Raw genomic sequence first — 509,547 nt, 5'->3', positions numbered from 1 at the left:
CAAGTGTCTTGTACAGCCCAGAGGGAAACCTTGTTATAGATGCCATTAAAAAATAACTGGTATGTTCCCATTCAAATGCTAGACCCCTGATTTTCACCCTAACCTGCAAAACAGCACCGGAAATTATCTCTGGCATCCACTCCACTACTGTATAATCAGCTGGACTGGAGCAGTTAACAATGATTTATTTTTCAGCTCTGATATTTATGGTGTCACCAAAATGCTTAAGGGCTTAATATTCATTAGTTGTTGGAGTGGGAGCAAACTCTTTTAGACCATATCAGGCTTCAAAAAATGTTGCCTCATTTCAAATCATCAGAGCCAGCTCCAAAATGCCATCTTTAATAATTCATTATGTGGGACATTTGTATACGCCATCTGCTTTGCTAAATAAAATCAAAGGCCACTTAAATCATTTCAACAGAAAAGCCTGTTTTAAAATAGACGCATATCCATACTTAATTGCATAAATCCAGCATCTCAATTATTCTCAATACTTTGGAGAACCCTGAAAATCAATACTGAAATAGACGCAAATGCATTTAGTTCAGAGGTTTTCTGTCACATGAGGGTAATTTGGCTTGCAGGCAGGATTTACAAACAATTGTCAAAGTATCACAGTTGTGCGTCTACCCAGGGAGATTCATTAGCTTCTTAGACATTCTGTAGTGGATGTAAGACTCTTTTATTCCTTTTATTTCTGTGTCTGAATTACCCCCCATTTTACTGCTTTCTAACCTTTGGCAAGCATTGTGCCCTCAGGGTGAACACTGTCTATCTACCCAGGCTTAGACATAAACATCACAAAAATACATCAGGGGAAATGATGAACAAAGACAGAAACATGCACAAACAACAGAAACGAGCATCAAACGCAATATACATTCATCAAATGTGAGCACAGATGAAACACATGTTACCATGGTGCCCTGCAGGTGTTGCCATGATTCCATCAACCTCACTTAACTGAACTTCACCTCTGCAGGAAGACAACTTCAGAGAGCACACTCAGAGATAGTACAATATGAATGACCTGAGGATGAGTGTATTGGACGCCATTGCTCTGCAGTAGCACACAACCTGCAACCACATACGCACTCGGCATGTGTACACTCAACGCTGCGGCATGCAGATGCACCGACGGAGCACACGCATGCACATAAACGGAAAACGCCGAGCTCCAGCCCTCCTGTGAATCTCATCTTCTCACTTCATAAATTTCTCTCCCCGAAGATGAAGTTTTAAGAGCCTTTCCAATAAAACTCTATGATTCATGAGAGGGGGTCAAGTAAATCCCACGCAGGCGAGCCGGGTAGCCTGTAAAACCTCAATACACATTCTCATTTTCTTTTCACGCTCCAGACCTCCCCAAACTCAGTGCCTCCACCTTCAACATTTTCCTGCATCATGTTCTCTTCACTTGTATATTACATATTATTTGTTCTTGGTCACATCTGATACACACCTTGACATCCTACGATCTTAGGGAGAATTCTACATTATGTTGTCAATTAAGGCTTCAAATGGTGATCATTATGATTTTTTTCTGAATAAAAGATGAACTGTTTAGTTGCCAGAATATCTGGAAAATCTAAATTTGAGCTGGACCTGCAAGCATATTTTGTTTGAAAACTACCCCAATAGATTTATCAACCTACTGTATTAATACAACTGTTATAGTCTACTTATCAAATGATTGAGTGCTTCCACAGTAACAGCATCAGTCCCGCTCTAATGTTATCTGAGATCAGCATAAATCTTTTCTCTTCCATCTTTTCATTTCCGTTACCTCTTCTCCCAGCCGCTGTGCAACAGAGCAAGAAACCCATTTAGACTCCTGACCATTGCAGATGGATTATTTTAACCTTACATGTGAGCACCTGTCCCTTCTTGTTTTTTTTTGTCAATCTCATCTTTCCCCTCCTCTCTCACCTGCATCCATCTCCATCCCCCAGTCAAAGCTGTTTAAAATGATTGCTGTGCAACATCTTCATTTTGCCCTCTGGTCAATCTCTTTCGATTAATTTTGTATTCTTCTTTTCCGCTTTCTCCCCTGTTACTTGACTCCAATACCTTTTCTCTGCCAGATACAATCAGCTAGTTTGAACTCATGAGAAGATGAGTGAAGGCTTTTAAATTTTACCCGTATCCCCTTGCTCCTCTGTTTCCTCCTTGTTGTGTCTCACTTTGTCATGTTGACTGTTTTGCTCCTTTGGCTTTCTTTATCTCCTTCACACAGTTTGTATTTCTCCTCCTCCTGTGTTTCTATCATGTGTGTTTGTACATATATAAAAAATACCTTTCTTGTTTGTCACCATCAGTCTTTCTTCCCACTTCCCCTCATTTCTCACATCCAATCTCCGTAATCTCTATCACGAAATAATAAAACTGTTTGTTTGCTTCCTGGTCCATGAAGGTTCTGAGCAAAAGAGTTATCTCTGAAAAAATATTACTGTAAATAACATTTTTTTATTCATTTAACACAAAACTTCAGGATAAACATTAAGAACATTCATGTGCAAAATTGCTTTAGCCTGAATATAGGACACAACTGATTATAAGATGATGCCCCATTTCCCAATATCTGTTTTTTGGAGAGAAAAAAAAGACCTCAAGGGTAAGATACACTTTCACACTTGTCCTGATGGGAACATTTCCTCAAGATACTGAGGACAAGAGAGTCCTTATTGTTGGAGCCTTTTCTCCCATTTAAAACACGATAAAAGTAAAACGTAACAGTCACACAGAGGATTATCACCCAAATCGGCAGTTCCTTCTTGTTCTCGCTTACAACTTTACTGTTGTAAAATCAACATTAATCAGTGTGATAACTTGTCAAAATCTTGGTTTGCTGTTAGTTTCCACTGCCTCCAAGAGGCCAACAGATCAACCATTGCAAATACAAAACTAAAGCTCAGAAACCAGAAAAGTAAACTGACCTTCTGTTCATCAGCTTCTCTCAAAAACCAAAGCACTGTCCAGGTGCGAGATAGAAAAATGGAGTTCCAGTGGAAAGGGCTGTTTGACACAGTGTCTGTCTGTCTGTCTGTCCCAAGATAAAACTGTGAAAATATTCACTACAGCAACATCAAACAGGCATCTCTGTGGGCATTTTTCTTGAAATAACCGAAAACATAGGCTACCTACTGGAAGGCTTAACAGCATTTTTATCTTGTGTATTATATCTTTGTTTTTCTCATTTAAGTAATGTCATTTTTTATGTATTTTTTGTATGCTGTTAAATTTATTTGCTCCTACTGTATTTATTTGGGTGCTCCTATTTTAATAATAAAATAGGTGCTCCTATTTTATTGCTTCAAATGTTGAGCACTTTGAGCAGCACCTTATGTATGAAAGGTGTTACACAAATAATGTTAGCACTGTTATTACTTTGCTGATATTAATTACATTTTTCTGAGGGCATTGTGGGTAAAGTACAGTTTTTTCCTGTAGCTGTCCCTGCACATTGCTCAGCCTGTGCCATTATTTCCAGCTGCTCCTCCAAACTGAGAGCCCACTGATCTGAATCTACCGCAGGTAATACACTCACTATAGATAAGTACCTCAGACAACCCCACACGTCAAATAACCTGAACTATCACTTTAATGAAAAATGTGATGGCACAAAATTATCAAAATGTGAATTTTTCTGTCTGTCTGGCTTGTAGGTCGTATCAATAATACAGCTCACCATTTTAACATTCATGACCAGAAAGGAGAAACAAACCTCTATTGAAAGAGGTGTCTTAATAAATGAAATAAATCAGATAGGTGCATAAAGGTCCCAGACTAATTACCAAGCAGCAACCTTCAGGGCTGAACACTGTAGACAACGCTGAAGCGCAAAAACTGCAGTTCCTAAAAAGACCACTAGTGAGTCAATCCCCATAGACTCTCGTCTGAAACTGCCGAACTTTACAGGAGAAATAAACATATTTATTATCTTGTACAAAACATTTTTTTTATGTTGCTAATTCATTCTTCATAATTCTACAAGGGATACTCTTTTAATTAAATCACTCATTAAATCTTATTGAGGCTTAACATGATGCTACAAACTGATGTGCATTCTTAGCTCCACACTCACACACACCTTAGCCAAGAGTTAGGCAACATCAGGTAAACACTGCCTAGATGGCATCATCAGAACGGCCCATTCTCGTCAGGAACCCATGGGTGACATCACAGAGACGGATCCATCTGTCTATGCAAACCACATCAAAACAAGTCATAGCAGGAGAGATTAGGTTTTATTCAAGCCTATTTTTTAGGCCTTTTCTCGAAAATTGCATATCCATAATAAAATGAGTATATCTCTGCAACCACAAGGTCTATTTGAATACTTTTGGTGTCATAGTAAAGGGAAAAAAATGAGGAATTGCTGAGATGTGTAAATTTCAGTATATCTGTTACTGGTGAAGAGTAAATGAAGATGACACACAGAAAATAAATTAATAAAATTAATATTCGCCTAAAAAAAAATCATATTTTTGATGAGTGCCCTTTAGAATAATGCTGATGAAGCTCAAACTCTCTATAAAATCATTGTACAACATGTGAACATTGTCTCTGCAGTGGTTGATTCTGATTAATTGAAGCAGGACAAAATTATTGAGATTTTACTACAAAATATCCAGGCGAACTTTCCAAAATGTCCATTTTTGGCACAGCTTGGAACCACCTGCTACTATAAACTATTGTTTAATCTTTATTTTCACACAATTTGGATAAACTAACTGAAAATAAATATACTGGAACCGATTGTAAATAACTAACATAGTGGATTCAGTGTCTCTGCGCCCTGCTGCTCAGAGCAGCTTATAGAGAGCCTAAGCGGAAGCAGGAAGTAACGGCGCCATGGGACCTCAACTCTGAAAAACTCGCCATTCAAATGAATGAGACTGAACATTTTATTTCGTGATCCGATTGAATTGTGCCATGAGAAAAAACTATGTCCTCTACCTGTTTAAAACATCACGTTTCATGCCGAGAAATCAGCCGTTTATCATAACACGGCAACAGAAGAATGTATTTTGTGTAAAGACCGCTCCACGGACTACAAATCTGTGTCCCACAAAAAATACGTCACCAACTGACACGGGAAAGGGCGGCAATTGGTGTGTGACGTCACCTACGCGACTTGTAGTCTTTCTGCTTACAGATTCTTCTGAATTTTATTCTACAATAGCTTTACAACAGACGGCTGATTTCTCGGGATGAAACGTGATGTTTTAAACAGGTAGAGGACATATTTTTTTCTCATGGCACAATTCAAACGGATCACGAAATAAAATTTTCCGTCTCATTCATTTGAATGGCGAGTTTTTCAGAGTTGAGGTCCCATGGTGACCGTTACTTCCTGCTTCCGCTTAGGCTCTCTATTTGGGTGGGTTTGGCTTTCAGCCTCTATCTCTGCAGCGGAGTGGTCGATTCGAGTGAGTGGCGGCTCATTTTAACCAATAGAGAGAGAGGAATGACGCTAGACCCAGGTAGATGTGATTGGCCGCACTGGCAGCCATGTGACAGCCATGAACCAATCAGATCAGCAGATCCACGTGCAGGCCAACGTGGGGTTGTATGCGCTCCGTCAGGCTCCGTGCAGGGTCCTAGAGCCGTCGGGTTTCGGCCCGGCTGATTCAGATGTAAACACTAGGCAGAGTTCAACTGGAAATATTGTGGATTTACCCATAACACAACCTTTTCACGGCAAAACAGCAAAGGTAAGAGCAAATGTACGACCATGTTTTGGCCACGCAGTGTCTGTTTTTGCTCGACTTTGCTGGTTGTTGTCTTCTCCCTCTGCCGTGCTGCTGCTAGCTGCTGTGTTAGCCGCGGTTGTTGAGGGACGCCCCAATGTTTACGTTCAGATGAGCGGTCGCTGATGTGTTTTGCATAATGTACAGTAGTATACGAGCCAGAAATGTGGCGACTGGGTCCACACAGAGGTGCTTTATGAAGTTTGATGTCTAGTTGTTTGTTTGAGTAGTGTTTGGGCTGTGTTTGGGTCATATAAACATGGTTTTTACACGTTGTAGCCCAGCTTCTGCTGTTTAATTTGACATATAATATGACCATATCCTTTCATAATCAGTGCACTGTGGGCTCTGTTAATGTTATGCATGTCTTCAAGTCCCCCAAATGGGGGACTCTGGATTTTAGGACCCTCTCATTGTTCTGGTCACACAGCCAGGTAATAATCAATCCTATTGACCTTGAACAAATGACCATCATAACAGGCACTCATAAAACTGAGTTTGTAAATCAAATATTCAAAATTGAGGGAAGTAATTGAAGTACTTCAGTATTAGTAGATTGGACTGAATAAATCGGCACTGAATAATTTTCCAGAATTAGCCCCCAAATTATTATATTTCTCCCCTCTCTCTCTCTCTGCTTCCTCCTCCAGGAAGGGAAATGTCCATTTAAACTTTTATCAGCATTTACTGCCTTATATTTTAACCTTGTGTGTCTTTCTCGCTGCCGTGTTCCCTCTCCTTTCACCTGCCCTCCATCTTTTTCCTCCCATTAATAATCAGTTTACAGTTTCAGCCGATGGTGTGAGGATATTTAATGTTTCATGGCCGCTCGTTTTCAGCCCCCTTAACGCCCCGCCGCCCTCCCTCCATCCGTGTCTCTGGTTGAATATTCCCCATTAGATTCCCCCTTCTTTCTACCACCTGCATTCCTTCTCCTTATACGCTTAATACTCATTCATCTTCCCATTTTCACAGTAGTCGTTTGGTTTAAATTGTTGAGCTGTTAAATTTTTTATCAGCAGTCCGTCCTTCCTTCCTTCCTTTCCTAACTCTCCTCCTTTATAATCTTGCCTCCATCATCCTTTGACACACACTCAGATTTGGACAAACAAATGTACTATCAGTGCATCCCAATTAGATTAAATTCTTGGACAATTGCCATCATTCCTCATTTTTTGTGCCTCCTTGTCATCCTCACAATCTTCTCTTTCATGCTCTCTATCTTCCTCTGTTTAAACTTGATTGGACAACAATTACCCCCATCACATCACATCTGTTTCCCCCACTACCCTCCCTCTATTCCTCCCCCTGCTCCTACTAATAGTGCACAACAATCAGTTTGAAGTCCTGGAGTGGTGATCAGTGGAACAGTTTAAGTTTTATTGTCCATCGGAATTAATCAGGTCGATACGGGTCGGCGTGGAGATGAAGCTGATAGCTGCGAGTCAGGACTGAGTCCAAATCAATAAAACTCTAAACTTTATTACGCCTATAAAATGCATGCGTACACACACAGATGGATTCACACCCACTCGTAGTAAAAAAAAAAAAAGTTGCGCGCATTCTCACTTACACCAAGTGAAAAGATGGATGCATACACACAAACATATATCAGCAGAAACTGGACTTACCCATCCAAAATCAATATTTTTCCACAAACACACACTGCTCTGCTGAAAATGATGTCCATAAAACAACAAATCAACACACAAGCGCACACATACACAAATACACACACACTCATACTGGCAGTTTTGCTGATACATCTGTCTTCCACGCAAACATCTGGGAGGCATCCTGACAGCAGACAATGTCTCCATTCAGCTATAGGTTTTTGTGAGAGTGTGCCCTTACTTGTACACACATGTTTACACATTTTCCACTTGGAGGAGGTTTTGGGACCGAACGAGACCACACAGCAGCTGGCGGGGCTGAGATGTGGGAGAAAAAGGGGACAGAGGGGAGGGAGGTGTGAGATAAAGGAGAGCAAAGGATGTGTCAGATGGTGTGGATGGGATGTAAACTCTCTTAAGGGAGGAAGTTGGAATCGAAGTTACTTTTTAAACAAGACTGGCTGCGCTGGCAACGGCACAATACTTTCACTCTACCCCGGGAACAGTTACAATTATGTTCCGTCTCTCCATCTTAATTTGTCTTTGTTGCCGTCTTTCGGATCCTTATTCTCTCTTTCTGTCCGTCTCTTCTATTTACTCTTATTTCCCTGTCTTTTTGCCTTCATAATTTCCTTCTCTTGTTGCTTTGTGAGTCTCCCTCACCCAGTGTTTTGGTGTGCTAACAGAGGAGCCTCTCTGTGTTTGGCTGGCTGTTCGGTATTCATTGCAACACGTGATGAGTGTAACTGAATATGATGCATTCGCTTACTGAAGAATGCAGGGCGCGCTTGTGTTCATTTCTGGGGTTTCGGCCCCCCGTCTGTGTGATTGTGTGAGTGTCTGTGTGTGCATGTGTTCACAGTGAGTGATGTACTGCGTGGACTCACAGAGATGCATGACCAGACACTTCTGTTATGACAGCTAGCAATGAAAAACCACTTCTCAGCGAGCACCCACTATTGACATCGTCTTCTTTGCCATCCATTCTTGTGTCAAGCAGCACATTACTCACAGTGAATACACAGTGTGGGACTTGAGTGGCACAGTGGGGTTAAGGACAATGATTAAGGCAGCAGCTCTGAACCCGTTAGGGCTTGTGACATTTCACTTATTTTTATGTCTCCCATTCTCTCTGGATGCTTTTAGTATTTCTTAACTGTTAATTGAATAGTTGGAGAGAAGAGGAGCTTTGCAAATTGCTATTCAGCTGGAAAACCTTTAAAAGAAACTGCTGCTCCAAATTGACTTGGTAAAGTCAATCCATCTCTCTGAAACAGAAAACAACAGTTGTCCGATGCTCAATTTGAATGAGCTGCACAAACACCAAACAGCAGTATCACACATGCATTTTTCCAAACCGATGACTACAAATTAATGTGCCACATATTTCCTGTGATTGCATCCATGTAGCAGGCTGTCTCACTTAAATATTTAAATATTCAATACTTCTAATTAACAGATGCTGCATTATCTTTAGCATGCTTGATGTAACATAGCATAGTTTTTTAGTCTGTCCTCACTTTACTTTGAATGTGTTTACCCGTTTTTATGGAACATACAAAAACTTTCATGACATTTCACTCATATTCACAAATTTGAACCTTATTGTGGTTTTAATGGAAAAGCCAAGGGATCTCTGGAGTTATTATAATTCCTCCTCTGGACACCTTCACAAAATTCATAATTCCATTCAATATTTGTAATATGCTTTATAAAAGGGCAACCTGCTGATGGCACTATAGTCGTAGGATGATCTCCACAGTAATTAGGATTCAGTTGTTGGTGACGATGGATTTCATATGTCTAAGTCTGGACGCAAGTCATAAAATGAACAGCTGACAGACGGGATGATCACACCAACCTCCCCGTTCAGTGGCCATAGCCTTTGGTGAAGTGACTTTTTCATCACATTGCTCCTGCAAAGTCACTTTCTATCTTCACTGTCTCGGGGGGCTACTGACGCTGCTTGCACACCACCAGAGTTTTATTTCTAAAATAGCATTTACAGACCAAAACCATCTGCATCTAGACGACGTATCAGCTCCGTATCAAAAGAACATCCCTGCTCAGCGGATGTCATACTGTAGTGTGGACAATCGGGTAGTGGAGCAAGCAAGAAGGCTTGTTAGCAGTGTTTCTTGTGACCAATGCTGTAGACAGAGAGTTGTGGTGTTAAAATGCAAGATGTAACTTCACATCAGCTAGAAGCAAAGTCAACAAGGACAAAAATGCTTGTAGAACATTATCCATGTTGTCACCGTTGACAGCACTTATAGTCAAGTCAAATAAGACCTAACCAGGGAGGGACAAAGGGTGTCTACATACAGTAAGGCCTTAATTTACCTTCCCAGACTAGAAGGAGTTTTAAAATTAAAACCGACCCAGCGTTGTTTCTGAGTTAAGTACTCTGATGTAGCCTGAAACTAGCCTCCTTCACATACTGCTGTAAATGTACAAGTCTCCTTTTGATGTGCACACCCAGGGTATAACTCGCCGTTTAATCCAACATGCCCAAAACAAAAGCTGCATACAGTCCTGTGCCCCAAACCAAGCAAAAAACAGATATAAAAGATAACAACGCACACTCTCTTACTTACACACAACCTCACAGAGCACCAGCATCATCAGAGTGGATTAGTTACACATGGCAACAAGACCAGGGAGATGGAAGATTGGGAGTGAGTAGCATGAAAGAGGAGGGGGGGGGGGCATGAAATGGAGATACAGTAAAGAGCAGAAAGCGGGACACAGGGGAGGATGGCAGAGAGGCCTGTTGGATGACCTGTGTGTGTGTGTGGACACTGAAAAAACACAGAACTCAGTCAGACAGAGGGGAGGGGAAGATGACAAGAGGCAACACCCATATGTGTCGACTTGCAGACAGAGAGAGGTTTGACAGACACACATCACTCACTGTGTGTAGAGCAACATGAGGGCACCAAAACAGAGTGGGCTTCAATCATAATTATCATAATGAATGACTTTTTTTAAATGGAAGATGAACCAGAACTACAATAGACCACACAAGTTAACACATAATTTGCTGGAAATTATATAAAACAAATCGTGGCTCCCCATCCCCCAGTGGGTTTTTTTGCACCGCCCTGAAGCGTCAGGGTAACACTGGTGCAACACTTTTGGAAAGAAAACAAAGAGGAGGAAAAGAGAAGAAACTGCAAGTTGATGCTCATGGACAGCTGACAGCAGGTTTGTTAAAATTTAGCAGTTTGTTTTGTTTTTCTGCCCTGTCTTGAATATCATATCTTATACCATCATATATATCATATATCACTGCCAAAATAAAAGACAATATACACAGACACACCATCTTGGACAGTAGATGCAACAAAACAAGCCACGGTTTCTCTTATCAAAAATCAAATGCAAGATATTACTCTACCAATATCGAGTGTAACCAAGCTGTACGCAATATAAAGCAAATGTCAGTGAAGTCAGACATTCATCGGTTGTGTGGCTATGGTGGAAATAACTGGCTTCAACCTGTCCAGTGTCTGTTTCAATAAGTTGAAAGGAGTCAGCATTCCCTTTGAAAACTGTAGAGCACAGGCCCATGACAATAGAGCGATGAAAGGTAAAAAGCAAAAAAGTGTCCGGGCCCGACTGCTGCAGATAAATTCAAGAGCACCGAGAATGAATCTTGTAAAAAAAAATCTTATGCCACTAACTTGTCCAAAGATGCCTCTGGTTATTTTGGCTGCTTGTGCAAACGAGCATGCTTCTGTGTTTTCAGGAGCCACGCGGCGATGGCAGAGTTTGAGCAAGTATGTTTTTCTAATGCTGACTCATGGAGCGATACAGTAGATGGTGGAGACGATTTCAGAGTGTTACAACTGAAAGAAAAAGAAAGAAAAAAAATCAGAGAAGCTCTTGTGGAGACCATGGGAAGCTGAGAGTGATCCAGCCGAGGCTCAAGTAGCAAGTGGCCTCATTCAGATTCATCTTCTGCTTTGTTGTGTTGTGTGACATTCTTACCAGGACAAACCAGGTGAACGAGATGCTTCAGTCTAGTTCAAAGCTGATTGACTTTGCCGTCAGGCTCACTCAGTGTGCCAAAAGCTTCCTCTCCAAACACAGACACTCTGGGTTTGCTGAGGCTCCGTCTGCTGCCAAGGACCTCTGCTCTGCAACACCCTGAACAAAGAACCAGAGCTTAAGCAGAGAAGGCTCAGAAACCCAAATGGCCAGCAGCGGCCCCGGAGACACAGAGAGTGAATGAGAAAAAAATTATCTATGAAGCAACAGCACTGTCTATAACTCTTACAAGTGTGTGTCTGTGTGTCTGTGTGTCTGTGTGTCTGTGTGTCTGTGTGTCTGTGTGTCTGTGTGTGAGTGTGTAGCACCAGCAGTAGGTTGGTGTCAGTGTGATGATGTATTCCAGTGGTAACAATGCCTTCAGGCAATGCACAACTGATGAGAGAACACACACATGCAAATGCAGATTCTGACACACACACACACACACACACACACACACACACACACACACACACACACACACACACACTTGTACAAACACATAAATGCATGACTTTTTTGTATGTTGACAAAGAATGTGCAAAGATTCACACACGCACGAACACACACACAACTGTGTACTTTTCGCTCAAAGGTTTTAACCCAAGGTTGCACACAAAAACACACAATCCTGTAGACACATACAGGTGTAGGTGCTTCATGTTTGATAAGGATACACACTTAACACTGCAAAGTACACACAAACAAACACACATTCACACACACATAAATGCAAAGTGTGATTTTCTGTGTGTATGTCCTATAAACTGTGTTTTATGGACACAGCCACTGATATAGTGTTCCATATAGACCTGCAGAGTCATCGCATTGGAAGTGTCGACTACTGTTTATACTGTAGTTTAATGCTTGGAGGCTTTTCAAGACTGTGAATAATAACACGCTACATATTTGTAATGTTTTAAAATGATTTTCATATGTGATGAAGAATTAGGAGATAAAAATAAACCCATTCTTTTCCTAGCCAATATTGATGTAGCTAAGGCACTCATAACAGTCAGAGTACTTTATTTCCCTCAGACAGACGCTCTGATTTTCTATCTATCCAACAACCTGCACCCATACATAAATACATTTTACCCTTGCACACACAAAAACTCACTCACACAACGCACGTGCACACAGGCGCACCAAAACACACTCCCCTTGCAGGTGGGCAGAATGAATGGCTCAGCTGTCCCGTATTGACAGCAGGATTGATGTCGTCTGATTCCCAGGTGACTCATTTGACCACAGTCAGAATAGACCTCTTCTCAATGATTCGCTGGCTCTCTCTGTGCATGTGTGTGAGGGGAAGTGAGAGACCGTGTGTGTGCATGTGTGTGCCTCTCTCTCTCTCTGTGGGTTAGTGGTATATTGCCTGTGTCTCTTCAATTCAATGAGTGCGCATTGATGAGCTTTCACAAGGTGGAACACAGTAAGATGGAGGGATGGAGGAAAAAGAAATGCAGCGAGTGAGGACAGAATTGATGAAAAGAAAAAAATGCACAACATTATGAAAGATGACATTAGAAGGTTTTGGTTTTCTGTGCAGTTACTAACATTTCTAACACTTCTCATGTTGTTTACCTTCTATTTAATTAATGAAACATTTGGTGAGGTGAAGACATTTAATAAAATGGAGTCTCATAGAGCCACAGTGTGACCATATTTCTTCATGTCATGTTTGTTATGCAACTCATTTGCGTCAGCTATTAATTCAATCTATCAACAGTGACTTGAGATGTTTTCTTCATAGATATTTTGACCTAAACCACAATCTGTCACCAACTGTTGCAGAGTCCAGCTGCTGTTGCCTCCATCACTCCACTCCATAATAACATCACAGACAGCAGTAGGAATTAACACCGTGACATCTCTCTTGTGTTCATGCGATTCTATGCGATGCCGCTAGAAAAGAAAGTCCATGTATAATTGATGTGAGCGTCTCCAGTGGCTTGTTACATATTTAAAACTCAGTCTGTTGGTTAAAGCGAATAAAAAAAGAAAAAAAAAGACTGCATTGCTGAGATCAGCGTACATCTCCACAGGAATGCTACATGTTTTACAAATAATGTTGTTTTATTTATGGTTTCATGCTTAATGAATTGTCATGGATGTGGCGATGTGTCTCTGTTTAGCCCTAAAGGTTTGAAACATTACAGGCCTCTCTGTGTGAAAATGAACCCAACAAAATCCATTGGTGGTTGTTCTGGATCTATTTATTTATGTAAGAAAATATCATGTCTTCCTTTTTTATGAGCGTTACATCAGCTCACTTCTAGGTCTTTAAGAGTGCTGTGTAACCCTTTGGCCACTGCTTTCCCATTTACATGTTATACACCTCCCTCCTCAGGCAATGGCCTCTGTCAGAGTGGAACAAATTGCCTGTATTGGAGTAACTGCGGTAAGACGTGTACATGTAAGCGCACATCTGACGTTCCTGTCACTACAGATAATGCTCAGGACTGACTTCATCCGGCACAGAAGTCTCGCCAGCGCTTAATAACACTGTACAATTTATTGTATTTAATTCAAATTCAAACAGCTTTTTGGGGGAAGTATGATACAGTTGAAAGCATTTCAAAAAAGCCTTATAAGTCTTTATGCCCTTGACATTGTAGTTCAGCCTAATACAGGGACCACTGATTCCATACTTAATGTTTTCATTAAGGTCGAATGCATAATACATTTCACACACTAAAATTCCTTATTGCCACTTGTCCACCCACTTCTCAATTATCTGCCCAATCTATATTTTACCAGACCAGCCCTCTTGTCCTTGTCAGTCTTAGTTTTTCATCCCCTTTCTGCCTCACCCTGTCTTTTTTCCTGTCTCTCATTCTCCTCTATCCTTTTCTACAGGAGCTTCATGGGAAATTTGCCCCCAAATTTTCTTTCATCTCCCCGCATTGCCTCCTCTACACTGCAAGACAACCCTGTTCAACAGGCCAATCACACCCGCTGAATTCATGAATATATAAGCGATTAATCATTTGTTATTCCAGGCTTGGCCATTTTTATTCAATTAGATGAAGAGATGAGTTCTGAAGCATGCGGACGATAGTACAAATTTATTCTTGAAAACAGTTTATTTGCATCAATAAAGGATTTAATTCTCTTAATCGTAAATCTGGCAAATTTGAATTTAATTTCTCTGAATATTTGGTGATTATATATATATAAGTAGCTGCACATAAGCTGATCTCCCCGTGTTCCCTGCAGCGCTTCAGTTGGACCGGGAAACTCAACCAAAGCTTGGTCTGAGAGACTGTGGAGAGGGAGTCAGGATCGGTGGAAGAACCGTGCCAGATTGTTTTTTATTGACTTTTCCACAGCCTGTAATTGTATATTGCCCCATCTTCTCTGAAGCTCATATCCAACTCTGACATGGACTTTAATACTGTCTGTTGGCTGAGGGGATTTTTAACAGCGGGACCCTGGTCAGTGTACTTTCATCCTCTACTGCTTTGCCACAGGGAAGCGTCTTCTCCCCTTCAACCTCACCTTGTTCTGGGCTTTATACTTCTGTAAATGTTTGCCAAATTTGGAGTCAAGAGACTGATGATGATGACTGCACAATCGCTGATGAGCTAACGTGCCTTAAATGTTTTGCCTTTGTCTGCACACTCTACCTTCATGTGCGGCTGCGTCTTTGCCTCTGTGCGCCGACGCGGCCCCTGTTTTATCACTCAAAGCACAGGAGGTGGCAGTGGCTCTCTTGTGAGCGACCAACAGATTTCCATGACCACAGCACCTGCAGCACTTTTGTAAAAGTGGCTGGATTAGGAGGATTCAATTATCAGTGGGGGTGTGATAGCGGCTGGCATCAATCACGGACGATCAGATCTACCACTCTCATCCTGTTCAAATGCAGCGCACACATGGCTGTGATGGACCGAGCTTTGTAAGGCAAAAGATTCCCCAGAGGGAACCAGATGCATACAGCAAATGAAGGTATCCTGTGGATTTTTTTTTCTGCAAACAAACAAACAAACCTCTGCGTACATTCACCGTTCATCAAAATGCGTTGCAACCCTGAGGCTAAATAAACCTGTTCACCCACTGAAGCTTGGAAGAATTTGACAAATTTATTGACCTCAGACGGCTCCCTGGAGTACATGGCTCCATTTTGTTGTCATATCTATAGAGCGTGTGTAGTGTACGATTTTTTCAATTGAAACATACAATATTCATATTTTGTAACTGCATTTTCAAATAATTGCTCAGCTAGCAGATATCTATATCTGACTGTTGCAGTTCTTTCAAAATAAAACAAGCGTTTCTGTAATTTGCACTTTTTCACTAGAGGTAAGAGCAGCACAGGGTGGAGGCTTTTTAGTGTTTAAGTGGTTTTGAATTTAAGTGTATTTTGCATTTTCCATTTGCAAATGCACTGAGGTTGTATTTTATGTTATTCTATTTTTCCTTCTTCTGTGTCTTCTACTCTTCACATATTTTTGGCACCTTCAATGCCATGGAAAGCCACAGCCACAAAATCAGTCGGACATCTGCTTGCAGTGAAATGACCCCTTTTGCTGGCACAAGGTTGTTGCACTTTATCTGCACTGCCATGAATCTAATATCCTCGGGGCTTGCAAAGTGTGTTTTCATGCATATCAAAGAAAAAAAAAGTGGAAAAAGCCATCACTGCCTCTCTCATACAATTGGAGGGATAGTTCAACATTTTTGCAAATTGGCCCATTGCCATAATCCCTATAGTCTTAGAAGTAGGTTTGTTACCTTTAATTGTCGGTGCAGAATGTCGGAGCAGAGCCGCAAGCCGCTCAGAGCTACGCTACGGAGGCTAATGGAATTTCTTGGTTTCCCTCATCAAACTCATCAAATACACAACCCAACATATGAGATAATAGCGTGGTGAATGTGCAGGTCACAACTTGTCCACGAGAGCATTTTGGAGTTGTTGGATTGTGTATTTGATGAGTTTGATGAGGGAAACCAAGAAATTCCATTAGCCTTCGTAGCGTAGCTCTGAGCAGCTTGTGGCTCTGCTCCACCGTTCTAAAAATAGCTTGCACCGACAATTAAAGGTAACAAACCTACTCCTATGACTAGGGATTATGGCAATGGGCCAATTTGCAAAAATGTTGAACTATCCCTTTAAAGAAAAACATTATATATCTAATAAACAGAGCAGAAAACTGAGCGCAAACACCAGCATATAAATCAATTGTTTCTTTGCACCTCTGCGACGGTCTGCATGCAGCTGCGTGCATGTGGGTTACGTTGGTGACCTCGGGGTGCAGTTCCATTCCACTGATAGAGGAGCTTGCATCTGGGAGGTTAGGGGAGGTCAAACCCCACCTGACTTGAGCATGATTACACAGCCTTCTTGTACGAAAAGAACACACGGTTTACAGAAGTGGGTTATGACCTCACAGGCTGCGAGGTCACTAATCTCAGTTTGTTGGACCAAAACCTTTCAATTAAAATGCATAACTGTATGAACAGTGTGCAGTGCTTGAAAAACTTGATGAATAAAGGTGGCGGCAAACAATTTCCACACTTGCACCCCTATCGTAATGAAGGCACAACACGACACAAATGCAAAGACTTGACTTTGATGTGCTGGATCACACACACACACAAACACACACACACACGCTGACGAGGAAACTGCATTACCACCATGTTCTTATTCATGTGACGGTAATATTCATGACAGTCTACCTTCACCACATGTCTGGTCACATTGATATTCAGTCCACGAGTCAACCTTGCCTCCAGAGGTTGACATTACAGTTAAGAGAGTTACCAGTAACTAATGAGGGACTCAGACAGTGTCTCACCATAGATTAGAGCCAAGGGTAACTAGAAAGGACACATGGTGATGACATCAAACAGCTTCTTCGTGTCCATCTGGCACACTGTTCCCAACAGTCTACCACCCTTCAACACACGCACACATTTGCTGACACATGGTGGAAAATGCTACACACACACATGCAGGAAACAGTATTTATTTAAAGGAACTACTCATCTTCAAATACAGCACAGTCTGCACACCGGTCGTTGTTGCATACTCACTGTTTCCTCAGCATATGTCTCTCCCTCGTCCTCCCCGCCTCTTTCTCCACGTCTATCACTTTGATCCGCACACATGCTGACGGTCTCTGATGTAATTTCATGTAACATTTGATCTTTTTTGATGCACATAGATGTGCAGGCTGGTATTAGGATATGTCAAGATTTCAGCTTTTAACACCACTCCCTGCTGTTTGGGCACTTAAAAAAACAATTTTCCTTAAAAGATTGCATGTCTCCTGCTAATTCATATCAGCGCGCACCTACAAAGCCAGGCTATTGCATTAGGGCGAACGTCTTCTTGACATCCTGGTAATGAGCCGCAATATTTAGCTTAGTGTTAAGATCTCCATTATTGGATATGGTAGATTAATTTTAAGTGAGAGGGAAGGCTGCGCAAAATGCATTCATTATTGATCTACAAGCAGCGAGCATCGCAGATGAGCTTGTTGAGTTTAAGATTTTTACATTACATTGCAACTTGTCTTTTCCAAGCGAGTGACCCATTTCCACAGTCCAAAATTAGATCTTATTTGTATCGATTTTACGATACGATAAACAAGTTTGTATTGCATTTTTTTTCTTTAACATTTTAAATTACAGTTCCGAATCTGGCAAATGAGATGCCAATTTTAAAATAGGCAGCATTATGACATATTTATCCCAAAGGAGTGTATAGACATTTAAGGATGGTGATAAGACAGCAGAGACTGAGAAGGCAGCGTCCAGAAACAGCAGCAGAGGGATGACAGCTGAATTCAAGTCAGTGCGGGACAGTTTTCAATCATGGCTGCAGCATAATGACTGTCTCCCATGACTCAGGGAATGATGTGATTGTTAAATGTCAGTAGAAGAAGCATGACATGGCAGCTTGGGGGAAGTTAAATTTTTTTATTTATTTTTTTTTAAATGTTAACGAGTAGACAGCATGGGAAGCTTCATCTAAAACCTGGGAGTGTGTGTAGGATATGCTCCATAAGTTTTCATTAAGGATTTATTTGTGTTACTAAAACTCTCTCTTAGTTTGTAATTTCTTAACAATGCATGACTAATGACACATTTGATGTTGAGATGAGCATTAATTTAAAAAGCAGCCATTATGTTTTTTGATTGTTGTTTTTTTAAAGTAGCTAACCTCAGCGGCTCTCAGAGGTCAGTTATGAAGTTAATGCAGACAGACATTTCTTTTCCCATCAACTGCAAACCCAAGAATAGAGCAACACAATGTTTTTTCTATTACTCTGTTTTGGATGTCTGGCCCCCTGTCCTCTCAAAGGTCACAACTTTCTTTTCATTGTAAACCAACCATTCATATTGGAGAATGTGTCGATACTTTCTTCTTTGTTTGTTTTTACATCTAAAACCAATGTTTGGAAAAATTGCTTGCGACAATTTCTCCACATGGCAACTACATCATGGTTAAAGTTGGAGTCATAATCATGGGAAATAAAATAGAGGTTAAAATCAAAGTTTGGTAATCACAGAACGTGTTACTTTTAATGATGCAAGTTCATTGCAGTCACATCACTACTTCCTGCAGTGGCACTGAACGATGAGAATGGACATTAATCATCTAAGTCGATCTTCATGTGTGCATCATTTTCTGACCCTGTGAGTAAATCCACTCACATCAGGAATTCACTGATACAGACAATTGGTGCGATCAGCCTCTGAGACGACTGCAGTCACAACTCCATACCACAATACAGACTGTTGTGGCTTGTATGTGTCTAAATGCTTGTGACAAACAAGTTGCACAGTCACTATTGTTATTTAATAAACATGAATTATTAAAGAACACTTAAACAAGCTTCCTGGTGCGCAGTGATTCACTGTGATTTTGTGTGTTGTTAAGTGTAGCAGATTTTCCTGCACTTACAATTATGATACATCATTGCATTTTAATGAACTTCCTCTTAGCATTTCAAAGTTATATGATAATATTCTTCTTTTTTTGCCATACTCCATCTATATCTTTTTTTTTTCTGTTGGCGCTGCCAACATTAAAGGGAATGGTTTGTCATCATCAAAAAAAATAAAAAAAATACAGGGATTACTTCTACCCCCTGACTGCAATTTCAAACAGATACGACAACAATTTGCATAGGTTTTCAAGAATTTATGTTGTAAACACACATGCAAAGTCGTGTAACCCGTTCTCTTAGTCTCACGCACACAGAGCTGCATTTTCTACAGCCGGATATCAAAAGAGCACACACACACACACCAGCAGCTCCAGATAGTGTTTTATATCCACACTTAATAAGAGCCACTAAAAGCAGTGCTTTCTCCACACTTCGTGATTTCCAATAAAAGCTGACACGTAACACAGTCTTGCCAACTAACTTGGCCCGTTTCCACAGCACGAGAGAGAGAGAGAGAGAGAGAGAGAGAGAGAGAGAGAGAGAGAGAGAGAGAGAGAGAGAGGAGGAAGAGAGAGAGACAAATACACGCACACGCTGATTGAGCTGACACATTCATAGATCTATGGGTTGTCCCTATATGACCCCCCACAGCACTATAGAGCAGGAATAAAGCTGTTTTCAAATCATAAAATCAGCTGGGCCGTGCTTCCAAGGCTGATATCATTTATCTCAGTGACTTAATGAAAACCCTTCAGTGCACCTGAAGGAATCTGTAAGACGAGGGGAAAACCTGATGATGAAAAAAAAATTAAATAGATTCCATTCAGTCAGCACAGGTAGTGTTTGTGTGTCTGCAGCCGTGGCCATGAAAGGCATGAAACCTGCAGCTCAGCTCAGAGTGAGCAGGCTGCTGCAGCTGGGGAAAAGTTACACAAGGAAAACAGGAAAACAAGTAAAGAGGCCGGAAGGAAGAGACGGTCACAAAGTGCAATAAAAGTGCAAAAAAGAGCCAGAGGGGCAATCTGTGGAGAGGAGGTGGAGGGGACGCAGAGAGAAAGAGACACCCGTGGGTGCTGAAGTGCTGGGGCGAGGGAGGGAGACAGAGAAAGACCGAGGTGTTGACAGAAACGCGGCGAGACGGGAACACGCCAACACAGGGAGACAGGGGGAGAGAGACAGACAGAGAGACAGATGCTGCAGGACAGAAAACGCAGGCGAAGCCCCCCGCGGAGTCGGCGTGTCAACAGAGTTGTAATTGCCATCTCATGGTGCACGGTCCGGGTGGGAAAAGATAATGGTGGGGGAGGAAGAGGAGGGAAGGATGTGGCAGCGATAAGAAGGTTAAAGACAGGGGAAGGACATGGGGAGTGGCGTGTCTTGGAGGATTAGAATCTGTCTGGGTTGAGAGAACAGGAGGTTATCACTGAAGAGGTGTTCAGACACACACACACACAAACAACACAACACACACTTTTATCTCCTATATGGGCTGCATTACACTGACCATTACAAGACATTTAGTCTGAGACACTCTCAGGTCAGTCACAGATGATGACAGGACTAGTCAGACAGAGCTGTTACATGCACAGACTTAACCTCAGCTTCCCTTCCCATTGTCACGTATAGTGTTTCCTGCTTAGTGAATATAATAAAGTGCTGCAGTACACACTATGTCCTTCAAATCAAAGCTGCTGACTGAGCACTGTAAAAAAATATATATATAGCTTTTGTTTAAGGCTTCATTAGGCACACATTTCTACCTGGTTCATTTTTAGCACTACTTGAACAATCACCAGAGCCCCCACAATACATTATTCTCACAATACCTAGGTTGATATAATTGTGAGTTTGAATATTTGTACATATCCTGAGTATTGCATATTGTGATACACTGATTTATAACATTTTTGCAACTGTTAATTGTGTCCCAGACAGGCCCGTTGCTAGGAATTCTGGGCGCCCTGAAAGAATACTAAAGTGGGCCCCTGCCTCCTGACTTTTCCACTTTTTTAATAGACTACGTAAATATTACCATTTCTTATTTAGCCTTTTTATATTTGATGCTAATGCAGCATTACTATGAGTATTTGTCAGGGTCTTATGCAGAATAATTCAGTCATACAAATATTAGACTACTGGGTTTTTTTGTGGCCCCTACTTGGTGCTGGGCCCCTAGAATTATCATTACCATCACGGCCCTGGTCCCAGAAGGAAACTTTGTCAACATCTGTTCTAATAAGATAAAGTTATCATTCTGTTCACCTTAAGTCAAAAAAACATAAAATCTCAAGTCATATTACCAAATAACATGATAAAACATAAGTGAATCTTGTTCTACGGCTTACTTCATGGTTGTTGTGCCACAAAAGAAAAAATGTGTGCAATCCAAGCAATGTCAAATTCATTAAACTGTGTTTTGAAATCTGATCAGCCTTCAGACTGACAGGGCTGTTAGTCAAACTCCTCTTCCTGAGCCGTGTTTTATTAAGTAATTTTCAATCAGACTCTTATTATGCACCGTTTCCATAAAGAAAGACAGAAAAAAAAGACTCGGAAACATCACAAAATGTTTTGATGCTGGTTAAAAGTGGAGGTGTATCAAAAAACTAAAAGCTTCCGCTCCTCTGAAGACAGACAAAATTGCAGCTGATGAAAAACATCAGAACACTGGGTCAATAGAAGTCTGTAACCTTCATCAAATGATTTAATCATGAAACAAACTGAAATTCTTTGTTTACATCACTGTTTCTTTTCTGTTTTGATTATGTTTGACACTTAGTCTATTTATTAATGTCATCTCATCATGCCATTTCGATGTTGCAATGTTTTAATGGCACATGATGTAGAATTGCCACAAAATCCCCTCCATGAAGTCCCACTGCCAGATATGTATAATTGGCCACTGTACTGTATGTTTTTCCTATTTCATATTAACCCCATTTAAAGTAGTTTGTCATGTGATGTACAGTAATGCATGGGCCTAATAATAAAGCTCTTCTGTTTAATGCAAGTACTGTTGGAGAATTAATTAAAGCAGAAGTAAGTGATATATTTGTGTTAATATAAGTCTTAAATAGTTATATCTTCCGACAGCAATCACTTACATGGAGTGTTTGGACCGAAACACGGGTCTGTCAGTCACTCTGCTCTGCTCTGAGCCGAGGAGAAAACATTTATCGTATCCTACAGTTTTTATCCAATGAGGAGAGAGAACGGCATGCAGGGCTGTGTGTGCAGCCAAGGGATGCGCCTGAATGTGGCGACGTAGGGACGAGGACTGTTATGGTGCGTTCAAGGAAACTCGTATTTTTCCGACCTGTGAAGTCGTACCAGTTCGATCTGGTACATAGACTGTAAAAAAAGACGTACTGGTACGAGTTCATGGGTCGGAAGTTACGAGTGGCCGTTATAGTGACTTTCACAGGTAAAACAGGTCGGGAAAACACGAGTGGGTTGCCTGGAACGCTACAAAGTCGTAAGTTGTGACTTGAAGCTGTAATTTACGGTTTCAAAAGCCTGCCTGGAACGCAGCATTAGCCAAAACGACCGGATCGCTTACTTCTGCTTTAACTATTGGTTGCGTAAGAATAGTGGATTGATATATTGGCCATTGTCTCATTGTTCAGTGTGTTGGTGCTTGAAAGAATTTGGTGGTTAAAATAAATGATAAGCACTGAAATCTAGAACAGAAGGTGTGAAAATATCATTGTGCGACGTCCACCATGCAACGCCCACAACACCCTCCAATATGAGACCTCGCGTACTAAGTAAGTAAGTATTTTTAGCCTGTAAATCCATCTGTGCCCACTTTGCCAAAATCCCTGCACAACTCAGCAGGTCCTGGCTGAATCAGACTTTGACATAACAGCGAGGGACATAAACTTTTTAAATAGGACACCTAATGACACTTTGCAGTAGGAAAACACAGGTATACATAATCAAATTAAACGATGGGTGAATTTGATTTAGATGATTCAGTTTCCTGGATCCAGAATTGCTCATGTTGACTCACTGTTAGCGACACCACTACTTTTTCCTTCGCTGACAAGATGAGACAAAATATCTACTGTGAAAAAGGCCACGCACTTATCAAAAGTGTCCGGTGGCCTTTAGTGGAGGATCGTAATGCTTACTGGTGCATGTGGGCAAATGTGTCCCCAGTTCACCTGGTCTTTCACAGAGACAAAGCAGACACTGGGAGGTGGGCAACAACAGCTGCCTCCCAGTGCATCAAACTGTGTGACCACACACCACAGACAAAAACGATTTCATTCTCTTTCAGCTGTTGTAGCCACAGATCCTGACAGAATTTAAATAACCATCAGCATAACCTTTTTTTAACAAGTTTCTCTACCATCGTCGTCAGTCCAGGAGAGTGCACCTGTTGGCTGATGGGAGATTGCAAATCACCTAATTGATGTTGAGACACCTTTCCCTGCCAAGAAGAAAGACTGATAACACCCAACATAATTGAGTGAGTCATTAAGGTCAAGATGAGAAGAAGACTTGAGACAGCTCTGACTTTCTCAGACATCTCAAAGAGAATGTGTTTGGACTTTGTAAAAATTGCATAATACAGCAAAATTGGCTTGACATGAGGTCAAGATGGTCACACAAGAAAAGCTGTGAGTTGTGCTGCTGCCAAACGTCACTCATTCGAGTGACTCAAGAGCTATACTTTTATTGGTGGGAGCTTGCCATGTGATCTTTTACTGCATATTTCATTTGCTCCTGTTACATACCAGCATTGCTGTTTTAAATTGTTTTTGTTATCATTTTGTGCATTCCTTTTATATTTATTGTTCCTGGGCAGCCTTTTATCATGGTGGCTTCATAAACTTCTGTCTGGAATTTAAGTAGATACCATTTTAGTGACAGAAAAGGTTAATAGCTTGCTCACTAGATTAGAAATTCAAATGGGAACCAACTTGTGGAGCTATGTAATCTACGTTATGCAGGGCTGAGTAAATACAGGGTCACGGTCTCATTGGACGAGGGTCAGTGTTACTGCCAATTTGAAAAACCATACAGTACAACAAGTATTTTTTCCTGCTTGGTATCTTTTATGAAGTATGATGAGAGATTAACACCACAGGTACTGAGAGCATCACATTCATGAGATCTGAAGCTAAAACAAGCAAAGGTACTGTAGCCTACTAAGTGCTCATATCTAAACAATTTAGGACACTTTTTTAACAACCACGTTTTTCTACCATCTTACGAGGGTTTTCCAAAATACCACACCTTGGACCTCCTTGGCTGTTACCATAATAATCAGAGCAGCTGTATCAGCATACCAATCGTCTACAATGGTAACCAGACTACAGTCATGAATTTATTAGAATTAGGCACTGAAGGTCCATACAGTTAGAAAAATAACACAACTGCAGTAAATGCTCCTGCACAAACATGTTGAAGCAACAAATCTGCCCCAGCCACGTCCTGTCTTGGACTTTCACACTCTTTATTTTACATCACTGCAATTTTTCTTCTGCTCCTGTGGCCACTATGTCGCCTTAATGCCCTCTTCACCCCGCCGCAAACTATTGGTTATTGTAAACCGCTAAACAAATGGCCTATGGGCTTATTGTTTAAAGGAGAACGGCCTCTAAAAGACCCTTTGTCAACACAGTATACAGTTGATCAGTATATTGAGTCTAGAACAAATCCCATGGTCAATAAAGTACTACAATGTCATTATTACTGATGATAGATACTGTATACATGACAACCACAGTCCATTACGTGTGCCGCTGTAGGCTACTGTACAGTATATCTTAAAGACCTGTTGCTTTACAGTAAGGCTGTAGATTGAGGTGTAGCATAGTGACAGGACAACAATGTAAGTTATGTACTGCGATGGTGGAGAGGATTAGATCATTTAAAGCTACACTGAGTTTCTGTTCAGCTCAGTCAAGCGTTTAGCATTTTGCACGACTGCAGTGATTAAAGTGCAGACAGTCTTTCCGGGTCATGCTCCAGTGTGCTGTGCTTGAAAGAATTAGGTGGTGGAAATACATTATGAGCACTGAAGTTTGGAGCAGAAGGTGTGAAAATGTCACACAGTAAAAAGTCTCTCTTTAATGGTTTGTTGTAGACATTGCACAATAAACAGGATTAGAATACAAAATAATGGTATATTATTACACTGAATAAAATGAGTAAAAATGGGAAAACACTCACTGGGAGCATGTCAGAGTAGGATATTATTTTGAAGCTGAACAGAGACTGGTGGGCTGATAAAACAGGTTAACAACTCTTGAGGGGGAAAAAAAAGTTGTCTCTGATTTAATATGCTGGCGCGATGTGCCGAAATGAAAATGTTTGGAACAGATGGCTGGTTTGGTGGGCAGGGACGCTATCAATTCTGCCATTTCCTTTCTACAACCTGATGCAATTCCTTTCATTTACATAGTTGGCATTCTTTCACCCTCGTGGCGGTGAGGGAGCAGCTCATGGAGTGGGAGTTTCATAAGGTGGAATTTTCACCTCAGTGAAATAGAGAATCCTTTCCACTAATTTGTATTAAAAAAAAAATTTTTTTTAAAAGACAACTGCAGTTTGAGATATTGTGCAACAAGTAGAGCAAAATAAAAGGCGTTATCCAGGTTGCTGCCTCTTGCTTTGAATCACATACTTCATTAATATTTATCCCCTATGACTGTAAACATGCTAATATCAACAACGTCTTCTGTGGTAGTGCAAATATATGATGGATGGACTGTTTATTACATACACCACAGCACCTTCAGGTGTATCAGTGTTAATTAGGAACACATGTGCTTGGTCAAACAAGCTCATTTATCATACACACCTGCACAACATCTGGCTGTACGATTGAGCTAAACCAACATGATATTAGACCACGATTCTTCTTTAAAAAAAACAAAAAAACACTTCCAGACTGATATTAAAGCAGATATCAGTGGAATGTTTTTGTTAATATAAGTCCTAAATAGTCCTATTTTCCGTCAGCAATCACTTACATGAAGTATTTCAGCCTAAACACGAGTCTCTCCGTCACTCTGCTCTGCTGTAACCCGAGGAGAAAATTTTCCTTGTGGGATACAAGTGTTATCCAATGAGGGGAGAGAACGGCATGAAGGGCTGTGTGTGCAGCCAAGGGATGCGCGCGTGAATGTGGTGACGTAGCACGAGGACCAATTGATGCCTGACAAGGGCGGGGGCTGCTAACTCATGGTGCGTTCAAGGAAACTCGTACTTTGTGTTTTTCCTTCCTGTGAAGTCATACCAGTTCGATCTGGTACGAGTTCACGGGTCGGAAGTTACGAGTGGCCGTTATAGGGAACTTTCACAGACAACAGGACGGTAAAAACACGAGCTACGGGTTACCTGGAACGCTACCAAGTCGTAGTTGTGACTTGAAGCTGTAACTTACGGTTTCAAAAGCCTGCCTTGAACACAGCATTAGCCGAAACGGCCGTGCCGCTGTTATCTGCTTTAATGCTCCAAGTGTGATAAGCCAAAACAAGTGATTTTCTCGTTACAACCCTAAACAGTAAAATGAGATTGAGCTCCTACAGTTAGAAAGTGCCACCATCGGCAGACGCGCTGATGCATGCCTCAGCTGTTCATTCAAAATGGATCAGCTACGGTAAATTGGCTCATTTGATTCCATGCCACTGCCAAGCCAATGTGCTTTGAAATACAGAACCTATAGCTGCTGGCTCCGATTCACAAACACTGAATCACATGAACTCCTTCTCAAAGTGGTTAACCACTGCCAGGGTACATGCTTATAAATAACTAATGATTTAGATTAAAATTAATTTTTGGGGAGGAAAAAAAAAAGTAATGTACTGTAATGGTAAATTTGAATATTCCTTTGTTTTTATCACTTGTGACGTCCCTACCCCCTGCTTTCCCTCCAAGGTATCAGATCCTCTTTTGTTTGTTACCCATTTGTGTATTCTAATGTCTAGACCTTGTAATTGCATTTCAAGTTCCAGAGACACCCAACCTTTCATGTCCTCATGATATACTACAAAGGGGTGTGGAATATACCTGAGGGGGCGTTCCTCAAGTATAAATGTTTAGGTCTCCCCATTATCTTTGTCTTTTCATCAACATCACCCACTCGGGTCGAATGGACCTTTCCTTGCAAGGAAATAAAATCATGATGGCCGGCCAAGTCTCTATTTCATTTTTCACCAGCAACAGCAACAGAAAATTTCCACGACAGTACTTAATTCCTCGTCACGTTCTGACACAAGTTGGGATTTCACTTGCAGGTGCAACATTAAAAACACAGTAATAAATCACCTTTGGAAAGTTTTAAAAAGGTCCATCAAGAATAGAATAGAATAAACAATAGCAATATACACAGATCAATGTAAAGGTTAGGAGTTAGGTTAGGAGTGAAGGTATGGAGGTCTGACTGATGGATGGAAACTTAGCAAGTCAGACTTTCATGCTGCACAGAGGAGTTCATGTCACATTAGCATTGTATGCAAAATACAATAAAATAAAGAGGAAAATACAACTCAATTGCTGTTTGTGGACTAGACAGCTTTACTAACCCTGAATCAATTGAATAGATTGTGTGTTGACACTTTGTACATCTTGAACAAAATGCCACTTTGGTTTGGATAATAACCCCCCCCAAAAAAAATAAAATAAAATAAAAGTTTTCGATTTTCTCCATCCCCTGACACATGAAGAGTCATCCTCATCCTCATCATCTCCTTTCAATCTCTTTCTTTGATCCTTCCATTATATGCTTTATCATCCCTCCATCTCTCATCTATCTTCTTTTATCGCTCCATCTTTCTTGCCCCTCCTACTCATCAGTAGAGGAATCAGAGAGTATAAGTTCCACTCCCCAACCCCTCCCCAATTCTCTCCACCTCCCCCTTCATCTTATCATTGACCTGTTTGGGTGTTAGAGCTCTTTTCATAGGCAGTTTTCCCGCACTTTATGGATGCTCAAATAAAATGCACCATCAACTTGAGGAGCTACCGTAAACTACTGACGCTCCTAAACAAGCACTCCACTTCACATGAACTCAGAGCCATTCTGAAAGGCCACAGCGAGTCAAGTCCTATTCAGATGCAATAAAAGAGCAGCATTGTAAAAGAGCTGACTGGTATCTGTTTTCATGGTGTTTCCAAGTGCTACTTGAGGCTCTTGAAGATGTTTCGCTTCTCATTTGAAAGCCTCTCCAGTCGTGGAGGAGCTTCTCAGATGAGAGGTGAAATATCCTCAAGAATCTCAAGTAACTCCACTTACCTTCATAAAGCACTCAGAAATGTTTTAATGGTGTGTGTGCAGCTGGGTACCGTACTGTGGGTCATAAAACCAAAATATAATCTCATAACCCATGGTTTTCAGGACTGAAGAAACAGATCCATTTTGTATTTATTGTATCCATTTTTCTATTCTCCATACTTGAGTTGAGTTTATTACTTCTTAAAAACAATGAAGAAAACAATCTTGGTTCTGAAAGCAGTTCCACATTTCTTTCTGCCTTTCTGTTGAGTGTATGAGACGTGGCCCAGTGGCTACATGGCTCCATGGCCCGCATGCGGCCGAGCCTTCCAATGCAGTGGATGTGAGGACCGATCAACAGTCTGCCTCTGTACACTGTAGCATGCATATCAAGGTACTGTGGCACTGGTAGTCAGGACTAACCAGCCTTGAGCAGTGACTGTCAGCTTCTCTGAGTTTCTGCTCAAAAGAAAAGAGTGTGCCAGTGCTTTGGCTGTCACTGGGAGCACTTTGAGACATAAAATGTGATAAACGTACGCAGGTACATGTGCTGGAGTTTGTGTTGGTGAAAGTTCACATACTGTGCCTCAGTCCTGAAGTTCAGTTTATGCAACAGTTTATTAAAACTATAAACTACAATGTTGCCAAGGAAGGGGGATCGCTTATGGCCTTTTTCATTTAAACTCAATTCCAAAATCTTTATTCATTGACGAATCAAATAAGTACTTATTTGCGAAGTACCTCTATAATTGTGTGTGCAAAAAGCAGGACTTGTGGGAATGGAGAGCAGGTTATCTGACAGTACACATCTGGACAAAAGCTGCCTGCTATGAATAGCATTGTGCTGTGATTTTGGTATGACGGCCATTGGAAAAGCAGAAGTTTTGAAATGGTGAATTGTTTTTTTTTCTGAGCCTCACAGACTCCCCCAAAAATCTCTTTTAATTTAACTATGAGACGTCAAGGGCCAACGAAGGCCTACTGAGCAACTGTTACAGGAGTTAGAGGGACGGGGTAAAGTCAAGAGGATATCTATTTCTAAACAACCATGCACAGGACTGAAGCCCACTGGGTTGGAAAAATCTAATGCTTTGTGGGATCTCAGGATGAAAACTTTTTTTTTGTCTTGATTGATATGTCAGGACTTACCTCCCTGGGAATGATGTCATCACTGTGCCATCTGCATTTGTTCCAAGTTTGTTTGTCAATTAGAGCATAACTCCCATTTGGCACCAACAAGCTCTGATTGATTAGACGGAAAACATTTAGGAGTTGGGTGATGAGGAGTTAATGGAAAAACACTTTGGAATTATCTCGACATCGTTCATAACTAATTAGCATGAGATGGTTTAATAATTGTGAAAAAAGATGTCATTATTACAAGAAATCCCTTTCATAAAGGTCATTCTGACTACATAGTGCCCTGGCATCTAGACAGCTGTGGGGTGAATATCAATTACTCTCAGTATCACAGAAAGAGACCTCGGAGCTGATCCTGCCAGGTTGAAAATACGCTTCAGGCCAAGTCCTGAGCCAGATGCATAGCTCAAATATTTCAGAGGATTGATATCATCATTAGGAAATCCATCGCTTGAGCAACTTCTCCATATATGCCCACAGTTAATTACTCTTGGAAACATCAACGTTATATACAGTAGATTGTCAACATTTTTACTAAATCTTATGAAAGCAGTAATTCTCCATCTCATTTACTGTATGTATCAGAGCTTTGGCCAGGCCTGGGTCATTACGATCTGCACCGTTAACAATCTTCTTGATCAGTGATGATACACCAGGTGGGAATGAGTCGATGGACCTCCGGTGTGACTCCCACTCCTGGGCCAAAAGAAAACTCAGAGTTTGCCTTTAGTAATGTCCATTAGTATTAGAATGTTTGATTTGATGTCATTATTGGAAAAGTGAATAGAATTTCTGTTTGGTAAAAGACAGGAGGAGAGCGCACTGGAAAACTACTGCCCCTCAACTGATCTTCTGTTAACAGAGATAAATCATCCATTCATCCCTCCATTGTCTGTACTGATTATCCAAGCAGGGTCATGGGAGGCTGAAGCCAATCCCAGCTGACATACTATAGGGTTCACCTTGGGTTCACTTTGGGTCACCAGTCTACCACAGGGCCGACATATAGAGATGAACAACTTTGCACATTCACATTCAAACATTCTCCAATCAAACAATTGCACATGTCTTTGGGAGGAAGCCAGACAATCTGGAGAGAAGTCACACGGGCACAGGGAGAACCCAGAACAAATCAAACCCAGAACCTTCTCCCCGAGAGGTAACAATGCCAAGCACATTACCACTGTACCACTGAAGATTATATCATCAGAGCCTAAATGTGGTTCCTGCTTTGACTATATTGCACATGTAGCCTTCTCTTTTTATCCTATCATTACATACAACTGCTAAAATGCCTAAAAACTCATTTATAATGTGTTTTTTTCCCACATTGCTCGGTCCAAATGTTTGTATTTTGTAATATAGATAGCTTTTCACCCAGATAGGCTGTCAATTTCATAACTAGGCTGGTACCTGTTACTTCTGCAAATAGCTTTAGTAGGCTTAAAGGGATAGTTCAACATTTTGGCAAATTGGCCCATTGCCATAATCGCTATAGTCATAGCAGTAGGTTCATTACCTTTAATTGTAGGTGTAAGCTATTTTCAGTACGGCGGAGCGCAGCAACTGGCTGCTCAGAGCTACGCTATGGAGGCTAACGGAATTTCTTGGTTTCCCTCATTAAACTCATCAAATTCAACATCCCAAAACTCCACAGCGCTTTTGTAGACAAGTTGTGACCTGCACAACCACCACGCTATGAGATAATGACGGAACGATACGAAACGGAGCCGTTTTCGAGGTAAATACAGGGTAAATACGGAGACTGCTTGCTGAAAAACTGTCCCTGAACGCAACGCGCATCAGCGGTTTTGTATGAATTTACCTCGAAAACGGCTCCGTTTCGTATCGTTCCGTCATTATCTTATAGCGTGGTGGTTGTGCAGGTCACAACTTGTCTACAAAAGCGCTGTGGAGTTTTGGGATTTTGTATTTGATGAGTTTAATGAGGGAAACCGAAATTCCGTTAGCCTCCATAGCGTAGCTCTGAGCAGCCAGCTGCTGCGCTCCGCTGTACTAAAAATAGCTTACACCTACAATTAAAGGTAACGAACCTACTGCTATGACTATAGCAATTATGGCAATGGGCCAATTTGCCAAAATGTTGAACTATCCCTTTAAGGCAGGAACACCGTCGGCCGTCTGAGACGGTCGGGGAGAGTTGGCAAGGACAGGTACGCGTCTGTTTGGTATGTTCAGCTCCGTCAGGAATGCGCGGAAGCTGTCGGGCCCGATCCGACAGGCTGCTGCCAAGCTTTGTTTTCTAAAAAGTCTTCTCAAAACGAATAACAAGCTAATGTTGTGTGTGCTTTGTTTTTCCATATGGTTTCTTCTATGGTTTCTCCGTTCAGTCATTTCCTGTTTTCATGTTTTGGATTCCTGGCACCACCCGATGTTAAGGAGACTTATTAAGCACAGAACGTACACGCTGCTGTGTAGTCGACTCGGCAGTAGTCGATGCGGTGTGTTTCACTGCTTCCTTTATGCCGACTGTGTCCGACAAGAGGCAACGGAGTTGTTGGATAAAGGCAGTCGGCCGTCGGCTCACGTCAGGGCGTTGTGTGGGGGCCTTAAAGCAGAAGTAAGCGATATTTTTGTGTTAATATAAGTCTTAAATAGTTATATCTTCCGACAGCAATCACTTACATAGAGTGTTTGGACCAAAACACGGGTCTGTCAGTCACTCTGCTCTGCTCTGAGCCGAGGAGAAAACTTTTCTCGTATCCTACAAGTTTTATCCAATGAGGAGAGAGAGCGGCATGAAGGGCTGTGTGTGCAGCCAAGGGATGCGCCTGAATGTGGTGACGTAGGGACGAGGACCAATAGATCCATGACGAGGGCGGGGGCTGCTAACTCCATCGGCTGACAAGACGTTATGGTGCGTTCAAGGCAACCCGAAACTCGTGTTTTTCCGACCTGTGAAGTCGTACCAGTTCGATCTGGTACGAGTTCACGGGTCGGAAGTTACGCGGGGCCGTGATAATGCACTTTCACAGGTAAAACAGGTCGGAAAAACACGAGTGGGTTGCCTGGAACGCTACAAAGTCGTAAGTCGTGACTTGAAGCTGTAATTTACGGTTTCAAAAGCCTGCCTGAAACGCAGCATTAGCCAAAACGACCGGATCGCTTAGTTCTGCTTTAAGAAGATCAGTGGGATTTTTAACAGGGTGGATGGACTCGGGCCTCGCCTTGAACTATTATCCTTCTCCTGGTTATCCCCACGTCTAAATTAGCCAAGAAGTGTATTTAACTAACCAACTAGCATATCTCAGTAAGCTGTGCGGTTACAGTGTATCATGACTTTCACATTTTAGCTCATTGAATGTTGTATTAAAACCTAGACTCCTTCGTGCAACTTTTTTTACTACTTCGTGCAACTTTTTTTTTCTTTCTGGGCACAGTGAGGGTTTTACGTGGCCTGCAGGGTTTACTGGCCAGAAGCAGAATGGTGCCTGAGAAAGTTTACCTCCACCAAAGTGATTCTAGTGTATCATCCAGATGATGAGCTGAAAGGAACCAAATTACCCCAGAGCAAGGTCTAAATAAAATATTTCTTCATGGGAGCCTGTCACACCCAAACAAATTGAGCTGCAATAGAAAGCAGCGTGGAGCCACAGACTGCAGTGGGAATCCAACCTACTCTAATCCCATGGTGAACAAATTACATGCTTTTACTCTTTGAAATTACAAACTGTGTGTACGCCAAAGTCAAACTTTGCATTCAGTTGATGCACAGTGTTCTGATGTACATTGGTAGACAAAGTTCATCTTAATGGCACAGCTGGTTTAGCCTGGCCCACATTCAAAATGACCTTTCCCAAAGCTGAGGTATCCAACACCACTGACTGAGAACAGCAGCAGCTTTGACATCAACGTACTAAAGATTTGTTTTTGGTTGTGCATCAGTCAAAGGGTTAATTTAGTTGGCTGCTGACCTTAGCTGGGTATGTTATTGTAGCTCTGAGATCAGCTGAAAACACAAAAAACTGATGACAAAATAAATAAATTAATAACAATTTAGTCCAATTTAGGTATGATTTTCATGTTAAAACTAAGTCCATGCATTACTATATCTATCTATTTATCTATAGTACTGTATGTTAAATTAAAGTATATTGTTCAATTGAAGTTTCTGCTTTTTCCATAATTCTTATCCTGTGACTTATTGTTCCTCAGTCTTTTTAAACATCACGTAGAAAACACGATGTTTGTTTTCTGACATGATGGCCGTCTGTCTGCTTGGGCACAGACAGACGATGAAAAAAGTTAAGTAATTAACTAATAACACTGCTCTAATGGCGAGCAACACCATTATGTCCTCTATCTCATACTTTGTGACATTAAACCTTTTAGAGTAATGACAAATGTCAGTGGTAATACATTTCACTCACACCTACTAATTGCGGTTTGTCCTCTGGTACAGCAGCCATGTCAGAGATCATAATTGTTAAAGCAGAGTCCCTACACCAATCTCTGGAGGGAAGGTGACAAGCAACAAACATGCCTGGCTGCCCTGTCACCCTGATGACAATGGATTGCCCATCCTGGTGTTTTCAAATAACCCACAATACTGCTAAGCTGGAAAAACTGAGCCAAGTTAAAACCAAAACCAAAGCTGATGCCGTCATTGATCAGCCCGTTCAATAATGCAGCTATTTAAATGATAAAGACACTGCTGTCACTTCATTGGTTTTCTGATGGTATGAACATTTCTAACATGTAAGCAGGGCTGACACAGCTGTGAGCAAATTAGACCCTTTGTTTTTGAAGACTATCGTAGCACTGCTGTGCACATCATTTGCACACAGAATCTGACTTTGGTGTAGACATTGCATGTCATTTCAAAGTGTAAAAATTGCTCTTTGTACGTCATGAGATCAGAGTGGGGTGGATTTTCTCTGTGGGATCTGCAGCAGTGAACCAGAGTAATTTCTCCCTGTGTTATATAAAACAGAGATGGAAGGATTAATGAATTCAAAGGTACAAGCAAGTCTCATAAAAATGTAAACATTTTGTGTTAAGGGACCCATAAATTAAAACGAGTTCATGGTTGATTGAATGCAGCACCAGATCATGAACATATAATATATTCCTGACCATGATGAAAGACACACAGTAAACTCACACTGACATCCAGAAGATTTTCCTTTTTGAAAGCACCAGCGGGATTGTCATCTCTCTTTTTAGGGCCATTGTCTCTTTTTGTTGTTATGCAATATGCTGCTGCCAATCACAGTGAGCATCTCATGAATACATTTGGTCTTTTTTACATATATTAATAGCAACATCTTTAGGAACTTTTGTTTATTTTGGCACACAACATGATGCCGTCTCATGCTTGGCATATAAAATCTGCTGTGACAGAAACTGCTGAAGGGGGTCTAGATTTGTCACTGCTCATTTTCTGAAAACAATAAACCAAATGTCTCACTTGAATGTGGAAGTCTTGCACAATTATAAAAACCAGATTTAAAACTATAATAATATTGAATAAAGCAGTAAAAAAACATGTCTGACTTTAGGGCAGGATATCTGAAGATTTGTATGGCATCTTCAATGTAGAGTAGAAAACTAAATTTAGGAATTTCATATGTTTTTTTCTTTTTTAAATCTGCCTACACTTCTGTTTACTTTAACATCCCCAGCAACATTGTGTGCCTCGTATCTGCAGCGAAATACCAAAAGTCAAAATGTCAAGGTATCTCTTCAAACGTATAACACAGCTTAACCACGGCAGCCCGTCCTCAGAGTAAAATAAACAAATAGGATGACATTCACCTGCATGACCATCTCCCATGCTGCAGCTCAAAGACGCTCACAAACCTGCCTTTAAAACACCATCCTGCTGTTATTAACCTCATACTCCGACCCTGAGACAACCTTTCCACCGCATACACCGGTATTAACACACTGCAAGATATTTCCTTAAAGTTTTGTGGCAACTTTTTGGACCCCACCAGACACAAGGCGCACAGCTCTCCCTCTCCTCTGCCTGTTCTGTGTCTCCACCTCCTCTCTCAGCACCGCTCTCTTAACAACTCAGCATCAGTTCATTCTTTCATGGGGAGCGAATCTGAAATATAGATGAAGGACAGTTTTAACACCGAGGGAGTCTGTGTGTGTGTGTGTGTGTGTGTGTGTGTGTGTGTGTGTGTGTGTGTGTGTGTGTGTGTGTGTGTGTGTATGTGTGTGTGTGTGCCCAAGTGTGTGTATGTGTGTCCTGCCTAAGGAGGCTAAGTGTTTTACTGATGTGCAGTTTAATCAATGGTACAGGGACATTTGCCCTTGTCATTACACTCCAGGAGCTTTTAGCCTTTCTAAGTCAGTAAGTTGACTAACCATTAGAAAAAGTGGAAGATTTAAATGGACACCATGTTGCATTTAGGGCTGTGTTTTTAGAACAAGTTATCCTCACCTCTGTTCATGTTAAGCCTGTTTTTCTCCAAAGATTTTAATGATAGAAGAAATCCAATTGTATCAAAAGATAAAATACAATATTTAAGATAATATTATTTCACTTTACTTTACGGGCATATGATCTAATTTGTAGATTAAATGTTAAATCTAGCTGTGCTATAATTAGATACCAGATCATTTTAATGTTCAATCACCACTTTGCCTGTTATCTGAAGCTGGTGCCTTGTTGTGCTCTGCAGTCTTGGCGATTTTTGTGGAGCAGCACGTGTACCAGTTCTTCACCAGAGCAGAACAGGAAGTGAACCCACTAATCGAAACACAGAAACATATAACTCTGACTGTCCAAATGAATACTCATATGTTATGACATTATTGTGGGCACAGGATTCTGTGGTTTGTGAGTTGGGCCTTAACCTTCGTCTTGTGTTAGCTTTCTACTGCCATCTATGGTGTTCGGGTCAGTTTTGACTCGTGTTTTAAATCAGCTGTAAAATACACTAAAAACATTTTTCTTTCATCCAATTTGTTTTTCTTCTCTTGGTTACATTGTTAGGCTTCCTATCCAATCAATCAATCAATCAATCAATCAATTTGTTTATTTCGGGCATGTCAATTTAAATCATCATCATCACACTTCATCTTAGTTTAAATAATACAATACACATGGCCGAAAGGGAAAGCGGGAGAAGCAAAAGCTTATCTAGTCCCCCCCCCCCATAAATATCCATGAAAATATTGGTGTTCATATTTTTTCATTATTGTTCTTATCGTAATAACTGGGTCAAAATTGACCGGAACACCACAAAAGTCATAATTTTAACCAGAGCATTTTAGAGTTCTGGGAGAAAAAAAAAAGTTTTATTTTGTTTAAATTGAGGTTCCTGACAAAGTCAAAAGGCCTTGATGCTATAAACAAATTTATGTGGTACTTGTATGCATTTAAAACCTGAAAACGGGTCACTGGTGACCTGAACACCAGAGAAAGGTTAAGCCTTGTGTTGAAGTGATAAGGCTTTGTGTCCAAGAAAACATATGCACAACTCATCATGTGATCACGAGTTCAACTAAAGCTGTAATCATGGTTTGCAATTCCACCCAAAGAGACTGACATAAGATCTTTGGGCTGCATCACCCACCATGTCATTAGCAAGATAAAATATGTTGGAAATTAAAATTCATTTTTTAAACTTCAGTAAGGAAAAAATAATACTTGACCTTTAGTCTCCAGACTTAATGAGCACTGACTGTTTTGCTCTGTGTGGGTGGTACTCCTGCTGAGCTATTCAAAGCTGAAAACACAGTCAAGATGTGGACTGGTGTGATATGTTTTGAGAAAAGCTTTGTAAAGATCGTCTTTGAAAAGCTGCGGGGCTTCATCTCTTCTTCTTGATGGTGGCAGGATAATGGAGAGAGCGGGGGGGAGCAGGTGAGAGGGGAGTTCGAGACACAAACACAGAGATGGATGGTCGACAGATGATGAATAAGTAAAAGAACAAAAAGAAGTGACAGAGCGGCATCATGAAATGAGAAGAAGAAAGAGCAAGTGAGCAGAAAGGAAATGGCGCGTTATCAGGGCGCCCCAGCCTCAGCAAATATAATGTAGCAGTACAGTAACAGGCAGCATGGTGGAAACCCCATTTGCATTGAATGAGAAGCCACAGCCAAAAGCTGCTGGCTGGACATGCATCCAGATGAGAAGCAGCAAAATCTGCATTCCTGCCTCTTTGTTTACCTCTGTCTCTCTGAAACAATCTAAAGTCACAATAACAGAATTCACCTTTCTCTCCTCAAACTTTACTGTAGCAGACTTCTTTGTCTTATCTGCTGCGCCCTTTTATCTGTTACACGTTCTCTCATTTTTCTCCTCTTATCTTTTGGTGCTCCGAGTCAAAGTCACTGGTTGACAGAGATCTAATGCTGCTTTCAAAAAGTTGTGTAACTGTCTGTGTATCAATCTCAAATAGTAGCTCGGGTTTCGCCTTTGACCAGACTCATGCTCCTGCTGCTTTAGTCCCGCAGGAAAAAGAGAGGGAGGAAGAGAGTGGAGAATAGCATGGGACAGTAAGTTACACACAAGGATAAAAAAGTTAAAAGGGTGCACAGGGAAATTAAAAGTAAAATGAATCCTGCTGAATTCAACATCTCCAAATGTCTTGGAGGGACACAATTCGAAGCAAGGAACTGTTAAAAGCATAAATCATAAGGGGGAATGAAAAGGATACATGTGCAGTATTTTTTTATGCACAGACTGACTCAACATACAGATCAGAATATAAGTAACATATCAGCATGAATCAGTTTATTAGATGAGCCTTTGTGATCAGATGTCTCCATATTGCCCACTTATTTAATGACTTGTTCCTGTCTAATTGAGTGAACTGACTCAGTCATCCTTGGCTAAGGCATTATCATAAACCTAGTGAGGCATTCTGCATTTATTCACTTCCCACAGCACTTAAATGCTCCTCAGACTCAGAGAGAATAAACGTCTAAAGATGTGTATATATTGTACAGGTGTAACCTTGCTATTCAAAAGGTTGTTCCTTCTAACAAAACCCATTATGTCTCCTTGATGTTGTCATTTTATAGACAAATACACCAGCAAGCCATGCTTTGATGCAAATGCAATTTAAACCTTTGTGGAGTTGGATTTGATGGTAGTGAATTGTTGATCCTGTTGAGTAAATAGAGACACTAAGTGGAGTTCTTCAAATGACATTGAAAGCCAAGCCAAAAAAGGTGTTTTAAATTGAAAGGCCTTTTTCCCCACATACCACTCCCACCGCTATGGTTTTCCTGGCTACATTAACATTGACAAAAACATGCACTTGAATATAAATGGGTATAATGGCAATAATCCAAAACTGTTTTTGTACGGAGTGGAAGCGTGTTCACGTGGCGCAAGAGGGGACGACTGGCTGCAAATGAGGAAGGTTGACAGGCTGACTGAATCCAAGGCCCAAGTGTTTAGAAACCGAAACTAAAAACCACTCAAGAACTCAGCAAGGTTCATTTAGCTCAGAACTGAAAGCAGAATACGGTGAAATAAGAGATGGGAGCTTATCAAAAAAAAATAAAAAATTTCATTACTGCCTGAGCTCTCTGAGGGTTGTCTTTTATGCTATGGATCAACATACTTTCAAAGCAAATGAATGGAAGAGGGAGTGTGACTGAGAAAAATTGGGAGTGATAAGAATTTACAGTAAGCGCAGACAAGCACGTCTCCATGTCAATATGTGCATGAAGTTGTGCTGTGCATAGGACTGTGCACACAGCAGGAGCAAAAGCCATATTGAGAATGAGGAAGGCAAGAAATGTTGTGTCAAGGTCAGAGGAAGACTTTTTACAAAACAATGTTTGCTCTTTAGCATCAGAGCACATTTAGATTCCACCTACACAAAATGTCCTCCTGAAAATTATGAAGCTCTGTACTCCTTTTTAAAAAATAATGTTTTCCTACAAAGTATTTTTGTGTTTGTTTGGATTTTTTTTTTTCGAATTTTCTGTATTTACTAAAATCAGCAGTTTGTTGGAACACAAATTGAAGCGTAATTGACTGGAAACTTCATCTGTAACACTGTAATTGGAGTTATTACGGAGAGCTGTACTTTTTATTTACATAAGTTTGCCTATACACCAAATGCAAATGGTTCAAATGTGCATTTGACATACATTCTTCTTTCTTTTCTTTTCTTTTAACTTACACAACAAACAGTTTATCACAAATATTTTTACGTCTCTAAGCAAATTGACTTTGTTTGAAATGAACACATTTAATAGAAATAACAAGATATGAAATCTGTAATTGACTACTCTGACAAAGTGTCTTTAATTTAAACGGCTGAAATGATGGATGAGGACTATCATGAGACACACACACACCTACTGTATACACACAATTGTAAACACATGGATGGATGGATGGATGGATGGATGGATGGATGGATGGATGGATGGATGGATGGATGGATGGATGGATGGATGGATGGATGGATGGATGGATGGATGGATGGATGGAAATGAGAAGGAGAAGAGAAGCGAGAGGGTGGTGTAAATGGTGCGAGGATGAAGGAGGGGGAGATTTATGGGGAGGGGAAGGTATACTGTATAAGATAGTAATGGGTATTAAAAGGGAAATGGCAGCATATATTTCAGAGATGGGCAGAGACAGACAGCCAGAGTGACATGCAGAAATGGGAGGGGGGTGGGGGGGCAAAAAAAAAAAAAAGGTAGCAGCGCAAGAGTAGCAGATCATTTCAAGGCAGCTCGTAGTGTAATACCTCGGCGAGGGGGGGCCCCCGCTGCTGAGCCAGTAATCCCCTGCCTCTACAAAACAGAAAATAGAGAAAAGTTTGAGAAATTAACTAAATGCTGACTCCAGTGCCTCTTGGAAATAAGAGGGACCAAAATATGATTGGATTATTTAGCTGATTTCACAGAGACGGGCTGATACTGGGGGTTTTTGTTTAGTGAACACTGCCACACTCTGACCTGCTTACTGCCATTGTGTTTGACTAGTTGCAGCCAAAACCCACTTACCAGAGCCGTTAGGGAGCTGCATGCATCTGACACACTCAGCAGCAGTTGCACTCACTGTACACACCAATAACTGCCTCTGGCTCTATTTAGGTTGGTCATAGGCTGCTCATTGCTACCATGCAAACTATGGTGGCGTATCAGCCGCAGGCATAGCAGACCTTTATTGTCATGGTGTGGCGACAATAAGAAACACTTGTTAAGGTTGTTGAATGCTAATGGGTAGAAGAGACAACATTAATCAGTTGAGACAGTGGTTTTCTTTGTGTCCAATGTGCTGACGACTCATCCATCCAACCCATGCTTCTCCTCCTCCTCCTAATTCAGACTTGTCATAATTATTACAACCACTAGAGGTCTTCTAACTATAAAACATAACTATAGGTCATAATAAGCCGCTTGCACAGATGACCAATGTGCTTGTTTTTTACAGCAGGGTCATCTCCTCTTGAAGGGGACATATTATGGAAATATCACTTTTTGAAGGCTCTTTAACATACCTGGATGTTTGGCTTGCCGTTTGGCTCCCAAAATGTGAGACATGACAAAAAAATCAGTAATTTGCAGGCTCCATGTGGTTTTACAAGCTATTCCCTCAGTTGTCATACAATGATATCATTAGTTTTCGAATTTGCATAATACTACCCTAACCTGTGAGTACCGTTACTGGTAGAGAGGGCAGGGCGGGGTGATCAGTGATGCATTTCCATTTAAAGGGACAGGCACTAAAACCAGCTGCTGAACAGGGCTGTTTTGACCGGATGACAAGAGTGCTGTGATGTTTGATCCTTGGGGTATTTTGACTGAAGCATGTCACAGACATGTCTTTAAGACACCTAGGAACTATTTGTGCTTTATGGAAAAGGGGCATAATATGTCTCCTTTAATGCTGTCTGCTGATTTCATACAGAAAATGAAAATTCAGCACAGTGCCTACAGAAGAATACAGTCTTCAGTGACACCACTGGTCGCATTAATAGAGCAGATGACCTGATTAGATTTTGGACCACCTTGTTGCATAACTTTACATATTAATTAGAGGGGGGGGGGCTATTTGTAGGGACTACTGTAACTGCTAATTGCTTTAAGATACAGACAGTGTGAGGACAGTTTGACATAGGAGTATTTTCTGATTAATTAACTGCTCCATTAGCATAAGTGGTTACATTTGGTGCAGTATATCATTATTATCGTGTGACAGTAGGCAGCTCAAGTGCCGCTCGTCCACTTTTATGTGGGCCTTGGACATGTACAGCCATTTGTTAAGTGTCTGCTTCCCTTCGCCTAGAGAATTAGGTGAAGGTGAGGTTGTCTGTGGCTTGGTTGCACTGGCTCAAGGGCCTGAAGGCGATCATTGAAGACGGTGATCTGTTTCTTCAATATAATGTTTATTACAATTCTACTCAACTGAGAGCCGTACCAAACTCAGTGGGCAAAGGACTGCAGTCCTTCGTGACTTTAGAGACTTCTAGATGAGAAAATCTTTTGGAGGTCAAACGTGATCGAGATTCAAATTCATTATGTTTGTCGAAACATCGACTGCCGCACCTTATTACAGAGTTTAACTATAAGCCTCCGCTGCATCCCTCTAGATGCCTGAGGTTTCTTTTTACCCTCTGGCCTTGAAACACAGAGCACAGAGTAAATGTCAATATCTCTAAATGGCCACTTGAACGTGATACATGGAAGCCTGAATGGCCTGAATATCGTGGTTGTTGCCACAGTTCAATCTGCAGATGCATGCAGAGTAGGCTTCAATATACTGGAATCAATGGTCAAATAAAAGGTTTAAATTTGGGATATGGTCCAAACATAGTAGCAGCAAACAGTGTGGGTTACAGCAACAGGGAACAAGGAGGTTGGAACCCATTGACAGTGAAGCATCTGGCACTTAAGATAAATAAAGTTAATGGGCAGATATACAGTTGAACTAGAGGGGTAAGTGGTAGAGAGGTCAGGTGTCCAGTTGCAATGGCCGGGTACACACTGAGGGCAACTAGATGGTAAACAGTGACAGTGAAGGTCTGGAAAGTGCTACAAGGAGAAGGAGAGTCATATGAGTTTGAAGGAGAGTCTTAAAGAGGCTAAAGAGAGAGACAGGCCAGGTGTTACTATGACAAGATGTGTTGAAGCAGATTTGGTGACGGAGGCTGTGGAATTAAATCATAAGAACTTTCCTCTTAAATTGTTGAATTGCAATTTTGAGTCTAACCAAACACACAATTTTCATTCCGCTGGTTTCAAGCTTTTATTTTATTCATTAGCAAATTCTCTGAGTAAAGTGTATAAATGAATGGAGATTAATTAACTGCTTGGAGAGTCACAGCGATAATACAGTATGCACTCGAGAGTAGAGCGGCTTTGCTTCACAGTCTCATCCAGTATTTCCTCCATTGTTCAGTTTCCAATTGTTTTCTTTCAACTTGAAAGAATTTTTTATCCAAGATTTTTTATCAATGAAAAGGTGATATTTGACAGGATCTAACGTCTATGTTAGCCTACACATTTCACAAGTTTCATATTCACAGTTCAGTCACTGCAAGCAGGTTTTGCTGAAACACATTTTACACCCTTTTAACGCTCTTTAAACCACTGCATGACCTCTCATGCACTGACTTTGCCAATCACTAGAGCTGCTTCACCACACTGAGGAATACATGTTGATTATTCGGATTTATTTTGTATTTGTTAGCATTTAGCTGTTCCCTAAGGGGCTCATTTGGTATATACTTTGGCAGAAATTGCACTCCTCATTAAAACAGTAAAATCTTTGTTGGCGATGTTTACTTCACACACACACAGAGCAGAGCAGAGCGGTCTGATTTGTTACCAGTCTTTCTTCTTCTTCTTCTTTTTATCATTTAGGTTTCAGTAGAGTATGAAAATATACACTTAGACTCCAAAAAGGTACTTCATCACAGAACATTTGAGCTTGTATTTGTTTGTTTGTTGTTTTTTCATCTGCCGAGATCTGCTTGAAAACTCTTTGGTGCATTCAAGGACATTACAATGCTCACATGGCCAACACGAGCACTGGAGACATGTTTTATCAAAAACTCTATCCCACGGGGGGCGGACAAACCATAACAACAGGCACATGTGGACTTTGTGAAAAAAGCATAATGGGATAACAGCCTTCTGTTATGTTTTTTACTGAAAATGTCTCAGATGGCAGTTTGAAAGCAGGTTACTTGAATAAAAAGAAAAGCATTTTCAGCCCGAATTCTGTGTTGATTCAGCCACTGATGGTAAACAGACAACACTGACCTGCTTTGTCATCGTGTTCTTAGCTGTGCTGGGAACGCTACGGGATGACTCACTCGTGTTCGCCGCTCATTAGATTGCTTCCCTCTCTATGTTCATTGCAAAACTTAATTTACTTAAGTGCACATTTAATTGTAATAAGGGGTTCATGCGCAGCGGCATCCCTCCCCCCCATCTCACCTGCTGACTGACATTTTGAGCAGCTCAGTCGTCTGTAAATGCCACTTGTCTTTCTGCTTGTGTCCAACGGGATCCTGCTCAGTTAAGTGGTGCGATTAATGATCTGATTATGTTTGCTGCTCAGACTTTTGGAGTTCATCAGCTCAGCAACTGTTCCCACTGAAATAATTCTAATTCAAGCTGAATTTGTCAGTAATGTTCAAGCTGCAGTAATATAACCAAGTGCAGTCACAGCTAGTTACATTTTTGGATCCTTAACCCTTTCTAAATCATCAATTTTGATACATTTGTCATTATGCAAATAAGTTTGACTTATATCAGTTATTTTAGCCGAAATGTAAAAGTTATTTGCTGAAATATTATGTTTTTTTTGCAGCATCCATGGTATCTTAAACACCAGATGAGTTTATATGTATGCAAAAACAAAAGCACCTTCAAGATATATAAATTACAATGTGTTGTCAGGTTTGTCTGACATCATGCACGCTACACTCACATTTGCCCAATTGGAACAAAGTAATTTAGCTGCCTCCCAGACAGCTCTCGCAGCTTACAAGCAGCTTATCGTCCAAAAGCTCCTTCCTGTTGTTTACCTCATCGTTTTGGGTGTTTCCAGAGCACCTCTGTGGGACACACACACAAATTATTTTCTGCTGAACCTGTATCTAACTGACTGACTGACTGACAGACTGACTGCATTTCAAGCCTGGAGTCATTCACACACACAGTCACCTTAGATAGCCGAGGAATCACAATAGCACAGTGGGAGTGAGGCAGGATAAGGCTCCAACCTCTCAGGTCTGCTGATTAGGGAACGTGTCTAATAGCTGTCTGTCAGTGCAGGTGTTTGTGTGTGTTATGAGGGGCCGTACAAGCCATAATTCATTCTTTCACTCACACATACATACATTCTCTTTACACATACATATATTTTCACTCACACATACATACATTCTCCTTACACATACATACATTCTCCTTACACATACATATATTTTCACTCACACATACATACATTCTCCTTACACATACATACATTCTCCTTACACATACATACATTTTCACTCACACATACATACATTCTCCTTACACATACATATATTTTCACTCTCATACACATACATACATTCTCCTTACACATGCATATATTTTCACTCTCACACACATACATTCTCCTTTCACATAGATATATTTTCACTCACACATACATACATTCTCCTTACACATACACATACATATATTTTCACTCACACATACATATATTTTCACTCTCATATGTATACATTTTCATACTAGAAGTATGTATGTATGTGTGAGTGAAAGTATAGTGGAAACGGAAGGCAGCATTTATCGTCTACATACTCCGGTACAGTAGGTGGCGGTATACACCTAATAAGCAATGGTTGCAACCCGAAGGAAGAGGGAGAAGAAGGTAATTTATCCCTCTGTGATAGGCTCTGTGCACAAGTCCCGTGACATAGCTACTTCCGCTTTCCCCGGTTGTCGGCATTTCTGCTTCATTCGCTTACTATTATAGAGCGTCTGTCACAATAAACTTTTCGAGATGCCTGCAAAATCTGCCCAAAATATAGATCAACGATGTTCACCGCATTGTGAATACCCACTCCTCTGCTCCCAAAAGCAAACGAGAGAATGGCTTTCGTCTTTATATATCGAGTTATATCTCACACAGGCTTCGCCCTCTACTGGACTCTATGGGTATATCTCTCTCCTCCAATCGCGTATGCGCGATGGCCCACTGAAATTTGCATGTACGTAGCCGGCCAGTATGGCGTGCCTACCTTTCCCGCCCTTAGCGGGCTATATAAGCAGATGCACCGCCAGCTGCCCTCATTCCTTTTTACTTCAGCGTCGGCGAGTGCCCACTGTCACACTAGCTCCAAGGATGGAGTCGCCGCTTCAGGAACAACGCCTCTGCCGGCCTGCCCTAACGGCATCATCGCCCCGGCAGACCTACATCTTCTTTGCTTCGAGCGTCTCGGGAGGAAGCGCGCCACCGCCGGGCTGGAGCAGCGACGGCAGGAGGAGGACGCCGCTCCAGCGTACACCACCTCCACGCCGCCTGATGAAGCATCGCCGCCCAGACCCGCCTCAGCTTCTGCTGCAGACTCGCCGCCGCTACGAGACGAGGAGGATGAACTCTCCCTCTCCGACGGCTCGACGGTGTTTGGCGCCGCTTCTATCAAGCTCAACTTCCCGTAAGTCATGACGACTGCAGCGGAGTGTGTCGGGCTTCCCCTGCCCCCCCCCCCCCCACTGCCCCCGAAGCCGGTGAGCCGCCTCCGCGTGTGCAGGGCGAGACGGAGACTGTGTTCCCCGGTGTGCCCCCGCTCGAAGACGCTCTGGCCGTGCTCATTATCCCGCACTCAGCCGGCTGGTCAGGACACAGAAAGCCACTACCACCGCTGCTGCAGGATAAGGACACGCTGGAATATTTTGACAAGATATTCCAGCTGGGCGCGCAACTAGCAGCAGCAGCAAACAACCTCGGTGTGCTGGGCGTAGCAGCGGCGGCTTCACTCCCGCGCGACGCCCCCCCCTCCCCTGACACTATGGAGTATCTCGGCCGGACCATCGGTCAGATGAACAAGACAGGGAGTTGCTACTGCTGCCGGACGAGTGATGTCACTGTCGGGCGTCGGCTCTCGCCACGTCTGGCTAGGTCTCACCGCCCTCCCCAGAAGGGACCGAGAGGATCTTCTGGCTGCACCGGTCTCTTTGGCTCCTCACTACGGTGACGCAGCGGCTAAAGAGGCTGGAGGAGGAAAAGGCGCATCTACCGCTCGCTGTCGCCGCCAAGCAGAAGGGAGAGGTCAAGCTGCCCCGCCGCAACGCTACGGCGAGGCGGAGAGATCGCCGCCAGCGAAGAGGCTTCTCCGCGGCGGATCCTCCAGCTGACCCACAGCCGGCCCCAGCGGGCCCGCCGCAGCAACGCCCCGCACGGGACCCCAGCGCGTCCCGTCCCGCGGCGGCTCGCAGCACACCCAGGACGAAGCTGTCCTGGGGCACACAGCGACCAGAGTGACAGTTAACGGGAGGGACGGCACCGGCAGGCTGCCTCGCCGCCCTCCCTCATTGTTCATATGGTTCTGTATGTTCTGCTTGTGTTCACTGTTCTGTGGATGTGAAAAATGTTTTTATTAAACATGTTACTTCACTAACAGAGCAAAAATTCCCCCTCCCACCTCCACCATGCTCCCCGCTTGCCGCGCAGCCCCGGCCGGTGTAGTCACCGCTACACCGTCGGTCAGGCTGCCGGTGGCTTGTGTTACACCGTCACATCCCCGCAGCGGGCCCGGCAAGCAAGGCCCCCCGGTCACGGTTTCACAAGCACACTCACACAACACACCCTCTACCGTCCCCGTTGTGGGAGACGCGGTAGAGCGGAGCACCGTTGTCAACCGGGTAAAAGCTACCGTTGTCCCTCTATATGAGCGCTACAACCGGCGAGGCTGCACAAGAAAACATCGCTCCCCACTGGTTGTAGCGACCACACAGTTAGCCCCGCGCGCTGCTAGCCGACACCGTGTCACTTCCACGGTGCGTCCGGCTCAGCGTGTTGACCGGCTGACGAGCGATGATTGTCACTGCCGAGCTAACGGCTACAGCGGTGACAAGCACCGTTCGCAGCAGCACGGCAGGGCTGTGTTTCCGGGACAACGAGACGGCTGCCTCATGCTCGTCTTACCCGCGCCGCTCCAGTGAAGCGGCCGGGCTAACACGAACTGTCTCCCCGGTAAACAGCAGTGGAGCGATGGTTGTCACCGCCGAGCTAACGGCTACAGCGGTGACAAGCATCGTTCACAGCAGCACGGCAGGGCTGTGTTTCCGGACAATGAGACGGCTGCCTCACGCTCGTTTAACCCACGCCGCTCCACTGAAGCGGCCGGGCTAACACGAACTGTCTCCCCGGTAAACAGCAGTGGAGCGGCCAACGTGTCTGACCGCTCTGGTCCTGTGGCTGTTATTTCCACGGGCGGATCTAACAGCAGCAGGGACGTCATGACGGTGAGGTGCCGGGCGGCGGTGGTGCGTTCAGGTGACACCACGCCGGCTCGGACAACAGAGATGCGTTCACGGACGGCCCCGCGAGCTCGGACAACGGGCCTGGTGCGTTCAGGGACGACTCAGCCCTTTCACAGAGGGCCCCCCATGGGCCAAACTCCCGTTTATGGCGGGTTTGGCGGCGGAGAGGGCCGAAATTGTGTACCACAGCTTTCTAGAAGCTGCTCCACAGCTGTCTGCGCGTCCTCTCACGTGTTTTTACGAAGCATGGCAGAGCAGCTGCGTACTGACAGACTGGCTGGACAGGACCCTCAGACTAGGATATTCTCTCCAGTTCTGCGGGCTCCCCCCAGCATTCAGGGGCATACAAGAGATGAATCTATCCTCTCAACAAGAGATAGAGTTCCTCGAGGGGGAAATTCAGGACCTGCTATCAAAACAGGCCGTGTCAATTGTCCCTCTTCACGACAAGGAACGAGGTTTTTACTCCCCATACTTTTTGGTTCCCAAAAAGACAGGGGGCCGAATACTTGGGGATTGTGCTCGACTCTGTCAGCCTGAGAGCCACTCTGTCGGAGTCCAGACGGACAGCCCTACAGCAGGAGGTTCTCAAGCTGCAACAGGGTCCACGTGTCACAGCCTTGACCGTCATGCAAGCACTGGGGCACATGGCAGCAGCTCACCCGGTGGTTCCACTAGGACTGCTGCACATGCGTCGCCTGCAGAGATGGTTCGCCAGCCTACACTTAGACCTCAAGAGGCAGAAGTTTCGGCTGCTGACGGTCCCCCCAACAGTGCGGGGCAACCTGCAGTACTGGGGGTCCCCACGACATTTGTTGACCGGGACACCACTAGGACGAGTGACCTCGTACACGTCGGTGTTCACGGACGCCTCCCTGATGGGGCGGGGAGGCACCTGCCTGGGGAGGGCGATAGGTGGTGTGTGGCCTCCGGGGGAGGACCGCCACATCAACCTCCTCGAGTTACAGGCAGTGTTCCTGGTTCTCCAACACGTCAGTCACCTGTTAAGGGGGAGACACGTGTTGGTGAGGACCGACAATCGCACCACAGTCGCTTACATCAACAGACAGGGCGGTGTACATTCCGCTGCCCTGTTAGCGATGGCGGAGAACCTGTGGTCATGGGCTTCAGAGCACCTACAATCTCTGAGAGCCCTCCACGTTCCAGGAATCGAGAACAGGGGGGCCGACCTCATGTCAAGGGGCGGCCCCCTGGAAGACGAGTGGAGACTGCAACCAGAAGTGGTACAGCAGATCTGGACACAATTCGGGAGGGCAACGGTGGACACCCACTGCCCCCATTGGTTCAAGAGGGCTACTTTATGCCCCCCCCCCCTCCGTCTCATCCCCCAGCTACTGGAGAGAGTGAGAGTGGAGCGGCTGAGGGTCATTCTGGTGGCTCCCGACCGGCGGTCGGCTCCGTGGTACGCAGAGCTGACCACAATGATGGCGGCCCCACCATGGCCCATTCCCAAAATCCGGGGGGCGCTGTCACAGGAGGCAGGCGCGATACAGGCGCTGCCGATCCTGGGCCAGTCACTTCAAGCCTGGGCCCTGAAAGGGACAGGTTAATGCGGACTGGGCTGACTGCGCAGGTGGTGAAAACCATCCAAGCGGCTAGGGCTGGATCCACCATTGCCTGTTACAGGGCTAAGTGGTTAGGTTTCCAGCATTGGTGCGAAGAGAGGGAAGTGGACCCACTGACATGCTCAGTGGGAGACACTCTTTCCTTTCTACAGCTTTTGGTTGATAGAGGGCTGTCTCACGCGACTGTTAAGGTTTACGCTGCAGCCATCTCATCATGCCATGAAGGGTTGGGCAGAGGTCCAGTCTTCACCCACCCTCTGGTAAAACGGTTCCTGCAGGGGGTCAGAAGGCTACGACCAGTGGCACGCACTTCTGTACCACAGTGGGAATTACCACTGGTACTCGAGGCCCTCACAAGGGACCCCTATGAGCCTTTGGAACGCTCCTCCTTAAAGGTGTTGTCGTTCAAGACAGCGTTGCTTCTTGCTCTGACGTCAGCCAAGAGAGTGAGCGAATTGTGTGCCCTGTCAGTCCACCCGAGTTGTTTACTCCTTCGCGGGGACCGCAGTGGTGCCATCCTTAAACCGAACCCCTCCTTTCTTCCTAAGAACATAAGGAGCTCATTTCGGTCCAGAATCATCCAGTTGGAGGCTTTTCACCCTCCCCCTCATGAGGATTCGAGGGAGGCGAAACTGCATCTCCTATGCCCTGTGCGTGCGTTGACATACTATGTCGACTGAACAGCCACTGTCAGGAACACCGACCAGTTGGTTGTGTGTTATGGTGACGGGACGGCTGGCAGAGCCCTGTCCAAGAAACGCTTGGCGAGGTGGATGTGTGAATGCATCCTCTCAGCCTACAGTCAAGCGGGTCGAGAACCGCCCACTGTGGTCCGGGCGCACTCCACAAGAAGTGTGGCGACGTCTACGGCCCTGTTCAGTGGTGCGAGTGTTGAGGACATATGTACGGCGGCATCGTGGTCTTCACCCTGCCCGTTCATAAGGTTCTATCTCTTGGATGTATCAGGCTCCTTCTCCAGGTCTGTGCTCACTGTAGGGTCACAGGACATGTGAGAGGAAGGATGTGTCAAGTGTTTTTTAATACTTGATCCCCACAGGGTGTCATGCACCTGCATTGGACTGTGCTCTGCTAGGACACTGTCAATGAGGTGCGCAGGAGAGGTCTAGGGTTGAGACCCCTGCGAGGTTAGACCACAACTTCACCCAGCCTAGTCAGGTGCTGCTAACTGGGATGAAGTTGGACCCGTTATCACTCCATACGGTGGTTAAGATTAATAAAGTGGTGACTGGGTCTTGGTACCTAACCGGTAGCTGGTGTGGTCAGTGGGCGGAGCCTCTCCCGCGGCAGGGAGTACATAAATCGGGGCTTCGCCTACTGTACCCATAGAGTCCAGTAGAGGGCGAAGCCTGTGTGAGATATAACGAAGGTTACGATATTGTAACCCTAGTTATATTAACACAGGCGGAGTCCTCTACTTAGGGCCCTGCCGCTCTTTCGCCTTACGCTGAAGTTTGGTGGAATGAGGGCAGCTGGCGGTGCATCTGCTTATATAGCCCGCTAAGGGCGGGAAAGGTAGGCACGCCATACTGGCCGGCTACGTACATGCAAATTTCAGTGGGCCATCGCGCGTACGCGATTGGAGGAGAGAGATATACCCATAGAGTCCAGTAGAGGGCTCCGCCTGTGTTAATATAACTAGGGTTACAATATCGTAACCTTCGTTACGTGCACTAGTTAGTAGAAGTTGTTGTTGTTGTTAGCTGACCAGCTAACGTTAGCGACGTGCTATTTTTAAAGCTTTGCGTTTTTTTCGTATTAAAGTTTGTTGTTGTACTGACTGTGTTCACTATGAGGGGTGTACTGCGAAGCCAGTTTAGTGGGTTAGCGAGGTATGTTGAGTGTAAAGCCAGGCTCTCCTGTACTACAAAGGTGGCTCTCTTTTAACCCGGCTAGATCACCATGGTAACTTATGCTTAGCCCATAACCTGTGGTCCCGACCAAGTTCAGAGTTTAATCATAAAATCGGCTCTAAAGGCGCCGCTGTTTCACCATTTAATTCATTTTCAGCTGCGTCACCTTTACTTTGAAAGTCCAGAGCTGGATCAGAGCGGAGCGTTTGTACGGAGGGAGAGATCAGCTGATCCGCTGCTGTTGACTTTCTCCGCCTACAGTTGTTCTCCTCACCCGTTGAGCTGAGCGTCAGGAGCTCATTATATAATAATCTATATATTTTACTTTTATATACAGTCAGGGTCACACTGAAAGTTGTCCGCTCGCAGCAGGACATGGATAATCAGATGGTTTCACTTAATGTGGCCATGCAATAAATTAAATTAAAATTTTGCCTGTTATGTGTTGCCCAAACGCAAGTCTTGAATAGGTCCACACTGTTTTCACATTTACAAAGGTCTTGTTGTCTTTGTATAGAGACAATGCTTGTAGCCACAGCACCTAAAAAATCCACTGTTTCCATACGCACATCCAGCCTGGCCACTACTTCTTGCGATCAGTGAAACAGGCTATATGAAAACAATAGCCTATAAAACACAATTTAAAATGACAGTTGTTATTGCTCTAGTTTATTGAATAAATCTTCAGCCGCTGTCTTATCTATCCTAGCTTCACCATACACTCAAAAGAAAGTCAACAGCAGCGGATCAGCTGATCTCTCCCTCCGTACAAACACTCCGTTCTGATCCAGCTCTGGACTTTCAAAGTAAAGGTGACGCCAGCTGAAAATGAGTTAAATAGTGAAACAGCGGAGCCGATTTTATGATTACACTTGTATCTATCGCTCTGCACAGAGCCTATCACAGAGGGATAAATTACCTTCTTCTCCCTCTTCCTTCGGGTTGCAACCATTACTTATTAGGTGTATTCCGCCACCCAGGGTGCGATTTGTGAAAAAAACAGAGGGGGGGATACTTTGCGGGGGGGGGGGGGTTACTATAGGAGCCCCCCCCCCTCGCCACCGCACCGTACCTCCGCACCTGACAACTACCGTTCTTAACCAGACTCTGGTCTCCTGGTGGACCGGGTCTGGCTCGTTTGAGCAAATAAATAAAAAAAAAACCTGTAGTTGTGTTCATAGAGACGTAACAGGTGTGGCACGACAAGCTGTGATCAGCTGTGGTCACTGAATAGACTAGCCTACACTATAGGTCATTTCAATTTGCGCATCTGTGTTTTTTTCCTTTTTATTTTGTTTTATAACAAAATATGCGCATCGAGAGTGAGTGAGCGAGCGAGCGCGAGAGAGAAACAGCGGTGCACCAGATGATTGCCAACCGACAAAAACTGAAATGAGACGGTTAAAGAGAAGAAAAACACAGAATATACAACATATGTCCAAGAGACTTTGTCCCGAGGAAGGATCAGATGGTGGCCCAGGTTTAGTGATGAAGAAACTGTCACTGTCAGCTGCCCATCTGTCAGCAGCTGCTCCAAACAGACACGTCACTAACTTTATTTTGAAGGGACAGATTAGATGTTGATTTTGTTAACAGTGACTTTGTTGCACCCAAACATTAAGCATAGAGACCCGGCCTTTATTTGCTCAAACCTGGAGACAGACCCGACCCACTGTGCAACCGGCATCTCGAAACTCGCCTTTTTTTTCCTTTTTTTTTTGGAGAATTTACAGTAGCTACATATGACGGTCTGGGAGACGATGTGCGCTACTGTAGGGGGGATGAGAGGCTCGCGGTTCAAATGATGTAGACTTGATCTAAAGTAGGCTCTGTCTGACCAGAGGGGGGGACAACGAAAACAGAGGGGGGGAAAATCCCCACCATCCCCCCCCGGCAAATCGCACCCTGCCGCCACCTACTGTACCGGAGTATGTAGACGATAAATGCTGCCTTCCGTTTCCACTATACTCCTTCCGTTTCCACTATACTTTCACTCACACATACATACATTCTCCTTTCACATACATATATTCTCACTCACACATACATACATTCGTATGTGTAAGGAGAATGTATGTGTGTGAGAGTGAAAATATATATATATGTGAAAAGAGAATGTATGTGTGTGAGAATGAAAATATATGTATGTGTAAGGAGAATGTGTATGTATGTGTGAGTGAAAATATATGAATGTGTAAGGAGAATGTATGTATGTGTGAGTGAAAATATATGTATGTGTAAGGAGAATGTATGTGTGTGAGAGTGAAAGAATGAATTATGGCTTGTACGGCCCCTCATAGTGTGTAATTCGTTGCTCATTCAGGTTTGAATCTATTTTTAGTGAAAATTACTTTATGTAAGGATGAGAAATTGGGGTAGAAAATCGACTTTACCTCCCGTGCATCAAAGGCAGAGGTGCAGCCGCTCCCCGGTGCTCAGCATGCAGAGTCATTCTTGGCAATGTGTATGTTTTTTGGCTGCTAAAAAAAACATGTGATTAAGATGTGGTGAGGTTACAGGGATGACAAACACACAAATCATTTGGCTGTGGGCCATGGGTGTTTTGGCTGCATGTTTTCCAACAACACTTCCTCTTTGCTGCTGTTTTAGTAATTCACTGCAGCTTGTTTTTAATACTAGTATTAATGCACAAGCACTAAAAAACACTGCTGTTATCCCTCGTACAGCCAAACCTTTCGTTAAGTCTCTAGCGTTAGTGGTTTACCCACCAATTAAATATTTCTGGGTGTGGGTCCGCAGTCGCAGACAGCTGTGTTGGTTTTAGCTGATGGGATAGTGCTTATTGTCAATGACAATCTGTCTGGATAAACATAGGCTCATTATCGTAGTAGAAACTGCTCTTGTATATAAAGTGCACATGAGCATGATGGAATTGCCAGTAGAGCATATGAGAGTGTCACTAACACAGATCCTAATACATGGGCCAAAGCATCTGTCAAAGCAGACCCTGTCTCACCAGTGGAGAGATTTAAAAAAATCATATCTTTCTTTATTAACTAAGACGGGAAGAAAAGTGTAACTTTCTTTGTTTTGCTTTGCATGAAAAGTCAGTTTTTTTCTTGTTGCTATGGTCACAAGTATAACATCTGGATCACCTAACCTATTGCCTGAAACAATAACTTCATTCAAAGCTTATGTCTTAATAAAGTTAATTCCTGAACATTCCTATACAAATTTGTGTTGAATCAAGCACTTATTAGTTACTAATTAATAGATTCAATTAGTTGAGGGTCCATTTTGCCATTCTGCAGGTGTTTTTGACAGACCTTTATTCAGAAGTCAAAACAACACACAAGAGTTCACAGTAGGCCTGTAAGCTTTATCAAATATGGAGGAGTGCCAGTGGCTCCATGTTTGAGCACCTGTGATTTATTATCTGTATTCTTTCTAAAACACACACAACACAGCAGCCGGTGTCAGCTTCAACCTCCCTAAAAAATCTCCTGTGTCATCCCCTCCATAGATCCCCTCCTTTGGCAGCGCTGCGAGGGGATTGACACCTGCGCATCACCAGGCCGTGATCCAGCTCCGTGCCTCCCAGCCATCATGTGTCCAAAACCCATCAGCCTGTGTGCTCTACATTCTGACACTTTCTTTTCAGACAGGCTCGACCTCTCTCCGTACTGACCGACCAAGGGTGGACCGACCTTGCCACTTTCCTTACAACACTTTCAAGGATACTTTTTTTAGACAGAAAAATGAGAGGCGTTATCTCACAATATGTCCTCATAAACATCCTCTGCCTGTCCCTGTGGCAGTCAGAACATTTATTTTGCATCTACCTTGACTTCTCTCACATGAATGCTTCGTGGGCACAAATATTACAGAGGGGCCCCCTAAAACATTTTCAATATCTTTAGTCCAGTGCAATCAACCCACTGAATATGTCAATCCTTATTTGCAGGGCACACTTGATAATAAATAAACCATGAGGTCATGAAGTGAACAACATAAAAGCTAAATTAAAACACTCTCTTAATCATATTCAGTACGTTTGGACATTTCAGGCGCGGCGCTGTGCTGGGCTGAGCTGCCCATCCCTCCACTACAACCCTGTGTCATGACAAGCAATCCATCATCCTCCACAGGCAGCATCACCTCTGGGGTTCACCATGGCTGACTGGCCCCTTCCACGTTTTCCTTCACCCGTGAAACTTTACAAAACAAGTTGTACATGTGCATTTCCATTCACAGTAAATGACAGCTCCACAGCTCATAGAGCAACGCTTTTTTAAAACATTCAAGTGCTGAAATTCTCCAAATGTGTGCACCTCGGCTGAGGCACAGAAAGTCGATATTGGGGCAGTGTGTAGCTCAGTGGGTTGAGCAGGCGCCCCATATTGCAGAGGCTACAGTCCTCGCTGCAGCCGGCCCTGGTTCAAATCCCGCATCGAGAGGCCCTTTGCCCTCTCTTGCCTCCCCATTTCCTTTCTCTCTCAACTATACTATCAAATAAAGGCAAAAAGCCCCAAAATGTGGTGATGTGGAGCTTGGCTGCACCACATAGCACAAGTGTGGAAGTGAGAATGAGTTTCCTTTGAAGACCTGGTTTAAAAGAGTAACTAATGTTTCTTCCTTCAGTTTTTTTTTTTTTTCATTTTCTGAAGGTCTACCAAAATGTTATTATTGAATAAAGTGAGTTGAGGTGTTCAACAGTGCATTGGATTCTTTCTTTCTTCAGTTCAGAAAACCCTGACTGAGCTTTTGTGGTGTGTGAGAATATTTTTAAGATTTACACTTTTCAGTAGTTTCCCTGTCCTATGGCCTCATTCATCGTAACAGATAACACATTATGCAAAGATGAGGTAAGGTTACACTATTTCTCAGAAAGGCATAGCCTAGATCAATAGTCCTCAAAGTGAAGCTCGGACCCCCACAGAGGCCCTTCAGGGGCTTGCTGTAGGTCTCCAACAAAAAAGGGGAAATCATTTATCCCACCAGTCCTATAATTCCTCACATTCTCTCATTGCGTTACATATGGATTGAATCATAGGCTAAGTGAATAATTTATTTCAAAGGCCTATATGTTCCATCCATAGGTTACACAATGAGAATCTGCTACTATTTTAGTCATGAGTTTCAACCACTTTCTGAAATCTAATATTCAAAAGCAGAAATCTTCAATGAGCGAGTGCGACCTTGAAACGAAAACATATCAGATTGGGGTCCGTGGTCTGTTGTGTCATTTTAAAGGTGCTCAATGTGAAAAAGTTTGAGAACCATTGGCCTAAATGTTCTTTTACCATACGGCCTCACATCACCATCATCAGATTATTATGGGAGTCCTGGTGTCGATATTAGCATTCTGTTCGTACAAAGAGCTCTGCCCTTTTTGTAATAGATAGTGGCATGTTAGCGATTAGCATGAAGCTAACGTCAGCGTGAGATCAGCATCAAAGGGATGATGGCTTCTGGTCTGTGTCAATATTAGCATTCTCTCAGTCCCGGCCGGTGTCATCTGCCGGATAAATGAAAATGCACATGAGCTCTTGTAATAAGCATCTCAGTGAGATGAGTGAAGGGTATTGATTACATATTGCTGATGTTTGCAGAAGCAATTCCCTAACATGGTATGGATCGCGACTTGACATTTCGGATGAGAGTGCAGATTTTGTACGCTTTAGTTGAAGAAAGTAAAAGTGATTCTTCAACAACTTCAACTACTACTACTACTACTACTACTACACAAGGTTACGTGTGAATTGCTACTGTCTGGAGTATTTTTTTTTTAAAACCACCTTATTACTGGACTGTATGAACATATTCTATTTCTATGGAGTTATTTTTGTCTCATAAATATCTGTAAACGCACAGAAGGTGATCTACAAATGTTCCTTGGTTTGCACACGTGTTTTGCTATCCACAAAGGGTGATCTACAAATGTTCCTTGGTTTGCACACGTGTTTTGCTATCCACAAATACAAATTTCTAATTTGTAACTTGTATTTTGGTTTTTACAAATAAATGTGTATTTGTAAATATATTGTGTATTTGTAAATGTATAATTTTCCATTTGTAAAAACAAAAAAGCCATTTGTAAAACCGAAAATTCTGTTTGTGAAGTGTAACTGCATTTGTGGATCACCAATCACACACACGCATCTCTTTCCGCAATGACGTATTTCTGAGACATTCCTGCCGAGATCCACACAGATCCACAAACTCACAGCTGCTGATTCACAAAGGGCCGCTCTCCTCACCAGGAGGGGCAGTGTTGGCGAGTAGCTGAATGAAAACTAACGAAGAAGACTGCTACTGGCTTATCTCGAGAAATTATTTTAATTCCCACTGTTAATGCGTCACTTTATTAAGTTTTAATGTTTTTTCATGCGATAAAGTAACTGTTTAGATCCCGAATATGCGGTTAGTTTATCCAAATGACGCCTGTTTGGAAGTTTGCTCCGCCGTTCGCGGAGCAGTGAAGCTCCATCTGTGGAGCAGCTAAGCTAACTAGGCTACCACCGGACGAGCGGTCTATCACAAAGGCTACAGCCGGGCTGCTATGGTGGTCGGCTGGCGAAGCCACGGCGTCTTCTCGGGGGAGAAAACGAGCACTTCAGTAAACCGATTGCTGCCTCTGGATGAGCAGATCACCACAGAGGAAGCAGCCAGGGCTGCTGTGGTGGTCGGCCGGCTAAGCCGCGGCGTCATTCCAGGGGAGAAACCAAGCCCCAACCCGGTTGCTGCATCTGGATGAGCGGATCATCACAGAAGCAACAGCCGGGCTGCTGAGGTGGTCGGTCGGCTAATCTGCGTCGTCCTCCCAGGGAAGAAAAGGAGCCCATCAATCTACCGGCAGTTTTTTAGAGGTTTACCGCCGTCTGGATGAATTATTTTTAGGAGATAAATGTTGTCTCATTCAGTGGTGTAGTAGGCTATATCAACAAAAAAAACTATTTAGTCTATATGGGCTATGTACAATCACCACCGCTACATCAATAAATAAATGTTTTACAATGAAACGGTCAGTCAGTTGACATTAACAATGCAGGTCGTTTTCTCCCCTGGGAGGAGACCGCGGCTTAGCCGGCCGACCACCACAGCAGCCCGGCTGTAGCCTCTGTGATAGACCGCTCGTCCGGTGGTAGCCTAGTTAGCTGCTCCACAGGTGGAGCTTCACTGCTCCGGCGTCATTTGGATAAAAATAACCACATATTGGGGATCTAAACAGTCTAACATCTAAACATCTAATCAGATCTAAACAGCAGCCGGGCTGCTGCGGTGGGCTGGCTAACCAGCTTCGTCGGTCCGGGGGAAAAAACGAGCCGGGGGAGACCTGGACAGTGTTGGGGAAGTTACTCAAAAAAAGTAATTAGTTACTTATTACAGACAGATGCAAATCTGTCTTTGATTGCCTGTGATATAAAATAGTAGGCTACATTATTCCCCCCCCCCCCCCCCCCCGTCACCGCTGTCATCCGCGGCGAACCCTGGATGACAGCGGAGGTTAGCCGGCCGAAAACCACAGCAGCCCGGCTGTAGCCTCTGTGATAGACCGCTCGTCCGGTGGTAGCCTAGTTAGCTTAGCTGCTCCACAGATGAAGCTTCACAAACTTCCAAACAGGCGTCATTTGGATAAACTAACCGCATATTGGGGATCTAAACAGTTACTTTATCGCATGAAAAAACATTAAAACTTGATAAAGTGACGCATTAACAGTGGGAATTAAAATAATTTCTCGAGATAAGCCAGTAGCAGTCTTCTTCGTTAGTTTTCATTCAGCTACTCGCCAACACTGCCCCTCCTGGTGAGGAGAGCGGCCCTTTGTGAATCAGCAGCTGTGAGTTTGTGGATCTGTGTGGATCTCGGCAGGAATGTCTCAGAAATACGTCATTGCGGAAAGAGATGCGTGTGTGTGATTGGTGATCCACAAATGCAGAGTTACACTTCACAAACAGAATTTTCGGTTTTACAAATGGCTTTTTTGTTTTTACAAATGGAAAATTATACATTTACAAATATATATATATATATTTACAAACACACATTTATTTGTAAAAACCAAAATACAAGTTACAAATTAGAAATTTGTATTTGTGGATAGCAAAACACGTGTGCAAACCAAGGAACATTTGTAGATCACCTTCTGTGCATTAACAGATATTTATGAGACAAAAATAACTCCATATATTTCTTACATTGCCATCCATTGTTGCCGCTGAACAGATGCTGCTATCAGATCCACTGCAAATGTTACAGCTGCTCTGTTTGCAAGGTGCAATAAAACAAGAAAGGGCAGAATTGAGGGCGAGGGCAAGAAATAGTTCACAGCAAAAAAAAAAAAAAAAAATGCCCACAGACAATCTTTGACTCCACTCTGGCTCTCCAGCATTCTCGCGGTGTAAAATGGGTGCGAGGAAATGAATCACCGGGCTCATTTCTCTCTCTCGCCCGAATACACCACTTTGCCTGTGCACCGGTCAGAGATATATGAAGTGCCTCTTATCATCATCAAATCAAAGAGCTCTAAGCCACCTCCTGCTATCCTTTAACTTCCCTTAAACGCCTGCCTGCTGAGAAGTGACACTAATGTCTCTGTAGAGAACGCAACAATTTATATCTGCTTAGCCCAGTGTCAAAATGTGCTATGACATCATTATCACACTGAGGGATATCGCTGTTGTCTTTTTTAAAGGATCGTGCCTAAACAGGAATGAGAAGATGTATTTATTGTTTTTGTTTTTGCAAACATTTAATTACTTCATATCTGTTTCTGTGTATGAAACAACATCCACTTTCCAATTATAATTTGGTCGCAGAGATGTGTTTTTGCTCACTTAATTAAATGGCAGGTTGGGAAACCCATCGGTGAAAATTGGGAACATTTTGGGCAAAGAAACAAAACTAGAGCAGGCAGAGGAGATAGCACAACAGGACGCAGCCCTTCCTGACTCCTGGTCTGTGAAGCACCATGCTGTCCTTTGGGTGGCTGGCCGGAAAAAAAAAAACACAGTATTGTCCTCCTCTGCCGAATCTGGATTTTGTAATCTGGGGCGCTGGTCCAAAGGGGGATTGACAGAGACTGCTTGTCTGTGAGATAAAGCAGAGCTTTGGAATAAAAGACTGCTGTAGTTTTAATGCTGATTAGAAAAGTGGAAGGGATAGTTTAAAAAAACAAAAACACTGTGCTTCTTTCAGAGTATTTCTCATGTGTTTTCTCTGACTCTCCACTGCTGTCCTAAACTCAGTGTTTCTCTCTGCGTATCTTGTCATATTGTATTCTCTTTCAGACTCAACACAAACACGAGCACAGGACCCACAGATGACTCACTCCCAACTCTCAAGGTTATTTATAAAACTGGACCTAAGTCATCTCAGTCTGACATTTTATATGTTCACAAGTCATCTTGTTCCCCATCATCTTTGGATTCCACTGAAATCACCACGTCTGCAGCTTCTGTTATTACCTTTCTGTATTCTCTGACCTAGACTGGGTCATTTAGACCTTGTCATGTTCGAAGAATAGGATTTTCTTTTTTTTTTTTGCACTGGAGCACAGCTGACATAATTGTGGTTTAGATGCAAATATTCTTATCATTTCCTCCCTCCCTCTTCCTCCCTCCTTAATCATGAGTGATAGCACGCATAAAAAGATATTAGTGGCTAAGATGTGAATTACAGATTGTCCTCCACTTAGAGAATAGCTGTCACTCAAGTCCTCATTGATGAAAGGTGCTGCATATGTAATGCACATTGTACATGTATATGAATTCTAACTTGCTGAATAAACTCCTCAGTGACTTGGTGTGTAAGAAAAATAACAACCTGTCGCTTCTTTATCAGTAACTGCTGCACACTGTAGCAGCAGAACGAGGATGACAAAAAAAAACAACATGGTTTGATGAAAATACAGCTTTGACCTTGAAAGAGCGGTGCTGTAAAATTTAAAGTCACACCATGGAGGACTGACTGATTGCAAGTATCGGCGTTTTATAGTTTTCATTTTTTGTATTGTTGGGAACCTTTGTTACGAGTGAAGAGGTAAAAAAAAAAAAATCTAAATACTGAGAGGTTTTCCTTTTTGCTTGGGCTCTTTCTGAATCAAGTCACTCTATGCATGCCTAATCATGGGTTTGTGAAAATGACAGAAATCATCTTGTTTTAACCAAATACATGGAGATCAACAAAATCAGAGCCAGAGTCAGAAACCATCTTCATCATTGTGACACATGCTGCAAATATGCAAATACAAAACAACCAAATGTTTATGTATTATGTAATGCTGTGTGCATTTGTAGCACATGTCATCAAATTGATTGGGAAGTTTTCTGATGTTTTGTCTTTTTCTTCAGTTGGATTGTGTTGAGCCACCGTATATTTACTCTATAAGCAAAGGAGTCAACTTCATCATCACTGTCTGAAGTTGCCTTGGATTCTGCCCCAACATTTCCCCTCGTTCACTTAACATTGGCAACGTGAAATATTTAGGCATTAATATTTCTATGCTGTCAGAGCTCTTCAACCTCAATTACACCCCTTCCCTAGAAAAAAACATTTAAAAAAATAGATGACTTCAAATGCTGAACCGTGCTTCTCTCTCATTGGGTGGCCTCAATTAAAATTAAAACCTCAGATTAATTAGTTTACAATGCTTCCCATCTCCCCCAACAAATGGTTCAAAGCACTCAGCGCAGTAACGACTCAATTCTCCTGGAAAAACAAAAAAGGCCCAAATTTCTCATTTCAACATTACAAAACTGAAAATCACAAGTAGGCCTAGACCTTTATGTACTAGTTCTTGGAAAAATGATGTACAACATTTATTTAAATCAACCCAAAAGTACAACGGTAACTTATTTGAATCTGAACGAAATCAGTGTAAAACCACTTTAACTGCAGACCTTCTCTTCCCATCACAATCAATTGAGATCCTGATTAGTGTCTAACACAATCTCCTCAGCTCATCACTAGCGCCATAGATACTCCTCCATCTGGCACAATCCAGATCAGTTTCCAAACTTTCAGAATTTAATCTAAAATTAACATAACCCACACTACAACGCTCTAACTCATGAGAACCAAACTCAAAAATATATTTTCATAACTCAATTAAGTTGTTTGGATCACAAACCCTCCATTACATCCACAAAATGAGAAAATGACTTAGCTGTTTCTGTAAAATCTGTAAAAAAAAAATAAAAAAAAAAACGATGACCACGAATACAGCACACCACACGCAGACACCTGTTCACACTGCACTTTGGGCAGCACAGACGATTATTTTCATGCCACTTGTGCCAGCCGGCCAGTTCACTCTCTTAGCAGTAACGGAGGCTCCATTAAAGGCTCCACTATCTTAAGCTGCAGGATCACATCGTCCCCATCTCTCTCTCTCTCTCTCTGTGCCGGCTGGGAGATATTACACAAGTTGCTCTCCCCAACGAAACACAGAAAGCCATTACTCATTTCTTTAACTATCACTTAGAATATAATCTCTCAAGACTGGAGATGTGGAAAATCGTATCACTCGATGGATTAACCTACTTACAGACCACATTTCAATGAAGAGAATACAGAGAGAATACACCAGCCTTTAATGAAACCTGGAGGTTCTACCAGCACCCACTGACCAAAGCCACAAACATCCCAAAGACTCGACACAGTATTTCTACCGTTTCATTTATTTCATATTACTTAGTCTTACGTATATGTATTTATATACACACACACACACACACATCCATTTCCAGTTCTTTCCATTTGTCATAATTGCTGTTGTTTGATCTGTGCATTTGGACTGAGAGCTAGATGATGTAAGAAAACACTCATCTATTTGGTGTTTTTGTTCTTTCCTTTTTATTTTATTTTATCTCATTGTTCACCAAGGCAGGTCAGTCCACACCAATTTCCCACTACCACCGTTCCTACAGTCATACACCACTTCCCACCACCACTTTACTCTAGTAATGCCTGTCCCACTGTAGGATTCTGTACATCACGTCACATCAGGTCAATCTATGTTAAATCAGTCATCATGGTCACTTAATTTCTATCAGGTAACATAATGACTGATTTAAGATAAGGAGGAGGAAAAGAAAAACTATTACAAGAAACAAGTAATGTACTTGTATAAAGTTAGAAATCCTCTAGGCAACACGGGTATTTGATGCAAACTTATGGCAGCAGCTCGATGCTGTGACAACAGACTGATGAGGGGGATTAAATCATTAAAATCAGACATTTGCTCATGCTGGCTCGGCTGAATCAAGGCTTCCACGCAAAGCCGAGTAATAAATAGTTGTGTTGTGTTCTGTTAGTCAGAGTGCAAGGGCACGCTGAACACTAATCAGCAGTCCTAATATGAACTGCTTGCTGCTCCTCAAAAAGGATAAAAAGAGACAGACTAGTTCTTGTAAAGATGTTACATCATTGGATTTATGAATATATCATTAAAAAGTGAATAATGATATTAAATTGTATAAATGATTTGAATAATAGTTGGGTATCTTGGTGTACCAGTATGAATGGGATTTCTGTCTGTGTGATCTCTGTGCATGTTGTGTGTGTCTAACAGGTGCTGTACTCTTAATATTTTTTTCATGCCTTCAGGTTTCATCTATTCCTTCTCTCCGCTGCTGGAGGGAGAATTGAACCATGGAGGAATGTGGTTGGCAGGTGTAAGGGTCAGAGGAGTCTGCAGAGTCACTTCACAGCGAGCAAACTGGGAAGGAGAGAGACGGGTTAGGGCGGAGCGACAGACGAGGAGACAGTTACGCAATGATGCTGGGAGAGGACGAAGAGAGACAGGTGGGCCGATGAGCAGGAACGCAGACAGGTGAGGGAAATGGCCAGCAAATCCGACAACCAAAGCAGACACGCGGGAACATGGATGAAAATTCAATCAGACAGGGGGTCAGACAGATATTCAGACGGGGACAAAAGAGAGGGCAGACTTATAGGTGTGTCAACGAGGCAGGCAGGGCATGCATGTGAAATCAGATCAGCTCCCAAGCACGAAGACAAGAAGACGCCTGGCGGGACAAAAGAGAGAGAGAGAAAAAAAAGAGGAAGTTACCGCAGATAAAGAAATCGAAAGTGGACAGAGAGCAGAAGTCAAGAAGAAAAACAAAAAACTTAAAAATAAGTTTAAAAGACAGAGGGGGCTGGAAAAACACAGACATTTCAACACAACCTGGAAAGGTCAAGATCAAGAAGGTTTCATTAACTTTAATGTGCAGCAGATAATAAACATATTTAAGAAAAAAGACATGTTTATGCATTTCTTTTAAAGGGAGTGTATGAAAATGTTTGAGCCAAAAACCAAACCACAAATAACGACTGTCAGAAAATGGTTCATGTCTTTCTATCACAGCAAACACCAATGCTACACAATAACTAATAACATGCATATGTACAGACTTTAAAAACAGACAGAATGTTGGTCCTATTGGCTACAATGGTTATGGTTAATTTATCTGTCTGAACATGTTTTGGATTTTCTTTTTTCTTGATCCAACTAAAATCTCCCTTTTTTGTCGTCTATAGGACATCTCACCAGGAGAGACTTAAATAAGAAATATACATGGAGTAGAAACTACCCCCTCCCAAAAAAAGAAAAAAAAGAAATCAAGGTTATCTTCCTTTCAGCTGAAGCAAATTATCATACAGTGCCTAAATGTACAACTCTCCTCCTGAGGGGCTCCATGAGGACAGCAGGAGAGAATATGACTGTGCTGAAAATACATTTAAAAGTGGGAACTTCCTCCACTGAGCTCAATTCAAATGGCAGAGGTAATCTTCAACATTTGTCTGATTAAACTGTCTTTTCATCAAGGGCTGGAACTAGAATTAACATTTTGACTCTGAAGCCTTTTTTGAAAGTCCTGTGCAGCATATGGCTGTCTGATATCCACCTCCAGCTCCAGCTCCAACACAGTGCAAAAAAATGTTAAGGTAAAAATAACAAGAAGAAGAATAGCTTTCTTGGCACAACAACAACTATAATGGCTCTTTCAAAGATTCACAATTAAATCTCACCTCGAATCTTGGTCTCAATGCCCCCCCCCCCCATCTTTCTGCTTTTGTTTCATCTTCAAGAAAATCTCTCCTGTTTCTGCAGCAGCCTCGATTCTTTAAAGAAACTGCAGCTTCTTGTATCTCCTCTCTTCTCCCGTCTCCATCCACCTGCCCTCCTCTCATCCTCTCTTTCTCTCCTTACCTTATTCCTTCTCCACACCTCTTCCCTTCACCTCCACATCATCTGCTCTCCATCTCCCTCCCCTCCTCACCCCTTCTCCTCCCATCAATCCCAAACATTTCCACCCCCTCTGGACTCTCTATCACCACTGCCTCTCTCTCTCTCTCTCTCTCTCCTCCTTCCCCTCTGGTCACCACCTCCTCCTTTTCCTCCCCTGTCAAATTCTCTCCTCTCTGTCTCTCTTGCCTTCACTTCCTGTCCCATACTTTGAGGTCAGGCTGTATCGGATCGATCAGGGTCATTGATCTTCCAATAGCCCGGTAGGCGTGCCTCTCATTTCAAGCCAGACCATTATAGCGAATCATTAATCTTGATCAGACCATTAACCAATCATTAATCTAGGTCGCTATTTAAACTGAGGCCGCTGATTGGGTCAATGGTGACCTCTGACCTGTGGGGTTACCACAACAACGGGTGGCACATTTGTTAAACATTGGCTCCTTCAGGGCTGTTAATGATCTAATTGGCTGTCCTAAGATATGATTAAATAAAACAATCCCATTAAGAGCAGGTGGCTGTTGAAATTAGCTGAACGCACGCACCAGAGAGCAACAGGGACACTGGGATCTGAGCACGTAGTGCTTGATTGCTCCATAAATGAAGGGCTTAGTGTGATCTTGGTCCATGACTTGTCAAGTTTTACTAGACTTGCAGAGGTTTTACTTCCATATAACATTAACGGTGAAGGCACTAGGCTATAGGACAAATATGAAGTTGCTACATGTGAACAAGATGAGATTTGTTTCTGTGAAGCTGATGCTCCAGCAGAAATCAAATGCATCAGGTTTGCATCCTCAATGTCAATCTGATCAGAATTTATCTATCTATCTATCTATCTATCTATCTAGTGTGTTTTGTGTTATGCAACTTATAGCCTACTCATTCTTAACCTCTCCCCCTGACATGGTTGAAGGGGGTGGGTGGGGGCAAAGTGAAGACGGGGTTAAATCACATTGGAACGTGTGCAGAGGACCGCGCTCTCGTCTAGCCTGTACAAGTGTCAGTACAGAGGATGACTTGAGCTCTGGAGAGCTTCTACCCGGGTGTTTAACAAGAGGGGGGGTTAAACACACACACACAGAGAAAAAGAGAGAGAGAGAGCGATAGGGGGAGAAATTTTTGTTTTTATCTCCAGTACCGGGTCGAAGTGATGTGGTCTTGGCTCCTGAGCTCTGGATGATAATGGGATAATTTTCCTTCGAAGCCATCAGATGTTTCCAGTGGTGGATTTCCTCTGTTTTGGAATGTGTTTGGTGCGCATTAAGCTTTTTTCGACAATTCCTCCTGGGCTTGCCTACACATTCTGCTTCATGTGTTTTTTGTTTTGTTTTTTCTCTGCCACTGGAATATGTGCGTATTTGACCATTTGATTCCACGACCTGTTTAGTAATCAAACGGGCTTGAATGATGAAAATCTTTTGAGATGAAAAACAGCACTTTTGGGGATCACTTTCTGCTTGTGCGCGGCTCGTGCCTAATCTCGCGCCTCAGCAGCCTGTTGTCTGTGTCCGTGGAGAAACGCACAACTTTGCCGCGAGCTGGAGCTGGTGCCGGAGCTGGAGCCGGAGCTGGAGCTACAGCTGGTCTGAGCGGCGCACCAGGGCCACACGTGGGGTGCCAAGAAGGGGACCAGCGCAGCGGCCCCGGTGCTCGGCCGGTCTGTGGTTGGACGGGGCGGTCGGTGCAGCTGTGGAGCGGGGATGATGAAGACGGGGGTGATGATGATGATGAATGGCCCGGCGTCTCGAGCAGGCGCCGTTCTTTCGCCGCCGTTATGTTTACTACTACTACTGTGCACTCTCGTCTTTCTCCCGCCGTGCGCTCACTCGCACCCGCAGCCGTGCCAGGTGCTGAAACGCATCGGCCACACGGTTCGGCTCGGGGTTCTGCACGTTCAGCCTCGCGTGTTCTCCGCCACTGCTGCTGGCAGCGGTTCTGAGGACTGGGAAGCCGAGGGAGGCTCGACGCCGGGGAGCGCGGAGCGGCGGCTTAAGTTGGAAAAACAGGTTAAAACAAGTGCCAGTGCGCCTGGATACGGGAACCTCAGGACTAGAGGCACCGTTAACAGCCAAAGGGGAGCCAACAGGAGTAAGAGCCAGGCGCGACAGCGGGAGGAGAACACCTCCAAGGAGAACCGGGTGTTCGCGCCCCGAGAGTCGGTCCTGCTCGCCGCCGAGGCTCTGAACCGCGCCGGATTACTTCCCTATAATTTGTCCCTGGAGCTGGTGATGGCCGTGGGGTCCGGGCTCGGTGAGCTGCCCGCGTTCTCCTTCTCCTCTGCGGGTGGCCCCGACAACGAGGACCCGCTGTCCTTCGTGGAGAGCGTGTGTCACACTGTGGTGGTGCAGGGGGTTTCCGCCATGATCTCCTTCCCACGGAACCGGGACGAGTTGGTCAAGTTGGAGTTCGTCTCGCTGGCGCTTCAGGTGCCGGTTGTCAGCGTGGTGCAGAGGGAATTCACGCGCCAAAGTGAGGTAAAAAAGAAAAAAAAAAAAGTTATGTCTGAGTTGTATTTGAACTGTTGATCACTACACTCCAACATACAGCTGCAGTGGGCGTGTGTGTGTGTGTGTGTGTGTGTGTGTGTGTGTGTGTGTGTGTGTGTGTGTGTGCAGGTGTGACAGCTGTTGTGATACAGAACAACAGGGATTTACCTGTGACAAGTGGACGTCATGTTGATACACGAGGGCGAGCGGGGTCAATTCACACTAAATAGATTTATCTCAGTTCAAACGCGTAAGTGAAATGAGTTGGAGTGGATTTATGAGGCCTAATTCACCGCCTAATTCACCAAGTGCCATCAGTGGCCCACATTTCAAACAGCAGCTGGAGGGGGAGACACGTCCTCCTGTTCTTGGTCTTTTCTCCCCTCCTGCCTCCCTCCCTCTCTCTTCCCTCTGTGCGTTAGGCATCTTGTCAGAGGAAGGACGTGAGCATTTTCCTTTTTCCATTTTCTTTTCCTCCCTCGGTATTGATCTTGGTTAAATGGCCCAAAAATAAGCTAAAATGGCGACACAATTTGGGACACGAGCTGATGTTCGCACAAAGCATCAAATTAGGGAGCAGGATGGGGGAGAGGACAGGACAGGAGCAGGCTCAGTCCATGGTGCTGAAACCTACTCCATGTCTTTGCAGAGGAGAGGATTGTATCTTCTTTTAAGGATACAAGCAAAAGTTTGATTGAAGGCTGTGTGCACCTTGCAGCGAACGCCCTGAGGGATATAGTATATATGTGTAAACACATGCTTCATTGATATTCAGCACCCTGTGTGTATACATGAAGCTAAAATATAAAGTTCAGCATCATGGGAGGAGAGCACAGCAGGGTAGTGCAGTATGAGGTATCAAAATGAAGTGTAGTGACAGAGTGTGTTAGTTTCACTTCCAGCCAACCTCTTTTACTCTGTCTCTCACACACACACTTGAGGTAATATCTGGTTGTGTAAACATATAGAGTGTTAATCTGACTCCTTTCAACACAGAGATGATGAGCTGCTCTTTTATCACTCCATCCACTAACAAAGATCAGACACATGTCTGATAATCAAGCTGCTTATTGAGATGTTAATCAACAGATCTTCAATGAGCTCCACCATCAATCTGAAGTTAAATCTTTGACTGTAGCCTTTGGCCTGCTCTCAAGTCTGTACATGAAAAAAAAAATGTATACACAGCCACTTGTATTATTGAGAGTGAGGAGTTGTCGTCACAGCTCAGAGCCCCAATACATCCATGTCAGAGCCCCGCCCCCCTTCTCCGCCATGATGGAAGGATTCCGGTGGCAACAGCCTTACTAGTCTATGGGCAAAACAAAATCGTCTACTCCGTAATTTACTGTTTTACAATGCCGGAAATCACTGCTGTGTTAAAAACTGCTTGAGTGATTTACTTTCTCCTTATTCTTTCTAGTAATTTGTTGATCTGTTGGCGCAAAAAAGAGCTAGAATTTAGTCCGTCTCTGTGCTGTTCTGATGACGTTGCCCCTGGCAACCGATAGCGTCTCCTTCCATCATGGCCGACCATCGTCACGTGACTCCTCACTCTCAATAGAGTAACCTGGGCAACACTATAGTCATTCAGCTGCACCCTGATTCAGCCACACAGAATATTTTGAAGACGTTTCACTGCTCAATGCAACAAGGTCAGAACTGCTCTTCACCACCTGTTCTTTTAATTACTTCAACTTTGGCCAGACTGTGTGTTCAGTTCTATTCTCCACACAATATACCCACTTGGCAGGAGAACATACTTATAAATCCACTTAATCACTAAACACATTAAATATGGCACTGTCATTTTTAAAGCAATGACCAATATCTAATGCAGCGGTCTGGTTAAATGGAGAGCCATCAATCATTCTGTTTAAGGAGGAATTACATAATTTTATGTGTGTGTTTGTCTCTTTTAAATGGACCTGGAGTCTGATAAGAAAGTCTATCTATCTATCTATCTATCTATCTATGATGGACATGATGCCATTTACTGTAAGAATCAAGAAGGCTGGTTTGTTGCCTGTTGCTGAACACACAGAGTAGAAACACATAACATCTCTACAAAAATTTAAGTCAAATAAAAAACAGAAGAACTCCACTGACAGCCTCAAAACTTTCAAATTGATCTTCAGAATGGTTAGGAGCATACCATCAAGAACCTATTTACAGCATAGCACATTAAAATTGTTTTTCAGTACCTTCCATAGCAGCACCACTAACAGTACCGAACATGGCTGAGCGCGTTCCGACCCATCTCCTTCACAGATTAACGGTCAAGTCGAGGCAACTGCAACAATTTTGGTTAAAATTCAGGAGAGATCCCCTTCATGTTTAATGAAAATCAGCCCTGACTGTCAGTAAGAGACGGGATGAGCCTGGTCAGTTCCATGAGCTGAGAAGCTGCTCCCCCGCCAAATACACCAAGTGAAGATTATCAGAATTTGCAGCTGGAATGAGGGAGACAGAAAAAAAAAAAAGAGTTAAAAAGTGTAAACACCCTAAATGCATCACTGGGATGGTTCATCAATAATCATTCTGCAGAGAAGACACCTAGTGTGTGTGTGTGTGTGTGTGTGTGTGTGTGTGTACAGGTAAATTCTCTCTCACGACTCTTAAGTAGACACACCCACACCCACACACACACACACACACAGACACAAAATGATGTAGTGTAACACTGTAAACCTCTTTAATTAGGTGGCACTAACAGGGCACTTATTGCATATCAATGAGTGCAGGCTAACAGAGTGTGTGTGGTTCTTGGCTTTCCACGCACAACCATCCTGGGAGGGGCATAGAGCATCATTGTTTTTTTTTTCAACACTCACACTCACGCACACGCGCACCTACGTACACACACACATCCATTAGTTAGACTGAAGGATTCTGGGACACTTGCCACCTAGTGAGCTAACGTGTGTGTGTGTGTGGGTGTGCGCGTATAATATCCAATTTCCTGCTTTGTGCACAAGGAAGCATTTCGCTGCAAGGAGTCAGCAGGTGTCCACTGTCCAAACTGGTTCAGAGAAGAAGAATAACTGGTATAGGTATAGCAGAGGAACCCACCAACAAAGACTAAATACAAGATTAACTGATGGGTGCGTGGAGAGGTGGGTGGGTTAGTGGATGGAAGGAAGGACAGAAACGTCGAGGGAAGAGACAATTATACAAACAGATTGTGCTCTGCTCGAAATGGCTTAACTCCCCTCTGGCTCCATCTAGTTCCACAAGCAAATCCCAACAGAAAGCCGACAGCAACCCTCTCCAAAAACAGTTTCCACAATATAAAAACTGTCTGGAAGTCTTGAGAAGTTCTCATTAGTGACCTTGGCCTCATTTCATCCCGCCAAACTTTATTCTAGCTAAGGTTAAACTAAGTTCACTGTTAGAAATTATACAATATAATAATTTGGCAAGTGACTTTTGATAATGTAATCTGCACACAGTTTGTTATGTAAGTCTCAAAATGATGAGGCTGCATGAGAATATGAAGCTTATGGAGCAGAAGATAAAGTAAACTCGGAGTGAAGGGACGAGGGAGACTGGGAATAGGTGGTGGGGAGTTTTAGGAAGCAGGACGTGGTTGAAAGGGACTGAGAAACTCCTGGGGAAAGACCAGTTGTCTGCGATACAAGGACCTAGTTTTTAAGTGAAAATATATTATATCCTCTGCTGCCCTGCCACACTGCAGCTGTAACAAGTGGAAAATGAAGATATGGCATCTTCACAGACAGCTTGAAGGGTAGATGCAAATATCTGTTGCCACTTAATCCATTTATGTACATCTGTATGATATTTGCATTAAAATGTGTTGCAGATATTTCCATTATGTCAAAGGGCATATATACAGAACTATACATGGAATAAGTACTGTAGATGTGCAGTGTTAGACACACAGCTATCTTATTATAAATTATTTAGGTCCATTTACAGTACCATCTGTTATAATAAGAGCTCAGGTGCTGGAGTGGGTTGTCCACTAAGGAGAAGGTCGGTGGTTCAATCCTCAGAATGTCCTTGGCCAACACTGATATGTTCACACATGTGAGCATGTGTGTAGAAGAAAACATTGTGTGATTGTGTGTGTGAATGTGAGTAGTAGTGAAAAGCACTGTGAGTGGTGGTTAGAGGCTAGAAAAATGTGCTATAACAATGCAGCCCATTTACAGACAATAAATCATACATCGCTGCAGAGATTGTACGTGTCAGACAGGTGTGGATTTAATTTGATGGTCATTTGTAATGCTGTACTGGTGATGTGGACCGCATTTGTACACGTGTAACCAACAGCTGCAGGGATGTACATCGCGGCCTGCACGATGTGGCAGTCTGAATACGTTTTCTCCAGCAGAACAGAAGGAGGTCATTTGTCTTACAACAAGTACAGAACAGCACATCCCACGATAAGTTCAGGTTCAGGGCAGGGGGCTCGGGGAATGACAGATGATAGTGAGGAATATTTGTACTGTAATGTACACGGATATAAATACTAAAGCTGGAAATTACTTTTCAATTTCATCCCTGTGAATTAATTTAAAGATTAAGAGATTGGAGTAATTATGTTCTGAGCTTCTACCCATGAACGATAGGGTTTTGCTGAGTGTGGGGGGAGTTAGTGGACTTCCTCATAAATAATGTGAACAGTGACATAAAGAGGCCAGGTGGATGAAAGGGTACGTACGGGTAGGTCTTTATCAAGTTCTTGGGGGGTCAGGGCCATGGGGATTTCTAGCTGTGAATAGAAGAATAGTGAGACCCCCCGGGATGTTAAAGTTTTGCAACATATGCAAGATTTTTTTTTTTTTTCCTGAAAATTACTGCAAGTACAGAGCAGATTTTTATATGTTTACTTAAAACAAATTCCATGTGAACCTTTTTTAATCCATTTTCACCCTTTGCCCACAACGAATCATCTAATCAAGGACAGATCGATAACCAAGTCATTACTAGTTTATTTGATTTGTCCACTGGCTTGTGATTCTGCCAGGCGCTGCAGTTTTACCATACAGCAAGGGCTGCAAGTTTCTCCAACCTCAAATCTCACAGCAAATGTGTTTTGTGTGGAAATCACAGAAGAAGAAGAAAAAAAAGGGGGAAGATTTTTCAAGACAGAAGAAGGATGAAAGGGGAGCACAGTGACAGCAGACCTGGGATTTCCTGGTGCATCAAAAGCAACAGATCTCTGTATTTATGTAAGAGAGCAGTCACCCGCACTTCCCGGCAATTTCCCCTTTTTTTCTGTTTATTTACATGAGGAACAAAGAGAAGGTTACAGATTTATGGTGATCACGGTGCAGAAGTGCTGCAGCTGAGAATAAATCCTCCAATTCTCCTGAGAGGAGGTGGGAGTCTGATGCCCTGCGGACTGTGTTACTGTTTGTTTCTCTGAAAAAGGACTTTTAACATCTGAAATAAAACCTCTAAACCATCTCATTGCTTTTGTTTGCAATGATAATCCATTTGTGTACATGTGACCATGAGGTGAATAATAATTGTCTCATTTGCATGTCTATTGGCTGGAGTGATTAATGGGATAAATGAAATTAACCAATGGATTAATCTAATGGACCTTTAGTGCAAAGCTTGTATAAAAGTTGTAAAGTCAATTAAACAGAGTTGTGTGTGCAGTTCCTGTGTGTGTGCAAGTAGATGACTGATTGATTACCTGGGTGACTGGTATGTTGTGGGCTGGGTACAGTATGCCAACGAACGCTGAAGCTGAACTGGCAGTTCATGCAGGCTGAATTAATTTTATCTGAAGCATTACAGGGATGACTGTGTCAGCTTTGAAGCGTATCCGCTCTGATCTTCTGGCTTACTTTAATTCTGGTGGTGCAGTGCACTCTGTGTGTAGGGTATAGTGGGCTTGCACTGGCCTGATCATAATGGCACTAGGGGAGCCAGTGGACCGATCTGATGATTTGCCTGTTAACAACTAACCAGCCACATTTTGCCATTTCTACCAACTGTTACAATAAGTTTTGAATTTTATGTCCAGCTTTTAGATTATTTCAGAATAGTTCAAAGATCAGTGCTTGACGTCACAAACATTGGTTTAACCATCCATTCAGGCAATCCTGACATAGGGCACCCTGGACAGGTCACCAGGCTATCGCAGGGCTGACATATAGAGACAACACTCACATTCAAACATACAGGCAATCGAACCGGTTTGGACTGTGATAGGAACCCAGAGAGAACCCACGCAGGCACAGGGAGAACATGCCAACTGGGATCGAACCGAGAAACCTACTGCTGTGATGTAGTGCTAACCTCTGTACCACCAAGCCACGCCAACAGCAGTTAACAGTGCTGTGGCTAAAGCACTTCTCAGTATTTAACCTGGAACTCCAGGAAACTGCATGAACTGTACATTGCAGGCCAACTGTAATGTTCCCAAGTTGGAAAAAACAAACAAAACAAAACTGTGGACTAAGGATTTTTTCACCTTGACAAATGCATAACTAAGATCTGATAAATCTATATTTTAAGACCTAGAAGTGTGAAACACTTGAGCAAGAATAAGAACCCTAACTATTGGGGTTTGAAGGTCTCATGCTGAACATATATGTTTCTCATAATTTTTCTCCACGATTTCTGATAACAGAGTCATCCATACAGCAAACAAGGAGACCCCTGAACCTCTGTTTGCAACCTGTAGATTACCTTATGACCTGAAAAGCTAGAGGGCATTTAATGTACTGAAAATACACCAACGACTCCATGGATGGCAGGAAATTAATCTAAAAAATGCACAATACATTTAAGAAAAGGTGCCACAGCATTATAGAAAACACACTACTCGCTGTTTTATACTCATATTTGAAATCTTTGCCTCTGCCAAAATGCAAAGCAGCATATTAATCAGATGTCAGGTTCATCAACGGTTCTCATCACATCACCTTGCAGCACCATGAGACAACATGCTTGTTATCTGAGGTCTAGTTGGAAATCGCACACCAGTGTCTGTACGTACTCATTGATCTTTCCAGCCCTCATGAATCCACCAATGCATTTGTGAATTAAATTACATGGAACTGACATAGTGAGCTGAAGACCCACTCTCAATGGAGCCCAGCTGTGTTTCTTTATAAGTTTCAGGTATATTGCTGAAAACAAAAAAAGACTGTACACATAATAGATGCACAGTATTTTTTATGATGTGAATAATGATATTCATGGGAGCAGGTAAGTGAAGGCTGAAATCCATTATATCCAGCAGACTGTGTTTGGAACAAGGAACAAGTTGAATTCTAAGAGAGAAAGTAATTCCACTTCTTCCCTTCCACTAATTCCTTTTCCGTCTCTCCTTCCTTTCTCCTCCTATCTACTATATCCGTTTCTCCTTCCTGGTGTCCCATCCCCCTAATCTTATCCCCCTCTAACCTTCTCTAAATCGCACCCCGCTCCCTCCTCCACCATCTTCCTATTACTCTCATTTTATCTGTCACCCTTTTCCCATCACATCTCTCTCTTTCTCACAACCTTTCTTTCATTCCAAACCAATCCGCTAATGTTTTATTTCTCCTATTTCTCCATCCTCCATGAAATCCAACTGACCCTGACAACCCCCTTTGTCGTCCCCATCACCACTTGTTCATCACTCCCGCCAACCTTACATTTTCATATTCTCCATCTCTTCCTGTTTATTTAACTATTCCAACTCCATTTCCATTCCCTTCCATCTATTTCTTCCAACCCCCTTAAATCTTCCTCACCTCTTGTATACCCATTCCCTTATTTTTTTTGTTTAATACGCATATTAACTCCTTTCCCAAATGATCTCATTTCTTTCTCTGTCCTCCACCCTCACCCTCCCAACTTCTCATCATTTTTCTCTCATTACACCCATTCTTCTCTTACTATCTCCTCACAGAATCCTCTCCATTTCCAAATGGCGATGCGGACGGTGGAGGCCCCGCCATCCCGTCTCCTCTATTTCCTGCTGATGATGAACGGCTGGTGGGACATCAGCGTTCTCCTCTGCCAGGAATGGGACATTAGCGACTTCCTCATCCTCATCAAAAACAACACCCGCTTCCATCTGGGCACTCTTGTCAACCTGACAACCAACATTTCCACCTCGCCGCCGCCCTCAGGATTGGCATCGGGTGGCGCAACAGGGGCCGACTCCGCATCATCATCATCGTCTTCTTTACCCTATTTTTCCTCGGCAGCCTCCACTGCTGCTTCTGCGTCCACCTCCTCCACAAAATCCGACCAGCAGCAAGCTCTCATGCGGCAGCTGGAGGCCCTGAGAGAACCTTCGTCCACGACGGGGGTGGTGACGTTTGGATGCGATATCCGTGAGGTGCGCCGTCTGTGGACGCTCGCCACTCGGATGATGCTCCCAGAGTATCACTGGGTCCTGGGGGACAGTCAGAATGTGGCCGAGCTGAGAACAGAGGGGCTGCCGCTGGGGCTTCTGGCCCACGGGGTCATGGGCTCCCCTTCTCTGGATCACTACGTCCACGACTCGTTGTCGCTGGTGGCGCGGGCGGTGGGCAGCGCAGCCCAGGAGAATCCCGCCTTGGCACTCATACCTGGGACAACAAACTGTATGGATGTACAACAGAGCAACGGCAGCTCAGGGGAATACTTGGCAAGGTAGGTAAATTGTAAATTCATGTGAATATGAATATGATAATTATGTTTCTACACTAATAAGGGACTGTTGTGTGACAGACCTTCACACGTCACCTAACAAAGTACCAGGCATCTAAGATCTATTGGCACCATCTCCAAACCTACTCGAGCTGGCCTCACATTAAACCATCAAGCATGTTAACATCATTATGCCTCGATAAATCAGTTTAACTTAAAGACCGGGTAAACCAAGAATAAATATGTGTTTTAAGTTTATAATACCACAGCACAGGAAAACATATTATTAACCACCAATTTGGAGGACTAAAAAAGTCCTTAAGTATATAAAATTCTGCATCAAAGTTGTCAATAAATGAGCAGTTTTCTCTGCTTCAGAACGGTGGAGGCGTGTCGCGATATGGTCGTGCTGCAGGCAAAGAAACCACGCCCCATGGCAGGAGATCTGGACTTCACTTGCTGAACCTAAACATGTACACGTTGTCATGAAATAAAGACGGGAAAGTGACCTCAAACACACTCCACCACACACCCCAGTCCTCAGCACTGACACAGCTGATAAACCTAAAGGAAATATTCTTACCTCAACTCTTGGTGTCTAAAACAGTCGCAGCAGCAGCCATCCAGCTGCAACAGGTTATACTCCACCATGCTGCTCCCGTTTACATCTCGTTAGCGGTCAGCGTGCTTCATCCATTTGCATTGTGTAAAAAAAATAAAATAAAGTTTTTAGCTAACGTTAGCTTAGCTTTAGCTTCAAGTGTCCTGACAGGAGAAGCAGTAGCAGAGACAGTGAATTATCTCTGGACCTGGTACCGAGTCCAGACCCGGTCCAGACCGCCCGGCGCCCGTGACACACGGCGTCCGAGCTGAGCAGCAGCCGTCCTGGTGGGAGGAGACCGGGGGAAACAACACAGTGGAGCCGGGAGGCTACGGCTGCTGCAGCAGCTAAAAACTTTTTTTACTTTCACACAATGCAAACGGAGGAAACGGGCAGACCGCGAGTAACGACCAAAAGGGAATAATATCGATCGGTGGATTAATAAACTGTTGGTGCTGGATGACTACTATGCTGCTGCTGCCTGTTTTAGACACCAGAGTGAAGGTAAGAAATGGTTTGATCAGCTGTACGTGTTTCTGCTCGGACGTGTGGTGGACTGAGACCATGGCGGAGTTTTGTTTTTTTTTTCTTTTTACGGTGTTTTCCGTCCGTGGTTGTACAGTATGGCTGGTCTCCCGTGTGTGTGGATGAGAGGAGGCTGTTTGGTCGGACAGTGTGTTAAAGCAGAAGTAAGTGGTCCGGTCGTTTTCGCTAATGCTGCGTTCCAGGCAGGCTTTTGAAATCATAAATTCAAATTCAAATTCAAGTCACAACTTACGACTTTGTAGCGTTTCAGGCAACCCACTCGTGTTTTTCCGACCTGTTTTACCGGTGAAAGTCACTATAACGGCCACTCGTAACTTCCGACCGGTGAACTCGTACCAGATCGAACTGGTACCACTTCACGGTCGGAAAAATACGAGTTTCCTTGAACGCACCATAACAGTCCTCGTCGCTACGTCACCACATTCACGGCGTTCCTTGGCTGCACACACAGCCCTGCATGCCGTTCTCTCTCCTCATTGGATAAAAACTGTAGGATACGATAAATGTTTTCTCTTCGGCTCAGAGCAGAGCAGAGGGACTGAGAGACCCGTGTTTCAGTCCAAACACTCTATGTAAGTGATTGCTGTCGGAAGATATAACTATTTAAGACTTATATTAACACAAATATATCACTTACTTCTGCTTTAATGAGGGAGACTCTGGTCAAAAGACGGTGTTGTAGCAGCTGCTGCTGCTGCTGCTGCTGCTGCTGCGTCTGTGTGTGTGTGTGTGTGTGTGTGTGTGTGTGTGTGTGTGTGTGTGTGTGTGTGTGTAACGTTGCAAGGGGTGTGTGACCGGGGGAGTCAGCCTCTCTCCCCGCGGTGACGGCTGTTTATCACGGTGTGAAAATACGTTAACGTTAGCACTGTAAACTCGTTGTATGAAGGAACAAGACAGTGGTCTCCCCTGTGTGTGAACATGAACTACGTTTAGTTAGCTGGCTGTTTCAAGTGTTTCAGCTAGACTGAAGAGCAAGTGGGACGGAAAACCTCTTAAGTCAGTTGGCTGAATGTATTTATACGTAGAGCAGAGCAGGGGGCGGGTTTATGTAAGTAGCCTATCGGTGCGTTCACACCAAGGGGGCAGTTGTCGGTCTGAGAAGTGAAGCTCACTTCCTCGTTCAAAAAACTGCAATCCCCTCGGCTTCCTCTGGGGGCTGGCTCCAGAAGGGAGCAACTCCAATCGAGCCCCATGTTAAAATAGCCGATTTTACAGCTTAAAAAAACATATTTACAGCCTGGTACATTTTATTTTTTTGGTCTCAACCGATAGTTTCTACCCCCGCACACACTCTGAGGGGGGTGAATTTTTTTTAAACTCTACCGTTTTACTATTATTAGGTTTAAAGTTCTGGCCAATTAGGGCGCGGAAACGTTGAGTGACAGGTCCGGAGACCGCTAATTCGAGGCCAGTGGGCGGGCCCTCGGCCGGCTAACGGCCGCACCGCTCCAGATATGGCAAGTAGAATCCAACATGGCGCGGTTCAAACCCCCGTAGTAGCGGCACAAAACAGACTCCCCCAAACCAATGGGTGACGTCACGGGTGCTACGTCCATTCTTTTTACAGTCTATGGTTCACACCAAACGCGATGGACGCGATGAACGCCACAACTTTCCATTAAAAGTCAATGCAAATGGCGTGATGACGCGCGATGGCGCGTCGGGCGACGCGTTTCGGGCGATACGAGCGACGCGATGAAGCGATGACGCATCCATCGCTTGAAGTTGAATAATTTGAACTTTTCAAGCGACATCGCGTGACGCTGTGCCGCGACATCCAATCAGTGTTGATATTCAACCACGTCACCGACACAGCTGCAGACACACATTTCAAAACATGGTGGAGAAGATTACTGTGGCTGTAGTATCGCTCACCAGACCCTCCTCCAGAGAAGAACTGTGGCTGTGTAAAAAAAAAAACACCCGGGGCTGTGTGTGTTTTCCTCAGATCAATAATATACATCCATGGCCGTTTCCCGGAGCTTTTTATGACACGACGTTGTACTTTTACCGCGGTCGTAATAAAAAAAGATAATGACTGCAGAGGGTCAGAGAGGACCTACAGCTTCCTCCTTGTGAATATTTCATATGTAAAATATTTATTATTATTTCTCAGCCTTGGTTGACGAGAGAAAGAAAGCAGCGGGAGGTGGGTTGCATCATAGCGCGATGAAGCGATGGTGAAAAATGTGACAAATGTGTCAAGTTACGGGCGATGGCATCGCGTCCATCGTGTTTGGTGTGAACGCACCGTTAGGCCCGTCCATTCAAAACCTGCACACAGAACAGTCTCTGTGGCCTAGCTCCTCAAGGAAATGATGAATGGGAAAAATACTTTTTACATGTTTTGAGGGACACATTTAAGGCCTAATTAATATGATAAGAAGAAAATTACTGAATTTGGTTTACCCGGTCTTTAACACAGATTGATCAAAAACTCTCCATTATCACACAATAGTTTAAACTTACAATGGTTCTGGGAACTTGAAAGCAGCCTCAGTGAGCCGTGAGCACTACCTCGTCTTTTAAGTTGATGTGACAAACCTGTTTGCAAACATTTCTCTATTTACAGACGCAGCAGATAGGGAGGAACATTAGCATTCATTTGGAGTTGTTGGTTCCTGGCCGCCTGGTGAATACAAGTCCACTGATCCTCACAACTACTGAAGGAAATGAGTGGCTCTTTTGCAGCTGAATGAATGTGAATCAATGTGTATGAGAATACTCATTATGACATTAACATCTGAAACAGCATGTACTGGTCAGTAAAAATGAATAGTCACACCATATAATACTCCTTTTCAGAGCTTCGATGGGGCCCGAAAATCCAGCTCACACTGGCCCGAGCTCCTACAGTACACATTTCCTCAACACCGGTCCCGGCCCATTAGCTCTATTTATTAAACCTAACATTTTCTAATAAGCTCTGACAAAGTTTAATGACAGAAATTAGGTTCAACACAGAGGAGGCACGCCATGCGGATAGTGTTTAAATTTATAACATTGTAACTTTATCATAAACCTTATAATGCATCTTTAAAAGTTGGCTGTGGGTTGAGGTTACACTCTAAAGTTTCTGATTATCACACAATATCTTACTGCCTAGTCTTCATGCCAGCTTTTATCTGCCCTAAAAACCGGCCCTGCCCCATCCTGAGGGCAGAATGGGAGCTGACATGCCCTGCAGTCTGAGATTGGGCCGTCTCAGGTGGAGAATCTAACCTCTACCCTTTTGATTTGGTTTGTTTTGTGGTGTTGTGAAAAAAGTTGATTTAGAGAAACAAAAAAACTAAACTATCCATAAGATTGACAGTCACCGATATAACCAGTCAGGATGATCCCAGGTCTGTTTACAGATGCCAAGAGAAAAGAAGCCTCAACACATATCGAATACATCAGCATGCTGTTTTCTCTTTCGTCAGTGCCCAGCATTTGAATACACCTACAGAGTTTGTCCTGAAAGAACACAATTTTATCAAAGTGAACAGAGAATAATGATAAACAAATGACTCATACAGTACCAGTCATATTTTGACAGTGGCCATTATTACATTTTTAAAAAACTGACATGATAATAAGCAGGTTAGTGAACCTGGGTCATTTCAATCCAACAGCGTGTCATCTCTCTACTTTGCCACCTCTATCATCTCTTTGCTGCTTCTCTCACATCTGGCAGATGTTTGGTCCAAGTGTAGCTACAAATGTCAGTCTGGAATTGAAACTGCCACTGAAACACATTATACATTCACATCTGCATAGATGTATATGCATGCACGACCACGCAGCATATTAGAACGCACTCTATATTCACTCAGTCATGGCAGCAGTGTGGTGAAATGATAACATGTGATGAATTGCATTTAGCAGCAGCGACGTGCAGCTGCGTCTGCATCTGGGCCACTGTACTTTATACTGCTGAGATATGAGCAGTCAAGAGTGTGTGATCACACACCACTGCATTATAATTAGAGTTTGACCTTTCCTACTGAGATTCTCCTCAAAACACCTGAATCAGCAGAGCGATCGTACTGGGAAGAGAATTATTTGAACAAGGTGAGCTTGGAGGAGCTGGAGGAGATTGACTGATTGTGCGTACATTTCTTTGCCTCATTTTAAGCTGCTTATGGAATCTTGATTCATCTTCCAGTGTTTTACATATCACAGAAAGGAAAACCTAAAGTCACTGGACCTTTTACCGGGTTTATAAGAGACCTGTTGTCGACCGACTGAGGGCAGAGGATTTACCTGAAGAGGTTTAGTTTTCCATGTTGGGTCTAATCCCAGTTGAGGATTTGGAAAAGTCTGCCATATACCTGGCTCAGAAAAATCTGCAGGTATTAGATCGTAATATGTGATAGACTGTAACCAGCTGTGCAGGTTGTGGATAAGAAAAGGAGATTGTGTTTGTACATAACCTGCTAACACAAAAAGGGCTGCTTTCTCAAAGAAAACATTCATTTCCTCTTTTTTTGTGATGCAGTCTGTTGTAAAGCCGTGTGACTGTTTGGACTGTCCGATCACATTCATGCTCCAGGGATATAGACTCACTTTTCTTTTTCCAATTTCAACATGTCTTACTAGGTTATACAGATTGTCCATACAGTACTTTAGAGCAGGGTCCAATTATCATCTATTACTATTTAACTTTTTTCCACATACAGTAGTTTGAAATTTGCCTGTGCAGTTTGACCATTATAGGGGTTTACTTTGCTTTCTGAGATCATCTTGAATGGGATAGTGGAGACAGAGCCTTAGTGGACACATAATGTACACCGGGTCATCTTTTTCACAGTCAGTACATTTATGTGACACTAATTATGGCCTTAATCCGTCTACAACTGGACAACTAAAGTGGATGTAAATGCGTTAGTTCTCCAGATCCAACTAAAGCCCAGATAATGCAATTGACCAATTTTCTGCATGTACAGTATACGCCTTAATCTGGACAACACATGCTTCAACTGCTCAACAGCAGAGACAACACAAAGTGTAGCATAACAGCCAAAACACTTTCTTGGGCTAAACAGGGAACTAAACCATAATTGTATTGTCTCATTATTTAAATCATATTGAAGCTAGTTCTTCAATGACTCTGTATCCCCTTGCACCTTTGTTTTCCTCATTACTCTACTCCTTGTTAACACCTGTCATTTGTCAATAAGCAGTGTAGACAGATTTCTCGGCATTCAGATTGTTTCATTCAGTCATAATTTCCCACGCGACGACAGAGGGCTCAGGGGGCAGGGGGGAGGGGAGGGGACGGCCTAAGGGAGAGGGAGATCTATGAAGGAAATGAGCTCACTGTCCTCAAGTTTTGCAGAGGAGGAATCTGATATTTGAATAAGAAAGTTCCTGAAAGTCAGTTTATATGAGTATATTATTAAAGCAATTTTGATTTTGTTTTTGCTTCAGGACATTTAGACTCAGGAGGAGTGTTTAGACACATAAATGATCAAATTTTATTGGATAATAATGTTATCTTTACAAAGTCTGAGTTCAGTTGAGAAAAAGCTGGATGCAAGTCTGGAAAAGTGTAATATATATACACATTTATATGCAGGCTAATATCAAAACATTTTAACATAAAAGTAAATGACAAAGAATTGCTTTGTATTTTGTGTTTTTTTTTTCTAAATCCTCAATTTGTTGTGTGCTTGTACTTCTCATATTGTACCTCACTTTGTGGTTGTGTTTTGATTCTTGATCATTTTGTAGCTGTTTTGTCTCTTTGTAGAAATTAGTCAATTTTTTGGAGTTGGTTCTTCTTTCACAACTCACTTTGATTCTTCTGTGTCTGTCTGTAGCCATTTCATATTTTGTTTTGTAGTTAAAGCAGAAGTAAGTGATATATTTGTGTTAAAGCAGATATCAGTGGAATGTTTTTGTTAATATAAGTCCTAAATAGTCCTATTTTCCGTCAGCAATCACTTACATGAAGTATTTCAGCCTAAACACGAGTCTCTCCGTCACTCTGCTCTGCTGTAACCCGAGGAGAAAATTTTCCTTGTGGGATACAAGTGTTATCCAATGAGGGGAGAGAACGGCATGAAGGGCTGTGTGTGCAGCCAAGGGATGCGCGTGAATGTGGTGACGTAGCACGAGGACCAATTGATGCCTGACAAGGGCGGGGGCTGCTAACTCATGGTGCGTTCAAGGAAACTCGTACTTTGTGTTTTTCCTTCCTGTGAAGTCATACCAGTTCGATCTGGTACGAGTTCACGGGTCGGAAGTTACGAGTGGCCGTTATAGGGAACTTTCACAGACAACAGGACGGTAAAAACACGAGCTACGGGTTACCTGGAACGCTACCAAGTCGTAGTTGTGACTTGAAGCTGTAACTTACGGTTTCAAAAGCCTGCCTTGAACACAGCATTAGCCGAAACGGCCGTGCCACTGATATCTGCTTTAATATAAGTCTTAAATAGTTATATCTTCCGACAGCAATCACTTACATGGAGTGTTTGGACCGAAACACGGGTCTGTCAGTCACTCTGCTCTGCTCTGAGCCGAGGAGAAAACATTTATCGTATCCTACAGTTTTTATCCAATGAGGAGAGAGAACGGCATGCAGGGCTGTGTGTGCAGCCAAGGGATGCGCCTGAATGTGGCGACGTAGGGACGAGGACTGTTATGGTGCGTTCAAGGAAACTCGTATTTTTCCGACCTGTGAAGTCGTACCAGTTCGATCTGGTACATAGACTGTAAAAAAAGACGTACTGGTACGAGTTCATGGGTCGGAAGTTACGAGTGGCCGTTATAGTGACTTTCACAGGTAAAACAGGTCGGGAAAACACGAGTGGGTTGCCTGGAACGCTACAAAGTCGTAAGTTGTGACTTGAAGCTGTAATTTACGGTTTCAAAAGCCTGCCTGGAACGCAGCATTAGCCAAAACGACCGGATCGCTTACTTCTGCTTTAATCATTTTGTAGTCTATGGATGTAAAAATAAATAAATAAATAACAGAGGCTCTGGGCCTGAGCCCTGTTTAGGATTTCTTCCATGTACAAAACAACAAAATAGTTTTGTCCTACATCCACGGTAAGGCCACAAAAAAAGTTACCAAAAAAGGTGTAGAAGCAAAAGAACATTTGAGGAAGAGTTGAGGTTGAAGCCGAGGATTTTACTTGGAAATCCAAACGTAAACATGACAACAAGTTGTCATTCACACATTGTGGCTCTGTGAAAAGAGAAGCAGGTGTTGAAAGGAGGAGCTGACACATTAGAGGTTTGTCTGCCTACAAACAGAGCAGTGAAGCCAAATAAAACGGAGCACTTGTTCAGCACAGTTTATGTCACCGCAACGTTCACATCCTGATGCACTTTCTGAGCTACACCGACTCCAAATTCCCCACCTGTTGGCAGCGGCACGGATCCACGGCAACAAAAGACGATCCCTGAAATAATTAGATGCTGCAATTAACAAATCATCAATCAAGCAACTTCAAGCTCGGCGACTGAAGACAATCACATGCTGTCACGCTGAGTAAATGTTTCTTAAACACTGATGATGACGAGTTATCATGTTTATACCTCCACCCTCCTCATTGGTAATCAACCTGCAGTGAGCTGATAAAGTCTAATGTGCAAGAATTGCATCAGAGCAGCCTCACCATTATTAGTAGATACTTAATCAGGAGACAAGATGAAAAGACTGAAAAATAAAGCTGTCACTGCTTGATGGTACTATTATTGGCTTATTTTTTAATTTAGAAATAAAATATACCCTACTATCAAGGGACTACAGATGCAAATTAGCTTAAAGCTATAATCTGGTATAGTGCATCAAATGGCAACATTTATGTTTTAACTGTACATTGTCCCTTTTAAATAAATTAAAATTGAAAATTAAAATTGAAATCTTTAAAGGAGACATATTATGCCCCTTTTCCACAAGTTAAAATAGTTCCCAGGTGTCTTAAAGACATGTCTGTGACGTGTTTCGGTCGAAATACTCCAAGGATCAAACATCACAGAACCTTTTTCATCTGCTCAAACAGCCCTGTTCAGAACGGCTGGTTTCAGTGTCTGTCCCTTTAAATGCAAATGAGCCACTGCTCGCCCCACCCCTTTTACCAGTACTCACAGGTGAGATTATACAAATTCGAAAACTATTGACATTATTGTCAAACTACTGAGAGAACAGCTCAGAAAACCACATGGATTTCAACCTAGGGAGACTGCAAATTACAGATTTTTCAATCAATTGTCAATTTTCACATTTTGGGGGCCAGAAGGCAAGCCAGACTTCAAAATATATGTTAAAGAGCCTTTAAAAAGTGATATTACCATAATATGTCCCCTTTAAAAGAAGTCCCTGTCTTACTTTTTCTAGACTAGCTGAAACAATGAAATGAGACATTTTCCTACCGGAAGCAGCTACTCTCCCCTCCTCTAAATGATTTCTTTGAGTACTTCTCAGAGATCTAAACTTGGCCTTGAACCTTTCAGCTGCACCGCTCAACCCCCATGGCTGTCTTAATGCTAAACTCGCTGTCATTTCCAGTCTTCTCAGATCTCCCCCTGGGAGAGAACAGCCTTTGGTTTTGCGTTTCAGCCGGGAGTCCTGGCATCAGGTGCTCGGTGGATGAGCCGACCTGGAGGGAACGATCGTCACCGCTAAAGTGTTGAAGCCATGTGACAGATGAGCAGCAGAGAGGCTGCGGCAGGTCTCAAGCTGGACATTGAAACCCTCTGGGGAATGTATTGCGTGATTATTTTGGAGTTATGGCGGCAGCAGAGTCGCCGGCCAAGCAATCAAGCGGTCAAGAAGAGCAATAGTCGATGACATATACAGGTGTTTGTCATCAGCCAACTGTAGTGTTGTCAGGGAATGTGGCACAAGTCATTGTCGAAAAATCACCAGCAGCAGCAGCTATGCAGACAGAACCAGTTCCGGGGTTGCTGAGCTAAAACCTAGACTTTGTAGCAATGTGGTGTGGCTTGAAATGTTCTTGAAAATCTTAACATGAACAGCACAAAAGTAAAATATCTGGTATAATAACTAAAATAACTACACTCACTTATCTGTGGCTCATCACTCTGGTGATGAGAGCAGCCAAAGAGCAGACACATCATTACCCTGACATTTGTTTTCCTGAAGTTTTCCTGCAGGATATGTGATACAACCAGAGCGCCGGTGTCAGGTACAGGACCTTCACACTGATAGTGATGGGGAGGAATTTTAGAGAAAGTGAAGTTTATGGATGTGTTATCCTTATTAATCAATGTGCTCCAGGCTATCTGGTAATGAAATAACAGTTCATGTGCAGTCTGTATGTCCGGACTGTATGGGACGTAACTGAAATCGCTGTGGGGAAGCGGAGTTAATCAGGCAGTTGTGGAATAATGTTTGGCCTGTATGTGAAAGTCTATGAAAGTTTCTCCGTTGAAAATGTTTTTTAAGAAATGTTGCCAACTCCTAGCACTGAGGAAGTTTCCCAGCGTCTTGAGATCGCATTTGTTCTGCATGTTTAGAATATTTATAGACTAAATATAATGACATAAATAATGCATGGCTGAAAAATGAAAAAAAAAAAAAAAATCCAATAACGCAGAAAGATTCCATTATGAAAAACTAGATGATTCATTATTTTCTCTTTCAAATACAGTTCATCAGTAACTGCTGGCTATTCTATACTTGACTTTATACATTTAATATTCCTGTCAGTCTCATCTCTCAGTGCATTTGTTCTCTCAAGCTTTAACCCAAGGAGGATCAGAAGGGTCAGACTGTACCACAGATAAACTCTCCACCCGATGGTCACATCCCACATCTCTTCTTTCCATTTGTCACTGACCTCCATTTGCTGAGCACTCTCAGAGCCGCACTTCTTTTTTTATTATTATTCATCCACTCATTTGGTCCTGTGGGAAAATTCTTTCAATGCACATCACTTAGCATTATGTAGCGGAAAGAGCCCAAAAGGGACTCTGGAGCAAAGTGCGGGGCAGTGAAGGCAGACTTGTGCCGGAGTTCTGTCTCCAGCAAAGTCGCTTTCTTTTCTTTCTTTTTTTTCTTACCATTCTTGCAAAAATCCGCCTGCTTTTCAGAAGAAATGTCAAAATCTGAACGTACAAGGAATATGAATTTAAATGGATGAGTGGATAGCCATGGACTTAAGGAGGATCAGCCTACAGTAATTACTCTTCAAGTGTTATCCTGTATCATTAGGTCAACAAAGTTTCCACTTGCAAGACATTTTCTCTCTTAACTTCTCTCTTAACAATGACCTCCATGGCCAACATTTTAGTTTTATTATTGAAACACACACATTCAGTATTTAGCAACACAGAAAGATGATCAAGCTAACATTAGCTTTTTACTGAATAACATTTATATTTGCAACTACTTCATTTCAAAACAAAAACCATGCAAACGTCCCATATTATATGGTTTTATTTTACCAACATGTCACAGGTCTGTATAACTCACTTGTTGATCATTGCAAGACATGGAAATAAGTTCATTGCTTTCCCTTTTTATTCATATTAACGTATGATAAAGAAACTGTGAGATCAGTCAATAAGGTGCTACATTACGAGCAAGACAGGGCTCAGCTCCTAACTGCTTCCACTGCACCGATCAGGCACAGCGTTAAAACTTGTTAAGTGTTGTGGCTGGTGATGTGTTCCACAGCCCCGCACACATGACTGGGTGTGTCCACATTAAAACCAGCACTGGACTTACTATTGTGGCTAGTATTCAGTGTGCATTTTGCTGCTGTAGCTCAGCCCCCGCTGCTGAAAAAAAATCCTTAAGAAATACTGTTCCTTGTTTCAGCTCTAATGATAAAGGCTAGATGAGTTTCTTTGTTCTGTCCCTTCCATTTGCCCATCCATTTGTTTTTTCTTTAACAGCACCTCCACCTCCAACACATACTCATCCATGCACTTCATTCATGATTAAACTTACAGATGTCCATGCCTCATTGGATATTTGCCTTATTTTTTTTAGTTACGATATAATATATTTATGTTCTTACTTTAACTTGTGTTTGCAAACACCCTAGATATTTTAAGGAATACTAGTGTAGTGAATAATATCATTGGGTCAATCCTTGTTACAAACACAGGACTGTCCTTCTTTCTACATCTCGACCTGATGACAATCAGACTGGGTTTTTCAGATTTAAAGACAGAATGAATATGTCAGATGGGGGTGTATACCATATAATTATTTATTCTATTAAAAAGTGTAAAGAACAACATAAAGTGTGCCATTCCAGAGTATCTGTATTTACAATTGTATATAAGCCAGTTAGAGGGACTGATAAGATTTGTCCACCAGACTGAGAAGCTGAGGGAGGAGGCAGAGAGTAGGGGGCAAAGATGTGATAACAAAAACAAAGGAGACGAAAGAATAGGCAGCAGAGAAAGAAAGAGAAAGGCAGCGAGGGGGGAAAAAAAGAGAGAAGAAGATACTCGCATAAAATCTGTGTATAACCCCTAGAGATACAGACACACAGATAAACTAGAGGGGGCAAAAGTCCTGCATTAACAGATAAGATAGAGCCAGGATAAATTTAAGCAGGTTCTCTTTTTCATTTTTCCCCTGTCCTTCTTGATAAAAATCATTTTAAAGTGATGCATGCCCACCAATGCCAAGTGTAGTACCCTGAATGTGCCAGCCAGCTGAGCTATGAAGATAAAAAACGCTATATAATAAATGTCTCCTCTGAGACTTGTATCCCCTGAACCACTGTAAGTAAAACACTCTCTGTTTGCTTCAGGGAGGGACTGGTTTAACAAGGAGGAATGCCCTTGGCAGTGACAGGCGATTCAAAAAAAAGGCAGCTGCATCTGCACATTTTCATTTTCTGTTTGGTGGGAAGAACGAGGTGTTTCGATACATATACTTAAAACCAGCAGGCAGTCACGCTGATGAGTACTTTGCATTTATAGTCCACTGATGTGGACACAAACGCAGATTGTGATTCTACCCCACATCATCTTCAAAGACTTTGTTAGGCGATGTATGAGGCAAGAACACGAGGCAAACATTGAGTGAGTGTTGCCGTGTGTTAGATGTGATTCACACACGACGCCACTCCTCAGCCCAAAATACCACCAAGACTCCTCTGCTTTAAATGCCATCATGTCTCCAGTTCATGAGCAGGAACTGAATCATGTCGCCTTGTATAAAAAAAAGTTAAACCATAGTTTATATCTGGAGTGTGGCCTTTGTCTGACAGTAAGAGACCGTGAAAGGATGTTGTGTGTATCCGCAAAGCAGAAAACATGACTGGGCCTGAGTCATCATCAGTGTTGTGGTGAATAGGTTTTTGCTATCCAAACCTCTCCAAACTAACCTTTGATTATTGGCTAAAAGCAATGGAAACCTCTGTTAAGGTGTCACTTTATGTGATAAGTTCCTCAAGAACAGTTCACGCCTGGCAGTTTCAGACATTATATTTAGATTTTAAGCAATTCAACAGAAGAAATAAAAAAAAAATACTTTCAACTTTCAACTGCCCCAAACCTGAAATAATTTAGGGGATTATTTTCACGCCTGCAGCTTTCTTTTCACACACAGGAAAACTTGAGGTCAACCAAAAAAAAAAAGATGATTTCATTTCATGTGAAAGCTGAACTGCTATAATATAGATAGTGAGGAGAACAGACATTGTTAAACATTTCAAAACTCACTCTGGGGGAGGATCATCACTGCACTGTAGAAATACACTAATGACAGTGTGTGAAGTAAAAGTAATCATCAAACTCTCTCCTGTGAGCTTATTAGATTCATTGATGTGTAAGTAACATTTAAGTTTAAAGTTGACCGAGAGTTTATTTGAACTATTTTACAAACTTTTATATTCTATAATGCATCATAGTTAATGCAGCAAGACAATCCTAATTTGTGAAGCAATTTGTAACAATAACTTTGTCAAATGTCCCTTTGAACTGTAGTGGGGACAAATCAGGGGCAAGTACTGCAATTTTGTACTTGAGTGAGTTCCTTACATTCTATTCACAGACATACAGAACAAGAAATCATGTCCCCATTACGCTGCCTTTTCCATGCAGAGTGAAGGTAATATGAGCCCATTTTAGCTGAGCTCAACGCCAATTCATCACAAACAGCAGTCCTGTAAGTGCGTGAGTTCAACTAAAATTACTGCAAACTGGTCTGATTAGAGGAATTCAATAGTTCATTAATGCAGGGATCCAATCAGGATCAATCCCGGATGTAATGAGTATCCTCCAAATCTGATTATGCGAGTGCAGTAGCAGCACTTTAGCTGTGGCACACTGCTCCACGTCTGCTCCCTGTCCACATGTGAAAGGAGAGGATTCAAAGGCTCCCTTACATGAGAAAAATCCACATGTGCCCTCTTATGTGCACTTATGTGCCCAACTTGGACGTGTTTGTTGCAGCGTGTAATGTTTGTTATGCTAGTGGGAAAGAGCAGTGGTGGCGCAGCCTTTGAGTGAAAGAGAGCATCTCTGACTTTCTAAGGAGCGACTTCCCGCTGCAGGCGAAACTGTGAAACACTCAGCTCCACTTACACAACTCCACTCGGATGACATCCCCTGCCAGCGTGCGTCTGAAACTGGCTGCAACTTCGCATTCCCGAGATGAAACGCTCCAAAGACTTTATCAAGGACTAAAACATAAAGTAGAAACTGTTGTAATATGTGGTCCTTTCCTAAAAAGGTGGCATTTCACTTTTAACACGCGAAGCCCACTGCGCTGTCGGGAGTGTACGAGAGCGTGCACACCGGGGAGAGAGACACACTCCCCAGGTAGCTTCATATTTACAAGCAGCGGTGTAGAAGCTGACCTTCAGACGGACTAGTTGAGCTGTCAGTTTGGTTTAAAGCCTGTTAAAAGATGGAGGGAAGTAGACAAGGTGGTGAAAAGGGACATTTTCCAGTGAGCAAGGTGACACAAACGGAACATTTTGGAAAAGGTCACGTCATTTACATCATTACCTCCTGAAGGCGTATTGGAGAAGTGTTCATCGCCCTGCACAGAATGGATGCCTGTGTTCCTTCTTACATCCAAACATATCCATTCCAATGGACAAGTGTGGATGTGTGTGTTTATGTGTGTTGTGTGTGGGTGTGGATGTGATTTTGTGCGTCTGCTCTGGTATCTGACACTCTCAGACAGCCAGTAGCATGGCTCAGTGAGAGAGATGGCGTGATCGCTGGACCGTGGTCTGTCTTATCCTGTCACACACATACACATACACACACACACACACACACACACACACACACTCTAGACAGCCACTGGGGCCACCAAGATAATACACCTCTCCGGTGCTGGTGTTACACCATTAAATTGGAATTTTTGTATAAACTAACCAAGGGTAAAACATAAATCGTACTTTTAAGCCTGTAAATCGCAGCTTCAAAAAATATATATAAAAAAAAATAAAAATGAAAAATCCTAAAAGGTGCCTGGAAAAGGTGATATTCTCACTGGCAAACGAACAAGAAAAAAGAAAAAAAACAGCCAGCAGAAAACCTCTTCCGCTGCTGCGCATCTTGCAGTTAATTTGATTGTAGGAGTTGAACTGTGCTTCATGCACTCCGACGCTGAGCGACTCATTAGAGACAAAGTGAAAGTTTGGGCTTTCTGCGAGCATAAGCAAGACGGATGCGTGGATAGAAGACGAAATGAGAAACTAATTTTAAAAACTAAAGGAAAAGGGAGTCAGTACAGTAGATGGGTCACTGTTTATTGAAATGAAAATAACTTCAATTCAGGCATATAATTCTGTATATGTCTGGTAGCTGTGAATTGTGATCACTGCTCCTGCTCCTTCCTGCCTTCACCAGGAAAACGTCATCATTGGTCATTTGTTGTTGAAATGTTGAAAATGAACTATAATAAACTCTACAGAGGTGAGGTGAAGTGAAATTTTGTCACAGCACCACAAAACTATTTAAAAGGCAGTGTTAAATCAATCAGTAGCTTTTTTCAATAATAAAAAAACATGTCCATAAACAGATGATTTGTATTTTGACCACAACCACAATCATTCCCTCACCGTATCCAAAATGTTCAGTCATAATTGTGGAACTTTCCTACAGAAAACTTTCACCAAATAATATGGTAGTTTAGTGGTTGAGAAAATGTAGCTCCAATGGAAAATACTCCTTAAAGGAGGTTGGAATATTTCAAATTTGACTGATGCTGCCCTTTTTTCAGTGGCTAAAACATATTTTTTCCCCCAGCCTTGTGCACAGCAGTGGACTGGAAGCTCACTGATCCAAATGTACTGCAGGTGATCCACTTATTATAGTTAATACATCACACACAACCTACATGAAATAACCCAAACCACAACTCTAGGCAAGGCTGCTGGTGTTGCTTCTGTTTTGATGGCATCCACAGCTCAAGTGGCATGCAGCCCAGCATGCCCACCTTCATAGTACTATTTTCTACTCTCATACAATTATAATACAGTACAGTGTGTGGCTCATTAAGACTCAGTATACTATTATTTATGGCACTGGTCATATGCTGCTCCTGTCCACAGAGAATTGTGGTCTAGGAGTTTCAAAGAATGTTCAAACCCACTTTAGTCTGAAATCCACGAACTTCTCTTACACCACACACTGGAAAGTAATTTCACTCGGGAGTTTAAAATCAAAGTAGCGACTGCACACTACACCACATACTTATTTGAACATTGAAACATTCACTTCATACTGTTTGTATTGTTTGTTAAGTGGATGTTTGTGTTTTTATTGCGTGGCAAAGCAGTTTCCCCTTGGGGATCAATAAAGTTTTCTAATTCACTCAGTTTCCGATGTCTCTTGAATTGGAATTAGTTTGTAAAAATCTGTAAAAATCCTGGATGGAGTCTTTGTTAGTCGACCACTTGACAGTGTATATATTTGGCAGGCAGGATGACACTAATTATTGGTTAATAATCTTTAACCTGACAGATTGCTACATTAGGCCACTGGTGGCCTTTGGAAACTTAACATACAGAAATCAAAAGATTATTCTTACCCACTAATGTGTATACTGTCCACAGTGTCTCTCAGCTATCTGCCTGAAAGAAATGAAGCACCCAAGATAACAGAGATTATCGACAGACTAAAAATGTTCCTCTAACTCCTCTGCTGTCCTCTGTCACTCCCCTTCTCCCCCTCCCCCTGTTATTTCTTTCCCCCCTTTCCTTTTACTCCCCTCAGATTTCTATCCAACACATCGTTTGAGGGCCAGAGCGGCTTTGTATCCAGAGACGGTCACAGCCAGAATGTCATCTCAGAGGCCCATCACTACATCTGGTCCCTCCAGCTGGACCCCCTCGGCCAGCCAACCTGGACCCGCCTGGGACGCTGGCGCAGGGGGAGGGTTCTGATGGACCAGGGGGCCTGGCCGAGCCACGCGGGTTCAGGGGGCGGAGGCGACTGGCGCCGGCCCACGAGACTGCACATGCGGGTGGTGACGCTGGTGGAGCACCCGTTTGTGTTCACCCGCGAGGTGGACGGGGACGGGATGTGCCCCGCGGGCCAACTGTGCCTCGACCCCCTCACCAATGAATCCTCCGTTTTGAAGGGATATTTCCAAAACCTCGCAGGACCCAACGGATCTGTTCCCACCAAGCTGAAGAAGTGTTGCTATGGATACTGCATCGATCTGCTGGAGAAGCTAGCAGAGGACATGGGCTTCACGTTTGACCTCTATATCGTCGGCGATGGGAAGTATGGGGGGTTTAAAAACGGCCGCTGGACAGGACTCGTGGGTGACCTGCTCAGCGGCGCGGCCCACCTAGCAGTGACTTCTTTTAGCATTAATTCAGCCAGAAGCCAAGTCATTGACTTCACCTCACCCTTCTTCTCCACCAGCCTTGGGATTCTGGTCAGTGCTGCTCCCCTTCCGTTGCCTCACTTCTTTTTCTCCTCATTATATATTGATTTTTCTTTTTTCCTCTCTCTACCTCCTATTACTCACTTCTGCTGCTCTTTGGCCCATCCTTCTCTGCTCGCTGTCATTGACCTCACCTCAACTCTTTCCGCTTGGTATGCTGGTGGTCAGTATCAATATGGCAGACTTTTATTACTGCAAGCCCTACGTTATTGGAATCTAATGCAATTCCCCATATGGGGCTCGACCGGTGAGCAGCGAACAGCTTTGTGAGGTGACCCTATTACTGCAATTACTACAGCTAGTCTCACCAGTTGACAAGCATAGCGAGAGTGGTAATCACTCCGTCCTCTCCTCCTGCTAACATGGCTCTACAGTGGGAGACGTTCTGCTTTATTTAACCTTTGTGTCTGAAACGGACAAAAGTGTCCTTTTGCATTTTTCAACTCTTGATTGTCTTGCAGTGGTTAGAGTTATTGCCATCAAATTTGGTAAACGATCATCATTTATTACAAAAAAAAAAAAAAATGGAACGATACACCTAACTACCCTAACTAAAAAAAGTTACACTCTTACCACTTGAGGACAAAAGTGTCCACGGACAAAACACCATAAAAATAGTATACCTTAATATTTTTTTCCAGTTTTTTTTTGCATAGATCTTCTAGTCTACTTCTCCTCTAATGATCCATACCAGATATTCAATTAATTTCAGACTTTTAACCCCTTAAATGCCAGAATATAGGGTCCTATGAAAAAAAATGGCTAAAAATGCACACAAAAAGGGGGGTATTTTCAAAATACTGAATGCAAACTGGATGGGTGGGGATTTTACCAGGCTTGGACATGTCATTGATTAGTAACACACTTGATTTGAATGGATTTTTAGTTTTTTTGTAATCCCACTTCCTAATTTTTTGTTACACTGGCACCAACTGAGGACAAAAGTGTCCACGGAAATAACGCCATAAAAATAGTATATGTTAATATTTTTTTCCAGTTTTTTTTGCATAGATCTTCTAGTCTACTTCTCCTCTAATGATCCATGACAAATATTCAATTAATTTCAGACTTTTAACCCCCTAAATGCCAGTACATAGGGTCCTATGAAAAAAAATGGCTAAAAACATACACAAAAAGGGGGGTATTTTCAAACTACTGAATGCAAACTGGATATGTTGGGTGGGGATTTTACCAGGCTTGGACATGTCATTGATTAGTAACACACTTGATTTGAATGGATTTTTAGTTTTTTTGTAATCCCACTTCCTAATTTTTTGTTACACTGGCACCAACTGAGGACAAAAGTGTCCACGGAAATAACGCCATAAAAATAGTATATATGAAAAAAAATTTCCAGTTTTTTTTGCATAGATCTTCTATTCTACTTCTCCTCTGATGATCCATACCAAATATTCAATTAATTTCAGACTTTTAACCCCTTAAATGCCCGTGTAAAGGGTGCTAGGAAAAAAAATCGCAAAAAACACACACAAAAAGGGGGGTATTTTCAAAATACTGAATGCAAACTGGATTTGTTGGGTGGGGATTTTACCATGCTTGGACATGTCATTGATTAGTAACAATATTGATTTGGGGGAATTTTTAGTTTTTTGGTAATGTCAGATTAAAAGAAAAGCTCCCATAGACTCCCATTATAATTTATTATAATGGAAGTCTATGGGAGCTTGACGACTATTTCCCCATTATCCTTTTAATGAGGAAATAGTGACATAAAAATACTATGAATCTCAGATAAGGTGGCCTCAGACACACAGTCACGCATGCACGCACGCACGCATGCACGCACGCACACACACACACACACACACACACCCCTCAACAAGACTGCTCCCGTGAGCGACTGTACGTTATTTCTAATTCACTCTGATCCAGGTGTCTGTTTGAAGTAAGGATCAAAGTAATAGTTTAAATGTCCTTGTTTCCATAGAGACCAGTACGGATACCAACATGACCCCCCCTCCCCCACTCCCACCCCCTATGCTCCCATCTAACAACAACAAATCACAAAATGTAAACACACCACCACTGGGTTCATTCAGCTGTGTGTTCAATTGTCATCATTCAGTCGTGGCACACACACACATATACTTGTTTTTACGACATCATGGAGACAGACAGACAGACAGACAGACAGACAGACAGACACACACACACACACACACACACACACAGGTCTTAGATGGGAGCATAGGGGGTGGGAGTGGGGGAGGGGGGGTCATGTTGGTATCTGTACTGGTCTCTATGGAAACAAGGACATTTAAACTATTACTTTGGTCCTTACTTCAAACAGACACCTGGATCAGAGTGAATTAGAAATAACGTACAGTCGCTCACGGGAGCAGTCTTGTTGAGGGGTGTGTGTGTGTGTGTGTGTGTGTGTGTGTGTGCATGTACGTGTGCATGCGTGACTGTGTGTCTGAGGCCACCTTATCTATATATATGAGATTCATAGTATTTTTATGTCACTATTTCCTCATTAAAAGGATAATGGGGAAATAGTCGTCAAGCTCCCATAGACTTCCATTATAATAAATTATAATGGGAGTCTATGGGAGCTTTTCTTTTAATCTGACATTACCAAAAAACTAAAAATTCCCCCAAATCAATATTGTTACTAATCAATGACATGTCCAAGCCTGGTAAAATCCCCACCCAACAAATCCAGTTTGCATTCAGTATTTTGAAAATACCCCCCTTTTTGTGTGTGTTTTTTGCGATTTTTTTTCCTAGCACCCTATACACTGGAATTTAAGGGGTTAAAAGTCTGAAATTAAATGAATATTTGGTATGGATCATCAGAGGAGAAGTAGAATAGAAGATCTATGCAAAAAAAACTGGAAAAAAAATTTCATATATACTATTTTTATGGCGTTATTTCCGTGGACACTTTTGTCCTCAGTTGGTGCCAGTGTAACAAAAAATTAGGAAGTGGGATTACAAAAAAACTAAAAATCCATTCAAATCAAGTGTTTTGCTAATCAATGACATGTCCAAGCCTGGTAAAATCCCCACCCAACATATCCAGTTTGCATTCAGTATTTTGAAAATACCCCCCTTTTTGTGTGCGTTTTTAGCCATTTTTTTTCATAGGACCCTATATTCTGGCATTTAAGGGGTTAAAAGTCTGAAATTAATTGAAATTTTAGTATGGATCAATAGAGGAGAAGTAGACTAGAAGATCTATGCAAAAAAAACTGGAAAAAAATATTAAGGTATACTATTTTTATGGCGTTTTGTCCGTGGACACTTTTGTCCTCAGTTGGTGCCAGTGTAACAAAATGTATCCCAGGTTCAAAGTGCATGTCCTCTATTATCCATTTTATTTGTATTCCCCTCCCCTTTATTTTACCTCAGATACCCTGTCAACAAAAAAATAATGTCACAAAGACCACCTTTACCCCATCACATCTGCATGTGATAACAGCACACCGCTGGATTGTGTAGCTAATTTATGTTCAATTAAGATATGGCTAATGAATGTGTACTTTCTCTGTGTGGACTGATTTCATTCATTGTATAGTTTATAGAGCACAGGGAGAAAGAGGGATTGTTTTCTCATTGTTGCTGGGTCACAGTTTATTTCTTTCCATCCTGCTCTGCTCTTGTCGAGACTCCTGATCCTTTATTATAATTATTTACAGAATTTATGATGAGCAAACAACCACATGCTTTAACCCAACACTGTGGTATAAAACAAACAAAAAGATAACATTGTTTATAGTGCAAAAATGATATTATCCACTCCTGTTTGCCCTGCTATATCACCAGGCACTAATTCTGAGGTTATTGTAAATAAACAACCCGTGAAGGTAAAGAACAGCAATAGAATTAGAAGTTCTTAAACCCTGTGTCCCCCTTCCCACCCAGGTTCGCACTCGTGACACAGCTGCACCCATCGGAGCCTTCATGTGGCCTCTCCACTGGTCCATGTGGCTCGGCATCTTCGTCTCCCTCCACGTCACCGCCGTCTTCCTCACCCTGTACGAGTGGCACAGCCCGTTCGGTATGACGCCGCGTGGACGCAACCGGGACCGGGTGTTCTCCTTCTCCTCCGCGCTCAACGTGTGCTACGCTATTCTCTTCGGGAGGACGGTGGCCATCAAGCCCCCGAAGTGCTGGACCGGTCGCCTGCTGATGAACCTGTGGGCCATCTTCTGTCTGTTCTGTCTGTCCACCTACACGGCAAATCTGGCTGCCGTCATGGTTGGAGAGAAGACCTATGAACAGCTGTCAGGGATTCATGACCCAAAGGTACCAAATTAAGGGCAAAGGTGCAGATTTGTTTCTGAAGTTTAAACACCAAAAAAGAAACATTTTCTTAAGCAATATTTTACACTGAGAGATGGAAACAGGGTCAAATCCAATCAAACATCAGATCGATATCAAGAATTTCTCAGAGAAAATCAGGTTTGGTTTGTTTGGTTTTTTGAATCAGGAAACTAATTTATTTAATTTATATACATGTTATATTTTTCATCAGATTAAGACAGGCAAAAACATTTGGATTTTGAAAGTGGTGGTTTTGAAATTGACTGGATTTAATTTGTTTGTTTCGCTCATGTCTTTCTGGTACACCGTCTGTCATTGCAAACTTGGCTGAGCTTATGATAATTAACAAGCTGTTGAGGAATTTCTCTTTGAAAATGTCCTTGACGTGCACTCGATAAAACTGCAGACCTGAAGTTCAAGTATCTGGATTTCAGAAGAGCCACTCTACTACTTCTTAAAGGGATAGTTCACCCTAGAATGATATTTCGCTCATTATCTACTCACCCTCATGTTGACTAAGGGCTGGAAGAAGTTTCAGATTCCTCCGTGGCTTCTCTGAGTTACAGGGGGTCTCGGCATAGCAGTGCATGTCCATATAACGGTTGCAAAGGGACACCGGAGCTCTTCGTAAAAAAACACACACAAAAAAACATCCAAATACCTCCATGATGCTCGTATGTAATGTCCGTCTTGTGCTGAAGCCCCAAATTGCGTAATTGTCCCGAAAAAAATTAAATAAGTCTATATTTTAAGCTTGTTTGTAGCGGAAGCTTCTCGAAGCTCCTCTTCCTGGTCCGTCCAAATCTCGCGTGATTTGCGCCGGCGTCAGCATGCGTCAGTGCGGTTACTGCGAATCACGCGAGATTTGGACGGACCAGGAAGAGGAGCTTCGAGAAGCTTCCGCTACAAACAAGCTTAAAATATAGACTTATTTAATTTTTTTCGGGACAATTACGCAATTTGGGGCTTCAGCACAAGACGGACATTACATACGAGCATCATGGAGGTATTTGGATGTTTTTTTGTGTGTGTTTTTTTACGAAGAGCTCCGGTGTCCCTTTGCAACCGTTATATGGACATGCACTGCTATGCCGAGACCCCCTGTAACTCAGAGAAGCCACGGAGGAATCTGAAACTTCTTCCAGCCCTTAGTCAACATGAGGGTGAGTAGATAATGAGCGAAATATCATTCTAGGGTGAACTATCCCTTTAAGTCTGTAAATAGATTCTTTAATTTACTTTCATATCATCTACATATATTTTTTTGAAAAGTCTATTGATGTGCGGTCCTTTTTTTGCCAACTCAACTACTCTCTCATTCACAAAAGCTCAGAAATATTTGAGTTGAAGAAAAGTAAAGTTTTGTATGAGTTTTTCTTTTACATCTGGGAATTCCAAAAATTCATACCCCTCACCAAAAAAAGAGAAACAACAAATTGAAATTGAAAATACCGATATTAATATTAATACTTTTGGACATCAATTTTAGAAGAACCACCTCAGTTTCTTCCTGCTTTCCTGCAGTTGCACCATCCCTCTCAGGGATTCCGCTTTGCCACAGTGAGGGAGAGCAGCGCAGAGGACTACGTCAAGAAGAGTTTCCCTGAGATGCACGAGTACATGAGAAGATACAACGTCCCGGCAACACCAGATGGAATACACAATCTTAAGTAAGCCAATGCCACACACACACACACACACATAGCCCACATACATTAGGAGACACACAAATATGCAGGTGTGCAGACGGTGCTCCTCTCTGAACCAGGTTCCACTATTGTTGCTCCTCCAATATATCTTACTGTCATTGTTCCTTTAAAATCTAATTTCTCTCTGGTTGCACAAATGGAAACAAAAGGAAGTGTACCACCAGCCCTGCTGCTTTGGTTCCCCCCACTGCAAGCCTGCCTGCTCACATTCAGATCTCACCCTCCTCCTTACCCTGCCATTGCTGTCATCCTAAGCTGCTTCGACATTCAACTGGCATCCCTGTGGAGCAAAGCAAGAATATAGTGAGAGGAGGCAGCTGGAATGCCGGCCTAGGCTGGTTAGGACAGAATTTGAATGGATGAAACATGATTTTTTTTTCTTCTGTGAGCTTGTAATATGCTGATTAGAGAGTTCAAGGGAAAATGTCATTTTTTAGAAAATTACAACCAGGGGAACAAGACAGCCATAAAAGTGAGCTGAGATGCAACGGTGAATAATCAGGACACTCTGGGTTTACACCACAAGGAGCCAGGCATTACTTATCAGTCACATTATCATAGTCACAGCTGTATTCAGTTTCAACAGCTGGATGGAACTACATTCTTATTAAAGTGGAGCAGGAAAAATTGGAAGTTCTGACCTTATATTCTTCAGTGCAATCTCATTTGTGAATGATTTTCACAAAACGCAGCTGAGCCTTGAACACGAAGCAAAACAATTTATTAGAGGACTTTCAACCTGGTCTTACTTACTCGATCCCAGCAATGCACCACTAATAGAAAGTGTTGTGTCTCACGCTTCGTATCAAATAAAGCCGTGCCGCAGAAATGGCCCCCTGTCAGCAGTGGTGTTTTCCATTCATGACACTGGGAAACACGTGTATGCCGGGGTGTCAGATTGATGTTGGGGTCATGCTACTGTCAAAAAATACCTCACATCAGTTTTGTTCTGTGGCGGAAACACCAAGGACATAAGCTGCGAGCTAATTCAGCCTGTGATAACGAACAGGCCGCTCATGGGTAGAAGATAGTGGAGGATTTCAAACACGTCTGTCCGTCCTGGGTGAGGGATCCCTCCTCTGTTGCTCACCCTGAGGTTTCTCCGATTTTTCCCTGGTAAAAGGGTTTCCATGGAGTTTTTCCTCAGTCGATGTGAGGGTCTAAGGACAGAGGATGTTGTTACGATGCCATGTAAAGCCCTTTGAGACAAACTGTTTGTAAAAACGGGCTATACAAATAAAATTGCCTTGCCTTGCCTTGCCTTGCCTTGCCTTGCCTTGCCTTGCCTTGCCTTGCCTTGCCTTGCCTTGCCTTGCCTTGCCTTGCCTTGCCTTGCCTTGCCTTGCCTTGCCTTGCCTGTCCTTGATAACAGACAAAAAACTGAGTTCATCTCGAAAAGTACTGCTATGTAGCACTTGCATCCCAAGAGGCTTTAGCTGTCTGTTGACATTTTGAGTTGATTTGTAAAAGCTTTACAGAGTCTTGTAACTAATACCTCACCTGTAAAACAGGTCTGGAGTGTGGAAGACAAATACAAGTCGTGATTTTTGTGCCATATGATCGGATAAAGTATTGAAAGGTCCTGGACGAGGTAAAAAGGTTGAGAGAAAAATCTGTAGAATCATTAACATCTCATTTTCAGTAATGGTTGCAAACTGCCCAGTGATTAATCGCCCACAAGCTCGGAGCCAAACATTCGATTCTCACATGCTGTTAATGTCTAATTCATTGCTTCACTTCTTATTGTTGTGTCAAGTAGCGTTACATGTTTAGGAAGGGGAAAGCTCATTGAAAAAGACCTAGCGAAACAGACAGAGGAGTGACGTGGGGACAAAAGCAGAGATAATGAGTCTTAGTGTCATCTTCCTTCTCATCTGCTGCTCTAAGTGAGAGGGTTCATTCGAGTTCGTGTCTCAGGGCCAGGGGGTGTGAGGTTAATTTTTCATGGGAATTTCAGAGGGCTGTCTGTAAGCTTCTGTGCTTCATTGCCAGAGGATGAGATTTTTATAACGGCTTGGGTCGCATTTGTCACCACAACGAAACTAAATCCCTAATCCATCAATAATATCTGAAATGAATTTGAAAATCCCTACAGTTTCTGTCTGGAGCAACAGTGTGTTGTTATCTCACGAGGCAAGAAAGTGAGACTTCTTCTTTTTGCTACATCTGAACTTGTGTGGCATTCAAAGGTTTCCTTTTGTGCTGTGTTCACAGGGCTGACCCTCAGAAACTGGATGCATTCATCATGGACAAAGCTCTGCTGGACTACGAGGTCTCCATAGATGCAGACTGTAAAACACTCACAGTTGGAAAACCCTTTGCAATAGAAGGTAACACATGGGAGCTTCTTTTGATCATTTATGCTCTCAGAAAAAATAATATTTTACACTTTTGTGGACATGTTTGGTTATTGGTTAAGAATTACACAACTATGCTTTGGTTTTTAATTGTCACTTGATTTTAAGAGGTCTTTGTGCCTGAATGCAGACCAAGTGACCATAAGCGTTTTAAGGACATTTAACAATATCAGCCACTCAACGCTTGAACAGCAGTTAATCTTATGGCTTTCAAAAGCTTACATTATCCACTGTCTTTTGTTAATCTCTGGTCCATTTAGCAAGCTTCTTCCTCCCACTGTGAAAATGTTCCCATGGTGGTTGCCTCCATTACAGGCCACCGCAGTTCCACATTCCAGTGTTGTTGTTAATTACTTAATGCACCCTTAAGCCTTCAGGATATAATACAGATCAATCAGCGCCTTTCCTACCAAGACGAGGTACTTCTGTAATTGGCCGTCGCAGGATTCGTCACACTTTCCTGGCGTGCTATGGAATTCAGAGATATACCGACATAGTCAAGTACCTGCAAAATTGTCAAGGCTGCCTTCTTTCTGCTCAGCTGCTATTTTTCTTATCCTTGTGCACTACTATAAGCCAGAAAAATAATATAATAGCTGCACAGAGTTGTGAAGTGAAAATGATTTTGTTGTGACAGAGGAGTCTGTGCTGAGTGTTTCTGTTTGTGTTTTTGTTCTGTGTCCGATGGCAGGCTACGGCATCGGCCTCCCTCAGAACTCTCCGCTCACCTCCAACATCTCAGAGCTTGTTAGTCAGTACAAGTCAGATGGCTTCATGGACACGCTGCATGACAAATGGTACAAGGTTGTGCCCTGCGGGAAGCGCAGCTTCGCTGTGACTGAGGTAAAGCCTGCAACACCTGCTACATACAACAACAACACATCATTGTTCTTGTTGATGGAGACACACTGAGTTTTGACTCAACAGTATCTTCTTACCAAAGCCAGTGATTGTGGTTCTAATATGAAAGTAATACTGTGTCAATAAACTGTGGTCATTTCAGATATGCCCTAATTAAATAGAGTCAGATCTCTTGTCTGTCTACTGCCATGATGTATTTCACAAAGCCTTTCCGACACATCCTAACCAAGGACTCAGCTGCTGGTTTCTGGCTCTACTGTCAGATTACTTTCCCCACACTCCCTCCACAACCTCTATGAACAGTAATTGCCCCCCTCTAATTCGGACCCTGGCCCCTGACCCTCCAGCTGCCGACCAAGCTGTGTCGTCCACATAACTTCAGTCCTAAGCAGTCCCAGGCCCCCATGGTCCATGTTGTTGTTCTGCTATTACAAAGCACTTAGCTCTCTTAGCAGCCTGGCCATCTCTCCTCCCAGCTGCGACTTTGGAATCCCTAAAAGCTTCTCCTCGCTCCGACCGGTCTTCACACGCCCAATTTTCAAGCCTGAATTAAAAACTAACACACTGTCCCTCCCCTGCGTCTTCCTCCGGTGTACTCTTCATTATTCATTCTCTGTTTCGTACTGTGTGACAGACGATATAATAATCAGATAGCTGTTCATAATTAAGAAGCACTCACGATGCCTTTGAATGACAGTGTCACCAATACCAAACACATGAATGTAAATTACTGTCTAATGAGGCTGGTACGAGCAGCAGAAGTGCTACACTGCAGTGGCACAGATTCAGTGTCACTGAAGTGAACCGTTTTCCACTGTGCACACAGCTAGACTTGTTATAGATGCTATCTACGGTTGCAGTCATTTAAATTGCTCCAGGTACATTTCATTTTGCAGCATCATGCCTTCCTCGGCCTGTCTACGGTGACGGCAGAGAAAGCAGCTCACCTAGTATTCTCTTACATCTGTGTGTGATTTAATGTTACACACAACTACAGCAGACAGTTGACACGCGGAAACTGAAGGATGATAATCATGTCCCCCTTTTCTAATGTTATGGATATTGAATGCCGTAGAATATGATCCATCACAAAACGAAAATCCACCCTAGCTGATGTTTTAAACTCACGTGTGACAGTGCTGTGTAGCAAAAGTGGGATGTTTTGGCACAGTCACAGTGAGCTGTCACAATGGACACTGGACAACATCAGCGGGAAATTCATGTAAAATAGGCAGTATATGAATTACTGACAAGGTTGGCTCACTTAGGTCCTGCTCAGCATTTTTCTTTTTTTTGCAATCTTTTATTCCGATGAATGAGTGCTACACCAGCAGCAGCAGCAGCAACAGGCCGGGGATCCTGAAAAGATGAAAAATCTGATGGATTGGCTTCAGTGAGTCAAGCCAAACTCTCTGGCATCCTGCCAGCTCCCTGTCACCCCAAAGAAGTTGATCCCATTTGAAGTAATAAAATCAATACTAATAAATGACATATTTTTCAATTAGCTAACATTAAGAGGGCCAAGCTTAACATTACCAAGAATAAATTGTGACCAAAGGGATGCAGATTATGAGCGCTACGTGCATTATTGAAGATATTTGCAGGTTTTTGTAGCAAATCTTTTGCAATTAATCAATGGGAGTAGTGAACAAAAGACGGTGGAAAACACAGTGGAGCTGTGAATTATCACTGTAATTAATGATTGGTCTATATGGCTGCAAGAGACAGGAAGAGCGTGTGCAGCCGAGAGTATGTGTTTGAATGTGCAAAATCCAATAGCACAACTATATCTGAGGAACGTTGAAGCTGGTTAATGCACTCCAACTTCCACTGCTTCTTATTCAATTGAGTGTATAAGATTAATGTCATGTATGTTCAGCGAGCTTGTCTTACTTGTAAAAGGATAACGCCACTGTAATAATGTTTCCCTTGCCGGTACAGTTTGAAATGTGCTCCCCTGCAGTCAGATGCCACTACTGTCTTTATTGCCCAGCTTCCCAGGAATCATCAGCTCCCACTCTCCAAAAAATGTCATTACAGCCAGCTCGCCAAGTCACAATACTGCAATGACGAATTTAATCCATCATGTATTCCTTTCCAACATGACTTTATAATGCAATCATTGCAACTGCTGCTGTATCGTGAACAGCTCCATACTCTGCGGTAAAATATGAGAATGTGCATCTGCAGTCAAAGCAACAAGTGCTCAATTAGCAAAGTGTGATTTGCAGATTGATACATTTGCAGATGGCTACACATGCAGACTGCTAAAGCATTTCTGGGAGGCTGCTCTGCACTGAGAACTAGAATTAAGATGCGAAGAGAAAAAAAAAAGGTCATCATCTCAGTAATAGGTGTGATATCCCAGATTGAGACAATATGTCCAGGAGGAGTAAATGAAACTTTATTTTACATTTCTCTATAATGGCCATCTACTCCCCTTCAGCAGACAGCACTGCATTGCCTGATGCAGTGCTGTACACATGCATTAGAGTTTTTAAAGTACTTTAGTGAGTTTGTAAGGCTGATTATTCAATTGGAGGACTTACAGTCTCCGTTTTAAACAAAGCTTTTACAGCTGCAGTGATTGTGGAGTTAAGTTATGGGCAAAAAAATACACGGTGCATTACATCTGTCATTGCAGTGTATCGTCTATGCAAGCTGTTTTTAAATGGGATTTTCAAAACAAAAAGGGAAAGAGCCGATGACTCTCAGGAGGTCGTGAAAAACTTGCTGTAATTGAGACGGTGGGAACGTCTGACTGCGGTGAATACATCAGTGGGTTTACACCTTTCATGGCTTATAATGGCAAAATAACAAGAAAATTACACTCGGTGTTATCATTAAAGTGTTGGCTGTATACACCAACTGAAACCTACGGCCACACTTCCTACTGAAAACATCTGTTTCAATAAGATAAGGCTGCTCGTGCATGCCGTTTCCATATTGTTTTCCGTTGTTGTTGTTTTTTATTACACTGCACAAAAAAAGTCTTTGACATAGTAGACTCATTGACCTTAAACTTCTGTATGCAAAAATACCTGGAGTATATACATTGTATATTGTATGATGAGGTTTGCATAAAGCAATATAGGCTACACACATACCCTGGGGGTTTCAAAATAAAGGGTGTGATCATAATTAAACATGTTGAAGTTGTAAAAGTGGAATTGTGTCTTATCTTGTAATGTGACTCTTATCGCTGTGCAGCAAAACCTGAGAGACTTTTTATTGTCGTGCTTCCTAGATAGAATTTACCGCCAGACAACTACTCCTCCATTAGAGACAGTAGATGTGAATCTTCCCATCTCTCTGCCTTCCTCTGTCGCTCATTAAAAAACTCCTGTCTCCCCTCCAGACGCTGCAGATGGGCATAAAGCACTTCTCTGGGCTGTTTGTGATGCTGTGCGTGGGCGTGGCCTTATCTCTGCTGACCACGATAGCGGAACACATTGTGTACAAGCTGGTGATCCCGAGGGTCAAGGAGCCTCGCTACAAATACTGGCTGCACACAAGCCAGGTACAAACACTCACATATACACACACACACACACACCATGCCACGGGAAAGCACACTTTCAAACATCGTCGCAACACAACTAAAAAGCAGCCAGAAGGTAGGTACTGACTACTTTAAGTACTCATAAGGACGCAGCTATAGCAGGAATATGTACGAGTGAGCTCCATATGGATTTAGACAGCGAGAAGGTTTTGATTGCTGCTATCATTGACACACAACACACACTCACACACACACCAGAATAATCACAGAAAAACAGACAAATCGCTTCCACTACGCATTTGACAGCCCATGTGTTTCTTGTTTTCCAGAGATTACACCGGGCCCTCAACTCAGTCTTCACTGATGACAAACTACCAACTGTTACGAAGCCAGAGAAGAGGTACTGTACCCCATCATTAAAAGGCTGATCTCAGTTCAGTCGAATGAATCCAGAAGACAAGTACTGCAGTAAACTGATGCTTGATGTAATGCTGTTTTATCAATTTGATTTACAGGTCCGATATTTTACTCTTCTTTAGGTGTTTCATTTGAAGTTATGAGAATATGTGGTTTTAAGTACAAAATAACATCTCAGTGAAGTTGAGCTTTGACACCTCCTTCTGGAGCTCTATAGCAAACAGGGTGTTTTGTGTGCTGTGAGTGACTGTTAATAGATTGATAGATTGAAGTGACAGATTGCAGCGTACACAGCATAATGAAACTCAGCAGTAAAAACAAATGGTGGTGAATGTACAATTTCTAAAATGCTTTGGTGATTCAAAAAAAAAAAAAACTTTAGCTGCTGGTCTCTAATATTATTATCCTTGGCAAGGCTGTGCAGTGAGATTGTGGCTTCCTGGGGATAGGCAATTCTTTGGGCATGGCTGAGGGCAACGCCTGCAGAGTAGTCTGAGCTGAAGGAAGTGCTGCGATTAGCCTCTCACTGGCCGGAAGGAACCCGGCACACGGTAGAACCCGGCAGAAGTCCCGCCTTCTTGTTGCAGTTTTCACAGTCTCCTCAGAGAAAGGGAACATCAACAGGAACAACAGATATTTCGATACAACTGAAAAGATATTCAAAGAGTATGTTTACGCCATTTGCTATGCAAGAAGGACGTTCTGGCTTGTTTGCCGACCGGCTACGGCAAAAGTTTTATCTATCAAGCTTGGCCCATCGTCTTCAGTGAGCGAGCGAGGCTAATGCCAACTCCCCAGGCAATATTTTGCAAGTGCACCGCTGCTGTGGCACCGCCCACAACAATTGTGATTGGTTAAAAGAAATCCAAACAGTCGGGGCGTTTTTTTTTTTCTTCCGATCTCAGAATCTGAGTCGGCCCAGCCAGACCTTTCTACTCTGGAGAAAGGTCTGGTGAGCGAGACTAGCAGAGTTGTGACATCACAGAATAACATAAGTCCTGATAGCTTGTTTCAAGGCACAGTTTCTGAATAGTTTCCACAATATCTATGCAACACCTTGGCCTGCTACCTGCAACTCAACAATTTTATAGTGAAGAGATTCAACTCTGACAAAAAGTGCAGCGCAGTCTCCGCCCACCCTCCAGAGGTGTATTGCTAATGTGCATTGCTAATGAGCTGGTTTTAAAATGACCAAAAAGGGTCGCGGGAGGGGGACTTTAAATCACAGAACACAATGTGTCTGCAACTTACAAATGCATTTACTCACATGTCAAGCAATTTGCCGTGTCCATAGCAAAAATGGTTATACAGTTAGATTAAGTGAAAAGGGCTCAGCTGTTCCAGGGAGCTCTCTGTGAACCCGAGCAGCAATGTGGAGTCTGCTGAGAGAGCTAATCCCCCCCAAAACAAAATATTGCTCCCTGCTTAATAAGTCTAAGCACAGGGGCACATGAAAAAGAGCCACTGTGATCTACCATCCTGCAATATGCAACAAACACATTTAAAATTACACTTGAATGTCAACAAAGCCCTTTGTATCTGAGAAGTAGCTCCTGGCTGTCCTCAGATAAATACTGTACATGTCAGGATACTAACAGGATCCTGATTCAATGGAAAGCAAAAGCAAAATGTACCCAAGCCTTGAAGCTACAGTTTCTCTTGAATGCTACCAAGCGCTTCTCATATTGAGTTGTAAGTCAATATTATTGACTACTCTCAAAAGAAAATACCCAACAACTAAAATGAATAACCATAACTAAGTTTGATTGAAGACACCAAAAGCACAAGCCAAAAGAAAACCACCAGAAACAACTTGAAACCGCACAGGTCAATATGCTCCAGACTGTCACCAGCAACAAATAGCAGAGATACATGTGCCGCATTTGAACAACAGCCATACAAATAAATACACTTAGATTGCTTGTGAATACAGCAAATAAATGCACACACCTTGTACACTACCAGTCAAAAGTTTGGACACACCTACTCATTAAATGCTTTTTCTTTATTTTCATTACATTCTACATTGTAGATTCAAAGTGAAGACATTAAACTATTAAGGAACACATAAGGAATAATGTAGTTAACAAAAAAATGTTAAACGAAGCAGTAGTATTAGATTATATTATAGATTTTTATAAGTAGCCAGCTTTTGTAGCTTTTGGGCTGTTCTAACTTCACTCTGTGGTCCAACTCATCCCAAACCAGCTCAGTTGGGTAAAGGTCATGCAAGGTCAGATTTTGGTTTTCATTAACACGTTTGTGTTTATGACATTATTCCATGTGTGTTCCTTCATAGTTTTGATGTCTTCAGTATGAAGAGAGTAATAAAAATAAGGAAAGACCATTGAATGTGAAGGTGTGTCCAAATCTTTTACTGTTAGTGTAAGTGAAACACAGAGATTGAGCAGCACAACAAACCAACTTCAGCAGCAAGCAGCACAACATCACCTGTGAGCACGCAGAGGCCAGAAGAGAAAGTGATTATTGCTTATCACTTAATCAAAACAAACAGTGGGTAGTGTAGCTCAACAGATAAACAGCCAGAATAAAACATTGCAGCCAGAGTTATCCCACTGGCACGGAGCAGGAAACACAGTCTGCACCAGCCAACACATGCCATGTCCCTGGCACCGCATGAAAGTGTCAGCAGCACAGCGGCAGATATTTAGCTTACCCACGGGTGTGAGGGCGAGTTGAAGTCCGGTGAAAGCCTCTGGCAGAGTAGGACGCGGGTTGACAGCAAACAGAGGGAAACTCGGCCTCTGTCCGGCGGGTGACATGAACTCTGGTGAAGTCTGAGTGACAACCGGTTGACCACTGGCAGTGGCAGCCCGGGTGAACCTTAACTTTTTTTGTTTTACAAATAATCCGAAATGATAAGGGCAGGTGAGCTCAGACGAACTACAGCGTCTCTAGGCGACTGGTTCGGACTTCCGCGCGGTGCGCACCTGGATGTTACTAATTAGCTACGTCGCTGTAAATAAGCCAATCGGCGCAGACCCGGAAGTGTTCTGCCTGATTTTTTTTTTTTTTTTTTTAAGTATATTTTTGGGGGCTTTTTGCCTGATAGGATAGTTGGGAGATATATCAAATGAGGTGGCAGAGAGTGGGGGAATGACATGCAGCAAGGGGGGCCACCTGATTCGGGATTCGAACCGGGCCCGCTGCAGCAAAGACTTATAGCCTCTGCATATGGGGTGCCTGCTCAACCCACTGACTCCCCATTCTGGCTGAACTTGCCTATTTAGTCAACTACTTTTATTAACAATGCCACACATTTTCTTAGATTAAATATAGGCTAGATATTATGCTGAATTACAGGGTATGAGTCCACATGATGTAACCTTAATTCACTTTACACATACCACAGAAGCCTCTCCAGTGGGCCACTGGCCACATTATCAGGCTGAGAATAAGTGACATCAATTAACATCCAAGTGGCAGTTAGGGGACCCATTTTTAATCAGAAGCTAAATAGAACGGTCAGTCTGTTGGAAGTTAATTATCAGTAAAGGATATTGAGGAAATAATCTCACGTTGACGTCACAGAGTATTGTTTGGCACAGCAGGCCAGAGAGGGAGTTTTAGAAGCCTATTTCATGAAAGCTTCTTTTTTGGGCAGCTTCAGTGTCTTTTCAAATGTTGCATGTGTACATTTTGTTCAGATTAGTTACATAAACCTTCACTGTCGTTTCTGCCACTGCTGTGTCACTGTGTATCCCGCTTTTACTCATGTTTGATTTCTGCTCATGTTGTCATTTCACACAAGCATATCAGATGTGGAGAGGAATTTACTCTCTTTAAAGCCTCCACAGAAAGATCAAAACAATCCTTAACCTTTTTGCTGAGCAAAAGATTTTATTATACCCTGCTGTTTGCTATTTCACATCCATCCCTGCTTAGCGACGCACTCTGAGGGGACACTCAGGTGGAGCGCTCAAAGTGGGGATTAAGTACACGTAATAATTGTGGAGCCAAGGCCATGTGACGGATGCCTGCGGTAATGAGGATAGATTACCTACTCCTGCATAATTACGCTCATTCAGTCAAGCTCTTCAGCATCATGGCTGCACGATGTCTAAGAGTTAGAACTTATTACTGTCATATTGTCCGTGTCCTGCAAAACCTTGGGTGTCAATACTGTCTGTTTTAGAAGCACTGTACTGGAATAGGAGATGTTGTGCTGCGCATGCTTCCAGCTTGGAGCCAGTAACAAGAAAATATACAAACAAAACCCCTCTGAGTGTTTTTACTGCAGTGCGCTTTAAAAAAAAAAAAAAATCTACTGTGTATCCACCTCTTTTTTCAGTGGAATAAAACCACAGTACTGCATAACCAAATGGAGCAGTTGAATAAAAGTTAAATAGTTTAAAACAACTATTTAGGATGGAACTATAATATATATTTCACTTCCTAACTGTGCTAACAAGGATGTAGAAAAACCCAAAGGCATCAGAGAACTGTCTGACTGAGCGAATTAGGAGCAATGTCTGTAATAGTCTGAAACACTCTCTGATGGCCAATTAAGATCCTGTGATTTCGTATCAAACGCAGTGTTAAGGTCATGTAGTTCTAGAAAAGGCCTTTCACTTCTACTAGATCAATAATATCAGTTACGAGTTCACTGCTATGTTCTTTTCAATTAAGAATTTGAATGGGGATGGGACCATTGCTTCCTCTGTTTATATGCATTATCACTAAACGCCTTTACAGTACAATGGCATTTATTGTAGTGGCCAATTTATACAAAGTAGATTTCATTATTTTTGCTATAGTCACTTATCTCACAAAATGTCCCATGCCCTCTTTGAATTACTCGAAACATACAAAGAGATTAAGAGTTCCCTATCCTCTTTTCTATTGCTATTATAAAGCAGGTCTAAGTGCTATTTTGACACTGTGAAAGTATTAACGCAAAGAGAAACGCACACAGCCTCTATTCAGAGAGGCTATGCCTTAAAATGAGCCCTTGGCATTTCTGTCACTTTGTGGTGTCACAGCTATACAGTCACCACTCTCTGATATGCTCCAAATCCAGCCCAGCCCACTCAGGGAGTTTTCAGACATGGTTCTGGTTCTGGTTCTGGCTCTGGCTCTGTTACCGAGTCTCAACGAACCAGCCTGCGTTCACTTCACACCAGTTTAAGGAAAACCAAAGTGAGCGTACGTTACTCTGCATTACTCAGGTGGAAGTAACACAACAGTGGCAACATTTTTTGCTGTCTCTGCAATTCTTATTCAGTTTTTTTAAGTTAATTAATTATTTGGAATGGCATTCCAGTGAACTCACCCTTGACCATCTCTTTCCCAAATTCAAAGATAAGAATTACTTAATTTATTAAGACCCAAAGGAAAAATCATACAACTTGTTCTTTCTTGTCCTGCTTTCTAGCTTTTCTTGAAGATTCTTGAAAACTTTTGTTTCATTAGCAGGCCACTGCAAATATTTTTTCTGTAGTCAGTTGCTTCCTCCTCCTTCCTGCTTGTCTTCACAGCCAACACGCTCACTGATGATCTCACCGTTCACAGCGAAGAACCAACAATTTTTTGGTTCCCTTGAGAACCGACTTTCCAGTTTCCGAACCTGTTGTTTTTTCTGTCTGAACGCACCAACTGTTTCAAAATTGAGTTCGGGAACTCAACAAGACCCACCAGCACGAGAGCTCCAAAAAAAAGAAGCCAGAGAAACGAGGTGTACAACTACACCAAAATGCTTTTTGGTTCTTAAAACCACACATATCTACTGATGGATCAACACTTGATAAACAAGAAAAGTGCAAAACATGGGACCTTTAATCCAATAGGCTTTATGCACAGCTCCACTACTTCCTGAAATAAGCCAGCTCGTTTATTTCCTGTCTTACATTATTGGACCAACTGATTAATCCAGGTGTGTCTGACCATTGTTGTAAGGGCAGACACACCTGGATTAATCAGTTGGTCCAATAATGTAAGACAGGAAATAAACAAGCTGGCTTATTTCAGGAAGTAGTGGAGCTGTGCATAAAGCCCATTCAGTGTGGTTCTGCAGGTTACCAACATAGAATTAAATGTATGGAAAATTATGCTCCTTCGATGTACTTTAAGAAACAATTTGTATTTTGCTTTTTATTCTTCACCTTCACAGCCACCACAGCAGCTGTACGGAGTCTATCTGACTGGGCAGAGACTGTATTTCTCACTCTTACTCCTGATGGGTGATTCTATTGTAGTGCTCTTCTATTTCAAATAAGTGTAATCACAACAGATAAGAGTCTGTGTGCAACGATCTCATACAAGAGGGACAAATTTGACGGTAATGTTCTGACGCTCCACAGTATGATCAAGAGGTCATTCAAAGCTGTACAGAAACTGCAGCTGGTAGGGATTCAATATCCTGCTCAAGGACACTTCAGCAGGATTCATATCTTTATGCTGCACCTGCGTCCTGCTTGTTGACAGCACACTATTCACAATGCTCCAAGCTGTGCCTATATGTCTTGTTGTGAGCTGTGGTGGTAACATCTGTGCTGACATATGTGTTGGGAAATAGCGGTCTGCGGTGAAATATTGTGGCGTGGAGAGCTGCTGCAGGTAAATATGAATTAACACTGAGCTGTCCTCTTTTCATAAGCCAGAGTGGTTGACATGTGACTTCAGAGTATCTGTGATTATTGGAGGTTTTTTGGAGTAGTAAAAGCCTTAGATTTTGTATTTGGTTCATGCATCAAACAACTTTGGATCCGCAGTAGGTTGCAAGAACACACAGAAAGTCACTGCATATGGAGGAAATCAATATTTATGGAAATGTAAATGAAGGATTGGGCATATCTAACAGAGGAATCTGGCAAACCCTGCAAATTGGGAGTATGGGACACCAGATATATGTGGAGGAATGTGAGAGCTGGAATTGGGGGAGTGATGTGGCCTCTGTGAAAAACAGGAGTCGGGGTATCAAACCCTCAGCAGTTGGAATACTGAATGGATTGTCTCAGGAAGCAGTTGTGTGTCTGTAAGTCTCTGGCCACTCCATACACAGAACTCAACACACTGAGCGACATCTGTTTTGTGAGTGAGAAATGGAGGAGCCCTCTGATGTTAATGAGAGGAACACAATGAGCTCTCCAGCTCTCACATTTTAAACCTTACATTTGTCATTTTTCATTCGATGCACATAATCCTTCACACAAATACTTTAGTATGGATTGACTGACCATTGAACACTGCACTATGTTACACAACAATCCGAATATTGAGGGAAAAAAACCCTCTAAACTTATATCATATTTCAGCATGCTATTTATCTGCTAAACGATATTGCCTCCACTGCATGGTGCACAAATTCCCTTTCTGACCTTGATATGATTATTTCTTGTGGGACACTGAATTGTGGTCATATCAGCCAAGCAAGTTAGTGGTTATATATTTTCCAGTGAAATTATGTAAACATTGTGTTCATCATATGCCATATTCATATCAAGAAGTTGAGTAGAGGTGACACCTGAACTCCTAAAGCATGAGGCAATGAAGTTAGAGACCGGACAGATAAAAATAAATAAAAAATAAACAGAGTTAAGTAAAAATAGCGTGAAAGGGCTAGTATTTCTTTTTTACCAGTTTTAAGAATTGTCTTTATTTGCATAGTATTTTTCAGAGTAGCCATGAGGTCTTTCAAAATAAGTGCATGAAAGCTATGTTAAATGAATCAATTAAACCCACTTCAGTGTATTCAAAAGATGATAAAAGCATGTTTATAAAGGTGGTTTTAATTTAAAAGTTTTTTTACATTCAAGTCAGCATCTGTTTTCAAACAAATTGTTGTACGTGCGAGCTGCTGTGATATGGCTTAGTTAGTTACTGAACATCTTTGCTACAAAGGCAATTTTAGCAGCCATGAGCAGTTCTTCTAAAGGTGCTAAAATTGTGGATGATTATCCTAAGATTTAAGGCTTAAGAGAACTGATAACATTCAGCACATGGCAGAAAAAAGGAGCTCTCTTTTATTGCAGATATGATGTCAGCACAGCTGCCTCACTGTCAAAAGGTGCATATATCATTTTTTTTAAAGATGGAATTCTTTTTATGTTCTTATATAGTCTGATGTCTCATCCTTCAGTTTAAGGTCTCTTTTGATGTCAGGAGTATCTCATTAGATTCATCTTGTCACTTTTTTATCGTCGGCAGAAATACCTTTGATTCCGAGAGTTAGGCGTTAGGCAGCAATGCAAGTGTTCGGGGTTCTCTCCTCTCTTCTCTGCCCCTTTAATTAAACCATGGTTGTTTTTCTGCTCATAGATCTGGTCCAATTGATTTGGGAAAAAAGTTTCTGTTTGAGAGAGAAAACCACATTTTTCTCTTCTCCAAGACTCCAGCAAGTCAGAGCTATCCTTGAAATGACTGCAGGAACCATTAGAGTTGACAGGGAGAACAGTATGTATTATATCGTATCTGCATTTCATGCACTGGGGTCATGTACTCATTCTCAGTGATAGGCAGCACAAAGTCATCTCAGGAGCTCTGGACTCATATAAAGTTTTTTAAAGTTTATATTTCTGGCTATTATGCTATAACTCTACCATTAAAATCCAATAGTAATCTGTTTGCCCCACGTCCTATGAATGTAAATTTATGAAATACAGTTTTGTTTGTTTTTATGTTCGTCACTCAGAATATAAAGTCTAAAGCTTGCCCCAGAGTCATATTTTAGTCTACTAACACACCAAAACAACTTATAAAGTCGATATTTAATAAAGGTATGAAAAACTCTTAAGTAGCTGATGTATCCTTGGAATAAACGCGTCAGTATTAGCTATATATTCTGAATCAAAGTGAACTTTTCCATGGGTGGGTGAAGCAAGGACACACATCGGCTACTTTCTCTAAACCTAAGATGGCACCAGCCTCATGTAATAATATTGCAAATGCCACTTTCTTTTCTGGATTCTTTCAACCATGTGCTGATGCTGTGTAAAAAAAAAAAAAAAAGAGAGAGAAAAAAAAGGGAAAAGCTTTGGGCAAAGGTCCAGGGTGACTTCATGTTGCAGTTTTTTCATGGTCAGTGCAATCAAAGCTACTGTTACATCACCATGGAGAGCCATAGCTGACTATTTTTATTAAGTTCTGTGTGTGGCTCTAAAGTTCCAGTGAAGTAACTTTGCGATTATATTCTTCTTTTGCTGTTTGTGGGGCTTCCACAAGGACACAGAACATGCTTATGCAGAGTAGGCAGGACAAACTCAATGTAAGTACTCAGCTCCTCCATCACTCCCTGGAGTTTTAGCACGTACATAAAGGGTGTGTTATGATCCCAAGTGTCAGCCGGTTCGTGTTTCAGTCTGGATAGAACATGACATTCATGATGTTGTGTCAAACCTGCACACATTACCCGTTCAACTCACGCTTACTGCTGCTAGCGCTCATTAGCTTAAAGATGAAGGCAGACCTCCAGGTTGGGGGGATCGCTACAGGCGCCGCAGGAAATAAATTAGACATGAATTTGATTTCTAACAGTTGACAGTTAAGTTCTTTTTTCTTTTTCTTTTTTTGTCATGAATGACTGTGTGGAGGCCTGTTCGCTACACAAAAGTGAAAGATAAATGAAAGTTTTGTGGTTTCCTGACATATATCTCAACAATGACCTGAATATGACATTTTTAAGAATGAATCTAGGCTTCAGATCATGAATATATTGCAAGTGGCCGCTGTATCTGTGGCATCACAAACACCTGTTTGACCATGTTTATTGGATGAACTGGATTTTTCTCTCTAAACTATGATGCCATGGTCAAATGAAATCGGTTGTGCAAGCCAGGGGAGGTATCAGGCAGAATTTAAACCCAATCTATCCCACAAAACAGAGGACACTTAAACTGTTTGGAAAGCAATCTGCAATACTAGCCTAGATTTTCACATACTATATGATCTTGGTATGACTTGATATATGAGCCTTGTCCAAACAGAATCTACACAAACTTTACAAATAGATAGATAGATAGATAGATAGATAGATAGATAGATAGATAGATAGATAGATAGATAGATAGATAGATAGATAGATAGATAGATAGATAGATAGATAGATTTACTTTATTAATCCCGAAGGAAATTCAGGTGTGGTCAACTGCTCACAAAATGATCGTATACACTCCAGGTGCTCAATTCATCACCAAAACTAGTGCTATGTGGAGCTGTACTGAAGCAATCTGTTGTGAGTGTATTATCAAATTTAGCTTTTTATTCTAATGTTTAAATCAAATTGTAAGGCAGTTTTAAATTTTGCAGTATGGTGAAACATTGAGGTTTCACATTCCTAACCCAAGAGGAACTGCATTGATTTTTATAGCAAATGCATGAATAGTTCTGATATGCCAATGTACAACAGATTAAAGGACCAAACATTGCTAAAAAAAAAAAAAAGAGAGAGAAAAAAAGTAAACAATAAAGCAGAACAATGTCAGAATAATATACCCAGGGACACATACAATAAGGCATTTTTTCTTTTAATGGGACATTTAGGGGGAACACTTGTAGGCTACTATTTCTTGGCAAGCATTCATGGTGGTTGTTGTATTCCTCCAAGAATCTCGACGTGAGACTCTTAACAATAATGTCAGGAACTTTCCGACAGGAATTCAGAGGCCTTTTTATCTACTTTACTTCTTCGTGATCTGCTCCTATGTGCCTGCAGTTTGTTGTACACGTGTAGAATTATACCAGTGTATAGCGAAACCAGTGTAAGCACATCATGTGTATGTCTGTATACCAGGAAGAGAGATTCCTCTGAGAGAACGTTTGCTGTTGGATTCAGCCTGTAAACATCCAGTCAGATGATAAATCTCTCCTCCATTTGTATTCTTATGAGTTTGCTCACTTTCATTTCTCTCTGCGTCTTATCTCCAGGTGCAACGAGGGAAACAACCAGTCAGCATCTTGGAACCCTGTGGAGGTTGCCCACTGTAACAGACGCAGGGTCCTTCCACAGGAGATGCAGAACGACCTGGAACGTCCGTCGTCCCAGGATCTTCCTCCTCCGCCTCCCCCTTCTCCCCTGCCTCATCCACATTCCATCCCCCTACTGGAGAAACACCTTCCCATAGTGACCACCTCTAACGGTCGCTCTGATCTATTAGGGCGAGGATTGGGTCAAGGACTGGGGCCGGGGGGCTCCGTACCGGGGCTAACACAGTGCCGGGCTTTGGGTGTGGGCGACTGCGGCCCCGGCCTCGGTGTGGGCCGGAACCCTCTGGTTCAGGAGCTGTCAGAACTCGAGGGTCAGATCCTCGTAATCAAGCAGCAGCTCCAGTCAGCCATGAGGAGGAAGAGAGAGCTAGAACAATACCAATCAGAAAACCAGCAAGCCAACCAGACTGCACCCAGTCAGCCCTCCACTCTCCAGTCCAACCAGTTTGCTCAGTACACCCAGTCCCACCAGCAGACTAACCAACACACAAACACACTCCCAGAGTTCTGAAGCTCCTCGCCTCTGTTTTTGCCCAGAGAAACCTGATGAGACAATGTGGAGGGACAAGTTTCCTAAAAAACCCTCCTGCAGGTTCTGGAAAAGGATCCTCGCCTGAGTTCTGGAGCAGGAACCTTCACAGATATCTGGAAGCTGAATCCTCCCTTAGGCTCAGGAGTTCCCCTCAACACCAGACTGACACTTTCTCCATGGGTCACATCCTGTTCTGTAATTGCAGGGGGACGTTTCCTGACCCCTGGAACACGTGTTTTGAATAAAATAAGGAGGCAAAGGCGAACCAGGGATCCTGCACCAAATCTGTTCTCACTAGCTTGTTGCCATCACTGAAGAGCTGTGCAATCCCTTCCCTTTCTTAACGTTCCTTCGCCGCCTTTTTCTTCACCTCTTTTTCACCCTTTTTCCGATCCCTCCATTTTTTCCTATTATTTCCCATTCCGTCTCCTCTCCACTTTCGTCCCCCTCATCCCTTTCCCCCTTAAGCCTTGTCTCTTCAAGGTTACAGATTTGCTTGCCACAACGATAAGCTTGATCATAGATATGACGAGTCTTTGGTATTTAAGCTTAATGGCCTAATTCACCTGAGTCTTACGTTGAGAGTCATTGAGAGTGTAAAATGACCTGAGGTTGAACCCAGCCAGTTAAGTCTTTATGTCCCTGTGTCTTGCTGAAACCTTGTATCTTTGATGGGGTAAGAGAGGAACTACTACTGCTGGTGATTAGTTGATTTTTTGCCACTGACTGCGTTTACATGCACTTCAGTACCCCGATTTCAATCGGGTTTTTTAAGTACCCCGATTATTGATCAAATTCGGGGTATGGTGTTTACATGAAGTTAGAGAACCCCGGTTATTCAGTATCCCTGTATACATGATAAATACAGTATCCCGGTTTCTGATTACTGCGTCTTACGTGCGTATGTGTGTTTCATTCATATTTATTATTTACAACAGGAAGCGCAACTACTAGGAAATATGTAGGTCTGAAAATTTACAAATTAAAAATGCTGCCATGTTATATAACTTAATAAAAGAATGAAAATGTAATGTAGACTGATCGGTCCATTGTAAAACATGCATTTATTGATGTAAAAGTGGTGATTTCTGTACACACGTTAGGCGACAGAGCCTCCAGGCAGCGCTGCTCCTCCAATACACACATGAAGCTTCACTTTTCATTCAAACAAACTAAGGCAACTGACACAATTATTAGATTTCATCAATGAAACCAGCATTTATCTCCTAAAAATAATATAACCAGCCGGCTGTTAACCTCTAAAAACCTACTGGTAAGTTAATTAACGACCGTCTTCTCTCCCGAGGTGACGGAGTAGTCTGGCCGGCCGAGCACGTCAGGAGACGGGGTTGCTGTCTCTGTGATGTCCCGGTCACAGCTCACACGGGGAGCTTCACTCCTCCGGAAAACGTCGTAGCAAACTTGTAAACAGCCGTCGTTTGGATAAACCGACCGCACATTGGGGATCTAAACAGTGACTTTCTCGCATGAAAAAAAACAAACAAAAAAACTTAATAGTCTCCTCATCGCTCCAGAATGCGCTCTTGTTGTCGCCGCCATTTTGTTACGTAACGTATGGTAACGGTTACGTCAGCTGGCTGAGCAGCTTTCAGATATCGGGGTACTGTGTTTACATGCTCCAGTAGGCTATCCTGATTTCTTTCGGAGTTCTCCGGGCAGCAAAATCGGGTTTCTCAAAATCGGGATATGAGCTTATCCCGATTTCTGGAATCGGGAAATGGTGTTTACATGCGCAAACACAAATTCGGGGTACTTAAAAAACCCGATTGAAATCGGGGTACTGAAGTGCATGTAAACGCAGTCAATGATGCCAAATGTTTCTGGCCTTTGATAGTGCATTTAACTGGGCTAAGGGCATTTTTCTCTTGTTAAGTCTTTTCAGGGTTGTCTGGGGTGTTATTATATAAAGATATAAAGTTATGGCAAGACACCTCTATATTCATCAAGAACAGATTCTAGGACTATACAAAATCTTATTAATGGATCACTGTATAATGTTGTCCTGCACTTCACTGATGCACTTCTAGTTTCTTAAGGAAAGCTGCACCTACATCATCGTTTAACTTGTCAGAGTTTGAGTTATGGTCTACAGGCGCCTTTTTTTTTTTCCTTTTTCATAATGGCTTCCGGGCTATAATAATAATAATAATAATAATATGGTAAACTTATGATGGCTTCTCTAGTAACAGACCCAAAACAAAACCTTTTTGTTTTTTGCCCAGTCTCTTTATGACATAGCGGTGCTCTTGTAATTTCGTGACACAAACAAAATACAGCTTTACCAGAGGGATATTGGTACAAAACCAGGAAAAGGCAAATGGGTAAAAAACGTCAACAAACATCATAGACCACCTCCCCGAACTCTGACATGTTATATAATTCAATGATGAACGATTCACAACTGAACACACTGAAACAGTCCCTCTGTGATGAGACCTGTTTTCTTGCATCTTTTCTGTTTGGGTTTGGATGTGTTCTGTTATTAAAAATTACCTCTCTTCTTTGCACTTGATTTAATTACCTTTCTTCTTCTGACACCTCTGTTGATGGTTTTCAGTGTTTTATTTGAGAGCAGATTGTGGCACAGTTGCACTAGGGTTCAGTTCTTTAATTGTTACACTTCTGCAACCTTGAAAGTGCCGGGAACAAAGTGTCTCTCCTTCAAAATGCATTAACTGTGAATTGAGTCAAATGAGGACCAGAGGCTTGATGATTTCAACTGACACTATCCTGCAATTATTATTTTTATTCTGAGGATTTAGGGGCTTTAGATTCCATTATGGTTTTAAGAAAAAGACAAAAAAAACCTGCAGCAATTCATAACCAACCCACTCAGCTTTGCTGCTACCTTGAAACGATTTGGATGGGGAGTTGTACTCTGAACAGCCAAGGATGACATTTTATAAACACATGGCATGGTCAAATACTGTCACACACACACACACACACACACACACACACACACACACACACACACACACACAGAGCCGCTATCTATTTAGACAATGTGTCTGCAGGGTAAGCGCAGGCTGTCACAGCTGAAATGAATACCTGACAGAGCAAAAGAGCAAGTGCACCGGCTGAGCCGTCAGCTTTCTTTGTGTCTCCGTGTGTGCATGCTTTGCTTAGCGGTGGCATAAACATCACCAAAGTCAAGGCGGCCCTAACAGGATGAATCAACAGAAAAACCTAAATAAGAGCCTATTTTTTAGCATATCTATGCTCATTCTAATCGCCTGCCTTGGGTGGCTTGCAGCGGTTGGACAGGGGTGAGGTGTGAAGAGGAGAGGATAGGGCTGCCTCACAAAACGTCACAGAATATAGTTTTAGTTTTTGAAAATGTACATTTCCAGAAACAAAGTGTTTTTTCCCTTTGAATGTCCCCATCTAGATTTTTACTTAAAAATTTCAAATTAAAAGTCTATCAGTGAAATTGTTCTGTGATGATCCTCTCTAAAGATTTACTTTTAGTTCAAGCATAATGCATGACTACATATCTGAAGAACATGTAAGGAAAGATATTTTTTCCTCCCTGAAGTCAGCTTTCACAGAAGCGTGTCCCCCCAGGCTGCATAATGCCCACTGCACCCTCTATCAGGCAAATGTTCAAAGACGTGATCACATTCCACCTCCATCTTGCAAGTATCCGCTCCATCTCCCATTCACTTCCACTGAAGCCTGCGCCAGGAACACGTTCAAACACATGTGCCATGTTCTGCACCCCACACCCCTTAGCTGACTCTGGTGGGTTCACAGGTCAGAGTTCACTTTTGTTCCTGTTTAACTATGGGGGTGTGCACAATACAAAGGCTGATGCACTGTTACACCACCAGACTACAAACCACAGCTAAAATTTATTTATTATCTACCTGACATGACATCCTTTTCCAGAGCTGAGTGTTGGGCAGTTTTTATTTCTGTACAAAAGTCCAATGTAACCAATGTAATCACACCTTGAAGCTGTAGATGAGCCATAGCTCATGTTGGGGCCAAGCGCTGCCAAAAGGGAGGGATTTGTATGCAGCAGTGAAGACTGAATGTACTGTACTGTATGACTGACTGCAAGGCTCAAAGGCTCATGTTCTTTCGTAATATTCAAACAAACACAAGGACAGACACATTTCCCACTTCCTCAAGCACGGTATGGTTCAGAGACCGACTGCTTCCTTTCTCCAGCTCCTCCTCTTGGTCATGTCAGTTTGAAATTTAAATAGGAGAGTACAGACACTACAGATATTTCTATGTTCTTACCTTCATATCATCCTGCTTGGTTTTGGCTACATTTGTTTACAATACAACCACTTTTCATTTGAGCATTTCATTGACACAATGAAAACCACAAGAGAATGCATAGTTGCTACTGACTATTTAATTCGTGGACAAACCAAGAAAAAAAAATATATGCAGCATTTCGAATGAAACACTTTTCTTTTGTTCCCAAAGTAAAAGACGATTATAATCACAATGATAATGAGTATAATTCAAATCATGAATATTTATAAAACATCTTGACTTCTCTCTTCATGCTGGGCGTTATCTTCCAATAGGAAATGGAGTCACAACATTGCATCACAATCCACTGGTGGCTCGGGGAAGGGGAGGGGTGCCTCAAGGAGGAAAAGTGAAGCAGGAGTCATTAGCCTGGTTTCCATGAAAAGGGCTAGCCAGGCCTTAAGTCAGTCAGTCACTCACTCAGTTTCACTCCAAAGAGCATTTCTGTCTCTTTTTTTTTCTCTTTTTATCCACATATTTTAGAAGGACGTCCTCCTTTGGGGTTTCAGTTTAGATTTAATTGTAAAGCCGTACCAGCGAAATCTTCAGGTAGATCTGGCACAGGCTAGCCCCACTGGACCTCTCTGTCCAAAACATTTCTATTAACATCACAGTGAATCAGGAAATTGGGGTGAAACACACTCATAGTGAGAATACATTGCAGCTGATAACGTGGCACAGAAAAGCGCCCAAACCCCATTTTCTGACCCGGAGGATGTCACTGACTCTTCCTTGTCATTTCCTCCAAAGGGAAGAGGGGGTCGTTTCCCAAAACACTTAAACTGATACCAAAACATATCCAGGTTTACAGCAGGCAAACAGGTCCAAACGGATCATAATAGTCATACAGATTAACAAAAATCTTTACAAAATATGACCTGACATGGTCAATTAATGTACAGAAAGAGATAATAAAAAGAAGGATTCTGTCTTTTTTTCTGTACAAATGACAAACATCACAGAACAACAACATCAATATGTATTTTTTTCCATAGCAGATTTTTCAGACTGAGGGGGGATTAGATGTGGTGATCGATGAGGCTTTTCACCTGGCAGGATGTGATGTAAGACAGAGTGATTCAGCTGACAGGAAGTGTGCAGGTTTAACACCATCAGGATAGGCTACAGCACTCGCTCATACAAAAATGTACAAAACACCGTCCTCTAACTACAAACAGCACACACCTTGGAGGAGAAAAATGTCCCATGTTTCAAATGGTTTTTGAAATATCTGGAGAAACAATCTGTGCTTAGGTTTGCCTTGTGATATATTTGCCATTGATGCGGTCTGCGTGCCACGGCAGGTTGAACTGAGCATAGCCCAACTAGATGAGAACCATCGCAAACATGGTGTATTTTGTCCCCCAGGTGAATGAAACAGATATATCAAGAGTGTAGACTTTTTTTTGTTAAGCATTCGGCGCCACGTGGCATGCGTCCTCGTCATTGTGTCTGGAAGTGCTGTGGAGACGCAAACGTGACCCGGTGCTGCCCCCTTAGTCATGTGACCTCCGTCATCGATGCCGAGTGGTTCTGAAAACGGACGTGGGTGGAAGGGGGGGGGGGCAGAGAAAGAAGTGGAAGGGTAAAGAGAGATAAAGGGAAACAAAAGCAAATGGAAGGAGACATGAAAAGGAAAAAAAAAATAAAGGTGTGGAGAGGAGAGGTAGAGGAAGTTATCGTCAAGCAGTGTCAGGAGTGCTCCGTGTGAGGTTCTGTGTGTGTTGTTTAGAAAAGGAGGGCGGGGGCGTAGTGCAAAATGTCATGCTGCTATGTTCCTCTGAACATGTGTCATTGCTTTGTGAGTAAAGAAAGAAAGAAAGAAAGAAAGAACGAAAGAAAGAAAGAAAGAAAGAAAGAAAGAAAGAAAGAAAGAAAGAAAGAAAGAAAGAAAGAAAGAAAAAGAGAAAGAAAGAAAGAAAGAAAGAAAGAAAGAAAGAAAGAAAGAAAGAAAGAAAGAAAGAAAGAAAGAAAGAAAGAAAGAACACATTGTGAACCAAGTATGTGACTGACATCGACCTCTCTCTTTAGATGAGAAGGGACATTCCAACACATCACAGTAACAGTCATTTACTGTATAAACTAAACTCCAGGAGACTAAATTAGGAGAAGGAGAAGGGATTTTTGTTTTAATCTCAAAGCCTTGAGGGAGCTCTACCAATTAATGGGGAAAGATAATGCACATCCTACAGATTAAAGATTTTGGGATTCCAGGTTAAGTGTTTTTAGCTACCTGTGCGCTGAGGGTCTCCAGAGGACTCTCTACGCGGGGGAAAGTCATTAGAGGCAGACCGCGGTAGTCTTCAGTCTTCTGTTTGGCTGCTGCGCTGTGGACGCCTTTGAAGTTGTTCACAACACATATACCCTGTGAAGTGTGAAGACAGTTCAGCATGAATAGAGAGACGGGTTGACAGTGACACAGGCCGACGTGGAACTGATTCAGTCTTCAGTTTCAGCCGTGACACTGTCACACTGTGACTGGTGTTATGAAGCCTCCCAGGCTCTATTCACATTAGGTTGATACACATCATGTTTAATGAATCTATGACAATTGTTTCATTTAACATTGGACAAAATAGTTTTCCAATTTAACTAAGTATCATAAGTGTTATGGTAAGGTGTAGTCTACAGTCATGCTAGCAGTTATGACAGGATTAACTGTGATTGATGCTACAGTAACTCACGACTTCGGGTTAGCATAAATGCTAGTGTCAGCATACTGACATGCTCCCAATAACAATGCTAATACTGCAATGCATAGCAGGTTTTATATTATCTATACAATATAAAAACATAATTAGTTCAGTTTAATGTCTTACTGTACTACAATTGGCTACTTATCCGATGGGTCATAGTCTAAAAAGACTCAAGCTATTGTATAAATTAAAGCGTGATTTCTCAAAACTTAAATCCAAGTGCCTCCCAGCCCTGGTGCCAATGAGATCTTAAACTCCAATTATAGAGAGTTAACAGCACCCAATTTTCTTTGGAGAGATGTAGCCATATTCTCAGCTTCATAACTTTTGTTGTTGCTAGTGTGGTAGTAATATAAAGTTTATATGGGCATAAAGACTCAATGAAAAGTATCCACAAAAGTCAGTCATCATTTAACGCAGTCAGGAGATGCTCTGGGATCTTTATCTTTGTGGCATGGCGTCATGCCCAGCAGGCCCTGATACCTTGTTTTCTACATTTATATGTCTGTTAAAAAAATTCTTGTAAATTACATTTTGCCCTCTTAAAAAGTCTAGTTTTTGTCCATCAGTCGGGTTCTTTTAACAGAAGAGATACACTGCTGCATCTTTGAACTGCTTCATAGACTGGTTAATCAAAGAAGGCAGTCTTGGGGAGATCCCAACCCCCAGGCCACCGTGCCCTCAGGCAGTGGCAAAGGAGAAAATGAAGCAGGCCAGATCACGGCAGGAGGATGCTCAAGGTTTCCTTGTTTGTGGCGCTTCATGGACGGTGCTTCTCTATTGCTATCCCCACAGAAACGGATGAATCACTGAGGCTTGGCATCACTGTTCCACAAAACAATATGACTTCTTTACAGCGACGTTTGTCACAGTGAATCTAAACTCCAAACTGATTAGGCTGACTCATGGGCAAGTGAGAAAATGCAGGCGTTTGTGCACAAGCTCTGCACTGACACTGATTTCCATGACATCTTATCGACTCCTGGAACCTTTTTTTAAGATGTAACCTCCTTGTCTGTTTTGAACATGTTTCAGTATGGTATCCATTTGTTTTTTTTTGTTTTTTTTCACTCAATTGCATCCCCTGAGGTCGTGGATGACTGCTTTCCCTCCATTTTTGCATCTCGTCATCCGTGCTAAAAACAAAGTCTCTGTCAAGCTGCAATCTATTGTCTCAGGTGAGGAAAGTGACATCTGCTTAAGGCCATGAACATATTGAAAAATAAAATGTTTTGGGGTTTTCAAATAAACAACTACTGTACATATTGGGCCCTAGTTTGCTGGCGCAGCGCAGGTGGCGCAAGGTAGCGCAGCCGGTCTAATGCAAGTTTCGACCAGCGCAGCCTAGCGCAAAGTCAGATTGGAAGATTGGCAGATCGCGCTGCGCTGAGATAGGCGTGGCCGCGCAGCAGGGGGAGGCGTCACAGATTCAGCTTGGTGCAGTGGAAGTTTTGTGCGAAAATGTCCCGCCGAGGTTGCGCTGAAAGCTCGCCACGTCCAACCAGGTCTAATCTCAGCGCAGGGCGAAGCGCAGCAGGTGCAGTGGAAGTTTGGCTGACTGACCTGCAGTGCACACACGTCACCAAGACCTCACAGGCAGATCTCCACAGTTCCAGACACATTTCAATGCAATAAATATCCACAATAACCACTATTTAATGCAACTAACGGAATCAACACGTGAATTTATATCTATATAGATTGTCCTGTCACATCTGACGTTAGATCAAAGCAGAGATCAAAGGCTGTGGCACGCGTAATGGAAACTCCACCTGAATTAACACAGCAGGGACGAACTGGCACTGAAAAGCAGCTGTGGATGTCCCAAAAGCAGGACTGTGAGGGTGGATGACTGCATGTCGCTGCCATACCACTCTGCCCTTGTGATGATCCCCTTTATTTATTTATTTATTTACTTATTAATTCATAAGCGCATGCGACCGCATCACGCAGCCGTAATGAAAAACAAAACACAAATCATTATCTCTCTTAGTCCACCACAACAGCCTCGGTATCAGATAGTCAGTATATAGCCTACTACAGTATACTCAGCATCTCTATCACAGAAAAAAAAGAGAAAAAAAGAGACGGACAGAGAGAGAGAGAGAGAGGAGGACAGAGAGAGAGAGAGAGCGAGAGAGAGAGAGAGAGAGCATCCTTTACGCTGATTTCATGGTGTTTGTTCATGTTGTGATTAGTGTAGCCTACACCTCTCATCTTATACACAGGGTTTGAATAAATGTGAGTTTCTTTATTAGTTTATTAGTTGTTGTTTCTTACATTGGGCAGCCGTTCTCAGTGTATCAGATCAATCCTGGTTAAGTATATTAGTAAACTCATTATTGGTCACTCTGAGCTCGGACCTCCGGACCAAAACAGCTGTTTCCTCCTGGGAGAGGTTCGGCCTCTGGCGTTGCTGTTTCCTCCGCCCATGTCCAAGTATAAAATGACAAACTTGCAGCGCGCATCACCCGCAGCGCAGTTAAAGGTGAGGAGAGGAGCTCCTTTGATTGGTGAAGATCTGACTCGGCTGTGTCAAACCCACTCCACGCCTTTCTCTCCTCCTCCTGTCTCCCTCCCGCCCTGTCTCCTCCCTCTTCACCGTTTGCGCCGGTGGGAGGGACGAGGGGAGGGGCTGCGCTGGTCTAAGTCTGACTGCGCGGCCCACCAATCTTGCGAAATGGACCTGGGCCACACCCCGTTGGCGTGGCGAAGCTGCGCTGCACTTAGACTTCGCTCGGTCTAGGAAACTAGGGCCCATTGTCTTCGCCACAGGATCCAATTTTGGGATGGGAAATCAGCTCCAGACTTCGCTGACCACATTTATGTTCTGCCTCTGATTTTTCAGATTATCGGAAAACCCCAGACCTGCAGAAAATCAGACAGGATTTGGTCTATTTCAGTCTCAGCAGGTGTTGGCTTGGACCTCGAGTTTGTCTCGGATCCAGCTAACACCTCTGTCTACTATGTTAGGATTTTACCAACATTATCCTGGAGTTCCACATCTAAGTGATTAACACTGATCCCACAATCTGCAGCCAGAGGACAAACCTCTTGTAGGACTAACAGCAGTTGCTGTTTGATGAGCTCGTACATCTCCTCCTGCACGAGCGCTGGTTGAACAGGGGTTTTAAGCTATACCTCCTTTCAACTTTGTGCCAATTAATTTCCCTCAAGATAGCAGTCTATCAAACAGCATGGGTTCTAAGATGACAAGACCTTGATAGGCTCAGTCAGGACCATAGGTCCACCCGCGGGTAGGGGACAGGCAGCACTCCTCGGTTCATGGTTTGCTGATTATTAGGTGGAAATGAGCAGGTTCAAAACTGCTGAGATGATGATTGACTTTCTTGTCTTCATCTTTCCCTGGAGATCACTGATTCAGTACATGTCAATTTTTATAGGTCAATCATTGAAAGCTTATATCTTTCATTGAAGAGTGGGGTGCAGTGGCTCCACCTCCTCATGTTCCAAGGACAAAAGCTGCTCCAGGTTGACCTCGCTGAAGATCAGCAGCTTCTAGCTTCCATAAACCGATGATGTACAAAATAAATTGGCAAAGACAAGAGCAGGAATGACTGCCACCAACCTTACTCACCAGTTCAACCTGGGAGCATCTGTCACAACCTAAATCTACCAATATCTGAACATCTTCTACTGCATTTTATAATCTACCCTTCTTAAGCTCACCCTGAGGAAACCTCACACATCATCTGCAGCCCTGCTCCCTCCGCCTTCCCTCAAGACCTGTGTGTAAATCTTACAGCTGCTGTTATTTATGGCCCCACACTCTAAACATCCACCTGGGCTTTCACCGAGCATCCTTCCTGCCTTACTACCGCATCCACACATACATGTAATATGTGCAGGTGGGTTTTTCAATACAAATGTATCTTCTGTTTCTTAAAATAACTAAATTCTCTCAGCAACCATTTGATGGGTTGCCATGGAATTTGGTTGAGACATTCATGATCTCCAGATGAGGAAACCCATTGATTTAGCCAATTCATGGACAGGTCACACTTTTCTTAAAGGGATAGTTCAACATTTTGGCAAATTGGCCCATTTGCCATAATCCACATAGTCGTAGCAGTTGGTTCGTTATCTTTGATTGTCGGTGCAAGCTATTTTTAGAACGGCGGAGCAGAGCTGCCAGCTGCTCAGAGCTACGCTCCCTCATCAAACTCATCAAATACACAATCCAGCAACTCCAAAACGCTCTCGTGGACAAGTTGTGACCTGCACATTCACCATATTTAACATCATAGTCAATGGATTACCACAAACATTAGTGGCATTCACTGTCTCCAGTGGATATATTCAATGGCCAAGCACCATGTCAGGCTTGATAGGGTGTATTTTCAATTTGTGGCATTTTGGTCTTAACAGCTGAATTGTACTGTGGTTATTATCAGTAGAAGTTCCAGCTGCTTCGAAGTGTGAAAAGAAACTAATTTCAATGCTAAAATGATACGTAACATGTCGTATTCAATATCAATGTGAAATGTGGTTTTCTCACCAGAGGCTGGTTAAATTACTTACAGTAGTTTTACTTGCTGTTGTTATGTAACCTTAGTGAGTGAGTTTACCATGTTTGATGACAACTGAGAGTCAGATCTTGGAGAGCTTCCCTATCAAGTCCTCATTTCCTCTATGCAGACTCTTCCCTCCCTGTCTCCTCCTCCCTCTCTTCCCTGTCACACTCCTTCCTGCTTTGACGCTCAGGGCCCATTGGCAATTACAAGTAATGAAGCCTCTGAGACTGTTAAATAAATCTTTTTTGATTTGTGGGGGTAGGGTTCCCGTCACCTTCCTGCCTCCTCAGTGGGTCTTTCCGTCTCAACCCGAAAACAACTTGAGGGTTTCAGCTGTAATCACAACTCTGCCTTTCAACACTTAGCATAAGATGTTGACAAAGTGTTTTGGATTTTTTTGGAAGTGTGGCTGCCTGTTAACACATCACAGAAGATTTATCTTGCTTTTAAAATAAGTTTTGGACATGTAGAAAACTAGTTCTGTCTATTTATTATTTTTTATCATAAGAAGACAAACATGATTCCTTAGCTTTTGATTACAGAACCAGAAAGAATCAGATCACTGGTTCCCCATCTTCTCTGAATTAAACACAACCACCAATTAAAACTAATGTGTCTGCCAAACTTCTTCTGTTTTGTGGTTCTTCCACTTCTTCCTCACCGAGCTCTTTCAAAAACAGGACGACTGCTGATCTCAGTAAAAATCCAGGTGCCACCTCAGTATTTTCTCTCCTTTCTTCTCTTCTATTCAGTCCCTCACAATCAGCAAGTGTGTCCTCAACTTCCCTCTATCCCTCTATCCAAATTCACCTGCATCTGAACCTCCTCCGAGCCCATTATAAAACCCAGTTTTGCATCCTCTCGCCCATCACCTCTCCATGAACTGCTCCGTCTAACTTCTTTACCAAAACAGTGTTTGGGAACTCATTATTCCTGACTGAAATACTGAGTGAAACCTGTTTAAATGCACCACATACTGTAGCCTCTCCAGTTTACATTAAACATTTATAGATGGATGACAAATTAAAGAGAACATCTGAAAATGAGTCGAAAAACAAGATGACAATGCCCCAAATCCAGGGGGAAAGAGAGGTCACTGAGTAGGAAAGTGATGCTACAGCCTATACAGCCACCACACTGCAATCCAGTCTGAAACCTATGGGAGATTTTAGACAGCGAGAAAATATATTTTGGAAGAATGTTGTTCTTCCCTCTATTAGAGTTTAGAGACTCATAGAATCAATGCCAAGCTGCACTGAGGCTGTTCTGGCAGTGTGCAGTGCCCCAACACCTTACTAAGACACTTTATGTTGGTTGTTCCTTTAATTTCTCACCCATCTGTACATAATAATAAAAAAATCTGCTGCGCATGGGAACTTTCGGGCATAAATAAGCATCAAGTCTGGCTACAAAATGGCACCCAACCCGCATTAAAGCTGCACCCTGAATTAATCATTTAATTACTGGTTTGGGTCAGTTCCAAAATTAAGCTGAAAATTATTATTATAATTAGAAAATAACTCGGGACCAGAATCCACCTCAGGATAATCATCCTCCTTTTTCTCACCACTCCCTCCTTTATTCTCATTTCTGTACTTCAACCCAAACCTTTCATCTGTGCATTGTTCTCACCAGAAACAGAGCGACGGCTGATCCCAGTATAAATCCAGCCACTACATCAGAACAGTGGTTTCGGTACTCCGAGACTCGATTGAGGCCGGTGAGAAAGGCTGAACAGAGCGTGCCCAAACAGAGCACAGGCTTGGCCAGGCGGCTGGACTTGGTCTTGATGGTGCTGGTGATGTACATCTGGAAAAGAGGAGAGTAGAGGGATAAGATCAAACCAGAGATGTGAAAATACAAGACATAAGGTCTTGTTTCTGTGCCCCAAAGGATGAGCAGTAGCCCCAGTTCCTCTCTTTAACTAGACAAGAACAGAAGCAAGACTCATGCAGAGCAACTGGAGGCGTTCCCACAGAAATTGAGTCAAATATTTTACCATTTCATGACAGCACAAAGCCTGCATTGCACCGCAAAACAGTTCAGGAAAGATGTCAAAAACTTACATCATGAGAGTGAAATAACTTTCCAAAACAAAGAGTTTTTTTCCATAGAGAATAAAAGATGAATCTAATAAAGGAATCTCTTACTGGGAGTGAAAGATCTCAGCATTTAAAATCACTCATCCTATATAGTGTATGTTCTTACTTTTTGAACTTTTACCTACTCTCATGCTACCTGAGGAGCTGTACATATCAAATGATCTTTTCATCAGATACTGTATCTGTCCTTGTATCCCTTTCATTAAAATCTGCACTTCTGTCCCTCTCTTTTCCGAGCCTCTACAACAGGCCGACGTCAAATAGCAGCTCTTTAGAAAGTCCTTCAAAGGGCCTTTGACAGTTTTCTTAATTTGCCTGAACCCCTTACCAAGTGTCACAGCAGTGGGAATACTACTTTATCATATTTTTCTTTTAAACATCTGCTAAATTTCTTAAATTCTGTTTTCACTTCATCGTTATATATTTTTGAATAAACGGGTTGGGTAAAGGTGTTTTTTTCTATTTTACCATAAAGTTGCAGCATGACTAAAGGTGAAAATGCACCTTCTGAATGAACTGCATTCTTCCACAAAAAAATCTCAGGAAATATGAATCCCCTCCCTCCCTTGCCAGTTCCTCCACCGAAGAACCAAAGGTGTTATGTTGCACCTCTTTAGAGCAAATAATCCGTTTAATTCAGCTCCTTTGTCAAACTGCAGATCTAGTGTATAATTTTAATCAGCCCAGGCTAAAAGGATCTATTCTTGTGATTGTTTGGGCATGATTTTTTTTTAAACATTCTATTATTTGTTTCCACCAAGATGTAAAATAAATACCATTCAGTCCCAAATGAGTAACTCTGGTGCCACAAGTACATTCGATAGTGATTTTTAATTAACGTGCTTCGGCTGTGTTGAAGAAAATCTATCCAGAAATCTGGTGGAGGAATTGCAGCATTTGTTTTGGTCCACATTCTATTGTGGGGGCACTGATTTAAACAAACAGAAATAAATCTACAACAACAACAAAGGAAATAATTGTCGGTTCAGTAAGCTCAGTAAGTACCTACAGTACGTCACAAAGGGAGAATGAAAACCCAGAGGTGAGTATACCAGGAAAGTCTTTGTTCAAATGAGCAGTGCTCAGGAGGTAAATAATTAATTAGAGGGTTGGGTTTGAATCCCGCTCTCTCTGGAAAGACACCTTACCCATCTTGCCTTATGTGAATGCAGCTGTGGCTATAGACGTAGCATACACCACTGGTGTGAATGTGTATAAACGAATTATGCTTTCTGTAACGCGCTTTGGGTATCGATAAAAAAATATTATTATTAAATTATACTGCAGCTATTGTTGTTGTAAACTTCATTCACCAATAACACAAACTGAGATTTGCAGCAAAGAAGCATCTAAACAACACACGATTTAGGTTGTGTCTTTTGGTGCAGAAGCTAAATAGATCTCAGCAGTTCAGAAGAACTGATACTGTAGTCTTGAATATCTTCCTTTATACAGTTTCATGTATGGCATTTTCAAAATAATACAAGTTTGCAGCAACACAGAGAAGAGTTCCTGAAATTTAAATATATTCAGCTTTGCATTCTTGTAACATTGTTGGACTCACAGAGTACAAAGAAAGGATATTAAAATAGATGCAGCAGAGATAGAGATGATGTGTTTTATATTCCTTGTCAAAATCTGGCACCAACATTACTTACAATGCAACTTGACCATTGACATTTGGGCTTGGCTGTGTTATACAAATAGCAGCTAATGTAGCCTCCAGCTACGAGTCTCAGAGACGAGGAGGAGGCTACAGAGGTCCGGTAAGCTCACTTCTTGCTGACTCCACAGCCCCCAGATTGTGCTCCTTGTCAAATTTGTAGTCTTCACATCCAACCGACGCTGACTCAAGTGGCAAATTTTTCACACAGTGTATCAGATGTTGCGCAACTCCTACCGAAACCACAAAAAGCTTTTCACAACTTTTTCTAGCAGTGCTCCCCAGATTGGACACGGACTTTGATGTTTCAAATCAGTGAAATTGCTCTTGATCTCTTCTGATAACATGGACGGTGAACTATATACTGTACACCAGTCAGCATTAGCAACAACAGTAAAGTCGCTGTGGCTGACTGGTGCATATCCACGGACTGCTTGAAGAGTTCATTTGGAATAGTTTTTAATTGGATTTTTAAAAATTAATTTGTAGTTTCAATTATTTTCCACCAGTCAATGGCTTTTAAAAGGTACCGGTACACAGATGAGTCACAAGGTTAATTCCTGTCACCTATTTTTATGTTGTGACTAATCAGTGTATGTCGAAACAATACAGTATATAGGCCAATGAGTAATGAGCTGTTCTAAAGTCTACAAGGGAAAGCAAATTTTTAAGGGGTTATTCTTATCTTTCACTATTGCTACATAGCCACCTAAGGATTAAACGTCAGGTCTAGAAAAAAGAAGTTTAGAGGAAGTAGGTTCTGTAAAAAAAACAAAAAAAAACAAGATCAATAACTCTTGTTTAGTTTGTCACTTTCCGATACCGAGTCACTGTCCGTCCTATCGCCCCAGAAAAAGTAGCACTGCTCAGAGGATGTAAAACCCTTTTGATTTGTAAGCATAATCACAACTGAAGCTCTTTGTCTCAAAACTGGTGAGTCAAGAGCTGGTAATGCTAACACTGGCTATTTAGCAGTAGTAAAATGTGCAGATGGCTTACAAAGAAAGCACCATGAGAAAGAGTTAACTTTTCTAGAGAAGACAGGTCAGGTGACCACATCCTGATCCTTCCAATTAAATAGTAATAACACTTGTTAAACTACATCTACAAGTTGAATGATTTTTAAAACAAACTTCATGATAGTGCAAGTCTGTTGTTCTCACCGTCAGGTAAACAGCCGAGTAAACACTCAGCGAGGCGTCCTTGGATGGGAACGACCGGCGGGCGTTCTCCACCACGACAGGGTTCCCGGTGCAGATGTTGCCGTTGACGATAAACTGATGATTAAAGCGACACTCTGTGCCAGTGTAGTTGGGCTTGCAGACAGACAGGAAGTAGGGTGAGAGACCGCCCGTCACCACCTGGCCCGCGTTGACGAAGATGTCTGTGGCAAACAGACCGAATGCAAACACACCTGTAGCAAACAGAGACAGACACAGCACTCTGAGAACTAGCATGAAAGTTGTTTTTTTTTAAACTGTAAAGAAAAATTAACAAAAGCTCTGCCATATCTTGATAGTAACATTATCATGATCTAGAATAAATATATATATGAATATATATAGGCCTATATGATGCTATTGGTCAAATTGTATCTTCAAATACAAGTGTAGGGATGTGGAGCCAGTCTGTAATATTATCTCAGCTGGGATATTAACACGTTATTCAACACCAATGCCTGTGTGTTGCAAGACCCCTACAGTAATTAACACATAAACACAAAGTCTTAAAGGCCTCACCCACTCACATATCCACCTTACATCATGATGAACCACCTTCTATCTTGGGTTAAATTGGCCTGTGAATGTCTGGCTCCCAGTGCTTGCACATAAGCTCCCTACTGCCATTAGACTGAGTTATGCCCAGAATGTAATGTTAATATTTCATACATCACTTAAATATTTTTACGGGTAAGTGAGTATTAAAGTCACTACAGATATCTCTTGTATGGTCAAACGTAGGAGCTGAGTTGTACAGTATTGATTCTGTACTATTACAGATAACTTTACTGCATGTTTTCCATCATAAAACAGGTTTTTGTTGTTTGGATTTTGTCTGTTTTGCAGCATGTATGACTCAAACTGAAATATTGGAGTTAAACTGGAAAGAAAGGGGGGGGGGGGGGGGGGGGGGACGAGCGGACAACAGGCAGGGAAAGAAACATAAACACAGGAAAAACAGCATCTAATATGAATGATTGCACTGACACTTTGAGTGCACCAACCCTGACCAGTGTCTGCGTCTGCATTCCTTTTGCTGTGAAATATGACTGTTGATTATCTGGCCTGCTTAGCCATGAAATTACTCTGCTTTGTATTCTCATCCAAAAGAGGGGTGGGTGCAGAGGGCCGGGGCATAGGGGGGATGAGAGGGTTCTGGGTGCCTGTGAGGGGCACAGGGACATGATTGTGTGAAGGGCAATGCGGGAAATAGAGAAGAGAGGGGGGAATTAGGGTGAGCTGGGAGGGGAGCCATAGAGCGGGAAACGAAAAGCCTCGGTGATCCTACAAATTTGAGAGATTGTTCGGGAACAGACGGAAATATAAATCATCTGAATTGCCTAATGAATTTCTGATGAGTGTTCCATAAACTGCAGGGGTTACTTAAAAATGAACAATACAATTCCGATTATGCCAGAAAGCGACCACCTTTACTGGAACAATCAAAGGGGGTCTGTCAGTTTGCCCAATTATATTCAAGCTTTGTGGCCGTAAAGTAATTGCACTTCAAAGAATCTACCTGGAGGTCTTGTTACCGCATAAAGAAAAGTGACCCAGGTGTGGAAAAAAAAAAAAAAACATACCTGTAACTGTGCTGGAGTGTAGCTTTGTTGTATGAATGAAAATCTGTCTATGCAGAACCTATACAGTAGATAACCCAACAAGTTTAAAGATTCTTTAAAAAAAAAATCTATTATGTGATTAAAAAGCCACAACCAGCGAGTTTACCTGCTTTAAACAAAAACATCTAGTGTGGTCAGCCAGTCAGACCAGTCCAACCAGGATGGTTCGGGGCTGAAAATGGATCCAACATGGAAGTGTGGAAAAAAACAAAAGCAGTTGTTGGAATGACCACTTGTAGCTTGGTCCAAAACAAATCCACCCTCTTTGTCTTCCATGTTAAAATGCCCAAATGTTTATGGTATTGGTCTTTACAGCTCAAATTTCCTCCTTCACGACCACTGCATGTGGTGTGAATTGTGATACAACTTGCCCATTTAAATTCTATTATAGTTTAAGTTCTGTATAATAGAGGGTTTTTGCCAAAAACCAGCATTCACATTCATGTCTCTGCTCTCTCCCTCCCTTTCCCATTTTTGGATAACCTGGGAGTTGGGGGCGGAGTCAGGCACTGCCAAGAAGACAACAGTGAGCAGCTCACTGTGAGCTCCAAAACCGCCCTTCAGAGACCTGTGGGTGACCTACATCCATCTTTATTTACAGTCCGTGGATACAACCAGTGCCAATTAAGCCACACATGTCAAGTGTAGGCCCAAGAGAAATACACAACAGCCTATCATGTGCGTGACTGGTGGTGTGAAGTGATTTTATTTACACATGAGGACTGTGGTGTTTGCAGCTGCTGTCAGACCATGCTCGATGTGGTAAACATCATTAAAAGAATGCCTGCTGAATACTATAATGACATTGATTCAAATTTATTTGACTCAAATTTTCTATCCATGACTCTGTGAGGATGATCAAAGTTTAAGTTTGGGCGTTTAACATTCGAAAACTGTGCTTAGTCAGGGCTGTGTGGTTTCATCAGGTTTGATTGAACGTAGCCTGCCATATAAGAACAAGCAAACAACTGCACAACTGTCATGACATAGCGATTCAAATGATGCTTAGTTCTCGCCGCCTTTGGCAGAACATTTTGTGTTCTTGCGCTCTATACGACCAAATCTATCATCATAAGAACCTGACTGAGAAAATGGATTTTCACACAGCGGCAGGATCTGGAGCCCATCACCACGTCAGGATACACCACCGTCCTATTTCCTAGTGTCAATGAGCATCAGTGCCTCAGAAAAGCAGCAAATGTATCACATTTGCTCCACAAGATCAGATCCCCAGATCCCATACCTTCAACTCTTTCTGTCTGCCTGGCACGTCAGGTGTGTGATACGTGCATCAAATGTGACACAGCCAGTATATGCTGCACCTTTTTCTCAAGTAATGAACTTTAAGATCAAAGCTGTTAAGTGTGTCAGGTGTAAACTGTGGTTTACATGCATGGGCACCTGTAAGACGGACTGATTGGGGCTGGGCAGGCAGCAGCTATACTGACGTGTGAGAGAATAAAAGTGCAAACGCGTCTGTGATGGTCTGCTGCTGCCAACCGATGACCCACTTTATTTCTCATTTTTCATCCCTGTCACCTCATCCGTCACCGCTGTGCATCCACCTGTGTCTGACAACAGGGAGACGGCTGATCCCATTGACTAGCATGTTATTCAGAGGTCACTGGTACTGTGTTTGCTTGATGACCGTGTTGGTTCTAAACTGCTCACTCCCTATCTTCTCCTTTTTTTTAATAAGGATTACGCCAGAAGTGTTTGGAATGTGAACAAACTAATCTTCAACACCAAATCCTAAAGCTCTGAATCAACAGAGCTACTGTTGGAATCAGTGGCTTTTTTGCATTGGAGCTCCCCTCACAGGTGACTGACAGCACTCACATACAACTGTCAGCTCAGCCATGCTATACACTACAGCATGCTGCTTCCTGATTAAAAGCTTACTGAAAGACTGTGAAAGTCACACAAACGAGTCTGATGTTGCAGATGCACGGGTGCCTGAGCTATTAACCCGCTTGCTTAAAGAGTGTTGTGCTAAAATAAACAGCAGAAGACTGAATCCCAAACCCAATATAATCCGAAACCGAGCTGCAGAAAGTCAAAATCAACACCTTGACGTGATGGCGATGTGACCGCCGAGGTGCCTATTTGAATAATGATGTGATCTCTTTGCTACAAAATAAAACAAACTACACAGCTGGTGAGTGTGAGTCTTTGGACTGAGCTGAGTGAAATGATCTGAATCAGTGAAATGATCCATCAATTTACTTGGTTTTGCTCCAGTGCAGCTGCACTGAGGTGATGCACGAGGCAAACACTGTGGAGGCTTTACAGGATCAAAAAATATTTGCACATTCCCCCTCTCTCTGTCTCCCCCTTTCCTGTCTATCTATACTGTGTGCTATCAAATAAAGGCAAAAATGCAAAAAAAAAAAAATATATATATATATATATATATATATATATATATTTGCACCTTCCATCAGATCAGTCACAATCTTCATGTAAGTAACAGGCTGAACATGAGGGGTCATTGAGCAAAGCCTGCAGATGACATGAGGTATGAGGAGATCAAGTGGCAGATTTAGTTTCTCCTATGGTCAGGGATTCACCATGTTCTCTATGAAATGAAATATTGCAACTCCACGTCCTAACCCTGCACTTCCAAACTTAATTCAATTAATATTTTTCTCTTTGAATTATATAAAATATTATATAAATTACATAAAAATTCTATAAATATCAGTGTATCCAACAAAATTCAACTGTAAAACTTAACTTACTTGTATTTTACTACAGCTGTTTTTGGAGATAGGAACCCACTTCCTGAGGGACGTCCCACTGAGTATATTATTGTAAACCTAACTAATAGGCACTGAACGTACTTCTGTGGTTGTAACAAATGCAAAAAGAAAACTTGTTCTTTTTTATAACAGTGTCATTAGGCAAATGGCACAGAGAGAACAGAGGTGGCCACAGACAGACAGACAGACAGGGAGGTCAGGGACAGTCAATCAGTCTGTAGTCTCAGTTAAAGTTTGTTCGGCTTTAGTTTATCAGTGTTTTTTTTAAGTAGTCTAATAAGCCTTTCCAGTATTTCCACTTCAAGCAATTACAGTACACAGGGGTTAAAGTGGACTTAAACGATCCAGAACAGCACTGACACCTTTGATTAATAAGTAAATAAATCTGAGTGTAAACAGAGTGAGAGAGAGGAGCAGACACACACACACACACTGAGGGAGATCAGCACACGGGCCAGGGTGATGATGGATGATTTTAACACTGCTGCAACAGAAGCAACTTATCCAGGAACACATAGGTCACACAACCTAGACATTATAAATATATGCGATCATAGTGCAAATGAGGAGAGTTGCTTGTCAAAAGATACATGTATATGTGGTTAATGCAATGTTTCAGAGTTGTCCGGATAAAGATGAACAGTCTCGGGGTAGTTTGGGGACTCTGAGGTGAAAACCTTCCTACCTATGAAGCGTATGATGCGCCGGATAAGAGGGTTGAGGTAACAACAGTCTCCTGTCACAATGGTTTTCTCCTGGGCCAGGAGAGCTTCCCTCGTCGACTTCATCACATACATGGACACCTCTCCAATGAAAATCTACACACAAGAGAGGGACGGAAAAATCAGCAAATAAAAAATATGAACAGAGGCAACAAAAGAAACACATACAGAGGAGGAAGGAAGGGAGAAAAAAAAGTGAGACACCCCATTATAGGGTGGAGGAAACATTTCGCCCCTGTCTGGCCTGTGTACATAAACCACTGTGTCTTAATGCAGCCTTTCTTCAGCTCCATTATAGTGTGGACATTACATCAGCTCTAATGGAAAAACTGCTGCTGGACACACAGAATGAAACTCATTCCCAGCTGCCTTGGGTGATGCAGGCTGCCACAAAAAAAAAAAAACATGTGTGTGTTTATGACAGAGTGAGTGTGTGCATATATGTGCACACATCTGGTTTTTGCCTTTGGTATGTGTGTGTGTTTGTGTTCACAAAAAGAGTTTGTTTTGTGCCCCAGGACAGGTAACAAAACTCCTGTGTTTCCCTCCCTTGTGAAGTTTTTTCATGTTTTTTTTTTTTTTTCATTCTCATGAATGCAACTCTACCCTATTTATTTCTTTGTGAGTACCAGCAGTGAGAACAACCAATGTTGTGATGTTTTTTTTGGGGGGGGGTCTGACAGCACTCACATAAAATGGGCATGGGCATGTTTTTAAAGCTTTGCACTAGATCCATTCCTGTCTGGATTTGTCAGCATGACGAAGGCTGAATTAATATTTTCAAACACTTTTTTTCCCTCCTTCCTCTGGATGATGAGTGACATAAAGCATGCAAATACTGAATCAAACTATCATCAAATGCAGGATGACAGATAATCCATATTTTGATGTATAATGACCCAGAAACATCTGTCTTCAAATGCAATAGGCTTTTTTATCTTCAAATAGAGTGTAACAGTAAAAAAGAAAATAACGGCAACTTGTAGCATGAGATTCGGTGCGGCTGGGGCCGGTCTGAGCATCACGACCACACACTTTCCCTACAGGCTGTGAATCCTGGGTTGTTTAAAGGAAACCCGCCGCCTAAATGCAAACAAAATTATTCATTACTCTTCTTTAGGTCTCATGTGAGTAACAGTCAAGAAATTATTTAGGTTGATTTTTTTCTTCTTGTTTCACACATATGCAAATACAGTAGTCCACCATGTCACACAGACATAGCAATGCTGCATCAGAAATATGGGCCAGTTTTGCTGAAGCTTTACCTTCATCTCTGGTAAATAAACAAAATTCAAATTTGTTAGCAATCACTTCATTTCCATCCAGCTCCTTGAAACTCTGCTAATCAGTGAGTCACTTCTTGATACTTCTTCTTTTTTCTTTCTAAACGATGACATTAACATTTTCGAGCATCTACAGCCACCGCCTCAAGGTATTTGTCTCACTAGAGTCTGCCTCAACGGTGAAAAGGTTAGTTACCACTGACTGATCGCCTCGTTTCAACTCGTGTTACACCCCGCCCTCCTGTCTACAAATGTCATGAAAAGTGACTAGAAACAAATGTGCCATGTTCGAAAAGTGAGAAACAATGTGGCATTCAGCTGACGCAGAGATGTCTGAGCTGAAAATGAAAAGGTTAAACAAACAGACGTGAAAAAGAACATGCAAATCTTTCACAGGATGTCTCATTAGTAACAGAACTTCAGTTGGAACTCAAACCCCAAAAAACAAAGTTCTAGTTCATGTATAATTTAAATAACACTGCCCTATCCACCACTGTAACATGTTTATAGGAGCTCAGGTTCACAACCCCCTTGAAAGTCTATATAACACCTTACCTGTTGCCTACAGTATTTAAATTAAGCATTCTAAATGCATTTCACCCCTTTTTCTTTTTTGTAGTTACATATTAGATGTGAGTGCTGAACACTGTGGAGGACCATAAATAATTCATGGTGCGGTTTGTTCCACCGTACTGACGGCCAAAAGTGGAGAATTTTCGATCAGAAAAAAAATCAAGTGCGTAGCCTGAGGCAGCGAGAAACTTCTATTGATTGTAGTGGTTTAGAAACTGTTTATATTGTTTGATAAGATTTTCAAATTCTAATAAAAACAAATCTTCACTGTAGGAGTTGAGCATTCGTTAGGAAATATGCAATAACCAGCAAAAGCTGCCAAACAGATCATACAACTATACGATCAGAGCTGTGGAGGGAATAATTCATTTCTTTCCCCCGACATTTCTTAATTATTATTAATTCATAATCAATCCAGTTATAGTTGTGGGAGTTCCACTACAAACTACATCAATACATTATAAAGAATCAGACAAAGGTTTCTGAAGGCCATTTTATTTTCATTGATGATTTGCTGATGACAAATGCTCATTACAAGTTCCTTAAGCTTGATGAGACATTACCAAACCTCTTGCTCTGATCCAAATATATTTAATCCATAACTAGATAAAAGAATAAAATATAGAATTTTACTTACTTACTTTTTTTTTTGATTAACCCCGTAAAATCCACTGGCCATGCATTTGAAGCACTGCAATCCACAGGCAGGTGGGTTTTAAGGGGTTAACATTATCATAATCTTCCTGACAAAAAAAAAAGCTGCATATTAATATCAATGTAATGTGCATATTTATGGAACATTTTTGCACCTCAGCTCATTGTTTTGCTCTTCCACAACAATGTTTCCTGTTTGGTTGAGTCTCTCTGTATTAATCAAGATCAGAGATCATCAAACAGTGAAAAAATGAAACCTGACCCTGAATAAAAAACAATTAAAGCTATTTTAATTTATTTTTAATGAGCTGATAATCCTCAGTATTGCTACTGTACCAAGATACATATAATGTTGTAGAATTATTCATCAAGCAGCTAAATTAGTTTAGTTTTTTTGTTCTTTTAAAGCATTGGAGTTGCAGGTTTCTTATTTAGGTTACTACAATACAACACTGATGTTGTTCAGATGTTAAAGTTAGTTTATGAGTGACTGTAGTAGCTAACATTAGGCAGCCAGTTGTTTCTGTTGGAAGCACACTTGAGTGGAACAGCGTCATGCTTTCATTCCCTTGGCTCTGAGGGCGGAGGGTGACTGATGCCTTGTCAGCGGCTGAGCAGGTTTATGGGCCGACGAACGGGTACGACCCATCTAACCTCCACAGCCTCCCAATGGTCCGGCCATGTGGAACAATCTGCATAAATTACTGCCTCCCTGCTAATTGGCCAACATCCCAGCCTTGTCATCATTAATTCTAACCGGCCACCTCGCTGGTTTATGACGCATGCGGAGATGGAGCGATATACAGTGTCAAGCATAACCTCAGCACCTGACACAGCACTATCAAAGGGCACAATTAAAAAGTTGGGGATGGCACGCAGATGGATAAAGAGACTGTGAAACACAAAGGCCACATTCTGTATATCCAGGGGAGAGAAATGGATGGATGGAAGTTTGGGAAATGACCGGCAGTGTTGAACCAAACTTTAACAGCTGACACAGCACACTGCAAGGAGGAAGTCTGTGATCAGGGGAAAGCAAGATTAAGGAAAAAAAGTTTTAATCTTAAAAGGATTTAATGAGTTTTATGTAAAACTACGTCACCATAAGAAACAAAAGAAAATAACTACCCTGATATACAAAAAGCATAAAGGCAGGAACCAGACTTGAGCTTTCATTTTCTGAAAGTAAACTAATTTTATTTACATAATTTTCTACATTAAGACTCACTCTTAAATTAGTTTATTAAGTTAGGTTGTAGTTTTCTTTGATTCCTCCTATTTATTTAGTGGAGTAATCAGTGCAGAAAGAGTCTTGTCACAACTGCACACAGATGCACTCTCACCAAATCAGCTGGAAATAATATCGTCTGTCACATTTCCCGGCCAATCGGAGCACTCTTCCAGATTTTAAACCAATTTATTCTATTTCGCAGAGTGTGTGTCAAAGCGCGTGCATGTTTGTGCGTGTGTGTGCAGGTGGACCGCTGATGCATCTCCCCACCAATTAGTTACGGGGAAGGGAACGCGAGCAACAGGATGCGTTTTATTTGTTCAATAAAAGTAGCAATAATTCAGGGCTTACTTCTCCATAACAGGCCAGTAACAGCACTCGCTGTTTAGAGCCTGGGAGCAGGGGAACCAAATGCCCCAGATAATAAACAAGTGAAAGAGGAGGCAGCACAACAGTGATATCTCATTACAAATAAAATGGGTGGCGTGCGTCCAGGAATGACACATCTTTACAGTAGCAATCACCTCCGTGATTAAGTGCCTCCGGAAATCACAATAGAAAAAAGAAGCTGTCTATTCGGAAAGATGTTTAAAGCTGCGATATGGAAATGAAACACATACGCTACACCGCTAAAAGCCTCCTCACTGCACTTTGCGGTCTATAAATTCTGACTAAACTTTTGGATTTGCAGCAGACGGGTAGCCGCCTGACACACATCTGAAAGCATAATGATGGAGAGATAGCGAAACGTACATTAAAGTACAAGAAACTCCACTGATGTAGAGGCCATTAAAGGTGTGAGTAAAACTGTTGTCCTATCTGCTGGAAAAAGTACAGCTATTTGAAATTAATGTGAGCACGGTTTCCCATAAAACAGAATGAGAGGATGACTTTATCTCTGCAGTTTTGTGACTTATTATTTTCTTACAGGAAATAATATGACTGTGATATGTACTGTTTTTATGTTATGGGACTCCGGATGGAAATTAACATTGCCGCTATAATCCGGCACATTTACATGTTTTTATATGTTCATTAATGTGCACTGTCCGAGTTAGAGAGCTCAACACACATATGAATTTTCACAGATTTGTGCACCACCGCAGAAAGAAAGCTGTAAAAAAAGAGAAAAAAAATCAAAAATGGGAAACATCACCAGTTGCAGCACAACTAAACATCCTAAATACAAACACACACCACAAACATAGAAATGCACTGTACTAGCAAACAGTGTAGAAAAATGAGCTAAAAACCTCAGCTTGAGGTATTACTGAAATATTATTACAAACATATAAAGTGTTTATTGTGTAGACTAGGATAACACACATCCTGTGTCATTTAATAACTTATTTAAAGGTGCCCAGGTGTGTCCTGTTTTGTGACTGAGAACACTTATTTCAACTCGCAGCCTTTCTGCAACTGGTGAAGGTGTTTTCTTCATTTGTCTATTTACATGTGTTTTCTTCATTTGCAGTGGGACAAGCTCTCACTACACAAAAACAGATTAGAGTTATATACATAAAAAAAAAAACACAGGATTGTAGTGGGAGAGAATTGTGTGTGCTGTATACAACAACAACACAGTGAGGAGAGACTGTGGAGGGATTGCAGATTCAGATGATTGGTTCTGGTTGCTTCTTTCTTCAGAAGACACAGATCACAAGAACTAAGGCTCTCCTTTGTCGCACCGTTTCTCTCTTTGTGACTCGGCGTTGCAGCAGGTATTTGCGTCAGTGAAAATGATTCATACATACAGACAGTATAGAAAAAAGAAGAGGAGGCTACAGTGCATACTTTTACTGTAGCACCACAACACCAGCCAAAAGCCTTAATTCTTTCTGTTTTAGTTAAAATGCTTAATGGACTCAGCGTCCACTCTTTGGCTACAACTAGATGGCAGCTAATAAGTCTGGGCTCTATAGATCATCACTGTGGAATCAGTTTCAAATGTAAAACAAGGCATTATTATATTACGCACAGACCTGCAAACACTAATCAGGAGATGTTCAGAAAATATTTGACATGGGTTTATTAATGAACTGGCTCAAGGGCCCAGAGGCATTTGATGCCTGGTCTGGCGTGGAGTCACGATGCACAGAGCACAACTGACACCTAGTGGCTGTGTGAGGCTACTTCATCATAAGGTGTCTCAGTTGTATATTTAGCCACTGTCCTACATTCATCTTAAATCATTCAGCAGCTTTACAAATTAAAAGCTTGGACACACAATGGGTGTTTTGACTCTTTTGCTGGAAACACTGGTGTAATGAATGAGGGCTGCACTCCACTTAGCTTTACTAGTGTCACGGCCCTGCCACTGTGTGCTGTATGCTGGCTGACACTTCTATGGAACAGAGCCATTGATAACAGTAGTAATTACACCAGTGCCTTTCCTTATATGACAGGTCATGAATGAGGGTTATGTCACGTCTGCCATGAAAAAGGCCTCTACAGGTAATGCTTATAAAGAGTAAGAAAAAGAAATCATCAAATCTAACTGTTTTGTCCAAACAGATGACTATGGAACCGCAGACATGAAATACTGCCAGATACGCTCCACAGAAAAGAAACAGGAGTTTTAAAAAGATAATTCTGAAAGTCAAAAATTCAGACTCTCCCTTTGTGAATACAACATAAACAAACCTGTTTAGACTTAGTGTGCATCATGGATTAGGGACTTATCTTTTGTTGCTCCGTAAAGGGACAGAGACTATTTACAGGAACTGAGCCAAAGACGACTAGACTGGACTCTGCTTATGTTGAAGACTCAGCATGGTGTTTTTTTTAGTGCCAGACAGAAACCGACAACTGAAAGTGACACTGTATACAGTTCAAAATACAGAGCCAAAAATCTGTGCCAAACCTTCAGCTAAGCTATAGAACTACGATCTGAATAGTCTTCAGACATGACTTCCTTCCATTCTTTGACAAAGAAACTCAAAGGGAAAGAGTGACAATCATTATTATTATTGTACTCTAAGGATATATTAGTCTAATTTAACAGCATATGTCAAGTCTAACATTAAGATACTAGTGTAGTGACATTTTTGGTTAGTATGATATTATTTGATAAAGGAAACAAAGAGGAAGAAGGAAAGGTCTCAGATGTGTAACAAATGGCTGCTGTAACAGAGAAAAGCAGGGAGTGATGGAGGTGGAAAAGAGCAACAACTATTTCCACCTATGCTCCAGAATATGGTGCCAATGTAAGTCGCCAGTTTACCACACATACATGTATAATGGGTTTATACTCACTATAGCTGTGGGAGCAGCAGCCACCACGCAGTACAGGATGAGTGGGGGGATGAAGCCGGACTCCTCCGTGCCAGGGTACGGCTTCATGAGCTCAGCGTCATTACAGAAGAAGCCCTGCACATGCACGCTGAACAGGTCCGTGCACTCCATGTAGTAGGCCAACAACACCGTGCCGGACATGATGACGAGCTGGAAGAAAAACATATTGGAGCCAGAGAGCGAGAGAGGTGGAGGAAGAAGAAGAAGAAGGAGAAGAGGAAGGTGGGAAGAGGAAAAGAGAGTCGTTAAGTTGTATATCCAAGTAGGACCTCCGGCTGTCCTCGCTGATTCACAGTCAGTAGTTTTAAAAGTGGATTTTCTTCAAACGAGCCGCTGTACGGCCGCTCTCTGCACGTTACTCCGCTCCTCTATCAGCTGTGACAGGTTTTAATACAAAACAACTGCACAAATCCTTTAAAACCACATCTCCTTCTCCCTCTCTCTCTCTTTCTCTCTCATGCAAACTCTTGTTGTGCACAAGCACCCCCCACCACCACAACCACCACCACCACCACCGGCACCACCGGCAGCAGCACCACCATCACTTACCACCTCCTCTCCACCCTCAGCCCCTCATCCTTTTATCCCTCCAACATCATCCTTTGTCTCTGGCCTCCTTTCACTCTCTTTCTAGAATCAGCTGCAGGCAATGCTTTTATATATATATATATATATATATATATATATATAAAAATATATATGTAGTATCTTTAGTCACTGATAACGAAGCTACATTGGAATAGCAAGGCTTTTAATGTGGTTCCTGAATATCATCTGCAATTCATATCACTCAGCCCCGGATGTGCATGTAATGCTGCCAATCTAGGCTCCCTGCTGTCACCATGCTGCTGTTTCATAATCGAGGAAAAGTAATGAGATGTTTTCATATTTTAATGTTTGGGAGACACTGCCAAAGAGAAGAAAAGCCCCACGACGTCACCGAAACTGGAAGACGTAGGATATCTGAGTCAGGCAAACATGTTGCCAGTTCATTTAAATATCGGTCACAGTTTCCCTCTAGGAAAAGGAGGACAGAGCAGAATAACAAGAAGCTTTATTTATGTGGAAGAAATAAATACAAGATCAGATTATTTCAGCTTGGTAGAACATGTTACAAGTAGTAGTGTCTTTCAACTTTGTTTGCCGAGAGGATGCAAACTGTGAAATAATTGATATTATGAACGTTTCCTGGGATTCTTGCTGTGTAATACCTCTTATTCAACACCAGGTGTCAGTACGCCACTGCAGAGAGATCAGCATTGCTTCAACACAAATCTACACTCAGAAGTTTATACAATAGACTCATAAACTATTCTGATCGTGACTGACTTTTATTATGAAAAACTAAAACTATCTGACATAACTGAATTTTCTGACATTCTGAACAATGTCAACACTGTCCTTAGACGTGAAAGGAATCAACAAGAATGTATACTTGTTTTAAATCTAGTGTTTAAGGTAAGGTGGTGCTTATAAGACCTCCCCTTTCACTGAGCACACAACAACCACAATATTATAAACGGCAGCACTGAGCAGTCACCTTTAATGCCAGCAAATCCCACACACACATCTTCAGACTCAGTGCAAGTAAAGTAAAGAACAACTTCAAACTGAAACAGTACAGCCTTGTGTGTACCTAGATGCTCTGAATGCAAAATTGAAAATTCAGGATTCCTGAAACCTGTTTAACAGAGCAATCTCACCTTAAAAAAGTAAGCTACATGTAAAGTTACATGCTAACATAAGCAACAGAACAGCCCACTATATTACTACCCACTTGCTATAGCTCAAGACTGTTTTTAGATTAGGCCTGCACTTGGTAACAGTCAGTGATGGGAATAATGTTACAAAATAACGGAGCTACTTTTTCCTGTAACAGATACCTTAATCAAAAAAGTTACTGTTTCCGGCGTCAAAATGCCATTATTGTCAATAAAATCCGCCATTACTTGAATCAAGAAATCCCGTGTGCGCAGGAACAGGCCCACTGAGTGAGTTAGTTCAAGATAAACGGGAGGTTCGGGTTTTGGTAATGAAAGGCTAAGTAATTTGACATATTTGAGCATTTTATCTCGCCTAATAAAAAAAAGAGAGAAGAAAAAAGGTAATGCAATAGTAGCATTGATTTTCCTGGTAATTGGTTACTTTTATAATGTAGAAACTATAACTAATTACTTTTTTTTAAAGTAACGTGCCCAACACTAGTAACAGTCTGCTGTTGCACTCCCCAGTATTTGAAAAAAATAATTTCATCATCAGACTGTTCAGTTTTTGTTTTTCCCTCAGCAATTCTTCAGTTGTCTGTGTATGGAGTAAATCAAATTGAGTTTGGAGAAAACTTTGGTAAACACATTATTTTTTATGTCAAAAGAAGATAGAAACTGTATGTCATTGATGGTGACATAGCATTAGCATCCATTATCCAGTAACATGACCTTAGCTGTAGAAAACCACAAATCTTACAAAGAGCCCAAACGAAAAAACTCAGCCACTTTCAAATCCCAGGTTTTCAGGCAAGTTTCCACTGAGGTCCAACACCAGTATACATGTTTTAACAAGGAAAAATGTGATTTCCGGGTGATGACTCCTTTAAAGAGTAAAATGTGACTGAGTTCATAAATATCAGGCAGCTCAGTTCACCTGAGGCCGTTAGTTCCTGTGGGTCTACAGATCAGTCTCCATGTAGAGTCTGTACAGTCCAAGAAGAAGTGTAAGTCAGCTGTCAATCAGAAAGGACTCACTTTTCAGAGCAACAGCTTGACAGCACAGTTGGTTTTTTTTTTTTACCAGCACAGCACTTTTTATGTTGCCATAGGCTACGACCCACACTGAGCTGTACATGGATTTTTCTGAATCAGTCACCAAAATAAAAATAAAACATTACAAGTGCTATTTTACTGATTATTCTGTCTAATCAAATCAGCTGACCAGAACTAGCTGTTCCAAAAATATGGAGGGCGTGTGTGAAGCAGACTGGACAATATGGCCGGTGGGATTCAGACCGCGAAGGCACTGACGAAGGCAAACTGGAGAGAAACGGGAGAGAAACGCTGGCACGGTCTGGTCCGGTGACAGATGGCGACGCAGAGATGTCCAGGTGTGAGCGCCTGTGTTTGTGTTTGAGTGTGTGCGCTGTATTTGTTTCCGAGCCAACTGTCAGAGTTACACTAAGATAGTTAGCAATATCTTTTACTTTCTCCTGTCGTTTAAAAAAAGGGTTTTCGGCACGCTTCTCATGCATGGACGGCATTGACTACTAGGAGGACCATCATCCCTGTCTGCCACACTGTGATAATCATAACTAAGTAAAGCCACTAGAGTAAAAAGAAATCCTCTTGCCCCTCTGTCTTTAAGCAGATTGTCCACACGCAGCTCCCAAATGACTAAAACAGACAGAGATGGGTTAATTTTGTGTGTTCATGTTGTTCCACAGACGAGTTCCAGCGGGGTAATCGGCTACAAAATTATTCATAGGTCTCATCTGAAAATATGTAAATTCCTCCGCTTGTAGAAATGCCATGTAATACCTTGTGTGATCACAAACCTAAGGATGTCAGGTTTACAAGGAAAACACCTGGGAAGGGGATTGGGCATATCATCTAGAGGCGGTTGTACACTGGGGATGAACTTTTACTATTACTACTATGGTTTCATTTTACTTTGACCTGAACCTTATTTGCATTTCACAAAAAAAAGAAAAAGAGAGCAAAGCTGCCTCAAGCTCATTTACAAATGCAAGAGCAGAGTTTCTGGAAATTCACCAGCGTGGGTTCAGCAGCGGCACTAAAAAGTCAAAGCTGCTAGTAGAAAGAACTGAGCTTATAGTTTGGAGGATCAAGAAGCCCTTGAGGAAGTTGTGGACCATTTTCTTCCTCACTTCATTCCTCCTAATCACACTCTCTCTTCCAGCTCACACTTTCCCCTCTATCACTCTGGCCCACCTAGCTTCTACTTCACTACACCATAAATCAGAGCGAGCAATAAACAACCGGCGAGCCGTTGGACATCACGAGAGTCAGCGGGCAGTGGCAAATGACCAAAACAGGCCATGAGAGACAAGCAATTTCAGCTTGTTCGGCCTGATCTGACTCCTCTCTCCGGTCTGTTCTGCAGTCTGTAGCGGACCTGACTCGGTTTGCGAGTCAGCCCTATAATTACCTTTTGATGAAGATGTCGAAGCGTGCCAACTGAGGAGAAAATAAAATAGTGTTGCAGAGGTCGGATCCCCCCGGAAAGCCACTCGCCAATTTTCGTAAAAAAAAAAAAAAATCCTCATGAGCTGGCTTTTTCTGTGACAGTGGCTCAACACCTGGACAAGTGTCCCCTTTCTCTGTGTGGCCTAACTTGTGTCTCCATTATATTCACTGCACAGCCAAGCAGTCACGCTGCATTAGCCGTGTGAAGGGCAGACTGATGAGAGTGGCTGTCGTAAAATGGGCAATACAAAGTTACTGCAGCACGCCATTATCCTTCTCCCTCGGAGGAGACAATTCACCTCTTTTACCCAAGAGTGTGGCAGGACGTTTTGGTGGTGCGGCCACCTTCCTCTGTTAGATTTTAACAGACCACCTTTCTCTGAAGAACAGTATTTCAGAGGGGAGGACAAGGATTTCCTACCGCTACCGTTCATAATTAAATGACTTGAAGGTCTCCAACAATGTACTGTAATCATTTCCTAATCCTTTTTGTCGACTCAAGACTTGTCCAATCAATACTTTCAGCTGCTTATCATGTAACCGAGACATTATACATCACTGGCACATCAATGTGTAGACTACAGAACAAGACATATTCTGAAAGGTATTGTGAATTTGTTTTGATGTTACTTGTTTATGAAATATGTCTTATATGTATTTGTAATTACCTTCTGTACCGTCAATGTCATCACATAAAAACCCAAACTTAATTACTTTTTTTTTTTACCCATCCCTCCCCTTCCTCAACCCCCTCAAATCTTTTCTCCTCTTTGTTTCCTTCACTCAAGAATCTTTTTACTGTCAATCCCACTGCACATCTCCTCCCTCCTCACAACGGAAACAACCAGGAAAATGTTATATAAATCCAACACCAAGTCCTAGATTTTCAGTTCACTGTCATGTTGTGTTAGTAGACTGAAAGAAACAGACTGACAGGCACTGGCATCTTCGCCTGACTCACCCCGTGGTTTTACAACATGATATTACACTATCAAACTTGTCTTAAAGAGTGACGTCAAAGAAAGCTACTCATTCCTGTTTAATCTAACATATATTCAGCGTACTGTGATAATAGATATGCTAATGATGATGATGAATAATGTTAGCTGGGAGCACAGGCCCAAAAACGAGACAGAGATTCTGTCCCCATGCTGAGTCTCCAAAGAAATTATGAGCCTCTCTTCATCTGAGCTCATTAATATGTAAAGTCCAGCATCTTGTGTCATTCAGGGTTTCATCAAGGGTCATCCAGTCTTTGTGGGGTCTCTCTAAGAATTCAGGGACGGACTTTAAAGGGCCTTTTATGGCTGCTGTTCAGGCACACATTCATGAGATGTATTAATCAAAGGGGGCAAACCAGGCCTGACTTACAGCCTTGGTTCTTTTACACTTCTCATAAAGATGCCCTGGCTCCTATTGGACCAGTCACCAGTCCCAGCTGTAATGTTACTTTTTTAGTAATAATCTTCTTTTGTGTGTAGAGTTCAACCGTGATGGGAGAAAAAGTGTCAAGATGACCATATTATCTAAACTTCTGAACTGTGCCTGTGTGAGCTCTGCCACTGCTGCCTGTGAATCAGGAACTAAACACACATTCTGTGACAACAATAAAAAACACAGTGCAGATGAAGTATTTTTGGCCCTTAAAGTGATTGGTAATACAGCTTCAAATACCAGCCTCTACTATGCATGCAGTGGTGGTTACAGCACTGAAATGGCACTTTGATGTGGGAATTACTCGTCGCTGTCACTGACCATTGCTCAGAACCTGAAGATTAGGATTGTGAAAGCTACAAAATGAACTAACATCAGACAAATATGTGTGAAGAACCAATCTTTGGTCATTTACTCCAGACAAAGGTGATGGGAAAATAATATGTTTGTCATAACAGTGGAAAATCAGCTCTAACCTCTGCCAAGTCTATATTTGAGCTGTTTATTCTGGGTCTCAGAGGCGAAAACGACCAGTGTTGCTCCTCAAATGACATTTTTCCTTCACTAATTCCTTTGGTGGATCCCAAGAGGCCCCAGAGCAGCTAGAAGATCCAATCTCTCTTCGATGTCCTCGCTCTACCCTTGGGTCTCCTTACAGTCAGCTGCTTATAAAAACACCAGCAGATGTTCCCATCAGGGTTGCAACTATCAATCACTGGCATTATCAAATAATAAGCTTATTATCTTTCATACTATAAATTGTCAGAAAATTGTGATGACACACATCACAACTTGCCAAAAGTTCAAGATACTTTTTTTCTCCACCAAATTTTCCTGCTGTTTTGTATGAAGCCAGTTACTCAATTTGCAATTATGTGAAACAGAAACTCCTCATATTTGCTATTTCATAAATGACTCAAGTGATTAATCTCATTATTCAAAATGATGGGCAATTCATTTTCTGCCATCTGAGTGATTTACTAATCAACTACAGAGCCCGCGGGGTTGACCACCTGCAAGGCCAAAAGCAGTTTACATGAAGTTACATGAACTACCTCATTTACCACAATGTTCCCACTTACAATAACTGCATTTATTGCCATATATCATAAATGCTTTCTTTAATGTATTACACATTTATTGGTGCAGTCGCTCTTCTATAATATTTAACCAGGTTTGTAGCTCCAGACTTTTTCAGGTCTCTGCTTATCAACAGAGCAAAGCTTCATATATTTCTACCACAGTAGCCAAAACATGTATAACTTTGCACTTGTTCCACAGAGCAATGCTACACTAGCTGCCATCAGACTGCATATTTTATTTCCTGTCCTGTCTGTTCAAGGACTCTTCACTTCTGGGACTCAAAGACCAACAAAGTTTAATGTGCTCATGGCCTGTAATTCCCACTTGTACCCTCAAAGGCTGCGCCAGCTAAAGTCACATGGCCTTGGTCGTCTTTTGGTATAATTTTAATCACCATCTTAAAAAAGAAAAGAGTGCATACATCCTCTCTCTCCCCTTGCCTTTCCTATCTCAGTTTCACTGTGCTGTCCTGATAGCTAGTTTTATTTGCTAATCTTGCTCCAATGGTATTTTCAGGCAGACAGCTGTTTATCATTAGGTAGCTAATATTCCTCCTCCCTTGGGACATAACACTGCTCATACTGTCATACAAGCTGAATGCTACGTAGCTATTTTCACTATGTTCAGGGAAGAAGAAAAAAAACACATGAAATGATGACATGATTCAGACCAAATCTGATGCCTATGACATGTTTCCCGTCTAATCTGCATAAACTGAACTAGCAGGTTTAATTAGGCTGAGCGCTGTTTCAAAACTAAATTTAACATGTGATTCCCCAGATAAAAGCCCCCCCTCTTTTTTAGAAGAAGAAGAAAATCATATTGCGTCAGCGCAGTCATGAGAGAGACAGAGCCACATCAAAAACAAACGGTCCCTGAGGGGAAATAATGACAGCCTCCAAAATTATTACACCATACTGGTGGAGGAGATTGAAGGAGATGAAAGAAAGAAATTATCTTGGAGGCTGACAGAGGTTAGTCAGGAGATTGGTTTCTTCCTCACAGCCTGGTGTCGCCGATGTGAACACGGGGGGAAGTTTTCATTTTTGTACACAACACCTGGAAAGTCTTGGTGATCCTAGTTAGATTTTATAAAAGCTTGGGGCTCTGCGCATTACATAATCTCATCTGGGGGGAGGGTACGGAATATATCTGCTCTCTCCTCATTCTTCACTGCTCACCTTTACAGCCCTGCCTTTAATTAATCACTCACCCTTTTTTGCAACCTTTCATGTCTTTACCTCCTGCTTTATTGAACCTTCCTCATCCTCCACATCTCCTCTTTTCTTTCCTCTCCTCCTCCTCCCATGTGTCCCACCTTCCTGTTGCACTCTCTCCCAGTCCTCTCATCCTATTCTTATTTTTATCCCCTTTCATCTCGCAGCCCTGCTTTCCATCTCCTAGTTACTCCCACAGTAATGGCAAACAGCCACAACAAATGATGCTCTTGAGGTTAAGTATAGGATGAAAGAAATGCAACAAGTTACATGACTAAATAAACAAATCACCATAAATAAACATCCTCTTTGTCACAATGCCTCTGGCAGAGCTGAGCTGCTCCAATCGGTACGCTGTGTTTCCGTCATGTGACGGCACTGTCCCTCTGCCGTGCTCTGTTCGTGACAGGCAGGGTGAGTAAGAGAAATTTAGAAAAGAAAGGGGCAGAGAGAGAAAGAAACAAAGGAGCAGGAAAAGAGCAAGAGGAGCAGAGAAGGAGTCATACAGGGGAGGATATAGGAGGTGGGAATGGGGGCCAGTGGAGGAGAGATGAAGGGAGAGACGAATGAAGAAGCAGGTTCAACAGAGTGAGGAGGGGCGAGAGAGAAATGAGGCTGTGAGGATGTGAGAGAGGCATCAAAGAGGGAGGAAAAGAGAAAACAGGGACGGGCAGAGTGAGAAGGAAAGATAGATGCCAGGATGAGGATGGTGTGAAGAAGAAAGGGAGCACGTGATAGGAGCGACGTAAATCAAAGAAAGCTCTCAGTGAGCTATCAGCCTTGTCCCTATGCTGCAGCATGAGATGCAAAATGTGATGTAAAACTTAAAAAAAGAAAAAAAATACGGATAATGAGGTGAGTGGTGACAAATCAATATTATAATAAATTAGTTTTTATTTTTCATACAATTATGTGTTATAATTCCACATAAATGTACAAATAAATGACCAAAAACTGGGTATGTCTACATATTGCGGTATAATCTATCATACAATTATTAAAAAAAAGAAAAAAGTAATATTTAAACTGCACTCCAGTAATTCAGTATTGTACTTCCCCAAAGTTGGCGAGAGACCGATTAAAAAATACCTGAGTAATCAAAGCAAAAAAAGATCTACCGGTAATCTGGAGTCGAAGACGAGCTCCCCCCAAAACATTGCACCCTAAATTTCCCATAATGCAACGTATCTTTCGCCCTTAGTTGCCTGTTAAATGAAAGTGTCTTTCAAAAAACATACTGATGGTTTGTAACACATGTCCAAGCCCGAGCTGAGATTCACCTGGTGCCTTATTCCTTTCCATGTCACACAGACCGAGTCATTTGTCCTCAACTCAAGTGAACCTGATAAATCCAATTGTTGGAGTCAGTGCCCCTTTAACAACAGATTTGACCCGAACTTTTCTGGTTGTCAGCACAGATCTCCAGCTGATGTCTGACTGCAGACATCAGTGTGGTGAGTGGTGACCAGGGTTGATGTTTTTTTGAGAGGGAGCCATTTTCAGATCTAATGATGAATTCTGAACAACGCTGTCAACAATTTCATCTCTCTCCTGATCTTGAGCAGTGACACTAACTGATGTATTAAACCAATAAAACATCCATTACTGGGAACTATAATGGTTTTAATTTCCTCATCCTCGAATCATAAGACAAGACAAATCTTGGTGGAGCCTCATCAATAACCAATAACACTTGCTTGCTAATCTGTTTGAGTCGGGTTGAGCTAGTAGCAATGAAGAGCTTTGAAGAGATTTATGTTTCTATGGTAACTGATGACAACAAGCTAAAGTACATGAGGCAGCATCTAACAGCATCCCTCGAGGAAAACTGATTTGACATCTGATCATTAAAACAGACAGATAAAGACATCTCACATTCTCCCAGTCTCACTGTCACACTATTTCTAATTATATAAAAGTACAAATCCCAAACGAGAAGAATTGTTAAAAGTTAAAGCCTGAGGTCAAAGGTCACATTCAAACCAACCTCTATTTCCCATGACAGCATGTTGTTTGAGCGTGAAGCTCTCATTACTGATCAGCAATGTCCAGCAGAGCATTTCACACTGAGCACCAGCCGAGAGACTTGAAAGCTGTAAATGAACAAATTGCTATACAATGATGACAGGCTGTCCACCAGAAGGACCTTCTACAGACTTTGTGATGATTAATTATGTGTCACAATTCAGAAAAGCATTTTACAGAGAGGACAGTGCTTGCAGTGTGTATATGTGTGTGTGTTTTTTAAACGGTAATAAGTGCTGTGCAGGGCCATTTATACCTAGGTCTTCAAGTCTGGCTGCGTGGGAGTAAAGTTGGTGTTTTAAATGACTATACTGTATGTGATCTAATATTGTGGCTAGGGATGCACATGATTAACTGTTTAACCGATAACAAGAACTTTGACCGATTAATACTATCGGTTATTTTTTTAATTATTACCTAATGTCGTCAACTCATGGGGGCGTGTCGACACGTGCAGAGTTCACGTCCCTTAAGTCATATTTCGCAGCAAAAAGTTACACAGGAGGGCTGACAGTAGGGATGAGCGAGTACAGCATTATCTGTATCTGTATCTGTATCTGTTAACCATATGAATTATCTGTATCTGTATCTGTACTCGGAGTGGGCGGGGCCTAAACCGGAAGTGGGCGGGGTTTAACCCAGAAGTGGGTCGGGTTGTCTTGAAATGGGCGAGGCTTTAACCGGTATGTTATTTTAAGCATGCAATTGATATGGATTGATCAGAAATTGTTATATTTATTGCTGATTAGAAAACTGTTTCCAGGACAGCATCAGCATTGAGCTTCAGATCAATGGTTTTGATCATGATAGCAAACAAACTATTTACACAACAAGTTTTGCAACAATGAATACAACACATGTGGTTGCAATTATTAAGTAAAATGTAATGAACAAGAGTTTTCATACTCAACATAACTTTCTTTTTTTTACTTTAATTTTTTTTTTTTAATGATCAGTGTGATTTTTAATTTTTAACTTTATTTTATTTCCACACCGTGTGTGTGTGTGTGTGTGTGTGTGTGTGTGTGTGTGTGTGTGTAAGAGAGAGACAGCGACAGCTGAATGTCAGCTACTCTCTCTGTATCACTCATTATTCTGTATCACTGAGAGAGAGAGGAGGGGGGAGAGAGAGAGTGTGTGTGTGTGTTTTGTAATAGGCCTATTATTTATACCACTACTATTTTTTTTAAAGAAATACAGAAAGAAAGTGTCAGACACTCAGTGCGTGAACTGATTAGCGCCAGCTGACGGTTTAAAAAAAAAAAACTCCGACGAACGGCGGAGGGAGAGAGAGCGTGTGTGAAAAAAAAAAAAAAAATCTCCGACAGGCAGAGACGCAACGCGAGTCGGCACCACGTCTGAACGAACCCACGTTTACCAGAACTCTACTGGTGTAAGTGACTGAAGAAGTAATAACAAAGCTGAAGCTGAAGAAACCCTAAACGTTAAGGGAGAAGACCTGAGTGACTGAGGGAGAGACAGAGAGAGACAGAGAGAGACAGAGCTGTCAGCTGTTCTGTGTGAGTGATCAGAGCGGGACACAGCAACTCACCTGCATGTGTGTAGGGGAGGGGCTGTAGCCTATCACACAACGCTGACACAGCCAGCTACCCAATGAGGATTTTCATTCAATCTTCCTTTTTCTTTTTTTTCCGAGCACAGATATTGACTCGTATTACTCGTATAATACTCATACTCGGCAAAAGTGCTTTATCCGTACCGGATACTCGTTTCAGCCGAGTATCCGGCTCAACTCTAGCTGACAGTATGTGCAGCAGCCCCCATGAAGGAAGGTCAGACAATAAATGTAGCCTACACGGACATAGATGTGAATCACCTGTAGCGACCACGCTGAAAAAAAAAAAAAGAGGACGAGGACGTCGCTGCTCTCCAGCCTGTTCACCTGCAGCTCTCCTGCAGCTCCACAGAGGAGCTGTCAGAGGAGCTCTGCTGCTCCTTCAGCCTGGTGTTTGGCTGCACTTTGTATAAAAACTAGTGTTGCACCAATACCATTTTTTGGCCCCCGATACCGCTTCCGATTCCCGGCTGTGCAGTATCTGCCGATACCGATACCGTTCCGATACCACACAGTTTGGAAAAAAAAATATATAAGAGCTTTTTTTCTTCTAATACTATAATCCAGTAGAACTTTTTTATTGCCTACCTGGTAAAAATGTTTAAGTAACACGTTATTTAAACTTTAAATAATGTTGAGGGTCAAATGTAACGCATTTTTACATTTAGGAACAGTAAACACACCCCAAACATTTTTCCTCTGACTTGACCAACACAATAGATTTGATACATGAAATGGTCTTTCCTGCCACTACACTAATGATTACTGTATATACATAAATAACAGTAGCATAAACTGATTGGTTGAACGCAGCCTGATGTAAACATTAATAAACTCAGTAACCAATCACACAGGCAACTCCATGCTGTCCATGTGTGATGTTCAGGGACAGGTCTGAAGACAGAGCTCTGAGGTTGAAGTCCTATGAGATGAGATGAGAGACACCTGTGACAGTGACAGGTCTACTCTGTAGCTTCGTCTTGACCACATGTCAGCTGATCAGCTGCAGCAGAGGAAACTCCGCTGCTCTCAGCTGCACCGCAACGAGCGCTTTTTAAAAATTTTTTAAATTAAGCTCCGGTAGCGACCGCGCTGACATAACGTAGCGGGATCTCTATTTACATGTGTGCGCACCGCACACGGAGAGAGGAGGTGAAAAGAGACAACACTGTTACCTGCTGTATAGGCTACTGGCTACAGACGAGTGTGTAACGAGTGAAAAAGCCGCCGTCACTGCAGCCTGAACGCAGCTCAAATCGACCGGTGTCTGAGCACGGCGAACAAGCTTTGATAAACACACCGGACCCGCGTCGGTTTGGCAGCTCAGTGACGGCGGCTTTTTGACTCGTTACACACTGGTCTCTGTGTTTTAGCGATGGTACAGGCTGAGGCCAGTATACAGCAGGTAACAGTGTTGTTGTCTCTTTTCACCTCTCTCCCCTGTGTGTGCTCAGTGCGCTGCTCAGTGCGGTGTGCACACATTTAAATAGAGATCCTGCTACTTTATGTCGGCTTTGCTTGTTTACATTTCACAAAAAACTCCTTGAAAAGGATTAACTGCAATTGAATTGTTTACATCCTTACTTGGCTTGGCATGCACTGAACACGTGTGATCACACAGCAGTGAGTGTCGGGCGAGAGAAGACACAAGGCGCAGCGTTCATATCAGTAAATGGCATCGGTGCGTCATTTGTTTTACTCGTCGATACCGATGCCAGCATTTTAGTGCGGTATCGGGCCCCCTACCGATACTAGTATCGGTATCGGTGCAACACTAATAAAAACAGTTCTACATTGGACGATGTAACCTCCATATGAGCGCGATCAGCTGAGACAGAGCACAGTGGATGTGGCGCTGTCGGAGCGCACGTGTCACGGCAAAAAAAAATAAAAAATTGGAGCGATAAATTTTTTTTTTTTGGCCGTGCGCCGCAAGCATCTTATTGGTTAATTAAGCAATATCACACGAGAGGGAGTGCTGTTGTACTGTATATCAGCACGGCTGTGATTCGGTCTAGGCACGAGGCCGCAGGCCGAGTGCCACAGATAATCACACCGTGCTGATATACAGTACAACAGCACGACCTCGAGTGTGATATTGCTTTTATACAACAGTGCTACGAGCGCATTTTAGAACAGTAATAAACTACAAGAGATTATGATTTGTTTGTTTATTTAATCATTTATTTGGCTCCGCCAACAGAAATAGTTCCGCAACTGGAAGGGAGACAAGGCTGTTGCCAGGCAACACATAAACATTTACTAGCTTGCTACTAGCTACAAGCTTTTCCACCGAGCTGCTTCCAGTGCTGGTTCTGGTTCGGAGCCCGTGTCTGATTAGCACCGGAGCAACAGGACCAGCGTGAAGACATACAGAGACGTTATCGATACCGTATTACATTTGTTTATCTGCTATGTAATCAATATAAACACAGTTGAAGCTAAGTAGCTGAGCTACGTGGCTAACAACAGCTAACGCTAATATCAAAACACATCGCTGTCAAAACGTAGTTGCCCCCGCTGCGATTTTTTTCCAGCCGGGTTTAGTAGAGATTTATCGCCAATTAGACGGACCAGGTCAGGTTCGGGTTTTAATGTTCAGGTCCATTTCTAACTGTAGTAGCAGCAGAGAGATGGGGCAGCTCCTGTATGGGGAGCCTGGCTCTCACTTAGCTCCTGTCCAGCTGAACAGCGGAGTGATAATGTCTGTAAAAAGTCGCAGTGCTGTTATACTGTATATCAGCACTCATGGAACGTCTCTTGTACAATCAAATTGCTTGGTTGGGACCGGTCGGAACTAACTGTTGTATAACGGTTAATAATCGGTTAACGAGCGTCGGTTATCGGTCAGAAAATTTTTTCAAAATGTGCATCCCTAATTGTGGCAGAGGCCAAATATAGTCTGTTCTGTTCTTTTCCAATATAGCATTTTAACCACAGTGGTTTTGAAGTACTGAGACTAATAAGTGTTAAAGGGATACGCCAACATTTTTTTTTTCGTGTCTTGCCTCACTCCCGAGTCCATGACAAGCAGATAGACACCATCCTTTCGACTGTGCATGCGGGAGAGCCCGTATCGCCCGTAATTAGCTTAGCTCAAATGCTGGAAGTGTATAGGAAGTGTTAGCCTGCCTCCACCTAAAGTCATCAGAGACACTCTTCAGCAACTCTAAACGGACCGATCTTCATCTCAGAGCTGAAAAACTCTCCGGTAATGCATCTTGAGCGGTCAAATGCCGGTAACGGGACGAGATCGGTCAAAACGGAGGGTTCAAGCAAAGACGGTTTATTTTGGTTCAAGCTAGCTACAATAGGTGTTTTATTTTGCGAAAGAACCGGAAGTGCGTTGGTCACAACGGCTAGCTTGAGTAGCACCGAATTTGTCCGAACAAAATTGTAAACAGCTGGTATTTAGACAAATTAACGACACACTGCTGATCTAAACGGCTACTTTCTCGCCTAAAAATGTTTGAAATGTCGATAAAGTGATATATTTATATAGTTTAGAACTAAAATGAAATCAGCTTCTGACTGCTAATTTTGGCTGGGGTAGGAGGCAGGCTAACACTTCATATACACTTCCAGCGTTTGAGCTAAGCTAATTACGGGCGATACGGGCTCTGTCTCCCTTGTGACTGCACGCACAGTCAAAAGGATGGTGTCTATCTGCTGGTCATGGACACAGGAGTGAGGCAAGACACGAAAAAAAATGTTGGCGTATCACTTTAAAATATCCCATATGACTGCCCTAAGAGCAGCAAGGTAGAAACATCATCAATCAAAGGGGAAATGATCATAATAGTCACATTCCACATATTTTATTTCCAAATTCCCATATCTTAGAGAACACACCACCATTTCTCTATATACTGTAACACTCATGTGGATGGTATGAGATAAAGGCAGAGGCAGAGAGAGAAGAGGGTGACAGTAAACTCATCTGAGACTGCCATGCAGGATGTTTCCTTGGAGAAGTGTGTGTGTGCAAGGGAGAGAGAGAGAGTGGGAGAGTGTGAAAGAGAGAGAGTAATGCAAAGCATCCTGAGACATCTCTCTGATTAAGGACTTTCAGCTGACGTGGTAATTAAATATGGAGGAGCATTACCACACACACACACACACACACACACACACACACACACACACACACACACACACACACACTTGATGCTCTGGTTAACTGTGTATAATTTACTAGAAGAGGTCATCTGCTAATGGTTAAAGCAGATATCAGTGGAATGTTTTTGTTAATATAAGTCCTAAATAGTCCTATTTTCCGTCAGCAATCACTTACATGAAGTATTTCAGCCTAAACACGAGTCTCTCCGTCACTCTGCTCTGCTGTAACCCGAGGAGAAAATTTTCCTTGTGGGATACAAGTGTTATCCAATGAGGGGAGAGAACGGCATGAAGGGCTGTGTGTGCAGCCAAGGGATGCGCGTGAATGTGGTGACGTAGCACGAGGACCAATTGATGCCTGACAAGGGCGGGGGCTGCTAACTCATGGTGCGTTCAAGGAAACTCGTACTTTGTGTTTTTCCTTCCTGTGAAGTCATACCAGTTCGATCTGGTACGAGTTCACGGGTCGGAAGTTACGAGTGGCCGTTATAGGGAACTTTCACAGACAACAGGACGGTAAAAACACGAGCTACGGGTTACCTGGAACGCTACCAAGTCGTAGTTGTGACTTGAAGCTGTAACTTACGGTTTCAAAAGCCTGCCTTGAACACAGCATTAGCCGAAACGGCCGTGCCGCTGTTATCTGCTTTAAATCACCGCACACACGTGCATACGCATACACACGCATACTGTACTGTACACACACTTTCTTAATAGTTAAGCTGTCACTCACACACATACACACTCACACAGTCTCTATGCAGGTTAAAAATGCACACATGCATGAATTTTACAGGACAGACGAAGGCAGATTATCACACACACCCACACACGAGTCTCTCACCTCTACGAAGATGAAACATGGGATGATGGAGTAGCTGCGCAGGGTGTTGTTGGACGCCATCTTGCCTTCCGTCGGGAGACTTCTTCTCCTCCGTCAGGATTCGGGGCAGATCACTCTGCAAAGAGAGGAACACCAAGTGTCAGCGCTCGTTCTCTGATACTGACACAAATGCACCAATACCATGTGTAAGTGTTACAGTGATGTTATCAGTGGTACTCAATGATATAGTCTATTGGGAACCAATCACCTGCAGCTAGAGAGTCTATTTGCTTTATTCCATAATATGACATTTCAAAGATTGTTAATTGAATTTTCTATTGTCTGCTCATATATCTGCAACATAATAAAGAGAAAACAATGAGTGTATTGCTGCTGTCATTTACTCTGCAAGAAAAGCTTTATATTTGCCCAAAAACGCCACATTTAAGAAATCAGCTCTAACCACTGCAACATATTCTCTGCATTTGAGCTGTAATATGCTGCATCTCAGAGGGAAAAAGGTTGAGACTAACACAGCTCGAATGACCTTTTTCCTCCACTAATTCCTTCTGTTGGATCCCAAGAAGCCCCAGAGCAGCTAAATTCAACCACTCTGACATGTCCTCAGCCTACCCCTGGGTCTTCTCCCAGTCAATGGTGCCCATAACACCTCCCCAAAAAAGGTGGACCAGACATTTGGTTAATAGCTGCCACTGGGTATGGAAGTGACAACTGGAGATTTTCCATTTAGGGTTGCAACTAATATTCATTGTCATTATCAATTAATTTGTCACAGAGAGCAGCAACGTGTGAGGATGTGTTTTCTCAGAGCACTGAGCACTTTTGATTGGACCCCGTCTCCCCACTCCAAAACATATGGATAGACTCTCAGTGAACTGTTCATTGTGTCAAATAATCTCAGTGCACAAAACAAAATCTCCAGTCAGTGCTGTTGCTAAGCATGCAACATGGATTATCAGCCTTGAGGAGGAAGTGAACAGCAACTCAGATTTGGTTGCTAAACATTAAAGTCCCCCTCCCGCGACCCTTTTTGGTTATTTTAAAACATTCTCTGTGGTCTTTGAATTGTGATTAGGAAGTTTTTAGCCAAAATCACAAAACGTGTGCCATTTCTCAGGGCTCTCCTTCTGCACAGCACCAGCAGCTCATTAGCAATGCACCTCTGGAGGGTGGGCGGAGACTGCGCTGCTCTGCACCCGCCCAGCCACCCCCTCGCACCACCCCACAGGCCACACATCACATACACATGCACGCATGCAAGCTATGAGGTGAAATCAAAGCCAAAACAACCGGAAAGACGCGCAGCGACGTGTGTGTGCACGCACGGTTACTTTGTTACGCGTGCGTGCGTGCGTTGTTACGTATGAGGGGTGGATAGTGCCACGGTTACCCAGCCAAAGGAGACTGTCGTGTGGAATTGACGTCTGAACTACGTCGCCTCACCTACGTGTTGATAAGTACGTCGCCTCACCTACGCCGCCGCCCCCATCCCTCCTCCCATCCCTCCTCCCCACCACACACACACACCTGCAGTTTGTAAAAAGTAGCTACTACTGCCTAAGCTGCACAAAGCACCGTCAGTACATATAAAACACAGCTTAGGCCTAAGAAAAACAAAAAGTGAATCCAATATTGAAAGACTGGAATTCACTCAATTACTGTAAATTGGGGAAAGTGACAATGAGGGGATCGACGTAGCCTACTTTTTTTTCTTCCAACTTTATTGAACAACAGACAATTCAGACATTCCAGGTGTCAGTACAATAGCTAGATTTACACATGACAGCATAAGAGTTAACTAAAGAGAGAACAATAGAATTAACAATAAAAAAAAATACATTTCTTGGTGACAGAGCTTGTAATCAATAATGTTCTTGTTATGATGTTTAAGTTCTATGATTTCAGCCCAGAGGAGTGCAATTGTTTTAATGGAGAGAGTATGAGCGATATAAAAAAAAGCACGATCGCAGCCTGAAGCAACAGTGTTGCTGCGAGAGGAGGCTGCTTTTAATTTTTCTGACAGCTCTTGCGCTACTTTTAAATATGAAGCTTTATCCATTTAAACTAGGAGCAACATCAACTGTCATTTTAAATTGTGTTTTATATTGTTAAATATTTCACTGATCGCAATTATAACACGAGTGTGTGTTTTATTGGAAGCGAGGCTGGATAGGTTACAGTGAGGTTTTTTTTAGGTGCTGCAGCTAGGTACAAGCAAATCTCATAAACAAAGACCTTTTTAAATGTGAAAACAGTGGAAACTTATTCAAGATTTGAGTTTGGGCAACACTGAAATATAACAGGCGACACATCGGAATTAATTTATTCACGGCCACATTAAGTGAAATTATTAACTTTACCGATTATCCATCTGATTATCCGTCCTGCTGCGAGCGAACAACTTCTATCAGTGGTGACTGTATATAAAAGTAAAATATAGGCTATAGCTAATGACCTCCTGACGCTCAGCTCAACGGGTGAGGAGAGCATCTGTAGGCGGAGACAACTCTCGGCGGAGACGCTCAGAGAGAAAGTCAACAGCAGCGGATCAGCTGATCTCTCCCTCCGTACAAACGCTCCGTTCTGATCCAGCTCCACTGGACTTTCAAAGTAAAGGTGACGCAGCTGTAAATGAGTTAAATGGTGAAAGAGCGGCGCCCTTATCCGATTTTATGATTAAACTCTGAACATAACAGGTTATGAGCTAAGCATAAGTTACCTGTAGTTTATAGTCACACAGTAGGTTATGTTAATAGACAAGCATCTATGGGACGCTTTTAGCTATTTCATTTAAAACATCAGCTCAGCAAAGATGGGAAATAATATCTAATCATAATTAATTCGAGAATGGACGAGAATTAATGCACGTGAGTCTGGCCGCAATAGCGGATCAGATCGGACCATCAGGTCTTTAAGAACTGTAGCAGGAATTAAGCACTTTCAGAGGTTTTGTTCATTCACTAGAACTTGTACAAAACAGACCCGGCTTCTAATTGAGACCGGCTTTTATTTGCTGAAACCTGGAGACAGACCTGACCCAGTGCAACCGGCATCTCCCTTTTCGCCTTTTTTTTCCCCTCCTTTTTGAGAATTTACAGTAGGCTACATATGATGGTCTGGGAGACGCTGTGCGCTAGCCTACTGTAGGGGGATGAGAAGGCTCGTGGTTCAAATGATACTTGATCTAAAGAAGCTCTGTCTGACCAGATGGGGGGGTTACAATAGCCTATCCTCCAGTATTTAGGAGCATCATTAAAAAAAAAAGAAAAAAAAAGCGCTGGTCACGGTGGAGCTGAGAAGAGCGGAGTTGCACTGCTGCAGCTGATCAGCTAACATGTGGTCAAGACACAGACTTGTCCAGGACTTCAAACTCAGAGCTTTCTGTCTTCAGACTGTCCTGACCTGTCCCTCGACATCACACAGGGACAAATCACTTTATGCTGTGATTTAAGTAGGCTATTAAATACAGTAGCCTAGGCTAATCATCATAATAGTGTAGGCTACTGGCACGAAAAACCATTTCTATTCTCACTGTTCTCAGGTCAAATATGCTTAATTTCCATTAATTAGCCTAATTACAAAGCCTCTAATTAATTAGATTAAATCGAGTCCAGGCCCTATAATATTGTCCTATAATTCCTACTGACGACGACTGCAGTGAAGTTAGTTTGAAGTTGGATATTTGACAGACATTCGCTCACTCACTCGCTTCTCAATACATTAAAAATCCATATAAATATAAGATGTGTTCAAATGCAATAAAAACAGGTGGGTGTCATAGAGGAGGCTTAGCTCTACCATCCTGTGTTGATTTTGAGTCAACAGGTCACATGACCTGGAGTTATTGAGCTCTAATGCTCATATTTACAGTATAAAATAAATCAAAAATCCATATAAAATATTACATTTGTTTAAATGCAATAAAAACAGGTGGGTGTCATCGAGGAGGCTTAGCTCTACCATCCTGTGTTGATTTTGAGCCAACAGGTCACATGACCTGGGAGTTATTGAGCTATAATGCTCATATTTACTGTATAAAATATATTAAAAATTCATTTAAAATAGTAAATGTGTTTAAATGCAATAAAAACAGGTGTGTGTCATATAGGAGGCTCACCTCTGCCATTCTGTGTTGATTTTGAGCCAACAGGTCACATGAATTTTTTATATATTTTATACAGTAAATATGGGCGTTAGAGCTCAATAACTCCTAGGTCATGTGACCTGTTCTCAAAATCAACACAGGACAGAAGATCCAAGTCTCCTCTATGACACTCACCTGTTTTAATAGCATTTAAACACAAATAATATTTTATATGAATTTTGTATGTATTTTATACAGTAAATATGAGCATTATAGCACAATAACTCCTAGGTCATGTGACCTGTTGACTCAAAATCAACACAGGATGGTAGAGCTAAGCCTCCTCTATGACACCCACCTGTTTTTATTGTATTTGAACACATCTTATATTTTCTATGAATTTTTAATGTATTGAGAAGGAGCGAATGTCTGTCAAATATCCAACTTAAAACTAACTTCACTGCAGTCTGACGACGGCGTAGTAGCGACGACGTGTTTCACACGTCAATGGTGGCGACGTTAGTTTCACACGTCGTTTCACACGTTTGTGGTGACGACGTACTTAGTTCAGACGTCCAGAGCAGGCGTAAATTTGTTGGTAATTCTAACATACGCCGCCGTCACGTCGCCGCCGTCACACGTTCCTTCAGTGCACTCGCCGTGACGTCGCCGCCGGTCTCTCATCTGCTGTCCCATCCACTCCCATTCAAAAATCCACACGTTCTGACGGCGACGGGAGGGGAGGTTGCTCCTTCTCCTTCTCCTGGTAATCCTTGATTTGGCACAATAAACTCGCCATAGTTACGCGCAGGTTGTATTTCACGCGTGACAAAAGCTGCGTACGTATGAAGCAGCGTGTGCACGTCTGTCAGTCACTGTTTGACAAATTATGTTACGTGTTCACACCATAGACTGTAAAAAAAAATGGACGTAGACTTCCGGTCTGAAAAGTGAAGCCTATGCGGAAGTGACTTTACGTGCAATCCCAGCCGCATCCTGCAGGGGGTGGCTGCAGAAAGCCCTGGTTCCAATCCACTCCCATTCATTTTCAATCATGAAATACTCGCTCAATAATTTTTTTTCTCAACTGATAACGGTCTAAACAGCTAAAGTTCATCATCCTTAAATATGACCTGGTGGTCCTTCTGAAAAAAAATCTATAATTATTTAGATATTAGTCCTTCCTGGTTGGTATAACTGACCAATCACCTTCCAGCACGGAATATGATTGACAGCCTGATGACTGAGACGTCACAGGTCAGACACAGTGGATCAGACACCGAGGATTAACACCGGAGGGGACCTCCCGTCGTTTGCGTATTGTGTTCAGTCAGTTTTAATTTAATTTCTGATATTTTGTCGATATGTGTGGATGATAGACAGCACAGGTGCAGTGCTGGCAGTTAATTAATTTCAGCCAGTTTTCGTTTCACCTTGTCCGACGGTGCTAACAGACCGGAGGAAGCTGATATCACGGTTCGGTGAGTATTTTTTTCTTTTTCTGAATGTGTAAAAATTATATTTAATTTGTTGTATATTCCAGAAGACCACTGATTACTTTCCCGTGTGTTCTCCTGTGTGTTCTGACCGGAGAACATGAGACTGTCACCGTCCAAGACAAGTTAATTTATAGTTAATGTGAATAATCGAGTCACACGGCTAACGTTAGCTCCGTGTTAGCTCCGCGTTAGCTCCCGTGTTAGCCATGCTAACCGTAGCTCGTCTCCGACTTTTACCGGACCGGGATAAATCCGGTTTAATATTTAACGACCACGGCGTCATGTTGGCAGAACAGTGATCGGTAGGATCGGTCTACAAGCTGCAACCCCCCCAGGTTTATCCATCAACTTGCTATCTTGCTGGTGTCATACTGTACTGATAAATACAATATATAGAGGTGGGGGTTTGTCATTTACTGCTGTAAATTCACACACAAATGTCTTTAATTGAAGCAGACAGTCATGCACCTGCCATGTTTTAATTTAAGTTCTTGTGTTTTACTGTGATTCTAAGGAGCCACAGTGAGAACTGAGTGACCGGTGCCAACAGAAGGAGGACATCATGTGAAGTTATGGAGCTGTGATGATGATGCAACCAGAAAACCTCTGATGAGAGAACAGACCAACTGTTTGTTTATTATTCCATGTCCACATTTGACCTCACACTTTTTAGGGTGAACATAAAATTGACAGTGAAGATTTGGAAGCAGCTATTTTCATAGTCCAGTTAATACAAATGTTTTATTCAGTCGATGATTGTTATCATTGAAAATGTAATAATAAAGAAAGTTACTGTGATTAAATTGTAGTATTTCTTTTACATATTTACCATAACCTCATGGTCAATGTAATGTGACACTTTGGTGAATTATTGTTTTCAGTATCATAGATTAGTTGACAAGACACATCAGGAAAGCACAAGCTCTGATATTCATCTCTGGATGCTTTATTATTTCAAGGAGGGTAACAAGATTAAACATTTGTATTTTTCTTGTGTGTAGTGAAAGCATACATAGAAATAGTCCTGGAAAGTTTTTTCCTGAATTTATTATTGATTACAGCAGTGTGTCGTGGTGTTAATGTTACTGTAAAGGCCCATTAAAAATCAGTAAAGCAAATCTTTGTAAATAAATCAATTTCATGTTTAAACTGCACTAGTAATTTCAGCATTTCACAGCATTGAAAACGTTTTATGAGCTGTGGATGATGTAAAGGTGAGCCATACTGTCAAAAGACAAGCTTGTATTATATTAGCTGAATTTCCAGTACAACATCATGTTGGTAACCTGCAAAAAATATGTGCATATATATATAATAGGAATGTAAAATAATAGCTAATAGCTGGGTGAATGCTGTAACGTGGTCGACAGGTCGGAGCTCCAGCAGCCGATCATCGGTGATGCAGGTGAGGTAACATCAAGTCCAGGAGCCGTCACCCACCAGTCTCAGTCCATGACAGTTTAATGTGTTGCAGCTTCACAGTTTGAGACAGAAACTAGTCTCTGGGTTCTGTAAAACAATTTAAAACAATATCAAAATACGTTTCACAGCTTTACATTAGCTTATTAATGCTAACATCGGCTACAATAACGTGACACATTACTCCTCATGGGATCTATGTATATGTAGTTCAAACATGGACATGTATTTAATAAGCTTCTGAGATTACTTTCACCGTTAAATATAAAGTTTACCTCGAGTTGTAGATGCTAACGGTGTTAGCAGCGTAGCCGCTCGGCAGTTAGCCGGTGTTGCTGGGTAAACTAGCAGCCTCGGAGACACGGGTCCGACCCGCCCCTCGACCTCCTTAGCTCCGCCCCCTCGTCCAAATATGGTTTCTTCTGGCTCCAAAAATCAAAAATGGCGGCGCCCTGAAAGCCAATCTCTGGGCTTCACAAACGGCCCTTCACAAACCAATGGGTGACGTCACGGAGGGTTGCCACTTGGTTCACACGTACGTGCGGTCGCAGATGTTGTTGCTGCGCAGCAGGAAGTTGATCTGCACCGTGCGCACCACTTGCGTAACATGAACGTGTAATGTAGTTGGCAGTGGCGGCTGGTCAATAGAGGCAGTGTTGCCAACTTGGCGACTTTGTCGCTAAATCCGGCGACTTTCCAACCCCTCTTGGTGACTTTTTTTGTCAAAAGCGACTAGCGACAAATCTAGCGACTTTTTCCCGTGATATTACAAACGTTTCTGGACCTGAAATCACGTTATCACAGCTGTTTTCAACGAGCAGCGGCGCTGCCGCGGGCACTTACAGGTATTCAGCCTACACACAGTAGTGTCACGGAGCTGCCTCCGCTGCATTCAGAGACGCACTGCTCCACGCCACAGACATAAAGAGCGCCGCTGGCCGCCGACACCCGGCAACCCCCCCACCCACCCCCCCCCCCCCCCCCCCCCCGCTGAGATAATGACGTCATTTATCGACTTTTAGCGACTTTTACAACAGCCAATAGCGACTTTGCTTACTGAGGAGTTGGCAACACTGAATAGAGGGCGCTCGGGCGCCGCCCCCCCTGATGAAAAGCGAATTTTAATGATTATTATTTTTTTCAAAATAATAATTTGAAATTAATATTTTTTCCTTATTGTACCTGTGAATGTGATAGGAATTCTTAAAATCGAGCTGTATATAAAATAAAACCATTATTTAGAGGCTAATTTGCCTACAGGTTCATTTACTGTCTCTGTTATATCTATCGCTCTGTGTCTGGGGCGCTGGAGAAGTTGCCCGAGCAGTGTACCGGCTCAGCCAATCAGTGACTGTTGCTAAGTAAAAAATATACGGAGCAACAGGTAATTTAGCCAATCAGCGTCGTCAGATTTTATGCCTTTGGGGCGCAGAAAATATCGCCCCAAACCAACATTTTGGTCTCCCGTGGCAACCAGAAATCGAGGGGGGAATTAACCGAGGAGCTGTCCTCGGTACCAGGATGGCTACGCAGTTTTCATCAGTTTCAAATTCTGGTTCCCGTATAATTTACTTTTTTAAAACAGTGAGGACAGATACCACACGGACTGTTACTGGAGTTAGAGACCTATTTATCTGAACGGATTACAAAACATGAACTCTCAAGGGACACATGAACGGTGCTGTCAGCTAACGTTAGCCAAGCTAGGCAGGACTAGCAGCAGAGCTTCACAGCTGGATGAAAAACACAAGTTTCACGGTGAGGAAATACAACGAACAGGTGGATAAAACTCGGTGGGCCGGTGGCGGGAGGCTGTTATGATGCGACAGGAGGCCGCGTAGTGTGTGAGAGGAGCACCGGAGGACCGGAGCACCGTTAACCGGCACATCAGAGACTGCTCTCTCTTGATGCTCGGAGACAACTTTTGGACTACATGCTGTTGGTTCGTCCGCGGTGCGTTCACAGTTCGTCCCAGAGCGTTTTTATTAGTTCATCCAGCTTCTGGGACACTGGACTGGACACTGTTATTCCTGAGTGACACCAGTGGAAACTAATCACCCAGGCTGTGACAGGACGTCTGTGATGCGGAGCATCAGGCTGCAGTGCACTGTTTAATATGTTTACAGGTGTGACCAGTACGTTCACAGTTAGACTAATCATCAAACCTGATAATGCAGCAGTTAAGTTAACATCTCACATCAGCAAGGTCAGACCAAACTTAATCACGTTATGCTCCTCCTATAGTGCCTCCTTTGTCTATAGTTAACATTAATCACTGCTGTAGGTTACATCATACACATGCCTTTTAATAACCATATTTTTGTATTAAGAGTATTTGCTAATATATTTCATGTCCACTGTGTGCCACCAGTGAAAGACTACTGTTTGTTCATTGTCATTATCTGTCAAACTGCTGATTTATCAAAGGCAAATAAATAATTAATGTTTATCCCTAAAAATGGGTATGGGGTTCTTTTATCAAGATGGTCACCAAAAACTTCAGGGACGAACAGCCCCACCTAGAATATTTTTCACCAGCCGCCACTGGTAGTTGGCCTTTTCATTTTAGTCAACCAGGGGAGGCAGCAGTGAGCCAGACTTTGCCTGCCGGACGAAATGAAGAAGCAGAAGGAGGAGAAAAAGGAGAAGGAAAAGGAGAAAGGAAAAGACCCATGAGATAATTATATTATAGACAGGAGGAGGCTCAGTGATGTCATGTCTTTTTATGCTCCATGGTTGACACTGATTCTGCATTGATATTTCAATTTCAACCTTCCTGATGGCTCGACAGTTTTGTTACAGTATCTATATAATTATTAATAAAGTGTAAAAAAAAAAAAAAAAACTCGGCCGGGACAGTGTTGCAGCCTCTGTGCAGCTATTCAGGTGCACAAACCTAACGCACATCTCCAGCTGGGTCCGTGTACGTTTCAGGCTGGTTTTTTGTTTTTTTGTTTTTTGTTTTTACAACGAAAAAACGAGGAAACCAAAATCAAATTACGGTCAAATTTTGATTGCCTTTTCGATTTTGATCTTAAACAACACATTAACGCCGATGACAGACCGGAAGTGTCGGAACTTCAAAATAAAATCCCAGTGAATTGCGTTATAGCCACGGACTGTTGATGAATGGCCTATAAAATCTTTTTTTTTTCTTTGTAAATGTTGTGTTTTGAGCACATGGATACATTTTCACAGCTGTGTTTATTTTTACACATGAGTGACAAGCTGATCGTTAATTAGTTCATCTTCCTCATCTCCTCGCTTCGCTGGGTCTCTGTCTCCGTTGCGCTGTAGCGCTTCACTTTGCTTCCATTCAGTCAGATCATTTTCACAACGTGTTCTGCGGCCCGTCTCCGGTCCCAACCGGGCTCCAGACAGGCTGTCCCTCTCTGAAGCAGAGGGTGAGGTGGTCAGCTTCACTCCCGCATTAACGCAGATGACAGCCTGGAAGTGTCTGAACTTCAAAATAAAAGCCCAGTGAATTGAGTTATAGCCACTGTACTGTAGCCTATATAAATAGCCTATGAAATCTTTTTTTTCTTTGTAAATGTTGTGTTTTGAGCATACGGATACATTTTCACAACTGTGTTTATTTTTACACATTAGCGGCCAAGATCATTAGTTCATCTTCCTCACGTGCCTCGGTCTGTCCGTTGCGCACGCTGCAGCGCTTCGCTCCCAGGTCAATCAGAGCATTTTCACAGCGTGATGGGGTCAGCTTCACTCCAGTCAGTCTTCACAGACAGTCCACAAAGAGCTTCTGAACATTTCCTCCTCAGTTTGTCCCAGGCGGCGGCAGATAGTTTTTAATTTAATTTTTTATATATATATATATATGGCTTGAACGCCATTATATGAGACCAGGCTATTAATTGAATACTGACTGATTGTTTTGTTATTTGAGGAATATAGCTATATTATGATCTGCTGCAGTAACGTTCGCCACCTTGTGGAATAATGCTGCATGGGGCTGGGTGATAGACCAGCTCTTCTCAGAGACTCAACCCGACCCTGAGGTCTCCAATTAGTGTTGCACCGATACCATTTTTTGGCCCCCGATACCGATTCCGATTCCCGGCTGTGCAGTATCTGCCGATACCGATACCGTTCCGATACCACACAGTTTGGAAAAAAAAATATATAAGAGCTTTTTTTCTTCTAATACTATAATCCAGTAGAACTTTTTTATTGCCTACCTGGTAAAAATGTTTAAGTAACACGTTATTTAAACTTTAAATAATGTTGAGGGTCCAATGTAACGCATTTTTACATTTAGGAACAGTAAACACACCCCAAACATTTTTCCTCTGACTTGACAAACACAATAGATTTGATACATGAAATGGTCTTTCCTGCCACTACACTAATGATTACTGTATATACATAAATAACAGTAGCATAAACTGATTGGTTGAACGCAGCCTGATGTAAACATTAATAAACTCAGTAACCAATCACACAGGCAACTCCATGCTGTCCATGTGTGATGTTCAGGGACAGGTCTGAAGACAGAGCTCTGAGGTTGAAGTCCTATAATAATGAGATGAGATGAGAGACACCTGTGACAGTGACAGGTCTACTCTGTAGCTTCGTCTTGACCACATGTCAGCTGATCAGCTGCAGCAGAGGAAACTCCGCTGCTCTCAGCTGCACCGCAACGAGCGCTTTTTTTTTTTTTTTTTTAAATTAAGCTCCGGTAGCGACCGCGCCGACATAACGTAGCGGGATCTCTATTTACATGTGTGCGCACCGCACACGGAGAGAGGAGGTGAAAAGAGACAACACTGTTACCTGCTGTATAGGCTACTGGCCACAGACCAGTGTGTAACGAGTGAAAAAAACGCCGTCACTGCAGCCTGAACGCAGCTCAAATCGACCGGTGTCTGAGCACGGCGAACAAGCTTTGATAAACACACCGGACCCGCGTCGGTTTGGCAGCTCAGTGACGGCGGCTTTTTGACTCGTTACACACTGGTCTCTGTGTTTTAGCGATGGTACAGGCTGAGGCCAGTATACAGCAGGTAACAGTGTTGTTGTCTCTTTTCACCTCCTCTCTCCCCTGTGTGTGCTCAGTGCGCTGCTCAGTGCGCTGCTCAGTGCGGTGCGCACACATTTAAATAGAGATCCTGCTACTTTATGTCGGCTTTGCTTGTTTACATTTCACAAAAAACTCCTTGAAAAGGATTAACTGCAATTAATTGAATTGTTTACATCCTTACTTGGCTTGGCATGCACTGAACACGTGTGATCACACAGCAGTGAGTGTCGGGCGAGAGAAGACACAAGGCGCAGCGTTCATATCAGTAAATGGCATCGGTGCGTCATTTGTTTTACTCGTCGATACCGATGCCAGCATTTTAGTGCGGTATCGGGCCCCCTACCGATACTAGTATCGGTATCGGTGCAACACTATCTCCAACCCCGGGCATATTTGGCAGGTGGCAGCGGCCCCTTTATGGTTCTTTTCTACTCTTTTCAGTCACATGAGATCCAGTCCCAGACCTCGGCTACAGTCCGGGATTTCATCAGGCTCCCTTCCCGGCACAGGGCACTCTAATTGGCAGCTTAGATGAGGGGAATCGCCGTGCGTAATGGTCGCGCGTAATGACAGCTCCTCGCCGGTGAAACACAATAAACTGCGCTACTTCTTGCATGTTTGTCTCATGGCACGGTGGAGCCTACACAGAGGTACACAAACAGGTGGATCAGGCTGCAAAGAAGTCCGCTGTGAAAATGATCTGACTGAATGGAAGCAAAGCAAAGCGCTACAGCTCAGCGGAGACAGAGACCCAGCGCAGCGAGGAGAACAGTACATGAGGAAGATGAGTTAACGATCAGCTTGTGTGAAAAAATAAACACAGCTGTGAAAATGTATCCATGTGCTCAAAACACAACATTTACAAAGAAAAAAAAAGATTTTATAGGCCATTCATCTACAGTCTGTGGCTATAACACGAGTCACTGGGCTTTTATTTGGAGTTCAGACATTTCCGGTCTGTCATCGGCGTTAATGTGTTGTTTAAGATCAAAAACAAAAAGACAATCAAAATTTGACCGTAATTTGATTTTGGTTTCCTCGTTTTTCCGTTTCAAAAACAAACAAAAAAACAAAAAACAACTTTGTTTTTCTGTTATTCTGTTTTAAAACAAAAACAGAATAACGTGGAAAATTAAGTCTTTGACTTTTCTGAGTCATTCCATGAGAACGGTTCAAAATGGACTTTGACATTTTCACTTTTTTTTACCAAAATGTATCATTTGTATGTATACCCCACAGCATTAAGGATATTTTTAACTATCAGAAAAACATATTTTCCCATCTCAAGCATCGGCTCTCTATTATTATTGGTCATTTTTTCAAGATGTGGGCAATGTTATTCTTCAACCCCGTTACGGACACAATGAAAGCTCTCTGAATATGATCATAAAATGTATTTCAAAAGAAATCTATATTTTCATATTAATCAGATGTCCCCCACACTAATTCAATAATTGCAAATACAAAAATGATATAAAATCTCACTTTTTTTGCTATACTAAACCCTGAAATGTCTGTTTTTGTGAAAGCGCTCTTGTCATTTTTCATCAAAAGCATAGTTTAACTGAAGAATCTTCACCAAAATCAATAATCTTATGATAGCTCTCAACATTTTAGACATAAGTCAACAAACATTAAATTAGTTTTATCACATTAAAAAAAAATAATCTATGAAAATATAGGTGTGACGGGGTTGAAGGGACAAATACAGTTGAACATTAATAGTTGTTTTTTTCTAACTCTCAAATTCACAGTATAGAACTGTCTAGCAACAATATCCAGCCACTACTGTGTAGCCCAGTGTTTTTCAACCTTGGGGTCAGGAAACCATGCAGGGTCGCCTGGAATTCAAATGGGGTCGCCTGAAATTTCTAGTAATTGAAAAAAAAAAAAAAAATACTGATAAAAATATATATATTTTTTAACAAATTATTATTCTTTTTAAAATTATGATAAAACACCTCTTAAACACCTGTATTCTATACTGTACTTTCACTTTCTCCCATATAAATCGAGTTTAAATAAAATGCAGCATATAAAAATATCTGAGCTGGCGCATCTTGATTGACCGCGTGAGAGCCGCGTATATCCGTATAATGGAGTCTATAGGGCAGCAGAATGCAGCCTCTAAATAACACATTATCTGCAGAGAAACTCCTTCATTTCACCAGTATTTAGTTCTGATAGGCTAGTGCTATTCCCCTCTGAGTCCGGGGTTAGCTGTTATCAACATCCGGGGTCTGTAGGTTGACCTACTGACCTCTGACCTGGATGATGTCATCTCTGAGCGCGGCGCGGCTTGTTGCTAATGCTAATGCTACGGGTCGTTTCTGCGTGTTTCTGACTTGTCAGAACAAAATGAGCAGCTGGATGAAGTTCAGCTTCCACAGGCTTCCTCTCCTCAACCTGGACTCACTAAAGCTCCGGCTAGTTGAGATAAAAATAGACCCGAATGCCGAAGCGGAATGATTATTATCAGAATGAGCCGGGCAGCGCTCGGAGATGACATCATCCACGTCAGAGGTCAGTAGGTCAACCTACAGACCCCGGATGTTGATAACAGCTAACCCCGGACTCAGAGGGGAATAGCACTAGCCTATCAGAACTAAATATTGGTGAAATGAACGAGTTTCGCGGCAGATAATGTGTTATTTAGAGGCCGCATTCCGCTGCCCTGTAAACTTCGTCGAACGACTTGTAATGACACCAAATTGTAATGACACCAAACCTCCGTGCTAAGCGGAGCAGGAGTGTGTCTGCGCCGCGGTAGCACATACACAATGAATGGGTTTGCTGTTGGTCGCTTGCGTTTTGCGTGTTACTCACGTTCACTCTACAGGTATTTCTCCCTTCTTTCTGGATAACTTTTAAGGCGTGCCTGATACTTCCTCTGCCTTTCTGCTGCTGTTGTCGGTGCCATCTTACTCACATCTTAAACATGGAACATAGATTACATTCAGCATGTATGTGGCAGAAAAATGTTAATCAAATGTAATAATAATTTATTTAAAGAGGAACTAAACCCCTAAACCACTTTTTTCTGCTGAAAACAAATGTATTTGGGTATAAGGTAGTGTTGTCAGTTGATTCTGGTCCAACTTTTGACATTTTAGTCAAAATATTTCAATTTGGTGTATTTTGTAGTAAAAATGTAGAGTGACTGCCCTCTATGGGTTGAAACACGGCTATTACAATCGAATTTTTCTATTGGCTGAGATGGAGGCAGATGACGTTTTGGAGGCAGCTTTCGTCACCGGCCACTAGCTCCCCGGCCAATCAGCACCGGCTGCTGCCTGCCGCTAACGGTTGCTAGGCGCTCTAGCTGCTCTGCTGCGGCTAACAGCTGCTAACAGCTGCCTGAACGGGAATCGCCGGCGGCGCTAACGAGCCGTTAACGAGTTAACGAGCCGGCGGATCAGCTGTAGATGCTGTGTCAGGGCTCTGGCGTCCTCTCCTAGTAGTGTCCACGCTACTAGTGCTGTTAGAGTAGCTCGTTAGTAGCTCGTTAGCGCTAGCAGAAGTGTCGATGTGTGTTTATTACTTTTTTTTCTCTTTTGTGTGATTTCGCGGGTGTGAATGGGGCGCAGGGGGGAGGGGGGAGGGGGGATCGGAGAGTGCTCCTGAGTCCCGCCCATAATCAAGGCATTTTTTGAATTTCAAGCTTAGAGCACGTAATCCAAAACTGAGGGGTTTAGTTCCCCTTTAAATAACTGGATAACTTAGCAACCAAAGTGTTAAAATCACAACCCCGTCACAATCTCACAACCCCGTTACAATCAAACACGTAACGGGGTTGAGTGTGACGGGGTTGTGATTTTTACACAAAATGGCCGCTGCTTTACATAGTGAATGCCAGACAGAGAGCATATGGCATGCATGAGATTCAGAATTAGCATAATTCTTGAAATAACAAAAATCTTTTTCATAAATAACAGTTTTCTATCTTTTTTTCATGTGACGGGGTTGAGTCATTATGCTTGACGACTACAATATCACAAGATAATTGACCAAAATAAACTTAAAGAAGGGAGCCACTGGCCTGTTTCTGTTGTTTTGTTGTCCAAAAGACTTAAGTGATGTCACTTCCTGATGTACATGCTTGTAGGGATCATACCATTGTTTTTATGGGGGGTAGAATCATTTGTGTAACGGGGTTGAGGGGTTACCGGGTACAGAACTAAATAATGTGATTTTAATTAATAATTATCAATTCATTTTGACATAAAATATCACCAACAATTAAGCACAGATATATGTTTAGGTTTATATCAAAATGTATGGACTTTTTTACAGCTTTATTTGGTATATTCAAAGTATACTTTCATTGAAGGCCATCGGGGACATGACAAAACAGGTGGCGTCAACACAAAAACTATATAATTTCTCATAAAAAGATAAAAATTGAAGTAATGTTTTTTACACTGTATTAAAGGAGACATTTCAATGTATCTGTAAAGTTGTTAAAATATAGATTTTTGTGACCCAGTGGATAAAATATATCTTAATAGGTAATAGGGACTCAAATTGCACCGTTTTCATGGAATGACTCTTCTATTGTTTTGTTATTATGATATTTGGAAACTTCGCTCCACAGCGGCCAGGTCCCGGAGCAACTCTCTCCACACCCCCCGCTTGCATCCGCACGCGCGTGTGAACGCGTAACAACATTAGTCAAACAGTGAAAGACAGACGTGCACAATCTGCTTCATACGAACGCAGCTTCTTGTCACGTGTGACACAGTTTGCGCACGTCGTTTCCACGTACGCGGGAGCGCCTGACAAAAATGTTCAATCAGCTTCACGCGAGCGTTAATGCGTGCGTTCGCTGAAAAACGCATGAATGTTACACGTGGTCACTACGCGTAGTGTGATTACAGGCGTGCAGCAGTCATAACGCGTGAACGTGCGCGTGAACGGGGGGCTATTATAAGTCAATGAGGAAACTACATTACACGTCAGGCGCTGTCTGCTGCACAGGCGTCAAAGCACGCGGGTGTGACACGTCCAGTTGATAGGTGCGCACATAATATGACACGATTGTACCGGCATACGCACGCACGCACGCACGCACACATCAGTGATCATAATAATGATGAGAAAGAAAATGCATTGTTCACTAAAACTGCACACTGGGATTCGATCCCAGACTGGAATAAAGTCCTTGTTCACAGTGCAAGCTGCTCTACCAGGTGAGCTATACCTGGTACACCTTGATAACTACACCGAGCTGTCAAGCCTTTCACCTCTGAGCCAGATGCAGAGCGGGGCGGGAGCTTGTAGCACTAGTGCCCTCCCCTGGGGTTGTGACACGTCAACCCCAGTCTCCCTGAAACTGCCAGTTTGCGTCTGCCATTGGTTCACAGCAATTTGAAGGCAGAAAAACTCAGAAATTCAATTTTGCACTTCCTTTTCTGCTGATATGTCCTCTAACATAAGAAAAATGCCATGAAAAGCACGAAAAACACGATTTTCATGGGAGGGGGTGTTTAGGTACTAAAAACTCAAGTTGAGTGTTGGCGGTGTGTACATGCATTCTCATGCCTCTTTTTTTGTAAGTATTTTTTTTGGGCTTGCACAGTATTAAAAATGGTTCATATTGAGAATTGTGGCATTGTAAATTCTGAGAATCCGAGGTGTTTTTATTTTCATATTGTTTGATTTGAAACAGTTTTGGCACTTGAACTAAATGTACAGAACGACGACATACTGTGACTTCTGTTAGCTGTACTCTGATGTTATGCCTGTCTGATTTCTTTCTATTTTACTCAAAGCCTGTTTTGTCACACTTTTAATGGCACTGAGTCCAAGTCTGAATCTGACTTGACATGATTAACTCTAACATGAGTTGAGTGCGCCCTCTGGTTGTATGTGTTAGAGTTGAGAGACAGCATTGCTGGCATTGCTTCCATTTTCCTCCTGTCATCTCTTTTACTGTGGTTTATAATGGTTTCTAATTGTCGCAAACAATAACATTATAAAGAATAGTAGAATAGCAAGCTGATTAGTGTGAATGGGAGTCAATTAGGTTTATGTAGCGAAAAAAATAAATACTGGCAGAATTAAACATTATTTGCTTTTCAGTCTCTATCCGAGGCTGAAACAGCTCGTCAGTCACTCGCTACATTGTTTTTAATTGCTGTGCACTGGATAGTACACGAGGTGCCTTGCAGTTTCAGTGGGTGTGGATTAGGTGGGTTTTAAAAATGTTCCAGAGAGCCAGAAATGTCAGTATCTGCTGTTGCAATTGTTGATTTATTGGTATTAATCAACAAAGCTACGATCCCCTGCAGATACTTAATGTTCATAAATGTGTTATGGGCTGTAATTGTGCTTAATTCCCCATTACAGGGGAACACTGTTCCCAGTTAGAGTGTTTTCTCCCTTCCTACTGTGCAGTTCCAACTAAAGACGAGTGAGAGGAGGAGGTTTGTTGTAAGGAGAAGATGGGTATTACACATTGCATACTGTACTGTACTAAAAACCCTTTTATTGCACAAAAATCCAGAGCTGAACAGTCAGGGTGAAAACAAGGATCACAGCAGCAGTCAGGATCTCACAAAGCTCAGAGGCAACACCTGTGTGAACACGGAGAATCTATTTACAACTCTAATGTTCAACGCCTCCCTGTAAGAAACAAGTCCGTGAGTCATTTTCACTGCATAAACATCCCTACTTTCTGTAGCATCTGATTTGAAGAGATGGGGTACGTGCAGGCTCATGACAAACATACGCTCCCCCACCTGTCACACACCAACACCCCCTCAACTATGCAGAAGTTAACACCCCTAATAAAATGTGAAAAAAAAAAAAAAAACTGTTTTATACCAGACTTGAAGCATGTTTGTTTCTGCTGTAAACTTAACAATTTAAAATGAGAATCCCCTGGGATGGGAGATGTGACATAGCCATGGTGTTATCTATGACTTTCATATTGGACATACATCAGATATAGCTATACATCCTTTGGGCTGTGGCAGAGGTATCTGCTCTAGTGCCATTCTTGTCAACTCTTGGTGTATGACACTTCTTACTGCTGGTTATTAGGGGTAAAGCATGTCGTGAAAGCAGCAAAAGCATCATGGTCAGCAGCACAGTTATTTGTAGCTGCAGTATCATTCATGCATTACGTATAGATTGCAAAGTCCTCACTACACACCTTGCATGAAGATCCACTCTCATCTCAATTTGAAACCAAACACTTCATTCTCACAGAGTCATCAGATGCAGGCAGACAGTGAGGCCGGCAGGCCTAATCAGTCCCCGAGTGCCTGTCCCATCTCATTTAATGCTCAATCCAGGCTAATCAAAGCGACGTTGGCGACAATCTGACCGTCGGTCTCGAAGCTCTCGCACGGTGCTTCACTCGAGCTTCAGCAAATCAAATGTCTGTTTTAGGCCGTATGGCAACAAAACACCAGTGTCAACTGTTTCAAACCAACACAGATAACTGCCACCCCACTGTGTGGTACTTCAACCTTTTAACACTTGCTTGCATTACTTAAGGTGATAGGAGCAGAAAAATTCACGTGTTGCAATTCGCCTTTCTCTGCTCTAACAAGATGACCAACCAGTGTAAAGCTCAGCCCAGTGCCAACACCCTCCTGTAGGCTGCACTTCAGCAAGGTGGGTACAGCTGTCAGGCAAGATTGATGGATGGTCTCCCTGTTCACTAATACTGCAAGTACCTGTCTGGAAAGTCCTTACATGCATGTAAATTTAATTGCTTTCAGTAAATCCATAAATAAAGCCAGCGCAAGACATCTCTGCTATCCGTCACAGTGCACATTAACAGTGTAATCGGCCTCCAGTGACTCAGTGACTTTACAGATTATGGCAGGTGGGGAAGCATCAGCCACAGAGAGGAAATTGAGTTGTCACGCTTGTAATGTGGTAAAAAGCCCCCAAAATTAAATGACCACACTAATCACATTTACACTCTTATATTCTGATACTCCATAATATGCCTCACTTTTTTAAACATTTCTCCACAACCACCAACAGGAAATCAATTATTCATAATTTCTGCAGTTTGCTTCACTGAACCGTGATTTTATCAGGCGAGTCAAATGGAAACGGCTCATGTGGCCTACTGTGATTTTTTTTTCCTAGTGGGAAATTAGATTTTTGCTTAATATACAGATATGCTTCCTATTCATACAGTGGTTCAAGCAACAGATTAGAACTGCAAAAAATATTAGAAGTAGTGCATAATTAATATATAGCCTAAAAGTTGGGGCTACAAAAAAGCGCTGAGCTATACTGAGATATTATGGAGTGCCTTATGAAGAACAGCTGGAGTGACCTGTAGAGTGATACATGAAGGACGGGTTAGCAACCAGTTTGAGGTCAAAACTGAGATTCTTGTCTCTATTAGCCTCTGACTGGGTAATGAGGAATAAAACTAATCAATGGAAGTACAGAATCCAGTGGACTTCAAGATCTCAGAGTTTGCAGCTAAGTTGGCACAGCTGTCTGCCGCTAACAGATGCAGGACAGTGCCCTCGCTGTTTGATTGAATCAATCACACTTGAAGGCAGCAGCCCTTGAGCTGCGTGGAGGATGGAAAAGAAAGGACAGTCTTTTCGCACCTCAAGAACATCTGGCACAGATGAGTGACGCAGAGCAAAAATGAGACTCTCCGATGTAAAACCAGTGCTGCTTCATGGCGAAAAGAGAAGTGGAAAATGACAAAGACCACAGTCAATTAAGTTCAAACGTATCAACAACTGACTAAAGAGAATTATTTATATCCACTGGCCACAGCAGCAATAAAGATGTGCAGATTAGAGAGACTGTTCTTTGAAAACCACAAGCCCATACTGTAGATCATTTGTGCAGCAGGTTTAAATGTTAATTATGTTAGTTAGTTATGTTCTGTTGTTAGGCAACATCCAGTAGCTGTAGTCATTAGGGAATAAGGATAATAAGGGAAAAGTGTGGCGACAAACTCCATGATAAAAGGTGGTTGGGGTGGATGGCTCTGTCTATAAAACACGGGTACAGGCTATTGATACTTATCAGTAAGGTGACGTCACAATGCATTCCACCTGGCCGCCGCCATGCTGGGTACCAAACACTGAGTTAACCTCTATTCAGCTCAGTGCAGCCACGTCCTCTCGGACCAGAAATGACTGCTGCCTGATGTAGTTTGGATATGGATATTTCTCATTTTGATGGCCTTGCCTTGAAAGCACACACCATTTCTGCTGAGACGATCTTTGACAGCGCGGTGCGCCGCTCTCTCTCCCGTTAACAGTTAATCTAGCTCACCCAGCGGACCTCCTCGTCTCTCTCTCTCTCTCTCTCTCTCTCTCGCTCGCTCTGTCTCTCCTCCAAATACACAAAAAGCCAAATCAAATCAGAAATGCGTAGCCCACTTCTTTTTAACTCACAGACATTTATTTTCATAAAGTAATAAAATATCTGGACATTTTGCCATCGTTAACATTGAGACAAAAGGCTGCAGGAATGGAAGAAGAATTCGGCAAATCATCTTATCACGCAAAAAGTCACAACAAACAGGTTTTGCACAATGGTTTGCACAGATAAGTCTTAAAATATGTGCAACACCTTCTCATCACAATCCACACCATCTACACAGTTACGTTATCAGCTGTTATTAAAACCCAACTCATCAGGACGCGATGACCACCACTCACATTAAACAAACCGTTAACAATTAATAATCCACACTCAAACCGAGGCAACAATAGTGTTGACTGTACTCAACAAGCTATTATTACAAGGTTTACAACAGATATGACAGACAACCTGGGCCGTGTGTGTGCGATAAGAAAGGGGGGAGGGAGGGAGGGAGAGAGGAAAAGTAGGTAAAAACCTGCTAGCTGCTAGCTGTTAGCTACCGTAGCTCAGGCGTCGGTCTCCCGTCAGGTAAAAGCTGCCGTTTATTCCTCAGATGAAGCTCATGAAGTTGTTGAGCCTCTCCGGTACAGTTATCCATCACTGCAGTTGAATTAGCCGCTAAACTGCTGGACGCTAAAACCGAGGGGGCGTCTGTGTGTTTACAATTCACGAAAGCAACGTGAACGTACGTGCCGCTCACACTCAGTAGAGTGAGGCAGCCTCCCTTGGCGTACATGTCTCCCAAGCTGTTTAATGACGGTAAAAAATGAAACAGAAAGTAAATATCCTGCAGTTTCTCTTTTCTGTGCTGCGCTGATCAGAGCGGCATCCCTACCTAGTGTATTTTACTTAGCAACGATCTGTTAAACAGGAATAACAGACTGTTAAATGCAAAATCAAGATGTAAATAAATATCAGAAATATCAATAAATTATCGGAATACGACATTCAATAGTGCCATGTAATAAAAAAAGGTTTATCCACTATTTTTGTGAGATTTGATGTCACAGCCATGGATGTATTAGGTCACAGCCCATAGACTGCCTTTGGAAGTCGGTACCCAAGATGGCGCTGTGACCGGCTGCGAACGCTGTGTGACGTCACGTGATATCTATCTATATGATGTTGGAGAGGAGAGTTCAACTCCCATGGGAAACCAGCAGTTCATCGTTATTATTGTAACCTTGACAACAAAGATCATCTAATGTTGGGAAAGAACTTATTTGAACCAAAATCAAGAATCTTTTCATTAACCTAACCAAGTGGTTTTAAAACTTGGCAAGCCAAGACTGGTATTGAAAATAACCATGGCGACAAAGGTATGCTACTGTCATGTGTACTGTGTGCCTGCTGGACCTTGGTTGTCATGGAACCATCTCAGGAGACAGTCATGGGTCATATCAAATGGTTGGGAAAAAAACACAAAAACACACACAGAACAGTGACGACCAGCAGTAGGTGGAAGAAGAGGACGGAGACGGATCATGCACACAAACATCACCTGACAGGCTTTGACAGGGAATGCTCCAGAGAAAGATGAAAAGCGCCCAGCCTAAGAACACCTGCTTATCGGATCTCCAGGGAGACATCAAGAGCCTGGGATACATCTGGTATTTGATGATGAAAATGTATAGCAAATGAGAACTCTTAACGTCCCTTATCAACGGCCTTCACTCAAGCGAGCGCAATATTTCTTCCACAATGGGTAAATCAGTATGAAGGCAAGACCATGATGAAGAATCTATCACAAGATCAATATCTGAGATCATTATATCTGAAAGTGAAAGGAAAACATCCCTACACAGAGAAGAAAGAGAAAGAGAAACTGACGTGTGTGTGAAAACCACCTGGCCACCAGATGTCCCAGCATACAATACAATTATGCAAGATCATTTGGTAACCATGGTAACATGTATTGCATATGAATAAGTGAGCACTGGAATTTTCCTTGATCAATGACAAAAAATAATGGAGGTGTAATGGTGGTGTGTTGTAACCTTATCTTTTATATACAGTTTATGGTTGTAACTGTGCTTCATATACGTTATATGTTGATGTTATTACATTCATGTATGTTAGCAGTTTTTTCCCCTGCTGTTTCTATCTGTCCTTAATAGATATGATGTTAAAGTCTCAGTTATTGCTCATTCTCCATTGGAGAAGACAAACACAAATGAAGTGCAGGGGACAGACAGCTACATGACTTCTTGTCAGTCACAGACATTTCATCTCTCCACATTGGTTCATGTAGCACAGGATGATAGTCACTAAATCTGTTTCACACAGTAAATGAACTACCTCATACAGTACCCCCACTGGGTAGTAATTCAGTAAATACAAGTGAACAGGACTAGAAAAAGAAGCAATAAATCTTGTTAGAGACCAAGTGACCCATACTAGAGCCAAGTGAGTAATCCAAAAAGGGTATTTTTTCACTTTTTCTCATGTCCATTGATAAAATTCCAACACAAGCCCTGCAGGATGTGTGATTTCCTTGAGAATGATTGGCAAGTATCGTCTCTGTGATGCTTTTTTTTTTAAAAGTCAAATCCTCAAACCTTTTGACACATGTAGCCTGTTTTTTTGTGAAAGACTCAAATACTGTGCAGTCTAAGCTTTTTATTTTTGTCCTGCTCTGTGGGCAATCATGTGGAAGGAATGGACAAAAAAGAAAACTGGCAATTTAACAGTTGGACTGCGAGCTTGATGATTTGACTCGAGGCTCTGTGACAGATGATTCAAATCAGAAAATTTAAGGGGGCCGCACTCAGTGTCAAAGAGTTTACACTACATTCATTTATTTCTCTACCAGAACTGCCTCACAGCTCTGAGGAGTCACAGTGCCGAACAATTGGATCAAGTCGCAGGAAAAGTCTTAACATGATTTCTCTCTTTTTCCCCTCTTGCCTCGGGACATCGCTGTTGTAAAAGATGTCTCAAAGATCATAACCGTGGAGCATTTTTCTCCCAGTTCCAGGAGCCTGTTAATTACAGCCGGATGAAAGGTGATCAGATTGCCTCCCCGGCGGCGAGCTCATCAAACGAGCAGCCTACAGGCCTTGTCAGGACTCATCAGGATCTGCTCTCCACTCAGCCAGGCTGTGATGACTTCGTCTAGACGTTGACTGCTCCCCACTCAGAGATGGGTGAGAGCCGACTGTGAAATATTGAGCCCAGAAATATCATCTGATTGACCATCTCCTGGTCCCCAACTGAGCTGTTCTGCCTGACTGTGATGACTGCCTGAATGTGACTGAGCTGTCACAATGACAGAGCTGCCGATAGAGCCGAGAGTCAAAAGCCGAGCATCGAAAAATGAAATATTGCCTCCTGTTATCGCTGCCAGCGTGTTGCTGGTGTAGCCCTGTGTCCTTCACTCCTTGAATGTTAGAGGATCAGTTCCTTGACTCTTACAAATGGCAGGATTTTTAAAGCTGCACTGTTGGGACTTTTGAACAGTTTGAACTCCCGGAATAGGTTCAAACACACTTCAGTTTACCGACCTGGTGTATTTATTTGGCATTTTTGAGCTTTTCGCTAAAAAGCAGCAGCTTTCAGAGGCCAGCGGTGTCACCACCAGAGCCGTGTGAGAGTAACAAAAACTGCTAAATTACAGCCTGGTTCATCACTCTCAACACCCACATTGTTCTCTCATTACCATGTGATACATTGCTATTATTAAAATAACGACTATGGCCACTTTAACAGAAGCCTGAGTGGAAACCAGGGAGAGAAGACAATCTAAAATCTTGACAGATACAACTTTAATACGTCTCAACTTTCATCTGTTACTTTTCCCATACTCCTTACAGCCTGGTTTAAAAGTGGTACTAATATATGCAATAACCCTCATTAAAGGGATAGTCCACCCAAAATTCAAATTTCACTCATTATCTCATAGATTTGCACTGATGCCGGCGCAAGTCGCGCGAGATTTGGACGGACCAAGAGCAGTGCTGGGAGCTTCCGCTACAAACAAGCTTAAAATACAGACTTATTTAATTTTTTTTGGAACAATTTCTCATGTTGGGGCTTCAAAACAAGGACATTACAGACAAGCACTATGGAGGTATTTGGATGTTTTTTGGTGTGTCTTTTTGGATGAAGAAAAGTGAGCCCCGTTCTCAACCGTCATATGGACATGCAGTGCTGCACGGAGCCCCGCTGTAACTCAGAGAAGGCACGGAGGACTCTGAAATTTGAATTTTGAGTGAACTATCCCTTTAATAGTAAAGTGATCTGAGCTACTTTCCATAGGCAGATGTAGAACTGCTTATAATAATTGGTTTGGTTTTTGTGGGTTGCCTCTTGAAGCCCTAAATGAAACTATATGTTGAGTCTTTTTGCAGCAGCAGATCTGAGGAACATGTTTTCTTGGAAATAGGCCAACGCAGCACTTTGTGTCCAGAGCCCTGTTGTGTCTTTTCATGTTACTACAGAGAAATCCTGTGTTTTTAAAATGCTAAAAAATGCCCCCACTGTCATCAAAGTTTTCACACTTTATTATACAACTCTTATATAAATCACAGTTTTCCTCCCTGAAATCATAACAGCTATGAAAAAAGGGTTCATGGTCAACAAAGTGTATGAATCTCATTTTGGATTCCTCATCTGCTCAGTGCACAACAGTGCACACACACTCTCTCACACACAGCCTTCCCATGGCTTCTACTCTTGCCAACAGAGCATCTCGGTCGATATAAATAGTCTGTTTTCATTCTTCCCTTGAGGTTTCCTTTAAAATGTTTTTTTGGGGGAATCAATCTATTTTGTGGTGACTGTAATAAGTGTTCTCTCAAAGTAATTGTTGACAGTTTGGTGCACATACAGCTGAGCATCAACATAAAATAACATTGTCATCTTTCCAATTCCTCCCCCACTTCCCTGCAGAGCTGAGCATCAGACAGGACAAGGACTCACAGTGGACAGAGTGAAAGGGACGGGAGAGTGACAGACGGAGGCGAACGCAGAGGAGGAAATGTCATGTTTTTGGAGGTTGTTCATTTGTGGGAGAAGTACTTTTGCTACCTCCTCTGGGATACACTGCTTAGTGCTTTACTGTCATTTTCAGCAGGGGGTAACAAACAGCGTCTTCATAAATGGTTCTTATTCCCCTAACAGCCACGGTTCTTGCTGCCTCCGCATATCACACTTATCATCTGCACATATGAAACGTTATATTCAGGGTTCGACATACAGCATTTGGACTTCTCCAACAGATCCATGCTGTTTCTTTTATGTTCCAGCTGGAGATACTCTCAGTCTTTTTTATTTCAAAACCTACAATGCAAACAATGGAAAAATCAATAACAAGTGCAATTCCATCTTGCCATAAGATATATTGAATAAACACAAAGAAAAATAGAACTCTCAAAAACAATACTAAAAAAATAACGTATTAGTGTAAAGACAATACTAAATTGATGGCCAAAGCTTTTAATCAAATCTCATGAAGTCCCTGTATTGATACAGAGATGGTGCAAGACAAAACCTTCCTTCACCAACACGAAGCCCCAGGTTCAGGCCCGTGGATTGGTCACGCATTCCAACAAACACAATTAATTGCTTGTGTTTGGGCGTGGGAAGCCGGTAAAGGAATCACACACGTTGTATAGTGAAAGCAAAAAGAAAAGGGAAATCTCAGCAGGAGGTGCTCACAGATCAGATGGAGATGGTATCCTGCCTGAATTCCACATTTGAATTGATCTGGATTTGCTGGTCTCAACTTTTAAAGGGATAGTACACCCAAAATTCAAATTTCACTCATTATCTAGGCCTACTCACCCTCATGTCGACTAAGGGCTGGGAGAATTTTCAGAGTCCTCCGTGCCTTCTCTGAGTTACGGGGGGGGGGGGGGGGTCCGCGCAGCAGTATTTGTCCATATAATGGTTGTGCTCACTTTTCTTCGTTCAAAAAGACACACCAAAAAACATCCAAATACCTCCATGCTGCCCGTCTGTAATGTCCCTCTTGTATTGAAGCCCCGACATGAGAAATTGTTCCGCCGGTCAGTGCAAATCACGCGAGATTTGCACTGACACAGGAAGAGCAGTGAACTGAGACACTGGGAGCTTCTGCTACAAACAAGCTTAAAATATAGACTTATTTAATTTTTTTTGGAACAATTTCTCATGTCAGGGCTTCAATACAAGAGGGACATTACAGACGAGCAGTATGAAGGTATCTGGATGTTTTTTGGTGTGTCTTTTTGGACGAAGAAAAGTGAGCACCATTCACAACCATTATATGGACAAATACTGCTGCGTGGACCCCCCCGTAACTCCGAGAAGGCACGGAGGACTCTGAAAATTCTCCCAGCCCTTAGTCGACATGCGGGTGAGTAGATAATGAGTGAAATTTGAATTTTGAGTGAACTATCCCTTTAAGTGTCATTTTGTACCAGAATTAAATACAACAACTACATGTAATCTACTCAACTGTCTGCAGATGGGTTTACAGGTATTTGTAATTAGCCATCCAACATCACGACTTTTGGTGGAATCCATTCATAGTGCATCATCAATTTACATTAATACAAATTAGGGCCCGACCGATATGGATTTTTTGGGGCCGATGCCGATTACGATTATTAGGGGGGAAAAAATCCGATAACCGATTAATCGGCCGATTATTATTATTTTTTAATTAAGTTTTAAAATTGTATTACTATAATAACATATCTATATTATATAATATATAAATTAGGGCTGCCTGGTCGACCAAAAAATCATTAGCTGACCAAAATTTCATTGGTCGATTGGTCGCAGGAAAAAAACAAACATTTGGAGCCCTGTCTTGTCAAAATTAAGTCAAAATCAATATGGGCTTTTATTTTGAAGGGCCAAATACAGGAAGTCATGACACGTGATACTTTTTTGTTGTTGTTTTTTTACACGGCACGGCAGGTCTCTCTCTCTCTCTCTCTCTCTCTTTTTTTCAAAAGCGACTTTTTCCAATGTTGTTCCAGACGTTTCTGGTTTGGAGACTGTTTTCAACGATCAGCGGTTGCTGCCGTGCCCGGCACCGTGTCAAAGCGCTCACCGGCGGTCAGTCTCCCAGCAGTGTCACGGAGCACAGACATGATAGTCCCCGCTGCAGTCAGAGTCCCGCACCGCTTCACGCCGCGGACCCCCCCCCCACCCGTCACACAGCCTCAGCTCAGTCACTCACCCTCATCTACTGTGTTTATTGGTGATAAATGCCAGTATATAACGGTAAAACCCGACCCCGACCGGCTTGTTGAATCTCGGACCCAACACGGCCGGAGACGAGCATTAATTAATTAATTCACAACCCGACCGCGGTAAAAAAAGAAAAAAAAAGGGGAACAGAAAGCCAGTGGCAACACTGGTGTTGAGACAGATCAGTCACTCTGCTGTGTGCTGTGACTGAGGTGGTAGCCTAGTGGATGGAGTTTGTCATGAGGTCGGCGCCGGTGCGGGGGAATCTTTTCAAAGTAAAACCAAGTTTTATTCCCTGCATTTTATTCCTGAAAATATCGGCGACAATCGGCGAGTTTTGGCCGATTACCAATTAGTCTCAAACGGGCTATAATCGGCTCGCCGATAAATCGGTCGGGCCCTAATACAAACACATCGGTATTCATTTATTCTGAACTCAAATTTTAAATTTTTAACAGCTTTTTTCAGTTTCACTCCAGTTCTGATGTCTTCACCTGCCTTGAAGTCTTTTGACCTAGAATAATGGCTACTGATAAACTCATCACATAAAGTTCCTATAAGCATACTCAATAAGTTCCAAGTCTTTGTTGTTTCTCTAATTTTGTAAGAGTTAGGGATGTATTGTATGTGGCAAAAGATCCTAATTTGTCTGTGTAAACAACTTATTATGGATCCAGAGTGACTTTTTTTCATGCAACATCCAGTGGCAGAGAACTTACTCTAACCTAAACCATGTTCTTTCCCCTATAGGCACAGATGTAACAAAGCAGTGACCAATCCAGAAACATAACGAAGGTTACGATATTGTAACCCTAGTTATATTAACACAGGCGGAGCCCTCTACTGGACTCTATGGGTATATCTCTCCTCCAATCGCGTACGCGCGATGGCCCACTGAAATTTGTACGTAGCCGGCCAGTATGGCGTGCCTACCTTTCCCGCCCTTTAGCGGGCTATATAAGCAGATGCACCGCCAGCTGCCCTCATTCCACCAAACTTCAGTGTAAGGCGAAAGAGCGGCAGGGCCCTAAGTAGAGGGCTCCGCCTGTGTTAATATAACTAGGGTTACAATATCGTAACCTTCGTTATATCTCACACAGGCTTCGCCCTCTACTGGACTCTATGGGTACAGTAGGCGAAGCCCCGATTTATGTACTCCCTGCCGCGGGAGAGGCTCCGCCCACTGACCACACCAGCTACCGGTTAGGTACCAAGACCCAGTCACCACTTTATTAATCTTAACCACCGTATGGAGTGATAACGGGTCCAACTTCATCCCAGTTAGCAGCACCTGACTAGGCTGGGTGAAGTTGTGGTCTAACCTCGCAGGGGTCTCAACCCTAGACCTCCTGCGCATATGGAGTTATTTTTGTCTCATAAATATCTGTAAACGCACAGAAGGTGATCTACAAATGTTCCTTGGTTTGCACACGTGTTTTGCTATCCACAAAGGGTGATCTACAAATGTTCCTTGGTTTGCACACGTGTTTTGCTATCCACAAATACAAATTTCTAATTTGTAACTTGTATTTTGGTTTTTACAAATAAATGTGTATTTGTAAATATATTGTATATTTGTAAATGTATAATTTTCCATTTGTAAAAACAAAAAAGCCATTTGTAAAACCGAAAATTCTGTTTGTGAAGTGTGACTCTGCATTTGTGGATCACCAATCACACACATGCATCTCTCTCCGCAATGACGTATTTCTGAGACATTCCTGCCGAGATCCACACAGAATCCACAAACTCACAGCTACTGATTCACAAAGGGCCGCTCTCCTCACCAGGAGGGGCAGTGTTGGCGAGTAGCTGAATGAAAACTAACGAAGAAGACTGCTACTGGCTTATCTCGAGAAATTATTTTAATTCCCACTGTTAATGCGTCACTTTATTAAGTTTTAATGTTTTTTCATGCGATAAAGTAACTGTTTAGCCCCCCCATGTGCGGTTAGTTTATCCAAATGACGCCTCTTTGGAAGTTTGCTCCGCCGTTCGCGGAGCAGTGAAGCTCCATCTGTGGAGCAGCTAAGCTAACTAGGCTACCACCGGACGAGCGCTCTATCACAGAGGCTACAGCCGGGCTGCTGTGGTGGTCGGCCGGCTAACCTCCGCTGTCATCCAGGTCTCCCCCGGCTCGTTTTTTCCCCCGGAATGATGAAGCTGGTTAGCCAGCCCACCGCAGCAGCCCGGCTGCTGTTTAGATCTGATTAGATGTTTAGATGTTAGACTGTTTAGATCCCCAATATGTGGTTATTTTTATACAAATGACGCCTGTTTGGAAGTTTGCTCCGCCGTTAGCCTAGTTAGCTGCTAACTAGGCTTAGTTAGCTGCTAACTAGGCTACCACCGGACGAGCGGTCTATCACAGAGGCTATAGCCGGACTGCTGTGGTGTTCGGCCGGCTAAGCCGCGGCGTCTTCTCGGGGGAGAAAACGAGCACTTCAGTAAACCGGTTGCTGCCTCTGGATGAGCAGATCATCACAGAGGAAGCAGCCGGGGCTGCTGTGGTGGTCGGCCGGCTAAGCCGCGGCGTCATTCCAGGGGAGAGACCAGCCCCAACCCGGTTGCTGCATCTGGATGAGCGGATCATCACAGAAGCAACAGCCGGGCTGCTGAGGTGGTCGGTCGGCTAATCTGCGTCGTCCTCCCAGGGGAGAAAAGGAGCCCATCAATCTACCGGCAGTTTTTTAGAGGTTTACCGCCGGCTGGATGAATTATTTTTAGGAGATACATGTTGTCTCATTCAGTGGTGTAGTCTGTAGGCTATATCAACAAACAAAACTATTTAGTCTATGATGGGCTATGTACAGTCACCACCGCTTCAACAATAAATAAATGTTTTACAATGAAACGGTCAGTCAGTTGACATTAACAATGCAGGTCGTTTTCTCCGTCCGGTGGTAGCCTAGTTAGCAGCTAACTAGGCTAACGGCGGAGCAAACTTCCAAACAGGCGTCATTTGTATAAAAATAACCACATATTGGGGATCTAAACAGTCTAACATCTAATCAGATCTAAACAGCAGCCGGGCTGCTGGGGCGGGCTGGCTAACCAGCTTCATCATTCCGGGGGAAAAAACGAGCCGGGGGAGACCTGGATGACAGCGGAGGTTAGCCGGCCGACCACCACAGCAGCCCGGCTGTAGCCTCTGTGATAGACCGCTCGTCCGGTGGTAGCCTAGTTAGCTTAGCTGCTCCACAGATGGAGCTTCACTGCTCCGCGAACGGCGGAGCAAACTTCCAAAGAGGCGTCATTTGGATAAACTAACCGCATATTGGGGGTCTTAACAGTTACTTTATCGCATGAAAAAACATTAAAACTTAATAAAGTGACGCATTAACAGTGGGAATTAAAATAATTTCTCGAGATAAACCAATAGCAGTCTTCTTCGTTAGTTTTCATTCAGCTACTCGCCAACACTGCCCCTCCTGGTGAGGAGAGCGGCCCTTTGTGAATCAGCAGCTGTGAGTTTGTGGATTCTGTGTGGATCTCGGCAGGATTGTCTCAGAAATACGTCATTGCGGAAAGAGATGCGTGTGTGTGATTGGTGATCCACAAATGCAGAGTCACACTTCACAGACAGAATTTTCGGTTTTACAAATGGCTTTTTTGTTTTTACAAATGGAAAATTATACATTTACAAATATACAATATATTTACAAATACACATTTATTTGTAAAAACCAAAATACAAGTTACAAATTAGAAATTTGTATTTGTGGATAGCAAAACACGTGTGCAAACCAAGGAACATTTGTAGATCACCCTTTGTGGATAGCAAAACACGTGCAAACCAAGGAACATTTGTAGATCACCTTCTGTGCGTTTACAGATATTAATGAGACAAAAATAACTCTATGCGCACCTCATTGACAGTGTCCTAGCAGAGCACAGTCCAATGCAGGTGCATGACACCCTGTGGGGATCAAGTATTTAAAACACTTGACACATCCTTCCTCTCACATGTCCTGTGACCCTACAGTGAGCACAGACCTGGAGAAGGAGCCTGATACATCCAAGAGATAGAACCTTATGAACGGGCAGGGTGAAGACCACGATGCCGCCGTACATATGTCCGCAACACTCGCACCACTGAACAGGGCCGTAGACGTCGCCACACTTCTTGTGGAGTGCGCCCGGACCACAGTGGGCGGTTCTCGACCCGCTTGACTGTAGGCTGAGAGGATGCATTCACACATCCACCTCGCCAAGCGTTTCTTGGACAGGGCTCTGCCAGCCGTCCCGTCACCATAACACACAACCAACTGGTCGGTGTTCCTGACAGTGGCTGTTCGGTCGACATAGTATGTCAACGCACGCACAGGGCGTAGGAGATGCAGTTTCGCCTCCCTCGAATCCTCATGAGGGGGAGGGTGAAAAGCCTCCAACTGGATGATTCTGGACCGAAATGAGCTCCTTATGTTCTTGGGAAGAAAGGAGGGGTTCGGTTTATGGATGGCACCACTGCGGTCCCCGCGAAGGAGTAAACAACTCGGATGGACTGACAGGGCACACAATTCGCTCACTCTCTTGGCTGACGTCAGAGCAAGAAGCAACGCTGTCTTGAACGACAACACCTTTAAAGGGATAGTTCACCCTAGAATGATATTTCGCTCATTATCTACTCACCCTCATGTTGACTAAGGGCTGGAAGAAGTTTCAGATTCCTCCGTGGCTTCTCTGACTTACAGGGGGTCTCGGCATAGCAGTGCATGTCCATATAACGGTTGCAAAGGGACACCGGAGCTCTTCGTAAAAAAACACACACAAAAAAACATCCAAATACCTCCAAGATGCTCGTATGTAATGTCCGTCTTGTGCTGAAGCCCCAAATTGCGTAATTGTCCCGAAAAAAATTAAATAAGTCTATATTTTAAGCTTGTTTGTAGCGGAAGCTTCTCGAAGCTCCTCTTCCTGGTCCGTCCAAATCTCGCGTGATTTGCGCCGGCGTCAGCATGCGTCAGTGCGGTTACTGCGAATCACGCGAGATTTGGACGGACCAGGAAGAGGAGCTTCGAGAAGCTTCCGCTACAAACAAGCTTAAAATATAGACTTATTTAATTTTTTTCGGGACAATTACGCAATTTGGGGCTTCAGCACAAGACGGACATTACATACGAGCATCATGGAGGTATTTGGATGTTTTTTTGTGTGTGTTTTTTTACGAAGAGCTCCGGTGTCCCTTTGCAACCGTTATATGGACATGCACTGCTATGCCGAGACCCCCTGTAACTCAGAGAAGCCACGGAGGAATCTGAAACTTCTTCCAGCCCTTAGTCAACATGAGGGTGAGTAGATAATGAGCGAAATATCATTCTAGGGTGAACTATCCCTTTAAGGAGGAGCGTTCCAAAGGCTCATAGGGGTCCCTTGTGAGGGCCTCGAGTACCAGTGGCAATTCCCACTGTGGTACAGAAGTGCGTGCCACTGGTCGTAGCCTTCTGACCCCCTGCAGGAACCGTTTTACCGGAGGGTGGGCGAAGACTGGACCTCCGCCCATCCCTTCATGGCATGATGAGATGGCTGCAGCGTAAACCTTAACAGTCGCGTGAGACAGCCCTCTATCAACCAAAAGCTGTAGAAAGGAAAGAGTGTCTCCCACTGAGCATGTCAGTGGGTCCACTTCCCTCTCTTCGCACCAATGCTGGAAACCTAACCACTTAGCCCTGTAACAGGCAATGGTGGATCCAGCCCTAGCCGCTTGGATGGTTTTCACCACCTGCGCAGTTAGCCCAGTCCGCATTAACCTGTCCCTTTCAGGGCCCAGGCTTGAAGCGACTGGCCCAGCATCGGCAGCGCCTGTATCGCGCCTGCCTCCTGTGACAACGCCCCCCGGATTTGGGGAATGGGCCATGGTGGGGCCGCCATCATTGTGGTCAGCTCTGCGTACCACGGAGCCGACCGCCGGTCAGGAGCCACCAGAATGACCCTCAGCCGCTCCACTCTCACTCTCTCCAGTAGCTGGGGGATGAGACGGAGGGGGGGGAAGGCATAAAGTAGCCCTCTTGGCCATGGAGCGTGTGCAAACGCGTCCACCCCCAAGGGTGGATGGTCTTGCGGGCTCAGGGAGAACCAATGGGGGCAGTGGGTGTTCGACCTGTTGGCAAACAGGTCCACCGTTGCCCTCCCGAATCGTGTCCAGATCTGCTGTACCACTTCTGGTTGCAGTCTCCACTCGTCTTCCAGGGGGCCGTCCCTTGACATGAGGTCGGCCCCCCTGTTCTCGATTCCTGGAACGTGGAGGGCTCTCAGAGATTGTAGGTGCTCTGAAGCCCATGACCACAGGTTCTCCGCCATCGCTAACAGGGCAGCGGAATGTACACCGCCCTGTCTGTTGATGTAAGCGACTGTGGTGCGATTGTCGGTCCTCACCAACACGTGTCTCCCCCTTAACAGGTGACTGAAGTGTTGGAGAACCAGGAGCACTGCCTGTAACTCGAGGAGGTTGATGTGGCGGTCCTCCCCCGGAGGCCACACACCACCTATCGCCCTCCCCAGGCAGGTGCCTCCCCACCCCATCAGGGAGGCGTCCGTGAACACCGACGTGTACGAGGTCACTCGTCCTAGTGGTGTCCCGGTCAACAAATGTCGTGGGGACCCCCAGTACTGCAGGTTGCCCCGCACTGTTGGGGGGACCGTCAGCAGCCGAAACTTCTGCCTCTTGAGGTCTAAGCGTAGGCTGGCGAACCATCTCTGCAGGCGACGCATGTGCAGCAGTCCTAGTGGAACCACCGGGTGAGCTGCTGCCATGTGCCCCAGTGCTTGCATGACGGTCAAGGCTGTGACACGTGGACCCTGTTGCAACTTGAGAACCTCCTGCTGTAGGGCTGTCCGTCTGGACTCCGACAGAGTGGCTCTCAGGCTGACAGAGTCGAGCACAATCCCCAAGTATTCGGCGCTGGTTTGGTTGGGGGTTGCTCTTCTTCCAGTTGATGGCAAAACCCAACTTGGTCAGGTGAAGTATCAACTGAACTGTGTGAAAAATGGCCCATTGTTTGGACCTGGCCATCCCGATGAGGTCATCCAGATAAAAGAAGACCCTCATACCCTGGCTGCGCAGCGGTTGTAGCGCTGCGTCCACACATTTGCTGAACGTACGAGGGGCCAGGGAATAGCCAAATGGCAGCCTGTTGTATTCGTAGGCTGTTCCCTGGAATGCAAAACGCAGGAACTTCCTGTGTTTTGGTGCCACCTCAACGTGAAAATAAGCGTCCTTCAAGTCGATGGTTGAGAACCAATCGCCTGGTTGGACGAGTTCCAGCAGCCTCCTTGTGGTTAGCATGCGGAACGTTTTGCGACCGATACGTGTGTTCAGGGCACGGAGGTCCAGGATGGGTCTGTAGCCCCCTGTGTTTTTGGGAACCAAAAAGTATGGGGAGTAAAAACCTCGTTCCTTGTCGTGAAGAGGGACAATTGACACGGCCAGTGTTGCCAACTTGGCGACTTTGTCGCTAAATCTGGCGACTTTCCAACCCCTCTTGGTGACTTTTTTTGTCAAAAGCGACTAGCGACAAATCTAGCGACTTTTCCCCGTGATATTACAAACGTTTCTGGACCTGAAATCACCTTATCACAGCTGTTTTCAACGAGCAGCGGCGCTGCCGCGGGCACTCACATGTATTCAGCCTACACACAGTAGTGTCACGGAGCTGCCTCCGCTGCATTCAGAGACGCACTGCTCCACGCCATAGACATAAAGAGCGCCGCTGGCCGCTGCCGCTGGCCGCCCCCGCTGAGATAATGACGTCATTTAGCGACTTTTAGCGACTTTTACGACAGCCAATAGCGACTTTGCTTACTGAGGAGTTGGCAACACTGGACACGGCCTGTTTTGATAGCAGGTCCTGAATTTCCCCCTCGAGGAACTCTATCTCTTGTTGAGAGGATAGATTCATCTCTTGTATGCCCCTGAACGCTGGGGGGAGCCCACAGAACTGGAGAGAATATCCTAGTCTGAGGGTCCTTTCCAGCCAGTCTGTCAGTACGCAGCTGCTCTGCCATGCTTCGTAAAAACACGTGAGAGGACGCGCAGACAGCTGTGGAGCAGCTTCTAGAAAGCTGTGGTACACAATTTCGGCCCTCTCCGCCGCCAAACCCGCCATAAACGGGAGTTTGGCCCATGGGGGGCCCTCTGTGAAAGGGCTGAGTCGTCCCTGAACGCACCAGGCCCATTGTCCGAGCTCGCGGGGCCGTCCGTGAACGCATCTCTGTTGTCCGAGCCGGCGTGGTGTCACCTGAACGCACCACCGCCGCCCGGCACCTCACCGTCATGACGTCCCTGCTGCTGTTAGATCCGCCCGTGGAAATAACAGCCACAGGACCAGAGCGGTCAGACACGTTGGCCGCTCCACTGCTGTTTACCGGGGAGACAGTTCGCGTTAGCCCGGCCGCTTCACTGGAGCGGCGTGGGTTAAACGAGCGTGAGGCAGCCGTCTCATTGTCCGGAAACACAGCCCTGCCGTGCTGCTGCGAACGATGCTTGTCACCGCTGTAGCCGTTAGCTCGGCGGTGACAATCATCGCTCCACTGCTGTTTACCGGGGAGACAGTTCGTGTTAGCCCGGCCGCTTCACTGGAGCGGCGCGGGTTAGACGAGCATGAGGCAGCCGTCTCATTGTCCGGAAACACAGCCCTGCCGTGCTGCTGCGAACGATGCTTGTCACCGCTGTAGCCGTTAGCTCGGCGGTGACAATCATCGCTCGTCAGCCGGTCAACACGCTGAGCCGGACGCACCGTGGAAGTGACACGGTGTCGGCTAGCAGCGCGCGGGGCTAACTGTGTGGTCGCTACAACCAGTGGGGAGCGATGTTTTCTTGTGCAGCCTCGCCGGTTGTAGCGCTCATATAGAGGGACAACGGTAGCTTTTACCCGGTTGACAACGGTGCTCCGCTCTACCGCGTCTCCCACAACGGAGACGGTAGAGGGTGTGTTGTGTGAGTGTGCTTGTGAAACCGTGACCGGGGGGCCTTGCTTGCCGGGCCCGCTTCGGGGATGTGACGGTGTAACACAAGCCACCAGCAGCCTGACCGACGGTGTAGCGGTGACTACACCGGCCGGGGCTGCGCGGCAAGCGGGGAGCATGGTGGAGGTGGGAGGGGGAATTTTTGCTCTGTTAGTGGAGTAACATGTTTTAATAAAAACATTTTTCACATCCACAGAACAGTGAACACAAGCAGAACATACAGAACCATATGAACAATGAGGGAGGGCGGCGAGGCAGCCTGCCGGCGTCGTCCCTCCCGTTAACTGCCACTTTGGTCGCTGTGTGCCCCAGGACAGCTTCGTCCTGGGTGTGCTGCGAGCCGCCGCGGGACGGGACACGCTGGGGTCCCGTGAGGGGCGTTGCTGCGACGGGCCCGCTGGGGCCGGCTGTGGGTTAACTGGGGGATCCGCCGCGGAGAAGCCTCTTCGCTGGCGGCGATCCCTCCGCCTCGCCGTAGCGTAGCGGCGGGGCAGCTTGACCTCTCCCTTCTGCTTGGCGGCGACAGCGAGCGGTAGATGACGGCTCAGCTGCGCCTTTTCCTCCTCCAGCCTCTTTAGCCGCTGCGTCACCGTAGTGAGGAGCCAAAGAGACCGTCAGTAGAGACCGGTGCAGCCAGAAGATCCTCTCGGTCCCTTCTGGGGAGGGCGGTGAGACCTAGCCAGACGTGGCGAGAGCCGACGCCCGACAGTGACATCACTCGTCCGGCAGCAGTAGCAACTCCCTGTCTTGTTCATCTGACCGATGGTCCGGCCGAGATACTCCATAGTGTCAGGGGAAGGGGGGGCGTCGCGCGGGAGTGAAGCCGCTGCTGCTACGCCCAGCACACCGAGGTTGTTTGCTGCTGCTGCTAGTTGCGCGCCCAGCTGGAATATCTTGTCAAAATATTCCAGCGTGTCCTTATCCTGCAGCAGCGGTGGTAGTGGCTTTCTGTGTCCTGACCAGCCGGCTGAGTGCGGGATAATGAGCACAGCCAGAGCGTCTTCGAGCGGGGGCACACCGGGGAACACAGTCTCCGTCTCGCCCTGCACACGCGGAGGCGGCTCACCGGCTTCGGGGGCAGGGGAAGCCCGACAGTCGTCATGACTTACGGGAAGTTGAGCTTGATAGAAGCGGCGCCAAACACCGTCGAGCCGTCGGAGAGGGAGAGTTCATCCTCCTCGTCTCGTAGTGGCGGCGAGTCTGCAGCAGAGGCTGAGGCGGGTCTGGGCGGCGAAGCTTCATCAGGCGGCGTGGAGGTGGTGTACGCTGGAGCGGCGTCCTCCTCCTGCCGTCGCTGCTCCAGCCCGGCGGTGGCGCGCTTCCTCCCGAGACGCCCGAAGCAAAGAAGATGTAGGTCTGCCGGGGCGATGATGCCGTTAGGGCAGGCCGGCAGAGGCGTTGTTCCTGAAGCGGCGACTCCATCCTTGGAGCTAGTGTGACAGTGGGCACTCGCCGACGCTGAAGTAAAAAGGAATGAGGGCAGCTGGCGGTGCATCTGCTTATATAGCCCGCTAAAGGGCGGGAAAGGTAGGCACGCCATACTGGCCGGCTACGTACATGCAAATTTCAGTGGGCCATCGCGCGTACGCGATTGGAGGAGAGATATACCCATAGAGTCCAGTAGAGGGCGAAGCCTGTGTGAGATATAACCATGCTTTTACTATTGACCATGACAAGAGAGGTGACCTACACCTGCAGCTGGCAAAATCCTGGAGGTCATATTATAGTTACCATGACAACATAGGGCCAGTTGGCCTGCTGCTGGTACACTCCTATGGCTTAAAGCCAAGGGTAGTAACAAGTGACCTCTATGGTAATTTGGTTGGAGGACTTGTTGATGCCTTTTGTGGGCCCAGAGGGCGCTATATGTAAAGCCTGATTAAGTTGATGTCACTTGGGTCTGCATCCGTTGGGTCTAAAAGCAAGTTTGAACATGTGGGGATGAAAAACAAAGCCTACCAGACCTCAAAAACCTATTCCCATCTCCAGTCACTTGAGGCTACATTAGCTGCTACAAGCTAAATTGATGTTCACATTTCATTGTGGGTGACAAGAATATAGATGGTTTGATCACATTGATTTTTAGAACTCTTTGAAAAAATATGTCCACCATGAGTGCACGATGCTTTCCAGAGAAGTTTGAAAATATACTGTATGATGAAAATGTTCTGTAATACATGTCAGGTTGTGGTTATAGGCTCATTTTATAACAATATTATAATAATATCTAATATATCATATAAATACATGTATTATTTACTCCCTGTTCTGTTTATTTCTTAATTCCTCTCTGCACCAGCTTTGATTAAAAAAAACTTGTGAACTTGTATCAACACTTGATTGTGTGGAATCACAATGAGAGTCACGTTTTTGCCTCACTGACAGACAGCTTAGCCGGGAAATCTGCACAACGCCTGGATACGAAATACAGTGGAGGACGTATGAATGTCAAACACAAAGACAAGGAAGATGAGATCAGAAATAGAACAAAGTTGAAAGTAGAAGATTAGGAATATCCTTTCAGAAAAGAAGCTGAACCTCTCAAAAGAAAAAAGGAAAAAAAAAGAAAAAACACTCCATTACCTGAAAAAGACTAGAGTACGCAAGAAAAGAGAATCCAGACATGAAGAAGCAGCGGTAAAGAGCTGAAGAAATATTAACTTTACTTCCTCAGATGCTGCTAAAGAGCAACACGTACAGCTGCAAAAGCCTTCAAACATGTTCCTGTATTTCCACATATCCAGAGTTCACCTCAGCCGCTGGCCTGGGTTTCACCTCCTGCCTTTTTCCCTGATGAAGCAGAGTGGTATATGTGTCTGAGGATCATTTTAACTCATTGCCAGAGCCTTGATCGTTTCATCCTCAATGTCACTCTTCTGTTTGCTCATTTCTCAGCCCGATCAGCTGCGTTATAAGTTCTCCTTTTGAATATGGGCGTAGAGTAAATAACCACAGCGAGGAGACGTCCTCATGAGGTCCGTGCTTTTCTGTTTGTTCACACTTGGTTTGAGATTACTTCTTAATGCAATCTACTTTTATTGACTTGCATATTGCAGCTTAGGGCTAAATAAGATTTTCTAATATTGAATTTCCTCTAATACCAATTCTATTTATATAAGTATATGCAGAGAATTAATCCACCAGCAGTGGTGGTTGTTGCTATTCATCTCCACAAATTATTAGTTATCTTAGTTACTTAATAGCCATTAGTAAACAACTGCAAATGCTTCAGGCAAGTACATTTGCATATGTATAAATGTACATTTTTAAGTTGGGAAAATGTATTTCCATGACTGCTCCAAGGCTTTTGTTCGTGTGTGTGTGCGCGTGGATGTGTGTGTGTGTGTGTGTTTTCACTTGGTGTGTTGAATGCTGAGTGATGCTGTGCAAGTTTTTTTTTATTTCTTATGCAGCCTTGTAACATCTCCATCTATATTTAGATCAAACACACTCTTGATCTGAGTGTTCAGCTATTTCTCAGTGCGATAACAACCATCAGAACCATCACAGCACCGTCCTCTTTACCCAGCCAGAGATAAAGAAATCTTTCCCTTATGAGATTTCTCAGTAGCGCTATACACTATCACGCTACTGCTGCTTCTCGTCGTCCTTGCAATCATTTATTACCTTCCAAAAGGATTTATGTGTGGTAGAATGGCAGTAAAAAAAATCTGTCTGTAATTTAGTTCTAGTCATGTATCAAGTAGAGCTGCTCTTATAACTTACGACTGCCAACAAGAATTCACAAAATGTTTGTAGTTTCTAGAACAGATACGTATAGTCATTCACCATAATTACTAACACTTACGAAACTAATGAAGAACAATTAAGAGGTTAGTGGCTGACATTTTTTAAATTTAACACCTCAGCTGTCTTCAGAGTACTGTACATCCAAAATAAGTTCAGCAGTTTCAAATATGGTCACTTAAGGAAAAAAAAAATCTGGGGCGCGTAGCCAGCAGGGCTATTTGGCTGCAACATGAAGTATTTCTCCATTAGCTCCCATTCACATTCTGACTAATTATATACATGAGTCTGGGCTGAGAAGCTCACGCCGCATTCTTCCTGTGTCTTCACTATTATAAATCCATCTGCTGTTTCTTTTTTAACACATCAGCTGGTATCTCTTTTTTTTTTTTTTTAACTCATCAGCTTTTGTCTCCCCTTTGATTATTGTAATCTGTAAGGCACTACATATGTTGTTTTCCCCATGTGTTAAGTGCATTATTTTTTATTTCTTGCCTATTATAAATAGCCAGAAATACTACGTTTGTGTATTCAGAGTTCTCACTAGCTGCTGTTCAAGAGGCATGTTGGAATTTATACTTTATGTATGTTTTGATTTTTCAGTCACCCTGTGAAGAAGTAATCATGCACTAGGGATAAGTATTTTTATCATGACTAATATCATGGGATACTTAACCCTCTTGCAAACAACCCTCTCCTGGTCCTTCACTTGGAGATTTAGGATGGTGAGCCAGGCATATGCTGTGCCCGAGTCTCTACAGTGAATGTGTCTATATCTGCTGCTCATAATGACACAGATGTGGCAGAGACTAAATCTGACAGAACACACAAACAGTGTAAATTGTCACAAAATCTACTTTATGGTTTTCCAAGACCAAAAAGAGTCAATATCTTGAGCAGAACTAACCCAAAGAACAGTACGTTGTATAACAGAGCTGGTTCACATCAAACTGTGATGGTGGTAGAAAGTGTTTTACTACAACATTAATCAACTAATTACGACTGAAACAACACATCTAACGATCTTGTGAAAATTTGAACTAACATTACAGAAACACATTTCTGTCATAAATACAGGAATGATGGTGACAACAAAGTATTTAGAAACTAAAATTCCACATCAGTATAATTACTACTGATGATGCTGCTGATGTCAGGTGAACGTCACCATAGACTATCATTGCTAGGCATGATGATGTCATTTTGACCTCAGCCTGGTCTGTCATACGATTGGTCAAAAGTGACATCAATGTTCATGGAAAGGGAACACATGCACAACCAAACACATACATCCTATAGCTTCTTAATATAAAATGACAACCAACTGAGCACTTAAATGTGCATACTAAAATCTACACAAACACACACATACACAATGCTGTATAAATGCACACTTGTGCCATTATGTTGAACAGCATGGTGGGTGTATGCCAAGATGTGTCTTGCTGCTGACAGCCAGCGAAAGGCTCACCTGATGCCCAGCCACCTGCCATCTGTCTGCTGAATAATACCGTTTGCCTGCTATACTACAGGGACAGACATGAATACACCTGTCAAATATTTTTAAAAAACACACACACACAGCAAAATGCATAAATTCACAGGTTCCAGCTACACACAGCTTGTAGAAATAAGTGCCTCTGGGTGGCCGATGCTATCTGATTATCTGTGCTCGGCCAAAGGACACAGAGAGGATTCAGTACTAATGCGCGGAAGCAGTTGGGAAGAATGGAAGGAAACACAATACTTGCCTCTCTGTGAGTAAGCATACTGGAAATACTGTTCACTAATTAGAGAGCAGGTAATTCAGCATAAGCAGCACTTTTTTTTCTTTTTTTTGGCCAACAGACAACAGTGACTCCTGCTGCATTCAGGATCCTGTAGCTGGTTATGCTCATCTGCAGATTTGCAAATGATTTGATGTATTTCTAAGAGAAAGGACTTGATTTTTCACTTCACTTCACTCAAGCTAAAGCTGTGCTGTAAAGTACATTCCCACATTTAACCTGGTGATGCCAGAAAGCTGCTCTGTGTGAAGATGATCAAAGCGGACACTTGTGACCAAGAAACCCCGGCCTATTCAACTCATATCTCAATTCATTCCTATCGTAAAGCATAAAAAAACTGATGAGGTTCTTCTCAGTATTATATTCAATTCAAGCTAAGGCCAAGGCTGCACATGCACAGCAACCGATTTCTGAACATGATGATAGGAGAAGCAATCAGACGGGGTGGAGGGGGGGTGACACAGGCTGAACTGAATGTATTTCAAGGTTACCCTATAGCGCTCATCAAGACATCATAATAAGCATGTGATTTCAGTCTTTGAATGATCTGAAAGGCATTTACTGCACGGTGCATGTCTAGGGGGGCTGGTTGAGGAGGAATAGCCAGCCTCTGAGGTTGGGGGGCGGGGAGATGGGCCACATTTTTTTCCTTCCTTGGACCGGCGACACATTTTTGCTCGGCAGAATAGGCGACACATTTACACAAATATTCGTTTTGTTGTTTCTGAGCAGCAGCAGCACCGTGGTGATGGGCTGTTATCTCCAAAAAATATCACATTTGCAAGAGCGCAAATGAGCGCTGGAGGGCGGTCACTGTTGCTGCTAGAGACAGGTGTCTGTGTAAATACCGATATCGATTCCGTTTTACGATCATTAAAACACTGTTCTGCACACATTCTCCGTCGATCAATCCGCCACGAAAATCTGCTCCATTCACAAAACCCCGGTGATTTTTTTTTTACGCGCTTTTTGGTTGGAGGGGGGGCGGGTAGGCTACGTTTAATCAAACGCCGAGTCCTGCGTTGTGACTTGATCAAGATCCGAACTTGCTTCAGCAACAGACAATAGCTTACACACTCCCCGTTTCTTCTCTTTCTACCCCCACGGCAGCCACGCAAGCCTGGCGCACACTTACCGCGACGGGATGAGGCGATATTCCGGAGGAAAGGCGAATCCATTGAAGAAAGAAAATGAGGAGATAAGGGCGAAAGGAAGCCGCGAGCACTCCCACTACTACTTGTACCACTACTCCATCGGTTCAGTGAAGCCACCGCTCTCGGTTTGTGATGGGGATCACGCAGCGTGTGAGCGCATGAGGATGGATGCTGTGTCTTGTCGGAGGGGGGCGGAGACAAGACGCGTACTCGGGTCCAGTGGAGCGTACTTAATTCTGTGTAGGGACCTTGTGTTACAAGCGAGTCGGCTGTCTAGCCCGCATATTTCCCAGCCAGCCTGCCCTATAGACCCCGGGGTCCCGTTCACACTATCCCTTTATTTTATTTTTTTTACCCTCCCTTATCTCAGAGAGGCAGCTCGAGGTGTTTATAATGATGCTTCATATTCATAGAGCTCCTCGCGTGCACAGATAGAGAGGCTCAGTGGTTTGCTGAGCTGTTGTGTGTATATGGCACACTGATTATTCAAGGTGATAGCATTGATTTCAGATTTCATTCAACATGATCTGAGATGTATTATAATCAATGTCAAAATGTATCTTTAACTAATTACTTTCATTATGTTTTCAATAACTCTCAGTTACACAATTATGGAAAAATTTAATATAGGCCTAAAGAGATGATTATTATTATAAAAGGGGACACAAGTCCAAAGAAGGACAAGAACCCACTGGAGCAAAATGATATACTGTAGCTATATGGAATTGTAGCATTGGCTTCAAGTAAAATCACCTCAATGCTGTTTTACATCTCCTCTCTCTGAAGTTTTGGTAACAACAGATCAATGAGCCAATCAGATGAGAGGAAGCTCTGGGCCTGTCTTCTAATTGGCTGAAAATATAGCAGATTTAAGGCAAATACTTTGAGAAACCAAATCCTGTGAGTTTGAATGATATGGACGGGGCTTGGGACAGGCTGAGGTGACTGTTGTGACATCACAGACAAAACGATCTCTTTCTCGTTTTTCAAGAACTGCTAGTGTCTAGTGTAGTGTTCATTTGGGCCTGTTTTCACTAGATGGAGAGGTTTGTCACTCTGTTCAACCCAACTAGTGATCACTGACCTAAAATTGGATTTCTCAGCTCTACATCTGAGACAACTTAGTGTCAAAGTCATAACTTCACTGGTATCACACATACTATTTGAGTATTTGCCTCTCCAGTCTTTCTTTATATTCTGAAGCCACTACAATATATGTAGGATTTCAATATTCTCACGTTGGTCTCATCTGGTGGTAGAATTGTACTGTTTTGATCCAAAGCTACAGAGAATGAATGAGACCAAAACAAGACATGTACAATAACATAATCACAGGAGTGTTCTTGAGCTGTCATATCAAGCCACAATACAAATGGTTTAAGCACCCACACAAGGATTTAAGGAATATTTCCAGTGGAACAAGCCAACTGTCATCTCAGTCTCCCCTCTTTTCTTCAGCTAGTTGTTGCTCTACCTTATTGCATAATATATCATGTCTCAAAGAAATGTTTTCATCCCCACTCCCACGTCTGTGGCTCCTGCTAGTTGTTAGCATTAGCCCTGCGAACGCAGTAGTGCTGCCAAAACTGGGACAGACGAGTGAGACCAGGGTGTCCATCTCTGCAACAAGAAATTACTGAAGAAACACTGGTGTGTTCAGTGATCTAGATTCAGAGAGCACGGTACATTACACCCTGCGCTCAGGCTCCCCCTCTTTCCAATCCTCTGCTTTTTCTGCCCACTTCTTTCACTCCTCCCTACATCCCTCCTCCTCCGTGGCCTTCAGTCACATCAACCAAACTGAGCAGAAAAACTGATATTACTGTAAAATCATAAAAAACGTGCAGTCAGCACAAGTTATAATTAACAATAGAGATGAAGCGGTCTGAGGATGTGAGATGGCTAAAAGTGGCACCAAATCTGGGCTCATGTACCTGATCTAAGACAATCAGACTCAGGACCAGGGGGGGATTGCTGGGTATGAATTATAATTTTCTTCTTTACATACCACTTTACATCAAAGTTACGCCGCGTCTACAATGAAGGCATTTGCATGATCAGCTTGTTAGTGGAGCAGCAGCACCGTGCGTGTCTGCACAAGCTGCGTTCACAATAATGAGCTGTGGGTCATCTGTATTTTAGAAGCATCCGGATCCTGATACACAACCACTATAATTATGCACATAAAAAAAATACTGGGTAACACTTTATTTTAAGGGGTCCTTGTTCCTGTGTATCTACCTAATTAATTACAGAGTAATTACCTATGTAACGGTATGTAATAACATGTACTTACATTGTAAATACATAGTGTATTTTCGTGTACTTACAGGTCCTTGTTACACTTGTAATAAGAAATGCCAAAGTGGCCTCTCTCTTTGCACAAGCATTTCTTATTACAAGTGTAACAAGGACCTGTAAGTACACGAAAATACACTATGTATTTACAATGTAAGTACATGTTATTACATACCGTTACATAGGTAATTACTCTGTAATTAATTAGGTAGATACACAGGAACAAGGACCCCTTAAAATAAAGTGTTACCAAATACTATTGGTTAGTGATGAGGTGAGTGATGCACCTAGAGGTGTGAGTAATGTGAGGCAGCTCCACAGGTCAAAGATTTTGAATTTAAACCTGACGTAGCCCGTGAAAAAGCACCTCCAACCTGATGTGCATGCATTGTTTTTAAAGCTGATCCCTATAGACCCAAGGATGGTTAGACCCTATCCAAATTATGGTCAGCCCAACAGACAAAACACTGACAGCAGCCTGATGCTCCAGTGATTAATGAGCAGCCCCAGTCAAAAACAGTAGCACTGAGTCATTTTTCTCTGGAGCTCACAGTTCACACTCTCCATCTGCCTGGTTTTTCCCATGTGATGATTATGTAATCAGAGCTGATACACGGCACCGTCTGCTTGGGTCCACTCAGGTATTAGATGTATCAACCAAGTGTACGACAAAATTACATTAACATACTGTCAACTTGTTTTGGAGGAAACCTCACCAATGCACAGCTAAGTCGAGCTACAGTATGCTCATAGCTCGAGTTGGGCGTCTCATCGCTATTTTGTTCTTGTCCCAGGTTACATGCAATGGGGAAAATCTAATAGTTGATGGAAACATGTCCGCCTCCTCAACATAGTCATTTCAGCGGGTTAATATGGCCCCCTCTCGGGCTGAACTATACCATCACCTAATAAACAAATGACAGTTCTCATCGACCAACCCGACTGGACGTGCTGGTCTGGGCCGTGTTGTAAATAATATACAAATATAAATATATACAAATGACTCGGGTCAGGTCAGGCCCTCTTTTTTTTTAAACACACCTTCTTGCTGGTTGTACTGTGTTGTTTATTATGAAATGCCCTGTATCGGTGCTGGCGCATCAGGCCAGGTGCATTTCTGGGCCGTTTGGGCCAGTTTCTATGCTACACTTTGTGCCATCACTACTGTTGTGAAGTATGCACACATGCATTGTCCAGTTTCAGTGAGATTAAGTCGATGCATGCAGAGAGAATCTGTCTCCAATCACATTATCTGGGCGTCCCGTCTTAGTCGGACTAACGCGTTTACATGCACTTACAGTTGTCCCGCTATAGACGGATTAAAGGAGACATACTGTAGTATTATGCCCCTTTTTTACAATTAAAATAGTTCCCAGGTGTCTGAAAGACATGTGTGACATGCTTTGGTCAAAACACCCCAAGAATCAAACATCACAGCTCTCTTTTCATCCACTCAAATTAGCCCTGTTCAGAACGGCTGGTTTCAGTGCCTGCCCCCCCCTACCGGTACAGGTACTCACAGGTAGGGGTGGTATTAAGCCCCCACATACTCAGGCGTATTGTGCGCGTACTGTGAGCAGCGTGGACTCCGTGCGGACTGTCCACAGACGTTTGAGCTTTCATAGTCGGGCGTACGGTGTCACCGTTTTTTTTTTACAGTCTATGGGTGTCACATTAAAAAGTGGTCGATGTGAAGATTTCCCGCCGAGTAGTCTATTGTGTAACACCGAGTACGCGTCCGCGGAGTCCGCGCGGTCGTAAATATTGAGCTTTGCGCGGACGGGTCTGGCGGACGTCTGCTTTGGGTCCGCACTGAGTCCTCCTCGAGGACGCGCAGACGTCCGCGGAGTCATGTACGCCCGAGTATGTGGGGGCCTTTATGCAATTTGGAAACTATTCAACTCAATTCAAAAGCCTTAAAAGTGATATCTCCATTATATGTCCCCTTTAAGGCCTTAATTTGTTTTTTTTCAAGTGTCGCGTAAACATACGTATATATTGTTTTGGAGTATAGTATTTTTTGTATAGCAGATGTTTCATTTGCAAAGTGTAGGACTTAGGCACCAGAGTCCAGGGTTCACTTCCAACAGAGGCCCTATGGATACACTTTTGGAAAGATTATGTCTTCTGTCTTATCAATGTGACACAAATAACACGCAAAGCATGACTTTTCCCACAGTGCACATGCAGAGAGGGACTCATTCATGCTTCATGCTAGTTATTACAAATGGATATTGTAGGAATGTATGGAACATTTTGTAACTTAGTTTCTTTTAAATATTTATATGTAACTCTAGAGGACAGGGCTGGACATACTGATGCACTGACTTGAGAGCTGCAGCTCTATAGCAGGATCCTACCGAGGGAGAGTGAATGGAATTTGGGCCAGGCTGGTGGGCCTGTGAGAAAATACACCACAGCAATATTTGTAGAATTCGATCTGATGGAATTAGTCAGTGAGGAAATGGAGATGTTATGTTTTCTTAGTCATGACAACCTTGCTTCAAATCTGCATTTCGTTCTTCTTTTGATCTGGATTCCATAATGTAACATAACTCTCTATGTAATCTTTTTCATCTTCTCAGCTCCGCTCAGCTGCTCTGAGAGAAGGAGCACAGTTAAAACATACAGGAAGCCAAGTTCACCCTGTTAATGTCTATTTTTCCCCTGATGAGACAAAATATTTCGGAAAACTCCAGTTCCCAAGCTTCTCCCACTGGAATGTCTGCTGTGAGAAAGATTCATCAAGTTGTTTGTGTTTACTAATACTTTGATGGCACTCTCAGCAGAAAGTGTTTACACATGGAAATGAATGTGTTGCTCCTGTAGGTTGATTTATGGAAGGCATCCTGTTTATAAATGTGATATGCGGTTAGTTATTCTGCCAGAGACTTCAGGGCAGTGAAGCTTATACTGCAAGACTCCAAGAAAAAATGGGAATTAAAAGACCCTGGGACCAAGTAGCCAGATGTTACAGCGTCTCCAGTTGTTCTGCGTTAAGCAGCCTTGAATATAACAGGGCAAGAGCTTGCCCAGTCCAGCTGCTGTCCTGGGGGAGTTGAGAAGTCTTGTTGACAAAGAGAGGTCAAATGAGAGACACTCAAACAAACAGCTGAGCCGCAAGCACACAGACTGCTCAGTATAATAGCAGCATGCACATCTTGACTTAGCAGACTTTGTGGTACAAACAGTAGACAGGTAAAAACTGTTTGACGCACTAATAAATTGCTGTTCCTCCCTGCTGCTACATGATGACAGCAGACATACAGTAATTAGATCCCTTGTGGGTGTCACAGGTTGACGTAAAAGTCTCCCAACCCAACTGTGTTTTGCTTATTTTGTATATCTTTGCAGGGCTGCGCATCTCTTTTTAGCTTTGATGTGTATATTGCTGTGTGCTTTTCGGTGGTTTGTTAATTTTATTGGTCATTTTGTGTCGCTTGATGGTAATTTTGTGTCTCTATGCGATCATATTGTGTCTCTTTGGTGGTCATATTGTGTCTGTGGTCATTTTGCATCTCTTCATGGTCCTTTGTATCTCTTTGTAGTCATTTTGGATCTCTTTGTGGTTATTTTGACTCTCCTGTTCGTCCTTTTGTGTCACTTTGTGGTCATTTTGTGTCTCTCATATTGTGTCTCTTGGTGGTCATATTGTGTCTGTGGTAATTTTGTATCTTTTCATGGTCCTTTTGGATATCTTTTGAGGTCATTTTAAGTCTCTTTGTGGTCCTTTTGTGTTCTTTTGTAGCAATGTTTAATCTCTTTGTGGTCCTTCTGTGTTGCTTTGTAGTAATTTTGTCTCCGTTTTTGGTCATTTAGTGTCTCTGTAGGGTCATTTTATATCTCTTTGTGATGGTTTTTGTATCTATTTGTCATAATTTGATTGGCATATCTGTATGAAATGTAAACAGTCACTTCAAACAAATCCTCCTTGCCTGTTGAGCTTCTATTTGGCTGCATTTCCAGGAGCTGTATATCAGCATTTTACCTCCAATTGTCCCATCTGATACATGTTCAACAAAAGGAGTCATTTCACTATCAGGCCTTTGTTCTACATCCATACGGTTGCTCCAGGGACTGAACACACATGCACACACACAGCAACGGATATCAGCTTTCACTACATCATCTAGGGTACATACTTGTCAACTCACATACTGTATGCCAGGCATTATTATCTCCATCTCCCAGAGAAGCTCCGCACCGACTCGACATCACAGTGTCAAGTTTCACCTAATATAAACAGAGAAAAGCATATTGGAGAGGCACACAATAACAAGACTCTGTTTTATTAATAACCACACCCAGTGATGCATAATGATATACCAAAATCAATGCAGACTAAACTAAAATATTTATCATGATGAGGTTACTTTGCCTTTAACTTATCACCTTAAAATCCACATTCAGCGACACTGTGTTCAATTTTCAAATTGTAACTGACCCAAAATAAGGTAAAAGTGCAAAGTCATTTTCATATTATTGCCAGATAATCAGCACAATCATGACAGAGGAAATTAATCTTTGCATTATAAATGGCTATGGTGTATTTTCTGTCGTCCAGAGTCTCTGCTGCTCTAGCTACATTTTGGGAGATGAATAATAGTCACACTCCAGATCAGCAGTTTGCCGGCTGCCATGACTCCTCTCTCTGGCACTCAGTTAAGTGTCTCAGTGGGTTTCAAAAGACTCTTTCTCCCTCTTTCTCCTCACTGTACTCTATTTGAATAAGTGGCTGAATTTGTGCAACTATCTGGTTATTGATGGAGCTTCAGAGCTGTACTGAGACTACTGTTTGAGCCCATGAGTATCCGTGTGTGTGTGTGTGTGTGCATGACCCATTATTCGAGAAGCTTATTGATCGGAGGGTGTTTGGTTTCTCGGTGGCTCCTAAAGCGGTGGGCTCGTTTCCATGGTAACATGACAGGCTGGCCGCGAAGGACCGGCCTTGACTGTGATTAGTGTTGCTGGAGAGACTTGCAAACGGCCAGTCACTCTCCCTCTCCCTCTCCCTCTCTCTCTCTCCCTCTCTTTCTCTCTCTCTCACTCACTCACACACACATGCACACACACAGACCAGACAATGGAGAGGTTTTTTATGTACTACCATTTGTCTCTTGCACTTTTTCCCCATTGGTTTCCTTTTTCATGTCACAACTGGAAGTAATGTGTAGAAAACAGATCACCTGACAGTAACTTGACCACAAGTACCGTACATTAAAAGCTACAAATGTAAAACTGATATGCATCCCCCTGAGAGCTAGGCCTACTAGCAATGAAGTGTTACTGTATGTTAATTAACAGCAGACATGGGTTTCACAGGGATGCCTGTCTGTTCATGATTCTTTTATTTGTCTGCCGAGAGTCCACCAATTGTCTGTCACTGTCCCCTGTATCGCTGTCATCTTTTAACTTTCTGGGAATATGAGAAAGCAATGGCAGAGTTTGCAGCATGATAAGAAAAAGTAAAGTCCACATACCAACAAAAGCTCCAGAGCAATAATTTATTATCACCCAAAAGGGGGGAGTGACGTTTCAGGTTCTGTCTGAGGAAGGGTTTTCAACCCGAAACGTCACTCCCCCCCTTTTGGGTGATAATAAATTATTGCTCTGGAGCTTTTGTTGGTGGACTTTTCCTTTTTCTTATCATTTACTTGTTTTGTCCGGCACCCAGCATTTAGATTTAGGGATGTGTGTGCTTTTTCTATTTTTTCAGAGCTTGCAGCATGCACAAGAAAGGTAGCATTCTGCACTGAAACACTGAATACATGAAATGATTTGGCATGTGCACGCATGCGAGATTGCCTGTTTGTAGCCAGTTCAAACCAACAGGATTGATTTTGATCACACTTGTGAGACCATTTTTTTGTCCAAACTAATAAAAGTTTCTATTTGTGAACAGAAGGCCAACATACAGTTAGTTGCTAAATGAGCGCAATGGTTTCACATGGTTTAATTGCCTTTGTGAAAGGATCAGAACCAGTTTGAGCAAATATGAATTTGCATCAACAGGAACAGGGATTGTAACTCCACCAAGTATGAGCATTTATCCCATCCATTGGCTATACTGCTCATTTGTGCAAGGTTGTGGCGGTGCCAGTCCCGGTAGACATAGGGCAAGGGCTTGGTACCCCCTGGACAAGTCTATGAGCAATTCTGTTTTGCAAATCTATATGATAATATTTTAACCAGACATTTACTTTATGGATGAATACTAGTACAATTCATAATTATTTTTGAATCTACTAAACATTTCTCAAATATGTCTCTATATATCATAAAACACCACTGGTTGGGGTCAGGGGTAAGGTTAGGTTCAGGGTAAGGTTAACAGGCAAACATGTCGATGGGGGAAACGGTCTTCGCATTGCCTGCAATCTACTCCTGGTAACCTGGAAACTAAAATAAAACTCAGACCAAAATAACACAAGATAAACTTAACCCAGACATTCAGAAACACAAATTTGATTTGGCCACTTAGGGCCAGTGGCAACACAACACATAATTAACATTTATCATTATATTCAATTGACGTGCGTTTACGAACAGTTGCTTACATCCAGAAGACTCAGAGCAGCATTAGCATTCATTCCAGGTAGTGCTTGTGTCCACCCAACCAATATTCACTCTCCTTTAAGCTACTATTTGGGTTCGTTCACCTGAAGGAATTATCCGTCTCTCCTGCTGTTGAATTCTTTATCTGTCCGCTGTCAGAACTTTTTTTTTCTCCTCTGACTGAACCTAAAAGTTTCAGCCATAAAACCAACACCAGTTGTAAGTAAATCTCCCCTTAAGGTCCAAAGAAATGCTGCCTGGGTCAATATGAGTGACCTGTCTCACACACATGTAGTTACTTGATACACTGTCAATGTGAATATATTGTTTGTAGGATTTTTACTGCACTTATACCTATTAAACATTAACCAGAAATACTAAAAGCACAATGCCCATCTTCATTTGTCGAAATGGAAATGCAAGAAAACATGTTGCACTCACTGACACTCATTCATACTGACTAGCACTTACTGCATACTGCTCAGATGAGGTATTAGTCATTATGTTTGTCCAAAACCAAAGTTCACACACAGGCACAAAAAACATGCATCCACAAACAGTCTGTATTGTGTGGTAGTCATGCTGATCTGCTGCTATAAATAACTTGGCTTAGGAGGTTGTCATGGCAACCAACAAACTGATGCCAGGGTGGGAACGCTGAGCCACTTGAAGAAAAAGCAGATTCAACGAAGGGACGAGCAGAGAAAAAGGGAGGATGTGAAGAAGAGAGGAGAGGGATGGGAACAGAAAAGGAGGTGGTGAAAGATTCCTGAAGATGTGAAAGGGCAACATACAGTGGAAAGAGAGAAAGAGAAAGAAGTGAGAGGAGGGATGAGAGGAAGGGGAAAGATGTAAATAATGAGAGAGGGAGAAGAGAGGGCTGAGGAGAGAAGATAGAAGATGTACTGTAGAGAACATACAGAGTGGTAATGAAATGCAGTGAAAGGGATATGAGACGGGGGTGAAGAAGAAGGACTTGGAGGAAGATCAAGAGGAATGGGAACAGGGCCATGGGAAGAAGGGACAACTAAAAAGGAGAGGGTAGCATGAAAAAGTAGAAGAAATAAGGACGAAGACAGGGAAACATGGAAGGAAGGTGATCGAAGGTCGGTCGTTGGAGACACGTTATCAAAAGCATCCTATTTAGTCCAGTGCTAAAAAACTGTAAACACAGTTTATGGCATATATCCACATATGATCTCCATTGTTTATAGTGTGGACTAGGTCTGTTTGTTCCATATTTGTTTAATTAATAAAGTGACTCACATACAATGGTGTTTGGGGAAAGCTACTTGTGACAATGACAATGGCCCTGAATGGAATGCTTTTCACAACCATAAAAATGTTTGTCTGAATTTGGCGTTGAAGAACTTGACTGACCTGACCTACCCCGAACATCAAGTCAACATCTGTGTCGACCTCACTGATGCTTTAGTGCCTTTTTCCAGAAGAGTGGAGGCAGTTACAGCAGCACAGCAACACCAACGCTTTAAAACAACATATTCAGGCTGCACTGGTTGAGCGTAAAAAATGTCCATAATACCTTTTGCCAGTGTGAGATGTTAAAAACACAACCTGCTCGCACTAACAAGAGGCTCTGTCCCACATTATTACCCCTCCCGACCGACAACCTCCTCCCCCTTTATTGGCCAGGCCGGACAGATGCTGGTGCTGCTGACCTAGACTCTTGTCTGCCTCTGACTCCCAGACTCATACAACGGCTGTCTGGCTTAATATGTGGTGTTCGGTTGTGTGAACAGACACTAATGCTGACATGAAGCTTTAACAGGATCACAGAAAGGGGGGTGGGGGGTCACAGCTGGGAGAGGAAAGGGTGCCGAGGGCAGGATTAATGTGTGAGAGGGGGCGATAGGGAAGCAGGAGATGTTTAAATGAGTGGTAAAAAATCACAGAGGAGGGGTCAAAGGGGAGTGAGGGGCAGGAGTATGGGGCAGCTGAAGTGTATATGAAGGAAAAAAGATGCTGGGATATGTGTTTGGAAAAAACAGAGCTGGGACATTCAGGGAAAATGTGGGCTTACGGAAGCAAGAGAAGGGGGTGCAGAGAGGATTAGTGAGACAAGACAAAAGCCCAGTGCTGCGGAGGGAGCTGAGGCTTTTCATCTACATCCACCATAAATCATCACACCCATTCTGTGGCAATTTTTTCCTCTGTCCTGCTTCACTCTATTTATCCATTTGATCATAAACACAGCTGGTGGAAAATCCTCTGTTGTTGTTTGTGTCTGTTCCTACATATCTCCTCATTCGTCAGTTTCTTTCCACCTCTCCGACTCCGTCCGTGTCTTTCCATCTCTCGGCTTCGCCCGTGCATCTCTGCATGGCTCTACATCTCCATCTCTCTCACTGTGCATCCATTTGAAGGCAGCAGAGGAGGATTTCCCCTGGAGAAATCCCACAAGAGCGAAGAAGGCCTCCAGAGTGCGCCTCATTTTTTTTTTTACAACAAAAAACACAAATAAAATCAAACTCAGAAACTTTTGCCTCGGAGCCATGTTAATATATTGTGTGTCCAACTTTGCAAACAAAGCATGCGGGGACATTGAGGCAAACAGCTATTACTGTAAATCTGTCATCTCAAATGTCTTCTTTAAGCTGTCCTCTGGTTCCAAAGCTTGAACTATACATACAAAATATGGGAGGATTTGATGTGGGAAAACATGCAGTTTAGATTATAGCCTCCTTTCTAACAGTCTTAGTGGTGTTCAGCACTTTCCACAGTCCTTCTAAAGGAAAGAAAACAGGCGGAGAATGCCAGCTTTTAGTGCTGATGCCACATTTACTAAACACATTCAATTACAGATTTAGGAAAAAATAAATAATTCACTCTGAAAGAAACAGAAACATGAGCCCAGTCCTATTCATCCACGGGTATTTCACAATTTCAGTACAATGAGCGCAGAGCTTGACAAAATACGGTGGCCCAGGTTTTGTGTCTATCAAAACAAGTATTGCTGCAAATTAAAAGCCAATAATCAACTTTTTGTACTTTCGTTGACCTTTAGGAGTAAGTCCACTCAGATGCAACAGAAGTTTCCTCATGCCACAGATTGAAGCCACACTGATTCCGGGTCTGTGAGCGGCGAGGATGATCAGATGTCACCTCTTGAGGTGAACAGTTCCAGCTGAAAGGGAGCAGATGTTTCTCTGAGAAACATGAATGGGGTTATGATGTCACCCGAGGATGGATTTAAATGGTTGCCATGGCAACGTCGACTTGGCTATAGACTTTGAGACACTAATTGACATGCAAAAAAAAACAAAAACAGTTTTGGGTCTTTCTTTCATTCCCTAAACTGTACTTCACTCAAGGCTGAAATTTCATCTAAGCCTTCATTATTCATGTCTTCATTTCAATGCCAAATACCAGATCTGCAGTCACCTTCTCTTCTTAATAAACTCTCATCCTATGATTAACCAAACCTCAGGCAAATTAATCATTATTCTAATCTGTAATCCGTAAACCCAGAGTCTGGACCAAAAATAACTCTCTAAAAATGTGAGGAGCGGCGGCGGTGGCGGCATGATGTCCTCAAAACACAGATCCCACTCAGCTTTTCTAGTCTTGTGAGGACACACAACACACTCTGTCACACACTTTAGTGCATTTTCACACATACGCCTTAGGGTGTTCTCTCACAAACTCTGTACCATGTGGTCTGACCTATACAATGTCAGAGGATTAAACACATGCGCACACACACACATATACGTGATACAGACACACAAAGGTGAGTTGTGCGGCCTATTTGTGTGATTAAATCATTGTTGTAAGGTGGAGGAGGCGGCATTCATCTCCATTAGAGACTCAGAGGGTTGAAAGCTCATGAAAGCACTGTGACTCAACATACACACACACACACACTGGGGACACAGAGAAGCAAACACATTAGTAATGGAGTTTGCTCAGGGCACTGAAGTGTCCAACACAGAAATATAAAAATGTGAAAATATCCAAATACTCTTATGTTTATGCGTTTGTTTGTTTGAGTCGATTCTGCTTTGTAAATTTGCACACTTGGCACAAGTCCCACATATCTGGACCTCAAGTATGATACAAACTATTATCCACACCAGAAGTGTCATTTATTGCTGGCCGTAGCAGAAATGTGAGGATAAATAATGTAGACTTACATCTGCAGGAGATAAATAATACAATATACAAGCCTTTGTTTCCTCTCTTTCCTCTTCAAGCACCTACAACCTTTTCTTCGTCTCCTGCCCTCTTGTGTTTTGTCACCTCGCCTCTGCTCTCCTCTCCTCTCCTCTCCTCTCCTCTCCTCACAGGTCAGTGAACACAGCACAAGTACAAATGTGATGCGAATCTACCAGCCACCCGTCTGCGTCGAAATACTGTACATCCCTCCGTGCTGCAACGTCCATGTGCCACAGAATAAAGTAGAATAATAGACAATAATACATTGCATTGAATTGTAATAGAATATAACACAACGCCTTTTACTAGCTGGGATGCTGGTCCACACTGCAAAGGTCAGTGTTGTCTCATCAAAACCACTTTGTCCTCGTAAACGCAGTGGACTGATACGAACATAATGTTTGATTGCGACACTAAATGATTTGTTTTAGATCAGACACTCGCTCTGAATAGGCCACTGACACAAATGTCAACACTGAAGTAATGACATTACCAGGATACAAGAGAGGCGCAACATAATATGCATGGTTTGACATCAGTGCTCTGTTGATGCCACTGAAATGACTCCATCCTCCGCAGAAACTCCGAAAAAACATTAACTGGGAGTCGTGTTGACCTTGTAAAGAAAGATTACATCTTGTAAGCTAATTTTTCTAAAAACATCACCATGAATCAACCAAAAGGAGGAAAAAAGGAGCAGTCTAAGGACAATGCCGTGACTCACAGTCTTTCAAAACTCAATGAACAACTCAAAAAAACATGTAAACAGGATGTTTAACCGGATTTGAGAAGATAGTTGGTGATGTCCACGTAAAAAATTTCTGGAATTTGAGCATAATATTTTCATATCCAACACTCACTGCACCTCGGCAGTTAAATGACGATTTAAGGTGTTTTAAACTGTGAACAATCATCACCAATCTACTGAGTGGTGCTGCTGCCAAAGTAACAGGCAGGAGGAGAGGCCACTGATGCCACCAAAAAACAGCATGAACCACTCACTAATTTTTAAAAGGGATATTTCAACATTTTGGCAAATTCACCTAATGCCATAATCCCTATAGTTTTTGGAGTAGGTTCATTACCTTTAATTGTCGTTAACACGTTTCCCTCATCAAACTAAATACACAATCTAACAACTCCAAAATAGTCTTGTGGACAAGTTGTGACCTGCACATTCACCACGCTATAAAATAATAATGGAACGTTACGAGACAGAGTTTTCAAGGCAAATGCGTAGTTGCAACTACATTTTAGACATGACTGCTGGGCGGAGTGATTTCAAAAGTAAGTAGTTCTGAGTATTTGCTTCATGTGTTGTAATGTTACATAACATTATTATTTCATAGTGTGGCAAATGTGCAGGTCACAACTTGTCCACGAGAGTGTTTTGGAGTTGTTGGATTGTGTATTTAGTTTGATTAGGGGAATGTGAAATACCATGCACCTCATGTCTCTCCCCCGCTCATCTCAAAACAGCATGCACCGACAATTAAAGGTAATGAACCGACTCCTAAAACTATAGGGATTATGGCAATAGGCGAATTTGCCAAAATGTTGAAATATCCCTTTAAGGACCCCAAAATGAACCTATTTCCTACAGCAGAAAATGAATACAAACAGCTATAGCAATGTCATCTGCAAAATTTGATCTGGTTTAGATTAACTCTCTAGTTTGACTCCTTGATGCAGCCCACTCTATGAAGCGACATGATGAGATTAGTGGCGAGGATGGATAGAAGCTGTATATTCTACAGGTCACTGGAGGTACAGTAGGCAGCAGACAACACACTGTCTGAAACAAACCTAGACGTCATTTATGCTTCAAGATAACCATGGTATCACACTGTCAACTCTGCTTTATGTCAACATGCTCACAGCCTTATTCATATATCAGGATGATTCTGCTAACTTAACTACTAGTGTGACATCACTCTGGCTTACAATGGCAGCATCATGATTTCTTCATTTTAGAGACCGTTACAGACCCACTTTGATAAATTATTTGATATAAGGCTGTACAATGATGCCAAAGTAAAGTAACATGAAAATAAACTTGACAAACTTGGAGCAAAGCTCATGTTTTACCAAGCTTTCCTTGAAATTCCTTCATTTTTATAATCCTCTACATGTGAATATGAGTGGTGTACTGTGTTGATTACAGCCTCCTCCAACGCCTTGTTGTTTTCCATCATTTGTGCCAAACACAACTTCCTACTGTATATACTTAAAATTGTTAAAGAAATCATTACTTTAGGGAGAAAAGTCCATTGATTTTTACTTTCTGTTCAACATGATAAAACAGAGACACAGTTATGTCTCACTGAAGATGCAGTGGGGAACATCAGACATCCGATGAGACATGCCTTTTTCTCTATTGTACTATACGCATGTACAAATCAATAGAGATTGTAGACACACAATGTATTGTATGAGTGATCTCAAAGCCTACTGATGTCAAATGAATATACATCATGCTGAGAAATGCTGGCATTTTAAATGACTTATTAAACTATTGTTAAATATTTTGGTTTGACACAAGTTGAAAGGACAATGAAAGAAAGAGAAGCATGAATTCTCTGGAAGAATGTATGATGCCAAGAGAAAATGAGTGGGAGGTGCAGCCTAAATTAAGAGAAGAGAATATAAGAACAAAGAAGAGCGACTGGAATTACGAAGCTGCCAACCAGTCACGTTGCAGGAAATATGGTCGCAATCTCCCCGTCTGTTCACTGAGTTACTGCATTGGATAATAATAACAAGTGTTTTTGCAGAGCATTACGGTCCCGCAGTGAAGATGACTTGTGACTGTTTGGATATAAAATCTCCTCATTTTATCATAGTAGGCATTTGTGTGAAGCTTTGTCATAATTAGTACATAATTCTTGAGTTATGACCAAAAATGTGTGTGTGATTTGTGTGTGTGTGTGTGTGTGTGTGTGTGTGTGTGTGTGTGTGTGTGTGTGTGTGTGTGTGTGTGTGTGTGTGTGTGTGTGTGTGTGTGTGTGTGTGTGTGTGTGTGTGTGTGTGATTTCAGGGTTGTTTTAGGTCACAATGAACTTTGACCTGAAAGCCAATTGGGCATTTGTGCCACATGTGATGAAATTCCCTCCATGTGATATATTACATTCAGAAGAAAACGGAAGGATGGGAGGTCACAGTGACCTTGACCTTTCACAAAGCAGTTCCTCCAAGTGAAAGTTTATAAGAAATCCCCCCAAGATACCACACTCACAAGAATGTGACATAGATGCATACGGATGGATGGACAGATGGACAACCTGAAAACATGGTTGTCCATCCACAGCAGTCACAGGCAAGAGGGCACAATAAGTGTATGTGAGGGCAGGTAGATCCAGAGCCTCAAAAATGTATTAGACAGATGATAAAGAAGCAGTAGTAACAATATACATCTGCACTGGTCAGCCAGTAGAAGAACCCACACAAACTTAATACTGATAAATTACAGCAAACTCATTTTGTGTAAAATATGTCATCATAACACAATCAAGACTGCAGCTGTCCACTCTCCACTGAATCTCTTTTCTTGCATGTCTTTAAAATTAGAACAAACAGGGAAGTCAGCTGGGAGCCAAGTGTTTATCCCTGAGGTTTCCTACAACATTTAGTTTAACCTTTCTTTACAGTGGGCGTGTAGACTGATTACCCTTGCTATGGCATCATAAACACACAAACAAATGCCTTGGAGGGTCGGCCCACTACTGTCAGACAGAAAACCACCAATGTAAAACAACAGCATCACCGTCCTCAGCTTGCAATTCTATACATGCACAACATGGAAAGCATCAGAGAACATCAATTCATTAAGTGAAAAATGACCTCTTTCCTGAGATGTCTACTCATCAGCTGGCATTTCCCATTGTGAACGAGCAGCAACAACTGTTGATAAACTCCTCCCCCAAACAGTTGTCCAATCAAAGCTTTCCTAAGGCTAAAAACATTAGCACTGTTCTAACACACTGAACATGTTAGCTTGTCCAGCTAGCTAACTAAGTACACTAGTAGTCAAGTGTGACTTTTGCAGGAAAGAAGCATTGTATACTATAGTCTTGTGAGACTAAAAGCCACATACAAAAATTAATCTACTGAAGCTAGTCCTGGATGCTAACATATCAGATCTTAGGCAAAGTTGTTAACTTAAACCAAGATTACAAACTGTTGGCAAAACACAATACCGGTATTCACCATATTAAAGACTGTGGCTCTGTCCCATTTTAACCACTTTCACTCGATTTTAGCACTCGGTTCTGCGCGTTCTTGTGTTAGGGTAGGGTGTCCCAATTCTTTTAAGAGCAAGGGCAAGTGTTTTTCAACTCTTTGGTTCATTAAACAAAGAAAAATCCTCAAAGCCCACGCAACAGGTCACACAACCGCTGGAGCTGGCATTTTCACACCTGGATGAAAACCATCTACAGGTTGTCGTAGGTGAACACGCCGGCTCCACTAAGTGGTGTCCCACTTCGTAGGGTAAAATCTCTACTTTTGACATTTCTCACTTCATCGTCAAGGGGTAGGCCATATCTCTTTGGAGCCACTTGAAACTAAGTGCTAGTGTTAAGGGAGGATAAATAGGACTGGGTGTTAAGACTAATAGAAATTGCAAGCAATGAAGCATAAATCTAACATTTTTCTTGCTTATCTAATGTAAACAAAGGAACTAAACAGGGATGATCATACATTTTTCTTATTACACTGATAATACCTCTGATTGAAAAGCACATTACCATACAAATACTGGAGGCAACGCTGACCTTTTTATCTAGAACATGTAGCTTTGGTTTCAACTGCATATTTACAAACCTTTTACAGGAGTCCAGTATTACTAAAATGAGCCATCTAGAAACAAAAGGTCGCCTGGAGACAGCGCTTTCAAAAAAACTAATGAAACTAAGGTTAGCTTAATAAGCGGGTTTGCTGCAACTGACAGCAAATTGTTTTTATCAAAGGTGGCAAAACTGACAGAACTGAAACAGACTAAGTCCAACAACGTTTGGTGTAGGCAGCTTTCTGCACTCAGGGGAAGAATTTTATGGGTCTGGCAGAGCATGACGAGATTTTCAGGTGAGACAATGCTTGGCATCAGTTTTCCTTTCAGAGCACACATGATTGCTCCTATACTTCATTCTTCAACCCTAAAACCAAGTCTTGAGCCTCGAGTGAGGTCTGACCAAAATATTATCGGCTTCCAAAAATGTGCTCATGCTCAAGAAACTCACAGACATATAAGTACGATAATACACACAAACACACGCTTAACTGAAATAGGCATTCATAAGCTTTCTCTCTGTAAGTGTCCTACTGGGTCCAGCTACTTTCTCTTCCACAGCACTATTTTAATAACGCCCCATTATTGCAAATACTCACACAAACACACACCACAGACACATGCTGTGGGGAGTTACCGGCCATTAATTGCGATATTGATGTTGTAGTTGTGGCTGGGTCAACAAACCAAACCCACCTCTCATTTCATTAGCACCACAACAACACTGCTGATACACTGGACCCCTAAAACCGTGCATGTGCTCACATTTGTGTATGTGTGTGGGTGTGGGTGTGAGAGAGAGACTGTACTGTATGCTTGCTTTGTCTTCATGTGAATACATTGTGGGCATGTATGTGTTGTGTATGTGTGTGTGCGTGCGTGCAGGCATGCAGTGGTGTGCTGCTCTCCATTTTAATGGCAATTCCGACAGAGCCTTTCCCCATCTCCCTGTCGCCATGGCAACCGAGCGGGTAAGCGGCCACGTTTGTCTCGGGGGCCCTGGCCTTCTTTTGCGTGCCACAGCTGCGTACACACATGCACATACACACACACACACCCAGACAGACCTGCAGAAATTACTATTATAAATACATTAGACCCCTAAAACAAACATTTACTCCTCAATACACACACACACATACTGTATTGACAACCAGCACCAGCCCTCCACCCTCTGAGCACAGGGTTCTCCCCAAAATGATTCCCATCAGCCTACCCCTCCTCCAAACCAGTGGCTGGGATTTCCCAGTTAAATGCTGAAAGGGCTTTCCCAACGATTCCTCCCTTCACAGAAAGCTCACACAGTCTCTCTATCTCTCACACAGTCTCACACATTTTTTTTTTTTTTTTGCTCACACACATACACCAACCACCCCTGTGGTCTCCACTAAGCTATTAGCATGGCCTTTGTGCATGTGGCCAGTCAGTCAGTGAACTGGAATGAAAAATTACAACCCTCCTCCTATGTTTTATTCAAACTGGTTATGGATGGGAAAATGTAAACGCAGCTGGACACTGAAGATGACCAATATAAATTTGCACTTCACCTCCCTCCAACACAGTTTTATATGCACACACACACAAGCTCAGTTTGCACCGAGCTTTTAACCTGAAAAGCATCAGCAAGAATTGATTGAATCCAACAGCTGGAAGTGGAATCAATGAACTGTGGCGGGTGGTTTAAATGATGTTTTAACTTGCCACCTCTCGAAACTCTTGAACCATAAGAGCAATTATTCAAACTAGACATTGGAGACGGACAGTGGAGCCTGATTGTGGAACTTATAGGGCAATTCTAACAGGAGGACATTTTGTGGGTTTTGAATAGCAGCTTGTATTTCTGACAGCCCTGTTTTCAACATAACAGGTTCATGGTGATGATGGTGAGTGTGGTAAACATTTGTAGCTTTAATGTATTAACTACAAAGAATCCATTTACATCGGACATGAGCTCTGAACAACAGCTGGAGTTGGACTAAGGGATGTGGTTAAAATCTCTGGAAAGAGTGGGCTAGTGAATCTTTTAATTTACTGTTTAGTAAGTGTGAAAACCTCAACCCACAACAAATGTTAGAACAATGTTAACAAGTATTGTACGGATGTGATGGAATAGACAGCTGACATGAAAAACAGATCATGTATATTATGGAAAAAAGGTATTTTGACAGAATCAATACAATACAATTTATATTTTACATTTTTTCTAGCTGATGAAAATGTAACATTAAGTATAGAAATAAAGATTAAACCTGCACACACGACAGCCGTTTATTTCGACAACAGACTTGTGCCTGTGGCTTCTGCTTCCAGCTGCAGTGAGCTTCACCTGCTGTAGCTGCAGCTGCACTGCAGATGAGAGAATGGAGCTCTCTTGAATTTTTCATTTGTCTTAATAACTTTGCCCTGACAAGAAAGATGTGATCATCCTTCATCATCACACAAACCCTCCTCAGGATGTTAATGAATTGTTTATCACCTCTGCTGTGGCAAACACACATATTTGTGCAAGTGAAGTGGGTCACACTCCTTGTTGGCTGTATCAAAGTTTGCTATCTGCTGTGCTAACTGACTTTGCTCAGCACAAATCCCGGCTTAGCATTTAGCAGTATAAATATGTATCTTTTATTTACTTCATTGTCATTTGCAAAGAGGCATATCAACTTATACGTACTCCTCATAAATGTACATATTAGATGTTGTAAGAGTATCACAATTAGTCTCATATTTCCTCTATAACTGACTTCAATAGTAAAAAAGTCAAATTAAACTGGGTTCAACGCTGGGGTAGCTAAATAGCTACATGAATACATTATTTACTAATTAATTTTTACGTTTCAACACTTTTTTGTTTAGAGTTGCTGACCATGTGTCTAGCAGTGATGCAAATAGTGTGTGCAAGTTGTTCACATTGCTGGCTCTGGCCCCTGAAACTGTTCACACTTGGTCCTGTTCTTGTTATGGGAGTTTTTTTTATTTTTTTTATTAAAAACATATTGATGGACATTTTATGAGACACTATACTCTTAATGCTTTAAATTCATTGAGAGTAAAAACTCTGTATTGTGTTTTTTATGAATCTGAGGGCTGTTAAGATTATTACTTTCCTTTTATCTAAAATCTTTATAGAAACTGTAACTCCCATCGGCTCACAGTTATTGATTTTTCTTTGTTTATGGTTGGTGTATTATGGACTTTTTGAACCTATAACCTGAATTATGTCATATTAAAAATATGTAATATCTCTGTGTTAACAGTTGTGTATCACCACTATCTGACATATTTATAGCTTTTTTTGTGTCCTCCCTGTAAGAAGATGTCAGAAATGTGCCCTAGTAAAACAGTTTGGAGCACTTCTGAAGTGGGTCAGAGTAAATCCCAGATGTAGCTCCTGTGGTATCGCTGCCTTATCTAAGATGACAGATTTTCTGGATCAACAACCAAAACCCACTGGAGCATAAAGCGTCTCCCACTCGCTCTCTGTCTATTTCTTTCTTTCTTTTTTTTTTTAAGTTTGTGTGCACGTCTGTCTGCTCACGTACAGGAATCTGACCTGGCAGATGCAAAGACATACACAGTCTGCAAGTGTGTGTTTTGACACTAATGTGATAAGACCTAACCTTAGACATGTACGATACATAATTAGTTAATAATAGGCCTATGTGGTTGATCGAAGAGGTTGTCTTATTAACATGTTTATAGTGATAAGAATACGTGTAATATTCTTAAAGTCTGGTGGATTTACTTACATTTACAAAACCATAATGTCCTTCTCCTTTCCCTCTCCTCACTCAGTGAAAGGCTCCCTCCACTAGCATTCTCCCTTTCTGTGCCAATGGGCTTAGTGAGAGTCTACATCAAAACACACAGAGAAAACAATTGAAAATCAGACATCAAGAGAGATTGTGCCTCAAAGTTACAGTGATCTTCCAAAAGCCTAAAAAAAGAGAAATGCATTATTAATGCATTACCTCCACTTTAAAATCGGACCAGCACTGTCCTCTACAGGATGTCCTTTGGCAGTGCAACGACAGGAACCGCCACTGTGTCTTCCTCTGTGTATTAGCCACACATCTACTGCAAACACTGTATACATTGGTGATATGACACATAAAGTTTTCATTCATGAATTCAGCCTTTATTTATAAAATGAGTGTGTAATTCAACCTCAATTCAACTAGACAGCAGGGCCAGGGTGTATAGGTCAAAATCCTATAGGGACAGACAGAATTAGAGAAGGTGGCATAGGGCTAATTAACAAATTGGCCAAGTAAGTTGATATTATCATGATGTTGTTGTAGTAAGAATTGTCATCACCTGATATATCACCTGACAATATCAGCTGGACCTGAGTGTGTTGTGACAATCAGCTCACTGGCATAAGATTCACACAATTCTCCTTTACCAATATTGAATAGGATGTTAAGCTATAACAAGTCATAACTAGCAGGTGGACCACACAACCAGAGAGTGAGTGACTTTAAAGCTGGTAATAGTCATCTATCTTACCAAGCAACCTATGCCTATATCTCAAAAGCTTTAGCTGTAGACCCTGTACACCTCTTCTATCACTGATGCTGCTGTTGTGAACCAATTCATTCCTGCAACTTTACAATTTTAAGACACAATCACTACAGGGAGGCTTGGATATGTGACTTTTTGCACTGAGATCTATGATCATAATTCAAGAATCATAAGACTCGAAGAATCACATAAAATGGTCATAAACATATTTGAATTAGTAGTTGTTGTCCATTTCTTTTTTTACTTTGTCACATTGTCTGATTATTCTACATTATGTTTTTTGTTTGTTTGTTTTTGTATTTAAAAAAAAGAAGGTCATACTGTTAAAAATAATAGTACCTTAAAAAAATGAAATAGAAAATGTGTGCCCTGGTTTAAATAGCCACATGTCCTGTCTCATGTCATTAACACTAGTCAGACATTTTAGCTTCATAAAACCACACGATGGCAGCATAACCCACACTGTTAAAAGGACATTAACCTCTATCAGTACCATCACTATTAGAGTTAGGATTCACTTAAGCCCACTGATCGGGAACAATGATGTATTAATAAAGCTGCACTTTAACCATAATATGCACCAGAGCTGCTTACACTCAGAGATTGATCGGACTAATGTTTTCAACTCTTCTCACGCAGCCTGTGGGGTGGGAGTAAAGGGTGAGCGAGAGAGTGGAGGCTACCAGTTGCATGTGTGATGTCCATTTAAGGTCACTACCTAACCCTGAAGAGCAGCCTTGAAATAACTGGCATACCCCGCAATATGATAACCGTGGGCTCAACATGAAGAGTCAGGAAAGGAAATAGAGAGAGAGAGAGCAGAGAGGAGGCAGATAAGTTGAGAAGAAAGGGTCTCTACAAGTGTAAGCATCTGAGTGTGTGACAGGCAGGAACGTGAAACGCCTTGCTTCTTTCAGAAATGTGACCTTCACTTTGGTCTTTGAGAGCGAGAATGACATGTTTTCTGCGCTTCTGCTGGTACAAAACAATAAAACCTGACAAATCCTGCTACATTTTGTGAGAAAATTGTGCCATTGTATCATTTAACAATTTTCTTCCTCTACAATTTTATTTTATGGAAATTCTTTCATCTTTTTACCCCCTCTGCATATTTCTAACCTAAATGCTTAAAGTTTTAGCTTAAAGAAAATCTTATTCCTCTATTAATGCATGTGTAAATATTTGAAGTACACCTTAATGTTGGGCCTCTGCTATCATGTAGAGGCCATTTTGGGCAATTTCCGCCTGTTTTTGTATCACTGCAATTAAAACTTTTTAACTACAGAAGTACTAATCCCACAACTATGGTTTATGGCTTAAATGAAAGATAACATTTGTCCCTTTACATCTATATCTATAAAATATTGAATTGAGTCATTCCATAAAAAATTGAGCTTCTGAAAATACTTTTTTTTTTTTTTTGGGGGGGGGGGGGTATTTTTTTGGTGAAAAGGTGATATTTCAAAATCCTAATTATAAAACAGGTTGAATTTTACATATATGGTTCACACACTCCCTGTCCACATATGTACCAAATTTTAGGTTGATATGTAAAACTACTGAGGCACTATAGAGTTTTTCCAAAGAGTGTCCCTTGGCGATGTCCAGTGTGCAAAACCTGTCCAAAATTGTCCAATTTGGCTAAAATGCACACTGCAAGATTTTAGTGAGATTTTTTTCCCCCAACAGATAACCTATTGGGGCCAATCACAAACTTGATGGCTTTTAGGAACACTAGTTACATAAGTAAAATGCCATTTGAAAATTTAATTTAGGGGGATGAATATTTGGTGTCCAAAACCCATCCAAACAGGAATTTGACCTATTTTCGCCTGTATTATATTGTTATTTTCCTTTATAACTCCAGAAGTAAACATCCCACAACCACCAGTGATGGCTTAAATTAACAAGGACATTTGAAATAGAATAGAAATAGAATAAAACATTATTACATTAAAACTGGGGCAGTAAAAACACACTTTTTGTGGAGACTTGTATTGCTTACTTGTTGACACTAGGGGGAGAGGGAACCACAGGAACCAGCTGGGTGCAGGCTTAAGCTTTGCCCAATCAGGGATCATTATATATCAGGTCACACCTTAGAGTCTCTCTTATTGGACCAAAAAGTTTTCACCCCCGTGACTTTGATTGACAGGCGATGCGAGCTGCGCAAAGCGGGTGCGCAGTCTGACGGGGAATGAGCAATAGCATTAGCACTGCGGCTAAACGTAACCTACGATGGATTATCTGGTCACGATGGATAAAATCGAACATGCCGGTTTTGTCGAGCACATCTTCAGCTTTAAAGCCAGGGTAAGCTTGTAATTTTATTCAGTGTTTTAGTGGGTCTTTTATTGATGTTTGTCCGTATTTTTCGGCACTCGAAAATGACTTCCGGGTTTGTTTGTGTTCAGTGAGCAGGCTTGTTTAAACCTTTAATGGGGTAAAAACTGCATTTTTGTTCTTTGCTTTTGTTTATATGACAGTATACGATTTTTTGGTGGTGAAAGAAGAGGTGTACAGATGGTACATATATGTTTAAATCACCTTCGTTGTTGACGTGACGTCGCTTGTGGGCTGCCGTAGTCTGATATTAGTGACTGAAAAAACCGTAGCACCTAGAAACTTCTTTTTTTCCCTACATGTTGCCGAAAGTGTCCTTAAAAGGTCTGTGTTGAAGTTTTCATTACACCATGCCTACTTTTCGTTGTATTAAGGACGCCCTTCATGTGTTATTATTTTGGGACGTCGGCGTCCCAACCACTGGGGCCTGCGTGAACAGGTTAAATGACCAGACACTGATTCACACCCTGGCTGTTCACATCAGGGTTAATCTACTACAGTCTGTAAAGAGGAGAAGTAAAAAGCGGAGGAATGAAAGAAGAAAGTGAACAAGGAAGAACGGATTAAGGAATTGACAAAGAACAGGCAGGCAGGATGGATAGGAATAAATAGATGACTTGGAAAGGACAAAAAGATGGATGGGAGTGGTGTTGCTTTCCCTCTGCACTGTTAGTAGCCTACTCACTGCTGTGAAGTACTCAGACCCAATAAAAAAAGGCTGCAGAGCTTCTTGTTTAGATAAATATCTGAGGCAAGTCTCCACAGACTAAAGCCTTGGTTATACTTTCGCCTGGCTCCGTTGGCAGTTGGCGCGCGCACCTCGGCAGAGCGCACAGGCGTTTATACTTGCCGCATTCACCGTTGCAATATTCGTAGCAAAGACAGGGGGCGGTAGATAAAAAAATACAATAGGAAGTAGCAGAAGCAACTAAAAACAGAGAAGAAGTAAGCAGGATTTCTCCTGTAGCTCTACTATTTACCTTAATTAAAAAGCTCCGGTGTAATTGTGATAGTTAACTACATGATTTGAAAACCAACCGTCCTTGCAACATCAGTGTAGTAGTTATATAACGTTATCGATCGCTCCATGTATTGATTTTTCGCCGGCTTGTTGTAAACAGATGCACATGGAGGAGAGGAGGGACCGGATTTGCATAGTTCCTCGAGTTCTGGGTCATTTGATGGTCTTTATAACTTAATTACGAGTTGTACAAATGCTAGAGCGTACCAGCTCAGCCAGTCTTCCCTCAAATTCATCCATTTTGAACCGAGCGACACTCGCGCGGCGCGCGCCAAGTTTCAAAATCCTGGAGGTGCGCGACAGCACGACGCGCCAGCGCGCGACGCCGTCGCGAGGTGCGCGTTTACGTCATTTGTGGCGCGCGAGCCTCGCGCACTCGCGACTGCGTCAAGCATAAACCAGGCTTAAACAGTTCTCACTGCGCTCACAGTAGCAACTGGACTCTTGTCTTGCAGCATGGATGATATTCAGAATTAAAAATCTGTTTATAACATTAAGTGGCACGCCAAATACCATCACACAACTCTCTGCTGTAAATGTCTGTAAGCTCTGTGATGCTTTACAACTGCTGTTCTTCTGTCTGTGCAGTTAATCGACCTTCTACTTTCATGATTTTCCAGCCTGCTTCATTTGACACATTAAATGTGTTCTGCAGTTTGATGGATGGCCCTTTGATCGCTCTTGTTATCCTCTACAGCTCAACTAACTTCGAAAAGATTTGTCATCACGCAGCTGATGACAAGCATTCAGTCACAGCTAAGAATATACAGGACTCGAATGGTGACAAGTGATGAAAAGTTGACCAGGTAATGCAGTAAGGGCAGAGCTGGGTGAAACGTCACTGGTAGACAGGAGCAAAAAGTGCTAACGTCCAAATAACAACAATAACCAACAGAACAGTGGAAATGGACGTCGAGGAGGGCATGGGGAATGAGGTGAGGAATGAGGAAAGGCTGGAGTTACTGCAGGGGAGGTGGAGATGACAAGTCAATGAAACTGATAAAAGGCATGCCAGGTAGAGTATTAGGCCTACATAGAATACAAGTTCATTCATTTTTAGCCAGAGCAATCTGCGAGTAAGGTCTCGCTGCAGCCTGTAGGACACGGCCAGAGGGCCAGACGGCCAGGTGCTGTCACGTGACGACGTAAAGATGGCGGATACGGTAGATTTAGGTGATTTAGATGAGTAAGTAATTAATGAATGTATTACTATTGAATATTTATTGAATGAACAATTATTTGAATTTTAGTAAACGTTCCGGTACATTTTGACGATGTAACTTGCCATCGTAATTCTTCGGGGGGGGTCATAGGATAGGTCCGGGAAAGTCCCGCCTTTCCCCACTCTGATTGGCTAGTAAACTAAAATACGAACAAACTGACATTTTAAGTGGATATTGGCGCCATGGCGAAGCGGTTTGCATTTTCGCCTGTGGTGTGGTGAATCCAAGTTCGATCCCCGCTGGTTTCACATTCCGAAAAAATTTAGTTTTTAAATTTATATTCCAAGTTTCCTACCTGGACTCTCTCTACTTATCTGGCCTACACTCTACCTGATCTTTTTACTAAACTTAACCAACTCCTTTCTTCATTGCCTAAACCTAACCAACGGCACAATTACACTTCTCAATCAAACTCAAAATGTAAACTTGGAATATAAATTAAAAAACTAAATTTTTCGGAATGTGAAACCAGCGGGGATCGAACTCGGATTCACCACACCGCAGGCGAAAATGCAAACCGCTTCGCCACGGTGTCAGATGTTTTCAGAACCAAAACTTTGAGTTTGTGTGCGTGGCAAGTGGAGGGATAAGGTCACGTGACAGCACCTGGCCGTCTGGCCCTCCGGCCGTGTCCTACAGGCTGCAGCCTTCTTTTTACAGTCTATGGCTGCAGCGAGACGTTATAGCAATCTGCCGCCAATTAAGTAGCGATATGTGTTAATGTGGAGAATTAAAAGACAATGTTGTCAAATGCATTAGAATATTTGGTTATGATTACTGATTTTAAATTTTGCAACTGGTTTGTAACTGATAAAAAACCCAAGCTGCAAATTACAGCAATCTTTCTTAAAATAATGTCCAACTGTTCTGGACCTGGATGTGGGGAATTTTAGCCTAAACTAGAAGGTCAAAACTGCAGCCCACTGGATAGAAATCAACACACACCACCACACATTGCACTAACCACCAACAAACACTTTTCCGTTCTGCCAATCAAAATCAGAAGAAGAAGAGACACTTTTCCGACCACGCTTCCGGCTTCCGCTCGTCTTCCCGCCCGTTTGTCAGGTCACATTTTCGGACAGCGAGTTGTGACACAGCTCGGTGGTGAAAGCGATCAGCAACCACACAACAACAAGCTGAATACTGTAAAGTTACTCTTTCAAAATGAGAGCCAACAAGAAACAATACATTATCAAACTACAGCTGTTAGCACGCGCTGGTGGCTATCCTGCCGCTTAGCTACGCAGCCATGCTAGCAGTTAGCTAGCTAGTGATAGCTCAATTTGCTACATGTAAAGACAAGATAGGGGACCTTGTATTGGAAATGTAAATAGGGCCAACTATAATGCAGCCATCACGTTACTTACACACGGAGGAGAAGAAATGCCAGGAGGATCGCGGGCTCATGGGACTCTGCCTCGGCTAACCACACCTGTGTAGTCTCAATAACCCGTTTCGCAAATACCGCCATCTTGGACATCCCGCAAAGCACTCTGGGAATGAAAGCGTCCAAACAACAACGCAGCACCGTGCTCCGCGGCTCTGACAGACGGGCCACGGCAGCAATGGACACAGAAGATAACTTTAGTAATATGACGGTTAGTCATAAATGTAAACGGAATCAAAATAAAACTAGTGAAACTAGTAAATCAACTTGGAGCTTGAGCGTTTATAAGAACCAGGCGCATATTTGCAACAGGCTACTTATTTTTGCCATGACCAGCACCCATTAATGCACAGAACAAGGAGGTCACTACTTTTCCCCCCGACATATCTTTATTGACATCAGACAATAAATACGACAGCTTGTCTGTGTTACCACGACACAAGGAGCTGATCAGAACCTCTATTAGTCCAGCACAACCTGTCACACTCCCGTGTTTGTGTGTCTCTGTGCGCTGTAACACAATAATATATTACTATTAAGGGATGTGAACATGTACTAAAATAGCCGCTGTAATATGACGAACCCGTGTACATATTTTAGTTCACAGTATATGACCAAATAGTAATATATTATTGTGTTACAGCGTCGTCAGCGGCTCCTCCCGCTCGCTCTCTCGCATGCAGGTGCACACAGACAGAGACCCGAGGTTGTGCTGGACTAATAGCTCTGATCTAGGAATGTCAACATCTACACGTGTAAACGGGTACACGGATAACAAATCATAACCGTTTAGAAAAATCAATAGCCGTTTACACGTCTTTTTTTCCCTCCTCCTCGATCATTTCTCACCAATATAGTATTTTTAGGGGTGATAATGTTGCCTGAAAGCTTCAGATAATAATGGAACTGCGTGTCAATCCCCCCTCACTTTATCTCTGCGTAGCCTACCGGTCTCTTTCCAGCTGTCCCTTCAGAATAAAGGCCGAGGGGGGAAAAAAACAACAACACCGACTCCTCCGGCCTGCGAAGGAAGTTCAATAGCCAGGCTTTGTGTTCATGTTCCAGCTTAACAAAACCTCAAGCCCCGGTCCGACACGGTACTACGAAGCTGGTTATCAACTTGCTCCTGATGCTCAGCTCAACAGGTGAGCAGCGTATCCCCTCAGCTGAACTGAGACGCTCAGAGAGAAAGTAAACAGCAGCGGATCAGCGCGATCCCGATCCGTACTTAACGCAGTTCAGCGAGGCGGCCGCCTCAAAATTTATAATTCAGAAAAAACCCTGGTCTGAGTTAGTAAATGTTTTCGATCCGAACCCGGTGTGTCCGGTCGTGTTCTGCCCGGTCTGATGACTGAGCCAAGGGAAGAGCCGGTAGCCTGTGGCCGGAGCATTTATTCAGAAAAAGTGTAGGCTAATTGGTGCAGATTAAACTTGTAAATTAATGCTGCTCTCGATCCGACCCTTCCTTCTATTCTGACTCTTTTGAACAGTAACAACAGAGATTATATTATAGATTTTCTGTGCTGAATAAGAATTGTTTTAAACTAATAAATAAAAAGCCTTTGTTAGACACAAAAAAAATTGTAAACCCCTACTCTGATCAGCTCCTTGTGTCGTGGTAACACAAACAAGCTGTCGTATTTATTGTCTGATGTCAATAAAGATATGTCGGGGAGAAAAGTAGTTTTGTTGGTGTTCCTGCAGTGACCTCCTTGTTCTGTGCATAATGGATGCTGCTGGTCATGGCAAAAATAAGTAGCCTGTTGCAAATATGCGCCTGGTTCTTATAAACGCTCGAGCTCCAAGTTGATTTACTAGTTTCACTAGTTTTATTTTGATTCCGTTTACATTTATGACTAACCGTCATATTACTAAAGTTATCTTCTGTGTCCATTGCGGCCGTGGCCCGTCTGTCAGAGCCGCGGAGCACGGTGCTGCGGTGTTGTTTGGACGCTTTCAATCCCAGAGTGCATCGGTGCATACCCACAATGCATTGCGCGATGTCAAAAATGGCGGTATTTGCAATAATACCCAACTGCAGCCACCCACTGTCAGTGCCTGATCCGTACCCGGAACACGATCCGTTCCAGACGCTTCTGCGCACGCACATGCGCACTCCCCCCCTTCTTTTAGTTTACGGCAGACACCGCGGATATGGATGAAAACACAGACAGTCTATGAGGAAAAACACGAGCACGTCGCAACGAATTCCCCTCTGTTCTATTTCTGATTAAATTAAATGTAATGTAGACCAATCAGTTAATTGTAAAACATTTATTTATTGATGTAAATGTGGTGATTTCTGCACATACAGACAGCAGCAAGTCAGCACTGCTCCTCTGGCCAGCACACACCTGAAGCTTCACTTTTCATTTACACAAACTAATCAATGAGACCATAAATTAATCTGCTCCTTTCTCCACCGGCATGACGACGTCTGGGTGACCGGTCGATCACCTCAGCCGGCCGGCTGCTGCCTCTGAGATGAGCCGAGCAGCGAGCTAACGTTAGCTCCCGGTGGCTGCTCCCAGGTAGCTGCTCCCAGCTAGCTCTGCACTTCTCCCAAAACCTCGGAGCAAACTTCCAAAGACGTCAATTGGATAAACTGACCACAGATTAGGACTCTAAACTGTGACTTTCTCGCATGAAAAAATATTTAAAATTAATAAAGTGACGTTTTAACAACGCTACGGCGGACTTTTAGCTGCTCTACTGCTAGGCTATCAGTTAGCATAGCTTTGAAGCTAATGCCGTAAAACGGCGCATGTGCAGAAGTCTGGAACGGATCGTGTTCCGGGTACGGATCGGGCACTGACACCCACTACAGACGTAAACACGCCCCTCCAGTCCAAACCACGCCCCCCATCCGGTCCAAACCACGCCCCCTCCAGTCCAAACCACGCCCCCCGTCCAAACCACTGTAATGGCTGCCGTTCGTTTAGTTCAAAGTGAAAAATTCCGTATTTAAAGATAGTTTTGGCATTAAAGCGGGTTTTTATAACATTTCTAGCGAGAAATATGCATTTTTTTCATCATTATATCTCTTCATTTAATGTATGTAATGGCTTGTTTGTTTAGTTACAGAGATATTTGCTATTGTTGCTATGGTTACCATCAACACTTGAGCACATAGCCAGGCTGGTGGAATTTGTTCTCAGTACTTGGTACAGTTTAAAACATTTAAATATTATAAAAGATATTTTTTTCTAAAATAAAAGTTTTCAACTTTTGTGTTTGAAGGTTCATATTTTAAAGATTTGTGTATGGTCATTTATTTTAGTAGTCTTTTGACTTGTATGGCTCGGTTGCAGCAATGCTAATTTCTGTTAGCCCGTCTATGAGGTTTTACATTATACGTTAGCATTAAGCTAGCGGACTTTATATGCATCGTCGTGACACTGGCTGTGTGTGTTTTGTTTCAAACTATGTGGGTTTGATTGAACATATTTGATGCTTAAATATATATTGCCGCTTACATTGTTCCTCTTTTTATTTTATGTACTGTAGGGCAGGCTTGAGCAAGAGTACCCGTATGCAGGGACATGGGCGCTCCCATTAGCCCAGATCCATACCGGAAGTCACGACCGGAAGTTGCTCTTCTTCATGTGTATCATTTCTATGTTGATAAAAAAAATAACTCAGTAACTCAATGGTCCATAATAAAATATTGTTTTCCAGCGGATATCTTAGTTACAACATGATTGAGCTATAAAATATTTTTTTGCATGGATCGTTTATTAAGTTATTGAGTTATTTAAAAAACGCTGCTAACGGCTAATGGCTAGCGCGGAACGGCTAACGGCTAGCGCCGAACGGCTAGCGGCTAACGGCTAGCGCCGCTCCTGCTGACAGCAGACCAGGGCTGTGTTCGAAATCATCCACTCACTCACTCACTCCCTATCCACTACATCGTGTATATGATGTAGTCCACTACATCATACACGATGTAGGGAATGACGGGAGGAGAATTCGGACACTAGACGGTAATTTTCTGGCCGTGGTTGCGTCAGCAGATGCGCCAGGTATTGCTGTGACGTAAGCGGACGCGCCGAGAATCATGTAAACACACCGGACCGGGTCGGGAGCAGTTAAAAGATGTGATTTTTCATGGTGGTTTGTTTCTTGGTCAATAAACTGTTGAAATATCAATGGTGTGTGAGTCTGGATTTGTCAACTACTGTTTGGTGTCCTCATTGTGAGCTGTAACGGATTGTGCACGCGCTAGTCCGTGCGATCTAGTGGCAAAGTAACGTCTCTGCTAACGGCCAGTAGCAATTTAGCTCGTAGGCTATCGGCTACTTTTCTGTTGCAAACAGTTGCCTCACTGCTTTTACTTTAAGAAAAATGATACCCGCTGTTGTTTGGATGCTGCTCGCCCAACTCCTGTTTCTCAGGCATCGACGAAGACGAAGGCAACAGCAACTTAGGCGTTTAAGGCACTATTTGTTGATTCGCCGACGTCAACTGGTAAATAACGGCAATACACCTTAGCTAACATGCTAACTGATATAGGGAAACCTATTAGCACAAATACTTTTATTATACGATGAATGACCACGGAAAGAAACAAACTAATTTAGTATGTGAAACATATGAACACAATCAGGTATGAAAGGCAATCAGGGCAGAAATATAACAGTTTTCTTTTTTGTTTAATTGAACTTCAATTAGTTTCAACCAGTTATTATAACTCGCCAACTGGTTATGTTTGATTTATCAGTTCAAGTAATTGTAATTAAAAAGAATGGAATAGGTAGTCGTCTGTGTATTGAACTATAAATACCTGTAGCAGCCCTAATTTCTGTACCCTCAAACACTAAAAAAATACACATGTAATTTTCAATCAGGAATGACAAATATGAAATTTGAGATTTCTTTTATTGATGAATATGCATCACTAGAATATTTGCTGAAGGTCACATAAAAAGGCAGGAGAACACTCTTCCCTGCCCGAGGGACTCCTTCAGGGAGCTGGAGATGTCAGCAACTGTAAAAAAAAAAAGAAAAAAAAAAGACATAAGACATATTATTATAAAGACATAATAATAATAAATAATGATAATAAATAATAAATAATGTTCATTTTAGCAGGAACCCCAGACCTACTGCAATCTAAACATCACCATGCCAGTACTGCGCCTTTATCTGGACGAGGAAGCAGACCTGAAGCCAGACTACCGGCTCTCCAGGGCTTCGCTGGAGAATGTGATCACAGCCACAAGCAGCCAGGAGCAGGGCTCCAGACTAACTTTTTCACAGGTAGCACTGGTGCCACCTAGCTTTTCATTTAGTAGCACCAAAACAAATTAGGTAGCACCATATTATTTTTCTTTGTATAGCGTGTTATTAATACGTGACCTAATACACAGAGTGGCATGTTTTAAGAGGCTGCGGTAGAGTGGGCTGTTGATGAGGTAAGAATGCTAAAATAATCAACTATAGACCACAGTGATGGAAAGAGTACCAAAAAAATCTAGTAGGCCTACTGGTATAAAAATCTACTCAAGTAAAAGTAAATTTTAAAATGTACTCAAAAGTTACTTAGTTACTTCTTTTGGGTGAGGGGGTATAGTGGCCAGGGATTGGCCTCACATTCTGCGTGCATGTCTCTGTGTTCCAAATCCGTCCCTTCTCTATCGATACACTGGTCTCCATCATCTTTTAGCTCGTGGCACCAACTTCTCTATTCTGACCTTCTGACACTGCAGTTGTCCAGATGATCAGATGGACAGTTACTGGCACTAAGGTTGTCACGATCATGGTCAGGATACTAACATTTTCAACTCAATATCGATATTCGGGAAAATATTCAATACTCGATACCATTTTCGATACCACAGGGATAAAAAAATATAATAATAATAAAAATCTCTCTCCCTCACTCACTCACACACACCTGCTTCTTTACTGTCTTTCCTGTCTGCTCTGGGGGGGGGGGTATTTTACTGTAGTCTCTCCCTCTCTCTCTCTCCCTCTCTCTCTCACACACACACACACACACACCTGCGTCTTTACTGTAACTGCTCTGAAGCAGTGCGCTTCTTGTCTGTTCCTCTGAGCTCCTACCATGGATCAACAATGGGCTCCTACATTTAACTCAACGGGCCGGTACCGAGAATGAAGTCGGGCCGTGCCGGTCCGCGGTCCCGTTAAAAACAATGAACACTGCCGATGATTTCATTTAGGAAGAAAAAAAAAACAAAACAAACAAACCCGGACGCCTCGGACAGGACGTGAAATGTGGACATGTCTGGGCAAACAGGACGTTTGGTCACCGTAAACGTAGCCTAATAGATGGACATGCCTGATAAAGTTAACGTCAGCTAGCTGCGGATAATGGTTAATAATAATAAGACTACAACATTACAGCGACTAGCCCTGTGCACATGTAGCGGTGAGGGGGAGAGGGGTGTACCTGCCTGCTGCTGTGTGCGTGTGTGAAGGGAGAGGGAGAGAGAGAGAGAGAGAGAGAGAGAGAGAGAGAGGCGGCGGCGGCGGCGTATTTTTGACTGACAACCCATGCAGACGCAGTGCAAGTTCATCTATTTCTTTTTTTACCTTGTAACGGAAGCTATTTAACTCATTGAGTGCCAACCACGTAATTTCTCGTTTTTCGTTCCCATGCGTTGAGTGCCAAAAACGAAATTTTTCGTTTTTTGCTTTTTTTTTAAATTATGAAAATAGACACTTTAATACACATTATATGTAAATTTGGGGACTCTACGACGAGGAGAACTGAAATAGATGACGATCAAAGTCACATGACAGCTCATGATCTGGAAGTTTTTATCATAACTCAGCTTCTGCAAACGGAGGTCTGCATGTGGATGCAGCAGCTGCTCCGCTGCTGCTCCGCTCTCACCCGCGAGGCTGCAGCAGCTGGGAGCTGAACCAGGAAGCTCTCAGCCCACTGTCCCGCCCGGTCTTCATCTGGAGCAACACCGTGTCCTCCCCAAAGTCCTCCCGCGGTAAAATCTGATGGTCTCTGGACCAAAGCAGACCGGCACCACCGACCCGTACCACAGACGGACCGCGACCACCGGCGGGACCGGTGTTCGCGAGCCGCTGTGGCCGGCAGAGCCTCACGTTCCGCGGCGAGAGGCTGTGACACGGCACGGTGCGTCTGTGTTATTGCTGTTTAGTGGCGTCCCCCCCGCCCCCGATGGTGGTTTTGTGAATAGAACAACAATTGTTGTGTATATTTATCTTATACGAGCCCTTTGATCCAGAAATGCGAGTGTCTGAAGAGCGACAGACACAAACAGCGCACCTTTCATAAAAGACGCTCTATCTCCTTTTCTAGAAAAAAAGGAGGGATTTTGGTGAAACCCAGCCATGTTTAGCTTGACTTTTCTCAGGAACGGAGGCACGTAGAAACAAACGGTTTGTGGCCATTTGAAGGATAAAGTTAAACCTTTCAAATGAGCTACAGTATGTGTTGGTGGCAATAATATAGAATACACTATGGCTCTAAAATAAAAAGTCAAATATGGTCTAATTTGCCGGTACACTTGACTAAAACTTTGGAAAGGAGCGCGGCACTCAATGAGTTAAAATAAAATAAAAACTAACATTTTTTTTTCACTCGTCCTCCTGCAAGTAGTAGCACCGGAGCGACCACATTAAATTTTAACTCGCACCTTAAGAAATTAAGTCGCATATGCGACCTAATAGGTCGCACGCTGGAGCCCTGGCCAGGAGGATCATGGATGGGGCCACTACCTCGAGGTGCTGGTTTTCGTCTTTTGGTTGGCGAGCGCCACCTCATACCGTGTCGTGTCCCGGAGCTTCAGCATTCCTCGCACCACGGTACACGATATGGTGCATAAAGTGGCCAGAAAGCTGCTGAAAATTTTAACGAGGGTCATTCACCTGCCTTCTGCTGCCGATCTGGAGGATGTGGGAAATGAATTTGCCCGTCTTGCTGGCTCCCCTGCTTTCTCCAGGGCAGTGGGCAGCATAGATGGGTGCCACATAAGGATTAAACCCCCATCCCTGGATGCCCAGTGTTACCTGAACCGGAAGCTGTTTCCATCCATCCAGCTGCAGGCGGTGTGCGACCACAGAGCCAGGTACCTGGACATCTTTGTAGGATACCCTGGGTCTGTCCACGACTCCAGGGTCTTGAAGAATAGCCCGCTGTACACAGGCCAGCTATATCCACCCCAAGGCTTTTTTATCCTTGGGGATGGTGGGTACCCCTGTCTGTCTGCTCCCATTGGCCTCATTACACCCTACAAAGAGCCAGTCCACCGACCAACAGCCAGGCGCTTCAACTACCACCATGCCAAGGCGAGATCCATCGTGGAGAGGTCCTTTGGGAGCATGAAGACCCGATGGAGAACAATATTCTTCAAGGCTTTGGAGGTTAAACCTACATTTGCCCCCGACGTCATCGCTTCCTGTGCCATCCTCCACAATGTTTGCCTTTCCAACGGCGACATTGTGGAGCCAGCAGAGGAGGTCCTCAGGCCGGATGACGATGCTGGAGACCAACACCAACACCAGGACCAGCAAAGTGGGGAGCAAATTCGTGAGCTGTTGACGGCAGCTGTCTCTGCTCCCGATGGGCGAGTGCCGGCTCTGGAGGACCATGACTACATGTAGATAGGACAACATTACGTTAATACAGATTTGTAAATATATTAGAGGTTGATTCGCTTATTCAGTCATGATTCACATTATTGTTGTAGGGTAGTTTCTGTGGTAGGTTTTTTTATAAGTGACTATATATTTATTCAGTCATGATTCACATTATTGTTGTAGGGTAGTTTCTGTGGTAGGTTTTTTCTAAGTGACTATATATTTATTCAGTCATGATTCACATTATTGTTGTAGGGTAGTTTCTGTGGTAGGTTTTTTTATAAGTGACTATATATTTATTCAGTCATGATTCACATTATTGTTGTAGGGTAGTTTCTGTGGTAGGTTTTTTTATAAGTGACTATATATTCAGTCATGATTCACATTATTGTTGTAGGGTAGTTTCTGTGGTAGGTTTTTTTATAAGTGACTATATATTTATTCAGTCATGATTCACATTATTGTTGTAGGGTAGTTTCTGTGGTAGGTTTTTTTATAAGTGACTATATATTTATTCAGTCATGATTCACATTATTGTTGTAGGGTAGTTTCTGTGGTAGATTTATGATTCATATTACTGATGTTGTTATAAATGATTGACTTCATCTTGAGCCTTTGTTTTTTTCTTGAAATACAAAGACACACCTCATCAACTTCAACTTCCTCTTTATTTAACTATTTACATTTTATCTGCGATTTTTTCTAGTAGAGAGAGCAGCCTCTCCTCCCTCTGCTCATCTCTCCTCGCTCTTTCCTCCGCCCTATTGCTCTCTGTTTGCAGAAATTCGAGGACAGGGTCGGCCCGCTGCCTCTTTCTGCCCTGTTCTGGCCCTGCTGACTGTGGTGACTGTGGCCCTGCCTCATCTGCCTCATCTGACCTGCGGCTGTCACCTGGGGATGGGGGTGGTCTCTGGGTGTCAGGGGAGGACACTGCAGCAGCCCTGGAGCTGTCCCCCCAGGCCGAGGCAACAAGGACAGGAGGCCGGATGGATGGCCTCCCGCCAAGTGCCTCGTCCATCAGGGGGTACCACTTCCAGGACGCTGCTGTGTCCTCCCCTGACTCGGTGCCCCGGCCTGTCGGCGGCTTCTTGAGTTCCTTTAAATTATATGCGTTCATTTAGTTAGGCAAATATACTGTCACTACAGGATGTTTTGCACAAAGATCCAAGACAAATCATACCTTGTAGGTTTTTTTTAAATTCTCCCATTTCTTCCCCACCCGTGCTGGGGACAGGACCGTGTCCCGGCCCATTTCCTTCAGGACCACCCTACAGAAAAAAAAAGAAAAGTATAACTTACATCAGTACTAATCAAATACACTGTACATACGTACAATAATGCAATAATATTGCGCAATACAATATTATTTATCAATATTATACAATACATCTAGCCTTGTAATTGTTATTTTGCCTTAGCCTGTCAGATTTACAGATTATATAGCACCTATTTACACAAGTAATCAGAGTTTAGGACTATAATAAGAGCACAAATCTGTAAAATTCAGTGAGGAACAAAATGATACAGTCTCTCAAAATTGTTTGCTTACTCCCATCCATGGAGAGCCGCATTTCTGCGGCCAGAGAACAGCTCATTGTGCTTCATGCGAAGCTTTATGAGGTTCTCCACATCTTCATCAGTCCCTTGGAACAAGAAACAGGACAGCATTTATTTTTCTAACACACCACCAATTGGGAAAAGAGAACAAAACGCTATGATCAGATGTGAGCGGGTGTCTGCTCCTAGCTACGGTAGAGCTGCAACTACCGGCAAGCCCTAGCATTAGCCTTAGCATTAGCTCGCAGATAAAAATAACAAACCGGATGCTTCTCCACCAACAAATCTGCTCGTTATGACAATTCGCAACCCTTAAAAGACACAAAACAACGCCACTAAAGTATTACACGCATCAAATATGTATATTGTAACGTTACTTACATTTATATACCAAAGCGGCGGTTGGTGCGGCGGTTGGTGCGGCGGCCATCGTCTCCTTCTTCCTCTAACAGAAACACGACCGCATTGCATTGTGGGATACGGGAGTAGAAAGTAGTGTACATCGCTTGTTCACTCAGTTTCGCGGTGCATTGTGGGTATTTTGTCATCCACTATATAGTGGATGAAATTTATCGCGGAGAATTCGAACAACACTACAAAATGGCGAACACACTATATAGTGCACTACATCCGTGATAGGGGGTGATTTCGAACACAGTCTAGGAGAGAGAGAGAGAGAGAGAAAATAAATGAAATGTCGTTGGTGGGTGCTTTGGTTAGGGTTAGGCAATGAAGAAAGGAGTTGGTTAAGTTTAGTAAAAAGAGCAGGTAGAGGCTAGACAGGCCAGAGAGAGAGGGGGGTTCTTAGAATAACATAGAAATAATATACACAAGAAGAGCAACTTCCGGTCGTGACTTCCGGTATGGATCAGCTGGGCTAATGGCGGCGCCCATGTCCCTGCACACAGGTCCCTCTCGGCTTGAGTGACAAATAAAACCTTGAAGCAAGATTTTGTTTGAGAACTGATGTAGGCTACATACAATTCTGTAACAGTTGCTGGTCTGCTCACACGATCAGGCTACAGATATTTTGATTATTATTACCACTGATTAGTCGTCGTTTCCCTGTATGATTCATCACTTGACATAGCGCAGGCTGATCGCACACACTCGGCAACGAACCTGATACTGAACAACTGATAGTATTTTCTTTTTTAATTAAATTTTAGATCAAAATTACCTTGTGCACATAGGCTACATTAGTAAAAAGTAAAAGTGAAAAGATGGAATATACCCCTCTGCTGAATTTTTACATTGTCGTTTTGGTTTTGAATGCAACAACTGTCTATTTTGAAGTTGAATCCACAGAGCACTTGTTTTATGATTGCAGGTATGTTAATGTTTTTTGGGAGGATCACTGGTTGTCTTCCAGATTTGCCAATTTCTCTGGTGTAAAGAAGGAGAATATTTTGTATGGTATACATATAAATGAACCTTTAAATGACCTCGGACAACAACACAACACAATAATTATCCTTGCCAAATTCTTTATACACAAAAACAAAGTTATGAAGACAAGGCCCCGAATCTATGTCTTTCATAAGGAGCTGTGTCACCCTTTCTCTTCTTTAAAATGTATGGAAAAAAAGAATGCTGTGAAACTTCATGAATTAGTTGAGGAGCTTGACCTCACTACATTCCCCTAGCTCTCTCCCCTTTTTCCTTTTTTTTTTTATCTCCTATCTTTTCTCTCTCTCTCTCTTTTATTTTTTTTATTTTTTTACAAGCAAACTTAAATCTTTTGTACCAATGAAGCTATATGTAATGCTTGTCTGTAGCCTATGTTTAGCTTTGCACTGTACCAAGTGTTTCTGTAAATTTAATTGTCAATAAAAGTGAAAAGATGCATGTACCAGATAGGATAGGGGACCACCAGATTTGGTAGAAAGTTTATGTTCATCTGTAGTCCTGCTTACATTAGCCTACTTACTTTTTTTTATTTTTTATTATTTCAAGCGCATTGTTGGCATTGGAAGGCATTAAATGTTGTAAACGAACCGTTAAAGTTGTTTAAATTGCTCCTGCAATTGTGCTATTACATTTTCTTCTTCTGTTCTGTTTACTGGTTTGCTTTTGACATGCCCCGGCCACCGTAGCGTTATGTGGGCGTGTTTTGGGGGGGGGGCGTGTTTTGGAGTGCCTGTTGCTTGGCTGCGGCTGCAGCTAGGCCCTTCTCGGCATTTGCGTAACGGGTTATGGTGACAGCAAAGACGGTTTATAAACCAATAGTGTGTCTCAAATCGCATACTTCTCTCAGTGCAGTGCACTAATTTCGACAGGTTAGTACCGTCTCAAATCAAACACTGCTCCTGCGCACTTACCGGAAATGGCTCGGCAGCTGCTTCTTCTATTTTTAAAATTCTGATTGCAACCATAGCAACCGGCCGTTGGAGCTCTATCGCCGACACTTGACAGCGCCTTTTCCCGATCAAAACGAGCTATTAAGTTGTGTATTATTGTGTTAGTGTTGTTGTTGTGCTGTTATTAGTGTTTTTTAAAGACATTTACGCCGGTGTCAGCTCCGTCGCTGCTCAAAGCAACCGCTGCCGTTTGAAAAGTAGTGACGTGCTTCCGCTACGTCACTAAGATGGCGGCCGTTAAGTGTGGAAAGTGTCCATCGATCCACACTCAATTTTCTGGCCGTTTGAGTGCGCCAATTGAGTGCGCATAGCGCACTACATTTTCGCACACTGCTCAGTGTGAACGCACTTATGCACTCAAAATATTAAGTGTAAGTGCACAAGTGCGCGATTTGGGACACACCATGACGAGTCAGCTTGTCACGTGGGCTTCTGCACGGCCACGCCCCTTTAGAGAGACCAGAGGCAGCTTGGAGTGTATTGATTCCTATGGGACAATTTAATGTGAACACCGATTATGGTTGGGTCTTTCTCCCCACGGTCACTGAAGCAAATTTTGGACTCATTTTTCACAAGCCACATCTCTTCTGAACAGTTTGACACCAAAATGGTAATTTTCAGACGGAGAGATCCGGAGAAAATCCACTTTGTTCCAGACCTGTCTCTGTCTCTACGTCACACTCTCGCAAGATTTGGCACCGATCTCCTAGGCAACGTCCGGGCAACGTCAAACAAACGGCTGCGAACTCCCGTGAAAATGATTTAAATTATTTTTGACAGCTAAATATTACTGTTAGTAGTGTAAATATTTAATGTTATCATAAGAAAATATAAATATCTCACTTTCATCTACCTAAAAATTGTATAAATCCACACACACGTTCACAGAAGGTGGGGTGACGGTTGGCCACGCCCATTTAGAGAGACAGGAAGTGTATATCATATCATTGGAGCAGCCGCTCATGGAGTATCTTTCCATTTATTGAATATCTTTGGTGACAGTCCGGACCGGGGAAGACGTTCACCGCTGACGCAGCTGCAGCAGGTAACGTAACAATCGTCATGGATGTGCTCCGGTGTGACCTCCATCGTTGTCAGCTTGGAGGCAAAATGTGGTGGTTACCTCTGTGGAGGAAACGCGAACCAATTCAGCTTCACAGTGCCATGTGTGGGTGGTAATGTGGACCAACGCGCACCTGTGGCCACACCAGCTCAAATCAAAGAGAGAGTAGGCTACACCTTCTCTGGAAGCCATTACTCCACTAGCAGGGATTATGTTTACCAACAAGTCAGGATGCGTGCGCAACCTGACTGCAGAAAGAACCGGTTGCCATGGTTACCTCCATGGAGCTAGTGTAGTCATAGCGGTGTTAGCTAGCGATGTTGTCAGCGTACTACAACAGTTTATCACCTACTGATGTAGTGTGTGTTTTATACATAGACTGTAGGTTTTATAACGGCAGGAAAAAAAAAAAAACGTCAGGACGGAGGATCGAGTTTGTACCGCGGCAACGGCAACCCGGCCACACTCACAGCATGGCGTCGGTTATCGGTAAAAACAACACTGTGCAACCCCAACGTTGCGTACAGGCTGCAGCTATTTAACAGACAATCATGTTCAGGAAAACACTCATGATTACAAAACTTGGTGGCTGAGGACTGAGGTGCTGCCTGGTCAGAGACAAGGGAAGAGGACGGACATGTCTAACGTCTGGAACAACTGCATCCTGACCCAAACTGTAACGTTACCTGCATGGCTGAGTATGTACTGGTAATTTAAAACAATATAGCTAAACGTTAATTAAAGCAGAAGTAAGAAATCCCGTCGTTTTTGCTAACTTATTGTCAGCCGATGGAGTAGCAGTCCCCGCCCTCGTCATGGATCTATTGGTCCTCGTCCCTACGTCACCACATTCACGCACATCCCTTGGCTGCGCACACAGAGAGGACCGCCCCTTTATGCCGTTCTCTCTCCTCATTGGATAAAGGTTGTAGGATACAAGGAAAGTTTTCTCCTCGGCTTACAGCAGAGTGACTCAGGTGTCAGACTCAGAGTGACTGACAGACCCGTGTTTCAGACCAAACACTCTATAAGTAAGTGATTGCCGTCGGAAGATATAACTATTTAAGACTTATATTAACACAAAAATTCCGCTTACTTCTGCTTTAATCTCAGCTTGCTTTCCATCAGTATGTGACCTTGTCTTCAGTCACTGTCGTAGTCAACATTTCACAACTCATTCGCTGCAGTTATACAGCTGTGCCTGTGGGCATATTTAGCCTCATCACCATTCAAACCAACGTATCTAACACGTTATATTGCTCAAAATTAATCACCAATGTACTATTTTCTCTCTCGTTTGCCTTGAAAGGGGTGCGAGTTGACGGTATTCTGTAAAAATGTGCACGTTTTGTTATTTTTATCAAAACGATTAGTGCAACTAACAGCACAAAGAGACATGATCACGGCTGTTACTGCTCTCTTTCTGCAGGTGACATGCGCAGTAGAACGTCAGTGACGTAGACGTATGTAACTGTCTAAAATTTGGTTTGCAGAACTTTGAATTCTCACCAGATTTTCAGGAGTGGACCAATCGTACCTTGTCCTTGAGTGGCCTGCTGCTGCATGATCTGAGGAGCTGAGAGTCTGAGAGGTCAAAGGGTCTCTGGACCAAAGTGTAGGTATGTCATAGAACTTAATTAAACATCACCAAAGAACCACAAAACACTACAGTTATATGACACAAATTTAATAGTAGCCTAAGTAAAAAAAAAAAAAAAAAAAAAGACCTCATTACACAAAATGACCATGTGTTAGCCTACATTAGACCCATAAGAATGATTGTAAAGAAGATGGCATAGGCTCATGACTACAAAATCACACGAAAGGTTTGGCTGTTTTAAAATAATGTTTTATCAGTCTAATGGTGCAGGGTTAGGGGGCCTGTCTGAGCCCATGTATTGTTTTTTGTCTTTTAAATAGCAGAGAGGTTTTTCTATCCTTAACCTGCCTCTTCATATTAATCCCCTCCTTGTCTCAAAGGAGAAAGGTTGCAGTCTGAGCGAGGCAGGTTGGCCACTCCTTTCATTACACTGAAACTCCCCTAAGGCTGTCTTTCCCTCTATCCCTCTGCTGTCTCTTTGCCATCCCCTGCTCTGTATCCTGCGCTCTCATCTTGCTTCTCTCCTTCATCCTTCCCTCTCTCATCACTGGCTTGAATCCTCTTTAACCCTGTTCTCCTCATTGGCTTTCCTAATGCAGATCCCTTATATTTCTTTTTTGAATTGACAACAGACCTGCACATCGAACGTACAAATTCACAAATGACCACTCTCTCTCTCTCTCTCTCTCTCTCTCTCTCTTGCTCTCCCTCACACACACACACACCAACATGCTTCCACCCATCCCCTCCTGCTGGCAGAGCTGGGAGATGCAGGAGCGGCGGCAGCAGCTGCTCTGACACATCCTGGCGTGACGAGCACACACCGAAAAGGCAAGGAGGAAAGCCGGGGAAGGAGGAGGAGAAAAGGAGGAGGGGAGGGAGGAGAGGAGGAAGAGGAAAGAAGAGGAGGATACAACTCAACTGTCAAAAAAGACACCAGAGGACAGAAGGAGGAGAAGAAGAAGAAGAAGAAGAAGAAGAGGAGGAGAAAAGAGGACGAGGGACGGAGAGCGGTGGAAGACGGGTGTTGCAGACATGTCAGACACACCTTTGCAAAGGAACGGCACAGCAACAGCACCGTGAGTAGATGCTCTTCATCTTTGTTTCTGTCTATCTTTCCCTTCATCTCTCCTCTCTTCTCGCCCTGCCTGCATCCCTCCACCTCTCTCCTCTCCATCTGACAGGCTGAGTTGTCATGGGAACCGGAGCTCCGTCATGGTGAGGCTGCTGCTCAGTCATGACTGGAGAGGAGACACGCGGTACACCATGTACACTCCTCCCTCTCCTCCTCTCTCTGCCTTTCCTTTACTCACCCTCACACTCCCCCTGCAGAGCTCTCCCCTCACCGCATATCGCCCCTCCATGGCTTTACTCTCCCGCTCCTCTGTCCATGATTGATGATGGTGTCTGTCTTTTCAAAATTGAAAAAAAAAAAAAAAAAGCTGTCCTGCACCATGTTGCACTGTCTGAAAGCGTGTTTGTGTATGTGTGTGTTGTGCATATGTGAGTGTAATGTTGCATGGCTCAGCAGTCAGTGTGGAGGCTGCAAGCTTGGTCAAGCCTCTGTGTGTTAGCACAGTCCGCCATGCTGCAGAGTGCAGACTCCTTCTTCCTGTATGATTTGTGTGTGTGTGAGAGAGAGAGAGGCGGGGGAGTGAGAGATAATGAAATTAAATTAAGTTGGTGAAAGCCTTAGAGGCTTTTTTACATTTTTTATAAAATCGTAGAAAGACAAGTATCAAGAAAATTGCTGGATATGTATTAGAGAGAGAGTCATTTTGGAGGCCGGTTGAAAAATGTTGCTGATGAGATGCCAACTGTCAAATCTTTGATGCAGCTTCCCATAAGAAATAGAAATGCACTGTATCAGCAGACTTTTCAGATCAATCTCACCCTTGAGCTACAGTTCCAGGCAAAGAAAAGTACAAATTCAAAAAGCACAAATGGACAAATAGTAAGAGAAAAGGTTGAAAAATACCCTTAAATGTACCCCTAAACAAAGACTCAGCCTTTAACTTTTAAAAATGTTTCAAAAAATGTTGTTTCCTTATCCTCTTAATACCAGATTTCCCTCTGCAGCAACTATTAGGCCTAGATTGATCAGGTATTTCAGTGTGCACCTCTTGCTTTAAAAGAGAGTTGCATTATGGGCTGCTTACCTTTTACACTATTGCTGCTGGACTTGGTTGGTCAAAAAAGTTCCAAAAAGTTAGTAAGTGCCGCTCAAGAACAGTCATCCACTGGCTGTCACTGTCACAAACAGGACTACATCCACTGAAGGAAGCATTTGGAGACTGATCCTTCATTTCCCGGGCACTGCTCTGGCTAAATGAGACTTCGATAAGCCTGATTATACTTTGGTGCACCTGCATTGAGCTGCTGGCTGTATAAACATAAGTAGTGACAGTGATACATTCCTGTGATACTCTTCTCTGGCCCATGGCCCATTCCTCCACTATACAGTAAGTCCATTGCACATCAGTTCAATACTTTTCGTGTAATCCTGCTGACACGAGTGAAAACAAACCTCCTTGCCAGAGGTTAAAATGCTGCTGTAAACATAGTAAACGAGAATGTTATGGATCTGTATAGTATATCCAGCGTCTGGAGGATGAGTCACTGTGCATCTTGAGCTCCTGCAGCCTGATTTACTGGTAGATATCTGTCTGTTTCTGGTGGCCTGTGCAGCCTGAATGTCTTATTTTTGGAAACATGCACTCATGATACATCAACAAAAGCTACTGCAGCTTACATATTGTTGTAGTGGTCGCACATGGTTCTGCATGCTTGGTTCGAAATTCAAAGTCCCAAAGGCACATATAGATGTTATTAGATTAGGGGCCATGGAGCAGAGTCGTAATCAGCCATCGATAGGCAGTTAGAGTAATAAGTTGGAGTGATTGTAGGAGCCAGTGGCGCGTGAAGCAGACATGCTTCACTGGGGCATTAATAGTTAATGTTATAATTGGGGGGAAAATGAGACAGTGTGATTCAGTCGGTCTATCACACCCTTTCTTTCCTCCGCTCTGTGTGTTTTCTCTCGGCGCTGTGGGCTCATACCCATACTCTCTCTGGGCTGTCCACTGATTCAGCAGAAAGACAAGGTGGTATTTGTGGTCATGTAGAGAGCAGACGCCACAATGGCAGATGGCCCATTCTCTGCTGCTATATATTGCACACTCTTAAAGGGATAGTTCAACATTTTGGCAAATTGGCCCATTGCCATAATCACTATAGTCATAGCAGTAGGTTCTTTACCTTTATTTGTTGGTGCAAGCTATTTTTAGAACGGCGGAGTGGAGCGGCAGGTTGCTCAGAGCTATGCTATGGAGGCTAAAGGAATTTCTTCCTCATCAAACTCATCAAATACACAACCCAAAAACTCCAAAACGCTTCCGTGGACAAGTTGTGACGTGCACATTCACCACGCTACGAGATAATAGCCTCCATAGCATAGCTCTGAGCAACCTGCCGCTCCGCTCCCCCGTTCTAAAAATAGCTTGCACCGACAAATAAAGGTAACAAACCTACTGCTATGACTATAGCGATTATGGCAATGGGCCAATTTGCCAAAATGTTGAACTATCCCTTTAAAGGGAAGAGATGTTGCGGAGTGGCCACTCAGTATCAAATTAACAAATTTGTGTTTTTATTTTTTATTTCTTTTTACTGTAATTGTTATGTTTTTGTCCTTCGGTTTACACACTTAATAGATAGAAAGTTAAAGCTTTGAATCCTAAAAATGCTAAATGATAGCTCACCAGGTTTCCTGTGTGTTAATGAATTTGTGCAAGTTTATTTACACAGCAGCATTCTTTGCTCAGTAATTAAACAGACAGGCTGAGGTAGGTTGGCATAATCAAAGATGAACCAATTTTTCTCAGAAACCTCCAAAACACTCTGAGGTCTGAGCTGGATATTTTGGTCCCTTTGGAAATGTAAATACCACACTGCGCTTCCTCCTCAGTTTATCAGCCTTCTGTTCCACACAACTGGCAACTCCTTGGTTTTGCTCACTACAAGCACATTTTTACGTGCTATGCAGATGTTGTTTATCTTCATTCCATAAAAATGAACGTAGCAGAACATAAATTGTAAACTTTACATAAGAGGAGACGTGCAAACAGAGATCGTCACAGCTGTAAAATCCGGACATTCAGAAAAAAATGAGGGAGCAGGAAGAAGGTTAAGAAGTGGTGATAATCAGACATCTGCTTCTCATCTGTATCTCAGGATGAAAATCATTAAAAGCGACCAGGGTATCTTGTAAATGCATGTGCTGATATATATGGACATGAATGTGAGATCTTCTCCAACATTATAAAACGCGTCCCTGAGAAAATAAAGCAGAAACAAAAATAACACACTGAACTCAACTGACCCAGAGGAGGCAGCTTCAGTTTCCTGTTAACCAGCACCAGAGATACTAATTCAAAAACTACACAACCCATGCATGCACATTGCACACTATCAGTAACAGGATTAAATAGTTATTATCTTCAGTTCGTATGATCTTCAACATTCGAGGCTTTGCATTTAATATCTAACAGGCATCATTGTCCACTGCTTTGCTGTTGCTTATCAAGCTGAAAAGACTTCACAGTTACAGTTTATCATCAGCTAGACTGGTTTTGTGTGGTTGTAGCAGACGGAATTACATCAATAGATATGCAGTCACACCATTGGAAAAAAAAAAAAAGAAAAACAGTGAGAGCTGATGAGCTGCTGAAAGCTTCTGACCTCCAGACGTTCAGCTATCACCAACCTGTCTCGCTTAAACTGCCATTTAGCAGTGGCTAGATTACAAGTTAAATTTAACACCAGTTTTGTAATGGAAAAACAAACACATTTAGTAGTGAGAAGGAGAAGGAGCTCAGCAGAGTCTGAACTGAGGAGGACAAAAAATAGGGAGGTGTTTTCTACTTTTTGATAGTGTTTGGTTAAACTGCAGAAGACAGACAGACAAACACAGCACACACCTCCTATCTGTTATGTTTAAAATATGAATGAGATGAATGTCTGGCTGTCCTGTGCACACACGCACACACAGGCATACAATAACTCAGTCTGCATCAGAAGCCAATCTCTATCTCTAGCACTAAAATACATGGTCACATAAACGCAACACAAATATATACACAAACGGACAAACACAGTTTTTCTTTGCCCATATTTGCTCATTCTCTCTGTCTCCTACTTACTCTTTTTGCATGTTGTTATATTTGTGTGTGCGCACGCCAGTGTGTGTACTTTCCTGCTTCTGGTTCCACATCTGGAGGCCATTACCTCTGGGCTGGGATGTCGGGGGGGGAGGCGGGGCTGGGCTGGCTGTGCAGTGAGGTCATTGTGTCGTCGTGGCGATGCAGAGGAACAATGATGCTGTTGTCTCCAACGACAACCAACCAACGTAGCTGACACGAGAATTGAGGGCTTTTTTTGGGGGCGAGGAGTTGGGGGAGGCAGCGTCTGAGGGGAGCGAGGACTGACGGCAGAGCAGGGAATTGAAATACAAAATGTTTTAAAGAAGCTGAATAACTTTAAAGTAAGGAAGTGTGTTTTGTAATGACAGTGTGATCGGCCAACGTAGTGATGTGATTGGTGTGAATCCAGGTCAAACAGACACTCAGGCCAGATTGGAGTCATGCGGCTGTAAATTCAGACAGCTGCAGAGCTGAGCCGGGTTTCATAAGCTAAAGTATATATTATCTAAACTCCAAACAGGTCATGGTCTACAACCTCCACATTAAAGACGTAGTGGTGTGTTGTAATGACGGGGGGATCCCGAGTGAAACAGCACAGGTTTTATTTTAGTATGCTTAGGGTGAACCACAGTGAAGCCCATACTATGTTCAAATAAATGTGGACAAAAGAATGGAGAATTTCCATTTTAGCTCACAGTGCACCGCACACTGGCAGACTGCAACAACATTACATCTATACAGTCAGTGAAACCTGTTATTGTATGTTCAGACTATACCTTCAGTAACAGGTAATAACATGTAGGCTATTTAAATCAATTAAACCCAAAGAAATGTTCATGGCCATTACTGAGTTCTGCTTCTTAACACAATATTGACATACCATCTTATTAAAGGGGAACTATGTAAGTCTGATAGCTTTTCCGCTGTTTTGCTAACCCTCCTCCCGTCCATGTACATTTGTTTACAATGCAGCCAGCGCGAAAGCAATCCATGGAGCGTCATATATCATATATGCGTTACAGCGTGTATTTGTGTAGTCTTTTCTGTCATAAACAAGAGATTACGGGTTATGGGGCGCGCTTGTGTCGCGGTGCCGCCGTGATGAGAGCTGGGACACCGGGTCGGAGGCGCTGATCTTGCAAGGTTGTTTTTCGGCCATGAGGCGCTACAGTTGGTGCAAGGAGGGAACGAAGCCTAGAAGGCTTGTACAAGCTTGGAAGGCTTGGAAGGCAGAGACCCTCCATTCTCCCTCAAAACAAGTTACAAGTCATTTATTTAACCATCGCAATTACTCTGAAGCTGTTCAATTAAGGTAAAAATGTAGCATAGTTCCTCTTTAATTTAGGACAAACATTTGCCTATTTTCACATCCAGCAGTAAGAGAGCAGCATTAGTACTGATTCTCAATTGGATTTCTCACTTCTTCTCTGACTCTTTAAGATGCTAAATGCTCTACTATGTTTGCCGACTAGTCACTCACTCGGGTGTGTGTGCTCTTTGGTGCTGGGACTTCCGATTGAAAAAAATCATATTTATGTACATCCTGATTATCTGGTACAACCAGGGTTCCCTGACTTCTTGAACCTATGGCAGCAAAAGATATGCTACTGATTAAAAATCAATGTTGATAAATAGATTCGCTTCTCTTTCTTATATGGACACATGTCACCTGACTTCCTGTAACAACAATGGCCTTTACTGGGTTGTGTTACTTGAGTGTCATAATATCATTTTACTGGAAGGACCCATGAACCTCTAGAGGTCGCCGGACAATAAAATGTAACTATTGGTTGTAATAGCGTGGACTTTTTTGTGGGAGGACAGTCTCTGTCGGGCAGAGTCAGTAGAGCCTTTTTTGGCTGAAAACAGCTGGCTGCTGCATCTGGAAAAGATGCTCAAGCAGTGAGGGTGAACCAAAACAGTAAAGCTGTGGCTCATAAAACCAAAATAATCAGCTTATAGATCCTTAAATGCTCCGTAAACCGAGGGAATCTGTAGAATCGGGGAATAATTCACGGTGGGTTTTTGTCCCGATGAGCAACACCTCGCACATCGTGCACCGCCCTTTGGTCCGTTGTTTATTCCAAACTCCAAAGTGTTAACTAGTGCAGCTTTAAACAGTGTGTCGCTGGTTTACCTCATCACAAGGAAAATCTAATGAAAAATATCAAAGGACACACATCAGAGTAAACTCATTACATTTTTAGCTAAAGGCTTCAACAGCTGTCAGCAATAACTCATATTCTGAAGTTACAGTTAATGTGATTTTCTCAGAATTAAATGGAGCTCATCTGACAAGTGTTAGAAACTGATAAAGGAGAGTGTTCATACTGTGTCTTCTACCTTTCTACCTTTGCTTCCCTTGTTTATTATTGTTTTATTGTTTATATATTGAAAAAATACCACCTCTATTAAAAAAACAGTTGAAATACATACATTGAAGGAAGTTTCTTTATCATTTTGGCTCCACGGTCTAAAACTAAATTGAAAAGTACAACGTACTTTTACTGCTCATGCACAAAAAGTGAAAACTCTAGAGAGGCGCAGCAAATAAAAACGTCAGCACTTCTGAATCGATGAATCTGCAAGAGAGCCGTCCGTGTGCATTAGTGTGGAAACAATATGATAACACAAGTCAAGTCCCCAGATGTGGTTGACTTGACAGTTAACGGCTCCCTAATGCCTCTAAGCATAAAAAACCCTGTAAATGTTTAATAGTTCACATGCAAAGATAGAAGCTATAGCTGAGGGCGGAAGATTCAAGTCCTGCAGCTGCACTCTGACTTTGTAGGACAGATAACTCTCCAGCTGCAATTATTTATTCTTCACTTTTCTTTTCTTGGAGTAACGCAGTGGCTGTTGTGTCTGTATCTGTGTGTGTGTGTGTGTGTGTGTCTGTGTCTGTGTGTTAGTTACGTGCTTCTGTATTCCCCAAAGACTTGGCCAGGGCTGCTGCTGCTGTTTCTCCTTATAAGGATGTCTGCTTGTGGAAGGAGGGATGGAGGAAAAGGAGTGTGAGAGAGAGAAAGAGAAAGAGAGGGAGAGGAGGAGGTGGAATGGGGGTGAATTGGGAAAAAGGGGGGAAAGAAAGTGGGATGAAGAGGTGGATAGATAGGAGGAGGGACAGGTGGAGTGGAGGTGAGGAGGAATGAGGGCAGATAGATGAGGAGTGATGGAAGGAAGAGTAGAAAAGAAGGGGTGGACTGAGAGAGACAGAAGGAGGGATGAGGGAAGAAATACAACATGGGAGAGAGGCAGGACAGGAAATGAAAGAGAGAACAAGGGGATGGAAATCTTTGGATATGGGGAATGATATGTACAAAAGGAGAGAAGGGAGAACAGGGGGTAAAATGGATTAAATGTAGGAAAAGTGTGAAAGAAAGGAGGAAAATAAGAAAGGAATGAAAAGAGGTGTAAGTGGGGAAAGAGAAGAAGAATGGATGGGACCCGGGTGAACCTAGAGAGTTAAAACAGGGAGAAAAGAAAATTAGGACACAGGTAACGGTGACCTATTTACTCAAACTCTGCTTTTGTCTTAGCGTGTGTGTGATGGCGTGTCGAGTGGTGCTTTTGCAGTTTGTATTTCCACTGATGTTCATCTGCATAACATCAATTCACAAAGTGGCACAATTATCTTTCTGTTCCCCCTCTCTCTCTCTCTCTCTCTCTCTCTCTCTCTCTCTCTCTCTCTCTCTCTCTCTCTCCTGCTCCTGGTGAGGCTTCTGTTGACGTGCCTTTGAAAGGCTCTGCAATAAATGTACGACCAGAGTGACCAGAAATAGAACCTGAAGAGTCAGCGCGAGGATTGTTTGTGTGTGTGGGAAGCATCGCCGCCCGATATGGTCTCACAGAGTTTTTATGAAAACATTGCTACTATCTCTAAATGCATGTGTAAAGCGGCGCTCAGGTGCAGGGTTTAGCGGAGATATTGCCCGACCTCGACCGTTAGCGAGGTGCAGTTAGTTTTCTGCCTGCACTGCGGCGGTGGTCTGTGATTGGTTCGTTAGCAGCAGGAACAGCACAAGGCAATGGATCTAATAGTAGCAGCTATTCTTTAAAGTTAATTACATATGGGTTATAGGCTCAGATGCTGGGAGGTGAGGCCTGTGAGTTCACACACACACACACATCAACCCGCGATTAACCCACAGAGATTCTTTTTCAGCTGTAAAACTCAGCTGTCATTTTATTTTTTTGTTATTGCTTAAAGTCCCACTCCCGCGACCCTTTTCGGCCATTTTAAAAGCAGCTCATTAGCCATGCACATTAGCAATGCACCTCTGGAGGGTGGGCGGAGACTGCGCTGCTCTGCACCCGCCCAGCCACCTCCTCGCACCCCACCCCCCGCTTGCTGACAGCTGGACATTGTACAATTACAGATTCAGCGCGTTTAGCGTAAAACTCCACACTGGGATTTGATCCCAGACTGGAACATAGTCCTTGCACACAGTGCAAGCTGCTCTACCAGGTGAGCTATACCTGTTATATCTTGACAGCTACACCGAGCTGGCAAGCCGTTCACCTCTGAGCCAGATGCAGAGCGGGGCGGGAGCTTGTAGCACTAGTGCCCTCCCCTGGAGCTGTGACACCCTCAACTCCAGTCTCCCTGAAACTGCCAGTTTGCGTCTGCCATTGGTTCACAGCAGTTTGAAGGCAGAAAAACTCAGAAATGCAATTTTGCACTTCCTTTTCTGCTGATATGTGCTCTAACACAAGAAAAATGCCACAGGAACATGTGAAAAGCTCAAAAAACACGATTTTCACGGGAGTGGGTCTTTAAACATAATTTGTGGTTGAGGAATGCAACTGCAACATAATTGTTGTGTCCAAACCTGAGCCCAGGCCTGTCCAATTAAATCTATATATAGTCCGAGCCTGGATAAGTTAAGTTTTCGACTTGAACACAACATTGAGGAAACATGCCATGTACACAGTGTTGAAATTCATTACACTGTAACTTTGCTGTAACTATATTATAAATATAATATAAAGTAACTATATTACTTTGCTGTAACCATATTATGGCTGTGTAATATTTTTGATTAACATCCCACAGTAACTTTAATCTAACCTCAAGACCAGGCTGACCCAGCCTCGGTTGAAAGAGAAAGAGGCAGATCCTGGCTCGAGTTGGCCCATGGCCCAGAGCCAAGTTGGACAGAGAACTTGACCTCTGGTCCAAAGCTCATGGAGGTTTTCTACAGTACTGTATATTCCTGAGTTTAGACTTAATTTTGTGACCGGTCTTCCAGCTTTGAGCCAGAGAAAACACCAGTACAGTAGATCATGGCTAAATTGACTGGCTTTGATCTCCAAGTTGGGCCTTTCTGTGGAGTCTGCTTGTTTCCCCTGTGTCTGCATGGGTTCTCTCTGGGTTCTCCAGCTCCCTCAAACAGAGCAAAAACATACAGTACATGTAATAGGTCAGTTGGCCACTCTTCAGTGCTCATAGTGAATGTGAATGTATGATGTCAGCCCTGTGATAGGCAGGCGACCTGTCCAGGATGTAACCCCGCCCTCATCCTACTGTTTGTCAGCTGGCACTGCCTCCAATCCCCATGGGACTCTGTATGGATAAGAAGTCTACTGTAGAGAGTGGATGTGTGATTAGCTTGTGGATCATGATGCTTTTAAAAGAAATAATATAATAATATTAGTGAAAGTATAGAATTATACAGCAGTGAAAGAAACATTCTCCTATGTATATAAATGAGTTATTTTAGTTGTGTCATGAGGCTGCTGATGAATCAGTGTTTATAATAGGATCAGTTTATATATAATCTGAAAAAAGTCTAAAAGTTGTTGGACAGAACATGAAAATCAATCCAAAAGTTGTTAATGTTCAATTTCCCATTGTCTCGGAACTTGTAGCTTTCATATAAGACAAATGACTCATCTGCCTCTCTTTTCCTTACTTCAGCTTTTTTATTATTTTGCTCTTCCTCTTTGTCTCTCTCTTTCCTTTTTCTCTTTCTCCCTCTCTTCTCACAGCCCCCCTCCCTCCTACGTGCCATAGCTCCTCTCGTCCTCCCCTTCCTCTTCTCTCTCTCTCTCTCTCTCAGCTGCTCCTCCCAGCTGTTTAATCACACATGGCTCATGCCTAAAAAAGAGAGGGAGGGAGGGGACAAATGGGAGGAGAGACGGGGAGCGCAACAGAAAGAGTGGGTGATAGAGACAGAGTGAGAGAGGGAGAGAGAGAGAATGCGAGCAGCGGGCTGAGTGTGAGGCACATGGCCAGTGAATGAGAGATCTTTGCGTCCTCTGAGCGCAAGCTCCTTCTCAAACTGTCTCCTCTCCTGTGGTTGGATTACTGCTAAGGAAGAAAAACCTCATCTGGATACTCCTCCTCCTCCTCTTCTTCTCCTTCTCTTCCCTCTCTCCTCCACTTTTCTTCCCCTCTCTTATCTCTCACTGAGGGGACTCCGAGGTTTCTCCGCCTTGCCAGATCTCACCTCTCGTTCTCCTTTCGCCCCCCCCCTCCCCTCCCCTGCTTCCCCCCTCAGGATGTCGTGTGAGGAGGCTCAGCTCCACAAAGAGAGGCTGCAGGCCTTGGCGGTAAGTCCAAGTGTCTTTCTAACTGTCTGCCGTTGCTGCCGCTCCATCTCTCCATGCGTCTCCTCATGACCTCTTCTCTGTCTTGTTTGTTTTTGCTGTTTTGTTTCTCTGTGAGTGACTTCTTTTTTTTTTTTTAAAGCATGGGGACTTTTCACGCTCACCCTCTCCCACCTCCACTTCCATCTCCGTCTGTCAGCTGCCGCACAATATCTCTCGCCTCAACGTCTGGCACCTCAGAGTTACCGCTACTCTGCCAGTCTCTCTGCCTCTTTCATTATTCCTCTCTCTCCCTCTCTCTCTCTCTCTCTCTGTCTCTCTTCCTCACATTACTCATTCATGTTCCATTCACGCCAACTCAAACACATGTAGGAAACTGTATCTGCATCTGTCTTTGTCGCTTTGGCTGCGAAACCAAAGTTCAAGTTTGTTTGACATGTGAATTTCGTGTGACGCAAACGCACCAGCGGAGGTGTTCAGAGTCACGGTGACACCCAATCCACCCAATCCACCCTCCCACCCCCCCACCCCAACCAACCCCTGAACTCAGATCACTTTATTACCTGTGGAACAGAGGCTGAACCGTTACAACCAGTATGTGTTTTCTACATCGCATGTTGGGCATTGGTCGTCATCCGCTTCAGCTTCTGTGGTGGGGAGGCTAAATGCTAACCAGGGGAACAAAAGCTAAAATAAACACGAGTTGTAATGTAACTTCTCTATTTGTCTCGCTGTTTGTGTCAGCTTTCATTTCATTCCATGTTTTTTTTCTTTTTTTCCTGGGGAAACCAGCTCAGAGGAAAGTTGGTGGAAAATGAGCTTTGTTTTTTGTTTTTTTCTTCCTCTTCTTGGCCAGATGTCTTCAGGTTTTTTAAGGTGTATCTGCTTTCCGCAGCTGAGATGTGGGGTCGTTTGTGTTTTCGACTGGCCGTAATGTTTCGCGCTCCGAGGAGGAGGCATCTGTTGAAGTGTTTGGCTCTTCGCTGATAGGACTTAAGAGCAACAGTGAGACCAGGGTTCATTGCCTGGGACTAAATTTGGCGCCAGCGAGGAACCACAGCATACCACACACACTCAACGCACAGAAGCCCTTGAACACACACACATTCATACACACAAGTGGTGGTGAGGGGGGGTAGGCAGCAGCAACAGCAGCAGCAGCAGATGGAGAAACTATTTTGGCCACGTTGAAACATGGCAGCCATACCAGGCTGTGTGAACTTAAACTAGTCAGGCAGCGAAGTAAAGACGGAGAGTGGAAAGTTCTCACGATGTTGAAAAGAGAGGGAACAAGCGTTTCTGTTCCTTGCATCATTATACTGCGTGTTTATTCAGTAAAACGTTAGAAAATCAGCAATTATGTTATCGCGTAAACGAGTTCTGGTTTAAAGCCAAGAAAAACTGAGACTTTATCCTGCGAACGCTGCAGAATACGCTGCGGTCAACTTTACCATAACCCTACAGTACAAAGGCTGCTCTGTGTGGTCTCATTCTATACTTAAGTATTATTAGAGTCGCCACTGTAAACACCAAGGGCTTTGTCACAGAATAAGGTCAGACATTCAATACAAGTGTCATTTGAGCCCTTTTGTCTCATCCAAATGAGAATATGTCTGTGTTATATCAAAGACAATAACAGCACTAATAGCTTTTAAGCAAATGATGGTAGCCACTTAAATATAGAAGGGTTGCTAATAGTACTAACAACTCTCAACTGTGAGGCAGCTGAGCGCCCAGTAAGACACAGACACAGCCAAGCAATGCAGGTCCAGTGTAAATACAGACTCAGGAGGACCAAGTTTCCCCCAGAGCATCTCAGAGGGAAGGGGAATCATTTTACAGCAACCTCTTCTGACAAGTGTTTTCTTTCACTAGAATCAAAAAGACTGGAACAATACCCTCAAAAACTGGAGGCGGTTCATATCTGACGCTTTCAATAAGCTTTACTTGGACCCCTGTGGAGAGGTGCACCGCACATAGCGTACACACACACACACATCGACACACTGTCTCCGGTCCACAGCTGACATGCTAATGATTTCATCCATAATTAATTCGCTGAGATTTTCCTTGTCATCGCCATCGGTGTCTGCCTTCATCAATACTTTAACGAATATCCTGCCAAATTGAAAGCTTCCTCTGAATTCAGAGCTGAATCACTGGCGCGGTCGTTGTTCTGCACCGGAGCTGGTCCGAGCACACGGCTCCTCGCTCGGTCTGACGCTGATTTTTATCGAACATGTACTGTACTGTAATATGGATCTAATGCTTGTTTTCTTAAGCGTGCTTTTGAGACGGCCCTGCAGCAGACAGCTGTCATTATAATGTTCATTTACCACAGAGACAGGTCTGTGTGCTTGCGTGCCTCATGAATAAAGCATGGCGCTAATGGCTGTGAATCACCATCTCCTTTTTTTTTTTTTTTTTATAGTTCCAGAGAAAGGACGACATACCTCTCTGCTCCATCACAGCAGCTGGAGCGAGACACAGACAAAGAACAGAATTTGACATTGGACGTCCAAGTCTTATTTAGAGTTACAGTTATAAAACCAGTCAGGCGTCCAGAGAGAATGTGGTCTCTGCCAAGGCCACTGTCAAACAACACACACCAGACTTTAGAGCAAGAATATACAAATTCTTAGTAAGTGATCTGGATCTGCCCCACAATTTAATAGGGTTTTTCCTGGCCTGCGTCCCCTTCAGAAAGTCCAGAATTCTTTTGTATAATTGTGCTGCCAAATGGACAGACACAGGTGAAAACACGGCCTCCTTGGCAGAAGTATTGATTTATGTCAAGTCTCAGTTGTGAATATGCGCCTTTCGACCAAAAACAATAAAGTGCGATTATCTTGAGTCATTTCTTATTCCGTCTAAATGCTGACGGATGAGGTCACAATTTAAAAATGCACATTTGAAGGTTGCTCTTGTTCGACAGAGAACAGAAATGCGACTCTGCTCGCCAGTCATCATCTACATTACTTTTTCAAATGGAAAAAAAAAAAAAACAGTCTGGCTAACAGAGCTCCATCAGAGTCGGTGCCATGCAAAGTGGAAAAATGTATCACTGTGATTGATTTATTGCATTCTGCTTGAAGCATTAATCACTCGGTGCAACAAAGGCTCGGGACGTTTGCCAGTGTTTAATCTGAGAGTTGATTAGTCAATTGGCTCATTTGTCTGTCACACATACATACACAGACCCCAGGACAGATTCCCACAGTCTGATAGTGATTACGGCCTGTCAGCTGCCGGCCACGCTGGTTTCCGTGGTAACTAATTGGTCAGATTAGGGGAGCAGTTGTGATGTCATGTTGTTAAATCCAGACCTGTAATTGGTATATTATTAACATGTAATTATAGAGCGCGGCCTGGTGAGGGTTCCCCCCCCAAAAAACTGATCATACATGTGTGTGTGTGTGTGTGTGTGTGTGTGTGTGTGTGTGTGTGTTTGTGCATATGTATGTGATTGAGCGTTCCTGTCCGAGTGTTTTTTTGTAAATGCGTGTGTGTTCACCAAAGCCCTGCATGTGGTTTTCAGATCAGCCAATGAGTGGTTAGCGTTTCATCTTTCTAATTAGCTGTTGCCTGTGTGGCCCGTCGACCACAGGCGGCATGGCAAACTGCGTATATCTGTGTGTGTGTGTGTGTGTGTGTGTGTGTGTGTGTGTGTGTGTGTGTGTGTGTGTGTGTGTGTGTGTGTGTGTGTGTGTGTGTGTGTGTGTGTGTGTGGGAAAGACAGAGAACGGCTGCTGGCTCTAGGAACAGCACAGAGACTGTCAGGGAGCAGACTTTTTCAAAAAATGTTATTGCAAAAAATCATGGTCATTGTCTATTGTCTGTGTTGCTGCCTTATGAAACGTCCCTGCAAGACTAATGTGTAGTTATGAATCACTTTATCTCCTGGACTCCGCCACAGATTTATCCCGAGATGAGCTCCGAGATATAATCTGGAAGCTGGATCCACTTTGTGACGTCTGACATAGGAGAGGAGGGGGGGTGCTGTAGCTAGAACCTTGGCATACGCTGAGATTTGTGACTGTGGCATGCAGTGGAGGGCCGGGAGTAATGGGCTCCATTAAGAGAGGTAAATAGTGTGGGGGGCTGGGCCGCCTGCAGGCGTGTGCTGTTTCAGCCCATGAAGTTTAGTCTTAGGGCGACATATTGGCAGCTCTAAAGCTCTGGAAACAACATGGAAAACATTCTGCAACTGCAGTCAAGTGTTTTCCCCACAGCTTTTGCCTTGCTGCTACAGTAATAGCTTTAGCCTGTGAGCACCTTTTTTATAACACACTTGCACCTTTTTCCTGTTTCTTTGATTTTCTCTTTCCACCGTGCTTGCTCACAACATCGCATTCCAAGTCACGGGGCTCACACACTATCCTAGTCCAAAACAATACACATGTTTTGAATGTCAGGAAGGAAAGACGCAATTCTGAGTTCCCCAGCGAACCATTTCTTACAGATTCATCAACTTTCTGTCTCTTGCTGTTATTTGTAGAAGTTATAGCTTCACCATGGTACAGGAATTCACTTCTATCTACTATCTTAATAATCTAAAGGGGCGTCCAATATGGGATTTGAACCGGGGTTGACTGCGGCAAGGACTATAGCCTCTGCATATGGGGTGCCTGCTCCACCCACTGCGCCACACGGTGCCCCTTGCCCTCTTTTAAATTGTTTATATAATTAACATGGGATCTGAAAAAAAAGGAAAAAAAACAAAACTGGTTGTCAGATTCCCTCCATCTGCTCTGTTAAATTGAAAATCCAGGTTCTGCAGTCAGCACACAGGCACAGCTGTTGGTCTGTGATAAGTTGCTGCATCAGATTCAGCGGAGGTTCAGGTCTGACTGTTTGAATACGATTGCTCAACAGGACTCCTGAATGAGCGCCTGGGGTTTTGGCAGAGTGGGTGTTGCCAGCGACCAACAGAGCAGATTGGATCTTTGGATAGGTGGCTGAGGGGAGGCTTTAGTTTATGGACTTTAGCAGTTTATGGGGGTGGGGGAGTGAGTGTGCTTTGGGCAAAGTCATTTTGAAGAGGGAAGAGGATGGGTGTGTGTGTGTGTGTGTGTGTGTGGTTTGTTGGGAAATGCGGTGGGGGTCTTGGGCATGCCACGCATTACATGCCGGCTAAAATTAGCAGCAGCTGTCTTGGACCTACTGGACATTCTGGCGTGTTTGCATGTGTGTCTGTGTGTACATGCTTCTGTGTGTGAGGTGGGGGGGTGGTGGGTGGTGAAGTTAACAGAGACTTGAGACAGGAGGGGGCTGGAATGCAGATCCAGTGGCGACTGCAGGTTTTGAAATTATTTTGGTGACATTTGAGCTTAATTAGGAAGCAAACAATGTGGAGTGACCGGACAGGAATACTGGGGAGGGGAGGGGGGGTGGGGACACCGACACGCAGCAAAGGTCATTTTAGCAGCTACAGCTATGAATGCGACAGAGTATTAGCCTCATCACTTACCTAATGACAGATGCACTCTGGTTTGATGATAGCAGTGGATCGCCCGTGGACTCTTCAAGCCGGGAGTTAAAATCTGAACTATGTTTTGTTTACCATGTTTCCTTCAATGTGTTTCTCACCATTCAAATTCAGCAACACGCGTACGTGTGTCCGTCCTCGTGATGGGACACGACGAGCACAGTCGCCACCTGCTGCCATCGCATGACAACGGCATGCGAGACATCTGAGCAATGTGCTAAGTTTGCATTTATCGACACCATCACTGGCTAAAGGGTTGACACACCTCTGTGCACGTATGGGCTAACAAATCAGCATTGTTACAATATGTAGCCTGTTATAAACACTATTGCAAAAAAAAAGCCATCAGAAAGTCCCCGAGCCCCAACGTCACGTCTTTAAAAATAGATTGTTTTGTGATCACGGAAATGAATCGTTCAGGCGCAGCAGAATCAAAACCCTGTGACATTTACGCCCGCTTGTTCCATTTCGGTTTGCGTTCTCTAAACGCTCAGGTATGGCCGCTCGCTGAATAGAAGATGATCTCGACGGTGGTGGGATTGGGATGTCTCCGCTGGGCGTGTGTTGGCATGTGCAGAATGTGACTCATCCGATCCGTAGCGCTCCATGCTCACAGTCTCAGCAGATCTTTGAATCTAACACAGTTACTGCTTTACCACATTATGATAGTGTCTGAGTGACCTCATGCAGGGTGTGTGTGTGTGTGTGTGTTGATGTATAGCAGTGGCACAGGATGTAAATTAAGTTCAAGTCAAGTCAGTATTTGGTTTGAAATGTGTAATAGTAGGAGTGTTCTGCCCTTTGTGGCATGTAGTTACACGTCTTCCCCAGAGGGTGGCAGTAGGACAATAGAGGTGGAGTGAATGACAATAACATCAGCAGAAGCAGCTAGTCTGCAGCCAAACTTCGGCAGTTCCAGTTGTTTTGAGTTTAAGAGATCATATGCCTGTGAGTATTATTGTCAACACAATCGACATATAGCTTGATATATTGCTGTTTCTGTAATGGATATAAAACGACAGTTATTTTACGTTTTTACCGATATTACGATGCTAACCCGTTAGCCCGTCTATGGCGTTTTCCATTGTAAATTAGCATCAAGCTAACGGTCTATTTTCTTGTTTGTTTACATTATTATACTGACTTTACTGTATAGAGTTAACTTGATTCAAGCTGTGTTAATTGAACACATTATGTACTCAAAGCTACATAGTCTAATGCTTATCTTCTTTCTGTATGTGTCAGTTTACAGTGCTCTTCAAAAGTGTCAATAAACCCTTGAAGAAAAGGAAAACATTGCTTCTTATTGAAGACTATCTGTTAGCTATCTGCCAAACTAGACCACGTCCAGGGAGGGCAGAATAGTAAAAGGCATCATCTCGCCACACTCAGCAGAGAAGACTTGGCAATCATGGCAACTCCCGCAGATGATAATAAAGGAGAAAATTTATCGGAGACAAGATCAAGAGGATCAGGGTCTCAACGCTCCAGTCAACTCACCTCCTCGTCATCTGTCGCTGTGGCCAGGGCAAGAGCAAAGGCAGAAGCTGCACGAATAAAACTCTCCTTTGCACACAAGGAAGCCGACATCTTGAAGAAACAAGCTGACCAGCTTAAACAGAAAGCTGAGTTAGATGCAGACCTGCATGTGCTCAAATCAGAAAAGGAAGCGGCGGCAGCGCAAGCTGAGGCTCAAGCTTGGGAAGAATCTGCACAGGAAACCAGAGACCTACAACAGCCCCAACTAGTAGAAATGCCACTCATCGATCCAACCCAGCGCACTCAAGAGTATGTGCAGCAACATACAGATTTCAATGCTGGTCCGCAAATGTGTCCGGACTATCCTCCTGATCCTCCATCTGCATTCATGCATCAGTCAGCCACAGGCTACGTTAAAGCGACTATGGACCACAAAGACCCGGATGGTTACCAAGGAAGTCAGCACAGCAAAGAAGAGTTTAAACCTCTGCCATTTCACTCATCCGACCAGACACAAAAGGTTGGGGTGAACATGTCACAATACAACTATGCTGTAAGCCCCAAGAGAGAGCCCGCCAGCGGGAATTATGGTCCTTATGTGAAAACGCCTATCCACGAAAGCCAGCCTTATCATCCTGGGCCCAACGTATCTTCACCAAGACCTCCCCATGTCCATTCTACAGACACCTCGGACCTTGCAAAATATTTGATGCGTCGAGAGATGGTTAGTTCCGGCTTGCTGAAATTCGATGATCAACCCGAGAATTACTGGGCGTGGAAGACATCATTCCAGGCAGCGGTTTGGGATTTGAACCTGCTACCACAAGAAGAGTTGGACCTGCTTGCAAAATGGCTAGGGCCACAATCAGCTGCTCAGGCAAGAAGAATCAGAGCAGCTTACGTCTACAACCCAAAGGCAGGTCTCAACATGGTGTGGCAGCGACTGGAAGAATGTTTCGGTGCACCAGAAATCATAGAGCATGCACTGTTAAAGAGAGTTGAGGACTTTCCAAAGGTATCGAACAGAGAGAATCAGCGTTTGAGGGAGCTAGGAGATCTTCTTCTGGAGCTACACGCAGCAAAGCACAACGGCTATCTTCCCGGCCTTTCTCATCTGGATACAGCACATGGAGTCAACCCTATCCTGGCGAAACTCCCATATAACCTGCAAGAGAAGTGGGTTAGTGTCGCTTCAAGATACAAGAGAGACTGTGGTGTGTCTTATCCTCCATTCTCATTCTTTGTCAGATTCATCAGTGAAGAAGCCAAGGTTCGCAACGACCCTAGCTTTGCTTGTGTTACGACTTTCAACCTGAGAACAGAAAGACCAACAAGTTTAAAGCAGAAACACCAGCTTCCAATCTCTGTCAGGAAAACGGATGTGTCACCAGCAGGTGGAGCTAGTCAACATCTTACCACTGACAAGAGCATCACAGACCCTGATAAACAGTGTCCTCTGCATGGTAAACCGCATCCACTGAGGAAGTGTCGTCTGTTCAGAAGTAAGAGTCTAGAAGAAAGAAAAGCTCTCCTGAAAGACAAGTATATCTGTTTTAGATGCTGTTCTTCCACTAGTCACATGGCGAAAGACTGTAATGTGCCATTAAAGTGCAGAGAATGTGGAAGTGAAACACATACTACAGCTCTTCATCCAGAACCTCTCCCTTTAAAGTGGAAAAGCTCTGCTGCATCAGAAGATCATGGCGGGGAGCAGGAGGAGCAAACAGCTACGGATGTGACATCAAAGTGCACTGAAATTTGTGGAAATTCAGCCGGTTCCAGATCATGTTCAAAAATATGTCTGGTGAGAGTGTACCCTGTCGGACAGCCAGAGAGAGCAGTCAAAATGTACACTGTTCTTGATGAACAAAGCAACCGCTCACTTGCAAAGACAGACTTCTTTGATCTTTTCAATATTGATGGACACTTAGAGCCGTATACATTGAAGACGTGTTCAGGAGTCATGGACGTCACAGGAAGGCGAGCAAACAACTTCATCATCGAGTCTCTGGATGGTACGGCACAGCTCTCTCTTCCTACTCTCATCGAGTGCGACATGATTCCCGATGATAGAGCGGAAATCCCAGCTCCAGAAGTTGCTCTTCACTATCCCCACCTGAAGCCAATAGCAGGTAAAATCCCAGAAGTCGATCCGCATGCAGAAATCCTCATTCTCCTTGGCAGGGACATTCTCTGTGTGCACAAGGTCAGAGAGCAGCACAATGGACTCCACAATGAACCATACGCTCAACGTCTGGACCTGGGGTGGGTCGTTGTTGGAGAGGTATGTCTGGGAGCCGCACATAAGTCATTCCAAACCAGTGTCTACAAAACCAACATCCTACACAATGGACGAGCTTCACTTTTGGGTCCATGCACCAACAACATTCAGGTCAAAGAGAAGTTCAGCTGTCACACACCAAGCTTGGATCTTCAAAGCACCATGTCTAACCAAGCGAGGGAGACTGACGATCTTGGTCATCAAGTATTTCAGAGAACAGAACACGACGACAACCTTGATCTGTCAATTGAAGATAGGATTTTTCTGGAAACACTGGATCGACAAACTTACAAGGATGAAGCAAACACATGGGTTGCCCCCTTACCTTTTCGGACACCACGGAACTGTCTTCCAAACAACCGACTTCAAGCTGTGAAGCGTCTGTCATCTGTAAGGCGCAATCTGGACAGGAAACCACAGATGAAAAAAGATTTCATAAACTTCATGCAAAAAATATTTGATGCAAAGCAAGCAGAGCCAGCCCCACCATTAACAGAAGGCCAGGAATGTTGGTACCTACCCTTATTCGGCGTCTACCATCCACGCAAGCCAGATCAGATAAGAGTAGTGTTCGATTCCAGTGCTAAACATGAAGGACTTTCTCTTAATGACGTGCTCCTCTGTGGCCCTGATCTGAACAACGCTCTTCTTGGAGTTCTGATCCGTTTCCGCAAAGAACCAATCGCAGTCACTGCAGATGTGCAGCAGATGTTTTATTGCTTCACAGTCTGCGAGGAACATCGCGATTTTTTGAGGTTCTTGTGGTATGAAGATAACGACCTGCAGAAACCAGTGAAAGAGTTTCGCATGACGGTCCATGTATTTGGCAACAGTCCGTCGCCAGCTGTTGCTATTTACTGCCTACGACGAGCCGCCTCAGAAGCAACAGAGTCCACTCGAGAAGCAAGAGAGTTTGTCATGCGTAACTTTTACGTGGATGACGGACTTGCATCATTCCCCACTGAAACAGACGCTATCAAGGTTTTGCAGACGTCTCAAGAAATGTTAGCTGAGTCGAACATCAGACTACACAAGATAGCATCCAACAGCAGCAGCGTCATGCAAGCCTTCCCCACAGAAGACTGGGCGAAAGATGTTAAAGATTTCAGTCTTGGAGGAGAATCACCACCTCTACAGAGAAGCTTAGGTCTCGGCTGGAACCTAGTGACAGACAGTTTCACCTTCTGTGTTTCCTCAGAAGAGAAACCTCTGACTAAGAGAGGCATTCTCTCCACAGTTAACAGTATTTTTGATCCCTTAGGGTTTGTGGCACCAGTTACTGTGGGGGGAAGGAACATAATGAGAGAGCTTTCTGTTGAACAGTATGATTGGGATGCTCCACTTCCAACAGCAAAACAAGAACAATGGAAACTCTGGAGGGACTCTATGAAAGAGCTGGAGCAGCTTGATATCCCAAGACCTTATGTTCCTGTTTCATTGGCTACACAGACTCAGCATAGACAACTTTGTGTTTTTTCAGATGCTTCTGACATTGCTATAGCAGCTGTTGCTTACCTGAGAACTGTCTCCATTACAGGTGAATGTCATGTGGGCTTCGTCATGGGAAAATCCAAATTGACGCCGCGCCCGGCACACACAGTCCCTCGTCTGGAACTCTGCGCTGCCGTTTTGGCAGTCGAGGTGGCAGACTTCATTAAAGGTGAAATGGACATTGACATCCACTCAGTGCAATTCTACACAGATAGTAGAATTGTGCTAGGCTACATCAACAACACGTCACGCCGATTCTACGTCTACGTCTCCAACAGAATCACACGAATCAGGAAATCTTCTCATCCACATCAGTGGCATTACATCAACACTGAACAAAACCCTGCTGACCACGGGACTCGGCCAGTGGCTGCTGCTGACCTCATGCGTACCAACTGGTTTTCTGGGCCATTGTTTCTTTCGAGGCCGCAGCAAGAGACCACTGCTCCTGTCGACAACTTTGAGCTGATACATCCAGACCAGGATCAAGAAATCCGTCCTGAGGTTACAGTCATCAGCACAAAGGTGTCATCAGCGTCAAAGAACCTGCTTGGGGCACAGAGGTTTGAAAGATTCTCCTCATGGAAGTCACTGGTGCGGGCTATCTCCAGATTAATCAAGAGGATCAAAAGGGAGGTGAAGGCTCCCGTTAGTGAAGGAAAAAGAGGAGAGGAAAATGTCCAAGCGACAGCTGTGATCATCAGGACAACGCAGCAAGAGGTCTTCTTTAAAGAGATAGAGCATCTTATCAAAGGGGATCCACTCCCAAGACAAAGCCCTCTTGTGAAATTGTCTCCATTTTTAGACCAAGATGGACTATTGAGAGTCGGTGGTCGCACATCCTCGTCAGACGTGAGCTTTGATAATAAACATCCTGTGATCATTCCAAAGACTCACACAGCCACACTGTTGGTGAAACATTATCATGACCAAGTTGCGCACCAGGGACGTCATTTTACAGAGGGAGCCTTGAGATCAGCTGGACTTTGGTTGATTGGAGGAAAGAAACTTGTTTCTACTGTCATACATAAATGTGTCATGTGCAAAAGACTCAGAGGTAAACTGGAGGAACAGAAGATGTCAGAGTTACCAGCAGACAGACTGTCATCATTGCCACCGTTTACGCATGTTGGAGTAGACGTCTTTGGCCCATGGATCGTGACAGCTCGAAGAACAAGAGGAGGCCACGCAGAGAATAAGCGGTGGGCAGCCATGTTTACCTGTTTGAGCACCAGGGCGGTGCATATTGAGGTCCTGGAAACCATGACGACTGCAAGCTTCATTAATGGTCTCAGGCGGTTCACAGCAATCAGGGGACCCATCAAAACACTCCGCTCAGATCGGGGAACAAATTTTATTGGGGCGTGTAAGGAACTCAACCTGGACACAGAGGATCCTGATCTGCAGACACACCTCCATGACAGCAAATGCACATGGGTCTTTAATCCTCCCCACTCCTCCCATATGGGTGGAGTGTGGGAGAGGATGATAGGCATCGCTCGACGCATTCTGGATGCTCTGCTCCTCAAAACAAGCACATCCCACCTGACACATGAGGTGCTTATTACTCTGATGGCAGAAGTCACCGCCATCATGAACTCAAGACCATTGGTTCCAGTGTCATCTGACCCTGACGCACCCGCAATTCTTTCTCCATCCATGTTGTTGACACAAAAGGCAGATACTCTGTCTGCACCTGAAGGTGACTTTGATATCAACGACCTCTCCATTAAGCACTGGAAAAAAGTTCAAAGCCTCGCTGATGCCTTCTGGAAGAGGTGGAAACAAGAATACTTGGCAACGCTCCAACCCAGAAAAAAGTGGCACTCTAACAGACGTGATCTGCAAGTAGGAGACGTTGTTTTACTGAAAGATTCACAGGCCAGAAGAACTGAGTGGCCTACTGGACTCATTGTTAAAACTGTGCCCAGCCAAGATAAAAGAGTACGGAAGGTGGAAGTTAAGGTGGTCAAGCAAGGTACTCCTAAAGTGTATTTGCGACCTATTTCAGAGGTCATCTTACTTTTCCCTAAAGACAGTGTGTAGTGGTATAAAGTATTATACCAGGCGGGGAGTGTTCTGCCCTTTGTGGCATGTAGTTACACGTCTTCCCCAGAGGGTGGCAGTAGGACAATAGAGGTGGAGTGAATGACAATAACATCAGCAGAAGCAGCTAGTCTGCAGCCAAACTTCGGCAGTTCCAGTTGTTTTGAGTTTAAGAGATCATATGCCTGTGAGTATTATTGTCAACACAATCGACATATAGCTTGATATATTGCTGTTTCTGTAATGGATATAAAACGACAGTTATTTTACGTTTTTACCGATATTACGATGCTAACCCGTTAGCCCGTCTATGGCGTTTTCCATTGTAAATTAGCATCAAGCTAACGGTCTATTTTCTTGTTTGTTTACATTATTATACTGACTTTACTGTATAGAGTTAACTTGATTCAAGCTGTGTTAATTGAACACATTATGTACTCAAAGCTACATAGTCTAATGCTTATCTTCTTTCTGTATGTGTCAGTTTACAGTGCTCTTCAAAAGTGTCAATAAACCCTTGAAGAAAAGGAAAACATTGCTTCTTATTGAAGACTATCTGTTAGCTATCTGCCAAACTAGACCACGTCCAGGGAGGGCAGAATAAGGAGGCCAAAGCGAGAAACAACACCCCCTTTTTTTCAATCAGTGTTTTCTTTCTAAAGGTGTGTTCAGACCTGTGGCTAGTTTGCTTTGTTACAATTCAGGGAATTTCTTTTGTGTTTACGTGGTAACAGGCCCAAGCGGTCCAAAATTTTAACAAAATGCCATGCCCGAACCAGCTGTTCTCTCATTGGTCAGATTTCTTACCCGGAAGCAGGAGGAGGTTGCCCAGGAAAAACAAAAACCATGGAATAGATGTCACAACGGGCCTGAAAATTAAAACCAGACCCAAACCAATCCGAGTCATTTGTATATATTTTCGTCAAGGTGTGGAGGCTGATGCACACCTGAAAAATCTTGAAAAACAGGTGCGTTGGAGCATAGGATAGAAGTGAACAAAGGAAAAAAGGGTCTCCCGCACACTGTCAAATCACTTGCAAAAGACTTTAATAAAACAAACAACGTTTCGGTCCACAGGACCTTTTTCAAGCAAAGATTTTTTTAAAAGACATTTCAGGCAAATATATGGCCTACTAATAAGATAGCCAATTCCCAGATGCGTTCTTAACTGCCTTCTTAGGAGAACCTTAAGATCACGCCAAAGAAGCTTCTTAAGAAGCTCTTAACGGGAGCTGTCCACCACCACGGTACTGAAACTGAATCAATCGATGCCAGGCAAATCGATTATTATATCACACGCCACCTAAAACACGCATAAATCACACACAGTGACAAGCGCAGCCGCACCGATGGGCGATGAATAAACCGAAAACGGGATTTCCACTTGTCAAACATGGGGCTAACACAGGTCCCGGTGTGGATGTGTGCGTAAAAAATTATGATAAATGATAGTCATGATGATTAATTTTATTCGTGTGCCTGATGTGCAGAGCACATGTTATTCCTCATATTTAGTTTATTATTGTTCTTATTTTATTTTTAATCTCTTTATTTTTTTATTTCGGCACATAATTTAATATGTTTTAAACATACGATGTGCACTGTTTAAATATCTTGCCTAGTGTGATATTGATTTGCCTTGAAAAAGTGAGCGTTGGTGGCTAAGAAGACTCGTAAGAGTGGGTCAGCTCGATCTTACATTTCCTTCTTAGTGAAAGATCTTCTTAAGCTAAGAGCGACTCTGGGAAACACGTTCTTCTTTCACAGCGTTCTTAAGAGCGCTCCTAAGAAGATCTTAGCGCTAAGAGCTTCTTAACAAATCTGGGAAACGCGGCCATTCAGTTACACAATACAAGCAACATGACCGAAAGGGTTAGCTTATCAGGTCCCGCCCCGATTTCCATTCAGAATACATTAATTTCATCACAATTTTTCTTTCTTAACATACGTGATACAACAGCAGAGCTGCGGTCTGGACTCCAGACAGCCAGTCCAGAATAACGTTATAAACCCCTTTCTCTGGGTTTAAATCAATTTATAATTGTCTAGAATAGAGTTTCGTATTTCTTTTTTAAAAGCCCACAAGTTTCCTGATTTTTTAACCTCATCATCTAGGTTGTTCCACTGTTTGCTACAGCCCTATTCGGAACAACTGCTCCAGGCAAGCCAGGTCAGAATACACCCTGATATTCTCTTGAACACTCTCATGTATGTTGTTGAACACTTACTTTTTTTCTTTTACGGGCAAATTACACAAATTACTGCAGAAAAAATCCAAAACTCATGCAATCAGGGTAGTGACATTAGACTTCGACCTTTACTGTAGATTCTTAAATTGAATCCTTTCTAGTAATAAAGAAGAATGAGTTCATTGTTCTGAACTGAAGTTTACAGGAGCTGTAATTAGACGCTGTAAGTTTTGACCTCCTCTGCCAAAATCTTTAACCCTGTAGGACGAGAGGTTACCAAATTCTCTCCATGTGACTCGTGTTAGAAACAAACCAGCAACAGTCCAAGTCAAACTCGTTTGCACGGACGTGCTTGGCTCCTTGGATGTGATCAACAGTAGTGGGAAAAGTGATGCCCTCTGTAATAAAAGCTTGAGCGGTAAGCCAAGTGGGGCCAAACAGTCGAGTGAGTCAGAGTGTGGGAAGTCATGAGTGTGTCACCAAGAATGTCAACATATTTTCCTGAGGAGGAGGATGTGCTCTCAAGGAGAAAACGCAGCGGACGGAGCCCGGCGCGGTGGCCGGCCGTCTTCTTGTCTCTGCGCGAGACAGCACAACTTCAAAACTGCAAAGAGAGCTCAGGGTCGGGAGTGAATGTTTTCAGATAGAGGAGTCAAACAGCCAAACGTATGAACCGGCGATCATCACTCCATCAGAGGAACTCTGTGACCTCAGGGAGCTGAATAGCGCTAGCACACTAAGACTCTTGGCAGCGAATGGTCAAACTAATGGCGCTGAGTGTCGATGAGTTAGACTGCGTTCAGGCTCGCATTAGCACCGCTGTAGCAATGCAACGGATGCCATAGTAGCGCTAATCTGGCAATTGTGCTCCTGCTAAAGGTTAATCAATGCCAAATAGCTACAGAGCGGAGTATTCTCATTTGTACATCAGCAGCAGTGATTGTCTTCATCTCTGTTGCTGCCATAACATACAATATATGTGTGTTTGCATTGCAGTATTACATTGGCCAACTGCAGTGCAGCACAATCAGAGCCAAAGTAAACTTTTTTGTATAAAAATGCCCTCCTTTTGTTTTGTTGTTCCACATCCCTCTGCGGTGGGCCCCCCTCACGCCCCCCACACTGCTCTGGCTCATGAAATGAATGAGGAGTCTGTGTTACTGGAGGAGTGTTATTTGCCACAGAGCTATTGTCAGTCCGACAGGGCCTGCAGGGCGATTAGTGTACGAGTCAGTATATACAACACTTAAAAGAGCAGAGCCTTGCTGTGGGTCTATACAGTATGCCCCATTCTATACATTTTATTTCTGGAATGCAACAGAAACCAAATGGTAACCAGACCGGCCTTTGATCGGAGGATGTCAAACATCTGTCTGTGTGTGTGCGTTTCTGTACAGTCAAGGATTCTCCAACAATGAATACACACACAACTTATCTGTGTGTACACATTCGTGCCTCTGAGTTTATTTACATTTGTGCGCTTCTGTGGATTTGAGTTGTGCGGATGAGTGTGTGTGTGTGTGTGTGTGTGTGTGTGTGTGTGTGTGTGTGTGTGTGTGTGTATGTATGTGTTTTCGACCACATGTCCTAACACTCCCTGACATCTGGTGACCATACCTCAGCTCAGACTCTCTCACTGTACTTCATCAGCCATGGGAACCGCTGCTGTGTAGATCGCTGCGGTGTGCGCATCTACTGTATGTGTGTGTGTGTGTGACGAAGGGGGAGCGAGAGAGAGAGAGGGGGGGGGATGACCTCAGGATTAGGGCAGATGTCTCCACAGCGCTGTGTGCAGTTTTCCCCCAAACTGGTTTTGTTAGGTCTGTCCCTGTTTTCCTTGATTTTCTAAAAAAAGGACATGATCTCTGCACCGAAACCGTCGTATCCGCTCTCTGTGGTTGACACGCGACCAGTGCTGTAACCTTCTGGTGAGGACAGTCTGTTCTGTTAGAAAGTGAACAACAACATTGTGCTGAAATAAAATGAATGCATTTGCTTTAAAAATAGTGATTGTGAGCAACACGTCCTTCAGCCTCATCCTAATTTTATCCGTTTTTCACAAACCATTTTCATTCATCTCTGTTCTATTTTTAATCCGTGCTATTAATATTTTCTCTCTGTTCTTTCTGTCTCTATATTCTCAGCTCCTCTTATTCTATTCTCTCATCATCACTCTTCCCTCAATTTTGCTCTCTTTGAGAGGCACTGTAACATTAATACGCATTTTTTTGGGGGGGTTTCCCTAACGGTTATATATTTAGCAAACGGGAAACGTCCCAGAAGTCCCGGCTCTGCTCCCACTGAGAGAGAGAGAGAGAAAGGGAGAGAGAGAGATGAAGCCACATACACATCTCTGTGCCCTTGAGCCCTAAACAGGGCTGTCCTGGGATCTGCTTTGTTTATATTCCCATGCATTTTCATGAAAGTAAATTCAAAGACAGTGACTCCACCATCTCCTCTCTGTGTTTGGTATTTTTGTCCCGCTTGCCGTCCACCCACGACCGGCCTCCAGCCGTCCGCCTCATTCATCTCCAACATGAAGTTAAAGGGATAGTTCAGCTTTTTTTTAAAGTGGGGTTGTATGAGGTACACATGGCCACTATAAGTATACTATCTACAGTAGAAAGGTCTCTGCCCCCTCACCACTTAGAAATATACATTTTACATTTTGCATTATACATTTTTACTTTAGATCATACTCTTGAACTGGTGTATTATTTTGAGACGGGACTTCTTGTATAGGCGGCAAAAATATGCTGATTAATCATCCCCCATTCACAACTGACACTGCCTGTGTCTCGGTGCAGATATTATACTTAGTGGCTATTTGTACCTCATACAACCCCACTTCAAAAAAGCTGAACTATCCCTTTAAGGACTATTCTCCCCACCTCAGGTTCAACCTCAGTGCCACTTAGAGACTTCAAGGCTTAATCCCCGCTCTTTCGATAGCCTGTAGACCCTAACCCCTCTCAAACCTCAATAAGCCCTGACCTCTGACCCCTCTAATACTTCACTTCCTTCCTGCGTACACCCAGGGATCATTTTTCTCCCTGTCGCTCCAGAAAGAGAAGTTGAACAGTACTTACATGGACGGCGTTATCAGTGTTTGGTCTTGATGTAGATATTTTTTTCTGTGGAGCCTGTTTTAGATCTGTTTACTGTCCTTTGTTAGCTCGCTGCATTGTTGAAGCCATACACTGGGGGGAAATCTAGATTCTGTGATATGACCCAGTAGACTAAACAAGACTGTATCAGTTTAATTGAGTTGGATGATATACTAATGTACGTAAGAAGCTATTAAGTCTCTGCTCAATTGAATGAAGGAAAACCTTAAATGCCCTGCAGGGATCTCGTCTCACAGATATTAAAACATTAAGTCAATACAACAGCTACCATTAGGACTCGCCCCTCCAACTGTAAAATAAAATGAAACTACTGACAGTATCAATCTACAACAATGAGTTAAAATACTCTGCTCTCAGTGGATAATTCTTTGTTTTACTTTTTTTCCTCAGGAGAAACGAAAACGACAAACTGAAATTGAAGACAAAAGAAGCCAGCTTGATGACTTGGTGCTACAGCTACAACATCTCAAGGTTGGTTTGATTGTGTGTGTGTGTGTGTGTGTGTGGTCCTTATTTGCACATGGAGGTAGTTTTGAATTTTCCCCACTTTAAAGGGGAACTATGCAAGTCTGTTCACTTTTCTGCTTTATTGCTAACCCTCCTCTCAGCCATGTGCATTTGTTTACAACGAAGCCGGCGAGAACTCAATCAATAGAGCGTTACATCACATTATATATCATATACAATATTACAATGCGTATATTTGTGTATTCTTATCGTCATAAACAAGAGATTACGGCTTACGGAGCGCGTTTGTGTCACGGTGCCGCAGAGACGAGAGCTGGGACCCCGATCTTGCAAAGTTAATTTTCAGCCAAAAGACGCTAGGTGGAAGGCAGAGAGCCTCCATTCTCCCTTGTAAGAAGTTACATGTCATTTATTAAATCATCACAATTACTCCAAAGCTGTTTAATGGAGGTAAAAATGTAGCATTGTTAAGCTAAAAATCCTGCATAGTTCCTCTTTAAAAATAAGTTTGGTTGACAAAAAAAATAAGTGGGGTCACAAAGATGTACTTGATGTACCACATGACAAATCAAAATCATAATGATATTCCCATATGTGGGAAGACATCAGGATTTAGCTGCAAGAGGAGGAGGAGGAAGAGGGTGATGTCCTGTCACTGACCCTGAACTTTGACCTCTGTGGAATTTTATCAATAAAATGTTATCACAAAAAAATAAAAAAATAAAACCTCCTCAGCAGTCAACAAAGCAGCAACAAATAGTTTGTTGTGTAGGGTAATTGACCAGTTGTTTCCTCTGAGAACCAGCCTGCTCTCTGCTCTCTCTCACGCTGTTAAACTGGACTTTCCATTTCCTCTCGAGCGCTGACACACAGCCACTCTGAACTGGATTCTTAAAGGGAAGGTGTGGAGTATTGGTACTAATCAAAAACCACCAATTTATACATTTTACCCAGCTGTGAGAGGGAAAATTGACCATAGCTTGAGGAGAGCAGTCCCTTTGCAAAAAAAAAAAAAAAAAAGAAAAGCAGGGTCGGGTTGACTTGGCTCTGAAATCACTGGGATGTTTACGCGGTCTAGGACTCAGATCAACGCCTCCTTTCTGAGAGGCTTGAATCATGCAGCACCAGAGGTCCTTATCAAATCTCTGGGCTCCAGTCTCCATTTCCTCTCCCAGGCCACTGTGCCCCTGGAGATCAGACTACAAAGCCTGCTTCATGCTGCCTGGCTGTGTGGCACTCAGAGGTAATGGCCATTAAATGGGACTGTGTGACCAGATGCTGATTGCATCTGGACTTCAAGCCTGCTGGTGTTGTATGCAAGGAAACTAAACAGAACCGTGCAACGGCTCTGGAGATCACAACAGGCTTAATTCTCTCAGATGGAGCAAAGCGCTAATATCTTCAGGTTAGGGTGCATTCACATTTTTGACTCTTCTTCGTGTTTCTCTGAGGAGCAGGCAGAGCACACAGAGTAGACCGGTCAAATTACAGGGTTTTATGAGGTCACAGTGACCTTGACCTTTTACCAGAAAATGTAATCAAGTCATTTTTGAGTCGGATTGGATATTTGTGCCAAATTTAATGCAATTCCCTAAAGACTTTTGAAGTGTTTGAACTCCCAGACACCAGATGGGACCCTCACCATAAAGCATAACGTCCCTGGTCCTGCTGGGGAGCCCTTGTTGCATCTCAGGCCCCGGCACTGTTGCTTCATTTCCTGTCATCTCTCAACACCATCTATCCTTCTATTCAAACATAAAGGCACAAAATGAAATAATTGACTGTTGACTGAATTATTATAAAAGGAAAAAAAGAAAACAGGAATTTCTGTGTATAATAATAAAATGCAGCATGTCATTACTTAATATAACTGCTGGCTTTCCTGTGGGTTTCCGCAATGCAGCACTGATTGGACAAAACAACACTGGTTAATAGACTACAGTGCAGTTATTGCACTAGACTGAAATGTCAGCAGTTAATGTCATATGCAATTTGTTATAATTACAACTTTCCATGCAGGGAAACCCAAATATGAAAAGGAAAGAAATCAAATACCAGAGGGATAAAATGCAGCTTTATATGCTAGACACGCACAACGAAACAACACAAAATCTCTGAACTGCAAATGATAAACTTTTCAGGTTCAAATTGAGGCAGTGCTGCGTCAGTTACACTAAAGTGCCCTGTAAGACTTAGATTAGTTTTAATATATGTGTTGGAGCCGGGCCCAGACTGTAGGAATATGGACTTCAGACTGGGATTGAACCCAGGTACAACAGTTGCATGTCAACGTGTTGGGACTCAGCCCAGTCCAAAATGGAGGACAAGACTGCATGGCTTCTTTGTCTCCCAGACAAAGGAAAACCATTGAACTCAGCCTCCCAGCGTCCTTCACCTTTTCACACCTAGGTGTGAAACCTCCACTACTGACCCCCCATTGGTCAGGTATGGCCCCAGGACCTGTGAGGTCACAGGCCATATAAAAAGGAGAAGTTCCCCTCTTCGCTCTCTTCTCAGTGGTTCTCAGAAGGAGCTGCCGCTCCTGAGTTCCCTCGCTCTTCGCCCTCTTCTTCACCTCAGCAGGAGCTGCCGCTCCTCTCAGCTCCTCACCTGGAGCTACTGCTACAGCTCTCCAATCTCCATGAGGCCTGCACGAGGCAGACGCCTCCACTGGTAGCGCCGCGAGTGCCTACCAACGGATTAAAGAAAAGGAACCAGCTAGCACGACGCAAGCTCTGCTAGTTGAGCAACGGAGCCACAACGCCAAGCAGAACAACCAACCAACTCTGCAAGGAGAAGGACTCTCCTCAACGGAACTCAAACTACACAGCCAGGACGGCTGTAGTTCACTGGACAAAGACACAATCACTGGACTTAACTTCCACAACAGGACCAGCAAAACCTGCAACCGCAGGAATCCCCACCAGCACCGGGAACTTCTCACCTTCATGTGACTTGGTAACGTAACTGGGCCTAGTTAGGATTACCTTGCACCTTGACTAAGCATAGAGTACTTCAACCATGCCAATGTATGTATTGATTGAAATCAGTTAAAATACTTGAGCTTTGTTGTTGTTGCTTTGTTGTTGTCAGCTATAGTCTCATATTTAGTGAACCTATGTTTAAAATGCAACTTGAGCGTTGAACAAAGGACACACCTTTGTTCACCTCCCCCACATCACATGTAGTTGGTCTTAGAGGCCATCTTGGAGGCCATTTGGTTGTAATTACCTTTGTCTCAGGACAGAGCAACCATCCTCCATCTTTCCCATTGTCTGAGATCGCACTTCACACCTCACAGACACATGGTCACCGACACATAGCCATACACTCTCACCAACACACACACACACACACACACACACACGTGTACATAGTGTATGTAGCTTGTCTTAGTTTCATGTTTTGTTATTCCATTTTCTAGATGTGTCCAATAAACTTCCTTGAAACTTTACTTGTCTGTTAATGTTGTACAATAGTGAGTATGCCAACCTCTACGCAGTAGAACTTCTAAATCCTTCAACTTTGCAGCTATTGATAAGGTTAATTTGTTTATAATTATTAATTTAATCATTAAACAAGGTTCTATATTAATAGTTAGCACACCCTTATGAGACTGACTTTGGTACATTGGCTGTCTGGTGCCCCGAGGTGGATTTAATAAAATTAAATCCCATTAATAATTTTTATAGTAATTATTAATATTTTGGTATTGATATTTTACTAATTTGATAGCCAATAACCCTCTTAATAATAACTTTACTTATAGTTGGTATAACCCCAACATAAACGGTGCTTCCGTTGTGAGGCATCTAAATAGTTCTTAACACCTTTTCTTATATTTGTGCCAGAGCACAACATAAATGGTGCTTCCGTTGTGAGGCATCTTAATAATCTTAATAACCTTTCTTATAAGTTGTGTTAGAGCACAACAAACGTAACCTTCATTAGAAGCTCTACCTCACTGAACATAATACATAAAAGGCCGTAAGCATATGGGTTTAATTCAAGCTTCACCATTGTCTATATTCCCATAAGTGCGTATTAAATGCGGGGAAACACCAGTGTGTGGGAATCGAACTTAGTTCATAAAAGATGCATTCATAGTAAGTGTGTGTAAAGGCTCCAATTAGAGGATGGAATGTATTTTTATTGCAAATATTAAAACTGGCCGGCATACATATTTGCTGCGTAATGGGTATCCACAGCCTTTTCCCTACCCACCAGGCATCTGTGCTGAATTTAGAGCAGCAGGATTTTTCAAACAATTCCTTTTGGAGGTGAATCAGTTATTCACTAAGAATTATATACTGTAGGAACAACCATAAATCTACTGAAATGGATGATAGATGTTTCAGAATTCAGTTCTTTTTGGACAGTTTCAGTCATCTTAATGTAAAAACCGGATGAGGAAACAGAAATCAAATACTGCCAAAAGAAGAAGCTTTAGCAGAATGTATTTTAAGAGATGTCACATGGCGTGTCAGAGCTCAAAACGCATACGATGTCTGTATCTGGTGTGTGTCCACCTGACAGAGCTGCATGCTTGTGTGTTTTCTCAGCTTGAGGTCAAGGAACCCATTTTTCTTTGGTTTGAAATGCTTCAAGGTTTCTACTCAAATAACCGCTGCCTTACTCGCAATCTGTCAACAGTTTGTTTCCCCATTTACACAGCACTTATTATTTGAACTTCAAATTCTATGTTTACTTGAAATACACTCTTGGCTTACCAGTAGTGGCTGGCAGTAATCATTAGGGGGGTCCTGTTTATGTGTGTTAGGATTGGAGGGTTTTTTTTTCTGGAAAGAGAAAAACAGTCAGGCCCGTCCCGCTCAGCCAAAGGAAACTCTGCTGTAACAGGCCTGCATACCGGGAGCCCGGAGATGGAAGTTAAGATGGAATGAGCTGCTACTACCTGTCAGCCAGAAAGTGACTAACACATTCATCTGTGCACACAAGTAATTAAACGCACATGCGTGTACGTGTAAAAGCAGCTGAATGACGGGTTTGTGAGCGCGCTCTGTCTCTTGATCTCTGTGTGACATTCAGCGTCGAGGCAATAAAGTATGTTTAGGAAAGAAAGAGAGAAGGATTGAGTAGATTAAGAGAGATGAATGGGTGTCACACACATTTGTTTAGCTCCCCTGTGAGCCTCGTCATTGACTCCATTCATCCTCTAACTTCTAACCCGAAAGTGAACTCAGCTTAACTTCACCTTTAACCTTCAACTCAATATCTGACCCGAAGCCAACAGTTACCTCAGGTCTTAAACAATGCTTCATCTCTTATCGCTCACGCACCATGCTGTATTTGCAATGTTTAGCCCAGTAGTAACTCAAGCAGTGCATACAGTATATACTGGAGTATCACATGCCCAGGCAGTGAATATACAGCTGAAGCAATGTGTAAGCACAGAGTAGGTTGGGTCCATATTGAATGAAGACAGACTGTAAACAAAGCAGCTGCATGTTTTAAATACACTGTAACTCATTTGGTGGCTGGTTACAGTCACTGTCCCTGCAGCTGTGTAGTATAATATTATATTATACATCCTCACAGCACTAACCTGTTTTTTTATTTTTCATTAAGTGATGCAAATACAAGACAAGTGGAAAACAACAGAAACAGACAAAGACAGAAAACAACAGTCTAGATAGCTATAAGAACTTACTATTAAGTGTCCTGCAGTCTGTATGTAATTGTGCACTATGATTTGATTTGTGTTGTGTATATTTATGTTGTTTTGTGATCAGGGCGTCATTGGAAAAGCTTTCAATTGACCTTCCCTGAATAAATAAAGGTGAAAGACAGAAAGAAGACAAACACATAAACAACATAAATATAAGACAAATGCTATATTAGTGCTGTACATATATAGATAAGAATTGATTGATTGTGGAGGAAGGTGGTCTATTGGTATGCGAGTACATGTACGTGTTTGTGAGCGTGGGTATGTATTGAAAATAAAAGGCATGAACTGGAAGGACTGAAGCATGAGAAAGAGATAGAGTAGAAGCAGAGAAATACAGTAAACATATGAAAAAGGTTACTAAAGTTAAGGAGAAGAGAGATAGAAAGAAGGTCTGACCTGGTTTAAAACTACACATCAGGAGATCTAGGAGTGGCTAAGAACCCACAGACTCAGAACCAGTTAGCTTGACTAGTTAAGGTTTTCTTGATTTTTTCTTTTTAATCTATATTTAACCATGAAAGTTACATTTCCGATCATCCAGAGCCACATGTGTGGATGGAATAATCTGGAAGAGACGAGCTCAGTTTGTGACAGGAAAGCCTTGTGAAATACAAACATCTGTGGTTACTTTAGATTTCAAGAAAGCATCTTATTCCGGCCGAGCTGCTGGTTGTGCAACTTTTAAAGAGTCAACTCTGGCTGACAACTCTGAAGATGTGAAGCACATGATTTATGAGGTTAGCTCAGCTATGTGGGTGTGTGGCAGCCACACACACATACACACACAAACAAACAAATAGCCCAGCTGCCACATTCTGACAGCAGGTGGTAAACTGCTTTGGAATAATATCTGTATTTGTGTGTGTGTGTGTGTGTGTGTGTGTGTGTGTGTGTGTGTGTGTGTGTGTGTGTGTGTGTGTGTGTGTGTGTGTGTGTACGTGTACGTGTGTGTGTGTGTACGTGTGTACGTGTGTACGTGTGTGTTGGCACTCATACTGTTAATTGTCAGCTCGCAACCCAGAGCCAGGCAACAGTTTGACAGTAAACAGCTAAAGGTGAAGCTAAGTGTTCCCGCTCGACTCTGTTGTGGTAACGAAACAGAGCTCCTGACAGAGACGGAGACATTAGCGTCATAAACACACAGCTCTGGCATTCATCTTTCAAAACATTAAAGAAGCGCAGCAGCCTCTGTATCCACAGACTATTGATACTTTACACCATGTGTGTTCAAATGTGTGTTGGAGACAAAGTTGCAGACACATCTGTCATGCTATAGAGACACAAATGGGAATAATCTGATTAGTTTAATTAAGGATCAGTGTGCAGAACCAAAAAGCTGCATGTATTCTGGCTTATCAACATCAGAGACACTGTGAGAGAGAGAGAGGGAAAAGAGCACTGAAGGATTTTCACACATTTAAATGTAGTTAAAATATGGTAGTCTGATACAGGTGCATCTCAATGAATTAGAATATCATGTAAATGTTTATTTATGCCAGCAATTCAATTTAAAAAAGTGGAACTAATACATTATTTAGATCCATTGCGCACAGAATGAAACATTTCATGTCTTTATTTATTTAATTTCTTTAAATTGTAATGATTATGGATTACATTTAATGAAGACCTAAATTCAGTATCTGCCCAAAAAATTCAATATTGCAAAAGACCAATTAAATAATGTATTTTTAATATGGAAATGTTGGCCTTCTGGAAAGTATGTCCATCTACAGTATATGCACTCAATACTTGGTTGGGGCTTTTTAAGTTGACCTACTGGAAATATACTTTTCCATTATATTCTAATTTACTGAGATGCACCTGTGTATATAAAAGCTGAAGTGTCCCACGTGAAAGCAAATGCAGATTCATTACAATTTGGAAAGGTATTTTTCTCTATTGTACAAGAATTATTTTTATGCAGATGTGTAGATAGCAGAATAACTGTATATCATAGGAGGATGCATTATAGTAGGCTACTTGATTTTGCACATAGTGCTTAGGGTTAAGAGTGTTTACCTGTGTTACAGCTGAGTTTAGAAGTAAAACTGTGTGTAAGCACAGGCGTACATGTTTATTTATTTGCTGTAGCTGGGCTTCGGACTCATCTCACAAATTAGTCCCAGTGCTACAGCTCCACTGGCTGTTAATAATGTCTAAAAATACTGCATCACAAAGTGGATCAGAAAGTCGAGCTGTTTGAAGTGTTGCTGCGCCGTCTGACTGATCTGACAGTTGTCTTTTGTTCCAAAACACTGTGAGCGTCAGTGCACACACACACATACACACACACATGAGAGTTATCAATCTTCTCATAAGAAAGCGATTGAGCACGTTCCTCTGAACATGTCACACTATTCATTTATCTCATCTTAAATCGCTCCGTAAACACCTGACGTGTCTGCTTTCCCTCCTCAGTCCAAAGCCATGCGAGAGCGATGGCTCCTCCAGGGAATGGGCCCGGAGGAAGAGGAGGCACGGAGGAAACAGCTGGAGCAGGACGAAGAGCAAGGGAAGAGGCTGGAAGACATAATACATAGGTAAGGTAAATTGACTGATGTAGTTTGGCCTTTGTTTAGTCTCCGTGCAGAGTGGGTTGCAGCTTGTTGTACATTTCCGTGACTAGATGTGAGCGGCCGGCAAGTTATCACATCTGTTTTTGTTAGCACACATCTGCTTTTCTTTCCAGCACTGTATGTTCTACAGTTTGGAACCGAGACATTTCCTAAAATACCAGTCATAGCGTCTACTTGGCTTTCTTTCTTTATTTCCTTCATTCCTTCCGTCCTTACTTCCTTTTTACAGCCTACCCAAGTGGTCCAGGTTGAAAATAGTAAACAACAACATGTCTCCAGGCAGTTTTTTTTTTTTTTCCCAACTTGTCTACTGTAGAGTGCCTATTGATAGATATCACGTGACGTCACACAGCGTTCGCAGCCGGTCACAGCGCCATCTTGGGTACCGACTTCCAAAGGCAGTCTATGGGCTGTGACATCAAATCTCACAAAAATAGTGGATAAACCTTTTTTTATTACATGGCTCTATTGAATGTCGTATTCCGATAATTTATTGATATTTCTGATATTTATTTACATCTTGATTTTGCATTTAACAGTCTGTTATTCCTGTTTAACAGATCATTGCTAAGTAAAATACACTAACGTTAGGTAGGGACGCCGCTCTGATCAGCGCAGCACAGAAAAGAGAAACGATGCAGGATATTTACTTTGTTTCATTTTTTACCGTCATTAAACAGCTTGGGAGACATGTACGCCAAGGGAGGCTGCCTCACTCTACTGAGTGTGAGCAGCACGTACGTTCACGTTGCTTTCGTGAATTGTAAACACAGACGCCCCCTCGGTTTTAGCGTCCAGCAGTTTAGCGGCTAATTCAACAGCAGTGATGGATAACTGTACCGGAGAGGCTCAACAACGTAATGAGCTTCATTTGAGGAATAAACGGCAGCTTTTACCTGACGGGAGACCGACGCCTGAGCTACGGTAGCTAACAGCTAACAGCTAGCAGCTTTTACCTACCTTCTCTCTCTCCCTCCCTCCCTTTCTTATACACGCACACGCGCGCACACACACACACACACACACACACACGGCCCAGGTTGTCTGTCATATCTGCTGTAAACCTTGTAATAACAGCTTGTTGAGTACAGTTAACACTATTGCTGCCTCGGTTTGAGTGTGGATTAATAGTTAACGGTTTGTTTAATGTGAGTGGTGGTCATCGCGTCCTGATGAGTTGGGTTTTAATAACAGCTGAGCTGATAACGTAGCTGTGTAGATGGCGTGGATTGTGATGAGAAGGTGTTGCGCATATTAAGACTTATTTGTGCAAACCATTGTGCAAAACCTGTTTGTTGTGCCTTTTTGCGTGATAAGATGATTTGCCGAATTCTTCTTCCATTCCTGCAGCCTTTTGTCTCAATGTTAACGATGGCAAAATGTCCAGATATTTTATTACTTTATGAAAATGTCTGTGAGTTAAAAAAGAAAAAAGAAGTGGGCTACGCATTTTTGATTTGATTTGGCTTTTCGTGTATTTGGTTAAACACATATAAGTAACAGGAGAGAGACAGTGAGCGAGAGAGAGAGAGAGAGAGACGAGGAGAGAGAGAGAGAGGTCCGCTGGGTGAGCTAGATTAAGTTTTAACGGGAGAGAGAGCGGCGCACCGCGCTGTCAAAGATCGTCTCAGCAGAAAGGTGCTGGAGGTGTGTGCTTTCAAGGCAAGGCCATCAAAATGAGAAATATCCATATCCAAACTACATCAGGCAGCAGTCTTCTAGTCAGAGAGGATGTGGCTGCACTGAGCTGAATAGAGGTTAACTCAGTGTTCGGTACCCAGCATGGCGGCGGCCAGGTGGAACGCACCGTGACGTCACCTACTGATAAGTATCTATAGAGAGAGAGTGGCGCCACCTCCGTTCACTGCAATGGTTCAGTTTTTTCACAGCAATGGCGGCGCATGGAGCCCCTCAAAAGTTCCCGGAAGTTAGCATAAGCTAACCGCCGCTCAATGTATTCCAATGGAGCGGCTGGTCGGAGCAGCACTTGTTCAAGGTAAAATGTTTAAAAAATGGCATTTTCATACCAGTAGTGCATCTGAATTAAATCGACATGAGTAATTAAGTATGTTGGCGGATTATCCCCGTCTAGATTTGAATATTTAGAGAATATTAACAGATAAAAGTTTAGGCTAGCACTCTGGCTAACGATAGCAACACATGCAACAGGCTGCTAAATGTAATTCTGTTCTCTAAATATAACTTAATCCAACGCTGTCAATTGTCAGACTAGTAGCGAGGTTAATGTATAGGGAGTGTGATTGCAGTTAAACATAAAATTAATATCATTGAGGCTGCGGAAAGATGGGTGAAGTTTATGATATGAGGACATTCTGGACTGCTGTCTCAAACATGGGAAAATGTTCTGATTTGCTAATTTATTTGTTAAACCACTGACTGATTAAAATACACATCTAGCCATGGCATGTTCTCAAGTAATCATACTAAACATTATATAAACTATTGGTCATATTATTTGATACACCTGTGCAACATCATGCAGTGCAGTATACCAGCTGTGCCATAAATTCTGCTTTCATAAATTTTATACATGTTCAGTTTTTGTTGACATCAGAAAAGTAGTGTTCATTGTACTTTATGTTATTTGTTGAGATCATTGTGTGTTGGACTGCATTATCTCAACAATTGTTGCTCATATTTTGCCTTCAAGTATTTTAATGGAGAGGAACACTGTTGAATGTAATGCACCCCAGCACAGCAGCATCCACTATAACTCCCGTAAATAAACAGCAACTAGTGACTAGTGATCACCTTTTTGACTATGTCAGCTATAACTAGAAATATATATTTTTATAAATGAAGAATGTATGGGCCAGAGCAATATATAGTTAATCAATAATCATAGACATTGATGCTGTACATCAGGAGAACTGACGAGTAAGGACCAATGATCTTATAGCTCAGGAGTGATGATGACAAGGATGTAACATGTCTCTTATGTGTTAACTGTTTCACCAGATGTGGGACAACAGCCATGAAGAAGAAATGCCTGTCTGGTGTTGCTGGATGTGTCACCTATGTTTTATTCGACCCCAAAGGATTTCCACATGGCCTGCTTAGGGCTACCCATGTCGGTGGTGACATTTATTACATGTAGCCCAATGGATTCTGCCCTCTCTTGTCGTTGCTACTGTTTTAGGAGCTGTGATTCTGTGATTCTTCTTGCATTGTTTTTTCCTGTTCTGCTCTGTTAATTAAAAAAATATTAAACTTCCCAGTGGCGTGGTATTTGAAAGTGTGTGAAAGAGCAAATTGTTTGAATATGATTACCTCACATATTTTTTTGTTGTTGAAATCTAGGTGTTTAAATTGCTCCTTCTGACTTTAGCCAGCCATGCTTTTCTCCTGTCCCTGTGTTTGGGGAAGCCATACATGTGCATGCCTTTCTCCAAGCGACTGGAGCATCCCTGTGCAGCACAGCATACCATGGTGATGACTATATTCAAGGACAACACAGCGGAAAGGACGCAAACAGCTTGACATGCTGATCTGTTTGACTTCTGTAGATCTGTTTTTAAGGAATTTATTGTGATATTAAGTGCACTGGGTAAAACATGACTCTGTGTTTTATTATGCATCACTGAGTACAGTAAGTTTGGGATAAGTATACAGTTAACAAATAGTGATAAAATTCCATATATTTGCAATGAATTAAAATTAAACTTTAATTTATTTGCCATGGATTTTCTATTAGAGTTATCATCATAATGCTGTTGTGTAGTCAATTGTCAAATCATAGTCACTTGTTACTCTGCCTCAACCAAGTCTGAAAGTAAAAAAAAAGAGGAAATATTACAGTTTTATTGCTATCAACAACAGTAAGGGTTTAGTCAAGTTAACAGAGTTCAAAGCAACACAAGCATAGCCTAATAAGAAGAATAGTTAACAAATAGTGATAGAATTACGTGTATTTACAATGAATTCAAATCAAATTTTAGCATTTGCATGGATTTCCTATTTGAACACATCATTATGCAGTTGTGAGTCCAGACATGTGAGTGACCTGTCAGTTTGCCTCATTCAAGTCTGAAAGTTTGATAAAAACAGAGAAAATGCTACGATTTTGTTGCTGTTGATGACTGTAGGGGTTAAGTAAACTTAACACAGTTAAAAGTAATTAACACAAGCATATAAATACAGCAAAACAAAGCATTTATTGACCGTTATTTAGCAATTATCGGGGTTTTCCTATTGCTTTCAATTGCCCGCCAAGCACTTCCGGGAACTTTCTGAGGCTACATGGACCACGTGATCGGCCAGCATTTTGAACTTCCGTTGTCGCCACTCTCTCTCTATAGGCACTCTAGTCTACTGATAAGAAACCATCACACACTGTACATGTAGCATATGATTCCACAAAATTAAGAATTTGGTCTCTTTTTATCTGTAAAGTGATGACGTGTAGTTGATCTGTATGTACGTAGTAGAGCCAACTCACTGATTGTATACTTCAGTTACATCAGCCATATTTAAAGCAGCAAACCAGAGTCCCAGTGCAGGGCTCACATTTTGTGAGACTACACTGAGCTCAACATAGATACACTGATACTGTATAGTGGTTAAAATAAACACACATAATACTGTGTAAGTTGAGAGGTGCTCGGGAATCTGGCAGTTCTGTAACCTTAGAGCAAAATCTACATTTCTCATCTGTACTGGTGTGAAAACAAACACCAAGAGCTACTGTATGAACTGTGTGTGAAACTTCTCTAAAAGCATATGTGATGTGAGTTGACAAAGAAGGAATAACGAGAGGTATAGATTACTGAAAGAAAAAACAAAGAGGGGAGTATGAGAGAAATTACATGAAAGGAGCTGGAGGGAAAGTTAAAAAGCAGAGAAAGTGACCAGATACAAGACACACAATGAAAGCAGATTGTACTGCAGTTGCTAAAGGAAGAGAGTGATGTGAGTCCGTGTGCACTTCCTGCCTTTGTGTCTCTGGGAGGAGCTTCCTGATTCCCATCAAGCATTGCCGCATGATAGTCACTTATTCCCTGATGATGAAGTTGGGGCACGGTGAGATCATCGGTGCTATGAATAAAAGTGCCAGGCAGGTCTTGCCAGTGTGACGCTTCACTGCAGCCAGTCACAAGTGTTTTCCACTGACAGGGTGTGAGAACTGGGCCGGGCGGCTCCTCATTGTCTTCTGACACTGAATAAACTCTTTGGTTCAGATGGTTGGTAGATGAGTGTTCATGACAAAGTTGAAGAGTGATGAAAGTAACTTGATCATAGTAATGAAGTAAAAACCTGCCTTATATTGTTTACAGCACAAAATGAATGAATGAATTGTGTTATTACTGTGTATCAGAGATTGCCTACACTTTGGTGGACAGGTTGCATCAATACTTATTTTACATTTTCACAACAACAGTATTTCTTTTTATACAGCTTTTTTTTCTTTTTTTTTTAAGTTTTACTACTTCAACTTAGCCAACATTAGCATTAACAGCCGTTTTCTTACCAAGCCAGGAGAAACATTGCAAGTTCACTACCAATTTTTTTGCTTTTCTTCTTGCTTTTGACTTCTTTTTTTTTTCTTTTTTTTACTCAGAATAATTTCTCTATTGTAAGCAACCCTTTTGTTTTGATTTTATTTCAAGCATTTCTTGTCTTCTAGCTACAGACGTTAGCATGTTAACTAGCCAACCTCGCTTTGACTGTTTCATTTAGTAGAGGATGACTAGTAACACTACTCAGAGGGCATATTATAACCTCTTGCAATGGCTGAGGGTTTTAGCAGTAAGCAAACAGGTGTTGACACTAAAGCTGGCTACTTTGCACTAGCAGTATACTAGTGCAGTATTGAAGAACAGGGAACAGGTTTAACAGGCCCCTGGAAAGATGCAGACCTCGCTCTATAATTTATGCACCTACATGAAAAGATGCCCTTGAAAGTTCCTGAAACGCCAGAGGAATTAAAAATGAAGGAAGAGGGAAGAGAAACACCTCTAAATAGGATTTTTTTTTTCTCAGTGTATTTTGGGCAAGACAAATTGTGAGTAGGACTGCCCCAGGCGCTAGAAACGTTTGGCATCATGTAAGAGTAGTAAAGGGAAATGAAACTCACCATGAACTCCTCCATCGGGGTGAAATGATGATTTGAAATATTATTTATGGAAAAAAATTAGGTGGTGAATTGAAGATGAAACTACTCATCCATGCAGATTAGCATGTACTGTCAAAAAATTAGGCTCGTGGAGAGGTTTCGGGTCAATTTGGTGTCTGTGAGTCACGCTCGCCCTCCTCCTCCTCATCTGTCAAATCTCTGCATGAAAGACACTTTGTTAGCCAGCAAGCTACTGTAACTTATCACCAGCTCTGAAATAACATCAACATTCGCTCTGGTATAAACAGGACAGCAGTGAATGGTCAAAGAGAGAGCATTGTGGACTCCAAGTACAGTTGTGATTGTGGAGCGGCTTCGCGCGAATCACTTCATTCACTTGCTGTTGAATAGACTTGTTGTCTGATAGTCTGTTTCAAAGGGGAGACAGTGCAGTTTGTGGTTTTAATTACTTACGAAAGCAATTAAAACTACAAAGATAACTCTTTACTGGGTCTACACTGTCATTTGTTTAAGGTCTGGTTTCACTTTCTTTCTTTTTTTTTTCAGCTTAGGCTTTGATGTGGAGCCAAATCCTGAAGCAGTCTGAAATGAAATATGGAAAGAGTTCTTAAGACTGTTTGAAAAGGACGAGCTGAATTAATTAATAAAGCCCAGTACCCATTGTTAAAAGTTCAATGAAAACAAGTTATAAGCCCTGACTGAAGTTTCTGTTTAAATCCTGAAGTTGGTTGTGCTGTGTGATTGGGTTTGTTGGAAAATATTAATGGATACATTAAGGAGTTGCGATCTTCTTGGACATGATACAATATTGATTTTTTTTTTTAAGCGTTGTATTGATAGTTTATCAGTAGTTTACATGGTGACAGCGGTTTGGTGTTGGATTTGAGCCTTCAACCGATCCCTTTGTTTAGATTGCACAAACAGAAGTTCAGTGATGTAAGTTATCACAGGAACTGTTAAATACAAATAAAGGTGCAACTGTTCTGCGTCTGAAGCCATAAGAATTGTATTTTTACTGTATTTTTTTTTTTTGTACTATGAGACTTCTTTTTAAAAATAGACCTTTGAGAAAAAAAAGTATACCAAAATATCACAATACAGTATATCATATTATAAGCCCCCTTTTTTCATTTAGGCTAAGTCTTCTTAAGTTCAAAACCAACCACACTGACTCACTCTCACTCTGAGCTCTTTTTCTCTCCACAGTCACAGTATTTTTTTAGGAAGGATCAGATAACCTGCCATTTTTCTTGCATGTTGTAAGCAAGAGCAATATTATGCAGGCAATTACTATTGTCAACCAGGGTCTCAGATGTTTACTGAAAATCACTTTAAGAGGAGCTCAGCTGTCTGGGAGTAAATTCTCGAGGCTTTTTTGGAAAACAATCTTTCCCAGCGGGTAAAATAAAGTTGCAGAGCAAGAGCACATGTGTGGGAGACTAAGGAGTGCCTTCAGCCTACACTTGAAAACAAAATTATAATAATTCATAACATCTGTGAAAAAAAAACTTTTACAAATTGTCATTCATTAGGCTGGGAGGACAAGAGACATTTCCATGTAGGTGTTTTGGACAGGACAGGACACTGATTGGCAGCTCATGCCCGTCTTTGCGTGTACGTGTGTGCGCATTTCAGGCAGAGGGTGTGGCATCTATATTTACTCTCTGTGGAACAGCATCCCAGAATATCCCATAACCCAGGCAACCGGAGTCTTTCCGCTACTGATAGCGACAGAGGTGAAGAGTTGGGACAAAAGTGGCCTCTGCATTATCTGTGTGTGTGTGTGTGTGTGTGTGTGTGTGTGTGTGTGTGTGTGTGTGTGTGTGTGTGTGTGTGCGGGAAAGGGAGTGTGTGTAAAGCCACAATCAAGTAAACCAATGAAAACTACACCTACCTCCACCTATAAACATTTCTGAAATTAACTCCACTGTCTTGGAGCCAAAAGCACAGAAGCCTAGACATCTTGTCCATCCCACTTTTATGGCTCTTGGCCTAATAACACGGGCCCTATAGTAAACACTTCAATGACTGAAAGTGACAAACAAGAAGCTGCGGCTCTTTTGCAGATGCTGGTGTTGTTTCATGCCCCGGAGAACACATAAACAGGAGTGAAAGAAAGGGAGGGAAGAACAGCTGTATCTGTTGATAACAAATCTAGTTCAACTGAGCATTAACTGTATCAAGAAAGAAAAAAGAAAAGAAAAGAGGGAAAATATGCAGGAAAGAAAAAGAGTCCCTTCATATTATCCATACAATTATGCAAACCTAATGGAAAACACATTATAAAGATAAAAAACAACAACAGCAGTGTCTTTGTGTGGCGTTGTAAGTGCTGCCTGCTGTTGACCTTAAACTGGAAATCATATAAAGTGAGGGGGGGGGGGGGGACTGCAACAGTGCAATCTTTGTGTGGACTGTTACATAGACATACTTAGGGTCATTGAGCCTGAAGAGGCACAGAAAAGGGGATCAGAGCTGGGAAATAGAGGCAGTTTGTGTGGCAGTCCTCTGTGCTGTAACCCTGCTTTATACACACTCACAGAGAGATGAAGAAATAGCAGCCATTGTGTGCAGGGGGTAGATGCTAACTTTGCAGAGCCTGGAGAACAAACAGACAGAGGCAGAGGGAGGCAGAATGAGAGCATACATGTGGCGGCAGCAGTGGTAGTTTTACAGATACCCCTATCATTACACGCACAGGCTAAGTAAACTGAGAGAGAGAGAGAGGGATACAGCAGGACAATGTGGCGCTGACCGGACCCGTGTCCACACTCGTGCTACTTTAGGATCATTGCTCGTTTCATACGGCGCAGACAGCTCCATGCAGTAGTTGCCATTGTTGGAGAGAGAGAGTGGGGGGGGGGCAGTCTGGTTTTCATCCCGCCGCAGCGACGGGACGGGTTTGTCAACTTGTCAGAGAAGTGATTTGTGGAGTCTCTTTTCCGTTTTGTTTATTCAGGAATCAGAACGTTTGAGGTTATTTAAAACATGCAAGTTTGTAGTTGGTGGGAGCTTGATTATAATTTGCAGCAGCGGGAAAAAAAAAAAAACTAGGCCACTGCAGCAAGATGGCGTTGTGTATTTACAAAACTTTGTACTCAACCTCCATATGTTTGTTCATACTTAGACATATGGTGCATGTAGTTACCCCCAGCTGAGTTTTGATTAGAGCAGTATGTTGGTCTGAATATTACTTTTCTCTATATTCTAATTATATTAAAAGGAGATTGACATACATGCATACATTTGGAGGGTATTCTTCACTTTCGCTGAGAGTTTGATGATTTATTCATGCCAGCCCGTTAGCTTAGCCTAGCATAAAGACTGGAAAAATTGGGAAACAGTTAGCCTGGCTCTTTTCAGTGGTTAGTAAGTAGATTTATTTAATTTGTACAAAATCCAAAATGTAAAAACAAGTTTCTGTGGTTTTATGAGGAGGGATTTTGTGCCTTCTGGCCAGGCGGCGTAACTTCCCAGAGTCTTGGCTGGTTGCCTAGCTAGCGACTTCAATGCCATGCTAACTTTTTCCCTTCATCTCCACTTTTGATGCTAAACCAAGCTAACCTGCTACTGCAACTCCATATTTACCACACGGACACGAGTGGTTCCAATACCACAACTGGGCATATTTTCACAAAATGTCAAACTTTTCTTTCATGTTCTTTTATGATCACAGTGTCATCTCCCTTCTTCTTTACTTGTGTTTGTGTCTGCTAACACTATTATTCTTAATTTCCCCCGTGCCCTGCCGCTGCACTGACCTGATTCCAGCACAGAGGATCAATAACCTTTTTTAACCATTTTATCTCTTCCAACCATCAATCAATTACCAGACCAGAAAAACCTCTTAGTTACAAACTGTGCTGACAAATGGAGTCTGGAGGAAGTCTGAGAACAGCAAACTATACTTATTGCAACCAGCCCATTGAAGTGCCCTGGATCGTGTTACATAACGTTCTAAGAATATTTGTCTTTGCCTCACAGTGGCAGTATGAGAGCACATCGTTTTTAACTGGGCAGAAAAGTGCAGTGTAGTTCAGTTTCTCAGCTTATTAAAGCAGTACTAAAGAACTTTCAGTTTTGGTTGAGTTTGGCGGCGCCTGTGGACCAAAGCGGTAGTGTTTTGCCTGAAGGAAGACTCCATTTCCCATGAACACTAGCGTGAAGCCCTGTAAATATCCTGCATTAAAATTAACAGAAGACATCAAAACTAAGTTTCTGTTTCCAGTGGATCATTTCAAAGTGAAAACACAAACATAATCCATTGCTAAAGCGCCGTTTTGCCTGTTCCGTCCTTGTTGTGACTCGCAAAAGTGAAAGTGAAACTTAAGTGAGAGCAGGGTTCCTACCATGCTCCTCAAAGCTGCTTAGTGCCAGAGAAAGCAAGAGTACCTTGCTGCAGTCAATATGGCCGACACGAGCGGCGCCATACATCCAATCCATACCGGAAGTCTCAAGCGGAAGTTAGTTGCTCTGAGGCGAGCTACAACAATAAAAGCACGTACGTTTCAATCCATACCGGAAGTCTCAAGCGGAAGTTAGTTAAACACCGCTCCGAGGCGAGCTACAACAATAAAAGCACGTACGTTTACACATAATTATGGATTCTTTTTGCAGTTACATGTTTATCGTAACGGTATAATTGACTAGGTAATTAACTTCGCAAGTTTATAGGCTACTGTAAAACTCAGAAGTTAGAAGTCCACTAATCAGTAAATATAATGTTAACTTTTCATGGATTAATAACTTCTTCTATAACTTCTAACGTTCAACGTTAACATAAAAATATGGTTGTGTGGTGGGGTTCACTCACGCACACTCTCTCTAGCTCCCAATAGGACTGAATAATATAAATATTGAATAGACTGAATTCTCATTAAATAAACCTAGGATTAATAAAATGAGAATTTACAATATCAAATTAATTGACCACTTTCAGATTAGTCAGTAGTTGCAACATGCAAACCACACAGTCATACTTTGACATTAATATTTTAATTATTGGGGAGGTAGAAAAATAGAAGACACAAATAATTGGTGGTACCAGACATTATGCACTGATCATGATCCTTCCTGTCAGGTAAGATGTGACCGAGGAGATAAAGGCCAGTTTGGGGAACTGTGCTGTCTTAATTAAGGAGGCTCAGATTTCTTGACATCTGTAGTACAATCAGTCTGTGATAGCAAGTGTGTTCTTTTATGCTGCAGTCTGCTGGGGAGTAGGGACTTCAATCCTGCTGATCATATTTTAACCCTTCAGGGATCTTCAGGGATGAGTAGGAGCATCATGGACAACATGATGGCCCTGGACATGTGTTCCTGCAACAGAGCAGGCATTTCCTGGGTCTACAAATGTATTCATCATCAGGTTTAGCTATCAAATGAATGCAATAATTAAATTTTCCCATTTTCAGTCCTCTGTTAATCTTTCTGGAATCAAACAAAACACAATATTGCACTTTCATACTGGCAATAATAACTTGACTTGAGTTATTTTTTGTAAACAATGCCTTTATTACAAAACAGAACAAACAAACAGAACAAACAGGTGTCGCCAGGCCATCCTGCTTTGTTGGGGGCACAGTATCTGGTGGTGGTGGGGCTTAAAACAGGCTCCCACTGGCCAACACAACCTCAGCCTTCAGCCTGGTGAGGCCTTCCTCCACGAGGATTCTGATCAAAATCTGAAAAATAGTAACATGATCCAATCATACAGTAACCTTATGATGCTGTAAAGAGTGTTCTCTTTGTTTTTATGCTTTCCAAAGGAATAAAATTGAACACCCAATAATTTCCTCACAATTCCCATGCAAGCTCGATTGACATTCTTACCTCTGGGAGCATAACATCAAAGACAAAATCGAGGAGGTGGATATCCCCTTTTTTTTATCTGTTCCCCCACACCCGTGACCTCCTCAATGACTCGAAGGACCTCAAAGATCTATTAAAAACAAAAACACAAAGTAAACAAATTAACCGTTGTTACCTCTGAACACACATACATGAGCTAAGCTAAGCTAAGCTAAGCTAAGCTAAGCTAATAGCTCGGACAAGAAAAAACAACCTTCACGAGACGTGTCACTCAGTTATTCCACGCATCGCATTTGTAAAAAGCACGAATTACATCCTAAAGATAATACCACACTCGTGGAATGATAATTAAAAAACTATTTTTCTTACCGTTCGTTGAACCGCTCTGTCTACACCATTGATGGTGGATTTTATGGACTTCTTCCTTCTTCTACACTTTTGGTGCATTACCGCCACCTTCTGTCCTGGAGTGTGAACCAGACTGCACGAAGAACAAACTTCCGCTTGGGACTTCCGGTATGGATTGGATGTATGGCGCCGCCCGTGTCCGCCATATTGACTGCAGTTGGGTCCCTCTCAGAGAAAGAGATACAGACCCCCTCAGGCCATGACAGAGGTGTCATTCAACTTGTTGTAAGTCGATGTGTCATCACAAAAGTTATGAAAATATTTTATGAAGGTTGGAAAGTTACATAGTGCTGGTTTAACATTTCTGCAACTTTTTTTTTTTAGTGTGAGCCATACACAGGTGCAGTGAAAGAAACTCGACTCAAAGTGCAAAATGAATCCCAGACTTTTCTGTGACAAAGTTCAGACCAAGGCACCATGTAAGGAAAGACTGGACAACCATGTGTCTTGTTGGACATTTACTGTATCAGATCGAGCGCAGCCTCTTGTTTCTGTTCTTAGTCTCGCTTTTGAAACGTTGACGTGGTTCATGTTTTCAAAAACTGGTAACATCATACATTTGGTATCTATCTGCCTGTCAAAACAAATCTTTTCAGGCAAAACAGGCTGTGTATACAGAGCAATGAAAAAGTACTGTAGCCTACTCTGTCACGGCCATTTGCTTGAACAAAATACTAAAGTCTCATCTTTCCCTCGGGACATTTGAGTGTTTATGATCTGGCTTTTATCATGTACCTCTTTTTTGTTGTTGTTGAGTCTTCAAATTTTAGCTGATTAAACTTCAAGTCAGTTTAAATAAGACTGTCAATAAAGACATCAGACTAATTTCTTTTTGCTAAAGCACCGTGAATCGCCCTACCTTGTATTGACAGTATTTAGTTTGTTTGTTTTTTTTTGTATTGATGTTGGAGCAGCTTAATTAGGGACAATAGAGATAAACATGATTTTTTCTTTTTTACCAGGAACTAAAGCCATTCTTTCAAGTTGTGTAATAAAGGGGTGGTGTTTAGCTCAGTTGGTAGAGCAGCCGCCCCATGTGTTGAGGCTACAGTCCTCACTGCAGGCGGCTTCAGTTCGAATCTTGCATCGCACTGCCCTTTCCTGCATGTCATTCTCCCCATTTCCTCTCTCTCTATCGACTGTCCGGTCCATTAAAGGCAACCCCCCCCCCTCCCCCCACATAAAAAAAAACTAAACTTTAAAGTTGTGTAATAAAGTACCAAACATAGTGAAGCTAGTGCTAGAGTTTTGCTGCTTTTCCCAAATTAACCTATTAGGAAATTAACTGGAAATAAAATGTTAACTGAGAATACAGCTCTATATATCTAGGACTGAGCTGGGACTCAAAGACATGTTCTCTATGAATCAGAATCTGGGATGTCATTATTTAAACCCACTAACTATGCGTCTTGTGAAGGGACGTGGTGCTAATAACACATCAGAGTGCTAGTGTAGCTGTATGAGTGCACACGTAGAGTGCACATAATAGCAAGGCTGCAAAGTGCTACTTCTGCTGACCAACTGACATTTGTAGTTCTACTCCACTATACTACAGTTCTAGGTGAAATACTGGGCTGCTATTTGCTTAACACTTATTTGATCTTAAGGAAATTACAGTTTATGCTGTATTTTTCCACCACTACCTCTAATAGAGAGCTTTGGGTATATACATTAGTACCTGGCCCTGTCATTATTCCCACAATACAACCTCTAATTTGCCTCTGTGAAGACTTTCAACTCCAAACAATGGGGCAGATGAAGACCTGAGACAGATATAAATAATGTATCTTTGGTTCTTGTGTGTGAATTTTAGCCAAGGACAGTTCATCCCACATCACAGAAGCAGGAAGCAACGCAGGACTGTATGAGTTACAGCTGCCACATCCAACTATATGAGCAGGGTGTAAAAAAAAAAAGATCACAACCTGTGGCCAAGTGTAATATAGGAAAGAGAACTGGGGTGGATGAATGTCCACTACACCCACAGCTCCCCTGAGTGATGGGAATGTAATTTGTTAAATGAACATGGTGAACAGTAGGTGCAGGTACAGCAGGTGCTCCTTATCTGAGTTCATGCTAATGTATGTCTCTCCTCACATCCTGTTTGTGATCAGGAAAACAGATCAGCACTCAGTCAGGACAGAAACAGGAAGAAGCAAAGTGTTCTTTAACACACATGTAATTCACTACCAGCGTGTGGCAGAGCACAGCGGAGAAGGTGTAAATATGAAGTTGTAAGTCTTGCTCTCTACTGAGCATACAAACTGTAAAAATAAACATAAATGATAACTGACAGGGTTTCACAGCTTCTGATAACAGAGAATAACATAACCAGCAACTCAGAAGCCAGGTGCACCATGGGTCATTCAGCCGAGGCGTTCGTCAGTAACTTCATCAATATTCAATATTCAACTGTTATCTGTTTATAAAAGAGCCCCCTCACCTTACGGGTGCCCACAGGAGAGCAAGCTATAGTTGTTGACTACATAGTTAATTCATTTGGAAGGTATATGCCAATTATTAGGGCACAACCGATATGGGATGAATGTATTAAAGCAGTGCTTCCCAACCTTTTTTGGCTCATGACCCCCATTTGACGTCACAAATTTCTGGCGACCCCGTCAATCAAGATGCGCGAGCTGAACACAATTTTTATTCAAGAAAGTAAATGTATATAATACAGTTGTTTAAGATTGTGTGTGGTGTTTTTAATCATAATTTTAAAAGAATAATAATACTATATAATATACTAAACATTTCAGGCAACCCCATTTGAATTTCAGGCGACCCCAAGGTTGAAAAATGCTGTATTAAAGGCTCAGCATAATACTGTTTAACAATAAATTATTCTTATTATTCCAAGTGGCCTTAGTACAGTACTGCAGTAAACTCTTGGAAAACTTGTATAAAATAAATATTGATAAATAAATTTTTTAAAAACCCGCAAAAATCTACCGTATAATGAATAATTACACACTTTGTTTTCATAAGCCCTCCTCAGTCCCACAGTGTTGTGTGTGTAGCAACCTTTATGAATGAGATCAGCAAAAACTGCATGCACAGTACAGAACACTAACCATTATTTTTTCCAATGCGAGGACATCATTTTTATAAATCAAACCCAGCCAGCTGCAGTTTGCCTGCTCACACTTTTGAATCAATATAGAAGGAACTGTGTGGGAGATGCAGCCTGGGGGTGAGGGGTGGTGGTGGTCTGGTCTTCAGAGAGTGAATGGCAGCTCAGTGATTGACTCGGCCTGGCGAGGATACTGAAGCTCTTTGGTTGCTTTGGCCCTGTGATTTGGAGCATTGTCCTGCTGGATGATAAAATCATGGCTGTGGAGTCTCCTCCTGATGTTTCCCACCCACATCCTGCAGAGCATTCTTCTCTCTGCGCACATGAAGGGGTGTTTTCTTTTTTCATAATCCAAGTGATTTTCCAATCATCTGTAAAACTCGTCTCGCCTCCTCATGTTTTTTAAGAACATACTGAAAGGTTGATTTTGGAAAACCAACTACACTTTTTTTTTTTTTAACTCTCTGGTATGCTTTGGCCTTGTCGCGTGGTCACTTCCTTGTGTTCCTTGTCAATTCTCGATCGACTTTGAGTCACATGTGAGCTGTTTTGTTGACGCGGCTGAACCACCACACAGCTGCCCAAGACACAATGAGCTGCCAAGCCTCCAATTTAACCCAGTTTGAGCATCTCACACTGGTTATCTCATTATGGATGAAATCTGAGTCAAACTGAAGCTGACACTTGGCACTTTTCTACAGAATCCATTATTTTATTTGGCCTAAACTACAAAAATGTGTAACCGCCTGAAACAAAGATTATTTGATCTTAACAGCAGCTCTTGGTCTTGTACATGGACAAGAAAACTTTACCTAAACACACACACACACAGACACAACACACACAGTAAAATGTTCAAAAGCGCACTCTTCTCTATGGTGTGGTAACACCTTCTTCCTCTTTTATGCCCTCAGTCTGTCATTGCTTTTGTCTTTATAACTGACAGACTGTGTGCACATGGACTCATCTACACACACACACACACACACACACACACACACACACACACACACACACACACACACACACACACATCCACCACATGTAAAACCAGATGTCTGCTCCATCTCCTCCTCCTCTTCTTCCTCCTCCTCCTGTATGATGTGGAAAGCAGTTGCTGCCCACCCAGTTGTATCCATGGCAACCGTCCTGCGGTTGGTTGACAGGGCGGGACAGTGACATCACTGGTCTCTTTCAGGATTGCCACAGAGATAGCGACATGGCCAGACAAGGAAGTCAAAGAAAAGGCAAAGGAAATGAAGGACGGAGTGAGGTCACAGCCTCATCTCACACAAACACACACGCACACACAATACACACATGCAGACCCATGCACACACACATGTAAAACCACATTATCCTACTCTGCAATCAGGGAAACACCAGCAACCACTGATGAAAATCAATGTTTATTAGGTGGCTTTTGCAACTCTTGACTTCTTTGGTGTGTATATTTGATGTGTGCAGCTGTTTGTATTTACACAGTTTATATTTTATAATGGTATTCTAAGTTCAAAGTTGGATATAAATACTGAATTACTTTTAATGAGTGTGTTTCAGTGTTGTTCCTGCAACAGCTCATTTAAGAAGCAGTTGCATCATGTTACGTCTTCTCTCTCTGTGCTCACACAGTTTGGTCACATTTAAAGGTTGGATCACTAGAGGGTGCCAGACACAAGCTTGATCTGTGTTTATCTTTTCTCAACACTATAATAAGGCCTGATGCAATCAGAGATGCACTGACAGTAAATACAAACCCTAAAGTTTTACAGAGCTTAGGATGGTCTGTATTTATTTAGAGTTGTTGATCCAATTTTAGAATCGCAGAAGCTTTTCTTATTGTTGTTATGACATCACACTTTACTTGCATCTTTTCCGGTTTTAGCTGATCTGTAGACCCTTATTTTAATATTTTAACTATTATTAATGACGTGTTTGTTCTTTTTTCTCATTGTTTTGTGGGTCTTATTGTTGTTCTATTTCTCAAAACCTTTTGATTCCATTGTGTTTGTGTCTCCTGCCACTTTTATGTAAGCTGGATATCTCTTTCTTGTGTCAAGGACCTTTTTCATTCACTTTTTGCTCACTTATTGTTAATGAGGTCTCCAATTCAATCTAATTTAAAATAAATGTGACAAGAAAGGGGGGAAAAATCTTAGGCTTTAGTTTTAGTACATATAGCTTATTGTTTGTGTACTCTGGATGTTCCATTGTGTTCCTTTACACTTTGGTTCCTACCTTCCTTACAATCCCTATGACCAATATCTATAATTTACCCACTAACTACCTGCCCTCTACCTGGACAATGTTGTTACACTAGATAAACTCATCAGTTACCACATACTATGAGTCCCTACAGCTGACACTAGAGTGACAAGGACATTGACAGGCCATATTCACATGAGACATCATGAATTTTGGTTCATGATAATACAATTTATTCTAGTGTTATTAGCTTGTCTAGCCAAAAATTGAAACACAATAGATGCTGACACGATGACACCCTGTCATTTTCCTTCTAATGATACTACAAATAATTGAGTAATGAAATACTCACATCCTTCTCCGGTCACAAATCTTGCGTCTCGACCACTTGGGCTAGACCTCATGCAGCTCACGGGAAGCAGAGGTAAAATCCATTTCCTGTCAGAAAGGGAAAAAAGGAAATGAGACAGGGAGGAGCAGGGAGGGATAGCAGCATGGGGAGGGAGCGGCGTCCAGACATCTGCTGTGCTTAGGAAAGACATAAAACAAGATGTGAGGGAGGAATCTCTAGTCTACAACCTCATAGAAACAGTTACTGTACTGATTAACATTGTACAATGTCCAGAGGTAGAGGATTACAGTGTTAATGAGCGTAAGCATGACAGGGAGAGGATACATTAATTCTCAGAAGAACTCTTTAAACTTTTTACAACCTTTTCAAACTACACACAGTTTTGGTTCGAGCCACTGAAGCTATGAAAAGATGTCTGCAAGCCATTTTCCTTTGTGGCACACTTTATACTACAGAAGAGGAGCTAATAGAGTGGATGATGCAACACTCAGTCCATTGAGCTGCTGTGGTCTGTCCGGCTGTCACTTCCATCAGAGGTCACTACCAACAGCTTGGTCAAGTGTGTGTGTCTGGTAGATTCATTTTTCAAGTCTTTAGACGCACACACATATCCTAGTCGGCCTGTTAGCCTGTTGATGCTGTTAATAGCTGCCTGCAGTGTGGTGAGACGCTCTGTTGCAGTTTGGTTGATAGTTTACACAACTTTTAGTGTCTGTTAATGAACATAATTGATTTGTGTGTTATTTATTTCCAATTTGACTCCTGTTTCTGCCAATACATGCCATAGCATCATACAGTTTATTTGAATGGTGGAAAATCTATTAGAAGGTAGTATCAACTAGCCTGGCTCTCGCCAGACCCTTGTAGTTCCGCAAAGCTACGCTGAGCTCCACACAAGGGTCTGGGACTGCTCCATAGGCGATTCATTTCAGAAGGCGGGGCCTTGTAAAAAAATCTTGTATGTGATTGGATAAACCACTTGTCCGTTATCTTGAATGACGTGCTACTTCAGCCACTCACTGCGAGCCGCCATTGTTGTTTGACTCAAACAGTCGCTTCAGCGCTACGTCACACCTCAGAAAGTCCCGCCCGGCGATCCTGATTGGTTCATTATTTTTTGCTCCGGGGAAGAAGTTTGCATTGGCCTCGAGTCCAGACCCTTGTGTGAAGCTGAGCGTAGCGCCTCTGGTGGAGCTTTGCGGAACTACAAGGGTCTGGCGAGAGCCAGGCTAAGTATCAACAAAATGATAATAATATAAACGTGTGAAGTAAGACACCTCATGATTTTAGATTTTGTCAGCTTAATGTAGCCTACAACTTACCTCAAATGGACAATGGAGCATGAATTGTTAGTTTCTTTCTTTCTTTTTTAAAATTTTTTCTTTGAACAATTTCAGTGTCTAGGTACAACATAAATACATCATTAGACAATTATAATTTTCTCAAAGTCCTTGTTGTCCAGTGGTAATGGTGGTGTCCTCTTCCTGGCTTCTATAATCAATCTATTTTTCATTAAACTGTGTCTCCTGTAATCTCAGTTTATGTGTCAGTTTTTCCATTACAAGTATCTCTTCCACAGTGCACAGCCACTGCTCCTCGGCCGGTGGCTCCACTTCATACCATAATCTTGTAATTGCTTTTTTTTACTTGCCGATAGCAGTATTTTAAGAAGATACTTGTCCTCTTTTTGTATTATGTCCTGTGTCAAATTTCCCAAGTAGGTATCATCAACATGATTTGGGTATCTCATATCCTGTTATTTTTTTTTAGACCCTGTCGTGTCTTATCCCAGTATCCTATTATCTTTGAACTGAAGTGGGTCCTTTTGCTCACCTTGTCAGCATGTTCATTACTCATGTGGCCTGGACGGTGCATAAATCACTCTGCAACTATGCAAGTGATGCATTTTACATTTTATGCAAGTGACGCATTTCACAATTTAAATGCATCTTATGTCTTTACTTTATTTTGTTTTTATCTATCCATCACCATACAGACGTGTCTATTGTAGGACATGTTCCCCTCTCATTCTATTTGGTGGACAGAATGAGTGTGTGACATAATGTGTGTACTTGAGGTTATTTTACACCATCGCTTGAAGAAATCCTTATCTACAAATAAAGTTCAAGTAGTCTACTTGGATAAACTGAGCACACATTGTGCTGCAGGCCTTGCAACTCATTCAAGGTTGGGTTATTGTTTCTCAGGCCACAAGTCCGGGGTTAAATATAGGATGTACGGCACTTATGTCAGTGTATCTGGAGTAAATGCCTAAAAGTTATTGAAGGAAAGATCAAATTGCTAAAAGTAAAAGTGCAAGTATCATGTTTGTCAAGAGTGGCTTTCATCTGTGTGATACCACCTACACTATAGGTATAAATGAAATCAATTTTTCATCAAGTTGTTATCAAGTTCCAGCCCACGCTGCATTATAATGGACAATACGCTCTGATAAGATGCTGTGGCTCCTCAGAACGGACAGTGCTTGTTGCTATATATATTACATCTGTGCTGCAGCAAAGACTAAATTAAATTAAGATTAAATCATCTGACTGAACGACCCCGAGCTGTGCTGATTGTTATGAGCCAACACAATGGCTTGAGAGTTTCATGAGGCCAATTATATGATAAGAAACTAATCTTCAATATTCAGATGTAAATAAGCTCTCAGTATTTCTTTGTGATTACATTCAGCACAGAGAAACAACAATGGCAGATGCAGCAAACAAAAGCTTTACCTCAATCTTCTCCACTAACTCCACAGCTGCTCCAAACCAACACACAGCTTCTACTACAATCTCCATGCTTATAATGTACAATATACAATTTGCCTAAGTGTGCATATCAATGAAGAAAAAAGGGTAGCTATTCTTCCAAAGTTTTAAAATCAAAGTATTTGTAAACCTGCAGAATAGTCCAAACGTGGCACCTCATGAGTAGAAACACACGCAGATGGTAACGGGACGAGTGTCAACTGTGTGGATTTGTTTAGTCAGATTTAAATGATCAGCGCCAGAGCACCAGGCTTTTCTGGTTTATTTTCTTTGTGCCAACAAAACCAAAAATAGATCCTGCAAATATTTTGGAAAATCATCATAGCGGAGAGTGCAATTGTGTCTTTTCATGTTTAAAACCTTCACATGCATATTTCTCTCAAGAAATAGTCACAAATAGTAAACAGTACGGTCAGGACAGTACTAGTGTTGCTTCATGGTCACCTATGCTGATCTGATGTGTGCCCCCTATTGATCCTGGACCACTGTGGGAAGGTCCACTGTTTATTTTATTGTTATGAACCATGATATCTCTTTTACACACACACATGCTCTCATACACACACACACACACAGTGACGCACAAATTCCTTGTGTCCCAGAGGAGTGTATTCTGAAGTGTTCTGAGCGCTGGCAGTCAGTGAGGAAGCAACCGTGGTCCTCCTCCCTGGCTGCTTCCTAGTATTGTTGTCACATCCATCTCTTAAATGTCCTCGTGAGCGTGGACGTGTGTGATGTTGGGATGTGGACACACAGGACTATTTTAGGTGCAGTTTCAGGACTGATACTGATGTCTTGAGACAGAAATAACGATGGGATTGGTTTCTCTTGGTACGAAGAGCCCTGGGTTTTCTCTCTGTCTCCTACCAGCAGTCAGTTACTACGTTTACATGGACAGCAGTAACCGACTAGTGACCTTATTCTGAATAAGACAATATTCTGACTATGGTGTTTACACGAGTTACTTTTAGAATATTCCTTTCATGTTCACATGTTATGGAGCATAGATCCATTAACAACATGTCACTCCATCTGACTTCCCTCCAGAACATTCAATATGGTAATATGGCATCTCTTTGATATTTCTTGTCTGCTGTAAAACGTTTGACCCCTGTCCTGTCACAAAATGCAGCGAAACTCCCACACAATGTTAATATTGAGATAAAGGTGTGTACATGTGTTTGATAATCAGACTAAAACAGGAATACACAACATGTCTTAATTTGATTAGTGTTAGATTCAACTATGATCTTTACCGGATTAAAGGAACCAGAAATCACTGTTTACATGGTAGTAAGTTTCTTAATCAGATATTAATATTGAAGTTTTGTTGACCATGTAAACATACTCAGAGTTGATCTGTAATACAAGTTATTTTGATGGTGCTAAGAAGAAAAGAAATTGTTGTATTTGTCGTACTGGTACAAAGTTGAATGCACATACAGTAGTGATTCTCACACCCTCTACAACAAGTATTAGCAGTGTAGGACACACAGTAGTGTAGCCTATGGATCTTTCAGACTTTTCTTACTGGAAGGGATGTTGTTTGTGATTTGTGTGTGTTTTTGGTTCTTTTTTTTTAATATAAGCACCCTTCAGATTCAGATTAGGTAATGCTCCAAATATGTCTGTATTACTGTTAATGTACCACACTTCCATCATCATGTTTATTCTTACTATTATTGCACTTTTTTTTCTGATTATACACAGCCACTGAATCACTGATTGCGTTTATAGATATAAGTTGATACTTGGGCTTATCTCACTTAACAACTCGGTCATTATAATGACATAATATATTTTGCAGAACTGCTGAGTTTTATGGCCATAAATGCACCACATTCTGTTGGGGTTTTTCAATAAATAATGAAGCTGCTTCAGCAAACATTCAAATGTTTATTTCTTGAACCTCTAAAAGCATTGGTAATTTGTATTTAACACAGCTCATCATTCTTTGATGCTATTAAACTGCGGTGCCCAATAAACTATTGGACCTCAACATGCTGATGGGGATTTTTCCATCAGATAAAGCTCCCAGCCAGATGGTCGTTTGTGATTCCCCCAACTCTGTCTGGTCACTTCATGTTTTGAGCGTTTGGATTGTATCCAGAGCAGAGTTCTACACCGTAGAGAGGCCGGTGTAAATACAGCCACGAGCAGCTGAGAGCAGAGTGAAATCTGAAGGTCTGAGGCGTGTTTGAAACACATGTTGTCCTGTAGACTTCAGTGTGAATGCATCTGTCTCTACAAGCAACACACTAGAGCAGAGACATGTATGAAGGCCGGGCACTGTTGTGTATTTTGACTTGAATGAAATAACAAGCGGTTTTCAGTCCAGCAAACCGCAGATGTTTCTAATAATAATATCAAGAGTAAATACAATGTGACTCTCTTTAGGCTCTACAACTTGTTTGGGTATGACTTGATTTCCTCACAGTTACCCTCAAGCCACGTTATTGGAGAACACAAAGGATTTTTTTGTTTGCTGACAGAGTTTTCTCTCTCTCTCTTTGCTGTGTGCGTTGACAGGCTGGAGTCTGAAATCGGTGCACTTGAAAGCGAAGAGTCTCAGATCTCGGCCAAAGAGCAAGTTCTGCGAGAACGTCTGAAAGAGACGGAGCGCTCCATAGAGGACCTGCAGAAGGTACAAAAACATCTACAACCTTGTGCAACCTTGTAAAGCTGCTAACTGCTGCCTTTGATAGAAACATGCTAATAGTGGAATAATTAGGTACCACTGCCAACATTACATTTTCATGCAATCTATTATTAGTTCCTTGTTCAATACAATTAATTGAATTACAAATGTCATATATCCTAAATTGCTACTAATTGAAAGTAGCGTGTAGAGTAGAGTGTTAAACAGAGGGATATGCCAACATTTTTTTTTTTCCGTGTCTTGCCTCACTCCCGAGTCCATGACAAGCAGATAGACGCCATCCTTTCGACTGTGCGCGCAGTAACAAGGGAGATACGGGCAGAGCTGGCGCACCGCTAATTAGCTTAGCTCAAAACGCTGGAAGTACATAGGTAGTGTTAGCCTGCCTCCTACCCGAGCTGAAATCAGTAGTCAGAAGCTGATTTAATTTTAGCTCTAAACTCTGTAAATATATCACTTTATTGACATTTCAAACATTTTTAGGCGAGAAAGTAGCCGTTTAGATCAGCAGTGTGTCGTTAATTTGTCTAAATACCAGCTGTTTACAATTTTGTTCAGACGAATTCGGCGCTACTCAAGCTAGCCGTTGCTCTTTACATACAGAAAACCATGACGATAGAATTTGTGATTTTACTTTGAAATAGGAAGCTAACCTACCCTCGATGTAGCTAGCTTGAACCAAAATAAACCGTCTTTGCTTGAACCCTCCGTTTTGACCGATCTGGTCCCGTTACCAGCATTTGACCGCTCAAGATGCCTTACCGGAGAGTTTTGTCAGCTCTGAGACGAAGATCGGCCCGCCGGTTTCCGTTTAGAGTTGCTGAAGAGTTTCTCTGATAGGGCTGGGTACCGAACTTCGGTTCTTTTGTGGCACCGACCGAAACACTTCGGTAGTACCGAGTATCAAAACATGCCTCGTCTTTCGGTGCCAAGTTTCGATACCCGGAGGTTAATCACGTGATCAAGATCTGATAATGCTGCCGGTGATCAGCTGTAACATTACGTAGTTGCTGCATGTATCGGGTGACCTGTTCCTCTTCACGTCCTGTCCGGGGCGTCCGGGTTTTTAATATATATATTTAATGAAAACGTCCGGTTTTGATTGTTCTTCGTTTGCTTTAATTGACTGGCGCTTTGCACAGAAAACTCCGGTATTTTGTTGCGTTTGACGTAATTCCCCCGAGGCTGCCTCTCCGTGCGGCCCCGCGACGCGCACATACAGATTATGCTCTCAGCTATTTCATGTTAACAGTCCCTCCTGCCTCTTTATGTCGCCTCTGTATGTGTATGTGCGGCTCCGCAACGTGCAACTGCACATGAGGGAGCAGACGTCAGAGCAGCGTTGCCTCTGCCTGCAAAATGCTGGAGCGCAAGTAGTGTAGCTGTACACAGGGGCGGACCAACCATCTCTGTGTCCTGGAGGGTCACAACACGGCCGGCGGCCACCACCTTTAAATTTATTTTTTATTTAATGGGACTACCTGACAGCCATGTTTAGGGGAGACCAGGGACAATAGTAACACATTTTGCATTTAACAAATCAGAAACCCTTAGCCTATTTAAAAACCTTAATGTGTCAACTACAAAAATTATGTATGAAAGTGGTTTCCTAATATTTTCAGGTTGCAAAATTGATCTAACTGCAATGAAGTTGTAACACATGCCAGGGTGATCTACCTGTTGAGCCTTAGAAAAGCTGCTGGTTGGAATAGAAAAATACAACTCAAGATTTGTACCGTGATGTGTAATGTCATTTTCTTTAGAACTGATGTTATAAAAATTGGTATCGAAAAAAGTATCGTTCAGGAACCGGTATCGAAGTGAAGGTATCGGTATCGGTATCGGTACCGGTATGGGTATTGTTGAGAATCTCACGATTCGATTCGATTTCGATTCATTAGGTCACGATTCGATTCGATATCGATTCGATTCGATATTGATTGAAATGCTTCGATATCGATTCAGTATCAAGCAGAAATACACAAATAAGAGTACCAGATTTTTTTTTTTTTAATAATTATTTGTTTAGTTTCATGCCTTATGAACAGCCATAGTATAACTCATAGCATAACAAAATATGACACTGCTTTAACACTGAACTACAGTGCAGCTAAATTTAAATTAGGCTATTCCTCTTGGAAAATAACTCATAACATTTTGAGTAATAAAACAATACAAAACAATATTATTAATAATAGTTGACTGCACAACTGAAAATATTGTAGCGACCCCGCTGTAATGTTCTTGTTATGATGTTTAAGTTCTGTGATTTCTGACTGACTGTCAATGTGTATGGTACGGGCAGGTGGGATGAGAAACTGAGGGGCTGGGGTGAGTGTGAGGAAGACAGAGTCCTGTCTGTGTGTAGGTGAGTGAGTGAGGAGGAGCAGAGGAAGAAGTGAGAGCAGCTGTCAGATAAGTTTGTGTTATGTTGTTGACTGACGCTACAATATCAATAACAACGTGTGCTTATCACAAGGGGGCAGTTGTCGGTCTGAGAAGTGAAGCTCACTTCCGCGTTCAAAAAACTGCAATCCCCTCGGCTGTCGCTGGTGGCAGCATTCTTCATAGACCCCCATGTTAAAATCGCCGACTTTACGTCCTCAATAAATATGATCAAAGCCTGGTGTCAGAACGTTTTTTGGTCTCAACCGATAGTTTCTACCCCCGCACACAATTGCAATTGCAATTGCGTCAGCTTTAGCTTTTTCGCAGCACGGAGAAATGCGCATCTGGTGGCTCAACCTGGTCAGTGGGTGCTTGAGCACCGGAGCAACCACGGAATCGGCGCCTATAAATACAAAATGAATCCACACATCTGCTTTCAGGTTTGAAGGTGCTGGCTTAACGCTGCTGCTGCTACTCACTCCCATATTGTTATGGTTTGGTCTAGTGCGGCCCCCGTCCGTACAGCGCGAATCACACGAGGGTGTTGCTCGCAGCGCCCCCACTGGCCAGGGGCTTGAATCGATTCAGAAGATTGCTGAATCGATATTGAATTGCAGAGAAAAGAATTGCAATGCATTGCTGAATCGATATTTTTACCCAGCCCTACAGCCCTATTCTCTGATGACTTTAGGTGGAGGCAGGCTAACACTACCCATGCACTTCCAGCGTTTGAGCTAAGCTAGCCGTGCGCCAGGTCTCCCCGTATCTCCCTTGTTACTGCACGCACAGTCGAAAGGATGGTGTCTATCTGCTTGTAATGGACTCAGGAGTGAGGGAAGACACACAAAAAAATGTTGGTATATCCCTTTAAGTTTTAATTGCATTGTAAAAATTTTAATTAAAGATGAACTTGGCAGTGATGTTGCTGCAAATGCTGGATGTTGAGCAGAGTGGCGCCTGAACAGGGTTGAGGTTACAATAACATAATGTTAACTTTTCAAATGTAACTGCTTATTAAAAGTAATGACAGGAGACTGTATGTAAGTGTAGTCAAAAAGAGGCAATGTTCCCCAAATCAGTGGAAAAATGGATGATGGTGGTAAATAAGAAAAGACTGAAAGTATTTGTGGCCTTTAAATGTTTAAAACATTATGTCATTATTAAATATGTCATCGTATTTAATACTTTATAAATAACAGATTTGGTCATTGTCAAGCTGTTAGATCATCACTCTAGATCACTCCACTGTGGCTCATGGCGACGTTTTCCTGTTTCTCTTTTAGAGCTTGATGACCCAGGATGGAGGTATGAGCAATGACACACACACACACACACACACACACACACACACACACACACACACTCGCAAAACACACACTAAAACCTCACACCTCTGAGTTATTGTTGTTTCCCAGCAATGAGGTCCCTCTGTTTCTGCGTGTGTGTGTGTGTGTGTGTGTGTGTGTGTGGGGGGGGGGATAATAATCTCGCTGAGGCAGGAGAGATGCAGGCCAGAGCATGCTCCTGAACCCCCACAACACACACTCTGCTGCCATACCCCACAAACACACACGCACCAAAACGCACACACATACACACACAGACCTCGGCTCAGCGAGACTATTGAAGCTAACACACACACACACACAAGGCCATGACTCTGCAGCCTGCAGTCGTTGGCTTTATCCCCCCGCTATTCACCAACAAACCCGCTAAGCCCCTAAAGCTTTGTTCCTGACATCACACACATACACACACAAAGCATAACAAATACACAACACATACACACACACACCCAACACACACACATGCACATACTTCTGCTGCATAAGCATTGAACCTCAGGGGTGCTAGAGTTGGCGTGGACACAGAAACACAGATGAGGAGAGTTAGATAGTGTGTGTTTGTGTGTGTGTGTGTGTGTATGCGGAATAGGGGCGGGCAGGGTCACAGGGGGGGGTGTGTGGTTAGTTTCTCTGTTGGGGGGCTGGGCCGTATGTGTGTGCGTGTCTGTTTTTGTGTGGGAGTGTGGGTGTGGTTACACAACAGCGAGGTGTGCGTATCAGCATGAAGCCCATGTCAGAGCCCGAGAGAGTGAGTGTGTGCGTGCGTGCATGCACGTGTGTGCGTCTCCCTCTCGGCCTCTAGCGTCCCTCTGACTGCGTGTCATTTCCCCTCCTGTTGCTCCTGCTCACTAGATGCCACCTGCTGCATGTCGGCCCCCCTCTCGGACCGCACCGACCCCGATCCCGACCACCTGGTCCTGGCCACGCAGCCCCGGACCGGCCCACCTGCCTCTGGAGAGCACGCCATCCCAAGACCTGGTAAGACAGGGAGGGAGGAGAGGAGGGCGAGGGACGGGGGAGAGGAGAGAGAGAGAGAGAGAGAGAGAGAGAGAGAGAGAGAGAGAGAGAGAGAGAGAGAGAAAGAGAGGGAGGGAGGGAGGAAGGGAATGTTTTGGGCAGCAGCCAAGTTGGATTAAAACCATGACCAACTCACGCGCACATGGAGAGCGGGCGGGCACCGCTGCGCACACGTTTGCGCAAATCTGCGGGCATCAAAGGTTACGCGTCATAAACTCACCGTGACATATGATTAACAAGCATGTGTCCATATACACTTAAAGACAACAATTTATACTCTATATTACATTATTAGCAAACAATGTAGAGTTATTGTAATCGATATCTATAGATTTTAGAATCTGACCCATAAGTTTCAGTTCTTATCGATATCATAAGCAGCATCTTGCAGATTGTAGTGGTTTTTAGTGATTAGTAGATTTGCAAAATAGATGTAATTGACAAAATTACTGTTATTTGCTTTAATTCTGCTAACTGATTTTACCATCGTAAACTTGCTATGCTGTTTTTATTACTACATTTTGTTGTTATTAACTTACGTGTCCTCTTTTAGTTTTAGTTTTTATTGTTAGGCAGAAATTCTGAATCGTACAATTTGTCAAAAGAGAAAAGCCAAACACTTGGACAGCAACAGGCTTGTGTTTGGTTTCGTGTCTTTGTTTCTTTGTATTTGGTGCTGCTGACTTTGCACTGGGGGGAACGGCCGGACAAAATAAAAGCTCAGCTTTTGTGTCGGTTTGATAAATTAGACAGTTGTGCTTACAACTGATTTGCAATAACTAATAACAAAAGAAAAGTGTAAGAAGAAAACAAAATCTCACCTTTCAGTCAGAATTGATCATAATATGATCTCTATTAGAAGCAGCCTCTTTATTTACTGTACTTGTCTTTGTTTTAGCTGAGTATGATATTTCACTCACCTGCATGATTTGCATTTCTAAATAACAGTTGCTGCTCTTTGTTATTGATAAAACAGTTTGAATCAGATAATAAGATTGTTAGAGAACAGTGTGTCCACTTCCTCACGCTTCACTCCCTCCACCTTTTCCTCCCCCCACCCCCCACCCCATCCCCTCCACTGTACTCCCCTCAACCCTTCACCCCCTCCTCCTTAAACTCCTTTCCCTTCTGCATCAACCCCAACCCATCCTCCCTCCCCCTCCCTCCTAACAGCCATGTTTGCCATGGAGATCAACGTGCAGCACGACCCGCAGACCGGCGAGCAGCGGATCATGTCGGCCAACCGCGTGAGCCCGTTGGACGCCGCCTCGCGCGGGATCAAGGTCTACGACGACGGCAGAAAGGTGGTCTACGAGGTCTCCTCCTCCGGGGGCGTGTCCACCACCGCCGCCATGGAGAACGGCTGGAGCTCGGCGCAGGTGGACCAGCTGATCCAGCGCGCCGCCAGACCCGCCGTTCGAGGAGGAGACGGCGGGAGGGGTCAGGTGACGGTGACCCCTGCTGCTGCTGCTGTTGCCCCCCCACCCCAGGCCTACGTGTCCCCGGCAGACATCGACGATCTGTCGCCACCCTCCTGCGCCCCGCCATCCATCCCCTCCAGCCCGCCGGCCCAGGTCACCTTGCAGCGGGAGACCCGGCTGGGCATGATGCCCCCCTCCTCCTCCGCCCCCGTCACCACCCAGCCCGTCTCCTCCTCCTCAGCTCACCCGGGCGACGAGCTCACCTCCCCGCCTCAGGCCAGCGCCGAGCACCCGGTCACCATGGTGTTCCTCGGCTACCAGGACGTTGAGGACATGAGCGAGAGCAGGCGGTTGCTGGGCTTCGACGGCGCGGTGAAGGCCGAGGTGGTCCTGATCGACGAAGACGACGAGAAGTCGCTGAGGGAGAAGACGGTCACCGACCTGTCCGCCGCCGACGGCACGGCGGCCGACCTGGTGTCGGGGCGGCCGGCCACGTCCGAGGCCGTCAGCACGGAACTGTCTTCTGATGGCCGTGAGCCTGACAGCGCCTCCTCGCCCCCCGCCAACCCCGACACCAACACGGCCCCCCCGCCCGGCCTCACCCCCGCCACAGGTACAGACAAGAGGAAACGCTGCGAGTGCTGCATCCTCATGTGACTGAATCTTCTTCCTCTTCCACCCTTTTATTATTACCCACAACACCCCTCTCTTCCTCGCTGTCTCTGGATGGTTACTAACAGAAGCCCTGCCTTCCTCCTCCTCCTCCTCCTCTGGACTCTGATCAGCTGGCACACTCACGCACACTCACACACGCTCTTGTCTGACCCTTGACTTTTTACATGATCACCTCTACATTTCTTTTTCTTTTCGTTACCCACCGTGTCGACGACTCCTGCGGCGACACGCTTTATCTCACCAGTTCAAATCGTGGCGCAGTGATGAAGCTGTTGTCGTGCTGCTATATTTATGGTGAAATCAGACAGACAGATGGAGGAAAAAAATGATGTTTCTTGTCAAGCAGCTTAAAACCAGGTCAAATAAAAAACCTCCTCTCAGTGCTCAGTAAGACTTTACGGACAATCAGTCACGTTGCCATGCCGTCGAAACCAAACAAGTCCGTTTGGCTCTAAGGACAATCAACCAGACCACGGCCTTGAAAAAAAAAAACAGTTTATAAAACCTTCAAAAAGACAGACAGTCTCAGTTATTTTTTAAATTTCCTCCACTCAGTCACTTCCCACCTTTTTCTCTGAACCCCCCTGCCCCCCCTCCTGTTGTCTCCAGACATACTCATGTACACACCACACAGCTCCCCACTTCCTTAACACAGAGTCTCTCTCTGACCAGGGCGGAGAGGAGGGTACTTGTTGCCTTGGTTTCTTTATGTGCCTCTTCATTCTTCCACATCCTAACAGAAGATAGAGATAATTAGAAGTTTCTATTAGATTTTTATTTCAGTTTGCTGTTATCTGAACTATTTTTCCTCTCTCTTTTTTTTCTTTTGAAACTTAAAAAAGGCCATTGAATTGTTGGGACGCCTGTTTCCGTGGGAAACTTGAGGTTTTTGACACTGTAGTTTGTAGTAACAGGACTCTCTCACTCTTTTCCTCACCTCTCTCTCTCTCTCTCTCTCTCTCTCTCTCTCTCTCTCTCTCTCTCCCTCTCTCTCTCTCTCTCTCTCTCTCTCTCTCTCTCTCTCTCTCTCTCTCTCTGTTGTTTTCTCCATTAACTCCAGCTATTCCACTGCTGAGGTCATTTCCTCCTATTCTAGCACTTCCTAATTCAGCAGCAGCCAATAAGAAACCGTGGAACACCTTTTGGCAGCCGGTAGGATCTATACAGCCAACTTTTTTTCCAATGTGTCTAAAGGCTATAGAGCACAGGAAGCTAATGGCAGCTTAATGAGTACACTCTGGCAGCGAGGGAACACGCACTTCCAGCCATGAAAACAAAACATGGGTTACACACTAACAGCCTGAGCACAAAGATGTGAATAATGACTATTAACAAGCACTAGCAGATTACCAAAATTACAACTCTGACAGCTGCGCTCGAATGAGCTTTTAGACAAAGATTCTGTACGACTCGTGCTTCATCTTTCTGTCCATTAAATTCACCTCACCTCTGCAGAAGGCCACCAGAGATCCACAGTACTCTTTATAAATTCAAAGAGACTGAAAACACTGCCAGCTCTCGCTATAGTCACCACCAGCCGGGCCCTCGTTTACATGGGTGCTATAAGATAATGTGGCCTGGGCGTCATTAGAAACATCACACTACTATATTACAGTACACTATAGGCTGGTTTTTCAGAAAAGCTCTCCAAAGCAATAATCACCCTCATTCTTCTGTGAAATGATAGTGGATGCTCTGGTGTCTTTCGACGTTAACGCGGGACAGGGAGGGATGTGCGATGCTCAGTGTGCATCTGTTTTGAATTGATTTTTCTGAGAGAGTTAGTGACTATGCTTTTGCCATTTTGTACGCTTAACAGAGAGACACCTGTTGTCAGAGTGAGATCAATAAAGTTATATATGGGCCAGATATGTGGGTGAAGAAGACATTTGCACGCTCACAAAGAGGTTAGAGAGGCTCTTCAGATCCAAATAATGGGATCCAGGGGGGCGCGTTGTGGCTCAGGTGTGTATCAAGTGGCCGTGATGGCCTCGTTTCATTTGGTCCTAATGTGATTAATTAGCTTCATGACAGAAAAAAAACATGAGCGAACACTTATCTAACCTGATGTAATGGGTATAGACTGACCTGAAGAGCCTCAACAACCTTTTTCTTCAGAGTGCAGTATCTTTTCTTTTCTTTTTCCTCCTCAGCTATTTGTTTGACTGCTTCACTGGCCTTGGCCCTCAACTAAAGAACATACACGACATCTACATTGTGTGCCGACTCTGGTATTAGTCATAAAAAAAGAATGAAAGACAGAAACAATAATCCTTAGCAACCAATGGCGTATTTCCAGCAATGAAAGGCCCCTTTTCCTTATATGGCTCTGCGCAAGACCGCTGTACAATCCCACCTCTTAATTGTCCTGCAAATGCTAGAACTGTTGCTCGGCGTACAGTACGTGCAAGCTTTAGTGTGATTGGCCACTGCTGCTGTCGGCCGGTCCAGCTGGCTGTGTGATTGGCCAAAACCTGGGATCTGGTTTCCTGTGTAGATAAAGAATGTAAATATACTCTATATTCTATTTAGTGATGATTTTATTTTCCACATCTATATAGAGATCTAGAGATGAACACTGATTATTCTGGGTACTAGACTTTGTTCTGATGTCCCGCAATGCCATATGACGACTGTGTGAGTGCAGCAATGAGACCTTTGTATAGTTTCATTCTCTAACTTAACTGCTTTGCTGTGTGTAATCAGATGATTAACCCTCAACCCAAACCCCTCCACCCATAACCCCCCCCCCCCACCACCACAACCACCATCACCAAATTCTCAGAACTCTTAACAACTATTCCCATTCTCAAACGCATTAGAGCTCCAAGGCATCTGAGGATCTCAGCATCTTAACTAATCATACTGATGGATTTGCATGAGAGCCCAATGACTATGAATCATTGTTCATTTCACACTTTTGCTGAGTGTCTTTCTCACCGCATTATCCCCAGACGGCCGTTTCTGTCCATTCAATTAAGTGAAGTGTCAAACTCCACTCGACTTCGCGGACGTTCGCCTGAAAAACAACCAATTCCCCTTTCGCCATGGCCATGTTTGCACATAGTTTGGTCTCTTCATTCAGTTAAACTGCATCAGATCAGAAAAAAATAAACACAAGATGTTAAGTTTATTTGTAGCAAACTGACCTGCAAGGTTCATTGAGGCCGGAGGACAATTTATGACACTGTCACTGCTTAGTGACCAAGATTACCAAAAAAGACAAAACAAAAAAAAAACATATTTATTGCATGACAGTTTGACTATGCAGAGAAGTGTGTTCTGGGAGGTGTAGTGATAGATTCCCGAAGGTGCGAGGCACACACACACGATGTGCAATGTGAGCAAGGAAGTAATTTATTGTATGTTACTAAATTACAATCTCAAAAAGAAACATCCAAAAAAGGAGAAAAGAGAAAGACCGAGTGCAAGTTAATGGAGCCTGACCAAGCCAGTTCGCTTGTTTGGATTTGTGTGTGTGTGTGTGTGTGTGTGTGTGTGTGTGTGTGTGTGTGTGTGTGTGAGAGAGAGAGCGTGTGTGATTTTGATGTAATGCAAGGAGCTGTAAGAGAACAACAGACTTGTTGAGTTTACCAGCCCCACTGCCGTGTCTGCAGTACTCCTCTGACTATGTAGGGGTCTCTGTTCTTCTCTGTCTGCCTGCCCTCATGGTTGTATGGACTGTTACAAAAAGGAGCCATCTATTGTTCACACTTCTCTCTCTCTCTTTCTCGTTCTCTTCATTCTATGGTTATGGCAACTCACTCTGTCACATTCTCTCTCTCTCTCTCTCTCTCTCTGTGTCTCTTCCCTTACCTCTCTCCCTTTCTCTCTCTCTCTCTCTCTCTCTGATGTCTGTATCTTCTCTCTATCTTTGGTCAATAAAGCTGAGTTTCTCCAGTGCCCCCCTGCCGTCTCTCGCTTGTTGTTTTCTTTCCACCTGTCTCTAACATTCACTTTTTCACTGGCTGCTGACAAAGACATCACAAGCTCTCCTCACTGCATCCCTATCTGTTATACTACCCACTGCCACTAACAAGCACACATCTCAAATGAGCAAACACACTCACATTTAGGCATCAGCCAAATCAGACACACATGAGCTGTTCAGGTTTTACATGCAACTTTGTTTTAAGGATGAATGGGTGAAGATTAGTGCAATACTTGATAGACTAATTTGACTCTTAATTGGGACAATGTGTACATGTACACTGTGTTTTATGCCTTCATAGGCTCACTTAAACAGCTACAAGTTCAAAGAACACTGGATTTAAGCCTCATCTGGTCATATGAATGTGAGGGTAGCAATATTTGTGTGTAAAAACAAATAGGTATGTTGTATTTTTCCTAATATAATACATTTTTATGATTTGATATTTTATTGCACAAACAAACTGGAGAAAGACTAAAATCCTAGTCACAGTGAGCTAGAAATTAGACTCACTCAAATCTTCTTTATTGAGGGCGCTATAGACAATATAAGTTTCCAAATATTTATTAGACGGAGAAAAACACATACATAATACAAAACCAGCTCAACAAAACATTGATAAAGTGCTGAAAATTACTAAAAGAAATGTAAAGAAATTCACAATATTTTTTATGACCATTGTCAAAAATTCAAACGGTGCTCTTGCAGCACACAACAGGCGAACAACTTTTAAGTATTGAAGAAAATATACTGTAGAGTAGAGGAAGGAGGGGGAGGTATAGAAGTAGTTGGTGTTGAAGGAAGGAAAGAATGAAAAGGTAGATAAATATCATGGAGAGCATATGAATAGATAGTTGGATCAATCTCCTATGCTCATGTTTTGCCGGAACCCTGAGGCGCCCCCCTGGTACCAATAGTAGGTATTGCAAGAAATCATACTACAGTTCACCCACATTGTCACTGCATGTTGACTCTTCTGGCTTCACTGACACCACTGATAACTTCACAGCAGAAAACTGAGAGGACAACAAACAGCATGAACAGGAACATGGAAGTGGTCACAGATTTGTTCATGGAAATGTCAGGAGCAGGACTCATCCAGTGTAAACACAGCATACTCCCATGCATGAGTAGTACACTACATAATCAATGTGTGTGTGTATAATAAAAGAGTCATAGAGGTTTATTTTTGCACTTACACTATGTCATCTTTGCTTTGATAATATTCATCTGTCACAAAGTGTGTGTTTTTGTTCCTGTATAAACACATGAATGTGGAGAGTGCAGCCACACCCACATGACACACATTACCCCATGAAGACATAACCCAAGGTGATGAATGATAATATTAGAGATGTCATGACAACAACCATCGGAGAGCATGAGAAGCATTTAGGCCCCTCCCACACACACACACACACACACAGGATGGGTGATTTTCTGTGATAATAAGCCCTGATTGATTTATCTCTAAATAACACTGACCTGGTGTCTTTAACAGAAGCCATGACTGCAGATAATGACACACTCTCACGCAAGCACATACGGTAATACTGTACTGTATGTCATCAAGACCGTAAAACCTGTTACACTATCAACACACATCAGTGCGTAAGGCCGTCTTGTACATTTTCATCTGTACTGATGTAATATAGCTCAATAAAATAACAATAGAATCAGAACAGAATAATAATATGACTTGGTGGCAGTTAAAGCAGAAATTAAGGAAGGCATATTTGTATAAATTGCATCCTAAAAGTGATCCTCATGATTAGATGATACAAATAATACTTTATTTATACAAACCATTGTATATATGCAAAGATCCTGAATATCAACATCCTGTTTAACAATAGAGAATAGATTTAATACACTACTAGCACTGTTAATGCTACTAAAACTGTTGCTACTATTACAGCTACTACTAATGCCAATGCCATTTCTAATACTGTCACTAGTGTTCCTACTGCCAGAGCTTCAAAAACAATCCAGATTCAGATAAAAAATACCACTCAAGTGTGCCTAGCATAAGAAATAGCATTTAGTATTCAGGCAGCACTGTATATTTATCATGTATGAATATTAGATCATTACTCATGCATTAACGTGTGAGCAGCGTGTTCTTCTGTAAATTCAAGTGATAATTTGTATATGAAATCAACCTAGGAACTACAGTTAAAAGTAATAAAAAGTACTACATTTTCCAGGTGCATATTTGAAATATTTAAGTAAGTAAGTACTTTATTTATATAGCACCCTTCCCAGTACGGATACATTAAGCATAAAGTGGAAAGAATACTAAGGATATTGTAATATTTTGTACAGTATTTGATTACTAAATGTACTTACACAGTAGCAACATAGTAGAAGGGGTGGTATAACAGTAATGACATTAGTGTCGGCACTACTAGTAGTAGTAGTAGTAGTAGTAGTGAAATAGTACTACAGGCAGTGGTGGTACAGTAGTAAGTCAGTGAAAGCAACTGCAGTTACAGTAGAAGTCTGCTCTGACAGATTGGTGTTCACACTGTCCTGACATCAGTGTTATTACTTCAGCTGCAGTGAGTGTGAGTGTCAGGAGGTTGAGGATAAGGAAATATGAAATCAGTTGAACTCAACTCCTCAAAGTAGAACTGGGTCAGTGGATCGGCTAAGAATAAGTCGAAAAAGATAAAAATACAGACAGAGAGCACTGCACATACAATGTTCCTCTTGGATTAAAGATGATTCACACTCTATGATGATAACTGAATTACAGAAAAGATTCAGAATTCACTACAAAGGTGTACCTAGAGAGAGAGGCGGCATATTGATCACAAATTTAATAATTTATATACAGGTTGTATACAGGCCAGATGCTTCAGTCATCACAGAGTCAGTTTTCCATGGAAGACGGATGGGTTTTCATATTTCCCTTAATTTGTAGGATTACATATTCCATCTGTTGGGGTCTATAACCTCTCTCCAAAACCAGGAAAGAGTGTGGGCTGTTTTTCTTATTTAATTAAAAAACCCAAAACACACTACCTTAACATTTTCATTAACAAAGGCAGTGCTCTGAAAAACACAGGGTCCACCCACGGGTGCAAATCAGTATGAGCAATGATGATGATGATGATGATGATGATGATTAACAAAAATGACCATGGTGACAATAACTCACATTTTGCTTGATCACAGGCTACAGCCCAACACCAGAGGTTACCGTGAAAACAGCGAATGGATATCAAGCTCCCATTCCTACCAGACATCCTCACACTGCCATGGTGAGTAGAGTGTATCTGTGTCACTGGGTTATAATATATACAGGGTTCAATTACCTGAGTCCCAAACTTTTAAAGTCACGACTCTGGACAGAGAAAGAGAGAGTTTCTAGAAGATCTTGTACTCGCGTCCATCAAAATGCTCAGACATCTAAAAGGTGAGGGCAGGAAGAGGGGACGGTCTGTTCACCTTTTAACAGGGATGACAGGCTTTCAAGTGACAATTTCCATTATCTTTTTTTTTTTTTTAATAGTTTGTGTCATTTCCTTTTACTTCAATGGGAAAAGTTGTGAGGAACAAATCATGAGAGGAACAAGACGGCCCCACCCCTAAAGAGCATGGGGATAAGTCAGAACAGGGAGTTCTTCTAGACTGGATACATGTGTTGATATCAGACATGATTTTGCTATTGCTGTCGACATGTCCACAGAGTACAGAACATCCAGGCTGATAATTTGAACATGTGTTTATTACACCAAGCAGGACCGGTCGAGGGAAAGTCAGGAAAGTAAATCCAAACCCAAAGTAATTCCTCAAATTCCTGATCATCACACACTTATAATCTTCATGTTAGAGCATCTTTTTTTATCTTTGTAGTAGCAGAGACTTCAAATTGAAAATGCATTTGTTTTAAGTTGATCATTTGTTTTCTTTTTTTGACACACTGAACTGTCTAGACCCCATGTGTAGACTGTTTATGTCTGGAGTGTATTCACCTGCATTGTTTCCTCTCTATAGGCTACAGGTGCATAGTTGTCCTGCATTGTGCTGAGATCCACTATAGTGTTTCTATAACATTTTTAATGTACCCACTGTAGGCTATAGTTATGACACTGTAAAGCTTATATGACCTCACTGTACCCATTATAAAAATCCTATGAATCGGTGGTACATTTATAGTGGCCCTTTGTACTTTGGAGCATTTAAATCTACTAGTTTTCACTTTATGATGACTTCATTGTGCCCATGTGGTGCCCAATGTCACATTCCCCACATTTTCAAAAAAGCAGTAGCTTGAAGTAAACTCTAAATTGTACTTAAGCACAGTACTTGAGTAGCCTAAATGAAGCCTTACTAGCAGCACCGCCTGTTCTGGAGGGTTCTGCCTTTGTTTCTGTGTAAAACGCCACCTGAGCACATTTGAGAGCAGGGGTGGGGAGGGCTGCTGCTGGAGCTGGGGGTGCACAGGCAGAGGGGGTGGGGAGAGGAGGCAGAGAGAGGTGGGGTTCAGCACCCGGACCGGCGGGGCAGTGAGTGAGTGAGGTAGGTAAGAGTGTGAGGTGGAGGGGGAGGCTCGCTGGATGGATGGGTGGTTGGGGCTGCAGTCAGATTGTTTTGCAGCTGAATAAATGAATGAATGAAAGGCAGTACGGCGGTAACCTGATCCGCGCGGGTCAGCCTCATTGTCCTTGGCCTGCAGCTCGCGCTGGCGGCTCGCTCTCTGATTGTCTCTGGAACGGGACAGAAAGGACTCCCGGGACCTCGCGAGCCCTGCATTATTCAGCGCGCGTGCCTAGAAAAAAAAAAGAGAGAGAGAGAGAGAGAGAGAGGGAGGAGGAGGAGGAGGGAGCCGCCGGTTGGAAAAGCTGGCGCGTAAAGGAGCTCAATGTCATCCCAGTCACAGGCTGCCGTAACCATTATCACCGCGCGAGCATCCGTACCTCTCCCGTCAGTTTGTTTCAGTTAACGTCCCACCGACCGGTGGTGCAGCAGCCGCTGTAAAAGGCTACTCGTTTGTTTGTTTTTTCTTTCTTTTTGTGGTTCCCTTTGGCGAAGAAAAAGAAGAAGAAAGGAAAGAAGGAGACAAAGGGGCTAAAAGAACAAGAAAAAGAAGTGGCAGTCAGCGGGTCGGTTACGCCTCCGCCGTCAAAAACTAATCCCGGTAATTAAGCAGCAGTCGGTAGTGAGGACGGAGCTCCAGGGGATTAGCTACGCACCTTTCTTCACACAGGTAGACTGTAACACAAACTAAAGTGTTATTGGAAACACAACAGAAATGTATTATTGAAGTTGACGGGATGGAAAAGTCATATTTTTTCTATTTGTGTGTGGACTTTGTGTGTTAGTTACTGTAAGTGTGTAGCCTATGTCTTTTCCCATGTGAAATGCGTTACGGCCTATGGATACAGCCGGTAATTACACTGATTGGCTTTAAAGTGGGGAGGACATAGGATACTGCACCCTCTCCTGTCCCTGGAGACAGAGAGAGGCGTCCAAAGGAGGTCAGTGGACCAGACTGCTTGCTGCAGTAGTCTCTACTTTTCTCTCCCTGCCTGCCTGCCTCTCTGTGCTCCTCCTCCTCCTCTGCATCACTTTAACCTAGATATAGGAATGACCTTAACCTGCTTTTCATCATTCACATATTGAACAGCCTGGCAGAGCTTGTCGTTACTGCTTCTTTGCCATATTCCTCAACAAAAACCATAATCTGGCCCATTATTATGTCTTCATTATCATAATGGCTCATCATCTAGTAGCATATTCTGTGTCTGCTAATGTTTCCTTGACTGACATACAGTTATGTTACTGTTGCACACTGATGCAGCATGCGTCTGCAGTAAGCACTTATTGTTTGTATTTTGAATGTTATCTGTATAAGTATGAACTTTTAAAAAAGGTGGTTGACAGTGAAGGCCGTCATAAATGTGCCGGCATGTCCCAACGTCCCAAGTCGATCTAACTGAAGGGAGCTGGTACATGTTCAGAGCAAATCATCTGAAGCCAGACTTCATTTGTTTGCTCCAGATTTTCATGTGTTGAATTTTCAATCTTTTTCTTTTCTCTTTTTTTTTTTGCCTGTAGCTGTTGCCAAGCAACTTGATTTTTTTGATAGCAGAGTTTAACAGTATTCATTCAACTAGGGATGGGCATGCTGAATGCAGTTGGCTGCTGGGTATTTATTATCCTCTTGGCACTGGATAAACATATCAGGGGTATTTTCTTTAATTAAGCCAGAGAATCTTAATTATCTGTTAAATCTGAGTATCTCTCACCTCAGTCCATTGAGACCACTTATCCTGAAGCCATGCACATTCACGGGATAGAGATAGGGCCTATTAAAGTTAGATATTCCTTATACTTTAATGGTTGTCTCTCTAAAATCTTATTATTGGAATAACCTTAGATGAAAATGCTCCTGAGGGAAAAACAACTCACCATGACTGTTTCCCATCAGTTTCAATCACGCTTATTGATTTTATTTAACTGTTGTGATGTTCTGCTTGAGTGCAGCCGACCAGTCCAATACAAAAGAGGTAACGAAGGCTCCAAAGATCAAATATTCCTCTTTGAACCTTCTTCTAGTGTTCATTTCTAGTCAGGCTTGGGCAGCTTGAATTTATTTTGCCTCCAGTTTACACTGCAGTCCCCAAAAAAGAGGCAAACACAACCACCTGGCAAGACGGAGCAAGGCACAAGAAGAAACACTAACACAGTCTTTAAAAAAAAACCAACAGACATATCATTCACGTCAACTTTTCATTACAGAATGGGTAAAATACAGAAGGAATTTAAAGATTTTTTGAGTATCCATGTTATGCAGTAAACCTTTTTAGGGAGAACAATTCTGCTTTGGTGCAACGCTGCGGGTCATGTAAAGTCTGTTTTTATGGACCGCTCTCTATTTAGAATAGCTTATCCGCCCTGTTCACTGTTTTGTTTGGTCACCGCTTGAAATTGCCAGCTGATTCTGGAAATAACGAAGCGAAGAAGCAAACTGCCAATTCAGACAGACTGTTTGCCAACCTTTGCTATAGGCCGCGGGACAGAAAAATCACAGCCAGCTCTCTAATTTGATTGGATGGTCGATGACAGGAGGTACCTGCCACATACTGAATGTCCCATTGAGACGGTCAGTGGCCATTAGAGCAGCTCAAGGTCCCTGTGTGTTTGTGTGTGTCTGATGGGAAGTACAATTTCCATCCCCACCCTCGCAAGCAGCGTATAGTGTGAGAACATTGACAGGAACAACAAAGTTATCAATGATGTCTTCTTCCTCCAAACCACTCCCTCTTCCCAGAAAGCACACACACACACACACACACACACACACACACATATACACACACAGAGCTTATAAACACAGGTTACATAACAGCTGTGTGGTTGATGATGCTCATGCTACAGAGCTGAACCAAGTACACAGGAGGTGGAAATGAGAACGAGGTATTGAAGGAGGGGCGGGATGAGAGAGGCCGACATGATGACAAGGGAGTGTGGGTACAAGGAGAGATAAAGGGCGATGCAGGTGTGTGTGTGTGTGTGTGTGTGTGTGTGATGGGGGTAGCTTGTACAAGTGAGGAAAACGTGAGGGAGAAAGGGAGGGAGGATACTAGTAGGAAGTCTGCTCAGCCTCACACAGCTTGAAGTGTTGTTGACATTAACCGGCCGATGGCCTTTCAATGGCTGATCTGCTGATGGGCCTCCGCTGGCCGTCTTCCAGGAAGAGACTGATATTCCACCTTGTGTAACTGGATGAAGTCCCAAATCCACAACATTAACGTCCCTAACACAATGTTGTGGTATCTTCTGAGTTGTATGATATTGCAATATGCTGCTGCCGCTAATGTGTTTGTTATCAGCTGACAGTGAGCGGATAGCATGAATAGGAAAGAAAAACATGTGGCTTGGGTGTTTGTTGTCTGTTGGAAATCATGTGAGCGCCCCTCGGGGGCCAGCTATTAGACTGAGCCTTGAAAATGATTTATTTAAACAAAGCCTCTTCATGTTTGTGCATAGTCTGAAGTGGCAGGAATTTTAAGTAGTTTCTTTGGGATGTGAATGACACTTTGTGGCTATTTTTGTTTGGCCCATGGGAGTGGATGACAGCCCAAAGAGATGAAGGGACACAGTGGTGTGTCTGTGCGTTTCTGGTTTATTTCTCATAACATTTTTGATCATCTGGTAAAAAAAAGGAGGGAGTCACCTTGACACAGCATATTCAAATGAAGGCACATTTGCTTTTAAGGTTAAACTGTGTCATGTTTTGGATGTATCGAACTGAAAACAGTCGTTATGCAATGTGGAAGGGAAGGGCAATAATGGATTTCATGGTCAAAGTGCTGTGATTCAGTATCAGGTTGGATGGTTTTGGCGCAGGTTTGGTATTGCATGATAAAAAGACTGAACACCCATTTCATTTCACTTCACTTTTCTCTTTTCTATCTAAGTTTGTGTTTATTATAGCTGTTTTTATCAGTGGGAATCATTTTGTCCAACCAATGTTAGCAGTTTACTTGTCAGGTCAATCGCATAAATATGCAATGTATATTTTCTTCAGCCTCATCCACACCAAGCTTTGTTTGCAGTGGCACACTTCCTTCCTCGTTCTCTATCCTGTCCATACCAGCCTCTGATTGGCTGAGTTGTTTCTGAACAGTCAAGACTGTGCCAAGCCCAACTGTTTGATAAAATCAGAGATGCTGGCATCAATTCAGACATCTGGAACGGATCTTGGATTGGTATGGCTAAGGTCAAGAGATCAACGTCAACTGACCTTCATCCCCACCCAGTTTATAATAAGTGTTAAGCTACACCACATCGACACTCTCATATCACTTTGAAAGAAAAATGCTTGAATGAAGCAGTCTTTTTTATGTTACATTCCATTGTAGAAATGCATTTTGTCCACTGTTTTGGTATTTGTGTTCCAGAGAGGAAGAGAACTAGAGGGATGCAGGAAATACAACAATACAATGCAGCCATGCGATGGTCACCATTACACAAGCTCCGCCACCCACTATTGTCCATAACATCCACCGACTATTGTTGCACTGTGCAACAGAAGTCATTCATTTAACACAAAGCAAAGCACAAACCACCTGCTTGCACAAATACTGTGTTTACAACAAACATGCACACATAGACAATAAGAAATACAGGGAACATGACATAATTTTGGGGGGAAAAATGCCTTTGAACAGAACAAATCTAACTCTCAGGATCACAGAGAGTTGAATTTTTTTTTTTTTTTTTTTTTTTACCCGCGCCAGAATTCACAGTAAAAAAAGAAGCTAAAGCAGAAACTTGATCTGTGGTTGTGGGAAGTCCGCAGGGTGGTTGACCTCTAATGTCAGAGCTTCATCTCGCAGCACAGTGCTGTGTTTTGAGGGTGAAAAGCTGCAGAAGTCTCTTTATCACATTCCAGCTTCAGACAGGAATGTCAGCATGCCATTTGAGCTTTTAGGTGTTACAGACTGCGTGGAGGGGGGCCCTTGGGCTCCCGTCGTCGTCTGTGTGTTTTCGTAATCTCGTGAGCGTGAGCGTCTTTTATTTATTTATTTCAGGTTTAGGTTTTGATATATGCTTGAGGTTCAGCTGTCTGGTTTGTATGCGTCACTGTGGGAAATGACTCACGACTATTAAAGAATCAAGAACATGATCTATAGCATCTTCATCCTCCTTTTAGTTGCCACTTCCTCAAGGAAACTCTACATGTGTCTTATATTTCCTCTTGGATGGGACAGACAGATTTGCAGGCCGTGGTTCAGCCCTTTTTTCCACTGTAAAAACTCACTCTGTTCAGTACCTGCTGTTGTCTTGATGCCAGTGGTTCAGGGATATTCCTGCAGGCTCCTTAAAGGCTGTTTGGGGGGAGTCAGTAACCGAATCAGGAGCAGATAAGGTGGCTGGAGCTGGAGTGAAAGAGAAAACACCAGAGCAGTAAATAACAACACTTCATCATGAAATAACTCCTGGAATGCACCAACCGTTGCAACGTGAGTTTGAAGGGAGTTTTCCTTTAAGATTGGCTGAAGGTTAGGAGTTGAATTTTGGGTTAGGATCAAGGCTTGTAGAGGCAAAATGATAAGAGTAAGTGCTGGAGATAAATTGGCAGGATAACCCCCAATCTTTGTGATTTGTTTGGAAAAAAACATTTGATGCTTGGCACATGATGGATTTGGTGGGAGAAGATGGGTTGAGACATTTTGTTGATGCAACAGCAACGTGAACACAAGCACCATTGCTCTGGCATCAGTATAAAATACTGTAATACTGTCAGGCTGAGACATGTTTGCTGCTGAAGCCTGTTTTCTTCCTGTGTGCTGCCTCCTTCCTCTGTCTAAATACTGCAGGATAATGAGCTAGTTTCCGGAAATAGACAGGTGATTAACACACTGCTCCTCGCAGTGTGAGCCAGAACAGAGCTGGTTAATGCCATAAGCTACCACTGGGAAGAGGTTCACTCAGTGTTAAAATGCTCTGGTAGAGGTTGGAAACTGAAGATACAGGTCTTGAATAGGGTTTTTTTTCCATGCTGCTTCAGCCATGCAGCATCAAAATGAATGGATGAGATGCTTTTTGGGATGGTGCTAATTGCAATCTGTTACATGATCAATCAACTCGTGAAAACGAAGACTCCGCCGGTGATGGATAATAAGGTCGGACACAATTCATGTTAAGTCTAATGTTGCCATTTATTTTGGTAATTTATAATTGAGAGTAGCATTGATGTTATTTTGTGCTAAACTTAATATTTTACAGCTGTATGATGGGTTATCTTTGGGATAGATTGTTAAATGTGCGATATTTGACTAATTATAGTTCTTATGTAGCAACATGAAGTGTTAATTTAGCTCTTACCTAGCTTGCTTATTATTGTTATGTCCAGCTTTCTAAACATAGCCAGCTCTTATCCCTGTGGGTGTTAAAATAATCTAATCTAGTCTCCACTCTTTGACCCAAACAAAGCACTTAAGGCTAAAGGAAACTTTGAACTGCTCATGTGACTTAAATGCAGGCAGCAGTATAGTGGTTTCATGGTATAACATTACATTACATGACAATTGATGGTAATCAGACCCGTATTACTGGTACTGGGGGAAAATAAAGCCGCATAGGGAATCTTTCCTCTTTGACTGGCTGTCAGACTCAGTCTGTCATCAATTTCCATTATCCACATTATTAATAAAATACATTTTTTTAAAAACAGAGTTGGATGACTATGGATATCCCCAAAAAATAGACATGAAAGTTTCATTGAGGACAGATATCTAGAGGTGTGGGTTCCTTCTGTGTTCTTTTGTCAGATTTATAACTTTTGACTTACTAACAGACAGTTTGACCCCATAAATCAACACTCACACACAAACCTTCCTCAGTCAGGGGTCCGACATAAGTATAGTATGTGTGCAGACAGGATCAGTCTGGTTGGACTGCTTCACACCTACAGCAGTGGAACCTGTTTTGATAATGGTTATTATAGCTTGTGTTATTATTTTCAAGACATTTACAAACGTGATTTTTTTATAATGAAAAAATCATCATTAGTTGCATTCTGATACAAAATAGCTCCGAAGAGTTTCAGCTTTTGTTGGAAATGCTTTCACATTAACTTCTCTGACCACATATCTTCATTTTATTCAGAACCCATGGGCTGTTGGCCTGTCAGCCTCACTGTGTGGTCTCTGCAGTGACAATCCTGTGGGACAAAATGGTCTGATTCATGTAAGGGAGGGATTAGAATTATATGCTCAGTGGCTTTTTATTCAAACACATGCGCACGCGCACACACTGGCTCACACACACACATACACACACACACACACACACACACACACACACACACACACACACACACACACACACACACACACACACACACACACACACCCACCCACACACACACCCTTCCACATCCTAGAAATGCTGAGACTCAGCCATTCATGTGTCCCCTCCACCCTTACTGAAGACTTTTCCCCCAAAGTCTGTCCTCAGCTTTCCTGCACAGTGTACTCCCATTATTTTTGGATCCTGGACCTGGAGGGCTCTTGTGTATTGAAATGGTTGTCGTCATTGAATTGCCATGTTCACCACATGTTTGTGTGTGCGATATGATGTGAAACAAATGGAATGATAGCTGACAGCATGCGCTGTGTCCTGCTAGACTAGCAGCAGGGGAGAGTCGGACTGTTACATAACCAGAGGGGGGAAAGGGAAGGAAAGGGAACAGTATTCTTAAAAAAAAAAGAAAAAGTTATTGGCGATGTGTGTGGAATGTTTGAACAAGTTTTGTGACATTTCTTATCGGTGCTGTAAGTGGAACATTTGCAGATACTATGGCAAAGAGTGACAGAGAGTAAAGATAAATATGTAGATCTGAGCCCTTATCATATACTTACAAATTGGCATGTTTTCATAGAACATTTAATTTGGCAGGATCAGGTGACTGTATATCCTGTGAAATGACTTGCAGTTGGCTGTGTTTGATAGTCACAGCTCTGCAGGCTCTCTCTCTCTCTCTGATATCCAACAATATCTCTCCTGATTAAAGATGACTGGTCCATTTTGTTGATTGGATGCTGATCAAATTAACTTACACGTCATGACTTTTTACTGTAACTGTAACCGTGGTTTCTGCTACCAGAAGTCTGTAAATGAATTTGGATATTATTAGTATTAATCATTAATTTGTGTCATATCTTGTGTGATATATTTGCTACATAACTGTGCATGCAATATACTGCATGAAAAACTAAAAACTAATGCCAGGCCAAGAGGATCATTGGGTGACCTCCACTTTGGAAAGGGTTCTTAAAGGAATAGTTCACCAAAAAATGAAATTCAGTCATTATTGACTCATGCTGATGCTGATACTCCAGAGTAGCTTTTTATTCTTCAAAGTGCATCTGGAGACCCGGGAGGGGGGTTCGTAGTCCAACAAAATCCTTGTATGAGAGTCAATAGCGCCCGACACAAAAAACATGAAGGTCAGAGTGCAATACAGGACTGTTTAGGCTGTAAAAATGTCCTAAATGACGTCATTTCGAGTAAACTCTGGACTATATCCCGTCAGGACACTTGGATTGCAGCAGACGAGCAGTATGGAGGAATATTACAAGGTTTTTGTGTAGTTTTATGGACCTTTTTGTGTCGGGCGCTATTGACTCTCATATAAGGATTTCGCTGGACTATGAACACCCCTCCCGGGTCTCCAGATGCACTTTGAGGAATAAAAAACGACTCTGGAGTATTTTTGGTGAACTATTCCTTTAAACAGAGCTCATTCTGCAACAGTGACTGACTTACTGTGCATTAACTGTCACATAATACACACACACACAGACAGTGCACCGTTTCACCGGGCAACAAGCCCAGCAAAGCACGGTTTGTTTTCTTTTCACAGTGTGAAATATTATTGCACACACAGATCTAGGGCTTCGGTTGAGAAAAGGCAATACAGCCGCTGCTTTTCCAGCTCAAGACACAAGTAATAATGGATGGTTGTTCAGTGTTCCTGCTTGTCTGTGTTTTGTCCCAGTTAGTCCTGCACTTGTGCCGGGAGTGTTAATCTGGCTCTCTGTGCTTTTGCCTGAAGAGCCTGTGTACACAAGTGGTCACACTCTCTGACTACAGACCTTTCTGGTTAAGAAGAGCCCTCCATCTGTGTGTCTGTATGTGTGTGTGTGTGCTTCTGTGTGTGCATGTGTGTGTGTGTGTACAGCATTAGTATTCACCCCATAGAGTCTCACTGAAGCGCTAGTTGGGCCCTTTTGTTGTTGTTCCAATGGAGGGGTCTTAGAGGGTCTGGGTTGTGTGTGAGTGGTGTCATGAGAGGCTTCGAAAAAGGGACACAAATAGCCGCCATGAGTCCAGACATGCAGCGCATTCCTCTCTAACAACTCAAGCCTCAAAAGGCACCTTAAAATGATTGTGGTCTGGGTGTTGTTTCAAGCTCTCTGGCAATGGGTAGGTGAAATAATTGCCTTTTAGTGTTTTTTGTTTTATGCTGCAGCAGCATGGAGATGCACAATAGACACACTAACCTTATTATACTTATACACGGAGGGGGCTCTATTGATTGTGTTCAGCATGGCTGTGAACAGTTGCGGTCAATGCTTTATTGCTACTAACAGCTAACCGCTTGCCATCCATTCGATCAACACAGGTGTTAAATGTTTAGATGCATATTGCAAATGCATTTGGAACTGTTTGTGTTGAAGGAGCCGGTCTCATTGTTGTAATCAAGACTCTTCATTTTGCCAACTGTTGACCCCGGTGAACTTTGCAGCATGCTGCTAGCTCTTTTGTGTTTTTGTGTGTGTGTGTTCGTTACGCAGGTGGCCTCTAGTTTTTGGTGTATTTCCTGTGCTAAGAGCCATTTCCGTGGATACAAGTTGGCTCAGCTTCCTGGTTTCCTGTTTAGATGACCTGTGAGTTGTGATAGGCTTTTATCCAGTCCATTCGTTTCCTTTTCTTCGTCGCATCATTTGTTTTAAATTCTTGAAAAAGTGTTCAGTCTTTTATTTTTGTTATCACTATCTTCATTGTCCAGCAAGACTTGAATGAATTGAAATGCAACTGGGGAGTTTAAGTAGGCGTCACCTTCTCTTGAAGGCTTTGTTGGATTCAGCCGCCGGGCAGCTTTTATGTGAAAGTGATTCCTTTATAGGGAAAAAACACTCTTATTGTCTGTAGTCAAATATGCTGGAGAGAGACATTGTATCAGTTGCATTATACAGTAGATAAAACGTACACTTTTCTTCTTAACCCAGACATCATTGTGGACCCTTCCTACCTGTTCTGGAAACTTTGTTCACCCACCAAAATGACTTTTAAAACTAATTTACCATGAGCATGGAGCATGCTGGTGCAGAAATCTGCTTCACTTTAATGTGCAACTTCTGGTTGTTCATGAGGATAATGAGCAAGGTCGTCACGCTGGCATTGTGCATATTTGATTTGGCTTAATCAATGTTGAAGTGCTGGTTTGTTTTCAATGAGGTGTAAAGGTCGTTACCTGATCTTTCATGGAGGAAAGCATAATCTCTTCTCGGTCTGTTTGTATGTATGTATGGTGTGTTCAAAACTCAGATTCATGAGCAGATGAGATTTATTTTGATAGCTGATAAATGAAGTTATTTCCTGAGAATGTAGACTCGTACGCTTAAGCCAGTGTAGCACCATGTTGCAGCAGAATATTTTGGGTGCTCACCTTATCAGTAATGGGATCTGTATGTCCTTAACTCCTATATGCTAATGAGATTCCTGCTTCTTTCCAAAACTAGTCCAGTAATGAACAATGTGTCTGTGACGTTAAACCTGTCCATGTTCCATCTCCATAGTGAGCAGAATAACAGATTTAAATTGAGACACAAACTGTATACCCCGGAGCCAGTCAGGATGTGACCTAATTACTAAAAGAGCGCATTTACATGGTAATATTTTTTCTGTTCATATCAGTGTAAACATTATGGTTCCTTTCAGTATGCATTTTCTAACTTGCGTACAGTTTATTGCAGTTGAACATCATTTCCTGGCAGGCTACTGTGATTAAGTGTGTCATTCACTGTGTTTCCGATCAATCGTGACCAACTACCATGACATAAGACTAGTGCTCTGGGCGCTATACTCTTTATTGGCTCGGCAGTGTTGTTGACCCAGTTGGACACGAACACAAAGACACACTCACATGAATAAACGCTTAAATACACTCCTGTTGCTTTCCTCATCTTTCAGGCTTTGTCCATTGTGGCATCATGTAGTTGTTAACTAGTTCCTCAGTAAGTCACCAGCACTGGTAGGTTGACCAGCACAAGTTTCTTTGTGTGTTCATACCATCCGGGAATTGAACAGTCCAGTGCATATGCAATAAATGGGTTACTGTCCCAATTTTCAGTGACCGACTTCTCTTCATCATATGGCTCAGAGTTATTTCTAGCCTGGGAACCCACTATGAACTTGTAATTTGTCATTTCAAATCGGGACAACTGAGTGGCACAGGAGTATAAAGATTTGGCTTTTGTGGCACAGCTTTGATTTAATTACATTGTTTTGTTTTGGGTGTTTTTTTGAAACACAGTCCATGATTTTCCTCAGAAAAAATCCACAGTTAGATGAGGACGGACATCGGCTGCTGCCTGGTACACTCTGTCACAGCTAATAATGGACACGCATGTTTTCCTTTGTGGCCACAAAGAAAGATAACCTCCCTGACCTCCAGACCACCCTGCCGGGCTCAAAAATGACCACTACCACCATGCTTTCATTCAGTTTTCTAGTTCCTCTCCCAATGTTGAAATACTCTATGATCAATATTTTGTAGCACACTTATTGCTTTGTTGGAGACATTCTGGACCAGGCTTTGAGCCCTTCCCATCACTGCTGCTTGTCTTAGGTTGACAGGTGAAACATCAGTGCCTAATATGAGGGACTCAGCCTCAATAAGACCCAGACTCAAAATTGCCAACTAGAAAATGTACAAAAACATTTAGCAAACCTGACAGCTTTTATTTATTCAGCCCATGTAGTTTGTTAGCTTGTCACCGTCAGTGGCTGAGGCAGTGTCAATGTGAACTCTTGCTGTGTTCTGACATAGTTTCATGACCCCCACCCTCCAACCCCTCCGTCCTCGCAAGTTGACGTGATTGATTTCTTGCTGTCTGAATGGGTTTTTATGAGACTGTCATTTGTTCACTGCTGTTCCAGGGTGGAAATACTCAGTTATGACATTGACCGCTTATTTCGCTTATGACACATCATATGGACATGTGACTGATGATTCTTACGTATCTGTGAAACTTTAATTTCTTGCACAGTTCTGTCAAAGAAGTTCATAAAGTGATATTTCTGCCCTAATCTTCAAAGAACGAGTTAATTACTGTAGAAATGCTCGGGGTGTTTTCTGGGGCCCGTCTATGATGAGGTGTGACTTCTATTTCAGCTTTCTTTTCACCCACACAAAGGCAGGTTTTTATGGTAAAGAGAAGGAAAATCGATAATTGAAGCAAAAGTAGGCCTAATGGCCAGAAAAGAAGTTACACGTCACTGTGTAAAACAATGCTGTAGGACTGGTGGTTTGTTGTTTCCTTCTTTGGCTTTAAAATATCTTTATTGCCCCAATTTCTGAAATGGAATCTGTCATCGGCACCTCGCTTCGTGTGGCACTGTCCTCTGTCACTTAGCACCTGCCAACACAATCTTGCTAATTGGTCTTGTAAATTCGAGGAAAGTGTTTCCAGTTCCACTGCGTGTCCATGTAGTGTTTGCGAGCAGAGAAAGTGAACCATGACTCAGGTCAGCTCTGGTTTCCACCTGCCTGATCCTATGACCCAACATGTACATGCACACACACGCACACACAACACCAGCACACACACAGTAGCCTTGGTGAGACCAAAGCAAAACTTGGGGGTATCGTCAGATAATGATTAGGATCCCTCTGTGCCTTTGTAAAACACTTTGAATTACCTTGTAAGAGTGTAAGAGGATTGGATAAGCCTCTGAAAAAACCCTAAAATCAACATGTCTCCTCCAGAAGAACTAATAATAATATAATTTTAGGCCTTAAAGAGGAACTATGTAAGTCTGGTCGCTTTTCCGCTGTTCTGCTAACCCTCCTCCCGGCCATGTGCATTTGTTTACAATGAAGCCGGTGAGAAATCAATCAATAGAGCGGTAGATAACGTTATATATCATATACGATGTAGCGACGTGTATGTTTGTGTAGTTTGATCTGTCATAAACAAGAGATTACTGGTTACGGGGCACGTTTGTCTCGCTGTGTCGCAGAGATGAGAGCTGGGACACCGGGGTGGCGTCCCAGATCTCGCAAGGTTGATTTTCAGCAAAGAGACGCAATAAGTGACACGCACGTGAAAGAGCCTCCATTCTCCCTCGTAACACGTTAAGTAATTTATTAAACCACCACAATTACTCCAAAGATGTTTAATTAAGGTAAAAATGTAGCATAGTTAAGCTACAAATCCTGCATAGTTTCTCTTCAAGGCTGGAATAGGTAACATTCGTGTCATTCATTATTGTTAAAAGGTGAATACAACCAGTGTATCAGCATGACCCTCATATGAGACAGAGTCCAGTGTTGGTGATGACTGATGAAAATGCCATTAGTCACTTATCTCCTCCTCTTTCTTCACTCATCATCTTTTCATCATCACCTCCCTGTCAGCCTCGTACCTTGTCTCATCAGTTTTAACAGGACCTGTGGGTTAAAGGGGAAAACGGGGCGAGCGTCATGCGTGTGGAGCAGAGAAAGAGAGGGCTTGGTCATACACAGGAAAGGAGGAGTGGGGAGCCACAGGGTGGATGTTTTTGGTGTGTGTGTGCTTGTGTATGTGTGTGTGTAGAGGACAGCCTGCACAGAAGGGGTCTTTGTGGGTGAGGGCATCTGGAGAAAAACGCACACACACACACTCATACACAGACACACACTTAGCCCATGACATCACAGCTTACTGAGCGGCCGGCAGGAATGTTACTGAGAAAGGAGAGGCTTTGTGGAGGAGAGGAAAGAGACGGGAGGGGAGGAAAAGGAGGAGAAGAAGAGGAGGAAAAGGCTTGGCTAGAGGAAACTCCGGCACTCCCACTATCTGGAACAGGACGGACCAAGGCTGGACTGGAGCAGAGCTGAATGGGAAAACGGATACAGCATATGAAAAGAAAACATATTTTGCCTATCATAGAAATTATTGTAATATTATGAAACTGAAGGAGGACAGCTTTTGACAGCATGGATTTACTGCTATCACTAAACTAGACCAAACCAACCGGTACATATAAGAGCAACAGGTGAGTACTCACCCTGTGAAGTTTGACACTTTTGCCTTTTGATATATTTTAGTATCTTTTCTGGTTTATTAGATTATTAGGTTATACATTGTTATAATGAAAAAAAAAGGTGAGAAACAGTGTAGATAAAACTTTATGGCTTTAGTACCATTGCAAAAGACTCTGATCATATCTTTTCACCAGTGTGTTTTGCAACCATTTCAACAGCCAGATAGATCTGTTGTTATAGCTGTATTTTGATTGTATTAGATGAAGTATTGATGTCAAAGTTGAGATCCCGGTGTTGTGAGTCTCCAGATGTTGCAACATTATCCTGAACTACACACTTTGGCCTCAAGATAGAGTGTATTTCTTTTGTTTATTCCAGCTGTTAGGCCACTCTGTCAGCTCATCTGCTGACACAACCAAGCAGATACCTATTACGTGTCAAATTATCCACTTATTTAGTTAATCAGTGACATACCATCGCTGCTACTCAGCATCTCCTCAGTGTTTTGAGGGGATGGATAGGTATGGGATAGCGCTGTTTGGCCTGGGTTCACAATCCAGGCTGTTTGGACATGAGAACACCAGGTTAAAGCAGCCACAGGCTCCAGTTACTACACAGGATCATATTTAGCCAGGAAACAGAGCCGGGAACGTTGACTGCACTGGGTTACACTGGAGTTTAGCGTGTCAGTGTGTACAGTATGTACGTGTCTTTTGGACATTTATCATCAGGCTTTCGTTTTTTACTTTTGCCATGTGGTCCGACCACAGGACCAGGACACACTCTTTCCAGAACGCTGTGACGTGATGTTAAAGGCATGGTGCTCTACATGTGTGTGTGTGTGTGTGTGTGTGTTAAAGACTAGACAGAAACTGAAAGATGGAGCCCATCAGACATAAAGATAGTTCATTTCCAGTCAGGAAGTATTTGGGTGTATTCTCATTCTGGTAAATGCGTTCTAGCTTACAAATCCCCTAGCGTCTCAGGCATGCAGCCCAGGGTGTTTGTTTAGCGTGTCTATGTTTATGTGTGTGTGTGTGTGTGTGTGTGTGTGTGTGTGTGTGTGTGTGTGTGTGTGTTGTGTGTTTGTGATTTTTGTACATCACAGTCAGAGCATAAGCATTTCCAGATGTGATGGGAATGAAGGCAGCCAGCCAATGAGACAGCAGTTAGAACATAAGTCCGTAATAGTTATCTGACTCAGATAGAGTAATTTTATTACCGTAGTTCTAATTACTTTCCCTTGAATCTACTGATCGATCACCGCGCCTTATGATATCAACCTCAACACTCCCTCTTACATAATTAACCTTCACTTGTACCCCTGGGGACATGATGACTTTCGTTTTTCTAAAACTGGTCAAAAATAAATGAAAAAGGGACTACTGACCCTTAAATATAATCCTATCCCAAATCCAGTCATAACCTCAAATATTAGCAGTACAGATTTAATCCAAGAAACTTTACCACTGAACATTGCTTCAATCATAAATGATATCGTCTTTATATAGTCTTCTTGTATCCTTAAACCAAAACCTAATTTAAAATTCACTCTGATCCTACGTCTTTAGCCAAACTCTAGCCAAAGTAAGAGCAATGCTAAACTCAACATCATAATCCTACCCTCGTATAGCTCTGTAAGTTAGGCAGCCAGGGCTGACCTGTCGGGTTTTCCTCAAATTTTCTTCCTTTTTTGGAAAAAAACACCAGGTGGTAGGAGTGGGCATGGGCTGTTCACACTATTAACACTATATTTCACTATTCATGTAAATGTGACATGGGACTTCGATGTATTTACTTGCAAATGGAGATTTTTCAGGGATGTTCAAACACATCATGCAGTGTGTTTGCCTTTTTCCCAGTTACATTATTCTTTTTACACTTCCACACACTGACAGACACATTCTTATACACACACATACACACACACACACACACACACACACACACACACACACACACACACACACACACACACACACTTAGCTCCTTTAGCTGGCCAAGCAGGGTGCACAGTGTCCCTCATCACAAGTATTAAAGTCCGGACCGAGGACAGCGAGTTATGCCTGGAATGCCAGTTCACCTCAATGGGAGTCAGAAACACACACGTGACTACACACCTGCTATACAAATACACACTTGAAAGAACACAGTTACACTTGCATGCACCACTGCACAACTACAATCATATACACACTCAGTTTGTGTGTGTGTGTGTGTGTGTCTGCAGGAGAATAGCATTGCATATGAGACATTCCTGTACTGTAGTACTGTTTTCCTGAGGCAGTAACAGGATATCCTCCCCCTCTGTACTGTCCTGCGTGCTGGACACACACACACACACACACACTCCTACACTCATACATTCCTGCACATGCATAATATACAGTATACACACACCAGGTCAACTGTAACAAAGACAGAAGGCCTCGTGTTTAAGTAGAAGTGACATCTGGTCCTCACATGGTCACTAATATCATTAACAGGGTGAAAAAATCATTTGACTTGTTGACAGGCGGACTGAGGGAGGGTGAGGAGAAAACAAAGAGAAAGTAGAGATGAAAGAAGCATTGAGAAAAGAAGAGTCCAGCAGTTACTGTGAAATTGCTCTACGTCACTCGTAGTGTGGTTTGGCTAAACTCAAAAATGAGATGAAAGTCATTTGTGGCTAACAGTATGATAGTGAATCCAAATGTGCAAAGCTGCACTGCTGAGCAGCCTCACAGACTCTTGGTTTATCTAGGTGTTTGGTTTTCAGTCCTCAAGGCCTCTTTTCATTTCTCCGTAGCCATGGTGAAATACCCAGTCTTTTGTTGTTTAACCCAAACAAATTGCAAATAAATCCTGAAAAACAGCACCTCTGGTGTTCAAACAACAGAGGTGAGAGAGAAACTTAAATGAGGCTGATGGAGATCAACAGACTTGTATAAGAACCAAAATATGACACAGTTTAACTCAAACTCTACATTTGTGAGGTAGAGAATGTGTTTACGCTAATGTATTTATAAGATTTAACTTCACTAGAGAGTAATAAGTTAAGAATTTGCATGTGACTGAGTCAGATGGGTCACAAAATTGCCCTCAGAGAATATCGTTTTTCCCCTCTCAATAGAAAGGACACATGAGGTTATGAAGTGGAGGGGGAGGAGGAGGCAGCACTGAAGTCGTGTTGACGAGTGAGAGACAAGAGGAGGCTTTTTTAAGAGAGGCAGCGTGCTGTAAATCCACCATGTGACCTAACTGACCGTTGTTCCTTCACTTGAACAATCCCAGAGAGGAGAGAGGAACCAAGAGAGGAAGGAAAAGATGTGACAGAAGTGATTCAGCAGAAGAAATCGACTGAAATCTGCCTTTGGTTGTGCAGAAACACCTCATGTCGCTACTTGAGATCAGTAGAAATGTCCATTAATATCACTGAGACACAGTCTGGTAGTGTGTCTGAAGCTTGAGATGTAAGAGGAGCTAAAATGCTGAGACATCCTCCTCATGGCTGTGTGTGATTTAGCTGAACAGTGACCTTATTCACTCAAGTGATCCTCATTAAGTCCACATACACACACGCACGCACTCACATATTACAAAGACTGGGGTCAATAGCTCCTCATGGAAGTAAACACATCCTTAGAGGTGTAATGAGTACAAGGTAATAAAACAGGAAGTCAGTGGACTATTTGTTACAGAAAGGTCAATAAAAACAGGAGTGTGTAGCCTCTCAACAGTGGGTCTGGAATGTGTCGGATAGATAGTTCACAAAGACACAAGGACGCAGGTTCGATCCCTGCATGGTCTGCGTGTCTAACAGTGTTTCCTTTCAACAGGACACTCAAAGGGTCAAAAAACAATAGATGTGTTTTGTTTTATATTATAAAAAGCTAGATGGTTAATGTAACATCTTCATATTGCATTATCTGGTTTATCTGGGTGTAATATACTTTCAGTAAGACGAGAGGGTGAATTTCTGTTTTATTTGTCACAGTAAACTCATTCACTTACACAAGTATGAGGGTCTTTAAACCAAGATGCAGTTGTAATGTTGTGGTCTGTCATAAAGCAGCAGTGTGTGAGTTGCCACCCCCTAGTGGTGGGAACCAATCACAACACACTCCTGCTGCAGAGCTTCTACTCTGTATTACTGCAATGCAGACAGACAGATTTACTGATTGTGTGGGATGTGTGCGTGCGTTGTTTAGAGAGAAAACGAAGATTCTGACCTTTCTGTGCTAAAGACTTGTCATTGATTTCGAATACGAGCAAAATGTTCTTACTGATCAGGCGACAGAGAGTAAAGCTCCTCCAGACTCTGCCTCTGAACCACATGTCTTTGTTTGTTTGTTGACACAGAAATCGTGGCGGGCGGCCGAGGATGTCAGTGACTCAATACCGAGAGAGCGAGCCCTGAAGAGTGTCAGTTTCCAGGAATCGGTCAGCGTTATCACTGACAGGCCTGCAACCATGGAACTGGAGAGCCAGCAGATCCAACATGGCTGCCTCAGCAGCCCCACTAACCGAACCCACAGTGGAGCCAGCGTGAAAGTAGAGACTCCTGACAGTGACGTGGTTCAGGTATGCAAACTCTGAACAAGATCAACACTTTCTTTATTTCTTTTCTTTTCTGGGACTTGCTGGCAAATGTCCACATAGAATACTTTGACATGTGTCCATTTATTTTGGGCTAAGTGGTGATTGCAATGTCACAGTTTAAGGGAATGTTTTTTGTCTCTGTTCTGTCTTTTATTTTTTCAGTATCTTAGCTATATTAACCAAAACAGAGAGGGATTTGCCTCCTTCAGCGCTATTGTAGGAATAGTAATAGTTTGATTAATCTCATATGTCCACTGCAGCAGTTTGATCATTTGTTCTGTTTACAGGAGATCTGTTACCTGGACCAGGTGTTAGATGCAGCCTCTGAAACACCCACCAATGGAAACTCTTCTCCGACAGCCCACGCCAAACCAATCAGCATCGACGGAAACTCTGCGTCCGTCTGCGTGTCAAGCTCCTTTCCTGTCAATCACCAGTCGATCGTTGTGGAAGGGCAGAGACAGACAACGTTCATCCACCAGGACGACTCTGCCGTCAGAACCAACGGCCACGTGCAGGGGGAGGAGTTGGGCAGCGGCAGGGCCAAGTTTGAGCTGAGAGCGTTCCAGGAGGAGAGACGACCAGCAAAACTCTTCACCCCTGGAGAGGAGCAGCAGGTCAGGGTGACGAGGAGACGACCCACAGAGGAGGTAAACAGCTGGCAGATCATGTGTCACACACAGCAGATACAGTATTCACACACATGCTTGTGTGTTAATACACAGCATTCACATACTGTAAATAAACACACACCGATATTTTTGTTGAGACAAATTAGTGCCTGTAAAGTCAAATAGTGGTTATTATCTTTGGCAAAAGTCTGACTGTGAGCTTGTTGTATAATGCATAATCATAGACTGTATATAAAAAGACAATAAACAATATGCATTTGATAAATAATATGCATAATATAGTCCATGAGCCAGACCACCAATCGCAATCGAAAGGGTGGGCAAATTTTTGTTGCTATTTTATTATTCCTATATATGTCCATATTATTAATTGGTATGATAACCTTTGCACAAGAGTAGCTTAACAATATTTATCATGCATTCACTATTTTGACCATAAAAATGCCATATACACCAATTATGGCCATTCTCCGATGTTGCACATTTCATAATTTGTGTGCCACTACTGATGATTTAGAGCACCTTTGCAGTTGCAGAAAGGCCCTGCAGATAATATTTGTTTGCACCACTAGTTGGCGCTAATTCCACTGGGTGCATGAGGGAGCGAGGGGGAAAATCAGCTTTAATACTGCTGTTAGCAGAAAGTAGCAGAGGACTTTTGTGAAATCATATTATACAGGGAACATTTTTAATGGTTTATATATACATCCAAGGTTAAGAAGGCTAAGATGTAGTGAGTAAAGATGACATTAACATTATAGCATGTTACATCCATAGGTTTAGGGTTATTTAGGGGGAACTGGGGCATTGTTCATTAGGCTGACTGCAGAGACGAAGAAACTGTTCTTGTGGTGTGAGGTCCTGGTCCGGATGGACCAGAGCCTTTTGCCAGAGGGGTGGGACTGGAAGAGTTTGTGTCCAGGGTGAGAGGGGTCAGCAGCAATTCTGGCTCTGGTCTCCGGGTCCTGGAGATGTACAGCTCTTGAAGAGATGGGAGGCTGCAGTCGATCGTCCTCTGGGCAGAGTGAATGACACGCTGCAGTTTGGCCTTGTCTCTGGCCGGAGCTGCAGCACACCAGACTGTCATGGAGGATGTGAAGATGGATTCAATGGTGGCAGTGTAGAAGTTCACCAGCATCTTCACAGGAAGGTGAAACTTCTTCAGCTGCAGCAGGAAGTATATCCTCTGCTGAGCCTTCTTGGTGAGGGAGCTGATGTTCTGCTCCCATTTGAGCTCCTGGGAGATGGTGGTGCCCAGGAAGCAGAAGGACTCAACCAGGGTCGCTGTAGAGTCACAAAGGATGACAGGGGGGATGGCAGCTTGGTCCTTTCTGAAGTCCACTATCATCTCCACTGTCTTCAGAGCGTTCAGCTCCAGGTTGTTCATGCTGCACCAGGACACCAGACGGTCCATCTTGCTCCTGTAGGCCGACTCGTCCCCATCAGAGATGAGGCCGATGAGGGTGGTGTCAGCAAATTTCAGGAGCTTGACAGACTGGTGTCCAGATGTGCAGCTGTTGGTGTACAGGGAGAACAGCAGAGGAGAAATCCCTTGAGGGGATCCAGTGCTGATGGTCTGGGTGTCAGAGACATGCTTCCCCAGCCTCACCAACTGCCGTCTGTCTGTCAGGAAGTCAGTAATCCACCTGCACATGGAATTAGGCACATTAAGCTGGGAGAGCTTGTCACGGAGCAGAGCTGGGATGATCGTATTGAAGGCAGAGCTGAAGTCCACAAACAGTATCCTGGCGTAGGATCCTGGGGAGTCCAGGTGCTGGAGGATGAAGTGGGCCATGTTTACAGCATCATCTACAGATCTGTTGGCTCTGTAGGTGAACTGTAATGTAAGGTGGGTCAAGACGAGGCACTCAAAAGTCAGAGTCAAAAGAAGTCAGAGCAACGGGTCTGTAGTCATTAAGGCCTGTGAGCCTTGTCTTTTTGGGAACTGGAGCAATGGCTGAGGCCTTGAAGCAAGCTGGCACATGACAGGTCTCCAGTGAGGTGTTAAAAATGTGTGTGAACACCGGAGACAGCTGATTGGCTCAGTGCTTCAGGGAGGAGGGGGAGACTTATACTCCTTTCCCACTGGCCAAAAAACCCGTTTAAACCCAGAAACAATCGGCTTTTAGTGGCAGAGAGAAAGGCGCACCGACCCGCGTCAACCCGGGACATCTGTCTGACTACCCATTTCTCCGACCATACATTTCTTTATTTTTGCGTCCATTAGTCCGACCTCCCATTTCTCCGACTTAAGTAGCCCTAACCCTCAACCTTACCCTAAACCTAACCTTAACACTGTAGCACTTCTGGGCAGTCGGACTGATGTATGCTCCCCCGTCGACCCGCGTCAAATGACTCGGCAAGAGACGCGGGTTAAAATCGCCTTAAATCGGCCCGGCTCTGATCGGCTTGCAGTGGGAACACCAGACCCGGCTCAACCTGCTAATTTATATGACATTGGGCGTTACGTGACGCCACATCATCGCACCAGTCGCGTCTCACGTAGGCTACCAAAACAAAACTCTGCTTGCATTCAAGACTGGGATTTGATCAAAAGATCAAAGAACACTGACCAAAAAAGATTGAAAAAAAAGAAGCGACAGTCTGTTTAACTGACATGTTGTGCCGCGGACGCCCATCATAAGGCGGCCGCGGCAGACTCGCTGTCCTCCGTGGTGGGCGGCTGGGGCATGACACGGTGTTTCTCACACTGCGAATGAAAGTGGGGCGACTAGTTTATGCTGGGGTTAGACAGACAGACCCGGCTCATTTTGGTCAATGAGAAAGGAGCCAAATGCCGATTGTTAGCGGGTCGACCCACATTTAAAAAACCTGCGTTGACCCGCTGATTTTAGTAGGAACATGGCTAGAGTTTGGGCCTGCAGCTTTGCAGGGGTTCAGCCGTTTAAACAGTCTCTTCACCTCTCCTTCTTTGATTTGATTTGATTTGTATGATGGAGAGAGGTGTGAGAGGTGTGGGGGAGGGTGGCTCTGGGGTGTGGGGCTGTGTAGGTGATCCAGGTGTGGAGGAGCTGTTGCTGATCGATAGCTGGTGGTCGGAGGTGTGGGGGATATCAGGTCTGTCCCATTGTCTTTCTAAGCGGCAGTAGAACTCGTTCAGGCTGTTGGCCAGGCGTAGGTCGTTGACAGAGGGACTCTTGAAATACTGTACTGGCAGTATGCTCCACATTATTTGTGACAGGAGGAGCAAGCTCTTTAGTTGATTTTAATTATGTAAAAAAAATATTTGTTTGTTCTTGTTATTGCATGAAAAGTAAAACACTCTAAAAACGTTGGCTATTTCATGTGTATGTTCTAATTTTTATCACATTTTGATTCACATATTCCTGAGGTGAGTCTATTATTATTAATAGTAGGGTCTTGATAAAAGGGAAAAACATCCTTGAAGTGATTTAGGCACCCTGAGTGGTCAACAAACAGCATAATACCGAACAAGCGCTATACACAGTTTTCAAGTTTCCACTCTACCGGTCCACCTATTCAACACATGATAACCACCACTAAGCTACCTGTTTGCAATGGTTATCATGCCAAACTGTTCACTAGAGATGTCTACCAAGTCAAAAAAACAAACTAGAAATTGCCCACCCGTTCGATTGCGGGAGGCCAATTTTGGGGTCTTGGCTCATGGACTAATATTGATGCAAACTGTTTTGTTAACACTAAAATCAAAAGTTTGTCTTATAAAATGTAATTTAATTTAATTAGGGTCCGGGCAGCGCAGCTGCCAGGACACTATTGTATTCCTAGGAATTCTTCTTCTTCTTCTTCTTCTTCTTCTTCTTCTTTCTTTCTTTCTTTCTTCTTCCAAGGAAGTCATACTTCCCATGGGCGAAGACTCACCAAACTTTGCACAAAGGTTCAGTCCCATGCCAGATTCACTCAACTCCAAGGACATGTGCCCCCCCCCTCCTAGAGGGGGCACAATAAGCGTTTAAATTTAAAAACTTTAAAAATTCCTACCAAACCAACGGTAGATGCTACAGTGTTGAAACTTCACCACAATGTAGCCTCAATACTGCTGAAACTTTTGTCAACTTAAACTTATTACAAATTATGAAGTCCATCACTCTGTTTTTTTCAATAACTGTAAAACTTTTAAAATGTATCTCCTCCCACAATTTTTGCTCAATTGTCACCAAACTTGCTACAGAGCATCTCCAGACCGTCCTCCACAAAACTTGTTTCTCGGATTTTTGATTAAGCAAAAATTGAGCCTACAGTGCATGAAAACGTTTGACTGTAAACAGTACTGTAAACATATACCATCAAATTCTTGCTAAATACATTTTCAAACTTCCTGAAAAAAAATGAAAATATTCTGGAGTCATGGTTGATGAAGTTTGGCAAATATCAGAATTTTATCTCAAAAACTGAATTTTCTAGAACATTTTGAATTCTGCTCTCATGGGAACAACTGCAGTCAATGTGAGTGTGGAATTTATAAACATCAGATTTTCTCTTATGAAGCAAAACACTTATCATTAAAAACAAATCACCAACATTTCCATGCTGTCAAGATGCAATTTATGTATTATCAGATTTTTGTTTAGATGACTGAATTTCTGACTTTTGACCATTTCATCACAACAGCTGCCCGGGCACTGGCTCACCTGAGTGGATAAATGAAGCTACACAGCAGGTCTCACTACCAGCTAATTAGCTCAGCGAGTTAAGAGCTGATTCTTGGTGTCAGAGGCTGTGGGTTCGAGACCCAGCAAGGGTCATGATGATGATGACAGATCAAAATGTCACATGTCCTCATGCTGTTTTGCTGTCTAGATGCAATTTATGTATTAACAGATTTTTGTTTAGATAACAGAATTTCTGACTTTTTGACCATTTTTGAAATCTGCGTTCACAACAGCTGCCCGGGCACTGACTCACCTGAGTGGATAAATGAAGCTACACAGCAGGTCTCACTACCAGCCAATTAGCTCAGCGAGTTAGGAGCTGGTTCTTGGTGTCAGAGGTTGTGAGTTCGAGACCCAGCAAGGGTGATGATGATGATGATGATGACAGATTGATATGTCAGATGTCCTCAACATGAAATACAAGACAATTGTCCTAATGGTGGCATCACAGCAAGCCTCTAAGTTTAAAAATCCAAATAGCTTGGACTGGACCATGTGCAAAGGCTCCTAACATCTTAGATTCATAGTAGATGTTTGACAAATACATATCATTATTTTACCTCAAAAACGGATTTTTCTTTTTACTGAGGTTTCAAATCTGCCTGCACGACAGTGAATGGCTTACTCAATTTGTGAAGCCACTGTTGTATGCCACTTGTCAATTAGCTCAGTGCGATAGACAACGGTCTTTGGTTCCCGAGGTTGTGGGTTCAATCCTCAACTGATGCAAATTGAACATTATAAGGTCAACTGTCTAGTCTTCCTATTCTCCTGTTTGTTGCTCAGAATTGCCTAAATTTGCCCAAAAGTAGCCCGGACCCGACCCATCGCTGCGCAGCAGCTATAATTTCTTTTCCTCTTTCTATTTATGTAACAATTCAGCACAAAATGTGGAAATAAGCACAAGTTTATCCATAGTGTGGAATGAAAAATGCACAAAGTTATTTTAAAGCCCCTGTACGGAGCTTTTAACTGGATACGCAAAAGTCTCTGGTTTCTGCTGATGTGTCTCTGTTACCTACAACAGCAAATGAGCCCATCAGTGTGAAGATAGGCTATTTCTAAGTAGTCTAATTCTATACCTCTGGAAGGCATGGTCGGGTCGGACCACTGACGAAACGATACCAATAGATACATTACGCTAGCCTCGTAAACCAGCCTCTCGCGGAAGTGCATTTCATTTCATTCTGAGGGAGAGTCTGGCCTCATCCCCATTCTAAGCGTTTGGACTGAAACCCTCAGAAGGCCGAGCCAATCAGCGTCGCCTGCTGTGATTGACACAGCACATTGGCCAATCAGGGACCGACTGGTGCAAAGCCCCGTCACTACACCAACTTGCTGATTGGGGGTTGTCTGTCAACGCTACTACCAAAGATATTAAACCGCCTTTGCTACTACTCCTGCCCAGCTCCCGCCCACCCCAGACGCTTAGAGGGGGGATGAGGCCAGACTCTCCTGAGAAATGAAATGAAATGCATTTCCGCGAGAGGCTGGTTTACGAGGCTAACATTACGCTGCTAAAAAAAGAAAAAAAGCAAGTCCCGTCTTCTTTCCGACATTTCCAAAATAAATCTACACGCGCCGGCCAGACAAACGTTTTCATGACAGTGGGAAATGCAGTCTTCATTCCGCCGCTTTCGTCCACAGGGGCCGCCAAAATCAACACTAAATGAAAAGTCTGTACAGGGGCTTTAAGGTACACTCTGTTAGTTATATCATATGTCATGTTCAATCATAAAATCTAAAAATACAGCCTCAAGGGAATCATTTTGAAACTGTCCTAACCCGAACCTGAGGACATGCTTTGACAGACGTGCTCAAAAGCTTAGCTGTGGTCATATTTTCCTCATAGATAAGGAAGTCATAACCATTTAGAAGAAAATTTGATTAAGTCAATTGATACTGGCAGTGGACTCTAGTTACAAATACCAAACATGCATAGATGTTTTTTTTCCTGTGAATTGATATGTAATGAAAAGCTGATCCTAATGGCTGATTTCTTTGTGACAATCTTATTCATATGTCTCTGTCCCTGTCAGGTTCAAGAGTTGGAGCGTGAGCGCCAGGAGCTGATCAAAGACCAGGCCGTGAAGAAAAACCCTGGGATCGCCCAGCGCTGGTGGAACCCTCCTCAGGAGGTATTTTCCCATTGAAATCTCTGTTTTCAATTTGAACTCCATTGCTCCCCGAAAAAAAAACAATTGACTGATTCTTCTGGTCGGCTCATTGATTCTTTCAAAGGTTCCATTGGAAGATCAGCTGCAGGCCGATAAACTGGAGTCTCTCAGGAAATACCAGGAGAGAAAACAGCAGAAACAGACTCACCCTTATGTATATACACAGGTAACATGAGGAGATATACCAACCATGATGCACAGTATGAATGAAGATGTTGTTGAGCTTGCATGTCTTACCTTAGGGTGATTTGTTTTTCTATTTTGCTCAGATTCTCAGTACCCACCTCTCTTCTCCTAACGTTCCACTATTCTGTCTTTCCATCTCTATTTCCAGCTGCAGGTGTCAGGTCCTCCCACAATGATGAGCCCTGGGTCAGAACTATCCAGGAAGGAGGACATTGTGGAGAAGCAGATCGACTTCTCGTCTGCCAGGAAGCAGTTTCTGCAAGGGGAGACCACCAGGAAGGACATAACCCCTCAGATATACTCCGCCAAACCTTTCACCAAAACCGTAATCAGGAGCAGCCTGGGGAGCAGTGACTTTGTCGCCGAAACCGGAGAGAGCCATGTGACCTGGTCCGACGAAGGCATCGGCGGAGAGTTCACGTGCGCGCGAGCCGTGATGACAATCCTGCGCGAGGAGGAGGAGGGGAAGGGTCATTTTCACCCCGAGGAGTCTGACTCAGGATTGGACGAGTTATCTGTCCGCTCTCAGGACACGACCGTGTTTAGCTTGGACAACGTGTCCGACAGCGGGGCTTCGCTACCCCCTACCCCGTTGCCACTCACACCGGTGTCACCTCCCACCCCCCAGCCCACCACGCCAGTCAACGGGCAGACCGGCGGTGGTCCCACAGAAGACGAGCTGGAGTTCCATGCCGGGGTGCTCGTGCAAAATGCCATACAGAACGCCCTCGCTGCTCAGAATGGAGAGGAGTGGCAGCCGTCTGAATTTAACTCTTCGCAGCTCAGCACCCCCGTGTCTCCATCCTCTACAAGCAGCCCAGTGCCAGTCTCCCCTGTGTCTTCCGGCGGAGCTCCGAGTCTCCAGTCTCCTGTCTCCTCCAGTCCTGCTCCATCCAACCCGTCCCCTCAGCCAGACAGACGGCCAGAGGTCAGAGTCGTTTTCCAAGAGAATCCCGCTGAGCCGCAGCAGCAGCAGCAGCAGCAGCAGCAGCCGCAGCTCCAGACGCCTTCTCCTCCACCTTCTCAGCCCGTCTCACCTCCACAAAGACCTAAAGACGGAGGCCCCAGGATCAAAATCCAGTCTTCTTACGCCAGAGCGCTCGCCTCCTCCACCCCTGCTCCGGCCCCGGCTCCGGCTCCCGGCTCGGCAGCGCCCGTCTCCAGGCCCACCCCGGTCTACCGTCCCCCTTCTCCTCCAAGCCCAGAAAAATCAGAGTTCAGCTACTTCAGTAAATACTCCGAGGCAGCAGAACTGCGCAGCACGGCGGCGACGCGAGCCCCCGAGGCGGAGGCGGCGAGCGGACCGTTCCGCCTGCGCTCCAAGAAGCAGCGGACTCTGTCCATGATTGAGGAGGAGATCCGAGCGGCCCAGCAGAGGGAGGAGGAGCTGAAGAAACAGAGGGAGACGCAGCCCGTTGTCGTCGCCCGCCCCAGCCACGCCGCCAGCAGCGGTCACGGGCCCGTGAGGACCGGGATGCGGCAATCCACCATTACCCCAGCAGATAAGATGAAGAGTAACAGTCTGCCAAGTAGACTCACGCTGACAGCAAGGACCGCACCAGGTCAGTGTGTGTTTTAATGATCCCTCTATTATTAATTGCCATAAATCTGGTACAGACATTCATGCTTCCCTCAAGATAGAATATAATAGTTTCATTGAACACCGGTGGCACCTTCTCTACAGCAAAGTTTTCATTTCAACTACAAAAATTGGGTGTCATTAATGTTATTATTTACACCGACACTTGAGAAATGAAATGTGTACCAGTTGTACAAAGATAAGCTTTACTAAACCACCCATGCTCAGTGTGATCCTTTCCAACTAACATGTCTATCTGTGTATTTGTGTGTCTGCAGGAAAGATTGAGAAGATTCGACCTGCGCCACCTGTCTCACCCTCGCCTTCAGAGGGAGCCCTGTCTGACGCCGGCAGCGAGGACTCTGGAGGATCAAGACCCAAAAACTTCATGCAAACACTTATGGAAGATTATGAAACACACAAGGTGAAGAGGAGGGAGAAACTGGAGGACAACAGTGTAAGTATTACACCCCAGAGAAAATAAAAAAAAGCAGCACTTGTTTTAACACAAAAAACCAAAAGGACTGAAAACACAGGAAATAAAAAAAGTTAAGGTTAGGGCACAGTTAGATCTAAGCAATGAAAAACCTTTCAACTTCTTCAAGAAATCACAAACAAATAGAGTAAAATGCCATTTGTTGAGCTCTTGTTTAAAGTCTGGCCACAGAGAATATGGAACAAAAAGTGAAAGTAGCACAAAGGTGACTGGTGACCACAACTTTTGACACTATTCTGCCCTGTGTCGAGCTTCATTTGGCTTTGGTAGTGTCTGAGTGGGTGAATGCCTTGCTCCATGATGTGTTGCCATGAACAAATACTGTACAACACTACGGGACTTTCCCAGTTGACATGGAATAGAAAGTAAGTCAGTGTCACAGGGGGATTTCTGTCCTTACTCCATTGTATATTATTTTTGTGTAACTGAGTTGATCTTTTAATCCTCATTTTTTAAGAATGAGTGTTCAAAATAAAGGTCTATTATATATATATATTATTATTAGGTCATGGAAGAATTGTAACATTTTACATAATTAGAAAGTGATCATATCTTCATGTCTCACATGTTTAACTCATTCACTAAGAAATCATATACTGCAAAAAACAATATGTCTTATTCATGTTATTGTGGTCATTTGTTTTCAAGATATTGAACTGAATGTATCTTGAACTGATCATTTTGCAGCAGGCAGTGTGTGATCGTTGCTGATGTTTGTTGTTGTTTCTCCATGATGACATCTCATGTGTTGACTTTGTGTATTGTTGCCTCTCTCCTGCTGGTCGGTCAGTATGCCCGTTTGCTGCTGGCTAACGAGGTGACCACTGAGGTACCTGCTTCATCCGAAACCTGCTCAAACCGCCTTAACTGACAGACCTGGGTCAGACTGTACTGAAGTCTCCTTTAATCTAATACATACCTGTGTGTATTTTGTACTGTTACAGTTTAAGAAATATTGATTATAGTCATAGATTAACATATAATCTAGGCCCTAACGTTAGGAAAACAATAGTTAGTTTTATATTACTGTTTATTCAGGGTGATGTGAATATGATTACAAAGCTGTTTGTTTTCATGAGGTTTACTTCAGTTCAACCAAGAGAGAAGGGAAAGTTCCCAAATACAGACGAGTCCCAGCCGGATTTCTTGTTCTCCATTGAAAGTGCACTTTATAGATGAGTCAACATTAAGACACACTAACTGTGACGTGTCACTCGGTCTCTTCCAGACATGACACTGGTGCAGAAAGTATACATGGGGATGTATTATTTAGTTTGAAAAGCAGAGACTGAGCAATTTCCGTGAAAGAAACCTAAAATGTTTTCACTCTGATCCCAGGTCTGCTTGTGGTCTCACTGCTGTATTGTTCTGCTCTGTGGTGTCGGTGCTGCATGTGCTTGTCCTGTGATTTGATGTGATCTTTGATCCCTCCCCCATTGCACACGTTTCGTTTATATATCTAATATATAAAGTACAGATTAAAACAACTTCAAAAATATTCCAAATGAAATATGTGCACAATTGATTGATAGATTGTAATAGGATAAATAGATAACGGTAATATACTGTAGAAACCATCTTATGTGAAGGTCTTTAGCCACAATGTCAGACCTCAGCTACCCGGAATCCACCTCAGCTTCACTGTGTTCATTACATTACAAAGAGCACTTCCCCATTCATGAAGATGGGTTCATGTGTTCGTATGAGAGTGTGTGTGTGTGTTCAGCATGTGTGTGAGGGAGAGTAGTCAAGGAAAGAATTTATGGACCAGTTTGAGCATGAATTTTTTCTTGTGAAGGAGTAAAATGGCCTTTGTTTTTATTGTCAAATGTTGCAGGCGCGCTTCATTTGGTCATTTGTCTTAAAATCTTTGCTGCAGGATGATTTAACCAAGCGCTCCCTCAGTGTTTGACAAACACTGCATGTCATATTGAAGTCACACTGGTGTGCGTTTTGTGATTGTGATTTGTGTTCCCTTGAGCTTGGAAAAGAAAAGCATGGGTTTGTCTGAACTGTTGAACATGAACGTTGCTTCCATCTGATTGGCTGTTGTTTTTTTTACGTTCGCCAGGTTCTGGAGGCCACTCGTGTCACCAGGAGGAAAAGCGACATGGCGCTGAAGTGGGAGGCCGGCATCTACGCGAATGAAGATGGGGAGGAAGAAGAGGAAGAGGAGGAGGAGGAGGAGGAGGAGGAGGAAGAAGAAGAAGAGGAGTAAACAACTCATTTTAGAGACAGTTAAGGGACTGAGGAGAAAGAAGAGGATGAGAGAGAAGAGGTTGACGAGACTGAAGGAAAAATGCAAACAGGAGAAGAAAGGACAAAGGAAGGAAACAGTATTTATTTTACTAATAGTATTCTGATGATCACATGACCCCGCATCAAGTTGTGATTTTTGGACCTGAGGATTGAAGTACAGTACGTGAAGAGACTGAGTATGTGAGAGACATTTGAAGTGTTGTGTGAGTTTGATGAAAAGGAAAAAGGACAGCGACGCAAGAGACACTTTGAAAGGCTTTTTTTACGGTGGTTAACGAGCGTTCTGCAGAAGTTTATATGGAACCGAGGGATTTTACCAGTGGGTAGACGCTGAATGATTTAAATATTCATAGGATTTTTTTTTTTTCACTTATCTGCAATTTTATTGTGGAAATATGGGCTGAAGATCTAAAGATTTTATTTTGACAGGTTGCCTGAGACTTGAAGATGATGATGATGGTTTTGGCAATATGTGCTTGAATATAATAACCTTGGGCATCTTCACGATTGAATGTGTGGCAAAGGTTTGATTACCAACAGGAACAGAAAAAAAAAGATCCTGAAGACAAGCAGGTGCGTGCAGAGTGACTGTGGAGAAACTGACTGAAAGTTGCGCTAGAAAGGAGAACGAGGCCTCATCACACACTCAGACATGTTTTCTGTAAGTTCAGAGTCTTTACTACAGGGAGGCTGGGATGTTTTCCTGCATTGAAGCCCAATGGGGGACTCGAAAGCATCACTCTCAGAACCCGTAAAAGTTTTATCTTCTGCATCCTGCAGTGCCACAGTACACCACAGTACAGCTATAACAGACATTTTGGCCAGAGCCTCAGCATCCCTTCCAAGCATCTGTGTTAAATCTTAAGTGCCGACCTGAGGGTCAGCGTCCTTGAATCATTAAGTGCTCGAGAGGGAAATCTGCAAAACTAGCATCAAGGTGCAACTTTGCCTTAGACCTGTCAGTAAGTGTTGAATGCACGATAATGTATGATGTATCTTATCTTCTTCTATCCTGTATAACTACAGTTTCAGTAGAGCTTTAGAGACAATAAGCAAACCACGCTAGATAGTCTGTCTACAAAACACTATCCTACAGATGGAAGGAGACAGAGGGGGGGAGGAGAGGGAGGTTAACTACAGGTCGTGTGTGTATCACTTCAGTCAGTGTGTGTGTGTGTATTAATGAAAGGGCTGGGTCAGGGGTTTTATATTCTAAAAAAAAAAAATCACTTATTTTACCTTTGCTGGCTACGCCGCTTTGTTGACCTGTGCTTGATGTAAGCAGTTGTTTTATGTATTATACTGAGGTAGGACTGTGTATTTGATATATTGAACATGTATGTTGAGATTCCAGTGGGGCAACTGCCGTCTAAATACTATACCTTGCTAGCTGAGGATAAAGTTTGATGAGAAATATTGAAAAAGCTTTTTATAAAAAAAAAGAAAAATTGTTATACCAAAACAGAATGTTGTTACTTAGAGAAAATACAAGTCAAGCCTAAGCTTTTAGGTCTATTTAAGAAGTACTGATTATGTGCGCATGGCATTACACTCCTCTCCTTACCTGAGACAAGCACACAACAAACAGCAAAAAGAAGGCAACAGACTATCAGTACAACAGGCCGAACAGACTTCTGTTCACCTCTACGTCACTAACATACTGGAAGTTTGGGTTGTCTGTTTTTTTTTACTGTATATATTGTGAGCTTTTGATTTCGCAGGATTACGTGATTTTCTGTTTTGTTAAACTACGGGCAATACAGGCCTCTGTGATTTTGACGATACTGTGGACCGTCCAGGTGTTAGGAAACAAGGTTCAGCTTCAAAATGAACTAATGAACACTAAACGTGCTGCGGACACAGTCGGATTAATCCAAGGAGGCCTATAGGAGTGTCATGAGATGAGGACTGAAAGTAGAGATGTAGAGAACGGTGTTTCTGAACCACTTTAACTGAAAAGTAGCTAAATTGTTCTACCTTTTAGTCTTTTATTTTGAAGCCTTTGAGATTTTATCCAGCATTTAGGATATCAGGAGGTTGGTTGTTCTCTGTAAAAAAAAAAACCAAAGCTTACAGTTGCGATCACCAGTGTGTCCTGTCCAAGTGTCCTTCAGTGAGGCGCCGACCTCTGCGTCTGCTCACACACTGAATAAGAAAAAAAACCCTCAGACAAAAACGCCTGAAACACAAAACATACACTGAGGTAAACTTGCACAAAATATGAAAACAGAAATTGACGGGGCACATGCTAACCCCCTGAGAATAAATCACCTGTGTTGTATTTATTAGGACAGCCCTGTGCACGAGGTCAAATTCCTCTTGGCTGGGAATGTCATGCCGATGTGCCCATTTCCCCTCGGAAACTAAAAGAAAAAACTCACAGTGATTCAACAGAATCATCCTTGTTCTTGTTTTATACACTTTTAATAATAATATATATGAAAATGGAAAAAAAAAAGTATTTAAAAGACTGGTGTAGAGTGAGAAATACAAAACAAAGTGTCACTGATACTGATTTGACAATAATTTTTGCCACACACACAAAAAAAGAAGAATCAATCAGACAATAAAAGCACTTTTCACACTGGTGTTCATGATTTCCCGACGACAAAGACAAATCCAGATCCTTAGTGATGAGTGATTGTTTTACAGAGGCCTATGGTGTATCTGAGCTTTACTCACAGCACAATTTGAGTTTTCAATAGCAAGAGGCGATGTTTACTGTAGCTGCTGCAGCACACTGTAAACCTGTGTCATTGCACACAGGCACACACGTGTATGCTTTAAAGGACGCCATTACCCCCCCCCGCCCCCCCCAAAAAAAAAAAAAAAAAAAAAACCTGTTGGAGTTCTCATTTAGTAACACTTTTGGAAAGATTACACTCATCATGCACACTCAGAGGAGTTACAATTGTGTGATTTATTATTATGGTTCTTATGATTATTATTATACATATTATTATTATTTGTTGTTTGAACTGATGGTGCAGAGATGATTTATTTATCATTTTAAATGCTGGTAGCTTGTATTCACCCTGCAGAAGCAGCCGGCTTCAGTGTCACACTGTCTGTGTGTGTGACAAAGCATTCTCATCATACAGTATATAACCTCTGTCCCTATGTTAACCACTTGTATGCTCATACTCTGCTTTGTTATTTTATAGCACATGTAAGGCTCACAGTTATTAGACACGTACTATACATATTATGAATATTTTCTCATTAAAAACAAAACATGCAGATGTTGGATTCCTGAGTGGTTCTTTTTTCTTTTCTTTTTCTTTTTTTTTTTTTTTACACATGCTTTCACTTTGGAAGTCACTGCACTGGCACTGACGCTCTTTACTGTCTGCCATGTGGTAACATACCAGTGTGCAGCATCCTTTGTGAAAGCAAACTGCGGTTTAGTGCATTAATACAGTCAGTGGCCCTGAGAATTCAACCCACTGTACCTGAAGGAACCACATGCAAAGACACAAACACGAACAACTTCATCAATTTGACAGCACACACTGCTAAAACTTGGGGACACAAACAGTGATGTACTGTGGGGTGCACTTTTGTTCAATGCTTCTTGACTTTGATACCGTTGGAGAAAGAATAAAGGTCCAAAACAGGTCCGAAAAATACTCATCAAAATGTCTAAATAACTTAAAAATCTTTAAAATAACTGGGATGGACAGAGTTTGGTGCAGTAGAGTTTACCACCCCAAGAAAATGGAGCCAGTTCTAAATCAGACCGAGAGCGGTTTCCTCCTTTCCTCTCCTTCCTCTTTCATACCCAATAAAAATAATGACATAAACTTTCTTTTATGCAAACTCCGCCCTGGCCGGTGAGTCCTTCCTTTGATTCTGTGTCATGCACAGGATTCAAATTAAGTAGAGTTGTTTATTTGTGCTGACTCCACGAGTCTCTAGCCACCCGTAGGCTGTATTATTAGAAATTTAATCTAACTGTCAGTTTGAGATACAGGTGGGGCAACCATTTTGGTGAATGCACACGGTAATCTTTGGTGCTTTGGTGTTTTTTACAAGCTCTGTGCAGGTGTGCATAATGCTTTGATGGTTTTCAGCCTTATGGCAGATTTATATTCCACTTGGCCTACATTTTCTACCGCGAGTTGTGTGTTTTCTTTGGCTAGAGTTCTACTGTAGGTGCTTCCCTACTGCCTGGTTTTGCATTAGGTGCTCTCACTCCCACTGGTGTTTAAAAATGAGGTTAGTTCTTTGGTGTATTATAACATCTATATCAGAAAATAGAAATATAATTGTAGATATTTATGTAAGGTTTGCCTCTTTAGCAATTTTTTGTGTCCCCAGAAACACTCAAGGCACGTTCATAAACATAAACATGTGTTTTCTTATGTTCCAGTGCACTGAGCTCTCAGGGCCACACATTCAAGTGTGTCCTGGACATGGATGTGGTCCTGGATTACTTTTTTCAGCTCAAACATCAGAAAGATCATCCCTCAAAACAACAAATACTCAACTAATCTCCATTTCTGCTGACGCAATTTCGACAACTTCCCCTTTTCTGTTAGAGTTCAGCCATGTGTTTGATCAACATGTAAAATCTCGATCCAGATGAACATGTTAATGCCACAGGGGCTGGGTGTGACCATGTACAGTATTATATTATGGTGTGACTGCGGTGCTTTCCCAAATCTCAAACACACACACACACACACACACACACACACACACACACACACACACACACACACAACTTTCAGTTTCATTCCTCCTCATCTTCCACGAGCCAGTTGAACACGTGAGGAAGAGGAGGAAGTGGGCGTGGCACGCGTTTTCTTCTTCCTCAGTGATGCCTACACCTCTGGGACACAACTACGCAGTGATCCACAATGACTTCTTCACTCCTGCTCATTCAGTGTGATTAGTCCAGTGTCAGTAAACCCTGCAGTCCACCGTGAGGAGCCTGACAGCAGAGATCATGGTGCTGCCAGCTGTTTTGTGTCAAGCTGCCTTCACGGTGCTCCGGCAGGTAGAGCCCATCATAGTGCTGGAGGAGCTGGGCAGCTCTCTGTTCGACACCGCCCTGCAGATGGTGGTCAAGGACCGGTCTACCAACGCCACATACCCCGATATGTCCAGAGAGGCCAGCCAGCAGAAAGCCATGACGGACTTCTACATGACCTACAACCTCGTCATCCGCCTGGTCCCGATCATCCCCGCGCTGGTCCTGGCCAAGCTCAGCGACCGCGGCTGGAGGAAAGCCCCCATCGTGGTGCCCCTGGCCGGGTACCTGTTGCCCCGGCTCGCCCTCCTCCTGGTGGTCAGCTGCCGGCTGCCGCTGGAGGTCATGTACGGCGCCGCGGTTCTGTTCGGGCTCTCCGGCGGCTACTGCGCCTACTGGCCCGGCGTTATGACGCTGGCGTCGCTCGGCTCCACGGCGGCTGACCGCTCCAAGGTCAGTGGGCTGATGTGGGAGAAAACAGTGTCACTTTCAGCATCAGTAGGCTAAAAAGTAACAACATATCCAGCATCAAGGCTGCAGCATATGAGTTAACTGGTAGTTGTGTTTTAAACAGTGTTAAACTTTGTGTCAAACTTTAGTGATAGGCCAATAAAATATCACTAAAGCTATAATAATTAAACTATGTAAATCATGAAAAATAAATAAATTATTATATAGACCAAAATAAAGTCCAGTGGATAATGTGTTAGATTGTTTGGTAACACTAACAATAAGGGTCCCTTAATTAACGTTAGTTAGTACATTATTAAGCATTAATATATAAACCATTGTGTTAATTAATGCTGAGTAATGCATACATAACTAATTACATTATTCAACTTTTTATTATTACTTAATAATTTATTAACTAACTTTGAGTAGTAAACATTAATTAACTGCTGCTTACTAATAGGCTACATTAATTAATGTGGTTCCTAATCCTAATACATAACAATGATTGTTAATATATCTGTAAACAGTTAATTAATGCTTAATAATGTAGCCTACTAACTAACGTTAATTAAGGGACCCTTATTGTAAAGTGTTACCGATTGTTTATATCTTGCTACCTTGAAACACAAACCGTTTTCATTATTTTCTGATGTCGGCCAGTCTTCTGCTAATATTTAGCATTAACAATGATAACGATAATATTGTTTATTTGTTATTGGTATTATTGTGTCATTATCCATCAGTAATATCATCATCATCTTGAATTTTACAGAGTATGACAAAATTAGGGGTTGAAAGTCGCTGCCTGTTTTACTGTGGTTTTTAGGACTTATTTTCACTTTTTGACAGAATTTATCCTCCACTCCTGGGAACAAAATTTGCTTTTGCACTGTCTGCCCTCTGTTATAGAAAAAAAAACTCTATGGGACATTTAAAACCAGCACATCATTCACTCACCTTGACAAATTTGTTCCCATTTTTTGGCCTAAAATAACACAAACCCTCTCAAACTCCAGTGACATTAAACGTCACATTGAAGTTGGGGACATAAGATGTAGGTAACCTTTCTGCTGTGCCTGTGTGTTCTCTGCAGGTGATGATGAGAGTGGAGCTGCTGTATGGGGCAGCAGGTCTGGTGGGCAGCCTGGTGTCAGGTCATCTGTTCCTGCTCTACAGCTCCAGTCTGGGACATGGGATCATCCTACTCATTGTGAGCCTGCTGACCAACCTGCTCTGCTTCATATTCTCCATATTCCTGCTGCAGGTCAGTCAGTGTGTGTGTAATATTATAGACAATATCCTGTATGGACATTGTGTACATGTTTTCATTGTTGTGTCTCTATGAGCCAAAACTGCATTGATTTCTGTCAATATGGTTTGAAAATGTGTCATTGTACCAGGATTAAACACCCCTGAATGCATTTTTCTTTTGTATTGAAATGTGTGTAAATGTGTGTGTGTCCATCTTAATTCAAGGTGAAACAAGTGTCCACCAACGAGCCTGATGAGGACAGCCACGCTCTGTCCGACTCCTCTGACACTGCTGCTGTCTCTGGGGCTCCTGCTGGGATGGACATGGTGAACGTGGTTCTGCTGTTTGTAGCTGCCGTCCTCTACGACTTTGCAGTGGGTGGAGCTGTGGAGATACTGGGCGCCTTTGTGTTGAAAGAGCCGCTCAGCTGGACCGCCACTCAGGTGATACTGCATTATGTGTATTTTTACATACAGTACTGTGTATATTCTATAGATTTTGTCTCAATCGAACTTTCTTTCATTTTCCTCTTCACTGTCTCTGTCTCCCTCTTCATGTTTCTGTGCGTCTCTCCGCAGGTTGGTTATGGGAGCGCAGTGGGATGTGTGATCTTCTTTACCAGTTTTCTCGGTGTCATTGTGTTCCGTCGCTGTTTCTGTGACGTCGTGCTCATCCTGATCGGCATGCTGTCCTTCGCCTCAGGAATCTACTTCATGACCTTTGTCACAACAACCGCCACCTTCTACCTGGGTAAGACTGAGGCACCGTTTGTGAAGGATATTCAATTTGTCCCATTCGATTGTAATATCAGGATAATATTGGACCAACAATTCCACTTTTTTTCCCTTTTTTTTTACACACACGCTTAACTTTTTTCTCAATTTACATTATTCTCTAACTCCAAAACCCAAAGGTATATCATATAGCCTACTTTGATTTATATAAGTAAAACACATAAAAAGAGATCAATCTCATCACATTTTACAGTAAGCTGGATTCTGAGTTTTTGCCTGATAGATTACTTAAAAATAAAACAGTTGGCAACTTATTTTTTTGCTATTTAATTAAATGATTAATTATTGTAAATGCAGCACTGTGAGTAGTCACAACCCAGCCATGTTGTTGTTGGTGACAGACTGCATTGTCCTGTACAGGAAAACATGGCAGTATCTCACATGGGGCCTGGTGGTTTCACAGGTTGTTCTTTAAATAAAACATAAGGTCCAGTTTTTATTTCCCACAAGCCCAGGTGTGCCTCTGCAGGAAAAAGAAACTTTTCTGTTCCGTTGTTGTTCCCTCTTTCTTTTTTTTTGACTCAGCAAAAGTAAGAAAGGGGAACAGCATTCCTACAATCTGAGTCAACCTCCACTTGGCCTACATTTAAGAAGCACAGGTCTAACAGGATTGTTTCACACAGATGTAGGTTGTCATTGTAAATCATGAGAAAGGAACCAAAATAAGGAACTAATAGTGAGTAGAAACTATATAGTCTCTATAGCTGCTCTGTCTGTGTTCAACATCTGTTATACACTGTGCTGATAAAGCCGATCAGAGCCAGAGAGATCAAAAAAATCTTGCAAAGTATGTCAAAGTCTTAAATCTGGTGTCTATTGGTGACATGCTGGAGCAATGGTAACAAAGCCTTTTAGGTCAACCAACAATGATAAGGTTGCCGGAGCAACCATAGCGATAGACTACAGCAGCATGTGTTACCACTTGTGGCAGCTCCTCCACAGAGAGTGCTGTGTTTTGTGGCTGTTGTTTACACTGCGTTTACATTAATACTGGTGGTAGTACATTAACTTAAAGCAGAAGTGAGTGATCCGGTCGTTTTCGCTAATGCTGCGTTCCAGGCAGGCTTTTGAAATCATAAATTACGGCTTCAAGTCACAACTTACGACTTTGTAGCGTTCCAGGCAACCCACTCGTGTTTTTCCGACCTGTTTTACCGGTGAGAGTCACTATAACGGCCACTCGTAACTTCCGACCCGTGAAATCGTACCAGTACATCTTTTTGTACAGTCTATGTACCAGATCGAACTGGTACGACTTCACAGGTCGGAAAAAAACGAGTTTCCTTAAACGCACCATAACAGTCCTCGTCCCTACGTCGCCACATTCACGGCGTCCCTTGGCTGCACACACAGCCCTGCATGCCGTTCTCTCTCCTCATTGGATAAAAACTGTAGGATACGATAAATGTTTTCTCCTCGGCTCAGAGCAGAGCAGAGTGACTGAGAGACCCGTGTTTCGGTCCAAACACTCTATGTAAGTGATTGCTGTCGGAAGATATAACTATTTAAGACTTATATTAACACAAATATATCACTTACTTCTGCTTTAAAGGGATAGTAGCATTTTTTTTTAAAGTGGTGTTATATGATCTACAAATAGCCCCTAAGTACTTTAATTGCAGTAGAAAACTCTCTGCACTCCTCCCGTTAGCAACGCCAGCCCATAATAGCCCTGCCCAGAGATTTACTACAGTGTTGTGAATGGACCCAAAGAAACGGCCTATTTTCATGGCCTAAAAGAGGTTTTATGTGAAAAAAAAAAACACAGTTCCATTGTTCGCTATTATATAATTTTTTCCAGCCCCTCAAAGTGCAGGAAAAACGCAGTTTTTATTTGGACCTAACCAACTGCTGATCGACGGGCGCTAACCCTGGGCGGAGGGATACGTGAGTTGGTCCAAATAAAAACTGCGTTTTTCCTGCACTTTGAAGGGCTGGAAAAAATTATATTATAGTGAACAATGGAACTGTGTTTTTTTTTTCACATAAAACCTCTCGGTAACACTTTATAATGAGTACACACTATTAAGCATTAGTTAAGCATTAATAAATATTGAATTCATCATTTATAACACATGAATACTCATTAGTATGTAGTTAGTAAACATAGTTATAAATGTTTTACTCATCATTGATAAGCACAGTAGTTATGGATTAGTAAACACTGAATTCATCATTTATAAAGCATGTTTCTGACGTAAATACTCATTAGTAAGTGGTTTACAATCACAGTTGTAAATGTTTTACTCTTCATTAATAAGCTCATCTATATAAATGATGGATTCAGCATTTCCAAGCGCTCTTACGCGTTCAGTATGAATGGTTAGTGAGTGTTAGTAAATGATTTATAAAAACTCACAAATTTCATTTCCAATGGATGACTTATAAACAGTTATTAATGCAGGAATTCATGAATTCAGGCAGTTACAAAGCACTTACTACTTGTTAATTAAGTATTTTGTGTGAGCTCATCTAAAGTGGGCACTATCTATGCCTTATAGAGCATTTACAAATGAGATATTAAGGCTGCAATGCCTCAAGACTCATAAAAGTCTTGGTTATTTTAACAGACCAAGGAGAGACACAACACAAAGGGATAGTTCATATTGCATTGTATTTATTGCAACTTCCCAACATATTGTAACTGTTCTGTTGATGTAAAACAAGGGTAAGCATGGCAGAATAAAAACGCCAACAGTGGATCACAGAAGTTTAAGTTCAGCAAATAATTCTTTGAAAAAAATCCTTCTGTAGCCTATTTAATTTGTTTTTTTCTGTATCAAAAAATTAAGTCAGTTCCTTATATTTGCTGGGGGCAGCTCTCTGCGGTTGGAGCAGTGTTCCGGTCCATCCCAACACGCTTGAAAGCAGCAGACCAAACGGCCAGAGAATTTTCTTGTACCGGGAAACGGCCTGATCCAGATTTTGGACTGCAATTTAGAGAACAAAAAAGGAAAATTAGCAACAGTTAAAAATAAAGAAAAGAGGGGGGAAAAAAAGGATATTTAACTTAAGTCACACACACACACACACACACACACACACACACAGTCACACACATTGGCTTGTAAAATCAGAACAGACATAATAACCTGTGATTTTCAGCTATGATTATCCTTTACAGCAGGCACATTCTGACAGATGAGAGTCAGTTATTGTCCCCCCTATATGAAAGGAGGCTGCTCTGATGATACAAGTCAGCAGTCCTGAAATGTGTGTTTACATCTCGCGGTAGTACGTCAGGGAGCGAGAGCTAAAGCCTTCAGCTGCAGACAAGCTAACGTTAGCTATCATCCATGGACCATGTGTGGCAGCAAACAAAACGAACACATACTCACCACTAGTGCCGCTGACGACCGCCGACTTCGATATCCATCTCCACACCGGCTTTCTTCTGGGCCCGCGTCCGCCGGACTCGTCGATTCTGGGCAGAGTTCTCCGTCTCCAACTCTCCATTCATCTTAGCTGCTGCACCAGGCTGCACCGGCTGCAGTGTTGCCGCCTCCCAGCGTCGTCCAGGCGTTGTGACGTTGATGACGTGTAAGGCTCGTCGACGTACACGTCCAGCGGCCGCCGGTGCGCGTGCAACCAAAAACAGGGGGCAAAAGACTGCTTCGGGGTCATGGATGTATGTTCGGAACTTTATACAGTCTATGGTTCGGAGTGAACTGATATCAGTGTAGATGCCGTATTGTTTGTAGGGCTGAAGCCGTATCCGAGTACTCGCTCGGCTTGGGCGGTACCCGGGTGCCATTTTTCAACTACTGGGAACCCCCCCCATGGGGGGCGGATTAGCAGAACACTATAGCTAGCATTAGCATGTTACCGTCACAACACGACCTGTCCATCTGCCCGTGTTGCGCGAGAGGGAGAGAGCAGGGAGAGAGTCGCGGCCGCCACAGACTCGTTTATAAATACAAATGGTAAACGCTGGATGCGCTGGTTGATCAGTTTTATTTTTACCAGACTCTTATAATATTCCCAAGTTGCAATAAATACAATGCAATATGAACCATATCGTGTTGTGTCTCTCCTTGTGAATCTTAATATCTCATTTGTAAATGCTCTATAAGGCATAGATAGTGCCCACTTTAGATGAGCTCACACAAAATACTTAATTAACGAGTAGTAAGTGCTTTGTAACTGCCTGAATTCATGAATTCCTGCATTAATAACTGTTTATAAGTCATCCATTGGAAATGAAATTTGTGAGTTTTTATAAAACATTTACTAACACTCACTAACCATTCATACTGAACGCGTAAGAGCGCTTGGGAATGCTGAATCCATCATTTATATAGATGAGCTTATTAATGAAGAGTAAAACATTTACAACTGTGATTGTAAACCACTTACTAATGAGTATTTACGTCAGAAACATGCTTTATAAATGATGAATTCATCATTTATAACTACTGTGCTTATCAATGATGAGTAAAACATTTATAACTATGTTTACTAACTACATACTAATGAGTATTCATGTGTTATAAATGATGAATTCAATATTTATTAATGCTTAACTAATGCTTAATAGTGTGTACTCATTATAAAGTGTTACCAACCTCTTTTAGGCCGTGAAAATAGGCCGTTTCTTTGGGTCCATTCACAACCATGTATGTTGTAAATCTCTGGGCAGGGCTATGGGCTGGCGTTGCTAACGGGAGGAGTGCAGAGAGTCTTCTATTGCAATTAAAGTACTTAGGGGCTATTTGTAGATCATACAACACCACTTTAAAAAAATGCTACTATCCCTTTAATCTCATCAGCAAGTCTTTGGACTGTGGGAAGAAGCGACAGTGTTAACCACAGTTCTACTGAGCCACACAACACAACACAACAACACATGGGGAAAAAATCCCCTAGAGAAACTGTGATGATGTTTAACCAGATGTGCTTGTTGGAAACAAATCCGAAAGCTCCAGATCCACAGATCCATTAGTCATTATGTAAAATAATGAATGAACGTTCATTCCTTCACAGCTCGCTCACTCAACCTGTTTGCTCTCATCCCGATGCCAACAATCAGATCTCTGCTCTCACAGCAGGTTCCAGCATCATCATGGGGTGAGTAATGCAACCTCTGTGTATGTGTGAGCACTAACAGATGAGTATTAAAAAGAGTACAGATCATTGAACAGTTAAAAAAGTTAGTAATATTATTACACCACTGTGGCTGTAATGTTTAGAAATATAAATATTTTTGTCACTGCACAACGTGTCATTTACACCATGTTTACAGTTTTAAAGGGACACTTCTTCTCAATTACAAAAAAAACAACAACATACTTTCTCAGTTACCTTTAGATTTTAAGAGAGAGAAAGTAGATCCAAAAGTATTCATAGTAAATGACAGTAACGTGGACATGGCAAAAAACTATATAAGCTGTAATTGAGCAGGTGCACCATATGCAGAGGCTATAATCCTCGCTGCAGTCACCCGGTTCGAACCCAGCATCGGGCGGCCCTTTACTGCATGTCATTCCCCCTCTCTCTGCCTCCCCATTTCCTGTCTCTCTCAACTATGCTATCAAATAAAGGCAAAAAAGAGAGAGATTCAGATAAGGTGAAACGGCAGAGGAAGTTATGGAGGACATGTTTCCTGAAAATTGAGTTTGCACAGAAAGAAACTCAATGGTCCTCTTATTAATCTGTAACAAGATATAGCTGTGTGATGAGAGTGATGTTATATGTCTTAAAATAAATGGAATTACATTGCTAAGCAGAATATAGAAAATATTTAACCACAGAAAACAACAGCTTGTGACTCCTGACTTAGCAGACAGCTATATCAGTGCACACCCTGAATATGGAAAAGACGCCATTTCAATAAAGTACACTATGTTTTCCTCTGACCTAGGGTTAATGTTCTCTAGTTCATTGATTTTCATTGACTTTGATCAAGCTGCCATTGTTTTTACTCTGTAGGTTTTGTTTTTAGAATGTGCACAGCAGCGTTCAGCAGATTTTTTGACGGACATGCACACAGAGGGATGGTGTCTATACTGGAAACAGTGAGACTAGTTTATATTGAAAAAGAGCCTGTCAGTGTGTTAGCTCCTCTCTGACACAGTTACTGATGACCAGGGAACAGGGGTCATTCATTATCAGTGGTTTGCCTTGTGTGTTTGCTCTGACGTGATGTCAGCCTGAGAAGTGTGAGCAGTGCAAACACAAACCCCAGCAACACCCACCTCTTTCTGGTCAACACACAGATACAAGGAAATAAAAAAATAAAAAAACACTGTATCATGCAAGTATTTCAGGCTCAAATACAGAATGAGGAAGTTTTTTTAAATTAAAGCAACACATACTGTAGTATTTAATTTACAGAAAGTAAAAGACAGAGAAGGAAATGAATGAATATTTGGTGTGAGCAGTGTTTTGTATTTAAAACAGCACCACTTCTCATCATTGAATTTCCGCACAATTTGTCACGGTACTTTGCAGAGAGGATGTTCCTAAATCATCGTGGTGAAATTGTGAATAGTTGTGCACAATGGCAGCTGATTGATTGTATTCAAAACGCTGTGAGAATAACCTAAAATAGACTACCGGTAGACTAGATTTCTCTCCACTCACATGAATTAAGTGAGAACACATTTAAAGTAAGTTACCTGTGAAGAAAAATTAAATTAAAGGCTCAAAATCTGGAAAAATAAGAAAGCAAAGATTAGCTCCTGCTGGGGGCCTACCACACCGGGAGTTGTTTCTAGTCCACCAATGGGGGTGCTGTCCCGTGGACGGCCCGGATGGCTAGAGAGCTCTCCACCTTGGTGTGGAGCCTCCTGTCTGCCTGGGCTGGGGCGGTCCCTGTGTCGGCGCCCCTGCAGTCATGGACCATGATTCCTCTCGGTGTGCGCGGCCCCCAAAGGTAGCTTCTTCCTCACCTCAGATCTCGGTGCCCAGCCATGTCTCCTCAGCGACGGATAGTGTACAGTATGTGTGTGGGTGTGTGTATGTTTGTGTGTGTGGGTATGTATGACCGTATGTATGTGCATGAGTGTGTATGTAATTGTGTATCTGTGTGTATATTTGTGGGGGTGAAAGGTTTGGAGTTTTCACGGTGTTTTGAATTGTTTTGTTTTGTTTTGTTTTTAACCTCTGTGAGGCACTTTGTGTTACATTGTATGAAAAGTCAATCAATCAATCAATCAATTTGTTTATTTCGGGCATGTCAATTTAAATCATCATCATCACACTTCATCATCAAATAATACAATACATGGCCAAAAGGGAAAAGCGGGAGAAGCAAAAGCTTATCTAGTCCCGCCCCCTAAATAAAGTTGATTTGATTTTGATTTAGCAGCTGCATAAAACAAAATCATTAATGACATGCACTTTATGAGATAATGAGAACTGTTTCCTCCTTCCTTCCCATCAGGCACCACTCTCACCTCCCTGCAGTTGGCTCTGAAGTTCGCCGGTCTGGCCTACATCCCTGCCTTCACTAAGATCTATCAGGGAACCCTGGACTCGTTCCCAGGCTTCGTCTTCTTGCTCTCCAGCATCTTCACCGTACTGGGAATGATCCCCATCAGGTACTCCTCTTAGTCTGCTCCACATCAGCATATTAAGTTTTAGTAGGCACCACAACAAATGTCCTAAAAACGTATCATAAAATCAAATACATGGCAGTATTATCAGACACACTTCTTCACTCACTTTCCCCGTTTCCTCCCTCTAGTATCGTGGGCTGCAGGTCGCCTCAGAGGAGACAGTACGAGAGGATTTAGGGAGACTGACTCGGCAGCTGAGTGTGCACTGGTGCTGTAGACACACCAGTGAAGGAGCTGCTGCATTTTAGCTGTTACTGGAGGTACAAGCAGAGGTTTTATGTTTACAAATATTTTGTGATAAAGTCTTTATATAAGGGCTGAGTGTGAGGGATACTGGAAGAAAATATTTCTTACAATCTGACAAAAATGTGAGAACTGTTCAACTTGTGACCGGGACACAGGCAGATGTCGTCAGCCGATGGATTTCATCATCCAGTCTCACATCCACAACAACACACCCACGGTGATTTCGACATAATGTGAACTTTTCAGTGACTGTGTCAGACATGAAAAGTCCCCTACGAGCACTGCCTTCAGGGTTGTTTTTGTGAACTAGCCAAGCATTATTTTACACTATTTCAGTTGTAAATATTTTATATATTTGATTCAAATGATGACTTTGTAAGACATCTCAGGGCCAAAGCCTTGCACACCAGAGCTGGATAGATACAGAGATTTCAGGGATTTTCATACACATTATTCAAAGTGAGATTTCCATCTCTGCTGAGATAGTGTCTGTAATCCTATGAGGTTTTAAATATACATACAGCTCTGGGAAAAAATAATAATATAATCAGTGCCTCATTAAGTAGAATGAGGTGTGCTTCTGTTGAAATTCAATGGACATGAGAATGGCTGCTATACATGTAAAGATGCTGATCTATTGAGGAAAAATTGTCTCTTTTTTTTCCCTGTACAGACATGTTTACACTTTGTTGTGAACGGTACAGTAGATTTGGTAAAGACACTGATTAAGGATCACAATCTACATGTGTAGATTTCAGTCACACGTTTTAATGGCTGCAGATGTTTAAATTAAATGAATCTCACATCATTTAAAGGTCCCTCAGGTCCCTCTGCTGACTCATCTGTATAACAAAAAGTCTGTAAATAGACCAAATCTGAACCTGCAGGTCAGGAAATGCTGACACATCCCAGGAAAAAATCATATCTTTTACATTGGTGGGATTTAGATTTCCTTTTTTTTTTTTTACTTCTCATTCGTTTGTAAAGTCATTTGAACTGCACTCACCTATTTGAAAGGTACTATACAGTTTGAGAATATAAGGTTTAGACTGAGTCTGGTTCAAGGCCAGAATATCTTTCTTAAAAAGCAAGAAACACAATAATGTAATTTCCAAATATCATATTCTTATAAAAACAGTTCAGATCCAGCATAATTATGCCTGAAGTGACTTTGTCTCCATGAGAAGAGGTTTGTATATTTCAGTGCTTGTCCTGTCATCTTGTCTCATGTTTTTTTAAAGGTACAGCTAAAGGGAAGATAAAAATGCAGCTTGTATTTTAAACTTTGAAAGTGGGTTTTGTTACACTCATACAACTGGGTTACAGTAAGGTACATTTTATATTACAGTTTACAGTGGCGGCTGGTCAATAGAGGGCGCTCGGGCGCCGCCCCCCCCCCTGATGAAAAGCGAATTTTAATGATTATTATTTTTTCCAAAATAATAATTTAAAATTAATATTTTTTTCTTATTGTACCTGTGAATGTGATAGGAATTCTTAAAATCGAGCTGTATATAAAATAAAACCATTATTTAGAGGCTAATTTGCCTACAGGTTCATTTACTGTCTCTGTTATATCTATCCAATATAATACATCCATGTATCTATCGCTCTGTGTCTGGCATAGACTGTAAAAAGAAGGTGTCTGGGGCGCTGGAGAAGTCGCCCGAGCAGTGTACCGGCTCAGCCAATCAGTGACTGTTGCTAAGTAAAAAATATACGGAGCAACAGGTAATTTAGCCAATCAGCGTCGTCGGATTTTATGCCTTTGGGGCGCAGAAAATATCGCCCCAAATCAAACATTTTGGTCTCCCGTGGCAACCGAGGAGCTGTCCTTGGTAGCAGGATGGCTACGGAGTTTTCATCAGTTTTCAAATTCTGTTTCCCGTATAATTTACTTTTTTTAAACAGTGAGGACAGATACCACACGGACTGATACTGGAGTTAGACCTATTTATCTGAAAGGATTACAAAACATATTCTCAAGGGACACATGAACGGTGCTGTCAGCTAACGTTAGCCAAGCTAGGCAGAAGTCAGGACTAGTCAGGACGCAAAATTTTTTTTCCTGCTATGGCCAGGCAAAGACCCGCCTTACTAGGCCTCTGATTGGCTTATCACGATGCCCTCGACTCTGACGGTTAGGTTTAGGCAAAGACGGTTGGTTTAGGCGTGTGAAGGGAGTGGTTAAGGTTAGGGTAAGATGCAGGGATAGGCTTAGCCTTGCAGAGGCAGCCAATCAGAGGTGGAGGCGGGTCTTGGCGCGGCCATAGGTGGCCATAGTAGGAAAAAAAACATCGCAGTCAGGACCTGGTCAGGACTAGCAGCAGAGCTTCACAGCTGGATGAAAAACACAGTTTCACGGTGAGAAAATACAACGAACAGGTGGATAAAACTCTGTGGGCCGGTGGCGGGAGGCTGTTATGATGCGACACGAGGCCGCGTAGTGTGTGAGAGGAGCACCGGAGGACCGGAGCACCGTTAACCGGCACGTCAGAGACTGCTCTCTCTTGATGCTCGGAGCCAACTTTTGGACTACATGCTGTTGGTTCGTCCGCGGTGCGTTCACAGCTCGTCCGAGAGCGTTTTTATTAGTTCATCCAGCTTCTGGGACACTGGACTGGACACTGTTATTCCTGAGTGACACCAGGGGAAACTACTCACCCAGGCTGTGACAGACGACGCTGAAGTTAGCCTCCGATTCGCCAGCCTCCGATTCGGCACTTAAGGGGAAAGTTAAGAGGAAATTGACGTAATGAGCAGAGCGACTGTTTGTACAATGATTGCCTGGTTTTTGTGACACTTCCTGCTGTAAAAACATTTTAGACATTTTAGGTTAGTCATTAATTGTGCCTGACACCCGCTATTGTATTTGTGAAACGTTTATTTTATTTGTGAAAATGCTAAGGGGAGGTTTCACCGTTTTTGTTTGATACCTGCAGACCTCATTAGACCTGGTCCAGATCAAAAACCGCTTTGCCTAGACTTCTCAAATCTGGCCTAGATTATCCTACAGAGGCTAAACATTCATTCAGACACAGTTTCTGATCTGTGAAACCTTTATGCTATGTATGAAAATGCAATAAAGGCACATTTCACTGTTTTTTCATCATATAGACTGCATTAGACCTGGTCCAGATCAAAAACCGCTTTGCCTAGACTTCTCCGGCCTAGATTAATCTACAGGTAATGAAGATTCGTTCAGACACACTTTCTGATCTGTGAAACCTTCATTCTATGTGTGAAAATGCAATAAAGGCACATTTCACTGTTTTTTCATCATATAGACCGCATTAGACCTGGTCCAGATCAAAAACCGCTTTGCCTAGACTTCTCAAATCTGGCCTAGATTAATCTACAGGTAATGAAGATTCGTTCAGACACAGTTTCTGATCTGTGAGACCTTCATTCTGTGTGTGAAAATGCAATAAAGGCACATTTCACTGTTTCTTCATCATATAGACCGCATTAGACCTGGTCCAGATCAAAAACCGCTTTGCCTAGACTTCTCAAATCTGGCCTAGATTAATCTACAGAGGCTAAACATTCATTCAGACACAGTTTCTGATCTGTGAGACCTTCATTCTATGTGTGAAAATGCAATAAAGGCACATTTCACTGTTTTTTCATCATATAGACCGCATTAGACCTGGTCCAGATCAAAAACCGCTTTGCCTAGACTTCTCAAATCTGGCCTAGATTAATCTACAGGTAATGAAGATTCGTTCAGACACACTTTCTGATCTGTGAAACCTTTATGCTATGTGTGAAAATGCAATAAAGGCACATTTCACTGTTTTTTCATCATATAGACTGCATTAGACCTGGTCCAGATCAAAAACCGCTTTGCCTAGACTTCTCAAATATGGCCTAGATTAATCTACAGAGGCTAAACATTCATTCAGACACAGTTTCTGATCTGTGAAACCTTCATTCTATGTGTGAAAATGCAATAAAGGCACATTTCACTGTTTTTTCATCATATAGACCGCATTAGACCTGGTCCAGGTCAAAAACCGCTTTGCCTAGACTTCTCAAATATGGCCTAGATTAATCTACAGAGGCTAAACATTCATTCAGACACAGTTTCTGATCTGTGAAACCTTCATTCTATGTGTGAAAATGCAATAAAGGCACATTTCACTGTTTTTTTCATCATATAGACCGCATTAGACCTGGTCCAGGTCAAAAACCGCTTTGCCTAGACTTCTCAAATATGGCCTAGATTAATCTACAGAGGCTAAACATTCATTCAGACACAGTTTCTGATCTGTGAAACCTTCATTCTATGTGTGAAAATGCAATAAAGGCACATTTCACTGTTTTTTCATCATATAGACCGCATTAGACCTGGTCCAGGTCAAAAACCGCTTTGCCTAGACTTCTCAAATATGGCCTAGATTAATCTACAGAGGCTAAACATTCATTCAGACACAGTTTCTGATCTGTGAAACCTTCATTCTATGTGTGAAAATGCAATAAAGGCACATTTCACTGTTTTTTCATCATATAGACCGCATTAGACCTGGTCCAGGTCAAAAACTGCTTTGCCTAGACCTCTCAAATCCGGCCTAGATTAATCTACAGGTAATGAAGATTCGTTCAGACACAGTTTCTGATCTGTGAGACCTTCATTCTATGTGTGAAAATGCAATAAAGGCACATTTCACTGTTTCTTCATCATATAGACCGCATTAGACCTGGTCCAGATCAAAAACCGCTTTGCCTAGACTTCTCAAATCTGGCCTAGATTAATCTACAGAGGCTAAACATTCATTCAGACACAGTTTCTGATCTGTGAGACCTTCATTCTATGTGTGAAAATGCAATAAAGGCACATTTCACTGTTTTTTCATCATATAGACCGCATTAGACCTGGTCCAGATCAAAAACCGCTTTGCCTAGACTGTGTCTGAATGAATGTTTAGCCTCTGTAGATTAATCTAGGCCATATTTGAGAAGTCTAGGCAAAGCGGTTTTTGATCTGGACCAGGTCTAATGCGGTCTATATGATGAAAAAACAGTGAAATGTGCCTTTATTGCATTTTCACACATAGAATAAATGTTTCACAGATCAGAAACTGTGTCTGAATGAATGTTTAGCCTCTGTAGGATAATCTAGGCCAGATTTGAGAAGTCTAGGCAAAGCGGTTTTTGATCTGGACCAGGTCTAATGAGGTCTGCAGGTATCAAACAAAAACGGTGAAACCTCCCCTTAGCATTTTCACAAATAAAATAAACGTTTCACAAATACAATAGCGGGTGTCAGGCACAATTAATGACTAACCTAAAATGTCTAAAATGTTTTTACAGCAGGAAGTGTCACAAAAACCAGGCAATCATTGTACAAACAGTCGCTCTGCTCATTACGTCAATTTCCTCTTAACTTTCCCCTTAAGTGCCGAATCGGAGGCTGGCGAATCGGAGGCTAACTTCAGCGTCGTCTGTGACAGGACGTCTGTGATGCGGAGCATCAGGCTGCAGCGCACTGTTCAATATGTTTACAGGTGTGACCAGTACGTTCACAGTTAGACTCATCATCAAACCTGATAATGCAGCAGTTAAGTTAACATCTCACATCAGCAAGGTCAGACCAAACTTAATCACGTTATGCTCCTCATATAGTGCCTCCTTTGTCTATAGTTAACATTAATCACTGCTGTAGGTTACATCATACACATGCCTTTTAATAACCATATTTTTGTATTAAGAGTATTTGTTAATATATTTCATGTCCACTGTGTGCCACCAGTGAAAGACTACTGTTTGTTCATTGTCATTATCTGTCAAACTGCTGATTTATGCAAATAAAAGGCAAATAAATAATTAATGTTTATCCCTAAAAATGGGTATGGGGTTCTTTTATCAAGATGGTCACCAAAAACTTCAGGGACGAACAGCCCCACCTAGAATATTTTTCACCAGCCGCCACTGTTACAGTAAGTATATATTTTTTCCCCCACATTTCTCATTTTTTGAGACATTTAACTTGCTTTTGTAAGGAACTGACTAAATGCAATGTATTGTGAAATTTATAAATTCCTCAAAATTATTCAGAAAATTTTTAATTTATTCTTATTAGTAGTGTTGCATTTTAAGAGTCACTGGGTTAAGAGTTTTCCAGATTTATATTTTGTTACATCTTTGTAAGATCAATATTTTCAATATTAAATACATTTTCACCAAATTATCACAGTTTTTTTTGCACTTGTACTTGTTAATAAAATGAAAATAAAAATGAATAAAATGCCATTATTGAATAAAGAAAAATCAAACCAGAGCAAGAAAATATCAAATGAATTCGTTCTTTTTATTATTGGTCCGATATATTCAAAAAATCGTTTGAGGTAAAGATAAATTGCATCAAAAACAACATCAATATACAAGCTTATTTATAATTACAACAAGATGTTATTCACATCCAAATGTACAATAAGGACTCTGAACGTAAACAGTACACACTGGGGAGGAACAGAAATAAAAAGACTGGAGCTTGAGATTCACACGTTTGTTTAGTCGTCTGACTTTTGACCTTTTGTCCACGTTTGATTGTTGGCCGGTTTATCCTGTGCTGCAGATCAGATTCTCACTTCATGTGTGAATGTTTGTGAGGAAGACAGGGACATTTGGCTTAGAAACATTTGATTTTAACACACACACACACACACACACACACACACACACACACACACACACACACACACACACACACACACACACACACACACACACACACACACACACACACACACACACACACACACACACACACACACACACACACACACACACACACACACACACACACACACACACACACACACACACACACACACACACACACACACCTCTTTATAGGCTTGTACAATGGCAGCTGTCATAGTCGTCCCTGTTTGGTGCGTTAACCTGAATCAGCTATGCTTTCTTAACATTACAGATTATTGTCAGCTGAAACACAAAATATGTCTCAACTAAACTTAGTATTCTGTTAATTTTTTTTTTTCTTTTTTCAAATCAGACATTCCTGCCAGAGAAGTGAAGCTACGTTTATAGTGCAACAATAAATCAGCAGGCACACAGTATAAGATGGGGTTTTTACAATGGCTATGATTAAGGGGAATTATATACAGCAGAAAAATGTCGTTGGGGTTCCACTGAGCATCAAGAGTAAAAAAAACAATCCTATTTTTTATGCCTCATATTTTGGCAATACAAGATTTACATTATCAGCACCTATCTCCAAAACCCCTTCTGAAATGTATTCATCCTCACACACTCAGTGGAAACCCAACAATGATCTTCCTCTTATACAAAAATAGACTCAGCTGTACCGTATATAACTCAGCTGTACATAGGACTATATCGAATATACAGAATATTGCCATTAGAGCAAAGAGAAATTTTAATCAAATCTCAGTGACCTCAGAAGTCGTGCATGCTCAAGATCAGGTCACTTCATCAGGTCAGTACAGTTACTTCATTTACACCAGAGAGCAAGAAAGTCTACAGATGCACCGATGCCTCTTTTTTTTTTTTTTTTTTAAATCACTGCCTCATTGGCAACAATTCACAGTGCTCAGCTGTAAAAAAACAAAAAACAAAACTGATAGCAGAACCAAAAAAACAAAGAAAGAAAGAACAACAAAAGGAAAAGCTTCTTTTTACACCCTGTCAGATCACGTTTAAACTTTCATGTTTGCTACATTTCCTCTTCCTCACTTGTCTATACGATATCGTACCTGGGTTATAGAGAACAGTTTGTTTTTGCTGGAAAGATGTAGAAATCAAGTCTGATCCCGTCTGCTGTTGCATTTCTTACAGTCACCACTGCAGTGCGCTGGTACAAAATGAACCGATTTTGAAATGTGGAACTTTACAGTGTGATGTAAATCACTCTGCGCTGTGGTTTTCTTGTGAACTGAATAATTTCTGTTTACATTTTTCAAACTTCATACTTTCTGTTTCCTTGGGACACATGAGGGGTGTGTTCACAAACACTCTGCTCTGCAGCACAACTAGTGGTCAAAAACTCAACAGGGCACCTTTAACTTGGCTTCATTTCAGTGCATTAGCTTTCCTGAATCCCTCCTGTTTAGAATTGAATAATAGTGAATCTGCCTCTGAGATTTGGATAGACTTTTTTTTATATATTTAAAATATTTAATTGTGCTGCATGTTTGGATACTTTGTGACGATTATAGAAACTTAGCAAATCCTTAAAAATGATGGTGCATCTTTGCTTTAAAGGTCTTTTTCTACAGTATATGTGAAACACTTCTAACACTCACGCTTTGTACAGGATTGTAATATTTTGGTATTTGCATATACAAATACAATAATTTAGCCTTTTAGCATCAGTGCATCGATAGTACTGTCTGCTGTAGCCGCCTCAGCACTGGACCACAGCTTCCCTTCACACCCTGTCCAACTGGCTGCATTAGCATGCACAATTAAAAATACAAAATTCCTTATGATTCACTTCCCTGACTTCTGGCAGTAAGAGGAAGCAGCGGCTGCTTCATGCTTTTAAAGCTCAAGGGGAATGATGGACGTAAAATTAAAAACAAGAGAACTGACCAAATACTTCAGCAAAGTGGACGCAGTCACTTCATCTCTTGTGTCTTACAGCACTTGTACACGTTTGGCTACGCTGAGGGACAGTGAAGGGGCCTCAGGTAAATGAATAAAGAAAGAAAACAAATGAGAATTGTCTGTTTTAGTGAAGCTGCTACGTCAATGCCAATAATCAGCACCTTTCAGAAAATCCTGACTTTGATCTGATGAACAATAAATATGCCCTGGTATCATTGGTCATGTTTTTGCTACTTTATGCTGAATGTAATAATGAAGCAGAGCAGCTGAGGACGGAGGGAAGAAAAAGGATTTACATATAGGAGGGAATTACTCTAAACAGTACCTGTCTAGATGGTCAAAAGCCATCTTACACTGAAAAAAAGGAGCAATTACTAGATAAACTGAGTTTAACAGTTTATGAATTGAAGTATCAGAAAATCTCAGAATGCTTATTTTCCTTCAAGGCCAGTCCACATTAGTAACAATTTCAGTCCCCCACCCCCCAAAAAAAGAGGAAACCAGTGTGACGCAAAAAAAAATCTGTTGGTCATACATGCTGCAGCTACACCCAGCGAAAATGTTTCCTATGAATCACAGCTAAGTCATCATTTTCTCCAACAAAACCAAACACTGAAAAAAGATGTTAACACGTCTGAGTCCTTTTGATTCATACCAGCAGAAATAAATAATTTACTGAAAGCAGGTAACATTAACTCAACTACAGGCTTCATCTCTCTGAATGTAGATGTCTGGCTCTGAACTGAGTAGCCTTCAGGAAACAACACCACTTTATCCAAGTCCTCAGGTGTTTAAACTTATGCTGTATTTGTTAAGTGAGCCACATTAACATGTTTAAGTATTCAAGATGAACTTTTAACAACTGTATTATTGGGGAGTGATAATGCCATAAGCTCCCAGTGTTTTTGTTTTAGAGATCTTGTGAAGATTGCTGCTAGAAAATGACATTCAACTTGAAATTGTTCTTCAGAAACACAAACACCTGCTCACTTACTTAAAGCGATTAAAACAAAGTCTTCACCTTCCACTCCGTCTATGTCGCTGCCTGGGTAAATCTGCCTGCTGTGCTATTTAGTACCCCCCCCAACTGAGTTAAAGCCTTTGCATCTAGAAAAGAGCTGAAATCACTTTACTGTATTGTAGCTCACTGTCCAGCCACCAGTTAAACTCTTAGCACTTTGACCAGAAGAGGGCGCTGCTGCACTGTGCTCAAAAACACAAAACACTGAAGTCAAGCTCAACGTTCAACTCGGACACCCACACCTGTGTCGTCACTGTCAAACGATGCTGTTAGTTAGCCGTAACTGTGTGGAACAAAACAAGTTTCCCTTTGTAGAACTGACAAAAGACTTTTACGGAGGTCTTCTGAAGACATCTGTCGCCATGGCAACACGACTTGAACCTTAGATACCCCGGCACATTCAAGTCTCTGTGAGCTGATTTTCTTAATAACAATGGAAAAGTAGGAAAAATGTAAAGCTTATTAACTTTGGAAAATGGTCAACTGTAAATACAAATGCAAAACATGCAAAAAAAAAATTAAACAAACAAATATGGTTGTTAAGTATAAAATATTTCTTATTTACAGCCAATGTGATGCTTTTAAGAAATGTAGTTGTAGTTTTGCCGTTACCATTTTCACAAGGTTTCACAACCCGAGAGAGAAAGAAAATCTTGGGGATGCTCCAATATTTTATTTTAATTTAAGATACTTCACACCCACTCATCATATCTGCATCTGCCCTCCAAAAATGTTTTTTGCAAGGCCGAGGGGTTATCCTTCAAAATTGGCTCAATGTGAACACGGAGGGAAAAGAACGAACAAGCGCCTCTCTGAGACTGCAGTTAATTTAACACAAATAGAATTGGCCACCGACTGTTAATTGGAAATATGAAGTAGAAAAAAGTCAATAAGAACAAAAAGAAAAAAAAAGAAGTCTGTACATGGTGAGTCTCTCCTCTTTCCCTGCTGTCCTTGAACGCACCGTTCTTTACCTCTTTCGCAGGTCAGATCACCGAGAGAGACGACTCCCCCTTTCGTACGATCATCTCAAGAGAGAACAGGGGCAAAAGTCCAGCAGTTCCAGTCTGCTGCCCGGCTGCTCCTTTTCCTTGGCGTGAGTGTGAGCATGATACAGAGAGGGGGAGAGGGAGAGAGAGAGACAGAGAGAAAGATAAGGGGCAGAGACATGAGGTGATGTTTCAGTTCGTCTCGCTCGTTTTGTCCTCAGTCTGTTTGTCCTGGAGGAGAGTGATGAGCGACTCCCACGCCGCCTGGCACTGCAGAAGGTGGAGACAGGAGAGAGAAGTCAGCGGATGGAGGGAGAGAAAGAAGGTGAAATCTGCCTCTGCCTCTTTCATCCGTCTTCCCGGATGAAAGAGGCAGAGGCAGATTTGTATAAGATTGACATTTTGTGTTCATCTTCACATTCACATTCACTATCGGTGATGTTAAAGACGCTGTCTTTCAGCAGACAGTGAAATAGCAGCTCTCATTTTCCCCCTAATGTCCCCACTCAAGTGCTTTTGAGCAAAATGATTTGCACTGTTGTACCGGGCCGTTTCCAGGTGAGTGGAGCTGCCTCATTCTGCTGAGGAGGATTCATCTTCAGTAAATAAAGGTCAACAGCTCAGCTGGAGCTCTGTTGGATCTGCTACAGATACTGGATTATTTAATACTATAGACTTGTTGCTATGTGTTTAGTACTGTATGGATGTGTAGTCTGAACTAAAATAACCTAATTGACAGTGACTGGGGACGACATCAAACATGAGCACTTTTTGAATTTTGAACAGCGTTGAGCATGAAAACATTTCTTAAGGCTGAGTAATGATGCTTTTAATTCCATTTAAATAGATGGTAGAAAGCTTTTGCACCCCCACCCTCCTCCTCCAGCCTTCAATTTGGAATAAGAATCGTATACATCTTTTAACTCTGGAGGAAACTCAATACACCACAACAGGGTGTGCTCAGAAATGTTATGCCCTTTTTAACTTATAGAAAAAGGGGACTCTTTTAAAACGTATTTTTATAATTTCTTTTACATACCTTTTTCCTTTACTTGTATTATCAATATTTGTTTTATAGTTTACCCTTTTACTGCTTGTGTTTATTTTTTTTTCTGCTATTATTTGTCTTTTTTTGTGACACTGAACTTATTTTTCTGTGTATGTGATCAATCCAAAATCAAATCTGATATTTTTGTTGTTCAATTCTGTAAATCGTGGTTCCATCTTGTATGACTGACTCTAAATACAAAAAAGGACAGAGCAAATAAATTGTTGTGAGAAATGTGACTTCTGTGAGAGAAACTCAGCCCTCACAATCGAAACTTCTACGCCGACAATTATCTATTTTTAGTGTGATTGTGGGAAATGTGTAAACTGGCGTCTTTCTTTGTCATAATTTGCTGTTGGTGGGTGTGAGGGTTCAAAACTCTCCTGTGTGTGAACACATTTTAACACGACGACACCTGTTACAGAAGACCACGTTCTGTTTCTGTTCTCGCTATAAAATTATTTTGGTCGGTGATTACAACGTCCACATCTCTGCGGTGTTTTCAACACGTTAGCGCTCCACAGCAGCCGGCGTTACCTTTTCGTAGTAGTTGATGTTTTTGTCGGCCATGCCTGTGAGCAGCTGTTTGAAGTCTTGTCTCTTGTTTCTCTGCCAACGCTCCCAGTCCGCCTTCAGGTCGGCGTTGAAACACTCCACTTTGTCCTGGCATTTCTCCACTTCGATTGGTATCTATAGGCAGAGAAAGCTACAGCTACAGGGGCCTTGAGGGGACATTATACAAGACTACAGTTTATAGGGGGAGGGTGGGGGGGTTCAGGTGGAACTACCCAGATACATTTCTGTGTTAATCCAACAACAACAACTGTGCCTTAATTCCAGGGAATCCTTATTTCTGCAGACATATAGTCCCTTTATTGTGTTATTCAAAGGACAACAAGCTGCATTTTTGGGATGAGAAATAACGAGCTAAACGATTAACTTCTAAATCTCACTACATACTTTCAACAGGGACAGAGCAAAGTACAGACTCTCCCGGAAATGTGAAACAGTGAACGCAGCATTTTTGTTCACAGCTTCCATGTCTGAGAGGAGGATGCTTACAGGCGTTCTGTCCTCCTGTTTGCGCAACACGGCTGCTTCTAGTCGTCCCTCGTACTCCGCCTGGCTCTGGTCTCGCTTCCTCAAAACGGTCTGTAAAAAAAATCAAAGGGCAAACATGTCGCCGTGTCAGGGTTAGGTTTAGGGTTATAAGGTTATTCTATGAGACAACTTGTGAAAATGATGAACAGAAAAAGACATGCTGAGTCAGGGGCTTAGTTAGGACAGGATGTGACACATGCAGAAATACAGATGCGACTTCCTTTATTCAGGGTCAAAGGTGACGCAGCAGAACGCTGCATCTATTTCGAAACAACGTTTTTTGAGTTTGTATGGCTTCAAGGCAACTATTACTTGCCTTTACTGATTTTATTGAACCAAGAACTAACATTTTATCAAAATAACAGAATGATATAATGTCAAAAAGCATGAAACAGATTCATCAGGCTGCTATGTGGTATTTGTATTTGTTTTTTGTCGTATTTATTGTGTACTGACCAAGGTTTTGATCCTTCTCTCAGGGTTTACTTTCTTTTTTTTCTCTTTTTTTTGTGTGTGTGTGTTCGTCTTTTGTTTTGTTTTGTTTTGTTTTGTTTCTGTCATGAGACAGAAAGAACTGGACTAATTTGGTTTTTGTGTATATCCTCAGGCTCATATAGGCTATATGATCCTATATGATCCTATCCTTTTTATTACTTCAATTACTTCATTTAACAATGTCAGGTGCTGTATATCCATTTTGTATGTAGGTTTTATTCTATTTTTGTAAAAATAAATAAATTAAAAAAGTTAAAAAGAAAAACGAAAAACATGAAACAGGAAAGTCAACAGTTTTTGCTCACCGAGCACTCATGACCCTCTCACCTTCATGGACTCTATGTAGAGGACGTATTCTCTGAGCACTGGCAGAAAGTCCTGGCTCATGTTGTCGCTCAGCTCCTCCAGTGCTCCGCTGCACGTGGTCACGCTGCCGGCCACGCCCTCCAGCGGCCGCTGCAGCTCCTCCTCGGACGCCGCCCAGCTGGAGTACACGGTGCCGTACTCCCGCAGCTCTGTTAGATACTCTGGAGAGACAGAGACAAGCAGAGTTATGGTCTTTGTTCTTCTATGTAAAACACATTTCTGCTGACTTTTTCGTACTTGACAGGCTGATGCCTTCTCTCTTTCCTAACAGGTGACACCGAGGGACTGTCATGTCCAACTGTATTGTAAATACTTGTAAATTACACATGAGAGAAACTGATGGCCAAATGCCAGGCTGCTGAGTCAAGCGTGCGTGGCATTTGCTTTTTCACACACACTCCGTGTCAGCTCATAAACCTCCATTATCTCCAGTTTCCATCCTCCCTCACTTTCCATCTTCTTCTCCTCCAAAATGGAAACAATCACTTTTCCTTTTACGCCTCAGATTTTCAGAGCCACAGACTGCAACGCATTTAAAACCCGGGCAGATGGTGACAGCGAGGATTTCACACGGCAGAATCGCTCGTCATCACTTTTTAGGGCTGTGGTCATCAAGCGTGCAGCCTCAAGGCCCAAAGGTCTGTGGGTTTCTCTCCACGCAAACACAACGGCACTGAAAAAGTCAATACTGCAGATAAACCTGTACAGGTTAAGTACTGAAGTACTTCATGACAGTGGAGTGAGCATGAGTACAATGTAGCATGTACATACAGCTGGGAGTAAGTACTGTAGGAGAGAAAGCAGTCATCTTCCAGTTAACTTACGCTACAAAATGAAGTATTGCCAATATACATAGAGGAAGAAAATAAAATAAAAGATATGACAAATCAACTGTATTGTACTGTCTACAGCAGGGGTATTCAATTAAAATTCAATGAGGTCCAGTTGCTAAACTTTCCTCCAAGTAAAATGTCCAAACCTCATAAAGTCCAAATTGTGTCTTATAGCCTAGCCCTATGTCCATTAAATGAAATCAACAACGTGCATCTTCATATTTATTTCATCATACTTCATATTAATTTTCAATGCAGGAAACCTTAAATAGTGCACTTGTATGGTACTTGTATAGTAAACAACTATCTATTTTACTATAAATAAAAGTAGTCCCAGGCGAATGAATGAATGGCCTGCATTTCAACTTCAAGAGAACAACCTCAGAATAAAATAAATAAGAAACACAGCTTTGTTTTCTCATCTCCTGTGTTTTCTCCAGATAGTCCAAATAAGTCTAAATATTTCATTTAAGTAGTCAATTTAATCTTTGTGTATACATCTATATACATACTATGCACGGTAATAAATCAGTCTCTGCTTTTATTTGACTGAATTAAACCCTGTGCAATTCCACATACACTAGAAAATAAAATTAAACTAATTTCCTATATCAGCCGAATGGCACATGTGACAAATGCTTTTTAAAAAAACTCTGAATTCTCATTTCATCAAGTTTCATCATTTTCAATTAGTTAGCAAATCAAAGTTCAAAGACAAAGGCAACTTGCCAGTGGAAAAACTGAAATGAAAACTACTTTTACTACTAAAAACCTGTTTTATCAAAATCATTTGTTTTGCATATTTTATTTCTATATTCCAACGGATTTCTGACCTAACCAATCTGGTTTATTTGTTGTATTATGTTGTACAACATACTCCAGCCTAATTTTCTTATTAGCAAAATCTCTTATGATATTCACTTTGCACCAAGAAAATTTCTTAAGCAATCACAACACTGCTAGATCCTCTGTTAGAGTGTGAAACCAGAATTTAAAATCCCAGAGACACCTCCATGCCATACCTGACTGCTCTTTGAGGATCCTCTGTGCGATGCGGTCGATGGTTCCCAGTTTCTGGGTGAAGGTGTCCAGGTACTCTCCCATGGCGCAGAACTCTGCCGGCCGCGCCCGGAGCTTGTAGCCGCCGGCCACGTGTTTCACCGACTCGCCCACTTTGGTCAGCAGAGCCAGACCCTGACGCTTGTTCAGGTCCTGCAGACGCACAGCGATAACAACACACGGTGATGTCAGCTGTTACTTCTCTGCTATTTTATTACCTTTAGTGTTTTATCATCCATTTGTCACGATGGTGGATTTTTATACTTGTCTGATACGGGTTTGCTCTACTTTCTTCTTCTGAATCCAATTATTTTACTGCTGCTACAACCTCATTTCACCCGAGGGATCAATAAAATCTTGTTTTGTGTCTCAGCTACTTAGAGGCAACATTTGTGACTGATGGGAGTCATGAAGCATGCACACGCACACACACAGTTAGGAGCAGAGAGTCTGCATTCTCTGCTGAGATTAAGTTTATGATGTACTTTGGAAATGCATCAATATTTATGCGTTCTCCAGTTTGAATTTATTGAACCCTCTGTGCAGCGTTTTGTTGACAAAATTAAACTATTTTGAACCAAAAACACGCCTGTGTTTGGAGTGAAGGAGTGAATATCGGCATAAAAGAACAAATTCTGATGAAAAAGCTTCACAAAAAAAGCCGGTGGAGACAAAAAAACTTCTCATGCTCGTGCTGTTTTACCTTGGCAGACAGGAAAGCGTTTAGATGCGGGTTGAAGGAGAGGACGGGGTGATCGGCGACTCGCTTCAGGAACTTGTCCAGAGCTTTCATCCTCGTCTCCACAAACTCCTCCGAAAAGCGGTCCACCACGCCTTTCATCACGAACTTCTCTGGCAGCGGCTGGAGGGGAGAGGACGTGGGGGAGGGAGGAGGGAGGAGGACAGAGAGACAGAGAGAGTCCAAATGAAGCGTGTCTCATTGGAAAACAGGGCAGTGGGCTGCGTTGTGCCTCATTCGACCTACTGGGATGAGGTGGGTCGGCTGGCTGTCCTCCAGCTTGATCCTCAGCCAGTCGAAGTCCTGGTAGCGCCGTCGCACGCAGTATTCTGGCAGGTCAAACTCTATCCGTGATGTCTGAGGAAAAAAACACACACACTTTGTTGTGTTACCATGGAGGATATACACCGTTTCAATTACACACTAAAGCCCCCGATACACAGCCGTAAGTTATCACATCCTCGAAGAGGAACAAATGTATTTACCTTCTCTAACTGGTGACTCAGTATGTGTCTGGGCTTTAAGCTCATTGTGTATATACAAGTTTATAAATAGGGTTGCAAAATTCCGGGAATTTTCAAAGTTGGAAACTTTCCATGGGAATTAACGGGAATATATGGGAATTAAAGCAGATATCAGTGGAATGTTTTTGTTAATATAAGTCCTAAATAGTCCTATTTTCCGTCAGCAATCACTTACATGAAGTATTTCAGCCTAAACACGAGTCTCTCCGTCACTCTGCTCTGCTGTAACCCGAGGAGAAAATTTTCCTTGTGGGATACAAGTGTTATCCAATGAGGGGAGAGAACGGCATGAAGGGCTGTGTGTGCAGCCAAGGGATGCGCGTGAATGTGGTGACGTAGCACGAGGACCAATTGATGCCTGACAAGGGCGGGGGCTGCTAACTCATGGTGCGTTCAAGGAAACTCGTACTTTGTGTTTTTCCTTCCTGTGAAGTCATACCAGTTCGATCTGGTACGAGTTCACGGGTCGGAAGTTACGAGTGGACGTTATAGGGAACTTTCACAGACAACAGGACGGTAAAAACACGAGCTACGGGTTACCTGGAACGCTACCAAGTCGTAGTTGTGACTTGAAGCTGTAACTTACGGTTTCAAAAGCCTGCCTTGAACACAGCATTAGCCGAAACGGCCGTGCCACTGATATCTGCTTTAACAGGAATATACAGGAATAAACGGGAATAAATCCGAAATTTACAAAATTGAAGGTTGTCCTTAATAAGTAATTAGTAATATTTTACAACATTCATGTTTTTGTTGTTCTGTAAAATAATTTACATTTATGTTTGGATATGATACAGTTTGTTTAAATTACCCCCAATTTCCATTTAATTCCCATAAATTCCCAATAATTCCTATAAATTCCCATAATTCCCATGGAAAGTTTCCAATTAGGAATATTTCCAAAATTCCCCACCTTAAATTTACTGGAAATTTTCCGCCCCTTTGCAACCCTGTTTATAAATGTAGGCACAGTAGGATTCATGTCTACACATGAGGAGCATCTCTCTGCTCATCTCAGCTCATGACTGGATTTATGGCTGCTGCTTACTGACCATGAGAAACAGCTGACACGCTGCTGTGCAAATGCGCGCAAACACACCACACACTCGCTCTCTCCGACAATCCAGCGTTAAAAGACACCCCCACACGCTCTCAATTAACACCCAGTGTTCATGTCGGGTTGTGATATTTGTCGGAGGCCTCTGAGCTGAATCACCACAGTCAGTGGTGCACGTAGCGGCTGTCATTTGTAATGGTGCAAGGCTACATTGCTACTGAGTATGCTCTTGTTCTGACCTGCTGCTCTAGTCAACACTGACCAAAATAGAAAAAAAAAACTTTAACATTCAGGATTTCACAATCATAACCACAAGTATTCATATTGCACAAGAGCAGACAGAGGTTCGACATGATAACTGGCTATCATTCTGTGGTTTGGCCGATTAGCACGAACAGGTTGTAGAGACTGAGCTAAGTTATGGGGCATTCCTTTAAAACTGACCCCTTGACAGTTATGTAAAATGAATTATGTTGCAACTGCATTACATATCAGCCTGTTATTGGGCACTGAGGGTTTAGATTTTGGTTGCTGTATATTACTGCCAAAAGAAAAGCAAACAGAGCAGTGGTGAAAAGAAAAAAATAAACACAACACTTTTTTGCCTGAAGGTGGCACCAGTTTTAAATCTACAACTGCTGCTCTTTTCTTTGCCTGAAGGTGGCGATACTGGTATGTTGCTGATTCCATTACTATCCCATCAGTGGGCCGTTGTGCAGAACAGGTGCGTTAAAAACTTAACACCTCCCTTGGAGCCTCCTACATGTGTTTATGATGATGATGATTTTCATCTTTGCAGTCCTCCTTAGCATCTATTTTCTATGTATTTAGTTTCTATGTTATGTAGTCCTCTTGTATCACTTGTCACATTAGAGCAGGGTGAAACAATTGTATACATTGTGCATCCTCATGGGTGTTCTTAACATACAGAGGCCTTTACCCTAGATATACACACTTACAGGATTTTCTTCTCTTAATACTCGGTAGGTTTTTGCACTGGTACACCTTAATCTACAAGGCTATTTTAGGCAAGCTGCCGTACTACATCTGTTCTAAGTTTAATGTCCAGATGACCCACAATCTTAGAGCCAACAGTTGGCTGCGATTTAAGATTCACCTTATGAGGACCGAGTTAGGGATGAAGACCCTCTCTTACTCTGGGCCATGGTTGTGGAATGGCCTACAAGCCAGGATGAGATTGGGCTCTAGTCTCATCCCTCTTTCTGGCTTCAAACATCTCAGAACTATTAGTCACCAGCTGCACAATCAATCTGTGACAATCAACTTAACTCTGTAATTGTGCTGCTCATTTGACGTTTGATGTCTCTTGTTATCTTGATCTTGCTGTGTATGTTTGCTTGTAGTTTTACTACTGCTTCCCTGACCAAGACATCCTTGAAAAAGAGATTGTTAAATCTCAATGGATCCTTCCTGGGATAAATAAAGGTTAAATAAATTAAAAAGATCTTCCAAAGTGATTGTCATCAAACATGGTTTCTTGCCAGGAGTGAGTGGTGGTGATTGAGGCTTGATAAGAACTTTGGCCAAAGTTTTATTTCTAACACATGAGGTCATAATAATAAACCCTCTTCCATCACGATCAGAAAGTAAGGCACTGGCTAGAGACAGCTCTTCGTGAGTAAAGCCATGAAGTTTTTTTTGTTTTGTTTCTTCTTTCTTTATTATTATTATTATATTATAATTAAGCACAAAACCCAAAAATGAATGTTGTGAACAAAGATGGATGGGTTTTTTTTTTCAGTATTTGAAACCCCGGGATCTCAAACTTGCCCTTAAATGCACCATCAAAGAAAAAATGAAACACTACAAAATATGACAAATGAGAGATTTAGATGTTCACTATGATAAATTATCTGTCTTCAACCGGTGCAGAGATACTAGAGTATGTGCTTTGGAAAATTGTTTACAGTGACACTATATAAAAAGTGATTGTTAAGAGATGAAAAACAACATGTGACCTCAGCAGACAGAGGGTTAATGCAGCGACCCTCAACCACACGACACCATGGAGACTGTTAACACAATTAGCAGACCTTGGTGGACACTCTGTAGGTGATGTAGGTCTCCATGGTGGAAACGTGCTTCTTGGGGTCGTCCACCGTCACGAAAAGGTCGCGGGTTTCCATGGAGGCGTAAGGGTCCCGGGCGTCTGCTTCCAGGTCATCGTCCAGCTGCAGCCTGTTGAACAGCGAGGACGCGGAGGCGGGGCTCGACGTCTCCACCGGCGTGCCGTTGGTCAGCACCGCCGCTTCCTGCATGGACGGACGGACACATATGACACCATTGGTGGGGGTGACATCTAATTTGGATGCTGCAGTGGGAAAAGGCTGCAAACAAAGAGGTGATAGATTGATGCTGACGGTGATGCAGTTGTTTCTGCCTGTCAATGGAGCTCTTGTTGCTGCTGCTGCTGCTGCTGCACGCATACCCTCCATCATCTGACACTGCTCTCGTCTTTCTAATTGAATGATGGACGAGAGGAGAGAAATGGTGCATTTGTGGAATCGGGATACATCTCCACGGTCTTTACACTAAGTGTGTGAGAACTGGTGGCTGTGTGGCACCAAGAGACCAGATTTAACTCATTTTATTTGATATTGAGTGCTGCTAAAAGATGATATATGAGTTATTTTAGAGAAGGGGTTTCCTGTGGTGTGCCCCTGATGACTTCCTCTTGTTTTCTGGCTCAGAGAGATGTTTACTGCACCTAGAAATCAGCATCCGTGTCTACAAAAACATCCCCACACAGCATGAGTGCTAAAAAGAGTAAACTGTCTCCTTAAATGATTTGACAACCTGTGGATTACTATTCATTCATACAGAATTATGGATTGTCTTCATCTATTTGCTATTTAATTTAATTTCCAAAAAACAAATGACATGAAAAAACACATTACTTTCGCAGAAAACATCACAATAAGCGTGAAAACACAAGGATGAATGGTTCATTCGTTGCTCCACATTCAGAGGAGACTCCAAAGATCTCGACAAGCAGCAGAAGCAGCAGCAGCAGGCGACACAATGTTAGATATAAACACGGAGAAAAATGTAAACACTGCAACAGGAAGGTTGGAATAACACTGAGGCGGCAGGAATACATCGTAAAAACTAATTCTGCCAAGTGAGACGTTCAATTTCATCTGGATTCTTGGCGCCTCACACCTACGGCCACAGTCGCTAATCTGCTCTGAGGTCACGGTTGGACACACACACACACACACACACACACACACACACACACACACACACACACACACACACACACACACACACACACACACACACACACACACACACACACACACACACACACACACACACACACACACACACACACACACACACACACACACACACACACACACACACACACACACACACACACACAAGGAGGCCTGGGAACTACTTTCTTCCAGAGATAGGTTGAGTTACGTGTGTGGGGGATAGCTGATGATCAACCTCGATCACTTTTTTTTGACACACGCTTCGCAATGAAATCAGTGTCAAAAACAGTGCTACAGCTCTGTCTCTCACACACACCGACCACACACACATTTTCTTCACACCACACTCTCTCTGCTACACACACACACACAGAGGGTGCTGACTTCGTAACTGCTCTTTTCTACGCTGTGGTGCTATAACCTGCTCTGGTAATCACAGTACAGATAATTGCATTGCATTGCATCACTACATCACTGTGAATGAACGACCAGGCTACGGCCAACACAGCCACGCTCACACACACACTGAGGACGCATCTGAGAATATTACACTGGGAGAAGCAGATCTGTGTTTAAACACACCACAGAGCTCAGAGACATAATCATCAGTATTGTGCTAGAGGAATGGATATAATGTGGAGTTGTGCTCATGGTAAAAAAAAAAAAAAAAACTACCATAGAGCTTAAATGTTGCGTTTCAGGGCTTTACGGTTATTTTTTGAAATTTCTGGATTCATTTAACTTCATTTTAACTGAGAGAGATGCTGAAGGGTGAAAACTCTGTATGTGGCTGATCATCTAACTAATGATCTAGCGTTTGTAGGATCTGAATTTGCAAATCATCTTAACAAAAGTGCTACAAATTGTATTACATGAAGTCATGAGACAGTTTTAAATCAAACCAAACCTGTCTACAAATTAGAAAAATAATAATACAGCAAGAGTGGCACTACATACTGTATATTCAGTGTATTGTATTTGGGATGAAATGAGCAAAATACTGAAAATGCAACAATATCATGGCTTAATTCAGACAAAAAACTAGCTATATATTCATAAGCAATCTGTGTTTTTGAAAATCAAGCATTACAATTCTGCTGTTGTGTAATTATTCTTCCAAACGAATAGGCTATATTAACTTATTTTCTTACAACATCCTATGTAGAGACAATGAACACTTTTAATTTGCATGGGAAGTCTTTGATTCTTTGATTTCTGCCTCTTGACTCTTAATTTATGGAAGGAAAAAAAAGAAAAACAGAAAGGTAATAATCATAGCCTTGAATTGCAAGAAGCCTTATTGGGACTGAGCATCTATCTACTGCCATTGGTTGCTAAGGTTGTCAGCAGCAGGAGGGATCAAAGGCCTGACATTTGTTTGCATGCTCTATCTCTGTTTGCACAGCACACCTGAGCTCGTATGATGTCAGGTATCTTAATGAAGGTGGACTGAAGGGGATTCATGTGTGATGGTGTAAACATTTTTACTCATAGTGGGACCTTTCGTGTGTTTGTGTGTGCATTTGGCTGCAATAGTAAAATCACTATTTTTTTTTAGTCTTTTCTTTAGCGGTTTTGTTGCACTGTAAAAAAAAAAGAAAAAAAAAGTAAATCATACGTTTAAGTTATGGTTGACTCAGGTACTGATTTTACATTTTTCTCTCATCCAGTGATTCAGTGGAAAACAGGCTCAAGTTTAACATTCAGTCATGTGCAATAAACCCTACATGCATACGAAATACTAGCCTAAATTTTAACCAGAAAACCCGTTCATTTGTGTTTTCCCTTGGCTTCTCCATTAAACTTCAGTTTGCTATTACTTGTACTGATGGGTGGATTTACCCTCAACACTGGTGCCAGCCTGAAAGTCTGATAGTAAACAGAGTATGAGTAGGTTAACCATGGTTCCTCCATCCCCCTCCCCCAGGTTGCTATCAAACCACCACCGACCCAGTCTCAGCTCAGCCCCGTGCAGCAGCGGACCCTCATCCTCACCCACCTTGTCCCCTCCAACGGTGGCGGTGACATCTGGCCCCGGGGAGAGCGGCTCCTCGGCGGCGGACAGCGGGTGGAGGATCTCCGTGATGGGCTTCTGCCCCGAGCTGGCCAGGCCTCTCGGAGCGCCGACGCTCATCATGCGGGAGGCGGGGAAGTCGTGGTCGGGTACCGGGGGGGAGATGGAGGGAGGGAGAGGGGGGTAACGGTGGTCCGGTTCTCCGCGGTTGACACGGCGAAGCGGAGACGGAGTCAGTGAGTCTTCAGTGGGGATGTTAACATCCGTTGGCTGCTCTGGACTGTCAGCTGACTCTCACTGCGCAGCTGCGGACGTTAAACCTGAAAAACCCGGATGTAAACATACGCGTCACGTGACAACAGAGAAACTCTAAAGATCGTCTATTGGCAAGATGCGTGTTAACACTGTTTATTAAATATCACACATAAAAGCAAAAACAAAACAAAACAAGATATTTCATTTCATTCCTAGGATTGGGAAGGATAGGATGAAGAAAACTTAGAACACCTGCCCCTTTACTACCTTCCATCACAACATGTTTCTATATTCCCCACTTTTTCTTATATACTAAACTGAAAAACATTTGACTGTTAACGAATCCCAAATGACACCAAAGTTGTCTGGGTGAGTAAATGATCGTATTTTATGCTAGAAATAAGCTCCGGGTTGTAAAAAACGGAAATTATCCTTTTTACAGTCTATGTTTAACACCCACCACAGAAATGCACATTAGTTTTTAACTTGGTCCTTGCCATTTGATATTTGACATTAGGCCTACATTTCCTTCTATGACTGACATCTTGTGAAACTAAAACAAAATAGCATAGGCTTTGGCAAATTTGCAGGTAAAGATGAAGCTATCTTCATCTTAAAAATGCATTTACTTATGTATGCATTAATTGATTTATTTTGTGTTTCAAACTGCTGTCAACCTTTTAGCCTAACTTTAGATCTGAGAACTGAGAACTACATATGGGACCATTGATTCCCATTTTTTTTTCTGACACATGATATTGTTATGTGTATATATATATTGTTATTGTAAAGGGGGAAAAAAGTATGTATGACTAGTTGGCGTTGTTGCGCTGTTCACGTTTGTTTGGTTACCAGAAAAATCAGCGAAGTGAGATATCGTCTGTTTGGCTACTATCACACTACCCGGGTACTCGGAAGGAGATAGAATACAACGCACAGTCCACACGCTATCGATGATTGTGGTTATTTTAAACTTTCAGCTGCTGTAACATTGGCGTACAACAGCAGGAACTGTATCACGCATCCAGATCAGCTTTCATTGACATTCATCACCCAGGGGCTCTTTTATCATTGCCCGTTCACGTCCACCAGCGCAACATTAGCCGCCGGGCGGAGGAAACACACTGATAAAACATAGCTAAACCACCAATAGAAACACTTCTGTAGTTTGTTATCTTCAACAGCGTCTTTCTATTCGCGCAGGCAATGGCTGCTAACCCTCCAGGACAAGGTAATCATTTCTGTTTTGGACTAAACGACACAAGCATTTGAACTTCTTTGTCTTTATCGGTGAGTGGGTATCCGCGCCTGACTTCACGGCCCGAAACTACAAAAAATTGTGTTCCCTGAACGCATCACAGACTCTGTAGGAGGTGAATGGTATACAGCGGGGAAAATAAGTATTGAACACGTCAACATTTTTCTCAGAAAATATATTTCTAAAAGAGCTATTGACATGAAATTTTCACCAGATGTCGGCATCAACCCAAGTAATGCACACATACAAAAAAATCCGAACATTGATGTCCATAAATTAAGTTATGTGTAATAAAGTGAAATGACACAGGGAATAAGTATTGAACACATGAAGAAAAGGAGGGGCAAAAAGGTATGGAAAGCCAAGAAAGCAGCTGGAGTTTGTCAGTATTTAGAATGTAATCCTGTCTCCTATCAGTGCAAAGTAATATCTGCTGGTTTAGTCCTGATTGATGCCTTTTAAAAAGGTTTCTCACCACCAAGGTGTCAGACAATAAGTATTGCATGATAGGTAATAGCAAACAGCTGTCTAAGAGCTGTCTAAAGACCTACGCAACCAAAGATTTCAGACAGAAGAGTCAAAACAATAATGAGAAGGGTTCCCTAACAGTCCAGGGCCACTGGTGGAGAGCTTCAGAAAGACCTGGAATCAGCAGGTACAGTTGTTTCAAAGAAAACAATAAGTAATGCACTCAACCGCCATGGCCTCCATGTCTTGCATGGTGTGTGTGCATGGAGGCCATGCGTTCAATACTTATTCCCTGTGTCATTTCACTTTATTACACATAACTTAATTTATGGACATCAATGTTCGGATTTGTATGTGTGCATTACTTGGGTTGATGCCGACATCTGGCGAAAATTTCATGTCAATAGCTCTATTAGAAATATATTTTCTGAGAAAAATGTTGACGTGTTCAATACTTTCCCCGCTGTATGTGATGATGTTGGAAAGCTAAATGAAATGTATGGCTCATTTCAAAACTGTGGTTAAAGCTGATTTTTTAAGTAGATATAGTTAAGAGAACACAAATCTCCAAATTAGATTTCAATCTTATTTTTCACTATTTCAAATTTCTTTATTTTTTTTTGTTAATTTAATATAATCCATTGGGCCTTGCTTTTACCTAGATATCTGTCTGACGTAACATAAGTAAAATGATGTAAGCTGTACTGCAACCCACTGTTTTCTTTCAGTTTTCCTCTTTATATGCTGTATATATATATATTTTTTTTTTTTACTTCCAGCTTTCCCAAATAAAACACGGGTGGCGATCCTGGCTGAGCTGGAGAAGGAGAGGAAGCGGCTGATACAGAACTCATCCATGAACACTCCTGGAGCCAGGTACAGACAGTACACAGCCATGTGGGATAACAGGAGTTTTGTGTCAGTCAAAACCTTGCAAAAATCTTTTTTTTTTCTGAGAGGACATTGAATTAAGTACTGACTGCTAAATACTCAAAATTGGATTTATCCAAAGTGGGAGGGCAGTGAGAGGCAGAGGACACCAGATTAATGTCACTGTGTTGGGTTTTCCAAAAGTTAACTGAGCTGATGGAAACAGACTTTGGGAGGTTAATATTATACACGTCTCTTTGCATTCTTACCCTGTAGCATCTCACTGTCCAGGCCAAGTCTCAAAGAGTTCAGGGACAACGCAGAACAGCAGCACATCGCTGCTCAGCAGAAGGCCGCTCTACAGGTGAGATACACAGAAACACAAATTGTTATTGATGGAAGATTTAACCCTTAACAAGTACATACATATGTTACCCATCCACACACCAAACATTTCTTCTTTATGTTGATTTGATTATTGTGTGATTGTATTCAAAACACAATTGTACACAAAGAAAATATGAAATTGCATGAGACTTGAGATTTTAGGACCTAATTGTGCTGCATTTCTGTAAAAGGCTTCATTCTGAGTCATGTTTGAATACCAGCCTGGCACCAGTTACCAGTATTAATTCAGGTCTGAAAATCACTATTTTTAAAGTGAGCTGTCATGGCAACATCAGACATATTACAGACTAAGCCCGCCTTAAAGCTCACTAATCAGTGGTTATATCTTGCTTGATTTCTCTTTCCAGAAACACATAACAGAATGTAAAAAACAAAACATTTACGCTAAAAGTATTTATATTAGAAATGAAAATATTTGATTCTTTGAATCAACAAGCTTTAGAGATACTGGCAGTCTGGTTCTCTTCCTTTCAATTGTGTAACTGTGTCCTCTCTTGCAGCATGCACACGCACACTCGTCAGGCTTCTTCATCACTCAGGACTCCTCGTTTGGAAACCTCATCCTCCCTGTCCTTCCACGCCTGGAGCCCGAGTCGTGACCTTTCACCCTTGATCTCCCTCCACGCTGCCTGAGACGAAGCTTTGAAGCAAAACACATGCACATTGGACCTCTGTCTCCTCCCCAGTTTCCTTTTTTCAGTCTGTGATTAACGGACAGTTGTTTGTCATGTTGTAAACAATCTCAGGGGGGAAAGTGAATCCACAATTTCAACATTTTCCAGACTATCAAGCTGCTGATGTTAAGAGAGCTTTCAAAACAGTCGGATTAGACATTCATTATCACGATGAAACATCCTGTCAAGCTGATGCTAAAAACAACCTCTAAAGACTGTAAATGTTATCCTGCTCCACTGCCTTTCACATGGCTTTCCACAATATGTGCATTTTGTCAGGTTTATACATTTGTTATTGATTTGTTTTAATATTTGGATAATAAAGTTGTTACATTCAGTTGCGTATGCATTGGATTTCAGCTTCCATTGCTGCAAATATTAAAAAAAGAGGGCAGAAGACCTTAAAGTACATAAGTAAATAGTCTATGACTGTTCATATTATGTTTTTTGATCCGTTTATTGTAAAAGTAGGTGGTCAGCAGCACACAAAAGGACACAGCAGGGTAAATACTGTATATTTCCACGCATAAAACCACATACAAACCCTCACAGATCAGACAATTTACTGCAACAGATTATTTTTAAACTGGTTTGAGAGACTGCTACAGATTACGTCATGATGTTGCTGCAGAGAAAATCAACCACACTGGAACCACACTTATTAAAAAATAATATTCTGTTGTCATGATGGCAGTATAAAATAATGGTTCTGATGACTGTCCTACAGGATCTGAGACCACAAGCTGATTCTTTCCAGAGTCACAGTTTTTCACGGCTGTTTCATGACTATACGAGAAGGAATCCACTGGACAGGACAAGGCAGAAAAACCTGTAGTATAGTAGAGACTTCATGTAATACAGCCACAAAACATGATAAATACATGAGATTATGAAAAAAAGAGTTACAGTAATCATGTCATGAGCAATACAGTGTGAGATGTTAAAGCAGAAGTAAGCGGAATGTTTGTGTTAATATAAGTCTTAAAGGCCCCATGCTGTGCACTTTTCTCTGGGTTTATTTACCTGCTGATATCCCTAACAAGATTTATCATTGGTTTTGAGTATCTGTGATCTGCTTAATATCGTTTATACTGCCCCTTTCTGTTGCCTCTTTCTGGAGCTCTAGCAGGCACAGGTCATTTGGCCAATCAGAAGAGAGAATGAGAACCTCTCCTCTGATTGGCTGACTGTTTTTGAGTGGCATGTGGTCGGGCCAATCACAGGCAAGTAACTGAAACCTAAGCTGCATTCATAAAAATTGAAAAATAACAACTGGTCACGGTGGGCGGAGTTATGGTGCGTTCCAGGCAACCCGTAACTCGTATTTTTCCGACCTGTTCCTATGGTTACCCTTTAGAACGTACAGTCAAACTCGTACTAGATCGATGTACTCCCAGTTCCCAGTTCGTAACTCGTAATTTGCCTGGAACGCTACAAACTCGTAACTGGTGACTTGAAGTCGTGACTTACGGGTTAAAAAGCCTGCCTGGAACGCACCATAACCTTGTGTGTGACATCACAGAAAGGAGGAAGTGCTATCTGCTCGTCTTAAAGAGAATGTTCCTGGGGCGGTGCGTGGCGCAGTGGGTAGAGCGGCCGCCCCATGTAGAGGCTACAGTCCTCGCCGCAGGCGTCCCCGGTTCGAATCCCGCATCGGGCAGACCTTTCCTGCGTGTCATTCCCCCTCTCTCTGCCTCCCCATTTCCTGTCTATCTCTACTGTCATCACTATCAAATAAAGGCAAAAAGCCGAAAAATATACTTAAAAAAAAAAAAAAAAGAGAATGTTCCTACAAATGGGCGGTGTGTATTTCTCCGTTTATGACCAGTTTGATGCATGGGGCAGTATATACGTGGCCCAGAGACCTCCCCAAGCACGACAAAATAACCAAAATCACATTTTTCATGCCATGGGGCCTTTAAATAGTTCTATCTTCCGACAGCAATCACTTATAGAGTGTTTGGTCCGAAACACGGGTCTGTCAGTCACTCTGCTCTGCTGTAAGCCGAGGAGAAACTTTCCTTGTATCCTACAACCTTTATCCAATGAGGAGAGAGAACGGCATAAAGGGGCGGTCCTCTCTGTGTGTGCAGCCAAGGTATGCGCGTGAATGTGGTGACGTAGGGACGAGGGCGGGGACTGCTAACTCCATCGGCTGACAGGAAGTTAGCCAAAACCACCGGATCGCTTACTTCTGCTTTAAGAGTAGTGGAGAATGGTGTTTCCTTTGACACAGCGATTTATTTTCGTGATGGATTTTCTTTTAATTTGTACAAGATTGTGCATTGTAGGCGTCTGATTCAGGCAGAGGGAGTGGGTCCACCCCATTTCTGTAACCATTTGTCACTTTTTTTTTTTTTTTTTTTTAAGTATATTTTTTGGCTTTTCATGCCTTTATTTGATAGGACAGTTGAGAGTGTGACAGGAAATGGGAGGCAGAGATGGGGGGAATGACATGCAGGATAGGGCCGTCCGACGCGGGACTCGAACCGGGGCCGCCTGCAGCGAGGACTATAGCCTCAACACATGGTGCGGGTGCTCTACCAACTGAGCTAAACTCCGCAACCATTTGTCACTTTGACACAATTGGCAGCACTTCTCCTTTGGCCTTCATCGTTTTGATCTTGGCCTTAATGGTGTCATCCATCGCCTGTCGACAGCGGTGAGAGTAATGCGCCAACGTCTCCTCCTTCTCGTCCCACGGCGCCAACGCGTGAAACACCTCCGGGGCGGCCAGGCTGAGCTCGGCTATGGCCGCCGTGCGCGAGATGGTGTTGCGGTCCACCCCGACCCGGTCGAAGGCCACCTTCATGGAGACGCCGCGCCGGAACTCCTGCAGGGCGGCCATGTAGCGGGCTATCACGCCCACCACGTTTTTCACTGAGAGAGGGGGAGATGAAGGTCAATCAAACCGGACACATCAGCATTATTAGTGCAATATTCAATAACAAACTGTCCTGTCCTCACTCCTGACTCTGGTGTTTTCTCCGTCCCGGCTCCTCTTGCTCCTCAGTGTCCTGGGCAGCTCCAGAGGGTGAAGCTCCATTTCCTCGAAAGAATCAAACAGCGTTGACGAATCAAACCCTGCCACATCATCAGAGGAGGTCATGTGCGAACTTCCCGGGTCGCTCTGATTAGAGCAACGAGACCTCTTCTCTAGAATTAAAAACAGAAACAAAAGCGGGATTCTAAATTGGAGGACATGAAAGCATCAATTGTGAATTAGTCATTACGTTTTCAATCTAGATTGTAGTTTACTAACAAGAAGGCTATATGGTTTCAAAATAACTTTAAAATTCCATTTGGCAGCTTGTGCACCACGTACTCCTAACACAAAACACATCAAAACAGAGAGAGAAAGAAAGAAAGAAAAGAAAAAGTTGGCAGCTGTGTACAAAATCTGCTAGCTCTAATAATACGTAACATGTACTAATTGCAATAAATATCTTCATTAAAAGTACATTGTACTTTGTACAAATGTGTAAAATTATTGTGCTGAAAAACAGAGTAGTTGTGTGCACATCCAGTGCCTATTTTAGGCCAGGTGCCAGATAGTCATAGGATCATTGAAAAAGAAAAAAGGGGAATATCCGCACACTGGATTAAAGCTCCCATTTAATGGACAATTGCAACGTTTCGACCCAACGACCAAACTGAGGAAGACCACGATTGGTTGAAACGTTGCAATTGTCTAATAAATGGGAGCTTTAATCCAGTGTGCGGATATTCCCCTTTTTTCTTTTTCTAAAATTACTGTGCTGCCATTTATGGATCTGATTATATTGTGCTAACAACATGCTGTTATTTTAAAAGCACTGCACATTGTGGGTGAGTTTTCAGAGTGTAGTACAGTATATAGTGCCGCGCACTTATGCCAGTGTGATGAGGCTGGAGCAGAGTGAAGTATGTGCGGCCGGAAGTCTAGGTTAGTAGCATGAACGTGAAGCTAGACTAGGCTGTGTGCAGTGTCATGTGAGTCAACAATAAAGCCTGCTGTTGTTAAACCAGAGCCTGGAGTTACGGCGTCCAGATATACACCACCCGGTCATCATAAGGTTATTACAAGAGTAAGCTCCACCTGGCCGCAGTTTGTCCTGCAGGAAGTCACAGATGAGTTCGGCCTTCTTGGTAAGTTTGTGCTGCAGCAGCTCTTTGTCCTGCTTCAGACTTGAGATCATCTCTGTCATCTGCAGGTTACGGCTGCGCTCCGCACAAAGTAACGCTCGCAGCCTCTCCAGCTCACTCTGGCTGCCTGCAGCTTCACACACAAAGAAACAAACAGATACATTAGACAGTTAAAACACACACATACACATAAACAGAGTCGGAATCACTTTGATTCTTTTCTAAATGTTCCAACCCTGGACAGACGTGTACCTGCAGTCTTCTCCATAGTCTCTGTGACGGAGCTGCATCTCTCAGCTTGCTCTGTAGTCCCTCTTATGCAGCTGCCTCCAGCCAGCAGCTCCACCTCTGGCCCCACTGGCCCCTCACAGGCCAGATTGTGTCCATGCTCGAATGTGGGATAGAGTGGGAGAGGCTTGTCGGGCAACAGCATGTTAGAGTGTGTGTTTGTTGTCGGACAAGCCAGTGAAATATTGACAGCATCTGTCTCCGTGACAGCCAGAGTGTCATAATCCTCTATAGAGGTCGCCTCCTGCTTGATCTTCTTCCCCACCACGCCTCCTCCTCCTCCTCCTGGTGCACAGTCTCTTTTTCTGGATGGGCGGGGCTCGTAGTCAGTATCCTCATCTGTGGCCGATGAATCGCACCCAGTCACGTCAAACAGCCGGCTGCTGGACTCCTCCCCCTCCGAGGCAGCGTCACTGCAGGAGAGGTCACATGGTGTCCTCACTGCCACCTGGAACGTCATGTCGTTCAACAATTTTAATTCCAAGTTTATTCCACATTGTACAAGTACAGTGCTGTGAAAAAGTATTTACCCCCTTCTTGATTTTGTACTTTTTTGCATATTTTTCACACTTAAATGTCATGATCATCAAACAAATTTCAATATAAGATAAAGATGACCCAAGTTAATATAAAATGCAGTTTTTAAATGATTTTTTTAGCTTTAGAAATGGCTTTCTAACACTTTCCAGACTGATAGATGTCAATGATTTTGTTCTTTCATCTTTTCTTGAATTTCTTGAGATCGCGGCAAGATGTATTGCTTTTTGAGATCTTAGCCTCCTTGTGACTTTGTCAGAGTGAAATTGAACTCAGCTTCCCCCCTCCCAAAAAAAGGTTTATCACAGTTAGTTCATGATTTAACAAGGGGGGGGGGGGGGTACTTTTTCACATAGAGCCAGGTAGGTTTGGATAGCTTTTTTCCCCTTAATAGATGAAATCATCATCCAAGAACTGCATTTTTTATTTACTTGGGTTATCTTTGTCTAATATTAAAATTTGTTTGATGATCTTAAACATTTAAGTGTGACAAATATGCAAAAAAAAGTAAGAAATCAGGAAGAGGGCAAATACTTTTTCACAGCACTATATTTCCTGTTGAAACAGGATGGTTTCTTCTTTACCTTATTTGGTAGATGCCCTCCGACGAATCTCTGTCCCTGGCCAGTATCTGCTGAGTCTCCTCCACGACCGTTGCCATGGTCACTGAGGGGCCAGTGGTAGGCGTGTCCGGCGCTACAGCCCCAAATGGCGACAGGAACCGTGCTGCTCTGGGGACCAGGCTCTGGTGACAGTAGGTTACCATGAGAACCGCGGGCGAGATGCTGCAGACTGGGGATGAGGCTGCAGATGGTGCCGTGGCTGTGGGCCCAGCTGACCAGTTTACACAGACTGTCAGAGGAGGTCTGGACCAGGTCAGACATGTTGGAAACCTGGAACAGAAAGAGAGGACAAAGTGTCTACATCTACTTGATACTTCCACTAGTGCTAATAATGATTCAACAAAGACAAATTAAGAACACAATCTGATAATCTGAATAATAGATGGAGATTTCAGCCACCTCCCTCTGATCACTGACACATATAACCCCTAAACTGTGTGCAGATCACAGTGATGATGATGACTGAAATTATTTGGTTTGTTTATTTATTCATGTTTTAAAATGTACAGTTTTTATTAGGCTTTTAGACGGTAGGCTACTCTTGTCCAAGTTAGGAGATGTAAAATTGTAGCTCTTATTTTAAGTCAATTGCGATACGTACTAGCCTTATCTCTTTGGTATGTATCTATAATAAATTGGCATCTCAACAATTTTAATTAAAAGAAGAATTCTTACATTTATTTTAGAATAATTAGTGTAAATGAATTTGAGTGTAGGTGCATAAAGGCAAGACAATTTTCAACTAACCATAATAATAATAATGATGATGATGTAAAAATCATATTACAACTACAAATCTAGTCATTGATTATAGTGTTGTGCAAAAAAAAAATCTATTTGCTATGTGAAATAAGTACAAGTAGCCCATACAGGGAAAAAAAATCATGTCATCACAATCACAATTCACACTTGAAACATTAATACTATAAATTAGATTATTTTCTAAAACTATCTCTCTATCACGCATGTGCACGCACTGGTGAAGTGGGTGTAGCCTACATGCTGCAACTCTCACTGTAAACTACACAATCAAACCATCATAGAGGACAAACAGTGATAGTCCCTCATCAGACATGTCTCTCATTTTCACAGACAATCACCCCCCGAGTCACCAGACACGAGAACAAAGCCCCCACAGCCCATTAACATGCCTCATATTTACCTTGTGTTAATACTACAAATCAAAAGCTCTCAGCTGTGAAGTCAGATCGGGTTTCACATCATCACACCGTCCTCCTTTTTCCTCTATGACTCTACAAACTGAAGCGACTATTAATGTCGTTATTATGATATTTACGCCATACGAATTAATACCATGGATATCTCATATGTCCAGTAGCTTTTTAATTATACAACATTCGTTGTCTAGAAGGTTTAACAACAGAATCCAACCAGGAAGTAGCATACTGCCATCACGGAGACAGGAGGAAGAACTGCAGCCTCCTCTCACTGTGTGTGATATACACCGACCCCTAGTGGTTAGAACGGAGAAATACATCAATATAATATAATATAATATAATATAATATAATATAATATAATATAATATAATATAATATAATATAATATAATATAATATAATAATAGTGGTGAGAATGGAGAAATACACCACACCATATTATATTATATTATATTATAGGGAGATGATATAGTAATAATGAATGTATTATTATCATCCATTTACTAGCATAATTATATCACATTGTCCTTTTTATATATAGCCTACTGTAGGAACTGTTTTATCTGCAGCCTTGTTATGGTCTCTTGTTAATTTTATGGACTATGGACAATCTATGGTGGACATTCATCTGCTGAAGTGGGAACTCTATATATGCTTACCTTAACTCATAACCCAACATGATGCAACTTACATGTTATACGGAAATTTCAAACCTCCCAATTAATAATGGTCACTGTGGTAGGAAAGAATCTTGAGCTCAGACATCATAATCTTAACTGGCATATTCATAGACTGGATTCTTCAGTGAAGAGGTAGAACCAAATGTGCTATTGTAATTAAGAATTTATAAATAGTTCATTGAACCTTTTTCCAGTGTGTTAAAACTATGATTCTTGACACATGAATAAACTTCACCTTTGCACAATAATTTATTGTTGCTTTAATAAATAAATTATTTACCTATGTTTTTTTTAAATTCTACTATAGCTCCTCATTGAAAAACCCAGAATCTGAATGTGCAAATATGTCAGAAGCAGCTGGAAACACGTCCTCTGCTTTATTTATCTTCTCACAGTGTGGGCTATAATACACATCACACTTATAAAACTTGTGTATAGGATCATAAGTGCCCTATGCGCTATAGGCCTTTTATCAGATTTAAGAGGAGCACATAGAAACCCTCTGTTCTTCAGATGAATGTATTCTGACAGACTGTGCATGCACCTCATTTGCATCTTCCAGCACATAGAAACATCCAAGTAAGAAAGAGCACACATATTTTTGAATGGACTGTTAAACAAATACTATTTTTATTTCTCATGAAAGAAACTTCAACTGTTATATTTATAGTAGGCTACTAAAATGGGGATACAATTAAGTACCATTCAGACACAGTTTTGTGGTACATTAACTATCAAATTAATAAGCCTTTATAAACAGGATGATGGACTTCAAACACAGTGTTAAAGTGTGTCTCATGGGCCTGTAAAATGGGGTCAGTGTAAGATTTTTCCATGTATGAGTTCAGTGACTTGACTGAACTTGCTCCTGGCTCCACCCTCCATTAGTCAGCCAGTCTACTACGTGTTAGGACTGGTGCCTTTAACTTCCAAGCATCTCGGGGAGAGGAGGAAAAACCAGAACTTTACTCCCGGTCCTTATCTGCAGCTTTAAAGCCGCCGCACGGCCCTCACAAGCCCGTCAGCCTGAAACTGGAACCGGCGTCTGATCCTGCAGAGAAACCCTCCCGGTAAAGGCAGGTTTCATCTGCGTTTCCTGACTTGGATTAAGTTCTGGATGGAAACAAATGATATTTGAACCCGCAGAACGGAGCGGAGAGAGAGACAGAGACAGAGGAGGTGGGTGTCGGATACAAGACATTGTGTTTCTGTTCTTGTTCTTTCGCATACGGATCTCGGATACAAGCTTGTTTTTGGAACAAAATAGTCCGTTTTCTGCTGTCGATGCGCGATCTCACACCAGTCAAGCTCCACAGAGTTCATAAAGGTTTAATCCGGGAAGAAGAAGTAAAGTCTTGAGGCAAGTTTGCAGCGAAAAACAGGAGAGAGACATTTTTTTAAAAAAAGACACAAGTATTGTTAAAGTTATGGCGTTGAAAGCCAGAGTGTTGTACGACTTCCACTCAGAGAACCCTGGGGAGATCTCCATATCAGAGAATGAGCTGGTGACTCTGTACAGTGAGGAGGAGCTGGAGGGCTGGCTGGAGGGGGAGAACAGCAAGGGGGAGGCTGGCCTCTTCCCTGCATCCTATGTGGAGATCATCAGGGACCACATCACCTCCAACACCAACAACAATGGCTTCTCCTCACCCAAAAGCAAAGCCATGCCACCTACCCAGACCTCCTTCACATCCACTGACTCCCACTCTCAGAGCAGACTCGGGGCCAGCAGCAGTGGCAGTGGCGGAGGCAGCTTCCACACCAGTCAGGGCAGTGATGACGACTGGGACGACGACTGGGATGACGCCTCTCCTGCCACTGATGCTCCTCCGGCCCTCGGCAGCACTCCCCCCTTGTACCCGGTGACCACCTCCTTGCCCGGACGGTGTGGCAGCAGCGCCCCCCAGCACCACCAGCAGCACGCTAAGAGCTCGGCCACAGTTGGGAGGAACCTCAACAGGTTCTCCACCTTCGTCAAGTCCGGAGGGGAGGCCTTCCTGCTCGGCGAGGCCTCGGCCTTCGTGAAGGATGGGGACAGGATCTGTGTGGTGATGGGGAAGCACGGGCCGGAGTGGCAGGAGGATCCGTACCCATTCATGTGCACCATTGATGACCCAACCAAACAGACCAAGTTCAAAGGCATGAAGAGCTACATGTCCTACGGGCTGACCCCAACACACACAAATATACAAGTCAACCGCAGGTACAAGCTTCCTATCTACCTCCTCTCTCTCCTCTATAGGGGTTTTATTTCCTCACTGGATCCTCCAGCCCACCATACTCTTAAAACAATGTTTCTATGGTTCTTCTTCCTGTGGCCACAGTTTTCCTCTCACAGAATCCCTCTGCACCTTTCACATTGTTTCCCTGTCAGTACGTCTGACATTGAAAAACAACACTTGCTCTCTTACATTTCAGTATTCCCTTGGCTCCACTTGTCTCCTATCCTTACTTTTCCTCCGTTTACTTACACCTAATAATCTCTTATGCAGCACTTTCATCCCTCCAATCTGTCCGCTCTTCCTCCATCCCACTGCAGGTACAAACACTTCGACTGGCTGTACGCTCGGCTCGTGGAGCGTTTCCCTGTCATCTCGGTTCCCCACCTGCCGGAGAAGCAGGCCACCGGGCGCTTCGAGGAGGACTTCATCTCCAAGAGGAGGAAGGGTCTGATCTGGTGGATGAACCACATGATCAGCCATCCTGTGTTGGCACGTTGTGACGTTTTCCAACATTTCCTAACATGTGGGGCAGACGAGAAGGCATGGAAACAGGGCAAGAGGAAGGCAGAGAGGGACGAGCTGGTCGGTGCCAATTTCTTCCTCACGATCAGGTAGGTGTGCAGGAGGGTGTGGGTTTCCAGTCCTGGATTTGATTGCAAACTTATAAAAAGCATTGATTGCACTGGAAAACCTTTGACATGCTGGGTGTTGGAATGAACTCAATTTTGATTTAAAACATTTCCACTCCATTACAAGCAAATAGAGCAGAACTCGCTGCTGAAGATATAGATTATCTCACTGTTCATTCAGCTTTATCATCTTAACATAGCTCTAATCTCATCACTATTTCGCCATATACTGTATATACCTTGTTACAGGGGGCATCGCTGGAGATCGTAAAAAGGCATGCTGGGAAATTTACGCAATCACTAGCTGAAGTTGAGGTTATGTCATGTATTCCTGCAGAGAAAGACCATATTTGTGCAGCTTTAAATATCATTTTGGTTGTATGACAAATAAGTACAAGTCAGGTTTGTGGTGGTGAATCATATCATTGTTTTATGTCACTTATTCATCCTCCCGCTTTATGATGTTACAAAAGTAAACTCTTAATAATTGACCTCTAGAAAAACAGTTATCAGTTTTCCTTGTTTCATGTGCTGTAACTGAAGGCTTTCATCACTGGGAGTGTCTGATTGTAATAGAGAGATAAGAACAGGGGAATAATTTTCTCTCAAAAGATGATGTAATGTGTGAATTAAACGGAAATCACAAAGGACTTTAAAAAATTAAACCACCAAGTCTAAACTGATTGTCTTTTCCCCCTCAGTACACCCGCTGTCCCTCTGGACCTTCAGGAAGTGGAGAGCAAAATCGAAGGCTTCAAAACCTTCACCAAGAAGATGGACGAGAACATTGTTGTCGTGAACACCTCCATCAACGAGTTTGCCCGCAAACAGATAACAGGGTTCAAGAAGGAGTACCAGAAAGTGGGACAGTCCTTTAAACTCCTGGCGCAGTCATTCGAGCTGGACCAGCAGGCCTACTCGGCGGGCCTGAACAAGGCCATTTCCTACACCGGAGAGGCCTATGAGGCGATAGGAGAATATTTTGCTGAGCAGCCGCGCCAGGACCTGGATCCCATCTCTGACCTGCTGGACCTCTACAGAGGACACCTGGCCAATTTCCCTGACATCATCCATGTACAGAAAGGTGAGAAAGTGTGTGTGTGTGGGTGTGTGTGTGTGTGCGTGTGTGTGTGTGTGTGTGTTACTGCATGTGGAATCCACACTGTTACTACTTGAGTTACAGCAAGGACATTTACATATTAAAGCAGAAGTAAGCGGGACATTTGTGTTAATATAAGTCTTAAATAGTTATATCTTCTGACGCCAATCACTTACATAGAGTGTTTGGTCTGAAACACGGGTCTGTCAGTCACTCTGCTCTGCTGTAAGCCGAGGAGAAAACTTTCCTTGTATCCTACAACCTTTATCCAATGAGGAGAGAGAACGACATAAAGGGGCGGTCCTCTCTGTGTGTGCAGCCAAGGGATGCGCGTGAATGTGGTGACGTAGGGACGAGGGCGGGACTGCTAACTCCATTGGCTGACAGGAAGTTAGCCAAAGCGACCGGATCGCTTAGTTCTGCTTTAAAGGGATAGTTCAACATTTTTGCAAATTGGCCCATTGCCAAAATCCCTATAGTCACATCAGTAGGTTTGTCTCGTAATGTTCCATTATTATCTCATAGCGTGGTGAATGTGCATGTCACAACTTGTCCACGAAAGCGTTTTGGAAGTTTTGGATTGTGTATTTGATGAGATGGATGAGGGAAACCAAAAAATCCCATTAGCCTCCATAGCGTAGCTCTGAGCAGCTCGCGGCTCGGCTCAGCTGTTCTAAAAATAGCTTGCACCGACGAAAAACTAACCTACTGCTATTTCTATAGGGATTATGGAAATGGGCCAATTTGCCAAAATGTTGAACTATCCCTTTAAAACCTGGGGGACAAAAAGAAGCTGTGCATTGTTGAGTTCAAGTAATGGCAGACATATGCTAGATGGGTTACATACTGGCAAAACAATACAATGAATTCTAATACCAGTCTAACACCCTAAGTAATGAATCAGATGCAGAACCTAGCATACTCCCTTTCATAGGGAGGTTAAGTACAAGTGGAGGTGGTAGGGACTGAGTGGTCAGGACTCAGACTCATGGATGCCTCTGTAGGGTGGAGGGTTGGAGACATGAAGGGATTGAATCCAGGCCTCTTGCCATCAGTTCACCATTCAGCAGACAGTAAAAGTTTGTGAAACAGGAGACTCTGCAGTTTTATTTATTTAACTTGCACTAAAAAAAAAAAAATTAATGATGCTTCTAAAAGTCATCTAGCCCACAGCCTCCCTATCTATTTATCATGTCACTATAAAGGCAGAGAATGTACAAAGACCCAGATTCGGAGTGTTTCCTAACCAAGGGCAACATCTGTTTTCAGTTACTTAACTGCAATGTCAATCTGGGTCGAAAACTGAAACCCACGGTCGGTCCATTGTAACGCTCCGCGTACTGTGAGAGCTTGTACTCGCTCATTTGAAAACACACAGAAACACACACTCACACGGTCATGCACAAAGGACTTGTAGACGAGTTAGCTTGTTAGTTCCCTGCAGGTTGGGAGGAGGGAGTTGCTCCTGGCACGCAAAGTCCTGACGTTTGCCAAACCTAGAGGCACTGTTTCTATAGTCCGCTGAGCTCTGTTCTCTAGATACAATCACAGCTCTGAACTATGGAAACACTGCCTGAATCCCAATGGTCTCTGAGAGTGACATGACTTCACCCACTTTCTGATTGACAAACAGCACACTGTTTTATGTCCCCGGCCGAGAGCACAAACCTCTGGGAACATGAATGTAGAAAACGTTTACTGTGATTTCTGCAAATTGCATCGTATGCATCTCTGTGAAACACAATCTCATGGTAAAATTGTGCTGATGTGTCATGTTAGTGTCAGTAAATGAGACATGATGTAAATGTAACTTGAGCCTTTGGCAAACTACCTCATCACAACTTCATCTTTATCTTGAAAACTGACATCAAGTGTAACAAAGGTAATCCCAAGGGAATTCAGAGCAATTTGACATGATACCACCATTTCTGCTTTCATTAGATATCACAATATCAATTGTCATCATTCTTGGATACAATGTGGTTTTCATTTCAGGGAACCTCAGCTACTTGTGCTATATGAGAAAACAAATTTTGTTCTCAGCAGGGAGGGGAACTGTGGTCTTCCTTACTGGTTTTTTATTACAAAAATACCATATGCCAACAAAAAAAAGAAAAGAAATATTCTCAGTCCACAACTCCACACCCAAAGCTATCATCGATCGATCATTTGTCAGCCCAGCTCTCTGCCAAATTCCAACTGTCAAAAAGTAGATGCTGTCTCTTAAATAAAAACATGTTATGATTGTAGATACACTGATAAACAACTGTATAAATTACACAAAAAGACTTGTTGCTTGAGTTTTTAGTCCTGGCTGAAAGCATGCAGACTCTGACTAATCCATCTCTGCTGTCATCAGAGAGTCTGCTGAGTAACACCCATGAACACATCGCCGCAATGCAAAGTCTGCAAACACGGTCATGGTTGTAAAAAAAAAAGCTATGTTTAACACAAGACGGCCGGTTTAGTCACAGTTTCCATGACATTTGATTCGATGAAAGAGCCTCATTAAGACGAAGCTTAGCTTGAAATAAACCGTAAGGGTTTCATTTCACTCATTGACTCGGCACATCAAATGAAACAAGACTCCAGACGGTTTACATTTTCAGAGACATTAACCTTCATTCCTCCCTCAGCAGCTCCACATTCCTCAAATATCCATCTGTCTCACATAGGACTGAACCATTTCTCAACCTGATTGAAAAGGCACGGTAACATGTCAGTTGCAAAAAAGGCTAGGAGCACATCTCCTGGGCACACAAGGCAGACAGCTTTGTTGACCTAAATATCCCTGTACAGTATCGTCCGTCTTTGATAGTTCTGTCTGTGAGGTCCAGAGTGTAGGCTACATATGATCTGAATGAGTGGAGATTCCTGGGCCTCATGTCCTGTGTTGCCCTGGGACTGCAGGAATGCAAAATGGAGCGGGTTCAGGATTAGTTTCCCCTCCTCCTCTTTTCTTCTCCCTCTTTTCCTCCTTCGTCCTGGTGGTTGAAGAGAAGACGAAGAAGAGGGGAGGGGTGTGTGTGTGTGTATGTGTGTGTGTGAATGTGTGTTTGGGGGTGGGGGGTGGGGTTAAGATAGCTACAGAGCTGTACAAGTTTTCCCACCAGCCAACAGTACAGGAGTTCAGATTACAGTTCCATAATCATCTTGGCAGCAAGGAGAGCAAAGTCCAAGTTGATTTCAGTGTGCTTGTACTCATGTGTGTGTAAGCTGGTCAGAGATCTAGAGGTCGACAAGGTGAGGAAGGACGAGTTGAACCAAAGTCCATAGAACGTCTGTGGTTGTACCAGGCGACCGGCTCGTCATTTCCTCCAGACGCTGCTATGTCACTAGAAGCATTACACTAAGTTCCTCTCCATCTGTTTTTCATGGGCTGTGTCTGTGCTAACTGCTACTTCCTCCAAAGGTTTAGTCACATTAGCAAGACATGTTGACTCACCACTGGGTGCTGGGAAAACTTCAGGCATAGCCTACTTTGACAAAGTTTGAAAATCAGCACATTTTTGTAGCATGAACAGAAATGTCAATTCTGAGGTCATCTTGGAGAAGTTAGAGATCAAAATCTTCCTCTTCTTCTATCTTTAACAGCTTTACATTAAAACTTAAAGCAGATATCAGTGGAATGTTTTTGTTAATATAAGTCCTAAATAGTCCTATTTTCCGTCAGCAATCACTTACATGAAGTATTTCAGCCTAAACACGAGTCTCTCCGTCACTCTGCTCTGCTGTAACCCGAGGAGAAAATTTTCCTTGTGGGATACAAGTGTTATCCAATGAGGGGAGAGAACGGCATGAAGGGCTGTGTGTGCAGCCAAGGGATGCGCGTGAATGTGGTGACGTAGCACGAGGACCAATTGATGCCTGACAAGGGCGGGGGCTGCTAACTCATGGTGCGTTCAAGGAAACTCGTACTTTGTGTTTTTCCTTCCTGTGAAGTCATACCAGTTCGATCTGGTACGAGTTCACGGGTCGGAAGTTACGAGTGGCCGTTATAGGGAACTTTCACAGACAACAGGACGGTAAAAACACGAGCTACGGGTTACCTGGAACGCTACCAAGTCGTAGTTGTGACTTGAAGCTGTAACTTACGGTTTCAAAAGCCTGCCTTGAACACAGCATTAGCCGAAACGGCCGTGCCGATGATATCTGCTTTAAACAAACAAACAAACAGAAAAAACATGCCCCTTTCATTTCCTCTTTCCTTGAATTTTGTTCCTGCCATCACTTGTGGGTTAGCCACCAGCTGTTATGCTCTCTTAGCATTTTTTCAACTAAGGAAAAAAAAAGTTTTCTTGTGCTTTCTTACTTACTCAAGTCTCAAGTGTTACAAAAGGTACATTCTCACCTAACCATAATCTTAAAAAAGTTAAACAACATAAGCTATTGTTCAAAAAGCTGTGTAGCGTCCAGCTAGAACAAAGCTGAATTTGCTTTACAATGTTTCTTCTAGAAATAGTGATGCTTGTTAAAGCAGAAGTAAGCAGAATGTTTGTGTTAATTTAAGTCTTAAATAGTTATATCTTCCGACAGCAATCACTTACATAGAGTGTTTGGTCCGAAACACGGGTCTGTCAGTCACTCTGCTCTGCTGTAAGCCGAGGAGAAAACTTCTTGTATACTTCCTTGTATCCTACAACCTTTATCCAATGAGGAGAGAGAACGGCATGAAGGGCTGTGTGTGTGCAGCCAAGGGATGCGCGTGAATGTGGTGACGTAGGGACGAGGACCAATAGATCCATGACGAGGGCGAGGGCTGCTAACTCCATCGGCTGACAAGAAGTTAGCCAAAACGACCGGATCGCTTACTTCTGCTTTAACATAATTCCAGATGGCTCATATCTGCAATAAAGCCACAGCCAGCAGATGATTAGCTAAGCATAAAGATTTGAAGTAGGCTAGGTGAAACAGCTAGCCTATGCTGTCAAAAGCACTTGTAAAGCTAAAAAAAAACAGTCACACCTTAATTCTTATGAAAATTCTGATGTGAAAACGAGGTTGTTGTGCTCAGTTTTATCGCTATATTTTCATCATGGAAGAACCTATGCTTTTGTCCATATGGGTCGCCAAAATCAACAGAAAATGAAAATAGGGTTTTTTAATGAAAATAAATCACATAATTTCATTAAGGAATATTGTACACTTGCTGCACTCTCTCAGTCCTCTCCTTGTCTTTCCTCCCTTCAGGTGCTCTGACTAAAGTGAAAGACTGTCCAAAGCAGGAGGGTGAGCTCCACGACCGCTGCAACATCATTTCCTGCGCCACACTGGCAGAGATTCAACACTTCCACCGCACACGTGTACGAGACTTCCGCTCGCAGATGCAGCATCATCTCCGTCAGCAGATCGGCTTCTTCCAGAAGATCACGGCCAAGCTGGAGGACGCCCTTCAGAGATATGACGACGGCCAGTAGGAAGAAGAGGGAGAAGCTGGACTACAAAGGCCTGTAGGAAGACGGGTGGGAGGCCTGAAGAGGGAAGCAGACAGGTCTGATTGATGGATTCATCCTCCAGTAATGGAGAACATCTTACCGACCTGTAAGAGAGAAAACCTTTGAGACTGGCGTTGTCATGGATACTGGGCATGGTATGAGTGTTGGAAGAAGACGTATACCACTCTGTAGATAAATATAGTCCACTGGACTGTGGAATGATGACAACTTCTTGTATTATCTGAACAGCTCTGATGAATGTACCAGTAACAGGGATTTTACTGGCGCTCCAGGCCCGTCCTGCAACTCAGCAGGACTGTTCAGATATTAAAAACAGCTGCTCAATATGACAGGGCTGCCTCGCGTTTCCCGGTTTGAGGGCCATGTGATCCCTCTCCATGTCTCCACTGCCTCACCACTTTGTGGAAACCCTCCATCCGGGAACATGGCAACCCAACACATTAAAACATAGATATGAAACTCCCTAAATCGCTTAAACTGGATCTTTTAATGATTGAAGACTGGACTCGCTGAATTTAATCCGTTATCTCTAAATGTCGATGTTTTTACTTGAATTACCTGTTCAGTATTGTTTTGATGACGTGACTTAATTGTGAATATGGAAAGTGGGAATATTCCTTTTCAATGATTCAGTTTAGCTGATTTTTTATTACAGCTTGAAATCTGGACTACTTCGATGTCTAACATCTCTCACACAACCCAGATACTGTCACATCTTTACTACAAACTCAATCCCTTTGTGCCTTACTTCACCTAAACAAGAGTTGATTGAGTTCAGTTTGATTTATTTTTCTTACTCAATGTCTTGTTTTGAGAAGAAGCTCCTAAATACTTTTTTTTTTACTACAGTCATCTGTCTTTTTGCTTTCCCCCAGAGGTCAGAGGTCAGAGGTCAGGCTCAGGGCACGGATACTTCAATGTTTCCTAGCATGGGAGCTTTGAAGCCCTGTCTTCCAGTTTAAAGCCACTCTGTGTTGACTTTTTATGCAATTATAGTATCATAACAGTATAATCTCACACTTAGATTTTTGTAACTCATGTAAGACAGTCACAGTGAAAAATGAGGGCAGTCAGTGTCTAGCGTTTAGCCCATTTACGTCAGTGTCTCTTCAGTGGAGTGGGGGCAGATATTCCTCTGTATTCTACCACAGTGCCTTTTTTTGATTCTCCCAATTGTGGGCGCCAAAGTCAGATTTTTTTTTGTCTACATATAGTGGCTTTAAGCTTTGTTTTCCTACTGTTTATGCTGTTCAAAATAATATCTAAAACCAACCAATGACTAAATAAGCTCACAGAACTCCCCAGTTGATAACAGTATTGTTGTTGTGAGAGGATACCCCTCTTCTCTGCGGTTTGCGTCATTTCTGCTGCCAGAAACCTTTTCAATAAAGGATGATATTCAGAATACTTTCAACAGACAACATCCTGTACTGATTCAATGAGCGTCACTCCTTAAAATAATCAGCATAGCAGTTTCAGGATGAGCTTTTATCAGAGAGTCAGAGGGAAGTTTATGATCTGGTCAATTTAACTGACATGCTATGACAAGAAATGGGGGAAAAAATGAGCATTGATATCTCATAGACAACACCTGTTCAAATGACTGCATCACAGTGATTTACAGTGTAAACTAAACTACACATGTAGAGCTGTCAGATTTCCACTCACATAGTGTTTCTGAAACATGTTTTCATCTCAGGTCTGCCTTGACATTCCTCTCCTGGGAGCCTGGGTCTTGTTCTCACCAGCTTTTTTCCTTCTTTCTGTTTTTTTTCCCAGTCGCTCAATTTACTATGATGAAAATGTTTCTTAATGCTTTTAATGTAACACAGTGGGACAGCACTTCAGTAAATACATGAATGTAGAATGTGTGTCAATCATTTATTTCCACTCAGAATCATTATTGACTGTTTTTACGAAAATATAACTCATAGTTTCACTTGACCTGTTTTGTGTCTTTGATTTAGTTTTAGTGATGTTGCATTATATTCTAGGATATTCTTTATTTGTTGCTGTCCATGTAAATTAGGAAACATCTCGATCAGTCACTTTTACTACTATTGAAACCCAGAACACCATGAAATCCTAATAATATTTCTAACTTTTTTTAATGAATCAATTAGTGTAAGAATAAGTACAGAAAAATACAGCATTTAAAATAAAATGTGTTGTATCTAAAAGGCTGCTTTTGCACTAGGCAATAAAACTAATAGCACCATGTTACTAAGGGCTTAACAGTGCCAAACAAATCCTGCTGCAGTGAAGTTCTGATAAAGTTTGACATATGAAACTGGATGAATCTGCTGTGGTGAAGAGCCTGTCATCTTTTATTACCAGGATTAACAGTGTCAGGTCTTAAAGTCACCTGGAGTGCCCTCCATATAGAGTAGAAATACAACATATTTTTTAGTGAAGTGTAAAGAACTTTTATGCTATATTCTGTGTTATTGCAGAGAGAAGCATGTTATCACTTGCTCTTCCTGTGGAGGAAGCAGCAGTGGGATCCTTGATACCTGACACCATAGTTCACAGACTGCAGGTCAGGTTACTGCAGCCGCAGGCCCTCCATTATTTAGACTTGCCTCTTTCTCCACTCCTCTTTGTTTCCAGTTTCTTCTTCTTATGTCTTTGACTGTTGTGTCTCTCTGCTGGCTGAGGGCTCCTTATGCAAGTTACTAACAAACAAGAAGTGGGTTTATATAACTGTTGTACATTAGTTTTTTGGGTTCAAGTGCTCAGATTTGACTATATGTTCATTGGCAGATTTACAACTTGGTGCTGTTGGTCATTAAGAGAGCAAAGAACACACATTCACACAGAAAACAATACAAAACAAACAGGGCGGTGCTGCTGTATTTGTATTCATCAATGTTTGTTCCATTTTGCTACAAGGTTGCAATCTGCCTACATTGAGCTCAATATGTTTCCATTTTATTTGATACTCTGGAGAGCACCAATGAACAAAGAGTCTCATCTGAGCAGCATAGTAATTGTTGTTTCATGTTTGGCGGGGCTGGACCTCCTTGTCCTTTATCAATATGATGTGATTTGAATCTTATACTTGTCTTTGCATTTGCCCAAGTAAACCTGAATATAACACGCATATTTCTTTAAGAAATATCTTTATTAAAAATAAATATTTCACAGTGCATGGCAAACAGATGCAGGCATAAAAAGGTGTAGAAGTCAATCCAGAGCAGAGAAAGTTACCATGTCTGTACATCTCACCATGAATTATTAATACTGTGCGGTTTCTCAGGAACAGTTATGTGTCAGCTCACAGCCTCCAGCTGTAACAAAATCAGACAAAGAAAAGGGAAAAGTGCAGAATATTGAACGACACCAGTACATGAGCAGTGAATGTTATAAAAAATAGATCAGACTTTGAAGCTGACAGCACCTTGAAGTTGCATGCACAAACAATCTATCTACTGGCTGACATACAAGGTTTCAACGTTAAAGTAACACACCAAGTCTTTACAGTTAAAAGTCACAATATTATAGGTGATGTTAATTACCAGTTATACTACTATTTCACATTTGAGCTGACTCAAAACTGATCTACACTTAATCTGATCATTTGCAGAAACTGATAAAAAAACAACAACCTCAGACTGTTTCACTTCTTTGCTTTGCAAGACTTCCACAAATAGTACACTATCTTCATCTCTCAAGAAGTTTAAAACTAGTGTTTTGAGGAATCGCTACAAGACTGTGGTTACAAAATAATATTTTTTGCATGAAGGAACTGATGGTGGTCCTACTTGTGTGTCACACCATGGGAATAAATTTGTGCAAAAACAGAAATGCATTGAAATGACAATAGCATTTGAGACTGGACTGTTTACTAAGTAACACCTTACACCTCTTACATACATAGCTGGGTGATGTCTTACAGATTAATTTTGTCAGAAGGTTGTTAATTACATTTAAAATGTGTTCAGTTCAAGTGGGTTTCTACAAAATAGTGAACAGTTTCTTCTACAAGTGTGCAGATTTGTATAAAAAAGTTCATAGCAGACTAGATGTATCTTATGACCACAGATGTCCCCTGTAGAGTAGACATGTGCCATTTACAGCCTTTACACCAAGAATACACCTCTAAGGCACAGTTTGTTCTTTGAAACACCTCCATCAAACCCAGTACTGGTTGTTTTTCAGAGATGTAGTAGGAGACTTGGATCCAGCAGAAGTCTTGAATCCTGCAGTAACAGCTTGGAACGCATTACCGCATGTTACATTATCTGTTTCAGTGCTTTGAACACCTCTATAATTCCCATCACCACCTGCTCCATCGCCCTCAATTGGCCCCCAGAAGGTCATCCCGGGGGCCAGACTCCTCCTCCTGGGACTCATGGGTAGACGGGGGGAGGTGGGGCAGCTTGCAGGGCCGAGGGGGGTGACCACCACAGATGGCATCGCCACGCTCCGCTCCGGTCGCCCCAGGTAAGGACTGCCGGCCTCAGTGGGTAACGGTAACGGTAGCTGCACTGCCGCCAGCTCCTGGATGAGCCGCATACGGGCCTTTTCCTTGCGGTGGCGGAACACTACGATCAAAACTACGAGAATAATGATGAGGAGCAGACAGGCCAGAAGTGGCAGGATGATGAGGAGGGGGTCTGAGGCGGGGCGAGGGAGGACCTCTACGTGAACCAGGTGGAGGTCTGGAGGGTTTGCTGGACCGTTGCTGTCTAAGACAGGAGGAGAGTGGGGATGTGCACCGTGGCTGTGACCCCCTCCAGCTCCCTCGGCAACGCTCCCCGGTCTCGCTCCGTGACTCCCAGCGCGCGAGTGGTTCCCCCAGCGGCCGTGAGGTCTCATCCTGTGCTGTGTCCTGTTGTGGTTTTTATGTAACAAAATGTGGGGGTGAAAACCGTTCTCGATCCTGCTGTGAGTCGTCGATCCCCCTCGTCCGGCTCCTCTTCCTCCTCCAGTAGTGGTCCTGTTGTTGTGTGTCGGCAGGCGGGTTGTGGTGTGTTCCCGACTCGCACCATCTGCTTTAGTTATTCCACCTGCGCTGTGATGCATCTGGTGGTGGGGTAAGATGGTGAAGTGAAGCTCACCCTTCGCCGGCTGGACGTGACCGGCCCTCACCAGGAAGATGAATGAATCATTGAGTGGTGTGGCGGGGGTGTGGCCCCGAGCTGTTGTCAGCACTGATTTGTTATCATGGAGCTGGTTATCGCCGTCACTGAGAGTCTCCTCGATGGCGACTCGGCCTTGCACCACATCTCTGAAGGTGAACGACTTCAGGACCTCTGAAGCTTGGTTGGGGTCATAGGTTATCTGCATACATGCACACAGGCACAGACACACAGCAGAGGGGAGAGTGAACAAAAATGATTATTATTATTAAATTGTCACACTCATAAACCACTATCAACACATCAACATCATTATATTAAAGTAACTATAATCAGATACAGAAGACCTGAACAGCAACAAGATGGGTTAAAGGTCCAGTGTGTAATATTTGGCAAGGTTTATTGGCAAAATCTGAATATACCGGTACTACCCATGAATATATTTGTATAAGTGTATAAAATAAATATGTTTTGTTTGGTTTTCATAGCCTTATAATTGTTCTTTTAAATATACATATAGCAAGGGTCTTGCTTTAGAGAGTGTTGCCATCTTGCACTGGGCCGAACGAAAAATTCAGCCAGCTAGAGAGTGCGTTTCGCGAGTTTCACGCACATAAATAAACCAACTAAGAAGAAGGTGGAAGGAAAGAAGAAGGAGTAGGAAACAGCAGACATATCATAATATGGTTTAGATCTTCACCTCATCGCTCCATGCTCCTGAAATACTCCCAGTCGTCTTAGTCGCGGAAAACAAGTTTTTTGTCCTTGGAGGGGTGAGTGTGAGTGAGTGAGCGCTGCAATCTAGAATCTGAACACTAGATGTCACGGTTTTCCCCCCATTTTACAAACTGGACCTTTAATTTCTTGTTTTGTGGCAGTTGTATAAGTGTACCCCAAGGTGTGTCAAAGCATTATGACATCACCAGTGGGTGTGATTACAGGTGTTTACAGACTTCTGACTGAGTGTTCTCAAGTATGTTGGTAAGTATGTTTTCATATTATTACAAAATAAATGCGAAAACAGGAGAATAATCCTTTACACTTCATCAAAGGATTTTACCTTAACCAGTTTCCCATGTTTCGGTGGTGATAGAACCTCAAAGACCGGGTCGACATGGCTGATTCTCGCCAGCTCGGAGGCGTCCATCATGGCTTTCCCCAGTTTCACAGGGACGCCACTGGGAACTCGGACCGGCTCCCTCAGGTAGATCAGAGGCCGCACTGTGACCTTCACCGTCTGTGCTGTTAAATTTCCGAAATCGACGCCGGCTGAAGAGGCTGACACGGAGATTTGGAAGCTGTCGTCTGATTCGCTGAGATCAGTCATGTGGTAGACGACGCGATGAAACTGCAGGTCCTCATGGCTGAAGGTCATGACCTCCTGGTCGTCAATAGCGATGCGTCCGTGGCGAGGGTGTGTGGTGACCTTGTAGGTCATGTTGGCCGGGCCCTGACCATTGGTCTGAGCTGCAAGTTCGTTGGTTGTCAGGACTATAGCGCTCCGGCCTTGAACCAATGATAGGCCAGTATTGTTAACCATGGAGACAGAGGGCTTAATCACCTCTAAACTAAACAGTTTGTAGAGTGGACGATGATAACCGTCGGTTACATTGAAGTAGAATACTCCTGTCAAGGGCTCACCCTGATGAAGAGAACAGAGGAACCAGAATACACAGGTTTAAAAGGTGATTTTCACACCACAGGAATATGAATGAAAATTAATGGCTACTTGAAAGTGAAGGCAAATGAATTTTTAAAAAAAAGATCTAATTATCTACTGATTGACTTTAAGAATCATATATTTTGAGTTGGTGGTCAATGATGTATAGGGATACAGTAGGCACATAGACAAATGTGTTCAAATGCTACTCGTAGGAGTAGCATTTGAACACATTTGTGTATGGTGACCTCTGGAGGCCGTATCAAAACACACAGTGACAGACTGCTGGACTCTCTGATTAAATACATCACAATAATTTGATGTATAGAGTCACTCTTCACCTGTTGTGTAAAGTGAAGCCGGCCATGGTTGACATCATACTGGGTAAAAGAGGTCACTGGTTCTGGTCTTTCCCCCAGTGTCAGGTAGCCATTGTTGGGCTTACTGAGCACAAGGTAGTGCAGCTCCTCTGGAGGAGTGTCATGATCCTCAACCTGGACATGCACATTCCCAAAGATGAAATGCAATTTAGTTAGTTGATGTGTTTATAGAAAACACTATTCTATGAACAGTGTCTACCCACATTTACACCTGTCCACTTTGCACTTGCTCACCTGCAGATAGTCTGAACCGAGCACGACTCTCTCTCCTACAACCACCTTCATACTCGGGGATCTGCTCCTGATGAGCGGCGGCTGGTCATTGACTGGTGTCACTGTGATGTTGAACATCTCAGTCACGGCCAGGCTGTCTGTGCCTCTGCGATGAGACACTGTGTCTAACGATGAAATGGAGGATGATGAAGCTGAGTAGAGCGGGGAAACGGAGGAGGGGGAGGATGAGGAGGATGAGGAGGAGGAAGCTGAGGAATCAGAGGAAAAAGCAGAGAAGGAAGAGGAAGAGGAGAGATTCATAGGAGCCACCCAAGCCTGGAAAGTGAAGCTGTCGCTCATCGTCTCGGAGTCGTCGTGGATGTAAGTGATGCCGAATTTGTTCAGGGTGACCTGTGAGAAATCAGGGTGGTCTCTGGTGGAAGGACAAACATGAAAAGACAAGTTAAGAACAATTTAAACAAAGTTTGGTCAATAAAGTTTTCCTTCTTTTTATAACCTAGATACTTATTGGTAGAAATCATAGACTGTAAAAAGAATGGACGTAGCGTCCGTGACGTCACCCATTGGTTTTGGTGAGTCTGTTTTGTGCCGCTACTACGGGGGTTTGAACCGCGCCATGTTGGATTTGACTTTCCATATTTGGAGAGGTGCGGCCGTTAGCCGGCCGAGGGCCCGCCCACTGGCCTCGAAGCAGCGGTCTCCGGACCTGTCACTCAACGTTTCCGCGCCCTAATTGGCCAGAATTTTAAACCTAATAACAGTAAAACGGTAGAGTTTTTAAAAAATTCACCCCCCTCAGAGTGTGTGCGGGGGTAGAAACTATCGGTTGAGACCAAAAAACGTAATGGTACCAGGCTTTTAACATGTTTATTGAGGACGTAAAGTCAGCTATTTTAACATGGGGGTCTATGGAGAGTTGCTCCCTTCCGGTACCAGCCCCCAGAGGAAGCCGGGGGGATTGCAGTTTTTTGAACGCGGAAGTGAGCTTCACTTCTCAGACCGACAACTGCCCCCCTGGTAGAAATACTATCTACAATCTTTACAAAACTAAAATATACAGGAGAACAATGTGGGCAGACCACCATCTCCACTAAACACGTTCAAAGGGCTAGTAACTCTCTTCCTTCCTGAGCCCACATGGTTGTCAAGGTACTTGCAGGCTCTATGACAAAATTATCTTGAGATACAAAAGTAATTGTTTTTTTGGCCAAGGCTCTGTTTTGTTTAATGCATGTACTATTGCTTTGTATAAAAGATGGACAACTCAAAAATTCAATGAGCAAAAGCAAAGTGTTACAACTGCCCCTGGTCTTCCATATATTATGCATTTCGGATTTATTATAGTTCTGCACACTTTAATTGCAATGTTTTATGATATATATAAAGACACAGAGAAATAAACCAGCACCTCGTGAGATTATGACCTCGGATAGACAGAGCCCCGTGACGTGGTAGAGAAAGCACACGGTAAAGGATGTGGTGGTCTTTCCGTTGGGGCACTGGGACTTTCCCCAGGAGATTGGTGGCATCAAGTTTAGAACTGTCAATCATAACTCTGCCTCCCTCTCTCACAACAGCTCCTGAATGACAGAAACAAACATTGCACTTATATGTTCTTCCTGATGACAGAGAAATGAGGTTCAGTGTAAATGAGACAGCAAATATTTCTACTGCTTAAATTACAATAATCCTCTGTAAGTGTCAGACATGAGACATCTACAGAAGCCCTAAGAGACAAAACTGCTTCATAGATGAAAAAAAGCAGAAAATATGAACTAAAACTGGATCAATGGAGTGTTTCTGATATTATTTAATAGTACCTGCATTGTTTAGTAGTCTAGTCTTGTGTGGGTGGTCATGATGTTCGTTGGCCTGGTAGGAGATTAAGATGGTGAAGGTGTGTGGAGGAAGGAAAGCAGGAGGAGAGGAGACGGTGAAAGAGAAATAGTCTGCAGTCGACCATCCCACTGACTCCGGCTTGTTCTGATCGTAGAGGACGACTCCATCGTTCACCTGAGAGACAGTGAGATGATGAGATTTGAGAAACTAAACAACACTCTGCCTTTGGTACAGACACATATATAATGCATAATGCAATACGTGAGCTCCCTACCATGCTTTGTGTAAACTGAGACATGTTTTGTGTCGAGTTGTCGGGCATACGTCGAACCAGGTGGCCAAGTTTAGGAGGAGCAGTTATTGTGAACACCACAGAGTTGTTTCTTCTGATATCGCTGACGTCGTTGGTGACCACTTGAAGTTCCTGATCAGAGATTGGTGTCACAGAGCCTTTAAGGAAACATTGAGAGGAGGCAGTGAATCTCCACACTTGCAAACGGCCCTAATTTGCTCTCTGAGTAGAACAGAGTTTACATGACCTACTATCAAGTGTTTAGCTGGTTAGCATGTTAACTTCAGTCGAAGAAAATAAATGACAGAAAGGTTTCCTCTTCTAGTTTCATTTGATGAATAACCAGGAGGAGTGAGGTTAAGCAGCAAATAAATGATCTCATGACCCTAGTGGATGTCCAGGGATTTGAACCAGGGAGCTTTAGTAGCTGTAGTTGTTGGAGCCATTGTACCTGGATAGACCTCCATTGGATGGTTTTTCTGGATGGTGAGAACCAGAGAGTTGGCGGTTGTACTGAAGATTTGACGAGGGGCAAAGTTAACACCATCATTCACCTGGAAGTGAAAGCCACCAGATGATGCACCTACACAAGAAGAGAGGCACAAGCCAAGTCATTCTTTCTTTCAACCATTATCTATTTATTCTAGACTATCTAGACTACATATTCTATAAAAATGACAGAATTAGCTAATCAGTGCTGTGTTGTACAACTAACAACAGTCTCCCCAGGTTTTGCTTTGCTCACCACTGTGCACAAACACCAGCTGTCCACTCTGTATGTGATTCTGGGTGAAGTTCAGGATGTGTCTGGAGGGGGCACTCTTTAGAGCCAGGTGGCCGTTGCTGGGTGGTGTGACAATGAACTCCAGCAATTCAGTTGGAGTGTCAGAGTCCTCTGCACGGAGATCACCTGTGGTGATTTCTGTCACTGAACCAACCCACACCTGAGGAACCATATATATAACCAAGTGATAGTTAGCTTATCAATTACCCTAATAATGATTAAAAAAATAGTAAAGAATACCAACTTAACACCTAAAAAAAACTAATCAGATAGGAAATTTGAGTTGTGACTGCAATGCTTTCTAAATTAACAGCAAGAATATACAATAATACTCATTAATTTGCAATCCAACAGTATAGACAGTACATGCTGTAATAGTAGGCCTATATATGTACTGTATGTGTGCTGTGTGTTCAGAGTTCTCTTCATTCCCACCTTCAGTCCCCGGTTGATTGTAACGACAGGAGTCTCATCGTTGACCGGTGTGACACTGATGTGAACGGTGCAGGGCAAACTGTGCTTCCTGATTTCTGTCTGATTGGCCACGATAGTGAAGTTATCTCTGTGAGTGTCACTGCCATCGTGGATGTAGGAGATGTACTCACGTTCCACCTGGAAATAAACATAGGGTGGAGGACTTCTATACAATTATGCCATTCCTCCCTTGAGATAACCAGGTTTTATTTTTTACATTCAAACACTAATTGATGTGTTTTCAAAAGTAAAAGAGTCCACGTCAAAATATCTGACATAGTTTACATACACAGTATTTATGTATGTGTTCAGTCATACCTCAGTGTGTGTGAAAGCAGTGATGGGCATCCCCGGGATCCGGCTGTGTTCCAGATGTCCGTGTTGTGGTGGATCGATGACTTGATACAGGAAGTTCATGTCCGAGAAGTGATGATTAGCGACCTTGATGATGTCAGTGGTCAATGGCAGGGATGACCCCTCATCAAGGGACAAGTCAGATACCTGCAGAAACAAGGGATGGAAGAAAGAACCAATTGCTTGCTGGTGGGCCTCTAAGTAATATGACTGCAAACGTTGCTTTTCATGGAAGTTCATCACCATCCAGGCACAGATGCTGTACCTGCAGAGGGAGCAGGATAGGAATGATATCGATCTCCAGCCTGATAGGTCCGACCTTTGTGACCCCGTTGGTTGCTTCTAACAGAACAGAGTCGTTGGTGCTTCCTGTTTCCCGCTGATGGTAGACGATCAATTCCTGGTTCAGGTCGTCCTGGGTGAAGGAAGTTGTCTGCTGCTCTCTGATGCCCTACAGGAAGGAACAGAGAGTAGGACAGACACATCAAATGGTGTTTTTGTTTAAATGCTTAGGAGTACAACCACTCCAGTGATATGTAACTTTTATCACCTTTAAAAAAATGTTTAGCACCAAAATCTTTATTTTCATTCAACTAATGAATATGAAAAGGGGTCATCCAATCACCTAGTATGATCCAACTCTGCATTTCTACTGTTCAGCTTTGGAATAGACAGTCCCACTCCCTATTGTCCTGTATCAGCACAACTAAAGCGTCTCAATAAAGTCAGCTGTACCTGATAGAGGTGTCGCTGTTCTCCATTGTCGTTCGGGAGCTTATTGATAGAGGAGATCCTACGAAGAAAACCCAGGGTGGGAGGACTTTGCACAGTAAAAACAATCTCTGAGGGCTGGCTGTCCTCATGGACCACCTGGTGAAAAGAGAACATAATTATGTATCTGCAAATACTATGGAAGTATGCAATTATTATACAACAGGAAGATGATAACGCAGAAGATGCAAAGGACAAAATATACAAATGCAGAACTATAACAGCAGTTATAGGCTATAGTGGGCGACCCTCCATAGAAAGTGAGTTTTGAAAGTTTGCATATATCTCAATCTGTTAGAGAGTTGATGGATGCGTCTTATATCTTGTATACTATGATTACAGACTTGCCTCTAAATGCTTCCTGGTAATGGAGACAGTCTCTCCTTCTGCAACCACCACTGGAAGGTTAGTTATGACTGTGGGTGGCCTCTGATGGCTCTCCAGGTAGATTTTTACTGGCACACCGATGTCCAGATGGACCTCTCTCCTCCCTCTCTCTGGTTGCCTCTCTGTGTTTTTCTCCTTTGCCCTCGCCGTGACATTAAACCCATCTGACAATTCATGGCTGCCGTCGTGTTGATACATCAGGCGTCCTGCCACCAGATCCTGCTGGGTGAATGTTGAAACTGGCTCTCCTTCTTTTACAGTCTCTTGATCACCATCTGTAAATCTGAGCACACCGTGTTTAGGTGGAAGGAAGACCTCGAAAGTCACTTCCTGTGGGTCACGTATGTCAAGGTTGCTGAAGACGCTGAGGTTAATGGAGGTGACGTTGGTGATTCCACCTCGCTGGACTATGAGGCCGGTGTTGTTTTCTACCTGCAGGTAAGGATCCTGGGCCATCACCTGTATCAGCAAGTTACACAACAGAGACAGATATTAATAATAACAGCAGTTTGTGAATGCATAACATCATATACATTACATCATAGGGTTACTTCTAAAATTCCCATTGATTTTTAATTACTAGGAAATAATCCGTAGAGGAAGAAATAACCAACACACACATTTTATACTGCTAAAAAATGAAAATATAAATCACTGATAGCAACACTGAGAATGTTATTTTAACTGGCCATGTTTTCAGTGATGATGATGGGGTTTTACCAGTAAAGCATAAATCGGTAAATAATCCTTGAAATATAATGAGTATGACGACATAATCACCTCCAGAAGTGTGGAAACATAATGCTTGCCATCCGACACAAACAGCACAAAACGGCCAAAACTCACTCCTCGGTGGACAAACAACACCTTTTTCTGAGAGAAGAGAAGAGAAGAGAAGAGAAGAGAAGAGAAGAGAAGAGAAGAGAAGAGAAGAGAAGAGAAGATTGATTTAGTGATTATGAATATCATATCACCTGGATGATGGAGAACCTTCACAGATGGTACTCACCTGTTCGATATCCCGCTGTGTGAACTCATACAGCTTGTGATTGGGATCGGTGGCCAGCACCAGCTCTCCCATGGGAATCCCTCTCCGTGTATAGACCAACCAACTGTCTTCAAAGTCAGAGTCATCATCCCGGTAGCGAAGGTCATTCAGTGTCACCAACCTCTGGCCTTCACGGGCCACATGGAAAACCTTATCGACAACCCTGACAGGTCTCTGATCATTGACGAGCTGCACGGAGATATTGAAGGTGTGTTCAGATGTGTTTCTCTCCTCCTTCTTGCTATTGTGTTTATGTGGTTTCTGAACCATGATTTGAAATGTGAAAGAATCATGTTTGGTCTCGCTGTCATCGTGAATATACATAATCCGCTCCTCCATGATATCCTGATTTGTGAAGGTTACAATGTTGTCATTAATGGACGTTGAGTTGGAAAGATTGATCTTTCTTATGTGCCCATGCCTGGGGCTCACTGTGATGCTGTACTGGACCTCCCGGTTGCTTACTGTCTGAGTGAACAAGATGTCTTTGGTAATGACTTTGGTCCCTCCTTCCAGCATCGAAAGGCCTTTGTTTACAACGGTAAAGGCCATTGACTCACTTTTGATGTTGATTCTGAAGTCGTAACTTGTCGAGCTGGCGTGTGTTGAAAAGACCTGAAAGCTTAATGTGTCTCTTGTGTCATCGAGTAGCCTGTTAAACAGCTCATACTTCAGCAAACCATCTGTGATGTTCTTCTGGCTGAAGGTTGAGTTTTTCTGTAGAACTTTGCTGTCAAGCAACAGCTGTCCTTTCTTTGGTACGCTGCGGATCCTGAAAAATAGGTTGCTCTCATTGAGTTTGACGGCCTTTGAAACTGCATGAAGGTCCTCAGGAGTGACAACGGCCGACTGAACACCACTGACCTCCATTTTGCTCCGTGTGACCTTGAAGTACATCCAGCGAACCACGATGGGGAAAACAACCTCCCCAGTAGCCAAAGAATTGATGCTGATTTTACACCTGAACTGATCGGTGATATTGTTCTGAGTCTGAAGGCCACGGTAAGTGCTGAGGTATCGGATCCGTTCCTTTTCTAAGAGCTTCTGGGAAAATGAGGTTGTGAGTTTCCAGTCGCCGCTTGAGTGCAACCGCTGGAGCTCACCATATTGTGGTGGCTCTGTAATGTCGTATCGGATTTCTGCCGCTTGATCAGCCACGTTTACTTGTACTGCGAGATGATTGGTGGTGATGATGAAAGCCTCGCCTTGGTTCACCTCCAATCCTGTGTTATTTGCCAGATTATGTTCGAGTTCCACTGCCATGATCCGCAAAACTACTGTGTTGCTCAACTGTAGAAGGAAAAGTGAGAAGGAGAAAGACAGGATGTGGGATAATAAAGGAGAAGAGAGCTCAGCAAAAGAAGATATATAAAAGAAAATGACAAATAGAGGAAGGGTCACGTAATGAATTCTTACCTTCTGCCCATCACTGACCCTTAGCGGTAGCCTGGAGGTGGACACCCCAGTGTGGACAAAGTTGATCTTACCCTCCTCCAGATCATGCAGGGAGAACAGGTTAATGGCCCTGAAAGATAGACATAATCCTATGAACGTCTACGATCTGTTCTGTTTGAACTGTCAAATCCTTCAGCTTCTCTAATAGACCTCAATGACTGGTTTAAAGAAGACCAGTGAGGCACTTTAAAGCCTCCCAAGTCATAGCAACAACCTGCCGGGGTAATCCTGGTGCTCAAGGTATCCGGCCTCAGTGTTGAGGTTTCCAAGGGAACTGAACACCAGCTCTACAGGACTGCTGTCAGGGTCTGATACTCTCAGCACATCTGTTGTCAGCTGGGGACATTGGGGATGTAAAAGCATTTTCATGTTCTTATGCTTAATTAATACACACAAAAAAATCAAATTCATACCAACCAGGTATGCTGCTGTGCCTACCTGTCTTTTGGACTTATCCAGCAGGGTAAAAAGGTTTCCCTCTGGGAGGCTCAGTACAGGAGCATCATTAACAGGACTGATGTCAATATCAAATCGGTAAAGACGGTTGTTCCTCAGAAACACAGGGAGCTCCTTCATATTGTTGGAGAAAGGTGAAAACATGAAGAAGTCACTCTGGTCTTCTGACCCACTGTGAACGTACATGACCCGACCCTGCCATAGGTCCAGCATACTGAAAGTCCGGTCCTTCTCTTCATTTCCTATTGTGATAGTTCTTTCTTGGTCCTCATCAAGAATCCCGTCAGGGTCTGGCCTGAGGTCCAGCCGGAGCTGGCCATGAACAGGCTGCTCCTCAATGCGGAACATCAGCTGGGATGGATGGACACCCAATTTCTGGAAATCCAAATTCACCTGCAAGGGAGTACACACAGGAACAGGTTTATACTACATTGCTCCATTTATTTTAATTGTATGTTGAAGAAGCCTGTTGAATAACTAGAAGTAAAATCTATAAGAAGGGGTCAGCAGGACCTTGAAATCCTACCTTGATGTGTTTGGGCTCCAGCGGTGCCCGGCCTCCTTCTGCTACCTCCAGCGTTCTCAGCAGTAAGAAGTTAGGATTCTTCTTATTGTTGCTCATTGGTTGTGAGGTTGTGAAATAAAAGTCAGGGTGGTCCGTTGGATTGGTGGTGGACACTGTCACAGGGGCTTGCCCCATCCTACAGCCGACAGTGATGTCCTTGGTGATGGTGGCCTGAGGGAGGCCCGTTGTTTGAGTGTTCACCCTAATTTCTCGAAGGCAGCCTTTAAAGGAGCCTCCTCCTCCAGATGAGGCAGAAAACAACCCAGCTCTCCGGGCCTCTCCTAGAGCTTCTTTGTTCAGCCCTCCCAGGAGAAGAGGCCCTTTGAGCTGGATGACTTGGAGCTCCAGACTCAGGTCAGACTTGATTAACTCCTTGTCTACCTTCAGCTGGATGCTGTTGGGTAGCAGGTGCAGCTGGATGGGGTACCAGGTGTGATTGCTGTGAACATGTGTTAGAGAACGTAACTCAGATTTAGTCCCTTCTCCATTTCCTATTGTCGCCACCAGGTAGCCATCTATGATCTCTATGGCAACAAACTCTCCCTGGTTGCCAGAGCTGTACAGGATAATGCCATCTTCTTCTCTCTCTGAGGGGTGAAGCTCACATTCAAACAGTCCCTCCTGTGGCACCTCCCATGCTGGCAGTGAGATGAAGGCTTTCGAGCTGAAAAAACTGATAGGATCTTCCTCTGTTGCTGAAAACTGTGGACTACAGCCCAGTGATACTTCATGGACACGCTTATACCCAGAGTACGGCCTTAGACTGGACAGAAGATTGTGTTCGTTGAAGACAAGTTCATCCACACAACCTCTAAAGCCAGTAGAGGTGTTGAGAAGGTAAGGGTGATCCAGACCGGCTGCTCCGCCAACAAATAGTCCATCTTCTACACTGAGTTCCAGGTCTGGTCCTGGCATACGGAGGCTGATGTGAGAATTTCGATCCACGGTCATGTTGACATTATGGCGGTCATGGGTCAGCTCCATAGAGTGCCACCCCAGGTCGCTGAGGTGGATTCCTTTTTCTGAGCGTATTGATCGCTCACCTGAACCCAGGTCTAAACGTACCTAAGAAGTCAAAATCACAGGAAAGGAGGGATAAAAGGTGATAACCAAGAAACAGGGCATCAAAGTCTTTCTTATTCCTGTTCAAATTTATAAGACAAGTTGCAACAAAAGTGAAACACATATAAACTTTATAGATTTTAAAACAAACAAATGTATTATTCTTTTTTATACAGTCTATGATTATTCTACAGGTTACTGGCTATAGATTAAAAAATCAGAAAACATGAGTATCTCTCCTGCCTTAGAGCTTTCATTAAACTATTTTGGTCTTCTCTCTTAACCTGGTCATGAAGGAACTTGCCCTGAAATGCAGCCATTGCCAAAGGGTTTATTTTCTTTTCTCTTTGTGAGCAATCTGACACCAAGCTGTGCCTTCTCTTGGGTTCTCCTCAGGATAGTAAAAGCCGACATAGTATATGAGTTAAAATGGCCAGAGGGACAAATATTTCCCTCTTGTTTTGAAGGCATGAGGCATCTTTATATGAGTGCCTGGAGACAATATGGCCATATCAGTAAAATCTAAATGATTTTTGCCGTGCAAAAGCAATAACTAAATTTCATTTAATCTCGTAATATATTTGTCTTCTTAACACATCTGTCAAGTTACACCCATGACTAGATTCCTGGTAAAACTTTGCTATTACTCGAACACGTGCTATGGCCTACCTGCAGACGCCCAGAGATCAGCTCCAGCAGCAAGTAGTCTCTCTGCCCTGCTGCCAAAAACAGCAGCCCTGTCTGACTGGAGGTTCGAAATCGGACATGGAGCAAAGTTTGGACGGATGCCTCCAAAGTCCGCAGGTGGATGTAGCCATCACCATAGAAGGACACTGTGACAACAAAAGAGTAGGCAGATGAGAAATTGAACGTTTTTATGCGGGATTTCATTGTGAGGTTGATGAGTGGCATAGTCATAATCTGTTTCAATCTGTCCTGGTGCCACTAAACAAACAAGGCAATAAAGTGCTTAAATGCAATTGATTCAACACTAATGTGTTACAGTTAGGTGTTCGATACGTGCTAATGAACTCATAGCCTTGTCAGAATCGTCTTAATTATTATCATTTCAACATGTATTTATATTCAGACTATATCTGATTCATGGCACATTATGGTAAATGCCAAAGCAAAGGCTATTCAGTTAATCTGCATCGACTGTTTTGTCAATGTGGTCAACTCTGGCCTTTACACCTGCTATCTGAATTCAATTAATGACAGCTAATGCATCCTGGAGTGGGTCATCCTGAAATGTTCGGATGCTAAATAGACTTCACTACTGACCTAGATGACGCAAACTGAACTACTTGTACAAACATTTTGTCAATGGCAGAGCTGCTCAGCAAGCACAAATCAGCACCCACCATCATTAGCTGGGTGCCATGGTTCAAATGTAAATTAAACAGGTATTTCATTCATGATACAGCATTCGTCATGTACCTTCATGTCAGATCTCAAAATGATATGTCTAGTCTTGACTTTAGCCTATTTACCTAATGTTAAAACTAGACTAAAAATCTATAGCAATGCTCACACATTAATATTTTGTAATCATGTCAATATTTAACCAGTATTGTATTTTATTTAGTAGTGAGGCCAGTGTACCGCCCACATCTCTGAGTGACAAAAAGTAAATCAGTTTTGTTTTGATTGATTTGACCTACAAAGCCACAGCACTGGAGCCCCATTCATTGAAACCGTAACATTCAATGAATAGAGGTTAGGAAAGTGTGTGTGTGTGTGCGAGAGCAAGAGTGTGGTGGGGATGGGTGGGTGGCACTCTAAAAACTCTCCACAGTGCTCTCAAAATAAACAGAAGTGTGCAGGTTTAAATGAAAAAATAAAATAGTTTTGGCCTCTTACACACTCAACTTATCTAAATAACAATGATTTAAAATATAATATAGGGCTGGATAGCCTATGGCCAATGTGGAAAAGTGAGAATGCACTTGAAAACGTTAATGGACCATCATGTCCTGTCTCTCCTCACTGTGCTCCCATGTATAGTATTTTAATACAGCTGTGTTCCAGTTTCTCAATTATTATATTTTTCTGTTTCTGTTGTCAGACAACAATGGGATATCAACAATGTATCTATTTTATTGTGTCTCTCAGAGAGTCTTTGTCCAGGATCCACAGCAATTTTATATTGTATCATTTGACCTTTGTCCTCAATTTCAGAAGACCTTTATCTGAGGCAGGTCTTTAATTCAATTCTTCTGTACTGCTATTTTTGAAAATCTTTTTCTGAGATATAGTATTATTTGGCAAAATTGCTTTCATACTTTATTATTGTGTTAAATGCTTTGAAACTCTGGATCAGACACTCTGGATCGGAAATGCATTGTGTGCAAAAAGTAAATTTGATTATCAAGGAAATTATTAGGTGTTAAAAGACAGGTCCCAAAGAGAAGTCCTCAGTCAGCAGACTGGCCCAGCATGCCGCTCTGCATAAAGCCTATAAGCCCACTGTCAGTGTAACCCATGTCTGTCCATCTATCTCTAATCTGCCTCTATGATAGCAGTGAACACTGGATTATTAGTAATCTTCCTACAGTCACATACACACATATGAATGCAGGTCTTTTACGCACTCTCATGAACAGGTGTAAGGGTGATATAGATGTGTGCAATTCTATGATACATTCCTGTTAGCTATTAAAGATTTTTACTGTTCAACTAAAATTTGAACAGCCTAGGAGTGTATCAGGCATCAGGTCAGGTAATTATGTCCTGCTGCATAACATAAGTATCTGCAAACACCCAATCAAAATATAATCCAGTATCCAGCAGTGTGCTGCCATATGTCTATAGACAATATTAGAATGGATTAGGAATATACTTCAGGACAACAACCACAGCTTGTATCTCTATGTTAAGACATTTAACTAACAACTAACACAAATGGTATTTCTTAGACATGGGGAAAACATTCTTGCAGTTTTACCAATTGTACTATAGCAAAGCAACATATCATTCAGCGATAATACTGCAGCATATCAGTTCTCAGTTGTTACCTCTGACAGTTAGGAGGAGTGATTTCCTCACCTCTGCAGAACCTTACCTCCGTAAACTTGTCCTGTGGAAATCAGCAGGAGCACAAACAGATCAGCCACAAAACTCCCCATCGCTGGTTAGGCCTTTACTTTCTTACTTGCATTCAGTTAAGAGCAACATCTGGCTGCCTAACTATGCCATCCATTGTCTTCTCCACCACTGCCAACTTCCAGGCAGCCTCTGCTTGCTTTGCTGGCTTTGGATTACAGCCTTTTAAAAAAATGTACCTGCGCTGGTGAGCTAAGAGGAGTGAGGTGGAGCTCCACCCTGTGATCCTCCCCTCAGCCCTCATACACAGAGGAGCTGGCTGATGTAGTGCTCAGTACCAAACATCAACACATGGGGGAGGTGTGTCCCAACATGAACAGAGACACAGAGGGAGAGAAATTAGTGCTGCATAGCCATCAAGTACAGGCAGCACATTGTGTGTGAATTTTCATTGAAGATACAGCTGAAACCTATTTTGAAAAAAAAATATTGTAGCAATAATAAATAATTCATCCTTAGTTTAACTAATATTAACCTCTCTTACTGTCTTTGCTGAGAAAAACTTGGCACCAGCTGCTGTTACACACAAACATCAAACTGAGTTGCCCTGATAAAAGATCACTGAGAATGTTTCAATTTTTCTTTTATAAATTTAGTGTGATTATGATAACAATGTTATTCCCTTGTAGCCAAGTGAGTTTATGTAGGCTATGTTGCAAATGACTCTACAGCTATGAGCTAATTAAAGCGACCGTACGCCTTTTAGTTATCCCTTTTTAAAAAAAACATTTACTCAATAAACTATAATAAACTATAATCATCCCTTTGTGTTGTTTTAAATTCAAACTGCGTAAGTTATAACTGAGAAATAATGCACTTTAAAGATCTTTTGAAATGTCTCTGTATCTACAAACAACTAGGCTACATCAGAGTTTTCAATAAACCATTAACACGCTGCTTCTCTTCAGGAGTCGCTGGTTAGCCTACAAAGGGAAAAGAGGCTCAAAGCAAATTAAATGAAAAGTCTCCCACATGGGCTATGACAATAAAAACTCTCTCTGATCACTCTAATCATTGCTTTTCCAAAATGAGTTGAACACATTTGCTTTGAGTGCAAAAAAAACCCACGTCTCTTGACCAAAATATGAATAACATTGACTAAAATTCTGATCTGTGCAGTCCAGGTTGAGGTACAATGGACTGAGATCACAATTGTTTTCTGCCCATTCACCTCACCTCAAACGCTAGCTAGCACTGGGGAACTCAGTGCTAGCTAGCTATGTTTGGTAATACATTTATGTTAGTGCAGTGAAATACTTGAACTTAAAGAGGCTTAAAAATAGACAGGCAAACAAAGAGGTAGTTTACAACCAATTAGTAGACAACAGAACCAAATTTACAATACTGATACTGAGACATAGCGACAATGAAAACTGAAAGATGTCAAACAATTTGTATACATTCTGGGAGAACTGCTCTTATAGAAACACAAGGGGGAAACAGGTGTGTGGGTAGATGGTAGATGTTCCACTGATTGGGAAGAGGAAACAGGGGAGCAGGAGGTAAGTCAGAGGACACCTAGTGGCCAGATGGGGTATGACAGGAGACAGGGGCAGAACAACATAAACAGGACTAAGACAGGAATCATGACAAAAGTGAATTAAAAAATGTTCATAAAAAAGTAGAAATGGGGTAAAAAAAAAAAAAAAGGGGGGGGGGGGGGGGTGTTGGTTGCATTAACAAGTGTCTGAGGTCAGTTATGCAGTGAATTAGCTAAGTGACATGAATTGCCTAGGGTTAGGGGGGTTAGGTTTAGGGTTAGGATAGGAGAGAAAGAAAAAGAAAAAATAAAGATGAGGAAAAAATGAAAATGAAACACTGATGTGAAGATTGAAAAGGAAAAGCGAGTGTGCAAAATTGCTACAACAGAAGGGAGAGAGAGGAAGTAAAAGGGAATGAAAGGTTAAAGGCGGGAAGTAGGTGGTGGCTGATTGAAGTGAAGTGGAAGTTTGGGTGTGATTGTTCAAACTGCAGAAACACACTCCCAAGTCTGTATCCTGAACCCCCTCCCACCCTCTAACCTACCACCTCTACACACACACACACACACATGCACTAGTGTGCTTTTAAGCTGCAGCTCGAGAGTTTTCTGTCCATTAAAAAAAGAAAGAACACACGAAGGCTTTTATTCAGCTGCTGATTCAAGCTCGGCTTCTCGCTTGGCTCGCACATGAGAGGAGTGCTGTTTAGGTTTAGTTCCCAGGAAGCTGAATAATAGACTCTGTAGCCTGGTTTCTTAAACCAAGGGGTCGCACCCAAAATGGGTCACAGTTCAGCTGGTGACGGGCCCTCTCATGATGAGGAGAGTGGTGTTTTTAATGAGGCTGGATCCCACGCTGAGAGGATTACCTTCTTGTTCTTTTAGGCCGTAGAAGTCTTTAAAGCAGACCAGGGACACAAACCATGTTTATATTCAGGCCTGATTTATAAATTTCACTCTTACTGATCTTTTTTCTTCATGAGGGCAGTTTTGCAGGGGGGGCATTCTGATGCTAATAAAGGAAAACTATTCTCCATGCTGACAAATAAAAGCAAATTAAACACAGATAAGAGACTATATGGAGTGCACCAACCCTATGACCCCCTGATATTATGTGCTATTTGTTCCAATGAAAATTATAGTGTCTCGCTGCAATTCATGAATACTTGCCTTCCTTAAGTCTTAAGACACCTCCATACAATGTGTAATATCTTGTAAGAAAATTTTCACATAAATGTTTTTATAGGCGTTTATTATGAAACTGTCATTTATCTAATATCCTTTTCAAGATATTTCAGTTTGGATAACCACATGAGTGACTTTATGTGCCGTTTTACACTGCGAATGGATGATTATAAAAAGTGTGACATGTGTGAGGACAGTGGGGGCTTGTCTTAATGACAAACTGTCCATCTCATTGCTTGTTTTCCTTTTGCCTTATTGCACTTAATTAAAAGTTCTGACTAACTGAGCTGCTGTAGTATAGGAAAAATGTTTTTGTAACTGACAGGATGATTGTCAAAGTGAGACGCCCACCCTTGCTGTCAAAGAAAGTAAACAATATTTTTTGTTAAATCACAACATGTCAGCTTGCAATCTTTTTTAGCAAGAAAAACTGAACTTTCTGAAAACTAACTAGCATGTCTGTGTATCTAAAACAGAACTATGTTGAATCCTGTACTACTGAATAAAGTAAAAGAGGCTGTATGCATATTTACCAGAGAACATTTTATAGGCTTTTGACAATGGGTGCTGCTGGCTTTCTGGGAGCATACAAAGTGGAGAACAGGAACCACCTGGCTGAGGATAAGGCAGACGGCATAGACCAGGAAGAGATGCAGGAATGGGACTGATTTAACTATAGCAGCAGCTAAAACAACAAAAACACATTGCACAGCTGGATGGACGGGCCTCAAAAGGTCCCAGCTCCTTACCCTGTCACTAACACTAATGTTGTATGTTTAACTGAACATGTATAGAAAAAAAAACAGAGAGCCAATCCAGCATCGCTCTTGGAAAAATAATGGATGACAATCTCCCTTCGCTTCCACCTCTTCCTTCCCCACATTTGAATCCGAGATACATTTTGCTGAGGAGTATCTGATAGAGATCTATTGATTTGTGACTTGCTAAATAAACTGTTAAAAGAACAAAAAGCGCCCACCACATCAGCCACCTGTGCAGCTCAGATGACTGAGTCATTGTGGTGTAATACTTAAGCAAAGAAAAAAAAAGTTAATGGAAGAAAGCTTAAAATCCTGCGTGGGCTCTAGTGCAGACCTTGGCCTGAGCCGTTAGTCCATTTCCAGTATAAATACAGTAATTAACTGTTACATTCACTTTCTATTTGCAAATTTGTTGCATAAGAACAGAGAGAGAGAGAGAGAACGAGGCCATAGCGAGGGGCTGGAGTTGGAGACAGAGAGAAAAAGAGATAAAGAAGAACAGACAGAAGAAGTAGCCTATAGAGAGAAGCTGTCAGAGAGATTTAAAAGGTCAAGATCCACTGATAGACATTCACTTGGAAAGGATACAGATGATTAACAAGCTGTTGTTTTTCTTTGCTCTGGGCATCTTTAGCATTTAGCTTAAATATCATGACATTTTTAATAAAACTCAACAAAGAGCAACTCAGGACATTTGATCCTGTCATGTGGGCGAGTGCATGTTTGTGCGTGTCTGTGTGTAAGGGAGGCCCGCGCTCGATCAGCCATCAGTCATTAGGTATAGTCTTTCCATCCACAGCAACTACAAGTCACATTAAGACGTAACATATACCGCGCCACTTTGTTCTCCGTGTGTATGTGGTTGTGAGTGTCTGTGTGTGTTTGGTGTGTGTGTGGGTAACCCATCTCTGGAGGCACCTCTTCAAATGTTTAGGGGAACTTTTCAGATATTTGATATTTCTCTGCTAACACACGCAACGTGATTCTGGGAACAGCTGCTACCTTTGCTTTAGGGACACCTCGGCGTCTTTGTTTGCAAGTGTGTGTGTGGATGTTCGTGTGTTTGTGTGTGTGTGTGTGTGTGTGTGTGAGCCCCCTATTGCAGGAAAGTGACCAAAGTGTGAGTCACTTTGAGTCACACAGTACGTTTACATGCAGAGCTTAATCGAGCTATGCTCAAAATTCGATTTTGGCGTCAAGTCGGACTTCTGTCCTTGTCTCAATATACATGCAACTGAGAAAATCGAATAACTGACGGGGTCCGCCCCCTCATGCGGCGTCACCCGTTGTTTCAGCGGGTTAATACGCCGCCTGTCCTGTTGACTTCTCTGTCACCTCGTAAAAAACTGAATATAAACAACTTAGTAAGCTTACTAATAAATTCTCAACTGCAGTTCCCGACCAGACGCACCAGTCTGGGCCGGATTCGCGCTGAGAATAGGATACGGGCTTCCTTTTTTCCTCTCTCTCTCTCTCTCTCTCTCTAATAAAACAATCTGGCTGGTTGCGCTGTGTATGTGTGAAATGCATTGAATCTGCGCTGACGTTGGTTTTTTTTTCTTTACTTTGCGGGGTTCGGGCGGCTTCTCTGCTCCACTTGGTGCCGTCTCTACTGTTGTGGAGCATGCGCACATGCGTTGTCCAGTTATACTCTGACTAAGGTGTATACATGACGGAGAAAATCAAATTCCAATCGCATTATCTGGGTGTCTTAATCGGAGTTCTCAACTCCGATTTCAGTCGGACTAAGGTGTTTACATGCACTTCAGTTATCCAGTTATAGTCGGATTAAGGCAATAATTCGGTTTTTTCAAGTGTCATGTAAACGTACTGACAGATACTTTATTTAGCTCATTTGATGAAAGAGAGGACATAATAAAACATCAAAAGAAAATGAAAAAGCCTAAGAGATAGATGGATAAAATTGAATTATTTGCCAAAGAATAAAAATAGAAATTGTAGCCACAACAGCCATACAAAAAAAAATCACCATAGCTACCTTTAACTTAGGAGTTTTATCTGTAAACAACTGAAACCCAGACTCTTACTCGTCTACAGCCACACTTTTGTTAAGCTAATGCTAATGTAAGCATGCTAACATGCCTTCTCTAACATAATAGCCTAAATTAGCTAAATTCAAAGCATGAAAAGCATGTGTAATCTTTTGCCTTTATGAAAAACATGACATTACTATGAAATTTCTAGGCTATTTCTTGACATAACTACACAATTACTTGTTATTTCTTGGCTATTTCTTGACATTATCATGTAATTATCACATAATTAGCGGCCTGTAAATTAAAGGGTTACCAATTTGTGTTTTTGTGGGTTTTTACTTGCATGTAACCTCGAGTGGTAGTGTGTTCGCAGAGCTGCTCTGCAGTTTCATCAGAAATTCCTCATATTTGTCACTCAGGATGATAAATTAGAGGCCAACATGAATGTGTTTTTTTAAATATAAATTTTATAATGTTTGCCCTGTTCATCATCACAATATAGTGTGTTAGAATATTGTTCACTTAACGAAGCAGGCACAACTGAGGCTGATGGGAATAACATTAGTTTTTGCCTGTGAACTAAAATTTATGAGGGATAGTAAAAGAGAAGGGAAAGTGTTAGTACAAACATCCTCAGGGAAAACAGGAGACATATTTCACAGCAAATGCTTTGACTTGTCATTGCAGGAAAGGCACAGGTGGAACTAGTATCATTAACAATGGCTCAGCACCATCGAGGGGCCCTGAAACAGACAAAACTATAAGCACAGCCATTATTTATGTTATTATCAACACTATTAATGTTGCAGCTGTGCTTTTCCAAAGTCTACCAAGACCAATAGTGGCTCTGACATTACACATTTAGACTTACAAAGATCCAGCTTTATTATCTGACTAATTGGCTCAAATCCCTCTCAGCTTCATTCATTTTCCTCTCCTCCTTATCAACTCGTAAAGCATGGATAGTTCTGGACAAACAAACACAGGCAACTTCTGCAATATCAGCACTCACACTGAGGATTGACGGGAAGGGAAAGTGCTAAGAAGGAAGGATGGGAACGGATGAGAGGAAACAACCTTAGCATTTTTTTTTTCCAAAACGGTAAGAAGGTTGAAGAAATGGAAGAAATCTGATCACAAGTCATGGGATTGTGGTCTTTAATGTTATGTTTTTGGTTTTTTTTCCGTATTAAGCTCCATAAACACAATCATCAGAGTGAGTGTCTTTTCAAAACATAAAAAGTTCATAAGGAGACTACTTGTAATGTTTTGAATACACACTAAAAGACGCTTACAAGGACACATACACATTTTCAAAACAAATGCATGCGTGCAGATATTCACATGAAGTCCTTGAAAGTTGCACGTACATTTTGCTTTCTCTTTTGCACACACACACACACACACACACACACACACACACACACACACACACACACACACACACACACACACACACACACACACTGCTCCCCTGACACAACACTATGCTTTCAGCTGAGGATTGTTTTTCTCCCATTTCAACTTTTCCCTCTCTATCTCGGTGACAAAGTTCAGTCCCTAAACACAATGGCTGCCAGCAGCTGTTGGACTGACTCACTGCCAAACCATTTGACTGTGCAGCTTATCGGATAATTTAACATCCTTAAAGACTTGTAAGCAAAACATCATCTGAGTCACCACTTCTGTCTTGCACATAACAACACAAGCTCTAACCATGCAAAAAGAAATGACAGTCTCCGTTCATCAGTCAATCATTCGTCAGTCACTAAGCTGGACTTCTAAATGCTTATTGATTGATGCTTATTGTGATCAATGACACACATAGGACATGGTCGTTAAGCTGTGTGACGCGCAGTCACAACTTTGCGGCTGTTTAGCGTCCAAATATTCCACTCTTCTTATCCTTGTGTTCTTGCCAGTGGGGCTACAAAACAGTCAAGAGTTGTTTGTGAGTTTAAAAACAGGAAATACGTTATCATGTGCTGCAAAACTAATATCTGGTCTCTTTCTATGAAGCTTCCCTGTGATTCATCCCATGCAGCATCTAACTGGATTAACTATGGTGATACAATTTCCCAATGTACGATTTACTTGCCAAAAGCTATTTTGGTAGGAGGGGTGGATACCTTTTATGATTCCTGGAACAACAAATGCTAACAAAAACAGCATGGTGTTGAAGACATGATCAAAAATCAAACCTAATGAAAGTGAATCTAAAACACTGTTGGTTCTTGGCAAAACAAAGTGGAAATTCCCTTGAGAGCCAGTTACACTGACTAAACCCACTCTAAATGACACATTTAATGAGCAAATATTGACAATGTGAAAAGTGTATCACTATAGTCAATATGCACAGATGAAATATAGAAAAATTAACTTGATTGATAAATGATCTATTAGGCATTAAGTAATTAAATACTGCGAGTTGTCGATGGCTAAATGGAATGAATGAGTGTACCAGTTCTTTATTGTTGCTCTTTATGCCCTTTTATAAATACATATATAATTACATATTTAGATGCAAAAATACCGCCATCGAGACAAACTCAACCCCCACTGCTCTCAAACCTGGATTTCAGAGATTCCTTCCACTGGTACAACTGGTACAACTGGTACAACAACTCCATGCTGTCTTGTCTTTTTTTTTTAAAACAACAGCATGCCTGGGAAGACAGGCAGTGCTTCAGTGATATATGAAAGAACCAATTGTGAAGTTGAACTAATTAAGAGGGCACAATTGAGAGTCACAGACAAAAACTTGGGTCAGAAGGTCAAACTGCAACCTGGTCATTAAGTGAGAGGGATATAAATCAGCTATTGTTGTCTCCCATACTGTCTAACGTTGACCTTATGACTGAGTTTTGCTTTAACACAAAAAAATCGTTCATGGTCTCAGCGTATTCCCATGAGCCATGTTGATGCTCCACTCTAAATTGCTGTGTGAATTTTCCTCCGTCTTGTTACATCTGTTCCTCAGTGAACTGAAAGACACTCTGCACCTCAAACTGTGATGTGATTACGGCTGCTGCCGAAGCCAGTGGTCTATTAAAGCATGTCTGCTTGTTCTGTCAGAAGATTTCGATACAAGCTTGGTTCATTAATACATACAAAAAAGACCATCTCTCCCATTGCATAAGGATTATGGAACAAAAACACAACTTGAGCACAATATTTTCACTTGTTTGTCACGTAGAAGCTAATTGTTACCCGTACTTAGCAATTGGTACCCATAAGGAGGAAGAAAGTCTCCAAAGATAGACTTCTGCTCTGGTTTGGTTAACCAAATGCTGGTGGCCTGCTGTTTCTGCTTTGGTTCTTTCTTAAGCCACTCATTTACTTAGTCTGTTCCCACTGGGCAGTGACTACAGCTGCCTACAGTTTTAATATGGGGGGAGCAAGTGAGAGCTACAAGGACTCAATTGCACAAAAGTAACTGACCAAAGAAATTAGCACAAAACGTCTCATAGGTAAATAAAACTGCAGACTGAGCTGATTCTCAGTGGGCTCTGCAATACTAACAACACTTTTATCCTCCAGGAAGTCTTTAATTGAGTGTTATTGTCAAGAATATCTCCCCAGGACAGCAGACCTGTTCCTGGCTCCATCACTCATGTTTGGGATTGAATTTCTCTTACTTTTCCTCATTTCCTCATTTCCAATTGTACACTTCCAATTTTATGTTCATTGTCTGCCAAATCAAACAGGACACTTGTTTGTCTATGCCCCCTAGAACATCACATACTTTTGAAGCACTTTTTCATCTGACGCCTCTGTCGACAGGACATTATTTGTCTGGGCCATCCACGATACGGTTATAAAGCACTGTTGAAAAATGTATTTTATGACGTGAGAAGGCTATGGTTTCAATTTGGAAAGGCTCATGGTTAAAATAATTACTTTGGTAAGGTCAGGGAAACATTGCGGTTAGGGTTAAAATAACAGTATTAATAGGTGGGGACCTTCCTGGTTGTTATTACAAAACAAAACCTACTTCATTTTACGGTTAAAGACAAAGTTCATTGTTGGGCTGAAACTGGAAACAACAAACTCCCCCATTAAAAAAAACAAACATTTTCTTGACCGTTTAACCCTGTTCAACTTTTACAGTGATGTCACCTGATTCCCTCATGCATTCCCATCATAATTATTGTGACATCGAACAAGCTTTGTCACTTGCAAACACATGCGTCATTTTGGAGTCTTGCTTAAATGATTTTGCAAAAATAACACAACAAACAATAAATGATGAACCAACCGTAGGTGTGAATATTAACTAGTTGTGGTAATGGAGTTACCAGTAACAACACCTCATGAAAACCTCCCTGTTCTCTCTCTCTCTCTTTCTATGAATCACTCCCATGAGAGGAGCTGGAGTGGCACTTCACTCTAAAAACAACTCTTCCCTCCCTTTTGGCTGTGGTGTTTATAGAAGAGCTGTTTGTGGCCCAGATTCAGGTCGCAAATCGCTGTCGTTATATGAAAAACTCATGTTCCATTGTCCTAGTATTCATGTGAAAATCGTTTAATCCAACTGCAGGATTGCATACTCATCTAAGAACTGAGCCCATCCAACCCATTTTCAGTCTTATGAAACACATTCGAATTAAGTTGAATAAACTCAGAAACCCCTGGCAGTCTGGCTGGAATTAAGGCTGATTTTTTTTTTTCTTTCTGTTTCACTTCCTGAAAACTTGACATTTTCAGAGCTGCAATGTTTCCACCAGACACTGGATGATATGTGGCTATTATAAAACAACCACTTCTAAAAAAAAAATTGTTTTAGTCAAACTGAACTATTGCTTAACCCAGAATGTGGCACAAAATTGTGGTGGTATCAGTTACTTCAGGGGATTACACAAATCATCTGCAAAAGCAACATTTTCCAGGTCAAATGGAGGGGAGAAAGGGATTCTATAATAGCTGGATCACAACAAACACAATTGTGCAAAACTGTCTGAACTGTTTGGGAAAAGGACATAGAGGGCCCCTCCCATAACAATGTGTCTGTTGCAAAACACATTTCAAATCTTGCACGAAGTGGCGGGAATGAAAAGGGACGATGTGAGAACAACGCAGACATACAGGAATGTTTGCCGTGACTCGTTAGTGACGCACTATTTGTTGTTGTGTCATGCTGCTGTGCAGTTATTGTTGGGGAGGGGACACTTCGCACTTGTTTGGCAGCGTGGGGTAGGGGTAGGGGGGAAGGGAGGGAGGGGTTTGTTGTGAGAATGAAAAGTCGAGGGTGTTCTCCTCTCCTTTCCTTCTTTCCCTGAAGCCCCCCCCCCCCACCTCCCATGGTCTGTCTCCCTCTCCCCCAACACTTCTGTTGTTCCTAATGTCTTTCCTGTACAGGGCAAGGACCTGTTCCCACACCATGTAGGACATCCCTCTGACCCACACACAAGGGAAATACACCCTGCTCCTAGAACATGAAGACCTACATGCTGTGGCTATCTGGCCAAATACTTCATGCATAGAATAAACTTAGAGGTTTGAAGGATGGTGCATTGTCTTTGGCATTTTGTTCTGTTGTTGGCATGTGTGGGGGAAACAGTTTTATTACTTCAGGCTGGGTATTTGTTTGTTTGTTTTAGGATCAAATGACTTACATTGATCCTGCTCAGAACATGAGAGGGTATCTGGTCAAATAGCACAGTTCAGCCCAAGGAGGACACTTGTCCCATATGTGAGCAAGAACAAACGAGAACATGTAAAAAAAAAAAAAAAAAAAAAAGGGACTTATTTTGCCGTCACTTTTTTTCCCCACAATTCAAAAGCTATTTCCTGAACTAACAATCGTATTTTGCCCAAATTGGACTTTGTCCCATAAAAGTCTGGATGAAGACAGAAATATGGTCATTGAGAGATTTGAAAAATAGTAGAGAAGAATTTATTTGGCTAATATCTTTCAACATTGCCTGTTATGTAAGCTCCTGGCAAAGCATATTGTGTTAGATAAGTCTGCAAAATAGCCTGCACAAGGGCAAAGTTTGGGATAAAAAACTCCATGTACACCACTTAGCAGTAGGGAACACAAAGCTTGTTTCCTGTTGTGTTGCGTTCAAACCCCTCCCCTCCATTTCCTTCCCTGGGGTTTTGATTGTGCACCTGCACCTAAAGGCCAACATAAACACTTTCAGCTGCACAACGCTCCAGCAGGAGCTTTATTCATCAGCTGCACAACAACACATGTGGAGAAACAATGCACCTCCTGGGTGAAAACAAGTTTGTTTTTCACTGATTCTTGACAGTATGAATAGAAAGTCCAGGATGCCCTCGGATTCCTTTGCATTCCTCTTGTTTTGTGTTGACTGTTTACATATGGTCAGTGGGATGAATATAGATGTTATATCCACAATCATGTAGAGGAATGTAAGGCATGTGAGCAGCTGCTGCATCGTCTTTCTGGGTCATAGTAGCTAATGTAGTAAAAATTTACAGGAGAAGGGATATAGGAAATGAGCTAGTTAGGAACTTTATTGTGAAAAATTGTCTTTTACATCACCACAGATGAAAGGACCAGGTCCAAACAAAGACGGCCACCCTGTCCTCTGCAAAGACACAAGAAGTTATCGAAAAGTAAGTAACACAAGAATATCAAGGTAAATTCCCTTATTTCCAAATAATAATAATAATAATAATAATAATAATATTTACTAATGATAAGGTCACTGATGTGTGCAGTTTTAAGGTTGAGTAAAGATTCTTTCTCTTAGGACTGAAGACACACAGAGAAGCATTGGGAGGAAGCTGCTAACTGCTGTGCAAGAACAGTAAAATGGATCCGTCACATGTAATCCCCGGGGTGGTGCTTCTGTAAAAGCGTCTGATCCTCCCTGTGATGCATTTCCATCAGTGTCTTAGAGACTTATTTTGAAACAGGTGTTCGCACTTCCACTGCCATGTGCATGTGTAGCTGTAGTCTTGTAGTCTTTCTGGTTTAACAACATTGTGCTTTAAAAAGACTTACAATAGGAGAAGGCATGGAAATGATTGTGCTCACCCGGTGGATGTGTTTACGTCAATACCAAGTGAAGCCAATCAGAGCAAGAGCCAATGAATACCCATGTCGACTGCAGTGTTTTCCATTGCAGACAACAAGCATGATATCAGAGGTCTTAGAAGTTGTTTTGACCAATGGAAAATGGGCTTTATGCAACAGCACTCACACACAACAAATACACACAAATATTGATTTTAGCAGCTTTATACCTTCTTGAAATCTGTGTTTTCCCTCAGCCAACAGGATTTTTCCATCGTTATAAAAAGTCTGCTGGATGTTTACACCACTAATGAGAGCAGAACTGAGTCACTGTGAAGAGGAGCAACTGTTTTGAATGAAAACCAGTGGATTAAATATTCTCTGTAGTGACGTCCAGTTGCTTTGAAACCAACAGAATTCCTCAGAAAGAATCTGATTCAGTTTTTGGTCTTGTATAGGAGCACACACACACACACACACACACACACACACACACGCACTCGCCTCGCATACATTCCCTCCCACAAAATTCAGTGCCACATCTGCAGACAGTGTAGGAGTGGTTTACAGTAAAACCAGTGAAAATACAGAAGTAAATCAAAACACTCGCAGACTGCACTCGCTCCCAGATGTATCTTTAGGGTCCGGGCAGCGCAGCTGCCAGGACACTATTGTATTCCTAGGAATTAGGGTCCGGGCAGCTAAGCTGCCGGGAACCTATTGTATTCCTAGGAATTCTTTCTTCTTCTTCTTTAGGGTCCGGGCAGCGCAGCTGCCAGGACACTATTGTATTCCTAGGAATTCTTCTTCTTCTTCTTCTTCTTCTTCTTTCTTTCTTTCTTCTTCTTCCAAGGAAGTCATACTTCCCATGGGCGAAAACTCACCAAACTTTGCACAAAGGTTCAGTCCCATGCCAGATTCACTCAACTCCAAGGACATGTGCCCCCCCCCCTCCTAGGGGGGGCACAATAAGCGTTTAAATTTAAAAACTTTAAAAATTCCTACCAAACCAACGGTAGATGCTACAGTGTTGAAACTTCACCACAATATAGCCTCAATACTGCTGAAACTTTTGTCCACTTAAACTTATTACAAATTATGAAGTCCATCACTCTGTTTTTTTCAATAACTGTAAAACTTTTAAAATGTATCTCCTCCCACAATTTTTGCTCAATTGACACCAAACTTGCTACAGAGCATCTCCAGACCGTCCTCCACAAAACTTGTTTCTCAGATTTTTGATTAAGCAAAAATTGAGCCTACAGTGCATGAAAACGTTTGACTGTAAACAGTACTGTAAACATATACCATCAAATTCTTGCTAAATACATTTTCAAACTTCCTGAAAAAAAATGACAATATTCTGGAGTCATGGTTGATGAAGTTTGGCAAATATCTGAATTTTAATTCAAAAACTGAATTTTCTAGAACATTTTGAATTCTGCTCTCATGGGAACAACTGCAGCCAATGTGAGTGTGGAATTTTTAAACATCATATTTTCTCTTATGAAGCAAAACACTTATCATTAAAAACAAATCACCAACATTTCCATGCTGTCAAGATGCAATTTATGTATTATCAGATTTTTGTTTAGATGACTGAATTATTGACATTTTGACCATTTCATCACAACAGCTGCCCGGGCACTGGCTCACCTGAGTGGATAAATGAGGCTACACAGCAGGTTTCACTACCAGCTAATTAGCTCAGCGAGTTAGGAGCTGGTTCTTGCTGTCAGAGATTGTGAGTTCGAGACCCAGCGCGGGTGATGATGATCAAAATGTCAAATGTCCTCAAGCTATTTTGCTGTCTAAATGCAATTTATGTATTAACAGATTTTTGTTTAGATAACAGAAATCTGCGTTCACAACTGCTGCCCGGACACTGACTCCCTGAGTCTATTTGAGAAGACACACACCATGTTTCACTTCCAGATAATTAGCTCACTGAGTTAAGCGCTGGTTCTTGGTGTCAGAGGTTGTGAGTTCGAGACCCAGCCAGGGTGAAGATGATGACAGATCAAAATGTCAAATGTCCTCAACACAAAACATAAGACAATTGTCCTAATGGTGGCATCACAGCAAGCCTCTAAATTTAAAAATCCAAATAGCTTGGACTGGACCATGTGCGAAGGCTCCTAATATCTCAGACTCATAGTAGATGTTTGACAAATACATATCATTATTTTACCTCAAAAACTGATTTTTCTTTTTCTGCCTACACGACAGTGAATGGCTTACTCAATTTGTGAAGCCACTGTTGAATGCAATTTGTCAATTAGCTCAGTGCGATAGACAACGGTCTTTGGTTCCCGAGGTTGTGGGTTCAATCCTCAACTGATGCAAATTGGACATTATAAGGACAACTGTCTTGTCTTCCTATTCTCCTGTTTGTTGCTCAGAATTGCCTAAATTTGCCCAAAAGTAGCCCGGACCCGACCCATCGCTGCGCAGCAGCTATAATCTTCTTCTTCTTCTTCCAAGGAAGTCATACTTCCCATGGGCGAAAACTCACCAAACTTCACAGAAACATTCGACCCCATGCCAGATTCACTCAACTCCAAGGACATGTGCCCCCCCCTCCTAGGGGGGGCACAATAAGCGTTTAAATTTAAAAACTTTAAAAATTCCTACCAAACCAACGGTAGATGCTACAGTTTTGAAACTTCACCACAATGTCGCCTCAATACTGCTGAAACTTTGTCCACTTAAACTCATTACAAATTATGAAGTCCATCACTCTGTTTTTTTTCGATAACTGTAAAACTTTTAAAATGTATCTCCTCCCACAATTTTTGCTCAATTGACACCAAACTTGCTACAGAGCATCTCCAGACCGTCCTCCACAAAACTTGTTTCTCGGATTTTTGATTAAGCAAAAATTGAGCCTACAGTACATGAAAACGTTTGACTGTAAACACTACTGTAAACATATACCATCAAATTCTTGCTAAATACATTTTCAATCTTCCTGAAAAAAAATGAGAATATTCTGGAGTCATGGTTGATGAAGTTTGGCAAATATCAGAATTTTAATTCAAAAACTGAATTTTCTAGAACATTTTGAATTCTGCTCTCATGGGAACAACTGCAGTCAATGTGAGTGTGGAATTTTTTAAACATCATATTTTCTCTTATGAAGCAAAACACTTATCATTAAAAACAAATCACCAACATTTCCAAGCTGTCTAGATGCAATTTATGTATTATCAGATTTTTGTTTAGATAACTGAATTTCTGACATTTTGACCATTTCATCACAACAGCTGCCCGGGCACTGACTCACCTGAGTGGATAAATGAAGCTACACAGCAGGTCTCACTACCAGCCAATTAGCTCAGCGAGTTAGGAGCTGGTTCTTGGTGTCAGAGATTGTGAGTTCGAGACCCAGTAAAGGCGATGATGATGATCACAGATCAAAATGTCAGATGTCCTCAAGCTGTCTTGCTGTCTAGATGCAATTTATGTATTAACAAATTTTTGTTTTCGATAACAGAATTTCTGACATTTTGACCATTGTTGAAATCTGCCTCTACAACAGCTGCCCGGACACTGACTCCATGAGTCTATTTGACAAGACACACACCCTGTCTCACTTCCAGATAATTAGCTCAGTGAGTTAAGCGCTGGTTTGTGGTGCGAGGGGATGTGGGTTCAAGACCCAGCAAGGGTGATGATGATAATGACACATCAAAATGCCAGAATCCTCATGGAGCATTAAAAAACAAATAGCTTGTCCCGGACCATGGGCGAAAGCTCACAAAATTTTGCGCAAAGGTCCAGTGTCATCTTCTTCTTTCTACTTCCAAGGAAATCATACTTCCCATGGGTGAAAACTCACCAAACCTTACAGAAATGTCCAACCCCATGCCAGATCCCATGTATTATCAGATTTTTGAATAGATAACAGAATTTCTGACATTTTGACCATTTTCGAAATCTGCCTTGACAACAGCTGCCCGGGCATTGACTCCCTGAGTGGATATATGAAGCTACACAGCAGGTCTCAATACCAGCCAATTAGTTCAGCGAGTTAAGAGCTGGTTCTTGGTGTCAGAGATTGTGAGTTCGAGACCCAGCAAGGGTGATGATGATGACAGATCAAAATGTCAGATGTCCTCAACATGAAACACAAGACAGTTGTACTGATGGTGGCATCACAGCAAGCCTCTAAATTTAAAAATCCAAATAGCTTGGACTGGACCATGTGCGAAGGCTCCTAACATCTTAGAGTCACAGTAGATGTTTAACAAATACATATCATTATTTTACCTCAAAAACTGATTTTTCTTTTTACTGTGCTTTCAAATCTGCCTGCACGACAGTGAATGGCTTACTCAATTTGTGAAGCCACTGTTGAACTGCCACTTGTCAATTAGCTCAGTGCGATAGGCGACGGTCTTTGGTTCCCGAGACTGTGGGTTCAATCCTCAACTGATGCAAATTGGATATTATAAGGTCAGCTGTCCTGTCTTCCTATTCTCCTGTTTGTTGCTCAGAATTGCCTAAATATGCCCAAAAGTAGCCCGGACCCGACCCATCGCTGCGCAGCAGCTATAATTACTTTTGTTTTTAGTAAGAACGTGGGCAGCTCACATCCCACCTCAGACCTCTTTCAGGTTTAACGCTTTATTGGGAGGATTTGGAGGCAGTTGAGTGGGTGCTTCATACAGATATAGAGCTGGAAGGAAAGCAAGGGTGCCTACGCTGTGTCTTTAAAAACATGAATATGTGTTTCACTCACTCCCTTTAAATATTTACTTTTCATGGATCGTCAGCCTTAATTAGACAGTAAATAGAGGGATGAGAAGAGGGATAATTGAGACCAAGAGAGAGAGAGAGAGAGAGATGCCAGAGAGTGAGATGTCAACTGATAGTAAACCAGAAGGGGCCACATCTGCATGGATATGCATCTTTTTTTTTTCTAAGAAAAGCAGAACAAACAGACTAAAAGTCAAACCATAGTTTAAATTGTTCAGTTTCATATAAAAGAAACAGGAAAAGAAAATAGATTACAGTGCATCATGTAAATGAACACATGACTGATCATTGATGACCTTCTGACCCCATGACTCTGACTCATGCAAAGATAAAATTGTTTTGAAAAGTAGAAACTTCCTGTCATTAATAACCAAAGGTTCATTCTATCAGCTCTACAAAAAATAATTTCAGATTCAAATTAAATATTAAATTATTGATGAATGTCCTGAACTCTCACCACTGCTTGCATTTGTAACAAACATCTGCTCAGCTTCTTGAGCCCACTTGGCATGTTTTGCTTATATAACACTAAAATCAAGATCAATTTCTGACATGAATTTTGACCATGAAAAAGCAAACACAAATCTGGGTTAACCATATTCACTGGCAACAGCAACCCATTTATACTTTGCAAATGTTTTATTGGTTCATTGTTTAAAGAGAACCAGAGGAGTTTGCTTTTGGTTATAAAAGAGTCTCATATTAATGTGGTCATCCACATTAATATGAGACTCTTTCTACGTTACCCACACTTGTTAATGGGTCCATTTTTGATAAATATATAGTTTTGTCTTTATAGTTATTTTGATATTATTATCAAAGGTCGACTCGCCCAGCATTTCCTAGTTTCGGTTTCCCAGACGGTGCCCGGCAGGTTATGGGAATAACGCTGCCGGATCGCCGTTTATAGTCGGAACTACGACGGTATCGGATCATCTTCGAACCTCCAACTTTCATTTTTGATCAATGAAAACATTCTTGGCAAATGTTTTGCTTTCGTCTGTCTTGTCCAAGAATTTCACCGTGCTAGCAGAGGCTCATGGGAAATTTGGTGTAAAAACACTTCACTTTCCGAAACTCCTCGTAGTCCCTTTAAAAGTAGGAGTTTGGTATGTAAATCTCACTTGTTGAGCCAAAGTCTTTGAGTGGGGACATCAATTTAGCCAAACTTATCCTAGCATCATAAAGACACAAGAATGTCATCTGCATACAAACAAAAGTTCATATTTGCATCATCACTTGTCCCTCACACGTCTTCTCTTATTGCCTATGCCAGTGATTCAACTCTGAGTGAATACTGTCACACACTTGTCAACACACCTTCTCTGGAAATACTGTTTTGCATAAATTCCCATTTTTTTCTAATCCTGACTGTTGGGGAATAACACAGAGACTTCACACCTTGAACTAACTAGTTGTTACTGACAAAATGCTGACACCACACAGACCCAAAAGCCTTCCCATTATCATGACTAGTAAGGCTCCAAGTTACTTTTATTATTATGGTCAATGTCCACAGTGCAAACCACTGCACCACTGTGCCACCCTTACATTGCCACATTATGATCTATAATATGTGTTTTAAACAGATAGTACAGAGCAGATGCAGTCCTATCCATCTTCAAAAACAAATCAAAAAGACCAAAACAATTATTTCTAAGTCATTGAGAAATCTAGACAGATGTGGTTGTAGAAACTTCACCCACACAAGATTATGTAAGTTTCCAAAGAAGTGCAAGTCATGGCTGTGACGGTAACATTTTTATTTTCCATATGGGAGGAATTAAGGAGTGAATTCTGAGGAGTGTTATTGATGACTTGTGTTCTCAGTGTCTCAAAGCCCAGAATGGAAAGAAAAAGCTAAAATTACAAAACATCTAATATGACATGAAGCTTTCTGCTGCGTTTTATATTTTCTTTACAGATGAGTAATTGAGTTCTACATAGTAAAAACATCATACGTTATAGCAGTTGCCTTACTTCTGCAGTGGCAAAACACAGTCCAAGAGCATGTTGCTTATCTTGGACTTGAGTACACTATAGTATGACTGAGGTTAAGACTTTCTGAAATTCTCTGTGCAGTGATTCACATGTTGTTCATGAATTCGTTGAAAGCCAGTTTATAGTTTTTGGCAGAACGTTTAGACTGCTGATGGTCTAGGTGCATTCTGTCTTTTCACAGGTACTTATCATATTTTATGGTTTCACTGCAGTGTAATATGACTTGAGAATACCTTAAATATCTTAAAACGTCTCTAGCATCAGGAAATAGAGAGACAAAAAAATCGAATTAATCAACATTTGACCCACAGCTACTCAAAAGTTGATCTTTAGGCGGTATACAATAATCTAAAGCAGATGTCAGTGTAAGGAATGTGCGGTCTGTCTACCCACAGAGGATGTAAGGTGTGTGAGTGTCTGTGCATGTGAAAGTGGGTCATTTATGTAAATGTGTGTGTGTGTGTGTGTGTGTGTGTGTGTGTGTGTGTGTGTGTGTGTGTGTGTGTGTGTGTGTGTGTGTGTGCGTGCGTGTGTGTACCTCCCATCCTCAGAGGATATCTGTGTGTTTGACATGGAAGTTAAGGGCACGTCCAGGAAACAGGCCCTCTGTCCGACTGTCATCCATCACCAGAACACCGACCACATGAGTCCCACACTCGGTTGCGGAGGCTCAAACCTGGAGGAAGAAGAGGATGAGGATGAGTGGGCGTCTTTTTGGCTTCAGTCAGAGGGAAGGCTAATCCAAATTTTCCCTCAAACTTGCAGCATTGCTCAACAGTTATTTTTAAGTGCAAGCAACTTGAGTCACTTAGAAAGCTGATTCTCACTTAGGGTGTGATTATTTGAGTTGTGTATGTTTCATCTTTTAGTGTGAGTTATATAACCAGGTGACAGGAGAGAGAACACTATCCACACACAGCAAGCACATAAAAACACTGAAAGGCTTATTGGTGTAGGGACATTTGTTTTACATGTGATAGGCAACAATCCGTCTCCTCTTAGTTTGATGCCTCTTCATGTTCATATCTGTCGGCAACAGAAGGACAAAGCTCACACAAACAACAACTGACAACTGTTCAAACCTTAGTCACCAATTACGTAATCAAACACCTGCAGCTTCCCTTTTGTTTCATCAGATCCAAGCCAAAACAAAGATTAAAAACCAAAAGAAAGGGACATTTTATACGCTGTGGAAGTTGACATTATATCCACACATCAGCTGCCTGCAAGCCTGAATCATTATGCAGACTCTGATTGGCAGTTCCTGTTGTTACATGGGTACTGTTGCCGTGGGCGAAAATAGTCGCCTTTTTCCCATCTGAGCATCGCTATAGGAACGCTATTCATAGGTCATAAGGTTTAAAAGTGAGATGGATCACTTATAGGAAAGAGGAGTGAATGAAAACAATGAACACATAAGTGGGTGGGGGTATAGTGTGCATTAGGGTGATGATAAAGGGGCCACATGTAAGTGACTAATGCACTGTGTTTCTGAAGAACTAAAGTGTCTTAAAAACAAGTTTTAGCCTCCCCCTTGCATCCTGTAAATAAGCTATCATGAGGGTCTGAGACTCTGGTGACAGATACTGAAACCTAGAAAACACATAATAAAAGTATGCACCTACTCTGTATCATTTAAACAGTAATAGCTGTTGCTTACAAATTCCCTTGCTGCAGTGTTTTTTCCACATTTTATAACCTCTGGGTCTCCTTTCTCCAGCACAGTGAAAAGCACAGATTATTGGCCACATATTGTCTCCAGACAGGGTCAGGGGGCTTCCAGTAGCTGACTCAGACCTCTTCCTGGAAGCCCATGCGTCACCCGTCTGTTTCCCCCCTCCCTAATCCACCCCTCACCCCCCCCCCTATTCATATGTCCCCCATATCAACTACTCCACTGCTCCTCTCAGTCTGGCCTGTCTTCATGTTTGTCTCTCGCTCCAGGTCCTCCAAACATGTGAACATAAATAAATAAAGAGGTACATATGCATGTTAGGATTTGCTCTGAGCTGGATTGTTTTTTTCTCGTTGCCAAACTCTTTAATGGTGACATTTTTCCTACATACGGGCGCACGCATTCCTCAGGGAAAAGAATGTCACCATAAAAGCCTCTCGCCCCTCTGCCCCCAACCCATTATACCCCCATGTCCTCCCCTCCCCCGATTCTCGGGCTCCCCCCCTTTCTTACCCGAACTGTAATGATCTCACCCAGCTGTCACTGTGTAATCCCACCCACACTTGGTGCGGCACACAGGCCTGTTGCTGCTGCTGCTGGTGGCGGTGGTGGCTGACATCATTTGTTTTGTCCGTGTGACCATTTCCCTGAAATCCAAAACACGCTGCCAGTCAGAGGCTTCAGAACATTTTGGTTTGATCTTAAGCACTGCTCTTATTGTAAAAAATAGGTATAAGGAGTAGCTTTCAGACAGTTTTATTTTTGACTATAGAGTCAGAAGCAGGATTATATAGTATTGTGCCACTGAGGTTTCAAGTGGAAAGTATTCCTTTGATTTTTGTAAAGGACAAAGTGTCCTGGATTACTTGTTTGGATAAATGGTACTAATAGGGACAAAGTATTAGAAACAACATCAATCACTATAAGTATTACTTGAAAACATAAAACTGAGTTGATCTTTTCTGGTAACAAACTTTGAATGAAAACTAACCGTCCCCCTATGTTACAAATTTGACAATTATCTGGATCCTCAGCTGCAAGATGCTCCACGAGTTAAAGGCTTTAACTTTGTTGTGTGTTTGGCGCTGAGATGGTACCTTCAGAGTATTTGGAGCTTTATCTTTACCATTAGCTGCCTGCTGTTGCCAAAAATAGCGCTTTGAGAGTGGTGAGAGTCAATCAAAACACTTGAGTCAGGCCCTCCAAACCCAAACAAAGAGCTGAAACAATGTGTTTTTGGTTGAGAAGAACTGTAGAGTTAGATGAAAATGCTGTGGGTCCATCACCATGAGTAATCCCTTTCATACACAAGTACTCAGAGTGTTTGTAGCTACCTAAATATGATAACTATGATAATGCTGGTGTGGATTGAACTGGATTGCACACGTAAAAGGAACCGGTGATTCACTGCCAGTAGTGGTACTCTTTATTCCATCTACTCAATACAGTATACATATCTGTTAATTGAATATACACTGTGTGCCTTATTTTAAAATGCACATTCTGTGACAAACTGTAAACTGTTTTCTTGTCTATAACAACATCTATTGCACGTCTGTCCGTCCTGGGTGAGGGATCCCTCCTCTGTTGCTCACCCTGAGGTTTCTCCGATTTTTCCCTGTTAAAAGGGTTTTCCATGGAGTTTTTCCTCAGTCGATGTGAGGATCTAAGGACAGAGGATGTTGCTACGATGCCATGTAAAGCCCTTTGAGACAAACTGTTTGTAAAAACGGGCTATACAAATAAAATTGCCTTGCCTTGCCTTGCCTTGCCTAAAAAATCCTGCCATCGTCACACAAAACAGTTGGAATGTCACAATAAATTTAGTGTCAGATCACACTGGGTCATAGAAATAATGCTTACGTTAACATCCATTCCTTGGAAGGCGTCAATACACGGTCATAAAAAATTACTCATTTCACTTACATTCATTCCTAAGTAAGCTTTAATAGCTGTGGATGGTTTAAATTGAATTTGTGTTACATCACACTTCATCATTAACCCTTCTCCTGTCAGTGTTGGAATGATGACTAAGAATTAAGGTCAAGACTCCTACTTTCTCTGTTCCCCCTGATTATACTTCTAGTGTCATTGCATATGTAGTTTTCATAAATAATGTGAAAATGAGTTCAACCCTTTGCGTTACATCTGTCTATATGAGAGAGATGTGTAGGCAAGAAGATGTGTTTGTCCCACAGTTACAAAACAACGCACACAAAGTGACTTTTATGCTTAATGCCTGCACATCACTCTCTGTTCAATTACACAGGAATACAGATGAGGTTTTCTTCTCTTCACTAAGTAGCCTATCAAACCACCATCTCATTAAACCAATTTGTAAGTTTGAATCCTACAGGATGTTCCCATCCAGTTTGTCCATGATTACATTCTGTCATACTGTAAAACAATTAAGCAATTAAATTCATACTAAAAAGACAGTGTGCTAGGACACCATTAAAAGCATGAGAAAATGTTGATGATTATGTTTTTTGTATATTACATGACATGAGTGAAAAAAACGTGTTTATTTTCACCCTGGAACTATACAGTGATACAATGATAGTCTCAAAAGTTATGGATTCAAACTGCAGAGGATTCATGTGTCATATACCTAAAGAATAGAATAAATAAACAAGAAACCCTGCATTGCATAGTATTGGATAGTATTATTCACATTTCCTACACTAACAATCTTGATATGTATAGCATTTTCTCGCATTTCAAGTAGGCTACTGACAGCAAGAGTTTGCATTATCACACTCGCCACAAACTGGCAAACCAAATAAACAAATAACTATCCGTACCGTGTGAATGTCTTCCACTTTCTGTAGAAGAATGTCTCCTTCGCTAAGCATTCTTTATATGCTTTGGTCCTTTGACTGTCAAACTGTAAAATACAAAACATATAGATTATACAAAATATGCAGCACATTTTTCCCATAGTTTTAAGTATGTGTAAGAAGGAACATACAGTAGCCTAACTATACGGTACATCCATAGTAAATATTTTGGGTCATAGTAGGAGTGAGTGGTTACTGTATACTTGCCTCCAGTTGGGCTTAATCTTATTAACATTGGCATTCTTGAATTCATAATGCCATTCTGAAGGGAGGTTGTCTACAACAGCGCTCTGGTGGTTGTGGGCGTTCTGAATCCAATCGAAAATCCCATAAGGGCCCTAACTGAGCGTCGCCACGGTCAAGTGCCACCGGAAGAAGAGGCATGTGCGTGTGTGTGCACGGCATACTTTTGTCTCAGTGTGCATTGGTGATCCACACACAGCTGATAGTAGCCGGAAGCTGTGCGCTCGTATGCGTGGTGTGGGAGTTGGGTTGTTGAAATGAGAAAACCCTGCAGCCTGAAAGATACAGAGATCAGCTATTCTCGCCTGAACGGTGATGTGTCAGAATGTAAGAGGCGTCAGTGATCAAAAAATGAGCGCCGCCCACAACCCCGGGGCCCGGCTGTACTGTAAATCTAGCGTTGTGTTTATGTAATTTGATGTTTACGCAATAAAAAGGGACTGGACTGGGCTGAGGTGGATGGCAGCAGTGCAGTGGTAGTTGAGGGGGTGGGTATGGTGTGCACCCACCTTACTGTAATTACCATATTTCAGGGGAAATTAGATTGTTGGAGGCAGCATAGTATATATATTTAGAGTATATTCCAAACATTTGGAAAAAGGGGATTTAGAAAGCAGAAGGTGTGTTTTCATACTTTGACAAGGTAAAAAGAAAAAAGGGATTTCTGTTTTAACCCTCCCAGTGTCTAAAAACAGCCTACACCAACAGACTTCATGCAAATAAAAAAGGATTCACTCCACACAGTCCTATTGTCACTTCAAAGCCTAATTTAGTTTTCATATTTTCACTTCGATTTAAGAATATCTTATGGGTTGTTGTTGTTGTTGTTAGGTTCATTAAAAATCTTGTGAAATCCTTTCAAAACCCCATAAAGAAAATCACTATCATTGAGGCTAATTCCTGGAAAAGGGTTAATGCAACAACATGCAATTAATGCAGTTCCAACAAATAAGGATGAAATCCTGTTACCACTTTGCCCTTCCTGTCTTCACTGTAATAGTGTACACAGAGTCAATGTGTGTTTATAGATTCACTCAGGTACAGTTTCAGGTCTAGTTTTAGCATGACCAGCTGTCTTTACCTGAGCAACAGTCTGTGTGAATGGTACATGTTTTAACATTTGTATCTACTAATGGCATTAAGTAGCTTACTGTAGCAGGGATGTAAACAGAAATCTTTTATGTAGGAGCTTATCATCAGAACATGAGCACAAAACCAACAACGAACCAAACTTTTTAAACTTATTTATCACAAAACAAAAACACAATCACAATACCAGTGACTATGTACAAGCAGTTACTTGCATTGTCAGATCCACATGAACTGTCATTGCAGGTACGATTAAACTTAAATGTTGTTTTGGCTCCCTGGCTGCTGGATATTTGGACACTTGTTTCCTAACACATTATTCATCATAAAATTGATTCTATGTCAGATGTGTTTTCAGCTTGTTGTACCACTGAACCTAGAGAGTAAATAACTAAATGAGTCAATGCAGCCATAAGCCAAAAAACATTCAAGAAAATGTTTGGGAAAGTTTCAAGATTAATTCTGGTTTCCATATGACTGGCAGAAAATCACTCATAGCAGTGTGTGACAATGCTTAATACTGCTATGTTATGCCTTTGCACAATTTTCATCACTCTTTAAAAAATAACCAATATAACTGTAGGCTACAAAAGCTGATAACTTCTGATGGAGGGTTCATCTGTTTGTTGCCATGGATGTCTTGAGCCACTCTCACTTCATGACGAAATGAACCGTGTAAAACTCTGCAACAGCTTTTAAGCTTCTACTTTTACAAACTCTTGACTTTATGTGACTGAGAACAACTTGCAGACACACTCACACAATCGCATTCCCGGAGGAAACCTTACACCTTCCACATTTCAGCTCTCCAACAAAAACAGTCCCTGCTCCTAGCTGCGGTTGAAAAGAAAGAACTCGACGGATGGCGAACCAGCCAATCAGCGTCGGCAACGATTTCGATTTTGCGACTCCTTCCCCACGATTGGTCGGGGGCGATCCCTCGAGGCTCCCGCCCCCGCGCAGCGATTGGTTGATTTTCCCGGCTCTATGTTAGTCATTTGAATACGCCTCGCTTTGTGGCTCATTACAGCGCTGCTATTTCAAATTGACTCAAATATCAAGACGGGCGACACACAATGGAGCTGAGTACAGCACGGACACACTGCTGAAAGACTTATTGGTGTGTTATGCACCGTGCATCTCTATCCTGGTGCGGGAACAGATTCAAACAGCGGAATTAACAAATAGTTTGGATAGTCTGTTTCCTTTTTTCTTCTTTTTCAACTGTTCCTGTCAGTGAAACATTGCAATCGGAAACACAGATCTGCATCACCGAAGAGGTGAGTTGTTCATTTTGCATGATGTTATTAAAAATAGGCTACAAACAATAACTTTATTTTTTGTAGAAATTTTACGGGAATCTGTAAAAAAAAGAAATTGCCAAGGAACGTCTAACTGGGTTAAAGTCTGTTATGTAACTCCGGGAAATGTGTAACAAGGTCACAATAATTCACTTTACAACCCAGTAGCCTCTGTTCAGTCTTGATAAGTTGACTAACCAATGCAAGAATTATTCTTTAAATCTCCCTGACAGCAACATTTGTTGTTGTTATTGTTTACCACCCTCATGAGTTATAATTAAACTCACTGTCGGACAAAAACAAAAATTACTCACCAGCACCTGTGATGGGACTGTGGTTGCACAGCATGGCTTTTTCACAATAAGCTTTTACTTTTATTGTGTTATGACTCAGTTAGAAGCCCATAATGTAGACCAGGCATGGTGTGTGTCTGTGTGTGTGTGTATGAGAGAGAATAACAGATTGTGTGTGCGTCAGTACAGGGAAGAGAAAAGAGCATCAGAGAAAGTGTGTGTACTTCTGCCCAAACAGACTTTAAAAAGCTTGAATCATCTCTTTGTCCGTCCAAACACCTTTTAAAATAGACCAACCGTCCCCTAAACTGCTTAAATGAATGCCTCAATTTGCTCCACCAGTGAGGCAGCTTAAATCAAAGTCAAATTAAATGGTTAAACCAATTTAACAATTAACAACAAATGCAGAGTGAGAAGCACACACAAACAACATTTTGTCTAAAAGCAGTGAAATCCAGATGATTTACTGCTTAAAGCTACTTATTCTACCTTTAATCCTAATGTGAAATGATTCTATTGCGCTGTGAGGCAGAGGTTTATGAGATCCCTGATTAATAGACATAGAAAAATGTAAAAAAAAAAATTAAAAAAAATGTGTGTGAGAGAGATAAAATCCTTTACACAAGCTTAGGTTTATAGCAGCAGGGGAGATAATGTGTCTTTATCCTTTCTGACTCTAGGTTAATACTGTACTAGCCTACCAGATCATACAGGGGACAGGTGTGTGTATGTGTGTGTGCTAGTGTGCCTCCATGCACTTATAACCCTGTTTGTTTGGAGCCTCTGCACAAGGAAATGCATACTTGATGAGTGTGCGTGTGTGTCTGTGGAGAAAACAGGTCCAGCAGTGGGTGAATTGTGTTCCTCATAATCTCTGCAGTCAATCTGAGTGTGGTGTCTGTCTGTATCCGGCTCTGTTTGCCTGTTTATCAGATTTAGGTGCAGGTGCAGGTTTGTTTTTTGTTGTTTTTTTACGCTGGTCAGCGTGTCCCAGTGCCTGGTGTTTTGACAGCGGCCGCAGGCCTAATCTGACCCTTACGCTTCCCTGAGCGTGAGTGGAGCACTTTGTCTGAGCTCTGTGGTGTTTCCTCCTGCTTTGGTTTGGGCTGTTAGGTCAATTAATGATGACGCTTGAAGTCTGGTGGTCATGATGCCAAGAGGATGAAACCTAGGATGCAGTTAGAGAGCAAAGAACAAGAAAACGACCCCAAAACACCATGGATTTTGGGTGTAACAAGTTGGAAACAGATTTGCATGCATGGATCGCCAAGTGGAACAGAATAACATCTGGACTGATGCTCATTCATTCTCAGCAGCTTATCCATATATCTGTAACTGATATGAACCCAAGAGAGGAAAACTAGCCCATTAAGGGAGTGGACAGAGCCTGATTTGTTGCCTTATTTCTGCTAGTGGGACACCCCAAAACTCAAATGGCAGAAAAAGCCTCAGACTCACTCTCAAGAAGAATTTGGTCATTATAGAAGAAAAAGAAAATTAAAAAAACCAAGGCACAAACTGTACTACACACCCATGTTTGACCCCAGAAACCTTTTAGACTCATGTCTTTGACTTGACAGGAAAATTCAAGGGTTTTCTGGGCATTTTAAAACATCTTGGTTGAATTCTGTGTCGTGTTTAGGGACTGTACAGAAGTTATTAGGATGGTGGGTGGGATCGATAAAAGGAGAGGGGTGTGTGCACTTTTGCTTTTTGGTAAATGCACGCCAGTGTGAGAGGGGCAGCAACAGCTTTTGGCTCTTTATTATGGATTTGCCATTTATTTTGGCCATGTCTATGTGAGATCTTTTGTATTTGGACATTAAATAGCTCAGTCCTACAGGTGTCTGTGCATGACTGGTAATAAATAAAGATGCCTTTAAAGGTGTAATTTGGCTAACTTTTTAAAATTAGAATTCAATATAAGCCTTACAATCATTTTTGTACAGGACCTACCCTACATGACGATGTACACAACACAACAATTAATTAGGCCGGATAAAAAAGGGGTTTTATTGGGCCACTTTCGAAGCATTAAATGAGAAAAATTAAGAGCAGACTGTCCTAACAACATTGACTGAATTTCATCTCCTTTTGCGTCTGGTATTCTGAGGTCAAGTATAGTCACTTCTCCTCCCACAGGAAGCAACAAATCAACGTTTGAGAGTGAAATTGTTTTAAATAGCAGTGAGGGAGCCCTCCCAATAGAGAAAACTGGACTCAAAACTGTTGTTTTCCATCACAGACGAGCCAGGATGATAAAAATAAGATGTGTGGTGTCGCTGTACAAGGGGTTAACTTCTCTACATGTAAAACTGTTTAGTTAGCAGCTTTGACAAAACCACAAGTAAGTGATTATGAACACAGTCTGGACTTTAACCTCATGCATTTTGAGTAGTAAGACTGACTGTGTGAAGGTTCCCCTCCAATTAGCACGTTGCTATGTCTTATTAGTGTCAAAGGTACAGAGATAGTGCCGATTACATCAGCCTTTTACCACTTTGAAATCGTTTTATAGGACATGTTATCAGACGCTGGCTGTTCCTTCAGCCTGACTGACTGCTTCGCTTCACAACTCTTCTCTCATGCCATGTGTCCGCGCGTTGCGTTAACCTACATGCTGAACTTTACATGAGTCAGTCCGATGGCTTCGAGGGGCGTGGCACCTTCATTGTGAACTCAGATTATGGCGTGTGTTACGTGCGGCCTTAAACGAGGCGATTGCTGATAGAAAAATCCAACTGTGGCAAATTAGTCAAATGACCTAATGGGTAAATCCGCAGCAACACGACTGTCGAAGTGCAATAACACTGAATTATCTTGTAGCCACTGGCCGCCTTTGGAGTCGTCAAATTTGATTAGACATCGCAAAAACAGAAGTCTTTGCAAACAAATCTTCCACTTGTTTCTTTTAAGCTGACTGTTGTAGTTAACCATCAGGGGGTTTCAGCACTCACTATTATTAGGCCGGTGAGTATGTAGATGCTCACACGGGTCAACTGGCTTTCAATAAAGACAATTTAGAGTGATTAAGTTAGCTGTACACTCACGCAGCTTTGCGTGATCACACTCTTGTGTTGTGTGTGTGTGTGTGTGTATATGTATATACATAATAGTCCTTTTAAGTCTATGCTGTGCCACATTTGAGCCGCTGTCGTCCTTGAGCCACATGCAGTAAAATCTGCTTAAATGTCAATATGTGAGTTTCGATATGCTCCTTTATCAGTGTCACGAAGACAGATTCCTGTACGTTTATAGCGCTCCTAAATAAAAGGGCAGGTTTGTGATGCATGACCTCACAGGACATGTAGTCCGACAACACATAATAAGAGTTCACACACCTTAAACAGAGAATGAGAGAAGTCTGCTTTACTGGTTTGGCTGTTGTGAAAATGATCCCAGCCACGGTTCACGCAGAGGCAGTGCGTCATACGGCCTGACGGTGGAGAACAGAGTGTGTGAAAGCTGCTGTGTGTGTCTGATCTGCTGTGATCTGCTCTGATCTCTTCCTGGGGGTCTTTGTGCGGTTGTTAATGCCATGACAGGATAGATAATACCTCTATTGTTGAAGACCTCCCCCTCCCCTCGCTCTCCCCCTCCTGTTATAGCTGGCTTCAGAATAGCTTGGTGTACCTTTAAAAACCACATTATGTGATTTAGAAACAAAAACTAGTCTGCCTAAGGTTGAATAGATTTTAGGCTGCTTCCGGCTCTGGAACCAACTGGAGTGGAAGTTTAGTCTTGCCATTGGTGTTTCTGCAAAACCTGCAGGGATCTAAGAGTGAAAGTTGTCCAGCTGCAAAACAAATGGATGAACACCAATGCTGCCCCCAAATTCATTTTTGCTGCATTAAAAAAAGAAACTTCTGAGGAAGCGTTCAAATTTTCATTGGACAAAAATCAGACAAAGGCTGCATTCACAAACAGTGTGACATCAATCCAAACATATTTGCCTGCAGCTCCATCAAAAGTTCAATTAGTTGTAACCTTTTGATAAACTGGATTATGTCATTTTAGACACATTACAATCGCCATTTGTCAGCAGAGGATATATTATCTTTCTTTTTTTTTTATCACATTACAGAAATGATTCGGGTTAAAGGAAAGTGCCATGTTTCTTTAGTTCTATAAAAAACAGTTCAGTACAAGAGAAATCCTGCATGTAAAGGCTTTTACCCTCATGGTTTTGTATACAACTATACATTTTTGCCTTTTTCCTGTGTTTGTGCCACCACATCAAACCTTCTCATAAGGATGCAGTCTTCAAAGTTTACAAACAAGAGAATGTAAACAATGCTTTCAATATGAAATTATGCCCCCCCCCCCCCCCAACGTAGTTATTAAATCGCCCACAGAGAGTCCAACCTATGATTTAGAAAGAGTAAAATTTCAGTGCTGCAGCTTGGAAGCCACAACTATCCAAAGGGTCAACTTTTCAGGAAGTCAGTCTGGAAAAACCACGATTGGTTTTAGATTTCTAGACGTGTTTTCCCTCTTGTGTAAGGTCACCTCTCAATGCAAACAGAAGCCCGGATAAAGAAAAGAAGGCATCCACACACTAGGTAAATATTTCTCAGCGAATGCTTATCTCAGCTTGAACACCAGAGATTTGCTTTTCCAGATTACATATCGTAACTGGAGGAAGGTAAAGCCACTGTAATCTTTTAACCAAGTTAGAAGGAGAGCAGCGGGCTGAGATCACAGGGTTCAGAAGACGGGCTGGCACTGGACCGGCTTACATTGGCACGAGGCCAGGCGCTGTGGTATACAAGAGTGTACGTGTGTGTTGCTCAAACCATCATTTGTTTACGTGTGACATGTGTGTGTGTGTTTGGATTATACCACCATGGGGCTAGGCGCCATGGTGGACAAGGGTGTGTGTGTGTATGTATAAGATGTTGGCTCAGGCAGACACTCCTCTGTCGGCGCTGTGATGGACAAACAAAAGTCTGCAGGATTCCTGCAGGGTTTTGTTTTCTGGCACAGTGGACGTGGCGTGTAATATACGTCGCTGTGTGTGGTGTGTGTGTGCGCGTGTGTGTGAGAGTATGCGGCTAGATTTACACTGGCATGTGGTTCCTAGACAGACAACAGTAGCAGGATAAAGATGGCTCCAGAGTTAAAGCACGCCTTGGTGGTGATCTGGGATCAGCTTACCAACCTCAGATCCAATTATCTCAACCATTAAGACAAAAATTCATTGCCGTCTTGAGATCATCCATCTGTTGGCATGTTTTATTTTTCCTCCACTCCTCATTACAGCGCTTGTTTCCAACAAGCTAGCTTCAAGAATGTGACAAAAGATACAATAAAGCAGACGATATATAAAAAAAAAAGTTGTAAAAAAAAAAAAATAATGTAACCAACAAATAACTTTTTCAAGAAAGTGGTTTTCATGAGGTGTATCTTTCAACAGTTCAAAGCCAAAACAGTAAACAGAGGAGGGGTAACATTATGTGATTAAGTGTAATTACTTTCACAGACACGTCTAAGTCTCTGCTTTGGGTAATGTAGAGGGAGGGACAGGAGGTTACAACACTTACACTGTTGTAAAACAGCACAGCAGTTAATTTACAGTGAAGTGTGCATTCCTAATATAGTAGTAATTAGCACAATCATTTTTCACTTAGCTACTAGTGAAATATGGTATTATCTGTCTGAGAAAACATTCATCAGTTTAACCATTTATCATTATTTGCTGGCTTCAGCTTCTTGAATGTGTAAATCTGCTGCTTTCCAGCAAATGCACATGCTTGTCAAAGGAATACAAACTAGTAGGCTTCATATTCTTTTCTCTTTTTCTTCATCTTCTTTGTCTTCCTCTCTTTATGCTTTAGGTTAGTGTATCTTGATATGTGGGTAGAGACCTGTCCAAGAGAGGTTACAATTTGATGGTTCATAGATAGATTAATACTGCATAAAACAGGTTAAAGCTGAGGTCCTTACCAACAATGTTGCCAAAGGCAATCAGTTAGCATAACTGCTGCGTGTTACATCTTTTATGACTTTTGCACCAACTGAGGAACATCGGCATGTCAGGTCGTGCTGAATCAGCCATAAACAGACATTCATGCCAAGTTGTTTTCTCATTTCTTTGACATGATACTATTCTATAAAATCATAGATGCTGTTTAGCCTCTCACAATTCAAGTCCACACTCAAAACCCACCTGTTTAAGATTGACTTCCCTCTGACTGTTTTAAATGCACTGTCTAATTTTAACCGGTTTTTAGTCTTGTGTACTTCTTGTGGTTTTTATCGTTTATTTTGCACTTCTTTTATTCATTGTAAGGTGTCCTTGAGTGACAGAAAGGCACCTATGAAATTAAATGTATTTTATTTTATGTATGTAATATGTATTATTATTATAATCATTATTATTGCCCAGTCTCACACTGCTTGTGTCTTCTCTGCAGGCCATCATGCCCCCCACTACTCCCTACGCCGGAAAGTTCAGCTCTTGCGCTCCATACAGTAACAACAACAACCATCCCCAGCCTCACAGCCCGTACCGCAGCGGCACCGGCCCCAAACCTGCCAAGGAGAACGTCTACAACGGTGCCTACTCCGTCACAGAGAACCCCTACGACATACCGCAGCCTCACAGCTCGTACCGCAGCTCCTCCGTCTCCTCCGTAACGGCGAAGGAGCACCACTACAACAGCAGCTGCGTGGTTTCCGAGAACCCCTACTCGTCGCCTCAGCCCTGCAGCCCTCGACAGCACAGCACTTCCTGTCCGGGCCGTGCGTACCGCCACACCACACCCACCACCACCAACAGCAACAGCAACACCACCAACACCACCAGCAGCAGCAGCGGCGGCAGCGGCGGCAGCGGCGGCAGCGGTGGCAGCGAGCAGTCCTCCTGTCGCAACAACAACAATGCTGTGGCCAAAGCTCGACTCTACGGACACGGCATCACCGCTAGCTATGGGGAGATGTGTTACCATGACAACAGCTTGGTTTCAGCATCTCTCGAGGCTTTGATTCAGCACCTGGTGCCCACAGTGGACTACTACCCTGATGTAAGTAGCGAAATACACTCTCTTGAGTAGGAACATGGCCTGTTTAATTCCGTGTTGTCGATGTCAGCCTTTGTTTTTCTGAGAGCTGTTTTGTGTCTTCGTCATCAGAGGTCATATGTGTTCACCTTCCTGCTGAGTTCACGCCTTTTCCTCCACCCGTACGAGCTCATGACGAGGGTTTGTCACCTGTGTGTGGAGCAGCAGCGGTCGGGAGACGCCCTGCTGGATAAGGTGGGAGGATTACTCACACGCACACACACACACACACAGGGTTATAATTATTTCTTGGTCTCTCCCACACGGGCTCACACCCACTCTAACACCGTCACACTTTTTTCACCCACAGAAAAGCACACACATGAGCTTCTCTAATTCTTTTTTGAGAGAGGGAATATTTATCGACTCTTTTCATAAGCAAAGAAGTTCCAGAGAATAAGAGAAGTGCTTCAAACTGACAGTGGTAATGAAAGTGAAAGGAACATACAGAGTAATTTAATTGAGAACAATGAAGTAAACACCTAAAGAAATAACAGCAGCATTTGGTTTCACAAAGACATACAGCACTGAATAGGATGGGAGGTTGTTCATAAATGCTATTAAACCATTTAATGTGTCATTCAGTGACACTCAACATGACACCTGATTGTTGTTTAGATCCGTTTCCGTGAGGTGGCGCCTAAGCTGGTGCAGCTGCTGACTGAATGGACAGAGACGTTTCCATATGACTTCAGGGACGAGAGGATGATGCGCTGCCTCAAGGACATGACACACCACGTGGCCAGAGGCGATGAGGTCAGTGCCGCGCAAGTACAAAACAATCCAAATAAATAAAAGTGTAGAGTAGAGAACATGGGCAAATACTGTTCTGTAATAGCATCTGTAACTTCTTTTAAGCTTCCAAGACTTTTGGCTTTGAAATAAAACTTCTTTATATTATATGGTGGTCTTATTTAAGACAGAGCAGGTTGAGCTTTGTTCCAGCAGTGCCTCATCATTGTTGCCAGCAGCATTTCCCATTTTTAGCAGTGTGGTGTTAGTTGTGTGGTGTTAGTTGGTCCAGAATCGTGGTCAATCCAGACTTTTCCATCCAGCAACAGTATATCACACCTACAAAACTGATATTCACACCAACCTGAGCCGCTGAACATGAGTCTCTACTTTGAGTTGGTCAAGGAAGGAATTCTACATTTGTGACTTTTCTGGTCTGTTTAACTGTTATATCTGATTTTTTTGTGTTTGCAGTATTCTTGGCGAGCCATGCAGCAAATGACCCAGAGGCTGATCAAACGCCTGTCGGCGCTCGGCCAGTATGAGGAGGCCGTGGCTGCGCTCAACGCTGTGGCGGCGGAGCGGCCCGCTTCGCTGAAAAGCAAACAGGCTTCAGGTCAGAGAAGCGACGTACTGAGCGTGTGCGACGACCCCTTTGTGCTCGCTCAGCAGCTCACGCACATCGAACTGGTAAGAACCTGTTTATTGGAGCAGTGGTTCACATTTACTGTGTGACTTAGAGGACGATACGTCTATGTGTCTTATTAAAAATGTTGTAAAGGTTTTATAAGTCTTAGCTTGTGGTAACTAAGGCTTCTTTTCACTGAGCTAAATTTAGTAAGTTAATTGTTTGCGTTATGCACAGACAATGTTAAAGAACTTTTATAGTCTTATATATATGGATTGGGTTAAGGTTAGGGTTATTCTCATAAACTGCTGTTTCCTGCTTGTGTGTTGATATTAAAGTTTCCTTATTTTATTCTTTTCTCCAAAAAGTGTGTTTACATCATGAATAAGGATAAATTGCTTTTAGTCTTCTTTGTCCTTGTATTCATCTTTTATATTACTGTTGTTATCGTCCTGATTGTTTTCTGTTCCTGTTCTCTGCCTCCAGGACAGACTGAGTTTTATTGGTCCTGAGGAGTTCATCCAGACATTCGCCATGAAGGATCCTCTGGAGAACCATAAGGTACGATTGGGTCTGAACGCAACATGTATTCGCAGCTCACAGCATTTCTCTTTTGCACAATCCCAATCACAACCCTATGAAACACCTACACAACATGCTGCTGATTAAAAGCTTCTCTTATAAATGATTAAAACTGGAGTGATTTCACCCAGTGTTCGAAATTTAATTATCTAATTCAATTTAACATAGTCAAAATAAGAAGACGGATCAATCCAACCGCCACAGCTTGCAGCATATAGTTCTTATGTGGAAAGACAGATAACGCAAGATGACCTGTTTACAATTATCCACAGAAAAGGAATGATCCAGGCTGGACTCATTTTTAAGTCATTCTATATTATTTTGACGAAGCCCCTTCGTTTAACGTCTGCTTTGAGTGTAATTTGCGGTCGGCTTCACTTCAAGTTCAATTGCTTTAGAAACCACATGAAAGATCCTTCTGGCAGATAACATGTGAATTTGTGCAGCGTTTTTTTTTAATGTAGCTTTTCAAAATGTATCAAACACAGTATGAAAGGCCCATTCTACGTATGTCTAAGTGTAGCTGAAGGGCTCTCTCTCTCCTAAGTGGTTCAGTGAGTCAGCTGAAGGGTCGTTTTCAATCAGCGCCGCTGAGAATAAGCTTTCCGCCGTCGCATCTCGGCTTTCACCCCCATACCCCCTGCACCCGTTATATAAGACCCACTTTGTATAAAAGGGCGGCTGAGTCAGTGTAAGGGGTCCTGAAGTGTAGAGGGGAAGTTTGGAGTGGAGTGGGCTGCTTGGTGTTGTGTAAGCATTTAATAGAGCCATGAATCTCCGGGATTACATCATCACAGCCAAGTCAAGTTTATTTATACAGAGCTTTTATAATGTTTATTTATATAAAAGCGCCTCTGGCAAACAGGTTCACCACCACAGAGTGTTTCACAAAAAAAAACAAGGCCCAAAAGCAGATGTAAATGAGGTGACAATTACAGACTCGTCAGAGACACCAGCGTGCATGTCCAGAGGTTGTGTAGGTGTGAGGACTGTCAGGATCCATTTGCAAAGGAAACCACACAGTAGCAACAGTCTGTTACCACGCATTTCTTTTATAACATTATTTATCACAGATATTTATAGAGCTGAAATATCTTTTTGTTTGGTTATGTCCTAGAGAGCCGCTTAAAAGGAAAATTACAATGTTCTAAAAAAAAAAAAAAAAAAACGGAACAATATTTGTTTATAGGTTTAATGGAAATAATTATTTTCTCAGTACTCTCTGCTCGTGAAGTCCATGATATGTTGTTGAAAGGTCCAGAAAAAAACTTGAATGGCCATTTTATGCAAGATAGTTCCTTTTTGCTTCTATATCAGGTGTACATCTCTTGTGTGAGACATTACCCCCACTTTTGACAGATGAAGTAGAAATACTGATCAGGAACATTTAAAAAAAAATAAATCTGTGGATCAACGTTTGTTTTGATCGTATCGTCTCCCTCTTTTTGTTTCTTAGGGTTTCTTCCGGAAGCGTAAAACCAGCAACTTGGAGGCCTACGTCAACTGGTTCAACAGACTGAGTTACCTGGTGGCCACTGAGATCTGCATGGTAGGTTGTTGTTCACACACAGATGTCTACTTTACCTTTTCAACCATTCCATCTGAAATACGTGGCTGTAGTTTGCCATTTATCTAACCACCCCTACATGACAAAAAACATCTCTAATATCTGTTTCTATGCTCAGTTTGTCTCAAAAACCTGTGTTTGAATTTGTATTGAAGCTAAAACTTGCCTATTCAGTATGTTACATGATGGCTTCCATTCACTTCCTGTCATTTTGTCTTTTTACAGCCAGTGAAGAAGAAACACAGAGCACGGATCATAGAGTTCTTCATCGATGTGGCTCAGGAATGTTTCAACATTGGCAACTTCAACTCCCTCATGGCCATCATCAGTGAGTACTCAACAGAAAACACATGATTAAAAGCAGACAACATAACTCCACCTCCACACTATTTGAATGATTTGTGGGAAATACAGTGTAGGATCACCACAGAAAAAGTTATATCCTGCTGCATCACATGGTACTTAGCCGAAATTTCACAAACCACTTTGTCACAGCTTGTTGTTGGAGTAAGAGATGCTCTATTAAATTGTAGTTTCCTTCATTTCTTTGTTGAATGGCCAGTAATCAAATCAGCAAATACAGTACCAGCTGGAGGTTTTGGCTAATCAGTTCAAGGATGTTATTGAAGCAGAGCAGCCTGCTCAGTTTAATAGGTTTCTGTCTGTAAATACTTTGTTTACTCACACAATCTCTGTCTTTTCAGCTGGGATGAACATGAGTCCTGTTTCCAGACTGAAGAAAACCTGGAGTAAAGTCAACACTGACAAATTTGAAATCCTGGAGGTGAGAAAACCCTGAATGCATCACTGATGCAGTGGTGCATGTATTGTGTATCAGTGGTGTGAATATTTTCAGTTGTAACTCAACATGTTTTTCAAATGACGCACTCCATTAAAATGTTGTTTTCCCAACTGTTAGTGTGTGCAAACTTTGTCCATCCCTGTGTGATCGAGTTTTGTTCAATGTCTCCTTTGTGTGATCTCATTCAGCACCAGATGGATCCCTCCAGTAACTTCAGTAACTATCGCACCGCACTCCGTGGCGCCACCCAGAGGTCGGAGACTGCACACAGCAGCCAGGAGAAGGTCAGAGAAAAATAAAACCCTGATCCATAAAGAAACAGTGTCATGTCCCAATAATGGATTGTGATTGTAAAACAACCGTTGTCTTCTTTTCCTCTAGATTGTGATTCCTTTCTTCAGTCTCCTCATTAAAGACATCTATTTCCTGAATGAAGGCTGTGCCAGCAGGCTGGCTAATGGACACATCAACTTTGAGGTCAGTCAGTAATTGAAGAGATTTTTTTCAAAATCCCATGTTGATTGATTGAATTGACTTCTTTGTTAGATATAAACGGATGAAATTCGATAGATTTGAACATTCACTGTGAACTGATAAACCTGCCCCAGAGTAATAATTGAGGTCCTGAGAAGAGACTTTCTCATGTACATGTAGTGTCGCCCCCTTGTGTATGAAAAGACTAATACATGTTCCCTCTCTGTTCCTTTGTAAAGGACAAGCTTATCATGCACTCTTTGCTAAATTGACAACAATATTAATTAGGTCTGTTTTCACTGTGTCTCAACAGAAACTGTGGGAGCTGGCAAAGCAAGTGAGTGAGTTCCTGGTTTGGCGTCAGGTGATCTGTCCGTTCGACAGAGACAGACGGATCCTCCAGTACCTCGTCACCACGCCAGTCTTCAGTGAAGATGGTCAGTGCATGGTCTTCTCTGCATGTATCTCTGAATATAAAAAATCACACAGCTGTTTGGTGTGGCCTGACACCAGGTCAAAGTCAATCCAAACTCATGAGGCTTTATCTTGATTTATTGCTGCAGAGCTGCATCTGGCCTCATATGAGAGTGAAGGACCGGAGAACAACATGGAGAAAGACAGCCGTAGGTCGCTCAGGTGGGTTTGGACACACATCCATGCAGCCAAATCAGTCAAACAACCTTAGAATATAACATAAAATAAATACATTAGTATACTGACTCTGGTTATTTATGTTCTGTTTTGCAGATCTTCCCTTCTGCACCGTGAGAACCGGTCCTAAGAGAAAGACCTCCTCCGCACTACAGACTGTCAAAGAACAAGGATTTTTTATAAAGCTACAGACTCCTTCATATTATCTTTTTTATTATCTTCATATATTCACGCCTTTTTACATTCCCATGGCCAAATTTTAGGTCTTGGACAAACATTGATCTACACATGCAGCTGGCTCCATAATCTTAAAGACAAACAGAAGACTATTGTCTGGGCTTTGAGATCACAAGGGGCATAAATGTTTAATAAATCAAATACTGTCCTTGATGAAATTCATCCAGTGCCAAAGGACCCCAGTGCTGCAGTCCCTTTTATGACCCTCTATGTTGAGAGACTTCATGACCTGGGATCGAATGGTTCCCAAAAAGAGCTCAGATTACTGATTGGATTATTCATCATCAACTCTCTCTGAGGCACTTACCAGGATATCGAATCACTACAGAGGCTGGAATCTGTTTATATCTACATTGGACCTTCATCATGGCAACAACAGCCTCATAACTGCAGCGGTCTGAAGTGATGGTCTCTTCTTTGAACCCCATTGGCTACAGCTGATCAGCTCGGTCAACAACCACAGAAAGAGGAGAGATCCACTCTGCAACATCAATCTGTATTATAAATAATGGGTTAACAACTGCTTCTAGAAGTGTTGTTGCTGCTTGTTGTCTTGTTGAGTGCTTGGTTTAATGCCAATGTATGAAGCTGAGCCTGCAACACATCTAGTCCATTTACTCCCACTTTGCATACAGCACCAGCTCCTGGCTGTTTCACAGTGCTTCAAGCCTGTCGTTCTAACTCGAACACATAATGGAAGCCAGTGCATCAACCACATCACTGTATTTCCTGACACTATTTTCATCAATCACACGCTATTTGGTTCTAAACATGTTGTGAGGTGGGCACTTTGACTGCGTATTGGTGATGCAAAGTTGTGCAGGTGACAGCAACATCATGCTAATCATGCAAGTTAAATCAAATGCACTTCAGTGGCGTCCTGTGTATTGTATTGTATTGTATAATTTGGTGACTCCTATTTTAAGGCGTCTTTCTGTTCAGTATTAAGTTGTATTTTGCATCAGATGTTTTTTTTCTTCATGTGTTTTCTCTGAAGTTTCACTATGAGCTTGTTGCTGGTTGGCTGGCTCTGTGTTTCTAAGCTATTTTGTTCATGCACCAGATCATGTATGATAAAGAAGTGTTTTGGGTCTGAATAAGGCGCCAAACTTACGTGTATATGTGCTGCTTAAGTACAAACAGGAAGCTCATCCTCCCCTTCATCTCACCTGTGATGATGTGCGAATGTGATGTGGTCCTTTAAAATTTGCCTACAAGTGAAAAATGATGCTACAGTACATTTTTATGTTTTAAAAAAGCTCAGTTTATGTTTTATATGTTTTATAAAGTGTTTCTCACATTATGCTTTTTCAATCTTTTTTGTGTATCGTTTGTGTCACCGGTCAGGGTACTTGTACTGAAGGCCTTTGTGTAAAGAGAATTATATTTTTTCTTTCAAATAAACAGAATAACTGAAAACAATGTGTGAACTGTTTTTTATGCAGAAAAACAAGTTAGCAGGAAAAAACGCAACAGAACATCTCTGAGGGTACATATAAGTCATCTTTGGCCAAAAACTGGAATAAAATTAAAAAGTGTTTATCCTCATGTCCAAACATCAGTGACTCTGAACTCTGGTGAAGTTCATGCAGCGGCCCTGGAGACGAAACAAAAGAGATCACTGACAAATGTACATAAAGTGGAAGTGGCACCTTTTGAGTTTTTAAACAATAATATGATACGATATGATATCAAACCAGAGGTGATGCTTGGTATTTGTCACCTGATCAAGATTTGCATAGATGCAAACTATCAGCAGTCTTCAAATCAAGTAAAACTTTTGAATATAAAAGAAAAATATAAAGAATACACACATGTCTATACAGCGTACAACTGTATATGCAACTATGTAAATACATAATCACATTAACATAAATTCAGAACAGAAAAATCCTATCAAAAATGTCTGTATTATATCAAAAGAAGAAAAGGGAACATTAGATGAATAAATGAATAAGGCATAAGAAATGAAGGACAGTGCCTTCTGGGAGCAGATGAGTCACAGTCTCTGTTCCTTCATCTTTTCAGAGGCAGGGTTAAAAATACGAAGATAGATCACTGGCATTAGATCAGTAAATATGGTGAGAATGAAACAGTCCTAACAGGGTGGAGGTCTGTCTGTTTGAGTTGTGTTTGATGATGCCCATCCACATTCAGACTGTTATTTACAACAACTGAGTTGATGCAGGAAGCTGTTGGGTGGATAATTAGAGAGGGACAAACTGGGCCGTGTTATTTTCTCAACCAAATTAGCTGTTGATGCTTTATTGTTTGGTGGCTGCAGGCAGTCCAAATGAAAAGTAGTCTCTGTACTGGTGGTAAACACTGCAGTAGTGTTTTCTGTCATCTGACATGAAGCATCAATGTTTTTAGGTTAAAATCTTGCAGACATTTCTTACCTTGTCCTGAGGTGTTGGCCTCATGATTGCCACTCTGTCGTACTGTCTCCTCAGTAATGCCAGCAACGCATCAAAACGCCCCTGAAGGTCAAATCAAATCAGGTCGGGTCAATCAAAGACAGACTATAAATAATCAGAGGGTCTTTTAATCTCAACAGCCTCACCTTGATGGGGGTGTACCATTTAGACTCTGCTGGTGGGGTGTAGACCAGAGGGTTTCTTGGTGGGGGTCGAGGTATGATGGGCTCCTCCACTTCCTCTGGCATAGTGACCACCGCATTTTTGGCTTTCTCCAGGCGTGACCCCTCCTCTGTGGAGCCCTTCTCCCCCCAGCGCACCTGAAATAAACACACAGGTACAAATGACACACATTACAGCTCAGTTTCATGGCAGCAGCATAGCAGCCAAATGCTTAGAGTCAGTAAATGTGCAGAGGCTTGATCTCCATAGTAACCAATGTGTGTTTTCAGCATTTGGTGTTAGTCATTAAAATTATGAAATCTGCTGTTATGAAAGACTGTAAAAGTATAATAATGACTAGAAGGGTGAACTATGGATGTTTATATGCTTACCTCCATGCGTTTGATTCCTCCAGGGCCTCTACCTCCATAGTATGAAGCGTCCACTGTGGGCCACCTGTGTTTGGGAGATAGATCCTCTGGCTCCTTAAACACAATGGTTAATTAGTTAATTAAAACAACATTATGGTAATGCTCCAAGAAAGAATTGTTACAAGTCCAGTGTGTTGTGAACATTTTACGCTTATTCTTGTATAATTCTTACACTAAATCATACACTAGCAGTTTAACGAGTCCACATGAGTCCATTTTTTCCCCCCATGGCATCGTCTAAATAGGTCATTCGACTTTTTGTTTAGAGGCTTGATGGAGGAAAACATTGTTCAGTTAAATAGAAAGATGATTTAATATGCTTAGACCTCCTCAGACATTTTTCAGTTCTCCAGGCACTTTGGAAGTCGGTGAAATCCCAGTTCTGCATCCCAGTCACTGCCAAGATGGCAGCTTACTGTAGTAAAACCAAAACCCCAGATTCAACTACTGATGAAACAGAAACACGTTTTCAAAGTGTCTACTCACAATGACCGGAGGTGGAGGAGGAGGAGGAGGGGGCCGAGATGGAGGCGGGTCTCTGATGACCTGTGAGAAACAAGTGGGACTGTTACTGCAAAAACACGGGCCGAACTGCCACACTTCAAACAAACAAACACAAAAAACTCAATGGCTACTTGCATAAACAACAATAGCACTGAATTATGGTTTGTGCTTCCACAAGGGCTAAATTTGAGTTATACTAGCACATGCATAGACTCACCACAATGCAGCAAAGAGGCCAGAACCACCAGAGCAAACCCAGAACCAGTAACAGCAACACAGCCAACAGCAACCAGAACACCCAGGTCCCATCAGACTGCAAAGAACAAACACTAAAAATCACATACAAACACTCAGCTTTTGGTAGCTTCACTCATACTATATTATTAATACTTACACATGTTGTTGCATAGATGGTGATGGGACTGGAGATGTAAGATTCTCCATTGTTCAGACTGACCAGCACCTCAATCGATCTGAAATGATCAAAACAGAGAAATAGAAAAAGTTGTTGCACAGGTATTAACATGCATATACACTTCTCACAAAAAGTTAGGGATATTTGACTTTCAGGTGAAATTTATGGAAAATGTAAAAAGTTAATGCCACACTATTATGTCATGGAAGTAGGGCATTTAAGTAGAAGTATGGAATGGTAATTTCTTCATCTCAAACAATTTATTGAAAGCTAACAACAGTGGTGGTATACCACAACATAAAATGTCAGTGTCTCAATAAGTTGTCATGTGACCAAAGGACGTCCAGTTCTCAGCCTTTCTGTGACTCTTCCAGTCTCTCTGAGAACATCCCATTTGAAGCCTCGACATGTCCAGGTACTGTTGATGGATTGTTATGTGAGCATGATGAGAGAAGAGGACTGTCTCAATAGAAAACTTTCATTGAACCAGAACATTTGGTGGTGGATTCATGGATCCGACACTTGTTGTGATTTTGTGGTTAATCTCCTAGAATTGTTAGAGAACATAATATTATGTTATTAAGTACTGAAACATTGAACAACTGGACATGTGCATTCAAAAGTTTAGAGAAGGTCAAATTATTTTCACCTTTAAATGTTATAGTGCATTTTAGGTACATTCTGAAATTTCATCCAAAAGCCAAATATCCCTAACTTTTTGTGAGTAGTGTATGTATATGACATTCACTAAGGCTTCAGGGTAGAATCACAGAGATACGGTGTGAGTGTGTGGACAGCGCCATCAAGAGGGTGAACTGTTTCAGCAGCAGCTGCCTTTGACCCGTTCACCACTGCTTCATCTCAAGGGACATTGTCAACTTCCCTGCTGACCTTGAGGACAATTAGTGCCAAGAACAGTGACTCACTGAAAAAGGAAGTTACTGCCATTCATGTTCTTATCATATTTTGTCCACATTTCCTTTTTTTAACTTTAAGTTTGCAGTTTGTTTGTAACTGCAGCTGGGATTGCTTCTGGTATGTCGCAGATAAATTATACGATCAAACTGAGCGTTTCAGCGCGGAGCGAGCGTTAGGGAGTGGGTGAGGCAGGATGGAAAGTGAGGTGACTGGAGACAAGAGAGAGAACGAGTGAGAGAGACAGAACGCAGTTTGAAGTGGGTGATGTTAAATCAGTTTTGGCTCGCTCTCTAAATGTCACAGAGATATTCTGGTCCGACTGGCTTCTGTTCATCCAACGCTTCAAGCTGCTCGAGCTGTTCACAGATTTTTACTGTAAACATTGTTCTCGCTTCTCTCTATGTTTAAACACACAACACATTTCTAGTTGCTAATTTCAGCCTGCTGGAGAAATGTTGACAGCTTGAAATGATGATCTACCAATATTATTCTATTTGCCCTTAACATACTTTGGTAAATGTCAATATGTGTATTTCTTTTGCAGTGTTTATTAACAACAAGCTAAGGATTGCTTTCCTGGCTTAATTCCATTTCTCACTGGTTTACCTCAGTAATACACGTCTTCTCCGGTCTGAGTAAAAGCTGGTGTTGTCAGAGAAATGCCAGGATAATGATTTAATGACAATATAATGCAAAATAACCTATGACTACAATAATCTCTCTCTCTCTCTGTGTCTGTCTCTCTCTCTCTCTCTGTCTCTGTGTGTGTGTGTGTGTGTGGACTTACTGTCCGACCTCATGCAGAACAGGGGCTGGACACAACAAATAGCCGTCTCTAACTACTGTGGGTTTCTGGTCTGAGAAAAAAAACAGACACGCAAACTCTGAGAACCATTTCTGTCTACAAAGTTACGACAACGTTAAAAATATACAAAAGTTATAAGATTTAAAATAAAAACATTTTAACAACATGTATAATGACTGGCTACACAGAAGACATGTTGTTTATGATGTTTTGACTGTCACATCATCTCATTTTACATACTAGGAGTTATAAAGGAGATATGGCCATCGTGATGTTACATTTGGGTTTATCATAAAATTACCAAAAGAAAAACATCTTAAACTTTTGTTTGTTAGTGTTTCTACCTCCAGAGTCTATTTTAACAAAAATGTACAGTATATCAGTTCTTGATATCAGTTTTCTTTATTTTTCCATCATAAAAAATATTCTAAATATAGATTTAAGAAACAGAGTGATAGCTTGAGGAAGAATTAAAAAGAAAACTCCAGCAGGAAAAGCTGAAAACAAGCAGTAAGACGGGGGACGACTGGATACAGTCATGTGTTATCCCTGTATGTCCTCTCAGTGACATAGCTCCCCCACCCTCCCCTCCATCGATCCTTTAATAGACTAATGACAGTGAGCATGTCCTCCCTCCCTCTGCTCAGTCTCATAATGTCTCCTCTGTTCTCCAGCTGAGGTCAATAAAAAGCAGCCACTGTTTGTCTCTGGACGTCATGTCCCTGATTTTCCACTGCAGCCCTGAGATCTGCACGTTCTGCCACATTGCAGTTAATACATGATGTTATCAAAATGTCCACTATGGTACAATGTGCCAGGCTGGCAGCACAATTTAACATTAGTTTTAAGTAAAACTGATCAGCTGATCCTTAACTTAAAGCTGTAAAAGTTATGAGTGTGATTACTGACTGTATGTGTTTTGATTGACAGTAAGGAAGCAGAGTACGTTGTCGGCCCTCTTGGATCCACTGAAGCTGCTGCCCCTCAGCACCACACTGAAGGACTCTGGAAAACATTAGGCACATTACACAACTACAACACTGCAAGAAAATACAATGATTGAGACAATTCAATTGAATGCTCTACGACCATGCTTCTGCCTGTGTGCGGCTGCACAATTGTTCTTGGAGCGAAATGTTAAAATGATGCTAATGTACTGATGTTTATCAGGGATAATGTTCACCAAGTTCACCGTCTCAGTTTAGTACGCCAGAATGCTGACTTTCATTAAACACAAAGTTCAACTGAGGCCAATGGGAATATCATTCGTTTTTGATAGTTTTGGTAACAAGTTTGACCTAATGAATGAGTCAGGAGATCACAAAAGTTATTCAAATTAATCCTGAGGGGAACAAGAATGTCTTTCTAAATAATTTATGAAAATCTATTTATTATTTCTTGAGATAGTTTACTTAAAATATGAAAATGAAAAAGGGTAAAATTTCAGGGGAAAAAAGCAGAAGACCAACAAGTTTTGTGGCAACCTTTCAAATCAATGTTGGAATATTTCTAGTGAAAACTTTGACCTGGTGACACCAGAGGAACTTACCAAAGTTTGTCATTTGGACAAAATGTCACAGTTAATTACATAATTATTTTACACCATAATCTCAGCTACATTAATAAAATTCAAACATTACAGAGAAAACAAACTTACCATTCACACAAACACTTGACGGTTCAATAGTGAACACATCTGTGCACGACTGCTTCAGGATCTGTGGAGATACAGTACAGCCCCAGTGAGAGGTCTCTATTTACACTGCATTATGTCACACTTAAACTGTCTGGCCACTGAGGTTTTTGTGCACGGTTATATGTGAGCTCACCGAGTTGACGATGTCTTTGAGGGCATGAAAGCCGGATAAAACTGGGAAGACTTGCTCTGTGCCATCTGCTATTTCAGCAAGCTGTGTCAAAAACAAAAAGAACTACAGTTACTACCCGTCTTTGCATTCACTTCATATCAAGACATTTCTACTGGTCCTGGTTCAGTGCTTCAGCATCATTTAGGGAGGAAAAGCCTGTTTCTGGAAGATGAAAGCTCTGGACAGATGGTTACAGCTTTCATCTCCTGCTTTAATGATAGCAGAACAGGAAGCTTGTCTGGCATTATTTAATTTAGGAGAGTGAGGTAATTGCTTCCTCCTCAGACCACAGAGTAGGCTCGGTCAGTGACCAGGCAGAAGATCATTTGCACTCGTTGACTACATAAGACTCTCTGCTCATGAGTTATGCAGTTTTGAAGCCATATAGTTGTGCTTATTGATACATGATGATGTGATTTCGGCCACAGCAGCAGCAAAACAAACAACACTAATGCAATATTGATTCAGGGCAGGGTTTATGCAATTATGGATGTCACTTTAGATTAAATATTGCTGTATTATTTTTCTCAATAAATATAATTACTGTTTTCTAAGGATAAAGATAATTTATGACCTGATAGATCACATAACATAGCAAATGCCACAGACCATGTTCTTAATCATCTTGACGTTTATAGGATAATACTACTTATTTCATACTCTATTTTTTTTTCTATTTCTCCCAGGCAACACATTCAACAGAAAACATTTGAATTTGTTCTTATTCTGCATGAAAAACAACTTTAAAGATAATACACGCACTTGAAATCAAAGTTTTCTTTACTAACACAATGCCCCCTTTCATCAACATGATACCTGCACAGGATTAAATCAAATTCTCTCCAAGGAACTGATAACTCAACATACTGTATGCGGCCTGTCAAAATGTATTCCATGTTTTTACATAAACCAAATGCAGCAGAAAGAAACCATGAAGTAGAAATCTTTACCAGGTGCCTGCCTGAACTCAAATACACCCAGCAACAATGTCATGATGTGTGAATAAATCTGAGTCAACCACAGCAGCCTGTTGAAGTTCTGACCATGACCCAATACCCCCCACCCCGCCCCCAACACACACACAGAAAGACAAATAAAAACCACAGCCAACAGCATCAGCGCCAGAGAGAAAGCGTTCTTTCTCACAGTAGAAACCACCAACAAGACAAAGTAAAGAGAGAAGAGAAAAAAAAGAAGTCCTCCTACCTGTTTGTGATCAAAGTCCATGACCCCGACACAGTACACTCTGGCTCCAAACCCTCTGGCTTTGTCAGCCTTGGAAGCATTATGCAAAAAGAGCAGCGAGTGAAGCTTTAGCTGCTACTGATAAACAGTAAACTCATGTTTATGAGGAGATAAGTCATTTATAACAGACATGAGTGTTTTTGTTTTGTTATAATCTATGTATGTAAATCAAATCCTGTATATTTCATACAAAAGCCTACAATTGTCCTAAGGTTATGATAAGGTTTTAGAGTGATAACTGTTTTGCTTCTTCCATGCTGTTTCGCTCCATGCAACATGATACAAAAATCAACACTCTTGCACTCTTGAAACTTTTATTAGTGTGTGGAAACTCAGTAAGACAACAGACTAGAGAGATATGAGAAGACTGAGAATGTGTCCAAAAAAAGGGAAAGTGAAGTTAAACTGGAAACCAGTGGTTGTTGTAAGATGTAATAAAAGAAGAAAACTTTTGGTGCCCCTTCTTCTCTCACAAGCATGTAGGTGTGTGTCTATGTGATACCTCTTGTACACTTAGTTCATAGGGGTAGATCTCCAACTTGCCATCAGTCAGAATGATGATGATGGTGGACGATGGTGAAGTTTGTGCTCTCATCTGCTCCGACACCTGATGAGTGAAATTTGGCGCACATTCAGATGAGGGAACTCTTCAGGTTACACAAATACTGTGCAAAATGTGTCACTCATTTATTGTTGTCAGACTTCACGGGACCTACCGCTCTCATGCCTTCATGCATGTAAGTTTCACCAGCAGGTTTGATTTGGCTCAGCTTCTTCAGACCCTCATCTATTTTTGACCTTCACAACCAGATCACAATACAGGGACAGCAGTGTAAATAGTTTCTGTATGAGCTGGTTACCTGTGTTGCTGTCTTTCCAAGAGGATGATAATTATGTACATGGATCAGGGAGAACTACAGAGGACGAGAAAGAAAGAGAAAGAAGAAGAAAACTGAGGACTGTACCTGTCTCCAGTTAGTGGAAGTATTACAACTGCTTTGGCTGAGAAGACGATGTAGGAAACTCTCATCCTTGGACTGAAACACACAAACAAAAATGCAAACACAAACACACAGACATACATAAAAGCAAGCTATTCAATTCCAAAATTACCAGTAGTTTTGTGACAACAAAAAGGATTGGAGAGAAAATGTAATGTTCTGCTAGGGTGCTGTCGCTAAGTGCAGTAGGACTGAATAAAATAAGATGAGATAAAGTGATACATAACATTGACTTACATTACATAATTACATTTTTGGAAATGTGTTGTATGTAGTATAGCTAGTATATGCATCAACTATTGAAATGCTACACTGTACTTCACTGTTATGTCACGTCATACAAGTGTAGCACATGACAATAATACATGTCATAGCATCACATATGATATACCGTTATGTACAACAAGAGTGTAAACTCACACCATACACAGCATTGACAAACAGTATAACATAACCTATAATGACGTGTACTGTAATGTAATGAAAATCATAGCAATACATGTAAGTAACTGACAAGACTTGACTCAGCAGAACATAATTAAATATGACAGCAATTTACACCATGCTGCAAAACATAAATTAACAAACCACAAAATTAACATGACAATTACATTACACTCTCTAACCTTTTCAGTTGTACTTCCCTGGTCTACCCCTCCAGCTGTAAAAGTTGGTCAGCACCAGCTTCAACGTCTGGCTGGATGTTTTGCTCTCATATTTAGCAACCAACTATTAAACCTAAAGATATCACACACACCCTCGGCACCATTACCCAGCGGGATTTTGGAGCAGTTGGTGGCCTTGTATGAGGTATGCTGCCTGAAATAGCTTTGCCCTACTTTTCCACTCGCTACTACTGTTTTGTATTTGTAAATTAAAACCTATACTGACTCCTCGCTGTGATAATCTTTCATTCACTACTTAAATTTCTGTTTTCCTATTGCATAAATACCCCGGAGGTTTAGGGTGGAGGGGTGAAAGGGGCAAAAAGAGAGAGATTGTTGTCACAAAAGTTAAAAACACTCTAAATGTACTTACCTGACAAACCTGTTGGTGAGCTGCTCCGCAAATCCATAGATCTCATCCCAGTGTCCCGACACACTGCCTGACCTGCAGAAACAAGACAGTGATAGATAACAGAGAATCAGAAAACCCACTATGTGATTTTCCCAAGAATTTGATGACAGAATTATTTAAAATCAGGCAAATGTCTATAACATGGTCAGTTACAGGTGCATATTTTTGTATAAGCTTTGTGAAAAAAAGTTTAGATTAAAAAAAAAAAAAGAAGGAATATCAGGTTTCCCAAACTTTGAGTGCAGATCTGAAGCAGGACAGCCCAACAGCAAAAACCAATTCACACCCAGAATGACAGCATGAAGACAGAATAGGTGTTGGAAAGTTTATATTTTGATTGTCACCTTACTTGAACAAGTAAAAAAAAAGATAACAGACAGACATTATGTATTCTGTTACTGATAGAAAAATAATAAACATAATAGACGAGCAGGACTTTGGAAGTAAAGTTTCTCCCAGTGACTACACTCTCCAAACACTGACCTCAGGACAGAAAAGATTAATATAACCTTGTCAAAGCTGCAGTGAAGCAGCAGAGGGACATGTTAACTAAACACAGCCATACATGGAGTTAATCAAAGGCGTCTTCTGCACTGAGGTGACACAGTGGATTGATGAGCATGTTCCTTTGCTTCCTTCTGCTCCAAACACATGAACACAGACACACTCTGCAGGCGACCCACAACTCACCTGTCCAGAACAAAATAGACATCAAACGCCCCATCGCAGGAAGCTTCGTCGTCACCATGTGGCGATGCGTTAACGAAAACACTAACAAGAAGTAGGATCTGGCAACATATCCATATTCCATCCATAATCCATGTGTTTCATATCAGCGGGGAACTGTTTAAAAAGGCGCTATATCCTTAAAGCAGCAGGCGCAGATACGAGTCCGTCATCTTCACAGCGTCAGCGGTTCACATGCTGAACCACTGTGTGTGTGTCGGGAGGCACTGTGTGCTTGTGTGTGTGAGAGAGTGTGTTCACTGACAGCAGCAGGCTGACAATGAAATAAACGGGGCAGGGCACACAGCTGCTGCACATAGTGACGTCAACACAGCGGTAACATCAGAGCCAGACTTCCCTCAGGATGAGGCCAAGATGGCTGCGGTGTAGGTGGGCGTGTGTTTGTTAGCTCTGTCGGGTAATTTAGGAGGTTTGTGGTTAAACAACCAATGTAATACCTAATACTCGCACAAGGCAACACACAAGTGATATCTTTACAAACTGGACTGGAAAAAACCTGAATGGGTAAAAGAAAAATCAAATATCTCGTTAATGACCGCGAACATGGAGGAAGCAACAGTGACACGCGAGACGGCTCCATCGAACATCAGAGTGGAAACGCATCAGCAGAAGATGTAGGCCTAAACTGGTTTGAAGCTAGCCAAAACCCTGAACAGGAGTGCCTCGCTGTTCCACTCCCAGACACGCCACTGAAACCTCCATCAAAGAAGGTAAAGCACAGTGGAAGTGACAATTCCGAAATTTTAGAAGCAATTCGTATGCTTTCTGAGAAACAAGACGAAACCTTCCGCACAGTGTTCGCCATTAAAAAAACAACAGAATCAACCTCAAAGCAGATGGAGAAGTTAACTTCAACAGTCCAGCAACTCACGCTAGACGTTAACCAACAGAAACAAACTCTGGACAGCATGAAAAATGTAGTCCAAAAACTAAAAGCAGAAAACAAAGCGCTGAAGACGGACATCGCCGACTGCCAGCGTTACAGCAGAAGATGGTCCCTTAAGGTGCACGGTGTGAAGGAGGAGGAAGGAGAAGACATAAGGCGCAAAATCATCGACATCCTTGGCAAGACGGCTCCTAAACTCCGCACCAACCTGGAGGACGGCATCGACATCGTACATCGCGTCGGGCAGCGGCGGCAGGATGGCTCGAGCAGATCAACCATCATCTTATTCGCACTGAGACGGGTTCGAGATGCGATCTGGAGGGAAGCGAAAGGCTCAAAGTTCCTGTTTGACAACAAACTGAGAATCGCTGAAGCGCTGTCTCCAGAAGATAAAGCAGCAAGAGAATAACTTTGGCCCCTGGTAAAGAAAGCAAGAGAGGAGGGGAAGAAAGCCTCCTTCCGTGGCCCGTTTGTCTTTATAAAGGGCAAAAAAATTGACTCTCCAGAGGTAACTTGAACGCTTTTATGCTGTGTTAGGTAAACATCAAAACTCAGGAAGATTCCACCTGCTTGTTTTTTCTTCAAGCATACTACCTTAAAATTCTCAATTGCACCTTGTTAATATGATAAACTAAGATAGAAACTTTTTTTTATTTATCTTCATTTTGCTCCAGATAATGCTCAAACCTTTGTCTTTTACTCTTATTTCATTTATTTATTTTGTCTTCCCTCAAACTATGCTATAAATCCTTCACTAATGAACATTTCACGATTAACACAGTGAAAGGAAACTTGCTCCTCACTTATCGGACATTCATTTTATTTATTTATCTCTTCTTTAAAAAAAAAATAAAAAAATAAAAAAATACAAGAGCATTACTCAGATTTAAGTTATTTACATATTTGGTGCCCAATTTCACTTTCTTTTGAAATTAACCATTCTTTACCATGGAAAAAGAGGAAAAGGATCGCCTTTTCCTTCTCCCTCATTTACTGTATGAGTACCTAATGTCCCAGCCACTATAGAAACTTTGTTACTCCAACATTGTTGTTTCAATGCAATATAGTGGAGCCTCTAAGTTATTTGCTTCTCCCTGAACTAAAACCTGATTTACCCAGTTTTAAATTCATATTATTTGAAGTTACAGAACAATATTATCACTTGGTGTTAGCCAGTTTAAATGGTTGTTAATCACCGCCTCATTTTTGGTGAATTTTCTCCAGCACATTTCAAGGTTCTCTAGTGTCAAGTTTTATTTCTTAAAATCTTTTTCTCTTTTTTCTGTTTTATGGATTTTACATTTAACTCTCTTAATGTTGTATCACTAAATGTCAGGGGTATTAGGGACATCACCAAAAGGAAAGCGATCTTTTTGTTTTGCAGGAGAACTGAGGCTGATTCAATTTTACTTCAAGAAACACATTCCTGTGAGTCAGATACTAAGTTTTGGAAGGCACAATGGGGTAATGCTGCTTACTTTAGCCATGGCTCCAACCACTCAGCTGGGGTATTAATTTTCTTACACAAATTTAAAGGGGATGTACTTGAAGCAGTGCCTTCTGATGATGGTAGATGGATTGCACTCATAATTAAGCAGGACAATGCTACTTTTATTGTTTGTAATACATATGGTTTCAATGCCCATGCCTCCAACAAAATATTATTCAATGAAATAATATTTAAATTGAAAGAATTGCAGAAGAAATACGATGGTTCACATATTATTCTCGGCGGTGACTTTAATGAGTGTCCAGATAGCACCATAGATAGATACCCACCTAAACCAAATTATACTTTACAAAACAATAACCTAGTTTCTCTACTTTGCTCCAACCTCTCTTTGACTGATGCATGGCGTTTCTTCAACCCTACTGCAAAAGAATTTATGTGGTGTAATAACCGACAATCCTTAAAATCTAGAATTGACCTATTCTTAATTTCATCTTCTTCCCTTCAATATGTAAAAGATATCAGCCATCTTCATGCCCCTTTATCAGACCATAAGCTAATCCTCTTGAACTTAACTGCTAACCAGAAGGCCTCTGGTATAAGAGGTTACTGGAAATTCAATAATTCTCTTCTAAAAGATGTGTCCTTCAATAATATAGTTAAAAATCTTATCAAAGAAATTCTTACGGATGGTTCAAATGATAAATATAAGAACAAATGGGAACTATTTAAATATAAAGTCAGGAATGTTGCTATCAAAAGAAGTAAAGAACTAAAGAATGAAAAACACAAGCTAGAAACTGATTTGATGCACAAACTTGACCTTTTACTCTCAAAACAACAACTTACCTCAGAAGAAGAGCTTGAATTAAAAAACATCCAACTACACTTGGATCAGTTTTATTTAGACTTGGCAAAGGGAGCTTTTATTAGATCCAGAGCCAAATGGCTAGAGGAAGGAGAAAGGAACACAAGTTACTTTTTTGCTCTAGAAAAAAGAAATGTTAAAAGAAAATCTTTAACTGCCCTTAATATTAATGGAACACTGTCTAAAGATCCTAGTCTAATAAATAAATCTGTTTCTGATTTTTACGGAAATCTTTACAATTCTAACTTCAACGCAAAGGATTGTGCAGATTTTCTCGAAAAAATCCAACCTAATATACCCTCAATTGATGAAAACTTTAAATCTATTTGTGACTCTGACCTTTCTGTTACTGAAATTAAAAATGCTTTGTTTTCAATGAAGAAAGGGAAAGCACCCGGTGTTGACGGATTATCTGTTGAATTTTACACTCACTTTTGGGAATTCATTCAAAACCCACTAACGTGCATGTACAAAGAATGTATCAGTCAAGGAGAGATGACAACTACAATGAAGCAAGGTATAATATCTCTTATCCTTAAACCCGATAAAGACCCCCTAACAATAGAGAACTGGCGCCCCATAACTCTTTTAACAATTGATTACAAAATATTGGCCTTAGTGTACGCTAACAGATTAAAGGAAGGTCTAGATACCATAATAGCTGAAACTCAAACAGGTTTTATGAAAAATCGACATATTAGCTCTAACATTAGACTCATTTTAGACTTATTGGATTATGCTTCTGAAGTGGACTCTGAGGCACTCATTGTGTTCTTAGACTTCTATAAAGCCTTCGACACGATCAAGCATAAGTTTCTCTTACAATCTCTCAAAGCATTTGGTTTTGGCCACAACTTTAGTAATGTTATTAATATGTTTTACAAAGATATTAACAGCTCTGTTATAATTAATATGAACACCTCTAATAGATTCCAATTTAACAGAGGCGTCCGCCAAGGTTGCCCTATATCACCCTTTTTATTTATTTTAGTCACGGAATTATTGTCAATTCATATAGTAAACGATAAAAACTTGGAAGGCATTTCAATTTTTGGCAGAGAATTAAAAATTTCCCAACTAGCAGATGACACAACACTTTTTTTAAAAGATAAGCACCAACTATCTAACTCTATTAATCTGATAAACCAATTCTCTAACGCTTCAGGTCTAAGATTGAATATGACCAAATGTGAAATTTTGTCTTTGCATAACTGCAATGACTCTGTAATTGAAAATATACCAGTAAAGGAATCCGTCAGATATTTGGGGATATTCATATCCAAAAATCTTACAGAGAGGCAACGTTTAAATTTCTCAAACAGAATAAATAAAACCAAATCCATCTTTAATACCTGGCTCCAAAGGGATCTATCCGTCCTCGGTAGAGTTCTTCTTTCTAAAGCGGAAGGCCTATCCCGCTTTGTGTATCCATCTTTATCCCTATTTATTAATGATTCAACGGCCACTCAAGTTAACAAACTTTTTTTTAATTTCATTTGGAAAAACAAACCACATAAACTTAAAAAAGGCGTACTGTCCAACAAAAAAGCTGAAGGAGGTCTTGAAGTCTTAGACTTCACTGACACTATTAACACCTTCAAAGTTAACTGGTTAAAAAAATGTCTTATAAACCCTGATTCAATCTGGTTCTTCATCCCAAACCATATCTTTAATAAAATAGGAGGTCTCTCTTTTCTTTTGAAATGTAATTTTTTGCCCAATAGATTACCAATCAAACTTTCAAAATTTCATCAGCAAGCCCTTCTAGCTTGGAAGTTGTCCTTTGTCCATAATTTCTCACCCCACAAAGCTCTTCTATGGAATAACAGTAATATCCTTATCAGAAACAAATCTTTATTTTTTTCATAAATGGTTTGATAGGAACATTACCCATGTCCTTCATCTCTTTGATGAATCTGGTATTATGCTATCTTACGAACGCTTTATGACCAAGCACTGTTTTCCTGTTCCATCTAAAGAATTCAATACTGTTACTCGTGCTATTCCGAAAGATTTAATTCAACTTGTAAAAAATCACTTGAGTTACAGTAATTTTACAAAGGCTTTACCTATACTGATGATAGATGGAATAGAACTAACAGACAAAAAATGTAATAACAAGCATACGCCAGTGTTTTCAAAGAAAGAATAGTGTTATACCTAGAGGAAAGTTTTTTTGGAGATCTCATATTGAGGACATAAACTGGAGAAGGGCCTGGCTCCTCCCATATAAATATTGCATTTCAAATAAAGCAAAAGAAGTACATTTCAAAATTTTACATAATATATACCCTGTCAACTCTATTATTGCAAAATTTACAGATGTGAATGACGCCTGCACTTTTTGTAATAGCAACGTAGAAACTTCTTCACATTTGTTTTTTCACTGTGATGTGTCAAGAAAGTTTTGGTGTGATCTTGGATCTCATTTTTTTGGTGCTGCTAACTCTGTCTACTCCCTTACCTTTAAAGATATAATTTGTTACTACATTAATCCAGAAGATCGCGCTCTTGAACACCTGATGAATTTTATCATCATTTACGCAAAGTTCTTTATTCACAAACAAAAATTCGCTAACTCTGTACCTAAATTTGCTCCTTTTTTACTTGAACTAAACTCCCTGTTTAAATCTCTCTATTTGATCAACAACAAAAAAAGCAATACATTACTGGACAATTATGAAAAGTATTTCCCCGATACCTCTGACTAACCCTTTATTAATGTCTGTTTTTTTATCTTCTTTTTTTAAAATTATTATTATTATTATTTTATGTATCATCCTTGTTGTACCTATCGCTGACTTATTTTTATTTATTTATTCTTCTTACTACTACAGTAGTGTTATTATTTTGTTATTTTCAAGCTGTATTCTATATATTGCTGTATTATTGTGCTGTCCCTTTGTACCTTTTGATGTGCTGTTGCACAGGAACGTATACCTTGTTGGTTTTGTAAAATTTATTCAATAAAAAAAAAAAAGACTTCCCTCAGGATTTTTCACATTAAAGGACAGGCATAAACCTATGGAAAGCCGTTTTAGTCATAATGAAAATGAAATAAATTAATAAATGCATAAATAAATAAATATATGAAATGAGTTGTCACAGAGTGAAGGTAGCCTCTGGATTTGTTGTAATGTAACCTCTGTATTGTATCTAAAACCTCTGTAATTGTATTTTTGATGTGTTCCAGTCAAGTAGGCGGCGCACAGCCTATTTGACTGGACCGCCCATTAATGTAACTGTGTCTGTCTCAACAGGAACAGAGACCTGTAGTCAGGCCCTGAAGGAGGCCTGCACTGAGTAGCATATTGGAAGCAGCTGGGTTGATTGTTAAATGGTGGGGCGGGGCTTCCACAGCTTATATAAGGCCCCAGTTCAGAAGGAGCTCTCTCTTGCCGTGAGGGTGATGACCAGCCAGCTCTCCCCCTTTATGTTTGTGTGTTCTTTTCTTTTTCAGCCACTTTCCCCTCAGTTTGTATTTTGTTTTGCTCAGGCCTGGCAGCAATTAAAATTTACCTTGTTTTGCACACCTGCCTCCTGCCTCTTCATGTCATCTGAAGGAGAGTTTAACTGACTTTCTCTTGAGCTACACTCCCACATGGTAACAAATGGTGGCAGTGGTGGGATGTGTGAAGTCTCCAGTGAGAAGTAGTCAGTAAAACACCTGAGATGTCTGAACGAGGACGAGGGCGTGGCCGAGTTACCAGGAAAAACCCACTGGCAAAGTGGGGTGAGGAGCAAGTGGAGGAGAAGGCCATTGAGTTGGGAGAAGCGGAGGACATGGAACCGGGGCTGGCTGCTGGAGCCCAGGCATTGGAGGACCGGCAACAGGAGCAGGAGCCAGAAATTGAATATCCAGCAGTAAAGCAAAAGCTAAGTACTCCGCAGCCTTCACATGAGAGTATTGGTGTGGGACAACAATTCATGAATGAAATAAGAGAGTTCATGTACAGACAACAAAGAAATGAAAAACTGTTATTTGATGGACTGGAAGATTTAAAAGACATTGTTTATCGAAAACCCAGCCAAGACCGTGTGACTGATGACGCAGCTAATCAGCAGAATCCTTATGCCCTGCCTACTCCAGCGCAGCGACGCCCGCCGCCCAGCCCCTGCACAGCGCCACCAGACCTCCACTCCTCCGGGCCAGACGTCGGTCCATCCGGGCCACAGCCCGGCCACCCGACAGTGCGGCCCATCGGCCGGTACAACGGGGCAAGGATACCAACCTTCAACGAGGGTGAGGATGTTGAAAGTTTTTTCATCCGCTTCGAGCTTCGAGCGTATCGCCAGGACCTGGGGCTGGGGTCAAGAGGAGTGGGCATCCCGGGTCGTCACCCTCCTCACCGGTAAAGCTTTGGAGGCCTATGCTGGCATGGACGAACAGCGGTCACACATCTATGAAGACATCAAAGCGGCTGTCCTTGCCAAATATAATGTTACAGAAGAGACCTATCGCCAATGATTCCGGTCAAGCATCGTACCAGTGGGAGAGACGGCGAGGGAGACCTACAACAGGTTGAAGGGACTCTACCGACGGTGGATGCGACCAGAGACCAAGACCACAGAGGAGATGGCCAAGACCTTGATCCTCGAGCAGTACCTGCGCGTTCTCCGCCCAGATGTTCGAACGTGGGTAAAAGAACATCAGCCACAGACGGGGGAGGAGGCTGCAAGACTGGCCGAGAGGTACCTGGCGGCACACCGAGAACCGCCTCGGCCCTACAAGGTGACTGTGGGGAGGGGTAAACCAGAGTGGTCAAAATATGATGAGGGTCTAGCCAAGCAGGATGCAGGGGGTGGAGCAAGGCCCAATTTTAGTACCGGGGGGCTTATCTGCTTTAATTGCCAGCAACCAGGTCACAAGGCAGCCTTGTGTCCACTTAAAAAGCCTAAAGAGGCCAACATGTGCTATGTTCCTGAGCCCGAGCTTCAGCCCAGAGTGCAAACCTTTCAAGCTAAATCCCGATATACTACCTCAGTTCTTGTCAATGGGCAATCTGCTGAAGCACTGTTAGACACAGGTAGTTCCCAGACATTGGTGAAAGCTAAGTTTGTAGACAATGGGGCTTTGAACTCTCGGGACCTAGTGGGTTTGGGATGTGTACATGGGGATGAACGAATGTATCCTACTGCTAACGTGAATGTTGTGATCAAAGGTCAAGTGTATAGGATGAAGGTGGGTGTAGTGGGTCAACTGTCGCATGATGTTGTGTTGGGGGATGATTTACCGGTTCTGTCTAACCTTGTTCAGTCTGTTTCCGAGTCATGTGCTGTGGTTACTAGGTCTCAGGCCAAAGGCTTGCAACCCCTTCCTAACCTCCATGCAGACCTTTTTGAAGGGGGTACAAAGGTTAAGAAGGGTAAAAAGCAGCGTCGTTGGGACAAGCATGTGGGGAAGGCCAGGGTGCAGGATCCAGTTCCAGTTTCTCCAGATCCAGAGACCACTTTGCTGGACCCACAGTGGCAAGTCCCTGACAACTTTAAGGAGCTGCAAAGATCAGATCCTTTGCTTCAACCTCTTTTTGCCAAGGTATGTGAGATAGATGGTGTACCAGTTAAACAAGCTACTCTTATTGGTGACAAATACATCCTCAAAGATAACCTCTTGTACATCGCAGACACTGAGATTCCCAGATTGGTTGTTCCTAAATCATTCCATCAGCTAATTTTACATTTGGGACACCACATTCCATGGGCGGGACATCTGGGCCAACAGAAAAGCTATGATAGAATCAGTCAGAGGTTCTATTGGCCTACACTCTATCAGGATGTTCAGGAGTACTGTAGAACATGTACAGAGTGTCAGCAAGTAGCACCAGTTCGCAAATCAGATCGAGGTCTTTTGCAACCCTTACCTATAATCGGCACACCATTCGAGCGCCTTGGTATGGATATCATCGGCCCTTTAGTGAAAAGCACCTCGGGGCATCGATTTGCTCTGGTAATCTGTGATTATGCTACGAGGTATCCCGAAGTATATCCGCTGCGCTCCATCCAGGTTAAGCATATAGTTCGGTGCCTAATCGATCTGATTTCCAGAGTTGGTGTTCCTACTGAAATAATTACAGACCAAGGTACTAATTTCATGTCCAAGCTTATGAAAACCTTGTACCAGCAGTTAGGCATCACAGGCATCAGAACTACACCATATCATCCACAAACTGATGGGATGGTTGAGCGTTTTAATGGTACACTTAAAAGCATGCTAAGAAAGTTTGTGGATGAGACAGGGAGAGATTGGGATAGATGGATTCCTTTCCTCCTTTTTGCTTATAGAGAGGTTCCACAGGCCTCAACAGGGTTTTCTCCTTTTGAGTTGGTTTATGGCCGGCAGGTTAGGGGGCCCCTGGACGTACTCAGGGAGAGTTGGGTGGCGGGTGAGTCAGCCCAGTGCAGTATCGCCTCCTACATCCTCCAAATGCGGGACCAGCTGGAGAAGATGAGACATCTGGCCCAGGAGCACCTGCGGGAGGCACAAACCAAGCAGAAGGTGTGGTATGACATCCATGCTAGAGACAGAGAACTGAAACCAGGGCAGAAGGTGTTGGTACTGCTGCCTTCAGGCACCTGTAAGTTGCTTGCCAAATGGCAAGGTCCCTATGTTGTCACCAGAAAAGTTGGACCCGTAACATTTGAAATCTTGTGCCCAGATAAGAAGCGCCAGAAGCAGATCCTGCACGTTAACCTGCTGCGAGAGTTCAAGGAGAGAGACGTAACCTCAGCGGCAAAACCAGTGATGATGGTGCGTGTGGCAGAGGATGGAGATGAGGAACCGGACATGGAACCAGCTCGACCTCAAGGAGTGGCCGTGGAGTCACCTGAGCATCTGAGTAAGGAGCAACAGGCTCAGCTGACCCAGGTACAAGTGTCCTTCCCTTCGCTCTTCCAGGAGAGACCGGGTCACACAAAGGTCATCAGCCATGACGTTGTGTTGAAGGATTCAACACCAATCCGACAGAGACCTTACCGTGTTCCTGAGAGGATGGTGGAGCCACTGAAGGAGGTCGCAACCATGTTAGAGATGGGGGTCGTAGAGCACTTAAGAAGTGAATGGTCCAGTCCTGTTCTTCTGGTTCCGAAAAAAGATGGAAGTCTTCGATTCTGCACCGACTTCCGTAAGTTGAACAGTGTTTCCTGTTTTGACTCCTATCCGATGCCCAGAATCGATGAACTGTTGGAAAGGTTAGGTAGAGCTAAATACATGACCACATTAGATCTATGCAAGGGGTACTGGCAGGTCCCACTTACCACTGCTTGTAGACCATACACAGCCTTCCGAACACCTACCGGCTTGTATCAGTATACAGTGATGCCATTCGGTCTGCACGGGGCACCTGCTACCTTTCAAAGACTCATGGACATTGTTTTAGCTGATTGTGGTCAGTATGCAGCCGCCTACCTAGATGATATCATCTACAGCGAGTCTTGGCAGGAGCAGCTCTGTCATCTTGAGCAGGTCCTCCAGAGGCTTCAGGAAGCTGGATTAACCATCAACCAGAAGTGCTCCTGGGCCCAGGAGGAGGTGACGTACCTGGGGTACCGCATTGGGCATGGAGAGATCAAGCCGCTGGTGGAGAAGCTGGGGACGATCTGACGGATACCCAGACCGCAGACCAAAAGGCAAGTACGGTCTTTTCTTGGCCTAATAGGGTGGTACCGAAGATTTGTGCCCCATTTTGCCACTTTAGCTGCTCCAATAACTAATCTCACTCGGAAGGCTAATTCTTCCCGTCTTCCATGGACTGAAGAATGTGAGGAAGCCTTTAACAAGTTAAAGGAACTGTTGTGTCGAGATCCTGTTTTGCAGAGCCCTGACTTCACCAAGAAGTTTCTTGTACAAGTGGACGCCTCTGATGTTAGCTTGGGTGCGGTCTTGGCCCAAGGAGAACCTGGAGAGGAGAGGCCCATCTTGTTTCTGAGCCGGAAGCTCTTCGACTGAGAAAGGAAGTACTCGACCATTGAGAAGGAGGGACTTGCCATCAAGTGGGCGGTGGACTCCCTGAGGTACTATCTTCTCGGACGAGAGTTCATCCTTCAAACAGACCATCGAGCCCTGAAGTGGATGCAGTCCATGCAGAGCCAAAACTCGAGAATACTGCGCTGGTGTCTGGCTCTTCAGCCATACCACTTTGTCCTTGAGTATTGTCCAGGTAGGCGGAACCTCATAGCCGACTATTTGTCACGTGTACCAGGTATGTACAACCCAGAGGGAGAGGAGGGAAGAAATGTCACAGAGTGAAGGTAGCCTCTGTATTTGTTGTAATGTAACCTCTGTATTGTATCTAAAACCTCTGTAATTGTATTTTTGATATGTTCCAGTCAAGTAGGCGGTGCACAGCCTAATTGACTGGACCGCCCATTAATGTAACCATGTCTGTCTCAACAGGAACAGAGACCTGTAGTCAGGCCCTGAAGGAGGCCTGCACTGGGTAGCATATTGGAAGCAGCTGGGTTGATTGGTAAATGGTGGGGCGGGGCTTCCACAGCTTATATAAGGCCTCAGTTCAGAAGGAGCTCTCTCTTGCCGTGAGGGTGATGACCAGCCAGCTCTCCCCCTTTAAGTTTGTGTGTTTTCTTTTTCAGCCACTTTCCCCTCAGTTTGTATTTTGTTTTGCTCAGGCCTGGCAGCAATTAAAATTTACCTTGTTTTGCACACCTGCCTCCTGCCTCTTCATGTCATCTGAAGGAGAGTTTAACTGACTTTCTCTTGAGCTACACTCCCACAGTCCCGAATTAAATAAATAGGATGATAAATAGATATCAATGAAATATAAATACATATATTTTTATTTTAAAAACAACATTTTTATGTTTTCAGGAGACTTTTATTTTCTAACGCCTCATTTATTTATTTCCAGATACTTTTATTTCCTAATGTCACATTTATTCATTTCTGGGGACTTTTATTTTATAACGTCACATTTATTTATTTCTGGGGACTTTTATTTCATAACGTCACATTTATTTCACTGCTCTTTTATTTCATGCTGCAATATTCAAATGAGGGGGCGGGGTTATCTGGAGCCTTTCAGAGTAAAACATCACACGACGGCCTATTCACCTTATTTTGCGCTGGATCTAGTGTGCGGAAGTGGTGTTGTGAATTGTCGACCGCTACTCAGCAACTTGATCAATAACTTGGGGAGAATAGTGTTTTAAACATATTTCGTTTATTCTAGTTAGGGCCACGGGCAATCGCACCGGGCACTGGTCCCAACAGCTATGAAATAGCTGCAGGGACCAGTGCCCGGGCACTACTGTTATTGTGTGGATTTTTTCTTCCATAATTAGTGTGAATGCTTATTGTTGTTCTGTTTTCTTCATACTTTTTCTTATTATTCTGAGTTCTTCTTCCCTTTTTTGGACTTCTTCTAGTCCTTCATACTTTGTGCGATTTCAACAATTCATATATCAAAACGTGCAGCTTTTTTTGAACTTTATCGGCATTACTTTTCTCTTTTTAACTATTTATACTTTTTAAAATATTTAACTTTTTCTGCAAATTTTTTCCCATAGGAATGCATTGAAAATGTCTTCAAACTTTTAAAATCTTCTTACTACTTTGAACCTCTAAAACTTCAGCATACTTTCTCCCACAGACTCCATTTGTCTTTTAAATTGTAGACAAACTTTTAATCTATTCACATATTACTCAGCTTATTAATATCTTCAACAGTTTCTGATATGTGGCCGTTTTAAAATCATTAAAATTTTCGACAAAATCCAACTTTATAATGGTTGTGTATTGCGCTTAACGAGCAGGGCTTAGAGTGAGTGACATCATCGTTAGAGTGAGAGGGATCGAAAAAACATCCTGGATTTTTTCTGGATAAATTGCCAGCACGGCCACAAATTAAACTCTAGACACATGATTTCCTCACCGGTTTGTAGCCACACTTGTCGTGTCTCATCTGATGTGCTCAAAACAGCAGACAGACTTACAGAATTGTCTCAATGAGCCTAATTGTCCAGCTAGACCCGCTCCAGTGGCTCATCCACTTCAATATAAAAGTAGGAGCTGATTTTTTTAGAAAAGCAGAAATGCCCCCCTTTTCTACCTTGCGATTCTGAGAAAAGTTTTTGCCCTACAAACATTTAATGCACATCAATGTGCTCAGGAAGGTCTCCTTGCCCAGTAGTCATGGCCACATTCTGATAAGAGGTACGGTTCTCTTTTTCTGGGCTGTTTTCGGAAGCTGCACAGAGCTCAAATCTCTCTGCTCTGCTCTGCTCTGTGTGCAGTTGGTCCAGCTGTAGCGGCCAGCTCGTTATCATGTCTATTAATAGAACAGGTCAGGTGCAGCCTGGCCGCTCGTTAAGATGTTTTTAAACACAGCCCCACACACACACATGATAAACCAGACTGACAGAGGATGTCCACGCACAAACACAGGCATCACACTCACACAGACAGACACACACAGACACTCACACACAGTCACACATGCACACATACACAAACAGACAAACAGACACAACACAACACTGTTCCACACAGTAAAATGTAAGCATGGTAGTCGCCATGGTAACTTCTGAGGGCAGGCTGCCACGCAGGTGTAATCAATCAGATCATTAGGGAGAGAGGAGTTCTGTGGCGCTTATCAACAGTTTTACTTTCTGCACATGTACACGCAGACAGAGAGACCGTCAGACTCACACACCCAGACACACACACAGGTTTTCAGCTCACATTCATCAACCTCTCAATTACTTTATACTTTTGATGTAAACATCTCCAACAATTTATATTTTTCTCATGAATTTAAGTTCAGACGTTTAGTCTTTCCAACTCTATTAATAGTAGTACAATTACAGGTGGAGCCTGGGATATAGGATGCAGCTTTTAACATGTGTCAAATCTATCTATCTATCTATCTATCTATCTATCTATCTATCTATCTATCTATCTATCTATCTATCTATCTATCTATCTATCTATCTATCTATCTATCTATCTATCTATCTATCTATCTATCTATCTATCTATCTATCTATCTATCTCTTCAAACCCTTTGTCTCTTTTTTCACTTTTTCTTTCCTTCTTTTACTCCTTCATTTGTATTTTACATAACTTATTTCTATATTTCCCTCTCCATCCATCCATCCATCTACTTCGTTCTATCTATCATCCCCCTCTCTCTTTTTCTTCTTTCTTTCTTTCTTCTACCCCATTTATTTTTACTTCTTTGTTTCTTTCTACTCCTTTTCTCTTTCTTTGTTTCTACCCCATTTCTTTCTTTCTACCGCTCTCCGTATATCTCTCTCTTTCATTTATCCACCCCAATTTCTTTCCTTCTTTCTTACTACCCCTCTGTCTCTTTCATTCATTCTCTATTCTATTTATCTTCTATCTTTCTGTTTTTCTTTCCTTTGTCTTTCTCTATCTACCCTTCTCTCTGTGTCTTTTTCTTTCTTTCTGTTCTTTCTTTCTGTTCTTTCTTTCTTTCTTTCTTTCTTTCTTTCTTTCTTTCTTTCTTTCTTTCTTTCTTTCTTTCTCCATCTACCCTTCCCATTTCTTTCTTTCCTTCTGTCCTTTTCTTTTTTCTCTCTTGTTCCAATCTTTTTCTTTCTTTCTTTCTTTCTTTCTTTCTTTCTTTCTTTCTTTCTTTCTTTCTTTCTTTCTTTCTTTCTTTCTTTCTTTCTTTCTTTCTTTCTTTCTTTCTTTCTTTCTTTCTTTCTTTCTTCTTTCTTTCTTTCTTTCTTTCTTTCTTTCTTTCTTTCTTTCTTTCTTTCTACCGCTCTCTGTATATCTCTCTCTTTCATTTATCCACCCCAATTTCTTTACTTCTTTCTTACTACCCCTCTGTCTCTTTCATTCATTCTCTATTCTCTTTATCTTCTATTATTCTGTTTTTCTTACCTTTTTCTTTCTCTATCTACCCTTCTCTCTGTGTCTTTTTCTTTCTTTCTGTCCTTTTGTTCTTTCTTTCTTTCTTTCTCCATCTACCCTTCCGATTTTCTTTCTTTCCTTCTGTCCTTTTCTTTTTTTCTCTCTTCTTTCTTTCTTTCTTTCTTTCTTTCTTTCTTTCTTTCTTTCTTTCTTTCTTCAGCTCATTTAGCATTGTTTCAACAATTTCTTCAGCTCATTCAGCATTGCTTACAGCATTCACACCATTTCCATTCTTGGAAATGTTTTTTCTAGTATTATTTTTCATCTTCCGGACGATTTTCGATTCGCTACTAGTCCTACAACTCTTCGACAAATTATATATCAAAACGTGCGGTTCGATCGGGATCGGGGTGCTATTACTTTTCTCAACAGTGTACGAATTTTTCGCGATGTAAGTCGCGATTTACTGCGCAAAAATTTTGCATGTAAGTCAATGGGACGGGCGGGAAAAAAAGAGCGAAAAAGACCAATCATTGGAGTTTAACAAACGTCTACTGCTCAGGCATACTTTCACCTAGAGACTCCATTTAAACTTTAAACAGTAGACACAAGTCTTGTGTATTGTCGTATTACTCCACGTTTTGATAGGTCATATAGTTTTTGATCAATCCATGATCAATGACCATGAGCATTTTTGGAGAAATTATGAGATTATAATGGTTGTGTATTGCATGGAATGTTCGTGTCAGAGCACGTGACATCATCGGTTAGAGTGGGAGAGAGTGAAGAAACATTCTGTATTTTTTCTGGATAAACTGTCAGCACGGCCACAATTTACACTCTACAGACATAATTTTTTCAGAATTTGTAAGACAAACTTGTTATCTATCAATTCATGTGCTCAAAATATCAGAGAGACTTACAGAACTTACAGAATCAGCCTCTGAGTGCGGCCACGTCTGTCCCTGCTCCTCATTGAGTCCAATACAAATATTTTCTGAGAGAAGCAGAACGGCCTGATGTTTTAAAACTGCCATCCTCTCCAAAATATTTACTGTAGAAACACCAAATCGTACCGAAATTTTCAGTAAGTCCTTAGAGCAACGTTGATCTGTGTTTTGTTCTGATAGGAGTTACCGTTTTGTCATGCTAGGCCTAAATGTGAGACCGGTGCAGAGGCAGAAAATGGCTCTTTTTCTCCACGTTTCTGTCTGTCTCAGCCTGCGGGGGCCCCTATCGCCGTGGTAACCTCTTTGATCCTCAGGCCAGAGCTCGTTAACTTCATAAACAATCCACCTGGCGCTCGTTTAAATGTTTATAAACACAGACACAGCTAAATCAGACTGACACAGGATGCAGCTCATAGTCACACACACACACACACACAGACTCTAGAGCCAGCTTCATGTGATTACAGTCACACACATACACACACACACACCTTCATGTGATTAAAACACAGTTAACGTGCAACAGAATTTAAACTTAAACCATGATTTAATCTGGTTTTAAAGTTAAACCTTGTGGGTGTCACACACACACACACACACACACACACACACACACACACACACACACACACACACACACACACACACACACACACCCAACAAACATACAACCACTTACCAAACACATACACAATTTACACAATTACACACAAACAGACACACATGCACACACAACAAACACACACACAAATGGACACACACTAACCATACACAAACAGACACACACGTCCAACACACACACATTTCATACAGTTGTCAGGTCAGAACTTTTTGTATATCTTCCTCACTCACTCACACACACACACACACACACACACACACACACACGCACACTTTTCCTACAGTTGTCTGACTGTTTTGTATGTACCTTTTTTGTATATCTTCCTCACTCACTCACACACACACACACACACACACACACACACACACACACACACACACACACACACACACACACACACACACACACACACACACACACTTTTCCTACAGTTGTCTGACTGTTTTGTATGTACCTCTCTATCTTCCTGTTGTAGTTAATGGACTCGTTGCTGTTAATTTTGTTCTTTAGCTATTTAAACTGAAAATACACATTTCCCCATTTTGGTCATGTTGAACACATTATTTTACACGTATCCTAAACTACTGAGGCTCTTCTCAACCATTTCACACCATTAAACCCGCTGTTTACATGTTCTACTCCTCAGCTAATGCTAATGATCTCTATTCTTCAACAATGTTCTTCTGCTGTCAGTTTACAATGTATTTCAGTAGGCATGAACTTTTTTCCTAATTCAGGAATTTTTCAAACTCTTCTTTGACAATTCAAGTAATTTCCAGCCATTTCATACAAAGTCTCACATCTTCTACTTTTAAATATATTCTCAGCCATTGCTTCGGCTATGTTAGTGCTGGTTCATCAGTTGTCCTTCCTGTCAGGTTAGCTGCAGATTTCAACTATTTAACCATTACATTTAAACATGCAGAATTTCAATGTTTTCTTCTCCCTTTAGCATTTCTACTGCTTTTTACCTTTAAAAAGGCATTCATCTCACACTACAAGTTATATGTTTCAGCTTTTTCCCTCCTAGGGATGAATAAAGTATTCCTCTACTCTACTCTACTCTACTCTACTCTACTCTACTCTACTCTACTCTACTCTACTCTACTCTACTCTACTCTACTCTACTCCACTCTACTCTAGCATTAGTCTTTTCAACATTGCTTTAGCAGTTTCGTCAACTAATTTCGCATTGATTCAACAATTTCTTCAGCTCATTCAGCATTGCTTCTGCAACAGCGTTCAGCTGCTTTCAGCATTCACACGCATTTTCTGCAGGAAATGCTATCTTTTTCTAGTTAGTGTGAATGCTGGAAGCATTCACACTATTGTTATTCAAATCTTTATACTTATTATTATTATTATTCTTACTTCTTCTTCCCTTTTTCTGCGTTTAACTCCTTCTTCATACTTTGTGCTATTTCAACAATTCATATATCAAAACGTGCAGCTTTTTCAGGACATTTATGCTATGTCTTTTCTCTTTCATACTATTTATACTTTTTAAAATATTTAACTTTTTGTGCAATTTTTCTCTCATAGGAAATGAATTGAAACAGTCTTCAAACTCTTCAAATCTTCTGCTTCATTCAGCCTCTAATAGCTTCAGCATACTTTCAGCTACAGACTTCATTCAACTTTTAAACTGTTCACAAACCTTTCAACTATTCAGCTATATCTCAGCTTATTGATATCTTCAACAGTTTCAGATATATGTATAGTTTTAAAATCATTAAAATTTCTGACAAAATTCAGATTTAACATGAAAGTCAATGGGACGGAATGTTCGGACGTTGGCAGTTGGTAGAGTGACAGAGGGTCTAAAAATCCTCTCACATTTTTCTCTCTATCCTGCCAGCACGGCCACAGATTACACTCTACACACATAATTTCGGGCATGCTTGTAGACAAGCTCATCCTTGATCTCTTCATGTGCTCAAAAAACCAGAGAGACGAACACAATTTAAACTGGGAGCCTCTGAGTGCAGCCATTTCCCTCTCTCCTCTCATTGACTCCCATTCAAAAGTAGGCGCTGATTTTCTAAACGTCCCAAAGTTTCCAACCTGCGACACAATCAACAATTTTTACTCTAGAAACACCAAAGTGACATGGACGCGTTCAGCAAGGTCTTATGGTTCGGAAAATGTAAACCTTTTGCTCGTACTAAGTACAGATTTGTCGTACATTAGATCTGTTTGAGGGTGTCACAGAGCAGTTAAAGCCTATGGTTAAAGCTGCCACCATGCTGTGGCATGGTCTGTCTGTCTGTCTGTCTGTCTCTCTCTCTCTCTCTCTCTCTCTCTCTCTCTCTATCTATCTATCTATCTATCTATCTATCTATCTATCTATCTATCTATCTATCTATCTATCTATCTATCTATCTATCTGTGGGTGTGTGTCACCCTCTCTATCTGTCTCTCTCTCTTTGTCTGTCTGTGTGTCTCTCTCTCCATCTATCTATCTATCTATCTG

At 42.4% G+C, this 509,547-nt stretch overlaps 11 protein-coding genes and 2 long non-coding RNA genes across 19 annotated transcripts; 7 read left to right on the top strand and 6 right to left on the bottom strand.

Annotated features, from left to right (window-relative positions):
• The first annotated feature begins 66,782 nt into the window (after window positions 1–66,782).
• On the top strand, window positions 66,783–120,196 carry grin3a (glutamate receptor, ionotropic, N-methyl-D-aspartate 3A). The gene is made up of 10 exons (XM_085793820.1): window positions 66,783–68,274; window positions 76,169–76,899; window positions 94,202–94,871; window positions 98,769–99,152; window positions 100,695–100,840; window positions 103,094–103,209; window positions 103,928–104,079; window positions 107,456–107,617; window positions 107,929–107,999; window positions 118,898–120,196. Exons 1-10 carry the CDS (start codon window positions 67,501–67,503, stop codon window positions 119,466–119,468), a joined length of 3,777 nt encoding a protein of 1,258 aa, XP_085649946.1. The 5' UTR covers window positions 66,783–67,500; the 3' UTR covers window positions 119,469–120,196.
• Window positions 120,197–123,863: 3,667 nt separating this feature from the next.
• plppr1 (phospholipid phosphatase related 1) lies at window positions 123,864–230,754 on the bottom strand. 4 transcript variants are annotated; one of them, XM_085793816.1, is made up of 10 exons: window positions 230,657–230,754; window positions 230,435–230,537; window positions 215,326–215,404; window positions 164,634–164,748; window positions 148,101–148,289; window positions 141,068–141,200; window positions 135,942–136,192; window positions 132,646–132,822; window positions 126,016–126,147; window positions 123,864–125,315 (listed from the first exon to the last, which is right to left on the bottom strand). In XM_085793816.1, exons 4-10 carry the CDS (start codon window positions 164,691–164,693, stop codon window positions 125,283–125,285), a joined length of 975 nt encoding a protein of 324 aa, XP_085649942.1. In that variant the 5' UTR covers window positions 164,694–164,748; window positions 215,326–215,404; window positions 230,435–230,537; window positions 230,657–230,754; the 3' UTR covers window positions 123,864–125,282. The 4 variants fall into 4 exon arrangements, with proteins under 4 accessions (XP_085649942.1, XP_085649944.1, XP_085649941.1 ...); XM_085793818.1 differs by lacking the exon at window positions 215,326–215,404; XM_085793815.1 differs by lacking the exons at window positions 215,326–215,404; window positions 230,435–230,537; window positions 230,657–230,754 and adding an exon at window positions 208,855–209,185.
• Window positions 230,755–246,886: 16,132 nt separating this feature from the next.
• On the bottom strand, window positions 246,887–247,747 carry LOC146977511 (uncharacterized). Its single transcript, XR_015037220.1, has 3 exons — window positions 247,708–247,747; window positions 247,319–247,412; window positions 246,887–247,037 (listed from the first exon to the last, which is right to left on the bottom strand). It is a non-coding gene; the product is annotated as an uncharacterized LOC146977511 (long non-coding RNA).
• Window positions 247,748–253,313: 5,566 nt separating this feature from the next.
• Window positions 253,314–362,939, top strand: palm2akap2 (PALM2 and AKAP2 fusion). 2 transcript variants are annotated; one of them, XM_085793813.1, is made up of 17 exons: window positions 253,314–253,428; window positions 264,054–264,105; window positions 282,595–282,675; window positions 290,783–290,904; window positions 314,190–314,304; window positions 317,991–318,012; window positions 318,906–319,031; window positions 320,244–321,104; window positions 328,278–328,363; window positions 348,217–348,438; window positions 348,744–349,106; window positions 355,783–355,881; window positions 355,985–356,086; window positions 356,255–357,668; window positions 357,964–358,142; window positions 358,972–359,010; window positions 360,253–362,939. In XM_085793813.1, the coding sequence occupies exons 1-17, from the start codon at window positions 253,385–253,387 to the stop codon at window positions 360,397–360,399; spliced, it is 4,074 nt and encodes a 1,357-aa protein (XP_085649939.1). In that variant the 5' UTR covers window positions 253,314–253,384; the 3' UTR covers window positions 360,400–362,939. The 2 variants fall into 2 exon arrangements, with proteins under 2 accessions (XP_085649939.1, XP_085649940.1); XM_085793814.1 differs by lacking the exon at window positions 358,972–359,010 and having other exon boundaries at window positions 253,315–253,428.
• Window positions 362,940–365,267: 2,328 nt separating this feature from the next.
• On the top strand, window positions 365,268–375,932 carry slc46a2 (solute carrier family 46 member 2). Its single transcript, XM_085793812.1, has 7 exons — window positions 365,268–365,868; window positions 366,962–367,132; window positions 367,345–367,563; window positions 367,699–367,870; window positions 372,898–372,981; window positions 375,299–375,455; window positions 375,602–375,932. The coding sequence occupies exons 1-7, from the start codon at window positions 365,392–365,394 to the stop codon at window positions 375,648–375,650; spliced, it is 1,329 nt and encodes a 442-aa protein (XP_085649938.1). The 5' UTR covers window positions 365,268–365,391; the 3' UTR covers window positions 375,651–375,932.
• Window positions 375,933–381,651: 5,719 nt separating this feature from the next.
• On the top strand, window positions 381,652–381,934 carry LOC146977508 (uncharacterized). The gene is made up of 2 exons (XR_015037287.1): window positions 381,652–381,744; window positions 381,844–381,934. It is a non-coding gene; the product is annotated as an uncharacterized LOC146977508 (long non-coding RNA).
• Window positions 381,935–382,734: 800 nt separating this feature from the next.
• snx30 (sorting nexin family member 30) lies at window positions 382,735–399,091 on the bottom strand. Its single transcript, XM_085793811.1, has 9 exons — window positions 398,788–399,091; window positions 395,598–395,816; window positions 392,209–392,319; window positions 391,927–392,085; window positions 391,187–391,376; window positions 389,293–389,492; window positions 388,432–388,521; window positions 387,907–388,059; window positions 382,735–386,591 (listed from the first exon to the last, which is right to left on the bottom strand). The coding sequence occupies exons 1-9, from the start codon at window positions 398,923–398,925 to the stop codon at window positions 386,514–386,516; spliced, it is 1,338 nt and encodes a 445-aa protein (XP_085649937.1). The 5' UTR covers window positions 398,926–399,091; the 3' UTR covers window positions 382,735–386,513.
• An 879-nt stretch (window positions 399,092–399,970) lies between these two features.
• On the top strand, window positions 399,971–403,072 carry LOC146977506 (SOSS complex subunit C-like). Its single transcript, XM_085793810.1, has 4 exons — window positions 399,971–400,288; window positions 401,563–401,659; window positions 401,930–402,017; window positions 402,562–403,072. Exons 1-4 carry the CDS (start codon window positions 400,264–400,266, stop codon window positions 402,658–402,660), a joined length of 309 nt encoding a protein of 102 aa, XP_085649936.1. The 5' UTR covers window positions 399,971–400,263; the 3' UTR covers window positions 402,661–403,072.
• A 1,872-nt stretch (window positions 403,073–404,944) lies between these two features.
• On the bottom strand, window positions 404,945–409,663 carry kiaa1958 (KIAA1958 ortholog). 2 transcript variants are annotated; one of them, XM_085792431.1, is made up of 7 exons: window positions 409,471–409,663; window positions 408,270–408,578; window positions 407,113–407,596; window positions 406,814–406,993; window positions 405,703–405,891; window positions 405,294–405,615; window positions 404,945–405,065 (listed from the first exon to the last, which is right to left on the bottom strand). In XM_085792431.1, the coding sequence occupies exons 2-6, from the start codon at window positions 408,567–408,569 to the stop codon at window positions 405,308–405,310; spliced, it is 1,461 nt and encodes a 486-aa protein (XP_085648557.1). In that variant the 5' UTR covers window positions 408,570–408,578; window positions 409,471–409,663; the 3' UTR covers window positions 404,945–405,065; window positions 405,294–405,307. The 2 variants fall into 2 exon arrangements, with proteins under 2 accessions (XP_085648557.1, XP_085648558.1); XM_085792432.1 differs by having other exon boundaries at window positions 406,814–406,987.
• Window positions 409,664–411,356: 1,693 nt separating this feature from the next.
• LOC146977504 (sorting nexin-18-like) lies at window positions 411,357–420,986 on the top strand. The gene is made up of 4 exons (XM_085793809.1): window positions 411,357–412,371; window positions 412,708–413,001; window positions 413,721–414,103; window positions 419,309–420,986. The coding sequence occupies exons 1-4, from the start codon at window positions 411,596–411,598 to the stop codon at window positions 419,533–419,535; spliced, it is 1,680 nt and encodes a 559-aa protein (XP_085649935.1). The 5' UTR covers window positions 411,357–411,595; the 3' UTR covers window positions 419,536–420,986.
• Window positions 420,987–422,679: 1,693 nt separating this feature from the next.
• Window positions 422,680–439,682, bottom strand: LOC146977503 (chondroitin sulfate proteoglycan 4-like). The gene is made up of 22 exons (XM_085793808.1): window positions 439,484–439,682; window positions 437,089–437,252; window positions 435,319–436,422; window positions 434,775–435,185; window positions 434,551–434,672; window positions 434,298–434,406; window positions 432,843–434,171; window positions 432,614–432,706; window positions 431,795–432,292; window positions 431,411–431,545; window positions 430,941–431,126; window positions 430,640–430,822; window positions 430,283–430,459; window positions 429,809–430,007; window positions 429,515–429,646; window positions 429,046–429,221; window positions 428,753–428,945; window positions 428,341–428,512; window positions 426,933–427,344; window positions 426,660–426,812; window positions 425,719–426,300; window positions 422,680–424,860 (listed from the first exon to the last, which is right to left on the bottom strand). Exons 1-22 carry the CDS (start codon window positions 439,545–439,547, stop codon window positions 423,709–423,711), a joined length of 7,746 nt encoding a protein of 2,581 aa, XP_085649934.1. The 5' UTR covers window positions 439,548–439,682; the 3' UTR covers window positions 422,680–423,708.
• Window positions 439,683–465,596: 25,914 nt separating this feature from the next.
• On the top strand, window positions 465,597–480,294 carry LOC146977502 (ras-GEF domain-containing family member 1B-B-like). The gene is made up of 14 exons (XM_085793802.1): window positions 465,597–465,824; window positions 472,555–473,163; window positions 473,272–473,394; window positions 473,818–473,955; window positions 474,406–474,621; window positions 475,046–475,120; window positions 476,598–476,690; window positions 476,934–477,036; window positions 477,413–477,492; window positions 477,699–477,794; window positions 477,892–477,987; window positions 478,298–478,421; window positions 478,548–478,620; window positions 478,732–480,294. The coding sequence occupies exons 2-14, from the start codon at window positions 472,561–472,563 to the stop codon at window positions 478,763–478,765; spliced, it is 1,854 nt and encodes a 617-aa protein (XP_085649928.1). The 5' UTR covers window positions 465,597–465,824; window positions 472,555–472,560; the 3' UTR covers window positions 478,766–480,294.
• On the bottom strand, window positions 480,180–490,755 carry LOC146977501 (anthrax toxin receptor 2-like). 2 transcript variants are annotated; one of them, XM_085793805.1, is made up of 17 exons: window positions 490,406–490,755; window positions 489,677–489,748; window positions 488,603–488,674; window positions 488,354–488,435; window positions 488,140–488,244; window positions 487,599–487,667; window positions 486,354–486,434; window positions 486,182–486,242; window positions 485,434–485,529; window positions 484,507–484,576; window positions 482,781–482,859; window positions 482,604–482,699; window positions 482,369–482,428; window positions 481,844–481,936; window positions 481,436–481,609; window positions 481,272–481,352; window positions 480,180–480,469 (listed from the first exon to the last, which is right to left on the bottom strand). In XM_085793805.1, exons 1-17 carry the CDS (start codon window positions 490,528–490,530, stop codon window positions 480,431–480,433), a joined length of 1,455 nt encoding a protein of 484 aa, XP_085649931.1. In that variant the 5' UTR covers window positions 490,531–490,755; the 3' UTR covers window positions 480,180–480,430. The 2 variants fall into 2 exon arrangements, with proteins under 2 accessions (XP_085649931.1, XP_085649933.1); XM_085793807.1 differs by having other exon boundaries at window positions 480,329–480,469; window positions 481,844–481,933; window positions 490,406–490,707.
• Between the last annotated feature and the right edge of the window lie 18,792 nt (window positions 490,756–509,547).

This window comes from Trachurus japonicus, chromosome 12 (genome assembly GCF_045865225.1).
Source record: "Trachurus japonicus isolate A0001 chromosome 12, Traja_1.0".
NCBI classification, from domain to species: Eukaryota; Metazoa; Chordata; class Actinopteri; order Carangiformes; family Carangidae; genus Trachurus; species Trachurus japonicus.
Note: the sequence above shows the minus strand (reverse complement) of the source record. Positions and strands in the feature narration are given on the sequence as shown.

Bases quoted from the DNA above. Each gene is read 5' to 3' on its own strand.
- LOC146977501 (XM_085793805.1), bottom strand. From the start codon at position 490,530: ATGGATGGAATATGGATATGTTGCCAGATCCTACTTCTTGTTAGTGTT. The intron at 485,530-486,181 runs GTAAGTTTGTTT...AATGTTTTCCAG, and splicing joins GTCAAGTGTTTGTGTGAATG to AGTCCTTCAGTGTGGTGCTG. The intron at 482,860-484,506 runs GTAAGTCCACAC...TGATCATTTCAG, and splicing joins GTTCTGCATGAGGTCGGACA to ATCGATTGAGGTGCTGGTCA.
- LOC146977506 (XM_085793810.1), top strand. From the start codon at position 400,264: ATGGCTGCTAACCCTCCAGGACAAG. The intron at 400,289-401,562 runs GTAATCATTTCT...TTTTACTTCCAG, and splicing joins TGCTAACCCTCCAGGACAAG to CTTTCCCAAATAAAACACGG. The intron at 402,018-402,561 runs GTGAGATACACA...CCTCTCTTGCAG, and splicing joins AGCAGAAGGCCGCTCTACAG to CATGCACACGCACACTCGTC.
- LOC146977504 (XM_085793809.1), top strand. From the start codon at position 411,596: ATGGCGTTGAAAGCCAGAGTGTTGTACGACTTCCACTCAGAGAACCCT. The intron at 412,372-412,707 runs GTACAAGCTTCC...ATCCCACTGCAG, and splicing joins AATATACAAGTCAACCGCAG to GTACAAACACTTCGACTGGC. The intron at 414,104-419,308 runs GTGAGAAAGTGT...TCCTCCCTTCAG, and splicing joins CATCATCCATGTACAGAAAG to GTGCTCTGACTAAAGTGAAA.
- LOC146977502 (XM_085793802.1), top strand. From the start codon at position 472,561: ATGCCCCCCACTACTCCCTACGCCGGAAAGTTCAGCTCTTGCGCTCCA. The intron at 475,121-476,597 runs GTACGATTGGGT...TTTGTTTCTTAG, and splicing joins ATCCTCTGGAGAACCATAAG to GGTTTCTTCCGGAAGCGTAA. The intron at 478,422-478,547 runs GTCAGTGCATGG...TTATTGCTGCAG, and splicing joins GCCAGTCTTCAGTGAAGATG to AGCTGCATCTGGCCTCATAT.
- grin3a (XM_085793820.1), top strand. From the start codon at position 67,501: ATGATGAAGACGGGGGTGATGATGATGATGAATGGCCCGGCGTCTCGA. The intron at 68,275-76,168 runs GTAAAAAAGAAA...ATCTCCTCACAG, and splicing joins AATTCACGCGCCAAAGTGAG to AATCCTCTCCATTTCCAAAT. The intron at 104,080-107,455 runs GTAAAGCCTGCA...TCTCCCCTCCAG, and splicing joins GCAGCTTCGCTGTGACTGAG to ACGCTGCAGATGGGCATAAA.
- snx30 (XM_085793811.1), bottom strand. From the start codon at position 398,925: ATGATGAGCGTCGGCGCTCCGAGAGGCCTGGCCAGCTCGGGGCAGAAG. The intron at 395,817-398,787 runs GTGGGTGAGGAT...CCGTCCATGCAG, and splicing joins CCACCGTTGGAGGGGACAAG to GAAGCGGCGGTGCTGACCAA. The intron at 386,592-387,906 runs GTAACGCCGGCT...CACCTTCTGCAG, and splicing joins ACATCAACTACTACGAAAAG to TGCCAGGCGGCGTGGGAGTC.
- palm2akap2 (XM_085793813.1), top strand. From the start codon at position 253,385: ATGTCAGACACACCTTTGCAAAGGAACGGCACAGCAACAGCACC. The intron at 318,013-318,905 runs GTATGAGCAATG...CCTGCTCACTAG, and splicing joins CTTGATGACCCAGGATGGAG to ATGCCACCTGCTGCATGTCG. The intron at 349,107-355,782 runs GTAAACAGCTGG...TGTCCCTGTCAG, and splicing joins GGAGACGACCCACAGAGGAG to GTTCAAGAGTTGGAGCGTGA.
- kiaa1958 (XM_085792431.1), bottom strand. From the start codon at position 408,569: ATGTCTGACCTGGTCCAGACCTCCTCTGACAGTCTGTGTAAACTGGTC. The intron at 405,892-406,813 runs GTGGAGCTTACT...TTTTAATTCTAG, and splicing joins GCAGGACAAACTGCGGCCAG to AGAAGAGGTCTCGTTGCTCT. The intron at 405,616-405,702 runs GTGAGGACAGGA...CCCCTCTCTCAG, and splicing joins AGAAAACACCAGAGTCAGGA to TGAAAAACGTGGTGGGCGTG.
- slc46a2 (XM_085793812.1), top strand. From the start codon at position 365,392: ATGGTGCTGCCAGCTGTTTTGTGTCAAGCTGCCTTCACGGTGCTCCGG. The intron at 367,564-367,698 runs GTGATACTGCAT...GTCTCTCCGCAG, and splicing joins TCAGCTGGACCGCCACTCAG to GTTGGTTATGGGAGCGCAGT. The intron at 375,456-375,601 runs GTACTCCTCTTA...TCCTCCCTCTAG, and splicing joins CTGGGAATGATCCCCATCAG to TATCGTGGGCTGCAGGTCGC.
- plppr1 (XM_085793816.1), bottom strand. From the start codon at position 164,693: ATGGCGTCCAACAACACCCTGCGCAGCTACTCCATCATCCCATGTTTC. The intron at 126,148-132,645 runs GTGAGAACAATG...CACACTTCACAG, and splicing joins CAGCCGTCGCTCTGTTTCTG to GGTATATGTGTTGTGAACAA. The intron at 125,316-126,015 runs GTAGCTAAAAAC...GTCCGTTTTCAG, and splicing joins TGGAGACCCTCAGCGCACAG to AACCACTCGGCATCGATGAC.
- LOC146977503 (XM_085793808.1), bottom strand. From the start codon at position 439,547: ATGGGGAGTTTTGTGGCTGATCTGTTTGTGCTCCTGCTGATTTCCACA. The intron at 435,186-435,318 runs GTAGGATTTCAA...ACTCCCTTGCAG, and splicing joins TGGAGCCCAAACACATCAAG to GTGAATTTGGATTTCCAGAA. The intron at 427,345-428,340 runs GTGCTGGTTTAT...TCCTTCCACCAG, and splicing joins CGAGGTCATAATCTCACGAG to AGACCACCCTGATTTCTCAC.